Here is a 576,716-nt window from a genome sequence, read left to right as displayed (position 1 = left end):
GTCAATATACAGTGTGTAAAAAAAAAATTTAGTCAGCCACTAATTGTGCAAGTTCTCCCACTTAAAAAAATTAGAGAGGCCTGTAATTTTCATTATAGGTATACTTCACTTATAAGAAAAAAAATCCAGAAAATCACATTGTAGGATTTTTAAAAGAATTTATTTGCAGATTACGGTGGAAAATAAGTATTTGGTCAATGGCAAAATTTCATCTCAATACTTTTGTCATTTCAATACCCTTTGTTGGCAGTGACAGAGGTCAAACGTTTTCTGTAAGTCTTCACAAGGTTTTCACACACTGTTTCAGGTGTCTTTTGACAGCTCTTTGGTCTTGGCCATAGTGAAGTTTAAAGTGTGACTCCAAAGTGTGTCCAGAACCTCAAACAGTCACACTCCAAACTCCACTAACAAAACTGTAGACCTGCACCAGGCTGGGAAGACTGAATCTGCAGTAGGTAAGCAGCTTGGTGTTAAGTAATCAACTGTGGGAGCAATTAATAAAAAATGGAAGACATACAAGACAACTAATAATCTCCCTCGATCTGGGGCTCCACGCAAGATCTCACCCCGTGGGGTCAAAAAGATCACAAGAACAGTAAGCAAAACTCCCAGAACCACACGGGGGGACCTACTGAATGACCTGCAGGGAGCTGGGATCAAAGTAACAAAGGCTACCATCAGTAACACACTGCGCCGCCAGGGACTCAAATCCTGCAGTGCCAGACGTGTCACCCTGCTTAAGCCAGTACATGTCCAGGCCCGTCTGAAGTTCACTAGAGAGCATTTGGATGATCCAGAAGGGGATTGGGAGAATGTCATATGGTCAGATGAAACAAAAATAGAACTTCGTGTTTGGAGAAGTAAGAATGCTGAGTTGCATTCAAAGAACACCATACCGACTGGGAAGCATGGGAGTGGAAACATCATGCTTTGGGGCTGTTTTTCCGCAAAGGGACCAGGACGACTGATCCGTATAAAGGAAAGAATGAATGGAGCCATGTATCGTGAGATTTTGAGTGAAAACCTCCTTTTATCAGCAAGGGCAGTGAAGATGAAACATGTGTTTCTTTCAGCATGACAATGATCCAGAACACACCGCCCGGGCAACGAAGGAGTGGCTTCGTAAGAAGCATTTCAAAGTCCTGGAGTGGCCTAGCCAGTCTCCAGATCTCAAGCCCATAGAAAATCTTCGGAGGGAGCTGTCAAAAGGGCAAAGTCTGTGTTGCCCAGCACCGCAAAACATCACTGCTCTAGAGGAGATCTGCATAAAGGAATGGGCCAAAATACCAGCAACAGTGTGAAAACCTTGTGAAGACTTACAGAAAACGTTTAAACTCTGTCATTGCCAACAAAGGGTATATAACAAAGTATTGAGATGAAATTTTGTCATTGACCAAATACTTATTTTCCACCATAATTTGCAAATAAATTCTTTAAAAATCCTACAATGTGATTTTCCAGATTTTTTTTCTTATTATTTTGTCTCTCATAGTTGGGGTATACCTATGGTGAAAATTACAGGCATCTCTCCTCTTTTAATGTGAGAGAACTTGCACAATTGGTGGCTGACTAAATACATTTTTTCCCCACAGTAACAAAGCAAATTATTTACATTTAATTAAATTTAAATTTAAGAACACACTCAGGGTACTAAATGATTTTATAAGCTATAGGGAACTTCCCTTTACCAGTGAAATTACTGCAATGGCTGATACAAAAGGCCAGACCCATTCCAGGAACTCAGGACCATGCAAATATTACATGAAACTGAAATCAGCTCTGTGCGCTCCTTTAAAAGAAGTATACAGCCAAGAGAGACACACGACATAAACCAGTTGTGTAAGAACCCTTAAAAACTCCCTTGCCTTATAGAAACTGCATAGCCAGAAACCCACACCAGCCTAAGCACTCCTAAGCAGAGGAAGAAAAAAAACTACTACATAACAGTTGCTCAGAAATTCTAAGAAACACACTGGTTCAAAGTTGAAGAAATAACCCACAAGAACCAATGTCTATGAAGACACTTACAACTTACATGAAAGAGAAAAAAAACCCACTCATACCTCCTGCTGAGGAAAGTACCCAAGATGTAATTATTACAGTAAAGCAAAACAAAATCCCTGACAGTCTGACAGTTAAAGGAAGTATTTGAGAAAGATTGTAGAAAACAACTGCCAACCATGAAATCAGGAATGATTTTACCCTCTGTTGGTAATACATCACTTGAATTTATGATAATCCCATCTCAGGTATTAATGTTCCATAATAGTATACATATTTTATGTATTAATTACACACACACTTAAACCCTCTTATACACTGTACAAGCATTCCAACCTCAAAGCAGCTATTTATACTATTCTTCTATTTGTGCTACACAGATCCTGTACAATGCCAAGATAAAAAACGCCCCATTATACTACAAAGGATACAGGGCATTTTCACATAACTCTTTAGGCCCCTACTGAAAATCATAGTGATTTATTCAGCGTTTTTAACTTTGCTAGCTAATTTAGCTAAAACAAAATCATGAAATGTAGTATGGGGTATTTTATTTTATACTTTGTGTGTATTTTATTTTGCACAAAGTACTTGCACAAAGAAAAGCATGACTTGAAAGCAACACTGGTTTGTGGCAGTCACTGAGGTATGCCTTTTTCAAATATTCTTAGTATTCACCAATTTACTCATTTAAATAGTAGAAATAGAAAAGCAAATTCTTTGGATTTAGGTCACAATATCAAATTGGCTACAGTACAATACCAATTTGGTTAAGGGTCATTTTGTTTTCTGATTTTTGTTACAACATACACTCCTCGCTTTTTAGAAATATTTACAAGCTTGTATACAGCTCTATAGAAGCTTATATAACTTAAACATTATACAAGCTAATTAAAGGTTGCGCACATGCACAAAGGATGTGTGGTGGTACACAAATTATGTATATTTATAATTTAGAGTTTTATACTTCCTGACTAGCAGCACAAAAAAAACCCACTCTCAGCATGCCAACATTCCATTGAGCAAAGGGCTTTTATAGGCCAGTGAACAGCAATGCAGGAGGCAGTATTGCATCTTGTTGAAAGTATTTATCAAGTTCACTGCTTAGGCATTTGCGGGAGTTTACATTCTTGCGAAATGTATTGTTTATAATATTTTTTTTTTTAATGACTCAAATGTGACTTGAACATTGTCATGACCAAAACAAACCACTTCAACTAAATCACGTGGTATGCACATAAAAAGCTTATCTTGTCTCTTCTCTAAAGGGAACTAAAGCTGTTCTTTTTGACCAGGTTCTGAGTGTAGATCTTTTTCAACTAGAATTTCTTCCCCAGGAATGTAACTACACGTAAATGTTGTGTTATTACTAATAACAATAGTCACGCTCAGTTCTGTCTACTGCTTACCAGTCAGTACATTACTGTCACTCAAAGGAAATATCACTACTTTGAATGGGTTTAAAAATTTCCCCTGAGACAATAGTATTGTTGAAAATCATGAAATCAGCTTTAAAAATAAACAAACAAAAAAATAGGTTATTTGGTACAAAAAATATTCACTAAATTTTAACTCCTAAATTGGATTTTGCACTACAACTCAATGACATTTTATAAATGTGAATCTGCTAGATTGATGGAAAGGACCACACAGAAAGAATATATTGTTTATATAAGTACTGCATATTTAACTCCAAAAACTTATATTTACATTTTATCTCATCACTTTGATTACAAATCTGCAGGCAGCCAAAAGAGAGAGAGATATGATCTTTACTCAAATGAACACAATGCCTGAGTTTAAGCCCTTCTCTTGCCTTGTGACTGGAGGAAGAGTGAAAAACAAAAGAGGTGGACCATTTAAGTCCACCCAAGTGTGTGAATGCCCAAAAGAAGGCTGGTCTAGGGCAGTAGGGTCAAATTCCACAGAAAATGTTGTAAGAGAAGGAGGAGGGGGAAATGAAAAGGAATATGTAATGCTTCTGCATGGTGCTAGGTTTTATAGAACTAAAGGTTATAATTTATTATAAGACGGTATCTCAATGCATGATCAATTATCAGCAATTGGATACTTTGGTCAAGCTGTGTATTAAAATTGCTTTGCCAAAAAAAGCTCATAAAAGAACCTTTAATTCATGAAGTTTGCAATATTACAAGAGCGCACATGGAAAGTTCCTTGCTCGGGACATTTGCATTTTGCCAATGTATGTTTGTGTTAGGGCGGCTGACTGACCACACACACTGAGTAGGACGTCCCTTATTACCATTTCTTTTTCATTTCAGCTTCTGGTCAGTGAACACCTGTACATGTTCAGTTTTTCCAATTGTAAAAAACAAATCATGGCACAAGACATTATGTCATGTCGCACACAGGTGTTTGAACCACAAACTACTAAAACCTATTTTTGACCAGAGCAAAATCTAAATGTAATTAATATAAAAGAGTTTAATCTGAAGCTGAGTCTGGGAGACGAGTACAGTAAGTTTCTACCTTGATATAAAACTTTTAGCTTAAAGAACAGGTAACTCTAAAAACAATGTTTAAAAAGAATGTCAATAACTTTCAGACACTTAATTAAAGAAATGGCTGCAGACATAATAATAATCATAATTACAAGTTTTTTCATGTATTATTTACATTAAACTGCTTGCTATCAATCAAATGATTACTAACACATGTAAATTTCCCACAAGAGCCCGAATCGCTTTATAACATGTGTATTAGCAAACATGGGACAACAGCTGAAGTAGCTAGACTACCTCAGTCTAAACTATGCCATTGTTAGCACAGTTGCTAACTGAAACTGTTCGCGATGTTTTTTGTTAAAGTAATGAGGTCAATAGATTGTACATGGCAAAAACTCTTAGCCCATTCTTACCAACTATAAATAAGGTCAAATGAAAATAGATTTAACGCAATATAAGGACGTTTAGACAAATAGATAGTTGAATGACTATAATAACTTTGATGGTCTGTTAGCCTGAAGTGCTAATGGATATCAGGCTTGACGTCAATTCAGACACTTACCGACTCGGCGAAGGCAGCAGCGGCCAATAAAAACAACGCAAAGGACACTTTCAGCATCTTGGAGTCCAAACGTTTAGAAACAATGTGTATTCCAACAGGACAATACGAGGCTCTTTAAACGTAGCTTTATGATTAGAATCACACCAAACACACGTATTACTAACAGCGTCGCTTTCTTCTGAGTCCTTACAGTCGCACGAGCCCTGGTTCTATAGTTGGCGAGTGAAACTCCGCCCCTAACAGGAAACGCGAGATCAAACTTTCCCCCCGCGCGCTGTTTACGGGAATAAAGAAGTGACGAATACGAAAGAAAGAAGAAAAGCGGAAAACGAAAAGGCAGCAAAAACTATTAAACCTTTAATTATACAAACTACTTCTATACTGTTTAACCAAGTTCAACCACTGAACCGAAATAAATCTAATATATAGCCTGTAAATAAACAAATAATGGTGTGTAAGAAGTACATGGATTACGTGATTCGACGTTTAACTTAAAATAACATGGATTTTGAATGTACTCCATATGTAAACTAAATACACCGAGTACTAGAGACAAGGAAGCATGGAGTAGGTACGTGCGTTTGAAATTTACGTCATCTGCGAATGCGTCATCAGTTCTGCCGTCCAAGTTTGTGGAAAACGCGTTACATAATCTTTTTTCCTTTTCTTTTTATCGTTCCTTCCTGTCTTGTCTGCTGAGTTCTCTACTCTCCCTTTCGCTTCTCCTTTCTCTTCTTTTTATACGATGTCCATCAGAGTGCTTTCCCTCGGTGAATATAAAGTACGACTGTATTTGCTGGTGATTATTATTTTTTTCGTTATTTTTGACTTTCTTTCCCCACAGGTTGTCATTATGGCAGCCTTCGTATATGGAAAAATCGAGGACAACAACAGGAATTTGATAACACTGCTGTATCCTGTAAAGCCTCTAATGAGAGAGAAAATAATGCAACTGTAATGGGTCACGTTCTTGTCAGCCATTTCCCCCCAAACGTCACCAAGTTTCACAAAAAAAAAAAAAAAAAATACTGAAATGGCAGGTTGTGGTCAGGTAATGCAAATATACACAAAATGGGCATATTTGCCAACAACGGTGACTGCAAATAAGTTTACAATTTTATCTATTTATTTATTCATGTATTTATTTATTCTAACTGTAGGCTATAATTCCACTATTCACCTGACTAATGTGGAATAAGCAACAGACATCTTGTTTAAGACTAATGCTAGGGTTCCACCCAAGTAACAAAATGGCATTTGTTGTAAATAAACAACATTTACACTTCTTCATGCTTTCTTAGGAGCATATTTGTTAAAACCACTTTGTCCATGTTTTGGTCTGGTTAAAGATTATGCCAAACCTCCAGGATGTCACCAGTGTATCACAAGGGCATGTTCTCTAAAAACAATGCGTAAGGAGTTTTTATTTCCCCCTAAATAAACATGGCTTCGCAAGCACAGATATTTTAACAGTTTCATACTTAGCTGGAATGCCACACCTACAATTTTTTTTTTTTACTAAATCAAATATATGCATTTATTCTTTTAGAATAACTTTTAATTGTGCTTGCCATGTATTCTTATAGAATATCTATGTTCTATGCATTAGCATGTGGAATTGAAGTATTGCACTTCACAGTTGTTTTTATTGGCCAAGATGATAAAGTTGATCAACCTCACATAAAATGGGCAAAAATTTAACTCCACCTTTATAACCCCTCCCCCAACACACACGCATGCACACACACAAAAGTGGCTACATTTGAGCTAAAGGACAAATCAACATGAAGTAGTGTCTGCTGTCTGCATTAAAGAAAATCAAAGGCATTTTGAGGTGCAGTGATTGGCTTTATTAACTGTTGGCATCACCCTGTGAGAAGGCTCAATGTTGTGGTCAATAACTCAGTCCTGACTTAATTATCAAAGCAAGTAGTCAAATACAATATGGCTGTGTAACTTAATACTGTTGGCTCCTTACTCTTTTATTGTGTTAAAAAAAAAATAGTTTGACACGTGACAGACTATCTATTGGCTGGAGTAGACTTACAAAAATCAGAACTTACATACTCTGTGCAAAATCACTTAGATGCTTGATGAAGTTGCAGAAAGTTTTAAAAAGAACTCACTGAATTGAAACTAAACAGCTATGTAGCCATAATAAAACCACTTGTTAGTAAGCCTCATTTGAAAAAGGCTGAAGCAATTGTTGTACTGTTCACTGCCTCGTGTTATGATCTGAGTTTCTTAATTATTAAGGTCTAGGCTCAGCAACATTATGTGGCAATAAAAAATTAGTTCAGCTGACTACATGAATGTACTGAATGACCAGGTCATCTCATGAAAAGATTTTTCCTCCCTGATGGCAATGGCATATTCCACAATGATGATGCTAAAATTCATTGGGTTCAAATTGTAAGTCAAATTGTTGGAACACAAGGAGTTTTGACTATAACCCAATTTAAAGTCTTTGTAATGTATTGGAAAAAAAGTCACTTTGACTCTACCATCAACAACACAGCATTTAAAAAAATATTGCAACTCTAGACAGACAAATTTGTTATGGCATTGCTTAAGGTTGTTGAAACAATGCCTTGGCGAATGCATGCCGTACTTAAGCTAAAGGCTGTCAAATGAAATTTTATAATGTAAAATTTTTTTTGGGCTGGGCAGTGTATTAACAGACGAAAACCTCATCTTAAAAAAATCAAATTAAATGTCAGCTGAGATGTTCCCGGGTTGGGAGATGTTATGGTTGGGATAGTTTTGCCCACTCCATATAGCCACCTTTTGGCTATAATCAAGTTTATGTAAAGAATTGTGTGCTTCAAAAACCTAGCTTGTAAATAAGCATCAACCTTTGGCAGGGAGTGATTTGTTGCTTCTGGTGATTAATACCTATTATTCTTCACTTATCCAGCATAACTTATCATCTAATCATGTTGCAGATGTACTGACTAATCAGAACGGCCAAGGTTGCCAATGCTGCCCTGCCCAGCAAATGCTAAATATGGGTAGAAAGGCTAACTCTGCGGGTTGGTCTGTTGATTTACCTGTTTTGGCTTAAGTACACAAAAAGACACCCAAAATATTAGTTCAAACGACATTTATTTCTGAATTTGTAATAACAGAGGGCCCTAAAAAGGAATAATTGTATACTAGTTTATTGGACACTCAATGATGTAACTTACAGAATATTTTATTCACTGAAATTTAAATATATTTTAAATATATATAGACTATAGAAAATTGAAGAAGCAAAAGAGGCTGAAAATCTTTGTTTTTCTCAGCAAAGGTCTGTTTATTTACATGCCATCTCCATGTGATGCACATCGATTAATTCATTCTAAATCTGTATCTTTTGTTAAGCTGAGATCCATGTTAGAATGCCTGGTCCAATAATGTTTTGCTTCATTTGAAATTTACCTTAAACGTTGCTAAAATAATCTACACTGGGTCATTTATATTGGAATAGCAATGCTTAAAATATGTGTTTTTGCAATTACTAGTAAATTGGTGTCTGAAAGTAATCATATCTTTGGGAGGCCCTGATCATTTGTTAAAAAAGATCCCCCTTTTTTGGACATTCTGTCACATCAACTCTCATTCAGCTGGTCATGGGACATCCAGTGTAATCTTAAGAAAGTATGGGAGGTTTCCCAAATTACATACATCTCAAGTAGGCTTATACTACAGTATATAATTTCCTTACTTGCTAAATAAATGTATAAATTAAAATAAATTGTATATGTTCAGCAGACCATTTAACCATTTAACCACTACATACATGTTGCATTTACAGACCTTTGTAGGAGCAATACTCTTACCCTCCACCAGGAATAAAACTAATTTTTTCCCCTTGACACAAAAAAATATTTGGTTGTATTGGAAGTTTACGGGCTTCTGGCTTTTTCAGCCTTTAAACCAAGGTGGGGGCAGAGTGAAGATGCATTGTGGTGTCTACAAAATGGCTGACAGGCAGCCCACAGAAACAATTCTAGTCTGGAAGTTTTTTAAACACTTTTTCTTTTTTCAGCAACATGATACTTGTGCTGAGGCCAAGATTTAATCATGATCTTCTATTGACAATCTTCTGCATGCATTAAGTAAAACAATACGATTGAACCTTACGTTTATATAATGATAAATTTATAATTTAAAAGTGTATTACAAATAAAATGTGAATGAAATACCAAGTGTAACTACAACACACACTCTAAAACACAAGAAATCAAGAAATCTTATTTCTAAATTTTTTAAAATGTATTTATGTTGTTAGCATATTTATTTAAATACCCGATGTTTACTACTGAAATTCCTTTTCTGGCGACACAATATAATTAGGGGGGATATCCCTATCTCCTGTAAGTACTAAAGAATTTCACTGGAATATCACAGGGGCAAGCGGAACATGTTCATGTGTGTGACTCACTGTGGGGGTGGAGTGGCAGGAAACTCCAGCAGCAACTAGAGAGTTGTGTGTTACGACTTGGACATTAGTGTGGAACGCCTGGAATTTCCTGCTTGTGAAAAGCATATGTGAATGAGTCATTCTCATTGTTTATCAGTCTAGGTAATCAACAGCAACAGTTTCAAATTCCTCGTGATTATTCTCATCACGTCTGAGCAAAATTTGACTGAAATATATGTTTGAAATAGTTATGAGTGTGTATGTGTGTATGAATGTGTGTGTGTGTGTTTGTGTTGGTGTCTGGCTTGGAGTTAGTAAGGGAAGGGGAGAAAAAGAGAGAGAGAGAGAGAGAGAAAGAAAGAGTTTCTAGGTGTTGGCAACAGTGCCTTTCAATAATGAGTGATCCTTTTTCTATTTTTCCACTCAGTGTTTAGCTTCATTCATTTTCTTTTTGACCCAGCTTACACCTTCCTGTATGTAAATGCAGTGTTTAATTTTTATTATAATTATTTAAACATTGTTTTCCATTTTTCATTATTTTGCTCTTTCTACTACTATTTATTTTAAAATGAAGATTTCATTGTCATATCACAGCAATAATAAAATAGGTAATCTTATTATTTTTATTAAATCCAGCATATTTGTAGAAAAATGGTGGCTTTTTAAGTGTAATAGTTATCATGGAATATTGACTGTTTTTCATACTTTTAAGTAAAACTGCTTTGTTGGGGATCAGATTTTTTTCCAAATTGGCAAGGTCAAATGGAAGCATTTATGACCACTCCATCATGCCCTTCCCTGTTTCTCCTCAACCAAGCACCACCCTTTGACTGTCTTAGTCCTAGCAACCAGAGGTCAAAGTTCAGCAAAGCTGAGTGAGCATCGATAGACCAAGCTGTAGCTGTCTGTAACAGTGCTTTCCCTTAGGTGGGAACAACTGGAATTTAAATAACCACCACAAATGCTATAATACATTAAAAATAAACCAGTCCTTGGGCAATGAATTTTTATATAATACAATGAAAAGGTCTTAGAGGAATGATACATACAAAGTTCTAGAGTTTCTAAACACAGAAAAGAAGGCCTTTGCTGCAGGTGAGATAGCGAGCCTGAACACATTACAATAACCAGTTAGGCTACTTTTCATGAACAACAACATGCCCCTATCCCTTTAGCACAATATAGGTTTTTTTCCTCTAGGCAACATTTGGGTACACAGAAAATGCATTAGGTTGTACTTATACATATATTTCTTTTCTTTACACACTTTCGTTTGATCTCTCTTAAAAGGAAAGATTGCCCTAAATGACTTTGTTCATGATTATGAACAACAAAATATTTCCACCTTTGCACAAGGGATCTAAACTCTTTAGTTTTAATACATATTTAAATACTTCCTGCCAAGATTCCTCTCACCTTTTCACCACAAAAGATTTGATTTTTAAGCAAATTGCTCAACCAAGCAGCTTTTGTTGACTGGCAACATCTAACCCTATTCTTTTGTGTTTCCATAGATTTGTATGGTATGCTTTGATGCTTGATTCCCTTTTTCAAGGCCCTATACAGAGCCACTCCCTCAACAGTGGAGAGGCCTAAACTATGTGAAAAGCCTCAATGCAGCTGTTTAAATTACACTGCTCCTTCCTCCCTTCTAATCAACCAGTCAGCTACAGTAGTGTGTTTTTTTGTTTTGTTTTTTTTTGTCAGAGAATGGGTTCTATCAAGGGTGACACTGGAACCCAGGCAAGTGGCTTTAATTAAATTCTATTTTTTTGGCTACTTAGTAAAAAAAAGATCACAAACATGGGGCCACACAGCCAGTTTTACAAATTTGGACAATTATAGATTCCTGGACATCACATTAAATCACTCCAGAAACATTAATTTTGGGGCTCATAAATAATGGAACAAGTGGCTGACAAGCAGATGCCTGCCCAGGATGTACATGTGGCCTATTCTACTCTACCCAGGATGTGCATAATTACTCTATGACTAATTAAGCAGTGAAGGAGGTTCTAAATTTGGTAGCTGTTTACTCAAACTCTCAATATAAGGTTCAGAGAGGTGTATATGTAAGTAAAGGACGTCATCATTAGGCTGAAAAAAAACAAAACAAAATAAATCCATCAAAGATACAGCAAAAACACTGGGAGTGGCCAATACATTTGGAACATTCTTTAAAAGAAGAAATTAACTGGCATGTTCAGCAACAGCAAAAGGCCTTGGAGACCACAGAAGACAACTAAAGTGGATGAATGTAGAATTCTCTTCATGGTGAAGTCAAGGACACTCTTTAGAGATACATGTGTCACTGTCAATGTCTACAGTCAAGAGACAGCTTCATTAAGTAAATATAGATGCTTCACAACAAGGTGAATTAACTACCAAAATACACTTTAAATACACATGATGGTAAGAGAAAAGTATAGAGTAAGAAAGGAAGAACTCATGAACCAATGAATTAAGGCTGAAAGTCTTCTCTCATATTTTCTTTTCAAATCCAGTACGTATTTCAAAATAATATTTAATTTTGAGTTGGAGTAAATTACTATTCATACCGTATAAATACCATGTATCATTTGGTCTAGTTCAGTATATGCATGGAGAAGACTGATGACTTAACAGTTATCCAGAAGACAATCATCAACATCCTCCAGCAGAGGAAAGCAGACTGAAAAGAAAAAGTATGATAGTAAAAGGTGCATCAGGGTGGTTGTATTTGTGTCTCATTGCTGCAGGCTATCTTGAATTGGTGTTTCATGCTCTGATCCTTAGCTCTGGCTCCTTAATGTCACATGATGTCTAGTAAAAAAAAGGTCACTAAAGTAAATATATATTTTTGTAACAACACTATTCTCATTAAAAGTACTATTTTTAAATAATTTTCTCCATGTGCCAAAAATATTGATGTCAGGGAACAATTTCAATAAATGAAATATATGATTTAATTCCATAAATATAAAATATCCACGTTGTTTTACCATGAGGGGAAAAGATTTTAACACAAAGTTGCACAAAAAACAAAGACTACACCCTATCTCATGTACAGTATGCAGTGATTTAGTCAGTCAGTCAGTCATGTGGCAGCTTCGCAGTGCAAGAACCTCAGTTAAATAAGCATCAAAATCAGAGAAAATTGTGAATATTTTTGGAACTGCTGATCCTCTGGAATTTTCATACACAACAACTTAACATCACACAGCATGGTAGGTGTAAAACAACAAAGAACACTAAGTGAGTGACTGTTCTGCGGGTGGAAACGCCTTGCTGATAAGAGAGGTCAAATGAAAATGAAGAAACCATTTCTGCCAGGAAGAATATGGTGACTCATATAACCAATGTAAACTTGCTTAAAATAGTAAACATTAGGGTGGGTGAGTTACAAATTCAACAAGCCAGACTGGATTCCAGTAATGTTAGCCTTGAACAGAAATCTGGGGCAGTTATGGGCACAGGTTCATCTGAACTAATGGTGTGGCAGGTGGTTTAGTGGATCTGGTTAATATTAATGTCCTTGTGAGTTTTATCAGCTACTATGATGATTGATACTCAGACTTGATACATTTTCTTTTGGTGATTCACTGTTTTCTACAGAAAATATTTCTGATTTCTGTAGAAAACAGCAAATATCTCTCTCTCACACACACAAGCTCCAAAACTGGTTTCTTGGGCAGAAACAATAATAATTATTGCTGTTTTCAAAAATATATTTTGCAATTGGTTTCTGTATAATTTCTATAAGTGAAGTTATTTAAATATGGAAATAATTTAAATTTTGAGATGTACATGTCTATAATTTGCATTGGCCTGCTGACATGCTTTTAAGTACATAATTTCAGTTAAATAACTAATTAACACACTCATTTGTTCTCTGTACTACTTGTCCTCTTCAGGGTTGCGGGAAGCCCAGAGCCTATCCCGAGGAACTTGGGGAATGAGGCAGGATATACACTGGAGAGGATGCCAGTCCATCTCAGCGCACAAACACACACATTACAGACAATCTGGAAACCACTATTGGCCAAATCTCCATGTCTTTGGACTGTGGGAGGAAACAAGGGTACCTGAAAAAAAACAAACAAAAAAAAAAACGCCAAGCAGGGAAAGAACGTGTAAACTACATGCACACAGACCCAAGGCAGGAATCAAACCCTAGAGGTACAAGGCTACAGTGCTGACCACTACTCCACCATGCTAATCTGATAAACACTTGTTACATAACACCATCTTTAATTTAATAAGATTACAAATAATTTCCTAAGTTATTGGCATGGTCTAGTCATCATATTACAGGTAACTACAGGGGGTCGTTAGGGTAATGTTGGGTAATGGGGGACATTAACACTTTGGATTTCTTGTTGTACCCCTTGAATAGACCTGCAAATTTTTCCTATAATAATCTTCCTATATATGTTAAGATTTTCTGATGTTTTCAGCAAACAAGAAGACATGGCTTGCTAAGGTGAAATTTAGGTTAAATTGAAGAATTGACCAGGGATTCATGTGCGAAAATGAATGGTGTGAAGGACTGTATGTGTAAATTGGCAGGGCACTTGAAAAAAAAAGAAACATAAAAAAAAAGGCACTTTTAGCACATTTATAAATTACTTTATTGTGCAATAAAAAAATTGGTGTCGGAGCGCCACCTTGTGAGGTACACACTGCATTTACCTGTGCTTGCTATGAAGGTTACCTGCCATCCTTTTTTTTTTGGTTTTGGCTAAAATGTTTTTTTTAAATTATTGTTCAAATATGCTGGAGAAAGAAGGAAATGGAGAAGGTAATGAAAAAGAAAATTGAAAAATTAATTCTCCCTTATGGGAGAAATTTAATTGCAGTGACAAGCAATTGTATTTGGACAAATTAACAGGTAAAAAAATATTTTTTTTCATTGAACCACTTTTTGCTTTGATTATGGCACACATTCACTTTGGCATAATTTAAATCTTATGCAATGTTACAAGATTTATTTCTCTCCTGAGTCACATTATGTCTTTTGACATGATTCTTTTAAAAATTACACTGGATAACAGTCTCCAATGCACTATATCCACGACCCAGACATTGTACATTGCATTACCATGCTTTTTGGACTGAGGCCATATGTACTGTGTGCATGCGGTTATAAGTTCTAAATCCCTAAAAGCTCATGTCCAGTGGCTACGTACAAGATCTGCTCATTCACAGAGGAGCAGAAAAGACAGAAAACTCAGAGAGCACAAGCATACTCAAACAGGTGGCACTCCTCGGTTTGCTCTGGACACTAAACCAAACAAAATATAAAACCTTTTATCATATGCAGTGGGTTTGATCAGTCACATTATAAGTGAAAATGTGGCAAAAAGGTGAAATATTATTTTAGTTCTAACTGAATGATGGTACAACATCATTTAGTCATCAACGGCAATGGTATCCTCATGTGCTTAAACACAGTGCTACCCAAAATTTAAAATAGAATAGTTTTATTAACAGAGGCTACGCTTTGGCTTCTGTATTAACATTGATAAGCCATAATAAGTTGAATAAAATTTAAAAAACTATTTTAAACTGCAACAGTATCAAAGTCAACTAGCCAGTGGTCATGTCTGGAGTCTAGCATACAATACTCACAATAAGTTAGGGATATTGATATTTACACGAGTGCTTTTCCTATTTGCTCTAAATTTGAATGAAATAAGTAAAAGTTCCCTTTGATATTACTACTAATGTTTGAGAAGCACTATTGTCATTAGTTTAGTATTTATTACCCCCAAAATTTAGACAATAACAGGGATAACAAATAACAAAAATTGACAATGTCAGTAGCGTGTGTTTCCACCATTTGTCGCAATGGCAGCTTGACAGCGACCTTATGCCTTATGATGTTCTAAGGCGTGCGTTCCACTCTTCCACAAGTGCTACACGCAGTTTTGCCAGGTCACATGGGGTTGGGGTTCGATCATCCAGTCTCTGTCTCAACTGGTCCCAGACGTGCTCTATGGGGTTCAGGTCAGGGGACTTTAATGGCCATACTATATGAGGGACTCCAACGTCCTGAAGTCTGAGCTGTGACAATTCCTGCCACGATGTGGTGGAGCATTATCTTCCATGAACAGAAAGTTGGGGGTGTGCTGGTGGAATTGGGGGATGATGATGGGATGATGAGGTCTCTGAGGTAAGAACGTGCAGTGACTGAGCCATGTACATGAACCAAATCTGTTCCAAAACAAACACTGTATGTATTACATCCACCAAGTCTCTTATTGTGAGTAGTGTAGTTTTTTAATTAGTTTGCTTAGTGCCCCCTCTCTTAATTCTGTTTCATTTCATGTAAAAACACAATAAAAAAAATCTGATTGTATAAATCTCTTAGTATTAGGCAAATAAAACCTCAGATGAACAACAAATTACTGTATAACTTTTTTTCTCTGTGCCATTATTTTTGGAAAAAAAAAATCAAGCCCCAAAAAAATAAAAAATCATGTGGCCAATATTAAGTACTATAATTCAGTAGCTATAGATCCACCTTTTGCAGCAATAACCTCAAGTAATTGTTTCTTGGATGACTATCAGTCTCTCACATCATTTTGGTCCATTAATTCCGAACAGCATCGCTTCAGTTCTTTGAGGTTTTTGGCCATTTGTTTATGCACAGCTCTCTTAAGGTATCTTAAGGACTTCGACTTGGCCATTCCAAAATCTGGTTTCTTGAATTTTTCAGCCTTTCTGATGTAGATTTTTTAGTGTGCTGTCGGACAGATGGCCTTTAGAATACTTTGGTACGCAAAGATGGTCGACTCAAAGACTGCAATGTGCCCAGGCCCTGTCACTGCAAAAACAAGCCAAAAGCCCCCAAACTAACTTTTATACATGACTGTAGATAGTATGGAACAATCTGAGATTGCTATTGTACACTGCCATATTCCCTATATGCTCCAATTTCATTATCATTGTTACAAGCATTTACATGTTAAGTACAAAAGAGTAACAGTTGCATTGTCCTTTTAACATATTTACTGTAAATACTAATTACTATATCTAGTTGCATATTTCGTGGAAATGTAAGCAATCACATTATAATTTACTGTAGCACCCACACTAGGCACACAATTAATGGCAGTCATGTTTGTTCTGGCTGTTTGTCAGGCTCACTTCTATAGTACCTTGCAAGAGAGCTTTAGCTTAAATTTACTTTAGAAGATTTCCTTTTTTTTTTTCATTTGATTTTTTAAATTCATAGCTCACACCATTTATTAAATTTGACATAATTTCTAAGTTGCCTTTTTTTATTTAATATTGATAACTATTTCTAAGTTGGGTCATTTTATTTGAATTCTTCTTCCCCTTCTTTTTTCTTTAGGTAGCTTGTACTTCTGGGACACCTTTGCTCACCTAAGTTCCCTCGTTATTATATGTGCATTAACTTATGGCCTGTTTCTGATGCTAAATTATTCTCTTATACTGTACTTTAATGATTTTTACATACATATACAACTCATGTACTTTTACGCCTCTGTTAAGCTGGTATTTTTTTATTACATTATTTAACTAAAAATCCAATTAGGCATAGGATCAAAGCAAAAAAACCTAAAGCAAATATATATATATATATATATATATATACATGTATATATATAATATGGAGATTTCAGAAAGATCTCCATTTGGCTCTCAAGTTATGTAAATGTTGTGGTTGATCTTTCGGTTGTTCTTATTGAGGGTTCGCTACAGGGATCCGCACAACAACTTGCCACAGATTCTACACCAGATGCCCTTCCTGACGCAACCCTCGTAGTTTATCTGGGCTTAGAACCGGCACTGCAGTGGCTAGGGTTTGGGCATTGGTTGGGAAATGAACCCAGACTTTCTAGGCGAAACCTACCACTGAGCCATCAATCATTAAATTTATTTATCCCTTCAAATATTTCAGCTGCTTTCTGACAGATATTTTCTATGCTTTAAATAATCAATGCATATCATTTTGAAAATGTGTGTCCTGTAGTTTAATAAACAATTTCTGCTCAACAAAAGATAAAAGGAATACTTTTTAAAATGATCTATAACTGACAATTTGCTACAAAATTTCAAATTATGTGTCGCTAAAATATCAATGACCACAATTTCACATGAATTAATGGAAAAGGGTCAGCCTTTAATTCAATACATGCAACATGCTGAGTACTCTGCCTGGCTAATTTAAGGGAGGCTACATAAAATGAGACTGGATTCCATCAATACTTTTGTTGAATCACTCACCATGACACTGTGATTGTGTTAAGTGATTCTATCTATCTATCGTTTGAAAAAAAAATTGCAGGCAGTAAATTTCACAGAATTTGAGATTAGACAGTTTAGGCCCTTTTCCTGAAACAGAACCCTAGGAAAAAAAGACATCTATAATCAGCACCCTCCTTCAGCAACAAATGTTTTTTATTTCAGTTTAAAGAAACACATCTGATCATGATGATTTCGTGGCATTTTTGCATACACAAAAATCAAACCCTGTAATTGCAATAGAGCTTTGGCAACATGACACAGAAAATAACGGAAAGAAAGGGAAGGAAAGAATAAAGTACGCAAATCTCATGGGTTTCAAAAGTGTTTGTCCATAAAACAAATGAAACATTGAAAAATAGAGGGGAGGGGAAAAACTGGAAACGCATTACTACGAGCCAGACTTTATGACTATTAACTTTATACCTGCCATTTTCCATTAACAATCACATCTTTTATAATTTTTATGTATATGCAACACTGCTTATTTGTAATCTCCTCCCTCATATAATATGTTTCAGTATGCAGCTTTTTCTTTTTATGCCAACTCCATGTACCTTAACATTACTTTATTTGCTTAAGTGTACATCATTTCAGCCATGTGTGACATCTTTTTAGGCATGTAGAGAAAATACTCCATGTAGCCTGAGAGATCTTCTATAGTGATGTCATCCACATACACGCGTGCCTGTTCGGAGCAGGAGCGTGGTGAGCTGGACGTTGATGATACGTTAACTGTTCTGGTGATCTGAGCTGCATCTGGAGAACTGGGCTGCTTTCTTTCACACTCAGAAATGACATCACGCAGGCCAGTGAATGAGTAGACCTCCATGCCTTGCCAGTTGGTGCACTGGCATTCACCAGTCTCCTGGAGCTGGCACAAAGATTTAAAGTCAGCTGCTGGAGTTTGAATCTCCTCTAAACAACTTTTGGTCCTTTCATCCTTTTCCTTCAAGCTGCTGTCATTGCCAAAGGATGCCACTCTGTTCAGAGGGGAAATTTTACTTTCCAAAGCAATACTGGAGTCATAACCAATGGAACCGAAGATGGGTGAATGGGCACAGGGGGACAAATGCTCCTTCTTCTTGGGAACAAGCAGGGAGCTGCTGGTGTCCTCCAGCTCTGTAGGGCTCTTGTGTTTAAATTGAACTTTAGAACTACAGTAGGTGAATTTGGGTGAGTGTAGGATTGGAGACTTGGACCTTCTGCGTCTCTGGTTTCTTGTTAAGCCCCTAGAAGACTTTCGACTGCATCTGCATTTAAAAATAGAACACATAAATTATAGTTGCTGGTCACTGCCTGATGGCAGACAAATTTCTCCTATTAAATGTTAATGGGAGGAGGGGGGGGATTTAAGTATTGCGCTGTCTGGTAATTAACTACACCACTTTTCTAAAGTTTGCAACGAATGAAGGTATCAAAATTCGCACATTATATATAATATATCTATATATATATATATATATATATATATAATGTGTACACACACACACATACAAACGAGTAGACTTAATGGTTTGCCAGAGCTTACTACACTATGTACATACTTTGTAGCAGAGTACAATAGATAGGCAACAGAAATAACAAATAACAGATATCTTACCCATGCCAGTTCTCTTTTGGGGAAATAATTTTGGGTTTTGTTCCATCTGTATTGACTCGGATTCCGGCTTTGGATGCCAAAACCTCACTCACACGCACTGCAGCCACAGAACTAGCAAAATACAGATGCTGAATGAGCTTAACCTATACTAAACAATTTTACCACACAGTTTTTCAAAACAAGCATTAAAACCACAAAATTTTCTCAAAATCAGTTTAAGAATCAAGACTCTTGCTCCTATTCTGGTTAACCAGAAGTTGGAAAATGCATAACTAACATTCCCCAAAAAATGCAAAGTCTATTTTTAGTGCATTAAAAATAGGTCTTTTTCAGTGAATGCCATGCAGTGCAGTCACTAGTGCTGCATGATTTGTACAGTGTTTTAGTCTAGACCATTTAACGGATAAAAATAAACTTCACACAACCATCATTACAACCTTTTTTACACAAAGGTTGCTGAAATTTGCAACTAATTTAACTTAGCAACTAGGAGCTAACCTAGATGGTTTACCACAATGTTTTATGTAAAAGTTTAAAAGAAGTGTAATTAATGATTACCTTTCAGCATCAACGCGTAGCTTTTTAAAGGCAGTCTGTAGTGTTTCCTCTTCACAGTCTTTCTCACTGGGATTCACAGTGTCCATGGTGGCGCCTTAACGGACTTCAAACCTAGGGGACAGTTAAAGTAACAGCCAAAGGTATAACGGATCAGCTGGTGTATCTTATTAATAGCTTAATTTCTGGAGTTGACTTCTGGAAAAAACTTAAAAGCCAGTGTACTCATGATTTTACTAGTTTAAATCGTGATTCATTTACATGAAACGGACTCCAAAATAGACATTTTTAAAAACTATTTTTACATATATTTAATAAAGTTGGTTTATTACCGGTTAATTGGCTAGTGACCAAAATTAGCTTGCTTTCAGTTTGACTGTCCATGACTGGTGATTGGCCGATAAGCTGAAGATATAAACGATTCTGAATGCAGAAGGTTCCAATTTGTGCAACAAAACAGCATTTGTATGGCGATATATTATTAAAAATAGCAGGCATTAAAAGCCTTCAAGACGGATTTTTCTTCAAAATGTGAGCAAAGTAGTCTCAAACCCACTCATTAGACACACCTTCACTCAGCCACTCTTCTGTGCACTCACTGTCAGGTTGAGTTTTAAGACTTTTGAGGTAAATCTTTCCTGTTTCTTTATAATGTGAAATGTAGTAAAATGTAATATCGAATGATGACATTTATAAAAAATTTTATACACCTAGATATCGTGATAATATCGCTTTGGGAGGTGACTGGTGATTCCATTCCCAAACACCTAGAATTTTGCCTCCAGTTACAGGGCACCAACATAATTTTTACTCCAATTTGAGTAACTGGTAAAATAAATAAAAAAACCTAAAGTTTAAAGACATGAGTTTACGCTTTGGAGCTATATTCCCCCCAATTTTTTTTTTCCACATGTGGTGTTAGCAAAAGGGCTAATAGCTAGCCACCAGATTTAAGCAGCGGTACTAGCTTCTTCATTAAACACGGAGAAAAAAAACATTTCCGTATTTTTTTTTTTTATTCACTAAATCTGCTTCACCTTGCTGATTACTTGTTGGATTATCCAGACAATTAGATTATTCGGTTACTGTTTTTCACTGATATATTACTTAAACACTATTCCTTCAGCTGTATTTCATAACAGCTAGTGATTTATCTAACGTTTTCTAAAATTAAAAGCTGTTAGGAGCTAACCTAGCGACCTGGACAAGGTTAACACCAGTCAGGTAAAAGTAACAGTAATTACTCTCTTCACGTTTATTTCTATTTATGAGAACAATCAATCAATCAAACAGTTTAAACACACATATAAAGTAACTTACTCGCATTTCAAGTACTCCAGGCTTGAGGCTTTTCAAACCCTTATCCTTCAACATCAACCACCAGCGTTACCTATTCTATAATAATAATAATAATAATAATAACTTTAGCAGCTCGTGTTAGCTAGCTAGCTAGCTCATATTTTCGAAAATGACAATCAGAACAGCTTTGATAAATTGTAATCCTCAATAAAATCTGAATGGTTATTATGTATGTAGTACATAATATTTATAATATTTACACAGGTATTCTGTACTAATATTATTAGCTAAACTTCGCGTAAGAATAGCTCGCAACAGTTCTAGACTATTCCTCTACCCTCTTGTTTACACTCGAACTATACAGAATGACTCTGCAAGAGCGCACATCGCTGTGACGTAGAACGCACGCAGATTCGTCATAGAGGGGTGACGTCATAGACATTTCCGTCACATGCGTTCGTCGCTGGATCCGCCATATTGGTACGGGCACGACTGGCTTGTACACATACGACAAGTAAACGGCGAAGCTGCGGTTTTTCCATATAGCTAATAAATCACCGTTTGGGGATATAATATACGTGAAGTATAAATAAGTATAAGTAAATAAATAAAATAAGTTTTGCATACTTGATGCTTCTGTTTCAGGTTTTTTTTTTTTTTTTTTTAAATCTTCCATCGCCCTGTTTTATAATGTATACTAGAGGATAGCTGCCGCTCCGCCTGCGTGCAGATCCTGTCACGTACCATTAGTTTACCGAGGAACGACTTGTTTAAACAAAGACACAAACACGATTTCGGTTTTATATAATAAGATCAGATATAAGAATTACATTTAAGCCCGAAATTATTTATACCCCTGGCAAATTTAAAGTTACTTTTATTCAACCAGCAAGTTTTATTATTTTTTTTTAAAGAAATGACACATGCATCTCCCAGAGGATAATAAGACAAGGTACAAGAGGCATCATTGTGAAATATATATATATATATATATATATATAAATATATATATATGCGTGTGAGTGTTGACTGGAGGACCTACCATGGTTGCACAAATGGGAATAAATACAATAGTAACCATTGGCCCCCACGCTCCTTATTTAAGCTACTGAGCTTTCTAGATGGCTGGATATATAAACTGTAACCTGTAGGCCCAGCAGAGGGCGCTGTTTATCTATGTGCCTGAAATAGCATCATAACCAAGTAACAACAAACAGAGAATAAAGGCATGGTATACACAGGAAATGACCCTCCTGTTAGTCCTTATTCATTGACTGTGATCAGTTAAGATAAAGTCCTGGCATGAGTGATCAGTATACTTGTCACTGTGAATGTGTAACTGTTTATAATGGCTGTCGGGTAATGGATTCCATGACTTAGATGCTTTATGGCTCTGTTGATCGTTTGGAAATGTAGTCTGATCCCAAATTTGTCAGGGATGTAACAGATTCCTCAGAATCCTGGATGCTTTAGTATGGGTCATTTTAAACGCTTAGTTAAAAAAGACTGGTCAGTAGAGTGATTTCAGTGAAGGCATTTAGCTTTGTTCTTCAAGAGGTGGCCGATTTATATTACTAAATCTAAACATGATCCAGTGGTAGAAATGAGCAAATCAAAGGAAGTGTTTTAGCTCTTGGATAGTGGTGGGAACAGACCAGTCTCTGACTCCACTGACACTTTGTCTTTGTTGGTCAACATCCCCCTCTGACCCTAAAAAAAGGTTACATGTGAGGCTTACACTTCTCTCTTGGTAAAGAGTATGTATTCCCCAATACACACTAAATAAACTTTTTAATGTAGTTGATGTCTGTGGCAGGAGACTAAATTAAAATGATGACAATGGGATGACAAATCTTCCCAGTATGGCTCTCAGCACATAATTTAAAAGACACTGGAATAGTGCTGGTGCTTAAAGTATCAAGGGGTGTATGTTATTATCAGTACTCAAAATGGATCGAGATTTTACTAAAACTTGTTCCATCCCGCTGCTTTCCCTCTCTAATGCACACTAGAATGATTAAATGCACTGCGAAAGTCCAGTTTAATAAAGGTTATGCCTTCTCTATGCTGTTCCAAAGCTGGCAAGACAAGTTGCAGTGGATAATGATATTTAAACATGACTCCACTTATCAACACAGACAGAATTAATATTTGAAATCAATATTTAGAACTATAGTCTTTGTTTGTTTGTTTGTTTGTTTGTTCAATATGAATAGTAATGTAGATTACACTGTCATGTAAATTATGTTATATTAGAACAACCTAATTTGGAAAAGAAGACATATAATAAGCAAGTGTTAAATCAAATTTAGGTCAAATAAAAAACTAAACAGAATTAAATTAAATAAAAATAAAAGCATAAACAAAGCAATAAAATTGAATAAAATGAAGTAAAGATTATTAATTCTAAACTAAATTCTAAATTTAACTGGTAGTCATTATAAGGAAGCCAAGATTAGTGTTATATGTTTTACTTTTTGCATATTAGTTGGGAAGCAAGCAGCAGCCTTTTGTACCAGTTGTATCCTGTATGATAGACTGTAAGAGATCGACATATAAAGCAGGTCCATAATCCAGCCTAGAATTAATAAAATCATGTATTGCATTTTTAAAATGTGGGGTGGACAGAAAATCTTGACTTGACTAAGCAAGAACTCTGAGTTGAAAGAAGCAGGTCTTAATAACTGTGTTGATCATCTTTTTAAAGGTAAGCTTATTGTCAAATAAAAAAAAATTTTTTTAATTAAAATTAAATTTCTTAACACTGATTTTATACTGTACAGTATATTTAGTTTATTACTTACACTAATGGCAGAACAAAAGAGGCCAAAAGGATCACTCCTGTCTTATTTTCATTTAAGTGGAGAGAATTAGAAGTCAGCCAATATAAAATTTTGCCATGAATTTCAGCAGGGTTTAAATAGAGCTTTCTGACTGGGAGATAAACCATACTTGTCACCATGTATAAAGTCTAAGACTTGACTCCAATGGTAACATGTAAAGGGAAACAAGTTAAGGGCCTAGTATAGAGCCCTATAGGAGCCCACAAGTCGCACAACAGATCTAAGCTAGATTATTTATTTATTTATTTATTTAAAAAGGTTTTATTACAGAATGTTTGAGATCATCAGGAACACAATCAGCACTGACCAGACTACGATCAACTACATTATAACTACAAGGCCAGTTGGGATTAAATGAGAAGGATAAGGATTTTAAGGATATGATATAAAATAGGAATTTATATGTGAAATATATCCTACAAACATGACAATGACATTAATTCTTTAACGCTTACATTAAATGAATATTGTCCAATGTCATAGAGAGTGTGCTAGCTACAAAAGGATCAGGATGGTAGGTTAACTCTACACATGGCATCAACTCTAATTGCTGCAATTTTGTCAATAAAAAACTGAAGAAAGTTATTACAAGCACCCAGAGGCAAAAACTTTTGTGTGGTGACATTAGAAGTTAAGACAAAGTTGATAACCTTAAAATGCACATAGGGCTTATGACAGTTATTTAATACCAATGGTGATAAGTAATGATATCAGATAGCACTGTCAGGGGTAGCTCAGTGGTTGTCAGGGTAGCTCAGTGGTTCAAATCCCACAACCACCAAGTTGTCCCTGTTGTGCCCATGAGGAAGGCCCCTTAACCCTCAACTGCTCAAATAAAATAATAAGATAATATATCTATGTATATGTATAGATGTATAATGAGATAACGTATATAAAGAGTAACCTAAAAATTCAAGAGAAAAGATCTGAAAGATCACAAATATTATCTATCTTCACTGGTATGCTATAAGCCAGTATTAGATTCAGTGTTTGACCTTTACTATGCATGGGTTCATAGACCAGACAAGGCTAAAGAGTCAATAGTTTTTAGATTTGATTTACCATTTGGGTGACTGATAAATCACTGTGCAGAGTAATATTAAAAAGTGGTAATATTAAAAAGTTGTCGTTCCATACTTTGTACATTATCCTTTGGCAACTGTTGACAGATAAACTCTGATCTGAAAATCAAGGCTACTCCACTCCTACGGCAAGGCCTTGGAAAGGTAAAGACAGCACATTCCGGTGGAAGAATATGAAAAATTAAAAAAGCCTCACCAGCACCCAGCTACATTTCAGTCAGAAACAATTAAAACATTTTTCTAGTAAGTCTTGTGATCTTACCTCCTCTGACATGGCAATAGGAAGAAACCTTGGGTGATAATGGGTAGCAGGGATTGATCTGCAGTCATACTGTGTGTAAGGAGGCTGAAAGTTTAGTATAGTCTCAGGTAGACTGTAGGAAACTCCATATCCTGAACCACAATCACACAATGTATAAGGTGAATGTATATTTAATGCAGAGTGCAAGTTAAATCAGTGCAAGTCAGAGTTAGTCCGGCCGGGACTCCAGCAGGACTAACTCTGACAGCATAACTAAAAGGGAGAGCGAGAATGAAACACAGACATGAGGGCTCCTTGAGATGTAAAGCGGCCAATCATTTCACTGTCAACAAGCCTGAGTGATGAATGATCTAAACATCTAAACATAATATAATATTCTAAGTCCATGAGTCTCCTAGATATGCTCCCTGCCCAATTGGTGGCTGACTGAATACTTTTTTGCCCCACTATTCTAAATATATTTGTAAATATATATAATATATATTATTTGAATATATAAATATATATACTCAAACAATATATATTAAATATATTCACAAAAATGCTAGGCTAAATAAATAGGTTTTAGCCTAGACTTAAACACTGTGTCTGATTCTCGAATATGAATTGGAAGGCTATCCCATAACTTTGGGACTTTGTAAGAAAAAGATCTGCCCGCTGCTAAAAAAAAAGTGTTAAGCGACACAGCCATTATTAGTTTAGGAAATGACGGTCAGTCAATCTGAGAAATCTAAAATGTATCCCCAAGTGCAGTAAAAAAAACAAACATCAAATGCTATTATGAAACTGGTTCTCATGAGGACCATCCCAGGAAAGGATACGTTATTAGAATGACCAGCCTCAGTAAGCACCTCAGATTAGAGCCCACATAAATGCTTCTTAGAGTTCTAGACATATTTTAACATCAACTGTTCAAAGGAAAATGCACCAGATAAGTCATTAAATCAGACTGTAAACTGTGTGGTTTCCACTGTGAAGCATGCAAGAGGAGGTGTGATGGTGTGAAGATGCTTTGGTGGTGACATGTTGGTGATGTAATCAAAATTAAGAGCACAGGGAACTATCCTGGCTACCACATTATTTTGCAGCAATGTTCCATTCTGGTTTGCAATTAGTAGACCATCATTTGTTTTCTAACAGGATAGTTACACCAAACCCACCTCTAGGTTGCGTAAAAGCTATTTGTCCTAAATAGAGAGTGTGATGCAGTGCTGCATCAGATGGCCTGGTGGCTAATTTAAAGAATCGAAAACATAGCACTGAATAAGAAAGAGTATCCAGACTTTTGACTGGTACTTATGTTATTTGTACTAAGAAAGTGCTCAGAAAAAAACCCAAATGTCACTTGTTAGGGATTTGCCTAAACCAAACAGTCAAAGCTCTACAGACATTTCCTGGTTTCAGAAAAATTAGATTTGCGCATAAATGTTTATCCATTTCTGCACTTTTGGGGGGTTAGAAAAAATTTATTTATTGGAAAAAAACTTTTACCTGCAGAGTGAAGCTATAATACAGATAACTGGCCCCATTTGTGTGGCGCCACTGGGTAAATGGGGCAGAACAAACTTTTGACATTCTGTCACATGTTCTACCATAAAAACCTTGATAAATGGTCTCTATTCTTTATGAGATATTAACTTATACCCTCCTTTAGGCCTGTATCCAAGAACATGGTAGCTAAATTCCTCTCATGTCTTTATTCTAATTCCCACAAGGAAATCAGTAAAAAGAACATCCTTTCTTATTTTATGTGTGTGTGTATGTGTGTGTGTGTGTGTGTGTGTGTGTTTTGTTAACACTTCTCTGGGACTATGATTGGGAGAGAGCCCAGTGCTTGTCACATAACTAAATTTTTAATAATAAACATAATCCCAGAAATAATTAAACCCCTTTTAAAAATATGTACAAATGTCTTCTCTTTGAAATAGTTGTATGTACGTAATGTACTTAAATCATTTAGCAGTTTCACCTGTGGTAGCACTCCGATTAAGAAACCTGACACGATTGACAGTAATATTCTCCTTCATAGACTAGAAAATGTTGTAGGAAATAAAGGCACAGTGCTCTCCTGTCTCAGATCTTATTTGACTGATGGTTATTAGTTTTTAGATGTACAGTATATGGTAATTTTTGTATGCATACTAAGGAAAAGTTCGGTACTCCTAAGTGTTCCTTTTTGACCCCACATAAAAAGAGAACTAGGTGTCCCCATAATGTGATAGATTGTTGTTACCAGGTAAAAAGAAAATGGGTGTGAGCCACAGAGGGGTGCCACAAACAGCTACACAAGAATACCTATTTATACTTCATACTGGTATAGGCTAAAGTATACTTTAACTAATTTTTGTATGCTTACCAGTTTAAGCCAAGTATACTTAAGTATAATCTTTTTGGCTATATCTCTGAGAAGTATATAACACACCTTATAGTGCAGAGTTACAGATAGGGATTTATTCATAACGGTGTTATTTGGGATCACCTTAATGAGAATAAGTTCACTTTTTAGTCTGGTTCCTCTCAAGGTTTCTTCCTCATCTTGCTTTTATTTTTGTAAAGCTGCTTTGCAACAATGTTCGAAGCAACAAATGACATAGCACCCCAAATCATCACTGACTGAAAAATTAAAACTGAACAACTTGGACTGAACACTCTCACACCAGACTTGATTGCCAAATGAAATGCTTTTTTTTTTTTTTTTTTTTTTGCTCAGTGGACTTTGGACAACTGAGCAACTGTCTAGTTCTCTTCTCCTTTGCGCAGTACGATGACCATGGTAAGACTCCTTGTAAAGGTTTCCTTCCTTTCCTCAAGTTTGTAAATTGGCTTTTCTTGACAATCTTCTTAAGGCTGCAGTCATCCCTGTTGCTCATGCACCTTTTCCTACCAGACTTTTTCCTTCCAGTAAACTTTCCATAAATATTCTTTGACGCAGCACTTTCTGAAATGCAAAACCTTCTGTGGCTTACCCTACTTATGGAGGGAGCCAGTGATCTTCTGGACATCTGTCAAGTCATCAATTTCCCCAATATTTTGTGGTCGTGTGTACTGATCTAGACCAAGAAATACATGGTTTTATAGTGTATGAATTTTAAATATTAATAAGTAGTACTAAGTAATACTAAGATTTTATACTCAAAATAAAATATAAAAATGTTTGAGGTACTGGCTTTTTGAGCCATAAAATGTAATTACATTCACCAAAGATTTCAAAAACATTTTGCAACACTCCTTTTGTGGAATTTAAGTTGGTGTAACAGCTGGTGCTAAAGTGTTTTGTCCAATGCTACACTGTTGTGTTAGACTATTCATTTAATAGGCACAACAATAGCACTTAAGTATCTTTACATTCTGTATGATATTTAAAAGTCAACTTATCTTGTTAATCATAACTTTCTTAGATCCACCCTTTGACAATCTGAACTGTGTTATAGTAAATGTGCTATAACACTGTGTAAACTATACTATTGATCCCTCATTATACACTGACATTTATCATTATACACATTTATACTACTTGTATTTCTAAAAAATGTATGTAATTAAACTACATTTTATTTATATTGTCACATATGGTGTTGACTACTTACTCATATTACAACTAATACGTCTAAAGCCATAATATACATAATTTTATGTGGGAACACAAGATATAATGTGTGCCCCTCCTTTCATGTAGAACCTGCCACAATAATTTTTTATTTTATTTAGTTTATTTGTCTATGACAAGTTTATTTGTGCAAGTTTAAAAAATCTAAGGTTAAAATCATAACAAAGGTTTATTAACATAACATAACATTAATATTAAAATCCCCAACAATCAAAAGCTAAATGTTCTTATACGCGATACATAAATACATGGTATTTATAGTGTATGAATATTTAATATTACTAAGTAGTACTAAGTAAGACTAATATTTTATACTCAAAATAGAATATAAACATTTTTGAGGTACTGGCTTTTTTGAGCCATAAACTGTAATGACATTCACCAAAGATTTAAGGCATGTTATATTTCCTTAGTCTTACAGAGCCCCCTAAAACTCACAGCATTTAGCCATTTTTTTGTTTGTTAAATAAACATATATATAGGGCTCAGGATTGTGCAGTATAAAGTGACAAATCCTTTTTTCATTACAACTTAAATAATATATTCAAAATTAATATACTACAATTTTATTTTTACCAACTATCCAAACATGACTGAGCTAAAAATAAAAAAATGGGTCACATGGGCAAAGAAAAAGCACAGATATACATGATTGCATGTTTTTATTGCTGTATTCATTTGTTTCTATGAACAAAAAAATGCTCACATAAATGCACCCAAGTGCACACATATTGAATGAAATGTTTGTCTGTTTCACTCAGAAGAAATAGCAAGTCATTGCTGTCTAAGAGGTATTGCCACTGGTTTGGCAGCACATCTGTGACCATATTGTTTAGGTTTCTCCACCCTCAGTTGAAGGTAGTGGAGGCATAGAGGTAGAAATGATGGCCTGTGGTTAATTCACAGAGGGGGTACCATACCGCTTATGAAAGCAACAGAGACCGCTTATAAAAAATAATTACTGGGTGGCCCTTTAAAGGAATGTATTCATTATTGAAATGAATATTTTAAAATCGGTTTTCTGGGTGTGCTTATCAAAAGTACATTTACTGAACTGAGCATTTTACACAACTCACAGGAAGAGTGAGAAATCGCATTAATTTACATGGGACAACAGGGTTCATTGCTGCCACATTAATCAGTACTACCCAGGCTCTTGAGTAGTGCAGCAGCAAAGCATACTTTCAGGATCATGAGTTAGATTTTTCAGGGATGCATCCATGAAAATAGAAGGAGCCTGTTTAATTATTTTTTTTTATTCTCAGTTTGAATGCTGACCCCTGCTGAATCATGATCTACCAGAACATTTTATCAGTCACTCAACTTAAGAAGTAACATGCGATGTATAATATTTTTTTTGTCTCTTGCCAATAGCTAGCTCCCCTCCATCACACACCTTTATTGTCAACTGAGATCTATGATGCCATCTGCCCACTATGCCAAAGAGCATCTGAATATAATTGGAGAAACGTGCTAACTCTCTCATTCATGAGCTCATAGATGTCTACGAATGACTAGTGTTGCTTTAAATGGCAGGAGAGGGAGAGAGACTAATTCAAATTGGCCACAAAATCATGAGCTATATAACATAATGCATAAAAATATGCATTATTTTTATTTAAAAAGGCTAGAATATAAATTTAAAATAAAATATGAAATTAATTATTTTTGGCAGAGACATGCACATCATATTTAATAAGAAAATAGTTAGCCATTCGTCCTTGTATTCAAGATTTAGAAATTCCAAGACTAGTTTCACTTTTCTTGCAAGTTCATAATGGACAGGAATTGTTTCTAAAACCTTGAAGGTCTGTGCAAATTTTAGGTAGTACCTCTTAATTCATCACATCACAATTTTTTTTATTATTTCTATGCCAACATTGCCTGAGTAACCATCTTCTAGGAGAAAATTTTAATTGCAGTGGAAGTTCAGGAAAAAAATCCATTGTAATAAGATAATTGGGAGTTAGGATCACTCATGTTGTCTGTAGAGAGACGATGACTACTTACAATTGCCAGTGATTCATAGAAGTTTTAAGGAAAACGACCATCCAATCTTTGTACAGATAAAGAAAGCATTATACCAACAATTCTTCAGTTGTTGCCGTCTACAGTCATTATTTTCCATTTCTAGTCTTAAATCTTCTAGTCTAAACTTACAGTAGTGTCACAGTGTGTGTTTACAATTTACTGATAAACATTTGATTTTATATCTAAACTCATTCTACAGAGTAAATAATAGTGCTAATATCAGTTTTTCATTTTCTCAATTACATTTATTTTACATTAGCATTACAATTGACATTAAAAGTGCAATTTAACACATATGCTTCTTAGGTTTGTTATTTTCAATTCCACTTCAAGCAGTGCAGTGCTAAACACAGGATTTAACCTGAAAATCTGTCAAAAGAACCATTACTTACACCTAAAATAAAACATTGAAGAAAGAGATTCTAAAATGTTAATAGGCTATGGTTTTCTCCTCCTTGAGGTTGAGAAACAGGGATACTCAAGCACAATTACAGTTCAATCTGTTTAGAGATATGGCCAACAATAACAGGCTTAGCTAATGGTATAATGTTCAGTATTTATGATGGCATAGCATTACACACTAATACAGTAGGTGGTGGCATATTTTACATAATGTTAATCTGAGTGTCAGTGGAAAGAAATGGGGACGTAGTTATTGAATGGTTCAGATTACAGCTGCTGAGTTTTTTCTACGATAGTTCTTCTGGCTGATGTATGAAGGATTTAATGTCAGTTTAAAATTTTATGGCAGTTTAACTATGTTACATTTGGATTTAAAATAGAGGTAAATGAAAATATTAGCAAGTGATAGCTGACATAGGAGTAGTTTGCTAAAGATCAGTTCTGATTTTATGTTAATTCACAGTGCTACTGTACTTTAATGTTAAGTTTCTAGATAGTGAAAAGTTGATAGTGATAGTTGCTAAAAATATGTAGTGACAGCTAACTAAATCAGCCAAGTTTATAATAGTCAGTTTCTTATTCTATTAGAATTTGAGCTTCATGCTATAATCACAGTAGATCAATGGACAGTGAATTGACAATTTAAGCTAACCCTGATTGACTTTTTATGTTTTCTGTCCTATAGATGGATATAGGAATAATTTTTTTTTTTTGTCCTATAGATGGATATAGGAATCACCACTAACAGGTCATGTGAGAGAACTTAGGTCAAAATGTTGCTACCACTCTGCATTGCCCACAGCAACCCAATATCCAGATAGAAAAAAATTATCAATATGGACCAATATGGAAAATTAAAATGTAAAGAAAAAAATTTACAATTAATGTCATATCAATGGAAAACAGTATTTGCCTTTGCCATTACTGAGTGATCTGTATATTACCATGAACATCGCTGATGGCCTTGTCCTGTGAACCTGTGTTTTAGGCTTTCTGGTAAAGAAATGGCTTATACTTGGCTTTTTCCCCCATACATTCTACTACAGCTAGTCATAGTAGTCTAAATTCAAGGGGAGCACCATTGAATGAACAAAGAATTCAAGTGAATTGAGACAAACTAAATGCAAATATATATTGAAACTAAAATCAGAAAGGCTGCCAATGTGTGTGCATGTCTTCTTTTGTTTCACTTCCCAGAGCACCATTGTACTGCTTAATTGCAGCTTTCAGTGCTGTTTATTATTTAATATACTACTATCTTTAGTGTGTAATGAGAAAGTAAATCATCTTGGGAAACTAAATATCTTCTTAAGTGTCTCTAAAATCAAATACTAGAGTATTAATCGTGTCAGACCAAAGCCATTATATTTTCTTGATCAACACCAGTATCCTTTTCACAAGCATAGTGATCATCGTTTGTCATCTTGGTCTTGTGACTGCAAAAGATTCTTCTGACTCCTGCTGATGGTTTGATTAACGAAGGTGGTTTCACTTTAAGTGTCTATTAATACAGAGAGCAGTTTCCAAATATTAAGGTTCTCTGTCAATGACACACACACAGAAACAAGCACAGATATTATTCCAGATGGCTTATTGCAAGTAACTTTAAGTAACATAGCAGATGTTAAACTGTCATTTGAGGTAGGGACTACAGCAAGCTCAAATACCCCTCCATGCCTATATTCATGAAGCATTGTTTGCTATTTACTTCTAAGCCTCACAATCCAAGTCACAGTTCTTAACACTATGTTTAGGTGCCACTCAGATTGATAAATAGAGTTATAAAATTATTTTATACCACACTTATATGAAATGTGGTATTTTTATTTTTATTTCATACCCAAAGATAAATTCTATTAATGTAATCATTTTGCCCTACCCTCCACACATGCACCTCCTAGGAGCCCTTGTATCTACTCTGACACTGTGTATGTGGGGGTGGGGGGAGAGAATAAGAGAGTATACACATGCATTTGGGCCTTGCTGCATGTGACCGCATGTGTGCAACTCGAGGGAGCCAGCAGTGAAACTTATTGACTTTGCGGAAGGAAGGGGTGTTCCCTTAGGAATAAAGGAAAAGAGCTGCAGGAAAGTAAGGCGGGAGGACGAGGGAAAACCTAAGTCTCCTTAATTCAAACTCCCCTTTCTCTCACCTTCTCTTTCCAGCAAATGCAATTTGGTTCGATGTATTTGAAACATTTTTCTTTTAGCCACTTTTGCTGTATCTTATTTTATTTCGTTTGGTTAACTAAAAAGCTAACCAGATTTTGGCGAATCATTAGTGGGAGTATTGTTTTAGTAGATCAGCGTGCCATTATGCCTACACCAAAAATGTCCAAGTATTTAGTATTCATAACTTTTTAACAGCTTGACTTTGCTAGCTAAGGTTACGTTTATATTACCAGCCTACAGTGACTCAATTTTGATTTTTTTTAGTCTACTGTGACGCAGATCTGATTTTTTTAGGACTGTCTAAATCAACAAATCTGATGCTTTTCAGGTAGGATCTGAGTAATTTTTTTTATGTGGTCCTTGATCAGATAAATATCCAATACCTGGTCAAGTGATTTGTGAATGAGAATGGGAAGATCAGAATTCATGCAACTTTGTTTTGCCTCTGCACATGTGTGGGGCGCTCACTGATGTCACTCAGCACCGGCAGCACAGAAATTTAATAGATTCCTTCCTTCTTCTGGACCGCAACGCATACAGTGAACTAACTGTATTCACACAAATTCATGACGTGTTTTAACCCAGATGGCGTGAGCAAATACGTATTAATGTGTAGATGTGTGCCATCTCAGAGGACTGGGGCACTCACATTAGAGTCAGATAAAATTACTTATACTGTAATTATGAATGTGAGCCGTCATGACAAAAATCATAATGTGGTTTGTAATATGAACCTAATAGTGAAAGATTAAGGGAGGGAAAATTGTGAGTCATTGGTTTTTTGTTCAATTAAATTTCTATTTCTGTTAAACAAAAAGGACATGCAGTTGGCTTCATTAAAGCCATGGATCACCAGTATAATTGGGTCGTTGTGCACATATGTCACATATGTCATTTTGCATATATCATGTCTGGACAATGTTGTCCCTATATACATTCCCTTGAAAAGCCCTTGGCATCTCTTTCCAGACTGATGACAAGTGAAATTTAACTTTCCAAAAGTTTTAGTTTCATAATGATTTGGAATGCAGGTACACATAGGCCAGGTTGGTTTGAACAGCTTTTTTCTTTAATAAATAAAACCTACGTAAAAAAAAAAGGCATTTTGTATTTACTCAGGTTTACTCTTTGTGTAATAAAAAAAAATCAAGGAGGGGACAAAAACTTTTTCACTGTACTGTATCGAGTTATATCTGCAATATGTATCACAGAAAGTGTTTGCTTTATGTTTGCTTTTATTATGTTGCTGAGACGTCAGCATTTTAACAAATGATGTTTGGATGACAGTACATATTCCGATGTCTGATTTGTCTGATTTTATAGGCTGATGTCTATTTGTTATATAAAGTTATATTGGTAAGATGCAGCACAGAGGACATTTGCTAATTGGCATGATTTAAATACTGAACTCCCAAACTACACACTGTTATGTGTGTATAATGAAGAGAATTGATTCGATTAAAGCAACCTTAATGTCGGACTAAATGCTATCAAAAAAAACTTTTGTCAAAAAGTAACACAATAAACAGTAACCATCAGAGTCAACCTGAAAGCCTTTTAGAGAGAAAAAAAAAGCAATGAGTGCATTAATTTCAGAAACCAATCTGAACAAGTCACATTACCACCAGTATTGTTATTGTTTTAACTGTTTCTTTTAGCCAGATTAAGGACTTTTGTCTTTGGCCTCCTATACTTTATGCCAGAAAAATGCAAAAAATACATGCATTTGCTTTGTGAGCAGAAGGCTATATAACATGGAATAAGGGCAGTGTTGTATTTTACAAATAAATGTAGTGCAACTGTATTTCATCATCCACATGTCAATGCTTCCACAAATATATTTCTTAGTGACACAGAAAAGTTTTTTATTTAACAATTATTTACAGACTGATGAACCCGATTTCTCAAGCTGCTTGACTTTCGTGAACATCCCTGCGAACATCCCTTTGTGGATTTTTGAGACTTTCCTAGTGTCATTTTTAAATGACATTTCATATCAGATGTCTCACATGAACATAAGTTAGAGAATATATTTCTTTTTACCCCAGGAAATACATCCACCGTAATAAAACGTGTACGCAAAATGATGAGCCACCTTGTGGTTATGTCCAGTAGTACTCTGCAGTCTCAATCCTGTCTCCGACCGTAACAATCTTCACGTCGTGCCTTACTAGCAATTTTAGTTGTGGGCAGACCCAAAGTCATCCTAGCTGAGTATTTGATGAGCTGGGAATATAGAGTATTACAAATCTGAAGATACAGTGTGTGCAGTCTGGGGAAAAGGATGAATTTTATTTTTTAATATACAGCACTAGTGAGCTATGTTTTTATTGTTGTTGGTTGTTTGATAAAACTACTGTGTACTGTTTTGTTCTGGATTTCTCTGGTTCTGTAAGGGGCATTTTAAAAATTTAATGGTTAAGTAAAGAGTGTTTTGGCTATTATCTGAATGCCTGATTTCTTTTTTCTTTTTTTCAATTCTTTGAAATAAAATCTGAGCTTTTGTGTTATTTGTTAGTACTGGCTTGCAACAGTGAAGGAAGCATGTGGGCATGTGCACGGTTATCAAAGGACTAGTAACACCCACACAAATGTTGATGTTCCAAAACCGAAAGAATGTTTGACTGTCTTCTTATTTTTCTACTTAGATCATTCTACTTGTTTTTGTATATTGTAGTTAATTCTTTGTGCATGACATCTTTAAAAAAATGAGATGATTGGATCGTGACATATTTTAACATATGTAATATATTTAGTATACAGATTTATCACTTGAAGGTAAAATAAGTGGAGCATTGACCTGTTTATAATCATACCATGTATATGTCTGCTAAACAAAGCTGAGTCTGTAACACCAGATTCATAAATGGTTGATAAAAGCTCCATCTGTGTTTTAGTTCAACGATAATGGCCAAGTGTTTATTAAAAAATACCCAAGTTGTTATTAGAGCAAAGGGTGGGCAGTGGTCGTGCTGTAGTGGATGTGAATGAGGAGTCCCCTTTTTTTGTTCCTCTGTCCATAATTTATAATGGCAGACCTGTGCATAGTTAAACTTCATCTGGACACATTTCGCTTCCAATGATTGCACCTTAAACTTACTAACAGGTGAAGCAGTAACAGGCGAAGTCTTCAACACAGTGGTTTTTCCAAATAAGGCAGCCTCTACAACATGGTAAGGGTGGGTGGTCTTCTTTTCATGGATAAGTGCCTTTGCACTTATCCATGACTTCTGATCATGGAGACAGTGATGTCCTTAATAAACTTATTGATGTGTCCAGTCACTAATTCTGTGTTCTTCCAAGTTAGTAGAGTGGCCATTGGTTGGAACCTCCCTGAACACGTGCTTGTAAAAATGTACATATTAAATAGCCAGTGTCTTACCTTAAGAGTAAGGTCCTTGTTTGTGTCCTATGGTTTTGTAAAAATGTGGATTATGTGATCAGAGTGCTTAAAATTTATTTAATATTAAACAAAATATAATAGTATTTAATCAAATTTATTTCTTTCAGTCATTTTGTTTTATTGCATTATGTTTTGCATTATGACTATGACTCTAACTTGTGACAAACAATTTTCATTGTTATAAGACCACATAAGCAAGTTGACGCAGACAGTACCCGATCGGTCAGTGGTACTACTAAACAGAAGAGCATGTTACAATAACTTTGATGGTTCCAACTTCAATGAGAAAGGAAAAGTCATGCTCCATTACTCTATTTCTCCATTACAAACACTTGACATAGTCCACCCATGATCCTTCTTTCAGCAAGAGAGTCTATAGTGTAGCTAGGACAGTAGTTCTGTACAAACAGCAAGATTTAATGGAATAGTAGTTGGTCAGATATAAAAACGTGCACTGTCACATGGCAGTACACTTTGTTTTTAAACAAAAGTCATTTTTTGTTCTGTGTCAAGCTTTAGTGAAGACAAATGGCCTTAAACATCTTTCCCAGTCAAAAACTTGCCTAAAATTTTCCCTGATCATCTGGCCTCAGGAATCCTTATCAATCATGACTTTAATTCACTCTTCTTTGTTGGTGTAGGAGAGTGGTGATGTGTAAATGGGACACAGAGATATCCAGAACAAAGGACTTTTATGTGCAGAGGAGGGAAGCTCCAAGATCTAAGGGAAAAAAAGCGTAGCCATGCCAGGTGCATGTTCCCCTAACACTGCTTGGATAAAATCATTTTAAATATTTAGCTAGAAGCAGCAGAACCACGTTTATTTAAATTTCGTTGTAATATTATCCTGTTAGTAACATTCAGGTAGCCATATATTTTTCCACATTTGTTTTACTGTACATAAAGTCAGCTGAAGTGAATATGTATTTTAAAGCAAACTGATTTAAATATGATGTATGAAGTTGGTTTCATGCCATTCCTTTTGATCATTCGATGTGTGTGTCTGTGTGAGTCTGTTACAGTACAAGTCTTATAATATTCCATTAACTGGTTATTCTGGTTTTAACACCTGGCCACCTTTGCCATTACAGGTTGACCTCATAAAGAACATTTATTTAATTCAATCTTTAGATAAATCTTTATCCTAGACAAGGGTGCATTTAATCAGAAGCCTATCCTGGCAAACATTGTGAGTGAGACAGCACTTGTAACCCCAGCACTTGTAGACCTTTCTGGTCTGACACTCCAACTTTTTTGTAAATGTCTGCATTGTATTTTAAATGGTGGGAGTATTGAGATGAAGGACAACCTCTGTCTTTTCAGACAGAAGAGGGTTTATTTTCAATGGCAAACTAAATAAATTAATTATTACAGTAACTTAATTCAACTGGGCTTCTATACAGAGGGAGACTAAGTATACTGTGTGCCATTACTTCTTGCATTTATACAAAATCACACATAAAAGGAAAAAAGACCGCTTTCTTTCCTTGGAACAGTGTCAGTGACAGAGACAGAGCTCCAGATGTAGACTGCAATGGTCACCATTGCGCCTAGTATTTTTATTTTATCCAGACAGTTACCAATCTCCCACAAAAATAACGCAGCAATATTTAATCCTGTGATAAACTTTCTCCCCTGCTGCATCTACCTGCCCAGCATGGGGGTACAGAAGCATATAATAGTATTTTAGGGCTGTATTTAATAACGAAAGCGCTTATGATCATAAGACAGTTTACTAGACCATTCCACTGGCATGTTTTTCCCAAATGTTTTGCAAACTCATGTACTCATGTACTACTCTCAAGCAGTTGGTGAAGTGAATTGCAAATGAACAAGAAGATTATTATTTTAACATTTAATTTAGTTTTCTGATCGGTGATAAAAAATATTTTGATGATGTTAAGAATTTCCCTTTTTCCTTTTTTATTCTCGGTAGCTTTTAAAACTTACCCAGGGAGATGCTAAGTAATGGGCATGACAAGAAATCTAAATGGCTGATCTGTAAATTATAATCTCGCTAATAATTATCGCTGTTTTGTTCCCTGCTTTTCCTTTATGGGAACATCCCTCTCAAATCTCCTGAAAACGGAGATTACGGAGAAGTTGTGCTGAATGGAGTAAAGAGATAAGAGCAGTCCAGCAACTCAAGACTCACCTCACCAGTTCTCCCATCTTCCTCAATCTAACAGTTAATGCTGCTTGCATGCATTAAGCATAGGCTGTGTTATTATTTAAGTGGTAGGATTATGTTTTATGTTTAAATTTTCAAAGGTTGATCTCTTAACCAATGGGTAAAATTTTCACAAACCTCAAGCTTGTGGACTGATATTTTTTGAGAACTCATTGTATTGGTCAAAGTAGTGGGCATGCTTTTTCTTTCAATTCAGCAGCAAACAGTGTTTGAAGATGATATCATTTACTTTTCAAACAAATTGACCAATTTGTAATAGGCTGACCCAAAGTCAACCTAGCAGAGAGATTTGATGAGCTGAGAAAATAGAGCATTATGCATCCATTAGAGATATCCATGTCAGATATGCAGCTCTGAGGCTGACATTGACAATACATATGTATGCTGTCTAGGTCAACTTATCATCATGAGCACCAACCCACAGTAAAATAGAGATGTGAAATGTAATAATTTTAGGATCAGAATCTTTTTTTTTTTTCAGTAGATTTTCATATGCAAAGAATTTATTTTGAAAATCTGTTTTGAAGAAATTATATCTACATTGAATATATGCATATGTTAAGTTGAAAAATCTGTACAGTGTGCAAAAAGCAGGTCGGCCAAGGTAGTGCCGAATGTATATAATAAAAACATTACATTAATAAGTCTGTATTTGTGGGTATTGGGCCTTGTTTATTAAGGCAACCACAGATATGTAGAAGCTGTTTTTGTCATCTAGCTTTGGTTCTGATTGGCTGGTGCCCCTTTCCAGAGGGTAACATTTTAAAAAGTTTGTGTCCAGGATGGAAGGGGTTACTCACAATCCTGCCCAGTCAAGTGTCCTGGTGTCCTGTAAATCCTGGAGTAATGGAAGACAAACACTCTCTCAGCACTGTGAATATTATGCTGCAGTCTATTTGTGTCATTGGCAGTAAAGGCAGCATACCAAGTGGTAGAGAAAGTTAGGGTAGACTCAGTGATGGCAACATAGAAATGTACCTGACTGAAGCAAGTTAAAATTCTTAAGTTGTTGTGGAAGTTGCGGGAGCTGATTTTAAGCTCACACATGAGGTTTTGGTTAATAATGGTGCTCAGGAAGTTTAAGGACTCCACAATCCTGATTGGGGAGCCACACAGGGTGAGTTGGGGTAAGTTCTTTCTAAAGTCTACTAAAATCTAAACAATTTTTAGGGTGTTGAGCCCCAAGTTGTTTACTTCACACCAGGTCAGCAGAGGATTAATCTGTACATCTGTAGTCAGACTCATCACTTTTGGAGATGACCTCAATCAGAGTGGTGTCAGTAACTTTAAGAGCTAAAGGGACTGATGACAGGAGGTGTACCTTTTTGTATACAGGAAGAAGAGTAAAGGAGAAACAGTGCCACTTCCTTTCTGGCAGGAGGGCTGTGATAGAGATAGAGAGTCTGCTAACGTGGGAGAGCTTGTCTTACTGGGATTATGGTGTTGAAAGTAAATCCGGGCATACTTTCCTGAAGAGTCCTGGTGCTGGAGGATGAATTAGAGGGCCACTTTTTTCTCTATTTTGTCTCTCTTTGTAGACAAAATAGAGGGGGTCCAGGAGTAAGTCTATAATGTCTTTGAGATAGGACACCACAAGGTGCTGAATCTACTTCATTTACACAGAGGCCGGGCCATTAATGATTATATTTGTAGTCATGAATTCCTGTGGTCCTTATATTTTTGGGACCAGGATAATGGTGGAAGATTTAAAATAGGCTGGAATGTGACATGTTTCCAGAGAGGTGTGAAAATGTCAGTTAAAGCAGGAGACAGCTGGGCAGCACAGTGCTTCAGGGTGAAGGGAGAGACAAAGTATGATCCATCTGCTTTTCACGGATTTTGTCTTTTAAACAGGCTGTTAACATTCCTCTACTGAATGTTGAGTGCTTTTTGTGTGAGGAGGATGATGTTTCTCTGAGGTAAGCAGCTGGGAATTGACCTGGGCTTTAGATAGGGTATCCGAGTCAAACCTGGAGAGCTGGTGTGAATGGCAAGAATCAGCATGGATGTAAGAAAAGTCCTTTTGTCTTTCAAAAGACAGTAGAACTCATTCAGGTCATTGACTAGACATAAGCCATTAAAGGAGTGGAAGGCTTTAGGTTTCTGGTTGTCAAGTCCTTTCCAGAAATAAGCAGAGTTCTCATTAGCAGAGAACTTGTTTTAAAGCTTCTCAGAGTACAGTTTTTTAGCCTCAGTAGTTTGCATATCTATAGAATAGAGGCTGAATTGTACTGAAAGAATATGTGAAAGTACTGGATAAAACAGGAGAAGAGTTCAAAACAAAGAACAAGTCAAGACAAAAAACCCAAATATTGACTAATGTGGTAGCTATCAACAAAAAGCCATCAAAAAAAGGTCTCTAAACCATCATGATTTGAATCTCTTTCCTGGTGAAGATTTACACTAGGACAATTATCAAGTCAAGTTGCTTAGCAATTGCACTGCTACCAATGGGGCTTAAAGCAACACAGAGGATGAAAAAAAACACCTTGTGGTGGGAGCACACTGCCTCTGCTCTCGAGTGTAAATAAGGGTAAGGTAATGTTTTGTTCAAATTTTTATTTATTTATTATATAACAAGTTTAAGTAGTAAAAGTTTAAGATCAATAAACCTTTTCATATATATTTTTTCTAGAAATAATTGATAAAAATGAGCATTAAATGAGTTCAACAGGCTTAATAATAAGGTCAGATAGTAATTGGGTGTGTATGTTTATTTATTTATAAATTAAAAGAAACATTAAAATTATAAAACAGAAATCAAGGTAAACACAAGCAAGAGATCAGGCAATGTGCAATCAATTAATTTAAGAGCTAGAAGACTATCTAAAATAATTTAAACAAATGACAGTCAAAACCGGAAGTTTTTAATCGAAAGTACACATGGTACAGCAGATGTAATAAATACAGGCATAATACATTTATTTGTTTTTCATTATTTGTGAATGTGCTAAATGTAGTGTTGATTAAGTCTAGGTTTGTTCAATCAGTAATCAGGTAAAACGTGAGTGTTGAAGTTCAAGTCCTAGAACTGGTTTTGATTTAGTTTGCATATCCTGTACTGTGTGCTACTGTCTATTGTCCACTTACCATACAATAATTACTTTATCTCTGAGTTTTCAGAGTTACTTTTTTAATGCCAGCATATGACAGTTTGCTTATCTGTGAAGATTTTAACATTCATGTCTGTTGTCCATCTAGCCAATTGGTAACCTCACACAATCAGTAAATGACCCTAAGCATCAACATGGCCACCCACCGGACCTTAAAATTGCACATGACTTTCAGTATCCATCTTAGAAATTTTTCCACAATTTTCTCCCTAATTTTGTCGTGCCAATTCCTCCTCACCACTAGGGGCTTCACAAAAGGCTACTATGACCACTCCTTTGGGAGGGCCGCAGACTAGGATGAGCTTCTAGCTTCTCATTTGTGTACAGCAGATTTTATCTACACCCTGTACTCCATCTGTTTACATGGATAGACCAATGAAAGCCAAACCTGATGCTCTGCAGACAAACCAAGCGCAGGTGGAAGAATGACAAATTACATGTATTGCTGGGTAAACTGCGTAATTGTCTTTCTGTCTTTCAAAATGCAGTTGAAGCTAAATGTATTTACTTGTTAAATGTCATTCACAGCTGTAATCATTCTAGGGTGTTATTTAATTCTTTAGACATTATCCCATGTAGGGTGCTGAAACAGGTTTTTAACACAATGGTGCCATGTCTCCTCTCATTTAATAACAGCTGCCGAAGTTTGGGGTTTGTCCCAATCTTCAATCATTCCGTAGTCAGACCTCTTCTCAAGAAATCCAATCTCAATCCTGCAGTATTGTCTACTGTCTCATTTCTCATTGCTGATCCTGCAGTATTTTCTAACTATTGTCTCATTTATTCTATTAAAAAAAGTTGTCTCTATTCAATCTCTATTCAATCTTTTTAGAATTAAATCATATTGTAGAGAATTCCAATCCAGCTTTAGAACATGCCACAGCATTCTGTACTGAAGGTGCAGAATGTCCTGTCTCTTGCCCTTTGATAAAAAAAAAAAAAACTCTGCTGCTCGTGATGTTGGACCTTACTGCAGCTTTTGATCACTCAATTCTCCTGACATGTCTGGCACAACAAGTTGGCCTGTTGTGATTGGTGATCTCTTTTCCTTCCCAGCCCTTTTAAACTGTGGTGTTCCACAGGGTCTATTTAGGGCTCTGTTTTGTTTTCTTTGTACATGCTGTCATTAGGGTAGATTATTTCAGCACAATGCCTTATTTCATCAACTTTTGTTGCTGCTGGTCTTGACTTCCCAGTCCCTCATTTTGGCCAAACAGTCAAACATTTGGGGGTGAGTTTAGACAACAGTTTAAACTTTCAGACACACATTTACTCTGGTGTCAAGGCAGGCTTTGTTCCATCTTTGCCTCCTTGCAAAGGTCAAGCCCTTTCTGAATCGGAGTGACCTGGAGAAAGACATTCATGCTTTTATTAGATCAAGGCTAGATTATTGCAATGCACTTTATATTGGCGTCACTCAAGCTCATCTGCTTTGACTACAACTTGTGCAGAATGCTGAGGCTCGTATGCTGACTAATACTCATAAACATGATCACATTTTTTTGTTATTAAATGCTTGGCTCCTTCTTACTTATTTGAGAAATTAAGCTTTTACCAACAAAGTAGAGCGCTACGTTCTGCTATCTTAGTAGTGGTCTCTTGGTCTAGGTGCAAACAATGGACAAAAATCACTCCTCTGAAATGCAGGCACAAATTCTGGAACACCATTCTACCTGAGTTACTTAATATTACACTGTTAAAGCAAAATTAACTCAATACTTTTATGTTTTGTCATTCATTTTAATGCTGTGAAGCACTTTGGTTCAACTAAGGTTGCTCTAAGGTGCTATATAACTAAATGTGGGCTGACTGATTGAATAAAGATATCATTGTAGTTGGAGGTGCATTGTGGAAATTGAGTTTTTAGTCAGTTTTGGCCATGACATTACTAATCCTATATTTACTTTATTGTAATATTTGAGCTTGAAAAATAGCAATTTTTATTTCTAGACTTTTTTCCCCCCCGATTTGCATAGATTACATTTTTTTTGCAGATAAACAAACAATTGTGTGTATTCTTTAAAAAAGATTTTGGTATTCTTTTTTGTTTTACCCCAGTATCTGTCAGCTCTGCATGAACAGGTGAAAATTGGTTCTGGTAAACTCTTGGTGTATGGTGTCAATGAGTGTGTCTGAGTTGGCAGTTCTCTCAGCAACAGTGCATGGTTGAGAGGAAGAGCTGTGCTCTGGTGTATATGTGAAAGTGAATGAGCTTCTGTAGATCATCCCGTCCAATCGTATCAGAGACAAAGGGACTGTGATAGGCTGCCTATACCGCCGCCACTCTCCGCCAAACACTGAAATATCGGGCACAACACACAGCAAAGTCCTTGGACTCCTGACAGAAAGACAATAAAAATAGTGACGGTATGTTATTATAAGCATGCCCATATGTATGTTTTATAACACAAGTTAAAAAAGAAAAAAAAAATCTATTATAGGGTCACATTTTCCAGGCATTGGCAAAAGATAGGAGGTGGTATCAAAAGGTGTAGCTTTTGCTGTACGTCCTTCCTCAGATGCCTTTAAACTTGGCAGAATAACTTGCTCTTGACGGTATGGAAATTTCAGTGCTGTGAATTCATTCATTTGAGCATGCATTTGGTTGGGCTGCAGACCTGTCACAGAGATAATGGGCTCTTTCACTGTGAAGACTGTTGCTTCATCTCGGGGTTGTACCCGTACACCCAAGTTTCGTCACTAGTAATGACCCTCAACATGAAGGCTGGGTCATCCATGATACACTGATGAAGTTCTTGGCATACTTTAAAGCGGTATTCCTTCTGCTCCTGGGTCAGCAGCCTGGGGATGAACTTGGCAGCAACATAACGCATGTTCAAATCACACGCAAGGATTGCCTGGACTGTTTCGTATGACACACACCGACAATGGCAGCAATGTTGTAATTTGTTCTCCAACAATCATCATGCACAAGTTGCTGAGGAGTTAAAAAATATTCAGATGTTGGGCTCGTTGAAGGTCTTCCTGATCTCTCATAATCTTTCAGTGATGTTTTTCCCCTCCTGAAGTGCACATGACACTTAAAATACCTCAAGCAACTCATTGAATCATTGCCATAAATTTGACGAATCTTGTCAATCTCTGTGGTAGTTTTGCACAGTTTCACCCGGAATTTCATGTTTTTCTTTGTTTTAACTTGCTTTTCAATTATGAACTTGCAGATGTGGTAAAGCACATATACACAGGAAGGTGTCTTTTGTCCCACTGACTTATGAAGGTCGGTGCTCTCTGTAACTGTGTGTGCAGCCTTGTGCTGCCATCTGTTGGCATATTACAACAACTAATCTCAAAACTTTTTGATACCACCTTGTATTCTGTAAAATCCTATTTGCTATTACAAATAATCGAATACATGTCCATTCCGCCTCTGAATGTGGGTGAGTTATGTATGTTACAAATAGCAAATCTTTTTTTAAATATCAAAAGTATATTAGCAAATGTTTGATTTAGAATTTGGAAAAATATGAACTTTGCAAGTCACATAGTTCCTGAAGTCACAATACCTTTAATAGTGAGACACACCTATGTTATAGCTTGTTTCCTCATTAATTTCTAACTATTTTTGACTGTGCATCCATCCTTATATACTAAAGCATGTACTTCTGGTTTACTTTTATGACAGGTTGTACTATACTGTATATAAATTAGGAAAGAATGCAGATTTTAATTAACATTAAGAAATCTTTTGTTTGATGTTTTTGAACCAAATGTTTGACACAAATGGCAAAACTGTGTTTAGTCATGTGGAAAAGAGAAAAACCTAAACAGATTTAAATTTTGCTTGCCAACATGTTTTCTAAATAAATAAATCCTTCATGGCTAAATTTTTGCATCAGCTAAGAAAATTGTAACAAAATTACAAAAAATTGTTTTACTGTTACTGTAACAAAAATATTGGAAAATGCATTTACCTATACATAGTTTCAGCCTCCATATTCCCAAACCAGACCTTTAGGTAAGGACTGAAGTTTTCTCCGTTGATCTCTAACATGGCCACATGGCCTCCACCATTTAGCTACAACACAGAATTTGTCATTTTAAATAAAATAAAAAATAGAAAAAAAACAATAGAAGCTGGGATAAAAAGTAGAGTTGTTATTTGTGTTCTATTCTGATAGTAGCCCTTAAAACCCAGAGGATTTTCATAAATCTAAGAGAATTTTCCCATAAGAAATAATATAACTCAAATTATTTGTTACCCAGCCCAAAAAAATGCATACAAAATATAAACAAATTAACCTGCACTTTACCTTTGAAAAGAATCGCGACAGAGCAGTGTTTCCGTTAAGAGTGTGTGTTTGTGTAAAGGTGAGAGGAGGAAAGGTGTGTGTGAATGCGAGAGGAGGAAAGAAGCACGCTGTCCAATGCTGTGCATGCGCAAAGTGCAGTGCAGACTGACAGAGAGAGAGAAAATCTTTAACCTCTCTAATTTGCTTTACACGCGCACACACGTGTGCTATAATAAACAGTACACGCACGTGTGAAAGGACAACTTTCACACATACATACATACAAACACAAAATAAAAGATGTTTTACACACACACACATGCCCACAGTATTATAGTAAACAGTACATGAGTGCACAGATGTTGATTATATTATTGAGAGACGAGCACTAAGACAGAGCAGGGAAGACAATAACCCACAATTCCGCAGCGCGAGAGAGAGAAAAATTATTGGCTCAGTTGTGATCACGTGATGCTTGACGAAAAAAACAAGAAGCGCATGCGTGCTACATGATACTCGATATTCGTAAACCAAGATTTGCTCGTTTTTCAAATAAAATTTTTTTTATAAAACCTTTTTGCTCATCATGCGGAACGCTCGCAAACCGCATTACTCACAATCCGAGGTTACACAGTAACACAATAAACACAATACAGATAGTAAATATATCTATATAAGCAAGCTAGCTCATGTTACTTCATTTCTAGTTATATAGCTGTCTAGCAAAGATGTCCCTTACATATAATACAATGAAATAACATCATTCCTTTGGCCTCATCACAAATATATATTACAGTGCCATGCAAAAGTATTTATACTCCTTGAACTTTTCCACATTTATAAGATTAATAAAATGGTTTATTAAACAGGTCTGACCTCCAGTCCATTAATTACAGGGACAGGGCTGATGACTGTTCGGATGCTGGTCAGGCTTTCACTGAAGGTGTACTCAACAACTTCTGTACCAGTGATCGTCCAACATGAACCATCATTCAACAGCTCTCGATTGCTCTCCTTTTGACATGGAGAAGCCTAAAGAAAAATACAGATTGAAAGAGTTATTGAACCACTTGCCATATGTACATAGAAAAGCCTACAAACAGTATTTTCAATATGTAAAAAAGGATAATTTTTTTTTGTGCCATAATTGAAAAAAGCCTTATTTAAAATATATGTTTTATGTGAACAGCAACATTTTAATTGTTTTATTTGATAATATTTGTGCTGGCCATTCTCAACTGGTTAGCTAAAATGCAGGTACCTGTGTTATAGTCAGGCATTAGGTAACATTGACTTACTTGCTGACAGTTACTTTTTAGTTTACCAGGATATGGCTTGTAGCAGTCGAGGAATGAGTAATGCTTTCTGGAGCTAGTATGTTGCCTCTATGAAATTACAGTCAGGTTTACAGTCAACATGAACCATCATTCTGATCTTGTTTACAGTCCAAAGACATGCCAATTAGACTAATTGGCATTCCAAAATTTCCTGTAGTATGTGTGTGAGTGCGTATGTGTGTGTGCCCTGCGATGGACTGGCACCCTGTACAGGGTGTACCCCACCTTATGCCCTAAGTGTCCTGTAACACCTTAGACAGGATTAAGTGGGATAGACGATGAGTGAGGGAGAAATACGTTTTTTGCCATTTGGCCTCTGTACACCACCAGGTGGAATTTGTAATGAAATACTCAAGATGTGAACGAAGTCAAGATTTTTTAACTTTAATTTAAGTGGTTTGTTAGTTTCCACTGTTATGCTGATGACACACAGTTGTACGTCTTGGCAAAGCCAGATGAGAAACACTAGCTTAATAAAGCTGGGGAATGCGTTAAGGACATCAGACACTGGATGCTAATTACGTCCTTCTGTTTAATTCTGGCAAGTCGTAAGTTCTGGTAGTAGGACTACATGTAGCTAGAAGTAAGCTTTCTGATCACACAGTGACTCTGGATGTTCTTTATGTTTCATCACGTGCAGCAGTAAAAGACCTCGGTGTGATTATAGATTCTAGTATTCCATTTGAAGCCCATGTAGATTATGTTACAAGGATAGCATTATTTCATCTTAGAAATACTGCTAAGATAAGAAATATATTGTCACTACATGATGCAGAAAAACTAGTTCATGCTTTTGTCACCTCTAGGTTGAATTACTCTAATGCCTTACTGTCTGTATGTTCTACTTGGTGCATGACGAAGCTCCAGTTATAGTCCAGATTGCTGCAACCAGAGTCCACTAAAACGAGGAGATATGCGCACATAACACCTATCTTATCCGCACTGCATTGCCTCTCAGAGAAATTTCACGTTGATTTTAAAATACTACTATTGACCTATAAAACACTAAATGGTCTCGTGCCACAGTACTTGAGTGAACTGCTAGTGTCTTATGATCCGCCACACCTACTTTAATCAAAGGATGCAGGTAAAGGTGCAAATCTGGCAGACTCATGGATGTACAGTATTCGGGAAAACTGGTAGGTTTGGGTGCTGTCTTCCCTGACTCTTATTGATCACTTTACTTCCCAGAGAATCTGTGTTTCTTTCAGGCTCTCCCTTTTAGTTATGCTGTCATAGTTAGTAATGCTGAAGTCCCTGCTTGCACTCTGCACTAAATATATATTCATCTTATACACTATGACTGCGACCATACCTAAATGTTCTCTCTTCTCTCTGTTGAGCTACATGTTGCACTCCTGAGCTGCCAGTGATCCAGAAACCTCCCCCTGCCCTCAGACCTGTCTGACTCATCCTGGTGCCCCAATTGGGTAAAGATCTGATCTGAGGCCTGTGGTGACTGGAAATAGTTCCACTTGACTTTGAAGATGGTCTTGGATTTGGCTGGTGCAGACAGCTGCTGTTGATGACAGATATCAACTAGATGAGGATGAGTTCCCGATTGAGTCTGGGTCCTCTCAGGTTTTTTCCCATTGCTATTTTAGGGAGTTTATCCTTGCCATCAGGGACAATACGATAATTGTAATTTATGCCTATTTCATCAACATTCATTTCCTTATTTTTTATTCTATAAAGCTGCTTTGCAACAATAACAGCTGTTAAAAACGCTATATAAATACAACTGAATTGAATTGAATTAAAAAAGTGTGGCATTAACCATTCAGAAATTAGAGGCATTTTTGCACAAAAACACAAACAGAATTACAAACAAGAAGATTGCTTTGAATATTTGATTTAAAATCATTTGCAGTTAATGACTGCCTGATGTCTGGAACCCATGAACATGAACAAATGCTACACTTTCCATATCAAGTTGCTTTTCAAGGCCTTTACTGAGGCTGCCATCAGCTGCCACTTGTTTGTGGGTCTTTCTGCTTCAGTCTTGTATTCAGTAAGTAAAAAGCATTTTTGTTTGAGTTGCGAGCATGTGACTGACTTGGCGAGTGAAGAATATACCATTTCTATTCCTTGGGTGGTTTGGGTCATTACCCATCTTCAGTATAAAGTGGCACCCATTTCAATTTTGCAGCATTTGGCTGAATCTAAACACATAGTATAGCCCCATACATTTCTGGCTTACATTCTGCTACTTTAGTCAGCAGTCAGGTCATCAATAAGCACCAGTGATCTAGTTCCACTGGCAGCCATACATGTTTATTCCATAACATTTGCTCCACCATATTTAAAAGATCATGTGGTATGTTTTGGATCATGAGCTATTCCTTTAAAAAAAAAAAATCAAAATATTCTGGCTAATATAATAAGTCTAATTTGCTTTTAAGCGTTACCAATAGTTTGTGCCTTATTGTGAAGCATCTGTATCCACTTCATAACTCTGTTGTTTGCCTGTAGACTTTGACAATGACATACCTACTTTTTCAAGAGTGTTCTTGGCTTGGCAAGATGTTGTAAAAGGGTTCTTCTTCACCACTGACAGAATTCTAGAGTCATCCATTTTAGTTTACTCTTGTGGTTTTTCAGGCCTTTTGCTGTTCCGGAGTTTGCCAGTAAATTTCTTATGTTTAAGAATGTTCCAAACTCTTGTATTGGCCACTCACAATGTTTTCGCCATGTCTTTGATGTTTTTTTTTTTCATCCTAATAATGGCCATCTTCACTTGGACAGAACACCAACCAAATACAAATTTAATACTCCACCACCTCCAGGACTTTTCTCTGCTTGTTTAGTCATAGAGTAATAAGGGAACAGACCACACCTGGACTGTTTGTCAGCCATTTTTATAAATACACAAAATATGTGTCTGTGTGAAAATGGCATTTCACATTCAACGTAAAGAGGCCATAAAGAAAAAAATATCGGCCAGACTGTATAAGTTAAAACAGTAATATGGGTGAATAGATACAGTGTGGAATTGCTGCATTTTTTAAATTAATCAGAAAAGTTTATTTGATTTTCAAAACGACCAACTTAAGCTTGGGTTTGGCAGACCACCTGCCTGAATCTTAATTACATTATGAGGATTTATATCCAACACTACATATTGAATACAGGTTATTTGCATTTATTTTCATGTCATCTTAACCCCAAAACACCATAGATATTCGAAGCCAGGCGTTCAAGTTCAATCTATTACATTTCACCCTCTTTTTAGCTACACAGTTACACACCAGCTGGCTTGTTCCCTCATACTCAGTGGCATCATACTTCTCCTATATGTCTGTCTTCTATATGCCCCCCAAAAGGAGTAGATATTTAGGACTTATCCACTTTCCTTTGCATTAACTTAGAAAATAGTTTTCTATTACTGAAACAGGCCACAGACAGACTAGATTCACTAAGAATCCTGTCATTGTAAAATGTGGCAGACATAACAAACCTTGTCAGATTCAGGCTGGCTGCCATGTGCTGTGCTGGCCTCTATTGAGGAAGCTAGTACTGAAGACAGTAGCAACAGCAATTATTTTTCTTAGCCTGTTGGAGCTACAAACTTTTCAAAACTGTGTTGACTCAAATTCACAGAATTCAGCAATGGATGGGCCCAAGACAACAGCTTTATTTTTAGTAGTGTATTTGGTGGTGATTGAAAATCCCTGGCAGCTTGCACCATGATCAGATCTGTTTTCTTAAAAGGACTGAGAGATTTAAAACTGTCATGTCACCTGTGCCTATAATTTTGGCTTCACAAAACGAATTGCCAACTGAACCACACAACTGAAGTCAAAACCCAACAGACTTGTACTGGAATTCCATGTAAAATGTTATAAACATGCAAGTTAAACAGACATTGACCTATTTCTTTGCCAAAGGTCTATGTAGGTATTCAAGCGATTTTTATCTTAACTGTGATTTTTGGTACTGTTACATATGAACAGTTTGACTGCAATGTTAAATTATTAATATTTTTATATTAAATATAAAATCAATATTTTATATTAATATCAAAATATTAAATTAGTTTGTTTTAAATTAAAAAGTATTACAAACAGTATATCAGGAAGTAATACACATATAACAAGATGTATTACAAACTGCTACAGAATATTTTATGCATGGTTTCTTTTGACCACAATGGTGCCCAGCAGTGTTGAGGCTTGAACCAGGGACCTCCCAATCAGCAGCCTGATACCGAGCTATTTATCACACTTTGCAGTCAGATTGTTCACATTTAACTAGTTTCTAGTCCATAAATGTAAGCTCATTACATGTGCATCATGCACTGTATGTCCCTTAACTGTTGTGCAATCAGAGTGTCTTTTCACCTGGTACTGTAAGATTTTTTCATTGGAGAGGCAGAGGTACATGTGCTTGCTGTTTCTGAGCTGAAACGCACATTTATGAAGCTGGGACACTGGCTCATCTATATCCAGGCATGCATGCTGCTTATTCACCTTACGGATCACCTTATAAAGAGCAAAGATAGTGCAAGTTAGACACAATGTGATGATTAAGTATAAATACCTCATATTTATGGATACACTATATGGCCAAAGGTTTTATTCTCTGTGTTTTCTTTGCAAAAATATAATAATCATCTGATCGTAGCTGTTCTCAGTATTACAACCTCAATCAGAAATACAACCTCAGTCAAACAGCCTTTTTTTCACAGTGCCATTATTCATTTATCAGCAATGATGCCCAAAACAAAACAAAACAAAACAAAAAAACATGTTGGCAATACTATTTCCCCCCCATGATTCAATAGCTTCTGGATCCACCTTTAGCAGCAATAACTTGAAGCAATTATTTCCTGCATGACTTCATCAGTCTCTTGTATTCTTGTGGAAGCGCATTCTTTTTTACATCATCACTTCAGCTCATTAGGGTTTTTGGACATTCACCTATGCACAGCTCTGTTATGGTCCCACCAAAAACATTTAATTGGGTCGAGGTTTGGATTTTGACTATGCACTACTAAAATGTTGATTCTTGTATTTATCAGCCATTTTGATATAGATTTACTGGTGTTCTTTGAATCAGTGTCTAGTTGCACAGCCCAGTTTTAACCAAGCTTTAGTTATCAGACAGGTAGTCTCACATTTGCCTTTAGAATACTCTTGTATACAGAAGAGTTCATGGTCAACTCAATGCCGGCAAAGGGCTCGGGTCCTGTGGTTGCCCCTCCACTGCAGTGCTTGACAGGGGGTTTGCTTCTGATGAAATGTTGTTTTGTTTTTCTGTGTTCTTTTTAGCCAGAAGAGTCTTTCTGCTGGCACCATTTAAAACAAACCACACTTGTTCAGGCTTTTAATAATTGTGCTGTCATGTACTTCTACATGCAGTACTGAATATGTTACATGTTAAATATAAGCTGTAGCTCCTGTGTTGTCTACTCCTGGGAAGATTGGCACCTGTCTTGAATGCTTTCCACTTGAATACTCTTTCTTACTGTAGAACATTAAACTCCAAAGTGTTCGGAAATGGTTTTAATAACCTTGTCCAGATTCATGTCCAACAACAGTTGCTTCTCTAAGACCATTGCTTATGCCATTCACTTTTAGCATTGCCAAAAATGTTCTGCTCTTATAAAGGTCTACATACCTACTGATGATTAATTTATAATAGGCTGATTATTCTCCACTCACCATCTTAATTCTTGTGGAAACAGTAAGGTGGTAATTAGTATTGCCCACATGTATTTTATCTTTTTGGTTTAATTTTTGTTAAATAAATAATTTCACAGTAAACACAGTTGTTGTTGTTTGTCTAAGGCTGTATTTTGCGTAATACTGCCACCCACTACAATCAGATAATTTTTATTATGCTTTTACACAAAAAAGCATAGAATAAAAGGGGGGCATACTAACTTTTAACTCTCTCACTCTATCTTTGTGCATATATAATCAATAATATAATTATTTCAGGTTGAAGCACACATATATGTCTTTCTGTCATTCTGTACAGGAGAATTCTCTACCTAACTTATTAATAAATTCCTCATACTGTTTTATCCTGTATTGTTTTTGTATTTGTATTGTTGTATACACGGGGGGCCTGGACCCTATCCCAGGAGACTTGGGGCGCGATGCATGGTACACGCTGGACAGGATACTTATTAATACAAAGAAATTAAATTTGGACAACAGTCTCAGTTTAGATATTTACCTAGGGTTTGTTTGTGTTTGGTGAGGATTTGGGCACTTTGTAAATGCATCAAGCTCATTTCTTCATAAATGATAATGAAGTCATGAAGAGTATTTGTCATAAACTATCGCGTTGATTGGCTATGTTGAGTGATGCGAATAGCCACACCCACATGCTATCATGCTTGGCTGATTGCATAACTACATAAATAAGGTAAACAGGTTCTCCTATTAAAGAGGATGGAGATGGCAAATGAAACTGTTGCTTATGCTAATTCATATGGTATTACATATAGTCATTTCTATTTTCTGAAGAGAATATAAAAGGCCCATCTGTGCTCCAAGATGTAAACTTGTATTGCTGTTACTATTGAGACCATCTTTAATGCCTCTTAGTTTGGTAGGGCTGTTATACAACAGACTGCCAAATGCTGCAGCAGGTGGTAAAAACAACTTATCAACACTCAGCTACTCACCAAAAAAATTACAAAAAATATATTATCGTCCTTCTATCAGTCAGGCAGTGCAGATGGCTCAGCACCTGCCAAACTTTTCTTCTTGTAGCTGTTTCCACTCTAAACAGTTGATCATGATTTAATAACCAGTATACTGCAGCATGTTTAAAAGTTGAAAAAACAGAGTAACTTTATTTAATTTGATCATCTGATCATAGTGGGTTTGAGTTTTAGGCAAATACAACCCATGATGAACATCAACATACTGTATAATATGGAACTTTTTTCACTGTGGATTTTTTTTTTTTAACAAAAATGAAGACAAATAAAAAAAGAAAAAGTGTACTGCAGTACTAAGAACCCCTTAACTTAAGAGGTACGTTGTGGCCAGGTGCTGCTAATCAGCAGACCTTGATTAACTGATCATCAGCAGGTGTGCAGACCTCTACAAAACCAGATGTTTTGGCAGTTTGCTGGTCTAAAGCATTCAGGGGTGTGTTAGCACAATGGCAATCGAAAGTCATATGCAATGGTCTTAGAAAATGAAATGTTGCTGCACATCAAGCTGGAAAAGGTTATAAGTTAAAAGCATTAAAGAGAGTTTTCCAGAGAAATAAAAGATAAAAAAAGAAACCCAAGAGCTACCGAGAGGCTACCCCACAGGCCTCACTAAGCATGTTAAATGTTAAAATCCATGACAGTTGGGAGGGCTGCCAGTCTGAGGTTCACAAACTCCATTTAAATGAACCACAATGGTTCTAGAACAATGTTGGTGAGACCAAATAGGAGGTCTTAATGCCCACCAAACAGCATTTCAGCAGAAACAGAAAGAAAACCCACTTTCATGTATAGCTGTGGAAGAGTGATAATTTGGGCTTGTTTTGCAGCCAAAGGACCTGGGCATTTTGCTGTTAATAAGTTGATCATAACCTCCTATGTTTACCAGAAAATTCTAGAGGCAAATGTGAGGTGATCTGTCTGACAGCTAAAGCTTGATAGAAATTGAGTCAATGATCTAAAGCACACCAGTACATCTACATTAGAATGGCTAACAAATAAAAGAATCAAGATTTGGAATGGTCTAGTCAAAGTCCAGACCTCAATCAAATTGAAATGCTGTGGTGGGGCATTAAGAGAACTGTGCAAAAGCGAATGTCCAAAAACCTTAATGAACAAAGCAGTGTTGTAGTAGAATCAGACAAAATTTCTCCTGAGAAACTGATACTCATAAAGAAAAGGATTCTTTCTAAGATTATAATTTTTCTTATTAGCATTTTTTTTTCTATATACCTTCTTCTAGGTTTGATTTAGGCGGCACTGACACAGTTAGCACTGTTAGCACTGTCGCCATGCACCTCCAGGGTCCGGGTAGACTCGATTCCCCTCTCTGTGTGCATTGAGTTTGCATGTTCTCCCCGTGCTTGGTGGGTTTCCTCCGGGTACTCCGGTTTCCTCCCACAGTCCAAAGACATGCAGATTAGGTTAATTAGCATTCCCAAATTGCCCATAGTGTGTAAATGAGTGTGTGACTGTGTATGTGTGTGCCCTGTGATGAATTAGCACCCTGTCCAGGGTGTACCCAGCCATGTGCCCTAAGCCTCCTTGGATAGGCTCCAGGCCCCCCGCGACCCTGAATACAGGATAAAGCGGTATAGACGATGAGTGAGTGAGTAAGGGTAAAACAAACAGTAAAACAATTCAAGCATTCAGAAACTTTTAAACAAGAAGAAGTAAATTTTATACCATGGGTGGCAATGCAACTCCTGAAATGGTGCATACCAGCTGAACCACACAGCCATAACAGATGTAACTTTCACACACAGAGTAATCACTGCGGTCAGTCTGCTTATCCTCTACTTCAGAGAGAGAGAGAGAGAAATACATATTCAATGTTGGCCTGCAGATGATTGCAACATTCTGTGAAAAATATATTACTTTTTACATATTAGGAACATACATTCAGTTATTGTGTTGTCATGTGTGATATTAGAGAAAAGGATGCTGGCTCCTTTAAAAGTTGTAGCTTGCTGATGATGTCATCAATATAGGACCAGCTTTAGTCTGTTGCATGGAAGAGAGCAACCTGTTATTGTGGTTTCTTCCATCTTAAGCCATCTGCTACAGTTCCTTTCTTTCGGAAGTATCGTTGGTATGTGAGTTTATGTTAAGTGTAATTAAACTATATTTGATAGTATTTGTGTTAAGTTCAAACTTTGATTCTTTATACAGGGGTGTGTCACCATATGTTTATTGGTTATACACAAATGCTATATTACTTATGTTGCTATTTATTTAGTATACAGTTTGAAATGTAAAAGATTGCAGATACTTTATTTGCACTTACAGTGCTTATTTTATATGCATCAGTGCAGACTTGTATGCAGTGTTATTGTATACATGATTACGGTACACTAGGAGTTATACAGTATGTAAAATATTGTCTTTCTTTCATTTACTTAGATTTAATTTGTTCTTTTTAGTTTTACCCTACTTCCAGTTATCCATTAAACGGAGTGAACAGAATGTCTGCTTCAGCGTGGTGATTGGCAGAGGAGTTATCTGTCTGTCAACATATGCAGGGCGCATTGGGTGGCAGAACAGTAAAACAACGCTTCCACACAGAAAGATCTACAGCAACGAAGGTCAGAGTGTTCCTTTCAATAAGACTGAGACAAAAAGGAATAATTAAACAAGTTGAAGATAGTCTTCTTATACATCATGGAAGAATCAAATCTATCAACTAACAACAGTCTAGTGACTTGGTCTAATCAGTCAACACCCTCCAAAAACTCAAAGGGCTCGGCTGTTATTCCTGCTGTTGCTATTGTTCTGGCTGAAGCTGAAGAAGCCAAAGCTAAAGCTAAATATGCAGAAAAGGAGATGCAGATAAAGATGCAAAGGGCACGTTTGGATGCGGAGAGAGCATGTTTAGAAGCACAGTTAGCAGTGCTAGATATTGAAAGGAAAGCTGCCGTGGCAGTTGCTAAAGCCGAAGCACTGTCGACAGCATTAGACAGTGACAAAGCATCAAGTCGTAAATCCAGCAAACACACCGCAGTTTCTCATGTCACTTCTCAAAGAACTAAAGATTATGTACAAGAACAAGCTAGACTGCAATCTAACAAACAGCTCGATCCGCACGTAACTTCAGAAGATTGGTGGCCACCACCCCCACCAACTGAACCATTTCAAGAAAGTCTGCCACAACTGCTCTCATATGAGTTAGAAGCACCCGATTCAGGTGATAACTTCAGACATTGGGAAGTCCCAGAAAATGTCTCCAACAATGAAATGCTTAGCCAGGATATACAATCCGAGGAAGCTGACAGATATGCTCCATACCCCGATAAGTCTTATCCTAAGTTGTCACAGAGTGTGAAGCTCTCTCCTTCTGTCAGGATCAAACAAGATCCTTACTTTGCTCACGTAAGACCACCCGATGTTCCTAGCCACCTGACAGCGCATGCTCCTTTGCATTTGAACAAGCAGTCACAACATATGGCTACCAATGCACATAGTTACCCTGAAATCAAGTCACGACAGTCAACTCCGCCTCATGTTCGATTTCACACAACCACTCCTCATACAAACATTGATGCAAATCAGAATATATCTGACCTTGTTAGATTTATGGCAAGAAGAGAAATTGTTTCTACAGGTCTACTACAATTCGATGACTGTCCTGAAAATTACAGAGCATGGAAAGCATCATTCTTTAGTGCTACTGAAGATCTCAATCTTACAGCTAAAGAGGAGATGGATCTTTTAGTCAAGTGGTTAGGAACAGATTCCAGGGAGCAAGTAAAACGCATTAGAGCGGTGCATGTGAAGAACCCCGACAGAGGTCTCTTGATGATCTGGGAACGGTTAGACGATTGTCATGGTGCACCCGAAGTTGTTGAAAGCTCACTACTCAAGAGACTGGAGACTTTCCCAAAGATTTCAAATAAAGAATGGAAGAAACTTAGGGAGTTAGGTGATCTTCTGATGGAGCTTCTAGTAGCAAAATCTGAGGGAGTGCTTCTCGGCCTTGCGTGCTTGGACTCTGCTCGTGGCAAAGCCAGCATAGTGCAAAAGCTGCCTTTCAATCTACAAGATAAGTGGATGAGAGTGGGGTATACTTTCAAGCAACAACATAGAGTTCCCTTTCCTCCATTTTCTGTACTTGTCAACTTCGTTGTAGAACAGGCCAGAATGCGACATGATCCTAGCTTTGCTCTCTCTCTTCAAGCAGATCATTTAAGGCCAGAACACCCTAAACACACGAACAGAGTATCCATCTCAGTTCAAAAGACCGACATCGCTCCTCAGAGGTCAATGACCGGTGAAACGCAAGGACCCAAGATAGACCTAGCAAAGTTCTGTCCAATACATAAGAAACCACATCCTTTCAATAAATGTCGTGGGTTCAGAGAGAAGTCCATTGAAGAGCGAAAGACGTTTTTGAAACAGAACGGGATTTGCTTTAAATGCGTGTCATCAACAATGCATATTGCAAGGAACTGTGAAAAACTTGTCAAATCTATTAAATGTGGCAGTGAAACGCACCATTCTCTCCTGCATCCGAAACCTGTAGACAGACCCGCTAAAGCTCAAGCTGTCACTCAAGAGTATGGCGGGGAGAGGAGAAACTCTTCCGAAGATGATGTTTCTACTAAATGTACAGAAGTCTGTGGTAACGGTTTGAGCGGCAAAACATGCTCAAAGATCTGTCTTGTTTCAGTGTTTCCAAGTGGCCAAAGGGAGAAGGCAATCTGGGTTTACGCCATTATCGATGACCAAAGTAACCGATCTTTGGTGAGATCAAAATTCTTTGAAATTTTCAATGTGGATTGTGACAGTTCTTCCTATTACCTCAAAACTTGTGCTGGAGTCTTCCAAAAAACAGGAAGGAGAGCACATGGGTTTCAAGTAGCGTCAGTCGATGGTCGAGTCATTCATTCTCTACCCACTTTAATAGAGTGTGATGACATCCCAGACAATCGCTCTGAAATACCCACACCTGAAGTTGCTTTTCACCAACCACATCTAAAAGATATTGCAGGGCAGATCCCAAAAATTGACCCAAACGCTCCAATCATGATGCTGTTGGGGAGAGACATCATTGAGGTACATAAAGTGATAAAGCACATTAATGGACCCTGTGAAGCCCCTTACGCATTGAAGCTGGACCTTGGTTGGGTCATAGTGGGTAACGTCTGTCTAGGCAAGTTGCACAAGCTTGATAGAGTTAATGTTCTCTTCACCAACACCTTGGATAATGGTCGCCAATCACTTTTCAAGCCGTGTCCTAACACTTATCACATCAAAGAAAATGTTTGTGATGATCTTTCAAGTCTTCGAGCTATGGCTGTTGCGAAAAGGCCTGTAGGGGAAGATGAACATCATGTAGAATGGGATGTCTTTAAAATAACAAAGGACGATGAAAAGCTTGCCCTGTCCATTGAAGATCTGACTTTCCTACGTATAATGAAGGAAGGTTTCTACAAAGATGAAAGAAACAGCTGGGTGGCCCCCCTTCCGTTTAAACCTCGGAGGCAACGCCTACCAAACAACAAGAAGCAGGCTCTAGATCGCTTCAGATCTCTACTGCGGTCTTTTGACAAGAAACCTATCATGAAAGAACATTTCTTCGCATTCATGGGGAAGGTACTGGCAAAGGTCACGCAGAGATTGCCCCACCACTTAAGCAGTAGGACGAGCATTGGTACTTACTGCTCTTTGGGGTTTATCACCCGAAGAAGCCAGAACAGATCCGGGTGGTTTTCGGGGTTTCACTGAACGATGTACTTTTAAAGGGCCTGGATCTCAACAACGGACTTCTTGGGGTGCTCTTGCGCTTTAGGAAGGAAGTGGTAGCATTTACTTCAGATATTCAGCAGATGTTCCATTGCTTCCTTGTCAAGCCAGAGGACAGAGACTTTCTCAGGTTCTTCTGGTTTAAAGATAACGACCCAGAAAAAAGCGTTATCGAGTACAGGATGAAGGTCCATATCTTTGGGAACAGTCCTTCTCCTGCTGTTGCGATTTATGGGCTTAGGCAAGCAGCAAGAGAGGCTGAGACACAGTTTGGAGCAGATGTTGGAAGGTTCGTAGAAAGGGATTTCTACGTGGATGATGGTTTAAGATCACTACCATCTGCGGCAGCTGCAATTGATCTCCTTAAGAGGACACAAGCAGCCTTGGCACGTTCCAACCTGAAGCTTCACAAAATCGCCTCCAACAGTAAGGAGGTTATGGACACGTTTCCTTCGGATGACCAAGCTAGTGAGCTAAGAGACATGGACCTAGGCAAGGTTGCAGTGCCAGTACAACATACCCTTGGAGTTAGTTGGAATCTTCTCACTGACACGTTCACATTTCAGTTGTCATGTGGCACAAAGCCATTTACACGTCGTGGAGTCCTCTCAACTGTAAACGGTTTATACGACCCTTTTGGGTTCGCAGCTCCAGTTGTCATCCGGGGCAAAGCTTTGATAAGAGAACTCACGACTGAGTCATGTGACTGGGATGCGCCTTTGCCTCCAGAGAAGATGGGACCTTGGCAGCAATGGAAGGACTCTCTTCAAGAGCTTCATCATCTCCAGATCCCAAGACATTATACAAAGGATTTCTCTTCTGAAGTTTCTCAGAGAGAGCTTTGTATCTTCTCAGATGCATCCGTCTTGGCTATAGCTGCAGTAGCTTATATGGAAAGTTCAAATCCTGATGGGAGCTGCCAGATAAGCTTCATCCTGGGGAAAGCCAAGCTAGCTCCCCGGCCAGAACTGACCATCCCACGCCTTGAGCTCTGCGGTGCAGTATTGGCAGTGCAGATGGCTGACCTTATAATGTCTGAGATGGATACTAAGTTTGTCAGTGTGAACTTCTTTTCAGACAGCAAAGTGGTACTTGGGTATATTCATAACGAGAAGCGTAGGTTCCATGTTTTCGTTAATAACCGAGTACTAAGAATTAGGAAAAGCACGCATCCTCAGCAATGGCATTATGTGGCAAGTGAGCAGAATCCAGCAGATCATGCAACGAGATCTGTACCTGCAGCCTATCTGAAAGACACAACATGGCTTACTGGTCCTCCATTCTTGCTATGCCCCAATCAAACATACCTCTCCTCAGGCCTATTTGATCTTGTTGATCCTATGACAGATGTCGAAGTCCGTCCTGAAGTGTCAACATTTGTCACCTTAACGAAGGAAAGGCAGCTAGGCTCAGAACGCTTCCAGCGTTTCTCGAATTGGAAGAAGCTCATTCGGGCCATCGCTTGTCTAATACACATTGTACGGACCCATAAAAGAGACCTGGTCAAAGACGGAAAAGATTGCAAAGGATGGCATCGTTGTTCAACACCATACAGTGTAGATGGATGGGGCCGAGCCAAGTGTGTCGTCATTCGTGCTGTGCAACAGGAAGTTTTCGCTGAGGAATTCAGATGCATCAAAGAGAACAAGAATATCACAAAGAACAGTCCCCTCTTCACACTGAATCCGAGAACGGGCTTATAAGAGTCAGCGGTCGGATGTCTCGAGCGAACACTGGATTTGAAGAAAGCAATCCCATTGTTATTCCACGACGACATCACATTGCAGTCTTGATAGTGAGACATTATCATGAGCAATCTCAACATCAAGGGAGACACTTCACGGAAGGTGCCATTCGTTTGGCAGGCTTTTGGATCGTGGGAGCCAAAAGATGTATATGTTCCCTAATCTTTGGATGTGTGATTTGCCGGAAACTGCGTGGACAAAGTGAAACACAGAAGATGGCCGATCTGCCAGTGGACAGAGTCAACACCGAACCTCCGTTTACCTACATAGGGACCGATGTATTTGGTCCTTGGACCATTTCTGCCCGCCGTACTAGAGGTGGACTCGCGAACAGCAAGCGATGGGCGGTGTTGTTCACCTGTTTAACCATCAGGGCTGTCCATATCGAGGTAATGGAGTCTATGGACACATCCTGTTTCATAAACGCCCTGAGACGCCTCATTGCTATTCGTGGTCCAGTAAAGCAAATACGCTCGGATCGAGGGACAAATTTCGTAGGAGCGTGTGGAGAACTGGGCATGCCCTCCAACTTGGATGAAACCAAGGTCACAAACTTTCTTGCAGAACAAGGATGTTCATGGATCTTTAACCCTCCTCACGCTTCCCACATGGGTGGAGTATGGGAGCGGATGATTGGGATAACTCGCAAGATTTTGGACTCAATGATGCAGCAGCTGGGACCGTCAAAAATCACTCACGAGGTTCTTGTAACATTTATGGCTGAGGCGACAGCGATAATAAATTCCAGACCCTTGGTACCGGTTTCTATGGACCCGGAGGACCCTCTCATACTCACCCCCTCAACATTACTCACTCATAAATATGGTCCTTGTCCTTGTCCACCTGGAGAATTCGATCACGCCAACCTTTACAAAAGGCAGTGGAAACAGGTTCAAAATCTGGCGTCCACCTTCTGGGATAGGTGGCGAAAACAATATCTCTCCACGTTGCAACCTAGGAAGAAGTGGCAAATGGAAAGGCAAGACATCGCAGAGGGCAGTGTAGTTCTTATGAAAGACCATCAGTCCAAACGAAACCAGTGGCCTCTGGGGCGCATCTCCAGAGTGTTCCCAAGTGAAGATGGAAGGGTACGAAAGGTGGAGATCAAGGTTATGGATAAAGAAGTGTCAAAATTCTTCATCAGACCCATAACCGAAGTGATAATGCTCATTCCTTCAGACTAAGCTAGAGACTGGTGTCCATTTTTTTGAGTTTATTGGCAAAGGTTTGGCATCTTGTGATACCAGACGGGGAGTGTGTTGTCATGTGTGATATTAGAGAAAAGGGTGCTGGCTCCTTTAAAAGTTGTAGCTTGCTGATGATGTCATCAATATAGGACCAGCTTTAGTCTGTTGCATGGAAGAGAGCAACCTGTTATTGTGGTTTCTTCCATCTTAAGCCATCTGCTACAGTTCTTTTCTTTCGAAAGTTTCGTTGGTATGTGAGTTTATGTTAAGTGTAATTAAACTATATTTGATAGTATTTGTGTTAAGTTCAAACTTTGATTCTTTATACAGAGGTGTGTCACCATGTGTTTATTGGTTATACACAAATGCTATATTACTTATGTTGCTATTTATTTAGTATACAGTTTGAAATGTAAAAGATTGCAGATACTTTATTTGCACTTACAGTGCTTATTTTATATGCATCAGTGCAGACTTGTATGCAGTGTTATTGTATACATGATTACGGTACACTAGGAGTTATACAGTATGTAAAATATTTCCTTTCTTTCATTTACTTAGATTTAATTTGTTCTTTTTAGTTTTACCCTACTTCCAATTATCCATTAAACGGAGTGAACAGAATGTCTGCTTCAGCGTGGTAATTGGTAGAGGAGTTATCTGTCTGTCAACATATGCAGGGCGCATTGGGTGGCAGAACAGTTATGATGGAAACATTTCAGACTCTTTCAGGTTTTACACATTTTGTTATATTTCACACTCATCCTAAAATGCAAAGCTTTTTTCTTATACTTCTACAACTATAGTTTTCTTATAGTTCTTACAGTTCTATAGTGCTACAAGTGCATCCTACATCCTTGTGGTGCTTCTACAACTTGATTGGAGTCCATCTCTAAATTTAACATTCTGTAAGTAGGAAAGCCACACACCTGTCTACATAATGTATCAAAGTAGATAGTGTACTGTACTGTATGTTTAGTGAAAACAAAGCCTTAAGGGTTAAGATAATGTTCTGTAGACATGCTCAAATCTGGGGAAGGATACAAGAATATTTCTGGGGCATTAAAAATGCTTAAGAGAATGGTAGCCTCCAACATTTTTAAGGAGAAGAGGTTTGGAACAACCAACTGTCTTTCCAGATCTGGCAGCCCAGTCAAACTGAATAATTAGGGATAAAGCACATTGGTCAGGTAGAGATAACTAAGAACCCAAGGGTCATTTTAAATGAAATCCTGTTGTAGAGCCTTACATTTTTACATACATTTGGCAGATGCTCTTATACAGAGCGACTTACATTTTTATCTCATTATACATCTGAGCAGTTGAGGGTTAAGGGCCTTGCTCAAGGGCCCAACAGTGGCAACTTGGTGGTTGTGGGGTTTGAACCTGGGATCTGCCAAACCGTAATCCAATGCCTTAACCACTGAGCTACCCCTGGCTTACATGAGGTCATCATAACTACAAAATTCCATCAGTCAGGCTTCTATAGTGGTGTGGTCAGACAGAAGCCATTCCTCACTAAAATGTACATGATAGTCAGCTGAAAGTTTGTCAAAAAGCCCCAGAAGGACTCTAGAAATTTCTGTTTTAACACAAATATTGATCTTTTTTAGGGGGAAAAAACGTTTTGGGAAAGCAAGACATCAGCTTATTAAAACCATCCTTATAGTCAAACATGGTGGTGGCAGCATCATGCACCTGGGACTCAAGTCATTATATGGGGGGACATTCGGGTCATTAGCTGACTTTACCAAGGTCACATAGCCTTTTAATCCAAATTCTGTGAGTTCTCACCGCATTGTTTGCATATGGAGTTTCTCTTATTTTTACTATAGAACATAGCCATGGTTTTTACTGTTGATTGTTTACCATGCAAACTTCACCAAATGTTGTAGTGATCTCCCTTCATGATTTCTTTCGAAAATCGTCACTATCCTTTTGGGTTTTGCTAAAGTGTTAAAGGGTCTCTGTAGTTATTTTCTTTAACTTTAGCTCAATAATTCAGAAATAACGGGAGGTAGTGCATGTTTTTCTTATCATTTTTTTTTGTGATAAAATCTTTTTGGTCTGCCTTGATCATGAAAGTTAGTGATACATAAAATGATTAACGTAATGCTATTATTAATGTTTAATTAATGGTAATGGTTAATTAATTATTGTTAATGTTAATTAAACTAAAAGTTAGATAATTAACGGTTAATATAATGCTAAGTAGTTTTTCCAACTTTCTGAGTTCTAATGTGAATTAGTGTGTGCATGCTATATGATAATCACCAGTGAGTGTATGAAAAGCCAGAAAGAGAGGAAACATTCCATACCGAGAATGAGAGTAAAAGCAGTCCACTGTCTGGCGCTAGCCACAAAGCCTCCACCCTCCACTGCAAGATAACGTGTGCTGACTGTCTGAGACCTCAGCCGATTAAACAATGAAACTCTTGAACCAGATGAGATGCACACTGAAAACACAGAGACACAAGTAAAGTTGAACATGCTGCCAAAGGACATATGCCTACAACAGTGAATAAAATACCTATTGAAGTGACCTGTTTTTTATTGGTCACAAAATTCATCTCATTGTGTCTCTTTTCCACCAGAGGGTGAGGAATTCAACGTCACTTTGCAACCACTGAGACATTTACAACACATCTTTGTTTTTCTGAGCTCTTTTGACAAGACAAGACTCCCAATGTCAATAGAAATTGCCCTTAACCATATGTTTTAGGATCAAGTGGCCAAAGGTCAAATGCTTAACCTCTGGGTGCTGGATAGCTGCCTTGTATTGAACATGGTCCAAGGACTTGGAGTAACAATACTTTTCACATAGTATATATGCATTATGTAGATAGAAAAAAAAATGATAAGACAAGTGTTCACGGACAGTAATAATAAAAAAGTGTATACAAAGATCAGATCAGTAGCTTACTCAGTTTCAGAAAGAACTTTGTCATTGTCATGGTTGTGGTAACTCTGGAGACTTGGATGGGATGTTAAGGTGGCATACCAATTATGATATACAATATTGCATTCCAAAAAGTAAACTTAATCAATTAACAATATTTAAATTTGTAAAATGTTTTGCTTAAAAATGATGTTCTGTGATTTTAGGGACCTGCAAAATCTGCTAGTCATTTAAGGGGTTTATTGTTCATTATCAGAAAGAAATATGCTTCTTTACTGATGGTGAAGGTGGGATTTACTTAAGAGATAGCAATTTCCAATGTGTTATGTGAATTGCTGTATTTATAGTTGTCTTAGATTCCAAGTATTATTTTATTATAATGATAAGTATTATTTATCATTTTAACACCATTGTACAGGTAGATGTCTTCTGAGCATAGTCTTAGTCAATTCTCAGTCAATACACAATTGCACAGTCACAAACTGACTCACAATCTGCATTCTTCATGGATTGTCTTTTCTGTGAGGGTTTGGAAATGACTTTAATAAGTCCACTTTGGAAAGACCCAATCTCCTGCCCGCCACTGTGGAACAGACGAAGCAGCAAACGGAAGTGTTTACGCTTATCTGCATCTGAGATATACAGGGTTTTGGCACAGGCAAACATCTAAAAATATAATTTAAGGAAAAAAAAAAGAAAAATGTATTAGGGAAAACATCAGCCAAGCAATATATATTTTAATTAAATACATTTATTTACAAATTAATTAGATAAAAACTTTAATTACAAATTAAATACAATCCCAGATGAATAACAACATATAATGTTTTTCACCGTGCCATTATTAATTTCATAAAAATCTTAATTCTTGTTAATTAGGTAAATTGCTTTTTTGGTAAAAAAAATAAAAAATAAAGTTATATGTTGTTTGTCTGAGGTTGTATGTGCCTATTATTATGATGATCAGATGATTTTTATTATGATGTTATACCTAGAATTATAGAATAGAAAGAGGGGGTAACAAGTTTTGAACACAACTGTAGTTAGGTGAATATTTACTAAAATAAAAAAGATAAAAATTTTCACTATATTGTAAATTACTGTATCAGATTTATTCCATAACCCTAAATAAAGAAGCACCTTAAGATTAAATACAAAGAGAGAACAGATATAGAGACCTTGGAGAAAAAAGCACTCAGCGCAAGAAAAAAGAGCGCAAGTAATATTAGTTAAACCTTTATCATTTACAAATTGGTTCATGACTGCATACTGTAAATGTTAAATATTTAACTCTTTATAGAGATTTGGAATTTGACATTGAAATTTGGGGGCTTTGGTATTAGAAGGTCTAATATAATCAACTATGATGAAAAATGGGTTGCTAAAAAATAAATAGGTGCCTTAAATGATCAGATTAAATGAAACAGCTTTTTAATCTCTGCTATCTGATATCACCCAAATGAGGATGGGTTTCCTGTTGACTCTGGTTCCTCTCAAGTTTTCTTTCTATTGTCATCTTAGGAAGTTTTTCTTTTCCCCTGTCGCTCTCGGCTTGCTCAGAGACAGTTTGATCATTTGGATTTATACATGTTTTCTCACACATTTCACACACATTTCCCTAATTTTCTTTTTGATTCTTTAAAGCTGCTTTGCAACAATGATCAATGTTTAAAGCGCTAATCAAATAGAACAGAATTGAATTGAATTGAATCTGCATGGAAGCAAATTACAAAAGTAAAATATTGGCAGAGGGCATCATGTCATTAGACAAAACTAAGTGAGTTGCCCTTAGAAGCAGTTTTGTTAAATGTTCCCATGTTTCAAGCAACAACCAGAAATATGCATACAGTCATTTAAACTAGTTCCTTCAATATTCAACATTCAGTGTTCTTTTATTTCAGACATTTCCCTAGCTCCTTTGATCAATCTATGTATCTGTATCTTTTGGCTTGGGTCTGAGGTATTGTTATACCATTCTTTCCGTTTGTTCTTCAAAGCTCAGTTTGAAGTTGTCTGCTTGTGTCCCAGAGGAGCCATCCAGACCCATGTACCCCCACACACGACAAGTGGATTCACCAAGACCTGATGCTTGTGATAGAGGTCACAGTTATATAGTGCATCCAGAGACTTTAATACAGACCAGTGAGTTGAATCTATCTTAGTTATGATAGAAGTGTTTTAATAATGTATTCATAAGTAGACCAAGAAATGACTTGTTTACAAACCTTTGAGGTGTTCTTGTCTGAGATTCCATCCACTGCCACAGAGGTACACACATGGAGGAGGACAGAAAAATCTGTTTGCACAGACAACAAATTGCTAAACAACAAAATTGTTATTTCCTTGTACTTGACTCTAACGGTAAGGTGTAGCAATTATAACATAACACACATACCTAGCATGATTTTTTTCCCTTATTTTAGTTTTTTTGATGTTGTACATTAAAACCCAATTCTATACAATAATTAGTTAATTAAATACAACATACTAATATTCAATTTAAGAGTTTAGACTAAAAATAAATGTGAATATTTATTATGATATCACATTCCTACCAAGGAATGTCTATAGGTACATAGAGAATTTGGAGAATTAAATGAAGGATGTCTTATTTTTTATTGTTTTATATTTGACATTCTCACCGTTTCTCATTTCCATAGGACTTCTGAGCAACTCTGGCATGAAGAATGATCACTGACTGATCAGGTCTGTACTGAAGGTATTGTGTCACAGAGTCTCTGCTTATTCTTGGTGTTAAAGCAAAACTTTGATCCACCCTATGGATGCAGACAATTTTATAGTAAATTGTTTTGGACCAAACAACTTAATAATACTTTAGGCAAGTGGATTTTTTTCATTAAACTTTCAGAATAGTAAAAAAAAAAAAAAAAGGTAAAGAATAGAATAAAAAAATAGCAAAGAATAGAATCAAACTTTTGGCCCTTATGTTTTTCTTTTCACTTTTTCTTTCTCCTTTATTTCCCCTTAATAAATCTACATTTGCCTTCTGAGCAAGAATTGCCTTTGTATTTGTGTGGTGTGGAAAGTTTATGGCAGGAGTGGTGTTGGCAGCATGATGTGAAGGATCTGGTGCATGAGGGCTTTGAGTGCTTACCCAGCATTGAGATGGTGTGGAGATATGGTGTCAGATGGATTGGTTTGGGTATCTTAGGAGTCACAGCCTAACATGGTGTTCTACTGTTATGACCTAAAAGCTCATTTTTGGGATGTGGTGAGACATCCTTTTCTGCTCACCATAATTGTGAGAGTAATCAGCTAAATTATCAGCCAAGCCCAAACTGGTTATTCTGATGAGAGATGTCAGATGGTATTGAAATCTGCAGACTGAAAGAATGTGGGTAGATGCCTGGGAGAATAGGCCATTTTGGGATATTGGGCAGATCTGTCTGGTGCTGGTAGTTATGCTGTGGTCAGGTCAGGGATCTTCACTTCCCTTCTCTTTAAGGTTTTTGGTGAGGCCATGTACATATGGCTAGTTACATCACTCTGCAGATGTGTGATTGACTGACTGGAGGGCTGCATAGCTATATATATATATATATCAGTCGGTCTTAATTAACACAAGATCTACCTATACATATAGTACCAACATTAATCTAATTATATGCACAGCAAATAGAAATTGTATTGTTACTGTATATTTAAAGACTTATCATAGAGGCAAAATCAGTATTAATACTGTAGATAAAGAGAAATTAAACAACAAGTGAGACTCTGCTGCCAACTAGTGTTTTGTGCTACTTTTAAAATTCAGGCTTAAAATGTTAATTCAGGATTTAACGCTAGTATTGCATTTACTGTTTAGGAATTACAGCCTATACAATATAATTTTTACATAAAACTTCCAATTTTACCGGCTCAAAAGTAATTGAAAAAATTAACACATACACACACATGCCTATATACAAACACATGCTTATATTTAGACATGTAGAAATACCCAAGACCAGTTGAAGATCAAACCAAGCATTAGAATGGGGGAGAAATGTACAAGTAATTTGAATGTGATATGATTATTGGAGACAGACTAGTCTAAGTGTTTTCCAAACTGTTGATCTACTGAAATTTTCAAACATAGCAATCTCTATGGTTTGTTAGAGAGTTTTCTGAGTAAAAATACTTTGTTGATTCCAGAGGTCAGAGGAAAATGGCCAGACTGGATCGAACTGATAGAAAGACAACATTAACCCAAATAACATCTTAAAATGGAGGTATGCAGAAGAGCATGTCTAAGCACACATGTTAAACCTTGAAGCAGATGGTCTACAGCAGCAGAAGACCATGATGGGTGCCCCTCCTGTCAACTAAGAACAGGAAATGCATGGGCATTTCACATGGGCTCACTGAACTCTTACATAATAGAAGTATGCGGTCTGGTCTGATGAGTGTGGATTTCTGCTACAACATTTGAGTAGTACAGTCAGAATTATGTGTAAACAACATGAAAATGTGGATCTAGAGAAGAATATTCAATTATTTGTCACATGTACTTTACAGCACAGTGAAATGTCTTCTTCGCATATTCCAATTAGAAAACTGGGGTCAGAGCGCAGGGTCAGCCAGCTTATAGCACCCCTGGACCAGATAGGGTTAAGGACCTTGCTCAAGGGCTCAACAGTGGCAACTTGGCGATGCTGGGGCTCGAACCCTCAACCTTCCGATCAGTAACCCAGTAACCCAAAGCCTTAACTAACTGAGCCACCACTGCCCACAGTGCCAAAACTACCACTAACTGGTTTTCTACCAATGATCTCAACCATCAACTTGCCTAAATCTGAACCTATGGGGTATTTCAAGAGGAAGTTAAACATACAACCCTATTGGTTGTAAGGATCAGGGATCAATTAAAGGCACCCAGAGAGAAGTGCACCTGTAGCACAGGCAATACAAAAGGTAAAATGAGGAAAATGAAGAGAGGTGGAAATATTTACCTGATTATCTGTTATAATGAGTTAGATTATTTTACTTTCAATTATTATAACGTCATGATTTGAATTGGGGCGCACAGTGCCACACATATTAAGGCTGATTATGCTTCTGATAATGCTGACACTGAAGAGATGATACCAATAAGGGTATTATTATTATTATTATTATTATTATTATTATTAGCGCTATAACAAAAATAAATAGCCTATCACTCCTCCTTACTATTTTACTAAATGATATAAGCGATGTACTGTAGCTTCGCAGCGGTCTAACCGTCAATCAGTGCTATTTGTGACGAAGAAAAAAAAATACACGTGTTGGCAAGGATCGGTTTTGGGGAAGGAAAAAAAGAAGAAGGATTTCAGAGGGGGTGGATCCACATAACCTGCTTCACGTACTTAATCCCAAATCAGTATATTTCAGATTCATTCTGCGTCTTACAGATCAGGACTGCACTCTGTATAGTCGTATAGCTTTCTGAGAAGTCTTTTGCTTGTTTTCGGTCGTTTTGACTCTGTTTAAATAAGAGAGAATACTCTCGCTTTAGGATCCTTCAGACCGAGCGGAACTGAGTAGTGTGTAACACAGAGGGAGAGAGAGAGACAGAGAGAGAGAGGTTCGTCTACCTGTCCCATTTTGCCGGCTGCGTCTCACTTCTTCCCTGATCTTCACAAAGGTGAGTAAGGACTGATGCTTCATCTCTGTACACGTGAGCATCATCCTCATTCTCAAAGCCTGGGGAAAAACTTTCTTTTATTTTTATGTAAAGCACATAATAGTAAATAAGTACATGTTGCAAGGAGAAATTTACAGTAAGTCAGCAAGTTGTAATAGTCATTTAATCTTTTGGCTCGGTTCTGGTCGTCTCCAATAGCCGATTTGGACAATAGAGTTCTACTTGAATTGTTAAAATAGTAGATTCTGCTTGAGTCGTTCTATGAAATTGGATTCTGCTCTTCCTTCAGCTTGAAGACGTGCTGGCACGTGACGCAATCAGTTAACACCATATCTGTTTATTACTTTAGGTCTTTTATTTTTTTTATTATATAGCCTATTTTTTTTTACGAAAATCATTTTAGTTTGTTTTGCCCTAGTCGAAGACTTCAACATGTTAACTTCTCTCTCTCTCTCTCTCTCTCTCTCTCTCTCACTCACACACACACACACACACACACACACACACAGCTATTTCTAATGACAGATTGTGTACCTGAGCTACTATATACTATATACTATATGTGTTCCGTACGTTTTTGTTAAAACATACTGGACACGGACTTTCTAAGCTAAACCTTCTTAAGCCAATATTGTCTTCCAGTTCATAATAATAAAAAAAAAATCTTTTTTGATTTATTTGTGGCTAGAATATATAATGCTGCACTATATAATATATGGATATTTAATAATGGATCATATAGGAATTATTGCTAAATATGTAATTCACAGGCCCATTTGTTTTTAGAAGTAGTATGTCACGGTGGCAAGATTTGTTATAATCTTGAATATGTTTTGCTGCTAACAAAGCTTTTTAACCGGAAATAGAAAATGTCTTTAATATTTTAAATACACTAATCCTCTCATCTTGACTTGTCTACTACTATAAAGCTAAAATGATATTTGTATGAGGTGTGCAGTAACTTGCTGAAGACAAAGCCACAGTGTAAATTGCTAACAGTAGCAGAGTCTCACATCTGCTTCCAATTTCATTCTAACAAGAAGGTGCTGTTCCCTACACAACTCCACTACGAACCTGTCAGTCAACCCTAAGTAATAGAAACACAGCTCACTGATTCTCTGTTAAGACCTTCTTCTGTGGTGAGATTCCCTTTTTTTTTTGCCAGTGCCCCAAGTTGAGCTGAGCAGAATGTGTGTAATGTGAGTGTTTCTCCGGTGGCTTGATGGCTCAGGAAGTGATAAACATATGGTCATATATGCAGAAAGAGTATTTCCACTTAGTTGTTTTCTGTCCTGTGAATAAATATGTTAATTTTATTTTCCTTCACTTAAAAAAAAATTTTTGGGGGGGATATAATTTTGACCATAAAAAATGAAAAGACATTCAAATATGCCCTGATGATTACAAATCCACAAGAATTTAAGCATACTCATATCAAAAGTTCAAAATTTTTTGTAAAACAAGGTTAAATCGATGAGGTAAAACAATTTTATTTGTATAATATTTAACAAAATGAACGGTTCATTAGAAGTCATATAAGCAATTTTTCAGGTTGTGTTGAAAATATCAATAAACATGTACTGTAATTAAATACAGATTCTTAGAAAAAGTTTTTATTTTTTGCCCATTGATTAATAAAAAAGCTGTGCATAAAGACAGTTTAAAATATTGGGTAAAGTTTACAAAAACATAATATCTATTAAAACATATAGTTTCACAACCTGATCTCATACGCAGATTAATTTTGCTGTATGTCTTAGAAATAAAAAACCATGAGACAGCAAATTTTGTCTTCCTCCTTAACCATCACCATTTATAAACTTTAATGAGTTTGTTAAAGCAGTTTAATATTAGTTTAGCACCAAAACACAGTTTCTCAAAATTATTATTTTTTTCTATGATTTAGTCTGTGAAAGATAGGATCCCAGCTGTGGACTGCCCACTCACCCATATCTCTCTGTGCTTCATTTTGTTCGTGCATGCCTCTCAGTTGCAATTTTCTTCCTGTGTCTTCTAATGCTTTTTTGCCCTGATTTATATTCCACTCTACATAGTTCTGCCCTTCATTACATCCATTCTTTGGCTCTATCTGCGGTAAGTAGATGGCATGTTCATCAGACCTCTACAATAAGCGTCTTCATCACCCATCACCTGCTGTTGTGGCATTGGCGTTGAACTCCTGGTGTTGTGTGTCAACCCCTGTGTATATTTGTTTAGAGAGATAACAAGCTGCACCCAGGTGTGTGGTTCTCATGCCCCCACTTTGCTTCACAAATAGCAGCTAAAAGTAAATACAAGGACTGAGACGCATGGAGTACAAACGTGGATAATATCTGCAAAAAGAATAGTTTTTGCTTTAAGTTTTTTAAAGCTATATTAAGCTGTATATTTTGATTGGACATATATAAAAATATGAAAAAAGTATTCCACATTACAAATAGGTATTTTCATCTACATTTGTCTGTATAATGATTTGTGAGTCAGTCAATACGTCTAGAATATTTAAAAGTAAGTTAAAGTAAAACTCATTGCTTTAGGAGAATGGACATTTACATGTTTACATACATTTCCATCCAAAAGACTTGACTATTATGTTAGACCACGTTTACCTTATTTTACATCACACATTTGCTGTTAAATCGAGAACGTTCTGTAGAGTCACACTTTTTATTTACATCCAGATTTATATACATTTTTGGCCAAGATCTTGTATTTATGACAGGTAAAACCATCCCTTAAAATGTTCTCTAGTACATTCTCTCCTAAAGAACAAAATGCAAACACACCAGTCCTGAGGTCCAGTCAAAAAATAACACCAATTTGTCATGACTGATATCATCAGCCAAATCCATCCATGTTTTTTTAAAGGACTGAGAGAACTTTTAGGTGGCACCATTTTAACATGAGCAGTGTAGTTCATCATGTAGTTAAAACAATTGTTGTCAGCCAAAACATTTTAAGCAGTAAACTATTAAATGCTCTTAAGTATTTGCTTATTTAAAACTAAATGATGGTGATTTTTATTTTATTTTGCCCAGGTAGTGTGCATATATTAGAATAACTACTTGTATTTTTGTCAGTACTTTTGATTACAACCATAATTATTATATTTATAACAAACATTATTATTATTATTATTATTATTATTTAGACCTAGTGGCTGCAAATTGCTCATTTCCATTAAATGAAACTCAAATCTCGACTATAAATACAATATAAAAAAAAAAAAAAACACTTGGGATGAAAAATTTATAAACATTCTGCTGCATTAAAGCCCTGAAGTGAAGTATTGAAGATAGGATAAAAAAATGATCAATAATCACTTTCAATAGGCATTTTTACTTTATACCATCTGCCTATACACTGAAAGCAACTTTGACATTTTTTTTAACACTGATGCATTTGCACATTAGTTATACCTTAATGTTAATAATAATAATGAGGTAGGTTTATTGAGTGATACTTTATTGACAGTGAAAAAATTTCAAACATCCATTAGTGAAAGGAGAGAAGTTCAATACGAAGATGGTAACAACGGTAACCAGCAGAAATAAAATAGAAGAAATAATGGCAAAAATAATCTTATATATAAACACCCACTAGCAAAAAAGGAATTGAATAAATAGGTTAATAAAATGGCAAGAAAAATATAGATTAGAGAAATAATATATATATGTAAGAAAATAAATAAATCAACCTTATTAAAATGTGATTTCATGAATAGAATGTCTGTATGCTAGCCTCAGTAACCCTTAGCTTCTTAGAGATTTTATCTTGACATAAAGCGCGCGCGCGCGCGCACACACACACACACACACACACACACACACACACACACACACACAGGGGCCCTTTGTGTCAGTCAGACATAATGAAAAATGTCTGGTGATGCTGAAATAACCATTGTGGATCAGTGAAGTCCCAAAGGGAGCGCAAAAGCAATACAGTTACACAACCTTTTACCTCAGCATGTTGTATGTGTGAAGTAAGAGACGGAGCACAGCAGAATGTCCTAATCACTGCTAATGACTGGTGAAGAGTACTTAACAAGTAAAAAGCAAAAAGTCATTTCACCCCCGTTACTTCTAGGTTGGGTTTTTTTGCTGATGAAGAGAATTACCATAACTTTGTGTGGTTCTTTTCTAAATTATGTGTTTAGACTGCTCACACAATGATAAACCTTCCCAAATCATATAAGAAGAACCATATCAACAGCATGCCGTTTACAAGCTTACTTGTGCAGACATTGTTATTTTCCTGTAATTACCTTGCACTGTGCTTGAACTAACAGCCTGCTGACATGCAAGTAATTTATGAGTTGAATAATTTCTTTGTGTTACCAACATCTGGTTGAAACTTCTACATTCTGCTGCAGGCAAACTGTTTGCTGTTGTTATTTTATGGCAGGACTGGGTTGGAATGAACAGCTGTTCCCTAAATATATTCCTTGTGCTTTGACCTTAACCTTTCTGTTTCTTTCTCTTGACCACTTACAGACATCAGGGCAGACAGATTTTACAGCAGGACTGAGCGCATAAAGTTTCCAGAATGAGACATTTGCTTGTGTGTGTTGGTGCACTGCTGGCTTTAGCGAATATCATGGAAGCAAGGCCAAAAGCAGGTAATTCTAAATACATATACATCAAAATATCAAGCTCTAATTTAACTGTGTAGAGTTTTGATTTGAACATAGATTGTAGGCAAGCATCTTAACATATATTTGGATTAAGCTGTTGGGCCATCTATACATACTGCTAATAGGTTCTTTATTGCTGATAATAGTAGACTAGTTTTAGAAATCAGATTATCAGTATGTAAAACATTTATTTTCTATCCTGTAACCTCCCAATATTGTGTTCAATTACTTCAGAGTTAAACTAAGTTTTTAAACTGGCAGTTCATTTGTTAAAGTTTGAAAGTCAACATCATTTATTCCGTTCACTGTTTTCATTCTGTCTAAATATGCTGTGCATGTACTTTTTGGTTCTTTAAATACCTCTCTAATCACAATTTTTTTTGTTGCACAGCTGGACTTGGAAAGTGTAAGTCTGGCCCTGTTGACCTTGTGTTCGTCATTGATGGCTCTCGCAGCGTTCGGCCACATGAGTTTGAGACGATGCGCAAGTTTATGATTGACATTATCAATGAGATGGACATCGGCCCCAATGCCACCCGTGTGGGTGTTGTGCAGTACTCCAGTCAAGTGCAGAATGTCTTTTCCCTGAAAGAATTCATTACTCTTGCGGATATGGTCAAGGCCATCAAAAAGATCATTCCACTGGCACAGGGTACCATGACAGGCTTGGCTATCCGTTATGCCATGAATGTGGCATTTTCTACTGAGGAGGGAGCTCGTCTCAATGTGCCTCATGTAGCAGTGATTGTCACTGATGGCCGGCCTCAGGACCGTGTTGCTGAGGTAGCTGCGGCTGCTCGAGAGTCTGGGATCGAGATCTATGCTGTGGGGGTTGCCAGAGCTGACATGACATCCCTGAGAGCGATGGCATCACCACCTTTTGAGGACCATGTTTTCCTAGTGGAGACATTCGATCTCATTCACCAGTTTGGACTCCAATTCCAAGACAAGCTTTGCAGTAAATATTTACCCCCTATTTCTGCAACAGTAAACACATTTTTCTCTAACAACAGTTTTCTCCAGAGCAGTTTTCCTTAGTGCAGGGGTGTCAAACACAAATTCTGCCATTTTTGTAAATGCTTGAAGGGCCATGACCATATAGTTTTTTATTGTGTGACCTACTATTTACTCTATCTAATAATACCAATATTTAGCCTCTTAAAATAAAATGCATACTGTTTCACTATATGAACTATTAAGCATTGGAACATAGACTTGTCTGTGCCAAAGAACTACACGTCCTTTATATCCATTTGTCTTGTACTTTAACCAACTTTTTGTATTAGGTTTTTACATTTGACCTGATTCATTCTTTTTTACATCAGATTATTCAGATAAGAGTTGATTTTAACGAGTACACATTGGTTGGTGCATATTATTTTGGTTTAGTGTGAATCCTAAATAGTGTAAAAATGTTAGGTTACAAGGCATGGCAGGGTCTAGCAGGCTTCACTGCACTGCATGTTCTCCATAGGTTTTCTGATATCTAATTAACTGGTTTCTGACTTTTTAGAAAGTGATCTTTGTCTGGAGTCTGACCATGGCTGTGATCATATCTGTGAGAGCTCTCCTGGCTCCTACCAGTGTTTCTGCCTGCCTGGTTACGCACTCCAAGATGATGGCAAAACCTGTACACGTGTGTACTTCAAAACACAACTGCTGGGGATTGTAGATAAATTTAACATTAAATCATTAAATTAAATATTTTTTTGTAACTTATGTAATTACTATACTCAATGCTATTAAATGATTTATGTAGTTGCATTTACATGCTTTACTTTTTTAGCTATTGATTTGTGTGTGGAGAAGAAGCATGACTGTGAGCAAATCTGCATCAGTTCCCCCGGGTCTTTCAGCTGTGACTGCAATACTGGCTACGTACTCAATGAAGATAAGAGGACATGCACAAGTTAGTGACAATCTACATCCATTTACCATGACGGGCCCAAATACTTGATAAATACCCATTTCTAAGTCAGTTACAGATGTAACATACAATCATTGTATTTGACAGCTTTGCATATTAGTCTACAAAATAATAAAAATGAACAAACTGGCTTTTTAAAGATTTTTTTTAGTTCCAGTTCATTGATAACTGCCATGGTACTGTATCATCAATTGAAAAATGCCAATTATTGCAGTGCTCATTAACTATGTATAATGTGGCTTTTACAGGAGACCTAATCAAAGGGCCAGTGTTGCTGCGAGTTTTTATTAAAGCCCAATAGGATGCACACAAGATAGTTAATTGTAAACCAAATTAAACTGATTAAACAAATATAATTACGTGTGACTCTGGCTTGATTGGGATGAAAGTCTGCAGCCATACCATATCCTTTGTGGATTAGACTGAAGATTCCCTTAAATATAATTTTTTCCTATGTTTAAAAAATCATTGTAGATCAAAATGTATCAACATTTAGATGTTATTACAATGGTTATATTATGGTTTAAGGATTCCATTAATTTATGTCCAAAAAAGTCCAAAGGGAATGCAGTGCCTTCCAGGGAATTACCCTGCCACCCTCTACATTGCTAATCTGTGATGAGGTCAATCATTTTAATATACTTGGTCAGTTCCTCCGCTTATGCTAAGGTTAGCATAAGGAGCATGAGAGTGGCTGGGGACTAGGGGTAGGGTCTGTGACAGTGCATAGCACTGGCACCAAAGCTGACCAGTGCCTAACCTGGAACTAAGCATGGACATTGGACTTGTCCTGAAAACTGCTCCAGGACATAGCAAAGGCAAATAGAAATGGACTTATCTTGAGCTTAAGATGGGCGGCTGGCCAGAATGTAACATCGGCATGGGCACTTGGACAGAACTTATCTTCAGAACTTGATTCAGTCCTAAAATGGCACAATTCAGACATAGCATGGCATGATTCTGGGTTAACAGGGCATAGCTTTGGGTCAGCAGGGCAATTTCGGGATAACAGACTATTATTCATCACTGACTCTATTTACCTCTGGCTAAACAGAGCATAATTCTGACAAAACTAGACATGACTCAAGCATAACATTGCATGATTCTAAAAATATGGGACCTAACTGGAATGCTTTTCCGTTGAACTGCTCTTGCAGCTGCGCCAGTTTGCAGTGAGCATCACCCTAGTTGTCACTTACTGCAGCCATTGTATCCCAGCCTGTCTTGTCTTTCATGTTGTCATTAGTGTCTTTCACAATTTCAGTTCCTCAGGTTTTTTTTTTTTTTTTTGGTTATGTTTGATTGGTATTTTTATTGAAGCACATTGTTTCTCTGTTTTAGTGTCTGGGTTTGTTTGTGTATGCTTGTGTTTGTATGATACACTGTCAGATTTATTAAACATTTTTAAACATTTAATGTTATACTTAACATTAAAATTAGACATCTTTTTTAGCTAGTGTTCATTTTATGTTCATGTTTAACCATACCAATGAAAGACTAGATGTCTGTATGAACATCTGTAGGCAAAAAATAAATACAATTCTGAATGTTTTTCGTACTTTATGCAAATTGTAATAATTTTTTTTAAACCTGTTATTTGAGGTAAACATAATCTAATGCAACATTCTCTGTAATCTCCCTCTGATTGAGCTTGATTGGTCCAGCTTTGCCTTGCCTTGCCAATAATAGTTTGCTGTTTGAAGAACAAAATGCCAAAATGTAGGACCTCCTAGGGTGTGCTAGGGAGTCTGGCACATTAGCAGTGTATCGTTTGGGTGCTGTGGGTTGTGTGAGGTCTCTGTAAATTGGGTTTGTTACTCTAGCACCCCAAGGGTACTCAACTGGATCTGAAAGCCAGATCAACAACCTTGAGCTTTTTGCCTGCTAACCCCCATGTACAACACCCTGTGATGTTCTGGGTGTTCTGATACCTTTCTATCATGGCCAGCATTGGCTTTTTTCAGCAATTTGTACTTCTGTACATTAACATTTCTGTGACATTTAGTCAGGACCTTTGGCTCCTGTGGATATAGATGGACCTTGGTTGCCCATGATCCTTTTACAGGTTTACTGATATATAATTGATGATCACTCACTTACTCATTCATCTTCTATACTGCTTTATTCTGTATTCAGGGTCGTGGGGACCTGGAGCCTATCCCAGGAGGCTTAGGGCACGAGGCAGGGTACACCCTGGGCAGAGTGCCAACCTATCGCAGGGCACACACACATAAATACACTTACACACCCATTTACACACTACAGGCAATTTGTGAACGCCAATTAGCCTAACCTGCATATCTTTGGACTGTGGGAGGAAACCGGAGTACCCGGAGGAAACCCACCAAGCAAGGGGAGAACATGCAAACTCCATGCACACAAAGCATGCACTGTCTGGAATCATGGCATCCCTGACATTCAAAGTATTTAAAGTATTTCTGTAAAAAAAAAAAAAGAATGTAAAAACATGTTAGATGCAACAAAAAAAGCCACGTTAACCCATATATCAATGTGCGATAAAAGAACAAAGGTTCATTTATTTATTTTAAACAAACTTAATTTCAAAAGGCTTATATATCATGTTCAAAGATAGTTATCTATAACCTTAAGTAATTGAAAAAATAGCAATAACAGTAAGTGTCTTAAGGGATTATTTCTAGGGTGTAATATTAACAATGTGTAATATTTTGGCTTTTTCTTTTACTTGTTCCAGTGATAGACTACTGTTCCTTTGGAAATCATAGCTGTGAGCATGAGTGTGATGCCATCCTTAATGGCTTTAACTGTCATTGCAAGGAAGGATACACTCTGAATGATGACAAAAGAACCTGCACAAGTAAGTAGTGCTAACAAACTATTGAGCTTTTCTGCTATTGTACAACACACACATTCTACATAAAGAGAGGGGACCAAGTAACAGAAAAGTAAAAAAAGAAAAAAAAAGAGTTTAACAAAACAAACAGAACAGAAGAGTTTACAAAATAAAAGAATGTTGGTTTGCAAAGTTTGAGTGTTAGGAAGCAACACACTGTATTAAGAAATTAGAAAACCCATGAGCAGTATTGTACACTTATTTAAAAATGTGATGTAGTATTTAAGCATTTATTGGCATGGATTATATAGTTTTAAACACTGCCTTCATACTGTAGTTGTTTTGATATCTGTAAATAAAATTCTGCAACACAGGACATTTTTAGTTTCTGACAAGTATACTCAGTTGTGTTAGATTGCATTAAATGTTGTTGCATTAAACTACAGCCATGAACCATGAAGTTTTTAGAAATAGTTAAAAGGTTAAAGCTAAAAAAATAAAATAAAAAGATAATCAGCATAAATATAATTAGTGATATTATTGTTTTAAGTTAAAGACCCCGTACATGTCTGCCTGTCTTTCGGCACGGCCGAATGAAAACAGCCAAACCACAGACATGAACATGCACTATACAGGCGCCGCTTAACTTAGAATATCATCAAAAAGGTGATTTATTTTAGTTATTCAATACATACTCATACATAAATTCATTACACACAAACTGGTATATTTTAAGTGTTTATTTCGTTTATTTTTTTATGATTATGGCTTACAGCTAACCCAAAATTCAATATCCCAGAAAAATAGAATATTGCGAAAAAGTTACAGTAAATCAGCTTACTCAAAACACCTGCAAAGGTTTCTTGAGCCTTTAAATACCCTTTCAGTCTGGTTAAGTAGACTACATAATGATGGTAAAGACTGCTGACTTGACATTTGTCCAGAAGACGAAATGTGGTAGAAAAAGGTGGACAAGCAAGAGGGATAACACCAGTCTTAAAAGGATTGTAAAAAAAAAATCCCATTCAGGAATTTGGGGGAGAGTCACAAGGAGTGGACTGCAGCTGGAGTCTGTTCTTGTATCCTGGAAATGGGCTACAACTGTCGCTTTCCTTGAGTCAAAACATTCCTAAACCAGAGACAGAGTCTTACGTACGTGGGCTAGGAAAAAAAACTAGACTGTTGCTAAGTGGGCTAAAGTCCTCTTTTCAGAGGACTTGTTTTACATTTCATTTTTAAATCAAGTCAGTGTCGAGTTTTCACACTTAGTGGTGGTTTGGGGAACCATGTCATCTGCTGGTGTTGGTCCACTGTGTTAGTCCATTCTGGTTTCATCCAGCAGGACTTGGCATCTACCCACACTGCCTTAAGTAAAGCCAGCAAACTTGTTTGACCCAATCCTCATAGAAGATCTATAGAGTATAATGAAGAGGAAGATGTGAGACACCCGACCCAACAATACATAAGAGCTAAAGGCCGCTATCAAAGCAACCTGGGCTTCCATAATACTGTACCTCTGCTGTGCCACAGACTGATCATCTTCATAAAACACAGCATTGCTGCAGTAATTCATGCAAAGGGAGACCCAAACAAGTACTGAATGCTGTACATGTTTATACTTTTTTAGTAGTCCAACATTTCAGTGTTAAAAATATTTAATTTTTTATTAATCTTAAGTAGTATTCTAATTTTCTGAGCTACTGATTTTACTTTTTCATTAGATGTAAGCCATAATCATCTAAATTAAAATGAATAAATACTTGAGATATTACTATATATCAGTCTGTGTGTTATGAATTTATAAGTGTTTCATTTTTTGAATTAAATTATTGAAATAAATAAACTTTTTTCGATGATAGTCTAATTTAATGAAATGTGTGGGACATTGCTGATGAACCTATCAGTAATCAGCCTCCACTTATTAAGGAATAGTTGCATGTATAAATATATCCAGTTAAATATCAAGCTTTAATACAACCCCGGACAAAACTGCCATTTAGATTTAAATAGGTTGATGCTGTAGAACCTTTGATTGCCTACTTACTTACTTAATTACTACAGTCGTTAATTTGGTTCAGCTGCCAATTTTTACCCTAACTTATTCAGTGGGTAGCTTATCATTTACAGTCATGTTCAAAAGTTAATAGCCCCTCTTTTTATTCTTTTTATCACTTTTTTACATTTTTTGTGTAACAACATCATAAAAAAATTATCTGATGGCATAGCAGGTCTCATGCAAATAAACTTTTACAGTTACAATTGATTAGGCAAATATAACCTTACCAAGCCTTTATTTATTTAACAAAAATAAAGCATAAAAAAGCTTGGGCAATACTAAATACTTTAGGATTCAATAGTTCAGATAGATCTGCCTTTAAAAGCAATAACATGAAAATAATTTTTCTGTATTACTTTATCAACTTCTGACATTGTTTTGGATGAAGTTTGGCCCATTCTGCATATCTCCTATAAGCTCCTACGACAATATTTCAGTTAGTTTGAGGTCTGAACTTTGACTACCCCATTCCACGACCTTGATTCATTTTATTTTTAGCCATTCTAATGTAGATCTACCTGTGTGCTTTGGATCATTTTTTATTGTTGTGTTGCATGGCCCAATTCTTTTTCTTTGTCAATCTATTCCAGTAATTGATTACTGTTCATTTGGAAATGACAGCTGTGAGCACAATTGTGTTAGCATCCTCAATGGCTTTTCCTGCATTTGTAATGATGGCTACAAACTCAATGATGACAAGAAGACCTGTACAAGTGAGGAAAAATTATCATGCATCACTTAAAACTTTGTTGCACTGCATGCATTTATTACATTTGAAACCTCCTTTCCTTTCCAGTCTTGGACCTAAAAAGTATTATATTTACACATGCATGAAGTTGTGTTGCATGGCCCAATTTTGTCCAAGCTTTAGCTGTTGGACAGATGGCCTTACATTTACTTCTATTCTGAGATACAGATAAGCTCATGGTTGACTCAATGTGTCCAGGTCTTGTGGTTGCAAAGAAAGCCCAGATAGTCACCCTTTCCACTGCCGTGCTTGGCAGAGGGTATGCAGTGTTTCTGCTGAAATGCTGTTTGGTTATCACCAAAGATGGTGCTGGGCATTAGGGCCAAATAACCCCACTTTGGTCTCATTTGTTCATAGGACATTGTTCCAAAAGTCTTGTGGTTTGTTTAGATAAAGTTTTACAAATCTCGGTTGTGCTTCCATGTTATTTTTACACAGAAGAGGTTTTTCTCCTGGCAATCCTTCCAAATAAATTTTTTTTAATCCGTCTTTGTCTAATTGTGTCTTGGACATTAACATTTAACAAATTGTATGAAAATGGTTTAATAACCCTTTCCACATTAATATCCAGCAACAGCTACTGTATTTCTTATAGACAATTGCTTATGTCTTTACCTCTTGACATCGTGTCAACAAATACATAAATGCTCCAGACCAAAACATCTGCTTTAGGTGTTTTAGGTCTGCACACTGCTAATTATCGATTAATCAGGGGCTGATGATTAGCAGCACCTGGATGCATTAAAAGGGAGATACTAACTTTTAAACATGACTGTAAATAACCATTTTGAAAGATGCACCTCATAGTGATGAAAATATGTTATTGTGTTTTAGAAGGGTAAAATTATTGGCCTAAACATCTCAGGAGAATTACAGGAATTGGGTTAGGAACAGCCTAACACATTATTAAAACCTGTAAGGATAGTTGTGAAATGTAAGCTTCACTAAAAAAAAATGTGCTCATTATAAAATAAAAAAAAAAAACATTATAAAAAAATCTATAATTTCAGTAAATTCCAGTAATTTCAGCAACCTCCATATTTCTTTCCTTTGTTGATTCAGGCCAATAATTTTACACTTAACATAGTAACATCTAGGTGGAGGTAATGCAGCCTGGGGGAGGAAATGCAGCTTGATGAAAAAGTGTAAAATCTTTCTACCCTGTGGAATTAGTTTATTTATTTTTTTATTTATTTACATACGTACTTACTTACTTACGTATTAATGTACTGTATTTTCTTACTTAACTATTATAATGTTTTGCTTATACATGCAATCTTAACTTAGAGCCCTTACTTAGACCAAGTAAGTAATACATCTGTAAAGATGTATTAAGTATGTGTTTAAACAAATTTCTTGATAAAAAAATAAATAACAAGGAATAACTCTAAACTATAAAAAAAAATTTAAAACTGTTTTACATTGTTCCGTAAAACAACTATATGGTGGTAATTTTAAAGCCAGTTTATTTAATCTTTATTAGGTTTTTCGATGTAACCTAAATTAAAGACTGTACTGATGGTCTATTTTACTTTTGTTTTATCAGCAATCATTTAGATTGCCTAATTACTGTCTTAAAATGTATTATGTTTGTCAATCTATTCCAGTGATTGATTACTGTTCATTTGGAAATGACAGCTGTGAGCACAATTGTGTTAGCATCCTCAATGGCTTTTCCTGCCTCTGTAATGATGGCTACAAACTTAACGATGACAAGAAGACCTGCACAAGTAAGAAAAAACGAATATGCACACACTTAAAACTTTGTTGCACTACATGCATTTGTTACATATAAAACCTTCTTTGCCTTTTAGTTCTGGACCTAAAAAGTATCATATTTACACATGCATGAAGTGTTTTGACTTCATCAAGTAATGATAGTGTCAAAAATGACATAATATAATTTTTTTTGGGGCCTCTGAGTGGCGCAGTGGTAAAGTGCTCGCCCTATCATCTGGAGATTGCTGGTTCGATCCCCGGGTGATGCTGTAACCTCTCGCAGCCGGAGGTCTCAATAGAGCTGACTGGCCGAGCTCTTTTAGAGGGGAAGGATAAGAAGTACTTCGTGCTCCCACATTAATCATGGCTCTACAGCCAATCAGGGGCATCTGTGAGCTCACGCAGGCGAAAGGAGCGGATAGCGCTGTCCTCCAAGTGTGTTATGCCACCCCCAATGGTGCGTGAGCAAGCAGTTCGAAAATATGCTGTCGGCTGGCATCACGCGTTTCCTTGGAACCACGTGATGCCAGCCGACAGCCGACATAGTCTTCGGCCGTCCCGACTGAGTCGTAGTAGTAGCTTAATGTGGAAGCCCCCTAGTGACGGGAAGGAATTGGACACGGCTAAATTAGGGAGAAAATCTGGGAAAAATTCAAATAATAATAATTTAATTTTTTTCAGGTGAGTTGGAATGTAGAAAAAATAAACATGGTACTTGCAGTAATTGACGGTCACCAAGGTCATTTATTTTGAAAATAGTAATGTGCTTGTTTTTGTTTTTTTTTTATGTCAAGTGCTAATAAGGAATCAATAAAAGGTCACTGCTATAGTACACCATTCTTGACATATTTCCAATTTTCATCTTGTGGAATCAAACGAGCCAAGAACATTGCTGTGTTTTTTCTACTGTGTTTGTCTCTTGGTAATTTTGTCAATTGTAAATTTATAATGTTCGGGCAGCAAAGAGGCACAACTGAATAATATTTTCCATGTTGTCTGGGAATTATAAGTGGAAATTCTGATGGCCATCTGTGACTAGAGACCAAGGAAGGAACATTGCCCATGCTATCTGGGTGGGAAGGATAGCATACTCTCCATTTCCTGTCTATCACAGCGAAACTAGTCCGTCATGGCATCTATGAACTTGTGTGCCTTAGAGAAAAAAATGGAGGGAAGAATATCTCCAGCATTAAAGCGGTGTGCATTGATGCATAGCTTGGGTGATGTTAATTCTAGCTTTTGGCATATTACTAAATTTATTATCATTCTTGAAGTGTGATCTCTGAACAGCTTTTTATGGAAATCCCTGATGCAGTGTTTTTTTAAATGTCTAAAATATGTATAATTTCATCAATCCATTACAAAAACAGAATTACTGGAATTATGTTAAGAGCAGTCCAGTGCATTAATAAAACCTTTAAGGACAGTTGTGAACCATCAGCTTTATGGGAGAGTTGTGGTCAGAAAAATAGGTGTTTTTGCAAAACTGTGCGGCATCTATTGTTAATAATAATGGCTCACAGTGTAAAATCTTTTTTCTTCAATTTATTTATTTACTGTATTTATTTATTTTTTTATTTATTCATTTATGTATCACTTGTGTATTGCTTGTACATGCAACATTAATTGATCTGCCTTACCTAGGCCTAGGTGTGTCTACATTATGTCCAATCCAATACATTTACCATTGGTCAAACATTATTTTAAGACAGGATGTATCAGAGCTCATTTTTGAGTGTACTACTGATAAATCAATAACAAGAATAACGTAAAGGGGTCCGAACACATTCTAAATGCTTTGCACCTTTTTAATGTGTGCCAAAATGTTAAAAATTATAAAACTATTAAAAATGTGTTACCTTAAAAAAACTATGTGGTTATTCTATCCTAATGTAAGCTAATCTAAAGACCACACTGGTCTATTTTTATTTATTTATTTTACTTATGGCAGCAATTATTCTTTTGGATAATTCTTTTTGTGTCAAAAATGAATCTATTATGTTTGTCCATCTATTTCAGTGATCGACAATTGCTTATTTGGAACTGACGGCTGTGAGCACAAGTGTGTTAGCATCCTTGATGGCTTTTACTGCCTCTGTAATGATGGCTACAAACTCAATGATGACATGAAGACCTGTACAAGTAAGGACAAATGACCATGCACACACTAAAAAACTTGCACTTGTTGTTACATTTAACCATTTCTTTGCAAGATGAATGTACATGCAATCAAATTAATTTTCTCTTTGGTCAAACATTAATCAAATCAGGATGTATTAGAGGTCATTTCTGACTGTATAGTACTGTAAATGATTTAGACAGGGTCTGAAAACTTTTCTTAATGCATTGAACATTTTTAATGTGTACAGTACCATATTTTTTAAAAAGTATACAAATCTGTCTTACCTTGTTAAATATGTGGTGATCTATTTATAGCCAGTTTAAATAATTTTACTAGCTTTTTCAACCAAAAACAAGTCTTTTATTTTCAACAGGCATTTATTTTGCCTTCTTACTGTGTTAAAGCTTAATTAATTCTGTCAATTTATTCCAGTGATTGACTACTGTTCATTTGGAAATGATAGCTGTGAGCACAAGTGTGTTAGCATCTTCAATGGCTTTTCCTGCCTCTGTAATGATGGCTACAAACTCAACGATGACAAGAAGACCTGCACAAGTAAGAAAAAAATAATATGCACACACTTAAAACTTTGTTGCACTGCATGCATTTGTTACATTTGAAACCTTCTTTGCTTTCCAGTTCTGTTCCATTTGCTAGAATTCACGGTTTGGTTTCCTTAAACACCCATGAAGTATTTCACTTCATTAATTAATGTTATCAGGCAGCATGGTGGCTTATTGGTTAGCACTGTCTGCTTGCACCTCCAGGGTCTGGGTTCAGTTCCCTATTTGCGTTTGTATACATGGAGTTTGCATGTTCTCCCTATGCTTGGTGGGTTTCTCCAGGTAATCTGGTTTCCTTTCTCCAGGTCATTTGGTTTCCTCCAAACTGTGGCAATCCTTTAGTGTGTAAATTAGCATGTGAATGTGTGCATGCCCTACAATGCACCCCATCCTGGAATAGGCTTGAGTCCCCCTTTAACCCTCTATACAGAACAAAGTGGTATAGACAATGAGTGAGTGAATTAATGTTAAAGAAGTCAAGAATTAACTACTGATTTTTCAGGTAGGTTGGAAACATAGTTAGGGAGGAATTTGCTTTCATGGTTACCAAGGTCATTTAGCTTTGGAAATAGTGAGTTTTTTTTTCTTTTCTTAAGAATCTTAAAAGTGCACCTATAAAAGGTTGCTGCTACATCATTCTTGATCTCATTTTATCTGTCTGCTTCATAGAAGTGTGATCCGAATAAAATCTGTAATTTCAGTAATTACAGTAATTTCTCAAATTTTTGTTTTCATTGATCAAGGCAGTACAATAATTTTAACTTTAACACAGTGACATTTTCTTTAAGAAATTGCATCTTATGATTTGATTGTTTGAAAACTGTAATGCAGCATTACTACTCAGTTGCAGAACTGGGCAGCACTGTCCACAGCTAATGGGAACCTTCAGGCTTCCATATTTAATCATTGGTTGATTGATTGATTGCTAAGACTTGCAACATTAATTAATATGCATTAATAAGGCCAAAGTGTTTTTACTTTATGTTCTATAAAAAAAAAATACAATTGGTTAATTAACATTAATAAAGAGAAGTATCAGAGGTCATTTCTAAAAAAAAATACAGTGGAACCTCGGATTGTGAGTAACATGGTTTGCAAGCGTTCCGCAAGATGGAGAAAATATTTAAATACATTTTGCCTTGTTAAATGAGCGTGTCTTGATTTACGGTTTAAGGTTCCACTGTAAATCTAAAACAATGACAACAATGTAAGGGCGTCTAAACACTTTTGAATGCATTGCACATTTCAATGTGTGCCATAACTTTAAAAATTATAACATTATGAAAATGATGAAAATCTGTTTTATATTGGTAACTGTATTGTGGTTCTTTTACAGGAATTTATCTTTACAGACTTTACAATGTAAACTAATCTAAAGACTTATGGTGCATTTTTTTTTTTTTACTTTTTTCTTTGCCAGCAATCATTTTATTTGCCTTCTTACTGTGTTAAAACTCAATGCATTATGTTTGTCAATCTATTTCAGTGATTGACTACTGTTTATTTGGAAATTATAGCTGTGAGCACAAATGTGAGCACATTTAATGGCTTTGCTGCCTCTGTAATCATGGCTACAAATTCAATGATGACAGGAAGACCTGTACAAGTGAGGAGAAATGATCATGCACATACTTAAAACTTCGTTACACTGGATACTTTTGTTACATTTAATCCTATCTTTGCTTCCCAGTTCTGATCTTGAAGAATTTTTCATTCATTAGAATTCCCATTTTAGTTTCCTAACACACCCATAAAGTATTTTACTTTATTAATTATGGTTAATGAGGCAAAAATTAACTAATGTGATTTTTCTCAGGTGAGTTTAAATCAAGGAGGTACTTGGATTAAGCATTACCGAGGTCATTTATTTTGAAAAGAGTGATGTGCTTGTTTTTTTTGTCAAGGCCCAATTGTTAACCTATAAAAGGTCACTACTACATCATTGTTAATCTCTTTCCAATTTTTATCCTGTAGAGTCAAAAAAGTCAAGTGTATTTTTTTCTTTGTTTCTTGCTAAGTTTGCTCTTGGTAAATCTGTAGTCTTGGGGCACCAGAGAGGCACAACAGAAAAACCATTTATCCCGTTGTCTGGAGATTGCAAGTGGAAATTCTGATGGCCTTATGTGACTAGGGGCCAAGGAAGGAAAAATTGCACATGCTGTCTGGGTGGGAGAGATAGCATACTCTCCCTTTGCTCTCTATCACAGTGGTGCTGTACTGCTTTGTTATGGGCATCTGTGATTTGTACCTTGGAGGGCAGATGCTTTTCTCTGCATGCTTTAGCCTTCACCTTCCCCAGTTGGTAACAGTAATATGATGGGCAGGAGTTGACTAAATCTACTCCTTGACATATTACTATTTTTACTGTCATTGTATCAACGAACGTTCAAACGTTTTTTTTTAATCTGTCTTACCTTGTTAAATCTGTGGTTGTCCTTTTATAGCCAGATTAATTAATTTTACCTTGAAACTTAATTTGTCAACAGTCATTTATTTTGCCTTCTTACTCTGTTAAAACTAAATTTATTCTGTTTGTCAATTTATTCTAGTGATCGACTACTGTTCATTTGGAAATGATAGCTGTGAGCACAAGTGTGTTAGTGTCATCGATGGTTTTTACTGCAGTTGTAATGATGGCTACAAACTCAACGATGACAAGAAGACCTGTACAAGTGAGGAAAATAAGCATGCACACACTGAAAACATTGTACAACTGCATGTACACTATTTGTACATATTACATTTGAACTCTTCTTTGCTTTTCAGTTCTGGTCCTGAAAATTTTTACAGATGCTACATCGTTCTTGATTTCTTTCCAGTTTTCATTATTTAGAGTCAAAAAGGAAATTGTTTTGCCGTTTTTTTTTTTTCACATGCCTTGCCATTTAGGCAAATTGTATAGGGCACCTGAGAAGCATAACAGAAAAGCATTTACCCTATGCACACATGCACACACAGAGTAGCCTATATTAAAACATTTAACTTATTCTATATTGTTCTTTAATGGTCTTTTCTTTTTATAGTCACAGCCAGTCTCTTAGACATTATAATGATGATGCATAGTATAATTAATTTCACATTTGTATCAGTTAGCCAGACAACCACTGGCTCATGAAAGCTGGGGGCAGGTGGCCAGCAGTGAGACAGCTTGGGGTACAGTGTGATTGACACATTTCTCAGCACATCATTGTTTAACAAATTAATGGGAGACCCTAAAACAAGAAAATTTTGGTTACCTCAAATTTTGTTAAAATGTTGCAGTTACAATGTATTTGTTTGGCTGTTGCTTTCAAATACCGTGAAACCTCGGTTCATGAATATAATTAGTTCCTAAGTTCTTAATCCGATTTGTTTGTAGACCGATTTAGTTTTTTTTCACAGGAAAACATGTAAAGAGAATTAATCTATTTTCCGTCACTATAAACTAGGCTCGGATGTCCTTCACTTTGTGTGTACAATCCACTTTCATGTGTACAATCCGTGACCACTGACTGAGCAAAACTGATTCTGGGTTGTGTTCCAAGTAGGCGTAGGCCTTTTGGTGCGAAGTGAATAATAACACTATTATTCATAATAACATAATTGTCAAGGCAAGCGAGTCAATTTCTAGCTAATGATGCTAGTGCACCCCATGAACTTCAAACCCAATGAATGAGAACCTCAGCAAACTGAATGAGTCACCACTCAGTAACAGTCAAACAAAAACCTAAGTTCAGGCAAAGAAGGATAATGAATAGAAAAAATACAAACTAAGACTTATAATCAGACTTGGACTTTAGGTCAATGTTATGCGGAGCAGTGAGCATAGGCAGGGGCCAAGAAGAGCAGCGTGAAGTGCTGCAATACGATCTTGCAGCTAAGACAATATCTGCTGTTAGGTGTTTATGCTTCTAAGTTTTAGAACGGTGGTTACGCTGATAAATCTATGATGCTTGGTTTATTTAATTTAATTTAATTTATTTAATTGTGGAAATATTTTACTTTTAACTTGAGCAAAAGAGCCGCTAGAATCACAGGGTTGACGGGTGATAACCAGTGCTCTAGCCACTCTCCCTGTTCTTAAGTTCCTCCAATTTTCTCCCTTTTTTGTAGTGAGAAGTCAAAGGATTTTCCTTTGGCTTTCTGAGTTTACTATTAATTTTAAAATTAAATGTTCCTAATTAAATTTGTGCATTTAATTCCTATTTTTATCTATTTATTTGTGCATTTAATTCATTTGATTTTGTTTTTGCTGCCACAGGTTAAGTATAGGTTTCAGTCTGGCTCTGAGCACTCTTTAATTTCTGTTTGTTTATCTTCTTTATACTGCACATATGATCTGTCTGTTAAGTACTGATATTTACTCACTTAGTTTGGTTTGATTTTGATGCATGTTAAAGAAACCAAGCATATTTCTATTCATTATCCTTCTTTGCCTGAACTTAGGTTCTTTTTGACTGCTCCTGAGTGGTGACTCATTCAGTTTGCTGAGGTCTCTCATTCATTGAGACCCAAGTTCATGGGGTGCACTAGCATCATTAGCTAGAAATTGACTTGCTGCCTTGACAATTATGTTACTGTAGCAACTGGAATTGATGCCATTCTAAGAGGGCATTAATAAAGGCAACAGAGTAAATTACCTCAACCTGATTTTTTAGGTGAGATGTTCATGCCTTTTACCCGTTTCACTGAACAAATCATGTTTCAAAGCAATCATTTTATTCCGCATTTCCAGATGCAAGATACTAATGTGTCTTTAAAAAATATTTAAAGTACATTAATGTTAATGTAATTACATTTATAGACACAAACTGAGGACACTTGAGGCTACACCCAACAACAAGGAATCATGTTTAAGACCGCTTTTTAAATGTAGCATAAATTAATTACAAATAATATTCATAATATTCTGTTAATATTCATAAAATTTTATGAAACTTATTCTGTCTTTGTTCATCCAGTAATTGACTACTGTTTATTTGGGAATCACGGCTGTGAACATGAATGTGTGAGTATATATAATGGATACTATTGCCACTGTAATGAGGGATACACACTTCAAGCAGATGGAAGGACCTGTCAGGGTATGTATAGACCAATTTATGTATAATTTCCCTTTGGGATTTATAAAGTTCTATCTATCTATCTGTTTGTCCGTCCGTCCGTCGCCATAGAAATAAGTAATTTTAGGAACTAGATTTTAGCATATAGTATTTCTTCATTTTTATGGCAGATTTCTACCTTACTTGTCAAAGTTTTGGGCACAAGTTTGGATTTATTTTTTTTTTACATTCTAGAACAATATTGAATTTTTAAAAGTAAAATAGCACATATGGCATTAAGTAATAACAACAAAAACATTAGTTAGTTTTTATGACATGGCCAAACAAGGTCTGCTGCTCTGAAACATTCTTGCAAGAACAGTATTGTCAAGTGCATTTGCAAAACTCATCAAGCACCATGATGAAAACTACATGCTCTCATGAAGACCATCCCAGGAAAGCGAGTCAAAACTTATCTTTGCTGCAGAGAAGAAGGTCATTTAGAGAGGATCAGCCTTGGAAATCACTATTATGAAGGCTTTACAGGGCATACGTAGTAGACACATCCCAATATCAGCTGTTCAGGGAAGATTATAGCTTATTTGGATGCAGTCAGTATTGTTTTACAAAGTAAAAAGAAATAAAAATCAGGAAAGACCATGAAATGAGAAGGTATGGCCAAATGTTTGACTGGGAGTGTAGATTAAGTGACCAGTTTTAGCCAATATACGATATGAAAACCTAACATTTCAAATTTTACTTTGAAAGTTCTGTTGTAATTGTATTTTTAGAATCCTTTCCAGCAAGTTATGCACCTTCAAGGTTTTAAGGTTTCACAGTATTTTTTTCCCCCTAAAAACTGGACTGACGCCAAGGCAATGTTTATTATGTATAACTTTACCAGAGACCTTAGGCCATGGTATGACTTTTACAGATTTTTTTTTTTTTTGCTGCTAAATAATAGCAGTTCTGAGATATTTTACCTATATCCATACCCAGATATTAAGTTGCCTATAGTTAGTAATACTGACTATTTCTATTTTACTTTAAGTATTTTATTTACTGTTGTTATTTGTTTAAAATGTTTGTAATATTTTATTGTATTTATATTTTAAAAATATTATTATACTATGTAGTATGTACTACAAGAACTTTTTTTCTATAGGGATGTCAAAAACTATGTATATAATGAATGCCCGGTCAGAGTATGCCAATATTAGTTTGCTTAGAATTAACATCATCTACTTATAAGAATTTAGGTATTTAATTAGAATATTAATATTTTAGATGTAGGGGCAGTAGTGGGCCCAGGCATCTGAGGCTTTGTGTTGCTGATTGGAAGGCCAACGTTCGAACCTTGCCACCATCAAGTTGCCACTGTTGAGTCCTTGGGCAAGACTTTTAATCCCCATACCACCCAGCCACTGCATGCAAGGTTAGAAAAAGTAGGATTGTTGCAAGGAAGGCCAAAGCTCAAGAAAATACATTTGGATCAATTTAGTTCAAATCTTTTTTTTTTTAGATGTTATTTTTACTGTACTTACTGTACACTTAAATGTGTACAGTAAGTGCTTTTGTATTTCTACTGTAATTGTTTTGAATTACATCATCCAATCATCCTATGCTTATTATGTTTTAGCAATGTATGACTTAAAACATGTCTTGGGAAAATAATATATGCTTTATTTTATTGTCCAAAATATTATTTAGAAGCTACGATATTGCATCATTTATTTCTCTTATTTGTACTACATAAAGTACAGTACCTGAATTAAAATTTTAAATGCTGAGAGTCTGTAAGAATAAAATATAAAAATAATACAGGGTGAGTCACTCGAAAGAGAGCCCTCGCTATGATAAATCTCCATGATCGTTCCTGATTTGATTTTTTTTCTACATTGTAAAGGAATGCTGAAGGTGTCCAAAAAATGCATTAATCTCCTTTGAACAGTTGATATTGAGATGTTTCTGCTACTTCTGCTCTGTAAAGACTTCATAACGCCTCTAATCTGAGGTGCTGTTAATTGGTCATTTTTCAGGCTGATAACTCTAAATGAACTTCTCGTCTGCGGCAGAGGTAGGTTTTGGTCTCGCCCTCCTGGGATGGTCTTCATGAGAGCCAGTTTCATTATGGTGCTGGACGGATTTTGCAAATGCACTTGACAATACTGTTCTTGCAAGAGCTATTACAGAAAAGCTAACCTCTGTGTCTTAATATAACAACTAACTGTTGTTTTTGTTGTTGAACATAATTACCTAATTCCATATGTGTTATTTTATAGTTTTGAAATCCCCAGTATTGTTGTAGAATGTAGAAAATAAATCACTAAACAAAAACAAAGAAATTTGCAAGTGACCCCAAACTTTTAAACGGTAGTGTATGTGTTATTGATGTGCTGGACATCATCTCCATTTTTCGCCAGACACATTTCAACGTGGCGCTCCACATTCCTGAATTGACTAAGTGAAGGGGTACGGAGTTAAATAGCACAATGGCTGTCTGGCATCTACCTTATCGGGTCGACTCAGGGGCATACTGGTTTGTTCGAGGCTCCATATTTTGAGGAGCACATTGTACGTTGTTTCGTTCAGATTGCTTTATCCTAGTGAGCGTTATTATAAAATATTTGGGGCCTCTTTTAAGTGAATCACTCTGTAGCTACATACCTTTAAAACATTTAAATATACTCAGTTTCCAAATGCCAACCTAGCATCTTAAAAACCAAAAACTTATATGATGAAATAATTCTTACGATACACTTTTGACTATATGCTTGAGAAAACCATTTTAGAAATTACTACAATCATTCTTAAAACACAATTCATCATCTGAAAAGAAGATTTGCTGATTTTTTATAAATGCACACATAATAAGCATGCATAGTTGGCTTATGGCAGCCATTGCATGTAGTAGTATAATCCAAACAAATGTTGTGTAAATGATACCATGTTAATGCTTAAATAATTGTCTGCTTGTTTGTCTGTTTGAACCCCCCTCCCTCCCCCCTCCCCTCAGCGGACAACCTGTGTAATGTAGTAGAACATGGCTGTCAGCACCAGTGTGTGAGTACAACAGGATCATACCACTGTATCTGCCCTGAGGGTCATCTTCTACAAGATGATGGAAAAAGCTGTGGAAGTATGTACTGCATATAACAAATCAATATTTCAGCTAAACATTATTATTATTATTATTAATACACATTTCCTCAATTTTAGGCTGCAGATCAGCGAATATTGACCTGGTTCTCCTGATTGATGGCTCTAAAAGTGTACGGCCACAAAACTTTGAGCTTGTCAAGCAGTTTGTCAACCAGGTTATCGACCAACTAGACATCTCTGCTCACGGGACACGTGTAGGTCTTGTCCAATACTCCAGCCGAGTGAGGACAGAGTTCCCTCTCAGTATGTATAAGACCAAGGAAGAGGTCAAGGCTGCTGTAATGAAAGTACCCTACATGGAGAAAGGAACAATGACAGGGCTAGCACTAAAGCACATGGTGCAGAATAGCTTCTCTGAGGCTGAGGGTGCCCGCACTGCCACAAGAAACATACCCCGTATTGGGCTGGTGTTTACTGATGGGCGTTCTCAAGATGACATAACAGAGTGGGCCAAGAAGGCAAAGGAAGCAGGTGAGCTGCAGTTCAGATCAGTATTCATTTGTTTTATTAATTAAACAGTTCACAGACTTTCTATTTTAGAAGCAAAGTGCTTGTACTTTCAACGCTTGTACAGTTTATCTAAAATAAGTGTCTAGTTTGCACATGTGTCATGTGTCCAAAGACTTTATATCAATGCACCAACAGACAAATCCCAAATCAGCTGCTCAAATAGAATGATGTGCACCATCATATTTACACAACAACATGGAAAAAAAGTCAGTACGTATTACTGGGTGTTCTGAATATAGCTGGTGCACTGAGATCCTGGTAAAATGACATAATAAATCTCAAACATGCTATTAAAATATTTTGGTTCAGTTGGGCATAACTGCTCCAATGCTGTCTATCTAAAGAAGGACTAAAAACGATTATCTGTTATTATTGTAAGACATAAAAAATATGTGTCCAGTCACCTTGACTTACAACTACTGCACATATTTTCATGAAACTGTACATTGCCATGTTTATTTATTTTCACTATTTGTGATAGAATGTAAAAACTTTAAGAGCTACATTTAAAGTACTGTATGCTGTTTTACAGGAATAACAATGTATGCTGTTGGAGTTGGCAAAGCTGTAGAGGATGAACTGAGAGAGATTGCCTCTGAGCCAGTAGAAAATCATTTTTTCTACACCTCTGACTTCACTGCTATTCACCAGCTTGCAGAGGACCTTAAACTCAATGTCTGTCCAGGTACAATATATGAAAAAAGAGAACTTATGGTCTCTAAAACACAGAAAGTGGGGGAAAAAATAATACTTATTTAAAACCAAGCAGAATACATATAAGCTGAATGAGACTGTTAACCCTAATTACATTATTTTCTAGGATGATGATTTAATTTGCTTACCATTTGATTTAATAATTAAATGTAAAATATTCCAATGTTAAAATTACTAATATATGGACTATGTCTTGTTTTCTCCCGTCCTTCCTTTCTTCCTTCCTTCCTTCCTTCCTTCCTTCCATCCATCCATTATATGTTGACAGAGGAGAGCCAAGGTGAAATAGAGGTGAAAGATCCTTGTGCCTGTGATAGTCTTGTGGAGTTCCAACAGGCTACCATGGTCACTCTGAAACAACTCGACCAGAAACATATCCTTTATAGTTCTGTGTTCAAGCAACTAAAATCTTTTACAATAAAACTTTTCTTTTACATGCAATAGGGTGTGTGTGTGCGTGTGTGCGCGCGTGTGTGTCTATGTTTGTTACTTATAGAATTATACATTTCCATTTGGTTATTCAGATTAAAGTTAGATCTAGTTAAATTAACTTAAATTTTGCAGGCATGGCATATTCATTTATTTACAGCATTAATCATTGCAAGTGGAAAAATTGTTCTTGGTTCTACAGCATTTTTTACATCATTAAAAAAAATCAAAGAAGGCCAAAGTGCAAGGGCAAAGGATTACCACTGTCATACAGGCAGCAATCCCCTTTTCATACCTGGTACACACTGCATTACGTGCATGACATAAGAAGCTACTGACTTGACAGCTGGTAACTACAGCTGCAAGTATCCTGTCATTCGGAGCAGGGAACAGCCTGACTTAATCTCATCTCTGCTATTTTTTACATTATTTGCATTTTTTTTTAATAATATTTGCCAACAGAACACATCACAACATAACATACAAAATTACAGTACATACAGTAGCAAGATTTACTCTAATAACATTGCTAAAGCAGCAGTCACAAATACCCATACAAACGGCGACTAACTCCGTACAAATGATTTTAAGCTTCTTTTAGAAGTCACTTAAGTGATCGCCCAGACTGGTTTACATAAATTATACTTATAAAGAGAAACACTAACTACTTATCTATACTGTTTGTGCATGGCTATGGGACTCGAGATACAGTACATCTTGGGTGGGGTGTCCATCTATCGCAAGCATTTTCCAAAACCCCGTATTCCTACGGTGGCAGTAGTAGCTGCAAGAACACATTTTAAAAATTGAACCAATTTTCATAAATATTCATAACCTTATACGAAGGTTACGAGGGCTGTATAAAAGCTGCATGTGTCTGCTGAGAGTTTTTAAGAGTTTTCACGATCTGACTTGTGGTCCAGCTCAGCAAACATAGTCTCGTACTGCCCATAAAGGTGCCCATATAGAAAGATTCTAAGGCAACCTTAAGGCGAATGTAAGAACTACAGCCACCATGCGATAGAAAAGTCTTTTTTTTTTCCAAGAATGCCTTGAACTGTTATTAAGAATTAAACAGCAGCTGTAACAACTTCCTAAGAAGGCTGTAGAAAACTATGCCCCAAATTCCTGCCTAAATATCTATTAACTGCAGAATTCAGAGGAACAGGGAGATTTGTACGAACCCGTCATTCATGAGAATATTTGTGCTGAAGGTTTGAGCTGACACATCTAAAGCTGATGACATTTTTGACAAGCTCCTACAAGATGGCAAAATAAAATGTAAAAAATGTAAAAAAAAATAAAATAAAAAAAAATATTTGTAAATGATGTTGAATTTTGTGGCCAAATTTGGGAATCAGTCAGTTGACTTTAGCATTATTCTTTTTTTGTTGTTGTTTTTGCTAAGCAAAACTTTAAATTCAAATTCTACATAATTACGTGACTTTGTTTAAAGGCCAGTGCATATGAGGACATGAACACAAGAGGGAATCCAAAATATTCTTACTTTCACTATCTGTTATTTACCCTTAATTATACCACTATCAGCAATGACTACACGAATGGAGTATCTGGAGAAGCAGCTGCTCAAAAGGAAATGATTTTATTACATCATCTGCAAGATTATAGCTTTCCAGGATAAGCTTCTTTTGGAAGGCACTTAAGTGATGGCCTAGACTGGTTTACATAAGTTTTATAACCAAAGTTTTGTGGATCTAAAACTTGTACTGCATTTACATGAAGAATCACTGGGCATGCCCATAGATGCACTGGAGTTCATGTAAGATGCAGTTTTCATCGCACCCTGTTTTTAGCTGTCCTTTTTTATACAGTTATTAAAAATATTTATGATCTATTTTGTATTATCACTGCATTATGGCATACAGTTTATACATTTAACACATTGTTGTTTTGTGTTGTCTTGTGTATCTAGTAAAAACAGGTAGCCTTAAACACCTAGATGTAAAGACAGATGTTAGGTTAAAGGAAAAACCAAGAGAGTGTATTATAATATAATGTTACCACAAGACACCAGCACTCAAGGGATAACACCCCATTCATTGTAAAGACGCTGTACTCTCTCAATTAGCTTTTTAATAGTGGTGAAGAGAGTTGGCTAGACAGTCCAAAATTGGCCATAGAAATCCAAAAGGCCACAGCATGTATCGTGTAGATTTCGCGATATTTTTTTTTACTAATGTTGCCTTCTTCCCTATGGTATTTAATTTTTGGTGGCCAGTATATAAGGGGAAAATGGTTAGGAAAACAATCAATACTGAACTGGCCTTTTCTGTAGTATGGCCCAAAAGAGGATTTTCAGGATTTTCTTTTATTACTTGAAATTATGTGTGTAAATCATCCTATTAAAGTTTTATAGAACCTGAAATAGATTTTTAAGCTTAATCCCTGTACTTTTATATGCTTTCTAATAACCATTTTTGTAATAAAACTTTTTATTAACAAAATGAAATAAACATGAAACTTTATAATTTTCTGTTTGTTAATGACGAAAATATTTAGAAAAATTACTATTAATTTAAAAAGTTGCTCTTCAGATTGCTATTGTATTTTGTAAATTTCTGAAATTTTTTTATTTAAATTGAATTACTTTTTCTTCAATCCTGCTTCATGAATAATACATTGAGATTCACTCGAGAGAGGCCATGAATAATAATTATTGCTAGAACAAAGAAATCTGAATGAAACAACATACAATGTGCTTGAACACACTGGGATGCCCCTAAGTCGGACTGATAAGGTAGCCCAAGACAGTCATTTCACCGCTTAACACCATACCCCTTCACTCAGTCATTGACTTTTCATCAGGATGGTGGTGTACAGTAATGAGCAGCGTATCTTTTATAGTGCTAACCTCTTGGCTTACCAATTTGTTTAAGCAATGTCAAAGGGAATTTTGAAAGATATATAGTGTTCCTGACTGTGAAGATTAGAGAAAACATAGAATGTGAAATTGCTGCTATCCCTCAATATCCTTGTCAATACATCCAGGAACATGGAGCCCTGTGTTAACATATGTAATGTTTTTTCCGGTTTACATTGCTTTTATTATAGCAAGAGTTTAAGCGCTTTCAAGTGAATTACCCTGTACATCATGAGTGTACTGTAATAGAGTTTATTCTCTTGAGACCTGAATGTTTTTATATGATGAAATAATGCATTTTCCATACAAAGCCAATATATCCTTGTACAGTACTATTGGGTATTATTTATTCAGCAATTTTCAAACCCTTTTTTTGTTTAAGGTTACTATTTAAGTTGGTAGTTATCATGTTCTTATAAAGAGAAACTCACTCACTAATTCTCTATACTGTTTATGCATGGCTATGGGAAATATCTCAGGAGAGTCTGGATACATTCTGGGTGGAGCCTCAATATATCGCAGGACACACAAGCATTTACACTCACACACATACAGTATACACAGAATTTGAAAACACCAATTATATTGTGGGGGGTAGACAGTGTCATGGCACATTTCGTGGACTTCAAACATTTTCAAACAATATCACTAAGCAAACTTTGGTGGAAAAAAAAGCAAATTAAGTTTATTAAAGACAGACTTAAATTAGACAGACAAATCTAAACCAGTCAGAAGTCAGTTGCCCCAAAAAGTTTCCCCTTTCCTAATTTAAAATATACCTGACGCTCACTCTATAGCTCCTCATTGTTTTTTTTTTTGTTTGATCCAACTTTCCTTTCAATATTAATTAAATAATCATTAAATATATTATGATTGTTTTGGCCTAGTTGAGTGACAGCTCCCAACTTTATAGTTTTTCAGCCCTTGTCTTATCTTTATTCATAAATTATTCATGTGTGAGTTGAGTCCCTTAGCCTTCTTAAACTTTTAATAAAAAGGTTTTTTTTTCCTTATGAAAAGGAGAGTTTGGTAAGTTCCTCTTTTTTGACCAGATACTGTACGCGGTGACGTTTCATCAGCTCACTTCATGTCACTCCGATCTTTCTTATAAACTTTTACCACAAAGTACTTTTGTACTTTACACAAAGAAATTTCCTTCTTATTGGTTTGTGGTGTGCCTTTTTTGCTTTATAAATTACTGGCGTATAACTAAGTTTACTAAACAACATGAATATGACATTTTGGACGTTTAAACTGATTATCTGATCACTAGGTCTAAGTCTATTATGTGTTAACTATTATGTGTATAGTATATTGCATATTTAACTGTGCTTCTTATTTCTACTAATCCCGATAGAACTATCAGCCTTAGTCCCACATCACCTGTGATTACTGTATGTTAGCAATTTTCTTATTTAAGCATAGTGTTCATCTGAAGTCATTAATTATCACATAGTTGTTTTACTCCTTTTTAAAACCTAATGATAACTGAACTCACCCAAACACACAGGTTTAAATGGCAGTTAAATGGAAGTTTCCACACCTGTGACTCATTGTGATTGTAATTAGTGTCTGCACCTACTGTAAATGGTCAGTGATTTTCACAATTCATGAGATGATGCATTGATTTGGCTGGATACTGCCTCATGGGGAAAACAAAAGAACAGATAATGGTCCTGCGTAATAAGGGACAGTGGCCGAACTTTATAAAGCAGGAAAATGATATACAGTGGTGTGAAAAACTATTTGCCCCCTTCCTGATTTCTTATTCTTTTGCATGTTTGTCACACTTAAATGTTTCTGCTTATCAAAAAACGTTAACTATTAGTCAAAGATAACATAATTGAACACAAAATGCAGTTTTTAAATGAAGGTTTATGTTATTAAGGGAGAAAAAAAAACTCCAAATCTACATGGCCCTGTGTGAAAAAGTGATTGCCCCCCTCGTTAAAAAATAACTTAACTGTGGTTTATCACACCTGAGTTCAATTTCTGTAGTCACCCCCAGGCCTGATTACTGCCACACCTGTTTCAATCAAGAAATCACTTAAATAAGAGCTACCTGACACAGAGAAGTAGACCAAAAGCACCTCAAAAGCTAGACATCATGCCAAGATCCAAAGAAATTCAGGAACAAATGAGAACAAAAGTGATTGAGATCTAATTGTCTGGTAAAGGTTATAAAGCCATTTCTAAAGCTTTGGGACTCCAGTGAACCACAGTGAGGGCCATTATCCACAAATGGCAAAAACATGGAACAGTGGTGAACCTTCCCAGGAGTGGCTGGCCGACCAAAATTACCCCAAGAGCGCAGAGACAACTCATCCTAGAGGCCACAAAAGACCCCAGGACAACATCTAAAGAACTGCAGGCCTCACTTGCCTTAATTATGGTCAGTGTTCACGACTCCACCATAAGAAAGGGACTGGGCAAAAACGGCCTGCATGGCAGATTTCCAAGGCGCAAACCACTTTTAAGCAAAAAGAACATTAAAGCTCGTCTCAATTTTGCTAAAAAACATCTCAATGATTGCCAAGACTTTTGGGAAAATACCTTGTGAACCGACGAGACAAAAGTTGAACTTTTTGGAAGGTGCGTGTCCCGTTACATCTGGCGTAAAAGTAACGCAGCATTTCAGAAAAAGAACATCATACCAACAGTAAAATATGGTGGTGGTAGTGTGATGGTCTGGGGTTGTTTTGCTGCTTCAGGACCTGGAAGGCTTGCTGTGATAGATGGAACCATGAATTCTACTGTCTACCAAAAAATCCTGAAGGAGAATGTCCGGCCATCTGTTCGTCAACTCAAGCTGAAGCGAACTTGGGTGCTGCAGCAGGACAATGACCCAAAACACACCAGCAAATCCACCTCTGAATGGCTCAAGAAAAGTGGTCACAAGGAGTGGTCTAGTCAAAGTCCTGACCTGAATCCTATTGAGATGTTGTGGCATGACCTTAAAAAGGCGGTTCATGCTAGAAAACCCTCAAATAAAGCTGAATTACAACAATTCTGCAAAGATAAGTGGGCCAAAATTCCTCCAGAGCGCTGTAAAAGACTCGTTGCAAGTTATCACAAACGCTTGATTGCAGTTATTGCTGCTAAGGGTGGCCCAACCAGTTATTAGGTTCAGGGGGCAATTACTTTTTCACACAGGGCCATGTAGGTTTGGATTTTTTTTCTCCCTAAATAATAAAAACCATCATTTAAAATTTGCTTTTTATGTTTACTTGTGTTATCTTTGACTAATAGTTAAATGTGTTTGATGATCAGAAACATTTTGTGTGACAAACATGCAAAAAAATAAGAAATCAGGAAGGGGGCAAATAGTTTTTCACACCACCGTAAAATGATATCTCAACACTTAAAATTGACAGTCAGTACTGTTTAAACTCCTTATTGATAAAGAGGTGGGAAATATAAGGTTCAGTTGATACTAAGATACAGTCAGGTAGACCAAGAAAGATTTCACCCAGAACTGTCAGAAGAATTGTTCAGCACCCACAAACAACTTTGAGAGCCATACAGACTGCTTTGGGAAAAAATGGCTTGTGTTGTTTCAAGGAGCACATTAAGGAGGTGCTTGAACGCAAATGACCTGCATCATGCCAGAAGAAAGCTGTTACTGCACCCATGCCACAAAAAGGCCCACACTCAGTATGTCAGAAAACACCCAGGCAACCCTCACAGCTTCTGGTGCAGAGTCATTTGGAATGTTTAAGACCAAGATTGAACAGCCATACATGCTATGTTTACAGTAAAAGGTACACCGTCCAAACTGTAAGGCATGGTGTTGGATCGCTTATGTTTTGGGGCTGTGTGAGCTCCAGTGGCACAGGGAAGTTAGTCAAAATTGATGGCAAGTTGAATGCTAGTATTTAGATACTGATTACATGCTGCAGACAATTAGCATTTTACAGCATAATAGGCTGTGCATGGGACGCTCTTGGATGTTCCAACATGACAATGATTTAAAGCACAAGCCCAAGTTGATCCCCCAAAGGCTACAGTAGAAACAGGTGAAGTACCTTATGTTAATGAGTGAATTAATGTTTGACCAATAAATTACTTAATAGACTTTATCTCCTTCTTACATGCATAAATGTATATGTCTTTCAACTGTATTAGTGGACATTCCTCTTCTTACATTAAGGGGAAAAAGAGGCAGAGCACCATTTTGGAGCATTATGGATAGTAAGTTAATGCCAATAAATTATTATCCCATCATTAAAATCCTTCTTCAATATCATCCTGCATTGTTCCTAGTGCAAAATTGTAATGCATTTTGAGTTGGCTTGACCTCAAAGTTACATACAGTAGAAGACTATACTGTATAATATTGTTGGGGGAAAAATTCTATCTGATTTAGGACCATATGGAAGTCGTTTAAATCAGAATTGAAAAGATCAGATTCCATGTGATTTGTGCTGTGTAAACTTATGTTAAAAAAAAAAAATCTGAGCAAGATATAATAATAATAATAATAATAATAATAATAAACAATTTGTGCCAGTTCTTCTTGAAGTGGTAACATAGCCCCAAGTTGCATTGTTGCAAGCAAAAGCTAATGTGCCATGAGACCACAATGGAACTAATAGGAATTTTCTAAATCTTGAACTTTTCTTACTATCTCTGAAGACTCATTTTACATATTCCCAAGAAAAGATTATTTGTTTTTCATCAGTATTTCAGGTTAGGCTGACCTTTGCTCATTCTTTCTAATGAGAGCCCCTGGGTAGGTAGGGAAATGCCAAAAGTTCCCACTGGCCCTAGTTAATTAACCCTACAGGTTTACATTAGAGCCTGGATCCAGCCTATGGGAAAAAACTAAAAGTAAAGACAATGACCAGGAAATAATTCATTAGGAAGTTAAAGGGCTTTTTTCAACTTACCAACTAGTTATCTCAGAGGTCATATTAATGTCTCTTATAATCAATTCACATGTGACATAAAACAAAAAAATCTTACCAGTACATTTTTTTATTGTAAGTTCACAAGGCTTCATAGTTATAAAGTATTATTATTATTATTATTATTATTATTATTATTGCTTTAAATTGCCAATTTGTTTACAGGACCAAAACATTCAATACATTAAAATTATAAAATTCAATTCACTGAAATTCTGTAATGAAATTCTTACAGATTGCTCAAGAGTAACTAAAATAAAACACAGTACTGATTTGTAACTGATAATTATATATTAATACTGTAGTTTTGCTGCAAAGATTTAATTAGTTAATATTTTGTAATTATGATATAATTTGTTAATTTCTTAAAATATTATGTTTAAGATACACAGATTAAGAATACATTTAAAAAAAAAATAGTGTAGCACATATAAAAATCAATTGTCGACTGACATAACTATCGAAGATAATCTTGTTTCCTTCTTTCATTCTAAAGCATAATCTGTCAGCTATGCAACCAACTAGAACCAAAAAGGAAAAAATGAGAAACATTCAGCAATGTATTTGTAAATAAATTTATTTTGGTGGGAGTGTGGCCTAGCATGAGCTACATCAGTGGGTGCGTGGTGGCTAACTTCTTCAGTAATCAGATATTTTATTAGGATGCATTTTATATTCTCTGCATTCACATGGGCATAAATGATGATTGTCACAGTAGCTCTGACCATAGTGAGTTACACTTTCTATTATCAATGTATCTGTCTGCTCTGTCTTCATTCTTGTGGCTGTTTTTACAACATGCAACATACCCCTAACTTGGCTGGGATGGTGAGTGAACACTACATTGCCATTTGTAAATCTCTGCATCATACCCAATTCTGCACTAAACAGTGCACTTACCTCCTCATAAGCTTTATTTGACTCATTCGTTTTTTACCTGTTTTTACAAAACTCTTTATCTTTATCTCTTTATAACTCTGTCTACTAAACACCTCAGCTTCTTCCAAAGGTCTATTTTGTGATTGCACTAAAATAGCATTAAAGACTCTTTAATCCAAGAGACTCTACTTCTCTTCAGTTTACCTCATACTGTACTAGTCTCCACATACCTGATATTTCTGTACAATGGCAGGGCAATCTCGATTGAGAAAACAGCCCACAAGACAAGAAACACTATTCTGCTTCATGGAGCTTACCGTAAGTTTGTGTATGCTTTTAAATATTTCTCCAAGTGTGGTCCTTATAAACATTATTTATCCAAGGAATATCATGGATATCCAATTTGCCATCTATTTGATTTCCTATATTCTGAAAAGTTGTGTGAGGATCAACAGTTCTGCAACTAAAGGTTTGTTAATTGTTTAATAATAATAAAAAAAAATAGTTTATTAAAATCCCAATACATAATTGATATATTAAATTGTGGTGTGAAGATGCGCGCACACACACACAGTAAATAATTCTCCTTCAATGGGCTTTCTTTATTTTATTATTTTCAAAATTATACATTAATACTTAAGACATCAAAACAATGAATAAACTAAAAAGTGTTAAAGGCAAGGTTTATTTGTATAGCACATTTTATACACAATGGTAATACAAAGTGCTTTACATAAAAGAAAAGAAAATAATCATAAAATAAAACGAAAATAATAGCAATAAAACTTTTTATTTAAAATTTAAATAAAAACAGTTTGCAATAAAACATTAAACTAAGTACATTTTAATTAAAAATAAAAATATACAACTAATTAAAACAAATTAAATTTTAATTTAAAATAAAAATAAAACAGTTTTAAATATTAGGTAAACATAAAATTATGCAGTTGGTTCGGACATAGCACAGTGCTCATTCAAAAAAATTCACAGCTAAACAGATGAGTTTTAAGTCTAGATTTAAATGTGACCAATGTTTTAATACATCTGATCTCTTCTGGAAGCTGGTTCCAACTGCGGGCAGCATAATGGCTAAAAGCTGACTCCCCTTGTTTTGTGTGAACACTTGGTATTTCTAACTGACTCGATCCTAACGATCTGAGCGGTCTGTTAGGTTTATATTCAATGAGCTGTATCTGTAATGTGTTTGGGTCCTAGGCCATTAAGTTATTTATAAGCAAGTAAAAGTACTTTAAAATCTATCCCAAATGTTACAGGAAGCCAGTGTAAGAACCTGAGGTCATGGTGTGATGTGCCAAATTTTCTGGGTCTAGTCAGACTTCTGGCAGCGGCGTTCTGAATGAGCTGCAGCTGTCTAATGGTCTTTGGACGGCCGGTGAGGAGACCATTACAATAATCCACCCTTCTGGTGATAAAGGCATGGACAAGTTTCTCCAAGTCTTAATTGGAAACAAAACATTTAATTCTTGCAATGTATTTGAGATGATAGTATATTAGTCATGACATGACTACTGAAACTAAGGTCTGTCTCCAGAATCACCCCACAATTCTTGACTTGTTTTTTAGTTATCTGACCCCTATAGTGAAGGCATTCACCTCCAGAGCTTGATCTTTGTTTCCAAATGACTTGAAGCAAATTCTGGCACATCCAACTGTTAATTTTATCAATGCATTGGCAGAGAGAGTCTACACTGAAAAAAAATAACTCTGAGATGTTGTAAATGTACAGTAGCATTATTAAATCTGTGTAATCAACAATAAATAATCAAGTTTGTACGTTTACATAAATATATCTAAGTTAGAAATTAATCTGCATTTGTTAAGAACACAAGACAATGTGCATTTTTTCCTTAACATTTTCCATTTTACGCAATCCCTGCGTAATCCCTTATGTAATCTTGTTCATTTTACTCTGTTTAAATAAAACTGCCTCACCATAGAAAAAGCATGGAAAACCCTGTATCAAATTAAAAGTGCACCCAAGCCTAATTGCGGGAAGAAACAACTCTTTGGAGCATTCTGTTCACCTTATGTGCAAAAAGTTTTAACAGGCAGAAGACGACCTGTGGATTCAGGACCAAGTGCATTTTGAAGGAACTGTGGATGTTCAGGAGTGTATGCACATAATAAAAAGTGTTCTTTCTTCAAGTTTTGGGCTGGATGAAGTTGCATTTCAAATTACAAAATTAAACAACTGGTATTTTAACTACAGTATAATATATAAGAAATGCCTAGTTGCTAACTAGATAATGTGAGTATATGTAAATTTAAAATGAGACTAGGACATTTAATAAAACAAAGTAGGCCCCACTCCAAGTAAAATGAAAAGTTAAATTTTAATTAAAAATACACATTTGAAACTCTTAAAGTTAAGTAGAGCATGGACACAAAATAAGGACTGGGGAAATAATTAAATTAAGTAGGGTTTCCTTGCAAAATTAAATAGACTTTACTAGCAAAATTAAGTAGACTTTACTAGCAAAAAATATTTTTTACATAAAGAAATGTAAGTAGTAAATACAAAGAATAGTCTTGCTTGAACTACATAATAATCTGATGCAAAAAGTTAGATCAGGCTGGATATTTCTATCAGTGTATGGGGCTATAATCATTTGGAGATAAGGCTAAGTAAAGCTGGGTATCATCAGCATAGCTGTGATAGGCAATTTGGTTCTTTCTTATCATCTGACTTAGTGGGAGCATATACAGGCTAAACAGAAGCGGTGTAAGAATTGAGCCTTGTGGGACTCCGCATGTCATGGACATCCACTTACAGTAGACTTGTGCTCTCCCATACTCACATAATAACCTCTCGCTTCAAAGTATGACCTGAACCATTTAAGTACCATCCCAGAAAGCCCGACCCAGTTTTCCAGTCTTTCTATTAGTATGGTATAATCGACAGTGTCAAACGCAGCGCTAAGATCTAGCAGTACCAACACTGATATTTTGCCAGAGTCAGAATTTAAACAAATATAATTTATTATCTTTATGAGCACTGCCTCTGTACTGTGATGCGCTCAGAAACCAGATTGAAAACTGTCTAGGTATCTATTTGAGTTTAAGTGGTTGTTTACCTGATGAAAAATAACCTTTTTCAATAATCTTGCCTAAAAGAAAGATTTGATATTGGTCTGCAGTTTTTTAATATGGAATTATCAAGATTATTCTTTTTTCGAAGTGGCTTTTCAGAGAGTTTGGAAAAGTCCCAGAAAGAAGTGAGGCGTTCACCACTTCTAATAGATCTGTTTTTAAACAGTTTAACACACTTTTAAGGAGAGATGTGGGAAGTGTGTCAAGGTCGCAGGTTGATAATATGAGGTACTGTAGTGTTTCTTTCAAGATTTTTCTATCAATTGCTTGTGTTTGAGTTTTTCTGATCTCTGCACAACTTGATGTGTTCATAGCCCTTCTAATATTACTGATTTTCTCAGAGAAAAAGGAAGCAAAAGCATTTGCGGTCGGAGAGCATTTCAATGGGGATCTGAACCCACTTGGCACACTCATGGCATTCTCTAAACAGATTCATGAGGTAGGTCCCTGGCATGGTTTTTAGTTCATTAATATGCCATGTCAAGAGTTAATTTGTGGCAGCTCTTGACTTCTTAATGTGCTTTAGATCAGTTGCCTTGTGGAGAGAAAGGGTGGGTACCGTGTAAATAGGTCTATTAGTGCTACTACAGCTACTGTCTATATTATTGCAAGAAACAAATAGTTAAGTAAAGAGAAAAACAGTTTACCGTTAATTTAAAAAATGAAGGACAATCAATCTGAAAATCTCAAAAACTTTAAATGTTTTCCAAGTGCAGTCACCAAAACCATCAAATGCTATGATGAAACTGGCTATCATGAGGACCATCCAAGGAAAGAAAAAAACAGAAGAGCTACCTCTGCCGCAGAGGATAAGTTTATTGGAATGACCAGCCTCAGAAACTGCCAGTTTGCAGCACCTTAGAATCATAGCCAGAGTGGCTAATTGCAAGGTCCAGGAGCATTCTCGGTGGGCTGTTTAAACTTTTTTTGTGGGTGAGCAGATGCTGGCAGCCAGAAACAAGTTAACATTAGATAATAATTGTGGTGGTTGCGAGTTGTACCCTACAATGTAAATGAGTCAGTTGTCAATTGTAACCTACACCTGATAGTAAGTGCCTATCCCCCCAAAAAAAAAAAAAGGTGCTACAACCGAGACAGCTGACATCAGTGTTAGAAGCTTCTCAACACTGGAGTTTCTAAAAAGAACAGGTTAAGAAGCTTTTTGACTCAGCAACATTTGGAGATCTTCATGTCCCTAAACAACAGCACAGTAATTAACAAAATTGCAGAAACCAGTGCATGTCTTACATGGTTGTTAGTGCTATGGACCGAGCCATTCCCAGTTATCTTATCAAAACTTATCAATACATATTATCTAATAAACAGAGCAATACCTTTCCCCTCATTTTAAAATTAAATATTATTGAACTTTCATTTATTTTTTTGTTAAAATATGAGTAATAATTAAAAAATATTGGTTCCACTCTGGCCACTGCCTACATACAGCAAATGCTCCTCAAAGCTCAAGTGGCAGACAAGTAGATTGCTGTTTAGACATACTGTAGTATTATTAGTGCCATGTCTAAACAGCAACTGTATTGTATCAGTGCCATTGGTCTCCTCTGAAATCTCCTTGCAAACACAACAGTCTCATCCTAGCCATTGCTGATAAAGTACAAAGGCACTTGGAACAAATATTAACGTCCATGTTCTCATTTTCTCTTAGATTTAATGGCAGCTCACAAACCAAGTAGGTGCTTACTGCCACCTGCTGTATCAGAGAGACAAACACATTTTTAGGTTATTTGTCAAAGGAGAGTGCCGCATCAGATGACCAGGCCCCCACGGTCACAAAATCCAGTCCATTAGACATAGAGTATAAGTCTATTATATGAGTTGGACTAGAGAGTAAAAGAAAGAAGATTACAAGTACTCAAAACCTCTGGTAACTCTCAAGAATGTTGGGAAACCATTCCAGGTGACAAACCTACAGTACATAGATAAATACATACAGTAGCTACTCTATTTATTTATATTTCACTTCCAAAGAGGCAGGCTTTCTTCTAATCTTTAGATGTAGTCTTGAGGAATATTTTAACCTTGTTACTGTCAGTTCAAAGCACCACAATTTACGATCACAATATTTTCTGAAGAAGAATACTTTATTTTTTAAATATATACAAAAAAGAAAAAGGAATTTCTCCAGATATCCAAGCTTAAAGAGTTTGGGTCAGAGAACACAATCTGGTAAGAAGAAAGAAATCAACCTAGGTATGGTAGGTTAAAATGATCAATTTTAGTAAGTGTATTACCCAACCAACTCAATTTTAAGTAAGGCAAAACACTAGTGCGATTTTGTAAACTTACACAGCTCCCATTATATTTTATTCTGCTTAACTTATTTTTTAACAACACAAGTGCTTTAGTTGCTCTGCTTTCAGTCTCCACACACAGACAAAAGCTGGGCTACCAAAAGACCACAACAAAACCAATAGGAGATAAATTGTGCAATTAAAAAAGAAGCTATTTTTGCATCTTAAACATCTTTCACTACAATGCCTCTGTTGATGAATTAGAGCTAATCTAATGAATTGATTGTGTTTTTTTTTTTTCAAAAACAATTGTTCCCGGTTGGATTAACATTTGCCTGTTCTTTCTAATGAGAGAAAGGTCCCAAGGCTTAACTTTATTTTTCTGTGTTGCAGGTCTCCCATGGACCCATTAGAGGCTGGGAAATGTCAGAGAGTCCCACTAGCTTCAGTTAATTACCCTGCAGGATTGCACCAAGGTCTGGCTTTTAGCTTTGGGGAAAAACATACACAAAGCTTTCATTTCTACTGAAGAATATTTTCAGGATAATAACTGATATGCGAGTTGAAAGGTTTTTATTACTAGTTTCAGCTAGCAAAATGACCAACAAGACCTGAATTAGTTATCACATGACCAGATGACCAGCCTCACTGACCACTCAATCTTACTGTACTGCAAAAGTATTTATCCCCCTTGAACACCTCTATGTTTTGTCATGTTACAACCACAAACGTAAAGGTATTTTTTTGGGATTGTGTGTCATAAACCAACACAAAGAAGCACATAACTGTTAAGTGAAAGGAAAATGATAAATGATCTTAATTTCTTTTACAAATACAACTCTGAAAAGTGTGTTGTTCATTTGTACTTAGCCCTCTTTACTTTGGTTCCCCCTAAGTAAAATCCAGTGAAACCAATTGACTTCAGAAGTCACCTAATTAGTAAAAAGAGTCCACCTGTATGTAATTTAATCTCTGTATAATTAAAGCTGTTGTGTGAAGCTCTCAGAGGTTTGTTAGAGAACATTAGTGAGCAAACAGCCTCCACTGTTAGGGATAAAGTTGTGTAGAAGCAGGGTTAGGTTATTAAAAAATAACCCAAGCTTTTAACATCTCACAGAGCACTGTTCAATTAATAATTCGAAAATGGAAAAAGTATGGCACAACTCTAATGTAAACTCATGATGAAACTCATGGTATGTTTGTGTGTCTGTGTGTGTGCCCGTTTCCGTATGTCTGTCTTTCCAATTTCCATGAAAGGGAGTGGAGCCTTGCATAATTTGCAGGTCCCTGCTCAGCCTGCGTACTTTCATGCAAACTATTATACAAAGTTTGTGGAGCATTAAGGGTGTTTGTGTGAACATGGCACTTTTTTGTGGCCCACAGTGTAAAATAAATAAAAGAATTTTGTCCATAAACTTTTTATTTTTTAATTGATCAGAACATAAGGTGGCACAGTGGCTTAGTAGTTAGCTCTGTCGCCTTGTACCTCCAGGGTCTTAGTTCAATTCCTAGCCAGATTCCCACCTGCATGGGGTTTACAAGTTCTCCTGGTGCTTGGTCGGTTTCTTCCGGGTACTCTAGTTTCGTCCCACAGAGTGAGTTTTTATCAAAAAAGATTTGTCCAAGAAATTGATATATAGTGTGACACTATATTCTGATATTTAAACACATATTTTTGGAACACCCTTGGGGGAGTGGTATTTTTTCCATTCAGGAAGTAGAGACAACATCTCGGTTTGTCTCTTGTTTGTTTGCATCTCTTCTCATTTTTTCAATAAATCAAATATTTTCCCACTTCATTAACATTTTCCAGGTGTGATACTTTTACCATAGAATGGCAAAGATAGATTATTTTTCATTTAGAAATACTTTTAAATCTCTGTTACCATATTGTAGAGGTATAACCACAAGAACCATTTTTATGCTACATGCGTGAAACCATATTTTCCCTCACACCACATGCATCCATTTGTCACCCTGAATGGTACCAAATATATTTTCTATAGATGATTATTCAGTTGGGTGGCATGGTGGTATAGTGGTTAGCACTGTTGCCTTGCACCTCCAGGGTCCGGGTTTGATTCGCTGCCAGGATCAATTCCCGTCTCTGTGTGCATGGAGTTTGCATGTTCTCCCTGTGCTTGGTGGGTTTTCTCTGGGTACTCCGGTTTTCTCCCACAGTCCAAAGATATGCAGGTTAGGCTAATTGCCTAAGCCTCCTGGGATAGGCTCAAGGTCCCCATGACCCTGAATACCGGATAAAGCGGTATAGAAGATGAGTGAGTGAGTGATTATTCATTTGAGTTAAAAAGATTGTATTTTATTTTCAATAGCTATGTTTCACGTATGCTTCTCTGGATTACAAAAAAAAGGCATGTCATGTCAACCACACACTTACAGACATTACACCACTGGTAGAATTTGTAACTTTATCCACAAAAGTTCCAGACTAGAGGTAAATAGAACAGCATACAGTAGGTTTTCCAAGATAATATTGCATGCTGCAGCTAACAATATATGCCTTCATCAGTCAGTAGTTGATATTTTTCCTAAAAAGTAATAGAATAGCCTTTGAAATAATGTTTCGAACTGTGATTCATTTCCAATGTTTATGTCTAGGTTGAAAACTTATTTATTTAGCCAAGCGTTGGGTAAAGGTGCTAAGTCATTGCTTATACTGTACTCTGCACAAAATATACACTGACCTTATAAATGATGTGACTGTGACCATACACAACTGTTCTCTCTCTATCTGTTGAGCTACACAGGGTGCTCCTAAGCTGTCAGTGACCCAGATCCCCTCAGCCATCTGGCCCTGTCCTGGTGCACTGCTTATGGGTATGAACAAAGACATTTTTGTCCTAGTTCAAACAGTATTTAGTAGACAGCCAAGGTGGCAACTACCAATCAGTGGATTGTCATCCTTTCGTTAAGACACGTTAGGCAAGCTGGCTGTATCTTTTTAAATGGCTTTTTTAGGCAACTTTAAAGGAAAGTATTAACCCTTCCTATTGCATGACTTCCAAGATGACCATGAGTGTCTAGTGTTGTGATTGATGTGAGATTTGCAGGTATAGCATGTACAGATTTACTAATTTGCTGCATGGATACAGTATTTCTAGGGAATATGTAAGCAACACTTTTGTTCTGGCTCTATATAAACACATCTAAGGAGGTAATGATTTCACATAATGCTCCCCTAGGTACAGTAGGAGGAAAAAAGCTAAAGGCATGATGAGTATTTTCAGATTTTGGTAATACAAAAGAATCATATGAATAAAGGTGTGACTGGCAATTTTTGATTAAAATCTTTGATTAAGGGAGGGATAAGAAAAATGTATTGACTTTCTAAAAATGCTTTATGTTTCAGTGGTACAATGAAAATGTCTACTTGTTTTCAGAATAATCTTGATGTGGTATTAAATAAATATTAATTATTTATTTTTTTACAGGTTACTTTAAAGACAACTACGGCTGGTGACAGAAATAAGGAATGAACTATAGCAACATCACCCAAACTAAGGCAAGAGATGCATACATCACAGCAGTTTCCAAAAATGTGATTCTTGTGACTTTATATTTCTCCATTAACTATGTTAATGGTACACTTGTCCACACCTTTGTCAAGCATGAAATCTTCAATGAGAATCCTCGCTACATCCTTTTCATACATATGGTTGTAAATGACATGATCCAGTTAACAGTTGCTGTAATGCTTCACCTTATTGTATACATTTTTTATACAATTAATGTTTCATTCTGTTGTTTTCTTTTAATTACTGCGATAATCCCCACCCTCAACACTCCACTGAACCTTGCTGGTATGGCCATAGAACGCTATATAGCAATCTGTAACCCATTATATCACAGTCATATCTGTACTGTTCGAAGAACATATATGTTGATCAGCCTTATCTGGTTCCTAGGTTCAATTCCCATTCTTCCAGATTTGTTCATTCTTGTAGCCACTGAGCCTTCAGAATTCTTTTTTTCTAAGATTATCTGCAGTCGTGACACAGTGTTCCGCCACCCGTATCTGGTGGAAAAAAAGAACATCTCACATCTGGTCTACCTCTTGTTTGTCTGGCTTATTTTGGTCTATACTTACTTCAGAATCATTTTCGCTGCCAAGGCAGCTGGCTCAAATGCTAAGAAAGCCCGCAACACGATCATCCTACATGGATTACAACTTGTGCTATGCATGTTCACATACATAGGCCCACCACTTGAAAGCTTTTTCTCCTCTCTTTTCCCCATATTAACACTTGAACTGAAATATGTTAATTTTCTCTTTGTCTATGTTTTGCCCAGATTTTTAAGTCCCGTTATATATGGATGGAGAGACCAGATGTTGTCATCATATCTAAAAAGGGATTTGTTGTGCAATAAGAAAAAAAGTCAAATAAAAGCAGAATTTAACTAGCTTACTGTATAAGCCCGAATGCAGTTAATAAAGTCATTTAAATAATATTTTCTTAGCAAGTTTATAGATTTTGTATTTACTGTGTGCCTATTTTACAGTATGTGTTATTGTGGTATTCCTTATATAGTTTAAGGAAAAAAGAATAAAATGTTTAGACTTTTGACTTTTAGAATATTTAGAACACCTCTTATATAGAAGGGTGAGTCAATTTTGTTTGTACTCTATTATATTAAATCTTTGTTTGGCCACAGTGTGTGAAGGTGTTACATCAGTTAATATGTAACCACTGTGCAAGCAAAAATGTATGCCCTACTTTTGATTTACATGAAAGAAGAGCGGTGTGCAGTCATTGATTTTCTGTGGTCTAAGGGTGTTCCTGGTGCTAAAACAAATCATGGAAGAGCATTAAACAGCAGCATTTAAACCTATTAAAATTTGTTTTTAAAACAGACTTATTATTGGTGACATGCTACGAGTCTGAGCGTAAACAGCAGAGTATGGAATGAATCTTCAACTGGTGACCAAGAAAAGCTTCAAAAGTTTACCATCAGCTGGAAAATTAATGCATTTCCAGATTTATCAAGGTCCATAAGTGAAACATTATTAGGAAAAACAATAAACAGTGCTTATTACAGTAAGAAGGTGCTTATTTAAGAGCTAAAGCTTAAGCTTTGTATAAAATTAAAAAAAGTGCTGTCCACGTGCTGTGTGATCTTGCATGACAATGCACATCCACACATTTCTCCCCACACTGTCAACACAGTGTTGAGGTGTTAAAGCATTCTCCTTATAGTCCTGTTTTGACTCCATAAAACATTCACCTGTTTGGTCCCCTGAAAGCAGCCCAACAAGGATAAAGATTTACTTCCAATGTAGTCAAAACAGCGGTGCATTTGTGGCTTGAAGCTCACTCTAAACCTTTTTTAACGAGGGAATACAGAAGTTTGTTGACAGATGGGCAAAGTGAAAAGCAAGCAGATAATGTCAAAAAAAATTAAATAAATTGGACAGTGAGAGTGCTGATAATTTTTAACTAACTTTCGTAAAAGGCAATCTCTCTATTATTTGTAATATTTGGAAAGTTAGTTAACACACCTAGGTGTCTGATACTAAGTAATTAATCATCAATAGTACCATACAGATATACTTCTTTTAAACTTAAATTAATTATATTCAACTCTATACAAATGGCATTTCCAGTTATTACAGACTCTAAATGTAGTCTATGGTGTGAATATAATAACTCTTCAACACTGACAAATGCGTTTTGCTTTGTATACTGTGATTAAAGTCTGGTATAAAATATGGTCAGTTTCATAGTTTTAAACTATAAGTTTATTTATTATGTTAAATGCACAGTTGCCTTTAGGTAGTCATTATGCCTTTTTAGTTTCATAGTTGTAAAGTCTTCTAATTGCCTGATATTGATTGGCAGACCTAGAGTTGTCATTAGCAAAACCTTTTCAGTGCTTAACAAACATTTTGACTCATTAATTTGATTGCTAACACTCAACAACCATTTGCTCCTTTAAACAGATGACTAAAGATCAGGTAAAGGTAATTGTTATAGAAGACATTAACCGCATCGAAAGGAAACTATAATTGCCATCTTATTACAAAAGGTTAGGTACTGTATATCTAAAATATGCTAAACAGAAGTCAAGTATGCAATATGCATTTTTGTATATAGGTGCTGTGGACTATTCAATCATTTATTCATTCATTCATTAATCCACCCATTCAATCATTCTGTCATTTATTCATCCCCACCACAACCCCACCGGAATGAACTGTGAGTAACCACATATTTTATTAAATAGAGTTAAATTTCACTTTCCCCATCAAGCCCTAATTACTGCTTGATTTTTAAGCTTTCAGTCCCACTGTGGTTCCAGTTCAACCACAGTGAGAGCCATTATCCACAAATGTAAAATATATATTAAAAAAAAAAAAACTTTTCAGAAGTGGCCAGCCCTAAATTACATCCAAGAGCACAATGACAACTCGTCCAGGAGCTCATAAAAGAACCCAGAACAACATCCAAAGAACTGCAAGCCTCACCTGCCTTAGTTAAATTCTGTGTTGAAATTCAATGATTCATCAATAAAAACTGGGCAAAAATGGCATCCAATTCGAATGCCACTGCTGCCCAAAAAAGAATACATAGGCTCATCTCACATTTTCCGAAAAAACATCTTGACTACTGAGACAAATCTTTAACTTTTTGGAATTTAAACTTTTTAACAGATCTTTAACTTTTTGGAAGGTATGTGTCCTGTTAGATCTGATGTAACTCTACGTTTCATCAGATCTAGTATTTCATAAAAAGAACATCACACCAACAGTTACCGGGCGCAGTGGTAACAAGCTTGCCCCACTGTCCGTTCAAATCCCAGGTAATGCTGTAGCCCCCTGCAGATGGGAGCCTAGAGATGCCAGTTTTGACATTTTAAGAGCAGACAAAGCACTCTATGCGCGTTCAGTGTCTCCCCTGCGCGCTCTACAGCTCGGTTCTGCAAGTGTCTCCCCTGTACGCGCGACGTGTTTTCGCGCATGCGTGCAACATAATTTCTCTGCGCGCGCTCGACTCTACCTATACACTCGCTCAAATTTGTTCAGCGTTAGAAAACTGCCACAAAACTAGCCAATCACAGACTTCCACACATCACTTCTGATTGGATGTTTCTTCTCTATCAGGTGGCACTATTGCATAGTGAAAGCGTTGTAAATAAAGGTTTATATAAGTAGTGACCTAGTTGTCCGATTTGAATTTTAGTCGACGTCTGACTATATGGATAATTAGGTAAATAAATAAAAACACACAAAGGACAAACGAAACTGGTATATACTAATACTTAATTCAATAAAAAAAATAATTGAATACATTGAATTAAATACTATATTTGTTTATAATATTAGAAATAAATACAACTTTATTTACAATGCTTCCCTTATTTTTTTTTTATATATAATTATATACAATAATATAATTTAAATTTATTTTAATTTTCTTTTGGTTCTGTAAAGCTGCTTTGACCATTTTTAAAAGCACTATGCACAATATGCGGTCGATAGTGCGAGCTGATCAGAGAATAAACACCCAATCGGAAGTAGTGCGTGTTAGGAGGTCTGTGATTGGCTAGTTTTGTGGCAGTTCGCGCGGAGGTGACGCTGCACGTGCAGAACCGGGCTGTAGAGCGTGCAAAGGAGACACTGCACGCGCATAGAGTGCTTTGTCTGCTTTCAAAATGTTAAAACTGTGCGCTCAGGATTGTGGCATGAATATACAGTAACGCCATACGAGAGAGCTGATTGGCAGAGCCCTCAGAGGGGAGGGATGGGAGGCACTGTAGCACTTTCTCATCAATGAAGGATATATTAGAAGAAGAGGATAGCTCTATCCCCAATTGTTTTACGCTGCAATGGTGCATGAACAAGCAGTTCGGAAAGATGCAGTTGGGTGGTGTCAAGTGGCTAGAGGTGGGAATGATGATGGGTGGGAATTGCTATGACTTAATTAGTGAGAAAATCGGAGAAAAAATAATGTAGCGTTTTTACGCCGAGAAGAATGCGTAAAAACGCTACATTACCGGTGTCCTCCTCGACACACCCCACTAAGAACTCGTGTGCGTAAGTTCGTCCTCCCACCTGGACTCGCACCGTGCGACACGCCCGTACCTTGATGTAGCCCCCAGCAACGGTGCAGATGTTGAAGGCGGAATCAGGCCGTCTGCAAACACGCTTGCTTTGCCCCAGTACTCCAGAGCGCAGCAGCGAAACAGTGGAGCCGGTGTCCACGAGCGCCCGCAGTAAGACGCCGTCCAGCACACAGTCGATGTAAAGCCCCGCGGGGCTCCCCAAACGTCCACCCGGCGCTAGTTTAGCGGCTGCTGGTGTACGCTGTCCCTCAGGCCTGAGAACGTTGCAGCGGTAGTCTGGCGGTCCCTGGCCTCGGCATCGCCGCGGAATCTCAGAAGCGGTGTCGAGGCCTAGCCGCGACGGGTAGCCCTGTCCCCGGCTAGGTTCACCTACTGAGCGCCACTGAGCTGCGGGCGGTCGCTCGGCTCTTTCGCCGTGATGTGCCGCCACTGTGGGCTCAGCGCGCTCGACCTCGCGCAGCGCCTCCTGACGGTCACCCGCGCCGTCGCCTCGCCGCGAAACGTCGGAGAGCTGCTCGTTGCCTAGCCGCGACGGGTAGCCCTGTCCCCGGCTAGGTTCACGAACCGAGCGCCACTGAGCTGCGGGCGGTCGCTCGGCTCTTCCGCCGTGATGTACCGCCGATATGGGCTCAGCGCGCTCGGCCTCGCACAGCGGCAGGTCGCTTTGCCGGCTAACGGCGCGCGGAGCTGTCTCTTGCTCCGGCGCTTGCGCTGCGCCAGCCTCCGCCCCGAGATCCAGCGCCGGGATTTTCACCTCGCCGCCCCGCGTTGGTTGCCGTGGTGTGCTCGCTTTAGCGCCGTCGGGAAAGCGCTTCTTTTTCGCGAGTAGTCGCTTCGCTACTCGGCGGCCCGCTTGGATTTTCAGAAGGTCTTCCGTTGTGCGCTCGAACCCGTTACTCTCCATCCCACTTCTGACACCAATGTTGCGTTTTTACCGCTACGAAGAATGCTGGAGAGACGAGTGAGCTTATTTGCTACCCAATGCAATGGCTGGGAGTACTTTATTTAGCACACAGCCGGTAATGGCATGAGCAACACCTTCACTCAGGAGCCTACCTCTAATTCAGCGTCAGCCTGAACTAGAGCACATTTCACACGTCACACACCTCAACACACACACAACAGGGCCGAAGTCACTAACCCAAACACCTTTCCCCATCATGGTGAACACACCGACATTCCCGCAAAGCATGCTGGTCGTCAGCCGCCGCCCCGCCCACGCCACAATAATAATAAAAAGAACATCATACCAACAGTCAAACACAGTGGTGGCATTGTGATTGTCTGAGGCTGCTTTGCAACTTTAGAACCTGGATGACTTGCCATAATTGATATAACCGATGAATTGTGTGCTCTACTAGAAAACTCCTCAGTTTGTGACCTTATGCCAGATCACAAATGCTTGATTGCAGTTACTTTTTCACATAGGGTCAGGCATGTTTGGGCAGCTTTTTTCCAATTAATTAATTTGAAACATCATTTAAAACCTGCTTTTTGCAACACTCCTTTTCTTCAAAAGTTTGCTCCAAATATTTCAAAATATTCTAAGAATTATTATAATAGTTTTAAAGCAATTTCTTAATTCGCTTTTCGATCTTTATTGAAAAAACCTTCAATATTTTTATCGAAAAAAAATAATGAAAGGAGTAGAATTTTTAGAATTAGAATTCTTATTAAGTGCTGATTTCTGAGTAAATAATACAGTAGGTTTTTAGGTCATGAATGTAAAAAGTGACTCTCATATGATTCAATACCCTGTATCTAGCCAGTAGAAACATGCATACATACAATTACATAGCCTGTGCCACATCTCACAGGGTTTTTTAACCTAGAGAAGTATTAATCAAAATGTTCTATGGCCGTTGCTTAATTGAGATCAAACTAAATGGATGAGTTCTCTGTCTCTGCTGTGTTATGAAGACCACATGATCATGGTGTATTTGTCCAGCATTAACTTTTTCAGTATTTGTGCCACAGTGGCTATCTGTAGAATTGGACTGGACAGGCTGTTTTTTATTCCCACAGGCATGGTTGAGGCTTGTATCCTAAAGAAAATCTACAGCATAATACTCTTATTAAGCCTATTATCATTATGTAGAGATGAGGGGGAAAAAAACTTGCTACAAAAAGCTATTTAAAATTCAAGATGTTTAAATATTTGATATTGTGTATCCAAAGGATTGAATTTCATCATGTACAAATATGGTTAGCTCAAAAATATGATTTGTTAAAGGAGAACTGGCAAAGTATGAATTCTGTGTAAAGATTATGTGAAATAATACCAATAACAATAATACTATAATTAGTTGCAGTAGTGGTAGTAGCAGTATTTATTTAAATCGTATAAACATATAATTTAGTTTTGTTGAAAACAAACTGATTGGTTTACTGCTAAGTTTTCATAAGCGTTAATTACATCTGATGTGTGCTCTTGATTCATCATAATTTGTTTATTGTTCCTTGCTAATGATACACTCAAAAAAATAACTTGTTGAATGAACGTAATTAAATTATGTAAAGAATTTCCACCTGATTTAATGGCTTTCTTTCAACATTAAGCAATTTTGTTGGCCCAACTTAATGTTCTTAGGTTCAGTCAAATTAATTTTATTAGGTTCATTTAACTTATTTACTACAGCTGCGTCCAACATAATTTAATACTGTTAACATAAATGAATAGTGTTGGTACAACACATTTTTCAGTTGTAAATTAAGTTGATCCAACTCAAGTAAATAAATTTCAAGCCCTGGTCAACAGAATTCTGTGAAGGAAGGAAGCATAGGACAAACGGGATAAAACAGATTTTTATTTTACACCAGCAGCAACTTACAAATGAAGTCTAAATTTGAAAAGATGTACAAAATATAAAACACCACAAATAAGTATTAATCATAGAAAAAAAATTAACACCAACAGAAAGTTTTGTACTTTATAACTGTACGTTATGACTTAAATATGACCGTTAGAGACGGTTGGTCAGGAAACTCCTGAAGTCAGATGCAGACAGGACACTTTCACTCACAAACTCCTGTGAAAAAATACAGAGATAAATTCAATTCATGATATTTAATTTATCAAATGAACAATATTTATACTTTCTTCCTCTCGCTTCACAACTCATGAGAACAGACCGAAACCAGAACCGAACCGCAGATTAAGCACGCGCATATAACCGTCGGTATTTTAAGTGTGATTAAAAATACAAGAAATAGCTTAAACCAAAATAACGTGACTAAACATCGCTAAACAGAAGGTGACATTTATGTTCAGTATTTAGTTTCTATTTAGAAAGATGGGAATTAATTCCTGCTTACCCTTTCCACACTCCCGCCAAACGTTTGTCTTCTCAACACGCTGTGTTCTCTTCTCGCGATGTCTTCTCGCGATATTTCTGGTTTTGCTATTTCCGGTTTTCATAGTGACAAGATCTCTGGTTTATCTCAACATGATTAAATCTAATACATGTTAAGTTGTTGAATTTCATGTAAATACAACATAATTTATTCATGTTCTCCTTGGAAACATGAAATTATTATGTACAAAACACATATTACATTTTAGTACATGTAACAGGTAGCCATGTTCATTTTTTTGAGTCTATAGTAACAACATTTTAGCCCATAAAAATCTAATATTAACTAAACTTTAACAAGTGTTTAATATACAGTTGTACATATAGTCTTTAAGTCTTACTCTATTTTCTACTTTATTCTTTGAATAACATATAGTAATGCACATTGATCACATTTAGAAATTACAGCTTTCTCCAAAGTTTTGGTAGTTTTATTAAAAAAAAAAAATCTTTAACTATTTAGGGAAATATTTATGAACTATTAATTGTGATGGACAGAGGCTAACTATTCTAAAATAATTATTTAATTTACTATAAACATAAAAAATGCATGTGTACTGTGTTTTACACACAGCTTACAGTCTTAAAGTAAAACAAAAATCCACCTGCGTATTTTATATGGCTGAGAAATATGTAACTTATATTTTCTTCTGGGACATAAGGTAGAACTGGGCAAGGCTGAGATGATCTCCATGGAATTCTTACAACCCATAAACCATGTTGATCAGTTACACAGTCTCAGTATATAGGTACCAGTTTGAACTTGCAGACAGAAGACATCCATGATCCAAATAGGTAAGAGTTTACCATTATTTTTTATAAATATGTGGTTATGTAGAATGATTGTTTTTATAATGCTACATTTTCTCTCTCTTCCTTTCTCTCTCTCTCTCTCTCTCTCTCTCACACACACACACACACACACACACACGCAAACATTAACATTTACAGCTTTGTCTCTTTATTTGTTATAAAACATTCAGATCATGAACTCTTCCACTGGCTCTGCATACCAGAACTTCAACCTCAGCCTGCCTCAGAATGTTACTTCAAAGGAAAGTTTTAGCAGTGTACTTACCAAAAACATAGTGGCTGTGCTAGTGTGGCTGGCCCTTAGCATCCTGAATGGTACCATGACATCCACGTTCTTTAGACACAACTTTTTCTATGAAGACCCACGCTACATAATGTTTATTTACATGGTCATTAATGATGCAGTCCAGCTGACACTTGTGACAGGTCTGTATGTGGTAAGTGTTTAAAGCAAATTTAAATGCTTAAACTACATGTAATTTCTTAAATTCATATAAGCCATTACAAAAACCTGTACATAGTTAAAAAAAAATGTTGTCTTATTTTTGTCTTATGTTGTCTTATCTTATTAAATATTTGAATAGCAACTGGGTTCATAACTGTATGCAGGTGGCAATGGGAAAAAAATACATTGAATTTTAGAAATATGTAGGATCCAGAATCCTATAAATGCATAATGCAAAACCAAGATACTTAATACTGCATGACTGACATTGTGAGAATTATTGTGTTTAATATTATTATTTATTTGTCTTGTATACTGCTTATCCTGTGTACAGGGTACATGGGGGGCCTGAAGTCCATCCCAGAAGACAGGGCAACAGGCATGGTACACCCTAGATAGGGTGTCAATTCATCACAGAGCACACACACACACACACACACACACACACTACAAGCAATTTGGAATAGCCAATAAACCTAATGTACATGTCTTTGGACTGTGGGAGAAAACCAGAGTAAACCGACCAAGCATGGGGAGAACATGCAAACTCTATGTGTAAGGACCTGTGGTGGGAATCGAACACTTGGCCCTGGAGGTGCAAAGCCACAGTGCTAACTACTATGCCACTGTGCCATTTGAATATTATAAGATCATTTATATTTAAATCATATATCGTTAAAGCGATTTACAGTACTGTAATGTCATGCAATTCCATGTGCTTAAAGACTCTTTACCTGTCTGTGTGTGAACAAAGTCAACTTTTTAAAATTATTATTATTATTATTATTATTAGTGCTTTGTTCAGTCCATTGAACTTAGAATTGTAGAATTATTTTATAATGCTCTTCATTTTCAAAATGTCCATCTTTTCTCCAGGTGAGTTATGCATTCTCTAAGATCCAGGTGTCTGCATGTTGCCCACTCATCATAACAGCTGTACTGACAACACGTTCTACACCCCTCATCCTTGCTGGGATGGCCATTGAGCGTTACATTTCCATTTGCTTTCCCCTTCATTACAGTCACATGTGTACAGTGCAGCGAACTATCTGGATCATTGGTATTATCCTTGTTCTAAGTGCTGCACCCCCCCTCACAGACCTCTTTATAACTCTTATTAAGGAACCTGCATCCTTTTTTAAAACCTTTATCTTCTGTGACCACTCACTGCTCTTCCGTGACCCATCAATCTACTACAAGAATTGTGCTTTCGACAGTGTATATTTTTCCTTTGTTTTTTTGGCCTTGCTCTATACATATTGCAAGATCATGTTGACAGCACGAGCAGCATCCACTGACCTGGTGTCTGTGAAAAAGGCACGGAACACAGTGCTGCTTCATGGTGTGCAGCTGCTGCTCTGCCTGCTGGCTTTTGTGGTGCCATCCATGCAGGCACCTCTAATCTATTTGTTTCCACAGTATGGTCTGGAGATACGGTACATAAACTTTCTTCTGGTCTACATCATCCCACGGTTCCTGAGCCCTATGATCTATGGAGTCAGAAATGAGAAATTTAGAAAATATTGGATTAGATACCTTCTCTATAGGGTCAACAGGGTGAAACATGCTGAACACTTGCCTCAAAAACTGAAGTTGTAAGAGAGAAGCTGAAAGTAAGGATCCTTTGTAAGGTTTATGTAAAAAAATAATAATAAAAAGTTTTCTACAGACCATTTTTGGTTTTGAAAACACAAGCTGTTTGCCTAGTTTCCACCATCAATTTAGTTTTACGTAGGTTACTGGAAAAATACAAAAATGTACAAAGTGTCCAGTCTTAGCCTTGTGGTGCATCATCTTAAGTACCACTCAATGCGTTGCACCTCCACAGTGGAAAGTTCGATTCTCATTTCAGGGCTGTGTGCCTAGAGTGCCTCTACATTTTATAGAAGATAATTAGATAACTTGTTATTAACTACAGAAGTGGCCATTAAGAATGCGCGTTTTCCTGCGAGATGCCACAATTTGGCGCGCGGCGTGCCGTGACTTGCCGTAACCAACATTCGGGGATTTAAATAAATGTGTTGTGCTTCACTGAATGTCCGCCAGATGGTGCATGGAAGGACTTATGTAAAAGCCAGACCAAGTACAACGAAGAATTGCGTATAATTAGTTAGCCTTAAACAATGTCATTAAATGCTGTAGCAAACATAAATTTTATTTAGTTTTACAACAGATCTTTCATGATGAATGTGTGTATATGTGCTTCATATTATTTTCATAATGATAAAATGAGAGGCTCAAATTCGTGCTTTAAAATTCCTAATAAGTTTCTTATATAGTTTTTGTAATGTTTTAACAGGGACAAAACAGTAAAAGACATGGCAATGCCTCGGTTTAAATGGTCTTGAAATTAATTTAATTTCCTCATAGTAGGCATCATGTTTTTTGCTGTTTGTGTCCAGCATTGAATAATTATTTCATTTATTATTTGACCACGGCTGGAAATAATAGCTGAAATGTGATAATTTAGAAGAAATAAAGCTGTTCGTCTTTTGTAAAGTACTTTCACTTTACAAAAGGCCGCGTTTTGATCAAAAGGCTGATAAACGCGTGTTGTGCAGTATATACAACGCGATGGTGCGCTCCGTTACTGTAATCCCTCTTCTCACCTTTCATGTAGGTCTGCTCAGTCTTGTTAGTTCATTTTAAAACCTTCAAGTCAGCGAATTCCCCCATTAGCAAAACCGGTTTGATAACTTCACACCTATCGTGAATGAAAGGTGCGAAAAGGGATTACAGTAACTGTGGGTTCTGTGGGGGTTCACCTCAGAGCGCACTGTCGCGTTGTATTCAGATAATAGACTGTAACAAAATCATGTTTGCTTCAGCATTGAAAACAATATTGTATTAGGCTAACTTTATTTAAGATTATTCACTTTTGTATTCTTTGTTATAATTCATCTTTTTGCACACACGCGCGGGCATCTTTAAATTTAAACAGAAAATAATAGTGGGCTGGTAGGCACGTTATTATTCAAATAACTTAAACAGCTGAATGAAGTTAAATATACTCAATAAATTAATAATCGTGTTCACTTTACATTTGAGCACTTGTGTACATATCTTTTTCATTGTATATACCACCATATCATATATTTGTGTCTAATACTGTTTTATTCATATTTTACATCACATGCAGTTTATAATTTACTTGCGATTGTACTTTTAAAATGTAACCTCCGTATCTACAGTATAAGCATATTTAACTACTTTAGCAGTGAATGAGAAATTTGGTCGGTCTGGCTTTTAGATAAAGTTCTTATTTGATATAATTTTTTAATTAACTATTTTATCATAAATATTTTTCTTATTCTTTATATTCTTGTCAAGTATAGTCCTTCAGAGCAAGCACTGTGTCAGAACATTCTGCGGAATCTCTTCTCACCTTTCATTCAGGATAGGTGTGAATTTATTAAACTGTGTGCGCTGTTGGCAAATACTGTAGGGGGGTTTAGATGAATTAAGAAGTCATAGCGGATGCCCTGCCTAAAGTAAATAAAAAAAAGTAAAAATGATTAATGATAGCAATTAAATCAAACTTAATAGTTGAATTTGATACTTTTCTTTTTACTGTATGGACAGTCGTATTATGCTTTATTTATATTATTTCTCTCTCTCTCTCTCTCTCTATATATATATATATATATATATATATATATATGAATGCATTTTAGATTTTTTTAGGCTTAAATAATTTTTTTTATTAATAGCCAGGTGTATTACGAAGTGATGACCTGTTGTTCAGTTGTTTCCTGCACGGTGTATCTTCATGGAGAGTTTGGGTGTGCACGGAGAGTTTGTGTGTGTCTGCGCGCGCGTCTCATATAGAGATGGCTCTGCAGGAGCTGGTAGACAAGCTCACCTGGTGAATGGATGAGCTGTCGGATGAGGTATTAATCTACCAAAGTAAACTGGAGAATGCCCAGGTGGAGATGCAGCAACTATGTCAGACAGTAAAATGGCAGTGTGAGGAGCAATTAAACAATAGCTACGGATCTCACATCTTGGCTCCAATGCCTCCGCTCTCACTACAGCGGCATCACAGAAGAACTGGCAGGCTCATGACCCGCACCTCCACCTTCACCTGGGTCCATTTTCACAGCCCCCGATCCGCGCACACGTGACAGAATAATCCAGCCACCACTATGGACCCAGCAGACAGGCACTGGAGGGCCACGCCGTGCTCCTCGGTAAGAACCAAGAGGAACTCATCGCCACAAGATGGACTCTAGCTGATGTCATCTCCCAAGTACAGCTCCTCCAGGTGCCTACAGCTCATACCTCAAACTCCGGAACCCCACGAGAGCCACGCCTACCAGCCTCTCCCACTTACACGGGAGAAGCAGGAACTTGTAGGTCATTTCTCTCACAATGCTTACTAATTTTCAAGCTACAAGCTTCCTCCTTCTCATCAGAACGTTCTCAGTTCTTCTACTACCCAGTAGAGCAAGGGAGTGGAGCACGACCCTCTGGGAAGCTTGCAATCCCTGCTGTGAGAATTTCGACGACTTCTCCACGGAGATGAAGAGGGTCTTTGATCGCTCATTTGTCGGCAGGGAGGCTGGAACTAGGTTATTAAGTCTTTGTCAGGGATCCTGCTCTTCCTACGACTATGCCATTGAGTTCCGCACCCTAGCCACCTCTAGTGGGTGGAACGACAGAGCCCTAGCGGATGTTTTTTCTGGAAGGATTATCCAGATTATGCCTTATCAGAAGCTTTTAAGAATGAGCTCATCTCTCATGAACTTCTCACGGACCTCCACAAGCTCATGGATCTCACCGGGCGGATCGACTCACGTCTCCGTTTAAAACAGCCATCCAGAAGTGTGCCCTCTGCCAGGAAATCACCCCAACCCAGAATAGGGCACGTGTCCCCTACTCTGAAGCAGACGAATCGAGAGGAGCCCAATGCCGCTAGGCAGGACGTCCCCTACTTCCTAAAACCTAATCGTCGGCGGTCAGGCCCACCTGGTTCAGGCACTCATTGACTCCGGCTCCGACCAGACCTTGATCAGCGCCTCTACTGTAAAGGCATTAAAGATCCCATGTGTACCGCTGGACCCTCGGGTTATTTAACAGTCCTAGCTTCAGATCAGAGGCTGCGCATTCAGTGTGATCCGAGTTTGTGGTCTTTATGTTAATTAAGTTATTAAAACAGACTTTCCGAGTCTTTCTACCTTTTTTTTAAGCTCGGGGAACAGACACAGTCTCAATATGATGAACCCTAAATGACGACTCTATGCAGCTAGCAGACAGTTGGTTTAGCCTGTCTGTCTGCTCCCTGGCCTGGGCTCTGGATTGTCACCGATTAACTAAGCCTCTTCTGAGACTATGAGCTATACTACAAGAAATGAGAGCAGCACCTTCCCGAGTGGGATGGACACCGTCCCGCCCTAACAGGCCAGCTTTGCCCTCAAAAGTCTTCCAATTGTCTACGAAGCCCACGTTGTTTTCAGAGTCAATTATGTTTTCATAATGTATTACATCAATGTATACTTTGTGCATTACGCAAGCAGGACCAGCTATGACAGCATAACTAAAATGAAGACCCAGAAAGAACCATTGATATGAGGGCTTCCTGGAAAGGAATGCAACCAGTCACATTACCATTAACATGCCTAAGTTATTTATAAGAGTGGGGAAAGACAGCATCCAAACATACCATCATAATCATTATGTTCATCATAATACTAACATCCATAAGTCCCCCAGATCTGCACCTTTACCAAATACAAAACTATTCACTAAAGGTTTGATTTGGTGTTTACATTGAAACTGTGTCTGAGTCCTTATCATTAACTGGAAAGCCATTCCATGACTTTTAGGCTTTGTAAGGAAAAGTTCTGCCCCCGCTGTATTCAAAATACAAGGTATAGACAAGCAGCCTGCATCCTTTGATTAAAGCAGGTGTGGCGGATCATAAAACACTAGCTGTTCACTCGGGTACTGTGGTGCAAAAAAAGACCATTTAGTGTCTTATAGGTCAATAGTAGTAGGCCTATTTTAAAATAAGTGCAAAATTTTACTGGGAGCCAGTGCAGTGTGGATAAGATAGAGGTGGCTTTTTCGTTCTGGACTAAATGGGGTATGTTTATCCACTTCTCTTTTTTTGCATCATGTAGTGACAATATATTTCTTATACTGGCAATATTTTTGAGATGAAATGTTATCCCGTTATCTTCATGAGCTTTAAATGAATTACTGGAATCAATATCACACCAGGGTCTTGTGCTGCTGCATATGATGAAACTAAGAGGCATTGGCCCCAAAACAAGCCAATGTTTTGCAGCAGGCTCTGCCGCTCTTGAGTCTGTTGTAAATTCTACAGTGTCAACTGACACTATGTCTTGCCCTCAGGTCAAAAATTCAAATGTTTAACCATTCCCCCACAGCTGCAATATTTGCAATGAATCAGCCCAGATTCATAAAAACAAGTGTTTCCCTTTCTCTGAGAAGTTCTACCTTCTCTACCTCTGTTTTGAAAAGGACAAAGAACATGCACCTGGGAGAAGAGAGAGAAAGGTGGGGAGAGGACAATGGCCATAACTGGCGCTGGGCCAAGTCTGAAGGCGCCCGGCACTACCTTTAAATACACTGTCTCTCAGCTGTTGAGTCTTAACTCCCGGCTACGTCCATCTTGCATCCCAGTTTGGACTTCTTTGTCGACCCCAGTATATCCATAGAAGCCACCCAAAAAAGTTTGTCTATTTCCAGCATGGCGTTGATAAAATTCCATCTGTATGGTCTGCAACAGCGCGTGTCACACCAGAGAGGCGTCATTAGAACATCGGTGACCTGGACTACGTAGCTGCCACCCGCCCCGCCTCTTTCTGAGATCCTCTAGTGCTGGGCGGAATGAAAATCGTGGAGTGGATTATAGTGTTTTGCGAAGCTTACAGAGACAAGTACCAATAGATCTGTCTCCTGCTACTATGAAAATACTGCACACACAATCGCTTAATAATAAATAATTTCTCATACATGATCATATCTTGGATAAAAGACTGTAGTTTATGTGCCTGGTTGAAACTTGGCATAAAACAGGAGATTATTTATCACTCAATGAAGCCTGTCCTCAGGGCAGTTATTTGGAGAAAGCTCGCTGCACTGAATGTAGAGGTGACCTGGCTGTTATTCATCAGGATGATCTGAAACTTTCTCCTTTGCCACTATCTGACTTTATCTCCATGAAATGCATAGCCTTCAAATGCAAACCTCCATACTCAATGACAGTGCTGCCTATACAGGTATATCGTCTCCCCAAGCCTCACTCCATATTCCTTCCTGAAATGCATGATTTACTTGCATTATTCTGTTCCATGTCAACCAACATAGTTATTGTTGGGGATTTAAATATCCATGTAGATGATCCCTCTTGTCAGCTTTCAACAGAATTTTTGAGTCTGCTCGACTGTCTTGGTCTCCAACAGCACACTTTAGACCTTGTCATTACTGACTCAGCCCCCTTCAAAGGCTTAGAGGTCTATGACCTGGGTGTGTTGGACCATATGGTGATATCTTTGGCCTTCACGTTCTCAATGCCTATTACTACACTCAAAAAAATAACTTGTTGAATGAACGTAATTAAATTATGTATATAGATTTAATGGCTTTCTTTCAGCATTAAGCAATTTTGTTGGCCCAACTTAATGTTCTTAGGTTCAGTCAAATTAATTTTATTAGGTTCATTTAACTTATTTACTACAGCTGCGTCCAACATAATTTAATACTGTTAACATAAATGAATGGCGTTGGTACAACACATTTTTCAGTTGTAAATTAAGTTAATCCAACTCAAGTAAATTTTAAATTTCAAGCCCTGGTCAACGGAATTCTGTGAAGGAAGGAAGCGTAAGACAAACGGGATAAAACGGAGATTTTTATTTTACACCAGCAGCAACTTACAAATGAAGTCTCAATTTGAAAAGATGTACAAAACATAAAACACCACAAATAAGTATTAATCATAGAAAAAAATTTAACACCAACAGAAAGTTTTGTACTTTATAACTGTTCGTTATGACTTTTAAATATAACCGTTAGAGACGGTTGGTCTGACAGGACACTTTCACTCACAAACTCCTGTGAAAAAATACAGAGATAAATTCAATTAAAATTCATGATACTTAATTTATCAAATGAAAAATATTTATACTTTCTTCCTCTCGCTTCACAACTCATGAGAACAGACCGAAACCAGAACCGAACCGCAGATTAAGCACGCGCATATAACTGTCGGTATTTTAAGTGTGATTAAAAATACAAGAAATAGCTTAAACCAAAATAACATGACTAAACATCGCTAAACAGCAGGTGACATTTATGTTCAGTATTTCGTTTCTATTTAGAAAGATGGGAATTAATTCCTGCTTACCTTTTCCACAAGCCCGCCAAACGTTTGTCTTCTCAACACGCTGTGTTCTCTTCTCGCGATATCTTCTCGCGATGTTTGATCTGATATTTCCGGTTTTCATTGTGAAAAGATCTCTTTGGGTTATCTCAACATGATTAAATCTAATACATGTTAAGTTGTGGAATTTCATGTTAATACAACATAATTTATTCATGTTCATCTTGGAAACATGAAATTATTATGTACAAAACACATATTACATTTTAGTACATGTAACAGGTAGCCATGTTCATTTTTTTGAGTGTAGGACCAAGCACCAAATGTCTTTTCGAAACTGGAAACGCATTAATCTAACCTCAATGGCTGCAGACTTCATACAAACTACCTGTCCAGTTGGCACGACAGCGGATGATTTGAATACTATAACAAATCCCTGAGCAGTACTCTTGACCGCCATGCTCCTATCAGGACACGTGAAGTAAGTTTTAAACGCTCTGCTTCCTGGTACACACAGGAACTACGCATATTGTATGAAAATGGCTGGTCGTGCCTTGAAACGCCAGTTTAGAAAGTCTTGACTGACTGTTTATAAGCTCTCCCTCAATCTTCTTTGGTCTCTGACAACTCATCTGGAAGTTTGCCATCTCTCCCACACTTCACTGAGGTTTCAAACAGACACATTGAAGAATTTTTGCAAGGAATGAGATCATCATCTTGTACATTGGACCCCATCCCAACAGTACTGCTCAAGTCATTCATTCACACAGTTTGCTAATCTTTCACTACAAACTACGTTCCACCTTCTTTAAAAGCCGCTGTCATCTGTCTGACTTTGAAGAAGCCTTCACTAGATCCTGATGTGTTTGGAAACTACAGGCCCATTTCAAATCTCACATTTCTTTTAAATGTTCTAGAGAAGACAGTTGCCTTTCAGCTCTTAAACCACCTCTAGTGCAACAACTTATTTAAGAAGTTTCAGTCTGGCTTTCGTCTAGCCCATAGCACGGAGACAGCACTGCTCAGGGTGACAAATGATCTACTCATGACAGCTGATGCAGGATCACCTTCTCTACTTATCCTTCTTGATTTGTCAGCAGCCTTCTATACAGTGGATCATACTATTCTCCTGGATCATCACTATTGGTTCTTTCGAAAACTACATTGTAGTGGTTCCAGTGCTACCTGTCTGACAGGTCTGAATGTGTCATGTTGGGAGAATGGAAGACCAGGCTGCTTAATGTCACATGTGGTGTTCCACAGGGGTCGGTTCTTGGCCCTATTCTTTTTACCATCTATATGTTACCTCTTGGGTGCATTATCAGCAGACATGGACTGTCTTTTCATTGCTATGCTGACGACACGCAGCTTCATATTAAAACTGCTCCAAGCCCCTTTGAAGCCCTTTCGCACCTTACTGCATGCCTTGAGGAGATAAAGGCATGTATGAACAATAACTTTCTACAGTTGAACAGCAATAAAACTGAGGCACTTCTTGTTGGAACCCATCATCAGATCCTTTCTTCTCCCATATCTCAGTTTACTTTTGATGGTCAGGTTATCACTTTGTCTTCCACAGTCACTAACCTGGGGGTTCGGTTTGATCCACAGCTGACTTTCAGTGAACATATAAAACACCTTTGTAAAACATCAGTTTACCATCTACGAAATATCTCCAAACTCCGCCCCCTTTTAACACTCCCAGATGCAGAGAAACTTGTTCATGCCTTCATATCATCAAGGCTGGATTACTGTAATGGATTCTTTGTTGGGATCCCTATCAAGGACATTAAAAAATTACAATACATCCAAAATAGTGCCGCTAGAATCCTAATAAAACCAGGAAATTTAAGCAAATCACTCCCATTCTCCAATCACTGCACTGGCTTCCTGTCTCATCTTGCGTTGAATATAAAATCTTGATGTTAACGCATAAATGTCTCACTGGTCAGCCACCACCTTATCTGCAGGAGCTGATCTCTGTACAGTGTTCTAACCGCACCCTTGGGTCATCTGGAAGTGTGCTCCTCAAAGTCCCTTTTACCAGACTCCGTACCATGGGGGACCGAGCCTTCTGTTCAGTTGCACCACAGCTCTGGAATCGCCTTCCTGTCCATCTGAGAGCCACACAGAGCCTTGACTTATTTAGAGTTAACTTGAAGACTTTTTTATTCAAGAAAGCTTACAATTGTTGATGTGGTTTTATTTGAATTGTTTTATACTTTTTTTCTGATGTTAGCACTTTGAGATAAAATGAATGAAAAGTGCGTTACAAATAAAATGTATTATTTTTATTATTATTATTATTCCTAGTAACCATCTGAGACAATTTTTTATAAACATGACAAAATTACCAGAAATATATACCAGAAAATTATGGTATTTGGGGTTAATTATTATAAAGTAAAAAAGTGCAAATGATGATTAAAACATATTTACATTAATGGATGCGATAACACACACACACACAGATAGAAATAGAGAGAGAGAGGCACTGAGATGCATATTGTCTGGCCTTGACTAGTTAGAAAACTTCCATATTTTAGTGTTACATTTAGCATTTTGGTTAAATATTTGTGATCCAAATTTTATTTTTTAAACAACCCAAAATAAATATATTGTACAAGATTTTTGTCTATATAAATGAAATTAACCTTGTTAGATATGAAAGATACAATTAAGAAAGATAATCAGTTGATTAAACATAATTGATTATCTAATGTCTGCAGAGTATGACCAACAGTTCTGGAATCATTCTCATGTTCATTATATTACATTCCAAATATAAAGTGTTGTTTTATATGTAAATATTTGTTCCTGTTCAGACAAGTGCTAGTAATTGCATTAATGTCAAGCTTTAAATCATTCAGGCAAAATCCAAATGCTCTAAACACAATGTTTTACTCAAGTAATTCAGTTGTACATATGCACATCACTATATTCTCCGGAGGTTGATGCATTATAAAATGATGTTGAGCTGAAGAAATTTAACATTTAGAAATCTTACCACTGATGAAAGAAATGAAAGGATATGGAGTGCAATTGCTAATGTTATACAAGCTTGTCTCTAAAAGGTACAACAATTAAATATTAAATCTTATATCCTAGCAATATTTAGCAAATTAATACTGTTTTATTCATTACAATAATAATTATTTAAATGTGCTATTTTTAAATGTGTAATATTGTTTTTTTATTAATTTTTTAATTATTTTTATTTAATATGCAGACTAATTATTAAATAATGAACTTAAGTTGAATTGATTCATATAATATTTTGCAGGGCTATTATCTACTTAAGACAGTGGCAATGAACACAACAGACCCACTAAGAATCCCAGACAATTATCAGGAAGCCTTTGCAAAAAATATTGTTATTGTTTCTCTTGCTATAATCATTATTTTCATGAATGGAATTTTATTAGTGACTTTCTTCTGCAACCCTGTACTTCATAGTGAGTCCAGATACATTTTATACATTAACCTTGTAATAAATGACATCTTCATGATTTGTGCATCAGTGACATTATATGTGTTAACTTATGCATGGCCATACATAAATGTTTCTGTTTGTTGTACACTCTTAGCAATAGCATCAGCCACTTTTATGAACACACCTTTGAATTTGGGTGGCATGGCAGTAGAACGTTACATTGCCATCTGTAATCCACTGCATCATACACAGATTTGCACTGTAAAAAGGACATATTTGTTAATCAGTTTGCTATGGGGAATTGGTGCTACTCCTTCAATAATAGACACAATTGTTCTTACTACAATGAAACCCAGTACGTTTTTTCATTCTCTTACATTATGCCAACCAATTTTTGTGTACAACACAGCTTATTATGAACAAAAGACAATTGTTGCACAAACTATTTACATGTCATTTGTGTGGATAACTTTAATCTATACATACTTAAAAATTTTTCTTATAGCTAAGGTTGCCTCATCAAGCCATCATCAAAATTCAGCTAAAAAAGCCAGAAATACAATATTGTTGCATGGCTGTCAGTTACTCCTTTGTATGATGTCTTATCTAACATTGGTCTTGAATATGCTGTTAATTCCATTTTTTCCAGCTCATCGAACTAAGATCACATTCTTTAACTATCTGCTTACAAACATTTTACCAAGACTCCTGAGTCCTCTAATTTATGGAATTCGAGATCAGAAGTTTGTAAGACATATGAAGAGCTTCTTTTCTTGTAAATTAGTCTTTGTAAGAATTAGATGATCACATATATGGTAGATCTGAACTGGTTATAAATAAAGCATTAATATTCAAATATTTATTTTTAACATATTCTTAAATTGTATTGTTATCAATTAACACAATGTATATATTCTGTCAAAAAGTCATGTGAGTGACTGAAGTCTTTGTTTATGTTGTGCTTTGCAAGTAAACTGTAAATTTTACCTGTAATACCATTGCGCAGCTAAACACAAATGTGTCACTGGAGAAAACTTTAACTTTTTTTGGTTGCATTTTCAAACTTATAGATAAGGTAATCAGCATCAGTGAGGAACATAGGATAGACAACAAAGGCATCTGCAAAAATACAAATGATTTAAACAAAAATTCACATTCTAATTACTCTCTGGGAAAATATATTTTAGCTATGTCTTTCTAAAAAGACATTATCCAATTATTTATAATAATAAATTACTATATTGTACTTCTAACACATATAAACATGTATGCAGGCCAACACTTACCAGATAACCTTAATAAACAAATGATAATTTTTTTCACATAAAATAATATTCATGTTGTACAAAAATTTTAAATTAAAATAAATGCATGCATGTGTCCTTTAAATATAGATAGCAAGATTACCAATTATCTATTCTGTGCAAGTTAACATTAAGATCTTCCTGGACACGAGGCCTTATGCCCATTCAACACTTTTCAGATTAGATAGTTGTAAAAACTGTTAAATTCTATTTTGCAATAGAGGATTTAATTAATCTTATGAAGACAATTTTGAAGCCAAAGGTACTTTTCTATATGTTTATATTATCTTTTGAATTCTAAATGGCACACAAAGACACCCCTTTCTTTTTAGGGGATTCGGGCCATTGCAAACTGAGAGTTCTATGTAGGAGCAGAGACCACTTACCAGCAAGGCTCTAAGAGCAGAGATGATACACAACTGTTTTCAAGTAAATTGCAGTGTGAGGTATATCTTCAGAATTTTGATTTGTAAAGTGTCTTTAGCATCAGTGATCAACTCTTAAGTGACTAACATTAGCGTTAATTTTAGTTCCTTGTTCTTTGCAATCACTAGATTATTTGTCAAATAAAACTAATGCTGTTGATGGACAAAAAAAAAAAAACATGGTTATAACAATGGTAATAAGTTGCTAGATAGCTTTTAGTTAAATTAATACAAACAACATGAACAAAAGACAGATTTAGACTGCAGTAACTTTTAACCAATGTCTCTTACATCCAGATGAAAACTGCATATTTGATCTATTTTGCAAAAAAAAAAATGTATGAACATTTACAATTGGGCCATGCCATGGAACCAAGGAAAACTCATTGATCAGACCTTTAGGAGGGGCTTAACCCCTAATAAAAATGTAGAATATTGCTATTAATAACTTGCTATTAATAGTAATTATTATTTTACAATATTATTATTGCGACTATATTTACAAATATATATATATATTTTTTAATTTATTTTATTTAAATTTATATTAGCGTAACTAGTTAGTAACATGAGTTTTGTGCCACATTTTTAAAAAATCATAAAAGAAAATATACTGGGCATTAGACCTATAACTATATAGTTTTGCACCTATTTCTTTTTGCTCTCTTTCTCACCTTCTGCCATATGTACTCTTTCTATCCTGCTCTCTTTTGCTCTATCCTCCTTTCTCTCTTCCTTTTTGTCAACCAAATGTTAATAGAGAATTTATAATTATTTAAAAATGCCCATTTAATTGGTCCATATCGCTATCGATTAGAAAAAATAAATCTAAAATGAGTCCAGGTTCAATTCACTGTCCACAGGATCACATCACCCCAATTCTTGCTTCATTGCACTGGCTTCCTGTAAAATTCAGAGTTGATTTTAAGATTTTTCTTTTTGCATATACTGTAAGGCATTGCATTATTCTGCTCCAGACTATATCTGCAATCTTATCACACCCTATGTAGCATCTAGGTCTTTAAGATCTAATGATGAGCTACTATTATCTGTCCCCCGTTCACGTTGTAAAACGAAGGGTGATCGGGCCTTTTCAGTTGTTGCCCCAAAACTCTGGAACAGTTTACCACTACATATCAGAGCTTCTACATCATTGGACGTTTTTAAATCAAGCTTAAAGACACATTTTTACTCATTAGCGTTTGGGTGATGTTGTGCATGTATTTTGCATAATAAATTTGTGTTTTGTGAATTTTCTTTTTAATTCCTTTTATATTTGTTTTATTTATTTTTTTATTTGATTTTATTTTTTTTTTGCTGTTTATCTCTATTGTAAAGCACTTTGGATCAACTACGGTTGTGTTAAACCTGTGCTCTATAAATAAATTTGACTTGACTTGACACAGATCTATAAACTATAAATACAGGATAAAGCCCAAATTCTACCAGAATAAGAATCTGACAATTATGGGCATCAACTCTCATGTTAATGTGTGTGTGTGTGTGTGTGTGTGTGTGTGGGTGGGTGTGTGAAAGTCATCCTACACAGTAGCTCCCAACCTCCGCCTCTCCTCTCTCGTTGCATAAACATAAACATATGCACTAACTAATCGCTGCTTTGTCGGAAAATTCTCTATACGGGGGTCGTTGTTTCAGGACAGTTACTAAAGAACAGACACTATCTGACTAGAACATTAAAGAGAAAGGGGTGAAAGTGCAGTATAACAAGAAATAGGGGTAGTAAATTTTTGTTCAAAGATGCACTTCATGTTGTCACATCATGTTTTTCTGCTGATTCGGCCATAGTAAACAGGGCAGGTTAAATGAGGACGGTCTTTAGAATTTTTCCATTGAATGCACATGTGCACTGAGAGTGAGAGGACTAAGACGAGCAAATTTTTAACCTGAAAACGAGTGAGGTCATTAAAAAAAGTATAAGTTCTATATATCTCTTAGTCTAGTTTACCCTGCACATGGTGAAGACTGCTGAACTGACAGTTGTTCAGAAGATGATCATCAAAACCCTGCAGAAGCTGATGTATTGAAGCATAAAGTTGGTAAAATTCTGGTTTGACCCACACAAAGTTTTTATTTATGTTTATATTTAGCATTTGTTTGTCACTTTTTTTTTGCCTTAATGAAAATGTGTTTGTTAGTCTTCCACTATAATACAGTGGTGTGAAAAAGTGTTTGCCCCCTTACTAATTTCCTATTTTTTGGCATGTTTATCACACTTTAATGTTTTAGATCATCAAACAAATTTAAATATTGATAATATGATTTCTTGATCCCAAACTACATAGCCTGTGTGAAAAAGTGTTTGCGCCCCCTGTTAAAACATAACTTTAGTTTAATTTTTTTAGCCACGCCCAGGCCTGATTACTGCCACATATTACTGCCACAAAAGATCCTCAAAACAAGACATCATCCTGAGATTTAAAAACAAATTTGAAAGAAAATAATTAAAATCTATAAGTCTGGAAAAGGTTATAAAGCCATTTTTAAAGCTTTGGGACTGCAGAGAACCACAGCAAGAGCCACTATCTACAAATGGCAAAAACATGGAACAGTGGAGAACCTTCCCAGGAGTGGTTGGACGACCAAAATTACACCAAGAGCGCAGTGAAAACTTATCCAAGAGGTCACAAAAGAGCCCACAACAGCATTCAAAGAACTGCAGGAGTCTCTTGCCTCAGTTAAGGTGAGTGTTTATGAATCCACCATAAGAAGAAGACTGGGCAAAAATGGTTCCAAGACGAAAACCACTGCTAAGCAAAAATAATAGAGGTTAGTCTCAATTTTGACAGAAAACATCTTGATAATCCCCAAGACTTTTGGGAAAATACTCTGTGGACAGATGAGACAAAAGTTGAACTTTTTGAAAGGTGCATGTACCATTATGTGTGGTGTAAAAGTAACGGCGCATTTCAGAAAATTAACATTATACCTACAGTAAAATGTTGTGGTGGTAGTTTGATGGTCTGGGGCTGTTTTGCTGTAAAACTTGCTGTAATAAATGGAACCACGAATTATGCTGTGTACTGTACCAAAATATCCTGAAGGAGAATGTCTGGCTATCTGTTTGTGACTTCAAGCTTTGTGAGTGGTCAACTGCGATGCTGTGGCATGACCTTAAAAAGGCAGAAGTGTTAGATAGGTGCTCCGACAATTTTAAATTTCTTCACTCCCTTATTCGTCTCCGAATGTTAAATTTAATCTTTAGGATATAATAACTTTATACTCTACCCCATGGGCATCTATTTTTTTACTTATATGATGACACTGCAACCGCTCTAACAGTTGTGGCTATTTCTGCGCTGTTAGACAAACACATAAAGCATAGCAGCTTACTTTAAATCCCCGTTTAGTTTATTGGAAAGTAAACTAAACCAAATTTAAGCCCAAGTAGAGGACCATGGCAGCGCTTACCCTAATTAGAACTTGCTATGGATGACCTGACCTGACCTCAGCCGGTCACTCTCCGTGTAGTAGTTTTTATCATTATTTTTCTGTTTTTATTTTCTCTATTTTTAATGACGTGTGATTTACATGTTTGCTTGTTTTTGTTACAATGTGACGTGGGGGAAGGGTTGTTATAAGAAATCGCCACTAGAGGGCACTGTTTGTCCTTTTGTAGTTATAGTTTTGCAGACTCAGTTTCCCAGAAGGCACCTCGGTCAGGTGATGCAAGAGCACACGTGAACCGAGGGAGGTCATAAAATCTTCTATAAATAGCTGGTTAGTCTGGGAAACTGGGTCGAGCATTGTTGGTAATTACTGTTATTTGTGTGGGCATTTTGTTTTGAATTGTTTTGTATTTTGCTTTGTTTTGTTTTATATTGAATTTTGGTTTGTTTTATATTTGTATTTTGGTTGGGTGTGCAATGGGACCAACGAGCATGTCTCAAGGCTCAAATGTGTGGTCATATGTAGGTCCTTTGTGTTGTGTGTGTGTGTGGAGCTGATTCGGTGTTGTCGAGTTGTGTTTTGTAGTAGAAAATAGTTAAGTGGTTAGTCTCTGTGTGTCCCTTGGCCTAGCCTCCGTGTATCCCTTGGCCTAGCCTCCGAGTATCGCTTAGTCTCTGTGTTTCTATGTCCCGAGTCCCTAGTGTCGTGGTAGCTATTTGGTAAGTGTAGCTAGTTGTATGTTTAGCTATAAGGTAAGTGTAGCTATGTGCATGTTAGGCTAAAGACATGTTTAGCTAATAGCCATGTTTAGCTGATTGCCATGTCTTTAGCCTTAGTCCCATCTCTTGTCTCTAGTCTCGTCTCATTTCATCGAGTCTCTAGTGTCCCGTCTCGTCCTGTCTCTAGTCTCTCGTCTCGTCGTGTCTCTAGTCTCTCGTCTTGTTGTGTCTCTAGTCTCTCATCATGTTTTGTCCCGTTTTAGCTTCATGCTTAGTTTGTGGATAATGTCATATATGTCGTCAAGAAGCCTGTGTCACAACATAGAGCTTGTTATACGTAAAAGTTATTAGTGCCTGTGTTTCACCATCGCGCCGATGCCTTGTATGGACTGCCATCCCGCCGGTGGCTCCCCATAGCACCCATATAACAATATGCCCTGTGTAGAAGTTAAAGTTTGTTGTTTGTTTTTGGTTTTGTCTCTTCCTTATGATCAGTTTGTTATTGTTTCATTTAAGACTCTTTTGTTGAAAAGAACCCTCTGCGCCTATGCCTGCAACTTTTTGCCCACGGCAACACCATTAGCCATAACACCCAATTCATGACAGTTGTATTGTGTTTTTCTTTCATTAAGAGATGTCAATATTAAAGTGTTAAATTGTTTTATCTGTATATCTAATTCTTAGTTTATGTAAATTGCATCGGAGCTGAAGATGGTGTGGTTAGCAGCAGGAAGATTTGTGGGGTGAACAATGGAAGGATGGAAGCGCTTGCTGCTTTGTTTAATAGCAGCTATCTTGTTTTGTTTGTGGGCAGAAGGGGGGCTATCTTTAATATGTTGCTCTGTGTTTTTGTATTAAAGTCGGACTCACACAGGATGGTAAGTTTTTCAGGATGAGCAAAGTTTATTGACAAACTGATCAGAGCACAGCAGATTCAAGGATATGAAGTCTGAATCAGGTAAGGTGCAATGTAAAATGTTACTTTGGCTGAGTAAGTGAGATTAACTGATCCTTCTCTTTAGTTCCTTTGTGGAGGATAGTGAGCCACGAGGAATCGGAGCTGGAACCACTGAAGAGCCGACGAGGGATATACGCACACACATGGAGCCACGGAGATGAAGACAAAGGAGACCGATCGGAAACACTTCTGACCATCACTTGGTAGATGGTCCCTTCGTCAACTATGATCGGAAGAGGAGGCGTTTCCTCTTCTGCGCCAGGTTCTGTGGATGGGAAGACAGGGTTTCGGTATTTTTTTCAACGGAGAGACATGGAAAGTGGGGTGAATACAATATTGCGGAGGTAATTGTAGTTCAATTTAATTTAATTCAATTTTATTTGTATAGCGCTTTTAACAATTGGCATTGTCACAAAGCAGCTTTACACAACCAAAAGAATTATTTAAGTTTGCATGGAATGTGAATGTGTATGAATCAAAATGGTCAGATAGTCCCTGGTGAGCAAGCCGAGGGCAACAGTGGCAAGCGAAAAACTCCTTGAGATGGTAGTAGGAAGAAACCTTAAGAGGAACCAGACTCAACAGGGAATCAATCCTCATTTGGGTGAAACAGAGAGCAGAAATTGATCTGCATTCATACTGTGTGTTAGTTGGCAGGCAGTTAAGCATAACAGTTGATGTTAATTGATGTTACAGTGGGAGCCACGTCAAACAGCCGCTTGGAGCATGATAGGGCCATGACAGGACCGTGACAGGACCATGATCGATCCGTGCACGGAATGTGATCCCCCGCGATGACGTAGTTAACGATGCCCCGCCCCATAAACGCCCCCATGCGCTTTCTAAAAAGATGGTTGCAATGCTGTATAATTCCGCCAGATGGAGCATTGACTGCTTCAGTTAACTGCAGTGTCCAAGCAGCCGGTTACTATATTTGATATATATATAACATAACTTACATCAACATAGTTTCATAAATAGATGATGTGGTAAAAAAGAGGGATAAAAAACGATTCATAAAACAGATTTAAATCACTCAATACACAACCCATGATGCTTATGCTATTTTAATTAATGATTAAATTAATTAATAAAACTACTTATTGCAATATTTTTCACGACATCCTTAATAATACTTAAAGACACGGTAAAATCTGTAATTTATTTATACCGGTCGTTGTAGGTACGGAATACAATGCGGGCTATGTACAGTATTTTACATTACGGTGTATTTTATCTATTTCCGTTTAATACACTGGTAGATAATATTTTGCTGCAAAGTAAAGCTTAAAATTTAACTTCTGCTTGGGTTTGTTTTCGTTATATTTTTTATGTTTTCGCTAATGCTTTTTTTCGCTGATACACAGACATTAATCACTTATCACTACGGTGAATAGATGCGGCAGCAGAGACAGATTAAATCCCCATAAACATTCACACTTGAACACAATACTAACAGAACTAAACAGGTCCAGAGTGTCAGCGCCTGTTATCAGGACAGGATTCACCTACAGGATAGTACTGTAATTTTTACTGCTTATATATTTTTGCCATAGTTTCATTTGATTTTACGCGATTTCATGTTTTATTTGTTTGTGTGTACGTGTGTGTGTGTGTGTGTGTGTGTGTGTGTGTGTGAGAGAGAGAGAGAGAGAGAGAGAGCGTGCGCGCGGGAGAGGGCTTATATTGTGATTTATTCAAGGTTACTAAAGACTGGCTTACTACTACTAATAAAATATTTCAATGTAACCCATGGGTCTCAATCTGTGTAATATCTAAGTAGAGTGTAACTGGATCAGCCACAAAATGCCCCCCGTCTAACTCTGATTAGGAAAAGCTCACAGACACCAAACCTGCAGCACTTTGGTGTAATTTTTATTATCTTTTTAGCCGTGCTGCATGAGAGAAGAGTAGTGACAAATTCGTTACTTTTAATAACTTGATGTTTGATTGAATATTATATAATTTCCAAGAGGAGATTTATGGATGCAGTGAGAGAGGACATGAAGTTAGTTGGTGTGAGAGAAGAGGATGCAGAGGATAGGGTTAGATGGAGGCAGATGATTCGCTGTGGCGACCCCTGAAAGGGAACAGCCGAAAGACAAAGAAGAAGAAGATAATTTCCAAGTTTGATAGTGTCGATTTTAGAGTGCATTATACGATGCGAAAAGGAAGTAAATAAACACGTAGTAATGCAAAGAGGACAGAGCTGCGAAATATTTAAGCAATATAAATTTAACAAAGTGTGATCATAATGGTTGTTGTTGCTGTTTATGTAATTGGTTCCACCGTGTTACTGAACGCAACTGTGTTCACAAAACCGAGCGTAGGGAAAGAAAAACACTCGCTAACGCGTTTGAATGAAAAGGGGCGGCGGCTTTTCTTTGAAGATAGCGATTGCGTAATGGGCGGCAATCCGTGGAAGGGGGGTATAACACACCTCTGAACGTCCTTTGTCTTGTAAATTATTATATTTGTTCACCTTCCAATCCCCCACAGCGCACACACTGTTGCTACGTCTGTTGGGGCACTTGGTTATACACAGCACCTTAATGTATGAAACACTTACTTCCTGGTTTGTTTTATTTTAAATATTGCTTATTACCTTTTCCCGCAAAATAAACATTAAACATAAACAACATGTTATCATTGTGTAAATTATTAACATATTGGTGTCTTTTAATTAAGGACAAAAACAGATCCTGCGCTTGTGTTTAGGACTGATGCTGAACAGCTGTGTTCTTGGGTTTAATCAACGAATTACAAGACAACAGTTAAAGCGGTTGTGGATGAGAGGTGTGTGTGTGTGTGTGCGCGCGCGCGCTCCTGCATTTCTCCGTTGGTTTAACACAAACATTTTGCGCACAGACAAGTAAGTCTGAAGTACCCCTCCCCCCGCCAAAAACACACACACACAGAGCAATTAGCACCATGTCATAGTCAGTATTCTCCACTGAGGTTTCTTACCTTCCAAGTTTGTCTTTGCTCTTTTAATGGATTCTTAAAATCCCCCAAAAAATTATACTGAGAAAAAAAATGATTATGGGTCACAATCACAAACTAGCACAGATACATATGATCAAGTGTTTAACTGTTGTTTTCATTCGTTTCTATAACCAGTAATAATAATAATTATTATTATTATCATTATTATTAGCCCAACTCTTTGACTATTTAAAACAACGTCGGGTCCCATTTTTTGCACATTGAAGTTGTTGGTTTAAGTAAATGTATTTTTAAATACACAAACAATCCCCTAACAATTAAAACACGCACACATGACTTTAAAAATAAAATGTATTCTTTTAAAACTAGTAAAACTAAAAACAAATAATTTGTATAAAACAGGTGAAAACATGTTTAATTTTTACTTAAAGGTCATTAAAATACCCGGATAACACTAGCTGCTTATCAGTCTCTATCTGGTTCTTTTACATTAAAATATAATTTTTTAAAAATATTAAAGATGGAACTGTTTAATTCTTTGTTTCCCCCCTAAAGTATTAGACGTTTTGCAATTCTATGTTCAGAATATACAGTAGACCTGACCAAACATCATTCTAAAGCTGTTGCACTGTGACGTCATCCCTCCTACAGCTCCCTCAACAGCTTGTTCAGGCTCCTCCAGTATCTCCAAAAGGCCAACCGTCATCCGTCTGACCCCCCAATCCTCCACAGCGGAGCTCTGCTTAAAGACAACAGGAGAATTTAGTGGAGACAAAGATAAATAAACTTTACAGAATATCTAGTTGTAATAAATATAAAAGATATTAGTAAACCTACACCACAGAGTGTATAAAATACTGTTTTGGGGAATTCTGAAATGTAAATAAACTGGGATAACTTTAACCATTGAACTTTGTTAGTGTTAACCCCGGTCTGACTGTATTATCGTCTGCATTAAATTAAAATGCGCTTTTCATACAAATAAGTTAGGCGATATAACACTCGTATATATTAGTTCATCTCTGAAGCCAAACTATAACTACCCGAGTACTGAAGCCCCCCTCACCTCCTCCCACACACACCTTAACTGATAAACACTTCAGAGTTTTATCCAGTTCGGTAACTAAGCGCTCGCGCTCCCGCGCAAAGTCACGGCCAAACTGAGAAAAATATAATCCCGGTTATGAGCGTTTAGCTCGCGAGCTCCTGTACATCTATCCTCAGCTTGTGTCCTTCATGAACTGCATCACATAATATTCACAGATATAACCTGCAGATTAACTCTTACCCAAAGAATAAATAAATGCTGAATTTATCCAGACAACACGCGGTCAGACTCTAAAGGCATTTTTATAGAGCACAAACACTCTTCATCCGGTAGTGCAGCTTTTGTAATAGGGACATTAATAGTATTTTCGAAGCTTTAGTGTCTTTTTTAGTTAAAGAGGAGTGACATTGTGAGTTTGTGACACTGACAGTAAGCTGTAACTCCAGACTTGGTAAACAGATCATTAAGTTATCTAAAGTCACATCTGACCGCTGCTGGTGCTGCCAGTGATTTTCAAAACGGCCGGTAAAAAAAACTAAACTAAGAAATAAACTGTAAACTAATCCCAAACAAATTTTATAAATAAAAACACCACTTACCGCGAATAGTCCATTAAGCCGCCATCTTCATCTCTAGTGCAGTTTGGCAGCGTCAGTTCGGCGGGGGTGGGAGCGGGTTGTTAAAATCACGTGATTGCAACTCAGCGCAACTAAATTGCTGGCTTGTGTTAACGGGTCCTTGAGAACGAAGCGCCATCTAGTGGTGGAACCAGGTAAATGCATAAATAGGGCTTGAATGGGCGTGTTTACTGTGAAATCTTGACACGCCTTTCTCGAAGAAAAAGGAGGGGGGACTACGGCGTGCATGGGGCAGCCGTACGCCATTCGTACGCAATTCACACTTCCGCGGCTATTTGGCGTGGCTCCATCTGTAATATGGAGTCCATTTAGTTATTGAAAACTAGGTAGACTTGTATGAAGTTCCAGTCCTGAACTATCGAACTGTCAAGTCCTCAGAGAAACAGCTGCCAACACCAGTTGAGGCCAGAATCGTCTTCTAGGTAGAGAAAACCATCCCCAGACACGAGACGCATCCCAAAGAGACACATGGATAATCCATGTGTCGAGATCTCCAACCAGAAGCAGGGCACCAGGATGGGTCAGACAGGTCCGGAGGCCAGAGGGAGTCTGGATCACTGGCAGCTCAAGAACGACATGTGTAGCTCGACAGAAAGAGGAAAGGAGAGAAAGGGGGAGAAAGGAAAGAGAAAGAGCAGGAGAGGTGCTCTCAGGAAGGAGATCTATCATGCAATCCTATTGACAATGCAGAGGCAGTTTAGTGGCAGTTTTGTACGAAAACGGAGAGCATGGTCTTGTACAGGTTGGTTACCTTGCTCAAGATGGTAGAGCTGTTCTTCTGCAGACCCCTCGCTGTCAGTCCGTTCAAATACCTCCCTGAAATGTGAGACGAAGAGGTCATAAGAAGTGGTTAGTGTGGGTCTTTCCCCTTCCAGTCCTATCGCCTCAAACCATCTCTTCAGAAACTTCTTTATATGATTTAGTGCTTCAGGAATGGTACAGTAAGGGTATTATGCTTTGCAAAGATCTGATTGTTGATCATAGGTCATTTGAACAGTTTTCAGAAAGGTTTAACCTACCCAATTCTCATTTTTTTAGATATCTGCAAGTAAGACACTTCATTAGCTCTTCAATCCCAAACTCCCCTAAAGCTGCAGACAGGAAGTCACTGCCAGCACCGGAAGCGCGTTAACATCACAGAGCATGACGTGAGGAGAGCCTTCAAGAGAGTGAACACCAGAAAAGCAGCAGGACCAGACGGCATCTCAGGCCGTATTCTCAGAGCCTGCGCAGACCAGCTAGCACCTGTGTTCACTGAGATATTCAACATCTCTTTATCTCAGTTGGTGATCCCCACATGCTTCAAAGAGTCATCATTGTTCCTGTCCCAAAGAAACCTCATCCTGCTTCCCTCAATGACTATCGCCCTGTAGCCCTCACTTCAGTAGTGATGAAGTGCTTTGAACGCCTGGTCAGAGACTTCATCATCTCTTCACTACCCACTACACTGGACCCACTACAGTTCGCTTATCATCCAAACCGTTCCACGGACGATACAATCTCTCATCTCCTCCATACATCTCTCACTCACCTGGACACTCGGAGGGGGAATTATGTGAAAATGCTCTTCATCGACTACAGTTCTGCATTTAATACCATAATTCCCTCCACACTTACCACCAAGCTGGAGCACCTGGGACTCAGCTCATCAATGTGTCAGTGGATCTCCAATTTTCTGACTGGCAGACCACAGGCAGTAAGGATAGGCGTAAAATTTCTCAGCCTCCCTCACTCTTAGCACTGGAGCCCCCCAGGGTTGTGTTCTGAGCCCCCTGCTGTACTCTCTGTACACCCACGACTGCGTGGCCACTTCCAACTCCACCACCATCATCAAGTTTGCTGACGACACTGTTGTGGTGGGCCTGATCACAAACAACGATGAGACGGCCTACCTGGAGGAGGTTGGAAATCTGGAGAACTGGTGCCAGAGAAACAATCTCCTCCTGAACGTCTGTAAGATAAAGGATCTGATAGTGGATTTCAGTACAAAGCAGGTGAGGAACTACCAGACCCCCGTCATCAACAGGAGCCCAGTGGAGAGAGTGGACAGCTTCAGATACCTCGGTGTTTGACCAAGGCCAGGAAGATCGTGAAGGACCTCAGCCACCCCAATAATGGACTGTTTACTCTGTTGCGGTCTGGGAAGCGATTCCGCTCCCTGAAGGCCAACACAGAGAGACTGAGGAGGAGCTTCTTCCCGCAGGCGATAAGGTCTCTCAACCACAACCACACCACTATGCAGAACTAACACAATCTTTTCATAATTGACCAAATCAATCAATCTTTTTACATCCATGGACACTATGGACAATTACACGCACACCTTCCTTCATATCTACACTACATGTTGTACGTTTACATCCTGGACCATTGCACAAAGACACTTTAATAATGTAGCGTTTTTCATTGCTACGAAGGGACTTGGAGAGACGAGTGAGCTTCCTTGCTGCCCAATGCAAATGGCTGGGAGTATTATATTCATTACGGCACAAAACATCATCAACTACACAATCAACAGTCACTAAACACATATCAACAGGACACACTTCTAACTCACACACACACCCTGGCCGAAGCCACTAAACCAACCACCTTTCCTCGACAGGGTGAACACCTAACAACCCCTCCCGCAAAGCATGATGGTTACTAGTCCAAACCCCACCCACGCCACACTGCCCCCACCCGAGCTGTGACCGTCCCCGGTCACGATGGCGAACTCAGTCCTGGAAGCGTGACGTTGTGAACGCCGGAGTCTTTTTGCGGGGGAAGGAGGGCCGCTACTCTCTCCCTGAGGCGGACCGGCCTCCACAGAGTTCGAGGTCTCGCTGGCGTTGGGCTGGTAGGGCGCGAGACGGTCCCGGTGGAGCACGACCACTCACGACCGCCCCGTCAACCTCACCCGGTAGACTACATCAGAGAGCAGAAGAGGAGAGATAACAGTTAGATCTGGTCACAGTAATGTATAATGTAAAATGTATATTTACTGTAGACTGCAAGCAGAGACTCCAGCAGGACTAACTATGACAGCATAACTAAAAAGGAGGGCCAAGAGGAAACACAGACATGAGGGCTCCGTGAGATGTAAAGCAACCAATCACCTCACCGTCAACAAACCTAAGTGATCAATGAGAGTGGGGAGGACAGCATCTAAACATACCAGTTTACCATAATACTTCATGTCCATCAGTCCCCCAGATCTGCTCCTTTACCTAAAGCAAATCTTTTTATAAAAATGCTTGATTAAATAAATAGGTTTTTAGCCTGGACTTAAACACTGAGACTGTGTCTGAGTCCCTAACACGATTTGGAAGACTATTCCATAATTTTGGGGCTTTGTAAAAAAAAGCTCTGCCCCCAGCTGTAGTTTTCATAATACGCGATACTGATAAGCAGCCTGCAGCCATTGATCAAAATAGGCGTGGCGGATCGTAAGCCACTAGCAGTTCACTCAGATACTGGGGTGCGAGAACATTTAATGCTTTATATGTCAAAAGTAGTATTTTAAAATCAATGCGAAATTTCACAGGGAGACAATGACGTGAAAATAAGATAGGTGTGATGTGCTCGTATCTTCTGGTTCTAGTGAGGACTCTCGCTGCTGCATTCTGGACTAGCTGAAGCTTGTTTATGCACCTAGTTGAACAACCAGACAGTAGGGCCTTACAATACAGTAGTCCAACCTAGAGGTGATAAAAGCATGAACTATTTTTTCTGCATCGTTTAGCGACAATATATTCTTATTTTGGCAATATTTCTGAGGTTTCTAGTTTGTATGTGACCGGGTTTACCTGCTCCAGAACAGTGAAGGGACCGACATACCTGGGGTTGAGCTTCTTGCAAGGCTGACGCAGACACATGTCTCGAGTCGAGAGCCATACCTTGTCTCCCGGTTGGAATGATGAAGCGATAAATTGACATCTATCAGCGTTGGCATACAGCATGTTGCAGATGATAATGAGCTTCCTCCCAGACTCTCTTACTCTCTCTGAACCAGCTGTCGACCGTTGGGAGATCAGATGGTTCCCCGTTGTAGGGGAATAAGGGGGGTTAATGACCTAGAATACATTGAAAAGGAGTGAGACCGCTAGTCAGTTGTCTCACCCCAAAGGGAGTTTTGGGCATATTTAGCCCAACTAAGGAACTGGTTCCAGAAGTCCTGGTGGCCATGGCAGAAGGTCCTAAGGAAACGTTCGATTTCCTGGATTTTTCGCTTATTCTGCCTGTTTGTCTGAAGATGATATTCAGATGACAGACTCATGGTCACACCAAGGAGTCGGAAGGAGCCTCGCTATACCCGTAATATGAATTTGGGACCTCTGAAACGATATCCTCTGGGATGCCGAAGTAGCGGAAGACTTTATTGAAAAAGAATTTAGCTGTCACCATTGCGGAAGGAAGGCCTTTGAGAGGAATCAGTCAACAACCTTTTGAAAATCTGTCCACAATGACGAGTATGCAGGTATGGCTATCAGAGTTGGCTTCTTGAAAAACATTCCATAGCTGCTGGGACCAGGGGTAATGGGTAACGGAATGTGATGGTGGCCTTGTTGAGGGTACAAAAATCAATATACGGCCGCAGTTCACCATCTTTTTTTGGCAAAAGAAATTAGATGCCGTAGGGGAAGTTCACGAGCGGAAGAAGCCTTGTTGAAGAGCCTCCGTAATATATTTCTCCATGGCCTTTCTTTCTGAAATGGAGAGTGGATAGATTCGCCCTCGTGGCAATGGTTCACCGGGAAGGAGATCTATCATGCAATCCTATTGACAATGCAGAGGCAGTTTAGTGGCAGTTTTGTACGAAAACGGAGAGCATGGTCTTGTACAGGTTGGTTACCTTGCTCAAGATGGTAGAGCTGTTCTTCTGCAGACCCCTCGCTGTCAGTCCGTTCAAATACCTCCCTGAAATGTGAGACGAAGAGGTCATAAGAAGTGGTTAGTGTGGGTCTTTCCCCTTCCAGTCCTACCGCCTCAAACCATCTCTTCAGAAACTTCTTTATATGATTTAGTGCTTCAGGAATGGTACAGTAAGGGTATTATGCTTTGCAAAGATCTGATTGTTGATCATAGGTCATTTGAACAGTTTTCAGAAAGGTTTAACCTACCCAATTCTCATTTTTTTAGATATCTGCAAGTAAGACACTTCATTAGCTCTTCAATCCCAAACTCCCCTAAAGCTGCAGACAGGAAGTCACTGCCAGCACCGGAAGCGCGTTAACATCACAGAGCATGACGTGAGGAGAGCCTTCAAGAGAGTGAACACCAGAAAAGCAGCAGGACCAGACGGCATCTCAGGCCGTATTCTCAGAGCCTGCGCAGACCAGCTAGCACCTGTGTTCACTGAGATATTCAACATCTCTTTATCTCAGTTGGTGATCCCCACATGCTTCAAAGAGTCCATCATTGTTCCTGTCCCAAAGAAACCTCATCCTGCTTCCCTCAATGACTATCGCCCTGTAGCCCTCACTTCAGTAGTGATGAAGTGCTTTGAACGCCTGGTCAGAGACTTCATCATCTCTTCACTACCCACTACACTGGACCCACTACAGTTCGCTTATCGTCCAAACCGTTCCACGGACGATACAATCTCTCATCTCCTCCATACATCTCTCACTCACCTGGACACTCGGAGGGGGAATTATGTGAAAATGCTCTTCATCGACTACAGTTCTGCATTTAATACCATAATTCCCTCCACACTTACCACCAAGCTGGAGCACCTGGGACTCAGCTCATCAATGTGTCAGTGGATCTCCAATTTTCTGACTGGCAGACCACAGGCAGTAAGGATAGGCGTAAAATTTCTCAGCCTCCCTCACTCTTAGCACTGGAGCCCCCCAGGGTTGTGTTCTGAGCCCCCTGCTGTACTCTCTGTACACCCACGACTGCGTGGCCACTTCCAACTCCACCACCATCATCAAGTTTGCTGACGACACTGTTGTGGTGGGCCTGATCACAAACAACGATGAGACGGCCTACCTGGAGGAGGTTGGAAATCTGGAGAACTGGTGACAGAGAAACAATCTCCTCCTGAACGTCTGTAAGATAAAGGATCTGATAGTGGATTTCAGTACAAAGCAGGTGAGGAACTACCAGACCCCCGTCATCAACAGGAGCCCAGTGGAGAGAGTGGACAGCTTCAGATACCTCGGTGTTTGACCAAGGCCAGGAAGATCGTGAAGGACCTCAGCCACCCCAATAATGGACTGTTTACTCTGTTGCGGTCTGGGAAGCGATTCCGCTCCCTGAAGGCCAACACAGAGAGACTGAGGAGGAGCTTCTTCCCGCAGGCGATAAGGTCTCTCAACCACAACCACACCACTATGCAGAACTAACACAATCTTTTCATAATTGACCAAATCAATCAATCTTTTTACATCCATGGACACTATGGACAATTACACGCACACCTTCCTTCATATCTACACTACATGTTGTACGTTTACATCCTGGACCATTGCACAAAGACACTTTAATAATGTAGCGTTTTTCATTGCTACGAAGGGACTTGGAGAGACGAGTGAGCTTCCTTGCTGCCCAATGCAAATGGCTGGGAGTATTATATTCATTACGGCACAAAACAGCATCAACTACACAATCAACAGTCACTAAACACATATCAACAGGACACACTTCTAACTCACACACACACCCTGGCCGAAGCCACTAAACCAACCACCTTTCCTCGACAGGGTGAACACCTAACAACCCCTCCCGCAAAGCATGATGGTTACTAGTCCAAACCCCACCCATGCCACACTGCCCCCACCCGAGCTGTGACCGTCCCCGGTCACGATGGCGAACTCAGTCCTGGAAGCGTGACGTTGTGAACGCCGGAGTCTTTTTGCGGGGGAAGGAGGGCCGCTACTCTCTCCCTGAGGCGGACCGGCCTCCACAGAGTTCGAGGTCTCGCTGGCGTTGGGCTGGTAGGGCGCGAGACGGTCCCGGTGGAGCACGACCACTCACGACCGCCCCGTCAACCTCACCCGGTAGACTACATCAGAGAGCTGGCCGATTACCGTACAGGGCCCCACCCAGTGAGACATGAGCTTAGGCGAGAGCCCCCTTTTCCTTCCGGGAGAATACACCCAAACCTGCTCCCCAGTAGCAAAGTCTCGCCCTCGGCTGTGAGTGTCATACAAGCGGCGCTGTTTAACACCAGCGTCCGCCAAGTGTCTGCGCGCCAACCCATGGACATGGAACAGTTTGTCTTTTAACGAACAAAAATAATCCAACCCTGGCTTCGTGGGTAGATCCACTTGTGGAGGGGGGCCGAACACAAGGTCCACAGGCGTGCACAACTCGCGCCCGAACAACGCAGCTGGCGTCAGCTGAGAGGACTCCTGCACTGCTGTGCGATATGCCCACAGCACGAGAGGCAAATGTTCGTCCCAATCCTTCTGCCGGTCGCTGGTCAGCACGGCGAGTTGGGTGGTGAGCGTCCGATTAAACCGCTCCACGAGGCCGTCACTTTGTGGATGAAGGGGCGTGGTGCGGGTCTTTTTCACCCCGAGGTGCTCACACACCGCCGCAAACACCTCTGCCTCGAAGTTACGCCCCTGATCGCTGTGTAACTGCTCCGGGGCGCCAAATCAGCTGAACACCTCATCCACTAGCACTCGGGCGATGGTGGAAGCGCTCTGGTCAGGCACAGCAAACGCCTCCGGCCACTTGGTGAAGTAGTCCATGGCCACTAGCACATACCGGTTCCTGCGATCGGAAATGGGAAACGGCCCGAGAATGTCCACGCCCATACGCTCCATAGGTGCCCCCACCCGAAGGTCTTGCAGGGGTGCTCGTGAGCGCTGGGTAGGGCCCTTCTTGGCCGTGCAGACGTCGCATCTGTCAACAAAGAGTTCACTATCCGTGTGGCAGCCCGGCCAGTAGAAACGAGCACGCAACCGCCGCAGCCTTTTAGTGACTACAAAGTGTCCCGCGCCCGCATGCCCATGGACCATCCCTAACACACGTGCCCGCAGAGTCCGCGGCACTAGCAGCTGAAAAGATTCGCCAGCGCCGCACGGCCGTTCCGAGTGGCGGTAAAGTAAGCCCCCCCGCAACGCGAGTCGATTAAACTGCGAGTGGAGGGCTTTTTCCTCTTGTCCCAGGTGAGCGACCACGGCATAATCCGGTCTCTGGCCCGCGTTAACCCAACCTAGTACCCGCTGCAGCGCCGGATCCTTTTCCTGCTCGGCAATGAGCTGACCACAGTCCATCTGCGGCACAGGCGGAATGACTACAGGTGATGATCTAGGCGACCATCAGTAACTCGGCTGCACGCCGGCTCGTTCGGCTGATTATTAACGGGGGCTCCGGAGGACTGCGCAGGGAGAATGTTCTGATTCACGGAGAGTGTTCGATGACGCGACCACCCACGCCCTCTTCAACCCGCTCGCAGTGCAGACAACGCTCTTTGCTACACGGCCGGTGGGATAAAGCATCGCCGTTAGCATGCAGTTTTCCCGCTCGGTGATGAACGGTAAAATTATAATCCTGCAACCGCTCGAGCCAGCGCGCTAACTGCCCCTCGGGCTCTTTAAGACTAAGCAGCCACAACAGCGAAGCGTGATTGGTCCGCAGCGAGAAGGATTGCCCATATAAATACGGCCTAAAATGTTTAAGGGCCAAGACGACCGCTAACAGCTCGCGCCGCGTGACGCAGTAATTTTTCTCTGGTCCAGACAACGCGCGGCTGAAGTAGGCGATAGCACGCTCTTTACCCTCGGAAACCTGAGACAGGACAGCCCCTAGCCCTACATCACTTGCGTCCGTGTCGAGGATAAACATACGCGACATGTCCGATATCCGAGAACGGGCGACGTGACCAGAGCTTCCCGTAACCGAGTGAAAGCGCGCGCGTGCACCCTGTCCCAGCGAAACGGTTGATTCTTTTTTGTGAGCCCGTGCAGCGGACTAGCGATCGTGGCAAAATCCTTCACGAACCGACGATAGTACGAGGCTAACCCGAGGAAGGTGCGTAGCTGCGACACGTTTAGCGGTTCAGGCCAATTCTGTACCGCAGCAATTTTGGCTGGATCGGTGGCAATCCCTTGATCGCTAATCGCGTGTCCCAGAAACACGGTCTCTTGCCGCAACAGCTGGCACTTTTTTCAGGTTGAGCCGCAAATTCGCCTGCCGGATAGCCAAAAATACCTCCCGTAGGTTAGCTAGCGCAATCTTGCCGTGCACCAGTAAATCGTCCAGGTAGACGACACAACGATTGCGAGGAATGTCGGCCAACACTTTCTCCATCAACCGTTCGAACGTAGCTGGAGCGTTACATAGGCCGAACGGCATGCGCCGGAATTGCCATAGCTCTTGCCCGATCGAGAACGTGGTTTTAGGTTGCGCTTCCGGGGCGAGCTCTACTTGCCAGTACGCGCTACGTAGATCTAACGAGCTAAACCACGCCGAGCCGGCAATAGCTCGTTTAGCTAAGGGAAGGCGTCTCGGATGTAATCGAACAGGAGCTGCGTTACCCGTATCAATCGTGTGCTGCACCAAATTAGTATGTGTGCACTCGCACTCATCTACCGCGAAAATGTCTGCGAACTCGTGTGAAAGGGACTTCACTGTGTCGGTCTCTGTCTGACTTAGCCCCATGCTGCTACGCTGCATAAGCTCGGCCATTATTCTCGCTCGGTCTGCTACCGGATGTTTACATGGCGCGTCCACCGGAAGTTCCGCCCCCCTGGTGCGCGCTACTAACACGTCCGGCTGCGCTTTGGGAACTAGCAACCTGGCTAACCCGAAGTTACCACGTAACGTTCCGTCAGCGAGATTCAGTACCGCACCCCACCTTTCCAAAATGTCCAACCCCAAGATACAATCATCCTCAATGTCTGCCACAAAGAATGGATGAGAAAGACTGATTGCACCTAATTGTATTCGCACAGTGCGACAGGTCCGTATCTCCAAATAGCTCCCCGACACGGTGCGAATGGTCAAGGCTGGGGCCGGCAGCATACAACCACGCTCGCCCTGTTTTAATACTCCCCAGCGCAGCAGCAAAACTGTAGAGCCGGTGTCCACGAGCGCCCGTAGCGAAACGTTGTCCAGGTCACAATTCATGTAGACGCCCGCGCGATTTCCTAAGCGTCCTGACCGGAAGTTGGGCCCGGCAGTTGGGGAAACAGAGGCGGCTGTGGGAGGCGGCTTCCCCGGCGCTAGTTGTAACGGCTGCTGGGGTACGCTGTCCTCAGGCCTGAGAACGTTGCAGCAGTAGTCGGCGGTCCTTGGCCTCGGCGCCTAGGTTCACCTCCTGAACGGCCCCGAGCCACGGGAAAACGCTCGGGTCTTTCGCCGCGGTGTTCTGCCATGATGGCCTCGGCACGCTCGGCTTCTCGTAGCGCCTCAGACAGGGAAGCCGGTGCCGCTAACCGGATGTGCTCGCGAAGCCGCGACGGCCGAATTCCCCGCAGGAACGCACGGCGAGCTAGCCTCTTCCTGCTGAACGGGCCCGAATTCCGGGTAGCCCCGGCGTGCGAGAGATCTCAAGTCCATGGCGAACGCCCCCAGTGCTTCGGAGGCGCTCCGCTCGCGGGTCGCTAGCTCTTCGCACGCGGCCTCCTGACGGTCACCCGCGCCGAACCGGAAGTGGAGCGACTCCCGCAGCTTCACCCAGTCCTTCCTCTCATCCGCCCGGAGGTCTTCCAACGACCGGAGCGCCTCGCCCTCTAGCGAGAGGGCCACCCGGACGGCTGTTTCCGCCGGGGACCAGCCGGCAAAGTCGGCGGCTAGCTCCACCTGGGCGATTGTTACGATATTGGATTTATTTGTTACGATATTGGATTTATTTGTTACGATATTGGATTTATTTTTGTGTGTCTGGTGATGCTTGCTTTATCTCTGCTATGTCTCTGCTGGTGGGGAGGGATTGGGCTTGTCTCTTCCTTGTTTTTGCAGATGCCGCCCACTTCTGCCATTGCCAGGAATCTATTGGCCTGTCCTTTGTTGGTCCCGCCTCCTCCCAGATGATTGGTCCTCCAGGCAACCCAGAGGCCTACTTAAGGCCTTCAGACCACCATACTTCAGACCTTGTTTTTGCTTACTGTTTATCCAATACTTTATTCTGAATGTTATTCTGTGTATGACCCCTTTGCTACGTTCTGACTACTCTTAGACTTTCCCCTTTTGATAGTTGCTTGGTTTTTGTTCGCCTATTCCGTGTATGACCCTTTTGCTTGTTTTGACTACGCTTTTGTGTTTGCCCTTTTTGTTTTGTTTGTTTAATTTGTAAATACTTTTGTATATATTTGTACTTAATTCTTTATTTAGTGGCTTAGTAAGGAGTCGATGCCATTTTGTTTGCCCCTTGTTTTTTCTTGGTTTGTGGTTAGTTAGAGAGTAAGGGAAGAACTTTGTATTTCTGTTTCTTTGTTTTTGGTGAAGGTTAGTTGTTTCACTTTGGTACTAGGTAGAGGGAATTTTGTTTATTGTTTTGGCCTTGTCCGCTTCTGAAGCTTACAGCCATATTTTGGGAATTTGCTTATTTCACCTTGTTGTAAAATAAACACTAAGCAAACGCACTTTTGGTCTCACCCCCTTTTTTTTCTTTTCACTCCTGTTACGGCCCGACCTAGACCGGGGCGTAACAGAATTGGGGGCTCGTCCGGGATAAAATAAACACTAAGCAAACGCACTTTTAGTCTCACCCCCAATTCTGTTACGCCCCGGTCTAGGTCGGGCCAAAGTACCAAAGTGAAACAACTAACCTTCACCAAAAACAAAGAAACAGAAATACAAAATTCTTCCCTTACTCCCTAACTAACCACAAACCAAGAAAAAACAAGGGGCAAACAAAATGGCATCAACTCCTTACTAAGCCACTAAATAAAGAATTAAGAACAAATAAATCCAATATTGTAACAAATAAATCCAATATCGTAACAGCGATGAACGCGTGGGGCTCGACAGTGCCATTGTAGGACGGCAGGTGCAGCTGCAGGTCGCCTCGCCGGCTGACGGCGCACGGAGCTGTAGCTTGCTCCGGGGTGCGCTCTAACCCATTACTCTCCATCCCACTTCTGACACCAACTGTAGCGTTTTTCATTGCTACGAAGGGACTTGGAGAGACAAGTGAGCTTCCTTGCTGCCCAATGCAAATGGCTGGGAGTATTTTATTCATCACGGCACAAAACAGCATCAACTACACAATCAACAGTCACTAAACACATATCAACAGGACACACTTCTAACTCACACACACACCCTGGCCGAAGCCACTAAACCAACCACCTTTCCTCAACAGGGTGAACACCTAACAACCCCTCCCGCAAAGCATGATGGTTACTAGTCCAAACCCCACCCACGCCACAATAACTTTGCACACCTACCTTCACAACTACACTACATGTTTACGTTTACATCCTGGACCAGTGCACAAAGACACTTTAATAACCTCTGCACAAAGACACTTTGTTCTATGCATATTTGCACACCCAGTACAGTATATTTCAATTTGTACAGTATATTTCTATTTTTATGTACGTCATATTTCTATTTTTATTTTTAGTTCTATTTTTCCTAGCACATTTCTATTTTTATTTTTAGTTCTATTTTTCCTAGTTTAATTTAATTTTTCTATTTAATTTTCTATCGTATTTCTTTTATTCATATTTATTTCTTATTTGTAAACTTTAATTCTCTTTTAGGGTCAATGGCAGTCGTATAAGCATTTCACTACATTTCGTACTGTGTATGACTGTGTATGTGACAAATAAAATTTGAATTTGAATTTTATTTGATTTCTTATCCCTGCTGCATAAAGGCCTAATATCCACTATTTATGGTGGATTGATGGGTTTGAGTCACAACTCTAAGTAAAACTAAAACTGCTTGGAAGAAAGACCTAAATTTGACACTGTTAGATGATAGATATCCTAAGATAGATGATACTTGCTGAATTCTCCAAACGTAAGGTTTGCTGTTTCACCCAGATGTCGATCCTTGCTGTGCTAAATGTAAAAGCGGAGAGGCGTCTCTTATTCATATGTAGGCGTTCTCTTTGATTTAATTGGAAGGATGCCTGTCACCCATTCATGCTTAGTGGCTCAGAGATATTCTGTCCTTTTTGTTCCTGCAGAAGATTTACTATTCAATCCGTCATTCAGTCTTGAAATTTCAACAGGTGTGGGGGCCCTTCCTTTACTTTTTTCATATGAATTTTTAATTTAATTCCCTTCCTATTTAATTTTGTTTGTTTTTTTCTCTGTCAGGGATCACCCCCAGAGGACGCTGTGCGCCCAAAAACTCTGTGTTCTGTGTAGTTCTTTGTTTTTGGACTCAGTTTCCCATAGTGCGCCTCAGTCAGGTGATGGGAGCGATCACCTGAACTGAGGCAACTCATTGGTTTTTGTATAAATAGTCTTTTGTTCCAGCACTCTGAGGCTTGCATTTGCTGTGTAACGTTTGGTGTGTTAAGTTGGCTTTTTGTTGTGTTATGTTTGTTAATTTGGCATTTCTTTTGTGGAGCTGTTTTTGGTTTAGTTAATCTTAATAGTTAGTTTGACTCTTGCTCTGTGCAAGTTCTGTTCTGTGAGTCTCCATGCCTGTGTGTCTCCTGGTATGCTTAGCCTCTATTATGCTAAGCCTCTGGTATGCTTACCCACTAATAGGATTAGCCACTAGTATGGGTTAGCCTCTTGTATGTTTAAACACTAACCTGTTTAGACACTAACCTGTGTAGATACTGTGGCGTGGGTGGGGTTTGAGTAACATCCATTATGCTTTGCAGGAGGGATTGTTATGTGTTCACCGTGTTGGGGAAAGGTGTCTGGGGTAGTGGCTTTGGCCAGTGTGTGTGTGTGGGTTAGAACGTGTGTCTTATGTGTGTGACGTGTGAAATGTGCTCCAGTTCAAGCTAGTGCTGAATTGGATGTAGGCTCCTGAGTGAAGGTGCTGCTCATGCCTTACATGCTGTGTGCTTAATAAAGTACTCCCAGCCATTGCATCGGGTAGCAAATAAGCTCACTCGTCTCTCCAGCATTCTTCCCGGCGTAAAAACGCTACATTGGTGTCAGAAGTGGGATGGAAAGTCGCGAGTTAGAGCGCACCCCGGAGGAAATCCGGAGGATCCAAATAGGCCGCCGAGTAGCAGAGCAGCTGAGGAGGAAGAAGACCCTCCCTGATAGGGCCAGCGCGGGCAAAGAGCGGCGTCCGGACCAGAGCGGCGCGTTTCAGGTTCCGGCATTGGACCTCGGAGAGGATTCCTCCAGTGACACGGCGCCGGCACCGGAGCAAGCTACAGCTCCGTGCCCCGTCCGCCAGCGAAGCGACCTGCAGCTGCGCCTACCGGCCTACAACGGCGCCGGCGATCCCCACGCGTACATCGCCCAAGTAGAGCTAGCCGCCGAATTCGCGGGCTGGTCCCCGGCAGAAACAGCCGTCCGGGTGGCCCTCTCGTTGGAGGGTGACGCGCTGCGGGCGTTGCAAGATCTCCGTGCTGATGAGCGGGGGGATTGGTTGAAGCTGCAGCAGTCGCTCTGTTTCCGCTTCGGCGCAGGGGACCGTAACGAGGCCGCGGGCGAGGAGCTGGGAACCCGCGTGCGGAGCGCCTCTGAGCCACTGGGGGCGTTCGCCATGGACCTGAGGTCTCTCGCGCGCAGAGGCTACCCGGAGTTCGGGCCCGCCCAGCAGGAGGAGCTAGCGCGCCGTGCGTTCCTGCGGGGAATCCGGCCGTGGCGGCTTCGTGAGCACATCCGGTTAGCGGCACCGGCTTCCCTGGCTGAGGCGCTGCGCGAGGCTGAGCGCGCCGAGCCCATCTTGGCGGAACGCTACGGCGAAAGAGCCGAGCGACCTCCCGTTGCTCGGGGCCGGTCGGTAGGTGAACCTGGCCGGGGACAGGGCTACCCGTCGCGGCTAGGCCTCGACACCGCTTCCGAGAGTCCGCGGCGTCGCCGAGGCCAGGGACCGCCGGATTACCGCTGCAATGCTCTCAGGCCTGAGGACAACGTACCCCAGCAGCCGTTAAACTAGCTTCGGGGGGCGCCGAGGGGAAGCCGCCTCCCACAGCTTTCCTTGTTTCCCCGAGTGCCGGTCTCAACCTCCGGTCAGGACGTGTAGGAAATCGCGCGGGGGTCTACGTTAACTGTGGCCTGGACAACGTTTCGCTACGAGCGCTCGTGGACACCGGCTCTACCATTTCGCTGCTGCACTGGGGAGTGCTAGCACAAGGCGATCGCGGTCTTATGCTGCCGGCTCCAGCTGTGAACATTCGCACCGTTTCGGGGAGCTATCTGGAGATACGGGCCTGCCGCACAGTGCGAATACAAGTAGGTGCAATCATTCTTTTTCATCCATTCTTTGTGGCCGACATTGAGGATGATTGTATCTTGGGGTTGGATATTTTGGAAAGGTGGGGGGGCCGTATTGAATCTCGGAATGACGGAACGTTGTGTAGCCAGGTTGCTAGTGCCCAAAGCGCAGCCGGACATGTTAGTGGAGCGCACCAGGGGGGCGGAACTTCCGGTAGGCGCACCATGTAAACATCCGGTAGCAGACCGAACGAGAATCATGGCCGAGCTTTGGCGGCGTAGCAGCGTAGGGCTAAGTCAGACACAGGCCGACACCGTGAAATCCCTGTTACACGAATTCGCGGACATTTTCGCGGTTGATGAGCAGGAGTGCACACATACCGATTTGGTGCAGCACACGATTAATACGGGTAACGCAGCTCCAGTTCGGCTACATCCGAGACGTCTGCCCTTAGCTAAACGAGCTATCGCTGAACAAAAGCTACGTGAGATGGCCGACGCGGGCGTAATAGAGCCAGCGTCCGGACCGTGGTCTTCACCGGTTGTGTTGGTGCGCAAAAAGGACGAATCGTGGCGGTTCTGTGTCGATTACAGGCGGCTAAACGAGGTGACGCGCAAAGATTCCTATCCGTTGCCGCGAATAGATGACGCGCTGGAACACATTGCGGGCTCTGCGTGGTTTAGCTCGCTAGATCTGCGAAGCGGGTACTGGCAAGTAGAGCTCGCCCCGGAAGCGCGACCTAAAACCGCGTTCTCGATCGGGCAAGGGCTATGGCAATTCCGGCGCATGCCGTTCGGCCTATGTAACGCTCCAGCTACCTTTGAACGGCTGATGGAGAAGGTATTAGCCGATATTCCTCACAACCGTTGTGTCGTCTACCTGGACGATTTACTGGTGCACGGCAGGGAGTTTGAGGTCGCTCTAGCTAACCTACGGGAAGTATTTCTGGCTATCCGGCGGGCGAATTTGCGACTCAACCCTAAAAAGTGTCAGCTGCTGCGGCGAGAGACCGGCTTCCTAGGACATGTAATTAGTGCTAGAGGGATTGCCACTGATCCAACAAAAATAGCGGCGGTACAGAATTGGCCTGAACCGCTAAATGTGTCCCAGCTACGCACCTTCCTCGGGTTAGCTTCTTACTATCGCCGGTTCGTGAAGGATTTTGCCACGATCGCCAGTCCGCTGCACGGCCTCACGAAAAAGAATCAGCCGTTCCGCTGGGACAGGGCGCATGCGCGTGCTTTCACTCGGTTACGGGAAGCTCTGGTCACGTCGCCCGTTCTCGGATACCCTGACGCGTCTCGTAGGTTTATCCTTGACACGGACGCGAGCGATGTAGGGCTGGGGGCCGTCCTGTCTCAGGTGTCCGAGGGTAAAGAGCGTGTTATTGGCTACTTCAGCCGCGCATTGTCTGGACCTGAGAAAAATTACTGCGTCACGCGGCGCGAGCTGTTAGCGGTCGTCGCGGCCCTAAAACATTTTAGGCCGTATTTATACGGGCAATCCTTCTCGCTGCGGACCGATCACGCTTCGCTGGTGTGGCTACTTAGTTTTAAAGAGCCCGAGGGGCAGTTTACCGTCCAGCACCGAGCTGGAAAACTGCATGGTAACGCGGACACTTTATCCCGCCGGCCGTGTAGCAAAGAGCGTTGTCGGCACTGCGAGCGGGTTGAAGAGCGCGTGCATGGTCGTGACATCGAACACTCCCCGACCCCCGTGAATCGGAACATTCTCCCTGCGCAATCATCCGGAGTCTCCGTTGGTAATCCGCCGTCCGAGCCAGTGTGCAGCCGAGTTACCGCGTCGCCTACAGCATCGCCTGTAGTCGTTCCGCCTGTGCCACAGATGGACCGTGATCAGCTCATTGCCGAGCAGGAGAAGGATCCGGCGCTGCAACGGGTACTGGGTTGGGTTAACGCGGGCCAGAGACCGGATTATGCCGCGGTTGCTCACTTGGGACAGGAGGAAAAAGCTCTCCACTCGCAGTTTAATCGACTAGCGTTGCGGGGGGGTTTACTATACCGCCACTGGGAAAGGCCGTGTGGCGCTGGCGAATCTTTTCAGCTGCTGGTGCCGCGGACTCTGCGGGCACGAGTGTTGGAAATGATTCACGGGCATGCGGGTGCGGGACACTTCGGGTCACCAAAACGATGCAGCGCTTTCGCGCCCACTTCTACTGGCCGGGCTGTCACACTGATAGTGAACTCTTTGTTCACAGATGCGACGTCTGCACGGCAAAGAAGGGCCCTACCCAGCGCTCGCGAGCACCTTTGCAAGACTTTCGGGTGGGGGCACCCATGGAGCGTATGGGCGTGGACATTCTTGGGCCTTTTCCCATCTCCGATCGCGGGCCGGTGGCCGGAGGCGTTTGCTGTTCCTGACCAGAGCGCTTCCACCACGGCCCGAGTGTTGGTGGATGAGGTGTTCAGCCGATTCGGCGCCCCGGAGCAGTTGCACAGCGACCAGGGGCGTAACTTCGAGGCGGAGGTATTCGCAGCGGTGTGCGAGCGCCTCGGGGTGAAAAAGACACGCACCACACCCCTTCATTCGCAAAGTGACGGCCTTGTGGAACGCTTTAATCGAACGCTCACCACCCAACTCGCCGTGCTTACCAGCGACCGGCAAAAGGACTGGGACGAACATTTGCCTCTCGTGCTTTGGGCTTATCGCACAGCGGTGCAGGAGTCCTCACAGCTCACGCCAGCTGCGTTAATGTTCGGTCGCGAGTTGCGCACGCCCGTGGACCTTGTGTTCGGGCCTCCTCCTCAAGTGGATTTACCCGCGAAGTCGGGGATTACTTTTGTTCCTTAAAAGACAAATTGTTTCATGTCCACGAGCTGGCGCGTAGACACTTGGCGAACGCTGGGGTGAAGCAGTGCCGCTTGTATAATACTCACAGCCGGGGGCGAGACTTTGCTGCTGGGGAGCAGGTTTGGGTCTATTCCCCCGGAAGAAAAAGTCGCACTGGGTGGGCCCCTGCACGGTCGTTGCCCAGCTCTCCGACGTAGTCTACCGGGTGCGGTTGACGGGGCGGTCGCGATTGGTCGTGCTTCACCGGGACCGGCTCGCTCCCTACCAGCCCCACGTCAGCAAAACATCGAGCTCTGTGGAGGCCGGTCCGCCTCAGGAAGAGGGCTGCGCCTCGCCTTCTCCCGCAATAAGACTCCGGCGTTCACAACGCCAGCGCCGACCACCGTCACGCCTGCTAGACTGAGTTCGCCATGGTGACCGGGGACGGTCACAGCTCGGGTGGGGGCAGTGTGGCGTGGGTGGGGTTTGAGTAACATCCATCATGCTTTGCGGGAGGGATTGTTATGTGTTCACCGTGTTGGGGAAAGGTGTCTGGGGTAGTGGCTTTGGCCAGTGTGTGTGTGTGTGGGTTAGAACGTGTGTCTTATGTGTGTGACGTGTGAAATGTGCTCCAGTTCAAGCTAGTGCTGAATTGGATGTAGGCTCCTGAGTGAAGGTGCTGCTCATGCCTTACATGCTGTGTGCTTAATAAAGTACTCCCAGCCATTGCATTGGGTAGCAAATAAGCTCACTCATCTCTCCAGCATTCTTCCCGGCGTAAAAACGCTACAATACTAACCCATGGATTTACTAACTAATTTAGATCATTATCCGTTGAGACAATAACCTGTTTAGATACTAACCCGCTTAGTAACCAACTGGATCAGCCACGAGTCTCTCCTGTCCTGGTCTCTCCTGTCCCTAGTCTGTCTCGTCCCAGGTCTGTCTCATCACTAGTCTGTTCCAGGTTAGTTCAGCTACAAGTTAATTTGCTAAGCTCCGAGCATGTGTTTCAGCTCCATGTGTGGTTGCTAAGCTCTGAGTCTGTGTTTCAGCTCCAAGTGTGGTGTTTAAGCTCTAAAACTATGTTTATGCTCTAAATTCTGTATTGAAGTTCAGAGACTGCGTTTGAGTTCTGAGCCTGTTTAAGTTCTTTGTTTGCTTCTTTTCTTTATTTCTTATGTTTGCTTATCAAAAGACACTTGAGCATTCACCTCTGCGTTTATATCTTAGGTTTAGGGGGCAAACACTTTTTCTCAAAGGGCTATGTAGTTTAGGATTTTGCTTTTCCTTAATGATAAACATTTATTTAAAAACTGCATGGTGTGTTTACTTGTGTTATCTCTGACTAATATTTAAATTTGTTTGATCTAAAACATTAAAATGTGATGAACAGGCAAAAAAATAAAGAAATCAGTAAGGGGGTACTGTATATTTTGGTATATTAAACAGTAATACAATGGCACAATAATTGTTTATTGCCCAGATGTTGCTCTCTAAAATGAAACTGAAGTCAAGTGAATGATTTCAGCAGTCAGACAGTTTGTGAAATTGGCCTCAAGAACAACCTTAATATTGCCAGATACAGTAAGTGTAGAAAACATTGATAAGTTGAGGTGTAAAACCTAAAATGATCTACCAAGCTTTTATTTTTCTATATATTTTTTTTCAGATGTGAAAGGTACAATTAAAAAAAGAATTACTCGACTAGACTGATTTGATGACCTAATGTTCAGAGAATGTGACATCAACAGTTCTGTATTTAAAAAAAAAAAAATTTATGTAAGTTTTACTTTTTTAAAAAAAATAATATATTCTTATTATGAACCACTCACAGGATGTGTTCATAAAGTATTTTCTGAGACTGGTTAGTTGTTCCAGTTTAGAAAAGTGGCACTGACATTATAAATATTACACTTTGAATCATGGGCTGTACACAATGAATATTTTACTCTTGGAAATCAATTGCATATGCACACCGCTATATTCTCCTGAGGCTGATGCATTATAAAACAACGGTGAGCTGAAACCTAACAGTCCTTGTAACAACCAGAACTCTTACCACTGGTTAAAGAAATGAAAGGATATGGAGTGGAAATGCTAATGTTATACCAGCTTGTCTCTAAAAGGTACAATTATAAAATCTTCTATCCTAGATATATTTGAGAAATTAATAATATTTTAATATGCTGTTGAATATTAATTAATTAATATATGTTCAACTAATCAATATAATGTTTTTTTCAGGGCTATTATCTACTTAAGACAGTGGCAATGAACACAACAGACCAACTTAGAATCCCAGATAATTATCAGGAAGCTTTTGCAAAAAATATTGTTATTGTTTCTCTTGCTATAATCATTATTTTTATAAATGGAATCTTAGTAGTGACTTTTTTCTGCAACCCTGTACTTCATAGTGAGTCTAGATACATTTTATATATTAACCTTGTCATAAATGATATCTTCATGATTTGCATATCAGTGACATTGTATGTGTTAACCTATGCATTGCCATACATAAATGTTTCTGTTTGTTGTACACTCTTAGCAATAGCATCAACTACATATATGAACACACCTTTGAATTTGGGTGGAATGGCAGTAGAACGTTACATTGCCATCTGTAATCCACTGCATCATACACAGATTTGCACTGGTAAAAAGACATATTTGTTAATCGGTTTGCTATGGGGAATTGGTGCTATCCCTGCAATTATTGACACAATCATTATTACTGCAATGCAACCTAGTAAGTTTTTTCAGTCTCTTACATTCTGCCAACCGATCGTTGTGTACAACACAGTTTATTATGCACAAAAGACAATTATTACACAAACTATTTACATGTCATTTGTGTGGATAACTTTATTCTATACATACTTTAAAGTTCTTTTTATAGCTAAAGTTGCCTCATCGAGCCATCATCAAAATTCAGCTAAAAAAGCCAGAAATACAATTTTGTTGCATGGCTGTCAGTTACTCCTCTGTATGATGTCTTATGTAACACCTGTCTTGGATATGCTGTTGATTCCATTTTTTCCAGCTCATCGAACTAAGATCACATTCTTTAACTATTTGCTAACAAACATTTTACCAAGACTCCTGAGTCCTCTAATTTATGGACTTCGAGATCAGAAGTTTGTAAGACATATGAAAGGCTACTTTTCCTGTAATATAGTGCTTGTAAAGATTAGATAATCACATATATGGTAGATCTGATCCGGTTTTTAAAAAAATAACAAAGCATTAATATTTTAAATAACATATTTAAATCTTTGAGTATAACATACTCAAAAAAATTTTTAATAAATGAATAAAATGTATATATTCTGCAAAAAGGTCAGTAGAAACGCAAAAGAAAGATATCTAGTAAATATATAGTATGCATACATTTATATTTAGTAAAACAGAGCAATTTTTAAATGAATAAGGATCCTGAATGAAACGTGAGTGACTGAAATCTTTCTATTGTGCTTTACAAGTCAATCCTTTTTTCCTTGTAATACCATTGCCCAGTTAAACACATAAAATGTGCCACTAAAAAATTTTTTTATGTTTTTTTTTTTTGCATTTCCTAACTTACAGATCAGTCAATCACCATCAGGGATGAACATAAAGCCAACTGTCAAATAAATAAATACTATATATATATATATATATATATAAGCAATACATGCTTATATCTGCACTTTAGATTAGATTAATAAAAAGTGTATGAAGAATAGTCAACTGCTACACTGTCTTTATCAAACGTTTAGTTCTGTATTACTATTAAATAGTACCATTTCTGTCCTTCTAAAGTAGAATGCAAAAAGTTATCACTTCTTATAGTCAAAGGATTATTAAGCCTGTTAATGCTGCAATACATTTCTCTTTGTGCAAACATACATTAATGTCTGCCTCCCCTTGAGACAGTGACTTAGATTGATTATGCAGAGCATTAAACATCACTTATTTAGCATTTAGACCAAAATGTGGCAAAGGAAGGCTGAGAGGAGCAGCACTATACATTACTGTGTATATATATACAGTAAACAGTGAACGTTCCTTGTAATTAGCAGCAAGGATGAAAATAGTTTGTCCAAATTTGCAATGGATGAATATTGTGCAAAAGAGCATTTACAGGTTGGTGTGTACAATAGTTTAATAGTGTTGATCAGTGTGTTTGTGCGTGTGTGGATTAATCAGTCCAGTCTCAATGTTTTGAGGTAGTTGGGTTAATCCGAGTGATGTATGTGTGACACAGGGACGATAGTGGTGGACTTAAAGGGGTCATCCAGCCCCATTTTTAAATGTTAATATGATTCTTTAGGGTCCGAATGAAAAGTTTGTAATATACTTTAATAAAAAAAAAAAAAAAAAAACACTACTTTTACCTGGTAAAAACTGTTCTCAGCAACCTGTTTCAGTACATGCTCCTTTAAATGCTTATGATCTCTGCTGAGCCCGCCCCCCAGTTCTGTGGGGCGTGTCTTCACAACACACGTGGGGTATAGCCACGGGAGTGTAGTCCAGTGCGGGCAATGCTTTGGACTGCATTACTCACAAAGCATTGCCCACAACGCAGTGCGGGCAATGCTTTGTGGGTAATGCAGTCCAAACTGGAAAACGCTGGAATATAGAGCCTGAGCCTGTTTTCTTAAGTAGTTTTTGGTTTGATTTAAGTACGGAACCTACGCGGAAGTTTGTAATATAGCCTGACAATGCAGAAATTAAAGGAATGGACATGCATCGACCCGTGTGTCTTTCTCATCACTGCACGGGCATGAATTAACGGGCTGTTGCACTGCCGCGAGCAACAACAACAAAAGCGGAGAAGCTTACTGAGAGAGATACGGACGCGATGTGTTTACTGATGTGTTTACATGACTTCTTAATCTCTGACAGACATTGTTTTAAACCATCTAACGTTACAAGGGTAAGCATAATATAGTTTTCCGACTACGTACACAGTTTGCAACTAGACAATCACCTTAATGCATTGTTTATTATAAACGGGCGATTAGGGATTATATAGAGACGGATGTACATAGAAAAGACTACATAACCATGTTTTATGAGAGTGTAAGTTAACTTACACTCCGCATTCATCGTGATTATTAGAAAAGGCGACCTGCAAAGATTCATAGAAAAAGAAATTACACTCACTGAGCCTGGGGAAGATGAAGCAGGAACACGAAGCGTTAGTACAGATCCATTTTTTAGGAGCTGCTTCCTAGCAAAACCTGCTTTATATTGACCCGCGTTTATAAAGCAGTCTGGTGAAAAATGATTAGTGCAAACATGAACGCATTTAGGTAGATCGGCAGGGACGTTAGCTTCAAAAACTTTAATTCAATTCAGCCACTGCGTCCTCAGCGGCTCAGATGTCGGTAGTGAATGACGACTACTGTGTTCGCTATTACACCCAAGAACTGTACACCACACTCGCTTAGGCAACATTTTGCTCCAGCGGCAAAAAACAATGGCCGACAGCTTTATTTCACTCAGGGGAGGTCTTTGCTAAAACACCAGTGTCAATCAACTATAGTAGGAGCGGCCTCTTTTGGTGTCACATTGCCAGGCATTTAAGATTGGCCTCAGATTGATTTCAGAAGGGGCATGTTATTTTAATAAATGAAAAAAAATCACTGGGCAGCTCTTTATCATTGTAGAGTGGTTGTGTACACACTCTCCTAACACACATTTCAGTCCAAACAGCTTGAAAAAGTGCATGTAGGCCCGTATGACCCCTTTAAAGCACGTGGGAATGACCGTACTGCTCAGAGAGATGTTGTTGGTGAGAACATCTGCCAGCTGTTCAGCACATTCTCTGAGTGTCTATTCTATCAGTAAAGTCCCTTTTTGTTAAGGAGACAGATGGCTTGTGGAAAAAAGCTGATACACAGTCTGGATGTATGTGTGCCTGAATGCTTCTGTAACTTTTTCCAGATGGCAGGTTTGTAAGGTGAGGATCGGTGGTGGAAGCTGGGCCTTACTCACCCTTCTCAGGAAGAAAAGACGCTGTTAGGCTTTTTTGTGCAGAGAGCTGGTGTTAAGAGACCAGATAAAGTTCTTCTTTAGGTGGACACTCAGGTATTTGGTGCTGTCAATGCTCTCCACAGAGGAGCCATTGATGCTCAGCGGAAACTGGATCACTGGCAGCTCAAGATCGACATGTATAGCTCGACAGAGAGGTTGGTTAAAGGAACAGGGAGAGAGGCAGAGAGAGAGTAGAGAGCAGAAGAGGAGAGAGATGGCAATTAGGTATGGTCACAGTCGAACAATGTATAAGGTGAATGTATATTTAGTGCAGAGTGCAAGCTGGGACTCCGGCAAGACTAACAGCATAACTAAACAGAGAGAGCCAGAAGGAAACACAGACATGAGGGCTTACTGACATGTAAAGCAACCAATCACCTCACCGTCAACAAATCTAAGTGATCAGTGAGAGTGGGGAAGACAGCATCTAAATATACCAGTTCACCTAATACTCTACGTCCATGAGTCCCCCAGATCTGCTCCTTTACCTAAGGCTAATCTATTTACAAAAATGCGTGGCTAAATAAATAGGTTTTTAGCCTAGACTTAAACACTGAGACTGAGTCTGAGTCCCGAACACTATTTGGAAGACTGTTCCATAACTTTGGGGCTTTGTGAGAAAAGGCTCTGCCCCCAAGCTGTAGTTTTCATAATATGCGGTACTGACAAGCAGCCTCCATCCTTTGATCGAAGTAGGCGTGGCGGATTGTAAGCCATTAGCAGTTCACTCTGATATTGCGGCGCGAGACCAACAAATGCTTTATATGTCAAGAGTAATATTTTAAAATTGATGCGAAATTTCACAGGAAGCCAATGCAATGTGGATAAGATAGTAGTGATGTGCTCGTATCTTCTGGTTCAAATGAGGACTCTCGCTGCTGCATTCTGGACTAATTGAAGCTCGTTTAAGCACCTTGTTAAACAACCAGACAGTAAGGCGTTACAATAATCCAAACTAGACGTGATAAACACATGAACTAGTTTTTCTGCATCATTTGGTGACAATATATTTCTTATCTTGGCAATATTTCTGAGGTGAAAGAATGCTATCCTGGTAATATTATCTACTTGTGCTTTAAATGAAAGTCTGTAATCTATAAGCACACCGGGGTCTTTTACTGTTGCACTTGATGGAACAGAAAGGCCATTTAAAATCACAGTGTGATCAGAAAACTTACTTCTAGCTGCTTGTAGTCCTATGACTAGAACTTCTGTCTTATCAGGATTAAGCAGAAGGAAATTAATTAACATCCAATCTCCTATGTCCTGCACACTCAACTTTAGTAAACTGTTTTTTCTCATCTGGTTTTGCTGAAACGTATAGGCTACTTGTGTGTCATCAGTATAACAATGAAAACTAATACAATGTATACGAATTATGTTGCCCAGAGGAAGCATGTGAAGGGAAAAAAGCAGTGGGCCTAAAACAGAACCCTGTGGAACACCAAACTCAACTTGAGAACATGAGGAATGGTCACCATCTAAATTGACAAACTGATATCGATCAGTCAAATAGGGTCTGAGCCATAAGAGGGCCGTCCCCTTGATTCCTACTACATTTTCTAATCTGTGAATAAGAATACTATGATCAATAGTGTCAAAAGCTGCACTGAGGTCGAGTAACACAAGTATAGTGACGCAACCCTGATCAGAGGCCACTAGGAGGTCATTTACTACTTTAACGAGTGCTGTCTCTGTGCTGTGATGAGGTCTAAATCCTGACTGATACAGTTCGTTTGTGCTATTTCTATGTAAATATGAACATAGCTGCTGTGATACTACCTTTTTCAGAATTTTAAAGATAAAGGGGAGGATTGATATCGGCCTGTAATTGGAAAGCTGACAGGAGTCAAGGTCAGGTTTCTTGATTAGGGGTTTAATAACTGCTAATTTAAGGGATTTAGGAACATACCCACTGCTGAGTGAACAGTTAATTACTTTCAACAGGGGTTCTGTTATTGCTGGAACTATCTGCTTGAGAAAATGTGTCGGTATAGGATCTAATATACAGGTTGACGATTTTGAAGAGAAGATAAGTGAAATTAGTTCTCTTGCTTCAAGGGGAGTAAAGAATTCTAGGTTCTGATGTGATGTGATTAATTTATCATCTGTATCACTTAAATTGTCTGGTTTCAAAGCCTGAATTTTTGCCTAATATTTATGATTTTGTTATTGAAAAAGTTCATGAAATCCTCACTACTGTATGTTGTTGTTTTGAAAATGTCTGCAGTGGTCTTGTTTTTAGTTAATTTAGCTATGGTATTAAATAAAAATCTAGGATTATTTTTCTTATTTTCTATAAGAGTAGAGAGATACATTGATCTAGCAGCACTGAGAGCTTTTCTATAGTTCAGGATGCTCTCCTTCCATGCTATTTGGAATACTAACAATTAAGTTTGACGCCATTTGCGTTCTAATTTCCGAACGGTTTGTTTTAGAGAATGCGTGTGTGGTCATTATACCAAGGAGCGAGTTTCTTATCTTTAATCATTTTTCTTTTAACTGGAGCTACATTATCTAAGCTATAATGAAGTGTTGACTCTAGATATTCAGTCGCTTGATCGAGTTCTGTGGAGTCAGATGGTGATCCAATCAGAGTTGATAACTCTGGGAGATTATCAATAAAGCTCTGTGTAGTATTTGATGTGAATGTACGTTTAAGGCAGTTGCGCGGTGCTGTGCATACATTATTACTATGAGACACTTTAATAGAGACAAGACAGTGATCTGAGAAAACTTCAGACTGTGGAATTGTAATTATGTTTCTTATACTTAATCCAAACGATAATATTAAGTCCAAAGTGTGACCTGCTTTATGAGTGGGTCCTAATACACACTGATTTACTCCTACTGAGTCCAGTATGGACATAAATGCTGTTCTTAGAGGGTCTTCTGGATTCTTAAAATGAATATTAAAATCTCCAGCATTTAACGCTTTCTCTACGGATATGACAAGGTTTGAGAGGAAATCTGCAAATTCACAGTGAAACTTAGAGTATGATTAGCGGAAATGTCTGAGCTGACTTTGTTACTGTAGAGAATTACAAATGCATTAAATTTAAATCTGTGTTTTTGTACGATAGCCAGATTATCGTTGTAAATAACTGCGACGCCTCAGCTTACACCATGTTCTTACACCATTTTGTGTCAAGCCACCACAAGTCTTATCGCACAGAACTGCATTTCTGTCTGTGTTAAACTTGGCTAGCCCATCCAGCTGAACGGCGGCGTCCGGTACACTGTTACTGAACCATGTCATCGTAAAAACAGACACAGCAGTCTCTAATCTCTTGCTGTACAGAAATTGTACAGTAAAACCTTCGATAATTCATTTTACAAAAATATTCATAAATAAATAACTAATACAAATTATAAAGTAAAAAAAAAATAATAATAATTTATTTGCACTTTTCCTTTGAAAAAATCCAGACAGAGCACTATTACTGTTAGTGTATTCTAGCTCACATAGTGAATAAAAAGTAATGTCTTTCAGCATGCACACACATTCTTACCCTCTTACCTGCTCAGTGTTTTGGTCAATCTGGCACATGCAAATCGTTTTTTCTCTTCCAACACAAAAAACACATGCATAAATTTTACATATTCATTGCCACACTCCCCTACCACTTGACTTGGGTTGGGGAGCTGTCCAAGCAGCTGACTACACGACAGGTAAAGAAGGATGCCACTGCTATCTGTACACCCTGCACGTGGATCACCTTGAACATAAGCAGCTAAGTTGCCAGATACCTAGTAGTCACTGAAGCAGGGGGAGGGCCAAAGAGCACCCATAGCAGACAAAAGACAGGCGAATGCCAAACATCGGTTTCAATTGTGCCAGCAGTGAAAATCTTGGGCTGTGGACAATGTGAAACATGTAGTGTTCTCTGATGAGTCCACCTTTACTGTTTTTCCCACACCCAGGATAGTTACAGTGTGGAAGCATATCACCCAGACTGTTGCATGCCCTGAGAGAAGTATGGGAGTGGATCAGTGTTGGTTTGGGCTGCAATATCATGGCATTTCCTAAGCCCAATAATTGTGCTAGATGGGCGCGTCACTGCCAAGGACCACAAAACCATTCTGGTGGACCATGTGCACCCAATGGTTTAAACATTGTATCCTGAAGGCGGTGCCGGGTATCAGTCTGATAATGCACCAATACACACAGCAAGACTGGTGACCGAGTGGTTTGATGAACAAGAAAGTGAAGTTGAACATCTCCCATGGCCTGCACAGTCACCAGAGTGTTTTGGAGGAGCGAGGCAGGAAACGCTCTTGTCACTAACAAGGAATCTGTGTTTTAACACTAGAAGCGCTGCGCATGTGTTACCTACTTTTAACGCAGTTCACCGGTCATTTAACCGCCTATTGTTTTGAATGGGAAGCTGTCGCTGACACACAATGATTGCTAGATGGCGCTTTTACCCAAAGCAAATAGTTTAGCTACAAGATCAACTTGCACTTGGGCAATGCGCCATTCATTCCCGCGTTAATGATCAGCTGTATTTTAATTTTTTTAGATTCAACTGAGAAAACCTACTAGAGAGTCTACAGTCCAGATTACATATGCAGTTGATTTACCAGAAAGGACTTTTCTGTTTTTATATTAGTTTTATCCAAATTATTAAAACTAACAATAGACTATGGCACTCTCTTCAGAGGTGATTAAAAGGTGTTAAAGTGCACTAACTGCACAAACCAAACTGTTATCTTCTTGTACTGTTATAAAAATTCTAAATATAAACCAAAAAATACCGCTTTTTTTCTTAGAGGTAAATGGAAAAGTGAAGTTGTTCAGCTGTTTAGTGTCACTATGCAGATCTTATACCCAGTGTAATTACCGAAATCCTTAGTTTAGTTCTCATTGTAAGTGGCCACACATCACTTCCACATTTCCACATTCCCGAATAGGCGCGTGGTCCATTACCTAGCAGCACCGAACGAAACGAGGCATAATCGTGGTGTTTGCTTCGGTTATGACAGAGCATAGTTTATTATCTGCTATGGTAGATCTAATTTATTCAAACCCAATAATAAAGCTTTATATCCTCAAGAGGGGTCATTACATTGTTTTAGCATATATCTGCTTCATCTAAAGCACTAGCACACTAAAAAAAAAAAAACATCCGACAGTTCAGGAGCTTCAAGTAAAATGAACAAACTAATGAATTTTCTCAAAACGTTATAAAATTTAGTAGAGCTAAATCCCTAAATCTCCTCAAAAAAATATGGCTGATTATCAATGCGGGAATGAATGGCGAATTGTCGATATTTCACAGAAGCATATATATCCCTTGCGATCCCTTGTGCCATCTGCACAGAGAAATGAGAATCGCAGGTTGGAAAAGGCAGGAAATGTAAACTGCAGATCCTGGTCATCTTGCTGATCAAGGTCCTTCTTCTCTGATTACTTAGTAAGGCTAGAACTCTAATTTAAAGAAGAGGCTTGGTGTTTTTTTTTTTTTTTACTTTTTCACTACCACTACCACTGCACTCCTAGGAAACAGTTTTATGACCTTGTCCTAATCTGTACAGTACCTCACCACAAAACGTTTTCATGGGAGGTCTATGAGTTCCTTAAACTCCACAGTTTGGTTTTTGACACGACTTGGAGCGACATGACATGTCACTTGTGGGACATGTCTCTCCCTTTTACTCTCTCATACACACGCAACTTCTTAATCATGTACAATCAGTTTCCCACAGATGGACTCTAGTCAACATCTTAGATGGAGATGTACCCAACCACAATTTCCACACAAAGCAAATGATTTGACACTGTTGTTAATGAGATTTCAGTTTTTAATTTTTCAGTTGCAAAAATGTTTTACATTTTTTTAACTGTGTCATTATTTGTTATTGTGTGTAGGTTGTTGGGAAAAAAAACATTATTATAATTCATTTACAACACATAGAAATGCACAAAAATTTCAGGAGATAAAATAATTTCCTGAAACATCTGTAAGTGACCTAGGGTGCCAGCAGAAAACTTATGTACAGTACAGTAAAGCTGATTCATTGTTACCCCTTGCAAACATCAATCTGTAAGTAAAACTATTGGTTTTACATAAGCAATAAAAAAAATATATAAAATAAGAATAATAATATTAATAATAATAAATTAGAGCCTAAATTTTTCTTACATTTGACCTCATTTTAACTTCTCTGAAAGAAAAAGTATTATGAGGTTTGGTACAAAGTGGTTCTTAAAAGGAAAACGCTGTTTAAATAAATTTAAATTATTTATCCTATAGGCACTAGGGTTGTGCGATAATGCCCATTGTCATATCGTCCTATCGTCAGCCTGTAAGATCGCCGATACACGATAGTATCGGGGGGGGGGCAATTTTTTTGATTATTTATGTATTTGTTTGCTTATTTATAAGATCATTTATTTACTTATTAGTCTACCTTTTTTTATTTACACTTTTATTTAAATATTAACGTAATTATTAATTATCACGCGGAATGACACATGGGAAATGAGGACCGTCTATCATTCTGACAAGGAGGATGGAGTTGGTGGGAAAGAAAAATGCCACATCGCCTATTTGGCAATATTTCGGGTTTACACCAGATGAAAAAGGTGAGCCCGCTGATGTCACGCAGGCAGTTTGCAGACTTTGCTCGAAGGTTGTGCCGGTAAAAGAATCACAAACCACAAACATGTATGTACATTTGCGTGGTCACCACCCTGCTGAGGCTGCTAAACTAGCGCCAAGAGAAGGCACGATTAGCAAAGACCGAAGTCAGCCATCAATTATCGGAGCCTTTGCAAAAAGCACAAAGTACAAAAGAAACAGTGAAAGGTGGGCTCAGTGCACTGCAGCTGTATCGAAGTACATTGCGAAGGAAATGGTCTCCTATCATACAGTCGAGAAAGCAAGCTTTAAAGACCTGCTCCAAACCTTTGATAAACAGTACGAGGTGCCGGGGCGCAAGTACTTCACCGAAACAGCTATCCCAAACTTGTACAATGAAACTAGGGACATCATTGTTAAAAATCTGAAAGCTGCTAACTTTGTTGCTTTGACCACAGACATGTGGTCAAGCATAAACATGACCCCCTATATGTCTGTGACAGTCCATTATATTTCGGAGGATTGGAAGCTAGAAGCAAAATGCCTGGAAACAACATTTATTCCGGAGAATCACACTGCAGAGGTACTGGCTGAGGCGCTGTCAGATGCCATGCAAGATTGGGACATAGAACAGAGTAAAATTTCATGCATTACAACTGACAACGGGGCCAATATTGTTGCGGCCATACGAGGGCTCGGATGGCCATGGCTGAACTGTTTTGGCCATAACTTGAATGTGGCAGTGAATTATTCACTACAAAAGGAGAAAACAAAAACTGATCGCGCTCTTGGAATCTGTCGCAATATTAACGCAGCATTTTCTCACAGCTGGAAGAGGCGACAAGAGCTCCGCAAGGCGCAGGAACAGCTAAATTTACCTCAACGTATGCTGATAACGGTACATAAATTATTATATTTTATTTGCTTAATAGTTATCTTGTGGCACAACCATCTTAGTGAAAAATAAGAAAAATGACATTTTTGTCAGACTAGAAATAATACTTGTAAATCAAATATAATATTATTTAATTATAATAAATGATCACAACATTAACAATCGACGCATAATTGTCATTTAATATGTTATTTTAGGATTGTACAACTCATTGGGGATCAACATATGCCATGGTAGTAAAAATTCTGGAACAGCTTCCTGCCATCAAAAGGGTTTTTGCTGATGACAAGAGCCGTCGTCGAACACTCCCAAACGTGACCTGGCAGGACATTGCTGTACTAGAGGCTGTCAGGGATGGGTTGAAGCCTGTCGCAGAATTTACTGATATATTATCAGCTGAAAATTACGTGACAGTCTCATCTCTCCTGCCCGTGCTGCAGCTAACAAAGGATATCCTGAAGGAGGGGGAGACTGATGTGGAGATGACGGCAGGAATTAAACAGAGGATTTTGGAGAAACTCAACTTGAAATTTGACGACAGCAGCCTCCAACTAATGAGCAAAGCTACCCCCCTTGACCCACACTATAAGGGCGACCACATCGATGCCGCACAACTTGATGTGATCAAATCACAGCTTGAGGTTGAGATGGTGGCATATTGGAATGAAAAAAATATGCCACCTGTACCCATCAGAGTGGAGGGGGAAGAAGAAAAAGATGCGGCAGGTACGTCATCAGGTGAGAAACAGCCGGCTAAGAGGATCAAAACACTGGGTCGTCTTCTTGGCAGAGCAAAGCCGTCTGTGTCCACATCCACACCTGTAGACCAGTGAGCAAAATCTGAAATCACGTCTTACTTACAAGAGGAAGTAATTGATGGTGATGACAAGCCATTGGACTGGTGGAAAGAAAATAGATGCCGTTTTCCTTTAATGGCAAACCTGGCAAAAAAATACCTGTGTGTTACCGCAACTAGCACCCCTTCAGAGCGCGTGTTTAGCGCAGCCGGCAACATAATCACTCCACTTCGCAGCCTACTCAAACCAGAAAAAGTTAACCAGCTTGTTTTTTTGGCAAAAAATCTGTAGACGGAAGCATTACTCTTGCATCGTAAACAGTCATATTGTTTTAAATCTGTAAGCAATGTAAGATTGCATTATTTTAGTTCTTGGTTATTTAATTTTATTTTTTTTGCTTTTTGTTTATTGAAACGTGTTTGGCTATTTGCGACAAGATAAACACTCTTTTATGTTAAATATGTTAAACAAGTTAGAGTTTGAAATAAACCTTCTTTTAATTTTCATAGCCGACTGATTATTGTGCATTTTCTCTGAATACGCATCATACATTTGCGGCTTGCAAGGAATGCATATGACGATTTTTAAAAGAGAATCACTCCTCTTTGAAAAACGTATTACAAGCGACTTTAAAACTAAATTTCCTTCTTTCACAAATTATGTCAAGTGTGCTTGTTATAAAGAGACATTGTACAGCTGTTATTTTAACCATGTTAAAAAAAACGGCAAAACTGCGTTATTTTCGTTTTGTTTTAGTTGCATAAAGTGTAAACAACAACAAAAATAACATAACTATACAATAACAAAAATTATATATTATTACATAATTTTGTATATTAGCCTAACACTGATAAATTTATGTATGATTTTTTAAAATATATTCCTCTGGTGTCTGGTGGGTGAAGGTTACGCGACGATGACGGTGTGAAACTATGCAAGGGCCAATGAATTGTACTTTGATAATAATAATTGCCTAATAATAATAAAAAAATAAAAATAAAAAAAAACTAGAAAATAAGCCGTATTATCGTCATTTTTATTAGCTATCATCCATATAGCTGACTATCGTCGATAGACGATAGTATCGTCTATCGGCACAACCCTAATAGGCACCATAAGAATTAGTGTATTTAGAACATAATTTAAATACTGTATACTTAAGCATTGTTTGTTACATTATGCTTTACAATAAATATCTTGAAAGGTTATATAATTAATATTTATGTCAAAAATGTAAAAATTGTCATTCAAAAGGCTTCACACCCTTTTAAGGACCACTGTGCACTTAATGGCCACTGTGGTAGAAACACTTGCCAATTGATAGTCTGATGTTAGGGAAAGCTTTGCAATGCCTAACTGATACTGATTTAAGCTCATACTGCCCAGCACTAGTTCAATATCGAATATCTGGTTTTCAATATAGAAAATATCTGGTTTTCTCCTGTTGCATGTACAGTATAATCTGCCAAAGGGTAGACATCTGCTAGTTCACCAAGCTCATCCAATACAGTTTCTCTAGTGGGACATGCATTTGGCCCACAGGCTCTGAAATGTTACCTGTACCACCCAGAAAGACTTCTCATCATGAAACACAGTCTCTCCTGTACAATGCAAATCTAAAGGATTTCTCCAAAGGATAAGAGTGCTATAAGTCCACTTATAGCCCCATAAGCAACTATCATCCCATTTCTGTAAATTTCACCTTTGTTCGATACACACTTAGTAAGTTTAAATTCAGCCATACCTGGGAACTTCTGCCCTATCGTCTGAGCTATATCTTTTTTCAGAATAACCATATTTTACCCATATCCATATAGCTAGCGAGAGAGATACGTTTTTGAAGCAATTGATGTGTTCTTGAAACTTTTGTCTGTGCTCTGAAGTTTTGCTCTCAAAATAGGTAATAGACTTATCTGTGTGTGTCAAAGCAACCACAAGCTCTACAATGTCTTTTACGTAAGTCCAAAAGGATTTGCCATGCCATTTCGCCTTCAGGTACCAGATGCCCAATTATTAATGGGAGTAGTCTTAACAGGGCCCAATTTTCATAATAATTCCCACCTATTCTTTTTCTTTTTGAAAATGTGTGTGGGATCATGTGGACTTTTTGTCTTATCTCCTAACTTAAATTTTCAAATTCAAGATAAAATTGTGGAGGGTTTTAAGACTGAAATACTTCTTTGATAGCAAATTTGCCAAACACCATGCAAGCTACCCGTACTATGCCCTACTTGTACTATATATCCTCTTTTTGAGGATGCCTCAAAAAGATCATGCATAATATCTGGAGAATATCCTGTCAGAACATTAGAGTGAGATAGATTTTTAGTGATGATGCAATGGCTTTTCATTCCATAACAGCTTGCACCATTCCCCTGAGGCAATTTTACATGGGAGTCATGGAGTTGTTTTGTCCTAATACTTGACACACCTGACTTTACCTCTTTGGTTTTAAAAAACTTAACTTAAAAAACTTAAGGAAACTGGTTGCCCTAAATAATTTAAATATAAGAGTCATTTTAACAACTATTTTAAGTTGAATTTAATTTTAATTTGTCAAATTACTCTATTACTCTAATTGCATTAAATTACAGAGAAACATTTTTTATTTATTTAGTAATTTTCATTTTAAAATACAACAGTACAGTGAAGACAAGTTTAAAACAAGTTTTTTTTAGCAGGTTTCATACTTTTCTCTCTGATAAGAGTGCGTTCTCAACAGAGCCAATAACAACCCTAGTTTTAAATGCTTAACTTGCAAAATGTGTGAACAGTTCTTATATAATAGAACAGTTTGTTTAAACAAATATTTGCATTTAAGCACATGAACGTACTGTATTGAACACATTGTGTTTACATATACAAGTCTATGCAAATGTAACAAATTTTTTCATCATCAATTTGTTCATCATATTGCCAGTGTGAAGCTTAGTTGTGTTAATGTGATAAGGATGAGAAGATATACATTCCAATTTCTAAAATAAAATAAAGTAATCACCTATAAAACTATTTGCCAAATTTTACATGTGCTTACACATGTTATCAAATGTACAAAGTTTCTCAGCTTAGGAGGCATAAATATGGATCAGCTGATCACAATTTAAACTTCATTTGCACAACCATATTTGTAAGAAAAACACAAGCATCCTTTTCATTAAACAAAGCAAGTGAAAATTTGTTTCTTATAAAGATTTCACAATCATAGTGTGCTAGTTACTGCTGCAGGGTGCAGTATTTTGATCACTTTTTTGTTGTCCTATAATTTTTTTTTGCAAAAGTAAAAAAAAAAAAAAACAAACAATATATGAATAAAAGCAGTTATCACAAAATCTGAGCTGGGTATTTTTTTTTTCTCCCCCACACTGAATTGAGCAATTTTAAAATAAAAATAAATAAAACAAACATTCCAATGTCTTGTGGAGTAGACCCTTTTACACTGTAGCTGCAAGCTGATTTTTCAAAGATAAATCATATGCTTTGGGTAGATCAAGTGCAGGACATATATCAGTCCAAAGACAGAATGCCTGTGGCAGATTGTCTGGTTCCATCACTGAATTGCCTTCCAAGATGATGCACACTCTGGAAGGGTTTCGCTGTGACCTCCTGCATCAAAACAGAGGATTCTTACTGGTATTTGGTTGTACGAGTCCTCATCAGTGACATCCTAACAAAGAAAAAAAAAAAAAAATTGTGAATAAACAGCTTCAGCCTGTCATATCACTAACTAGTAAGGACAATGTACAATATTAAAAAATAAAAGTCTGGGAAATATTAATTAAATGATTCTGAAAATTAGCACCAGACAGTCTTCCTTAAAGAGTTAATCTAAAAATAAAAATTTAAGATGTTAATCCGCCTACCTCAATGGTATCCAAGATATAGGTGACTTTGTTTCTTCAGTAGAACACAAAGATTTTTACCTTGAACCGTTGCAGTCTGTCAGTCGTATAATACCAGTCAATGATTACACAATCTTTGAAAGGAAAAAAACATGCACAGAAAAATCCAAATTAAACCCTGTGGCTTGTGACAATACATTGATGTGTAAAGACACTAAACAATCAGTCCGCACAAACAAAGAAAAAAAAAAGAACAGTTTTTATATTGGGTTACACACTGTATCAGATTTAAAAAAAAGGTAAAAAAAAAAAAAAAAAATCTATAAATACTGTTAAGGTTTTTTGTGCGGACCGATCGTTTCATGCAGAGCTGGCCAACGAAAAATCATCTGGCTGATGTCAGTCTTGTCATAAACTACTTTTTTTCTGCGAAGAGCAAATGTCATGTCCATGTGTTTCTTGACAAGGGATCCATTTGGATTTGTCTTTTTCATTTCAATCGAAAGGACTTCACGAACTCCTTCAAGGCTGTGGTCATTTATTCCCTCTGGATTTTCAGGCAAGAAATTTATTTTCCCTTTTTTTGATGTCTTTGTTGGGAGGATCATCGGTTGTAGTGTGTCTCCCACGTTTACCAGCATTGATACTGACTTCAAGTCAACCCAGCTTGCGCATTTTGTTTCTATAATTTCCCATCTTGAATTTTAAACTATTTTTCCATCCTTCCCAGCCAGAGGATGAAGCTGGCTCTTTAAGACATGGATGTGTTTGTACCAAGGCTTCGGCAACAGCATCAAATTTTTCCTTTGTTGGATATGCCTTAAACCTATACATGGTCTCAGCCAGTTTTTCCAGAATGTCATGTTTCATCTCTTTAGCGACTTTAAGGCTCATTTCATCTCTCAAATGTTGGAGTCGATACTCGACATCAACTGACAATTTCGAAATGGGAAATGCATCTGGCCACTGAGAACTTCTATCCAGAAAAGAGACAGACAGGATCTTGGTGTCTGACATAGTAATTTTCCCTATATCCCCCTCAGAGACGATAACTCTCATGGTTACTTTCTGTTGGAAAGCCATCTGTAAAAAGACAAACATACAAGACATATTTAGCAGACAACATTAGTTCTCCTTGCAACTTGTATGCTGATAATGGGAAGACATCGTTCACAACCACACATCGACGTGACATCACAGCAGAGAAGGTGGTATGATCTCAAGTGCTCACAGTACCATGCTGTCATTTTGTGGCAGAAAAACCAAATTTGTGTGTTAGCAGCAACAATCTTCTGAATTTGGACAAATTCAGAAAGACCGGAGCATGAACCAGTACAGAGAATCATGCCTGAATGATACTTGATTTCACCCAAACAAACAGATGATGCAACAAGAACTGACCCAGACTGAGCCAGATTGTTTTTAGTGATTACATTCTAAACATTCGTGATGAAAGAGGCAAGCAAAACTGGTGTGACCTTTGAGAGTTCAACTGATGGTTTAAAAAATGAGCTAAATCAAGATGGTAACTGACTGCTTTCTGGTGTTTGGTAGCTAGTTTCAGTGGAACATTTTAGAAATTCTGTGCATTGGGAATTGCCCTTTTAAAGAACTTGTGCTTTCTCTCAAAGCGCATTGTCCAAATTTCACACAGCGAACCAAATTTCCTCATTAGCTGAGGGTAGTGTTCTAATTAGTGATGTTTCAGCTTTAAATGAAAATCTGTCTGTGATCTGCCATCTTACATTCCAGGACTGCAGTGTTTTTTCAGTAATGCTGTGGTGCCACAACTAGCTCAATAATGTCTTTGAGAAGCATGAGAACTTAGCCAGTGTGGTCACCATCTGGGACGTAGCTGCCAATGAGAAATGGAAGAAGCTGTGTGAGACACCAATTCTCATGGGCATTTCCACCAATGGTCCCTTTGGTGGAAAATCCCTTTCCAATCACATGTGGTCTGTCTGTCTTGTCAGCAAATGTGTAATTAAAGTACTTGATGGCATGATTTAACACATGTAGAGTGAACTTTTAGGTCTCCTATTAGGTCTGTAAGACACAGGGACAGCTCAATTGAAACAACACCTTCGAAGACATCATGCATTATTTCAGGAGGGTACCCAGTGACTACATGAAAGTGATCAACATTCTCATTTAGTTGACAGGCACCTGATAGAGACCAGAACATACCTCTTGCTGCTGAACATCACCACTGCCTGTGTTTGCATTTATACATTCATTTACAGAATCTGCAAAATCTTTCAACAGAGAAGCTCTTCAAGAATCCTGCAAGAGAGTGGGCACCAAGATTATCAGCTGCAACAAATAATACTGTACCTCTCACAGTTTGCCTACCAAGTTTTTCCAGGTAAACACCATTTTGCTCCAACATCTTCAGATCATATAAGGGGTTGCATAACCAGACTTTTTGACTATATATATATTGCATAGTAAAGCAAGCTGTATTGAATTGAGGGCTGAACTATATTTTGCAGGTATGTTGGCAATGACCCAATACACAGCACACATTTTATGTTTTAGCTTTGACGTTCCAAGAGGATTGGCCATTTCAAAGTCATCGATGTAAAGGCCTAGAGCAATTGTGAATTCATGTCTTGTAAAAAAAGAGTTTTCATTTAAGTACTGCCCATCCACATACTGTACTTTCTGTATTCCTGTGCTACACTGACCTTTTCTGACATCGCTCTGTTTAACACATCAGTGTTGTTTAGCAATTTCTGTAGCATGGAAAGATTGGGGCATATGCAAGTGGTTTTGGGCCTTTTTCAACAATATATTCAATTGGGCTAACCAGTGGAAACTGTTGACGTACATAGGCTGCTCTCCTTTTAGCAGTCCCTAAAGGTCTATCTTTGACACAGAACTTATAACCTCTCTTAAAACTGTCTCATCCAAGTCAGGATATTTACTTAACACAGCTCTGACTCTGTTGTGCACAACCGGCTGTAAAAGTTTATGAATTTGACAAAGTTGTTTTACAACTTCTTGCACAGAACTCAACTAATTAGCTAAAAACGCCAGGACCTGTTATGTTTCATATGCTCGCAAACAATCCCTCAATGAAAAAGCAAGAAAAATACAACACTGACAACTCGCCTCACGGGAGTTAACGTTAAGACTTTGCACCATTAGTTGTCGGTTGAAAATACCACCACGTCTTTTTAGTGTTAGCAAACAACCCCTCGATTTACAAAAGTAAACAATAAACTAATTAATTAAGCGTCTGCGAAAAACGCTTCACATACGGTATGTGGGATCGTTTTTTACCACGCGAGAGTGAGAAATCAAGAACTTTAACAGCAAAATGCCCTAAAGTATTAAAAAATAATGTTACACCCCTAAAACATCAAACACCCCTTTGATGGGAAGAAGAAAAAAAATGAACAGCCGATGCCACGACTGTGCCCGCCGAATTCTCCTTCCAGGTGTTCAAGCCAGACCTGCATAAAAGAAAAGCGGAGACATATTTAAAACAGTGTTTTCCAACATTCACAAACAACCTCTCGATGGAAAAATGAAACAAAAACGGGATAAAACGTTTACATTCGAACTGCTCACAAACAACTCTATACAATCAAATGCATATGCAACCACGCAAAAATGGCGTCTTCTAAAATCTGCATTGCAACAGATAGTGGCTGTAGTCACTAAAAGTTGACTTTTAAGGAAGACAGACAAAGTCAGGAAACTCTAATTCAGATGTAGACAGGGGACACTTTTCAGTCACAAACTACTGTAGAAAAATGCAACGCTAGATATTCAATTAATATCTACGATACTTAACTTACAACTACTTTTTTCCAAACTCTCCCAGACTGACCAATTTTTCAACTTTTTTGTCCCCTTACGAAGAGTGAACATATAACAGATAAGTATTTTATACTATCTTATAATATATTCACTCGAAACGCATGTTATATTGTTACGTTTTAATTGTTTTGCAGCACACCGCTTCTAGACGGCTTTCCATTAGCATCGCTAGCCCGTTAGCCCAGCAATCACAAGTTTGTTTACGCTTTTTCACACCGGTTATCTCCGTTTCTGTACACCATGTCGGTTGTGTCTTTGCCTCTGAGTGCAGGTGAGGAGACATTGGAGCTACACGTGGTGGATTTGGAGCTGGAGGCCGTGGAGAAGCTGATCCGCAACCTACAGGTGAAGCTGGCCCCACTAGAGCAGCGAAAAGCCACGCTGGAATCGTCGCGGACCGACGCTCACCTGTCCCAGGTAAATCCTCGGCGTGAGAATTTTACTACGACCTCAACTCCGCGTGTTTCTCTGCCCAGGTCCAACTCACCGAGGACGCAGCCCCCAGGTTTCCTTCACCCCGGCGCCTGGATACCACAACGCCTGGATGCAGCAGCAGCGGAAGATGCGCGCCAAGCCCCGGGCGAGGACCTCTCCTCCTCCGCCACCACCTGTCTTCAAGATTGCGACCCAAAACCGCTTCGCTCCTCTCCGCGAGACGGCACGCGATGCGCTGGTCATCGAAGACCCCATCGTCCGGCACATGCGTGCTACCACGGCTAAAGGTAAGGCGTACACTCACTGTTTACCTGGTGCATGTGTTCTTGATGTTGCTGCACAGGTGCCTGCGGCCCTGAAGAAGAACATTTGAGCTGTGGTTCTTCATGCTGGCACAAACGACACCAGGCTTAGGCAGACGGAGATCCTAAAGAAGGACTTCAGGAGCCTGGTTGAGAAGGTCTGCAGCACATCACCCACGACAAAGATCGTCGTATCTGGACCGCTTTCCACATTTCAGAGAGGAATCAAGAGGTTCAGTAGATTATTTGCCTTTAATGAATGGTTACAGTCTTGGTGTCAACAACAGAGATTACCCTTTGTTGATAACTAAAATGTTTTCTGGGAGCGGTCCTCTCTGACAACATCTTCAGGACACTACGAACCATCTGACTGGCGGTAAGTCATACCTTAGATTCTTTAGATATAAGCCACAATACAACTCACCATACTAATAGACGCACACACATCGCTTGTCCTATAGAAATTGTGTCTGTTATAGTGAGAAAAAAGAATAAATTCGTTAAATCCAGCCGAAACAATCTGATAACCATTAAACCAGAAAAAGGCCAAATATGTAAAAGAAATCTACCTCTAAAGTTTGGACTTCTCAACATTAGATCCCTTGCGCCTAAAGCACTTATTGTTAATTAAATTATATCAGATTATTATTGCCTTGACGCACTCTGCCTCATCGAAACCTGGCTTAAACTAAATGAATATATTGGTCTGAATGAGTCTCCTCTGTCAGGATATTTTTATAAGCACGAGCCCCGTCTAACTGGTCGCGGTGGTGGTGTCGCCACTATCTACAATAATGTACTCACTGTTACTCAGAAAATAAGGCCCAGGTTTAACTCATTTGAAGTGCTCATTATTAATGTTGCACTCAATGAAATACATAATAAACCCTTGCTATATTTTACAATGGCCACCGTGTACAGACCCCCAGGGACATATGTCAATTTTCTTAAAGAATTTGGACATCTGCTATCAGACCTATTGGTTAACTTTAACAAAGTGTTGATAGTAGGAGACTTTAACATTCATGTAGATGATGCTAACGACGCTTTAGCCCTCCCATTTATGGACTTACTAAAATCCTTTGGAGTTAAACAAAATATAAATGGAGCAACTCATCACTGTAATCATACGCTAAATTTAATTATATCCCATGGTATAAATGTCTCTAATATAGAAATTTTACCTTAAAGTGATGATATCACAGATCATCACCTCCTAATATATACTCTACCCATAGAACAGATTAGCTGTGTCTCCCCACGTTATTGATTTGTTAGAAATATGAATTCGACTACTAATGACAGATTCACAATTAACCTGCCGGATCTGTCCCAATTTCTTATTAGACCCCTACTGTAAATGCAGACGATCTAGATGAAGTGACTAGCAGCAGTGTACATTAGACACTGTTGCTCCCATCAGATTAAAAAAAGTGAGAGATAAAACACTTGCACCTTGGTACAATAGTCATACTTGCGCCCTAAAGAGAGCAACCCGTGACCTCGAGCGAAAATGGAGAAAAACTAAATTAGAAGTTTTTCGAATTGCGTTTTAAGCTATAGACAGGCTCTAAAAACTGCAAGGACCGAGCATCTTAGCCAACTGATAGCAAGAAACCAAAGCAATCCCAAGTTCTTATTTAGTACAGTGGCTCACCCAACAAAACCTAAGATGCCTGCAGAGAGTAGTCCATAACATTTTTGTAGTGAAGACTTTATGGACTTCTTTAATGAAAAAATCTCTAGCATCAGGAAGAAAATAATGGAGGTTCAACCTCTAATAGCATCTCATGAGCTAGTTTAGCCTAAAGCTTCACATTTAGTTTTTCAGTGCTTTACAGGTATAGGACAGGAAGAGGTTTATAAACTTATCCCCTCAGCTAAATCAACAATGTGCCTGTTAAACCCAATCCCAACCTGATTTTTAAAAGAAGTGATGCATACGATTGGAGAACCACTTTTAAACATTATTAATTCCTCATTATATTTAGGTCACGTCCCTAAACCTTTCAAGTTGTTAAGTTATTAAGCCGCTTCTTAAATATAATTTGGATGCGAATGAAACAACAAATTACAGACCAATTTCAAACCTTCCCTTTATATTAAAAATATTAGAAAAAGTAGTATCAGCTCAAATATGCATATTCTTGCAGGAAAACAACATCCTTGAAGAATTTCAGTCAGGTTTCAGGCCCCATCATAGTACAGAAACTGCACTAGTAAAGATTGCAAACGACTTGTTTTTAGCTTCGGACCAAGGCTGCATCTTAATACTAGTCTTGCTTGATCTTAGTGCTGCATTCGACACTATAGATCATAATATTCTCAAAGTTCGGTAACAAAATCACATAGGTATTCAGGGACAGGCATTAAAATGGTTTACTGTAGATCTTACCTGTCTGAGCGATACCATTTTGTAGATCTAAATGGAGAACCGTCTGGTGTAATGCCAGTGATATATGGGGTCCCACAAGGGTCAGTTTTAGGACCTCTGCTGTTCTCAATATACATGCTTCCCTTGGGTAACATCATTAGAAGATATGGGATTAGTTTCCATTGTTATGCTGATGATACCCAATTATATATCTCAACAAAACCAGATGAAATACCAAGGTTTCTAGATTAACCGAGTGTGTCCAGGACATAAAATATTGGATGACCAATAACTTTCTTTTACTAAACTCAGACAAGACAGAGATATTACTCATCGGCCCAAAAACCAGCACACAACAGCTTTTACAATTCAGCCTGCGTTTAGAAGGATGTACTGTTACTACTAGCTCAACAGGAAAAAACCTGGGCTTAATATTAGACAGTAACTTGTCCTTTGAAAATCATATTTCCAATATCACAAAAACAGCCTTTTTCCATCTTAGAAATATTGCCAAACTTAGGAGCATCTTATCCGTCCGTATCTGATGCAGAAAAGCTAGTTCATGCATTCATGACCTCCAGACTGGACTATTGTAATGCATTACTAGGTAGTTGTCCTGCATCCTCAATAAACAAGCTTGAGTTAGTCCAAAATGCAGCCGCCAGGGTTCTCACTAGATCCAGAAAATATGATCATATAACCCCAATATTATCATCTCTGCACTGGCTACCTGGTCAGTTTAGAATTAAATACAAAATAGTATTACTTACATACAAGGCTTTAAATAGTTTAGCTCCCACATACCTAACCAGTCTTTTGATACACTACAATCCACTACGCTCCTTAAGATCACAAAACTCTGGACTTCTTGTAATTCCCAGAATTTCAAAATCTACAAAAGGGGGTAGGGCTTTTTCATATTTAGCTTCAAAGCTTTGGAATAGCCTTGCAGACAGGGTTTGGGGCTCAGACACAGTTTTCCAGTTTAAAAGTAGACTCAAGACGCATCTCTTTAATCTGGCATACGCGTAACTCATCTCATAACTTCATACTTCAGTACTGTACATCTATCCTGAATGGCAACTACGCTAATTCTCTCCATCTGTTCTGTACTTTTCTACCCATCCCGAGGCATCTGGAAAATGTGCCAGCTTTAGTAGACAAAGGCCAACCCTGCGAGGATCCTGAGGCATCCAGAGAAGGACCAGCTCCAGCTGGATTTTGCTTTATGATGGTTGGAGCTACACATGCTGCTCCTGTGCTCCCAGTGATCCAGACCGCATCTGCCCTCTGCACCTACTGACTCATCCCTATGCTGAACTGGACTTCATGTTAATTTAAAGAATTTCTGTTAAACACACATCTGCATAACACACATAATGTTATATCATCTCTATCTGTTATCACCCAAATGAGGATGGGTTCCCTGTTGAGTCTGGTTCCTCTCAAGGTTTCTTCCTATTGCCATCTCAGGGAGTTTTGCCTTGCCACTGTCGCCGTCACCCTTGGCTTGCTCATCAGAAACATTTCATTCATTCATCTCATTATTATCTAGACACATTTTTCTTACACATACACAATTTATTATTATTTTTTTTAATGAATTGCGTTCATTTTTGTGAAGCTGCTTTGAGACAATGACCATTGTTAAAAGCGCTATATAAATAAAGTTGCATTGAATTAAATTGAATTAAATTGAATTTACCAAATAAAATATACTCAAAATACCAAAAGTTAAGTACCATTACTCAGTATGCAAAATATAATGCAAGGTAAAAAGTAAAGTTCCCTTTCAAAAGCTACACTCAATGCTGCGTGAAAACACTATGAGAACATCTCTTTGTTTAACCGGTTGTGAAGCATGTGTGTATCAAACATGCAAAATTTTGGCTTATATAACCTCGGTCAGTTGACGTCGTCTGTTGAGGTGCTCCTGCAGGTTATAAATAGGAGTGAGCCGAAAACATCCTCAGGTCTTTTTGTTTTCAAGGTCCGCATTGTGTTTGCGTGTGTGTGCAAAGCAAATATACAAACAAAAGCAAAGAAATTGTGAGAGAACTCACCAATATGGCAGAGTTTGATAGGAGATGCGTGCATTTGTGAGAGTGTGAGCACTGTGATCTCCTCCCTATTAACGGCTTTTGCGCGCACCTTGCCTTCTTTAAAGAGAAACTGTCGTGGCGCATTCGTAGGGTTCACGTGCCAATCTGGCAGACGCTCATGAGATGGAATCCTCCCTTTTTCTCATACTCTTGCCGGATCAGGAAGTTTTAGCATCCACTTCTCAAGCGCACCCCGGCGGTTCTTGTGAATGGCTGGAAGAGACTTCCTCTTTGCTTATGCGGAAATAGAGATGGCCACCTTATAATGCTACTCTAGTGATAACAGAACGTATGAGGATTTACTAGAAGTAGTAACACGTGCAGTCAAACGATTGCATATCGACTGGGCGCAGAAGCAAGATTCCCCCAAGCGCTGAAAATGAGACGACAGATCTGTCTCTCTGTGCAACCAAGCAGACGGCCCATGCTATCGGCCGCTCTATGACTGCCGTGGTGTCCATGGAGAGACAGAGATCTGTGGTTAAACCTCACGGGCATCAAGAATAAGGATCGAGCTTTTTTTCCCCGTCTCACCTTCCGGCCTTTTTGGCAACGCTGTTAATTCTTTTGCCATTAGGTTCAGGAGGGGAAACTATATGAACAGGCCTTTAGGAGGTTTCTTCCCCGCCGTGCTTAGGAGTCGGGACCCTCGGTCACCCAGTGCGGCCAGGTCTGGCTCTCACGAGGCGTGAGGCATAGAAGGCAAGTGTGACTAGCCAGGCACCCCCTCGTAGAGACTGGGTTGGGGCTCGCCGCGCTTCGCAATCTGCCTCAAAGAGGCCGGACCTGAGGTGCATCACCTCTGCAAAAAAGAAGTCCTGAGGCTCATGTGCCCAGGACCGTGCGGGTATCTCCCCCTGGGGAGGGGCTCGTAGAATTCCTTCACAAAAAAAAGTGTCTTCCCTGGCTGCCCCAGGAGGTGTTAGGTGAACAAAATGTTAGGTGTTCGGTAACCTCCTGCCACATTTCAGGATGCCAAACATCTAACACCCCCCCATCTAGCTGAAGTGTCAAAACTTGTGCTCCTTTCGGGAAACCTGGCAGTCTGGAAGCTACTGCCAGGCATATTTCCTTGGGTACGAAGGACTGTAGAGAGAGGCTACAGGATTCAGTTTGCACATCGTCCTCAGCGTTTTAACGGTATGGTCTCCACTTCCGTGAAACCGGAAAGGGCTTATCTGCTGACTCAGGAATTAAAGACTTTGCTGGAAAAAGGGGCCATAGAACATGGTCCCCTGCCAGACAGAGAGTCAGGCTCCTACAGCGTCCAATTGTAGATCTTCGCGGGTTGAACCGCTATCTCAGAAAATACAGGTTCAAAAGGTTGACTATCAAAATGATTGTTTCTCCAACCAGAAGATTGGTTTGTGACAATCGACCTGAAGGACGCATATTTCCATATAGAAATATTCCCACAACACAGGATGTTCCTGAGGTTCGCTTTCGGGGGCGATGCTTACCTGTATTGGGTCCTTCCATTTGGCCTAGCACATACACAAAATGCATGGATGCAATCCTGGCTTCTTTACGACTCCAGTTCATCCACATTTTGAATTACATACTGTACTGTAGACAACTGGCTGATTCTGTCTCAGTCTCAGGAGCTAGCGCTTCGACATCGATGTCGTTCTAGCTCATCTCGATTCTTTAGGATTGAGACTCACCGCCAGGAAAAGCGTTTTCTTTCCTGCTCAGACGTCAACATATGTGGGCGTCACATGGGATTCAATCGCGCATGTCGAATTCATTTTCAATACACTGAGGAAAATCAAGCTAGGCCAGAAAGTGACTGTTTATCACTTTCAGAGATCTTTAGGTCTCATGGCAGCTGCGTCCACGGTTATACCCATGGGCCTTCTGCACATTCTATGTGGTTCAGACCTCGGTTTCTGACTTTGGGTCTCACCCTAGGTCCGTTTTGTTATCACAAGATGCTAATGACAGACGCTTCTCTTACAGGCTGCAGTGCAGTCTTAGATGGTCGTCCAGCCCAAGGGATCTGGAGAGGTCATCTTTTTGCGTGGCACATCAATTGCAACAGTTTCTTCAGCAGTTGAGAGGCTACCGTGTCCTAGTGCAGGTGGACAACACTACGGTAATCTTGTACATAAATCACCAGGGCAGACTGCGCTTGCGTCATTTGAACAAGCTAGCGCACCAGGCTCTGCTTTGAGCACAGGACAAGTTCATGTCCCTTAGGCCAATTTACATTCCGGGGCATATGAATGTGGTAGCAGACTTGCTGTCCAGACAAGCTGTGACATATGGGGAATGAAAACTCCACCCCAAAGTGGTCAGTCAAATCTGGGAGAGATTTTATGTAGCAGAGGTGGACCTCTTTGCCTCGCAAGAAACAGCACATTGTCCCCTTTACTACTCTCTGATTCCTCCAGCTCCCCTGGGTCTGGATGCGATGGCCCATACATGGCCCAGATTATTTATGCATTTTCTCCAATAGCTCTTCTCCCAGGAGTCTTGGCGAGGGTCCGTCAACGGGGTTTGTGCCTCTTATTGATAGCGCCCTGCTGGCCGACCAGAGTGTGGTTCTCGGATCTAATATCTCTGCTCGACGGCTCACCTTGGGTGATTCCAGTGAGAAGGGATCTTCTGTCTCAGGCGCAGGGGACAGTATTTCATCCCCGGCCCGAGCTCTGGAACCTTCACGACTGGCCCCTGAGAGGGGACCAATTAAGAGATGCTGGTCTTCCAGCCAGCGTAATTGAAACTATTCTAAGTGCTAGGGCTCCCTCCACTAGAAGAAGTTATGCCCTCAAAGTGTATTTAAAAGTTGGTGCATGGCAAAACATGTAAATCCAGTCCACTGCCGAATTGTTCCAGTGCTGGAGTTTCTGCAAGAAAAGTTGTCCTCGAGCTTATGCTCTAATACTCTCAGAACGTATGTACAGTATGGTCTGATTGACACCCCTTTCGAACTACTAGAGTCAGCGCCTGTCAGGCTTCCCATCCTGCCTAGACTTTGCCCCGGGCTAGTCAAAGCTAATCTGCATCCTCACCCGAACTATCTTCTAAAAGGTCCATTCTCGACCATGCAACCAGTTGTTCTCAAAGCTTTCTGTCCTCCCCCTTTTACAGCTCCGGTGCAGGAAAGACTTCATGTACTGTTTCCAGTACATGCTCTTCAGATTTACATCCACCGCACTAGCTAGTGGCGTAAGTCAGATCAGCTTTTTATATGCTATGGGGGCGGCAACCGGGGGGCGGCCGCCACTAAATAAACGCTTTCACGTTGGGTGAGAGATATCATTTCTCATACTAGTGCTCATTCGACCAGAGAGATTGCCTCATCAATTGCATCAAATGCGCGTTCCCTGTGCCCTTTTCACGGGGGTGGGGCTAAAAAAAACGCATCCTGATGGGGGAACCAACTTCAACACAGCACCGGCTTTCAAAATCCCGATCAGTATGAACCAGCAGGGGTTTGCAGATTATAGTGTTTGAAAGGTGAGGTTGAGGAAATGTACAGTCTCATTAATATAAACATGCAGCTAGTAAATTACTTAGCTGATAAGGTAGTCTTGACATTTATTCAAAACTTACCTCAAGTGTCGAACAAAGTTGGAAGTTGTGGCATCTCCGTCTGTAATTTTCGACCCGCATGTTTTACATACTGCAATTCGTTTTTTGTTGACCACCTCGTAATTTTTATAGCCAAACGAAACTACCTTCGGTATCATTTCGCGAATTGGCGCGTGCACGTTGTTGTCATGTTGGACGCTGTCGAATCAAAAGAATCTACGGTACTTTGATTGGATGTCGTGCCGAATGCGCGCCTGCTTTCTGTCACACACACGTGCACAGACACATAAACAGAGATAGAGCGGACCGTGTTAACATACTTTTTATATTTGGGCTTTTTATGGGAAGTAGCAAGTCTTTACAAATCAATAGGCGCAAGTCAAAGTGAAAGTCCGAGTAATTTATGTTAAAGTCCAAGTCGAGTTGCAAGTCTTTTTATATTTTGTCAAGTCGAGTCTAAAGTCATCAAATTCATGACTCGAGTCTGACTCGAGTTCAAGTCACATGACTCGAGTCCACAACTCTGCCCTGAGGGTCCAGACACTTGCAGTGCGGCGGCGTTGGTATTCTTGTTCCTATAGCGTTTTCACGCAGCATCAAGTGTAGCTTTTAAAAGAGAACGTCTCGGGTTACTTTGCTGTAACCCTGTTCCATGAAAAAGCGGGAACGAGATGCTGTGCTCCGATGCCGCACTGATGACGTGACTGGACGTCCTTTCAGACAAAAAAATTGACCTGAGGATATTTTGGGCTTACTCCTATTTATAACCTGCAGGTGCACCTTATCAGATGACCTCACCTGACCGAGGTTATATAAGCCAAAATTTGGCGTGTTTGATACACACATGCTTTACAACCGGTTGAACAAAAAAATGTTCGAAGTCAAGCAGCCGTCTAATCATCTCCATGCAATTCTGCAATAATTCCTTTTGAGATCAGATTAAATTTGTATGGAAAATTACTAATTTTATAAAAAATTGTTAATACAAATTTTTGAGGAAAATGGGTATAATATTTCTCCTTTAAATATCACTTTAGAGATTTGAACACAAATTTGTTTAAGTTATAAACAACAATGTATATCCACATTTCACCTTAAGCACTAATTTGCTTAACAAATTTCACCTTAAGCATTATTTGCTTTACTTAATAGCCCTAAATTAAAATAACTTTTGTTTGCACTTTTTGCTAAATAGTTTTATTTTACTTGTTATATTTTACTTTTAATAGTAACTATTTTAATTACCTTACCACCTATACAGTATATGTAGATGTAGGTGTTTACTTTAAAAATAAGAAAGGATGTGTGTGTGTGTGTGTGTGTGTGTGTGTGTGTGTGGTAAGATCAAGCATGTGTCAAAAGCTGACATTGTCCATAGGGAGAGCACAGTCACCTTGGAAATTCCACCCCACACCTCCTTGTTAACACTCACTTAATCTATATAAACTTCAGCTTTACCATGAACCTTTGTTAACCAACTACATTAAGTATATCTTACACAAGGAATCTTTAAGTCAATATATATATGTTCAACAATGTAATTTTTTTCTTGGAGTAAAAAACATCTTGGCTAGTTATAGCATTATTGTCAAGACCTTCACAGTGATTAAACAGTTCTGTGGCTTCAGAAAATGAATTCCTCAGGGACTGTTGTAAGAAAGCAGGATAGCTTTGAAGAATCTTTCAGCAAAATGTTTGTAAGTGTTCTTCTTGGATTCATCATCATTTGTATCAATGGTTCATTTGTTTTCACTTTCTTTAAAAGCTCAGTTTTCTATAACAATCCAAGATATATTTTATACATATATTTGGTTGTCAATGACATGATTATGGTTGGTGCCTCTGTGGCCCTCCTTGTAATGACATATACATGGAAAAATGTAAGCATTTCATTCTGTTGTGTATTAGTAATGACAGCTTCAGTCACTCAGAAGAACACACCATTAATCTTGTCTGCTATGGCAATAGAGCGTTATATTGCCATTTGTAAACCTTTGCATCATTCTCAGATCTGTACATTGCATAGAACATTTATTCTTATTATTTTGATATGGGGAATTGGACTTATTCCTCCACTTGCAGATTTGGTTATTTCTGTCATCCTGTTTCCTCTGTTCATTTTTAACACTGTTACTGTATGCAGTTCATCATTTATGTACAACACTGTTTACCATGAACAAAGAAAGCAAACTACACAAGTAATTTACACCTCCTTTGTATGGATTGTTCTCATCTGCACATATTGTAGGGTGCTGATTATAGCCAGAAAAATGTCAAGTGACAAGGAATCTACTAAAAAAGTTAAGAGCACAATTCTGTTGCACGGAGTACAGCAGTTGCTTTGTATGTTGTCCTTTACCCCTCCTGTGTTAGACTTAGTTTTTCTTCATATTATGCCTTTTCAATGGACAAAAATTAGCTTTTACGCTTACTTGATAACAAACCTCGTACCACGCCTGCTTAGTCCACTAATTTATGGTATTCGAGATCAGACTTTTGCCAAACACCTGAAAAAAAATTTCTCATGTAGGGTATTTATTGCAAAAGTAGGATCAGACAAAAACAAGGCAAAACATAATATGTTGTTTGTTACATAAAGTCTTCATCATGTGAATAAATTAAAATATGGGAAAACCCCATAATAGATTTAAAGTTAAGTTGTTCTCAAAAGGGGTTACATTGGCAAACTTAGATAGCATGAAAAAGGAAAGAAAAGAAAAAGAAGAAAGTATATAAAGTGCCATTAAAAAGTTTATGGTTATTTTTTTTAATATTGCTTTATATATATTGTGCCATGAAAAGTTTTTTTTTTTTTTTTTTGCATATTTGGATGTTTTGCATATTTTTGCATATTTTAATGCTTCAGATCATGAAACTAGTTTTTCCGGAGTAAATTCAAAATGCAGTTTTAAATGATGATTACATTTATTAAGGAAAATCAGGCACCTATTGTATGTGAAAAAGTAATTGCTGTCTCTCAGCTCATTAAATCATAAATGAACTGTGATATTTGGAATGATGACAAAAATTTATTTTGCCACACTCAGGCCTGATTATTGCTTGACCTGTTTAATAAAGAAATCACTAAAATAGAGTCTAAAAAAATTCAAGAACAGATAAGAAAAACTAATTTACGCATCAGTCTGGAAAGGAATACCAACTAATTTCTAAGGTTTTGGGACTCAAACACAGTGAAAAATGAAGAACCCACAAATGGAGAAAACTTGCAACAGTGGTTATCCTTGCCAGGAGCAGCCTACCATTTCTCCAAGAGTACAAATGATAACATCTAAAGAACAGCAGGCCGTATTGCCTCAATGTTTATGATTAAACAACAAGAAAGAGACTGGGCAAAAGTGGCATCAACGGAGGAGGTAAACTGCTGACCAAAAAGAACACAAAGGCGAAATATCTTGATTATCCCCAAGACGTTTGAAAAATATTCTATGGACTGATGAGACAAAAGTTTAACTTTTTGAAAGTTGTCCGTCCCGTTACATCAGGCATAATCACGGTGTTTTGTAAAAAGAACATCATCCCATGATGATGGTAGTGTGATAGTCCTACCTGGACTGGACCTGCACAACTTTTGAAAATTAATGGAACTGTGATTACTGTGCTCTACCAGAAAATTCTGAAGTAAAAAGTCCAAACATCAATTCATGACTTCAAGCACAAGCGGACTTGGGTAATGCAGCAGAACAATGCTCCAAAACATTATTTGAATGTAAATAAATACATAATTGAGGTTTGAGTGGCTTAGTCAAAGTCTGGACGTAAATCCAACTGAGATCAGATTAGATTTGTTCTCTAATGAGGGACTTTATTCAGGGGGTTTAATAATTCTGACATTGCAGTAATAATTAAAACAGAGAAATCACTTGCAGTTATGTTGAGCTATTTAAATTGCTCTTGTTTTACTGATTTATTACAAACAGCTGCAAGTAAGTAATTTTGGCAAAAAACAACTACAATTTTTTAATTGTAAGTGCGACAAGTATGCAAAAAATAAATACATAAAAATAAATCAGGAAGCGGCAATTATTTACCTATATAAAGAAGGCAGCATGCAGTGATTCTTTTTTTCCTTGTCGTCTGAGGGTGTAACTACTCATTTAATTTAAGATTTTAATTATTTTAGATCACACCGTAACTTTAGATGGCCTTTCTGTTCCATCAAGTGCAACAGTGAAAGACCTTGGTGTGATTATTGATTCCAGCCTTTCATTTGAAGCTCATGTAGATAATATTACCAGGATAGAATTCTTTCACCTCAGAAATATTGCCAAGATAAGAAATATATTGTCACTAAACGATGCAGAAGAACTAGTTCACGCTTTTATCACCTCTAAATTGGACTATTGTAATGCCTTACTGTCTGGTTGTTCAGCTAGGTGCATAAACAAGCTTCAGCTAGTCCAGAATGCAGCAGCGAGAGTCCTCACTAGAACCAAAAGATATGAGCACATCACCCCTATCTTATCTTCACTCCATTGGCTTCCTGTGAAATTTCTCATTGATCTTAAAATACTACTCTTGACATATAAAGCATTAAATGGTCTCGTGCCGCAGTACCTGAGCGAACTGCTAGTGTCTTACAAACTGCCACGCCTACTTCGATCAAAGGATGCAGGCTGCTTGTCAGTACCGCATATTATGAAAACTACAGCTGGGGCAGAGCTTTTTCTTACAAAGCCCCAAAATTATGGAATAGTCTTCCAAATAGTGTTCGGGACTCAAACACAATCTCAGTGTTTAAGTCTAGGCTAAAAACCTATTTATTTAGCCAAGCATTTTTATAAATAGATTTGCCATAGGTAAAGGAGCAGATCTGGGGGACTCATGGACGTAGAGTATTAGGTGAACTGGTATGTTTGGATGCTGTCTTCCTCACTCTCATTGATCACTCAGGTTTGCTGACGGTGAGGTGATTGTTTGCTTTACATCTCAGAAAGCCCTCATGTCTGTGTTTCCTTCTGGTTCTCTCTTTTAGTTATGCTGTCATAGTTAGTCGGAGTCTCTGCTTGCACTCTTCAGTTAATATACATTCACATTATACATTGTGTGACTGTGACCATACCTAACTGCCATCTCTCCTCTTCTTCTCTTTCTCCCCCTCTTTCTCTTTCCTTTCTCCCCCTGTCTTCCCCTTTCACTCTTTCTCTCTCTCTGTCGAGCTACACATGTCAATCCTGAGCTGCCAGTGATTAAGACTCCCCTCTGCCCTCCGGACCTGTCTGACCCATCCTGGTGCCCCGCTTCTGGTTGGAGATCTCGTCACATAGATGCCCCGTGTGTCTCTTTGGGATGCGTCTAGTGTCTGGGAATGATTCTTTCTACCTAGAAGATGGTTCTGGCCTTGACTGGTGTTGGCAACTGTTTCCCTGGGGACTTGACAGTTCGATAGTTCAGGACTGGAACTTCCTACAAGTCCACCTGGGTCTTCAATAACTACCTGGACTCCATATTAACATCAATTAACATCAGCTATTATAGCTGAACTGCCTCCCACCCTACACACTGTATAAATGCAGATCATTTACTGCTTTCTGTTTCACCCAAATGAGGATGGGTTCCCTGTTGAGTCTGGTTCCTCTCAAGGTTTCTTCCTATTACCATCTCAGGGAGTTTTTCCTTGCCACTGTCACCCTCGGCTTACTCACCAGGGACAAACTGACCATTTTGATTCATACACATTCACATTTCATACAAACTTAAATAACTCTTTTGATCGTGTAAAGCTGCTTTGCGGCAATGACAATTGCTAAAAGCGCTATACAAATAAAATTGAATTGAATTGAATTGAATTGAATTGAATATCTGCAAAAAAATCATGCATTGTCATGCAAGTTCACGATGTCTTGGATAATAGTCCTCTGCAAATGTACACTGTACAATACTGCCTACACTGTTGACACAGTAAAAACTTCAGTTTAACCTGGTAAAGCATCCTCCCTATAGTCCTGTTCTTGTTTAATCAGACTTTGTTTTTTTGGAGCCCCTGAAAGCGGGCCTACATGGACAAAGATTTACTTTTTAATAATGGAATACAAAAGCTTATTGACACATTGACTAAGTTTTTTTTTCTTTAGTACTTGGACTTATTCCCATTCCCATTAAAAAAAGAACAAATATTTAGATATATACATCATTTTTTTGACATAATCTTCTTTTTTTTTTTAATAAGATATTGATTGATCATAATTTTTATAACTGCGTACATGTAGTGTAATTTTTAAAGTCTGTCAGCAGGGGATGACATATCCAAACCTACTGTACACTGAAGGAGCTTTCTACAGCCATCTGTAAACCACTGTATCATTGTCAGACTTGTACAGTACATTGCATAGACTGTTCATTCTCAACATTTTGATATTAGAAGTTGGACTTCTCCACTGACACAAGAAGTTTTTTCTTTCATCCTTTTTTCTTTGTTAATTTTAACACTTTTACAGAGAAATGTATAAGATATAGAGCTGTTAGGTTATATGGCCATAAAATAAAGTATATAAAACAGTAACCAATTTTGGAAAAAATGTAGACTACGGATAATGCAGTGGAAAGTAAAAGGCAAAACAGAAAAGCTTCCTAAATATTGAGCATTAGTTATCTAAAACTATATTACACAACTTTCACAATTCTAAATGATTCTGGTAAGACCAGGAAAAAACAATAACCCACTGGCTTCCTCAGATTCTTGTATGACAACTCAAAAATGGTGAATCATATACATAAAGACTGCACCAGAAAAAGGATCACAGATTACATGACTTGACACTCCAACTGAGGCCACTCTATAAACAAAGTTTTCATGAAAACTGTCACAAGAGAAAGAGTAAGCATTAAGAAGAACAAAACAAGACAATAGGGAAAAAAAAATAAAGAAACAAATGCAAGGCAGTAGTGATGTGCAGCTCACGCTTTTTTCTTACCTGCACCTGACCCAACAAGAAAGCCAACACAACTAATAAAAAAAAATTATAACATATTATACTTTAGGGAGAACATTAATATTTGTCTTCCATTCTCAGAAGATGGTGGTCAAAAAAAAAACAAAAAAAAACTGCAATATTTTAAAAAAAAATATATATATATAAATCACCAGAACTCACCTGACCTGTTGGTATGCTTGTGGCTGCTATGGGTTGCAGGTCTGCATGATACATCACTAGGTATACAAGATAGGCAGAAGCTGTTTTAATATGCACCATAACCTGCACTGAGAAAAAAAAAAAAAAAAGAAAAAAATTTTAGATTTGATTTTACTTTTTCCAGTATCCTGCCCACAACCCTGCCTCATCTATGTTTACTGGCTTTTGACAGTACACATTTGTGTTGGATTAATGACCACAATCCAACACAAATGTGTACAGTACACATTTGGGTTGGATTAATGACCACAATACACTACAGCTGGGGATGCACTACACAATTATACACAGGATCTGTATAGTATTTAAAATCATGCCGGGTCTGTTCTTGTCAGCACAAGTTATGACAATTGGCTTTTGTAGATGGTACATTTGGTACTATGAGTGTATGAGGGTTAAAGACTTGAATTTTGTGTCAGTTGAACAGACTGAGAACAGACTGCTCCCAACATGTGTTGGAGTATATCAAACACTTGATTTTTTCATAGCTGACTCTGGACACTTGCTCGCGTGATGTAAAGTGGTCACTGACCTGACCAGGGAATGTGTACATTCAAAAACCAATGAATACAGAGAAGGCAGGATCATGGGCTAAATAAACCTTTGTTGATTAGTTGTTGTTTTTTTTTTAAGTTGACTTTAAAGTTCCTTGTTTGTTATCTTTATCTGTGATAGGTGTTTATTAGTTAGCACTCTGACAGAGAAGATGTAGCATTAGAGGAGCACATATAGAATTTAAAGAGGGTTAGTAAGCACAAGAGCAGCATTATTTCTCATGGGGAAAGTCTGGTTTGTTCAGGTTTGCTGTCTTCAGTAAGTGCTGTGGTTACAGGAGCCTTCATATTGAGGCACGTGAAATTAGCTAGGCCTTTATGGCCCCCAGCGGCAGTAGTTAGGTGTATCCAGGGAGCCAGGGCACTGGACCTAGCAGTTAATCTTAAGGCGTTAGCTCAGCATTGGTTTACCAAGATAGGAGTAAATGCTGGAGCTAAAGATATGCACCTTTGTCCATCAAAAGTTAACTTTAAAGTAAAATTTTCTTTGTAGAGGTATTTACATTAGTGAAGGCAAAATGAAGTAGTATGTTCTGGCCCCAGACCAATGCGAGGTGGCTACATAGCTTACAGCAGGTTATGGTTGCTGAACCACTGGATGTCCAAGTGGTGCAATGTGGTATTTATAAATAATTGGAGTACCTTTAAGGCCAAAGCTGCCCAGTTAGGGCAGGATGTCATCCATTCCACTTGGGAAGGCGTTGTTCTAATTTCTTGCAGTATAGTCTCAGAACAGGCCTAGTTAATTGTTGACTATCCAGAACCCAGGCCAGGTAGCAGACAAAGGCTAAAACAATCATCTGATTGCTGCACAGAGTTAATACTTCCACCAGACTGAGACTGTGTTATTTCGACACAGTCTCAGTCTAGTGGAAAGCAAAATGCTTAGCAAAATGTGGAACGATTCAGAAGGTCAGTTTTAGTAATCTAATCAATATTAAATTTAACCACACTGAATGTTAAGCAGCTCTAATCTAAAGTTAGGACTGTTAAATATTAGATCTCTCACATCTAAAGACTTATTGTTAAAGTTTACATACTGTTTTTAAATGATACAAGAATTAAAATATGTAGATTTAAATGAAGCTAGTGCTCCTGCAAAACAGCAAGAACAGTCAGTTGTTATTTTAATACATGAAGTTCAGCTGTTCTGGGATAGTTCTTGCAAGAAAAGTATTGTCAAGTGTGTTCGCAAAACCCATCACTCACCATGATGAAAGTGGCTCTCATGAAGACAATCAAATAGAAGCAAGATCACATATCAGAGGAGAAGTTCATTTAGAGTTACCAGGCTCAAAAATAATAAGAAACATGTTTTTCATGTCAGCAAATCAGCCTAACCCTAGTTGTTGGACAGCCAAGATCAACAGTTGAAATAGGGGAAAGTGTGGTTTCTTTTTTATTTAAAAATACAGCTACACTCGCCAAATGACTGGACACCCCACACCATGCTAATACTTTGACTCAAGTGAATATAATTTTAACAGGGCAATTAAAAAATCTGAAAAAAATATGTTTTAGAAAAACATTTTTAAAGATGTTTTAGAAAAGATTTAGGAAAAAAAACATAAATGGTCTTGCCTCTCTGCCAATTAACATTGTGTATTTGTAGTGTTAAACCACTATAGATGAAAACAATAAATTCAATCCATAAAACATGCATTAAATAAATCAAACAAACAAGTAAACAATCATCTGAAAAGAAAGAATGAATAAAATAATAATTTAGTTAATCAACTTTTAAATTAATTGGGACTGTCAAGGGAAGGGCTGACCATGATATTAATTGTCGTTACTATGCAAGACACAAGAGTATGAACTTCACAACACACAAGCGTATATAACCCAAAAGAATGTAAAAGTGGAAGTTCTGCATCTCAGTCACTCACACACTCTTTGTACTGTATCGCTTATCTTTTAAAAGGGTTGCGGGAGGCCTGGACTCTATCCCACGGGACTTGAGGCACAAGGTGAGGTATACCCTGGATGGGATATCAGTCCATCGCAGGGACTTTTGCGTGTGATTTTCTTCACGCAAGGCTACATCTAAACGGTTATATATAATCTTCATCTCTCACAAAAGAACTTATCAACTTACAGAATATAGCAACTTTAAATGTGTATGCCATAAGTTTTTAATTTGAAATCATTTAACTTAAATATTTCCTTGTTCTATAATTACAGCTTACTTGCATGCTGTATGCTCATTTGCTCATTTGAATAGCTTAACAAGACAGATTTAAACAAAAGAATAGTAAGAATGAACATGAGCCGAGATCCATTTGAAGATGCCTTCATTAAGAATTTTACATCGGTTGTACTAGGTGTCATTATAACTTACATCAATGGCATTTTTGTGCATGCCTTTTTTAAGACTCAGATTTTCTACACTGATCCAAGATATATTCTATACATTCATCTTGTCATCAATGACATAATGATGCTTTTCATTGCAGTTACTCTGCAAGTTATGTCTTACACCTTACCACTTGTTAATGTCACAGTTTGCTGTTTTCTGCTTCTGTTGGCCTCAACAACCTCAGGCAACACGCCACTGAATCTGGCTGGAATGGCCTTGGAACGATACATTGCAATCTGCAAACCACTCCATCACCCTCAGCTCTGCACAGTAAAAAGGACCTACTTCTGCATTGGTTTGATATGGCTGCTTACCACTGGGTCTGTGCTAACAGATATCATTATTTCCTTACTGTATCAACCCATCAGTTTTTTCTTGACATCAACTATGTGCTACCTCAAAAACATTTTTGGCTCCAATGAGCACCTCATCAAAACAATCTTTACACAGACAGTGCATTTGTCAATTGTCTGGATAACACTTATTTTCACTTACTTTAAGGTTCTGCAGGCAGCAAACGCTACAACTACTGACCAAGTCATGGCCAAAAAGGCTCGGAAAACTATTCTTCTCCATGGCATACAGCTTCTTCTCTGCATGCTTGCTTATGTCACACCAATTATAAACTATTTTTTCTTAGCATTGTTTCCTAAATATAAAAGTACATTTATGTTTATCACCTATATATTTTTTGACATATTTCCCAGACTACTAAGTCCTCTTATTTATGGAGTCCGTGATAAAAAAATGTTTAAATATGTTAGCACATATTTGCTATTTGGTAAATTTAGCACACTGGTTGGGCCAGCAGGCAAGGAACCAAAGCAAACCAAATAAGTTATTATCCTATAATGCATCTTACTGCTGAAATAACGACTAATTTGACCCATTAAGGTTAGATGTTGTTTGCAGTTACAGTAGGTGTAAAAGATAACACATTGAAAGTCTAGCTAATATTAGTGAGTTGAGTTTTGAGTTTATTTGCATATATGGAGCTAGATCAAAGTCTAATAGGGGGAATAAGCAAATTAATATTGATACAAAATATTTATTTTAATTTAATGTTTTTTTTTTTATTATGAAAAGGGGCTAATGTAATAGTACACTGACCAATACAAGCATTAGGCACGACCTAGTAAGTGTACATTTATAGTAGAATACATGCATATACAGTATGTGAATAGTATGTAATATATTTTTAACTACTTTTTATTACTTCTGTTATACATACAGGATAAACTGCAAAGTTCCGTCATTCATTTTAAAATCCAATTTAAAGATGTTAGTTAAATTAATATTTAATCAATGTATGCAAATAGATGACTTACTTTCTTCTTCTACTTACAGTAAAAATAATAATAATAGTAATTATAGTTATTATTAAGTTTAAATGTACATATTTATTAAAATGACAGTTTTTGTACAAACAGAATCAAATTCCAGCAATTGTGTGAAGCCTACAGTATATATTATTAAGTAAAGCCACTTGTTCTGGAAACGTAAGATGTAATAATTTGAAACTACATTTTGAAAATAAATAAATAAATAAATAAATACATAAAAATCCTTAAAAAATTATAATAATGGATCCGTTTTCCTGATGTTAAAAGATTCTGGTAACATAATCACTGCAGTTAGGCGATGTCCATTCGTAGTAGGAAAACTTGATTTCATTCATTCTCTCCACACCGAACTAATTCAATCAGCAAGAACAAGGATAGCCCTCTTTCAAGTTCTCCTATTTCATCGTTTAGGTTATAAAATACCTTTTTTTTTTTTTTACTTACTTTATACGAATGTCTGGAAGTATATAATTATATATTTCACATTACATCAGTCTATCATTGTAATATTTTATAGCCTATAGCAGTTACGTGATAGCCAACCACATTTGCGCTCTATGGTGTCATTAGCTCTAAATAGCTAATACTGACTGTCTGAGCTTTGAGTTATGAACTCCTCCGCGTGCATTGACGCTACATTTTCTACTTAAATCCAATAACACGACGTGGACTGACGCTGGGGTGCTACAGCAAATTCGCACGGCAGGATAAAAAAAAAAAGTGCCAGTATCACCGCTGCTCTGATACACGCGGTTGCACGAGGCACTCAACTGAGTGTACTAGTATGAATGAGGGCGTCGTTTGCGGCGAAAAATCCCACATCTGTAGAACACACACCTTTCAGACGAAGCAGAAGACCTCTATCGACGTAACTAATCAAGTACGGAAATTAATTCGAACCATCAGGGGAAAAAATGAAATGAAACGTACAGCAGGACGGGAGTGCAAATTCTGATGTGAGTTACTGCAGTTACTAATATTAATGTTGTTGTTGTTGTTGTTGTTATTATTATTATTATTATTGCTAATACTAATACTAATAATGATAGATACAAAATGAGAAATTGAAATGAATGAGAAAGATAGACAAAGAGAGAGAGAGATTGTCTTCTTTTTTTTTTTCCAGAGAGAACATGGTAGCCAAGTGCAACTCTCTTTAAATATAGATTAACTTCTGCCTTAAGTGCATAAAGTGCCTAGGAACTGTTCTCAAGAGAAGAGTGCACTCTGTAATATTTGTGCTCGGTAAACTATTATAAAAGTCTCTAACGATTTATTACCATTTAAAAGGAGAATGCCCAACCTGTATAGTTTTGGAGTGTGCATGCTTATTGTACATAACAGGTTAGAACACAGCGTGTGCTTATTTATGCTGTCAGTATATAGTCTAGTGATGACAAAACATTTAAACTCTTATTAAATACTGTATTACTGATACATGCAGCACACTACAGAAAAAAACTATAGTTCACAGGCATGCTAGTGCAAAACCAAAAACAAATACAGAAAGGTGAAAACGTCGCATTACATTCCGAGCTAGATTTAATTTCATGGCGCTGCCACTGCACCGGACTCTCTCTCTCTCTCTCTCTCCCCTGATTACATCAGTGCAAAGCAGGTACAATTTTTGCAACTTTGAAAAGGCTTAAGATTGATTTGACACGCAAATATAATAACTTAAAAACTCAATATAAACATTATTATTCTTGCCTATTATTATTATTATTATTATTATTATTTCAAGCAGATTCAAGTTAAAAGGCAAAGTAACATAGTGGTTGGCTGTGCTTTTCACTACTGTAAAAACTAAAAGAAACATATTGCATGGAAGACTGGGGTTTTAGTCCACTGCACTTGGGTTTTGCCAACAAAGAAAGATTAAACTGAAGAGAGTAACACTAATCTTGTTCATTAATTGATTTACACTTTTGTTTAATTAAAGTAACGGATAACTTAAACCTTTCAGTTGAGGTGGTTTAAATTTCAACATTAGCAGCATATACATAAAGCATTGAATAAAAAAAACAATTAATGCTTGTTTTTCAAGGAAGACAACACCAAAAACGATTAAACTAAAAAGTCACATTTATAACTTTAAATTAAGTTTAATCTGATTATTGTCCCCTTCAAAACTAATGGAACAGCAAAGACATTTTTATTTGTTTGTCTTTTAAATACACTGAGGACCAGAGTTCTGGAATCAGGATTACACTAACGCTATGTTGACTATACAAGTGACGCCCATGCACTGAGACTGAGCATGGGAGATGATTACCAACAATCGCACAGTGCGAGAAAGAGAAGAACCATTGTCTCAGTTGTAATCACGTGATGCTCGATCGTTTATCAAGTTAAAATTGATTTTTAAAATGTTTTTCATCTTGCAAAACGCTTGCAGACCAAGTTACTTGCAATCCAAGGTTCCACTGCATATAAGCTGGCATCTATCCATTAATGTGACGATATGAGGGTGTTATCATATCATTAACACCTCAGTAATAGCTTGTGATAGTCAATAGTGTCATTGTTATTTCGCGTAATGTCAGTATCAACGGTTTGATTTTGTTATCATTTATTTAGCACTCGGTATAACATAGTTAAATTACTTCCGGCTTGTTATTGATACATTATCATGTCACAAGCACTTTGTTATTTCCTCATGTCAAAATTCAATGTAGAATCGTTTTCATGTAGTAACAAATTTTTCGGATTGGTACCAACAGCAACGACTTTGGAGCTGATTTCCAATTGGGCATCGGGAGAGGTCAGTAACAAATTCGGCTAAGTGGAATGGGGGTAGTAGAGTGTGTGACTTTTTTTGGCCAGTTATAAATACACCTCTGTAATGTTGAGTGCCTCAGTTAATAACAATAAGTGAAGAAACATTCAAAAGTGTTACCTTTTCTTTTTTTTTTTAGGAAAAAGCATAACTTACTCAAACTAAGGTATTCCAAAGCACTCAAACTGTCATCCTTATCTCCCTAGTGCTGTTGGTTCTTATCAATAAGGTGGTAGGGGTATTTGCATTGCTAGGCAAAGTGCGAAGGGCAAATTAAGATAGCGGAAAAGTGTGTGTTTGTATGTCTAATTCTGGTCAGCCAGCAATAATAGAAGTTGTTTTTTTTAAATATTCGGGAACATACAGAATTTTTTATGAATACTAAATAAAAATTCTGTTGAAAAAATAATAACTTTTCTTTTTAAAAAAATCTCTTTTTTGCTTCTTTTTGGTTTTAATGTTTTATAAAATCATGTGGTTGCACCACAGGGAAGGTGCATTGCAGGTTGTGAATCTGGTTTATTCATTTTCTAAATTTTCAAGTAAACAATGTTACCTGTTGTCTTAACAACTTCTATTGTGAAAAGTTGGGGGATCAAAATGATAATAATTAATTAAAAACTTATCTAGTTGGAGTTTTTACAATGTATGTTAATTTACTTTAAGCCTATTTCTATACTTATTTAAGTATCTCTAAGTGAAGGCTGATTTTCTGATCGCCCTTTCTCATAATCGTTTATATATTTCAAACCTAAATGTCTTTGGTGTATAGCAACACAAAAGAATTGGCTTTATTTTTTCCATACTTTCAGTTGAGAGGTATTGTCCTATTGACAACATGAAAAATAATACAATAATTTATATTTACTTTAAAATAAGAAAAACTGTGCTGCTGTAATTAGCTAGATGCTCTTAATTAAGTAATAATTTAAAAATATATATTTTTAAAAGTCTCCAAAAATGTAAGCAAGTAAACTACACAACACAATATCACACATTACTGTAGATTGTATCAGTATTAAGCATTGTATTCAAACAAGTTGCTGTTTATGCCTTTACAGACAAATACAATATGATGAACAAAAACATTCCCGGATGTGATCCAAATCCAGAGGAATACCTGGTTAACATCAACGTGGGTGGTCTAAAGCACAGTTTCTCTTCTAGCACTCTACTGAGGTTTCCAGACACACGGTTGTGTCGCCTTCTGTCCTGTGACACTATAGATGCCATTTTACAGGTTTGCGATGATTATGACATTCAAGAACAGGAATTTTACTTTGACCGAAACCCTACTCTCTTTCCTTATGTCTTCCATTTCTATCAAACTGGAAAACTGCACATTATGGAGGAGCTGTGCATTTTCTCCTTTTGCCAGGAGATTGAGTACTGGGGCATAAATGAGTTCTTCTTGGATAATTGCTGTAGTTACCTCTACCATGATCGCAGGTTAGAGAACCATCACAAATCCTGGGATGAGGAAAGTGATGTAAGCAGTGTGGACACTTCTGTGGATGAGATATCTGATCTTAACAAGGACATCCAACATTTTCAGGACATGCGCTTTGGTAATGTACGTAAGTGCCTGTGGTTGACATTGGAAAATCCAGGATATTCCATTCCAAGCAAGCTCTTCAGTTTGGTTTCCATCATTGTTGTAGTAACATCAATTGCCACCATGTGCATTAACAGTATTCCAGAGTACCAAAGTTTTGATGAAAATGGTCAGCTAATTGAAGACCCAATCATGCAAGCTTTGGAGATTTTTTGTATCTGCTGGTTCACATTTGAAGTAGTAACCCGCATGCTCCTTGCACCAAACCGCCGGAAGTTTTTCCTTCATCCTCTAAATGTGATTGACATTGTTTCAGTAGTGCCTATCTACATCACCCTGATTTTTGATCTGCTTGCTGGTAGTGAATCAGAGCTGGAAAACATTGGGAAAATAGTTCAGGTTCTCAGGCTCATGAGGATCTTCAGGGTGCTGAAATTGGCCAGACACTCAACAGGCCTGAGATCATTAGGTGCTACATTGCGGGTAAGCTAATTTTGCTTGTGAATTACAGTCATCTTTCTAAACACAAAATTAAATATCATAATTTTTAAAAAAGTCTTGACATATCCAAATTCTATTATTACATTTCATATTCCATTCTGCATTGAGTTTTTAGCTGGTCACAGGTCATTCCATAGAGTAAACTTACCTCTGTCGACCTATATTCTGTACACTTGCTTATTAGACAAACTTACCTGCAGTTGAGTTATGTTGTACAATTTATTTTTAAAAATAACATCCATTTTTATACAAAAAGTAGTCACTTATTTTCACAAGAATATTTCAAGTATTTTCAACAAAGCACTTCTTTTGGCTAGATATGACATTGAGGTTTTTTATATAAATCTGCACTGTCTATTGTTATTTGAAATACAAAACTTGTTATAAATACTGTAAGTTTGTTTAGTAGATGCATTGCCTCAGTGACACTCCAAATAATTTATGTGCTTGAAATCATTTACCGTTCACAGCCCAAGATTTTAGCCACTGAAGGTCTATTTAATAGTGATGTTCCTGATTTAATAACATATATACATGTCATACAGCTCACCTTATTTCCTGCTTCATGGCTATCCTTTTAGCACAGTTACAGAGAGGTGGGAATCCTTCTACTGTACCTGGCTGTAGGTGTATCTGTCTTCTCTGGTGTGGCTTACACTGCAGAGTATGAGGAGGATGTCGGTCTGGACACAATCCCCGCTTGCTGGTGGTGGGGTACAGTAAGCATGACCACTGTTGGCTATGGGGATGTTGTGCCTGTCACAGTGCCTGGAAAGTTAGCAGCTTCTGGATGTATCTTGGGTGGCACATTAGTAGTGGCTTTACCCATTACTATCATCTTCAACAAGTTCTCACATTTTTACCGCAAACAGAAGGCTCTGGAGGCTTCGGTGAGAAACAACAACAAGAAGGGACAAGAACGTGAGAAGGATGAAGGATATGAAGGTGATAGCCAGTGTCTGGAGGATGATGATGAACAAGAAGAAAAAATAAATGAAATAAATGAAGGAGGTGTAGTAAATTACAGTTATGTACATAATCTGCTTTCAGGTTCTTCTACACAGTATGAGATGAGTGATTCCTTTATAAGAGGAAAATGACATTTCCATTACCTCCCATAGTACTAAAAACCTGGACAGCATACAATACTATTCAGACTGTTAATCATACTGTATATGAACATATAATTATCCTTAAATAAATTTGTACAGTATGCATATGCCAGGTGGCATGGTGGCATAGTGGTTAGCACTGTGGCCTTGTACCTACAGGGTTGAGATTCCTGCTTTAGGTCTGGTGGCATGGAGTTTGCATGTTCGCCCTGCTTTGTGGGCTTTATCCAGTGTCCAAACACATGCAGAGTATGCATTTCCAAATTTTCTGTTTCGTGTGTGCGCCCTAAAATGGATTGACACTCTGGATAGAGTGTCAATCCATTGTAGGGCACACACACTCCCTAGGATAGGATCCAGGCTTCCCGTGATCTCGTATTCCATAATCTCATATTACTGGAATTTATCTAAAAAAATTGGTGCAATGCAAACATTTTAATTTTTAATTTATACTTTTGCCAGCTCTGTTACAAAAAGGGAAAGGGCTCTGTTAGGAAACAGGGATACTTAAAAGAAGGTAGTCCAGTATCAAATATTTTGCCTAAATACTTTTTCAAGTTATAGGACAAGATGGTATGGCCATGATGGGATGGCCGCGTCCATATACTGTAGGCTAATGTTGCTCAGACATTTTGGGACTCCTAACTATTTCCTCACAAAGGAGCTGACCATTCTTTCCATCTTTTCGACTGCTGTGATAGGGAAGTCAGTGACTGTCAAGGTCCCTGTTTAAATCCTGCTTAAGCTATTTGACCCGATTATGGTCTGTGAGACTTGCATCATAGTATCTTCCAAGGATTTTGATGAATTCTCTGACACAGTTGGTATTGGTTTGCTGTCAATGAGAAACCTTAGATCTAACATATTTCCTGATTATAGATTTTGATGGCTTGATCTTCGTTCTAGCCCAGGTAATGTTTTCATTAAGTTTCTCCAGCAAGCGTCTGGACCATGGCGCAGTTGTTATCAGTGTTGTTATATCATCCATGAAAGCCTTAATACGTGTCAACTAAGCTCTGGCCTTAAGTCATTTTCCACCAACTACCCATTTTGAAATTCTTATGATCACTTCCATTGCCATAGTGAAAGCTAGTGAAGCAGAATTACAGGTCATGAAAGTAGGCAGAACTGATAAAACTTGTGATGGGCTCCAGTATTTTGATGGAGTTAAAGGCCGATGGCTCCAGATGATGCTGTGGAGAACTGAGCCAAATGCATTTGCAAGGTCGAGGAAGACAACATGCAGATCCATCCTCACATCAACAGTGGTGTATAGATGCACTTACAAAAAAAAGAGTACACAACCCAAGATGCTTTGTTAGTAATATTCCCTGAAAATATTTACATTTAAATATTGTGTGGTGCAAATTACAGTGGAACCTTGTATTATGAGCATAATTCGTGCCGGAAGCAGAATTTAAGAGCACTCGCAAACCAAATCAAATTTTTCCATTAAAGGTAATAGAAACTCTAATTATTTGTTTCACAGCCCGCAAAAATATTGTGTGGTGTACATTACAGTGGAACCTTGGATTATGAGCATAATTCGTTTTGAAAGCGGAATTTCAAAACACTCTTAAACCAAATAAAATTTTTCCATAAAAAATAATAGAAACTCAAATTATTTGTTCCACAGCCCCCAAAAATAAAAATAATAAACACAAAATATAAAGTAAAAATAAAACAAATATATATATATATATATATCTGTAAAAATAAAAATACTGTACCTGTAAAAATACATCCGGACAGATAAGTGTTTCCGTTTGTGCGCGCAGGCACTGTGTATGTGTGTGTGTGAATCTAAAGTAAGGGGCCCCTGCCCCTCATCCCCTTCTCGTCTTACACAGTTACCCTTCCTCCACTCTTTTCACACACGCACGCACACAACGGAAATACCGTTTTATCTTAAAAATAAACAAGAAATCTCGCTAATGACACTCGATTGAGTGACACACTAACGGAATCACTGGTGTAAATTTAAAATTAAAACAAATTAACATGCACTTTACCTTTGAAAAGAATCGCGACAGAGCAGTGGTTCGGTTCAAAATAAAATATATTTTATGCACACACGCATATTGGTCTAGGTCATAGTGTTATAGTAAACAGTACACTCATGCACAGATGTTGATTATACCAGTAAAAGATGTGTACTAAGACCCAGCAGGGGAAATAATTACCCAGAATTCCACAGCGCAAGAGAGAGAAAAACTGTTGGCTCAGTTGTGATCACGTGACACTCGGCATCAAAACAAGGAGCGCATGCCTGAGGCATGATACTCGGTACCCGTAAACCAAGACTTTTATTACAAATCTTTGCTTGTCTGGCAAAACACTCGCAAACTGCATTACTCGCAATCCGAAGGTTTCGCTGAATTTCATGCAAGTTTCTTATGTTTTGAGGAATTTGTGGAACCTATATATATATAGAAAAAAATATGGAAAACTTTTTTTTTCTCTTTTTTGTTTTATATTGCACTTTTAAGCAATTGATCTAGTTATTTGACCAAAAAAATTTCTAAAGTTGTGTTTAACTGCCTGTACTTTAAATATAAGTAATTTAGTTGCACATTACTTCAGTATTAAAATTAAAAAATGTAAACAATTTAGAAATATTTATAAATTTATTAATGCTTTTTTTTTTTTACTATGCCATTATTTATTTGACATAAATAAAGAAATGTGGGCAGTATTAAGTTTAGTGAAAACTGGGTCTTGCAGCAGGAAATTGATCCAGGAAATCGGTTGAGATAATGTCAAGAGTGTGCAAAGCTGTCTTAAAAGATAATTGTGGCTACTTTTAATAATTTAAAATATACAACATTTTGGTTTGTTTACATTTTTTGCTTACTAACTTCTTTTGTGTTATTTTCTAATTTCTCCAGGATTATTTTACATTGTAGGTAAATAGTAAAAAATTGTGGTGGTACTGTAGGTGTGTCCAAACTTTATATTGGTAATGTATTGTTATTAATTTTTATTATTATTATTATTATTACTATATTATTTGCAGCAACATTAGAAGGTTAGTAAATCCTGAATGTTTAGGCAGTGATTATGCGTTTCATGCCCATAATTTGTCATGTTTTAGACGCTTTAGATATACTTTACTTACTACACATAGTCTTGGCTGCTTATTTTACTGACATACTAGCCTCATACTTTATCTATTCATTGATTTTGCAATGTAGAAAGTATAAAGAAACATGAATTGTTCGTGTGCTAATGTTGCCTGGTTACAGAGCAGCAAGTGGAAAGACACAGATGGGTGGAAATGGTATACACACTAAAAGATCACCTTACATGCAAAAATAAATAATGGTGTATAATAAAATACCTTGACAAAACACTAGCCACAAGCTGGCCTAGCCGCGATAGGTTTAAAAAAGGTGTATTCAACTATATTTAAAATGTTCTGGCATCTGGCAAGTCTACAGGGTGGAGAATGTTGAGAGGAATAATGCACTGTTTTGACAGACTACTGGCAGCCAAGAGATATCCTTGAAAACTGGTGTGGTTTAACATGTATGTATGCATATATATGTATGTATGTATGTATGTATGTATATATGTATGTATGTATGTATGTATTAGATTTAATCTGTTTCATAACAGTTGCTAACTTATAAAATGCTTCTTATGTTATAACACAATGCATTTTAAAAGTGACATTAAAATTAACATGTAACAGTGCAGTTACATTTAACTAGAAATAAAATGTAACTGCACTGTAAATTTCTAGACTATGCTACTGTAAACTGCCTTGTATTATGCTCTATGCAACATGAATATTTCAGGACAAAAACTTAATTTAATATATGCATACCTAAATTAAGCAATATTCTAGAGAATATATGTCTGTAAAATCTATCAAATTAAAAAGTCTTTAAAAATTATAAAGATAATGTTATCTCTGTTTCTGAATATTAGTTAGCAAAATAACTTTTATTGTGCATGCTTTAATTTAAATTACTCATTCTCATAAGGACACTGGGCAAAACATTAAATTAATAAGGTGATGCATTAAATAACTTGATAGATTTTCTTTCTTTCTTTCTTTCTTTCTTTCTTTCTTTCTTTCTTTCTTTCTTTATTGTGCTATACATATAATACAGAAAATTGTGTGCCTAAAAGCTACTTCTGAAGTTTATGCAAAATGGAAGTGACCAATCTTGCTTCCCTAAAAATTTCACTTTTGGAGAGATTAGTTTATATGTGCCCCCAAAATGGCCATTTTTCAGCTTTATGCTCTCTCACTTTGAACAATAATAACTTAAAATGTAAATGATTTATGTTTCTTTTTATTTTCTTTTTCTTTTTTATTTCTTTTATATTTCTTAAGTATTTATACTAAAACTGATGTAAGCTTCTAAAAGCATATGACCTGTAAAAATTGTTGCTTAAAAATGTTTTTTTGTAAATGCTTAAAAGGGAAAAAATGTACTGTCCATTAACATGTCAAATTCATGTTGCAATATCTTAACAATTTAGCATTTCAGAATAATACACTTTTTCAGGTTTATGTCTTTTATGTGAAATTTACATTGGCCAAGTTTCATCTCAATGATATTTAAATTGAAAGATTTAAAACAAAAATGTTACAGACACTAATATTTAGCTAATATATGCATACTAGACTGTCACATAATTCCAGTACTGTAGTTCCGAATTCTAAATTTGGATTAAAATAGTCACAGAAGATTCATTTTTGGTCATTTGCTCAGAAAGTTTGGGAACTCCTGGTATAGACAGTAAAAGAAATGCAATATTAAAGTACTTGTACTGATGGCTTGGTAGAATCTTATTACTGTGCACTGAAATAACTTGACCTTGGTTTTGCTTGCTGCAACACATTAGTATCAGTCTGTCACTGAAGGTGGCTCTTTGTATGGATAAATCTTTAATATCATGGCATATGGTTATATTGTGAATAAGTGGGATAAAGGCTTGTTCTATGTAAACAGACGCCCAAAACATATAGGCTAATATTTTTTATTATTAGTATTATTTCATTTCAAGTAATGCTTGCAGTAATATAGCTTGATATTACTACTCCTATTTAAAAAAAGAACAAAAACTAATATAACATACACACATAAAAATCCATAATTTGACTATTTATTCTTTGCTTTAACACAGCTCTATTTGTATCTGTGGTATTTCTTTAAAAATATCTCTCAGCATGACAAATATATCTTAATAACCTTACTCATACTTTCCTTTCTGTTGCACATCAATTCCATTATTACACATTGCTGCTGCTTTCGGTGTCAGCACAGGCTGATGCTTAATGGGTTGGGTATTATATTGCTGTTATCCCACCTAATATACCCCTCCAACACTTACAGCTCAAGTTACGGTAAGTTTATTTTAAAGGAAAGCACATTAATGGTAATACAAGCTTTGACCCCAGCACAGTCTTGCACTCTAGTGCATTTCTCCAGTCTCTTTATTCCTAGGTTGCTTACTTAGCCTGCAGATGGTTTTAAGAGTGTTATTTTTTCTATATAAATACTCGTTATTATATTTAATAATAGTATAAATAAAGATTTTTAAAAATAATTATAATTTATAATTGCATAAATTGTTTTGTTAAATTTGACATACATACAATGCATTTCTAAAGTAAAAATATAATGAAAATGTTTTTTGTTTTTGTTATTTGTCATATTTATTTATTTAAAAAGTGAATCTTTGATTAAATTCATTTTGTCAGATCAATGGCAACATCGGCAGCTACTGTAATGTCCTCAGTGCAACTCAGCATAAAGACTAGCAGCCAAGCACTACAACTTTGTCAAGGTCACCAGAATTCTAATGAAACACATGGTAAATCAGTCACACCATGTCATGAATAGAACCCCAGAATAGTCAGCCATGTGAAATATATGCCCCATTAAATAGCACCCAGAACTATACCAAGCCATTATTCCCATTAATGCTATTTTGTGTATGATTCTGTTTCAGGGTTCAGTCTAGCCCAGTTCAGCTTTTGATAAAACAACAATCTCTTCTTTTAAATCACAACATGGAAAACTCATGTTTAATTTGTCTCCTGTGATTGTGATTTAATAAATGCATTTCACCTGCATCTCCTCGACATAATTTCCTAATAGATCAATGGCACTAAAACAGCTTGTTCAAATCAAGAGTGAAAATAAGGAATTTCAGGCATGTTAGACTGTATCTTAATTGGATCTTAAAGGGCATTTCTGCTGGAACATTAACAGGCATTTTTGTAGACCTCTGAGGCCTATGGTCAATTATTTTTTAATAATCTCATGGACGTTTTTGCAAAAAACAAGAACACAACCCTTTTTGTTTTTGTCACAGGCTGCAGAAGTGATGAAAGAAGGGAGAATCAAACAAGCAGGGCTTAATGGATAGTATAGAACAGCATTTACAGATCTGATTGGTAGTGAATGTATTACATTTTGAATCATTCCAATTGATTGAATGATGAATTGTGAGCATAATTCATTCCGGAAGCATGCTCATATATCAAAACCCTCGTAATTTTCCCATAAGAAATAATGAAAACTCAGATTATTCGTTCCACAACCCAAAAAAATAAATACATTAAAATAAATAATACAAAATCTAAAGTAAAAATAAAACAAGTTTTGAAAAAAGTAAAAATAAATCCAGATAGACAAGTGTTTCTGTTAGTGTTTTTGTATTTATGTATGTGTGTGTGTTTGAGGAGAGGAGTAAGGAGAGGAGGAATGAGACCATCCCCTCTCCCTCCTCTCGTCTTACACAGTAACCCTTCTTCCTCTCTTATATGAGATGGGGAAGGGCTACTGTGTGGGACGATCTACACACACACACACTAAAGGAAACACTGCTTAATTGGTAAACTTTACAAGAAACTTCTCCAATGACACACTAACAGAATCACTGCTGTAAAGTCAAAATAAAACAAATTAACCTGCACTTAACTTTGAAAAGAATCGCGACAGTAGTGTTTCAATTAGAGTGTGTGGGTGTGTAAGAAGGCAAGAGGAGGAGTGGAGGGACACAATGTCTAATGACGTGTGCGCGCACACACACACACACACTGAATCAGTGCAGGCTGACAAAAAGAGAGAGAAAATTGACACTTTCTTATGACACTTGTTTTTGCTTTATGTGCACACACAAGGATGACTGTCACACACATACATACACACACATACGAACACAAAATAAAAGATGCTTTACACGCACACGCGTGGTCACAGTGTTACAGTAAAGTAAAGAAAGTAAATATGTGCACGGATGTTGATTATACGACTGAGAGACGAGCACTAAGAACGAGCAGGGGAGACGATTACCCACAATTCCACAGCGCGCACGAGAGAAAAACCATTGGCTCAGTTGTGATCACGTGACACATTGGTGTCAAAACAAGAAGCGCATGTGTGCTACATGATACTCCGTATTTCAGGGCAAAATTCATTAAAAAATTTTTGCTCATCTTGCGGAATGCACGCAAACCGGGTTACTTGCAATCCAAGGTTCCACTCTAATCGTTTAGTGGTTTTATTCCTGGTGCAGGTGTTGCATGATGCTACAAACCCCTCCACATCCTCTTTAAAGGTTGGCCACAAGAAGCGCTGTTGTATGAGAAAAAGTGTGCAAGTGCCTTTGGGTGGCATGCCAGTCTGAAACTAAAACCCCATTCTAGTACCAGAGAGTGTATTGGAGACTGGGATGAAGAGTTGGTCCAGTGGGAAGTTGCTCAAGGGGCCGTAAAACTTGATTTTCCACTTCTTGGGGAGCCATGGCCACAAGACAATGAGGTGGTAGAATGGCTTCAAGGGAGGGTAAATTTATTGGGGAGGTAACTGATGGGAAGGGGCATTAGGCTTGCCACTTTCGGAATGTGGGCAGTAAAAGAGCGTGAAGTTGAACCACAGGAAATTAATAACCAACGACCCTGACGTGGCATGGGACTTCTGAGAAAACCTTTATGGTTTGTAAGGTCCCCCACAATCCCAGATTAACCAGGAGCCCTTACAGTTAAGTGGACAGGGCCATAGGAGATAGCTGGACAGGCCACAGTTGTCCCACTGTCATCAGCATTTCTCTGGAGAAATGCAAGGGTTTAACAGAAGGTTTTGAATGACAAAGTAGTTAATTAGATAACCGGGTGTGCTGGGATCTGCGAATGTTCTAAAATATGTGGGTGAGTGGTTGTCCAGGACAGGACTGGAGTTGATAACCAGCTGTAAGCTGTCCAAGGTACAGTGACTTCCTTTAACCCTTAACCTATTTTGTATAGGTCAAATTGAAAGTCAGATATGACAAAGCAATGGCAATAACTCACCATTCAGGATCAAATAACATGCAGATCCCCCTTCATCCAGAGCTTCAGCACCCGTTCTGCTGCATGTTGTGCTGGTACTGCAAATGTCCACTTAAATAACAAACTCTGTTTCTAGGAGAGGAGGTTTCTCTGGCTATTGAAGCTTCAAGGGGAATGGGCTTTGATAGAATGTACTGCACACCTGGCTTCCTAGCTTCCATGCCAAGTCATTCCCCAGTCCTCATTTCACACCATCTATACTGAAGCCACCATCAAAGAATTTGGGGAAGTTGGCCTAGACCACCTAGTCACTTATCACAAGTTAGTGCCTTAGAGCTAGGTTCTGCTATCCTATCCACTAAAGGGCGCAAGTTGACTACTCAGTGTGTTTTTTGGTGCTTGTTATTTTTTGCTGATTTAAATGTTTGTTGGTTCTTGGCTCTTTGTGTCTTTGGTTAGTGTCTTGAGTGCCTTGTCTTGCATGTGTTATGCTAATCTGTTTTTTCTTAGTCATAGTTTTCCTGTGGTTTACTGTGTATTTGTTCATGCTCAAGGTTTGTTTTTGTTTATTTGTATTTATAATTAAAATGTATTGTTTACATTTACATCATGCCTGTGATCTCTAATACACGACCGGAGGAAAAGAAGTGGTCAGAAACACTCAGCTTAGTTCTGCCCAGGAGTTTCCATTTTACATGGTGTTTTGAGTTAGACAATTGAGATTAACAGCATGTCGGTGCCTGCTGTAAACAAGAAGACTTAAACTTTTTAAGTAAAGCGAGGTAAGTAAGAGTAAGGCAACAGTAGCTATCTATTGTAGTAGTTACTTTGGAAGCTATCCCAAAAGCTGTACTTGTGTTAAAAAATTTACACCAGAGTGCTTTCTCAATGAGAACCTTTCTAATCTGATTTTATTCAATTCAATTCAGTTCAATTTTATTTGTATAGCACTTTTAAAAATTGTCATTGTTACAAAGCAGCTTTACACAAATTATGGAAATTTGTATGGACTGTGAAAAATGTGTATGAATCAAAATTATTATTGTAGATAGTCCCTGATGAGCAAGAAAAAACTCCCTGAGATGGCAGTAGGAAGAGAACCAGACTCAACAGGCAACCCATTATCATTTAAGTGATATTATATAAAGTCCAGTTTGTTATTAGAGGCTCAGATACTCAGAGACCAGCTGTTTGCATTAGCCGAGGCAAGGACCGCCTTGATAGTAAAGATGAAAATTTTATGAAAATATTAAAGCATAAGTGAGGATCTTTTATAGGTGATATCTACTGATGATGACTGTTTTACAAATGTTAGTACTCCATTTTTAAATTCTGTTTGTTTTAAAATGGTGTAGTTGAGGTCCAGTCCTCAACCCTATTGAAGTATGTGTATGTATATATGTATGAATGTATGTATATGCACAAGTGAGTGCATGTGTGTATTATTGCACATGGTCACATATTGTACATCAAAATACACAATATATATTGTATTGCACACATTTAAGGTGTCCTAGTGCAGCCTTCCTTTAAAACAAGGATTTCAGTGTTTGAAGCTTTCTTAGAGCTATACTTTTAAACAGTTTTTTAAATGTGTTTGAAGGGGATGTTGAATGCAGAACTGTAGTCGACATAGAGCATTCTCACATATGTGTTCCCTCTGTCCAGGTGTGTGAGAGTGGTGTGCGGCTAAGGCGGTGGTGTCGTCTGTGGGCATCTTTGGTCTGTATACGAACTGTAGGGGTCTAGGGTGACAGGGAGTGCGGAGCAAATATGTGTTTTTAAAAAGTCGTTTGAACGACTTCATGAAGACTGAAGTTAGTCCCACTGGTCGATAGTTGTTGAGACGAGATATTTTGGGTTTTTTTTGGAATAAAAACAATGGTGGATGCTCTAAAAATGTTAAGGACCACTGACTGATTCAAAGAAAGCTTAAAGTGCCCCTATTATGCAATTTTTAAAGTTGCTACTATTGCTTAATGAGTATCTTAAAACAGGTTTACATGTATGCAAGGTCAAAAAACACTTTAATTTTCTCCAAAAATAGATTTATTTTATTTGTGAAGCAAATTATTTGTGAAGCAAATTGTTATTTTATGTGTGAAGCAGTTCGAAGATTCAGTCTGTCTAAACCCCTCCCTTTCCGTGAGCCCTCACTGCTGTGATTGGTCAGATGGCGCGGTCCTTTATGATTGGTCTACCGCTACAGCGTGTGTCGGAAAACAAAACGCCCATGACCATAACTGAACGACGGCTCTGGAGACCCGTCAATACATAGAAAAGATGCCGCCGGTTTTATTGTGTAACGACCAGCTAATTTTATATTAACTGTGGCTACAAAAATTGAGAGGACTTTTATCTTTGTGTCGGTGTTGCGTTAAACGGCCAGTGAGCAAAAAGCACACACACAAACAAGTAGATAAAGCAAACGTGTATTATACAAAACTAAATAAAGTAAAAGAAAAAGGTGCACCACAACCAAACAAAGATATAAACAGTATTTACAAACTACATATAATAAACGATATGTGTATGTGTACGCGAGAGAGTGGAAAATGTCCGAAGTCCGTGTTTATTGTATGTGTGAGAGGAGTATACCGAAAATGGTTCGGTAAAAACTTTATTTATTGTGCACTGTCAGCGTCATAGATAGTTTATGTTCACACACAGCTACATGACACACTGCATGACGGATCATATTTAAAAAAGCATAATAGGACCTCTTCAAAGTTACTGGTGAGCACCCCCGTAAGTTGGTCGACGCATGCTCTCAGGACCCAGCATGGGATACCGTCAGGTCCTGGGGCTTTGTGTGGATTAACTCTTTTGAGTGCTCGTCTCACCTCAGCCGTATTTTTTACATCAAACCAAGCGTAGAAGGTGTTAAGCTCTTCTAGGAGTGTTGGACATTCTTGCTTGCTCCTTTGTAATCAGCGATGCAGCGTATTCCACTCCACAGGTGGCACAAGTAACATTTAGGGTTTTAATCAAAGATGGTGCAATGGCACAATATTATTCTAGTTAATGCAACAGACATTCTGTTCATTTATAAAAACCGGGAATAATTTGACAAAATTTTCTCAACTTAATTCATACAAAACCATAAACTACATTGATAAGCCATACAGTAAAACCAACTGTCTAATAATGTGCAGGCCCCAGTTTGGCCATCCAAATACCTCTGCCTCTCAATGAGGCTTGGTCTTTACAAAACTTTGGAAATTGTGCTGGCATATGTGGCAAATAGTTACCATCAAATTCTATCTGGTCAAAAGTCATTTTCTGCATTCTATTTTACAATTTGGTGAGTCTTATGCCCCTCTATATGCAGCAAGCTGCAAAACATTGTTTAGACACGTTTCCGTCATGGTCAGCCTTAAATTTCAATTAATTTCTCTCTTCTTAAACCATATTTGGTGGTTACTAACCACTGCAACTGGGAATAACCCAAAAGACTTTTTGGAGATGTTTCAGCAGATCCTTAAGCTTGCCCTTCATCACTTGCTACCCAATATATCCACCCCCCTGACAAGTGCCACCGTCATGAGGGCTGATCAGAATATATGCAAAGATCAAATAAGATAACACATTATAATGAATCCAGTTTATTATTCACACATAAGCCAAACTGACAAAAGAAACTTTTAAACACTTGAAAACAGATATTGCATAGTTTAAGGCACAGACAAAATTGTTCAAGACCAATTTTAGAACAGATGAGGTGTATTGACATTGGTTCTACAGTATATTCACATTGAGCCTAAATTGTGTGGTGTGTGAAAGAGCGTGGGAGAACAAGACAGACAAACACACACACACACACAAGGATGGAGGGTGGTAGAGGGAGAGAGAGAGAGCAAGAGGAAGCAGCATGTATTACTACTGTATTTATCAGTCATGTTATTACAGTGTAACAAGCTCCAAAAAAAAAGCACTATACAAATCTTTCACAGTAGCTATGGATTGCAATACAAATATATCCTGAGTCAAATAAACCTGAGTCTATTTTGCAATGACAAACATACACTCTAGCTAAAAAAATACCACACCCTCATGGATTCCACAAACTTTAAATGTTAAAAAATAAACTACTTTATAAAATTGGACTGCCTGATCTGACATTAACCATTAAAGAAAAATGTCAGCATTCAGCTTTTTTTTAATTAACTTATTTTATTATTTTCTTTAAATTAGTACACCATTATATCAAATATAATATTCTTACAGAGATCATCAAATCAGAGAGGGTGCTACAGGTTTCCACTTATGCCCTTCTAGATTGTTACGTAAAAAGATAAATACATCTATTCAAGGGGTGGAAATGTGTTTATAAACAATATTTAGAACTACAGCCATGACTTGTGATTTTAAGGACTGCTCTAATAAACTACCTTTTAGCAGCCATGTAGTTCATAGGGAACTATAAAACAGGGAACTGTTCATAGGGAACTGCACCATGTAGATTTGTTTATTGAACACAATCCTGCATTTTTTCCTATGTAATAAAAAGATATGTCCAAGTGGAATGTGAATACTGAGGTCTGGATAGTAAAACAGTTAATACTTGACTATAGAATGTAGGTGATTGAATAAAAGGATTTTTTAAAATGTAGACATGTTTGATTTTCAGTATTTTTATATAAAATCTACTGCAGACAGTTTTATTTCCTATTATTTTTTATAATTCCAGCCTTAGTTTTATCATGTGACTTTGTGTTTTAACCAGACATTCATTCTCGAGTGTGTCTACATTGAATTGACAGTACAGATAATGTGATGTTTAAAAAGACTTTTATAAATTATAAGGTATTCGTTTGTGTTGGCCAGGAAAGTTTTGGCTGCTTTAGAAAATCCTATAAATAAGATCATCATCATGATCTTAATGACCAACAGATGTTGTGAACTGTGATACCTACAGTCATAAAAATGACAAAAAAATGGCAAAATACTTGCCCAAGTTATGCAGGTCTTACAAAAGTGCAGCAAGTCAAACAGTGTATGACAAAATGTTGTTTCCTACTTTTTGATCTCATAAGAACAACAATCTAGTACCAACAATGGTGTAGAAACAGCAACAGATTAAAAAAATAAAATAAAACAGCAAATGCAAAAAGAAAACTAAGTTAAAAAAAACATACGGAAGCGTAGCTGGGACTGGCACAGCTACCTTTACAGGTAATTGACTGTAAAAAATTGTTGAGGAGTCATTAAGAGTTTCTTTAGCTGGTTTAAAAGTTCTGCTGACGTCGCTTTTTGGCCTCAATAGCATCGAGAATAGGCTGGCGTTTTGCTTGGTAGCGCTGGTGGATCTCCTCAATTTCCTGCTCCATCTGAGGGTCAAGTGAGGCCAGACGTCTTCTTAGCTCCTCAACACTTAAGGAACGTATCTGGAAAAATGGACATAGAGAGATAATTTTAAAGAAAAAGTTTAGATCATTAACAGTTTCTGATGCAGTAAATGAAGCTCCACTTATTCACAATAGCCCAGGCACTCTGATAGTGCTTACGGCACAACTAGAGTAATATGCTGAAGGGACAAATATTAGGGAATGAACCTTGAACATTTATACAGTTGTTTTAATCCAGTTCACCTTCATAACATATAAACAGTGTTCCTTTTTTTGAGTAACAGTGAGTAACTTATGTGACAAAACCACAAGAACATACTGTGGACAGATGGACCAAAAGCAGAGGGCTTTTGTTAAAGGACATCATGGCACTTGTTTACAGAAAAATAAATAAGGCATTTAAAGAACACATTCCCTACAGTCAAACATAGTGGAGGTTTAAAGATGATTTGGGGTTGCTTTGCTGCTTTTGGCACTTGATGCGCTGACTGTGTGAACAGTATCATAAAATATGATGATTATCAAAGACTTTTGGGGCAACATAGTGGCCAGTGTCAGAAAGCTGGCACTCCATTAGAGGTCATGGGTCACTCAAGAAGGACAACGACCCAAAACACCTAAAAAGCACTCAGAAATGGTTACAAACAAAGTGCTGGACAGTTCTGAAATGGCCAGCAATGAGTCCAGATTTAAATCCCATAGAACACCTGTGAAGAGATTTTAGAACAATTGTTGGGAGAAGGAATCCTTTGAATTTAAATGACCAAAGAACAAAAGGGGTGCTATCAAATATTAAGGTAAGGGTGCCAATAATTTTGTCCAGTACATTTTTGGGTTCTTTGTGGAATTGTATCAGATTTGACTTTTCTTCTCTTGCAAGGGTGCTAATATTTTTGCCCATGACTGTGTGTGTATCACACTTCTCGTCTCACACAGTTAGCCTTCCTTTACTTTTTTTTTTTTTTTTTTTACACACGCGCGCACACAATACTGTTCGGTCTTAGTAACGTCGCGTCTCTCTTTGTAACCACGTGTGTGCGTGTAAAGCCTCTTTAAATTTTTGTACTATTAATTATAACACGTGTAAAGCAAAACAAAGTCTCATTAAAAGAGGTTAAAGATCCATTTCTCTCGCTCTCTCAGTGTCAGCCTGCACTAAATCCGTTGTGTGTGAAAGTCGTGTCGCACAGTAGTTCTACTCATGGCAGGTCTAAGAGGCCCATGAATTTATTCAAATCTGAGGGATCATCCAAGCTTTATATCTGTTTTCTAAAGTTCAGCTAAAAATCTCTAAAGATGTTATTATCCAGAAAAGGATTGGTCAAAACCATGCCAGAAGCATCTCTGATCACTGTGGCAAGACACTCTGTCTTAATGCAAGGAAGCGGCTTGGTCCTGTGTGATTGCTCATAATATAGCTGTTTAGTTTTGAGTAATACAAGTTCTGCTTTAAAAGAGTTAAAGAAGTTCAACTGTCATAATAGTGTGTTTTCGATTAAACTCTTTTTTTTTTTCAATTAAATTTCATTTGCATAGCCCTTTTAACAATTGTCATTGACGCAAAGCAATTTACACAATCAAAAGATTTATTTAAGTTTGTATGGAATGTGAATGTATATGAATTAAAATGGTCAGATAGTTCCTGATGAGCAAGCTGAGGGCAACAGTGACGAGGATAAATTCCCTGAGATGGCAATAGGAAAAAACCTTGAGAAGAACCCGACTCAACAGGGAACTCATCCTCATTGATCTGCATTCATACTGTGTTAGGTGGCAGGCAGTTCAGCATAATAGTTGATGTTTTAAATAAAAAGAAAAGAAAAAAAAAATTTAATAGAAAAAAATCTGTTATATTTAAAGAACTTTCCCAGAATACTGTTTAGGTCTGATACATCAGCCAATTAGTCTCCAACATTGAGATAGTATAGTCATGGCTTTTTAGTAGTTAAAAAAAAAAAGTACAGGTTAAATGCATTTCCAGCACGAAGACATTCCTGCTGACTCCCAGATGACTTCTTTAGTGCCCTTTACGGGAATCTTGTAACTGAATATTGCATCAATAAAATAAAAATAAGACTATCTCTATTCTAAAACAAGAGACATCTTAGTGACTGGGTTTGAGACTGAAGGACTGTCATACTAAACTGACTAAAGGGACAAGTGGGGCTGTGGGCCTTTTTGTGCTCTACTAGAGAAAAACGTTTAGCTACAGTAGTCAAAGTCAACATACTCCTCAAAACTGCACTATGTTTTGGGTTTTTCAAACAGCTATCACAGCGCACATGCAAACAATGTGCAGAATAAAGAGGTTTTCGTATGGCTCAGTTAAAAAATTAGGGCAGTAAATGTGGCCAATATGTTTGGCGGATTTTCTATTTTCCCTCCAGCTGATAAAATATAACATTTTAATATTAACAAATGAAAAACTAAATTGCATAATTTTAATAAAAGTTTATTCCAGACTGCTACTTACAGGGTCCCAATACCTGCATTCATTTTTTTTATACTTTGTTTGCAATGTACAGAAATGGACGGCTTGGTCACTGTGCTTGCTGGAGTTTTACATTGCCCACTTTGCATTCTGGACTACAAGAGTCAAAGAAGATCAAAGCTATGGTTACAGTAACCCTACTTACGAATGAGTTCCGTTACAGGAGCATGTTCGTAAGTCGGATTTGTTGGTTAGGCAAAGCGAGTTGTATACACCTTTGACAATATAAAGCATACCAATTCACTTGACTAAATCTCTTCATTCTCAAAACTGCCATTATGTTGCCAAAAACCATAACCACCTAAGGAAATGAATCGCTCAGTGAAATGTGAGTGACTCAGCAATTCTCGTGACTTGAATGTTCGTAAGTCGGAGACTTACTGTGCATGTACGTGCGTGTGCGTGCGTGCGCGTAAAAAAAAAAAAACAGATCCTAAGACTGTTAGCTTACGGGCCAAGATCATGGCTATTGTCCAAAGTAAGGTGGAACAGTGTTCCTTTTACTTTGGGTATGCCATTTCCAATAAAAATAAAAAAAAAAGGATGTGAGACAGTTAATGGATTGTAATGATCTGCCAATTAGCCAAAGTCCAAAATTTATTATAGAATGGTAAAATGGAATGGTTTGTTTGACTTCAGCAAGTGAAATGTATTTGCACTCAAAGATCTGCAGATATAAAATCTTTTTTTAAATCTCTGATTGCTGTGACACTACTGTTAGAGGCAATTGATTCAGAAATTGATTCCTTACATAAGGCTATGTAAAGACTTTAAATACGTTTATGGGACCAATCAAATTGCATAAATACTTCTACGTACTAAAAAATTATTAGGTGGTACCATACTTCAATACCTCAGGTACTAAAGTCATAACCATCAGTAAGACAATAAGCATGCAGCATCCTTATTATAACATCAAGAAACAGGGCTCATTTGTAAGGTAGGTGTAAAAGGTGCAAGCGATTAAAAGTATGATCCGTTTTATCAGACTCTATGCCAATAGCACACAAAGCATTATATACAAAAAGATACTGCTGCCAACAACGGCTACGAAATGCAAGAAACGCATGAAAAATTAAAAGCAAAGGATGCTGCATGTTTGGCTGCAAGAACAACAAGCCATAGCCATCTTTCTCTCAACATTTACTGCATATGTCTGCTAAATAGGATGGATACAATGAGTTTAATCAAAAGCTGAACTGTATTGAATTAGTACTTCACAAAATACAGCAATCCTCTGGTAATGTGAAGATTCCTAATTTGATTTTGGCCTTTATACAATTTTATTCATAAAATTCATAGCTCTCTCTACTACTCAGCATCTCTATGAGCATCATTGTCTACCTGAGTAGTAACTACTTCAATAGAGCAAGTAGGCCTGTTATTATTTTTGCTCGGTTTATTTTCTTATTTAACTTAGTCATACTGTGATTGCTTTCGAAAGCAATTAAAAGAAAAACTTTAAAAAAACAATTTTTATTTTATATAGGCTATTTACTGTATTTTACATATTTCATTTCTATATGTTGCAGCATGTTGCAAACAGAGACTGAAACCGTGTCTTTGCATTTTTATATATTTATTATAGTCCGTTTTAATAAAAGTGCTTGGGGACATCTCATGTGTGACTTGGACTTAAAACTAAACATGGTCATGTGTTCCAACCTCAAACTATATCATATAAACACTATTATTTTATTGCGTGCGTCATTTCAAAATGTATCAATATACCACCCCAGTCCTAATTACCATATAACCTCAAGCTGTGGTAAAAAGTTACATTTTTTGTGTAAACATGACAAGGAGCTAAAAGAATAAAGATATGTACCATAATGTGTAATGTACATTTGTTTTTTTAAACATCAATACTAAAACATTGCTATTGAAAAAGGTAGTTTTTAGAAACCATTATCAGTGTCAAGGTATCATCATAAGCTTGGTAAGTGTAATGAAGAAAGCAAGTAAGTGTCAATAAATAAATAGCACTCAGCAGAATGAACAAACAAAAATCAGATACAGATACTCTTAATGATGTCACAGCCTCCATCACCAGGAGTCCAAAGAATGGAAATACTCTCTCTCCCCTAACAACTACCAGCTAATCTTAAGTTACTGTAAGCTCACAAAGACATAAGTCTCAATTTAAAAACTAAAAATGTATGCTTCCCCCTGATCAGCGTTTAAATAAATACACTGTATTAGCTTCACAGATAGATAGTCAGTTGACTATGCTCCAGTGGAAGCACATAAAAGTCTTCACTCTGGGCTGAAAATGGGCTAAAATTTGGTGGCCATCTCAAACTAAGGAAAAAAAAATCAGGGTGGTAAAGAAAAATACTGATAATATTAAACTAAGTTTGATTCAACAAAGCTGGAAAAAGTAACACCCATCTCATGAAAAAGCACAAATGGTTTTTTACAATACTGTATTTTAACTGAATAACTGATGTCCCTGTTTTTGACTTTGTTTTAGTCTGAGTCAACAACGCAGTGAACACTACTTACAGCAAACTTCTAATAATGAGCCACCAAATCAGTGAGACCCCAACCATGCAATTTTTCCAAGGCAGGGTACACTTTGGACATGGTGCCAGCCCATTGCTGGGCACACACACATTTACGCATTTGGCAGACGCTCTTATCCAGAGCGACTTACATTTTTATCTTATTACACATCTGAGCAGTTGAGGGTTAAGGGCCTTGCTCAAGGGCCCAACAGTGGCAACTTGGTGGTTGTGGGGTTTGAACCTGGGATCTTCCGAACCGTAGTCCAATGCCTTAACCACTGAGCTACCCCTGGCCTCCACACACTTAGACATTACGAGCAATTTGGAAACACTAATTAACTACTCTGCATGTCTTTGGCCTGTGGAAGGAAACAGGAGTACCAGGAGGTAAACCACCGAGCATGTGAAAAACATGCAAACAGACCTGAGCCGAGAATCAAACCCTGACCTTGAAGTTTCCTCTTTCATATTTCATATGTTAAACTTGTATGCAGTTTGCAGCAACTTGAGAGTTTATCAGTTTTATTATTTGAAACATCATCCTTGTCACTGTGCCTAAAAAAAGTTCTAGTTGAAACACTGACTTACCACCTCCATGTCCCCTTCTGTAGGCAGTCTGTTACAGTCGTTGTCACTGTTTTTGTTGTCCTCCTTTTCTTTCTGTTCAAAATACTGTAGGAATGACGGCTTAGCTGGCTGCATTGTTTCTGAATTATCTAGAATAAAAAATAAAAAAAAAGCATCTTAATCTGCGTTAAACAAGTAATGGTTAGGCTTTTCATACTCATTAGGTGTGGGTAGAAATTTTAAACAAAGTGCTTTCAGCTTTGAAGCTAACTATTAAATTATGTACAAATGTAGTAATTAGCACAAACTATTCAATATTTTTTTTCTTTTCTATTGATGATGCATAAGAACTCAAAGATGTCCACCAAGTGATCCTCACCTTATCATTTATTCATGCTGATAAATTATTCAGTTATTACCTTATTGTCTTACCTCTGCTCTCCCACACAGGCATACAGAATAAGCATACACAACCACAAATTTGACTCCATGGTAGCATTAAGGTAGTGGTATGTGCAATGGAATTGTAAAAATTAATTTATGTTCCTGAAGCCCTGACATTATACAGCCCTTAGCTAATAGCTATAGCTAATATTACCATAAAATCATGAAAGAAATAAAAATGCTAAAAAGAATTTCCAGCTTAAAAAAAATGTTATAAGCTGCTGGCACATGATTATTATTTACTAGAAATAAGGAATAAGGCATAGTAGGGACTGAATAAGACTCAGTAAACAGCAGGGATAGCAGGCTCTTAATAGCATTAATTAATACTAACAGCATCAATTAGCATACACAACACTTTAATTTGTTTTTCATGGAAAATTTAAGTGCCCTTATAGAAGCAATTAATACATATAGTCACCCCAAACCAGAAAGCAAAAATGTGGTATGGTCTGATGATACAGAGGTAAAACTTTTTGGGCATAATTGCAAAAAACATATGTTTGGTACAAAAACTTGCTTATTACCTAAATACAGAAATACCACAGCCATATGGGATGGCGGTGGCAGCACTGCGTTATGGTGCCATTACTATTTTTGTTGGAACTGGGGCTAGTGAAGATACCAGGAATCGAATATTGTATATAGATTAGATAAGTTGTAAGCACCGTATTGCATTAGCATCACCGGTTGAGCCGTTTTACTGGATGCCTTGGATTACCATCAAAAGATGTAAAAAGTACTACTTTATTTTTCGACCAGCAGGTATCATAGCAATATGTACTGACTACAGGCATTATCTTTCAAAAATGAGTGAAACGTGGACACCCATAGATAGTTACTTTTTAGATTCTCAGACAAGAATGCATTTCCAGGGAAAAAAAAAACAAACATTCTAATTAATGCAATCGGGTAGTAGCACCATCTAATATATATCGTAGAGTCAGCATAGAATAGTGGGTTTGTCCAATCTAGTCCAGGATATCTATGTACAGAATCACGGATAGCTGTATCTATTTGACACAAAACCTGCAGGCCTCAATTAGTAATAACAATAAATCAAACGTTGAAATTGCCCAGTCAGAGGCCAAATCCAAATAATGTTGAAAATGACGAAGAAGAAGAAGAGATCCTCCTGCACTTTGATGGACAAGGAGTGTTTTGCACAAGTTTGGACACTATAATAAAACTGTCTAACTAAGCTGTACTAACTTGGTAGGCATTTACACAAAAGCAGACTCATGTATCTTATTATTGTGCTATACTACAAAATTTGCTTTAGCAAAGTACACTGCCTGGCCAACACTGCATTCAGCTTTAATTATGGAAATCATAATTTAATTATGTGGTGGCCAATTCATGTGTAAAAATGATTCCTCATGCCCCTGGAACCTTTATTTCATAATTTGAGTAATTGCCTATGCCATCAGTGGAGAAAAAAAAATCAATTGATAGAACAACAGTCATTCAGAACATTCAGTTAGTCAGATGACTACATTTTGGGTAGTCAGTTGGGTTGCATGCATCAAATTAAAAATGAGTGAATATTTGCGAGACAACCAAGTTTATGAGTTTGAACACTGCATATCTTGTCTATGTGGTGTTTTGTAATAAAGTGCCTTCCCACCTTAATAAACAATTACTAAGTTGCGTTGTTGCCCTTTGTAGAACTACAAAAATGCCTTGGTGCCCCTGCAATTAACAGTATATTTAAGGCATTCACCGCAGATATATATTTATATACTTTGATTAAATCATTATTGCAGTGCTTAATATATTTGAGACTGCAATATTTTTTCTTATCCCTAACTGCTGGTTAATAGCTTCTTATTTCATTAAGAACCATGTCGGAAGATGTACTCTATGGTTGTGGAAAAGATATTACTGTGTTATAGAAGGGTAAAATAAATGGCATGAAGCAAAGAAGACAACTAAGTAGAGTGCTGAAATTACTGGAACTGGGTTATAAATTGTCCAACACATGGAAAACCTGGAAGGGTAGTTGCGCTGTTACTATTTTTGAACATCTAAATTTTTTAATTTTCTAACACAACTTAAAGATTTAATTTGTTTCAGTAGTCCAGCCCTGTTTATATACATTTTAAGATAATTTGCACATGTTAAATACAATTGCTTATACTCTATATTTTCAGGATTTTCCTATTAAACAAGACACAAAAATGCTCAAATCCTAATGCAAGTTAATCTCCAATATAATTTGCGTAAAAGAAAAGTAATCTGCTGTAGTTTACAGTACACCAGAATTATATCTGAACATGATAAAGGTTGATCTAGATTATGCATTCTTCCATGTGAGCGGTAAGGCACTTGGTACAGATCTATACTAAACCAATATTTTTCCATTAGGGGGAGAGCAGGATTGAAGGTTTACTTCCCTGGGCTGATTGATTGGGATCATTTTGCAGATGGTGAGGTGTCTGTATTGAAATTGGAGAAAGCAAGCTTAAGAGTAAGAGACAGCCCATGGGGATTAAAGTGCAAGCAACTTAAAAGATGCCACTCAATGACCTAATTGTAATAAGTATTAAATGATCTAATATGGGAAGCCTGAAATAGTAAAATGCTTTTGCAAAATATACACAAAATATTTTCGTTTCCATCAGGTGGATTAATCACCATGTGGCTGCACAAATGTGTCTCAAAATAGTCATCATGAATTGATAAACATTTTAGTGGTCGATAAAGAAACCTGCAGGACATGAGTGTTTTGGCTCAGACTTGACCTCTATTGTTGCTTTTAATGTACCCGATATATTTACGGCGTATATAAAAAAATAATAAAGGGTTTATTTTCCTTCTTTTTTACAGTTAAATTCAAAAAGTTAAATTGTTATATAGTCTAGCTTTATAGGATGTTAAGTGAAATATAGCCAGCCTATTTTGTTTTAATTTTGATTACAGCTTATTGCTCATAAAAATTAAAAGTCCAAAATATAAAAATATTTGAATATTTCATTTTGAATTTTAGCAAATTACTATTCATTCAGTATAAAGTTTATGTCTTGGACTAGTTCAATACACACAACCACAATGGACTGCTGACTGACAGTTGTTCAGGAGACGATCACTGAGACTCTCCACAAGGAGGGGAAGCCACACAATGTCATTGTTGAAAAAGATGGCTATATATATATATATATATATATATATATAGTATATACACACACATACATCTAAAAATATAATCAAATATATACAGGGGTTGGACACTCACTCACCCACAGTCATTACTGGTTAATCCTGTATTCAGGGTTGCGGGGGGCCTGGAGTCTATCCCAAGAGACTTAGGGCACGAGGCAGGGTACACCCTGGACAGGGCACCAATCCATTGCAGGGCACAGAGCCATACACACCATCATTCATACACTACAGGCAATCTGAGAACTCCAAACCAGTCCAACCTACATGTCTTTGGACTGTGGGAGGAAACCGGAGTACCCGGAGAAATCTGACCAAGCACAGGGAGAACATTCAAACTCCATGCAAACAGAGACGGGAATCGAACTCGGACCCAGAAGAAAGTAGTGCTAACCACTACACCACCCTGCCGTCGAGGGGTTAAACAATAAAACTGAAACACTGGCCAATTTATTGTTGGAGGTTTTATGGCTAAATTTGACCAGCCTGGAGGCCAATCTTCATTGACTGCACATTCCACCAGTAAGAGCAGAGGGTGAAGGTTTAATTAGCAGAGTAATAGCAGTTTATATTGCAATACACACAACATTATGGGTGACATATCAGAGTTCAAAAGAGGGCAAATTGTTGGTGCGTGTCTTAAATACAAAAAACAAAACAAAAACAACATAAAACCACAGCTGCCCAACTCACTGCAGAATTAAATGTGCACCTCAACTCTCCTGGGTCAATGTACATGGCAGGGCTGCTATAGCCAACCCTTTGATCACTCATACCAATACCAAACGTAGGTTTCAATAGTCGCAGCAGCAGCAAGATTGGGCTGTAGAGTCCACCTTCACTGTCTTTCCCACATCCGGGAGAGTTACAGTGTGGAGTGGTTAAGGCATTGGACTATGGTTCGGAAGATCCCAGGTTCAAACCCCACAACCACCAAGTTGCCACTGTTGAGCCCTTGACCCCCAACTGCTCAGATGTGTAATAAGATAAAAATGTAAGTCGCTCTGGATAAGAGCGTCTGCTAAATGCCCAAATGTAAATGTAAGAAGTGCACCACACAGATTGTTGCATGCCCAGAGTGAAGCATGGAGGTGAAACAGTGATGGTTTGGGCTACAATATCATGGCATTCCCTAGGCCCAATACTTGTGTTAGATGGGTGCGTCACTGCCAAGGACTACCGGACCATTCTGCGCACCCAGTGGTTCAAACATTGTATCCTGAAGGCGGTGCCGTGTATCAGTATGATAATGCACCAATACACACAGCAAGACTGGTGACAGAGTGGTTTGATGAACATGAAAGTGAAGTTAAACATCTCCCATGGCCTGCACAGTCACCAGATCTAAATATTATTGAGCCACTTTGGGGTGTTTTAAAGGAGTGAATCAGAAAACGTTTCCCTCCATCACATAGTGACCTGTATTGTAGTGCTGTATTGGCCGCAAAAGGGGCCCTTTACCATACTAATGAATTATCGTGGTCTAAAACCAGGCGTTTAAGTTTCATTGTCCAATTCCTGTACATTTCAAGCATTAACAATAGTGCTACTGGAGCCATTTCCACATTTAAAAAGGTTACAGCCTAATTTAAAATCTGAAAACCTTCTGCGCTCCACCCAAACCTTTGATCATAATTATCAACACACAAGACTAAGATAAATTAAGAACAAATTAATTTAAATTATTAATGTAAATATACAATTAATTTTTTAGGGCAATTCCAAATATTACACTGCACTACATTTATGACCTAAGCATTCCAAACCAACTCAATGAAAGCTCACAATGAAGAAACAAGAGGGAGAGCGGATCATGCACACTTACGTTTCATTGTGCCTGCATCCTCATCTTCATCCTCCGAGTTTATAACCATGGTACCAATCTGAGACTCCAAGGTGCTGTCGTTGTGCTGAATCATGGTTCCCAAAGAACTACTGAGTGACCCGGCTGCACGTACAGTTCCAAGATCTGATGTGCTGGCCCTCACCATTGTACCCTGATCAACTTCATCCTCATCCTGATTTCCCCAAAAAGAAACAATAGAATTAAATAATAAATAAATAAATAAATAAATAAACATATATGTCACAATCTAAATAGAAGCCATGTTTCTTATATAATATACATATATACACATATACACATACATATACACATACTCAGCAAAAAAAGAAACGTCCTCTGACTTCAAACTTAATGTGCAAATATTTGTATAAAAAGAGTTGACTAAAAGAGTCAACACCATAAGACATAAACTAAAAATGTTTCACAATGTGTCCCTGAATGAAGGGAGGCTCAAAATCAAAAGTACCAGTCAGTAAGTACTGCAGTGCATCTCCTCCCCCTAATGGACTGCCTATTGCGGACAGTCTGAGCACTGATGGAGGGATTGTGTGTTCCTGGTGTGTATCGGACAGTTGTTGTGGCCATCCTGTACCTGTCACGCAGGTGTGATATTCGGATGTAACTAGGGGTGTGCCAAAAAATCGATTCACAGAAAAATCTAGATTCTCATTTGCAACGATTCAGAATCGACCTAAAATGTCCAAGAATCGATTTAATAAATAAATAAAATCAGCTGGCTGTTTTTAAATTAGCCTCCATTTTTGTAACTAGCGTACTGGTCTGTACTGATGTCACCACGCAGGCGGTTTTTGAACGTAAGCGTGCGCGGCAAATCACTAAAACAAAAAGAAAGCAAGTATGGATGAGAGGGAGATCCAATCGGCCCCATCTTCACTTAAAGCTAAAGTTTGGCGTCATTTCGGTTTTTACCGAATGCCTGGAAGCACTGCGCTGGACATGACACACACCGTGTGCAAGCTTTGCAAAACGAAAACCAAGTACTTCGGCAGCACAACAAATGCGCGTGCTCATATTACTAGGCATCACCTGGAGCTCAGCGACACGGAGCAGAGTCAGCCGCCAACTGCAGACCAACGCACACTGCAGTGCTTCACGAAACTCCCTGATGTTTTTTTTTTTGTCTTTTCCGGTTGTGTTCTACATGATATTTGTGGTAAACTTTCCTGGAAAATGCATCTATTTTCAACCATTTTGTATTATGAAGAAGCACTTTATTTTTGTTCCAATTTATTTTATAGCTAGCTACTAATGAGTAGCAATTGAGAACCAGACAATGTTTTTGATAAAAGGCACTTTCCTGAGAATTTAACTTAATAAATGTGAAAAAGACACTTTAATGTCTCCGTTTGTCATTCTGTATAGCAAAGCAGATGAGAGTAGATCATGATCAGAAACCCGATTAGAAATCATTATGAATAAAATCTAATCATTTTGAATCGAAAATCTTTTTGAATCGAATCGTGGCCTCAAGAATCGGAATCGAATTAAATCGTGAGATGGTAAAAGTTTCCCACCCCTAGATGTAACGATCCTGTGGAGGTGTTGTTACACGTGGTCTTCCACTGCGAGGATGATCAGCTGTCCTTCCTGTCTCCCTGTAACGCCGTCTTAGGCGTCTCACAGTGCGGACATGGCAATTTATTGCCCTAGCCACATCAGCAGTCCTCATGCCTCCCTGCAGCATGCCTAATGCACGTTCACACAGATGAGCAGGGACCCTGGGCATCTTTCTTTGGGTGTTTCACAGTCGGTAGACAAGTTTATTTAGTGTCCTGCGTTTTTAGAGCTGTGACCTTAAATGCCTACTTTCTGTAAGCTCTTAAGGTCTTAACGACTATTCCACAGGTGCATGTTAATTAATTGATTATGGTTAATTGAACATGCATGGAATACATTGTTTAAACCCTTTACAATAAAGATCTGTAAAGTTATTTGGATTTTTACATTATTGTTAAAATACACAGTCCTGAAAAAGGGACGTTTTTTTTTTTTTTTGCTGAGTATATATATCTTAATATCTTAATACATATATTAATATATAAAAATTTTAGGATTTTTATAAATCACTGCAGTTGTATATTTTTTCCCTCAATCAACACGTAAGTAGGGATGCACCGAAATTTCGGCCGCCGAAAATTTTCGGCCGAAATAGCATTATCGGTTTCGGCCGAAACGTAAGAAAGCGCCGAAAATAAAAGCCGAAATTGTCGCCACGCCTCTCCCATCCTCCCGTCTCGTTCGCGCTGTCATTACGCATCAAACACGGAGTATGTCGCCGGTTTGGAAGCACTTTAAAGTTTCAGATGAGGACAGCAAAGTTGCAATATGCAACATTTTTTTTAATACAAACAAAAAAAAATATATTTTAAACATGTTTTTTAATGAAGCCATTTTCGGTTTCGGTATCGGTTTTCGGCCAAGTGCATCCAAAAATTTCGGTTTCGTTTTCGGCCCAGAATTTTCATTTCGGTGCATCCCTAGTATTAAGATATTATAATAATGGATATTACCCATAACTAACAGGTTGCAGACCCATCTAATTTTTTTGTAAAACTAAATAGACATTTAAGTACCGAATTTTCTTCATCCTCTGCATCCTGCTCTCTCTGTTGAGCCTCTTGTTTCTTGAGTTTGAGCTCCATAGACTCTGTAATTAGTGCCTTTAGGACGCTGTTGGACTTAACACTCTTCATGAATGGGTGCTGAAAAAAAAAAAAAAAAAAAAAAAAGAGTAAAAAGTAAATAAATATGCAGACATACATAAACCTTAAATTAACATGCTCTCTCTCTAGTAAAAAACAATAAAATAATAACTATCTGGCCTTGTTTCAGCTACTGCATATACACCGCAATCTGAGTCATCATGGATGGTGCAGTAACCAATAGTTAAGGTTTTTCTCAACAGTGTTAAAATTACTGATACTTTGGTAATTCTGCACAGGGCTACACAAGATTGAGCCTAATCTTATTGCCTTTAGCACCAGTCTAATGTACACACATTTGACAACATGGTCCATATTACATTTTTGTTTCATTACATATACATGTATAATATCACTATTTTTTTTACATTCCTACACAAAAGTAATTATGGGAAAGAACATTCAGCTTTTGTTGTTTTTCTTCTTTCTGCTACTCTAGGGTCTGTGACAACAGATAACTCGAAAGCATTCTGATAATTTTGACTCATACACATTTCCATAATTTTCTTTTTATTCTGGAAAGCTGCTTTGCGACAATGACCAATGTTAGAAGCGCTGTACCAAAATATAATAATATAAATTAGGGTTGCAACAACGAATCGATTAAATCAATAAAAATTGATTACTAAAAGAGTTGGCAATGAATTTCATAATTGATGATGCAACACAGAGACATTTGATTGTTTAAGAAAAAACTTTATTTAAGCGCGGAGTGGAGTGAACAGTTTCGCAAACTGATGCCAGCAGAGTTTGGCGCCTCATAGACAGGGCAAAGCAAAAATAAAAAAAAAAACAAGCGGAGGTAGAGGAAAGATACATGGCGGAGGCAGAGAAATATGTAATCGTGCAATCGTCTTCCCTGCTGGGTCTTAGTGCGCCTCTCTTAGGCCTTGTTCACACGGGCGGTAAGTTTTTGGATAAACGAATGTGCTCTGAACGTCCTAGACATTTATGTTGCGTTTTGTAGTGGCGCTTGATTAACTTCTACACCAGCGTTCGTTTGTCTCTGTCTAACGTCAGCCTGCAGCCCAAATTGTAGTTTGTGTGTTAACCTGTAGGGGCAGTGTCGGGAACTGGATATGAAAGCCCGCCGCTACCGGGTTCACTCTCTGACTGCACAACGTCGGATTAAAGGAAGTTTTTTTTTGTGTGGTATATGAAGAAATGCGAAATTTCCGCGTAAGTTTTTCAACAATTATTTTTTTCAATTTTGCCTTTTTCCGCATTTTCCTATGTATAACATGTAGGATCATGGGATATATCCAGTCCTCCGAAACGTAAAATGAACGTGCAAAAAACGAACTAGAAGCGGTTTCCTTGCGTTCGTTGGGTTTTGAACGGCAAGAAAAAGCTGCATGCAACGTTTTAATGGCGTATAAACGTGCAGCCGGACAAACGCACGTTACCAAAGCAAACGCTCGATTTTAGCGCACGTGTGAACAAGGTCTTACTGGTATTAATCAATAGTACTGTTTACTATAACACTGACCACGTGTGTGCGCATAAAACATATTTTATTTTGTGTCTATATGCGGTGTGTGTACAGCGCGCGTGTAAAGCAAAAGTCTCATTAGAGACGTTAAAAATCCATATTCTCTCTCTGCTGGACACCGTGCCGCACACACGCACACAGACCCAAAGGTAAAGTGCAGGTTAATTTGTTTTATTTTTACTTTACAGCAGTGTTTCCGTTATTGTGTTTTTTAAAATAAAATTTGGTTTACGAGTGTTTTGGAATACAAGCCTGCTTCCGAAACGAATTTTGCTTGTAATCAAAGGTTCCACTGTATATATTTGGCAGATGTAAAGCATACATGTCTACGTTTTTTGTGTAAGTCCATTTTTATTTTATTTTATTAGTATTATAACAGCTCAAGGAGCAACATGTTTGTGCACTTTCTAAATATTTTAGTTCTGTTTTTAAAGAAAGGTTTGGAAAAGAATGCTTTTCTTGTTTTTTTTTTCCTCGATTCATCAATTAATCTGAAAAAATAATCGTCAGAATAATCGATTATTAACATAATCGTTAGTTGCAGCCCTAATATAAATATATCTTAAAAATGTAATAAAATGTAGGGGTCTAATTGACACTAATTTTACACACACACACGCACGCACACACACGCGCACGCACGCACGCTATATAAATTATAGCATTTTAGCTGAGTAGCAAATTCTGCAACTGTGTGCTGTGTTCAAAATTGTGTAACATGAAATGTGGTTCAGTTAACATTAAGTCCACTTTGTTGGGGTTACCTAGTTGTTCACTGATAGAGACTTGGGTACAAAACTGCTTGTAGTAATTTTAGTTATTAAAGTAATCAGAGTGAATGCAATCATAAACAACCACAGCAAAACTGATTATATCAAATGCAGTCCATTCCATCCTCACGGTTTCTAAATGGAACTGTCCTACACAGTCAACTGAATCTTTAAGCAGACCATATGGGGCCATCCTTAGCAATGATTTTCACAAACCTTATCTTTGACAGCCATCTTAATTATCTTTATTTGTATTTTTACTTTTTCCTTGGCTTGGTGCACTTTACAACACTCATAATCTCTGGATTTGTGTGGTACATTGTCATTTTTATAAATGTATATTTTGTTGTTAATCTAACCTGGGTGTGAGTGTGTATGTGGATTAAACTTGAATCTGCATGTTACTTACAAGATGTAATAACCTGAATCACCTAGTTCAGTACATTACGGTGCGTTATTATTCTCTGTTCTGTATGTTACACCGACAGAAAGTGATTGCTATCTTAGTGCAAGAGCTTTCCATTAAACACTATTTGGAATTCAACCTCGGAACCTAGAAATGAATGCTGCTGATATTCTAAAGCGGAAACAAACGGAGAAACCTACAAGATTTATAGGAATATTCCCACCTCCATAGTTTATTCTCGTGACCTTTTGACTACATAGTAATCTATAAGAATTTAAAACCAATTAATAAATTTAATTAAGTTTGACGCCTACGGTCAGTTGCCAGCTCCACCAGTCGTGGTTATTTCTAATTAATTCCCAGCCAGTGCCCAAACCTCAGCCACTGGATGCAGTGCCGGTCCCAAGCCCGGATAAAATGAGAGGGTTGTGTCAGGAATGGCATCCGGCGTAAAACCTGTGCCAAGGTGTAGTGCGGACTGGGTATTACGCTGTGGTGACCCCTTGCCGGGAGCAGCCAAAAGACCAACACACACAACACTGGGTGAGGGAGACAGTTACACAGAGAGGTAGAAATAGAAAACCCGGCATACCTGTAATAGCTGTGTGGCTGTTGCTCTGTTTTCTGGATTCTTGATTAGGCATTGTGACACAAAATCCCTGAAGGATTCTGACCACTGGTCAGGGTTCCGAAATGTTGGTGGGGGATTTGTTGGAATCATGAATATTGCCTGTTTCAACAACAACCCAAACACACATCAGCATTATTATTTATTATTATTGGACCATGTAACTTAAAAGATCTTACAATGTAGCTAGTTATAAAAATATCCACATTTATGAGACATATTTACTAAAAAAAAAATAATTATATATAAAAATCTACCTTTTTCACAACATATGTATTGTGTAATTTGTGTTTTTAAACACAAATTACACAATATATATGTTGTCTAAAATGATCACTGCAAGGTCTTTGTGCTAGAAATAATTCATATTTAATTAAATCATACTGTGATTTTATAAAGCCAAGGATTTACCCTCATGGGGTGTATGTCTGCATACGGCGGTTTTCCCTCAGCCATTTCTATAGCAGTAATGCCCAGAGACCAGATATCCGCTACACAGTTATAGCCAATTTCCTGAATGACCTCTGGAGCCATCCAAAATGGTGTCCCAATCACTGTGTTGCGTTTTGCCATTGTGTCCTAATGTGAAGCAAAAAACAGAAGGTACATTTTTTTTTAGCTTTTACACAAAAGTACTACTTCATATATATACAGGAACTTCTAAAAAAATTAGCATATTGTGATAAAGTTTATTATTTTCTGTAATGTACTGATAAACATTAGACTTTCATATATTTCAGATTCATTACACACAACTGAAGTAGTTTAAGCCTTTCATTGTTTTAATATTGATGATTTTGGCATACAGCTCATGAAAACCCAAAATTCCTATCTCAAAAAATTAGCATATTTCATCCGACCAATAAAAGAAAAGTGTTTTTAATACAAAAAAAGTCAACCTTCAAATAATTATGTTTAGTTATGCACTCAATACTTGGTCGGGAATCCTTTTGCAGAAATGACTGCTTCAATGCGGCGTGGCATGGAGGCAATCAGCCTGTGGCACTGCTGAGGTGTTATGGAGGCCCAGGATGCTTCGATTGCGGCCTTAAGCTCATCCAGAGTGTTGGGTCTTGCGTCTCTCAACTTTCTTTCCTGCACACGCCTGCACACGGTGGCTCTGGATGTTTCTACTCCAGACTCAGTCCACTGCTTCCGCAGGTCCCCCAAGGTCTGGAATCGGTCCTTCTCCACAATCTTCTTCAGGGTCCTGTCACCTCTTCTCGTTGTGCAGCGTTTTTTTGCCACACTTTTTCCTTCCCACAGACTTCCCACTGAGGTGCCTTGATACAGCACTCTGGGAACAGCCTATTCGTTCAGAAATTTCTTTCTGTGTCTTACCCTCTTGCTTGAGGGTGTCAATGATGGCCTTCTGGACAGCAGTCAGGTCGGCAGTCTTACCCATGATTGCGGTTTGGAGTAATGAACCAGGCTGGGAGTTTTTAAAAGCCTCAGGAATCTTTTGCAGGTGTTTAGAGTTAATTAGTTGATTCAGATGGTTAGGTTAATAGCTCGTGTAGAGAACCTTTTCATGATATGCTAATTTTTTGAGATAGGAATTTTGGGTTTTCATGAGCTGTATGCCAAAATCACCAACATTAAAATAATTAAAAGGCTTGAACTACTTCAGTTGTGTGTACTAAAATATATGAAAGTCTAATGTTTATTAGTACATTACAGAAAATAATGGACTTTATCACAATATGCTAATTTTAAATTTTTAATATTCAAGGACCTGTAGAATACATTTTCTTCCAAATCATCTTGCATTACAGTGCTACATACACTAGTCAAGGTATTTCAAAACATCATGAATTTAATTACATCTCAAAATCTTGAAATACAACCTATGTATACTTATTACTGTTTTTTCCTTACAGTTAGCTGTCCCGCAACACCAAAATCAGCAAGTTTGGCCTGTCCCTCAGAGTTCAGCAGAATGTTTCCAGCTTTGATGTCTCTGTGGATTTTCCTCATGAAGTGCAGGTATTCCAGTCCTTTAAGGGTAGACTGCACAATGGCAGCTATTTCATCTTCTGCTAACTGTTACACATGCAATAACATGGATAAATGATGACAGCTTTACTTTACCAATTTTTCCAGACTAGTTAAAGCAATAAACTTTAGAATACAGGAAATACTTAAGAGAACTCAGAATTAATGCTATGAAAAAGGGTACCTCAAAAATGAGTAGCTTCCAGAAATGTATCAAATAAAATAACTTTTGGTATTTTTTTCCCTCATATAAAAACAATTAGCAGTGAATAGATTATATCATATGGATTGTTTGATTAATTTCACTTACCGTTTTGTTGCGCAGTCTGATAATGTCAGACACAGAGCCAGCTCCACAGTATTCCATGACAATCCACAAATCACTGTTCTTAAAGTAACTGCCATAATATTTCACCACGTGCGGACTGTTAAAACAATCAACGGCCAATCATGAATTGTAAAAGAATATATAATAAACTCAATAAAAGTATTAGAAATAAAAAATAATAAATATAAAAGAAATATCCATAACCATAGGGCAATAAAGTTAAAGAAACTCATTAAATTTCTTCTTCATTATTTTTTAAAAATATATTTCTACAATATTTTTCCATTACATATAAAAAACCTGGTACAAACTGAACGTATATTAAATTTGTTAAGAACAACAATTTATTAAGAATTTTTACATTAACTTGACACCCCAAATTATAAATGGGAAATAGAAGATCTTCCCTGTGCCATTACTAGAGGGATGTAACAGTCAAGGACAGATTCATGCGTGTGTGAGCAAACCTGTTACACTGCTGCATAATGGAGATCTCTTTAATGATTTCTTGTAGGTCTGACTCCACAGGAACCTGTTTAATCGCCACGATCTCCCCAGTCTCTTTATAATGTGCTTTGAATACACTGCCATAAGACCTGCAAAAGGTTTACTACATATTAATGACCGTTTTTTATCACAGACAAGAGGTGGATAAAAAGCCTCCTTAATAAGAATGTTAACAGTTACTAATAAATTAATAAATTGGGGTTAAGTATTTAACCGTTTTAAAGAGATATTCAATGACAATGTTTGTATTGCATGTATTCTTTTCCAGAGCTCATATATAAATATATTTTAACATTATAATAGAGGTTGAACTTGTATTGCACATTGCCTTAACTGCATGGTATTTTTGTGGCTTCCTTTTTCGTGGCAAATGTTTTATGCTGAAAGCCCTTCCTAATGCAACCCTCCTACAGTTAAAAGAAAACATTATCTAGAATTACTAATGTGTTCAAGTATTGTTTAAGGAAAATGCAGGAAATTTGCAAACTAATGTATTTAGTTTTGTCTTTTATCATTTTATTTGTTTTTATGATGTCTAGAAATTCCAGCTGAGTTTTCTTTTATATGTTGAACAATGTATGAAAAAAGTGTTAGCAATTTCCTTTGCACTGCTAAATTAGAAAGACAATGATAATATTCCTTTCATGGCGCACAAAATAGGACATGTCAGAAATTCACTGACACTTTCTCATATAAGCTGCATAAAGTATGAGTAAATGGTTTTTGGTACTCACAGACACTAATACCGCTACCGATATTGAAATAACTGTACCGAGTAAATCGGACTCGGGGGGAAAAAAAATAAATAAACCATGTCCTGTTGGTTTTTTAGCATTCGAATAAATCTGAGTAAACGGCTCTATACGCTTTAGAAGTGATCCTGCTACTTTATCAAAATATGCCAGTGACCCAGTTCCACTGACAGCTACGCATGCCAGTGGTATTACACTGTGAATGATCACAGGCTGTTTTTCAAATGATGTGGTATGCTTTGAAACATGAGACCACCCTTTACTTTTCCATATACTTCTCTTCCAATCATCCATTAATCTTTTATTAGAGCTTTTTAAAGATTTTTTTTTTTTTCTCTCAAGTGGTTTGCATCTTGAGGTAAACCATCTGTATTTACATTCATGAAGGCATGGCAGGTCATTTGACAATGATATGCCTACCCACTCCAAAGTGCTCTTGTTTTGGCTAAACCTGCAATTTTTTTGTACAATAGACAAAGAACCAAGTATAGCTGAATTTAAATTGACATTTTATCCAATTTTAACCTGCTGAATCTTATCCCCCATAAATGCTGATCTTCAGTTCTTTATAGTAAATGAGCACAAATGTTTGTGTGCAAAAACGATACACAAATTACAAAGACCAGTTTGTAGCAATTTAAATCATATGGGCAGTCTAAAAATGATACTCCTAGTATCTAAAAAAACAACAACAAAAAAAACATGGATGAGCACAATGGTTTTATTTTGGTTTCTGATCTATGAAGGTAAAACAGTAGCAAAACCCGAGAGCTTGCAAATTCGAATGTGAGAACTTGTAAAATTAATATTTGTATTTGTAAGTTTGAATACAGGTGAGGCATCGACAATAAAATGACTTCATTCCCACCCCAGCCCCGCGTTTACAAGTGCACAAGTGAGTTTTGCTACAGGAATATCGCAAAATGAGTAGCAAAAGTCAAAGCGCCGGGATTTGAGGTTGTACTGCCAGATCTGAGAGGTTGTGAGCGCCGACTTGTGGTTGTACAGCGAAACTGAAGTAAAGCGCAAAGATTAATGTGTAGTACACAATTGTGCCTGTCATTTTGTTTATGTGAGTGACACTTTACACATTTGTCACTATTAATCTGCAACTTCGAAATCAAAACACAGGTGTGCAAATCGATAGATGCAGCTTTTCACATCAGAGCTGTGAGTATAAATTTCAACTTACAAATACAAATATTCATTTTACAAGTTCTCACATTCGAATTTGCAAGCTCTCGGGTTTTGCTACTGTTTTACCTTCATACTGATCAAGTGGTGAGCCAACTTTACACAGGTAGTAACAGGACAATTGAACTCAAGACTTTAAGGTTGGAACGAGTCGGAGGGGTCGTGGCAGATGAAGCTTCATAACATTTTGGGAGAAGAAAAAAAGTGAAAGATCACAAACAAGGCTTCGGCTTGTATGGTACATGTCACAGTGTCATTCCAAGTAGGGCTGGGTGATAAAACGGTAATGATATGTATCGCGATAGACATGTGATCGATATCAATAAAAAATGTATTTGATAAAACGTTTAAATAATTTTTATTCTTTGTCGGAAGAAAACAGAGGTCGCGAAGCTAGTTTGGTTGCTGTCATGTGCACTCGCTCTGCGACCGGCACTAGGACCCTGAAGTAGTACGGTCGCGATTCAGGAAGTATAAAAGGAGACAAGATGGCGCTTTACATCGCTCAGTCAGTGAGTCTGCCCATGGCGTTTCCGACGCTTCGCCGGATCTTATGTAATTTTGGGTCCAATTCCTGATTGAGTGCGTGTTGCTAGAACGCGGTGTTATCTTCCCCGCTTTATTTTGTCGTTTCTCGCGGCAGTGCAACAGCCCATTAATTTATGCCCATGTAGTGATGAGAAAGACAAACGAGTCGATGCATGTCCATTCTTTTAATTTCTGCGTTTTCAGGCGATATTACAAACTTCCGGGTGGATTCAGTACTTAAATCAAACCAAAAACTACTAGAAGAAAACAGGTTCAGGCTCTATATTCCAGCTCATCTCACATTTCCGCGTTCACGCACATTGGACTGCATTACCCACAAAGCATTGCCCGCACTGGACTACACTGCCGTAAACAGCTGCCGTAAAAAATCAACCTCTCTCTCGGTTGGTTGCGCCATGACGTTGTCTCATGCTGGTCTGCTGGATTCCTCGTCAAAAGTAGAAAGTGCACTTTGCACTATTTTATTATACTTTATTAAGCATTTCTTACATTTTCTTTCATTTTGCACCTTAAATGTTAAGAGATAATTGTTAAGTGTTCATTGTGACTTTAGACTTATGTTTACATTTTAATTATTTGAGTTTTCCATGGTTATTGACATTTCTGTCTTAATAACTGAGGGGACTATGATCAGAGGAAGGTTAAGTTTAAAATAAAAATGTTTAAATGTAATATATTTTTCTCCTGGTCCTTATTTTAAATGGGTCATAAAATATCAATAATTATCGATATCGGTATATGAAACACTGATATCGTGATACAGTTTTCAGCCATATCGCCCAGCCCTAATTCCAAGTGTCATTTAGTTGAAAAATGTACATGAAACATGAAAGCATCTTGTGGCTTATTGTTACTTGTTTGGTTTGTCAGTATGTGAAGTATCAATGTTTTATGAAATCTAATTGTTGAATGTATTTGAACAAATAATTTGCATCCAACAGACATGCATGGTTTTTAGTCTTCAAGTTATTGATATAATTAGTTATAGTGATATAAATAATCAATACTTATTGTACTGATTACATTTAAATTAAAGGGTGTACACACCCTTTAATTTTTACATGTACATAGATTAAGCATGTTTTCAGCAAGAACAGATGGTTTAACTGCAATTCTATGTATGACATGAAATAAAAAAAAAAAAAAACATTTAAAATTTCAAACAAATTTCAGTATTGTTCCAGTCTGGACTTAGTCCAATAAATGACAAATTCATGGTGAACTACCTCATAATAAATCATATTAGCCTGAACCCTTACTAGTGTCAGCAAAGAGCACCAGGGTATATTGTTTTGGCTGTGAATGGGTGGAGACTTCTGTTGGTTTTGACATGTCAGGCACAAGGTACACATCAATCAACAAATGACCACATCGAATAACTAATTTGGAGGCAATGAATGACAATAGGCCTATGTCAAATAGTGAAATTGCGACATCTAGTGACAAGCAATACACACAGAGCTTAAAACAGGAAGAAGTGATGTAAGAGTGTTACCCATGTGTTTATTTGATGTGTTGACAGCTCATTGTTCTATCTGTCGATTTATAGTAAGTGTTTTTTTTTTTTTTACAGTTATTGTCATGAGTATTTGTTTAAAAGGTGTTTGTTATTTATTACTAGATATGGACACAAAAGGCATACCTTAATGATAGAGCATACAAAGACAATGTAGACCAGTGTAATCTTCAAACTGTGGTAACATATTGTAACGTATCCCCTTTTAAGTGTGATAGGCAGGTGTCCACATTTGTTCATATAGCACAAAGGCATATGCTTCCTGTCAGTTGGCATTATATTAGGTAGCTAGATAATCTTGCTTTCTATTTTATAATGATTTAACCCAGTCAAAAGAGTAAAATGTAAGGTTCTATGTGGTTCTTTTATTTTCGAAGAAAAAAAAATGCTGTAATTGAAATGCTGTAATATTTTAGTTGAAATAATTACAGACAGGCTTTTTTTACAGACAGCAGTGTTAAAGTATCAACATGGCATGTATGTCGAATACTATTATTACACAAAATTTTCTAGTACTGGACAATTCTTCATTTCTACTCACCCCTCTCCAAGTTTCTCTAATATATCAAACACTTCTTCGGGTTGCTTGGTCAGACTGTCCTCACTAAGCTTCTTCAGTTGCCTAATGGAATATTGGGGGGGGGACATTAAAAGAACATATGTTTAAGTAACTCTACGTAATATGCAATATTGTAAAATGCAAATCTTGTTGGCAGTAAATGTGAAGAAAAAAATTACGCTTTCAGACCACATAAAAATTGCTCATAATCAATGGCAATAAATAAGTAAGTAGGCTCTTCCAGTAGAAATTAATGGCAGGCTTTAAGGCTACATCACTTCCTTTCTTTTTTTTCCTTAGACACATAACACTCACTTCTGTAAAATCATCAGCATCCACAATATTTAGCATAACATTTAAATTATAAATCATGTATTGTTGTAACAATATTAGTAAACTGAGCCCAAACATGCCTGGTTGTACTGATGTTTAGCACAACAGCACAATTTTGAGGGCGAAATTGCTTTTATACAATAACAGTTCCACAAATATCATTCATCAACAGATTATGATTTGTTTGTTTATCTGGTTATTTTATTTGTTTATGTAATGTTTTTATATGTTTGTTTAACCAGTTATTTTGCTCCAATAAACTCGAAGCCCCCTGCACCAGGCGGAACTGGCAACAGAGAGTTAGTGTAATTAACAGAGGTAACAGAGGAAAGTAGTTTTAGTTTTTATATTAAGGATCCGGGATTTAAAAAAAAAAAAAAGTTTTTAATGGCGGCTTTTAAACCAATTACTGTAGGTGCTGTATCAGAGAGGGAAAATATGCAAGAGTACCTGAGTACAGAGAATAGTAATTTTGTGAACACTGGTCAATGGGGGAGGTAGGAGCAATTATTCCTGCATACAGTACAAATCGATCGTGCTAAGTGTGAAAACACCCTCAAATTATTACCAGTAACTCTGTTCCGCAAAAAAATAAACCTTGGAAGCGGTGGACAGTCCTGAAAAGATCTACTTTATATTTCCACTTATTCTGCTTTAGAATATCAGCTACACTACCGCTCAAATTACAAATTTCTTGTTTTTGTTTAGTAATTTTATCTTATTTTTCTACAACAATACTTGGGATTTAAAAACTATGAAATAACACATATGGAATTAGGTGATTATATAACAAGTTAGTTGTTATTGTAGGACTCTTAAGTCAGCCTTTCTGGAATTGTTCTTGCAGGAACAATATTGTCAAGTGCATTTCCAAGACCCATTAAGCACCATGATGAAACTGGCTCTCATGAAGACCTTCCCAAAAAGGCAAGACCAAAACTTACCTGTGTTACAGTGGAGAAGTCTTTTAGAGTTAGCAGCCTCAAAAATTACCAATTAACAGCACTCTGCATTAGAAACATTATGAAGGCTTTACAGATAACCGTTTAAAGGAAATTATTGCATATTTTGGATGTCTTCATATTGCTTAGAAAGAAAAAATGAACGTGATCCCAAATTTTTGCCAATGAAGATTCCAGTAACCAGTCAGAGAGGAGTGATTCCATTAGTGTACGTGTGTGTGTTTGTGTAAGTCGCCCCCGACCCCCCTCCTGCTCTTCTTGACACCAGTCACGCTTCTTATCAAAGGTAAAGTGCAGGTTAATTTGTTTTATTTTTTAAAAACTAATTATGCTCGCAATCTAAGGTTTAACTGTACTCAGTCAAACTAACCGTTGCCTATTCATCTACAAGAGCATTAGCAAGGTCAGCCATTGAAGATTGAGAAGGCCTGTTATGCACTCTGAGTTCTCCAAGGGTTGAGCTTAGTCTTGAGCTCTGTGCAGGCAACTTGATTTTTGTTTTTCACTACAACCTTAGCACATCATTAGTTAACAGACTGAGTTGTGCACCCTGTTAAGCAAAGTTAAGCCTCATAGCTCCAAAAACGGGACATATCTTAGTGCTATAGCATATAAAGACAATGTACTAACTTTTTTATAATACACTTTAGAGCAGAAGAGCCCCTCCTCTGCTTATTTTAGTATTTTCTCTGCTCCCAGCACACCTACAGTAATTTAAATAATTAGATAATTATCAGCCTTTTTTATTTGTAGTTAATAAATTGGACTGGGAAAATGTAGATGTGTAAAACTCATAAAAGGACCAAATAATGCAAACAATGATTTTTTTAATATAAATAATATTTAAAGAAATTAAACATTTACAGTCATGTTGATACATGAGAACTAAACTCAAAAGAAGGAGAGAAGGAATTATATTGACTGGCCAGACAGAGACAACGAGGGGGAAAGGTTGTACTACAGGCTAGGGTGAAAAAAGAAGCAGATGGAAATGTACTGACAAGTGAAGAGATTGTTTTGCGGAGCAGATGAACGAAGAAAATGAGAGAGAGAGAGAGAGAGAGAGAGAGAGAGAAGGTTGGATAGTTTGTGGAGGTAGTGAATCAAGTATTACAGGGAATTGGTAAGGTTAAGGTGAGGACAGCCAGGAGTGGTAGAGAAGAATATGAAGATTGGCTGCACGATTCTTGATAAAATGTGAACCACGATTTTTCCCCATGGGAATTGAGGTCACGATTCTCTCTCTCTCTCTCCTTTTTTTTCCCCTTACAACAAAAAAACTTAATACATAGTTTACAGTGTAGAATTTATTGTTGTCTAAGGGTTTATTGCTCAATCTTAACACACTTCCAGTATTGCACTGTTGGGTGTAACGCGTTACAAAGTAATCGCTGAGTGATGATGGTAGAATAATTATAAAGGTCTTGATAAAACAACATGCATGAGGAATCACAAAGGGGTTTTCATTTTCTGCAATGAAAAAGTAATCTAGTTACTTTTATTAGAAAATCACACTGTAACGACCCCTTGCTGGGAGCAGCCAAAAGAACAACAACAACTTTAAAAAGTAATGTCTCCCAACACTGCTTCTCTGTAGATTTCGCTCTGTTCATAGAGTCTCTGTGTAACGGCTCGATTCAACACTGAAGGTTAAATTTTCTAATACTTAAAGTTGTAGCCCAATTAAAACTGCATGTGCCTGTCTCTGATCGAACAGTATTTTAGTTTTTACTAAAATCAAAAAATGTCAAAGAACTTTACTGAGATCAAAAAAAATTATTTTAGTTTTTAGCATGTGTGAGATATCTACCATATGTTGATAAAAATAACAGACGTATAATCAACTTTAGAGATCGACCGATATGGTTTTTTTATAACCGATGCCGATGCCGATGTTTAGAGGTCAGGGTCAGCCGATGGCCGATATGTGCTGCCGATTTTTTTGGCCGATTTTTAGGGCCGATATCTTGAAGTTTTCCCTTTCATTTGCATGCTAAAAGGTCACACTAATAACGAGTGGATGCACAACATTTCTAAACTTAACATAATTTATTGAACACTGACTTATAAATAAAACAGGTAATATAAAAAAACTGTGAATCATTTACATAAATGTTTTAGAGCTGAAACACTAGCAACTAGGGCTGCACGATTTGGGAAAAATGTCACATTGCGATTATTAAGGTCAAAATTGCGATTTACGATTGCGATACGATAAACAAGTGGTATGACTCAACTTGCTTGTTATCAAGGAAAATGCACTTACATTACTAATAATGCTAAAATTTTAATTTCTCAACTGAGATATAGTTTACAGTGCAATCTAGCAACTAGAAATGAACAATGTTTTTTTTAATTAAAATAAAATTGTACAAATTTAAATAACAGTAACATCTTTACATTATTGAATTAAATTACATTAAATTCACTTTTAAATTAAATTAGAAAGTCAAAAGTACAGATAAATAAAACAAATACCTATTTAAAAAATATATTTTTACATTTTGTCCCAAAACAGGGACATTTAAGGAGGATGTAACATACTTTATTGGTATTCTTATCAAATCACTCACCATTTTTAATCTAATGATGAAAAAGAGATTAAAGGAAAGAAAAGTGTCCTTTAAACATATTAATTTTAGAGTCATGCTAATAATCATGAAAATAATTTAAATGAGACATTTCTAGTGTTCTTTGTGACACAGATTTCTACGCTGTATTTCCATTTATTCTTAAATAAATCTGTTAATAGCTGTCCTCTCTAACATACAGTTAAGTAGCTTTAAATATGAAAGGATTAAATTAATTTAACTTATCGATGGCCGAATGAAGTCTATGCCCGAAGCACTGTAACCTAGTCCAGTGATTTTGTTCTGCTCACACTGGGTTGTGCTTTGTTTGGTCTTTTTACTCCTCTTGGCTTTTACCGCCATGCGTTTATCATACTTTTCTGTGTTGCTTCAGGTGCTGATATAAATGTGTCGTGTTGCCACCTGATGTAGCGACTTTAGTTTTGCCAATTTTGCGCAGTACCTCTTTCTGCTTAGTGTCCGATATCCTGAAACCAAAATATCGCCAAATAACAGAGGTTGCATTTTTTTCTGGGCACAAGTTCAGCGTCGGTCTCTTCTGTATCCATTTTCTTCCGTCTCCACACTGCGCTGCGGAAAGTCACGTGACCACCAGCATGCGCGCTACACAAGACTGACTGGTTTGTTTGTTTTTTTGACATAAGAAATGGCCATACAGCTCTTAGAATAAATGTCTTGTTACGTCCGCGAACGCATTTGTTTATTTAATATAATCGCAACATTTGCTGTAATGTAATCGCATAGGCTGACATTGCGATTGCGATATGATTAATCGTGCAGCACTACTAGCAACCAGCAACATTTGTGTTCGGTATAAATGACACAGAACATCTGAAGTGCATTCTAGTGCATTAAAGTTTTGGCTTGGGGTCCTTCACACGCGGCAGCAGCACATTCCACCGCATCAATAACATGGGACTGCCCGCGGATGTGCCTGACTTTAAATCGGCGCCACTAAACAAGGGTATCGGCCGATGCCGATATATTAAAAAATGACAAATATCGGCGCGATATATCGGCCGACCGATATATAATCAACTTGACAATTTTTTTTGGTTGTTGCGTTCATCATGGCATAGCTCTATTTCACCTACGTGGTTTCACGCAGCAGCCGCAGGTACAGTTCATCACGATTCACCACAAGTTTTGGCGCTGTGATTACGTTTCCAATGTTTCTGCATGAAAATTAAACGTAAAATTTTTTTTGCCCGCCATCGCAGGAGCTAGCATGTGTGCCTAACACAGCATCTTACCCCGAGTCAAACCGCATAGGTGTTTGACACACCTATATGCATTGAGCGGACAAATAAAGGATTCAAAAAAGTCAATCGGAAACAGGTTGTCAGAAAGTTTAAAAAAATTATTTATATAAAAAAAACTTTTTTTAACTAGCCATATCACTTACTACCTTATAGTCTATGATCCTGGACCTGTGTTCACAAAGCTTCTTAGAATTCTCTCAGAGCTCCTATCTTAGCTTAAAAAGTCCTAGCTGGGAGCCCTAGACTAAAAGTGATTTAGGAAAATTCTCGGAGCAACTGTGAGTAAGGAAGGTACAAAAACCATTATCTTAGTGAGGAGGTGTGGTTGACTCCGTTGTCAGGGATGATGCAGCAATTTAAGGACTGTGATTGGTTGATATAATAAAAAAAACTAAGCGAGGTAAACTAGGACCTCTGTAAAGGTCTTGAAATGCGCTTTTTGTGAAAATACAATATATGATAATAGAACAAAAAGGCTGATTCCATCTCAAATCAATCAGTGGGTGTCACCACATGATCACAGATTTTGCTGATTTTTTCACCAATTGTTGCTATTGGCATTAAAAAAAAAAAAAAAATGTTTTGTCCCAACTCCGGCTCGTTAAAAAATGGCAGCCATCTTGATTTTTGGCCACGACGCGCTTCCAGACATGCCATGCCCCTTTTTGAAATCCTCTTTTCCTAGATAACTCACTTGCTATATGTCATATGGAGATAAAACTGGGTGTATTTATGTAATTTTTCGTGTAGATTCAGATTCTGAATGGGTCCCTGAAAAGATAAATGTTCAGGTTTGCTGCATGATCCCTTACAGAGAGAAGAGTTTCTGTGCAACTAAGGCATCTTGGATTACATAACTTGAGGACAAAGAAATAAACTCACATTTAAAACATGACTGAATCTTAGCAAGTTCAGAAGTGTGTTAATTATTGATCAATAAATTATTGATCATGCAGCAGACCTAAACATTCTTTTTAGGGACCCATTCAATGAATAATTAATAATATTTGAAGGAAATTAGCATCTGCCAGATTAGCATCTGTCTCGCTCAAGGAACTCGAAGTGTGAGAGAAAAGTAGCTTGATGGTGAAGGCACATAGTTGCATCCATTGGGTTTAGAGCGTCAGCAGCATTGCTGATGACCAGCAACAAATGTCGCTCATTTTCCGTCAAATCCTGCAGCCGAATTAAGCAGGGGTTTTTTATTTTCATGCCAATACCAACAATTAGTGACAAAATCTGCAAAATCTGAGAAGTGATGGTGGAACATTTCTCTTCCACTGGTTGATTTGAGATGGAACTACTCAAAAGTAAAAACAATGTTTTTATATAAAGAAAATTATTATTAATCATGACTACAGGCTACTTTATGCAAACTTTGTTATAGGCTAGATATCCTAAAGTTCATTAAAACAGCCAAATATTGAAAATGTGTCTACTTTTGTAGCAACCAATTTCCACACAGTAGTTACTATATTTAAGTACTTACATTTATTTACCATACTGATTTTATTACTTGTAACTCATTTCAGATTAATAGGAGCAAAATGGCTCAGCTTTGACCAGTTTACATAATTGCAGGACAGTCTATTTAAGTTGCACTTTTGGATGGTATGTAGCCAACAATCCAAGAGGGAAGGAATGAATCAAAACAACAAGAAAACCAAATTGGAAAGAAGAGCAGTGTTTACTTCTAGCTTTATGTTCATTATTTGGAGAATATTTCTTCTTTATGCCATTTTGTCCTCTGCTATAAAAACTCTTAAGCCTCTTCAAAGTCCTCCTCTCTACCCTTAACAATTTTTACCTTATGAGCTGTTTTTAGGGCTAAGATGTTTCATAAATAATTTTTATCTTTACTAAGATTTAGCCCTAAATTTATGGGGAATTTTCTTAGAGAATTCTAGGAGCAACTTTTAGGCTTAAGAAGTTTTGTGAATACGGGCCCTGAAGTCTATAATCTGTACATCCCTTCATAATGATGTCAGCAATGATGGTACCAATCAATCAAGCAAGCCCTCTAAAAATGCCTACCCAATTCAAATAACCTTGAATGATCACCAGCAAGAGTGATCAAGAGAATTAAATGAAGAAGTCAAAAAATCAAATGTTCATTACATTATCGGTCAAACATCATGGAGTGTATGGCTGCCAGTGGAACTGGGGCACTATTTTTTACTAAAAATTACTGATAGTAGTAGAAGTAGCATGATGAATTCAGAAATGACAATTCAGACAATTTGTTGAAGTAGTTATGAAAAAAAGAATAAGACTGACTTGCATGTTTTAAACCATGATGTACTGTGTAAATGGGGGGGGGGGGGGGGAAGGATTGTTTTACGCATTTCCTTTGTTTTTTCAGCAGCCACGAATGACAACAGCATGACGAGTGAGTTGACATTTTCTTAACTTTTTGTATATTATGTATGATGCATACAAGTGTCAAATCCAAATGACTCGTTTAAATGCGTCCTTTGACCAACTGCATGAAACAATGTTTTATTGTTTTGTTTTTTTCACTCCAACTTTTGGAACTTTAGTTCCTACCTGCAATGGGCTACATGTTCAAACACTTCCATGTTATAACCACAATAGTTCCTCTACTTTTGGTGTTTTTCCACTATAGTCACAATAGTACTATTTTACATATCTACAAGTGCACCTGACATTATGAACTTAAGTAACTTATGACTTTAGTAAATTAAGACATTTAGAAATTATGACTAATATATGGATTTGTTTTCCTCTGATCATGTCATACATGACCTCTCATGAAATGTGTATAAATATTTATGCAAATCTCATCAAATGTGTACAGTAAGTCCCGACTTACAAACAAGTTTCCGTCTGAATTCTGTCAGATTCGTTCGCAGGTCCAACAAAGTGAGTTTTATACACAAATATACAATGTAAAGCATAAAAAAACAAACAAACAGGTTTGATGTTTTGGTTCTCTCACAAGACTGCATCTCCAAATTTCGAGGGGAATCCCGATGACCTCACTTAAAAGGAGCTACCTCGTTTAAGAGGAAGGACACTACATGGTGTTCACTGTGGGCTTGAACGAACGTCATTTTGAGCTATATTGAACTGTAAACTCTGTCTTGTTGAGGATTTTCCGAGAAAAACTTAGAATTACAGTATTCACTTTGACTAATCATTTGCTTCTTGACTAATTATCACTTACAGCTCCTCATTGCCACTGTTAAAGATGTCTTAAAACGCCAAGTCCACTATTTAACGGACAGCTTTACAGGACAGTTATTTTCTTTTATTCTGCTCCTGGATTCATTGAAAGCGGTGAGGCAGACTCACCCCCACACATGCGCGCACACAACACCGTACTTTGGACATTTTATACATTCACCTAATTGTAAATATTGGTTTCTGGTGCACTGCAGCAGTGTCTATTTTGGGTACAATACATGTGAGCTACTTCTGCCATTTGTTCACATCTACAAATGTTTGTAGATCTATGGTCTGCTGGTATCTGCAAAAATTACTACTATTACTAATATTATAAATTAAAATAAAACCAAAAGCAAGTAATCGTTTGCTTCTCGGCTAATTATCACTCATTGCCACTGTCTAAGAAGTCTTCTAACGCCAGGTCCATTATTTAACATTCACAGGTTGAGAACACACATGTCTGTCACAAATGACTGTAGGATGCATGTGATATTTGTCTGGCTTACATGCTATAGTTATAGTAAAAAAAAAATTATAATAAAAAGCACAAAACAGCTTTCGTTTGGACTGTTGCAAAGTGATGAAACTGAAAGCTCCTGCCTTAAATGTTCACTAAACTTCCTGTTACAAAAAGCTTCACGATATTAATGACCAAACTTTTCCTATTATATTATGCGTTGCTTCAATACACTTATTATTAGGCTTAGATTGTGGAGCATCCTCGCTGTGAAGAAGCTGTTACTATGGAAACGATGAGAATTAACCAGATATAATCCTGTGACTTTAACTGGAGTCGGTACTGTTAGACATGTTACTATACACAAATTCATCACAAATCGGGCTCAAATATTCGACCATGCTGTGCGACAAATTAAACTTAGCTCCGGTATTAATACAAGTTTGTTTTTAAATTTCTGATTATTAGTGGGTACAGCGCTTTTCGAAGAACTTGACTATCTCTCTTTGCTAGCTATGTAGCTGCGTAATTAGCATGTTAAGGTGGCGTAATGTTAAAAAAAAAAAAAAAAAAAAGCCCATTGGTTATTTCCTCAAAATGTAAAAAGGACAAAATCTATAAATAACACCAAGTCGCAATAATAATTCGTCACATAACTGTTCATAATAACTTCCACTGTATTATTTTACCATGGCTAATGCAGCAAGTTAGCAAACATTTTTGTAGCTATAGAAAATATAACAATACATTAAGTTTGTTTAGCTAACAGTGCTTAGCTTGTTACGAAGCCAACAATTGTAGATTGTCAAATTATATCGTAGCTTTATTATTTTAATCACACAGTATTGCTTATTACCTGCGAGGGTTGTTCCTTAGCTGTACCTGCTCTCTTCTTTCCGTCATGACTTGTTACGATGGCTAACCTTACCTATCTAAAGACCGACATTTGAATTCAACTTTATGCTAGCTGGCTAACCGCAGGTGCTCAAAGCTTCTTAAACCTGCACGCAAACGACCAAATACTTCGCACTTTACACTTGTCTTTAGCTTAATGCTAAAAAAAAAAAAAGAAGTTGCCTAGTAATCGGTAAAACGTGTGCCTTTAATAACTGACTAGCATTTGTGAAACGTCTAATTTTCCACTATTAGTTTCAAATCCACCCGTGCCGAGTTCCGCAGTATGAAAGAAACAGGGTTGCCAGATATTTCGTCTCTAAAAACCCGCAGACGACTTCGAGTTGAGTGAAAATTCAAGCATCTGAGTTTTGCGTTATTTTTGAGCAGCACATGTAGTTCCGGCTGTAACATGAACGATAGGTTAATGTTAATACGCTCGTTCTAATACGTTATTGTTTCTATAGTAACAGATAAGACACGGATGTACGCCCCCCCCGCGTTATCCAAGACCAAGAATAAACGTTGCTTAATAACAAAGTTAAAGCTGTAATTGTCGAATTGAGAGATTGTAATATGGCATGCATTATTTCCGTATAACTTTCATATTACAAATTAACTATTCAAATTAGAATAGAAAATAATTTTATTTGAATAGCAAATAATATATCCTAATTTCTTGTAGAAAATGTTATCTTTGATCAAGGCCTCACAAACAAACTTTTAATGGCTCTACAAAAGGGTTATACAGGGTTAGAAGTAGGTAAAAGGTCTGCAGTGTCCGTTGGACTGTCTGCCTTGAGATGTTTCCACCAGCAGAGCCCAGATTTATCAGGATGGCCTTGGTGGTGGTGATTGTTGGATTTTTTTTTACCTCTCACAGTATCCTCCTGGCCAGCACAGGTGTCACTTTTGGCCTCCTCTGAGATTTTCCTCATTGCAGAATGTCTTGTATTTTTTAATAATACTTACTAATAATACTGTAACCACTAGCACTTCATAACAATGAGATATGGTCTTATAACCCTTTCCTGAGGAGCCCACAGTGGGCTCCTTTGTCTTAGCCATCACTGTCCACAAACCAACAGCCGAGAGATTCTGTTTTTCACCTGTTAAGTTGATTAAAACAGCTATTCCCAATGAATCAGGGTAATTAGGATGCTTTAGAACAGCTTGGACTATTTGGAATTGTAAAGAATTTAGGATTTTCCTATAAACTGTGACAATTTGCAAAGGGTATAAATAATTTTGGAGATTTTTTTTTTTTCACGATGATGCCTCTTGTACATTGTTATCTATTGGGAGAAGCCTGTGTCATTTCCGGCATTAAAAAAAAAAAAAACTTGCTGGTTGAATAAAACTAACTTTAAGTCAGAATTTGCACATGTTTTGTAAATAATAAACTATTTAAAATGTCAACTCAATTCACCTCCTACAACATCAGAAGCATTTTGCTAGCACAGCTGATAAAATATTTAGTTTGACTGGAAAAACACTATTGCACTCCCACTAGAGAGTTTCTCAGGATTTCACTAAACACTCAGTGAGATTGTTAGGTTAAATGAGATGGACCCCTCATAGACAACTTGCCACGCTTGTCTCATTGCTCTCATGGCCCAACACTGCTATCTAGTGGAGAAATTTAGTGAAGATAAATTGAGATGTTGGTAAAAGCACAATATGCTGGAGTGAGGAAAACCAAGGAAACGACAAGGGTTCTATAATCTTAAGGAACCATGGATGGGAGCCTATACATTGAAATGCCCCACTCACTGAGAGCTGTCTACTGATACAGAGAAAATCATACTGGCATGAAATTTGTATTAGCTACTCTTCAGTTTAGTGGCAGGTAGCAATTCAGCGTTCAGTCCTAAGTGGAGGTCTGGTGTCTGCATGGCATTTTGCTTCATTGTTTTCATGTAGGCAATGCAAAATGAGCTTTGAACTAAATTAATTGGCTCAAAATAACTTGAGTACTTTGGGTGGCATTCACCAATATTTATGTCAGAGCAACTTTTAAACTGTGGCTTTTGTAAGATGTTGCCAGGCTGCAATGGCCAGGACATAAAATTGATGCAAAGAAGGAAAACCAGTGGACTGGCAACAGGGCCAGTGGTGTCCAAGGCTAACTGCTGCAAATGGGGAGTGATGTGGCTAGTGTAATCCGATCCAATAGAAGAGCTACTGTACCTCAAATTGAGGAAAAGGTTAATGCTGGTTCCAATACAAAGGTGTCAGAAGACATAGATCATTACTGTTTTGGTGGCAAAGGGGGGGACATATTCAATATAAGGTGGGTCATGATAATGTTATGGCTGATCAATGTGTGTCAAAAGTCAATTTCTGTTACACCATTTTGCATTGTGATTCATCAGTCAACAGTAAAAGAACTCATGATGAACAACATAGAAAGGAGTAAAGATTTTATTTGTATATACAAAATTGCTTACAGCAAGATTTTCCAAATTATCTATGACCCTCACCACAGCAGAGACTCAGAGGTATTGGGGGATACCACAAGAGTATTCCCCATAAATACAAACTTTAGGTGACATTGGAAAAAAAAAACCCCTGAAAGAGCACCATGAACCTGAAGGAATTTTAATGTGTCTGGATATCTTATAATCTGAATGGATGCTGGTGACTTTCCTAGTAAGAGTAGTCGAAGTGGTAACTACCTGTTATTTGCATGCCACCGTGCCTTTTCATTAAACTTAATTCAAAAAAAAAAGCTTTTTTTTGCCTAAAGTGACGACTGATTTTAAATTCACCTATTAAGTCATGCTATTTTTATCCCCACGTTTACATGTGGACGTAAAATAATGTGACTGACGTAGCTTCAAGCTACCAGCCTGAATTAGATGTAGACAAACTGAAATGAGATGCTGGGTATATATGGAGATTTTATATGTTACACTGTGAGAGTAATTCAGGACATTATGTTCACAGCTTAGACATAAGCACAAACCAAAAGTGGTTTGGGGATAAAGGCACTTAACACAGCATCACCTTGCTTGCTTAAAATATGAATTTTTCCCTTGCTTCCCCAATCAAAATAAATACAACAAGACTTCCCTTAAGCACCCAAAAAAAGTCACAATCTAGGTTCCTACTATCAAAAGAAACGCACTGAATATAAAGCAAAGGCTGATCAAGCATACAATATTTTAGTACTCAATATGCAGAATTTCTATAATACTGCTTTTTTCAATTTAAACCAAACCAATCAAGATTAAACCACCAATGTTGAAGGCCAATCCAACTCAACTAGTCCAGTACACAATGTATTTGTAGACCCACAAATGTGCGAAGAACTTTCTCAGACCACGTACCTGAGACAACGTACAGATTGAATACTTTGTATGACACCAATAAAGGAAAAAAAAAAAAAACAGATGCTATGACATGCTTATGGAAAGTACGATACCGACTTGAAAAATCATTTTATAACACTGGTATTTTAATATGAGATTGTTAATACAATCACGAAGCATCAACAACTACACTTTGAGTTTGTGATGATATGGTTTTGACAGCATTTACACTGGAGTTTGAACGAGCATACCATCAGACACTGATTTATCACTAAATGTTTGGATGTCTTGGAGTTAAGTGATAAGTCTCATCAGTTAACTTCCAGTTAGCTGCTAGAAAGTGAGATGATTTAGACGAATACTCTAAATAAATGAACCATAAATAAGCAGTCAGATGGCCCATAAGTTTGGGAAGTTTTGAGAAGTTCAAAAACCAGTATTTTAAACTGAAGGCATTTCTTTTTCTGCCCAAACTCAAGGTGTGAGGGCTTTATGCAACATTACATTATTGCGAACTTTTTTTTTTAACTAGCATTCTTCAAAACAAATGTTAATAATAGAGAACTTAATGGGGAGGTTTTGAGAGATATAAATAACTCCATATTTCATCTAATCTCTGAAGCGTCAAGTTTTACAAATTTAGAAAATTTTCAAATTTTAGTTGTGCTCTGGTGATATATTTTCCAGATCTTGCTGTACAATGATCAAATTTATGCCTGATTCAAGCATAAACAACAAACATGCATGACTAAATAAATGTCTAATGTATATCAACCCATAAAAAGTAATGAATTGCTTCACCTCAAAAGCAAAAACAAACCAATTACATTATTCCTGGGGCATAAAAGTCAAATAATTTATTTAAAAGCCATTTTCATGGTGATTACTGGCTTGATATATTGTCAAGGCAAGTTATGCCTTACTTGGAACTTTTTTGCACCAAATATAACTACATTTCTTACTAACCCTACATACATGTTTGCCGAAGCATGAACCATAGCTATACTAAACAAAATTGTCACCATTGTTTAAAAAAAAAAAAAAAAAAAAAAAAAAAAAAGAACACACCTCTAAATTATATCTAGCGACAAATAAAAATGAATACAAAGTTGAATAAAAAAAAATTACCTGGCGGGGAGGGGAAAGGAAAAAAAAAAATGAGTGAACACTTGCTTTAGGCCTCAATATCTGTTGTGACAAGGGTATAATACCTGCCCACTCATGTCACCAAGAACACATCAGGCACATGGTCCAGCACAATAAGTCATGGATGGATGAACAAGATTCATATGTCATGATTCATTAATTCATTCTATGTTAAAGGCATGTTATCCAGCAGGAGTTGACCAGGTCATAGTTCACTCAGCAAATCCCTATGGCACAGAGGTTCTAAGATGTGTGCTAGGGGCCAAACGTTCCAATTAAAATAATTCACCTTAAATGCACCTGCATGAATTTTGATTGAAAACAAACCGTAGTGAAATCGGTGCTTTAAATGGTTTTCCTTTGGGGGAATATTTATTCTGGGAAAGCTTACCATTCTTTCGTGTTTTTCTCAATTTCTTATTATTTCATATATAACTCGTCCTGTCTGCTGTGAGGTGGATAGAGTAGAGTTTTAAAACGGCAGTCCCACCACCGCACTGTGTCTTGCTTACTGGTGATGTCGTCACTCTTAACTTTGGCCAGGTAGCTTGCTGTGTTTTTTTTTTTTTTAAAGACCAGCACCTACATCACACAACATTTTTTATCTTCAGCTGGGGCATTTCCGTCTGCTTTCTCCATTTCCAAAATTATCCGCTTAAAAACTTCTACAGCTGTCTGTAAGCACAAAAAAGCAATTGTGCATGTGTGAATGACGTTCAAGTGGTTTGCATAATTAAATGCATTCAAAGATTACATGAATTACCTGGTTTTCCTTAGCAGATGATTCCATGAATGCAGCTCCCCAAGAGTCAGCTAATTTTTTGCCTTCTTCTGGTTTAATAACTCTGAGAGTAAGAGAGAGCGAGATTTTAACCATGCATTATAACTTCCTTACTTTATTTTCTACTGAGCTGCTGCACTTACCTTTCCATGTGAAGGTCTTTTTTATTCCCAACAAGAACTGTTGGTACCCTGGGGAAAAAAAAAAAAAAAAAAAAAAATCACAGTCACATTCTGCTTCACATATTATTATTCAGTCATATGCACAAGCACACACACTTACTGTATTTTTCCAACCATGTCAAGCAGCTTGTCATGTAGAACCTGAACCACTTCAAAGCTAGCGTAAAAAGTAAATGTTTCAGGAGACATAGAGAAAAAAACAAAAACAGACAATAAGTGAAGTTTATAATCAAACAGACCACTTTGTAATTTTCTATAAGTCCACTACACTAACCATTCACAAAGCACCAACCTTTTCATTGATGTGACAGAGTACACCAGAACATATCCATGTATGTCCATTGAGTGAGACTGTGGGAAAATTGAATACTCGTCCTGAAAAATATAAAGAGTGTGCCAAAATAAGCAACATGGATTTAAAGGAACAAAGATAAATTTTTTTTTTTTTTAAAGCTTAGTAACTAGCAAACTATCATGGCTTTGTCACAAAGTTTCTGCAATAAAATGTAACCTGCATCCTTTAGTCTTTTATTTAAATTAAAATGTTAATAAGCAGATACCTCAGGTAAATGCTACATTTATAAATTAGGTTACATCGCTGGCATTTTACAAAGAGATACAAGTCTAAATCCATTTATTGGTTACTGCAATTGTACCTTAATAAAAGTTGCATAAAAGCAACCTTCAATTGAATGTTATTTTGGTATTCGCAGATGAAGCAGTGAGATCTAAAAGAAGTCTACATTCTAATAATTTGTTTGACTTGGGCAAATATTATACAGTAGTTTGCAGAAGTATTCATACCCCTTGAACTTTTCCACATGTTGTAAAGACGTTGTAACTAAAATGGAATTACCTTAAAATAGATTCCGCTTGCTCGCATGCACGGGCACAGACCTGGGCCTACACCCGACCAACTGAAGCATAGCAAGATCATAACACTGCACCCAAAGGGTTTTGCAGTGAGCACTATGAATGATGGGTCCAGCCCATCAGCCGCTTCCCTAATTACCACGACATGCCCATCAATCTGATATAGGATAAATCTGGACTCATCAGACCACGTGACCTTCTGCTTAGCCTCACTAACTAGTGGCTTTTGCATGGTCACACTGCTGTTCAGTCTCAGTCCTGTGATTTACCATTACACCATGGACACTGAAATATTCTTACTTTCACTATTAAACATAGCCGAGGGCCAGGGGTAGCTCAGTGGTTAAGGCATTGGACTACGTATTGAAAGATCCCAGGTTCAAACCGCACAACCACCAAGTTGCCACTGTTGGGCCCTTGAGCAAGGCCCTTTACCCTCAACTGCTCAGATGTATAATAAGATAAAAATGTAAGTCACTCTGGATAAGAGCGTCTGGCAAATGCCTAAATGTAAATGTACAGGTATTTTGTGTGTTTTGTTAATTTATTACAAAAATTTATACTAAAATATGCCATTTACATATGACCCTTTGTTTTAAAAAGCACAATTGAGCTCTGGTGCAACCTACTCCTACTCCAGTTCTCCTGTGCTTAATTTAATTCACAAAAATGGCACATCTACATAAATAAAAGATTTTGTGTGTACATTAGTCAGAATTCGCTTTCATTGATATCTTTACATTTCATACATTGGAGGACCATAAATCAGTCCAAAAAGAATTTGTCTGTATGTTTGCTCGTCCTATTATCCGGAGATCGTTAGTTCAATTCCCAGGTGATGATGTAGCCTCACACCTTTGGGTGTGCAATTTTCCGACGGGAAGTTTAAAACCAGTTCGTCTTATATGTTGCAACACCGTGGTGCTAATAAAAAGCAGTAATGTGGAACACCACTACGAGATAAAACATGGGTCATTAGAGCAAACATATCCGCAGCAGTCTGAGGTAAGGGCATGTAAAACACCCGAACAGAGAGCATATTGATTTGCGCTTAAATGATGTTATGAACAGTTATATAACAGATTTAATAATCTACTTAAAACAGGGAGTGTATTTGGCTGACGACGAAAAAAGTACTTCTAAACAAGTCTAATAAGGTGTAAGATTATTAACCTTACTTCAACTTGAAATAATATCACAGATTACATTAAAGCTGATCAGCTTTTTTTTGAAGCTTTAACCTTTTAACTATTTCTAAAAACTTGTCAACGATGAGGGTACCAATGCTAGTCTGTGTATTTAAGGTCTCACAGGTGTATGTCAGTGTGAAAAAACAAAGCCATGAGCTTGAGCAAATTATCTGTAGCTGGGCAAGACAGGATCTAGGGAAATATACAAGAAAAACTTTAACATTAAAACATTAAAAGTTCTCAGAGTACACTAGCCTCCATCATTTTTAAATAGTTGAGATTTAGAACAACCAACTAAGGCTGCAAATAACGATTATTTTAATAATTGATTAATTGATGAATCGGATAAAAAAAACAAAAAACAAGCACTCATTTCCAACCCTTTATTCAAAAATAGAACTAAAATCTTTAGAAAGTGCACAGAAATGTTGCTCCTTGAGCTGTTATAATAATAATAATAAAATTAACTAATAATGGACTAACAAAAAAAAAACAGACATGTATGCTTTACATCTGCCAAATATATACAGTGGAACCTTGGATTACGAGCATAATTCGTTCCGGAAGCGGGCTCGTATTTCAAAACACTCGTAAACCAGATTTAATTTTTAAAAACACACTAATGGAATCCCTTCTGTAAAGTAAAAATAAAACAAATTAACCTGCACTTTACCTTTAAAAAAAAATCGTAACATAGCAGTGTTTTCGTGTAGAGCAGAGAGAAAGAGAGTAGGCAAAGAGCAGGCTAAGCCTTGACCAGAGAAATGGATTTTTAATCTCTAATGAGACTTGCTTTACTCGCGCACTGTACACCCATGTGTGCGCGTAAAACTCACAAAATAAAATATGTTTTTCGTGCACACACATGCATCAGCATACTGATGTTGATTGTACCAGTAAGAGATGCGCACTAGGACCCAGCAGGGGAGACTATTCCCTGATTACAGATTTCTCTGCCTCCGCCACGTACCTTTCTTCTACCTCCGCTTGTTTGTTTTTTGCTCCACCCTGTCTATGAGGCGCCGAACTTTGCTAGCATCAGTGCGCGAGACCAAGTCTGTTCACTCCGCTCCGCACTCAATTAAAGGTTTTTTTAAAATAATCAAATGTCTCAGCGTCTCGCAACACAACGAAACGATTATAAAATTTGTTGCCAACTCTTTTAGTAATCGATTTTTATCAATTTAATCGATCCGTTGTTGCAGCCCTACAACCAACAGACTTCTCAGATCTGGCTGTCAAACCGAACTGAGTAATTTGAAACAAAAGCAACTAAGAACCCCTAGTGGCACTATAAATGAGATCCAGAGGTTGCTTGTGGAGATGGGAGAGCCTTTTCAGAAAGACAGCTATCAATGGAGTACTCTATCAAACAGACATCTAAGGTAGAGTGGCCAGACAGAAGCCATTCTTCATTAAAAGGAATATGACAAAAAGCACCTGAAAGACTCAGACCATGAGAAACAAAATCAAAATAAAATGTAGTGTGGTCTCAAAAATGTACGTATTTGGACACAATTCCTCATGCATTTTGTGGAGAAAATTAGACACTGCAACTTATTAATAACATGCCTACACTCAATCACAAACACTATCAATATCGACAGCAAATTAATATTTGTGTATGATTAACCAATTATACCAGGCAGGGGTTAATGATCCTTTTAAATGTAAACTGAAACACAGTCATTAACTGAAACAGCTGTGTAGGATGCACATCAGTTTCAACATCAGTCTGTCTTGGATTACATGAAAAGATAAGAATTCATGGCAATTTTGCAGGTTAAGGGAGGTATTGAATATTGAATATTGCATTATCTTCTGTTTACTTACTTTCCATTTTGTTAATTAATAAAAATTACGTATACACAAACCAATTCATTAGATAAACCTGCTGACCTGTTCATTAAGATCACACTTATTTAAATTACATGGCAGCAACTCAATGCATTTAGGCATATAGATATGTTCAGGATAATCTGCAAGTGAGCATCAAAATGAAGAAAAAAAGGTCATAATTGTGATTTTGAACATAGCATAATTATTGGTGCCAGTGGCTGCTGGTCTAAGTATTTCCAAAAGCTGCTAATTTAACGTATTAATATATAGTAAAAGGAAAGCACCTTAAATGCTGATAAAAGGTATGGTTTATTTTTTACCTGTCCAGCAGTGTCAACCAACTGAAGATTAAAGTCTTGTCCATTCACAGACACCATTTTATTAAAGGCTACAGCAAAGCAACACAAAAAAATGGGTTAACAAAACAATAAAGATCATACATTTTGAAAGATTGTAAAGTTTTAAATAAAATGCACTAAAACGGAACTAGGAAGTTATCACAAAGTATGTCAAGTCTAAGAACCATGACAGAAAAGTAAAATCATTGCCTCTAAAGGCTAAAATTGTGTCTCATAATTTCTGTCTGTAATGCAGAAGACTCTCCCAGATGTAGAACAGAGTTTAAGCAATGTGCCCAGTGTTTTACACGTCAATTAACAGTAGCTCATGTACATCAACCAGGTCTTTACAGCATTCAGTATCTTGCTGGGGGTATTATCAGCATCATAGTTCTGATTTATTACAGAACTAACATTATTGTCAGATTTGCTAAATTCTATGTGACCAAACCTGACTCACTTATTCAAATTGTATTTATAGCATGTCATTTTGCTGGGAAATCCTTTAGTATAGTAGGCTAAAAAGACGATGTATGTATAAGTGCAATTTATCTATTGCAGCTATAAATTTATTCAGAAGCAGGTAAAATGTATAAACTACACATGTATTTTATTGTCTCATATTAGCCCTTATGATGTTTTTCAGGTCAATTTAACCCACTATTTTTCTGTATGAAAAAAAATTGTCGTTTCACCGTGGCGTCATTAGTTTATCGCTTTGAGGGTTATTGAATGAAAAGTTAATTTACATGATCACCCTACATCCCATACCAATTTTGGTCAGATTCGAATGGTCACCTTCTTCAATGAGTAATTCACCTTTTTCTACCTGTAATATCGATGGTACCTGAGCTCACAAGAATAGCAGTGAGTCATGTCCATGACATGAAATCATCATTTGCGCTATTGATTCAACTCAGGAAGTTATTCAGGATATGATTAAGGATGAAGAAAGAGTTCTAGAGAACTAAAAAGACAAGGATAACACACATTCGCATGCCTACTTTTGGATCCTAAACCTCTCATGTGTCTACAAATAGCATGTGAATTGTGCTGTCAAAAATAAAGCATGTAACAGCATGATAAAAAAAAATTAAAATTGCTGAATGCATTGAAGATACGTAATATAATATAACTACTTAAAAAAAATGTTGACCCATGTTATGTATGTGATTTTGAATGGACCGTATTTATTTAAAATCAGAGATATGATCAGTTCAAAATCACATACATAACATGGGTCAACATGACATATTTTAAACACTACCAAGATATACAAAATCTGAAGACAGCTTATTCTGTAGTTAATACAAAACAGCCTTAAAAAAAGAAAAAGAAACTGGGTTCTAAGTAGGGATGGGGAATATCGTGATATCCTATTAATAGTCTGCTATTTTATGTCACAATACAGGTTTTCCGAGATCATTTTTACATTTATAATTACATTTTACACTAGATCCTTTAAACTGTAAACAGCTGATCTGTATGTTTTGTATTTTAATGCATTTTAAAACCTTTTGTCTAATCTACTAAACTGAAAAATAGTAATATATTAATCTATCAATTGCTATTTTTTATTATAAACTGCAGAAACAACGGCATTTTATACAATGAATTCGATATAGAGAATTCATATAAGTATCATACATCATAGAAAAATCATTGAACCGCCTAGTCCTACAGTGAGTATACAACTGGGTTATCTTGAAATTGAATAATAATTTAATTTAACACTCGTCTTTTAATATGATGATTTATATTGCATTTTAACTTTAAGCACACATATCTCCCTCTCTCTCTCTCTCTCTCGAGATATATATATATATATATATATATATATATATATATATCGAGAGAGAGAGATTTTATTTTTATGTTTTATTAATTTTTCTTTTTTTTTGGGTGGTGGTTGTGGATAGATGACCTTGTTCTAAAAAACACAGTCCAGTTGACTCCAGTTTGGACCAGTTTGTGTGTGTGCGTGTCAATATTCTGTGGAAATTTACAGTAAGGTTATTATAGTCTCAGATCACATAGCTTATGTCCTTAAAAAAGGAAAAAAGCGGTGATACTTACTGTTTTCAATTGTGGGGTCGTATGCATCCACAAACTGCCCTTCCACGAACTGAATAGTGAGAGAGGATTTTCCTGTTGCAAAAAGGAACAATTCACTTAAAAACAATTCGAAAGTGTTTTCTATTTAGCTGGCTAATCACAATGAAAGTGAACATCTTTGATACACCAGTCAGTCTTACACAGGACTGCGGAATCAGCACAACTCCTTCTGTGCGCGCGCGAGGTCATGAGCAGGTCCAGTTAGCTAACTAGCTAGTGGCGTTTTTACAAAAGCATTAAAGCTTGTAGTAACAATAAGATTTTTTTTTTGCATTGGCGATCACTTATAAGCTTCTCTGGTAGCTAGAATTAAAAACTTGATAGACAGCTGGCGCTAAATAAATAACTTTAACAATAAAAGACAACACAGCTAAGCCACTATGGCTAGTTAGCTTGCTAATTTCCTAGTTAGCAAATACAGGCCAATACATATCCAAAGTCAACACTTACCCACTGACCGGTATCCCAAAACAGCGATCTTTCTATATTTTGGTTGAGGCATACTTTGAAAATAGGACTTGTACGTTGAAATCAAATAACTGGGTATAAATTGTCCGAGAAATTAGCCACACTTTATCGCCACATGCGTATCACGTCACATGACAATAACAAAACTTTTTTCTTTCGAGCTGCTCCGTTTGATGAGGCTCACGTTTCAATTATAACGATAGATTTTAAGAAATAAAATACACTACGTGCTATATACACCTCGAATACACGCGTCTATATTATTTTTATATAACTGTCTATGCAGCAATCTAAAACTTCTTTTCGTAACGAATGCCGAGAACCGACAAAAAGCTTATTCACCGCTGTGGTACTTTCGAGTCACTGTCGGAAAACGAGAACTAACAACTGTCGTAAAGAGTTCGTGGCGCACGACAGTTTTTTTCCCTTTTTCACTACGATCACGCACACAAATATGCACGTATGTCAACGACACGTACCACAAAACCAAAAAATAATGAGTAAGATTTAATTAGGACATTAAGCACTTAAAGACATTATACGTTCTATTTGCTTTTTTCTCTCCGCTTCTTTTTCTTTTCCCCCAGTTTTTATACTTCCTAAAATTCTGTAAAAAAAATAAATAAAAAATGTGTCCAGTGTGGCTATAGGAGCCAAACAATTTTATTTTGTGCCTAGACAAAACCAAAAAAATAATAATAAAAAAAAAAAAAATTGGCCGTGTTTGCACATAAATGAATGTAACAGTAGGCATCATCATCATCATCATCATCATCAACTTTTACGTCAAACTGTGGATATGTCACATGTACCATTAGTCAGCGTCATCTTCAACTATTATGTCATACTGTGAATGTGTCACAGGCATTTTTCACAAAATCTAACAGTAGGCAGCAGCGTCATCATCATCAACTTTTATGTCATGCTGTGAAGTAATTGGAAATAGGAGAGTAAAAAATTGATTGACAGAAAAAAGTAATGATTGAATTTGTGGACAAGGTGCTACCCAAGAAATATCTATTAATTTTATAAAGCATAGAGTGAAAACATATGTGCCAAAACATTTGAGGTGTTTTAAATGCCATGAGTTTGGGTACATGGCCAAAGATTGTAAAGGAGGGAGAAAGTGTGCTAGGCGTGGTGAGGATCATGAATATGGAAAATTTGGAGAAGGACTAAAGCCAAAGGGTTGTAACTGTGGAGGAAGCAGTTAAACTTCTGCCAAAGCAGTTAAACTTGCAGAACAGGAAAAGCAACTAAGAAAGGCAGAATTAGGAAGGGAAAGATAATGAGAAAAAACTAAATGAAGAGGAGTGGAGAGAGAAGAGGAAAATGGTGACCTTCATAGCAGGGGTGATAAACACAACATATGAGAGCGAGTCTAAGACGAAAAGGATTCAGATTCTTGCAAAAGCTGTGAGGCTAAAGTGGGAAATTAATGAAGAACTCAGGGTACAGTGCAACCAAGAGATGCCATGCATAGGTTATTGATCTTCCAGTGTATTGCGCAAAGTCTCACAGTGAATGGACAAGGGCTCAAGAACTTCATACTCAGTCAGAGTAGAAACCAGATGTTATATGTGTCCAGGAAAACTGGTGGATTAGTTTTTTATGGCTATGTGGCAGTAAGGAGAGATAGGAAAGAATCGTGAGGAGGGGGCTGTGCCATTTTTATTAAACAAAAAATCCCTTATAAAACACTAGGTTTGGGAAATGAGCAAAAAATATGTGGTAGTAGAAGTATGGGCTTGAAAAAGAGATATAGTAATTGTAAATTATTACAACCCATCTAATAGACTGGTGTTAAAGATGCTTATGCAGTAGTGAAAGATCAGATAAAAATGGTCAAGTAATAGAGAAATTGTTAGAAGAAAAAGGTTTAGTGTGTATGAACGATGGCAGCAGCACTATAATAGATGTTAACTCTGGAAAAGTGTCTGTGCAAGATCTAACATTTGTCTCAAGCAGAAAATATAAGATATATATTGCTCCAATATGCGATGGGTCAGTATATCAGGATGGAACTATTGGGAGTGATCATTGGGCGATTAACGTTGGGCCATTCCAAAACTTTAATATCCTTATTGTGAGAAGCCATTCTTTTGTTTTTTTTGGATGTATGCTTTGGGTCATTGCCATGCTGAAAGATAAAATTCCTCCGCAGCTTCAGCTTTTTAGAAGAAGCCTGATGACTGAAGGCCCCAGACCCCTAATGAATAACAGTGTTTGCCTGAATTCAATGATTTGTATGGGTGAGTGAATACTTTTGACAATATAGTGTATAGTGAGTTGTAAGGAGACAAAACTTTTCAGGAGAAAGAGACTATGGAAGTGCTGGATAAAGCAGACAAAAAAGTTCAAGATACAGAACAAGTCAAGACAAAAGCAGGGACGGAAGGCATTTTTTAGGAAGGCTGGTCTGGAAAATCGGCCTCAAGAAGTTGAGGGAGAATGAGACCAGATCATTATTAGGTGAAAAGAGGGATTACTAATCAAAATGCACATGATGGGAATTGAAGGGAACCTGTTTAATTGGGTTAAAGACGTTTTGAACGCTAGAACTATTCAGGTGAAGATAGGCTCAAAGGTATCAAGCCAGTGTAAGGCAGGAAATGGTCTCAGAGATGCTGAAAGAATAATGTGAAAATCTGTTGTCCTGCTTACAAGAGACTTTCATCAAACTCTACCTGTTATTCCATGAAGAACACCAGCAGACGAACTCAACACTTGACGACTAACATGATGAGTCAACCTGATGTGTTTGTGACACTGCCTACTGTATAAATTAATTGTATAAAATGCAGTGCACATTCTTAGTGAAAATACCTCAGAATTAAAATGCACGATGGGAATAAGAGGGAACCTTAATTGTGTTCAAGACTATTTTGATGGAAGAAAGTCACAGCCGTTCCTCAATGAATGTAACAGTAGGCAGTGTTATATGTGTGAGTCAGTATGTTAACATTAGTGGTGTGTTTGTTAGTATGTGTGTGATGTGTGCGTTTCTGCGTGCGGGTGTATAAATGTTAAAATTTGTGATGCGTGATATACATGAGTATGAGTGTGTTTATGTATACATGCATGTGTGCGTCTGTGTGAGTGTGAAAGTGGTAACATTGTGATATGTGTGTTTGTGTGTGTATGCGTCGTGAGAGAGGTGTGTGTGTGTGTGCGTGTGCAAGTGTTAACATTTGGAATATGTGTGTATGTATGTGTGCATGTGTGTGATGTATGAGTGTGTTTGTGTGTGTGCATGTGTGTGTGTGCGTGAGTGTTAACATTTGTGATGTGTATGTGATGCAGATGCTGAAAAGTAAGCATGAAAAACAATTAGTAACTTTCTGTGTGGCATTATATTGAGTGACATTATATTGAGTGACACATTCAGTGACATCACATTCAGTGACATCACAATGAGTAAGATTATAGTCAGATTTTTCTCCAGCATCTGCAGCCCATTGAACACATGTACACATCACAACTGTTAACACACACACACACACACACACACGCACACATGCACACACAAATTTTTGCATATTTGTAACACATACATTACAAATGTTAACACTGTCACACCAAACACACACACTAATGCACTCAACAAATATTTAGGGCATAAACTGACATCATCCCTATATAGTGTAGTGCAAACGGACAGCAATGGCTTTTTGTAGGTCTTAACACGCTCAAATAACACAGGTTGTGCAGTGGACCCGTGGTTGCGATGGCGCAGGGTGCTTGGGCCCATCATCTCTGCTTGCAACTATATTTGTTTATATTGTACACAAAAGATATTATCTTTTGCAACCAAGTTATTTCTCTTCATAAGTTTAAAGATCATTTGCATTCACATTGCCACTTTGTTGATTTTTGAAACACGAAGGTCTTTATTGCTTCATTTGAACAGTCATTCTCTTTGTGGTTAGAAGGTGAGCTGTGTAAGATAAAATGTGCACACCTGATAATAACTTCTTTCCAAAAGATAAATATCTTGTGCGCACAAAATAAAAATAATCAAACCTTTTGCGACTTTAGAGACTCCTTAGGATTCTAAAGTTCAGTGTGGAAAATGATGTCCAACCTACAGTAAGTGAGTAGCTGGTAGCAATTTTTTTTATAAAAAAAATTATATATATAACTGATACAGTATATCATCAGTTCACTGATTTTTTTTGTGTTATATATATACATATACTTATATATATATACATATATATATATATATATATATATATATATATATATATATATATATTTTTTGTGTTTTATATATATATATACATATATATATATATATATATATATATATAAGAAAAAAAATCAGTGAACTGATGATTTGCTGGCTGTCTTCTTTTGACAAGGATTTGTGTGCACTAAAGAAACCTTGGTCCAGTACAGGATTTATCAATCTTGCCAGCCTGTCGCTTGCAATTGAGAGGCACAGTAAATCAAAAGTCACACAGATGAAATCATAGATTGCAGCTAAGATCAGGCAACCTAGGCACAACAATCATTCTAAAACATAAATTGCCTACTGTGCCTTGCTTCCCTGAATTTAATTGCATTTGTTGTTTAATTTTTGTTTTTAGCATTGTGTGTTTTTTTTTTACAATTTTGAAAATATTTGTGTATGCCAAGTTCAGAAAAATTAGGTAAGTATCCTGAGTTTTTGTTATCAGAATGTAAATTAAATGTCTCCTGATTGGCTTCGTAAATGAATGGTTCTTTTACACATTTGCATTAAGTGGTTGGTTATGCATTTAAGTTGGAAATTGCATAAATTACTAAGAAAATGCATAACTGTTTGTGTGTGTGAGAGAGAGTGTATCAGTAAAAGCAAGAGTTGGCCAGAGTCTGTGTGTGCATGCATGAGTAAGTTATATTACTGTACATGCATCTGCATAATGCAGCATAATGCTGTCTGATTATAAAATCTGACAGAGCACTCTAAAGGTACATCTAGTTTCATTTAATTGCCTGTCGGTGTAAACAGGGTTGCAAGATTTGAGGAAAAGATACATTGGGTGCAAGTGGTGATCTCTGGGGTTCCCCTTAGTGGTAATATGAAGGAACTGGTAGAAAATATGAGGGTGATTGTAATGTCATAAAGTGTGAGAAAAGCCTGGATGAGCAGAGAAAAAATGTGCTTCCAAAAGAGACACGGCCAAAGATTGCCATAAAAAATGACGTGAAGGTGTGAAAGGCGTGCTAGGTGTGGTGGGGATCATGAGGAGAGCAAGTTAAACCAAAATGTTGCAAAGGTGAAGGGAATCACAGCATGCTGTAGCCTATTAGGGATGTAAGGTCCTGAAAAAAGACGTAGATGTGCAACAGATAAAGAAAGTCTTTACAGCTGGAATGGTCAATATAGGATCAAATCTAAAACTGAAAGGATTCAAGGATGTTGTGAATGCTGGTATAACATAAGAAGAAGTAAATGAAGAACTCGGGATACAGTCATGTCAAGTCAAGAGATGGTGTTTGGGTTGTTGATTTATCAGAGGAATATGAGAAGCCTTATAGCAAATGAACAAAAGCTCCACAATATTATAGTAAAAAAAGACAGTATATGAATTCCGTGGAGTCATGAATAAAACCAAGTTTAGAGTTCATTTTATTTACTTTCATATATATCATTTTATTAAGTTTCAGGTATATGTCATGAAAACTGTACTTTACAGCACAGCATATTCCAGTTAGGAAGCAGGGGTCAGAGCGCAGGGTCACCCAGCATACAGCACCCCTGGAGCAATCAGGGAAGTGCCTTGTTCAAGGGCTTTACTAAGTAGTTTGGGAAGTGAAGAGAAATATATGGAAATGAAAGTGTGGGCTCAAAGAAAAAAATTGGTGATTGTAAATGATTACACTTTATGCAATAGACTTGAGTTAATGAAGCTTGAGGCGGTAGCAGGATAGAACAGTAGTGACATGGCTTGGTGTTGTGATTTTAATGGGCACAATATACAGTGGGTGAAACAACTGTCATGCATGGTCAGGTAGTAGAAGAATCGCTAGAAGACAAAACTTAGTTTGCTTAAATGGCCACAGTAGCACTAGAACAAATGTTAATACTGGAAAAGAAGCTGTGCTAGATCTAACAATGGTCTTCAACAATATTGCTTCAGTATGTAATTGGACCAAGAAGGGGACAATAGGAAGTGACCATTCCCCAGTCTGGTGCAAGATGAATATCAAATCCTCCTTGAACACAGTGAGCATGGGGAAAATGGATGACATAAAAGCAAATTGGGAGAAATTTATAGAAGAAAGTGTTTAATAGTTACAGCAGATTAAAGATTAAATGAGTATTGAAAGGATTGACAGCATAATAAAGAAAGATATAATAATGGCCACTTTAAAATCCATTCGTAAGAGTAAATGCAGTAAAAGAAAGCTTGTAGTACCGTAGTGGAATGAGCATGTAATGAAGCAGTAAAACATTTAAACTGGTCTAAAGAACTTATATATGATAAAGTACAAGCAATCCCAGGCAATAGTTAGAATGATGATAAGACAGCCAAATGGATAAATTGGAGGGAGTTCTGTGATACAATAGGATATGCAACTCAGGTAGAAGAGGTATGGGAAATGCTTAAAAAAGGATGGAAGGGAATATATTAAAGTGGATCATCCGGTTCTGAATGATGGAAAAAGATAGCAGTAACTCCACAAAAGGTGTGGTGGTTAAAAAATATGGTGAATAGTTCTAAATATCTAAATTAGGAGGCAGAGAGAGAGAGAGAGAGAGAGAGAAATCTTAACATGCAGGACTTGAGTAAGATAGGAAATACTGACAGTGATCAAGATTTCCTTTCACAATGGAGGAAAAAAAGGGGAATTGGATAATACAGGAAATATTACACCTGGCAAAGATGAAATATGGAACTGCATAATAAACCATTTAAGTAAAGAAAAGCCCCTTTTAAGTTGTCTTAAAAGTTTTTTTTTATGTTTTGCACTCACCTTAAATGTATTTAAACCTTTCTTTATCATCATTCTTTACACAGTACCAGACAATGACAAAGTAAAAACAGGTGTTTTTTTGTTAATAATTTTTTATTTAAACTAAAACATCCCAAATTACAGACTCATCACTTAGTACTTTGTCAAAGCATCTTTGACAGTAACGGCAGCCTTAAGTCTGCTTGTGAATGATGCTACATTCTTGGCATACCTTTGGAAGTTTCAATTATTCTTCTTGGCAGAGTCAAGCTCAACCAGATTAAATGGGAAGGGTCAGTGCAATGCCATTTTCAGTTCTCTCCAGAGATGCTATTTTGGGTTCAGGTCCAAACTATGCCTGGGCCACTACAGGACAGAAGCCACTCCCGTGTTTTCTTGGCGCTAGGCTTTGAGTTGTGGTCTCGTTGAACTGTACCTTCATTCCAGCCCCAGGATAGCTTTGTATATTTTTATCTGCATCAATTTTCAATCTATACTGACTAGCAGTGGCTCAGAGCTCTCAGACATACAGTAGCGTCATTTATTTATTCATTTTTTTGCTAAGTTTACTTTCTCAGGCATTTGCTGCTGGTCTTTAAAAGCTACCAAACTAATTTAGTTGCATTAATGACAATAAAGGGGAAATCTAGTTTATTAATTATATATAATCTTTATTACAGGCTCCAGGCCCAATAACAGAACATACAACATATACAAGAAAAAAAAAATTACAATAAACTATTTTTTTCTTTTAGTCTTTTGATTGTCTCTTTTTCACTGTCTCTTCTTTCAGTCTCCCAAAAATTTCCCAGTCCCAGATGCAGAAATAGATCCCCACATCACTGTGTTTGACTGTAGGGATGGTTTTAGGAAGGTGATGTGCAGTGCCAGATTTCCTGATTCCAAATAGTTCAAAATTTGTGTCACTAAATCAGAAGATTTTGTTTCTCATGGTCTGAGAGTCCTTCAAGTGCTTTGAACAACTCAAGTCTGGTTCGTATCCCTTGTCTGTGTTGTATATTAGTTTTAGTCCCTAGTCTGTGTATAAGTTGATTATTGGTTTTGTTTCTAGCATGCTCCAAAGTAAAGCCAACTTCTTGTTCATGTTTAGTTCATGGTTTGTTTGTCATTAAAAAGACTGTTTGCCATCACCCCCCTCTGCATCTATGCCTCACCTGCAAGCCCACAGTCCAACATCTAACAGGACGTGACAACTTCCTAAGATCTGGGTCCTCTCTCATGAATCTACAGATATTTCTCTCAACCTCATAAAGATTTTATCGTCATTAATACAAAAAAATTAGTTTAGTAGCTTTCAGAGACCTGCAACAAATGCCTGAGAACATAAACTTAACACACACAAAAAAACAATGACTCTACTGTACAGTATGTCCAAGAGCTCTGATCCGCTGCATTCCCATTGGCACTGTATATGAACGTGGAGTCAGAAAAAGACAGATAACTGTGGTCCCAGTGATATGCCTAGAAATAAACTAAGAAGAAAATTAATAGGCAGTGAGTGTAGTGTTTTTTTGATGTGGAAGAAGCCAATGATATGGAAAAGAGGGCTACTAATTAAAATACACAATATATAGGAATTGGAGGAAAAGATTGGCTTATGGACTTTTTGTGAGAAAAGTACCTTTTATGTGATACTATATGGTGTGTGAAGTCTTGTTTTCTAACTGACGACTCGTTAGGCAAGGGAATAATATGTGTTCTCTGGGTTCCATTCAGATATCCTGGCAAAAGAAGCAGTCAGAAAAGAAACTATTGATGGCAAAAGCAGTAGGATACTGCAATGAAAAGGAAAAATGACATTAAATTTAAGAACTTTGTGGATGTGATATGAAGATGAACAAAATGAAAGCAGATTAAGAATCAGACACAGCAACTTTAATAGCACTCTGTTCATTATAGGAAAGCACTCAAAAGGTCTGTGATCACAAGTCATGAAGTCGAGGCTGTTGAACAAATGCTCTGGTCATTCAGACAATATGTACTGTACAGGAGAGGCAATAAATGGTGACACAATGGGGATAGGAAGAGTGGAAGACAATGTCAAATGTGTTTTTGATTATGGAGATAGAGGCTTTCTTTCCTAATATTTTCCTTTTTTGATGATGGTTTGATTCTCTGGTTTTCTCCCTCATTTAGTCCAATTCCCACACTTCTCTCTTTAGGGAAACTGCTGCTCATGTAAGATTGGGAATAGCATAATACACTCGGAGGACAGCACTATCCATGCTCACTGGTTGTGTGAGCTCACAGACACACATGATTGGCTAGTGTCACCATGATTGATGTGAGAGCGCCGCCCCCGAGACAGCAAAGCTAATCTGCTCTCTAGAATCCCAACCATGGACTTCAGGCAAGATGGAAATGTGTTTTGATTTTTTCTCTTGAAGCAAACCCCTAAAATTGTCATTATACGAAAACACCGTCAAGGCTGTTGCTTTTAAACTGTCAGAGTAAAAACTTTGTCGTGCAAGGATAAGAGGAATCACCACTCTGCTAAAATATGGTGTCTGCATGTAATGGTAAAACTCAGATCTAAAGTTAGACTCTATGCTTATGCTGTCCAAACCCATGACTACATCTAAAAGTAAATTCACCCAATACCAATATGACTAATGCTACGGGCCAGGATACTGCCAATGCTGCCAATCTCCATTGGTAAATTTAACAACTTAATGAAAGAATTTGGTGCACAGTAGAAGCAAAATGTACATTACTATTACTAAAAAAGTTGAATTAAACTCAAAGTTCAAGATGAAAAGCTAAAACCAAAGAAAATGAAATTAAAAGACTGAAAGAAAAAAAATATATATAAAAAAAGAAACAATGGGCCTGCCTGCTACAAAAGACACAGGACCCTCTGACTTCATGGTGTGCAGGAGGTGAAGTACGAAAACATTATCCAGATCACAACTGATCTCATCATCAAAATTGTACCACAATGGGGCACCAAGATGGATTTCATCATGGATAATGTAAAGTGTCATCCTGTTTTCTGGAAGAAGGTACAAAGGTAAAAGTAAAAAAAAAAAAAAAACATCCAATTTGCAGAGAGCTTGGGAACTGTTTCAGTGAGGATCTTACGATGGAAAACAAGAATATGCAAGGTCTTATGGCCAAAAATTGAAAAAGCCAGAAAAAAACAGGACTGAAGGCTATGCTGTGATCATTTGTTGTATCTGTCAGAGGGTGCCGCTCGAGGGTGACCATTAATAACCTAACTTACTTCTAAAACAAAAGGTAATGAAGAAGTTGTAGACTCATGCATGATTTGAGAATTGCTACTACCACGTACTTCCAGTGAAATAGGACAGCTAGTGTGTTGTTAAAAAGTGAATTTTACTGCAAAAGAGAAACGGAAAACGGAAAAATAAAACTGTTGTCCATGAAACAATGTATATTTTTTTAGATCATCATTGTCATTGTCAAAAAATTGTAGTTAACTTTAAAACATTTAATGTTTTTTTAATTACCATGTTTGGTCACAACCACTTCTTATGTTATTATTTAAGGTTACTTAAATATAATTGCCAATATTTTTTGGATAAACAGCCTTCTCCATTTGAGTGTCAGCCAAATGCCACATTGAGCAATTTTTGTAAAGACCTATGTCTTATTAAAATTTGGAGACAAATCAAAATCTGCACATGGATAAAAGCTAACGCTACACAAATGCCTAGAATTTATCTTTGGAAAGAAGCAGAACTGGCTCTTATTCAAGAATTACATTTACAGAACATTATAATAAGTCTAAAGCCACAGAGATAAACAAATAACCATTCAATCCAGATGGGATGATATCTATTTATATAAAAGTACAATGGACATTTTAGGTATAGGGAAAAATTTATTTATAAAAATTGCATTCAAACAATGATGGTAAACAATATAGAATACACATATTCAAAAGCAATATTTATAGAAATGTTTAATTTTATTACAATTAGCTCATATTTCTCTGGTAAAGCTTTAAAAAAATTAACAGCATATTCCAAAGATAAACACTAACTTTAAATAAACCTGTGATAGAGAAACCTGATCTTGCAGATGATTTGACAGGTTACAATTTCAAATACTTTTGGGAAGACCTAAGACTCTTACCATATGAAATCTTCATAGACATTTGAAGAACATTTTTGAAACCTTCATCCCAACAAAGAACTATTATTTCCCAAACCTTTTAAAAGATCCTAAGCTTCCTCATAATAAAAGATTCATAACCAACCAAAATTCATATTACAAATTACTTACCTACATTTTCAAAACTGGACATCAAAAACATTGAAGATTTATTTTTTAAATTGTAATTTGACTTCCTCAAAAGTGGATCAATCCATAACAACAAAATCTATTTGTTTATGAATATTATAGAATATGCCCAATCCATCAAATATATAAGATATCTTATTAAGGATGAGGATGAGGAGTATGGTATCCCTCGATGATGCCCCACATAACAATATTTGTTTAGTTGCAGAAATTTTGCCCATTTATTTAAAGAACTGTAAAAAACACCAGGGACATGATGTAAGCAACAAACTGATAGTTCTAGCCTAGATTTTTTCCCACGCATGTTTTAATTTATTTCCATAAATTCTGTAGAAGGGAAAATTGGAAAATTCTCCCCTGCACCAGGCATATTGCTATATCTAAGAAAGTATGAACTGATTTCTATACATGATTGCCCCCTAAAGGATGTTTCTGCCATTCCAATAAAATGCAAAGTAAAATATTTAGGTACACAGTGGCTTTGTGGTTTTATTTATAACTTAGAAATATAATTTATGTCTATTAATAATTATAAAATTTAGAAATCATGGAGGGATGCACAATTTTCACCATATCAGAATCTAAAAAGAAAAATCCAGAAATCACATTTTTAAACAATTCATTTGTGAATTATTGTGTCAAATAAGTATTTGATCACTTGCTTATCAGCCAGATTTCTGCACAGATTTTACCCACAAAGACCTGTTATGTGGCTTTTAAATAGCCCAGCTACACTCTGCTCATGATTCTAAATTAGTAGCACCTGTTTGAGGTTGTTAGCTGTCATTTAAAGACACCTGTGAAGGTCTACAATTTTGTCTCGTGTCTTTTGACAGCTCTTTTGATGTTGCTAGTTAGACTTTGGCTGATTGTGGGGTGCACAGGTGTCTTTATGGAAAGGGCTACAGGGCAATTGCCAAGCAGCTTGGTGAAAGAAGAACAACTGTTGGAGCAATTGTCAGAAAATGGAAGAGGCTAATGGTGACTGTCAATGTCCCTCAGACTGGGGCCCCACGGAAGATCGCGCCTCGTGGGGTATCAATGATGCTAAGAATGGTGAAGAATCAGCCTAGAACTACACAAACCCAGAGGAGCTGATCAATGCCGTGAAGAGAGCTGGGACCATCGTTTCCAAGGATACTATCAGTAATACACTAAGACGTCATGGTTTAAAATCTTGCATCGCACAGAACGTTTTCCCTGCTTAAGTCCAGGCCCGTCTGAAGTTTGCCAGGGACCATATGGATGATCCAGAGGAGTTATGGGAGAAAGTCCTGTGGTCAGATGAGACCAAAGTCGAACTTTTTGACCGTGTTTGGAGGAAGAAGAATGATGAGTATCATCCCAATAATACCATATCTACAGTGAAGCATGGGGCTGGAAGCATCATGCTCTGGGGGTGTTTTTCTGCACAGGGGACAGGATGACTGCATGCTATTAAGGAGAGGATGAACGGGGCCATGTATTTAGCCCTAATGAGCAAAAACCTCCTTCCCTCAGTCAGAGCATTAAAGGTGGGTCGTGGCTGGGTTTTCCAACATGACAATGACCCAAAGCACACAGCCAGGAAAACCAAGGAGTGGCTCCGTAAGAAGCATATTAAGGTTCCGCAGTGGCCTAGCCAGTCTCTAGACCTAAATTCAGTAAAAAATCTTTGGAGGGAGCTAAAACTCTGTGTTGCTCAGCGACAGCCCTGAAACCTGACAGATCTAGAGAAGATCTGTATTGAGGAGTGGGACAAAATCATACAATGTGATTTCCGGATTTTTCTTTTTAGATTTTGTCTCTCACAGTGGAAATGCACTTATGCTAAAAATTTTAGACCCCTCCATGATTTCTTATACTTATTGACCTCACTATATATATATATATATATATATATATATGTTTTCTATATACTGGCTGGGGCTCTGGTTCCCTCAGGGTGTGGCTTAACAGTGCCTCTGGGGGTGTGCTTTGGTACATCTTTAAATGTTTTAAAGATTGATGTCAGGGGATCCTTTAGATGCTGTGGGTGGTGTGGTGGGTCCTTATCGGACTTGTTTGTTGGGCATATCCCACACATACATGGTCAGGTTGGGATCTGGGGAGTTTAAAGAGCGCTCCATGCAGAACACGCTGTGGTGTACTGGTATTCTGGTGCATTTCATGGCACTCATTGACTTTTTGCTGCACTGGGATCTCTGTGGGAAATTTTGAATGGTCCACATAGGCATGGATGAGCCTTGGGTATTAATGATCCTTTCACTGTTGTTATGGTGTATAGTTAATATAATAACTAGTAAGTTATATAGTTATACAGTATATGTAGTTATAGTTAAGGTAATTAATGTTGTTCAGTTCACCTGGCAGTGGTGTTGATGTAATAGGTGATCAGTGTATAGTTCACTTACTCACTCCCTCACTCACTCATCGTCTATCCCACTTAATCCCACAGGTAGGGGGGCCTGGAGCATATCCCAGGAAACAGGGCTAGAGGCAGACTACACCCTGGACAGTGTGCCAATCCAGTGTATAGTTAATCAATAATATTAAATTTACCTGCTGGTGGTGTTAGTTTTGTGGCTGCTCTATGTAAATGCCTCATGCATATCTACCTTTCCCTGAGAAACTAAGTAAACTCGACACCAAACTAGCTATATACTCCTAACCATGATGTTAATATTTGAGGAGCTAAATGAGCCGGGAAAAGGCAGAATGGATGGCATTATTAAATGACCTTTCATGGAGTAAGACATCTCTTGAATTGATGATTGAATTGTCTATGCTATTACTTCCTTAACTCAGTGGACTAACCTGTCCTTAGAAAACCGAGACTCCATATGGTGCTCCCTTTAGCCCCATAACACTGACAGGTAACAAATTAACAGAGAGCAATATGAACGCAGATGCACTTGCTCCACAGAGAAAATACCTACGATAACATATTTCTCATTGGAGTTGCCTCTTGACAGTTGACAGTTATTATCCACAGGGCATGAGAGCTCACTGAATAGGGTGATAAGCAAGACCATGATGTAAATAATGTCCTATGGGTCACCAGCGCTCTCTCTAAAACCACCATAACAACAACTGAAGCATCTTTTGAAGCATTTTTGGAAGCATCATCCGCAGTACAGTACACAGAAGCAAAACCACTCATAAAGCAGGTCACACTTTAGATTTAATAATATTATTTAGATTAAGTATTAGAAATGTATTCACAATTCCATTATCTGAAGTTATCTCAAATCACTATCTTGTCTCAATTCAAGTGTGTCACAGTAATAATGTACGCACAGCGCCGTATACCGTAAACGTACATTCACATCAACTACCAAACAGAGTTTTATCAGTAATCTCCCAGAGTTCCCAACTTTGATTAGATCACCGTCTAACCCCACAGAACTCGATCAGGCGACTACATATTTACAGTCGACATTTCGCTATACCTTAGATAATGTTGCTCTAGTTAAAAGAAAAATTATTAGAGATAAGAAACTTTGTTGAACAATGTAAGTGATGCAGATGTTAATCTAGCCATGTCAGATCAGAACCTAGAATACTTTACTTCCCTTGAAGAGAATTAACTAATTTCACTCATCTCTTCTGCAAATTCATCAACCTGTATATTAGATCCTGTACCGACACATTTTCTTAAACAGATAGTACCAGCAATAACAGAACCCCTGTTGAGAATAATTAATTCTTCACTTAGCATTGGTTATGTTCCAAAATCTTTTAAATTAGCAGTTATCAAACCAATAATTAAGAAACCTGACCTCGACCCCTGTCAGCTGTCCAATTACAGGCCAAAATCAAACCTCCCCCTTTATCTCTAAGATTCTGGAAAAGATAGTAGCGGAGCAGCTATGCTTATATCTACATAGAAATGGCATACATGAACTGTATCAGTCAGAATTTAGGCCTCATCACAGCACAGAGACAGCACTCAAAATAGTAAATGACCTCCTATTGGCCTCTGATCAGGGTTGTGTAACTATGCTTGTATTACTCGACCTCAGTGCAGCTTTTGACACCATTGATCATAGTATTCTTTTTCATAGATTAGAAAATGTAGTAGGAATTAAGGGAACAGCCCTATCCTGGATCAGATCCTACTTGACCGATCATTATCAGTATGTAGACTTAAATGGTGATTATTCTGCATGTTCTCTAGTGGAGTTTGGCGTTCCACAGGGTTCAGTTTTAGGTCCACTGCTTTTTTCCCTTTACATGCTTCCTCTGGGCAACATAATCCGTAAGCATGGTATTAGTTTTCATTGTTATTCTGACGACACCCAGTTATATGTCTCAGCAAAACCTGATAAGAAAAAACAGCTTACTAAAACTGAGCAATGTGTGCAGGTCATAAGAAATTGGATGCTAATTACCTTCCTTCTGCTTAATCCGGATAAGAAGTTCTAGTCATAGGACCACATACAGCTAGGAGTAAAATTTTAGATCACACCGTAACTTTAGATGGCCTTTCTGTTCCATCAAGTGCAACAGTGAAAGACCTTGGTGTGATTATAGATTCCAGCCTTTCATTTAAAGCTCATGTAGATAATAGTACCAGGATAGCATTTTTTCACCTCAGAAATATTGCCAAGATAAGAAATATATTGTTGCTAAATGATGCAGAAAAATTAGTTCATGCTTTTATCACCTCTAGGTTGGACTATTGTAATGCCTTACTGTCTGGTTGTTCAGCTAGATGCATAAATAAGCTTCAGCTAGTCCAGAATGCAGCAGCGAGAGTCCTCACTAGAACCAGAAGATATGAGCACATCACCCCTATCTTATCTTCACTGCATTGGCTCCCTGTGAAATTTCGCATTGATTTTAAAATACTACTCTTGACATATAAAGCATTAAATAGTTTCACGCCGCAGTACCTGAGCGAACTGCTAGTGTCTTACAAACCGCCACGCCTACTTCGATTAAAGGATGCAGGCTGCCTGTCAGTACCGCGTATTATGAAAAATACAGCTGGGGGCAGAGCTTTTTCTTACAAAGCCCCAAAATTATGGAATAGTCTTCCAAATAGTGTTCGGGACTTAAACACAGTCTCAGTGTTTAAGTCTAGGCTAAAAACCTATTTATTTAATCAAGCATTTTTATAAATATATTTGCCTTAGGTAAAGGAGCAGATCTGGGGGACTCATGGACGTAGAGTATTATGGTAAACTGGTATGTTTAGATGCTGTCTTCCCCACTCCCATTGATCACTTAGGTTTGCTGACGGTGAGGTGATTGGTTGCTTTACATCTCAGGAAGCCCTCATGTTTGTGTTTCCTTTTGGCTCTCCCTTTTAGTTATGCTGTCATAGTCCTGCCGAAGTCTCTGCTTGCACTCTACAGTAAATATACATTCACATTATACATTGTGTGACTGTGACCATACCTAACTGCCATCTCTCCTCTTCTTCTCTTTCCCCCCTCTTTCTCTTTCTTCTCTCCTCCTGTCTCCCCCTTTCACTGTTTCTCTCTCTGTTAAGCTACACATGTCGTTCCTGAGTTGCCAGTGATCCAGACCCCCTCTTTCCCCCGGACCTGTCTTACCCATCCTGGTGCCCCGCTTCTGGTTGAAGATCTCACATGTTCACAACTGAGCCAATGTTTTTTCTCTCTCTTGAGCTGCCGAATTGTGGGTAATCGTCTCCCCTGCTGGGAAGCACCCCCTCTCTGCTTCACACACACACACACACACACACACACACACACACAGCGCCTGTGTGCATAAACGGAAACACTTATCTGTTGGGATTTATTTTTAAAAAACCTAAAGATTAGGTTAATTTGGTTTATTTTTTACCCTATATTTTGTATTAATCATTTTTATGTATTAATTTTTTTTTGGCTGTGGAACGAATAATTTGAGTTTCCATTATTTCTTATGGGAAAATTAAATATGGTTTACGAGTGTTTTGGAATACGAGCTCGTTTCCGAAACGAATTATGATAATAATCCAAGGTTCCACTGTACATACATGTGCATTTATTTGAAACCTCAATACTGTGCAGTTTGCAAGGTCAGCTGATCAGCTTCTTTTCCTATAAAAAAAATCACGTAAATCAACACAATTTTCAATATTTTTACAGTTGTTTTAAGTTTAATATTATTAACATATTGCTGAAAGCATGTAGCATGCATACAAGTCATGAATAATTTTGTATAACATTATGAAATATCTGTTTGCTTGTCTTATAAAGTTATCCACTAGGATGTTTACTGATCTTTCATGAAATTTTACATTGAGCAAGTAGCTTATTAGTAGCTTATTTTGAAGTAGATTGGTAAATTTGCCACATACTGTACGTAACTGTTCATAACATCGCTTCGACTCACCATTTTGATTTCAGTGCAAGTTAAACTTATCCAGGTAGATATCCAAATGTCAATTTAAGACACGCCCACAGTTTGACCCAAGCACAGTTTCCTGTGAAAACAAGCAGTTTATAATCTGATACATAACGTCACTTCTACTTAACATTTTATTTTATTTATTGTGCAGGTTTAACTTTAGGCCAACACCAAAGGACTGGAAAAGTTTCATTAAATTCTGTCTAGCCAGTTTTGCCTGTTGCTGTAACAAAATCTGTCTGGACATACATACAAACATACATAAATACATACATATAAATATACAGAAATACATGCACACATATATACATACTGACAGACAGACACAAAATTTTGGGCGTGTTTCGGGTTCTCCAATGTATTAAATGTAACAATATTGAAAGAGCAATTTCTGACCAATGTAGGGACAAAACTTTATTTTATTCATATAGATAACCTCCTAATCCAGTGCTTCTTGTCTAATCAGAAATCAATTAATTGTTGACTAACGGATTTTCCTATTGTAACATTGTCAAAATAGGCTGAATACAATATGTACAGGGATGAAAATTCAACATTTGTTGTCTGATTGAGGTAGGATGTATTAATTCAGTAGAAGTTTATAGAAAGGCACCTTTTCCCACAAATGTGTCAGGTTTTACCAAATATTTTTATATTACGTTTAAAATTGATTCAAAACATGTTTAAATCAGCAGGTTTACGTTTTGCCCTGTTTAATACTAGGTTATTTTCCACCATGCATGACTGTGCATGAATTATGTCAACATTCTTCAAGTTAAGATCAACAAATGATTATTATAACTCCTTATTAGCTTACTATTATACATGTTCCAAATTATTATGCACATGATATTCTTTTTATTTTAATGCTTTAAAAGATTTTACTTTATTATTATGTAGATGTTACACAAGCTAAAATATGGATACTGAATCCATATGAATGACTTTTTAACATTCTGTAAAGTTTCAAAATTTCAAAGACCAATAAATGAATTGCTTGGTCTGTTATGTTTCATGTTTTTTTTTTTTTTTTTTTTTTTGTAAAAAATTAATTTACTTTCCAAATAGTTATGCATAATTCAATAATGTAATATAAACTCTGAGTGGGTGATAATAAATGCAAATAAAAAAAAAATGTTGTTTGCTGCATGAACAAATAATGTACTGTATGTATATACACTAAATACACCCCCCCCCCTTTTTTTCCCCTTTTTGCTGCATAGGATATTGTCCTGCACTGTATTTCTTTTTTGGAAACAAGTATTCCTTTTTACCATGGCAGAAAATGATCATTTATGAACTCCACATCTCTTGCCGAAGTCATTATGATACCCCTAGGGAGCTCCTATCCCAGTCCTGGCCAACTTCAGAGAGGTTACTAGACCAGGGCAGACTTCTCGGCACCAGTGGGCCTTAAAGCCCCTTCTAAAATGTGGTTATTTGAACACAGATAACTATCCAGTCTTCTTCAACATGACCTCTTTTGACTACAAATCTCTACCAATCCCCTCTTGACTGAGGAAGTTATAAATCTTAGGACATCTTCAAACAGAAAAGAAGCCCCCTGCTGAGAAACTCACAGAAGACTCAACATAGACACTAGTGTTACTGAGAAAATTAAAATCTGAAATATTTTATAAAATATCCAAAACATTATCTTTTTTTGTGTTAGAAATACCCCTGATCAAATGCCTACAAGCAAAACTATGGAGAACTGCAATTCCCAACGCCCCCACTCCTGATCTCCAAAATACTGATGAGCCTCACCATCAGTGGTGATTGCCCCAGTCCATTATTTTCCACTAAAGGAGAAGGCCATTAAAGGAGTTCCTGTGAGGTGTAAACTTAAGTTTTTGTATTGGTTATAATGTTTCTTAATGCTTCTTCATGATCTTGATCTAATTTGCTGCCACAAAATTGCACAACCAGAAACACAGCTGCAGGCTGATTTGTACATTATGAGATAAAACTGTGGGATGTGGGTTATAACGTTTTGAATAATCACAAAATTTACACAGGGAACAATTTTGTATAGATATTTAGCTGTTTCTGCTTTTTAACACTCTAGTGACTCACAGAAAGAATGTAAAAAAAAATCCCTACCAGTTTGGAATACTTCTTGAGCTATTTGATCAACCTCTTTTTTGTTGTTGTTGTTTTTTTCTCAAAACTGAAGCAATTGAGTTCTCTCATTTTGCTGTCAAAACAGGTGTTTGGAGTGTTTTGTTAATTCATTAAAAATATAGACTGAAATATCCTATTTACATAAGTAAAGTTGTTATGACAACTTCTGGCAAGTCCTACTCCTATCAGTGGTCCTTCAGATGCTTCTACAAATTAAGTGGAGTCCACCATTGCCTAACTCTAATAAATTGCACTTTCACTGGACAAGGCAAGCACCCATCTATATATCTCACAGTAGATGGTACACAGTAGGTCGAGTGAAAGCAAGGCTATGATATCAATAGAATTATCTGCAGAACTGCAAAACAGGATGGTGTCAAGACACAGACCTGGGGAAGAATAAAAAAAAATGTCTGCAGCTTTGAAGTGCCCCAAAGCCTTCATCATTATTAATTAGAATTTATTGGGCACAGCCAAAAATCTTCTCTGATCTGCTAGTCAAACTGAGCAATCGGACCTTGGTCAGCCAGGTAATCAAAAACCCAAGTGTCTACCCACTATAAATGAGATCTGGAGTTCCTTAGTGGAAGAAAGGGGCTCTGAAGGACTTCCAGATCATGAGAAGCAAAATCCTCTAATCTGACACAAAGATTGAAATATTTTGACACAATTCCCCATGCTGTGTGTGGAAGAAATCAGGCACTACACATTACCCTACATATCATTCCTATAATCAAACACAGTGGTGGCAGGATCATACTGTGGTATTGTTTTGTTTTTGCTACTGGGACTGGGAGAAGTCAGAATAAAGATTAAATGTATTCAGAAAAATATAGTAGAGATCACAAGGAAGTCACAGTGTCTTCAGAGCAGGAAAAATGCAGAAGTGGATTCAGACTCTGTGAAATTCCAGACCTGAACCCAATAGAGAATATCTAGTGAACTGAAAATTGCTGTGCACTGATGCTGCCCATTCATACCTTTTGAGCTTGAACTATTCTGCCAAAAAGAATCGTAAACACAAAAAAAGTGTACCAAGCTTTTCACGCCAAAGGTTCTTTAAGTACTAATTGAAGGATCTGAATACTTATGTATAATAGTATATTTGAGCCTTTATTTACATTTTTTTATGTTTTTAATAAAACACCTGGGGCCTCATGTATAAAACTTTGCGTAGATTTCATCCTTAAAATGGTGGGCTCTCTGCGGGCATTTTAAATAAAAGAAAGATGGTAGAATGGGAGCAAGTATAACAGAAGCAGTCAATGCTGTTACATCGGTGCCTCGCACAGTCCAAGAGACCAAAAAAAAAATGGTCAGACTTAAAAGTAGTCGTTAAAAAAAAGAATATGTGCACACAGGCGCAGTGTTGTAACAACTGGTGGTGGTCAAGGAATCACTGACCTCTCAGCCTTTGATGTAAGGGTGGGCGCGATTATAGGGGAAACAGGATTAAGTGGAGTTCTTCCAGAATTCCAAAGTGATACGGATGTGATTTGCGGTGACGATGGTAAGTAATTGATTTATCTACACATTATATAAGTTTTTGTCTGTTTAAAATTCTGCTTTTTTATTGTGGATAATTTAAATCAACCAATTCAAATTCCGCGGAAGTGGAAAGTCCTAAAATATCCAAGTGACAAATCTAGCAATAGATGCAGCTGTCCTTAAGATACGTTTATTAAAACAGTCAATTTTCCTGTTTATTCATATGCAAATAAAAAATAACTTAAAAAGACAACACCACTTGTATTTGAACACACAGCGCGGTTTCTCCGCGAGGGTCTTTCCAATACTGGCCGTAATTCAGAACAAAAGTCCAAGAGAATGGCTCTTGGAAATCGAAATCGGCTCATAAGCCAACTGGAAAGTTGATTAAAAAGAAAAAGCTTTAAAATGTAAGTAAGGCTGGAGCATTAAGGAGCCACTCACAGAAGTCTTCAGGAAATGGGCTACAACTGTGTCATTCCATCTATTAAGCCATTCCTGAACCAGAGATAGTGTCAGAATTGTCTTCCTTGGGATAAGGAGAAAAAGAACTGGTCAATTGTTCACAGTCTTCTTGTCAGATGTTAGTAAATGTTGCATTTCATATGGAAATCAAGGTCCTGGTGTCTGGAGGAAGAGAGGATAGGCAAGTTGCTTGAAATCCAGCTTGAAGTTTTCACAGTTGGAATGATTTGAGGTGCCATGTCATCTGCTGGTGCTTGTCCACTTTGTTTTATCAAGTCCAACATCATCACAGCCGTGCGCCAGGTGATTTTGGAGCACTTTATGCTCCTGACAAGCATGATGTAGATGCTGATTAAAAAGCAGGACTTAGCAAATGTCCACAGTGCCAACATTATGACATTCCTGTGCTTGATTTACCAGCCAACTCATTTGATCTGAAACCCCTACAAAATCTATGGGGTGCTGTCATATGAGAAACACTTAATCCAATAACAATAGCAAAAGGATGCTACCAGAACAACTTTAGGGCAGCCTTTTTAGAATAATAAAAAAAAAACAATACTGAAAGAAGCCACTCAGAGAGCTCATAACTTCAAGAGCTCAAAATGTCTTAGCTAAAGATTGAGTTAGGACCAATCCAAGCAACACTAAACATGGACAAGACAAAAACGCATCTCAGTGAGGGAGCAGGGCTGATCCAATTGCTATGTATGACATATTCTTTTGAAGAGTCGACCAAATTATTAGTAAATGTAAAGGGGAAAAGGAAAAATTACTTTCTGCTTTTACTTCTTTTGTCACTCTCTCCGTCACCATGCACGCAGGCAGGTTTATTATCAGAGACTCATTTTTTCCTCTAAATGTTATCCTTAGATTTTGTTTACACAGTGCTAACACTGCCACCATTAAAACTCAGGTTTTGTCATAAGCCTGGAACAATAAATTTATTATTTTTATTGTTCATTTACTATATTTATTAGATCCTTCCAGCAGGGAACAAAGAGTAAAGTTCTCCCCCACTGTCTGCGGTCACTGTGCTCCTCTGTCCCATTTATCAGTCTAGTGCTAATTAACTACATGTACATCATGTTATTTATTTTTTTGTATGTGTGTGTGTTATTGGGTGCCAGTTTCAGTGCGGGTGAATGACTGGCATGTTAGAGCAGGCCAGGTGGTTTGAGTTAGATCTCTTTTCGGGTAGGAGTGGGTGTGGATGTGAAAAATGCATGACTCATGCATAACTACAAAGTGATGATATAATAGTTATGATATAAGCCTTTACCTTAAAATACTATTTAGCTATAACTACAGTATCTATACTATAGCCTATTTAGCCTATTTTACCATAATCACATACATATATAATTATGTGCTTTAATGTCTTTCGCCTTAGTTTTTCTGCCATTTTCTCCTCTGCTTAAGAAAATCCTTAGCTAAATCCTCCTTACTATACCTGACTATTTTTGTATTTAGGATCACTTTTAAGCGTCAAGATGTTTTTGAATAAACATTATCATTACTAGGAGCTACTCACTGATTTCAAGGAGAATTCTTGGGAAACGCCTACAAGCTGATCGCCCCCATGCCATGCCCCATTGGCATACAGTAATTCATGGTAAAGCAGCCCCGGCCAAGGGCCTTTTCAGAAGTTGGTTAATTCTGAGATTTTAGATTTTTTGATTGATGTAATCAATCAAGCTGTAATCATAAAAATAATTTTAAAAAAGGCTTGAAATATTTAACTTTATTTGTAATGAGTAAAGAACAGGGAATAGAGTGTCTATTTTTTTAAAATTATGAATGTTTTAATGTTTTTTTGAGATGTATTAGTATATAGATAAATCTAGGTTAAAATCACAATAAGAAAGAAGGTAAAGTATACCTTTTATATATATATATATATGTATGTATATATACACACACACACACTATATATATATATATATATATATATATATATACAGTAGTGCAGTCAGGTGGTAATCTGAGAACTGCACATTAACATGCATTAACAAGGTAAAATGTTGCAAAACAATAAGAATATACTGCCTCTAGGTTCCTACTATATATATGCTTCAGTTAGCACCATTCAGTGTCAGAACCTATACAGGATGGCTAATCAGTGTTACATTCTATATTCAGTTTAAATCAAAAGGTTTAGTGGGTAGCAGTCTCTCCTTGCATCTTCAGGCTCTGGGATCAATTCCCGCCTTGGGTCTGCGTGCATGGAGTTTGCATGCTCTCACCGTACTTAGTGGGTTTCCTCCCTCAGTCCAAAGACATGCAAATAAGGCTTATTGGAGCTCCCAAGTTGCCCATGGTGTGTGTACGTGTGTGTGCCCTGCGATGGATTGGCACCCCGTCCAGGATGTACCCTGACTTGTACCCAAACTCTTCTGGAATCCTGCATACAGGATAAAGCAGTATAGATGATGAGTAAATTAGTGAGTGAGTGAGGTTAGCTGTGATTATTACATTTCATTTGATCTTATATGTATGCTTTCATCACAAACTCTCACCAGGTCAAACAAAACATTGCATTCTTCTTCTTGTCAAAGCAGACCCAAGACAACTTTGGCCCATTTTGTGTTCATAGCCCTGTAGCACTGTTTTTCATCATCTATTTACTTTTTTTAGGTGGTTGCAGAAACATATTAAGTCATAGATGCATATTCGCAGTTCTATGAGCTCAGGGCTGCAACACAGTAAGAAATACAGTCTCTTATTGGTTGACAGGAACAGCCCTCTGAACTGACAAGGTAGGCTCAGTGCCTTTAATTTGGATGACAGACTCAACATAAAGCATGGACTAGTATAAGCCAACAACAATAACTGTTTTTTAAAATGGAAAAATAGATAAGGACATCACATTTTTACTTGCCTTATCAGACAAATGCATAAGGCATTCCACCTGCCAGAACTCAGATTTTATTTGCCCCAGGCAAACGATAATGTTGAGCACTGAGTGAGCATGGGTTGCTATGACTGATTTGACCAGAGGGCACAGGGAACACCTGGTGTGAAGTCATGCATTCTAACGAGCTCCTTGGCCAGCAGGTTCCTGCTAGGACAAATGCAATTGCAAAGATATGTTTTTGCTACTTACCCTCAATATGCTAAGCTTAAATTTTAGATGGGGATTTAAAGTAGACAGAACACCTGAGGGGATATTGAAATTTTAACAATTCATGTCAATCCAGCTTTAACAATCCATATTAGTGTGTGTTGTGTGCCTATGTACAGTTGTGGTGGCCCTTGGGTTTGTTTACTTCCATATATATACTTTTATATACAGACAAATATATAATGTACAAATGACACAAAAAGCTTTTGCAAGTGTACAGTACATGTAGAAAATTCTGATCTTACCTGCATTTAAAGCCTTCGGGATGAATTTGAATGATGGTTGCACACCAGGACTTCTTGTCAGGCCTCAGTGCTTGACCTCAATACTGCTCCTGTGGCTGAATTATCACAAATCCCCACAGCCATGCTCAAATATACTCTTCCCAGAAGAGTGCAGGTTATTATGATAGGAATTATTCATATTTTGATAGAATCTCTAGAGTAATAATTAGTAATTAAGTTTCTGAAAAACAAAATATTTAGAAAATTCAAATATCACACACTGAAGCTGGTTTAAAAGGAATTAATATTTTATTCTTTTTGGTAAGTTTAAATATAGAATGGTATAGGATTGGTATGGTTCTGGTTTTTCATCAAATTGGCTTTTGGCATATAAGCCATGTGTTGAGCCCTGCTATATAAACATTCCAAATAAGGCAGAAACTGCCATATCATTTTTTTTATGTTAACTTACATTAGCTCTGCAGTGTTATTGCTTTGCCTATAATGATCTATAAGCACTCTCTTCTTTTGGCAGGTAGCTCTGTGTATGTTTAGAACTTTATCTGTGTGTAAGAACTAAGCAGTCATTTTAAGTCCAGGGTATAACTGCATCCAGACCTTTTATTTTTTTGGGTTTAGGCCAACAACTGCACAACTTTCCTGGGTGACTGTTGCTTCAGCAGCACATTAAGGAAGATTAGGGAAGCTCTTGGAAGCTCTCAGAAGCAAGAAGCGGGCTGGTGACTGCAGGCAAGAGTGACATATCTCATTTGTAATAGTGCCTCCTGGTGAATTGCTTGGGTAGGCACTTGATTAAAAAGAGTGTGTTAGGAGTTCTGAAACACTATTTGACAGTAAAGTACCTTAAATGTCATTGGGGTTAAAGGTAAAGACCCAATGAATCATGCAAAAGACAAAAAATACTATATAAAACTTCTGGGCTGAGTACCAAAGAGTACAAATTAGGAATTTCTGACATCTGCTAAGACCTGCTAGATTATAGACAGGTTTCTTTGCATGTGCTCTATTTCCCTTTTAAACAAACCTCGCTTTTTAGAGACTTTCAAACCAGCCACTGTAAGTTACAGCCATTGCAGTGTCCTGTGCTTCTGATTTTGATGCACTTTATGAAAGTGAATGTTCTTATTTTTATGAAGTTACAGAGAAGTGTTGGTTTTACAGATATAGCTCTATAGGGTACAAAACACAGAAGCTTTATAACTTCATAGTAAATAGACCACAAATGCTTTCTTCTTGCTTTTTTCCTTCACGATTTTTTCAAATAAAAACCAACACAAATACAAATGCAATAAAAACTGCATGACAAGTTCTTGTGAAAACAAATCACCTGTTAAAAACAACCCCTTTATTCTGTGACCCAGTATAAACAAACAGCAGCAAATAAAATAATCTTACATTTTTAATGGTAAGTACTTTGTTGGAAAGCACCATAGACAGAAATAAAGACAGTGAGACAGACAGAGAACAAGGCAGAGAGGCAGAAAGATGACTACAGCACACATACATATATACACAAATCCCTGGTAACAATAATTCTTATTTCCTTACTCATGACTGCATGATCATAAGCCATTCATTCAATACCAAATGAAGCGGGTTGGAAAAGAATACACCAACATGCAAAGCGACAATTATCCACATTAATAAACAGTTCTTATCTTTTTCATTATGTAAAAAACAAGAACAACTCTTAGGAAACGTTAGATTTTGCTATTGTTTCCTTTTATATAAACAATCTGAAATATACAAAAAGCAGGTTTACATTTTGTTGATCTTTGTCTTAGAACCATTTTAAAGTAGCCTACATTTTTACTAATCTCCACCTCACAAAGATTACAAGCTAGATATTATAAGGACTTGATCCCAGATGGCATTAAAAAATGAGAACCAAAATTTCAGCAGCATATTAAGTATAATATATCTAAATGTGTCCATGGCCCTTCTACATGATATGCTGTATTGCCCTTAAGCCATGGATAACTGGTACAAGATAGAAAAATAGAAGTGATGGACTAGGAATAATGGCCCAACACACCCAAAATGGAAATCCCCAGCTTTCTACCCAAAGCAATCATGTGCAATCTCTCAATGCATTAGCATAGCCAGCTGGGAGACAGCAAATATAAGTTAAGGCTTTTTGAGGACCTGAGGAGTTTAAAAACATGTGACGAGGCACACAAAAGGCAAACAGACAGAACATAGAAAAAGACTATGAGATATTAGGAAAGACACACAATGTCTGCTTGTTCAGTGTTTGCAATATGCCAAAATCTGATGATCAAATGGAAACTAACAGAGGCTAATTGAAAGACAATGGTCTTTAAAGATGGCTGCCTTTACAAGCAGCACAGTCAGCATTTTTTCATACTCCTAGTTATTCACTTTATCTCCTATTTCTTCGTTTCTTTCCTTCAGAAGGAAATTCAGTGCAACGACTGAGGTGGAGTGAATGTTTAAGAGCTCTGGAGAGTGGACTATGTCATATCATAGGTTCTTTTTAGACCTCACCAAAGGCTAACACCTCTTGCTTTAATCAAATAGTAAAGTCTATTTGATTTGTTTGTTAAAAAAAAAAAAGAAGAAAAAAAAAAGATATAGCTATGACATACAAAATATGCGCACTTCCTTTCGGTTTTTGAGTACTATCAGCTTTGGTAAATTCAAGACCAGCCATCCTGTTTTTAACAGAATTGCAAACTGCAAATCAAGTTCTTTTTTCTTTTCCTCTCAGAGTCTCCTTTTCCAAACGAGAAGATATCGTTTGAGGCATGTGGATTGCGCTGCGTCATAAGGACGTCCGGGCTGTGAGTGACAGAGCTATTGTGCTGAGGGCTGAGAGGGTGGATACGCTGGATGCAGATCCAATTGCATTGGGACCTGGACATGGACATAGACAAGAAGGACATAAAAGACTAACAGAGGCAAGGGAATGTGAGTAAAACAACAAAAAAGCCCTGTTAGCACTTTTTTATTATTAGTTTTTATTGTGGTTTGCAATTAATTTACCACCCACTGCTAAAAAAAGAAAATAGTTTTCTTCCCCATAGAATTCTGAATTAATTTTTTCCCAACATTTTCTTCTGGATGATTTGAGTTGAGCAGCAATTTATGGGGAAGATTACATGAATGCTATCAGAATTCGTTACACTCTTTACCTCAAATACCAAAATAAAAATTACAAATGTTTACTTCTTTTTTTTTTGTGCCCAGGCATAAACAAAATTGTAGCAATGACAAATTTTGTAGTTTGTGCTTGCGTTAAATGACAGTTCCCTTTCAAAGGCTACACTCGATGCTGCGTGAAAACGCTATGGAAACATCTTGTCATGTTGCCGGTTGTGAAGCATGTGTGTACCAAACACGCCAAATTTTTGGCTTTTATAAACTCGGTCAGGTGACGTCATCTGATAGGACGCACCTGCAGGTTATAAATAGGAGTGAACCGGAAACATTCCTCAGATTCTTGTCTTCACCTAGTTGTGAGCGTGTTGTGTCTAACCAGCAAAAATAAGTGTTTAACCCACCGATAATGGCAGAGTTTAAACAAGATGTCCCTCCGTGTGTATAATCCATATCGGAGGGCGATCTCTACACTTTACTGCTTCGATTAAGTGCTACGCACGCGCGCGCCTCGCATTCCTTGAAAATCTTCGAGCCGCCGCGCATTCCTGGGGCTTAAACTCGTGCAGCCGGCAGAGCAGTGGGAGACGGATTTAAAACTCCTTTCTTTCGCGTTCTCATCGGATCGGGAAATCCCTCTGTCCGCTCGCAAGCGCGTGCTGCGCTTCTTGTGAATGGGCAAGGATAAACATCCTCTCTTGCTTCGGCGGAGATGGTAATAGCCTCTAAGCACTTAAAAATAAATAAATAAAAACATAGACGGCAGGTTCTGTCGGGTGGCCGGGGGCGGAGCCTCAACGACGCTCTCTCCCCTTTTCTTAGCAATCTCCATATGAGTTAACCCTTTCATGGAGTAAGCTGTATTCATCCCGTGTTTTCCTGCCATCTACTTATTTATTCATTTAAATATAATTGAGCTAGAAACGCGGAGTTATATGATGACACCCAGATAGAAGAGACGCTTCCAGGCTATCTCTCTTATGGGACATCATCCTTCCTGAAAAGCTATTACTTCCTTTCAAGCTGTGTAGACTTTTTATCTTCCCTGGGGGGAAAAGCTTTTCAGGCAGCAGGTCAGGCTGGCGCATTGCCCACCATGGCGGTTTTGCACGCCTACCAGGCTGACCTGCTGAGAGACTTGAGTACTGGCAGGGCTCTGCAAGGTAGGCGTATTGGACTTATGCCGGGCCACAGACTTGTCCCTTCGTGCAACAAAACAGACGGCTCGTGCTATCGGCCGTTTTATGGCTGCTATGGTCTCCGCGGAGAGGCGGAGGTCTCCCAGGAGGTTGGTGTTCTTGCTCCGCCACCACAGTTTCGGGCAACTCCAGTCTCCAATAAAATGTTAGTTCTTCGGATTTTTCCTGCCGTGTTTCAGGATGCCGAACATCTAACATCCCCCCCGTTTAACCAAGCCGCTGAGCTTTGCCCCTTTCTGAGAAACTGGCAGCGGGGAAGCTACTGCCAAGTATATCTCCTTGGGTACTAAGCACTGTACAGAGAAACTACAGGATTCAGTTCTCACATCACCCTCCGCGTTTCAATGGCGTGGTCTCCACTTCCATAAAACCGGAAAGTGCGGAGGAACGGGGGGCTGCGTCCAATTTTTTAGATTTTGCGGGCTTCACCGCTATCTAAAAATAAATCAATGGAAATATTGCCACAACACAGGAGGCTCCTGAGGTTCGCTTTCGGGGGCGAAGCTTACCAGTATCGGGTCCTTCCATTTGGTCTAGCTTTTTCACCCGCACATATACAAAATACATGGATGTAGTTCTGGCTCTTACGACTCCAGAGCATCCGTATTGAATTACATGACTGGCTGGCCCAGTCTCAGTAGCTAGCGCTTCGACATCAGCATGTCGTTCTAGCTAATCTTTGTTTCCCAGTCCACTGCCGAATTGTTTCAGTGCTGGAGTTTCTGCAGAAAAAATTTGTCCTCTGGCTTGTGCCCCTTGTTGAACCACTCGAGTCAGCGCCTCAGGTTTCTGACCCTTAAGATGTTTTTTCTAAATGCTGTTACCTCTCTAAGAGGATCGGACATCCCTATTGTTTTTGAAGCCTTGTGTCCTCCACCTTTACAGCTTCGGAGCAGGAGAGACTTCACTCACTGTGTCCAGTACGTGCTCTTCAGATTTACGTCCACCGCATCAGCCAGCGTGAGAGCTGCTATTGCCCTCTCCTATGAGGCGCGTGGGCTCACTTCGCCTCTAGGAATCAGGGCTCATTCAACCAGGGGAATCGCCTCATCAATTGCACTAGCAAGAGGTATTTCCTTGCAGCAAGTATGTGACGCGGAGGGTTGGTCCTCTCCGCACACATTTGCCAACATGCATCCTATTGTTTTGAAGCCTTCTGTCCTCCGCCTTTACAGCTTCGGAGCAGGAGAGACTTCACTTACTGTGTCCAGTACGTGCTCTTCAGATTTACGTCCACCGCATTAGCCAGTGGCGTAAGTCAGAGCAGCTTTTACATGTTTTGAAGCCGCAAGCGGCGTGAGAGATGCTATTGCCCTCTCCTATGAGGCGCGTGGGCTCACTTCGCCTCTAGGAATCAGGGTTCATTCAACCAGGGGAATGGCCTCATCAATTGCACTAGCAAGAGGTATTCCCTTGCAGCAAGTCTGTGACGCGGAGGGTTGGTCCTCTCCGCACACATTTTCCAATATGCATCCTATTGTTTTGAAGCCTTCTGTCCTCCGCCTTTACAGCTTCGGAGCAGGAAAGACTTCACTTACTTTGTCCAGTACGTGCTCTTTAGATTTACGTCCACCGCATCAGCTAGTGGCGTAAGTCAGAGCAGCTTTTACATGGGCCGGGGGTGTAACGGGGGGTGGCCCCCACTACACTGGGCTATTGCCCTCTCCTATAAGGCGCGTGGGCTCACTTCGCCTCTAGGAATCAGGGCTCATTCAACCAGGGGGATCGCCTCATCTATTGCACTAGCAAGAGGTATTCCCCTGCAGCAAGTGTGTGACACGGAGAGTTGTCCTCTCCGCACACATTTATTACATTTATAGTTTGGATGTTCATGCTACTCCGGGTCCACGGGTCCTCGAGTCAGCTACCCAGACATAGTTCTGAGATCTTCTCGGCCTTGTGCGCTACACAACCTTGGAGTCCAGACACTTGCAGTGCGGCGGCGTTGGTACTCTCGTTCCCATAGCGTTTTCACGCATTATCGAGTGTAGCCTTTAAAAGGGAACGTCTCGGGTTACTTTGCTGTAAGCCTGTTCCCTGAAAAGGCAGGAACGAGATGCTGCGTCCCAATGCCGCACTGCCTATGTGACCGGACGTCCGTTCAGACAAATCAATCTGAGGAATGTTTTCGGTTCACTCCTATTTATAACCTGCAGGTGCGTCCTATCAGATGACGTCACCTGACCGAGGTTATAAAAGCCAAAAATTTGGCATGTTTGGTACACACATGCTTCACAACCGGCAACATGACAAGATGTTCCCATAGCGTTTTCACGCAGCATCTCGTTCCCGCCTTTTCAGGGAACAGGGTTACAGCAAAGTAACCCGAGACAAATCCTACAATGTTATGAACTATAAAAATATAAGTTTACTTTTACAAAAGATATGAATTTCACTTTTAAATACATCAGAGTGGCTAGCCTAGAACTTTGTCAGACAAATCACTAGGCTTTATTAATGAAATATTAAAGGACACATTAGAATATGTGTATTAGTAAATACCTGTAATTTGGGTCTCAAATCAGCCAGCAATATTGCCAGTAGTGCTGGAGTAGTCAAGATTCTTCTTGGTCTTACCGACTCTTTTTGAAATCTTGTCTGAGAATCAACTGCAATTTAACTTGGTCCTATGTCAGACAATGCTGACTCAGGATTTTATTTCATAGCTCGGTCAAAACTGCAGGCATATCACTAATTCACCTTTGCATTGTCTGATTTATTTACCATCACCATTACCATTATGTAAAAGCTCCTGCTTAAAATGCAACCAATAATTAGTTTTATTTCTAATTTAAGAAGTTTATTACTGTTAATATGGTCACTTTTCCCTGAACCCTCATTTGCTCTCTGAGAAAGTAAATGCAGGAGAAGAAGCTGACTATCCAGAAAGTAAGTAAAATTTGGCTCCCAAACCAGATTTTATCTGCTATGCAATGCTATGCTTACGGAGATGGCTGAGACTACATAAACTTTTATCAGCACTACTGGGCCTTGTGGGCAGCAAGCTGTGATGCATTTAGTGCCCTGCTGCATTTCTGCTATTTTAGGCTTTTTTTTTTTTTTTTTTTTTTTTTAATGATTATGGCTCATAGCTCAAAAAAAAAAATCTAGTATCTCAAAAATATTTAAATATTTTTATTTTTATTCATACAATATAAATATCTTGATTTAGTACAGTACATGCAACCACAATAGACACTTATCTAGAAGATTTTTATCGACATCCTCCACAAGGCGCGTATGACAGGAAGTGACGGGAAGAAAGAAAAAAGTGCGCAACAGGGATGACCGCAGCCAGATGAAGAGGGTCAAGCAAAGCTCATTCGAGTGGAGTAAGGCTGGAATCAGTACATCAAAAGCCAACACACTCAGATCTCTTGAGACATCTACAACTTCTGCATTCTGCTGTTGGTCCACTGAGATTTGCCTGGAGATTTTAGACCACTTTATTGTTTTGTATGTTTAGCTTTATGCTTGAGATGCTGAGCTAATCTACCTAGCACCTTCCCACAGTGCCAAAGCGACCACTAATTGATTAGCTGACCATTATATTATTGTGTTTGATTGGCTAGCCAACTAACTTCATGCCATACTGCAGTAATGCACTAATTCCTGCGAGCAATGACCTGCAGGCAACAACCTGGGAGCAAATTCCTAAATGAGCAACAACCAAGTATTAAAGGCATAACTGAACGTACTATTTAGGGGATTTAAAAAAATAATAATTCTAGGAACTGATTGTAATATTTGAGATACTGGAGTTTTTTCATGAGCTGTAAGATATAATCATCTAAATGAATAATTGTCATTACACTATGTGCAATGAATGTAGAATGTGTAGGAGTTTTCAATGAACTTTGTATACAGATGTATATGTTGCATATGCTGTATGCTTCAGGGCAATAGCATAAATAAACAAAAGGTATACATTTGAAGTTGGAAATGTACATACACTTAGATTTAGGTCATTAATTAAACAAAAAAAAATTAACTGTTTGGCCATAATGATCATTATTATCTCTGGAGTCAAAAGGGAGAGGCATGCACCATCCCAACTGTGAGGCACGGGGTGGCAGCATCAAGTTGTGGGGTGCCTTTCTGCAAGATGGACTGGTGCACTGGTGCACACAAAATAGACGGGCATCATCAGAAATGAAAGTCATGTGGATATACTGAAGCAATGTCTCAAGACATCAGCCAGAAAATTAAAGCTTGGTTACAAATGGCTCTTCCAAATGACCAATGACCCCAAGCAGATTTTCAGAGCTGTGGCAAAATAACTTAAAAACAATAATATTGAGTTATTGGAGTGGCCCTCAATCCAATATAAAATTTGTGGGTGAAACACACTAAAAAAAGTGTGTATAGGCATGAATGCTTACGGACCTGACTCAGTTAGACCAGTTCAATAAGGAGAAATGAGCTAAAATTTCAGCAACTTAAGAAGCTTGTGAAAGGCTACCCAGAACATTTGACCAAAGTTAAACAATTTAAAGGCAATACTAAAAAATACTAACTAAGTAAATTTAATCTTCCAATACACTACTAAAAGCTGATATTAATCTCTCTCTACACTTTTATCCTAACAAGTAGTGATCCTAATGGACCTAGGAGAGGGAATGTTTTCCTTAAAAAAAAAAAAAAAAGTATTTGGCTAAGGCGTACAGTATGTACTGTAAACTGATAAACTACAAACTCACTGCAGTATCATTCCCTTACTTGAGTGAGAGCTAGAAAAGTGACAGCAGAGAGAGGAAACGTCCTACATTTACATGAGTAAATGTCCTTCATATATGTGATAAATTTAGTTATAAAATATTTATTATTATTATTATTGAGTATGAATACACAGTTGTAGATCTAATATAAAACTATTTAACTATTCAAACCCTAGTCAAAGTTGACTCACCTTAAAGGATGCTTTCTTGACAACTTACACCATTATTTTTTTAATTATTTGTGGAATTTCCTCTTAAATAAACTCAAGGATTGCCTCTCATTTGCATATTTTACATTTAGTCATAAATGCATTATGCCTTGTGGAACTTGTGGTATTGTCTCGGTCATGATCAGTTTAGGTGGTCTTGACTACAACATTGATTGGCCGAACTGCTTTTTTACAAACTTAAATAAATAAGTAAATAAACAAATTATATTGAAAATGTGTAAAAATAGGCATTGATTCGATTAATTTTGATTTAATGTTCCACTCATTTTGATATCTTATTACTTCCATAGTGACTGTTGTGGTATAAGATGAATAAAAAGCTACTGTACATGCTGCTAATGGAAAAATAAATGACCTTGCAGTGGAACTGGCTGTTTGTTTTGTGCTGTATCATGCTACTCTATTTTTAATTCTCTAAAACAGCATCTGCTGGTGAGTTACTTAAGTCTGCCTTACTTAATAATTCAGTGATTAATCTTTTAAGAGAATAAGAAATTTTGTGATACAAAAGGTTTGTAAGAAGCTGGCTCACATTTTTTCCCCCAATAATTGTCTCCTAATAAGGACTTTTCTAAGACTACAGCGAAACACATACCAGATATTCTGGGGATTGTGATTTGTTTGCTGCTGCTGCCCTCTCCTCCCTCTCCAAAGGGCTTGATCTGAATGATGTATTCTTCATCCGGAGGCAGAGACAGCTCCACTGATGTAGTGTTGGTCTCCATCACTCTGGGACGACTGTGTCTGTTTTGCTTGTACAAAACCTAAAAACAAATTGCAAGAGTTAGTTGAAGTCTGGAAATTCAGCAAACAGTAAAAAAATATGAAAAACAGGAAAGCTGTTCTTTTCAGGTAAGAACAGACGTTTAATATACATTACCAAGGAGTTTTTCTAAATAAAAGATTGACCTTGGCTAAGGGCATATTCATTTTATCCTATTTATGTAATAGAAATTATATGTAAATTATTTTGATCTAAGAACATGTTCAATGTTCAAAATGACCAGGCTTTTTTAATATAAAAATTTTGTCATGTGTCATGTGACCTCTTTTATGCGGAGCCAGATGTGTACACATCTGACGGAATGCCCGCAACAAAAAGGTAAATGGATTGCACTGTAACAATGCTGTTTGATTGATATATTAGATTGATAATAAACTAGATACCTTATATCCCATGACCTCCGATTCATTCTCCAAAGCTTTCACTTGCTCCCAATTGAGTATGATCTTGGAATTGGATGTGTTCCACATTACCTTTACAGGGGGCTGACTAGGAGCTAGAAACCAACAAAAATGCTTTTAGAGGTAAATTAAAACTACAAACTGCATACATTAGTAACTGTGCACTAAAGTACAGCATACAATGCACATTAATGTCTGATTAATTTATTTAATGCAGATTATTTTATGATATACTTACGTGGTTTCTTGGTGGTCACATTGACTGCTGCACTTGGAGGTCCAGCTCCAGCTGTATTGTATGCCCTCACTGTGATGTAGTATGTGCTGCTCCCTTTTAACCCCTGAATAATAGCCGATGTCCGATTTCCCACCGTCCTTAACACACTAGCCATATCCTCTTTCTCCTTCTTCTCCCAGTATCTCAACTAGAGCGAGACGATGAGAGAGAGAGAGAGAGAGAAAGAAAGAGGATGAACAAATTAAGGCCACTAACAACTGATTTACTTTCTAAAAACCACAATATATATATATTTTTTGTTATAATTGTATTCAATATCAGACATCCTGCCTATAGTCTTCCTTAATGCTTTTGGCGTGTTCACCGCTAAGCTATTTAACAAGTTGTCTAGTTATATAATTGAGATTATATATTTGTGAATCATTTAAATATTACATTTGCAAACCAACTTGGTGGACTTGGTAATTTCATTGTATTTAAATTGTGTGGTACGTTATGGGTAATACACATGGCCTCATTTTCAATATCATTTTACTGTAAATAACAAAGAAGACATCCTGCTGGAATAAATTTTCCTATACATGATCTGACGCTAAACGTTTTGTCTTATGTTCAAGAAACAGGCTGTTTTTGACAAATATTCCCCATTTTTCAGTTTATTTTGGTAAATTTACCATGCTCTCATGCTCATAGCCTTTCAGCCTTCAGTTGAATTAAAGCTCGTGTTCTCTTGCTAGATGTATAGTTGAAAAAAAAAATCAATATTTCATTATATTTTTATTACACTGTACAGCATCACTGGGAGACTTGGCTTTATCAACAGCCATTTTCAGAGCTAATAGAGGAGAAAAAAAATTGAAAAAGCAATTAAGAAACTACAGGAGAGCAGCCTGCTATTAGGCAGAGTACCTGCTGAACTAAGAAGTATATAGGACTTGACAGCCATCAATACCTGAACACAGTGAAGATTTAAAGCCTTATTAGTCACTTAGTGAAGCACAAAATCATCCAGTCTAGTCAAAAACATAAACATGTTTTTTTTCCCCCTGATGTGTAGGAGCGAAAACAAAAAGTGAAGATTAAGTCAAAAGTGAAAAGTGAAAATTTAGTACAAAGCAGGAGAGGAACTACCAGACCCCCGTCATCAACAGGAGCCCAGTGAAGAGAGTGGACAGCTTTAGATACCTCGGTGTCCACATCAGGCAGGACCTGGCATGGTCCTGTCACATCAACACCGTGGTGAAGAAGGCGCGGCAGCGTCTCTACCACCTTTGATGCTTGAGAGACTTCAGACAGCCTTCCAGGGTGCTCAGGAATTTCTACTCCTGCACCACAGAGAGCATCCTGACGGGAAACATAACGACCTGGTTCGGGAACAGCACCATGCAGGACAGACGAGCTCTACAGAGGGTAAGGCGATCAGCTGAGCGCATCATCCGCACCGAGCTCCCTGACCTGCACTTAATCTATAGCAAGCGGTGCTGGACCAAGGCCAGGAAGATCGTGAAGGAACTTCACCTCAGCAATGGACTGTTCTCTCTGTTGAGGTCAGGAAAGCGATTCTGCTCCCTGAAGACCAACACAGAGGGACTGAGGAGGAGCTTCTTCCCACAGGCGATACGGTCTCTCAATCAGTACACCACACAGTACTAATCCATTCTGCACATCCACACATTTGTTTCTTGCACTCTCTCTGGACATTCCGGACATTCATTGACACTAGTGGCCACTACACACCTGCACATTCGTGGACGTTAGTTACCTACTCTAACACAAGTCACTTTAAATATGTCACTTTTAGGCAGATTTGCACACCCTCTGGACATTCTGTTTCCCTGATGCACATAGTCACTTTAAATATGTGAATCATGATACTTTCAGGTATATTTGCACAACCCCTGGACATTTCTATTTATATTCAACTTCATTCCCACACAAAATGTTGTTGTTGTTCTTTCGGCTGCTCCCGAAAAGGGGTCGCCACAGCGGAATACCCAGTCCGCACTACAACTTGGCACAGGTTTTTTACGCCGGATGCCCTTCCTGACGCAACCCTCCCATTTTATCCGGGCTTGGGACCGGCACTACATCCAGTGGCTGGGGTTTGGGCACTAGCTGGGAATCGAACCCGGGCCTTCTGCATGACAGGCAAAAAACCTACCACTGAGCCACCAGTGCCCCTTTATTCCCACACAAAAAATTCCATAAATTCTATATTTCTATATTGTACAGCTGTTTTTCTTTACCTATTATTCTACATTTTTTCATATATTTTTTTTTATACTGTATATTTGGTACTGTACAGTTATTTATTTTTTTTTTAGGTAAATTGACCTTCTATTTTCTTTTTTATAATATATATAATAATAATTTATATAATAATTTATATTTAGTTTCTATTATTAGTCTTTTATTTTAAGGTCACAAGCAGTCATCTAAGCATTTTACTGCATATCAAACTGTGTATGACTGTGTACTGTATGTGACAAATAAAATTAGAATTTAAATTAGAATTAATCCTGTGCTAGTCCTGCTTAAAAAAAAGAAAAAGAAAAACTCAGCCAAACGTCTAATTTTAATGGCCACTTTTACAGGATTATAAGCACATAGTATGTGCTCTTGAATAAAAAAAATTTACGTAGCTAAAAAATGGATGCAAAACCTTAGAATGTTCATTGAAAACCAATTATTGTAGTATTACTGAAAGATTTTTTAACTTTGTGTGGCAATCCTAACTATTGTTACTTTAGCCAATGTATTGTTTTTTATACAGAAACAACATCGCTAAGCTTTTTTACTACCAGGCTATTAGACTTATTTCTACATTGTAGGTGAGGCCTTTGAAATCAGAGACTTAAGATAATATTTTACAAAACCTTGTAAAATTGTTTATAAAGAGGTTTGTATCTTGCTTAAGCAATGTTAGAGGAATACTTTTGATTGACTGTTTTTCACCCTAGCAGTGTCACTGCGGTAATTAATCAAAAACTGTACAGCAAATATTCTGTGATACGCAGTGCAGCATAAACTACTTAGTTTTTTTTTTTAGTTTTTTTTATAAATTTAGTCCTGTCCAATTCTTTTTCCCCCGATTTTCTCCCCAATCTAGTCGTGGCCAATTCCTCCCCGTCACTAGGAGGGCGAAAGCTATCCCGTGTTTCCTCCGAACCACGTGACGCGAGCCGACCGCATGTTTTCGAACTGCTTGCTCACGCACCATAAGGGGCTGAGTAACACACTCGGAGGAAAGTGCTAGCCGCTCCTTCCGCGTGCATGAGCTCACAGACGCCCCTGATTGGCTGTAGAGCCGTGATTAATGTGGGAGCGCAAGTACCTCTCATCCCTCCCCCTGAGAGAGCTGGGCCAATCAGCTCTCTCTGTGCCTTCGGCTGTGAGAGGAAAACAGCATCACCCGGGGTTCGAACCAGCGATCTCCGGATGATAGGGCGAGCGCTTCACCACTGCGCCACACGGAGGCTATAAACTACTTAGTTTTAGTGCCGTGCTTAGAATGGCCATCTGCTAAAATAATATCTGGGCAATAGTGCTACTGTGGAAGAACATTTTGTGCACAGCAATAGCTACAGTCAGTAAGTATATCAAATATATACTGTATATTTTACCTGCTTAAGATATAACAAAAATACATTATCCAGACTGCACACAATTGTTTAGCATGTATTTTCACTGAGGTTTACAGGGCATATTTTTTTTAGACTAGCGCTATGTAAAGGGACTGGGATCCATGGGATGCAACAAAGTCACAAGAAACAGGGTGACAAATTTTTAATGACACTTTCAAAAAAAGAAGAAGGAAAAAGCAAGTGCATAAGATGTGATATTTGTAAAAGGCACGCATTCATGTTAACTGGGAGGTTCTGCATAATGCATTTAGAGCATCATTTTTAACTTTCTTGTCAGGGTCATAGTATTGTAAATTAAACTTGATATTTATTTATATATTTGGGATAAGAATTAACTGAATTTGTTAGAAAATACAGAAGACAGTATGCAAAAATGAAAATAATAAATCAGCACCCCCCCACACCATTTGCAGTCATGTTCAAAAGTACTCCATCTTTTAATTATATGTGTTTTTGCGTAAAAGTATAATAAAAATTTGTTGTAATACTAAGAACCCACATGGTTCAACAGCTTGTACTGTAGATCCACCTTTAGCAGCAATATTTTAAAGGAATTATTTCCTGTATGACTATCAGTCGCCCACATCGTTGGAAGAGGAATTTTGGCCCATTCCTCTTTACAACATTGCTTAAGTTCATTAAGGTTTTTGGGCATTCGCTTATACAATTCTCTTCAGGTCTCAGCACAGTAATAACAATTTTAATACTGCTTACTCCAATACCGCTTGCTGTGTTTGTACTGTGTTTGGATTGTGCCAAATATGGCGCTGGGCATTAAGGCCAAACAACTCCACTTTGGACTCGTGAGTGCAAAGGAAATTCCAGAAGGCTTGTAGGTTGTTCAAATTCAGTTTTTCAAACCTCAGTCATGCTTCCATGTGGTTTCTTCTGGCAACTCTTTCAAATAAACTGTACATGTTCAGTCTTCTTGCAATTGTGTTGTTATAGACTTGATATTTAACATGCTCAGTGAGGCCTGTGGTGTCTGAAATGTAGTTCTTGTTTTTTTTTTTTATTTCTTCGGGCATCATACATTTAGACCTTGAATGTGAACGTGCTAGGACAGCCACTGCTGGGACAATTAGCAACTAAGAGCAGTGCTTTCCACTTGTGAATAATCTTTCTCACTGTAGAACCTATTTGGAAATATTTTTATAACCCTTTCCAGAGTGATGTGCAGCAACAGTTGCTTCTCTGAGACCATTGCTTATGTCTTTTCATGTTGGCATTCTGTTAACACACCTGAATGCCCGAGACAAGCAAATTGCCAATTCTTTTGTTTGCACACCTGCTGATGATCAATTAATCAAGGGTCGATTATTAGCAGCACCTGGTGCCAACTTTCGTTTTTTTTTTCCCTTTTTGCCTGAATTTTTGTTAAATGAATAATTGTACAATTAAAATAGTAATATGTTGCTTGTCTGAGATTAGGTCTGCCAAATACTAAGACTCGCTATGATCAGATCATTTTTAACACAAAAACACATGAAATTTAAAAAAAGGGGACTAAATTTGAACATGACTGTATATAAAATGGACATGTTAAGTAATGAACATCCCAGGAGACTTAGGGCATGAGGCAGGATACACCCTGGACATGGTGCCAATCCATCACAGGGCACACAGACATACAAACACTCACACACTCATTCACACACTACAGGCAATTTCGGAACGCCAATGAACCCAACTTACATGTACATGGAATGTGGAAGGAAACCGGAGTATGATTATTACTGATGATTATTATGTAATGAATTACTGCATTTTTCTTATACCTCATAGCCAAGAACACGTCTCCTGCTTGTGCTCCATGGAAGGGTTTTCCATGTCACTTCCACCTCTGATGCTGAAAGACTCTGAACTTTTACACGTGTAGGTGCTCTGGCAGGTTCTGAGGACAAATCATTATTACAAATAACTTATAAACATCCTTTCAAGAAACACCAGCAATCTAATATGCATTTCAATGAGGGAAATAAGTATTTGATCCCCTACCAACCAACAATAATTCTGCCTCTCACAGACTGGTTATGTGCTCTTGTGGTACACATATTAATTTAAGAAGGTGCTCCTAACAACAATGTGGTATGTGTATAAAAGCCACTGTCCACAAAATCTCTATCTTTTATTCAAACCTCACAACTATCGGCAAGACCAAAAAGCTGTCAAGGCAAGTCAGGGACAAGATTTTAGACCTGCACAAGGCTGGAATGGGCTACAAGACCATCAGCTAGAAGCTTGGTAAGAAGGAGACAACTGCTGGAGCAATTATTTATAAATGAAAGAAATACAAAGTAACCATTAATGGCCCTTTATGCAAGATTTCACAAAAATAATTATGAGAAAAATGAGGGAGCAGCCCAGGACTACACGGGAAGAGCTTGTGGATGATCTCAAGGCAGTTGGGAGCACAGTCACCGAACAAACCATTGGTAACACAATACGCCTGCATGGATTGAAATCCTTCAGCGCAGCAAGGCTTCCCCTCCTCAAGAAGACACATGCACAGACCTGTCTGAGGTTTGCCAATGAACAGAGAAAGATTGGGATAAACTGCTGTGGTCAGATGAGACCAAAATTAAGCTCTTTGTCAACTCAACTTGCTGTTTTCAGAGGAAGAAAAATGCTGACTATGACACTAAGAACACCACAGTCCCTACAGTCTAGCACGGAGGTGGAAACATTATGCTTTGGGGCTGTTTCCCTGCTAAAGGTACAGATTGACTTTCCTGCACTGAGGGGCCAATGGATGAGGCCATATGTTGTAAAATTTTGGATAAGAACCTCCTGAAGGTGGGTTGTGGATGGGTCTTCCAGCATGAAATTGACCCCAAACATACTGCCAAGGCCACTTAGAAGTGGCTCAAGAATAAGCACAATAAGGTCATGGAGTGGTCTAGCTAGTCTTCAGACCTTTATCCAATAGAAAATTCATAGAGAGAGCTGTTACCCTAAATTGCCTAGCAACAGGCAAGAAACCTTAAACATTTAGAGAAAATCTGTAAAGAATAGTGGATCAAAATGCATCCCAAGATGTGTGCAAATCTGGTAAACAACTACAAGAAACATCTACCCACTGTGCTTTCTCTACCAAGTACTAAGTCATGTTTTGCTAGGGGATCAAATACGTATTTCCCCTCATTGAAATGCAACTTAATTCCTAATATTTGTATCATATGCTTTTTCTGAATTTTTGGTTGATATTCTGTCTCACTCCTTTACCATAAACCTATGATAAAAATTATAGACACTTTAATTCTTTGTAAGTCGGCAAACTTAGAAAATCTGTAGAAGATCAAATACTTATTTCCCCCACTGTAATTGGCTGAATTGTTCAAATGAAAGAGAAAATTTCATTGTTAAATTGAAAAACAAAAAGAGATTATTCTCAGGTTAGTTTGATTGAAAGCAACATCATAAAATATAATTGCTAAATATTCTTTTATGAGGTAACTAGTACAAAAATCTAAACAGATGGCCTAAGTAATGAATGTAACATGACGGTTAGAATAAGCAGTATCGGGTCATTTGCCAAAAAAATAAAAATGAAAAATGCACCTTCTTCTGCTGAGTAGATTGTGACAACTGGCCCAAAAGGCCCTTCACCCCTGTTGTTGTAGACACCCACTTTGACTTGGAACTTTGAGAAAGGCTGGATGCTTTCATTCTTGAAGACATATTTGGATGCCTCAGCTGAAGGTACAGCAGCCTGCATCCATCCTGTCGAACCGTATGGTCGAAAAGCCACAACATAGCCAAAACCTGGGCCATTCTGAAGTTCCTCAGGAACAGGCTACAGCAAAAACATGGATATATACATAAACAGTTTTTGGAAGTGTGGATACAGAATACAGAATTATCAGAGGTAAGATAAAATTTTAACATTCACACCACTTTTTTTTATAGTGCCTTACATAAATATTTATACCCCATTTCACAATTTGTGAGAAAATGCAATCTGGAAAATCCTGGAAATGAAATTAACTTGCATGTATGACACTGTATATTATGAATGTACAAATAATACCCCATAATGTTAACATGGAATGAAATTTAAAATGGTTATAAAATTGCAAAAGCTGTGCTTACATAAGTATTCATCCTGCAATGCTGTGAAACCTCAAATTAGTTACAGTAAGTGCAAACTACCGTCACATCAGATATCACATGATCTGTTAATGTCCAGCAGTGTCATTGCGTCACATGTCCTTAGCATAAATACCCTTTTGTTAATGAACACACCCAAATAAACAGTATTGTGAAGACCAAGGATTTATTAGAATATGTCTAGGACAAAGGTCTAAAAAATGTGGTTGAGTATAGAAAATATCTAAAGCACTACTAAAAGATTATTACAAATGGGGGGAGAAAAGTGTGTCATGAACTTGGACAAATGGTCTCATTTATGAAACTAGATACAAATTTATTTAGAAGCAGTTTGAAATAACATACACTGTCTTTTAGCCTTTTCCCAAATCATTAATTTCGTGTAACATGTCAATGCCAGACTTATTCTTTGTTAGCTAATCAAGCTTAAGAATGGAAAGGAAATAAAAGCCCCCACCACCCTGGTCCCAGAAATCCGCCCTACAGTACTTATTCAAATGGCCCAGTTCAAACTAACCCTTGTGGAACACCAAAAGTGTCAGAAGGAGAAACAGTCCTATTACTGTGGTAGCCTCCAGCATCAAGTAGCACACTGCTCTTCTGAGTCATTTGCCACAGTCCACTCCTACTGTAAATCATGAGCAAGCACCATTCATATCTTGCTAGGGGTGCTCCAGTCAGGGTTTTTAGGGCCAATCGCTGATCACAGAAATCAGAACTGGTCGATACAGAGACTGAACATGGGTTTATGAGTTATTGGGATCTGCTATTTACTGTGTTCTATTTATTGTGTAGTATTGTTTTTTTATATTAGTATTCTTTTTATAGAAGTAAAAATAACTTTTTTTAACAGCAGTGCAAAGTATGCTTATGATCTGAGAAAGTGTTATAAATTTAAAGCTTTATTTACTGGCAACATATGCAACATTTACTGGCAAAATATGAAACATTCCATTCTCTTATTATTTTATGTAGACTATATAAAAAGCATCAAGGGGCTCTCACAAATGTCAAAATGCTTATTTAAAATGTGATGTCTAACTAATGTCTAACTATACTCACTCCTTTTAACGGAAGGAGTGCACACGGAAGAAGGTTGAGATAATGACTAACCAATCAAAATTCTTCACCGAACATTTTTAAATAATCGCAGACATAAGTCACTATGTATTTGGTGAGCCAATCATGGCTACCTATTAGTAAGAACCGAGGACAGGCATTTTTAAAAAAAATAAATATTAGAATGTCTGCAATTTTAGAAGACAGGCTCTTCCTCTTATCATCCAGAATGTGTGCAGCCGTGCTGAATAGTCGCTCATGTGCACCGAGCGTTATGGGAACCGCTCTTTATTTCTCTCTTCATTATTATTTTTGTGATAATGGTTTAGTCTTTGAGCCCTCTGCAGAGTAAGGCTCAAGATTTATTTATTTTTTTTAAGTGAAGATCAACTTAAAAGATTTAGCTGCTGCCTTTGTGGATAACTTTTCATGCTCAGCAAATTATTAATGGTACATTGTTCTTAAGAGGAAAATAAGGTTTGCTGTGTTACAACTTTTGGCAGATGTTCCCTCACATGGTTTTGCATTTTGCACATTTTTATGTCCTTTAAAGAGACTTGGTAATATTCCCAGACTCGCAATGGGAAGTTGATGTGGCTGTCGACTCGTATTGTGCATTAATCACAATCGGTTTATATGATCAGCCCGTTCGAGAGACAACCAATCAGGAAAAAGTAAGTGGTCGATCGAGGGACCCTTACATTTCCCTTCCACATGATAAGTGCCTTTAAATTCGGAATCGAACCCGGACCCTGGAGATGCTAACAGTGCTAACCACTAAGCCATCATGCCGTCCCTTTAAATTCTTCTTTTATCCAAATTTTGTGTTACCAGTTCAGCTAATGACTAACTGTGACACTGTAAGCACAAACAGCACCAGCTCATACAATCTTATACAAGCTTGAGCTATCCTTTCGGCCACCGCATCCCCCCCACCGACCTTAACCCCACCCTCACTCCCCTGACACAAAACTGAAGGCTCCATTGAAATGCAAACCCATGATTTGATCTCAGGCTGGTCAGGGTACTGAAATGATTAGTGGCTCCAAGTTTCATCTCTTTGCGCGGTCTCAACCTATAATTGAAAAAAACCACAAAACCCAGTGCCATGTAAAAACACCCCACGTGAATTTAAGAAAGTCTTCAGCAAAGACAAAGACAAATGACTACTGCCACAATGCTCTATCTGTGCTATTGAGCTCTTATTGAGACCTATGCCTCCTTATAACCGCATTTACCTTTTTTTTCACAGTGAACATTGAGAAAAAGGGGATGAATACTTATGCAAGTACACCATCTTTCAGCCACAGATTTTTTTCTGCTTTTATTTTCCTTCAAAATAATTTTCACAAAGTCTTCTTAATTTCATTATTTTTTTCTTTACAAAGACCCACAGTCTTGATATTCAGTCAGCAGTGTGTGTGTGAGTACAATTATTAATATTCTGTACTATTTTCATACTCCTTTCCCCCTAATGCAGACATACAAAGACATACTTTACTTTTTTCCTTCAGTGCTGAGGTTAACACATATAATCAAATAGAAATTAGCTAACTAGTATTATTAGCTCTATTAAGTATTATTATACAGTAGGCTAAAAATGTAAGCAATAAGGTATTCATATAATATGTCAGAAAAGAGTAACAAGATATTTATGGGAACCTGCTGATGTTCTTCTCTTAAATGACTAAATGTAAATGTAATCAAGCACTTTGCAAAACGTCCTGCTGAGAAAATAAGCTACTTTTATAAGCAACAATTCCCCCAAATATGCCAATCATCCAGAACCACATACAAGTTTACCATGCATAAATAGAATAAAGTAAAACAACTACTGCTGCCATAAAAAAGCAGCAATAGTTATTATCCTTTTCTTTACTTGTCACCAGGAGTGTAATGGTACACACATTCAAATTCGTATCTTTCAGTACAGGGCATTCAGTTCGGTGCCCATTGTGATCCAAGTTAATACAGTCTACCTTTAACTAATGCTAGGTGAGTTTCGTCATTAATTTGGTTAATTGAAATTAATGGAACTGGCAGCACAGTGCTAAGCTGATATTTAGCACAACAACGCAACCTCGACTGTCATATTGCCTTTACACACCAGTTTCACAAAAGCATTTATAATCATCAGATTATGATTTGTTTGTTTATTAAGCAAGTTATTTTGGCCCACCAACACTAACCTTCCGAGGCTGGCAGAACTAACTAAACATGAGTTTTAAACAATAACGTATAGACATGCAACTATGAATGCAATATTACTTGGAGCTACCTGTCCATGGTAACTGTTCTGCTTGTGACGTTAGGAACTTTTCATTACACAAATTGTATCCACTAGATTTCAGTACTGACATCGTAAATGAAGCTTTTTGAAATTAGGCTTTTGATGAAACTATTGGCTGGGAAGCCTGCACACCTAAATGAGGCTTCATCTCATCACTACTACAAAGTAACACCAAATCATGGCAAACAGTGGCACCTTCCCTTTTGTTGTAGTAGATCACAGTTAAATGTACAGGAGTAGTTTTGCTATGATGCCACTCTCTGAACTCATCAACAAGCGGGGAAGGGTATGGTGGCTATATTCTACAGTTTATATATAATTAATTAATGTAGTGTTGTAGACACACGGCTTCTATAGTTGATGTTTAATACTGTCAAAATAAAACAATAGATGGAATTCCCCATCCAGACATGTTTATTTGCCTCTCTGAACTAACTTGATACCTTGGAGCCGATGCTAACTGCAGGCTTCGCTTTACTGCTATAAACGTGGATTGACGTTCAATATGTGCTTAATAGCAAAGTTTCTTACTTTGTTATGAACAAATCAAATAGGAAAATTACTTGACGGTGCTTGCCAAAGTATTTTTTTTGACTTTACGTTAGCTGAAAACAAACCACATCATGGCTTAAAATCCGAGGTTTGTACCAATACATGCATTTTGCGTTCCGTTACACCACTGATGTACTATTATTTTTATTTAATATAATATTGTATTTATTTATTATGCATTTTTGTCTCACTAAACTCATTGAAATCATCACATCAGGAAGAGGTAAATATCTTTCACAGTATTGTATACACACAGAGATGTTATAGTGGTCATTTTACCTCCCATGTGATAACTAATTCTGACCGGCTTCCACCTCCTCCACTCACATTAGCTGGTGTGACCTTGGGGACTAAAAGAAAACAGGATGAGAAAAATATTAACACTTAATAGAGCTAAGGGCCTGTCAGTTTAACTATTTCAACAACTGTTGCTAACATAGGTAACTGTTAATTACCGAACATTGTTCAAACATTTGAAACAACTTTCCAATTAGATTATGTAAAACATAAACAGCATAGTGTATGAAAAGTGTAATGTTTGCAAAGACGGTGGTTCTATCCCAAATCCTTGATATGTGCACATAGGAGCCAGTCATCAAAATATGGCAAATTACGAATGCAAAGCCTTGCCGTAATAATGCAGGTGTTTCAGGTCAATGGAGAAGGTAAATGGCGGACAGTGAATGAAGGTGACACAGATCCATAGATGTGAACTGGCCTTGAACAAGAAAAGTTTAATAAATAAAATCCTATATTTTAAACTGTGGGCTTCACCTTGTGATTTAGCAAGAAATTTATTATTGTCTGAATCAAACAAGGCCTTAAGTCAGAATAAATATAGGGCCATGTTATATTTTTGCACAAATATAATTAATCATCCAATCAACCTAGGTGGATGAAGAGCAGTTAGACAGGAGGCTTTCTCTTTGTTAGGACTGTTTAAGGCAGACAGGACCTTTCCGTGGGTACAGAAATATGGAACTAGTAAACTAAAGTTGCCAATCAAATCATCCATTTGCATATGTAGCTTTTGCTATTTCAAAAGCTGTATCCTTCCTTCCAGGACCTCTTTATTGACAAGTATACTGGAGATTGGATAAATTCCTTCACTGCTTGTTGTGCAATATTTTAAGATGTCATCAGGGTGTGTGCATTCAGCATATGCCCGTAGATGTGCTGCATTTTTAGTAGGTGCAGCTATAAATGAAATATTTGCTCTGTGAAATCCTGAATGAATTTTATGGGGTGCATAGCACCATCCGGCTGATCTAAAAATATCATAGTATCAGAAGATTTATTCAGAATGGCTGCTATGAATACTATAGACTCAGTTTGAAATGCTTCAGATAGTGCTGAGGGTGGAGTTAAACAGAGTGGTTCAATTTCTATTTCACTATCAACCTGTGTCAAATTCCTGATGTGTCTGTATTCTCTCGTCTTCTAATAAGGAATGAGAAGGAAGATTGGTCACTGGTGATATAAAAGAGGGCCCATTCAAAAAGCACACTTTGTGTGGTCTTGTCTAAAAGATTACACTTACTGCATACAATGCTGTTGTATAAAAATAAATGCATATAATCAACACACATAATATATTATTCCATGTCTTTTCTTATTCATTTGTGCTGTGGTAAGCCAAAAAGTGACATGCCAGAAACCGCAGGTGCACAGAACCACTATAACTGGGATGTTTACACAAAGCTAGGGTTTAAATCACTTACATGTTTCCTTGGTCCTTACTTGCTTGGAGGGCTTGCTGGGCTCACCTGTACCCAGTTCATTGATTGCCACTACTCGAAACTCATACTCTACCCACGGGCTAAGCTCGATAGCTGTAGCTGTCAGACGGCGACCCCCTACTTCTTCCGGCACTACAAACAAAATACATATGTTACTGTCTCTATACTATACACATTCGAATAAAATACTACAAAATACATGTTATCTGCTCACTAAACCTGATAGGGTTTTTAATGGCGTATAGGGGAAGTAATGTTACAAAAACATTTTTGATTAAATGAATATTATTTACAAGTGACCGGTAGTCAGGAGTCAAAACAGTTATTGTCTTAGATGATGTCATACAATAAATAAATGTTAAATGTTAAATAAATTAATGTTGCTGTTATATTTGCAATGGTGAGGCTGGGATCGAGGTGTTGCATAAATTTCAAGAAGTATATTTTGGTTCCTTGGCTGTAGTGCACATCTATGCTTCCAGAAAAAAAAAAAATCTAATTTAATAGAAAATGAATTACAGCTAAGGCACATCTGTGCACCAATAAAGGTTCTGTGAAGATTTGGTCAAATTCCCATGAATGATTTCGGAGGAGGTGCGGATAGCATATTTGTCAGTCTCCCGTTTTGTGTCACCTGCCTGTGAAGCATAGGCAACACATAGGAATCACTATCCGTCTGGCTTCAGCGTTCTCATCTTCCATTATCACACTTTTCTTCTATCTCAATACTCAAATAGGAAGGATAAATGTGCACGAGCTAGTTCATTTTCTAATAACCTATTTTTCCCCCTTACAGCAATAAAAATGTAGCACATTCAGTGGGCAGGTGATACATCTTCCTTGGAAGCCTCTTAGCTATGTAAGCTATGTATTTTTTTAATTGTCATTTTTGTTTCTTGAAAAATCACATTTATTGGAAAATCAAATAGCTAGTGAGCATAAGAGATCCACGTTCTGTGAAGGTTTGGTCAAATTTACATGCATGGTTGTGGATAGAAGGAAAGCGTGACAACAGAAGACAACGCCACTGCTGACGTGAGACAATGAATAGTCATCCCTATGTGTCGCCTATGCTTAGAAGACAGGTGGCAATGCATTTGCTTGAGATTTATGTGAGTGTACACATTTTGTGTATTGTAGAGACTGCTAAGGTTAAAATTCTCTAGATCAGTTACTATAACAAAGCTGCAAAAGTAATATAAATATTATTAAATAATGTTAATTAATTAATGGTTATTTTAAATGTGTATCCAAACGGTAGTTTATTTTTCTACTCTTTTCATCTTTGTTTACTTCATTTCTTTCTTTTTCTGTTCATCATTGCATCAATTGTTCATTCATTCAATATTAAGAAATGCTTTATGCTGGTAAGGGTCTTGATACTCAAAGTCTTTTTTCTAAGCTATGCATAACAGAACATTCACATAAACTGTATGTAACAGCATCTATAATGGGGCACATAAATGGCAGCTCAGACAGTAAAGCCTCTGGGTTACTGATCGAAAGGTCAGGGGTTCAAGCCCTAGCACCGCCAAGCTGCCACTTTTGAGACCCTGAGCATGGCCTTTAACCCTATGTGCTGCAGGGGCACTGTATTCCAGCTGGATACGTGAAAAAAATTATTTCACTGTGCTGAACGGTACATTTGACGAATAACTAAATCTTAATAAACTTGGTCAACAGGACTAATTAAAATCAATCGATACTGAAAGGAAGGCTCGGGGAGTGTACCCTCAGCTGATGAAGATCCCAAAGAGAACTGGCAATCAAAATATCCGGCAAAATAATCAAATCTTATACTAAAGCATAATGTAGCAATATTTTATACTCTATATAGTGCACTTCTTTTGTAGCCTGAATGATGTATGGCCTGGATGATAAAAAAGGCACCCTATACCATTTCTCATATTTAAGTTGTTGCTTATTTTCATTAATTTAACACAATGGTTAAAGGATAAGCATATTGATAACAAACCCTGGTCAGAATGTGCATCGAACTTAAAAATTACTTGACTGTAAGGAGGAAAGAAAGAGTGCTGATTGGATCAGTTTTAGTCTGATTAGGAGCCCTACCTGTCCTGACAGCTTGCCATCCGAGTGAGAAGGGGGTTCTAGCCTGGATAACGTAGGCAGTAATTGGACTGTGATTATCGGGTCCAGGCTTCCAAGAGAGAGTGGCTCTGCAATCTGTGAGTTCTTCCACATGGATACTGGTAGGAGGGCCAGGAGGACCTGAAGAAAAAATGGCATGCTCACTTGGTAATGCTGTACTGACCAACAAATTGACAAATAAATCTGCGACACACCAGCCTAAACTAGTCAACAACTTCCCTAAATATATTTGGTGTGTGTTTATTTACTTTAATTACACAAGTTAGAGCTACATTTTCTCATTAGCCCAGGTATGTGGTGCAGTCTTGTTTAATGTGCAAGCAGTGCATAAATATTCATAGTGAAGCAGTGTATCATCAGTTTTTTGATTTACTTGTGAACCAGCTAATAGAAAAGTCTTAAAAAAAAGAATACAACCACTATTTCTTTCAAATAAATATTAACTAAAAATATATATTACGATGATCCAAACTATACAATACAGTATTTTCTATATTAATCTTAAGACAGCAATGGAAACTTGATGTATTAAAAATCGTACAGAGGAAAAGAAGACTGCCTCAAGTGTTCCAGATCTAATGTAAGATGTTCAGTATCAATTAGATTACATGTCCTTAATTATGAGTCGAAATAAACTCTCTGTAGAAGTAGAATTGGTCCACTGTGGTATAATCATACAGCATAGGTTTGAATGTCACCTCTGACAATCAGGTCTGTGGCAATGGAGCTGCTGTCCACCTTGGTCTGCACTGCACACGTGTACTTTCCTGCATGTTTCATCTGAATGTTCCGAATCATGATGTCTCCAGAAGAATGCTGAGGACAGACAGTAATATCATTTACAGAACACTCGTCACTTTTCTCTCTGTATGTTTCAAACCCCAGAGCAACACAAAAGCTATTCTGCTAACACAAATTAATGCAAAATAACGCTTGGCATGAATTTAACTCTTGTGTACACACACCATTTGTGACCAACTCAAACCTGTAAATTAGGCTTGTGTAGTAAGAAAAGAAAATTGGATAGTTACCGTCTTGATCTTTGATCTTTTCAGGAATTAATTAAAACAGATTCATTAGAACTGCTTGAATTTGTATTTTCCTAAATATGTAAAAAGTCTGTTTGTCATTAGCTTACTAACATTATACATGAAAAATAATATGTTACCTCAATGCATATTACTGTTCTTTTATCTAATTTTAAGCATTAACTTTAAATATATTAGCATTTTTAGAGAGAGAGCGAGAATAATCATTAATATTCACTCAGTCGCTTTCACAGGAACACCTCTATGCTTGCTAATTTATGCAATTATCCAATCAGCCAATCGTGTGCCAGCAGCATGATGCATAAAATAAAGTGTATATGGGTCAAGCGCTTCAGTTAATGTTCACTTCAAATAAAATGGACACCCTGGTTTAGTTACTATACCCTTCCTCAAGGGTTTGTCAGAATTTGGCCCTTTTCTTTGTTTTTGTGTTCAGACACTTATGTTAAAATGTTAGTCCATGGTTTTAATTTCTGATCCACTCAGTAAAGATTCTTATGTACAGTAAGCTTCTTCCACCTCTGCCAATCTTCATTAAAGTTTACATCAACACTAACTCTGTGCCTATGCTTCCAGTTCATGACAGAATACAAGACCGTAGGGGATGTAGGGGATGCTTTATCATCTCCAACTTCACGGGTATTCAGTTTGTGATCTGGTGGCAAGCTAGCAACAATGTGGAGCACACAAGCGATACGCCCTTCAGCATACAGCCCAAAGGTGCTCAGTGTGAAGAGGCTTCTCATACAAAGTGCCAAGCAATCACCAATACTTCAAAGCAGTTCTGTGTTCATGGCACAGAAAAAGTTTCATGACACAGAGCAACAACAGTATACCATCCAGCAAGAACTGCCATACAGCTGCAAATTTGCCTAGGTGTGTTCCCAACACAGTACGCTGTTGACTGGATGCGGGAACTACAGAAACAAGGATTGCAGATAGCCCTGAGCAAAACAGTATTAGTCCATAGATTTTCCCTGTAAACTCGGATCTTTGCTATCTTTCTTGCTATACCTATTCTCTGCTTTTATGTGAACCTTGTTCTCCTCTGCCTGAATTATACCCAGAGAACCCAGAATTAAGCCACAGAGACTGAGAAACAGACCCTGGACTGTCCAATGCAGAACCATGCCCTGCTTTATGCCATTTAATACCAGAGAACCATCCCCTGTTCCAGGGCATGCTGTGCTCAAACAATACCATGCTGTGCCTGAATTATACCAAGCACTGCCTGACATATACAACATTCTGCCCAGGATATACCCTGCACTGTCTAAGCCTAGCTCAGCAGCTGATGCCGATGATGTCCTGCTGGGTTAAAAAACAGGGTCTCCTCCACCACCTTGTTTCAAATATATGTTGCGTTCTCTCACCTGCCAGGCTTTGAGGACACAGGCCTTGACGCACACCCCAGCATTCAAAAGTTACATGGTTTACTTTCCAACTGGTCTAATAATGGTGAGATGGACAACCTAGTAACCAGAATATCTGTTTATTTTTTAATGTGAATGGTTACAAAACCAGTTAGCCTTTATCTGTATTGTTAATTGTGTTGATTTTCTTATTTATTTCAGATGATTGCTGTGTAGAAAGTGAAGCTGCTATGTTTGTGTGGAGCTTGAGGACACTTGCGTTGTGTTGGCAGTACTGTTACTGGTAAGTATGTAAAAGCCATAGAGCTAAAATCTCAGTGTGGCATATTAAGCTGATATCAGGAAGAGTGCCTGTTTAACCACAGTCTGAGGTGGTCACCTCTGTTTTTTTCCCACATCCAAGATAACATTTTTACTCATTGAGTGCATAGAGAACACCAAAACACCCAATTCTTCAACATGTAAACCATATCCAGAGCTCTAACAAAACAGATTACACCAAACCATCTGGTTGGAGTGTGTTAAAGGTATGAGATCACCCAAATCAGGATGAGTTTCCTTCTGGTTCTGCTCAAGGTTTCTTCCTTATATCAGTGTTTTCTCTGGCTTGCTCATTAGAAATAAACATCTGAATCTATAAATGTATCCTTTTTTTAATTTATATCTAGAATTTTTATTTCTTTAAAGCTGCTTTGTGACAATATTCATTGTTAAAAGCACTATACAAAGAAAACTGAAAGAAAATTGAAAGACTGGCTTAAACCAATCCAGCAATTAACCCTGGCTTTTTCTCAACACCAATGTGTTACAGTCTGCAGATCCTATGAGCACAGCATGCGTTTTTTAATTCTAAATAATTTAAAATTCTAATTCTAAATAAATTAATAATTTTAAACACTATTTTGTGTAAACCATAAAGATTATGTGTGAAAATCCCAGATAAGTGGTTACTAAAATACTTGTTCTCAAATACCAGCCCATCTGGCACTAACAACCATGACATACTGTAGAGATCACATTTTTCTCAATTCTGATGGCTGATGTAAATATTAACTGAAACTCTTGACCCATATCTGCATGACAGGGTCCAGATTGCCCCCTTTTTTAGAGTACACGTCACAGTATGAAGCACATGAAGCTGTTGGTCAGGACTAGGCTCAGCAAAGTTATGTGACAAGAAAAAATTTTAGCTGACTACCTGAATGTACTAAATGACCTGGTTAACATATCTATAAACTTTTCATTTTCTAGGATTTAAATTGTGAAAGTGTGGTTTGTGAAACATGAGGGATCATTTTTACACATGAATTTGCCACCACACTGTGCACTGTTTACAAGGACTTTTTTTGTCCAGACAGTGTATATCCAATCAAGGACACATATGAAAGTGACCCAGGTCTGATCTGAAGAACATCAGATTTGTGCTTGCAGACAAGCCTTAAAAATTCACATCCGTGCCACATTAGAGTAAAAAATGGATTTTGATTCAACAAAAGAGGACAATGGAGAAAGTAGTCCGTGGAGTGTGCATTTGAGACATTTTAAAGAACAGACGCTTATAATGTGAATATAGCCTTAATCTGGTTTTGGCTTAATTTTGGTTTCGTTTGTTTTTATTAAAATAATGCTCAAAAGCACACTTAATGTGACACTAAGTGACTGGGCTTCCTTTAAATGATCAATAGTACTTTAAACTGGGTGTGCACACTTTTTTCCTATTCATGACTTCTCTAGGATTGCGTGAGTGTACTGTACATATTCAGGAAAATTTTAATTGTATTCAGCCAGTGTTAAAATTCAAACATAAAAAGCCAAAAAAAACATGATAGCCAGAATTATATTCTCAGGAAATATTTGTGCCCCCACTTAGGCCCTTCCCAAAAAAAAAAAAAAAAGAAGATATAAACAGAAGGGGTCTAGGAATACTATGTATGTAACTTTCACTAATACAGTACTTAAACTGAAACTGATTTTTGTTCTGGTTTGGCATGTGATTTTTTGGTATGTGATTTTTTGTGGCCAGGCTGCATGCCAGCTGGATACTGCCACCAGAGCTGCACGTACACACCTTCACTACTTTCCTTCCCTGTCTTTTCTTTCTTCCTCCTTAAACCCTTTTCGTCCCCCATTTTCAAAATAAATTACCCATTTCTCGTAAGACCTCGCCTCGTGTCTGTTTTTGTAGTGCCGCCCATGCGTTAAACCTGTTATAATATTTACATACTCACTCAAATCTTGGGGCAATTTACAGTGTTAAGTTCACCAACTGGCATATAGTGGGATATGGGAGATCAGGCTGGAAGAACCTTGCACAGATAGAACCCCAAAGATTTACAGTGCCCTAAATGTATAAGGCAGCAACGCTACTAATGAGTTTAAAAAATAAGATTTCTATGAAAAAGGGTAATAGATTTTTGCTTTCTGCACTTCTGCAACCCCTCTATAGCTGCTAGAAGCTCTCAATTTCCAAGATCACAATTTTCTGTGGTACTTTCCGAGTAAAAAGAGCCATAAATGAGGCTTGCCTGCCAGCAATAGGAAAGCTCTTCTTTAGTGCATGAAAAGCCGTTAATGTAACATTATCCCATTTTAAAACTTTTTTCCCTTTTTATATTTTTCCCCCTATTCCTCTTACACCATCTAATGGTAATGATATTTTTACCATCACAGAATTTAAACATCTATATCTGCTGCAGGGGCAGAACCCTCCATTTGTCATTTCCAAAATGAAAAATCTATCTGCAGTACAAAAGATAAATGACTCTAGGTACTTGAGTTCAAGAGTGTCTTTAAAAATTAACACCGCAGTCTGATGCCACTGGTATTCCCAAGAATTAAGGTAACAGCAAGTAATTAGACTTTGGATAGTATGTCTTTACTCTGGAAAAGTACTGATAAAGGCATAGCAAGCCTGACTTTAATGAAATTTCTAAGATGTACAGGATGCTGTGGAGAAGTTATGAACAAGGGAATACCCAAGCAACCTTGAGCAGTTGGAGGTTTTGTTGACAAAAGAAGTGTGACATTATTAAGTACTGAACAAAATTCAGAGTGTTATAAAAAAGAGATGTCGTCCAAAACAAGTAAAATGTCTTTTCTGCAGCTTCACAGAAAAAAAGTGGTTGTCTATATTTTACATGTGCAATGACATTTTTATATTATGCATATATTCACACTAATGTTATGTCCCAGTATGTTAACAGAAACCTATGTACATTTATTTGTTGACTACCGTATAATAATTGGCCTTCATGGTGAGCTCATTACAAGTCCACTGCATACTGTAAATCTTGAGTAGTCAACATGGTGTACTTCACCAGGTGGTGCTATACATTTACCTTCATTTCACAAAGAGAAAAGTGCAGAGGTCACTGTAGTGCAGACAATTTAAACGAAACCTTTGTGTTCGTTAAAAAATGTCTTGTAGCAGACACACAGACAAGCACATGAAACCAAATGATCAGATACACAGAACAATCAGAAAGATTTATCTTAGCCAGTGATATATAAATAGACTCAGCCAAAATGAGCTTCTTGTGAATCTAATTAGTAACAGTGATAACTTATTAAACCCTATTACTCTAAGGACTGAGTCCGCCAGCTTAAAAGTCAGGTACAGAGATGGGCTAATAATGACTCCCATGCATGAATAAAAATATTTTACAGCCTTGAGCTGCACATTTACAACTTGATTATTTTCCAATTAAGTTGTGCGTGAAACTTCCGCTGCTTACCTAGTATATTCAGCCTTGAAGATTAAGCATATGATAACACACAATTCCCAAAGTAAATTATACTCAAGCTATTGTACTTGTAACGACTCATTGGTAAGAATCATATTGGCAAAATCTACATGACCAAAATATGTAGACGCCTGATTATCACACCCACATTTGGGCCTTCCCCAAACCTTTGGATCATACAATTGTACAGGGTGCCTTTATGTGCTGTAGAATTGCAATTTCACTTCATTAGAGCTAAAAGTGTAGCCCATGCTTCAGCATGACAATGTGCTGTGCACAAAGTAAAGTCCTTGAAAACATGTTCTGCCAAAGTGGGGTGGGAAGATCTCAAATGACCTGCACAAAACCCTGACCTTAACCTCACTAAATATAACGTACTGTGTTATAATGTGCTTCTGCCTGAAAGAAAAATCCTTATAGCTAAACTATAAAATCTAGTGTAAAGTCTTTAGAGATAAGTGCCAGTCATAATAACAGCAAAGGAGACTACTGTAGATTCGAAATCGGACACTTAAAAAGCACATATGGATGTGCTGGTCAGGTAACTACCATTTTTTTTTTTTTGCAAAAAAAAGGGTATCTGATGCTTTATACACAATTGAGAAAATAAATAGACCCCCCCCTGGGTCATAAAACCAGGCAGATGGACACATCAGGGTAAGAAGCAGAGGTGGACAGTAACAAGATAATTTTTAAGAATATACATTTCCATTTTGAAGAATTTATTACTTTTACTCCCTTAGATTTTAAAATTACTGTATATATCATAATTTCTACTCCACAACATTGTGCATTTCTTCTTACGTATGGGTGGAAAAAACTATTTGGAAGCACACCATTTGGGGTAACAGCACCATGTTCCATTACCTGGCTTGTTGTTTTACCTTAGTTTAATCTTATTTTATGTGGTGACATAACAGTCTTTTCAGTAAGTATATCAAGCAAGAATCCAATCACAATTGGAATAATAACATTAGAACCACAATAAATCTACTACTACAACAACATCATACTACTTTTATTCTGATACTTATGTACGTTGGAAAGTAAGTTCTTTTGTACTTTTACTCAAGTGGAAATGGAAATAAAGGACTACTTTTACTGGATTAATAGTTTCTCTAGGGTATTTTTACTTTTATTCAAGTACACAATGTGTGTACTTCATGCACCACTAATAAGATTGGAAGTGCATAATGTGATGTGCCCATTTTGCGTAGTCGCGTAGTGTTACCGTTTGATGTTGCTTCATTTGGTCCAGTCTACACTCAGCAACATTATGTGGCAATAAAATAATGTCAGCTGACTACCTGGATATACTAATTTAATCCCATCAATTATTTTTCCCCTGATACTTTCCATGACTCAAATGTCAATGTCAATGTATTAAGTTGAAACAGTGTTTTTGGGATTCATTTTCAGACATGTGCAACCACCACATTACATATCATAATCCAAGCTAAAGACAGTCAAACAAAACATGAAAGTGTGTGACTTTTTGGTCAGCCTGTGTAGTTAAGTTATAGCTATTTTTCCAAAATAAATAAATATTAAATGATAATAATAAATGATAAGTTCAGTATTTTTAGGATTTAGAGGCCAGTTCTGTGTAGAACAATGTATTTCCACTTGTAACATTAATAAAAGGCACAAATACTAATCAAGTGATATACAAAATGTGTCAATACTTACACTACCAACTTTTTCAAAGTACACTCCATGGTTGCCAAAATGGATAAGCTGCTCGTTGAAGAACCACGTAAACTTGAGCTCCAGTGAGGGGTCATGGGTCACCTGACAGGGCAAAACAATGCTCTCACCCACTGTAACATCCAATGTTGAGGGAAGAGTAGTGATTATCGTGGCCTCTGTAACATTCAAGCAGAGTTCAGAATACTGTTTAAGAAGACAAGATAAGAATGTCATTATACTGAATACAATAAAATTTAGCATGGTATCTCTCTTATAAAAGACCAGAAAAGAAGGAATTAACTGTGCAAAAATATACACAAGCAATGCAATAAATAATGAGCCAAATAAGAATGTAAATAAAGTTATAAAGAGTAGCATTTTGTGATGTGCAATAAACTTTATAAATCTACATATTTACAACAGTTGTTTGAAAGTGAGGGACGTAATGGAGGTTGTGATGTGAATTTAAATTTACAAACTTACATATTTAAAGAGATATTGGATATTAGATGGTTGTGTATGTAGATAGATGTGATGGAGGCTACAGCTTTGGAAATGAAGCTGATCCTTTGCCTATTAGAACAAGATCTTATTGACCTGAATTGTTTGTCTGAAGGTAGCGGTTCAAACGTGTTGTCATGTTGTCTCTTTTAACGCTGCTAGCCTTTGTTCTTAATCAGGAAAAAAGCACATAGTATTCAAACTCAGGCCTCATGTCCCAACAATTCATTAAGCAGCCATCACCATGCAATGCAAGTACTTTTGAATAGCAGCTGTGCAGCTGGCATTCCACTGAATTGTGCAGTTTGTTAGAATGATTTTGATGATCATCATGTAGAATTTTACCAGGATTCTCTGTTGCAACTCTGCCTCTGCCTAAAGCCTTGGCTGGGCCTTTTTCACCTGTGCAGAAGGTACATGCCATTGTTTAGAAACAATTGCATGAGCCTTTTAGCTGTCCATTGTCTACAGAAAAAGGACATCTTAAACATTTCCTGAAGTTGCTGTGTCTAAACAGCTGATATGGACCTGCAATGTACATCTGGTGAAAAAGGCACAACAAAAACTTCAGACTTACAGTACAACTCTGAATTCTATCATCTGCAGAAATGTTCAGATAACTCTGCAGTTGGGGGATGTGTTAATGGTGGTCAGGAAGAAGAATACAGAGGCCAGGTGGACAGTTTTTGGACTGGTGCAAGAGCAACCACCTGGTCCTGAATGTGGCCAAGACCTACGAGATGGTTGTGGACCTCAGGAGAAACAGGACTACACCAACACAATCTACACTAAGGAGGAGCTGGTGGAGAGCTACAGATACCTTGGAGTTGACAACTGATTGGACTGGAAATGCAACACAGATGCTGTATTCCTGAAAAAGCTCAGATTCCTTATTGTCTGTAGCAAAATGTTTCAGATCTTTTATCAGTATATTGTTGCAAGTGCAATATTCTTTGCTGCTATCTGTAGGGGCAGCAGCATCAGAAGCAGTGACATCAGGAAAATCAACAAAATCATCAATATGACTAGCTCAATATTAGGGACTCTGCTGGAGTGCTTTCAAATTGGCAGTGAAGTGAAGGATGCTAGACAAACTGTTAACCATCATGGGAACACCTCATATCCCCTCCACAACCTATTGGCTAAACAGTGGAGCACTTTCAGCAAGAGAATACTTAAGCTCGGCTGTGACAAAGAATGCTAATACAGGATGTCTTTCCTGCTGACTGCAATTAGACTTTACAATAACTCTGCTCTGTGTCAGGAAAAGAATCTCTCTTCTTTGACATCACCACTATAAATAGGGTCATATACATTCTGTTCTGTTCTATATTTAATAACCGTAATAATCTCTTAAGATCCCATCAATGCACCTTAATCAGTCTCTTAAGTTGTCAACCTCATTGCACTGATATGCTCATGTACTTTCATTCTCTCTTTTTGTTAATATTACAACTTGCTGGTAGACTTTATGTACAGTTACTTAAATTCTGTGTGCAAAACCATCATGTGCATAGAAACAATATATTCCTATTATATATCTTATTATATTCATATTATTTTGCAAGCCATTTCTTTCTTTCTTTTTGTGGTGCAAATAATTATAAATGCACAGGTTGGTCAAAGGTACAGTATGCAGTAAAGTCTTTGTGGAGTACTTTTTCCCCGTGAAAAAGTATTTCCATATATTTTCAGGAGTTCAGGTTGAAAGTATAAAAAAGCATGAAATCAATAACATATGAGAAATGCACTTTTGAGTTACTCTCCACAGCTGCAATATATAAAAGGGCTCACTACTCAGTGTCAAGTATAACAAAGACAGTGCTAATGAGCCTACTGCAAAGTAATCAGTGAGACAATGGACAGAAGCTGCATACTGTAGCTTCCCTGAAAAGTACCACTCACAATTTATAAAAGCCACCAGTTCTAGAAGGGTGAGTTTTCTTAACCAAGGGACAAGGCAAGAGAGATTGTGTGTGAATAATGATTTTAAAATACATACATACATACATTTATTCTGTAGTAAAAACTATTTCTACCTCATGAGGGTGCTGTGTGCATGTTTGAACAGAATTTCACCTGGAATAAATTATGCATGGCAGACAATGCCCCTGAGACAAGCCTAAATTTGCACAGCCAGAATCAGGCTTTCAATCTAGGGTTGAAGATTCGTCTTCTATTATAGGTCCCCGACATAATGAAACAATCTCACTCAATCTCTTTTTTTTTTCCTGATATGAGATGGTAAAGGCGACATTATCAGGAATGGGCTATCAGTGTTTTGTGACCAACACAATGAGGACGCATCACTAGTTTTATTTTGAGGACGAGAGCTCACTCCAACTGTCTGTCACAACAGCATAATAGGTGACACTGCAGTGAAGTCCACTGTTCGACTGTCACTTCTTAAAGATGGATGTGTAGCCATTGCCCAGGAAAAGAAGAATGCACATCAAAAAGGACAAGGGAGAATGTTGCTGAAGTTTACCAGTAGGTGATCCATCTTTTCCTGTCCGAGTGGCTTTTCATCTCTACTTTGTAATTTCTTTTCTACTGAAAATATTTGTTACACTAGTCTAGTCAGAGGACTTGGCTTCCCTTGACACTTATGTGGATTTCTGGTCCATTGACATAATCTGCATGGACAGATGACTTCTGGCATTACCTTCTCATGCCAATCTGAGCTGCTGTGCTATGGCACACATGGTCTCATTATCCAATTCCCCTACCGTTTGTGACTCTATGGTTAACTTCTGATTTTTAAAGCTGGCCATTTTGTCAGCCTTCTTTATCATAATTTGACTACAAGCCATCACTGTTACAGGGTGATATTACACTAGGAGGAATCAAAGAGAGCGGAAGTATCTTTTGTTGCTCACTGTGGGCAGCTCAGACAAGAGGAACAGATTGAACTACTTTATCAGAGGGCAAAAGCTCAAAAGTTGCAAGTGACAGCAGAAAAAAGAAAAAAACATAATCATGACAAATAGAAATGATGCCAGGAGAATGTTTACAAGCCATAAACCATACAAGCCATAAAAATGCTCCACAAGTTCGTCCGAACACATTGACTGGCAGGTCATTATTTTTATTTCAAATGTCATATATTCATATATTAATTGCTTTATTCTTAAAAAAGAAAAATATTCAAATATTATTTTTATTATTTGACATAATATCAACAATATTTACCCTCATGATGAAAAAGATTGTTGTGCTGCAGAAGGGTCAAATTGTTGTCCTGCATCCTCAATAAAAATAACTGATAAAACTAAAGAAATTACTGGAATTGGGTTAAGAACTGTCCAACGTATTAAATCCTAGAAGGATAGTGCTAAGATGTCAAATTTGTGAAGATGGAAATAACTATGATTAAAGGGATCCGATCCAATTACGGAAACTTCAAAGCACTTTTGTAATTTGCTCTGGATAGGAGCGTCTGCCAAATGAAATCACTTAAGTTCTTCGTAAATTTGCATCAACAGTAGAAATCACAGCCATGTCCACTAATTGAAGTAAGAGCTTTTTCACATGCACAATGTGACATGAACTCAGACTTGGAGATAAAACTGCTGTGCTGCCTTTAGAAAACCAATTGTTAGTGAGGCTTTTCTTTAAAAAATGGCTTAGATTTGCTATGAAGCATAAAGCTCGGACTTGGGAAAGGAAACGGTCATGTGGACTGACTTACCCTAGTCTGGCAAGATAGGCACATCGGGGTAAGAAGCAAAGTATTTGTGCAGTTATTATACTATTTTTTTTTCTGTTAAAATTCAAGAAATGGTATTTTTATAATGTTTCATCCTAGTTTAGGTTAAAGGTACAAAAAGCATGAAATCGATGACAAATTGGAAATGTATTTTCAAATAACTCTGCATAACTGTAATATGTTAAAAGTCCCACCACTCAAGCAAACAAGGACAGTGTGCTAAAAAATTATAAAATAAATAAATACATAAATAAAGCAATAGGTGGAAATAAATGATCAAAAAAAGGTGGCTACAGCAAAGACACTGAGAACATGCTAATCTAAGCTAGAGACAGTGCAACAAAATATTAGCTTGTATGACGAAAATGCCCAAATGGTGTATCTTTAGTAGGTTGGTATGTTACGGTATGAATATGAATATTCAAATATGTATTATGGCCATCATATAAAATCCCAATGTTCCAAGATTTAGGAATAAAAACTATACGAATACATATACGAATACGTTAACTGTAATTACTAATGACTATTTTATTATACATATTTTGCTATTTTTTTACCATAGGCCGTAGAGTTCTTCTAAAGTGTGTCTTAATATTCTAACTAAGGTACCCCTTACAGAATGGGTATTTTGTATCTTAAATTCCTTCTGTAAATGAGCTACTGCTACTAACAGACCCCACTACTGCCAACCCATGCCCCGCCATGCTCCTTTGCAGAAGCGGATGTTACTGTATATCTGTGACAGCTCCCTAGTGCTGCTTTTGTTACTGTGGTTATAAGGAAGCAACAAAATGTGAGGAGCTGCTAAAAAAAACACCCTTTTTAGCAGTTAAAAACAAACAGCCCATGAAATTTAGGTCACATTTTAACATAAATCACTCAACAGTATACATGTTTAATTTGCCATTGCAGATGAACAGTTATATCTACACAAATATAAGTTTTAGGAGCTAAAGGGGCACCCAAGAGGTTAACCAACACCTCAAAGCTAAAACAACATCAAAAGCATAGATCCATCCTTACCAAATACTGTAACTTATTTTAATTCTGGTTAATCACATTACAATCTATGATTGTTATTAACTAGATTTACATTGATAGCACTAATTATAAATGAGAAGACTAATGTTATTATAAATGGGCTACTTTTTTTAATCAAGTTCTTTACAGTTGTGAAGTTGTTGAACAAAGCTAAGCTATACAACTTTGGTGTTATGAGCAACTTTTTTTAAAAGGGTAAAGGTCTTAAAATTGTAACAATATAAAAAGTAACTTTAACGTTGCTGTTAAATAAATGGTATATAAATAAAATAGTGATACAAAATTGCAATATAAATCAAATAATATATCTACAGTATATTAATAATATTGTATTGGTTTTGTAGGGGTTTTTCTCATCCCTATTGCGTTTCACTATAGAATGTATAATAGCTTTATGATATCCCATAAGTGGTCTGTGCTGTTTGATTTAATTTAATTTTATCAACAACATTCGCAATCTCAATTGCCAATTATCTCTCTGCTTCCTTTAAATGTAATTATTTCTGTCTTATTAACTGGAACATAATATTGAACTTGAGTTTGAGTTACTGGTTTATTATATGTGTAGAGGATTGCATGTCTTCGGCATTTCCATGAAGAGTTTCCTCCGAGTTCTTTGTGTTCCTCCCATGTACCAAAACATGCCAATTAGCGAACTGTAAAATTGCCCCAAGGTGTGATCGGGTTTGTTACTGTGTGTAATCAAGGTGCCCTGTGATCACCCTCTATTCCTGTCATATGCTTCTGATACCTGATATTTTGCATTAAAAAATATAATGAAAATCTATCATGAAAATCTTAATTTTTTGTAATTTATTAGAAAAAGTAAAACTACCATAAATTACATTTATGTTGATCTGAAAAGAGAACTGTTTACCACTGAATAACAGTCTAATTCTTTTTCTGTTTATCGCAGGTAAGATGTTTCTGACTATGTCTCTGGTTCAGTCTGAATTTGACTTTCAATCAGAAGTGGCTTATTACCAGAAACAGTTGTACCTTAAACTCCAAACTCGCTTCCCTCCTTTTAAGGCTGGTGTCATCCCTGTTGCTTGTGCACCTTTTTGAAATCGGAGTATATTTTATTATTCACCTGCCATCCCGCCATACTCAGGTCTGTGCTGTCCTCCACAGTTGCAACACTATTCTTCCTCACATTTGGCATTATCATGCTCATCTCTGTAAGCACTTTTGCTGTGGTTTGTAGCACATCAGAATTGCCTTCATTTTCTGCTACCGTAACCATACTTTTGACATTTAAAGCCCATATGGTACTTCAATATGACTGGTAGTCATACATATGCTTTAAATTGGTAACTAAAAACATTAAAGTCATTGAATTCACTTCCATGTATGTATTTAAACCTTTTTGACTTCAACTTAACTACCAACAGGGAATCAGTCATAACTAGGTAAACTGACATGATTCCAGTAATAACTACCAGAACCTTTTTCTATCTGCTAAAACAGTGAAATTCTATCTGCCATACCATTGTTTCAATAACAGCTCGTTTTTATCCGTATACCCAGAGCTATTATCCATATATCCCTTCGGCACTAGTAGTCTTACCAACTGTTTTATTCATTTTCTATGTTAGTTTTCATGGCTTTATTTCCCTCTGGAGTTTAGAAATAAATTATATCATTTAAAGTTCTTTTCGTTCTATAAGTATTTGAGTCTGTCATTGTCAGAACAAGACCTCCAGTTTTATTTATTTTAGCTTGATCATGATACTAGATGTACCAACATGGCTCAACACCCCTTTCTCCCAAAATCATGCACCACACAAAGACTGTAAGAATGCATAATATCTGACTGGCTAACAATCAGCTTCTATAGTATACTGGCAAGAAAGACAGCATACCTGCACGCTGCATGCTGGGACATTGAGCTTGTTATATCACTAGAATTTAGCCCACCCTTATAAATTTTTCCAATCTCACTTGTATATATTGACCTTTACAAGTAATGACTTTAATTTCCTATTCAACACCCAAGTTACACCAGAGTAAAAGTGCCAAAAGGACCTAGCTCAGTTAATTGGCTTCAGAAGATCTATGGGGTAACTGAACTGAATTAAAATAGAGAAAGCCATAAAACATGATGCTCCTATCAATTCTAAACTTTCTTCAGTGAAAATGCAATAATCACAAACCTAATCCAATTCAATTGCCCAAGAATTGCTGTTCAGGAGAAAAACCTGGACATTAACTTGAGAAAGGGTTATTTAATTGTGATGCTTACCAAGGCTTTTACTAGATTGAGTAATTTACCATTAAGTTGTTTGGAACTGACTGTGGTCATGTATGAGACTCAAGGTTGAGGAGTCACAAAGATTGACAGGCTTTTATATGAAAGGCCAGAACTGCATTCATGTGATTTGCTCCTCTGTTCATTTCTTGTCTAAAAAAAATCTATTTCTAATTAAGACTAATGAATCTGGTTAATTTCCTTTTAGCATTGGGATAATTGAGACATCACTTGGCTGATAAGTTGAATCACGTTGCTGTCATTGTTGGGGTGTGTGTACATCTGTGTATGTATATGCATTTACACACACTTAGTGAGGAAGTATCTGATGTGACAGGTATTTTCAGCGCTTGTACAGCAACAGTCAATTTAAATATATGCTGTCATGTCCCATAAGGGCCACCAATTGCTTTGATATACACACACCACAGCTGAACATCCTAAATGAAATTGCATATGTAAATTAGCCCATCGTGTTGCCTCTGCATTATTGATACTGACAGAGAGGAACTAGATAATATAAGGAAGTATTTGTAGAACAGGCAAGGATGCAATAACACTAAAAAATAAATGATGAAAAAGCAATGGCTGGGGCTAGACTGTCCCATGTTATTATGCGTTTAAATTTAAAGATTATTGTCTCAATTCAGGCAAAGAAACACCTCCATATTCGGTTGTAGATTGATACGATCTTCACTTTGTTATTCCCAAATGCACTGCATGTTCTCTGCATGAGAGTCTTCTTATATGTGTTTTAGGTATAACATGGTGAGGTAATGACAAAAGAAAGCAAATTGAGAGGAATGGACCAATAAACAGAGATGATTGAGTAATTAAGTTATTTTATATTATGTACCTATAGTAGAAGCAATTTTCATATTTATATTCGTTCTCATAATATAATATCTATTATAAAATATATTATTGTACATGATTTATTATATATATATATATATATATATATATATATATATATATATATATATATATATATATATATATCCAGCCTGTTTTACTTCCATTTTCCTCATTCTTAACCTTTCTGTGCACTGTTTAGTCTAGTTTCTTCCAGCTGTCTTGTGTTACAGTCTTACTTATTTGTTTGCTTGTTGAAACTTCCTGCATCTGTTAAAGGCCTTAAGCCAGCTGTATTTTCTAGGTCCTGCAGGGCTGCCTGCACGTACCAAATTCCCTGCTTCTCCTGGCTGTACTCCAGTTGAAGAGATATTGACTGTGTATTTCTCCTTGATTTAATTGCTTTGTAGCCATTTTGATCTAGCTGGCCTGTGTTTGTGTATATCATATTAGCATGTGATTAGCATGTCAGTCTGAACTGACCATGATCACTGGAAACGATATCCAGTTTACATGCTAAATAAAATTTCTAGAAACAGGACAGTGAATAATGTGGATATAACAAGGACTTTTTATCCAATCATTTTTTTTTTTATTCAGACAATTTGGAATGTAATCCGTGAGCCAGACAGCAGCCATTACCAATCCGTTAGTGTGTGTGTGGGTGAAAGTCATCCTACAAGCCCCGCCCCCTGATAACCCGTCCCCCTCTGTTATTCCTGCTGTTATACCCTTATCTCACTTATGCGGTTTGACTGAAACTCCAAAAACTCGCCAAAACTCGCGGTGAATCATGATGAGTCGTGCGCCAGCGCGAAACCATGTAGGTGAGATAGGGGTATTAGTAGTTAACATATTATGGGCTAAACTTCGCTAAGTGATGATGGTAAAATAATCATAAAGGTCTTGACTAAAACAACATGCATGAGGAATCACATTTTCTGCAATGGAAAAGTAATTCATCTAGTTACATTTATTAGAAGGTAACGCTGTAATGTAACTGATGACTTTTTAAAGACAGTAATTTTGTAATGCAATTAGTTACTTTAAAAAGTAACGTCCCCCAACACTGGTTTCTAGTTACATAAAATGTTGTGCTATGCTGTAAAACAAGTCCTGTTCATGTTCCTGGACTATATGCCTGGCAATAAACTCACACACCAATATTTTGTTGGTCCACCACGAAGGTCATCAACCTTATGCAATGTCACAACACCGAGAGAAGTCTAAGATTTTATATGGAAGATGGAAGATTCAAGGCACTCGTCTCCAGCACATCACAAATACTTTAAATGGGATTAAGGTCATGCTCTGTCAAAAATGAATAAAGGAATGTCGGCATTGTCATCTTGAAATATGCTTGGACCATCAAGGCAAGAAGAAAAAAAAAACACATCACCTAATAATGGTATAACCTGGTCATTCAGTGCAATCAGTACATATAAGCAATCAGGTGACCACTGTATTGCCATTTAACATTTCTGAGCATAGACCTGATCAGTTGAAAAAAACACCATATCATAACACTGCACCTAGAGGCTTGTACAGTGGGCTCTTCAAGCTACATGATGGCTGTATAGCTACATGCACTTCGCTTCTAACTCCTTATTTCCACCAGGTGTTCTGCATATTTCTGAAGCATCACAGCAGCAGCTCGCCCCCGCTTCGCTAAAGATTTGAGACTATTCTGTTGTTGATAAAAGCCATTTCTGGGAAGCATCTCAATGCAAAAACCCACCAATTAGTGAGTATTATTTTATTTTACATGACCACACAAACAAAAATGCACACTACAGGTCAAACAAAGTACTTTAGAAAAATTATTAAATTAAAATGATAAATAAAGGAATGAAAGTCAGTACAGTACAATACAATACTGCTATGATCAAACTTTCTGACTTGAAAAATATTATTTAACTATTCAAAGAAAGGTCTCTAAACAACCATGGAGTTGAGCTTGTTTACCCAGCACCACTGATCATGAAGATTCATACAAAGGCAGGACATAAAGCCTCACAAAGGATGAAAGAAAACCACATCGCACATGCAACATCAGAGATCTGCCAAACAGCAGCCTAATCCCAAATCATCATTGCATTGTGAGTGTAGAAATGTTCTTACTTTCACTATTAAACATAGCAGTGATTCATACTGTCGAATTTTTATGATGCAACTTTACCAAGTATTTTATTTATTCCTTTTTTCTTTTATGAAGTTGACAGTTTGCTATATTTCCAGGTTTTCCAGGATAATGTGTTGGACAGTTCATAACCCAATACCAAAAATTTATGCAATTTAAGCAATCTTTTCCTTGCTTGACGCAGGAAAATATTTTTACCCTTCTGAAAGCAACATTTTCCACCACAGTATACAGACATGGTTGTTGAACAAATGAGAAGTTATTCACTGCACCAGTTAGGATTAAAAATTGTTTACAGCTGAATCATACACAATTTTATTGAAGTACTTAATTAAAGCCTTATTTAAATCCAAAGGTGACCCTTTTGCCCAAGCAGTGTAAAAAACAGTAAGCTTCTCTTTTTCCATCCCTTTAACGTACTAGGACGAACAATTCAGCAGTATGGTTACAGAAAAAGAACACTTTTGCATCAATACAGTTTGAGGATTCAACAGTAATAAGTTAATAGCCAGACAGACCTGGAGCAAACTACATAGAAAATAAAAAGTTCCCTTGATAAAGCTTGTGATCAGAGGTATGGTTAGAGATATAAAAATGGGGCATTCACCCCAAAGAACACTGCATTATCCTTCGGGGTTGTTTTGCTGTCTGTGGAACTACAGCGTTGTTTAAATTGAAGAGAATAATAAAGAACGAGTACCTCCATTTCTTTCAGCATAACCTTGGACAAAAATTAAGTGTTCCAACAGGACAATGACCCCAAACACACATCAAACCTGGTAGTGGAGCTAACTAAGCTTTTAAAGCGTTAAACATACTTCAAAATGTCTAGACTCTGCTTAGTAGTTAAGTTCATGCCAGTAAACCAACAAATTTAATTGAACTCCACTGCCAAGAAGATCTTCTTTTTAATATTCAATAAGCATTCTGCTAGAAGCTTCCTGACGGCTACCAAAAGCATTTGCTAAACATAATAACCTGCTCATCGACCTCTGTTTGTATATTTTTTACAGTGTTGATCACAAATGAATGAATGAATGAATGAATACTTCTGATAAAAGCAGTTAAAAATGTATAACTCTTGAAGAACCACCTTATCAGGTCACTTATTCTTTTTACATTAAAAATTATATATTTTTTAATTATTAACTTATCTTACCTCTCAAATTAACATTTCTTTTAGAAAGTGGGGAAAAAGTCCAATATAGCCATACAATATAGATCCTTTGAGTGAATAGATACATACTCATTTATTTTTGTATTTTGGTGTGGCTGAAACACTTTTTTAAAAATATATAAATTTATACTTTTATGTCTTTAAGTCAACTCCTCTTATTAGTACTTTTATTAAGTGAATCTGTTCACCTGAATCATTGCTAACCAATTATCTGTCATTGAGACTAAGAGAGAGGATATGCTGCCACCAAAATTACATCACTTACACTGACATGTATGGCAAGGTAATCATTCTATTTAGTGTTTTAGTCAATATTGCTCACTCTCTCTATTTTCTCTTTTGTCATACCTGAAATGAATAACTCAGTGACTACATGTTTAGTGTTAGCACAAAGCAACACTAATAGATATTTGCAAAGCTTAAATAGTACTTGCTAGTACACAAACAAGTGTGCAATTCTAAAGAAATTTCTGACTTATAGAGTTTATATCTGAATTATTCTTGTTTAACTGGATTTTTAGGTACAGAAGGCATGAGAAATTAGTAATAAAGGAAGGTATCTGTGACTGGTGTCATAAGACTTAAGGTTATAAGATAATTATATTGCATTAAGGTTCTTTCAACCGGTACAATAGTAACTTCCTAAAACTCCTTCTCTCCTCCTCCAATTAATAACACACATTGTGCAAAGCACTTTCATTCATATTTAATACTGCATAATAAATGTCTAAAGACATGGCAGGAATCAGATTCGGGGTCCTTAAGGCTCCCACATGCTGTGATTGTAACAATATATTCCATTCTTGTCTCATTAGGAATTAAAACACTTTCCTAATATGCAAAAATTTGCTAGCCATGCTGAGTTTGCTCCAAACAACCTCTTTCTAATTAGATAAAATATTTTGGATCTTGGAAACTGAGCTTATAGTGTGGAAGTATTCTATTTGGTAATTTATGCTATAACACGAAGAGAAGCAAAAGGCAAGACTGGTAGCAAGCAAAACAAGTTAAAAATAATGGCACAAAGAATAGTTATCTTAAAAGTGTATTTGTATGCATCAAACCTTTCACCATCAGCGTCCCTGAGCTGCTTGCTATGCCGAACTGGTTGCGTGCCACACATGTGTAGAGACCAGCATCTGATTTCATAGCACTGGATATTCGCAGACTTCCATTATCTAGAACAGTCATTCTGGAAAAAGGGGAAAGAAAAAAACTGTAAATATACAACTGCAGAACAAAGTTTTGTTAAATTTTTTATGTCATCTCGCTTTGCTAATTGAATTATAATAATGGCTTATAACTTTACAGCAGATGGCAGTACTGTGTAATATATACTCTAACTATCAGATTTTAAAACTGTTAGAAACATGCATGTCTTGTAGTTTTAATGAAAACTCACTAACTAATGTAATAAAACAATGCAAGCTTCAGTAATATTTTATTTAACTACACAAGTTATTCAGCTAAAATGGATTTGTTGTTTTGAAAAACACAAGACAAAATTTTTTTTATTTTGTGCCCCTCACACAACAAATGTAATGTGCATTATGAATAAAAACAATAAAAAAGTGAATGAAACAGCATACAAATTGTGTAAACATTAAAGCACTTTTTGTAAGTCGCTCTGGATAAGAGCGTCTGCCAAATGCCTAAATGTAAATGTAATACAAATTAGTATAATGTACAGATAAAAAATATATATAAGAGGGCGAGGAGAAGGCGGCACTGTGGCCTTGCACCTCCAGGGTTGAGGGTTCAATTCCCATGACTTTGAAGCTGTTATTATATGTAGTTTACCTTCGGGTGCTCTGATTTCCTCAAACAGCCCAAAGACATGCAGCTGAGGCTTATTCGGTTTCCAAATCACCTGTAGTGTGTGAGTGTTTGTGTGCGCTTGTGCCCTGCAACAGACAGGCACCCCATCAAGGGTGCAACTGCCTAGTGCCCCCTGGCTCTAGATCATCCATAACCCTGAACAGGATATCCAGTATATAAAACAAGTGAAAGTGAGTTAGTGAGTGAGTGAGTGAGTGTCCTAGGGAGCTAAAATCACAGACCTAACTCTCAGCTTGCTGGAATATAAAACTAGAATTTGAATTGGAGGTTAATGAATATGATCAAGTAACTATGACCACAAAGCATTGTGTACGGTTATGCAATATGCAAAGAAGTTGTGCAGCCAAATACAAACATATAATTCAGATTAAAGAGGTAATTTGTTACTAAATGAATGTAAATATGGATACAAAGAGAGAGGGGAGGGAAAGGAAAACAAAATGTAACAAAACAACATCAAACACAAACAAACAAACAAACAACAAGAAAAATGTTTTTCTATATGGGTTTTATGTAAAATTCAGGAACTGGGATCCTGTTAGCTAAAAAAATCCTGTTTTAAACTTAAAAGTGGGAGATAAAAAATAGATGGCAGCTACAAACCTTTTTGATCTTTGTAGAATGAAACAAACACTAAACAAAATAACACTAAACAAATACTTCTACACAGCCATTGTTGTCAACAGTAAACAGAATAATTTCTTGATTAGGCAAAGTTGTTGTTTTGAAATACTCAGTCGCATAAGAATGAATATCCACGGGGGGTCTGGTCTAGGAGTTGAATATAGTCAAGTTCTACAAATCTTTTCTTAATAGTATGTGAATGGAATTGACATCTTTTTTCCAGCATTTCTAGTGGAAGGGTTAACAAAAAAAAAAAAAAGGTCTGTTCTGTATAGACCATGTCACTTTTGGTTTAAAGGCAAATGCAAAACGTCAGGAATATTCTGAGCACTAATCTTTGCAATGATTACACCCATACAACACAATTTTGAGTGGTAATTGGTATCATCTTTAACTATGACAGCCTGCTGTACAAATATTAATGATATTCTGCTAGATTTGGATCTACCTTGGGTGTAATAAATTCTAAACCTGGATCATTCCAACAAACCTCAATATCACTGTGGCACAATAAAAGATAAAATATATCACTTTCTCAGTCTATAGAGTGTTCCTGCAATTCAATCAGACTTTATTCATTATTATTGTAATGATCTTAATAATGACATGTAATGTGACAAATGGTGCAGAATAATACAGCATTTATTAGCTCTAACAGTAATAACAAATACAAAATATTTAATACAAAAAGTACAACTACCAATTCAAATCATTTATTTATTCTTTAATATCCTCTGTTTTAATGTTTGAAAGATAAAGCCGCACACAATTTAAATTATATTGTTGGACTTTTTGGGTGCATTATAATGCATACTGTATATTGACATCTGTCCTAAAGACCATGACATAATCATACATCCCTTATTAAAGTTTTCCAGACTTTTAATCTTTAATTCCTTATCCTCCTCACACATAAAAAGAGAACAAAAAAACTTCATGCAAACAGTCAACTCAACCTGAGCTTAGTACAACCGTGAATCATAGTTAAATTTTTGACTCTTACTTTTGAGGTTTACTGTCTGATTTGTCACAACCAACTATATATTGTATGCATAATGTATGTATATGTATTGATATGCTTGGTAACCTCTTAAAGATTTTTTTTTAAATCTTATGTCTCATACAAACGATAATCTTTTTTTCCTGCAGATCATCTGTGCCACTATCCAGTAGGTGGAGATATTGAACCAACCGCCCATACAATCAAAAGAAGAAGAAAAAGCAAGTATATTGCAAAAACCATGTTATATTTTAAGGAAAAAGAGAATTTAACATTTGAAAGTTTACATGACTATTTCTAAGATGTGTGGATCTATTCTGAACCAAAAACTGGTCCACTGATTCAATTAACTGAATTCAATCGGTAAAAGGTTGATTACATTGCATAATCAGGTAGATCGCTTTTGGTAGTCACGCTGAATAAGGCCATTTACCCAATTCCGTAAACGTGAACATAAAAGTTTTTATTTAGAACACCGAAGCGCTTAAATAGTGACATCTCTGGAGTTAAAAAAAAAAAAAAAAAAAAAGGCAGCACCAGCATCATCCTATTTAGATTAGTCGTTCTCCACTTTATTCCTGGAGGACCAATGCTGTGTATCTTTTAGCATTTCCCCTGCTCTGCCACACCCACCTCAATTAAGAAAAGGCTGTTAATTAGTTAATTACTTAAAACAGGGGTGCTTGGAGATGACAAAGCACTAAAATGTGGAGGACAGTAGTCCTCCAGGACCAGAGCTGAAAACCACTGATCTGGATCACACAATGACCCAATTTTCCTTTCACTTCCCTTGCTATGGAACATATTTGTCGTATCTTTTCTTCTTATAGCCACTGTCTTTACTGTCTTAATCCTGGAGCATAAGAGGCACCGTGCTAAGATTGTACTGTATGCTAGTAAATTAAATGGATTTAAAACTAGTTAAATTCAAACGTATTGCTCTGTTTGCTACCTGTTCGCAGGGCATTTACTCGTGACCCAAGCATTCACAACCTTTTTTTCATGCAATCTTTACTTTAAAATGTATTAAAAACATGTTACCTTAATCTTGTATAATCTATGGAGAGATTCACAATCTTGCTAAACATACTTATAAATACTCCTAATAGTAAGTTGAGTCTAGGTGGGGGTAAAAAAAAGAAAAAAGAAAAAGCAAATCAAAGAATGTGACACCTAATACACATTATATTTACAAAGAAAATTAGTTTTCATTTGTTTTTGACCTTCAGTGAGCTCCAAGACAGGCAGCTCTTTCCAAAAAAACTAATATCCATGCAACTAAACCGCTTTTGTAATAAGACTACAAAAACAACTCTGGCTGTTGTTAAAGGTTTGACAATATACTGTACATAGGCTCTGAAATATACATTATTTACAAACCAGCATTATAATCACTTATGTGGTGCTGCCAAAGTGCACTGAAATTACTCACTTTTTTCTCCGAGTGAGCATAAAGGATATCTGTCTGCTCTAGTTGAAATTCATATACAACTTTTCAAACATTGGAAAATTCAATCATTAGTAAAGCATATGTTATGCAAAAAAAAAAAAAAAGCTTGGTCTGCATCGACAGTAAAATATAAGGTGTTGATTTATTCTCTCAAGTCAGATACAATGAATCAATATCCTACAGTGAATAATTCTTTCACCTCTATGAGCATTACCTCTAACCACACTTAACCTTATCACCAGACTTACTGAAAAACAAATGTGCCTTAAAAAATAAAATAGATGTTACAGGCCTGAGTTGAGTAAATGTTGTTGCAACTGAAAACAAAGAAAAGAAAATCTTATGCACATCCTTTTACAGCACCTCTTTGTTTCTTCTCAACAATGCTCACAGTCCCTCATGAATATGATCATGACAGTAGAAATTCTTTGTAGAACCTCTTGTTAGTCTCCAAAATACTAACATGTTACACTTCCTAAGGGCTTCAACATGTCTTTTACTGACAGAGTTCTCCACGAACAGATATTCAAGTCCTGTCTTACTTTAAGACGATGGCTCAGATTCATTTCTCCCTCACTCACTCACTCATCTTCTATACCCCTTTATCCGGCATTCAGGGTAGCGGGACCTGGAGCCTATTCCAGGAGGCTTAGGGCACAAGGCGGGGTACACCCTGGACAGGGTGCCAATCCATCGCAGGACACACACACATACACACACTCACACACTTATTCACACACTACGGGCAATTTGGGAACGCTGATTAGCCTAACCTGCATACTGTATCTTTGGACTATGGGAGGAAACTGGAGTACCAGGAGGAATTTGTTATATATGTTTATCATATCTGCATAGTTATGTAGAAAATCATTCAGTATTTCCATATATAACTTAAAACTTATAAAAAAAAATAACATTACAGGAGAATATATGCATGGTTGCAAAGAAAAAATATATAGTACCAGACAGACTGTATATAAAACTGCACAAATCTGTGTCTAAAACTCCTCATTTTAAGCAATGAAGTTTCACTCCAAATATTGTATGTTTATTTTATTACTCTTTATTGCTCGTTAAAGAAGTTTCTTTAATGCAGAAATGTTTTCAAAACATCTTTTGCTTATGCCATCACACCACTTATCACACCACATGCACCACATTCCCTCCAATCCTCCAGCACTGCTCGTCTCATCCCACCATCTCTCAGGGATCGAGGGCGGCATTCATCCAGGCTCTTTTCTGTTCTTGCACCTAGGTTGTGGAATGAACTTCCTCTAGATGTCCGTACAGCAGAGACTTTGACTATCTTTAAACGACGACTCAAGACGCATCTGTTTCTCCAGTACTTACACTACCCCCCCCCCCCCCCCCCCCCAAAAAAAATCTCTTCCAGTTGTGTTGGACTAATGGCACTTAGATCCCAGGAGCGTACACTGAATTTTTTTGTTTTCATCTAAAAACTGGTCTGTCTTGTACTATATATTTTTTCTTTACAGCCATCCATATATTCTCCTGTAATGTTATTTATTTATTAATTTTTAAGGTATATATGTGCCTAAGACTTTTGCACTGTATGTATAAAATCTGACTACTCAGTCAGAACTAACTGTTCTATAATGGACATTTTTTTTTCTTTTTTCTATAACCGCATGTGTCCTCACCATTAATTCCTTAATGTTTAAAATTTACTCTAGATATTATGTGTAATATGTTTTAAAAGCTTGCTTTATATAATGTTTCATGACTGAATCTGTAGAAGGACATGCTCTGAAGTCAGATTATTCCATTCTTCAGTATGATATACTGTATATCCTTGGCCAGGTCTATACTGAACCAGTGAATTATTAATGCATCTTCTCCAACACTAACACAATGACCCCAAGTAACACCATTCTCATGTGTCGATTATGCTGGCTAAGGGGCTCATGTAGATCACTAAACATGGTGTGCAATCTGACAACAACAACAGAAAATAAATGTCATGTTCTCTTCTTTTTTGTCTCATTGCACACCATGTAGATCACTAAACATGGTGTGTAATGTGACAAAAAAAGAAGTCACGTTCTCTTCTTAATTAGTGACCCTTAACTAAGTATGGTGTCAAAGGACTTCCCTGCTGAGAGGTGACAATTGCGATGGCTAAAGGAGGCTATTCCTATAATTGCCACTTTATTTATATATTTATTTATTATATACTAAATTTGTAAAGGCTGAATATTATTCATGGGGAAAAAATCCATTTACTTTTATTGATCCAAAGCAACTTAAGTGTGGACACTTCTCAAAGGAACTCTGGTACAGAACCTTAACTGATGAGCTATTATAGCTCCCTATATGAAATGAGTAAAGGGTAATTTCTATCTGATGGCTGGACTCCTAAACTTAAATTATGAGTGAACTAATAAAACTATTGTCAGCCCCACATCGGTGGAAAGAGGGTGTCCCTGAGGGGTTGTAATGTTTGGAAACTTTAGAAAGCTCTTATGCCTGTCACTCAATCTATTCCACTTAATAAAACCTCTAAAAGTATGCCCAGTTTACAACTGGCATACATCAGTATGATTTGCACTTAAACCAGCAATTCAGTATGTATGTATATGTTAATTCCACTATACTGTTTGATATGCATGATGAGATCATTAGTAAACATGCCAGCAATCTCATCTTTAGCAGGACTTTCAGGAATAACAAGGAATGAAAAGTTAATTATGTACCTGCTTGTCATTTTAAGATTAGGATCTTTGCTACTAAAATAATTCATTAGTGGACCAAACAATACACCATTAGGAAAACACCCCAGTAAAAGGTTTGGAAACAAGTATGGAATTATTTTCTACATTCCAGAACACGAGATCACAGAATATTGGATTTTTTTCAGAACTATGAAATGGCACATATGGCATTAGGTAATTGAGTAAAAACAACAGTCGGTTGTTATTTAAAACATGAAGGTCAGCTGTTCTGGAATATTTCTTGCAAGAACAGTACTGTCAAGTGCATTTGCAAAACCCTTTAAGCACCATGCTGAAACTGGCTCTCATGAAGACCATATCAAGAAAGTGAGTCCAAAGCTTACCTCTGCTACAAAGATTAATTGAGAGTTATCAAACTCAAAAATCATCAATTTACAGCACCTTCGTTTAGAGCCGTTATGAACACTTTACAGAGCACAAGTAGCAGATTAATATCAACTGTAAAAAGTGATTATTGCATATTTTGGATGCCTTTAGTGTTGTTTTACAATTTAGAAAGATAAATAAAATCAGGAAAGACCGTGGAATTAGGAGGTGTTTCCAAACTTTTGAGCAATGAGCTCTGCTTTCATTAGTGTTACATTGTCTGTGACACAATCACAGTATGACATAGAAGTTGATGATGAAGTTGCCTACTGTTACAGTCAGTGAGAAATGCTTGTGACGCAGTCACAGTATGACATAAATGTTAATGATGACACTGCCCCCTGTGACATTCAGGGAAGATCGCCTGTGATGGGCAAGCACCCACCAATGCCTTAAAGTTGCAATTGCCAGACCCTTCACACCATGGTGCCACCATCAACCAACCAGACCAGCACGCAAATGCACAGGAGAATCTTGAAGGGAAGGTGCACTTGTGTGTTAAAGTTGTTGTTTTGCCACTGTCTCTAAATAACTCTTGCTAGAAACAGCTGAGTTTCTTGATAATATGCACAAAAATATGCAAAAATTATTCACTACGAGTGCATGTTGTAAATATGCATATGGTATTTAAGAGTGTGCACACTTGTTGAAGCCTGCTTTAATGTACATTTAGGTGTTCTTAATTAAAAATAAAATATATTTAATAAATATTTTAAATCTTTAAAAACATGTTTTTTGAGTCTAATATCTTTAATTTTTTTGTGTAAATGATTTATTTTATTTAAGAATTCAAGAATAAATTGCTTATACTTGTTATTTAGACAATCACAAATTTACACACTATTCAGACAGATTGTTTGATGGATTGTAACCACAACAATTAAATACACATATTTGGGAATGTAAATATGTACAAAAAAAGTTTCAAACAGTCTATTCTACGTGGAAATATTGTGCCGTCAAAAAAAGCAAGGAGACAAATTCAGGAGGCATTATTATCATGCTTTTATGCCAGGAGCATTTGTAGTGACGGGCTAGATGAAATCTCAGTAAAAGGAGGACCCCAATCGTGGAAAAGCAGCCTGATATATTCAGACTTGTGATGTGTCATCATGCTGTGAGTGGGTTTAGAAACCAGTAAACAGTTAGCAGCTAACCCACACATAGTATGTCTGAGTAGATCAGACATCCTGACCACACTTGCGTAGTCCTAAAACGATGGTGCATCAGCAACAATAAACTAAAGGATCAGCTGATCAATGTGACTATTTTTACTTTTTTAATTAAATTTTTCTTAATTTCAATCATATTTAAGAGTTTCAAAGTACAATTGACAGTACTGGGCACATTCTATCACTGACAGATGGAGAAAGATGTAAATAAACAATTCATTGGATTTCTGTTTTTTTTTATACATGAGAGGTGGATGTGATTTTTCTGAATTCAGATGTCTCGCTGTTCCATTTAAAGTGGCTGGTAACTGTACTGGTGACATTTATTTTTTGCAAATGTAGGCGATCAAAACTGACATTTCATCCTGAGAGACAAAAATTGAGGGTTGATATTATATGACAAGTTAATTATTACAGCAAATGTAATAAGGCCACTTTGGCCCATAAAAAAATGACAGTGATTAGGCACTCAATAATGGGCAAAAGTTCCCATGCAAAGTGATTTCATGCAAGTACAATAAAACCTTGGTTTGCAAGTAATGCGGTTTGCGAGTGTACCGCGAGACGAACAAAGGTTTTTCAATAAATTTTGACTTGTAAAATGAAAATAAAAGTCTTGCTTTACAAGTATCATGTATCACGCATCCCGCATGCACTTCTTGTTTTGACATCAAGTGTCACGTGATCACAACTGAGCCAACGGTTTTTCTCTCTCTTGTAGTTAATCGTCTCCCCTGCTGGGTCTTAGTGCGCTTCTCTTACTGGTATAATCAACATCTGTGCGCAAGTGTACAGATTTGTGTCTGTATGCGTGTGTGTAAAGCAAAAGCAAGTATCAGTAAAAGAGGTTAAAGATCCATTTCCTCTCTCTGTATCAGCCTGCTCTTTGTGTCTGTGTGTCTGTGCGTCATTGGAAACTGTGCCGCACACACACACACACACACACAGATCCCTCCTACTTTCGCCTTCACAGACACACAGACACTTTTTCTCTCTGCTCTGCACAGAAACACTGCTCTGTCGCGATTCTTTTCAAAGGCAAAGTGCAGGTTAATTTGTTTTATTTTTACCTTACAGCAGTGATTCCGTTAGTGCACACACAATGGGAACACACTGCTCAATCAAGTGTCATTAGCGAGATTTCTTGTTTATTTTTCCAAAAAAAAAAAAAACAGTGTTTCCGTTGTGTGTGTGCTTGTGTGTAAAAAGACCGGAGAAAGGGTAATCGCATAAGACAAGAATGGGGATAGGGAAGGGGCTCCTTACTTTAGCTTCACACACACACTCACACACACATAGGTTAATTTGTTTGATTTTTACTTAATATTTTATGGTAATTATTTTTATGTATTTATTTTTTGGGGCTGTGGAACAAATAATTCAAGTTTTCATTATTTCTCATTAAAAAATCGATTTGGTTTACGAGTGTTTTGAAATACAAGCCCGCTTCCGGAACGAATTATGCTCGTAATCCAAGGTTCCACTGTAGTTCACAAATATGAAAGTTCTATGTCTATGTCTTTTTGGTTGAGCCAATTTACTATCAGTCTCTACTATCGTGTATGACTTGCCTAACCATGTATTTGGTGCTTCAGATCTTTTTTTTTAGGGATGGTTACTTGCTTTCTTTTCACAATTGTCCAAATTGGAAAAGGGGCTATGTATATAAAACTCTTATTTGGCAAGAACAGTTTGCATATACTCCAATCAGCCATAACTTAATCCAGGTGGTATGTGGAAAATATGTGTCCAACCCTTCTGTCAGGGCCAGATTTGGCTTTTTATGTGGTTTGTGCTGCCTTGCCTTTTCCGTGGGATTGGGCTGGGTGGGCTGGCCTATGGTCCCCCATGATCCTGTTGCTATTTTACTGGCATATACTTCTACTATATACATATTGCTTTGATAGCAGCCTTTAGCTCATCTGTATTTTTGAGTTGGGTGTTTCCCATCTTCTTCTTTACAGAATATTTTCTATGGGGTTCAGGTCAGGCAACTTGGCTGGCCAAGCACTGTAATACCATGGTCAACAAACAAATTAGTGGCAGTTTTGGCATTGTGGGCAGGTGGTAAATACCGCTGGAAAGGGAAATCAGCACCATAAAGCATGTAAGTAGATAGAAGCATGTGGAAATGCTCTAAAATCTTCTGGTAAATGCCTGTGTTGACTTTGGATTTGATAAAAGACAGTCAACCAACACCAGCAGATAATATAGAATCCTAAATCATCACTGACTATGGAAACTTCACACTGGACTTCAAGCAACTTGAATTGTGTGCCTCTCCACTCTTCCTGCAGACTCAGGGACATTGATTTCCAAATGAAATGCAAAACTTACTTTCATCTGACAAGACGGCTTTGGGTAACTTGCCCAATTCTTTTTCTCCTTAGCCCAGTTAAGATGCATCTGACATTGTCTCTGGTTCGAGAAAGGCTCGATACCAAGAATGCAACAGTTATAGCTTATTTCCTGAAGATACCTGTGCATTTTGACTCTTGATGCACTGACTTCAGCCTTATTTCACTACTTGTGAAGTTCCCATGAGTTCTTGAATTGACTTTGTTTGACATCTTCTTAAGGCTGTGATTTTCCATGTTGATTTTGTACCTTTTTCTACCACATTGTTCCCTTCAAGTTAACTTTCCATGAATATGCTGTGATGCAGCACAGCCAGCCCTTTCAGTGATGATCTTCTGTGGCTTACTCTCCTTGTGATGATCATCCTCTCAGCAGTCTTCACTAAAATTGTGGTTGTGTGTACTGAACTAGACTAAGAGGTGCACATTATTTGTATATACTGTATAAAAATTAATCTTTTAAACTAAAAAGTTTGGTAAATAAAATAATGGCAATTATGACAAGTTAGATTAGGTTGAAATGTATTGTCATTTCAATTAATTAAACTCTCTTTAGATGTCAATAAGTCAAACTGTATTTACAAAGTTTACAAAATGTATTTCACAATTCATGTATTAAAATAGAAAATAAATAATAGTAAATAAAAACTAATAAAAAGAAAACAATCACATTGCTCAGTTCTCATCATTAAGATTTACTGGTGTTATACTATATGGTAAACTTAGCTGGTAAAATAATATAGAATTGGTTTTTAATAACCAAATGAATTGGTATAAACAATGAAAGAAGTGGATTGCTTAAACAAAAATGTTTAATAACTCTTTAATATAGTTTATTGCTATATCATTTTGGCTGCTACTTTTTTTCATTTGTATTACTAGACAATTTAAGTGGAGGCAGACTTCCTACATTAAAAACGCCTATATGAATACTCTGACACTTTTTTTTGTAAAATTAATATTATTATTTAATTTACTGTTAAAACAAGACGTTTTCCTTGTCTTGGGTCAGGAAGGATTACCACTTTAGTACAGGAAAAGGTTAATTTCAGCTTTTATTTCTTTTATGACATTACCAGTGGGTCAAAAGTTTACATGCACTTACTGTAGTATTTGGTAATATTGGCTTTAAATTGTTTATCCTGGGTCAATTGTTTCGAGTAGCCTTCCAAAAGCTTCTTAAATAAGTTGCTGAAAATTTATTTCATTCCCCCTGACAAAACTGGTATAACAGAGTCAGGTGTCTTGGCCTCCTTGCTCACATACTGTATGTTTTTTTTCTAGTTCTGTTAAACAAGTTTTCTAGGTCAGGAATGCTCCTATATCTCAACCTTATTGTCCTTAAGCCATTTTGCCACAACTTTGTCTGGAAGACAAATTTACCTGGCTAATATCTTGAGTTGTTGCTTAAATATATCCTCATAAGCTTCCTTCCTCATGATGCCATCTTTTTGTGCAGTGCACCAGCCTCTCCTGGAGCAAAGCACCCCTACAACATGATCCTGCCCTGTAGCAAAAACTCTCTCCCTTCATTTTATGAATTTTAAAATGAGATGAAGAGAATTCAATAAATACTTGAAACAACACAATGTGCTGCCTACAAAGTCTGAAATAAGTTATATATTTTGTTTATGGTGTAGCAAATCACCTAATGTCCTAATAAACAATTTTTTTTTTAAAATTTATTATAATAATTAATTCATTAAGGTCAATAAGGGGATATACCAAGAAGCAGCAAAATTTATGTAAGTATTTAAAATATTCTGCTTTAAAATTTTGTTGCCCAAGTGTGTTTGACTGATTGCTTAAACACTTAATATATCTGAATGTCTACACTTGGTTTGAGCCTTGGGTCTCGCCTATGAAGGCTGCATAAACCTGATACACATTTTGGAATCAAGGGATGTGCAACTAAATATTAAGTCTTATTGACTTTAAATTACTTTTATGACCCGGGTCTTCAGTCTTATCTGCAAAGGGCTGGAGTGGCTGTAGGCTTTCATTACTGCTAAATTGGAGGCACACTTGATAGTTGATAGGAGACTAATGATGAACTGATTAAACAAGTGGAATCAGGTGTGCCTTCTGCTTGGTTGAAATGAAAGTCTGCAGCCACACTAGCTAGCCCTTGGTGGATAAGATTGAAGAATCTTGCCTAGGACAATCTGTTCTTTTACCTTTGCTTACCAAATATTAAGAAATTGTAAGCTATCACATCCTGATGTAAAGGTCACAAAATAAAGGGTGAAATTTTGATCTGATGTCTCATATGTATCTTTAATAACGTCTTCAGTGTACAGCAATTACAAAAGAATTGACCTTGCTATTCAAGGAATACATTCGTAAGGGACTGTGTGTTTGTGTGTGTGTAGATATTTTTAAATATCTACAGAATGCAAACACATTTTTAACACTATATTAAAAAAGATTATCTCAATGTGAGCAATCACAGTGACAAGGTAAATAAAGGCTAACTAATTAAAAATAAATAAGTAATAACAATATTCTTTTCCCAAACAGAAGCGAAAGAAATTAGAGTAAGTAGAGTTATTTTTTCTTGTGAAAGGCATATCCCCTACAGAACAGTTTTCAGTAAATAATGCTACCAGGTTCTGAAAATCAGAGATTTATATCATGACACAGTTGGCTACGCTCTTTTGGGCCTGCTTTCCTTTTGTCTATCTATAACCCCAAGGTTAAACCCCCAATTATAGCCACATGGGATTATTTAGCTTTTGATCCCCCCTACCCCCACCCTGTCAAAAAATACCTTTGTTGCAAAAAAAAGGAGGCAGAAATTTGTTGACTGTTCTCTTGACAGTTCTCCAATAGCCAGGTAATTGATATTGATTTTTAAAATCTTTATCAGCCTTGGTGCCTTTTACACCCCCAAACTCATTAAATAACATATCTGACAAACACATAACAATATGTCAAAGGCTGTTTTTCAATAGACTTTACAGGTGAAAAGAATTCATCCATTCTTATTTAAGTTACTATGGTAGAATGATAAGTAAATTCTGCAACATCCTCTGTAAATTCAATTCACCAGCATATATCAAAAAATTGAATTTGGGCTATAAAAAGATTACACTTTACTAAATTTGAATAAATAAATATATTTTAAATGTTATTTTAAATAACATTTTTTGGTTGTGTGTGTGTATATATATATATATATATATATATATATATATAAGGTTGTATATGTGTGTTCATGTGTGTATAACTTTTTGGCTGTTAACCTTATATTTAGGTTTGTTTAAACAAACAAACTTTATATTTACCATTTCATGCATAGTGGTCACTTTTATATTAAAGGATCACCCAAACGTTTCCTTAAAATGTATATTCCTAAATGTAACATGCTCCTTGCTGTTTTGATTAGGCTGAGCAGAAACACTTTTAGCAAGAAACTTTAAGTTGTCATTTGTTTTGCCATTTATTGTACAACTGTGCAGTTGTATTGTGACCTTTTTACCATAGTTAGTGCTAAGGTATGTCTAAGGTTTATTAGATTTTTTCGTTTAAAATGTGCAGATACTAAAATTTATAAAAATAAACAAATACATCAATAAAACATTCTGGTAACTTTTTTAAACTTAAAACATAAAGCCATTATCGGTAATTTGATGACACCAATGCACGCAATGCGCATTGGACTTTTAACCTTATTTTCACATTCTATTCGCCAGAGATCATTTCTGTTTCATAAATTAGCATTAGCAAAGCATTAACAATATCACCATGGATAATTTTGAACTGAAAGTAAGAATTTCTGATCTTTGATTCACTACATCTTTATGAGCTAACAACCTCATTTTATGTTTAACACAGAATCGCACTGTAAATGTCGCACAATGGGTACTGCATATACGTGTTTTTGGTGGGGTCACCAAATCACATGACATGACAGATTTGGGATTCATCATTCTGTTAGACGTTAGATAGCTTTTTAGCTTATGTTATCTGTAAATAAAACAACACGGCTATTTCAGTACTACCAATACGCAACTGCTAAGTAAACCTTTTTTGTTTCAGGTGAAATAAAATGATCCGTTGTTTCCTTGCCAAAAGTTCTTCTGTGACAAGTTTTAAATGTGGATTTTGGCAGGCAGCAGCTCTCCCTTCTTTCCAGTACTGTGGACTGCACCAACCTACTTTCACCCATGCTGACAACTAAGAGTCAGCGTAAATACCTGTGACAGGGAGTCATACATATAGTCTAACACCTTGGTGCTGTTGTGTTATATACTGTATCACTACAAAGTCAGAACCAAATGTTGTATAATAGAAGTTAAACTGTGGTGATCAGCACATTAATGGAAAACTCTAAACTTCAGAATGTCCTTGCTTAAAATTCTCTGGCACTGCCCCTGAGTACTTTGTATTAGCTGCCTTGAAGTTTGCATGGAATTAAGTAAAGCGGTATGCCACCTAACCTGTTACAAAAAAAACTTTAATTTAATTTGATTAATGTGTATATGTATAGGTGACAGGAATTATCACAGTTTTTACAAAACACTGATTGCACAGGAGTGATTTATATAAATTAGAGGCTGGCAGCAGATGGCAGCTACAATGAAATTGAGACTTTTTTTTCTTCAGGATATTACCTATATTCATTTAAAGAGACCCATATTATAAAATAAAAGCTGTATAAAATAACTACTTACTTTAAGTGTTTAAATATGTTATTTTCTTTACTTATATTTATATGAATATATATTAAAATATATACATATTTTCTTTAAATGTTGTCACTGGTCATTAGCCAGAATTTACCCTGTTCTAAACAAATACAAATAAGAGGTGCATGCATTTCTTGTCAGAACAGTTTGCAGAGGATCTACAGTACTTAGGACTAAAGTTGTTTTATATTTGAAAGTGGTTTCAGGGACACTGTTGTATATTTAATCTTCTTTAATAAATAAATAAATAATAAATAAATAAATAATCTTCCAGTTTATGCCAGTGTCAGGTTTAAATCCATATCTGGATATCTGAGCACTTTCATCATCCCCCCTATTGGGGCACATTTGTGGCTTACTTTAAATTACTTTTAATGATTAATATTTAAGTTTAATTTGGAAAGATTTTGATACAGACTTCAGTTCCCAGCATTCCTTGCATTGATTTCCTAGTTCATTTCTTTAAAAAAAAAAAAGTATGTAAATTATAATAATAATAATAATAATAATTATTATTATTATTATTATTATTATTATTGTTATTATTATTATTTTGTTTATTGTTGATTAGTTTTAGCATTTAAACACCATACTTTTCTTTGTTTCTGTGTTGTTTTGGTTTTGTATGTTTAAAAACAAAAAAAACATTAACAGCATTTTCATTCAGGCTTAATTCTTATGACAAGCAGAGATACAGATACATAAAGTGTCATTGTGGTACACCCCTCCTTTGCAATGCAACTAAAGAGCCTGAAGGTGTTTTGCTAGTAGTACTGATTAGAAATTATTGATGATGGACACTTGCAGTGTATCTTATAAATTTTTACAAGGAAAAGTAGTTTCACTAGCTTGGATGCCTTAAAATAATGTTGCTCCCTCTAACATAACTCATTTGCAATAAAAAAAAAGGTCTGACAAGCTTGCAACTTTAAAATAAAGAGAGCCCATACGGCACTCCCTGAGGCCCTCACCTATTTCTAAATCCCTCGATATAGCTTATAATGTAAGTATTCTGTATTGTATTTATTGCACCTTATTACGACATGTTCAACATTTTTGGGGACATTTGAAATATTTATGTCATATATTAAACACTTTGGCATTAAACAGAAATTTTACTTTAATCTAGCATGTCCAAATCTTGCCAGGACCACTTCATCTCTTTTTCATGTTCCTTTGAAAGCCAAAGGAGAGGGTTAGCTCTGTCAAAAGGTAGTACAAATTTTTATTTCAAGAAAGGAGGGGCATATTCTCCTGAGACTTCCCCAGAGCTAGTTAAGTCAGTGTACAGATTTAGCATGTAAACTCCTGGCTCAAACCAATCCTTGAATTCATATAAAATCCTAAAAGTCTTCAGGGGGAGAATACTGTAATGTGATGTTGCACCAAATCAGTTGTAGATATTTGCGGATGAAATGTATTGTTATATAAAGAGATCAAACATGTTAAGGTTATGGTAATTCCTAATGCCTTCTATTGTTCTTTATATTGAACAAATATTGTGTTAAAAAAAAAAAAAAGATTGTATTGATTATGTATTTATATAGACACTGGTACTAATACCTTACAATCTCAATTAAGCCTTATAATTTAGTTTACTTATTTCATTTGCATAAAACAGAAGAAGAGTGCTTGTGTTTGTGTGTGTGTGTGTGAGTGTGTGTGTGTGTGTGAGAGAGAGAGAGAGAGAGAGAGATAGTCTCCCACTGATAATGATCTTTTTCTTTTCTCTCACCTCCTCTGTGTAGGAATTCTGCAAGGAATTGCAGACAACACATATAGTACATGTTGGCTGAAATGTGCATAGGGACCAAGATGAATTACCAGTGCTGTGCTGGATTGTTCTTACTTTGAAAAATGATATCAACCTCAGGCTTCCCTAAATAAATCTAATCCCACTCCTTCTTCATGGGTAATAGGGTGCATATGGTTTTTTTTTTTTCTTTTATCTATTTTGCACATTGGTTTAACATTCATTCATTCACTCAAATTAATTAATTAATTTACACCAACAAAGCTTCAGGCTAATAGATAGATTTTAATTTCTCTTTTATTTTATTTTTTTATTTATAAGTCAAATTTTCCTGTTGATCTTAAAAACTGACCTAAAAATGTGGTGTTCTTCCTTGCCCTTAATTAATGTCAATATAAATTGTGTAAGTCAGTAAACATAACATTAGTGGTGGTCGATCCACTGTCCACTGCAGGGAAAAATCCTTACATATGGATCTTCTGTAGCACAGCCATGCAACATGCCCTCTCAAATTACACCCTGTTGGTCAAAGAGCCTTTCAGGTTTTATTTTTAAAGTGCAATTTATTGGGTTGTTTTAGAAACCGAAGGTAGGTTAGAAGGAAACTGGTAGCTTTAGGGCATACTCCAGATTTTTGCTGCAAAAAAGTGTACTTTCTTCCAAATGACATTCCAATGTCTAAGCATTCCAAATTTCCCTGGTGGAAAAGGTCATCCTCATAAAAAAGCAGACCACACTAACATCTGTGTGTAAACAAATCCCCTCAAGGTAGGAGAACGTTTGGATGGTGATAAGGGTGTGTGTATGAGTATGCATTTGGGTGGCATGTTGTTCTTCATTTTCTAATCTGACATGATGTTCTCTCATGAGCACACAAGACATTTGGTCACCAGTTACAAGCAGATGTTCAATTACAAACTGTGCAGGGAATTTAAATGACTTGATGAGAAAAAAAGAAATATGACATTTAGAACATGATGTATCGTGGATGCATATACAACTTAGGGCCACCACCTAATAACAGAAAAAATTATATTAATATGGATTTCCATGAGAATCATTATTGTATAAGAAGAATAAAAAGACTCACAAAACACCACTGTGATTATTTATCCAGGGTAGCAGGCCATGTCACATTTCATTCCTTAAACATGTTAAACATGTAAGTCACTAGAGAATGATGTGGTAGGACATGCACCATGGTTTGCACCGATCTTTCCACAAATTGTTGGAAGAACAAGGAGTACAGTCTAGGCAGTCTCATGGACTAAGCACAGACAGACAGCTCTGCACAATTAGCAAGAAAAATAAGGGAACTTAAACAAAAGATAGAACATATCCTAGACCACAGCATTGTTTAGGTTTTAAAAAGGTGTTGATTTATTTTCTATTTTACAGTTGTGATGTACAACTTCAAGGTGAATTAAATTAGCTTATTCTAATACAATATTATTTCATTAGTATCAGACCTTTCATCTCTGCACCCCTGTATACAGGATAAAGAGGTATGGATGATGAGTGAGTAAGTCCTTACATACAGTAGAGACTCATATGAGAGATGCTCGCATAAGCAGATTTTTTTAAAAAAATCTTTAGAACAGGTGAAATTGCACTTTTCTTTTCTCAGTTATGCAACCAGCTGCATTTCTTCTTCTTATTATTATTATTATTATTATTATTAGCTTTAGATGGTCAATAAAGGCAAAAAAGCCTCTACAGATCTGCTTTGAGACCATAAAATAAATGTTAGTTGAACCAGCTGAAAAAGATATTAACATCACCACAGACTGCACCATTATTATTTATTTATTTTGCATAAACACTAGTTCTAGGTGGGTATGTTGGTTTCCTAATAATAATAATAATAATAATAATAATAATAAAACCCTACTAACATTTCCCAAAGGATCTACTAAAAAAAGAAGCAGGCTTTCATGCAGAAGGATGAGAAACGGATGAGAAGGATGCATAAGGAACTGAAGCTGAGACAGAAAAAACAAAGAAGCCTACAGAAGAAAGCTGGAGGGTAGATTTCAGCAGAACTACTCCCAGGAGATGTGGGCTGGCATGAAACAGATCACCAACATCAAACTGAAACAACAACCTAAGGGAGCAGTCTAGTAAGAGCAAGTTAACTGAGTTTGTTCTTCTATAGGTTCAGCATGACACCCTGACCCTCTATTGTTTCCAATCTGTAAACACCACTCTTTTCCAAGATCAAACATCATTTTCTAGCCAGTCACCTATACCAGTTCGCCTCTGATCATTTCCGAACTATTCTCCCCATCCCACAGCATTCTTTAGAGGATTCACACCTCTACCTCCAACAGACCTCTTTAAACAAGGGGGGTCATTTTCAAGAGAGAGAGCCAGGTGAAGAGATAGTTGGAGAAGCTGAAAGTTGGAAAAGTTTGGGTCCTCTAGCACCTCTTTAACCTCAATCTTCATTAGGAAAACTGTGAAAGCATCCTGTTGGGTTCCTGTTCCAAAGAAGAAGGTGCGAGAAGAACAATCTGCTCTTTAATTTAGTCAAGACTAAGGATATGGTAGTAGACTGCAGGAGAAAGACGACCACAATGAGCCCCTTTGGTCAGAATATTGAGATAATTAGCAACTACAGATACCATGGTATATATCTTAATAACAGGACGGTCAAGTCAGAGGCTCTGTGCAGAAAAGGGGTAAGCAAACTTTAGGTCCTTTTACTGTACACAGGAAGGGGGATCTTTTTCCATTAGTGTTCTGGAGGAAGGTGGAACCAGGGCTTGAGATGCAAAAGAAAGAAACTCAAGAAACTGATCACGAAGGTTGACTTGCTTTTGGGCTCCTCTCTGAATGGTTTTAAGGTGGTGGAAATGACTCAATAAAGTCATCTCCTCCATTACCTACTGCTTAAACAGCAGAGCTCTGTTAGCAGCAGACACTGCCAACTTTGCTGTAGAAAGGAATGGTACAAATGCTTGTTTTTACTAACAGTGATCACACAGTGCAATATATCATCACTGTGCTGAGATACTATTTTGCACTGAGCCAGTTTTAGGAGGAGCTGGACAAGAGTTAAGCTACAACCATCCACTCTATTCTAGAAAGAAAGAGAGAGAGAGAGTTAGAGAGAGACAGAGAGATAGAGAGAGCGATTACTAGACTATAAACCGAAACAATATAATACGTCATCTGTCAGTAAATAAAAGATGCTGCAGCATAAGAAGAATGAGGCATTTTGGGAGATGCTGATATGTAAAGAAAATGTAAACAGTACGAAATGTTACAATATTCAGTTTGAATACATTGTTAAATAGGAATCCTGGAATAACAATTTTTTAAAAATATTATCCAGGTGGAATGATTAATTTGTCTTTCAAGTCACCCAGAATGATAACAAATGTTCAAGGTCTGTATGACAGGAAGATAAGAAGCAAATAAGGAATATGACATTATCTCCAAATCATTCTGGATAAGAGTTAATAAGCCTTTAAATAACAAGAATGAACAAGGCCTTATAGGACGAAGCCTGATTCAGGGGGTGACGATGAGGTCTCTTCTAAAATTAGCATCCTCCCCCTCCCAAACTATTAAACTGAATATATTATTGAATCTCCTTTTGTCCCCACAGAATTACCATATTTGATTTAGATTTTTTTTCTTCAAGTGCAAGTGACCCCACTACTTCTTAACCCCAAAACTAAACACAAACAAACAAAACGGTGCTAGGGTTAAGTGCTACAAGTATAATCAAATTAAGAATCAACACCCATTTTATATAACAAAAGAAGAAAATAGTGTGGAAAAGCCTATAATTTGATATGAATAAATCTGGTTAAATGTGAATTCTTAGTAACAATGATGCTGCTAACTTGCACATCTGTCTGATGTCATTTAAGCCCTGGCTTACCTGTAATAAAGCTGGTGTTAGATGTCATTTTAATTGGAAATTGTCATGACAGCAGTCACTCTATGAGCTGAAGTGTATAGTTGTTAAGGCTCTCTTACTTTCCCTCCCACTCTCTTTCTCTCTGAATGTTTCATGCTAACCTACAGTACAGCACTTTCTTCAAGAAGCCTCAGCATTTCAATTTTCTATTTTTTCCGTTATGCACTTACCTATATGTGGATTTATAATAGTGTTGTCATTTATAGTTATTCCTGTATGCCTCTGCATCAGTTGTTTTTGAACTTAACTGAACCACAGAGCATTAGCCTGTTGTTTTCATTGCTACACACTTTCTTTACCGATTATCTAAATATTTTGTATTGCTGTGATAAGGAGGGTCACAGGCATGGCAGAGGGGCAAATATATGTTATAAATATAAAGAAGAAGGAGATATGAAATATATAACATATAAACAAACTTTAATCCAAACTAGAATAAACCAATAGCAATTAAAACAACAGTATCATAAAGGGTCAGGACAAAACTGAGAAACGAACAAATGTCAACCTGTTTAATGCAAAGAGCTCAAATAGTGACACTAATCAATAAACAAAAACAAGAACACCTGTGAGATAAGACTGAACTGTGAACATGAAAAAAAGTCCCAACAGCATAAGGTTCAATGAGGGATATGACATGCTGCATATTCAGCTATTTTAAAGATTTTTATGTCACTCTGGATACAAAACAAAAAATATATACTTTTTTTTAAATGCCACTTGCCACAACTTCCTTCCTTTTTGAAAAAGAATCTCCTATTAAAAAAAACATTATCATATGAAAACATTATTTCATTTGAGCCATTTTCAGAGGCCTACTCATTACTGTCACTTTAGTTACTTTCATTTGCTGAATGCTGGTTGCTGAAACAGAAATCACTCAACAGTTCTATACTGTATGTTGTAGATTTGACTGATAGTCACGTCAATTCACTAGTAATGTTTTATTGGACTGTACATACAGTAATATCCAAAAGCTAAAACCGCATTGCACAACTGACTAATGTAATGTTTAAGTCCCCTGAGTTTTTGAGTGTATGAACTCATGGCTTCTGATGAGCTCATTACACTGCACAGCTCCTTCATCTGCCACAAGCCACATTCCGTCATCTCCCAGTGGGATCAGCAAACAAAACAGTCATCACTAATAAAGGGAAGGTCACAGAAACACCAATGTGTCCTTAATATCGTTCTTGAATTTCTACCAAAAATGATGGTTGGGTGACTGCAGAGAGCTTTCATCTTTTATTAGGCTTAATGTTAATTAATCTCCCACAGCTATTAGCATATCATCAACCTTTTGTTCAGTTCAAAACACAGTAAATATAATTTCTTGCAGCTGCCATAATTCATTCATCCATCATCTTTATACGTACTTTATTCTGGTCAGGGTTGTGGAGTCTTTCCTAAAAACAATCAGTGCATGGCGGGGTAAGACACCCCAGGTCGAACGCTAGTCTATTATAAGGAATCATGCACACATACATTTGCACATCACATTCACTCATTAATATCTCTAAAGATCAAACTGTTGCTCCACCAAGGTGCTGAAAACAAACAAACAAAACCTATATAGAAAAAAATGGCATTAATATTACAGATAATTGAATGTGTGATATAATGTAAAATAAAGGAAATAAAATCAATATTATTTTTCAATTATAAAACAATATGCATTTTTTTCTCAGTGTCATCTGCGCACATGCAGCAGTAATGTATTAGAACATCGTCAATGTGCCTATAGCAAGTGTTTATAAGATTTATACTGGGACTAATGAAGATTAATTTAATGTATACTGGGTATTTACAAATAAATCATATGTACTAATAAGAATCGTAGCATCTACCACTTAGCTCTTTTTCCCTGCTGGTTCCCTTCTTTCCTTCCAGCAGCAGAAAAAGGAGGGGCTACTACTATGAAGATGGATTACCCTGCCATTGACACTGACTTCCCTTCATCCAGCTCCACTAAGTAGAGCTCAGTGCAATTAAGGCAATTAATCTTTTACAAGGAGTTCACATACACACACACACACTGCATTGATTAGTCTTGAATTCCAGACAGGTGTGTACACTTCAGCGACACGGAAATGCATAAAAACATCACTAACTACTGATTAGCCTTCAGTGACACTACCAAAAGCAACATTTTTTTGGGATATAGTGGAAATTTACAGGAAAAAAAGGACCAATGACTCTGTACAATGTAATAAAAGCAATGAAATAAAATAACATAATGGAACATGATATAAAACACTTTGTACAAAACAAGGTCTGCAATTGCTGTAATAATGTAGGAAGTGTTTGAGAAAAAAAAGGAGGAGAAGAAGAAAGACAGGTAAATCAAAATACCTCAGTGGTGTGGTGTGTGTGTCTGTGTGTGTGTGTGTGTGTGTGTTTGGCTGGCTGGATGGGGGATGCAAGCTAAAGGAAATATCAGCATTTTTTCAGAAATATACTGGAATCTGCAAAAAGTTCTTTGACTGGGTTCCAGGAATTGACAATGCAATCCAGCATTCTGTCAAGGATGAATCCACCACAATGCAACCTGGTATAGAAGCATTCTTTTTATAATTACCTACAAACCAAAGTCTAGGTAGGATAGATAGGTTGTCTGACCTAAGCTAAAGCATCTTTTTTTTGTTAAACAATTAGAGAATCCATGATACAAAGCAGTGCTCTTCGAAGGCTGAGAAAAGCCTATCTGCCACCCAACACCCATCCTCACCACATTCTACAGAGGGAGTATCAACAACATCATGAGAAGAAGCTGTGTCACTGCTTAGTTGTACTTTTCAGGTTAAAAGATCATGCAGCGAATAATCATGACTACTGAGTAAATCATTGGCACCTCTCTTCCCTTGATCATAGTCATTTCAACTAATCACTGCATCCACAAATCCAGCTGCACTGTGGAGGTGACCTTATGCACCACTCATACAAACCCTTCACCCTTCTGCCATTTAAAGAATAGGTACCAAAACACTTGAGGCCAAATGGTCATACTGGGTAAAAGCTTATTCCGCTAAGCCATTAGACTCCTCCACTGACTGGCATGTGTATTTACTGGCACAATACCATCTTGATAATCAGATCTTTGCTTAGAGTCTAATATCTTTATTGTACATATCTGACTGTTAAATTCCAGAAAGTGGTTGCAAAAAGATTTTTAACTTGTGATGTTATATGTCCATTGCACATGTATTTGTCTGATCCACAGATTTGTCACTTACCTCAGTAACAGTCTTGAACTATTCCATCACAAACCAGTACAATGTACTTAAAAGAAGGCCTTATAGTCAATAGCATGGTCAATTTGCATTGGTAATCAGATATGTATTATATAGAAGTGATGAGTAAAATGTCCTTTGAATGTATTACTAATTACTGCTGAGGCCAGGTGGAATGTTGATTTTAAAATGGTAAAACTAGTAATGGTCAAAATTATAGAAACATACTTGACTAACAACATTAAACCATTAAAACATTAAGAGTTTACTTAAATCATTAAAAAACATATTAAAACACCAAACAAAAAAGGTAATTACTCAATATTAAGTAAACTAATACAGAATAATAGTTGTACATTAAAATTCAATCTAAAGTTAATCTGGCTTAGATAACTCTAAGGTAGTACACAAAGTTGTATAATCTGTGATGTATTCCACATTGCCTGCTTTAGAGTGAATATTATCTATGTGCCACATGCTTTGAGACACTCTGCTCCTCTTCTGGGTGCACACACAGAACAACTGAAGGACGCCAGCAGCAAAACCTCCATGCAAACACCCAGCCACTTTGTTTGACAAGCACCGTCCCCAACTTTGGATATGTAAATGATGGGCAGCTGTGGCCTTACACTACAGATACACTGACTGTCCCTTTTACTGTAGTCTTACACACACACACACACACACACACACAGGCATCCACACACTTATATACCCTGCAAACCACACATACATACACACAACCCTGCTGATCCGAGACTCTCTACCTGCCACTGTAATTCACACAGGGAGGAGATTGTGTTGATAAGGTCAGTGTGTTAGGGGTCAGGAAGCTGCCTTGACACCCACACACAGTTGTGAAAAATTAGCAAAGTCTGTGATGCTTAAAAGAAAGAGCCAGTGAGAGAGAGACAGAGAGAGAGAGAAAGTGAGAAAATCTGATTTGTATACTGTAAAAAAACAACAACCTTGACTTAACAAAAAAATAAATAAAAATACAAACATTGGGTATAGGAAAAAATCTTATATTTCATACCATAACATTAAATTAAACTATATATAAGTAACATAAATTTATGCTGAAAAAAAGATACACTTGCTGGCAGTAAACACACTATTTAACGCACGATATTTCAAGCTTGAAACGAGTGAAATGATTAGAAATAAGTTTATTAATTTTATTATAAATGTATTGCTCTCCTGCAGTAAAGTGTGAAATAATTGGTAAATTTGTCCATATTTAAGATATTTTCACTGGATTGGACAGCTTTTTTTCAGTGCTGGTTTTTGGTGTGGAGAGGAAATAAAATCCAAGAAAACTCCAGAGAGAGTCGACAGAGACGGAAAAAAGCTGTATATAACTGACTGGATCTTGATATATTAACATATTATAGAGATTCTTAGACTGCTAAGGCTGCACTTCTTGCTTAAGAATGTATCCTGCTTGGTTGCAGTTGGAAACAAATGGTGCAATTCAGCATCAGTACTCTGGTGTCATGAACACAAACAGTATTATAAAAGTGAAATTGTGCAACTCAATGCTTCCTTTCCTGTTGTTAAGTCTACAGTATGGTACTTACTTTTCTATAGTGCTTCGATATAGTGCTACTTGCAGATCAATATATAGTTTATCTATTTAAAAAATATTAATAATAATCTACCAAACCCAAATCTTTCCTCTGCTGACAAGTGAATGACGTGATGTTCTTGAAGATAGAAATTAAACCTTACCAAGTGAAAAAATGATCAGCCTTGATTGTTATAAGTTCCACATGTAATTAATTACTGGTTGAGACTCCCTAAGTGATGGAACCATCAGTAGAGTAGCATCAACTCTCGTCCTGCACTGGTGAAAAAGAGCTAAAAAGGATTTACAGCGAAATACCTGCTGTTCTCTTTTAGTGCCTCGCTGCCTTTTTTCCAGGTGATCAAGCCTCGGGGAGACATCTTAGGCCTGCAATCAATCAGTACGTCACCCCCTTCCTTCACAAGAATGTGGCTCTTCAGAAGATTTGCTCCGAAATCTGGAGCCACAGCTAAAACATGACAGAAGGACAGGTCATTTTTCATCTATCATGATAAAATTCAGGACAAAGGAAGATTTTTTTTTTTCTCTAAACGGCAGAATAAAAAAAAAAATACAGAATTTTTTTGTATTCATCATTTCTCTGATGTGTAATGTATAAAAAAGTGTATGTGTGTGGCTCTGTATTGGTGTGCATTGAAAAGAGCTGGTGGAGGCTGAGCTAAATATACACACCTTAATTACCACCCATTCATTTTCTTAGGTGGGAAAAACAAAGAGAAAATGCCATGCACTTAAAGTATTACGGGGTTCAGCTTGAGATGTGAACAAAGGCACAGATGTCCGCCGTGCTCCCTGAGAGGACACACGTGGCATCACAAAGTTTTTCTTCCCCTTTATCCCTTGCTTGGGTAAGCTTTTATTATAATCATTTCCACCACTCCTCTAGCCTTTTACAAGCCTCTTGATTTACTGTATCTGCATAAGAAACTGATGTCAATTACTTCCTGTCTCCTTTCTCTTTAACCCCACTGCCACATTAACTTTTGAGTGACGTTGGCTTTTTCCAAGTAGAAAGATCACAAAACAATAATCAGAAAGGCCTGGAGGAAAAGAGGCGGATGAAAGGAATGGTGAAAATGAGTGGGTATCATCACATTTGTGCATCTGGGTAAATCAGCAATAACTATAATTATGCTACATCTCTCTCTCTCTCTCTCTCTGTTTCTCACACACACATGAGAGAGAGAGAGGAAGAGTGAGAGAAACTTCTCAACCATTGAGGTTGGAAAATAAGTACCATCTTGCCATCCACCAGCCATACTCTACCCTGTAATATCTGCACACATGAATACAGTAAATAAAACACATTTGTTGGTGACCTTTCAATCAGACTTATGTCTTAAATACATACTTACCAATGACTCTGAGCTCTGCATTGGAGTACACCTCCCCGTATTTGTTCGCAGCCACACACTGGTAGATTCCAGCATCCGACAACACCAAGCGACTAATAGACAGAGCACCATTAACCACCTGCACCCTTTCCTGTCAAAGGATAAAGAAATACTGCCATCACGGGACTTTTATCAAGATTGCTAATATACATAAAAGCACTGGGGTTCAGGAAGTGTGTTATATTTTTCACTTAATGGCATTAGCTGTCAATGTCAGGTAGGGGGGTGGAAGAGAAAAAAAAATCATAAATGCGAGGATAAATGGTAAGAGAGGTGCAGCTACATAGGTTCTCTGGTTACATATGTATTATTGTTTTCTGATATTTTCCCCTTTTTTTATTCCTCTGATATTTAACGGAAAGGTGTCGGAACACAGAGTGCATTACTGTTTTGGTAGCAAAAGTGAGGCATACTGATTATTAGTTCGGTGGTTATAATGGTATGGTTACTGAGTGTATATACCTCTTTATTCTGTTAATAAACCAGAGAACATTCCGCTACTTGTGTGTGTGTGTGTTTGTTTCTTCTCTGATCAGCAAACGATTGCCAAGCGTGTTGAAGCACAGGGGACACTCATCAATTTTAAACCTAACAACCTGTGCAATTAATCTGCCATCTGTGCCGCTTCTTAAGATGTGCCCTTATAGCTGATCCATGCACAGATATAATTGCAATAAATGTAAACAAAGTAGATATTTCAGCAAAAAGGCTTTACAAGAAGATCAAAAGATTCATTCACTGCCTTTCACTAGGAGTGCAATGTGCATGTACCGGTATACCCATAAAATCTAAAATCATTGCAAACACAAACTGTCATACCTAGATCCAGATTACTGATGAACTTGGTCTCTCTCTCTCTTTCTATCTCTCTTCCTTTGTGTCTTTCTCTGCCCTTGACCTCATCTGTTATTTGCAGCCTCTAATGCCTTTAAAGGCCATTTGTGAAGGGATGTTTTTGCAATAGTTAAGCCTGCTGTCGAGAGCATCACAAGGGAGGCATGTGGAATAGATGAGACTGTCCTCATAACGCTTTGTAATAGGAAGGCTACAGACACACACACACACACACACACACACACACACACACACACACACACACACACACACACACACACACACACACAAATAACTGCCATCATTATCATTATGGAGCTTATCCTGGGGAACTTGAGAAACAAGGTACACCCTGGATGAGGTGCCGACCAATCAAAGGGCAAAGCAAACAGTCCTAAACCTTATGGGCAATCAGCATACATCAGTCACACTACATCACAGGTCTTTGACTTGTGGGAGGAAACCAGTCAATCCAGAGGAAACCCTTTGGGAAACAAAGCCTGGAGGTGAGATTCCCCCCAGAACCCCCAGTCTGGGAGGTGCAAGATAATCGCGCTAACCACAAAACCATTGTGCTGTCAACAACAACAACAATAATAATATTAATACTACTACTATCAATAATAAAAAGGACGGTAAAAAATACACACACATCAAAATTGTAATAAACTTTTGGGTGGTGTAACAATATGTAGGGGTATCAGATAAGAAAAGGTTCACCAGCATGGAAAAGCATATGGTGGTGTACATCAGTCTAGCAAAGCCTGGCAGATTCTATTAATTAAGCATAACGTCCCCTTAAATCAGCAGTTTCTGTGTGGGGGAGGACCTGAGGCAAACCATCTGCAGCACCAGGTGACTTCATTGTATATGCCTGATGTTACTGTTTAATTTTTTTTTTCTGTATGAAAACAGTCATTTCACGACGGCCATCTGAGACAAACGGCACAAGTTTTTAACAGGTTATCTTCCGTTCAGATCCACATAGCAGGAAAAAATAAAAGGGGTAAAGAGTTTGGGTTAATTACACATAATGAATGTCAGTGAATGGCATTACTCAATGTTTCCTGCTTCTGTAACATCTATGACCTTTACTTATCAGAATGATATCTATTGCACAAGATGGAATTTGAAATCTGATATACTCTGTATTGATTCCTTCATCTATCTCATTAATGCCCTTAACATTTTGCCATATAGAATATTACATGAAGAAAAATGTGTATTCTGTTTGTATTGTGTTTAAAACACAGTAAATAATCTATCAAAATCGCAGCGTTTATGCAAGTTTGAACCCTCTATTGTTCATGCTATTCCACACCATGGACTCTCATCACATTGTGAAGCGTCAAACTAAAACCGTAGTGTTGTTCCTCATCAGAATAATACAGTCTTCCCTTATCCTTCCAGCATATACAAAATAACATTAGCCAATTTTTGTATGGCTGTTTAGCTGCTATATGTAAATGGTTCAGCACAACCTATTGTAACCAGTGATTTTTCTGTGCACCCTGCGAGACTGGAGATATTCATCATCATCATCTGCTCAACAAATTATAAGGGAACTCTCTATGAATTCTGGAAAAATTAGTCTTTTGTAAATGCATCAGTCTAATCTGAAATGACTCGTTCAAACCGTCAACATTATATTACCTGTAAGTAGATAAAAAGTGAATGTTATTTATTGCATGCCAGTACATTTTTGTAGAAAAGGGGACAAAGGCAAAAATAGCATGTTTGGCAAACAATAAAGGTTTATATTCTTGCTTTGCCTGGTCTAGAGTAAAATGGATTAAATTCTCCTGTCTGTGTTTAGAGATTTATTGGGAAATTGCAGTGTATGTATCATCATTGCAGACATCCCACATCTCCTGTGTATAGGATGCTCTCAGATCTTCTGGGAGAGGTGGGATATCTGTTACTGGTCTAAGGTCAGTGGACCATTTTGTAGTTTGTTTTGTTCTAACACATGTGGTTACACTTCTTCCTGAATAGAAAAAGATAGATCGATCCGTAGAAGCTCTGGTACTACCTTTAGTATCTAAACTTATCAATGAGGCTAATCAGAAAAAAGTTTTCAATTTGCAAAGGAGCATAAAGAATGGACTCAGAATATGGTCTGATGAGTCCAGGTTTACATGTGTTCCAGGGTAATCGGTGCATCAGTGTAAAAAGAAAAGCAGATGAAGTGATGCACCCATAAAACACCATAGACTCAAATTGTTAATTGAAGAATTATTGCTTGTTGTGTCATAGAAAGAGACCCAGAGACAGAGAGACGATAGAAACTACATTAGCATTTTCCGGTTAAACAAACGGGTTCCAGCAGACACATGTAGACATTTGCATGTATATTTGTCCGGATACAGGCTATCGGAAGTGTCACCACACAAGTAAGCAGGACGCAAAACGGGGGCGTTGTTTTATGGGAAAGATCACTCACAAAAACAAAACCTCGCACAAGCCTGTGGGAGCAGTGTTATTATCTGGGGTTGCTTTAGTTGGTTTCAGGTCTAGGTTCATCAACATTATGTGCCCAGAAAATGAGGTCAGCTGACTACCTGTGTACACAAAATGACCAGGTTTTTCCATTAACGGATTTTTTTTTCCTGATGGCTGAGTTATTGTTGTGATTCTGGATAGAAAAAATTGTTGAGACTTTACATAAGCTTATTAAAACGATGCCATGGCATTAATCAAAGCAAAAGGCAGTCCAATTAGATATTAGAGTAAGTGACTTTTTTTTGTTTTTTTTGCCAGGCAGTGTACATGTAAGATGTCATCAGGGTGTTCCAACAAATTGTAGAAACAGCAGTGAGAACCAAAGTCTTGATAATGTCTTTTCAATATACGACTCAAACAAAAATATCCTGCTAAATTCTGCTTCCAGCGTGAGAAGAATCAGCAATAGTTGATGAAAAGCCAGTGATGGGTCACTGCTGGCCACGGTATCAAGTCAAATATTTAACAAACACCCAGTAGAATAGCCAGAATCTTGTTTATTCCTGGGACCCTTGCATGGATTCAGTGTGATATAATACCATAAGGTTTTAACAAAGGATTTATTGGTACAGTGGTTCAACTGGAGACGCAAGAATTAATATGAAAGAAACCCGGCCTGCTTGTGATTAATAATTTCAATCCAAGCAGGTTTCACATAATCTGGGGCACAGCAAGCCCTGCCTTTATAGATGCCAGGCCAAAGACAGGATTAAATGTTTCATACTTGAATCAAAGCTATCTCCTGTCACAACTGGCTTAAAGAATACCATAGCCAGTGAGCCATCAAGGGTAAAACCAGACCTGTCTTCAGTCACAGCTGAGACTAGAGTCTGATAAGGCATAAAAAATATAACTGATAACTGAGCTATAAGGAAGGCACTGTTGAAAAGTGCAAACCTCAGAGTGTCATTCTCTGGATTATTGATTTCACCTGAGCCATTTCTGTTGCCATTATCACTAGGCCTGAGCCTTTGCAACAAGCAAGTGTAGCATGAACTGTGGTGGCAATCCACCCCAAATGTGGGGAAAATATTAAAGGTCATAAGGGAAAACTGACTAGCTGACATGTACTATGTACCAAAATAAAATAGAATGTTTTGAGCCTAACATTTTGACCATGGATACGCGCTGCTAAAATGGATATATGCATATCGTACTGTAATCATGTAGCCAGATGTGCATAGTTGAGAAGAAACAAAAGTGACCTCATGTATAAAAGCAGTGTTTATAGTAAATACTGGGTTGTATGACCCTATGGGGGTCATATGTCACATTCTTAAGAAATCTTGGAATCCATGTGCACAAGGTGGTATCTAGTGTTATGCAGAACCCCTGGCATGCCCAGAATTATTATCCTTAATACTTTATGGTTTGTCTTTTAGCATTTGTAACGAAACATAAAAGAAATGTTGCCCATGAGATTTAGTATGACTTTGAAATTCAAATGCAATGAGTGAACCTTGACCAATATGCATTTATTAGATTTGTAATGTTACATTCATGGCAGTAAAAGATTTGCAGTGTGGGCAGGGGATGGTATTATTAATTTAGCATTTTATCAGTATGCATCCCTGTGTTGTGTTGTGCTGGCGGATTCTTCTTATAATGGATTGCATGGTTGGTGTGTTTCCCATAGCCTTTCTTTTTCTCTTGTGCATGCGTTTCTCTCTCTCTCCTACTCTGTCTTATTACATGTGTTCTGATGAGCTGGATGCTGATTGGAATGGTGGTGTTGACAGAATGGATGAAAGGCGAAAGGCTGATGTGCTTCCAGGCTCCTTCTTCTTACTGCTAGCTGCCAGCTAGACCAACTAGAAACGTCATTGTTGGTGTCTTTGTGTATTCTAGAGCTCATGTGTGAGATTTTGGGTTTTGATACAGTTAATTCTTTGCATGTACAGTATAAAGTATAAATAGTTCTGTCATATTAGCAAGACAGCTTTATGGGACCTGAGACTATTTATATTTTCTTTTCCTTTGAAGTTTATTTTAGGGAGTTAGATCTGTTGTATTTTTCTAAAGTAGGTATGGTTAACTTTGTACCTAGAAGTTTTGGGCTATAATTGTTTCTGTTTTAAGCTAAAATGTTCTCTGGTTTTGAGTGTTGGCAGGTGAACCAGGATGGAGAGATGATTTAAGGATAATAATATTAGATAATATTACGGGGGCTACCTAGACAGGCTATAACAATTAATAAGATGTTATTCTAAAATATAACAAACCTCATTAGATTCCACATTTTCTCCATTCTTCATCCACTTATAAGAGGGTTTGGGTTTGCCTGTGGCCATACATTCCCATACTAGAGAGTCATCAATGGCCTTGTGCATGTCCTGTGGTTTTTCAATCATCTGCGGAGGAGCTGAACAACAAAATAAAAACAAGAGGAACAGAAGACAGATTAGTTTTTCCAAGCCAACTTCTCTGTAATGTAGGAAATATTGCATAATACTCTTTCTGATGAAAGCATGTACACCATGGTGGACCAGGACCTAGATAGCCTGCTCATATGATCTCCTATTACACATAAACCAAGTGATAAGCTGATAAAAACCATCCAGTCAAGCTACTTCATTTATTATTACATATATTTGCAGAGCACATGAACAGCAAAGGAAGCATGCTTGCTGTACACAGTTGAGTCACTGAATATTCACTTGTTCATGAGCCATGCCATAGACTCCTTCATGAAATTCCATTAAAGTAGATTATTCTTTAATTATTTATTATTCATATTGATTCTCATCTTTTAAAGGCATGTAACTCAAATCTAATTAATTATTGAGCAAATGCCCAAGAGCACACTTAGAACAACCTTAATGGGCACTCCTTGTGACAGGGAATGAATAAATGAATGAAAACTCCTGTACACCACACTATTTTAGTGCCCTTACAAATTACTTTTTGCATTTAAGTACATTATTCTAGTCACATGTTAATTTTTTTCTATGCACAGCAAATGTCAGACCAAACTGATAACAAATAAAAAAATATCCGAAATTATATATACAGTACGTACTGCAGTAGTCCAACTAGATACCGCACACACATTCACACATTACAGGCAATCTGGGAACGACAATTAGCCCAATCTGCATGTCTCTGGACTGTGGGCGGAAACCCACGAAGGAAAACATGTGAACTCCCTGCACACTGACCCGGAATGAAACCCATGACCTGGAGGTGCAGGACGACAGTGCTAACCACTAAGCCACCCTGCCGCCTAATATCTACAGTATAAGTTTTCTTCTAAACTGCAATTGCTTTTTTTTATATACATAGTGTACCTACTCGTCTAGCAGGCATGCTTTATGTGTGGAACTTCATCTTTTCCAAGTTCAGCCTTTATGATGCTGTTTTTTCTCCTCTTTTTTTCTCGTCCCTACAGTCTATCTTTCACCTGCTGAAAGTGTATTGACTTTTAGCCCACACAGTGTAAATCAAGATCCTGAGAAAGGCACATAGCATGCTGGGCAAATGCAAAGACACTGTAGGTTAGAATAACTGGGAAATGTGCAATGAAATCCATATTAGCAGTCCATTCCTTATTTGGCATAATAGAAAACAATACAGCCATTTAACACATATTTTAGTACAATCACTTAAGGTCACAGAGAGTAACACGCATATGCTAAAACTGACAATTAATGCGTCTCTTTAAAGATGTCCTTTCAATATATTTAAAATCCTGTTGACACCCTTCTTATGAACTCGGTAAGAAAAAGATGAAAAAAATGCCCGCACCTAATTGCTAATAAAATGGAACCAAGCAGAGAGAACGGTTTTGCAAAGAGAGGGTTACTGTGTCTCCCTCAACTGCGGTGGAAGCGATAAACATGAGATAGGCTTATCGATCGGCACATTCCCTGGCTCTGCTGACGAATGTCTTACAGGCCTAATTCCACAGGACTTCAAAATAAGATTACAGATTTTTATCACCTGACTGGGAAAAAGAAAGGAAAAAGAGCAGGGAAAAGAGACAAAAATGAAGAGAGAGAATGAAAGACAGGGACACCAATCTGCAGGTTAATCCTACTGAAATTGGATTCATAGCTTCTGGCATGCCATAATGTGTCCTTTATGTACATGCTTGAATGCTTCAAAGTGACTTGTAAATAATGGCAAATTATTTATTGTTCCGAAATGAGTCAGACCCAACCTATCAGCTGTGGCTGTCTTATAGACCAAGGCAGAAGTGAAGAGAGGGAAATGAAACAGTAGCAGGCACTGATGGAAAAAAGGAGAACTACCATAAATTATTAAGCCACCTCAAACCAGATCAAGGCTGGTGCTGATGAGTTTCAGTATCACACACAGAGACACACACACACACACACGCCCAGCACTGTATAAAATCTTAGACACATGCAATTAAATGCTGATAGTTTTTTAAAAAGTACTTTTTAGTAGGATCTGTACAGTTTTATAAGGAAATTGGATGGCATGTTTTAGTGAGTGTAATGGGTAATCTGCCATAGTTATTCAGGAGTGTCATACCTTCTTCTTTATTCATGCAAAACCCAGCAGCCATCATTATGCTTTTTTTGTCTGAAAATTGTCTATTATGTAATACGTTGTGTTATTTACTGCCATGCACAAAATTTTTTGTAACATTTAAGTTTTTGTTGATGATTGGAAAAATTTTGTCTTTTATTATACATCAATAACAACATTAAAAAAATCGAACTATGTACATACTGTAATATGCCCTCTCACATTTTACCCGATTTAACTCGTGTCCCTTGTCACTTTGCATTGCATGTCAATGAGGATATAAACAATAAGATGAAAAATGTAATAAAACATTCAGCTCTGTAAAGGTTTTTGCTGTAAATGGCCATTGGGCGTCAGCAGTAATACAAACACAACCTAATGTGAATACTAGCACTATCAAGCACTCCCATAAGGGGAGGATAAATCCCAGCGTCCTGCTGCCTACAGGTACTTACTTAATAGGGAGATGTCTCATGTGAGCAATTTGGCCTTGCCAGTGTGGCGGGGGAGGGAAAAGGTCATAAGCCCGTTATTTGAAAGTCTATATTAAATATGCTTCTCTACATATGCCTGCTGGCCACTCATCTCAGACAGATGTGTAATCATAACTAAAAAATATCTTGTTCTTATATATCAACACTTATTTTTATTAAAATGGTCCTGGGAATCAAATACACATAATAAGTAACTCAAGGGCATGAATGGAAAACTTTAAAGTTTAGTGCACCTATTGCATTTTAGAATACTATATAAATAGAAATCTATAAGGAATTTCTTTAAAGCATCTTATTGTGTCACTGCTGACCTGAAGACGCATCAATTTAAGATCTGTGTGAAACTAATTCTAGAATTAACCTTAAGTGTTTCATATATTTTACATGCATTATGACTGTATAACCCCTAATGAGTGATATCCACTAGTAGTGCTAAATAGTAAAGTACATTACAGATAAATGTAAAAAGTTGTTGTTTTAGTAAAGTGCTCGCCCTATCATCCGGAGATCGCAAGTCTGATTCCCGGGTGATGCTGTAGCCTCTCTAAGCTGAAGGCCTAGAGAGAGCTGATTGGCCAAGCTCTCTCAGAAGGGAGGAATGAGAGATACTTTCACGGCTCTACAGCCAGTCACTGACGTCTGTGAGCTCATGCAAGCAGAAGGAGCGGATAGCGCTGTCCTCTGAGTTTTTTATACTGCCCCCAATGGTGCGTCTATTTCATTGCATCTAGACTAAATCATCTCTTACATTTTTAATGCGTACCAAAGAGTACATCTAAATAGACAAAGAGTTTAATTTTCAAATGACAAGCATTGTGCTGGGGATTTGACGAGTTTGTGTGGCAATTAAAAGATACAATTTAACCTTGATATTATTACATAACTTCTATTACTAAAGCACATAATCAGAATTAAAGATAAAAGGTTCTGTGGTTCTGTGCTCTATCCAGATGGTGACACACTGAATGAGTTACTGTATGATCTCATCTCTCGCTCTCTCAAACACACACACACACACACACACAAAGATAAGATGGAGTACAAGGTCATCTCTACATCCTTTTTAATCTGGATGAAAATATTACTGGCTTAATGGCCAGGGAGCTTTAATCATTTTCATGTGCTGTTGAAAACCCACCCCCTTATAATCTTGCTAGTACACACTTGCTTACACCAACATTAAATCATACTTTTGCCTCAGAATAAATGTCATTAATCTGGCTTGTCATGGGGCAATGTATTCATGCAAGTTGTTAGAACTCACCATAGAAAGAGAGCTTGCCCTGCACTGAGTTTCTCCCTTTGGAGTTTTCAGCAACACACTCGTAGGTTCCAGCGTCATCCTGCTCAAAGTATGGGATCTCCAGGATGCTGGTGGCCTTTCTCATGTCCACTTTCCGTGAAAATGGGACACCGTCTACACGCCTCCATATTATGGAAGGGACAGGACTTTGTTGAGGAAGAGATAAAAGGAATACAAAAAGACACATTAAGTGGATGGAATTTCCAATTAAAAGTACATTTATTTATTTTTTTATTTAAATCATTAAATTGATTGTGAATTATATTTTTGATTTACATTTGCTTTGTGCTTAAGTTATTGGTGGTTTTTAAGCAAAAAATAGATAACAGTACATCATACTGTCAATGTTTTACTGGGTTACATATGTGAATAGGACACATACTGTATATCCTACTAAAAGTAAACATGTATTAAAAGTAAATCTACAGGACACTTACTTGCCCAGCGCAAAGCATTCAAGTTTCACAGTTGAACCTTGAGCCACCTGGACAACCTCTGGAAATTGCACTTCAATTTTTGGTTCATATTCTCCCATAACACCTGAAGAAAAAAAGTGGTCACCAAATAGAACATTGTTTTGCATTCAGCTATTGAAATGTGGGATTTATACAATGTGTTGACAAAAATGCTTTGGTTGTGCTTTACATGTTTGCCATCCATATTACTTTACAATGTTCAAAAGGTCCCGTTAGATATTCTTTAAACTGGAGTCACCAGTATTGATTGACTGAGGCTCATGTTGTCACTGATAGCTGCTTGGCCATGAAAAAAAAGAGTTTAAAGAGATCTGTATCACTAGTGTGTAATACAGCATGCTGTTGTCCATGCAGGCATGCTGGTCAAGATGTAGAGATCTAATAATTACCCTACCAGTGTTTAACTGAACGAAATGTGATTTTTAAACACGTAAATTGCAATTTTAGCATTTAAGTAGAAGTGAAGCAATATTTTACAATTTTACACATACAGTACTCTCTCTCTCTCTTTCTCTATACACACTCGCTCGCACACGCACACACACAAACAAACACACACACACACACACACTATGTGTATATCTCCTGGCAAATACAGCTAAGCTCAGTTATAAATCTTGGCTCATAGAGCCCACAATTTGATAAGTGCAGGACCTTTCTGTTTGAAGACTATTTGATAATGCCAGGCTTGATAAGGGCATGCAACAAAACATGTGCTTGTAAGTCTCTTAATATTTATAAGGTAGCTGTTAATTAACATTTGGATATCATTAGTGTGCACTGGAAAAAAACTATCGAATGCTTTCCTGTTTCTACGAATTTTGGGGGGGATATGGTCAGTGAACAAAATTGGACAAATGATAAATAAAACTGAATTTGACCCTAACCAATTTAATGTGAACTGACATGCCACATATACCTATGATTTAATTGTAACTATAATATAATAAATAATAATTGGTCTTGTTTAGACACAAACATTTATTGAACATTATATTGAATATATTGAACAGTGACTCACCATCAGTACGCAATATAAGCGGAGTGGATGGGCCATGAACGTGCTTTTTTGTAACAGTATTGGTGACGACGCACGTGTAGTTGCCCACGTCGGACGGCTCCACCTTTGCAATGTACAGGTTTCCTGTCTCCTGAGACACAAACCTTCGTGAATCCTGCTTCACAAACGATGGATACTCATTAAAAATCCAGCTGAATGTCAGGGCTGTTGAGGAAAAAAGTACAAAAATGTCAATTGACATGAATCATAAAAAAAGAAGGAGGTTGTTTTACAGCTTGGAAACTTTGCATGAACATAACTAGAGGATGTCGTGACATTTCTGCTCTCTGCTGAATCGAAATGGCAGGAGTCAGCACTGCTCATGAATCTTGTGCCTCCCCAGAGTTGCTTAATTAGCATTTGGGCTACATGCTAGGGTGAAAATTAATCAGGCCGAGGAGGGTTGTGGGGCTTGGAGGGTGAAAATTAATGATGGAAAAGAATAACCAGTGTCCTGCAATTATTTGGCCTCCAGTCAAAGAGAGTAAGACTACCAAAGCAGGTCATTTTTCTCTAACAGATTTTTTTATTATAAGAAATAATCAATAAAATGCAGAATGTCATCGTAACATTATGGGACATACAATCTGTGAAGAAGTCAGTACCTTTTAATTATACACATACATAAAAAAAATGGAACATAACTTCATTATACAATAATATGTCAAGCAAGGGGACATACAGGTGCAGGCATGTATTAAACACTGACAAAAAATATCAAACAAATTAAAGGAAAAAACCCAGGAACATGGCTATGACCTCGGACTCAGCATTAGCACTGGCTTGAGCATTGGTAAAAATAAAGCAGGCACAGAGAACTCAGTCGCACAAGGAATGCACACAATAGATACGAGACAAAGACAACTACTGTAACAAACACAGAACTTAACTAACAAATTAAGCAACAAACTGGTGTCAAGAATCAACAAGGAATTACCTAAAATAAACAAAGATAAAGAATGAACATTATCTTTGATCTTTTACCTACAGTGCATACCTGGTGTAGTCCAGTGCCTTTATGGCTGTTAGACATAAGCCCAGACCTAAGACATGGATCTCAATGTAGAATATATAATCTTTATGTGCGCGATGTGTTAGAGGGACACAGCTCCCTTTGGTCCCCTGGCTGGGACATTGCTATAGAGGCTGCACAATCAGCCTCCAACCATGATGAGGCCAGCCTGGCCTCCAGCCAGTTCATGGTGAGAACCTGGCAGGGGAGTTGGTTGGAGCAGGGTATGGGAGCTAAAGAGGAGCCTTGTGAGGATGGAAGGCTAAATCAGACCATGGAACCTAAGCTGGAGAGTGTTGTTGCGGCAGGGCTGGGGCATGGTATGGGAGACAGAGTGGGGCATGGTAAGTGAACCAGGCTGGATTGTGGCGTGGGAGCTGGCATAGGCTCTTCAGCGTAAATAAGACAGGGCAGGGGCTAATGGCCATGTAGGCTAACTCCACTGCCTCTGGCAAGAACCTGGTTAATAAAGAGCATGAGCTTGTGGCAGTAGATGATACCTCCTTGGCTCACTGGGACATAGCCTTGCAGGCTGACCCCAGTCTTCTTATTCCCTGTGAAGGTCACCATAGTGGTCTCTACAACCCCTCAAGCTTTGCTTCCTGTGGTGGGATCATGCCAAACCTTTGGAGTCGGTGGTGATATCTCAGCTAAAGCACTAAAAGCTGTGTGGACTAAAGCTCACAGCCTGCACTATGGGTCAAGGGACATGGATCAGATATTTTTAGTGTTAATTATTTGTTTTAGCTTTATTCCTAATAATGTCTTACAGCTGAAACTAGTTATGGTCTTGTTTAATTTGCTATTAAAGTTATATGCTTTTAGCTACCTTTGTCCTACATACTTTGTGTAATTATTTTGATTTGTAAGTTGTGCCTATTATGTTTACACTGATATTTATTAATGTATTAATGGTATGTCTTTTTCAATTGTTTTTAAAGATGTTTCAAGTCTCGCTTGCATCTGCCTCAATATCTTAACTCTGACAATACACAGTAGCAACCAAACATCATGAAATATATACTGTAGTACAGGACGTTTTGGCTGCAAGCGAAGTAAGATATGCCATGTTGTTTCAGTTATTTAAACCATTATTCATGTAAATGTTTGCATACAAATAAGTCTTTGTTGTACACACCATTCTTTTTCTCACAGTAGTGGGCAGTGATATGATGTGATGTGAATTATAGCTCTATACCACATAATCATTTCAACCAGCTTGCAGGCAACTAGGTTATAGACAAAGGAGTTAATTATTTCTAGTAATTATAAGCTTAGTTAAAAAAAATAAACAAAGCAATAGTATTTGCTGTGATATGTATATAATTCAAATTTATATTCAAATGTATATAATTCTTATTATCTACACTGTGCACATCTTATCAAATCCCTTCCTGCAACATGTCCATATCTTTGAAGATAAATAACGCTATTTGCACAACATGTTCAGCTTGATGTGTTTGAGTCTAATCCTTAAGCTGTATGATAAAAAAACACACACAAAAATCAGCTCCACAACAGCATTATAAGAAGTATAAGCCTTCATTTTATGCATTTGGTATTCCGTATTAAGGGTGCAGTAACCTTTCTCTCAAAAGAAGAGAGTTTTTCTTTAGGCTTTCTTCAGCTTTGTAATAGATGGAAAGACTTGCATTGATTTTAATACTAGCTCTCAATAGTTTATCAGAAGGAATGCCTGTGGGAAACAGCCAAATAACAAAGCATTTAAAAAGCTTCCTTTTTAACAGGTTAACTGACACATTTCAAAATAACCTTCTATTGTAAAATAGTGTTTACTTTGCTTATATAAGATAGAGTAGATAAAAGTACATACAAAATGACAGCCAGTGGTCCTTATACATTAAAATCTGCCTATTAATAAACATAGATATGAGTGGAATACATTATGAACAAATTAAGATACTGTAGAATAGAATTAAGATACTGTACATCAAAGCGAGTGTTTTTGGTGGGTGAGAATAAATAACAGAAAAAACAGAAGGAAACATAGAGAGATAAAACTTAAATTTTATACAAATAGTAAACCAAGGTCAGGATTAATACCCTGAAACTTGAAAAAATATAAATAAACCTCAGTCACACACAAGTGAACTTTCTTAAAACTACAATTGCTGCAAAAGGAACAGGCACAATACTAATATTTGTGTATCTGACAGATGTTCTTATATAAAGATTTATAAAACAAGTAAACAGATTCCTAGAGAAGGTGTAATAAGTCATAACTGGAAAGTTTACGTACTCATGCTGATTTCCTAACAGCACATATGCATCTGGCTGATGTTGAGCTGATATATAAAGTTACACTTGCAAGATGTAGCACAGAGAGCTTTTGCTAATTGGCAATATGTCACAGAGACTTTTGCATTCAATCGATAATGTTTGAAAAATAAATCCAAGCTAATACTATTCAAAATGAAAAAGAATACTAAAATGCAAAAATAGCTTCCTAATTTTTTCCCTTTCAATGTACACGCTCATGGAAAGTCAGTGGTCCTGCTTCCCCTTGTAAAGCTTATATGAGCATTGGATTAAGGGCCTTGCCCAGTGGAAGAAACACAATTTAAATTTATTAATTCATTAATTTCTATACCACTTATCCTGTAGAGGGTATACCCTGGACAAAATGCCAATCCATCACAGGGCACTGATACACTCGCACACTCATTCACATACTACAGGCAGTTTGGAAACACCAATTAGCCTAATATGGGCTTTGGACTGTAAAAGGAAACAAGCATACAGTACCAGAGAGAAACTTGTCAAGCACATTTCTTTTTTTCTAACTGTTACGGACGTCTGGATCTTATGCTCGAGAGCTTTGTGAGCAATATATACAGCAGTCCCATGTGGTGAACTTTTTTAAATAATAATGAAAAAAAAAAAAACACTGATTGATCTAAATAAGATGTCCAAAGACCAACGTCCTTAATCTGGCTAAAAGAAAACTGTTAAAATTCAAAACATTATGCTGGTAAAGTGGTTTAGTATTTGTTTATTAAAGTAATGTAGATGTATGTGTGCTATCTTGGTTTGTACAGGTGCTAAAGTAAACATAATGGAGTAATTGAGAAAAGGAAACAATGATGTGTGCATACACAATGTATACATATAAGTGGAAAATACCAATACATAGTGATGAAAATGGAAGTGGAGAGAAAATAAAATGTATTATACAGATATTGTCTGAAGAACTATGTAGGATTCTATATCTCAAAGAAATGAGACTGTCTGGAATAAAGCTTACTGTATCTCACAACTGAAATGCTTGACAAGTCTTGCCATGAGGGACTTTATTGTCCTTCCTCTATATACAACTTGGAATAGGTTGCTGTTTATTCAGAAACATGGTGCAACACATGGCACTTTATATACAGTACATGGCACTGCACTCTAACTAGACAGGACAAAAGAGGGTGATTGTATTGGAGGGACAAGTGAAGAAAAATGAATGTATGGACTGTGAAGTGTAGCAGCAAGATCAAGAAAACGTAACAGAAAGTATAAAAATAGATTTGAGTCGGCCCACTGAATGTGCTACTATTTTTTTCTTTAGAAAAATCTAATCTATTAGAAAATGAAATAGTTGGTGAACCTCTCGGCTTTCTATTTGAAATTCTGTTAAGGTTTGGTCAAATTCCCATGAATGGTTTTAGAGGAGTTGATGTCGGATACTGAAGACAATGACACGAGATGATGAATGGTGATCTCTATGTGTCGCCTATGCTTTGCAGGCAGGTAATACATAATGTTTTTCATAACTATAAAAAGTGTACCACAGCAGCGCTGATGGTTGACTAGTCCAGTGACGTGTTAAGTATGGTAACTTCTTCAAATGCATGCATGCTCCAGTTCCTTCTGCAATAAGGGATAACATGAGAGAGTGGGAGGGTCATCCTCAACGCTAATGGCCTTGCTGCATTTGTGGAAAGATGCGTCAATGGTGGATAATGAATGCAGGATAATGAATGTTCATCTCAGAGAGGGGAATGTCAGGCACCTTGAAGCTGTAGACATAAGTTTGCAGGCAAGTGAGTAGGTACTGTAGGAAGGTAGATGCATAGATAATGTGGTGCAGAGCCCTTTCATGTCTGGAATATATAGACAGGAACTTCAACTAAATTTAATTTCTTTTGCAACAGGAAGCCAGTAAATTGACCTCAGCAAAGCAGTCAGACAAGAACCAAACAAGCAGCAAGATTTTTAATGCTCCAGAGAGATGCTGTATATAAAGGGGAAACAAGTTGTTCAGGAGTCAAGTCTGAGAAATATGAGGGCTTATATGAAAATTTTAATGGATTCAAGGAAATGTTTTGGTTGGTGGTTGACGTGATGGTTGGTGGTTGACGAGAACTTGAGCCCTTCACAGGAAGCATGGCATTGTCTTAGTGCACAAACATGAACTGCAGAGGTTGCTGTGAAAGAACCTGAATGGCCTCCACATTGCCCAGACTTCAACCTCTCTGAACACTATTGGAATGAACTGGAACACCGACTGCACCTATGTGTTCCTTGCTTGACATCAGTGGCATAAATGCCTGATACTTTTGTGGCTGAACAATCCTAAATCACCATAGTCACACTGGAAAAATCTAGGGAGGTGTCTTTTCAGAAAAAAAATTATGTTACTGTATAAAGGAGATGAAAACTATAACTGGATGCAAACAGCACATCCGGGTGTGCTGATCAGGTTTCTACAAACCTTTGACCATACAGTGCAGGTTTTTTGCAGAGAAAAATCAGTTGTTCTTGCATGCCAGATTTGGAAAGTAGACAGAAAAAATATATTCGAGAAGTACCATGATAACTGAGCGAGGTTTGTTATTACACAGGTGAACACTGATGGAACCAATAACTGACTCTTGGCAATTCTTGTAGTGAGCATGTGAGCTGATGAAATCAACCTCACCTGCCATGTGATAGCTACTTGGTAAGGCAGAGTGTATCCCCAGTGTCTATGTTAGTAAAAATGGAGATGATTATCTGCTGAGCCACAGGATGTAAGACCATGTTCTGACTTGGTAATAAAATCTGTCTTGGGTGATTCAATCTCAAGTTGATAGCAAAATGTGATCAAATGTGAATTGGTATCCAATGACTCTGATCATTTGCAAAGACATTTGGGATGGATGTGCTCACATGGGATGGATGTGTAATACTCATGTCCAATACATTATGGACATACAATGTTTTTAATATAGCAATATACCAAAAGGCACCCCTTCTGCATTCTGACCACGTTGATGCACTCCTTAAAAAAACGGCACATTTTCAGCTGTATGAACTAAGTAAAGTAATAAATTTAATGTTTAACCATACACTAAAGTAGGAAGAATAATTAGAATAGCTATAATAGTGTTGAGAAGATCGACAATAAAATGCATTTGTACAACAAATTCGCACCAGTCAGAGCATTAAGAGTGAGGGAGAGTAAAGAACACACACAGGTTCTGAGACATTATTATCAAAAGGGGGAAATAATTGTGAATATTTACAATTACAGTGAAATATTTACATTGAGTACAAATAAATAATATACAGTACCACTATATTCATAAGAACACTTAAAGGCTAATAGACCAGAAGAAAACAGACCAGACACTGATCCAAGTTCCCCAGCTATCTCTGTATGCACGTGTGTGCAAATGTGCATGTATGTGTGAGAGAGAGAAAAATATTAACAGGGAGCATAAATGGCAGTGCTTACCCATGGTAATACGAGGCGGGTGCACATGTATCTCTGTACAAAGTTTGCTGTTATTGAGTGCATATGCGGTCAAAAAGGTATGTAAGAATTATAAAACTAAACATTACAATTTTATAATATTTTAAAAGCATGCAAACAAACAAAAAACAAGCAAAAACTGTTTATTTTAAGATTTTTTTAATATATTATTCTTTATTTCCCCCATTGTACTCTGCATGTATATTCAGACTATCAATGTCTTCTCTCATCCAGTCAATGATTACAATGACTTTACATTATACATGATAAAATGCCCTCAGTTCAGCACCCATTTATTCTAATGTACCCTCCAATAATTTCAATTGAGCATCAAGTTAATCGAAGCAAAAAAAATGATCAAGAATCATGACAATTTGTCATCTGCTGTGACCTTTTCATGCTGTGGAATATAATTAGCACTAAAGGTGTTCATGTGCATTTAAAGACGAAAAAGGCAATGGACTGCTATGCTGTAACTAGAGGATAAGTACCCCTACCTAAATGACCGTAACCAACAACTTAAAATATTCAGGAATAAACACAAGATATCTTCTTATAGTGCATGAACTCCAGCTAAATGTAAAAAAACCCTTTTGAAGCTCAAAAAGTGAGCATCACATTTGAACATCAATTCAGGTAATGAACATCATTTATACTTATATATATATAATTTATAATCTAGCCACAAAGTCAGATTATAGCTAATACTAAACATTGCTTATTTACATGATTTATTACTTCTGATTAATTCATTAGCAAACTACAGTACATTGCATTTGTCATATATTGCATATGATCAATAGACTTAAAGATACTTTAACATCTAAAATAGCAAAAGTTACTTCTCACATAAAATTTGCAAAAAATACTTTTTACATAAAAACAATCCAGTGTGATTTTTTTCATTCATTTTTTTATTCATTTTTAATATATAACTATATTTTAGAGTAACTATCCTTTTCTTTTGCTACAATAGATTTTTTCCTTTGTACTTCTATTTTTAATTAAGTAAGAGTTTTACATATATATTCTATAATTTCATTGAAATGTGCTTACTATTTCTATGTACTGGATTCCACAACTGGATGACAGTCAGAGCTGTGGAGAGGACTGTGGACCAAGGACATAGAAAAATCTGTAGCTTTGTGGAGTAGTCTACAAATGTTGTAGAATGCACAGCCTTGTATTCAGGTAAGTGGGGAATAAAATCCACTTTTTTTGAAATACAACCTTGCATGAATCCCATAATAAATATTTATGCAAAATTTTTTGCACACACACACACACACACACACACACACACACAAAACCCTGTATTCCCTTTTTTTTGAAAGTGTAAGCCTGATGTTTTTTATGTTGGAGATAGTGCCGAAGAAAATATGTTGTCTGGTGGCCTAAGCAGTGGAATCCCAAATAAATGCTAATTTATCGAGCTTATGTTTCTACCACAAACTGCACTGTTGATAAAGCTTTTAAAAAAGATTTTTTTACCAGAAATTTGAGGCAACATGGCAAAAGCCCCAGTGTTGCCACTGTCATACAGCTGTAGTTAGGTTGCAATTTTGTCCACCCGAAGCAACATTCGAACAACATCGTTTTTGGTATTTAAAATGTTGAGATAAATAAGAATGGACAAATTATTAAATGAATGACTCCAATACAAATAAATCAAAACAACAGGATATCTTCATTTACTTATAGCATTTATGATGCTATTGGTGAACGTGCAGAATGTCTGATCACAACTAAATCCATGATCCCTTAACCTCAGAGAGTTTCCCATCACAGAGTTGAGAAATCTTGATCAGAGAATTGTATGAACACAACAGCTTACAGCTGGAAACACCATCAGGAAATCCAGTAGTGAAAGAAGCAGCAAGAGGCTTAAGGAGATTAATCAATTTGGAAGTGTAACAATAAGTTATGAGACAACACGAAGGTAGAAAAATCAGTAAATCACTGTGTTCGAAATTTGGGCATGTCACACTCACACATTGCAGGCACACTGTCTGGCTAAGTACAGATACCAGTAAACTGTAAAATGGTTTGCACACTGTCTAAACTGAATAAAGTCCAGATTTACAGAACAGCTCCCAGGTGTTAAGTGGCAGAGACCTGCACATACTGCAGTTATTTTTCCCTCTGCTTCCTGATTTAATGGTTTAGTAAATTGCATTTTTTTTTTTTTTTTTTTATGGCTTGGATGAGTTATGTTGTGGTGCTTGTCATTTGATAAAACAATATAAAGAAACAGTCAAAACGGTGGACACACCTTTTTTAATGTTTTTTTTTTTTTTATGTGCCCTAAATTTAAAAAGCCACCAATGGTGCCACCAGCAAAGCACCCTCATATCATCACATCTTCTTCTTTATGGTTCACAGTGGGAACCAAACATTCAGGAACAACTTCATCTGTTCTCCCTATCTACATCTTAAAAAACATGGTTGTTAGAATCTCACTTTTGGACTCATTAGATCAAAGAAAAAAAATTCAATGATCCACTGTTCATTTCTTGTGTTTCCTAGCAAGTCTCTCTTGCTTATTCTTCTTCTAAAGTAATGGCTTCATGGCCGCAATGTAACGATGAAGGACAGACTCACACAGTCTACTCTGAACATTGGATGTTGAAATATGTCTGCTCCTTGAATTATATCCTTTTATGAGAGCTTCAATCTGAGCTGCTGTAAATCTGCAGTTTCTGAGGCTGGTCATTCTAATAAACTTATTCTTTGCAGCAGAGGTAGCTCTTGGTCTTCCCTTTCCTGGAGCAAGCCATTTTTATCATAGTGTTTGGCAGTTTCAACGACTGCACTTGGAGATACAGTTGGAGATCAGTTCAATGATGAACGATTGATGATGAAGTTCAATGATGAACTATTTCCTGCCATTAAATGGATTTGTCAAGTAGTTCTAGTAGCACTAATAGGGCTATTGACTCATACCTATGCTTCCTCTGTTCAAGATAACTGATGGTCTAAAACACATTAAGAAGGCAAGGCATGACAAGGCATGGTACCTACGTTGTTATGAGTGTGCCAAGCTGTCATCAAAGCTAAATGTAGCTAATTCGGATATTCTAAAATATACTATATATTTTGTGTTACTAGATAATTCCATTTATGTTCTTTAATAGTTTAGATGTCTTAATTAATGCAGTAGGTATTACATGTACAATGTTTTAAAAAAAAAAAAAGAAACACTGAAGGAGAAGGTGTGTCCAAACTTTTGAGTGGCAGCGAATGTGTATTTACTACTATCACTAGCAGCTGGGTCTCTGGTGGAACAGTGGCTCGCATTCAGCACTCTTAACACTGTGACCTAGCAAAAATGTCACAGTATAAGCCTTTTAAGCATATACTTCACTTCAAAGATAATTATTATTAATTAATGCTATCAATAAATGGTGTTTTGCTATCTATTGCTATCCCAATGTCATGTACAGTAATCAATGTGTAGCGACACCATTGCATCAAAGTAATTCTAGCTTTTAAAAATGCCCTAATACCAATGGTGTCTCACCTTGATAATGCTGCCAAATAGGTGTTCCCATAACATTTTGACATCCAAAATTTCCTGCTGGGAAAGAGCTAAGCGAGAAACCTGCAATTTTGACCTCACCCGCTGAAAAAAAATGACCTTGGTAATTAGAAACATGCTTTTATCACAAAATGAAAAAAGAATAAAGCCAAAAAAGGTAATTTAGTATTTATGCTCCAAATACATGTCTGCAACAACACAAAACATTCAACCACATACTGTACTTGGTCATACTTGGTTTAAAATTCTGTTTGAAGAATGGGACAGACACAACAGCTTCCTGCACACAGCAGGTGTATTTCATGTCATGCATTTCTTAGTATTGACATGTTACTTCTCTGTTTAATTTTCTTTGTACTGCATGGTGTTTGCACAGCATCCCACCTGCATCCCATTAGATCTCACACACTTATGCAGATGGTTTATTTTTGTGTCTGTCATTGTGCACATATACTAGCATAACAGTAGACCAGTGAGCACAGCAACTGGAGTCTGAGTACTGCTCAAGCCATTGGTTTGCGTAAATGTAGTTTAGAAGTAATTTTTGCAACTAAAGAAATAGCATTTTTTTTTTCTCTGAAAATCCCTCTAAAAATTTATTTTGGCCTGTTTTACCACCCTATAAAGACATCTGATGCAATAGTGCAACATTTTAGCTATTAACGACAGCTGGCATGATTGAGCTTAAGGACGACTGGGGTATCACCTAACTGTCCCACTAGAATGAACTGGTTACCAGGTATTAAAAGGCTATTAAAACCTGTATGTGGACAGGTATTTCACGTCACAAGGTCTGTTAAAAAATGGGGTCCAAATAAGCTCATACTGTACCTAATTTAATATCATGGGCAAGCAAACTTTTATGCTTTCTAACACTAACTCCTAATTCTTTTATTGGCATAGTCTTCAAATAGCTTCAAAAAGCCTGAACACTGTGTATTCTAGCTTAGATTTTGAATAATATATATTTTTAATTATTTTATTTCGAATAATGATTTTTTAAAAACTTGTCGCTGTGACAATTTAACATCTATATAAGTCACGAACTATCAAAAATACTTCACATCTTTTTTGTGTATACTGTATATTTATTTCTTTAATGTATAACTATTTTGTTTTAATATATGCAAAATGTTTCCAATTATAAGGTTGCAGTGCAGACCTCTATATCAGCTAATATTCAGTTATTCTAAATTCTATCATTTGTAGAAATAACAATTATTAGTAGCAGCTAAGAGAGTGTTTGCAGTCTATGACTCAGATAATTCTGAAGCTCATTTTTATGATATAACCACAATTCTCATGTGGCTGAAAAGCTGAGGGTTGTGTATACTTTGACCCCTTGCATCATTGATGATGACCTTAATGTAGACCATGAGTGTCTGATGAGCTTTTCTGTGCTATGTAACTGCTTTATTTGTATGACTGAATAGTGGAGAGCCATAACCTTGATCTCCTATAATGCTGCAATGTTACATTTTAAGTGGGTAAAATGACTTAAAAGCGTCTCTCAATAACCCAACCTTTAAAAGTTTATGAGAATTTTAATTGCATTAATCAAACTGTGCACTGTGAATTTAGAAAGCATTCCTTAATATATAGTAGTATATGTGTGCATTGAGTTATTCTTATAAAGTGTATTAGGGAAAAAAGAAAAAAGTGTATAAGAGAATGAAAACATATCAGATTGTTAAAAAAGTCACAGATAAATAAAACGCCATTAAAAGATTAGTGATCTACTGTACCTGATGCATTTTTTCAAGGACTACATTGTCCTATTAATTTCCGAACATTTTTCAAAATTCAGAAGCTGTGGAGTGTGCTTTTATTAAGACGGTGCTGCCAACTTTTGCTCGTCTTTTATTACTCAGTTCAAAACAAAAAGTAAGAAGTCCTCCAAAAACGTATTGCTTAATATGCATACATATGTATACATATGTAGGACTACAGGTTAGTCATAGAAAGCCAAGAATTAAAGGATTACACTGGAAAACAATAATATTTGGACTTCCACTCAATGTGACAAAATATTTCCTTTTAAAAGTAAAAACTAAACTAGAAAGTAAAACTGACAGGCCCAGAGATTGGAATATGTGGAACAATGGATCCGGGGTACTCCAACACAGTATATCAATCGACTGGGTGTAACTTAACACCAAGCATCATTCAGGTAGACTAGTCCTGGGGAGCCACTGAATCTTTGGACTGAGGTCATACTTGTGTTAATATTTAACACTGTGTATATCTAAAAGCCCAAGGACACTGCGAACTCTTCTGATAAATCACCTTTGATGCTTAGGCCAGACATTGACCCATTGCAAACATTTTGGAGAAGGTATATGATCTTTGGTGGAATTCCTTCTGCCTGGAGTGCTTTCCATAACGCAGGGCACTGAATCCTGTCAACTGCTGAAGCAAAGTCAATAAACATGACCACATCGTATACACTCTTTTAGCAGCTACTGCAGGGTGAATATTTAGTCACAGCACCCCTGTCCAGGTGAATACATGCTTGCTTCTCACTCCTTTTCTCCTCTCACTGTCTGTTTTTTAATCTTTTCTAAAACGCTCGCATGAATGCTTTCTCTACAATCTATAGCAAGCTAATCCCATGGCAATTATTGCATTTTGTGCTGTTGCCTTTCTTGAAAATTGGTACTATCACGGCCTGCTTCCCTGCATTTTGTATGCCTTATGAATGCCGGATCAACCGTAGTTGTCATTACCACCAAGGTGGTAGAAGTGATGATGATGCATTGCTTATGTTTGCAATATTCATGATTCAATGTAAACTAAGTATTTTGTGGTGTTTGTAATGTTGTGATGTCATAATCTTCATTAACTTTTGGGCAACAAAACGTAAAAGGTTTTTTTCCTTATTCCAATTTTCTTGTAGTACCGCTCAACCAACACATTATTGATATTAAATTGTACTCTGATTCTTTTTTTTTTTTTTTTAACTGTGGGAAATGGATTTATTGTGTTTGGCAAAAAAAAAAAAAAAAAAATCTTACAAATTGTGACATAATATTTTGATATTTGTGGCCATAAAATTAAATGCATACAGTGGGGGAATTAAGTAATTGATCCCCTACAGATTTTCTAAGTTTGCCCACTTACAAAGAAATGAAGGGTCTATAATTAAAAAAAAAAAAAAATTATAAAAAAAATTATAGTTTATAGTAAAGGAGTGAGACAGAATATTAACCAAAAATCCAGAAAAAGCACATGATACAAATGTTATGAATTAAGTTGCTTTTCAACGAGGGAAATAAGTATTTCATCCCCCAGCAAAACATGACTTAGTACTTAGTAGAGAAACCCTTACTGGAAAGCACAGTGGGAAGACGTTTCTTGTAGTTGTTTACCAGATTTGCACACATCTTGGGATGCATTTTGATCCACTATTCTTTACAGATTTTCTCTAAATGTTTAAGGTTTCTTGCCTGTTGCTTGGCAATTTGAAGTTACGGCTCTCTCCGTAATTTTTCTATTGGATAAAGGTCTGAAGACTAGCTAGACCACTCCATGACCTTAATGTGCTTATTCTTAAGCCACTCCTAAGTGGCCTTGGCAGTATGTTTGGGGTCAATTTCATGCTGGAAGACCCATCCACAACCCACCTTCAGGAGGTTCTTATCCAAAATTTTACAACACATGGCCTCAACCATTGGCCCCTCAGTGCAGGAAAGTCAATCTGTATCTTTAGCAAAGAAACAGCCCCAAAGCAAAATGTTTCCACCTCCGTGCTTGACTGTAGGGACTGTGGTGTTCTTAGTGTCATAGTCAGCATTTATCTTCCTCTGAAAACAGCAAGTTGAGTTGATGGCAAAGAGCTCAATTTTGGTCTCATCTGACCACAGCAGTTTATTCCAATTTTTCTCTGTTCATTGGTAAACCTCAGACAGGTCTGTGCATGTGTCTTCTTGAGAAGGGGAAGCCTTGCTGCGCTGAAGGATTTCAATCCATGCAGGCGTACAGTATTGTGTTACCAATGGTTTGTTCGGTGACTGTGCTCCCAACTGCCTTGAGATCATTTACAAGCTCCTCCCATGTAGTCCTGGGCTGGTCCCTAATTTTTCTCATAATTATTCTTATTCCATGAGGTGATATCTTGCATATAGGGCCATTAATGGTTACTTTGTATTTCTTCTATTTGTAAATAATTGCTCCAGCAGTTGTTTCCTTCTAACCAAGCTTCTAGCTGATGGTCTTGTAGCCCATTCCAGCCTTCTGCAGGTCTAAAATCTAGTTCCTGACTTGCTTCGAAAGCTCTTTGGTCTTGCCGATGGTGTTGAGGTTTGAATGAAAGATAGAGATTTTGTGGACAGTGGCTTTTATACACATACCTGTACCACATTGTTGTTAGGAGCAATACTTCAATAAATACTTATTTCCCTCATTGAAATGAAACTTAATTCATAATATTTGTATTATGTGCTTTTCCTGGATTTTTGGTTGATATTTTGTCTCACTCCTTTACCATAAACCTATGATAAAAATTATAGACCCTTCATTTCTTTGTAAGTGGGCAAACTTAGAAAATCTGTAGGGGATCAAATACTTATTTCCCCCACTGTATATAAATAAAAACAGCAACATGTAAAGATCACTTGGAGAATCTGAACTTTCTAAACAAGAATGTTTGCATCAAAAATGTTTCATGACATGACATTAATAATAACATTGATTTACATTTGTAAAAAGAAACATGGCTGAAGTAGTTCTAGTGGTTCATGGTGTGTCAACTACTGTACATACAAAGGCCATTCGTGCCATTTTGCCCTCCAATATATCACCTACAGTATTAGTTACTCTTTAACAATGTATACCTAATATATACTAGATTAAATGTTTTATCCATACTACAGGGTCAATGTGAAGTAAAAAAAAAAAAAAAGAAATAGAGTTTTACAATTTAAATACTCAAAAATGCCACAAAACACAAAATAAATTCTTTACTAGTATTAGACTGCAATGCTCATGACATAAACACAGCACTTACTTTTCTTATTTCATGTTATTTATCTCGGATTCCTGCCTAAAATACTACATCAGCAAATCCATACATTAAAATCCATATAGGCTTCCACTAAAATATGATTTGCCCAGAAGCAGACATACATGCTTTGAGAACTCCCTAGAGGGGGCTGTCAGACAGAATACGAATTTGCATCATAGGCTGGACTGCTGGGGTGGCAAAAAACAAACAAAAAGCTGTGGGTAAGTCAACAAGAAAAGAAAATGAATGTGGACCCTCAATGATTTGTGCAAATCCATAAGCATGTATGGGTGGATGTGTGTATGAAAAAAGACAGGCTGCTGGTCTATTAATGGGTAACCGTGTATAGTTTAAACTTTTAGTTAACCAAAAAGTAAATTGGTTATTGTTAACTGCTGAAAGCAAAACGAAAAAAAAAAAAATCAAACAACAACAAAAACATCTGGTTAGTACAGAATTCCTTGCGGTTCCTAGCACCACAGTAGTTGAAAGAACCTTCTTAGCTGCAATTTTAACATACTGTACAGTAAAGGGTTTTAACATGCAGTACAAGCCTTTCATCGTTATGATACTAAAATATTGTGGGTTGATGTATCCTGTTAAAGGTAGAAAAAGATCTGACTTTTTTTTCGGCAGGGGGTGGAGACTCATATCGTCTACGTATTCATCCTGTTATATAACCAAAAAGTTTAAGACATGGTAGAGATGGCCTTGCTTGCTTGCACTACACAATATCAATTATCACTAAGAAAGCCTTCACAATTGAATGTTGCAGTAAATTGCAATAGTCAGGTACTTCTAAGATTGTTATTTTGTAGCACTAGTTTTATTGACACACACACACACACACACACACACACACACACACACACACACACACAAACACACACACAAACACACACACAAACACACACACAAACACACACACAAACACACACACAAACACACACACAAACACACACACACACACACACACACACACACACACACACACACACACACAAGATTCTTGGTTTTGCATGCATGAAAAAAAAGAAGCAGGTGCAACAAAGTCTGTGGCTAGTTCTGCAGGATGTTCAGTAAAACTTAGCAGTTAATTTCTTTATAAAATGCACAAACTGTACCTGAGACTGTATTTTAAGCCAAGGGAAGTCATACCAATTATTGACTTTGTTTCAGTAAATGCTGTTTACTGCTTTTCATAATGTTTTTTAAATGTAAAAACATTTTTGAATACAGCAGTGATTTGCATGTGACTAAGACTTTTGTACAGTACTGTATGTAAATATACTAGCCTTAGTAGCAGGATCCTTGTTTACGAGTAGAATGGCATTGGCTTACTTATCAAAAAAGATATAATAATAATAATAATAATAATAATAATAATAATAATAATGAAATAAAGATTACAAATACAACGTCATAACAACCAAATTACAATGGTGATCCAACGTCACGATTCATGCTAGTGATGTAATGTCATTTTATCAAAGTAATTCTAACCCGATTGTCTCACATTAATAATAAATGTAAAGCTTGTTGTGACAGCAATATGCATGTTTAATTCTGCCAACTGGGGTTATTTAAGCTGAAAGATGGAAGAAAATAAAAACAAGATTGAAAGGCAGTTCATCTGCAATTAGAACACAGTTTCTTTCACAGCCTAAACACATTTAGTTTACTTAGAGCAAACCCTTTTTTCTATGAACTGTGGTCGCAACTTAAATCATTAGCTACTGCCCTCTAATGTCTTCTCTCATTCCCTATCTTTTTTTTTTTACAGGAGTAACATTTCATGCCAAGAAGACTTTATGGAGTGGGTCAAATTTTCCATCATCAATATTGTTTGCAAAGTTCTGTGTTGAAGCATATTTGTGGAAAGTTGCCCCGAAGGGAAACACATGGTAGTGGGAGAAAGTAGACTTTGGCAAAAGCCACTGGTGCTTGTGCACCATTGCCTATCATGCTTTTCCCTTTTAGTCAACTGTTTGTAATATGCTTCAATATAGCCCCTTCTGTGGCTTACTCTCCTTTTGGAGGGTTTTGATGATCGTCTATTGTACAACTGTCAAATCAGCAGTCTTCCTCATGCGAGGACTGAACTAGACAAAGAGATAAATGGTAATATACAAATAGTAATATACTTAAACTTTTTAATATATGAATATTTATAGACTTTCATAAGCTGTAATTTATAATTAACAAAAATAAAAAAATTAATTAAAAGCCTTGAAGTATTTCAGTTACCATCTAATGAAGCTAAACTATACTGTATGAGAGTTTCAGATTTGAAATTAAATTACAAAAGGATATTAGTACTTTCACAATATTTGTAATTTTTTAAATTTTACTAGTATGGGTCACTATACAAGTCAATCTTAGCACATTGGAACAAGAAATGAACTGTTGCATGAAGAATTTTATAATTGTGACAAACTTTTAAAAGAGCCCTGAAAGGCCAGTTCACAGTCCATCATCAATCCCCTCCTCTACCAGCTGCAGTCACACTTCAGTAGTTAAAGAAAATGCCCTATAGGTATGTTTTTTGCATCAATTTGGGCATTGTCTGAGGTCTGTGGTCTTATAAGGATATAATATTGTCCAGACATCCCAATGGAGAACAATTTGTAGCTGGAAAAACTCCATAGAAGACATAGAAAATACAGCAGCTTCCAACAGCAGTGTATTTATCTCATGTCTCTTGTACACAAAGCAATATTATTCCTGACCTTCATTTTCCTTTGAAAATATGATAATAAAGTATAATAAATAAAACAGTAAATGCATCAGTGATCCAAAATGCAGGAAAATCAGTGTTACTGGTAGTTGGAGCAAGCGCAAAAGAAAGGGTCCAATTTGGAAGTGAAACAGAGGGTTATACAACAGTATCCAAATAGCTTTTTAAAGTGAATAACACGGTTTTGGCACATCTGTCAAATCCTACAATGTCTCATTTTACAAAATGTATCACAGTGTTAAGCAACTCATATCTGGTGTTCATAACTGCTGTGATAACTCTAACAGAGTGTAATTGTCAGGTTACGTCCTGACCACTGCAGATCTAAAACATCCCACAAGAGCTGCACTTTAGGAGTTGCTCCACATCATTCATCCACTTATCTAGGCATCATAATTTGGCCCTTGTCTTAGTTGCTCAAATCCTTAAGCTTGCTCAACATATTAACTTCAGAAACAAAATGTTCACTTGCTTCCCCATATATCGCAACCATTTCCAGTTGCTATTGTAATGAGATGTTGTAACTGTATCTACTGGCAATTGTCAAATTGTGATGGATGACATGATGATGGGTCAGAGCATCTACAAAACTGCAGCTCTTGTGGGATGTTCCTGGGCTGCAGTGGTCAGGAACTACCAAACGTGGTCCAAGAAAAGAAAACCAATGAATCAGCATCAAGGTCATGGGTGGCTATGAGTGATTAATGTCCAAGGGCGGTGAAGGCTAGTCTCTGTAGTCTGTTCCAATAGAACAGTCACTATAGCTCAAGTTTTTGAAAAGGTTAATTCTGTTTCCCACACAAGTGTCAGAACATACAAAGCATGTCTGTTTTGTTGGCAAAAGGGGGGACCTACATAATATTAGGTGAACTGTCATCATTTTTTGGTTGATCAGTGTAAACACACAGGGTGCCAATCCATTGCAGGACACACACACACACACACACACACACACACACGCGCGCACACACACAATGACCAAGTTCAGAACACCAGTTACCCTAATCTGCATGTCATTATACTGTGTTTTACATTATATAGGCAAAAAAGAGCAATTTTATATGGCTAGTTTACTCATCCTATATTAGCAACATAAGCATTTTGCCATGAAGTAATCTTCTATACATGTATCTACTTCACCTATGCAGCATTCTGTCTTTTGTTTTCTTATTCAGTAGCAAGTGTAATACACAAATCAGGAATAAAGAGCAACTTTCATATTAAGAAGTGCATCTTCAATAACAGAGAATAAAAATAAAACAAGACATAAAAAAATTGCTTATGACCCAATTCCTTCCTATTCTATCTTTCCTCTTGATAAACTACACAGTCAAGTGCTCTCTTATGGCCCCGAGATCTCCTGCCAATGAATACACTGACTCTTCCACCCTCTTTACGTTCCAAAAAGAAGAAACATGGGGATTGGGTACATTAGATTAGCCACATAAAGGATAAAAATAGAACAATACAAAAAGCATGGTTGGGGCATATGAATCTCTCCCTCTCTCTCTGTGCAGAGATTTTAGATGATGTGGAAAACACTCTAATGAACTCAATCATAAATACTGCCAGATCCTGCTCACAGAAATCTGGCTCAGGCCATGCCCTATACTTTATGCTATGTACGATCAATACTGTGTATACGTACACAATATTGATCTTAATGTTTGTTTAAAGCTTGTTACATGGAAACCACTGCTACATTTAGTATGGGCTGTCCATTATGGGCTCTTTATTCTTATGCTATCACTTGCTTGATTCTCAACAGATGCCTCCTGTGACTTTAAGGCTTAAAAGAAAACATAGCAACATGACGAAACTTATGAAGTTTGCAGAACCAGACACATCATGTAAATCAGGAAGGCCTTGATCACAGCCCCTGCAGTTTTCAATATTCCACACATTATATTTACAAAAAAAAAATGCAGAAGTGTAAACATGAAAAAGGAAAAAAAAGAGGACAGAAAAATACAATACAAAAAAAAATAATCCCAGGCACATCTTGAAAAGTTCCTTAAATTTACGAGTGAAAATTGCAATCAGTGCAGAAAACCCAAGCTATTATTTTTTAAGATGTTTTATTTGCTTATTGTTTTATGAACCCAATTCTTGTCATAAAAAGATGTACCCATCTGCTTGTTTTTTTAGATTTAATCATACAATTTTATCTTTTTATTCTCTATACTTGTTAAATGTGAAGAAGAACCATGCCAATACAACACTCAAAAGAGCATGGCCCAGACAAAGACCTGTGTTTAAGATCATAAGCACAAGACCACAAATTTGCCTGTTGCCAAATGGTACTCGAGCATAGCCTACATTTGCTTTGGATCCTTGTTACTGACTGTAACGATAATTCTGCAAGCTCATTTGCGCACATACAGTCAACTGATTGAACCCTTTTTTTGTTATGCAAGTTTTTTAAAGCGGTCTGACATTATTAGGCTATGTATATTAGGCTATAGTTTCTAGCCTTGCCATGGTTATAGATTTTTTGTTTCTGTTTGTATCTTATGTTCATTTTGTTCAGAACAGTCTGCACTTGCACCCTGACTTAATTCCCTTCATGACAGTGCCTTGATGTTGTAAAAAGAATGAAGACAAACCAAGTAACACTGGACTGAATGAAAGGAAAGGTCAGAATACATAAATAGAATAAAAAAAAAAAAACCTCTCTGGCATTTAATCATTGAGGAAAAAGTGGTAACGTTGTCCTAGGGCTTGAAAAGTTAGATGAGTTTTAACTTCTGCTATACAGCCAGGGCCAGACAGTATAAAACTGACTACAGGGATTATTCTGTCTTTGAAGTATAAATAAATTAAGTCTTTTTGGCATCTACTTCACTGTTACTGTAAAGCACCAAGTAAAAAAATAATATATTTGTGCACGTGTAAAAGTTTGCAAAAACTCAAAGTAGTGGGAGAGAGAGAGCCAGAAGTGATAGAGAAAGAAGAATACTGTGCTCAATATGTGTATATGTCTTTGCATTTCCTCAATGAAAGAAATGAAATCTCTTGTAATTGAACATGTAAAACCAATTGACATTTACAGATGACTTCAAGCACAGTATGGTGATAATCTTAGCTGCAGTACAACATTCTAAGGGTGCAAACATTTTCAAAAAAAAAACATATGTCCATGAATGACTATCCTGGCCAAGGTTGTTTGGAGCCCACTGCAGTCATTCCCATGAATATTCAGTGAGTGGAAAGCTTGATTCTTAAAATATCAACTGGTAACTTTTTGCCAACAAGAGACATAACATTTTCAGAGCTCTGTACCCACAATCAGTTACAAACACCACTTGTACATTACAGAAACTCATCAAGTTTTAGCAACAATCCCCGGACCTTTCTGCAAATTATTTCCACATGTTTGGGCCATTTAAGGATTTCCTGGTAGGCCAGCGTTTAAGCCATGAAGCAGGCAGTCTGATCATGGCTTCACCATACTGAGAAAACTTTCTAGTTCGCTGGCATCCAATCACTAGTGCAATGATGGGATGAGTGCATTCATAGCTTAGAAGAATAGCTTAGCAAAAATGGGGAAAAAACACCTATAGCTACAATTGCTATTTGCTGTAAAGTAGCATGTATGTAATGTAAAAAGTTAGATTTTTTTTAGGAGAGTATCTTTAAGCACTCACAAAAACATGAATTTCAAATGCATTTTACAAATTCTTTTGTTTTGTTTTTTTTAAAAAAAAGTGGACAGATGTTCTATAGTCAGAGTACAATAGTGGTCTGAAAGCTCATAATTTAGAACCTCAAAAAATTAAAACAAACATAGTTTAATGAAAATTATATGAAGTACATATCAATTGGTTAACACAGTGCGACAATGTTAATATTTCTATTAAGATTGGTTTTTGAGATATGTCATGTCATGATTCTCCCTACAATCAGTCGTTTTCCTTTGTTTGATTTTGGTGCTCTTTTTTTTGACCACACCCACTTCCTGTTTGTTTTGTATTGACAAGATTTGTGAATTTGTTTTTGCATCAAAGGTTCTTGTTTATGTGCATCACTGCTACAGTACCGTCAATATATTCATAATATGCATACTGCCATGCTGCTGGATTAATTAACTGCAGGTTGTTAAATTTATATTGTTTTAAAGATGATGTGGAGGGAGGAGAGAAGCCAGTGGGACCATAGGTACTGTATATGCTCATACACAAAATTGTACTCTTTTACTAAAGCTGTATGAGGATACGTTCTAAATAGACTTCAAGGCACTTCTGAAAGTCGTTCTGGTTAAAAGCTTTTTGCCAAATGTCATAAATTTTAATGTATGAAGACTATGCAGAGGGGGAAACTTAAGGTAAACACCAAGCCATTAACCATGATTTATAGACCTCAGAAAGATTTTTCCATTATTGCTTGTCTGGAAAGATACAGCATACAATATATAAACCATACTGCAAATATATATTAGTGGTGTGAAAAACTATTTGCCCCCTTCCTGATTTCTTATTCTTTTGCATGTTTGTCACACAAAATGTTTCTGATCATCAAACACATTTAACTATTAGTCAAAGATAACACAAGTAAACACAAAATGCAGTTTTTAAATGATGGTTTTTATTATTTAGGGAGAAAAAAAATTCAAACCTACAAAACCCTGTGTGAAAAAGTAATTGCCCCCTGAACCTAATAACTGGTTGGGCCACCCTTAGCAGCAATAACTGCAATCAAGCGTTTGCGATAACTTGCAACGAGTCTTTTACAGCGCTCTGGAGGAATTTTGGCCCACTCATCTTTGCAGAACTGTTGTAATTCAGCTTTATTTGAGGGTTTTCTAGTATGAACCGCCTTTTTAAGGTCATGCCACAACATCTCAATAGGATTCAGGGCCATATTTTACTGTTGGTATGATGTTTTTTTTCTGAAATGCTGTGTTACTTTTACGCCAGATGTAACAGGACACGCACCTTCCAAAAAGTTCAACTTTTGTCTCGTCGGTCCACAAGGTATTTTCCCAAAAGTCTTGGCAATCATTGAGATGTTTTTTAGCAAAATTGAGACAAGCCTTAATGTTCTTTTTGCTTAAAAGTGGTTTGCGCCTTGGAAGTCTGCCATGCAGGGCGTTTTTGCCCAGTCTCTTTCTTATGGTGGAGTCGTGAACACTGACCTTAATTGAGGCAAGTAAGGCCTGCAGTTCTTTAGATGTTGTCCTGGGGTCTTTTGTGGCCTCTCGGATGAGTTGCCTCTGCGCTCTTGGGGTAATTTTGGTCGGCCGGCCACTCCTGGGAAGGTTCACCACTGTTCCATGTTTTTGCCATTTGTGGATAATGGCTCTCACTGTGGTTCCATTGAGTCCCAAAGCTTTAGAAATGGCTTTATAACCTTTACCAGACTGATAGATCTCAATTACTTTTGTTCTCATTTGTTCCTGAATTTCTTTGGATCTTGGCATGATGTCTAGCTTTTGAGGTGCCTTTGGTCTCCTTCTCTGTGTCAGGTAGCTCCTATTTAAGTGATTTCTTGATTGAAACAGGTGTGGCAGTAATCAGGCCTGGGGGTAACTACAGAAATTGAACTCAGGTGTGATAAACCATAGTTAAGTTATTTTTTAACAAGGGGGGCAATCACTTTTTCACACAGGGCCATGTAGATTTGAAGTTTTTTTCTCCCTTAATAACGTAAACCTTCATTTAAAAACTGCATTTTGTGTTCAATTATGTTATCTTTGACTAATAGTTACCGGTTTTTGATGAGCAGAAACATTTAAGTGTGACAAACATGCAAAAGAATAAGAAATCAGGAAGGGGGCAAATAGTTTTTCACACCACTGTATATATATATATATATATATATATATATATATATATTACACACACACACGCACCATATGTTGATTAATGTACGTGACTCTTGTTCCTTTTATTGAGCCACAAGGGAGAAATGTATTAGGAGATTTGAGAGCTAAATAATTTTTCTACAAATATATAAATCCTAAAAAAAAAAAAAAAGAAATAAGGTTTACTAAAATCTGCATAGACTATTGTAAAAAACTGGAAGATAACATAATGATGGGGAAATGTGTGTTTGTGTGTGTGTGTGTGTGTTTATATATATATATATATATAAATTATTTTATTTATTTATTTATTTATTTATTTTTTAACCAATTTCTCTTGACTTCTTAATAATTTTAGACATATTTTTATATGAAGGTTGCTCAGGTCAAATTGGAATGAAGTTTCTAATGAATGAAAGCATACAAACCAATTAAAATTTACAGAAAACTTCAAGGATGATACGGAAATGTGCCTCTTGTCCACAGAAAAACATATGAATGGTGCAAACATGGTAAAGAAGGTCATATGTCCATGAATGATGATTGGTTTATCCTAATGAATGCAGTGACTTGGAACCCACTGCAGTCGTTCCGGTGAATATTGAATGAGTTGAAAGCCTGTGCTTTGAAAATTGATGGATAACTTTTTGCCAACTCGCAGAAGAGATGCATCTATCTGTGGAAACTGTACATACAATCATACACAAGCACCACTTGTATGAAAACTTGGCTGGGAGTTATGGCCACAGGCCCTGTACAGTCCTGACCTCGTTTAAGTGATATCCACATATTTCTATTAAAGGAGTTTCAAGGAGGCCAGCGTTTCAGTTCAGCAGGACATCCATTCATTCAGTGCCAGTGTAGTGAAAAAACTTTGCCTTGATGGCAAGGTCCAGTGAAAAGCTGGGATACATGCAATATTGTAGCAGGGGATTATATAGAGAAATTAAAATAATGTAGATTTTACTCAGTCAAGTCCTAGTTTGACTTGAAGCCCCGCATATATGGAACAAATGGTATGTCTGTGTAGTCTGCTAAAATTAAATGTAATTCTTTTTTTTTTAACTAGAATTTAGCATCATATATACCAAGCAAATATCATTTTGTAGACTCTTACATGGTTTAAAGGAAATTCAGCATTTCAAGTTTGAAATCACTTAAGGATCAAAAACCACCTCAAATCTGACACCATGTATGTACTTGTGCTGTCAATGAGGACTTCTGTAACAGAGCTGTTGCCCCATAAAGCTGATGATTGCGTACTGAAAACATTTTTTGAAAAAAAGGGTACTGACCTCCTGAGTGAGGAGGTGGGCCACAGAGAAGGACCACTCCCTGTCCCTCCCTCACAGACACCGCACTTCTCCGGTGAGTCCTGAAGTTTTCCAAATCTGAAAGAAACAAAAGTAAATGTAAACGTAATTCACAAATTTTTGAGATAGGGGTCAAAACAGAGACTGTATAAAGGCCATATAAAAATACTAACATTGGAAACAATAAGAAAAGAATAGGGAAAAAAAAAGAAAGACAAGAAAAAAGCTGCGGCAAAATATTTTTGACAGTAAACTGGCAAAGTACTTTTTACTTGATGGTGTGAGGTGGAGATTGATACTGTGTACAGTATAAATAGTTGTGTGTTTGTCACAGTTTAGGTCTTGGTGCAGTGCGCACACATACAGAGTAAACAGCGTTTCCCCTGACTGAGAGATATATCACCACCCATGGTGTGGCTTTATTAAGAAATCCTGCTGGCGCAGCCACTAACTAACCTAAAATGGATATACATGGTTAAACACAACTTTGACCTGTCAGGATGTATTGCAATTCATTCACAAATAATCCTGTCTGCAGAATATTAAAGGTTATTTTCAGTGTTGACTTAATGTCTTATACGAGAGCCTGTGACACAGAAATGCTAACATTGAATGAAAACTCTAAATGAACAACTTGCTTAGGAAAAACGGTGAGTGTTAGTTTTGATGACAGTCCGATATCAGTGGTATAACTAAGAGCTTTGTTAGTCATCTTTTGCAACAATATTATTTTTGGTTTTAATTATTGAAATGATCATCTAAATAAACTTAATTAATTTGTTACTTAACATTTACATTTAGGCATGTGGCCGATGCTCTTATCCAAAATGACTTACAAAAGTGCTTTGTAGTTTCCATCATTTGATAGATACTTATACTGGAATACCAGTCAAACCCAAGTTTCTTTCTTCTTTTTTTTTTTTTTATGGGGAGGGATTAGCCCAAATACTGAAGAAATAGATATGTCTTAAGTGAGACAAAAATGAGATACTATGAAATACCTGTAAATTGCAACTTTCTTAAATTATTTTTGTTTGACAAATAGATGAGGAAACAAATTGGACAAGCAGGAGTATTAAGGCTTAACTAGTTGTTCTTTGTTTCTCTTCTGCCACATCTTTGCAAACTATCACAAATGAAAGTAACTTACAACCAAAGATTCTCTATAAATGAGAAATGGTCTACAGTTATTCATAAACGTTTCACTGGAGAATAAATGGCATTACAAAAAGGATAAAGTTAGCATAATACTATCTCAAGAGCTACAGATGATGGATAGACCTAGACCATAATAGTTTTATCAAATAGACATTTTTTTAATACAGTCCTTTTCTGCATGTCAGTAGACGAACTAAAGTCTCATTGACCTGAGACAACTGCATTGGCTGTCCATGGCATAAAAGATATCAGTAAGTAGCTAATTGGTTACTTTGTTGCAGCAAGCCACACATTTTATTCCAAGAATTCAAGTCAAGAATTTAATCACTGCTGTAAAAAAAAAAAAAAAAAGCCCCAAGCTTTTGCATCTATGACATCTATGATCTATGACAGTCCAAACTCTCAAACATAAAAATGAAACTCTTTTTCATCTACCACAGTTTTATGGCATTCAACAGACTGATTAAATGAAGGTGAAATCAATAACAACCCCCAAGCAGGCGAGCATGCTTGGAATCCACTGTACCTCCATGACAGCAGTATTTTGCCAAGCATAAGTCACACATCAATGGGTTTAATGGCTCCCCTATTTATCAGCTCCCTTATGTGCTTTATTCATCGCTGGTTTGCTGTCAACCATTACAAAGCCATTTCAAAAGGCCTTTAGAAGCTGAAATTACCTTTACCACTGGAACTCATTTTTTCAGCTACTCATGGAAAAAGAAACCTTGTTATTTGATGTTATTTTTTCCTGTAAATTTTGTCCTTCACAACTTCGATGAAAGTAATTCTTAGAGGGAGACATTTGGCAAGTACGGATGGCCTCTGATGTCAAAGTTCTGATATTTATTTTAGTGGTAAGTCCAGTGTTTTTTGGGATTTAGTGAGCAGTTATAAGGAACATGAACAATCATGAAGGTACAATCATGAAATAAAATGGATGATAAAATGACAATGTTTGTGGTACAAACATTTAGTCACATATCATACTGTCCTTGGCCAAGAAAAAAAAAGACAGAAAAAGTGATTCCCTTTCAGTTCTTTCTTAAAAAAATAAAAATAAATAATAATAATAACAAACACAATAGAAGTCCCGTGTACTACATTACAGTTAAGAGCCTTGCTCAAGAGGCCAACTGTGGTAGCTTGGCTTGACCCCCTGGACTTCTCACCAATAACCTAGAACCTTAACTGCTGAGCCATGATTAAAATTTCTGTTTTGTGCTGATAGGACTGTAACCTTTTACTTTTACTGTAACCTTTACCTTTTACTTGTTCATGTATTGTTGATGTACTAAGCATTTTTCTTTCATACCTGACTTACTAAAAATGTATTATATGCTAAAAGAAAAAGAAAATAATTAATATAGGCGGCATGGTGGTGTATGGTTTTTACTGTGGCTTTGCACCGCCAGGGTCAAAGGTTTGATTCTTCGTGTCTGTGTGCGAGAGTTTGCAAGCTCTCCCAAGCATGATGAGTTTTCTCTGGGTACTCCTCCCACTGTCCAAATGCATGCTGTATAATTGCCATTTTCAATTTGTATGCCTTTCGAAGGATTGGTACCCCATCCAGGTTGTGCCCCGCCTTGTGCCTAAGTCTAAGTCCCATGGTATGGGCTCCAGGCCTTCTGCAAGATTTTACAGATAAGCTGTGCAAAGAAAGAGTGGGTAATTGAGTTACTAATGTAATAATTTGGCTTAAAAATTCCTTAGCATCCCTCTACTGATTAGTTCATGCACTTATAAATAGCTCTGCAGTACGGCAGCAGTTAAAATGAACGGACTGTGTATTAAACAGTGTAATATTTTTGATGAACACAAGACGAGTAACAAGATGATTGTATTAAATCTAAAAGTCTTCACTTCAATCACATCATGATTGCTCAATTGTAGATCCAGTGTGATAGTATTTAGAGAAAAAATATGTGAATTGTGCCACACTTCAAATTGTTATGAGCATGATATAATACCTACTGTACCACTAGCACTTAAATAACATCGGGTGAAAAAAAAAATACAGTGTTGCAGTATGGTGTTCGTCCTTTTTGGAATCAATCAGTTGTAACAAATACTACAGTTCCAAGAAATTATACTTTGCCCATAGAGGCAATGTTATTGGATTCAAGTAACTTTGCATACTATCTAATAGCAATGTGTGTGTTTTTTTAAACATAGATACAATGTAAGGAACTTATGGATGGACCAAAAAATTGGAACAGCATAGAAGAACATAAAAAAGGAAAAACCCTCTAAGAGAGGGTAAGTCTTTCCTATCTATACACACAAGGGGGTTCTGCAAAAAGAAATGTTCTTTGGTCAAAGTCTGGCCATGTGTGAGGCTCCTGGCCTGGTCCCATTCTATCCTTGGCCACTAGAACTTTAAAACTTTTACATTCTTCAGATTCTTTAATTAAATTGTCCATAATAGTTAGTTTGGTTTTTGCTATGTTGACTGTGAAGACGATGATATTTAATTTAGAAAACAATTCCCACAAGGTAGAAGTATTTTACTCTAGTCAGTCTAAATATCTCTGCGTTAACGTCAGTGACTCTCCCTCTAAGGGTACAGCTGTATCCAAGCCATTTCAATCCATTTTTCTTTTTTACATTGTATTCTGCTCTTGGCTGGCTCTGCTTCAGGGCCAGATTTAAATACATAATTACAGAGATCACTGATTTATTAAGAGTTATTTATGAAGGTCAGCTAATGTCTGTTATATTGGCCACAAGAACTCTACTAAGAAGCTTTGCTTCAATTATTTCATAAAACATAAATCCCTCTTTAACCCTGTAGCCACTTTCATTTAACAAGAATTTTAGGTCATTAAGAAAAGCCATTTTTCTATCATTAATATAGGAGTATGCATTAAGGCCACCTCACTCTGCATTAAGTGCTTTCTTTTTAAAACTTCAACTGCTGTTCTCTAAAATGCACTATAAATTATCTGGATTGATTAAACTTCATTGAACTTAATTACATACTGTCACACTTCTTTAACCCCTTGACATGTAATGAGGTTTTCAATCTCAATGCCTGCATATGCTTTGAATTCCAGGAAAGCCCTTCTAGGATTTGACTGTTCTCAGACACCATTTTACTGCTTTCATGCATCAACTGACTATGCGCAAAGTCATGTTCAATCAGTAAGTGATAAGCAGACCATGAAGTGACAGTTTCTTTGCTGACTGTTGTCCAAGGTAGTAACATAGAAAAATTAGTCTTTGCTCTTGTTCACTTTTTTCAAACTGGATTTGAACTAGTGAAATAATTAATATGGAGAATAGCAACTTGCCTTCATGCCTTGAATATTACACAAAGCTTATATCTCTTATGTGCTGCAAAATACAGTATGCTGAAAGTGATCATTATAAAAAGGATGTGAGGATCTGAGAATATATGGACGTGGACCTGAAAATTACAGATTTCTTTCACAATGTTGTGACAACCATCATCATGTTAGTTTAGCCTGTGGCACTGCTGAGGTGTTACTAAAGACCAGACTGCTTTGATAGCAGACTTGTTTGTAGTGTTGAGTTTCTAAGGTGTTTCTCATCTTCCTCTTAACAATATCCTATAGATTCTCTACAAGCTTCAGGTTAACATTAGTTATCGAAATTCTGGCCTTGTGGGCAGGTGCTAAGTTACCTGCTGCAAAAGTAAATTCGCATCTACATAAAGCTTCTTTATGCATAAGCATACACAAGCTTGACATGCCATAAAAAATCTGTAAAATCTACAAAATTATACTTATTATACAAAAGTAACATATGATAAGTACAGAACATAAAGATGTTTTTTGGAATTTTATTTCTGTCTGCTTGTCTTTTGGTGCATGCATTACAAAGGTGTACTTAGCCAAGCTAACATATAGGCTTTGTTTCAATCAGCCTATGACAAGAGAAGATAGGTTACTTTGAAATTTTAATTAATTTCAAAATGTAACAGATGTCATTTTTAAATACGTGCTTGGGTGCGCAATTAAATTCTTTATATTTAGTTATATCTTTCACTTATATGTTAAAAGTTGCATGTAGTAAATACAGCCTGTGAAACAAAAACTGTGTCTTTATTTCAGGCTGCAAGATAACAAAATGTGATTACTTTTAAGGTTGGTAATTATTTCTATACCACTGTGTGTCTGTCTAAGTGTGTGTGTGTGTGTGTGTGTGTGTGTGTGTGTGTACATACACAGTCACAATCAATCCTGTTTCCTCTGTGCCATGATCTGTTCCTATGCTGTCAGGCTAAACTCTGCTTCTGCATTCGACCCCAGACCTTTGATCGGACCTATCTCAGAGCTGACAGGCGTTTTTTTTTTTTCAATAACGAAGTTGCTACAGTCTTACAAAGCATTCAATACCTTGTTGACTGGGACAGTTACGGACCCAATGAAAGAAATCGCGTTCCATTGAGATTTATACTGGACTCATTCCTAATATTTAAGTTCCACAGACACCCGGAGGCACTTGCTAAAATCCCTGGCAGCTTCCGTTGATGGAGGGGTTGAGTCACGTTCCGTGCTGTTTACTTCACACCTGCTTTCACTCATCTCATCAACGCTTACAGCATAAAAGGGCGATTCAAACTTTCTTTCCCTGCTGGATTATTGTGTTTCTTTTGAGATCAATTCTTGTGTGTTTTCCTTGTGTATTTCCTCAGATGACCTGGTCCTGACCTGGAAATCCACTCTTGATCTTTGCTCTCATTTTACCTTCTCAGATCTTTCTGTTGGGCAATGTTTCCATCTCTTTGGCTTGACCTTGCACATTTAAAGGACATACAAGGCTGCCTCAGGTTACTGTGTTTTTATTGGATTACCGACTTTCAACTCTAGCATGTTAACGGAATTGACAAGACTGCTTCTCTATTGGATTTACTGATTTACGAGCTTGTCCTCTTTAAGGATTAATGAGGCTGCCTACCGGTTCATGCTCTGCTTTAGGTTTCCCTACATTCCATAAGTCCATACATTTTGGAAAATATATAGTTTTTTTTGCCATTTGTCCTCTGTACACCATGACATTGAATTCAAATCAAAACACTTAATATGTGGGCTTTTAGTTTTAATTCAAGGAGTGGGCAAGGTTTTCAAGCATCTGAACCAGTGACAGTCACAGATGCATGTGGGGGGTAAAGGCTGACCCATATATACTGATGTGTGAGAGAGAGAGAATATAACAGCACTGGGATGTTTGACTATATAGTTTACTTCCTGTTCTAATAATTGTTATTTACTGTATCCATTTTAAACAACACTTTACCTCCTTAGTAAGTGCTTTTAAGTTGTTCTAAATTGTCTCTGTGAACGATCTGTGTTTTGTTCATGATTACCACGAGCAACAAAACTAACTGGCTTCTAACAAGCCTAAATCCTAAAACCCTCTTTTTTTTTTAAAGGGATTGTACACCTTAGCACACAAGCTACTCATTTTACACTATTTAGTATTTTTAGGAACACTGGAACTAATTAGGAACACTGGAACCCAGGAAGTTAGCTGATATTCTAAATTGGAATGACTGGAAAAATAAATTAAATCTTGTATGTTTCTCAGGACTGCCAACTACTCAACTTCTCAAATTTTAGCTACATAGTACCCCTAAGATTTTCAAACGAACTGCCAGTTAAATGCTTAACACTCGTTTCACCAGTTGCAGAAGGATATGTGTTGGCGCAGCAAAATAACTGGTTAAACATCATAATCTGTTAATTATAAATGGTGCTTGTAGATCTTTTGTTAAAAATAACTTGGTCTGTGAGAGTTTTGCAAGATGACCAAAATTTTAAAATACCAGTAGTACGCCTGCACTTTGTCTGCCGAGCGTAACATGACTATTTATGACATTTGGCAGACACCCTTATCCAGAGTGACTTACACATTCATCTCATTATACTTAATCACTTAGCCACCCCTGGTCACAACTGAGCCAATGGTGCTTTTCTGTCTTATGCTACAGGATTGTGGGTAATTGTCTCCCACATCCGAGTGCGTCACTTATATAGTCAACATCCATGCGTGCATGTACTGTTTACTATAGCATTGTGACCATATGTGTGCACGTGAATAAAGCATTTTTTTTTTTGTATCCAAGTGTAGTTACTGTTCTTCAGTAACTGTACTGCCACAACAGCCCTCATAAGAAAAAAGAATAAAAAGGCTGTAGCAGTGCGGAAAATATATCTGTTTAACGACAATGCAACGTCACATTTCTGCAACAATTCCTCAAAAGGCAGAAAAAGCAAGTGTCATTAGAGAGGTTCCTTGTTAAAGAAGTTTGCCAACAGAGCAGTAATTCAGTTCGTGTGTGTGTGTATATGTATGTGTGTTTGTTCTACACAGTAGCTCTCCCTCCTCCTTCTACTTCTTCTCGTGTCTTACTCCAGCCATGATTCCTTTCAAAGGTAAAGTGCAAGTTAAATTGTTTTTATTTTTACTTCATATTCTGTATTCATTATTTTTATATAAATATTTTGGGCTGTGAAACAAATCAATTAAGTCTTGGTTTATTCTTATGAGAAAATTATTTGATATATGAGTGCTTTGACATACAAGCACATTCCTGGAACAAATTATGCCTGCAAGCCACAGTTTTACTGTATATATCACCCAATATAACCCTTGAGGTGATAGGTGTGATTATAGCTCATCTGTCATTTTTGAGCTAACTTTTCCATGCTTCTACATTCCTTATATAGCAATACATCATATGGTTTAATGCAGCCCCTCTTTGTCTCCTTGGATTTCCATAGAGAATGTGAATGTCTCATGCCTAGACTTGACATGTACAGTGGGTAGAGAAATTTACTTTTTCATCTGTGAAAGCAACGTATATCTAATGTATATCTAAAATTAGGTGCCAAATAAAATCAGCAGTGTGATTTTGCTTTGTTTTTTTGGATACAAAACCATGTGCACAATTTGCGTAAAATATATGCTTTCAACAAAAACACTACGAAGCCTTGTTTGTCCTTTCACGCATGCTTTATAGATTTTGTGTGTGCACTGACATCATCACGGTGCATGCCATAGAAATCTACAGTCGTGGCTTTGAGAATTACATAAATATTGGAAATTGGAAAAGTTGCTGCTTAAGTTTTTATAATAGCAATTTGCATATACTCCAGAATGTTAGGAAGAGTGATCAAATGAATTGCATAGTCCTTCTTTGCCATGAACATTAAGTTAATCCCCAAAAAAAACTTTCCACTGCATTTCATTGCTGTCATTAAAGGACCTGCTGAGATCATTTCAGTAATCGTCTAGTTAACTCAGGTTAAAATGTTGACGAGCACAAGGCTCGAGATCATTATGTCAGGCTGATTGGGTTAGAATGGCAGACTTGACATGTTAAAAGGAGGGTGATGCTTAAAATCATTGTTTTTCCATTGTTAACCATGGTGACCTGCAAAGAAACGCGTGCAGCCATCATTGCGTTGCATAAAAATGGCTTCACAGGCAAGGATATTGTGGCTACTAAGATTGCACCTAAATCAACAATTTAAAGGATCATCAAAAACTTCAAGGAAAGAGGTTTAGTTCTTGTTAAGAAGGCTTCAGGGCATCCAGGAAAGTCCAGCAAGCGCCAGGATCGTCTCCTAAAGAGGATTTAGCTGCGGGATCGGAGTGCCACCAGTGCAGAGCTTGCTCAGGAATGGCAGCAGGCAGGTGTGAGCGCATCTGCACGCACAGTGAAGTGAAGACTTTTGGAAGATGGCCTGATGTCAAAGGCAGCAAAGAAGCCACTTCTCTCAAAGAAAAAAAAATCTTTAGGGACAGATTGATTTTCTGCAGAAAGTATGGTGAATGGACTGCTGAGGACTGGGGCAAAGTCATATTCTCTGATGAAGCCTCTTTCTGATTGTTTGGTGCATCTGGAAAAAGACTTGTTGGGAGAAGAAAAGGTGAGCGCTACCATCAGTCCTGTGTCATGCCAACAGTAAAGCATGAGACCATTCATGTGTGGGGTTGCTTCTCATCCAGTGGGCTCACTCACAATTTTGCCCAAAAACACAGCAATGAATTAAGAATGGTACCAAAACACCCTCCAACAGCAACTTCTTCCAACAATCCAACAACAGTTTGGTGAAGCACAATACATTTTCCAGCATGATGGAGCACCGTGCCATAAGGCAAAAGTGAAGTAGCTCGGGGACCAAAACGTTGAAATTTTGGGTCCATGGCCTGGAAACTCCCCAGATCTTAATCCCATTGAGAACTTGTGGTCAATCCTCAAGAGGCGGGTGGACAAACAAAAATCCACTAATTCTGACAAACTCCTAGAAATGATTATGAAAGAATCGGTTGCTATCAGTCAGGATTTAGCTCAGAAGTTGATTGAGAGCATGCCTGGTCGAATTGCAGAGGTCCTGAAAAAGAAGGGCCAACACTGCAAATACTGACTCTTTGCATAAATGTCATGTAATTGACGATAAAAGCCTTTGAAATGTATGAAGTGCTTGTAATTATATTTTAGTACATAACAGAAACAACTGAAACAAAGATCTAAAAGCAGTTCAGCAGCAAACTTTGTGAAAACTAATATTTTTGTCATTCTCAAAACTTTTGGCCACGACTGTAGGTATGTGCATTTGTGTGTTTTACTACTATGTTTGTTGCGTGCGGTGACGTCACAAGCGTGCAACATTGTGTGCACAAATTACACAACCATGCTTTTCCAACTAAAACTCTAAAATGCACTGCACGTACTTGATCGCATGATCTACAGAATCATGAAGTGCACACCCTCAAGATCTAGAGTGTATGTGCATGCTACCATTAACGCTCCTTGTGTGAGGTTATGTCATGAATATGTGAGATTTGGCTTCTCGTGCTTTCTCTGGTGCTCTGTTAGCTACTAATTCAAAGCATCTTATTCTTTGCCTTCTTTATCACTGCAGTCTTTTGCATTTTCTCTCTTACTCTGGCTTTCTCTTACTCTGTGTGTGTGTGTACACATACACACACACATAGTGCATAAATAAATTATCCTCACATAAACGGTAAAGTTTCTATGCAGCTGCTTACAAAAGAAAGTCAATGGCGCAAAGCGCTTTGTCTGTAATACTCGTGCTTCAGCTTGCCCGTGTTCATGTGATGTGTGTATAGTTGTGCTTTTTTCTTAATTCAGTCCTCATAATAAACATTTTATAGGAATATCTTGATGATTTTTTCCCCCTGCTTTATCGTTTGCTGTTCATTTGTTTGTCTGTCTGGTCATTGGTGGCATAACACAGCTAGCGCACTGTTTATCTCTTTAGTTCTCACAAACTAACTGACATAGATGGTTCAAATATATTTATTGTTTTTGAAAGTATTTTTTGCTATTTTGTTGCAAAACCTTTTGTGGCAATTAAAGAGTTAAAAGAATCACATTTACTTGCTTTGCAGAATGAAATAAAAACAGACACAGTTTATATTTTATCCAGCTGTATCACTTGTAACATCCAAGTGAAGGATTTGTTCACATACCAGCATGTCAGAAAAATTAAATAAAAAACATTATTTGCTTCAGTTACAGCCTTTACCCTGTTGGTCTATACTAACTTTGCACATCTAGACTTTGCAATATTTGCCGACTTTTCTTTGCAGAACTGCTCAAGTTGAGCTAAATTTGAGGACTGTAGTCTTCAGTCATTCTACCGTTATTTCACAGATTTTCAATAAGGTTTAAATCTGGGCTCTGACTAGACCATGCAACAACTCTTACCCTTTTATTCTTAAACCACTTTGTGGTTAGTTTTGTCTGCTTTAAGTCATTGTCATGTTAACAGAAACACTCCAATAACAGGGTGATACCACCTCCAAACTTTACTGGTGAAATTGTGTTACAGTGGAACCTCGGATTATGAGCATAACTCGTTCCGGAAGCGGGCTCGTATTCCAAAACACTTGTAAACCAAATTTAATTTTCCCATAAAAAATAATGGAAACTTAAATTATTTGTTCTACAGCCCCCAAAAATAAATAAATAAAAACAATTATTACAAGATATAAAGTAAAAATAAAACAAATTAACCTGTACTTAACCTTTAAAAAAAGTAAAAATAAATCCAGACAGATGAGTGTTCACGTTTGTGCACCCAGGCTCTGTGTGTGTTCACCACATCAACGGAGAGACTGTTTTATCAGGAAAATTAGCAAGGAACATCACTAGTCACACTCGCGTGAGCGCAAACTAACGGAATCACTGCTGTAAAGTAAAAACAACAACAAAAAAACAACAACAAATGAACCTGCACACTTTACCCTCAAAAAGAATCGCGACAGATCGGAGTTTCTGTGTAAGGCAGACACAGAAACTCTGCGTTGTTCGTAAAGTGTATGTTATTCTGTTATATATGTTATGTTATTTTATGTTTAAAATGTTTGGTCACATTTAGAAGTGAAAGTAAGAGAGTGTAGAGTATGCGCTTGGAATTGGCCAATCAGAGAAGAGCAACGGAAAAGACTGAGTAGGACAGCACGCAAATTGGAAGCTGCTCACTTCTCTCGAGAGAGACTTCCTCCAGCGCTAATGGAGTGACACAGAACTTTGTTGAGGAGAAACCGTAACGAGCGTTTTCTGTAAGGTAATTAATTACTGGTCATCAGAGCGATAACTGTTGGAAACCTTTTTCTTTGTCGAATTGTCGTGTATCGCTGTAGTCATCCAAGTCTGACTAAAACTAAGCACTTGGGAGTTTATACTTTTCAAGGGGGAGGGATACAAAAAGATGGAATCAATGTAAACAAAGCATAGTGTAGTACAGGAATAAGCCTGGTAATGGAAGTTCCCCAGCCCTGATCTCATCAGCATAACAGTGGCTTTCAAATGCATAGGTGCTAATCTAATCAGCCTGACAGTATCGGCCCAGACCTTCACATTATCATAGATACAATAGCACAGCCTGGCCTTGAAATTAGCATTCACATTCACCTTGGGACCCCACCCAGTGGTCAAGAAGTACATAAAGACAAAAGGTTAATGTCTCAGACACCTGGGCTACCAGACTTGGTCTTCTTAGAATGTCATTACCTTTACCTAAAACCCAATGAACCTAACTCTTTCAGTTTATATACTATTACGTTGGAACCTAGTTTTAACATTTTATAAATTTGAAATCCTACAGTTTCGCTTAAAGAGTTCTAATAACTCTCACAAAATACAAATGTAGACACTTAATTCTTGTAACTTTTGATTGTTACAGGGACATAGCACTTGATCTGTTGGTGATTGTAGTGATGAATGCCATGATGATATATAAAAAACCTTTAGAGTCTGTGAAATTCTTATGGGTAATAGTCTTTTCTGGTTGGAGCTATCGTTTCTTTTTGATGGGCATGGGTTATTTGTTTAATGAAACACTTGATACTGTGGATGCATAGATAGTACACCAGTAGGAAAAACAACAGCAGAATTGCTATTTCCTTGATTCACAGCCAGGGTTTCCCCAACATGTTTCCAAACAATGAAGAATTATCTTCAGTCATCTGGTGTAATTTTGTTGAAATATCCAGAATGTCTTGTTGGATTTTGTTTAAGTACGGAAATCTTATTCATGCTGATGGATGACTGAAGTTCTCAGATTTGATTCTTTGTTTTGTTTATTTATTTTTAAATTTTTTTACTTCTGTGACAGTTGGCTCGGTAGTGGGTCTAGTTGTCGGTTAGATGTTATGGCTTCCTTTGCAGTTGAGAAGGTCAGTTTGAGTAAGACAGCAAGCAAAAGACAACAGAGCAGTATCTGTTGTAAAAAAACAGGGTTGTATCCTCTGTTCGATCTGTGTCTACTATTGTTCCTTCTTCCCCTATTTCTTAATTCCTGTGACACCTAAAAAACAGTCAGGTAAAGATGGACTAGTAGATGGGGAAGGCCTATGAGGGAATCTACACTGCAGGGTTTGGCCCACCCATTGCCTGTTGCATTCGGTTCTTCCCTGGGCTCCTCACTGCTCCGTGTGTCCTATCCTATTCCTGTGAGTGGGAAAACTTTACAGTATGACAAATGAGTTCAGGTTTTCCTGCCCTGACACAACACTGCAGCTGCTGTAATCAACATCACTTAATGTGGTCCATGCCACGTAGACTCTAATGGCTTGTTTGTGAATGATTTTATCATGACCCACTGACCTGGGCTGATTGTCTGAACTCTCGCTCTGTCACATTGTTCTGCCTTTGTGAGGTTTAAAAGTAAGCGATCAGGGCATCTGAAGCAATGTGTACATCAGCATTTCTAAGATCAATCACACCTGGCATTTGTATTGGGCGTCCAGTAATAATCTCATGAGGGCTTAGTCCTACTGATCTGTATTGTGATGCTCTAATACTACACAGTACCCCTGGCATTGCTTCAACCCATGGTACCCCTTCCTGATGCATTTTGTTTAGCCTGGTATTGATTGTTCTGATTGCTCGTTTAACCTGTCCTGATGCTTGTGGCCTGTATGGGCAGTGAAGATTCCTCTTAATCTTCAATATTTTAGACATTTCCTTGACTACCTGTCCTGTGAAGTGTTCTCCTTGATCTGAGTCAATGTAATCTGGTAATCCCTATTTGGGAATGTGATTCAGGAGCGACCCAAAAACATTCAAAAACGTTCCCCCTTTGGTCCAGCAGCTGGATGAATCCACTGTGGCTCCTTTGTCTAACCATGACCATGCTTCATATGGAGGGACATCTTTGTTTAGATCAATGATTGATTCAGGAGGCAGAATCTTCTGTGCTGTGCTACCTGAACACACTTGTACAGTTGCATAGAAACAAGACTGTTTAGCAGTCTGTTTAGATCTTTCACTAATCCAGCATGCTTAAGGAGGGATCCAGCAGAAGTTAGAAACCACATGCCACCAAAATCATAAATATAATATTAATATTTGTTGTAAATATTTGCAGATGATCCTGAAGCTAGTGTGCATGCTCTAGTTAAGGCCACTAGTTCTGCGGCTTAAGCTAAAAAATGATCTGGAAGACGACCTAAAGCTACCACTTCAATAATGGAAGTTACTGCATAACCTGCTCATTTGTGGCCTTCAATAACTTAAGCTGAACCATCAATAAACAACTCCAATTCTGCATTCTCTACGGGAGTTTCTGCTACTTTACTTGTAGGTGCGTATGTAAGTGTAACACAGTCGTGAGTCATTTCTCCTTCATCCTCTAACACAACTTCAGTCATTGCAGACATTATACATGTGGATGGGTTTGTAACTGACGCATGCTGTAAAACAATGCTGTGAGGGTCGTTAACCGTGAGGGACTGTAATTTCTGCACCCGTATCAAGCAAAATGTCAATTTCTCTCTCTTATATGCTACCTTTCACAAAAAATTATTTGGTCATTGTGATGAATTACAGGGGAAAGGTAGCTACTCACATCCCCAACAATTAGTTTTTTTTTCTGTTCTTCTTGTTTCCACAGTAGTTACCATTTGCCTTTTTTTTAGGCCATCTATTGTCTTGATTTGTTTTGCTAAACATAGCTGCTGCTACTCTCACTTTTGCCTTAACATGAGCATCCCTTTCCCATGTAGCTAACCTGTCGAGGTTACTTCTGAGTCATGTTAGACAAAGTTAGATCTAGAAATGGCAATGCTTTTTTGTACTCGGCTACAAGGCCATCTAGCCAGATGTGGACTAGGGGTCCCTTGTCATCTAGCACCCTTTAAGAATCATCAACAATTCCTCTGTAAGTTACAGCTGACTGAGCAATGTGGTGTGGCAATCCGCGACATTCTCGAATGACAGACAGCGCGAGGACAACGCGTTGTGCGCCAATGTTTTTCGTATGAACTGTAAATAAGCGAGGAGAATTGCGTAGAGGAGCATAAGGAGTGAGTATATGAAGTAGAGACAGAGAATTGACCATTTAGTTTTGAAGGCTCCACCAACTAAAACTTTCTTTAAGAGTTCGTCTTAAAGAAAGTTCTCTTGAAATGAAGTGCCTGGTTAGTTTAAGTTCAAAAAAGAGCCCATAGTTAGTCTAATACGTTTGACTAAGAAACTATTTATGTTTTATTTGCATATTGAATTGAAGTTAGTAATATTAAGAAATAAGCCAAATTGATATTTTATTTTTGTAATAACAAATAGGAAGGCTTTTAAATATAAATTTTATTTGTTTTAAATGAATTAATTTATGTTTTATAAGAACTAATCTGACCTTTTATATTTTTATCAAGATCACTACAGTGGCAAACTTTTGTGATGTGTGTGTTTAATATATTTTGAGTATTGCATTTAAGGTTGATTGTAAATTAAAGTAGCTAGATAGCTAATAGCTTGGAGTCACCCAAGAACGCAAAAAATTGTTTACGATGGTACATACACTACATACATACTGGGTAAGAAAACCCAGGACGCCTCTTTATAGGGTCTAATACTAGGTCAATGGGGCGCTACACTTTTTTTTATGCTGAGCTAATCAAAATGACTCGAGCTGATCACAGCTGAAAGTCAAATACAGTGGAATCTTGGATTATATAATTTCCCATAAGAAATAATGGAAACTCAAATTATTTGTTTCACACCCCAAACAAATGAACACATAAAAATAATTAATACAAAATATAAAGTAAAAATAAAACAAATTAACCTGCACTTTACCTTTAAAAAAAAGTAAAAATAAATCCCAACAGATAAGTGTTTCTGTTTATGCACGCAGGCAATTTCACTGCATATATCATACTGTGTATGACTGTGTATGTGGCAAATAAAATTTGAATGTGCTTTTTTACACACACACACACACACACACACACACACACACACACACACACACACACTTTAACGGAAAGACTGTCTCATGTGTGTGTAAAAGTGTGTGTGTGTGTGTGTAAAAGCGAGGGAAGGAGGAGTGTGTGCGTGAAGGCTAAAGAAGTGTGTGTGTGTGTGTGTGTGTGTGTGTGTGTAAAGGGAGAGTGTCCAATGACAAAATGCAAGGTGATATAGAGAGGGAGAGAGAAAATGGATCTTTAACCTCTCTAATGAGACTTTCTTTTGCTTTACACGCGCATACACACGTGTCAACAATACATGCGCGCTGTACACACCTACAAACACAAAATAAAATTTATTTTATGCGCACATACTAAGACCCAGCAGGGAAGACGATTACCCACAATTCCGCAGTGCAAGGGAGAAAAAAACGTTAGCTTAGTTGTGATCACGTGACGCTTAGTGTCAAAAAACTTGAACTTGACTGTTCGATAGTTCAGGACTGGAACTTTGTACAAGTCTACCTGAGTTTTTAATACCTAACTGGACTCTATATTAACATCAATTAACATCAACTGTTATGCTGAACTGCCTGCCAACTAACACACAGTATGAATGCAGATCAATTCCTGCTTTTTGTTTCACCCAAATGAGGATGGGTTCGCTGTTGAGTCCGGTTCCTCTCAAGGTTTCTTCCTATTACCATCTCAGGGAGTTTTTCCTTGCCACTGTCGCCCTCGGCTTGCTCACCTAATAAACTAATACATATTTGTTTTTTAAGTCAAAATATATTAAAAATCTTTGCTCGTCTTGCGGAACACATGCAAACCGCGTTACTCGCAATCCGAGGTTCGACTAATTTTTTTCTAACTTAGTGATTGATAGTTTTTTCTGCAATGTTTGTGTTATGATTCACTTGGATGGTAAAAGTTACACTGAATAAATTGAAAACTGTCTTCATTTCAAATGACAAAGCCACAAAATGTGGTTATTTTAAAGGGTTGACCAGAGAACACTCAGTGTGTGTGTCTCTCCATATTTAATTATTTAAACCTTACATTTATAAAAAAAAAAAAAAATTGTTATAAATATATTTATATAATTAAAAAGTAAAACTAAAAAAATATATAAATAAAGTATGAGTTTGTAAGATAGTGGTGCTTTGTAGTGCTCCTTAATCAAGCTGATATCTTACAAAGTATGGGCTTAAGTCCAAGATCAGAATTTTTTGACCTCACTTGTGTAAAGTTTTAAAGTTGTACAGTTACGGTCCAAATACATATATGCATAATATTGTAAATTACTGGGATATATATATATATATATATATATATATATATATAGAGAGAGAGAGAGAGAGAGAGAGAGAATTATTTGTTTTATTCTTTATCAACCACGTCTCATTTGTTTGAGCAAGTTCAGGACTCATACACTCAATTGCAAGTCTATTGGTACCAATCTGGCTGATGATAGAGCAGCAACAAAGGCCTGGAGTGGCACTTTCATGTGTGGTTGAGGACAGGATGTTAGATAAAAGCCTGACAGAAGTCAGAAAATGGAGCGCCCACAAGAACAAAGTCGACAGACGCAATCAACATCTAAGGTACTGAATTAATTTACTACAAAAAAAGGGGGGAATATCTTTTTGGGAGATATTTGGAAAGCGATAAAAAAGTATTTATTTATTTATTTATTTCTAAAAGATGGACACACAAAGATGGACAACGAACACTCACCATCCACATAAGAAGCTTGTTTTTTTTATCTTTTCTTTTGGCTAAGTACATCAAGGTTGCTTCTTTTCATATCCCAAAAAAGAGCAAAGACTCCATTGTTGTATGACTTGGCTTGAGAGCTGTTCTCAATAGGACACCTAAGGCTAGGATGCAGCTGAGGCTTTTCAAAAGAGACTGAAAAGGGAGGGAGAAAGGAAAGAACAAGCCTATATACATTTAGTCCTCATGTACATGTCGGGGGTCAGGAAGCGTAATGCGTTGACAAGTAGTTAAACAGAAAAATGAATTAAATTTCCATTAGTGATTTGGACTCGTACTGCCTTGTCAACTTGCCCTGTATGTGCTAGAAAGGTATTCACATCGTTAGAATAAAAAAAAACCTACTGTTTTATTGACCTTTAATATTTTTTACAGCTATATATTGCAGAATATGGATGTGTGCAACTACTGTACTTGACGATTGTAAAGAAAAGACTGAAGATGCTTCTCCTCACTAATTCATTTTAGAATGAAACCCCTGCTGCTTTGACATTGCCTTTAATTGTCATTGCATATAAATGCCTCACAGAAAAGAACTTTGAGATATGAATATAAGGTGGCATTAAAGCCATTTCTTACATGTTAAATCTCTTACAAAAACTCACAATTTACTCCAAATACACTAACTATACCTTTCCCATACACACAGTCACATTCACCAATTCACTTCTCAAATTTACCTAAACCTATACATCCTATACCCCAAAAATACAACCATATACATTGCTTTTCACTGATCTACAACATTTACGCCATGAAAAAAAAAAAAAAAATCTAACAAAGAAATCTGTAAGGATGTCATGGGCATATGGTGTGCATGATTTACAAAACACAATGTAATAGGATGAGCCAGATTCAAATTATTTAATTGATTACTTGTTCAGAAAATGCTCAACTATGTTTCAGCTGTTCTGGTGTGAACACCCTAGTGCTTTAGTCTCATTAGTCTTAGTCTTATTATAAAATCTTATTATTGTGAGGTTAGGCGCTGGTGCCATACACCTCCTTGGAGGGTTTCCTCCAGGTAGTCTGCGTTCCCCGACACGCAAAAGATATATGCTGATTGGCATTTCCAAAATTCCTGTAGTATGTGTGTGTGTGTGTGTTGGTTGCAAGATGTTGGGGTCCTAAGCAGTGTATTTTCCCCTTCAAGCAAATCAATTATCAATTCAATTATTGGAGTCAATTATTTTATGGCAATTTAAGAACGATAGATCAAGTGTAAAAGCATCCATGTGTCTTGATGTTTTTCACTTCATTTTTTCCAAAATGAAAATTAATGTTAAATCTTAATTATCCAAGTATAAAAACAAACAAAACCAGAAACATTAAAATGTTTTTTCTGTCTCTCTCCCCACACACACACACACACACACACACACACTCACAAATGTAAGTTATTGCTGTCTTTGTAATAATACAGTTTGTATTGTCACTCAGGTGTATTATGTATCTCTTAAATCTCTTAAATCTTGTGTCTAGAATATTCCTGCACTGTTTCTACAATTTTAAAGTTGATTAAACTGATTGCGATAATAAAGCACTAATTATCCAGCATGGCAAAGTCATGATAATTGGTGCAAATAATGAGATAATTATGGCTTGCATATTTTCCACAAATTTGCCTTCATGAATAGATATGTGTATATTAACAACCTTGTAAAGGTGGATGACAAACTACTCAGGAAGAGCTTAAAATCATTATTAGAATGAAATTTGTATTATATCCCATATTATCTTTAATATATAAGATCCATTATCTATTAATATGTTTAATAACCTTGGACTTAATATGCAGCAAAGCAGAACCTGATAGCTGAACCATGGGAAATATAATAATTCAAATCAAGGTCCTCTGAAGGTAATGACACTTAAGAAACATGATAAAAATACTGTGCACTGTGCTTTATCATTAACGTTTTAATTAAAACACCTTATTGAATCCCAGTACTCAATTATTCTTTTCAAAACGACAACACACATTGACCATTACAATTCTTTGCAAGTTTTTCAATATCAGTGCTGCTGAAATAACCTTATTGCGAAGAAGGAGGAAAAACCTGACATAAACTCATTTCTTGTCAGCAAGAGAATATGTCTCATCTTGGTGATACTTCTGTAGTCCACGAACATAATGATAGGGACATTAAAATAAATGATAAATAGTTTTCTATTTTGTATATAAATGTAAGAAATAAAGGGCTAATTAAGGCTGCATGCTTGTGTAGAACAAATATAACAGTTAATGCATTTGCAGAAGAACCAGCACAGTACATCTCTGATTTTTTCCTGCTAAAAATAGTGGGATAAAGAGCTTCTAGTCGGCCAGCCTGCAAATATACAAGTTGAAATTAATTTGCACTACATTTCATGATTGTCTGTATTCCCACACCCACCATCGTACTCCCCCTAAATTCTCCTGCATTAAGTGACTGAATTATAAAGTAGCCTATCTCATAACATAATCTGCCCTTAAAATTACTGTCGTGCTCCATCATATCTTGAAGTTAATTAAGTTATAGTAGAAGTAATAAAGGAGATGGATGGTTGGCAGGCCTAGATGTTCATGACAACAATCTGCTCCCATGTAAGGTCATGAGTCTGGGTAATTGATGGATTTATCAACCAGTTTTCTTTGTTTGACAGTAGATCACTTTAGTATCCTTTACAACTTGAGCATATGAAAAATACATATAAAAAGCACACAAGCATAAAAATACCACTGAGCACAAAGGAGCGTGGACCACTAACATCATTGGCATAAAGGGGATGTACAAGTAACCAAAGACCACAATTTTAGAAACAGTTCAACCGATTCATTTAAATAAGCTCTAGCTACTGTACCCTCACAGTAGTGTCTGAGCTTCATCAAGCACCATTTAAACTGCAAGTGTAGTTGTGAGTTCTGTGTGTGCGTGTTTTAACCATGCAGATTATTAACAAGTTAAACTGCATAAAAGAAAAAGCATCTGATACATGCTGCAAATTATGGTTATGGGTTATGGCGTTATGCTTTGCCGTTGTTTTGACCCCAGTGAAGTTCTTAGGATGATTAATGACACTGTGAATTTACAGAAGTCTATTTTATATTACAAAATAAAACTCAATTCCAAAAAATAACAAAACTATTTCATTTTTATGAAAGCTGCCAGTAATTCTAGAGCTGACTATGAATTAGTTGGAAGTGGATGCAGGAATGCACAGCGGATTCTGAGGAGGCTTCCAGTCATTCACTGTCAATGCTGTCAGTGCTGTCAAGTAAGACTGCAGGGCCAATTACACAATAAAATCCCCAGTGATGTTTAACATTTTCAGAGTTTAACTACTCCAATATAAACACTGTACAGTGTTAATTCAACACTGGGAATTTTGTACAAAAAGTGCATCCCTCCCTGGAGTAGAAAAAAAGCCAAAGTAATTTTTAAGCATTATTCTTTGTATTCTTTGTGTCATTCATATAGTATTAATCAAATAATGAATTGATGAATTGATTAACATATGTGGGTCAATGACGTGACGCCCCCTTTTCTCATCTACTTGTTATACCTTCTTTACCTACTAAACCACTCTAACTTCTCCAAATTTTTAAGTTTTTCATCATTTTTCTGCTATCCGAAGTGCCAAAACACCATATGGGGCGACCGTCCGGCCTTGATTGACTTTAGTTAGGACAACTGGTTTAAAAACACTTTAAATCAACTTAAATATATTTCTTTTCCTAGTTGGCATAATTTTAAACATGTTTTACATCCATTGACAAAACTATAAAGCGTTTGCGCATATATTTTTATCATGATATATCAACGAATGTTGTCCGAATTATGTTGATTCTATCCATTTTATCCGGGGCGACCATCAACAAACCACAATTTTGGGACCTTTATTTTAAAAAACATCTTAAGGATGGGATACTGCATCCGCCAGACACAAGTGAAGACCCCCTGGAAACAACTGTATAGTAAATCAGTCTCTCTCATATAGTAAGAAAAAGCTGTTTTTTAACGGCTGTGATGTCGTAGTCACTTTTGGTCATCATGTGGGGCGACCACCCCAAAACTTTGAATTATAATTTTTTTTCACAAATCTATATTTTGATGATAAATTTGATAGTGCCTTGTCACTAGAAGAAGCTAGTTTGGTTTCTGAGGCTAACTGTTAGCCTGTTATACTTGAGTAAACTTGAAAACATCATATGGGGCGACCGAGTATCATGTGGGGCGACCACTGCTAAATGTGTTAAATGATAGATATATGTCCTATATTTGTGGTTTTCATATTCTATACATCAATTATATACATAGAGTTAATTGTTTAAGTATAATTATTTGTATATTTTATCTTTTTTTTCTAAATTCAGCCATTTTCCATTCCTTTTATAGGGATAAACATTTATTTTAACTGGATAATGAGGGAGACTCTGATATTATAGAATAAACTTGTGAAATAATGGTTTTCATAAAATGAAAGGGCACTAAAGTTTATCTTTCTTCATCAGTTTATCTATTTACTGATATGAGTTCAACTAGTCTTAATGATACATAAAAATGTGAATTCTGAGATATATTATGGTCACCCCAGATGATTTTTTAAGGCTTTTTTTTTTTAAAGTCTTATCCGTCAATGACCCATGTACATTTGTACACATGACCAACTGCTAAACAAAATCGCAAAATCAGAATTTTACAAATGCATTTCAATAACAACATAGATAGATGGAATAAAACATTTCTCATATATGGTTTGGTGCATTGCAAAATGTTGTTTTAGAACAGTATTATAGAAGTTCATGTACATCTAATTTTAATTACTGGTTTTAACCTAGGCTATGTATCGATTATAGATTATCTTTATTTGATTTTGGCAGCCTGTCCTGACTCATGTAGGAGATGATGTTTAACAGATTTATGCCTATAAATTATTTTACTTTTACAGTTGCATCCTGCCGCATCCGCTTTATGGAACAGAATGATTGCTTGACTGTTTAAACTGATAAAAAAATCTGACTTAAACAGAAATAGGCAGAAATAGTATTTCCACACAGTTGCATGTACCATCACTTTCACTTCAACTCCAGAAGGTCCAAGACTGAAAAATAAAAAAAGGGGGGGATAAAGAAAGGAAAAATAAATTATATGTGACCTACATGCAAAGGTAAGGCTGGCCTTGCGGCTTACGATGGTCCCAAGTGAATTGAAGGCAAAGCACTGGTAGATCCCAGAGTCTTGGTCTTTGTTCAGCTGAGTGATACGGAGGTTTCCACCAAAAAGGGTGTATCGTGAATCAAATGTTGGATCAATCCTGGTGCCATTGAGCTTCCACCTAGACGGAAATGACCAAATAACATTATAGCATCGTATGTACACATTGGGGGTAACAAGGTATCTGTACAGTATTTAAGAATGTCCCTCTCATTATTACTGCATCAAAAAGAAAATGGACAAAGTAGACTTGACTATATATTGCTTTGGGCCTTATTTTAGAATCTGAGTAGTGAAAATATTCAGTGTACATTACCTAACATAACTGCTTCATTAACACCATTTTCATCTACCTTTTAGTTTAAAAACAGATTTTTTTTTAAAGAAAGGAAAGATAAATTATGTGACCTATGAGTTTACTGGGTCACAATAAAGAGTCCAACCTGTACTCATCCATCTCGCTTGAAACTCACTCAAATCACATAAAAAATGGCTTAATCACAGTGGAGGGGCAATTAAAACTAATAGGTGCAACAAGAATTTGGCAAGCCTGAGCTATAGAGGGCTAGGTGATCACTGAACAAATTTGCCTGATCACTGAAGGATATAATTTAGTCATGATGGCAGCCTATTCTTCTCTTCTCTTATTAAAGTAAATGAAATGCAAAAAAACAATATTGCTAAATTCCATGCTGCTCTTGCTCAGGATCGAAGCCATCATTCATAGGCATCTATTTCTAAACTTTATATTATTGTAAATCTTTTTTAGTTGACAAATGTTATGAAGGTTAACAGAAATCATAGTGGTGGAAAATTAATGGTTAATTATAAACAAGCCAAATTTTTTAATTTCGAATGATGGACTAGGATGGCAATGATTCAAATATTAGGGACAACTATATAGAATTTTCCTTTTAGGATTTGTTGTTGATAATTTCCATATATCTCCCTGGTCATGTGATATTTGTCAAAACAACTAAGTATTTGCCTTTTGCTGTTTGTTGTACCCAGATGAATTACATTTTCCTAAACAAATCAAGAGGCAAGCCATTTGCACATGCTCAAAATTGTTTGTGCAAAATTGTCCTTTTCTTAAAAAAAGCAACACAAAATCTAAAATCTCAGTTTTCTTAAAATAATATAATACATCTTTATTTTGTGATCAAAAAGCGGTACAATAGAATGTATTGACACATATTTTGCAATTCCTCTCATAAATACATTTTATGGGCAAAAGTATTTGGCCAAACCTGCAATGGCAGGTTCTTCCAGATTAAACTCATCAAACCATGTCTTTACAGTCCTTGTTGTGTGCACTGGGGCACAGTCATGTTAGAATAGAAAAGGGCCCTACCCAAACTGTTGCCCCAAATTGTTGATATCTATTTTTGGAAGCATAGCATTGTCCAGGATGTCATAGTATGTCGAAGCATTAACTTTGCCCTTTACTCAAGATTCGTGCAACCCTAGCCTTTACCTCATTTTATCGAAGAAAAAAAAATGAAAGTGAATAAAAATTATTGCAAACCAAAGACTAAGCTCATAAGACTAAGCAAAAGGTAATTACAATTAATTAAATATTCTCCACTATTCGTATAATGATTCATTTTTTTATTTTTTTATTTACCTTTCTGACACAATTTTTCCACTTGGGTGGGCGTTACATTGCCTACAGAGAATCACTCCCATAACAGGATATTATCACCTCCATGCTTTACTGTAGGAATGGTGTTATGGAATGGTGTTGGATGGTGAGCTATATTGGATTTTTGCCAGACATATCATTTGGTGTTGTGGCCAACTAATTCAAATATAATTCAAATAATCCTGACCACCTACATTTTTGAAAAGCTCAGTCATCACTGGGTGTGTTCTTTCTTAAGGAATGGCTTTTTTCTTGCAACCCACTCATACAAGCCACACTTATTAAGAACTTGTGATATTGTTGTCATATGCACACAATAACCACTCTTTTTCATTAATTCCTGCATCTGTAGGCTGCTTGGTAGCCTTTCTGACCAGTTTCCTCCTGGCTCTTTCATGGAGTTTGGAGCGATGTCCTGATCCAGGGAGGGTCTGTGTTGTACCAAATACCTTCTATTTCTTAATGAAAGACTTTACTGTTCTTCTAGGCAGTGATAAAGGCTTTGCTTTTTTTTTTTATCCATCTCCTGACTTGTGCCTGTGGACAACTTTAACCTGGAGATCTTTTGACAGTGCCTTGCCACACATAGCTGATTGTTTGCTTCAATTGCATTACAAGGGACTGAAATGCTCCAGCTTTTCATGCTGAGCTAATCAGAATGTCCACAGCTGATTACAGTTGAAAGTCCAATGGCTTCATATGCCATTGAGAAGGTGATAAGCTTCACCTGATTGAATTTACAAGTCATTTTTTAAAAACGATGATACTTATCCAACTCTTTTTTTTGACATGTTGCTATTATGTCTTTCACTTAGATGTTAAAATGTTGTAACTACAGCTGAACGACACAAACACTGTCTGTCTTAATTTAAATCTCAAAGCAACAAAATGAGAAGGAGGGTGATTCTCTTCTATAACCACTGTGGGTGCAGATTCAATTAAAATTGCAATTCTAGTATCTTGATTTTATAAATATCCTGATCTGACAATAAATTATTTTCCCACTTTTGCTACAATTCTAAACCTTTAAATAATAAAATGTTTAATTATGAATTAAAAGTAGCCCATTCATTCTAACATTAGTTTGTTCACTTAAAAACCAGGGGCAGCAGTTAAACTTGACAGTGAGCCAGTGGGTTAAGTGGCTGCGAGCACATGGGCGCATGTGGCTTCTAATGCGGGCACGCAGGGCTTCTAACTAATGCGTTTTCTGACTAATTAGCGCTTGTGGTGTTTTGAGACTCTTATATGTGTAATGACTGGTTTAAGTTTTACAATTTGCTCACAGACTTTGAAGAAAGAGGCAATATGGAGGATTTTACCTTGATAATGTAACACCATAAAAACACGTTTCTGTTGCGGCACTCAGAAATTTCTGCAGGCTGATTGGCCACTCACCGGTCATGGCCAATCAAAACCCTCAACACCAATTCGGGTCACTGTCAAATCAACTGTTAATCTCTATTATAAATGTAAAAATAGTTTTAAAAAAAAATCTATTTTGGAGTCAGTGTGGCGATATATGAATCGCACACAAATATATACTGTAAAATTATATCAAATATTTTTTAGAGCAAGAAATGATGGTTACAGAGGCAGTGTTTCTGTTTGGGTTTGCTTCAGTTTGTGAGGTCTATAGGCTCAGCAACATCATGTGGCAAAAAACTGTGTCATCAGATGATCTGTGGGCTGTAGATGCTGTGGATGAGCAAGTAGCACATTTATTTGGTCCAACTACACAATGTGTACTTGTGAATTTAACCCAAATCTGTGTTAAGACAGATCTGACCACCTGTGCTTAACACAATGCTTGATGGCAGGATGTCCAGTGTGATGGTTCTCTTCGTCCAGCTCGTATATTTTGATAACATGTTTTCACACCAGAAATTTAAATGAAAGCAATTTAGCATTAACATAATTTCATTACAGATGCACTGACAGACAAGTTGGTACTAGTGTCAGTACAATGTTATTGAAAAGAAAAGAGAGACAGAGAAAGAGAGAGAGAGAGAGAGAGAGAGAGAGAGAGAGAGAGAGAGAGAGAGAGAAAGAGAGAGAGAGAGAGGAGCCAAACAAAAGACAAAGACATCTATGGGTACATTCTGACAACTGTTCATTATTGTTATTAAATTTAACCAGTTACTTATCTTAATTATGTTGATTGTATTTCTTAATATCTTGTGGTGGATTATAGATTTATAATTCCATCAAACAAGGTGGTAAATTTTATGAAACAATATGTGTATTGCTTACTAAAAGACTATCCACAGTCACATACAACCTCCCAGGTTTTGACAGACACACGATAAGGGAAGATAAGATAAAATGAGACACTGTAAACCACAGTCTCTCTAAGAGCAGAGCAGAAACCTTACAAACTGTTAATTATTTAAGCTTATTTCTGACTGATATCTTTGTGATAAAATTATATTGATAGATAAATGATATTAAATATCCACTTGTCTAATAAATATTAAATAGACAGTCTTATTTTTTTTACACTAAACCACATTTACAGAAAGTAAGGGGATTGCATCAGAACACCATTCAAGCAGGAAAATTGAGAGATGAGAAGATTACTAATGTAAGATGAGAGGATGGGCAGGGCTTCCAGAGGGTTAATTCATTTTGAAGGGTTCAAATACAACACTACTGTCAGTCACTCTAGCTTAACATGTCGATTGGTTCCCATGACTGCTTTTGGTGGCGGAAAAGGAAGACTGTTCTTTTGTGTATTTTTAAGCATAACTCATGGCAGCATACACCAGTATGAACAAGGCACAAAGGTTGGGACACAGGTGGTGTAATAAGAGAAGATGCATATTAGACCTACTTAGCACTGTTGCAAAAAAAATAATGATACATGCTTTTTAGATGTATTGTATTTGAGGCAGTTAAGTTAATCAGAATAATCAGCATCATGCAACTTGCAATTTAATTCTTTCACACGTTGATTACATTTAATGTCTGGCTCTGGAGACAGTCAACATTTCATCTTAAAATTCATTTGTTTAGCATTTGTATGGCAACCTTAAGCTGGGAATAGACACAAAATATACACATACACCAACTGTCTTTGCACAATTGCTAAGAAACACAGGTTTCGTTTATCTCCAGGGTTCTATGAACTTAAATTGGCTAAGGAATGAAGTGACTTTACAGCAAGGAGGGCAGGTTAGCTTTCCAGGCTAAAATGGCTAACAGCACGATAATGAGTGCAGGAGGCATAGTGCAATGGCTTGCAGTTTAATGACTTTTTAAAGTGATGGACTTGGGAGCTGCCAGGAGGAAGATGTTCACCTTGAGGCCAGGCGATTTAGCCAAGCTGGCAGGAAATGGGAAGTGGCTTATTAGATCGTCCATTAAGCTACCTCAATCCTGGGGGAGTAAAATAGACCTGTCTGTACACAGAAACCTTAGCTGCCACAATGAAGAAAACTGCAGTGATCTGTACAAGAGTGTAGGCAGATCATACATGGCTTTTGCTAAATTAATCAGCTACTGTCAAAGTCTTAACGAATTACATATCCACACAATCTTGTTTAATGCTTAAGCAGAAAAAGAAATCCTTCAAATTTTTATGTACTATTTGTCCCCTTAGCTTTTTTAGTAAAACCTAGATTTTTTGATTATTTTTTTTTATTATTATTATTACTAAATACTGTCAGGTCGATAAGTATTTGGACAGCAGCACATTTTCTGTATTTTTTCTTCTTTACACTTTCACGATGCATCTAGATGCATTCCTCTATATGAAATTAAAGTGTTGTAGAGTTTCCAGCCACGGCTCTAATGGGGTTTAACCTACATAAATAAATAACATTAACCATTTTTTAAAAGTCCCTCCCTACTGAAAAGTAATTGGACAAATTAAAATAATCATGGATATTAGGATTTTTTTTACGCTTGAATGCAAAAGTGTCGAAGTTGATGACTGGCTAAAATCTGCAACCTATGAACATTCCCAAATGTTGCGTTTCCACGCTTGAAATTTTTTTTAGGTCTTTATTGCAATTGCGTTCAGTTGCTGCCTATTTGTAGATATTTCTGCCTTCTGGTTTGCTTTATCCAACTAGTTAGAGGTCAGGTGAATGACAAAACTTTTTTCAACCGCATTTGGGCCATCCCCAATGACATTTAACTGAATTTGAGCAGAAAGTACAGTTCTATACATTTCAGAATTCACCCTGCCACTTCTCAGCATCTACATCATCAATAAACATAAGCATGCTCATGCCATGATGCTGCCTCCACCTGTATACTGGCAAGATTATATTTTATAATACGCACAAAAACTGCCTTTACTACAGTACATATCTTTAATGTCAAGGTGCAACGCACGCACATATGACTACTCAGTGGGTGTGTGAGTGAGCAACAGTAAAATAGACTGATTGGCTTTTTTTGCACATTACTGATACAACCATCATAAAACCCTGATTACCTGCATGCATATCAGAGGCCAGACCAGGTGCTACTGTTATTCTTAGCAGAGCTTTAAATGCATACAACAGGCTGCTTTCTTTTTTCAAAAGCTTGATAAATGTTTATTAGTTTTCATTTGCTCATTTCTAGGCTATTTATTAGCCTAATAACACACAAGATAAGCTAATTGTAAAAAAAAAAAAAAAGCTAGAAATGTGCACTGACCACCAGACTACAGTGACATAAATACTGTAGTATTTTTTAAAAAGTATGGCCTCCAGTAGGTTAAATAAATATTTGTGGAGTACTTTAGAACATGAGCCCTTCATAAGTGTTGTAGAGTTCTCCAGTGTCCCAAACTGTTCATTTGCCCATTTAGTGATTTGCCCTTCTAAGACTTTCTGATTGTTTATTTTTACCTTTACTTTCATTTTTATTCTATAAACTAAAAGGCTATACCCTTTAATTGGTTTATTTTAAACACATTGTGGTTGATTATAGGGTAGAAACACAAACATTTTGTGGAAATGTTTGAATACTTATGCGCCTGACTATATTTCCTTTCTAATTCCTTTTTGACTGCCTTTGAAATTGAGTTATTATTGGTAGAAACACACATGAAAAAAAATCACCTGTAAATTGGTGGAGGCTGTCCTTGAGCTTCGCAGCTAAACACAACCTCTTGGCTTTTCACCAAGGAGTCCACTGGGAATACGATGCTGCCAGGCTGCTTGGTGATAATGGGAGCCTGCATTACATTGTCCACTGTTGGAGAAAGAGAAATAAGAGAAATGAAATTATATGCAAATCTAATTTCCATACTGCCAGCCAATTGATGTTGTTTGACACTATCACCTAGGCAACAGTTTTAGGGAAACATTTTATGCTGATTTGCATCACACTTTGGCTAACATTGTACTTGTTACGCTGTTATAGTAAATGAATGAGCAAACAGGTTGTAGTTGGTTGTTCTTTGTAACATGTCACAATGTAAAGATTCTTTCAGTTTAAGTCGTGGTTGCTATGACCTAATCAGTGTATTATTATATTACAACACCACCAACATAATAATAATAATAATAATAATAAGTATGATTATTTTATTATTATTATTATTATTATTATTATTATTATTATATACCGCACTACTGCAATACTATAATAATAATAATCATAAAAGTTATTATTATTATTATTAGTAGTATTAGTATTATTATTAGTGGTAGTAGTAGTATAATTATTAGTAGTATTTATTTTATTTCTTATCAGTATAAACACTGTTTACATATGTAGAGCAATATGTATATTGTAAAGCAATCCTTTCCAATTTTTGTCCAGGAAAAAAAGCTTACTAGTTTAGTTGTCATAATAATACATTTGGGCTGCATTAGCCACCATCATCATCAGACTTCCGCAAACCACATGATCTGATCATGTGCACGCACACTTTCATGTTTCTCTTTAGTCAGTGCCCATTTTTAGTTTTTACATTACTTTAGTGTATGTGTAGATAGTAAATATTATTATTATTGTTAAATCAGGTGTACATTTATCGTGTGTGTGTGTGTCTTTTTTATTTATTGAATTTTTTTACAGTTGTCCCAGCGTAACTCAATAGGACTCAAAAAAGGTTTCTACTGTGACCGAGCTGTTGTTCTGCTAGGGAAATAACTAGAAGTCCAAGTTTGGTTTGGTTTGAATAAAATCAAAACAATGATCCACCCCAAAAGTATGTTAATTGATTAATATACTTTATAATGCTATTCCCTTGCTGCAACTATAAGATAATCATTAAATTTTTTAAAATTAAAAAAACTAAAACCAAAAATAATTGTGTACCGCAAAAAATTGTCGTAGCGCACAATACAAGATATTTATTTAACCTTGCTAAGGACTTCTTGGTAAAACCCTTTGTTCTTCCAATGTGAGTTGGATTTAACTGGTGCAAATGCAACATGCAAAACAAGTGCACACAAATTCTTAAGACTGGTTAGTGTTAAATGCTCCAAAGGTCAGCTGGATTACACTCACGCAGCGGGAACTCCACATTTTCATTCCTACCCTCTGAACCAGCACTGCTCACTTGAGTTGCATACAGAAAGAGTAAAAGCTTTTTAGCAGCAGGGGAGCTCAGTGCAACACTGTAATAAATTAACAGAAGGAAGAAAAAAAAAAAAAAAAAAATATATATATATATATATATATATATATATATATATATATACACTGTGTTGAATAAAGCCATATATATTCAATAGTTTATTGATTTAAGATTTTGTCACCGCTCATAAAGTTTCATTTTCACAAAGAAAAGTGTCTAAGCATGACACTTTTTTGATATCCCATGATTCCATTATAAAAAGTCCAAAAGATATTTGCTTCCAACATACCTCACTGGATGTAAATGCATTTTTGTTTTGTTCTGAGTACATGCCCCATAAACCCCATACACTACACTGATTTATAATTTTTTATGTATGGATTTTAAATATTAAATGATCCAGCACAGGGAGTGTTCATATATCGACTAGATGCTATCAGATGCAGTGGTATTTTAAAATATTGAATCATTGACCTATAAATTTAAATTAAAAATTGGATTGATAAATTATCAAAACATATTATCCTAGACGGCGCTCAAGGAACTGTACATGGTAACTTCACTAATTCTAACATAAAATGACACATTTTGCAAAAAAAAAAAAAATTCATAAAAAAATAATAAAATAAAAAAATCTTGGGAAAAGTCCTGAAATTTAGAATTTCTAAGAATTGCAATGAATTCCCTATAAATAAAAAAAGGAATCAAGCTTAACTAAACTGCATGATAACGTCAGACAGCTTCGGATGCTGTTACTAACCTTGTTCTCAACTGGAATCTAAAAAAGTTATCTCGTAAATAAGCTGTTTATGCCGCAGGCAGGATATATTAAAACACAATCATTAGGATATACCACAGTTGCACAGTAGTATGAAGATAATATAATATTATGCATTTTAGAATTACATAGACTACACCATTTAATGTGAATGACAATTTAGGGGGAAATGTGACTTGAGCACCTCAAGAGAAATTATAAAAAAATATTTGCAAACAGTGCATTCTCACAAGAACGCTCGTTTTTCAAAATAGGTTATGGCAACATTTAAAATTATGGCATTGAAATTCTTAATTAAATATAAAACGCTTGCAATACGTACATCACTTTTTCTGTTGGGATATAATAATAATAATAATAATAATAATACATGCAAAATGGTGTTCAATAATAATAATACATTTTATAATTTATTGATTTGTTTATTTATTTGTTTGCTTATTGGTGCCTTTAAAAGACCTGTGCAAAAAACATTTATTAAGACCTGTGCATTTGTGCACATAAAAAAAGGTGGCTACAGTATATATGCAGAATTACATTTCAAATGGACTTTGTGTGAAGATTAACAGCATCATTTATTCCAATAAGCTAGCCCATAACCTGGCTGCCTTTTGCCAAGGGGTAACGACATGGCCATAAATAATTGCTACATTAAAATAATGGTCTAATTTATCCAAATAAAAATGGATGAAAAAAATGGCTGATTTACCACAAGTCAGTGTTTGGCAGTAACCATCTCAGTCTGAATTTGATTCCAATTTTTCAGGTGACATTACTGTATAGAAATCTTCATTAGATATTGATTTGTGGAGGTGCCATTAATTGTAAAAAAAAAAATTATGTTATATATATATATATATATATATATATATATAATATTATGTTATAAATAGAAAGACAGATAGACAAAAGGACTACACTGCATCAAGTCTGGCCAAGATCTTATGTTAATGACCGGAGAGACAAACCACTACTTTAAGTGTTTTTCTGGAGATTCCTTTAGCAGACTTTCCGGATTTGGTCAACTCATGTAAAAACTTAAAATTCATGACTTTAGATCATAACATTTCAGATGCTTGTACAGAGGAGTCTATGCAAGATGGGTGCATAACATGCTCATTCCTTTAAAACAGGGTAAACCTTTATGCTCCCTAATAAAATGGAAGCTTTTTTTTAATTAGTCTCATTAACATATTGTTTTCTTATGGCCACACAGCTGTTTATTCCTAATCTTATTGAGTTCTCATTGTAATGTGTATGTAGAAATGCTCTTTAGGGCTGAAACGATTCCTCAAGTAAATCAAGTAATTCGATTACAAAAAATAATCTAGGCAAAATCTTCTGCCTCGAAGCTTCGTTTAATTAATTTTAAAAGCTTGCGTTATGCTTTTGCGCAATAATTTTGCAAGCCGCCAGTAAACACCAACGAAGAAGAAGCGCTTAGGTCACCCACAAACCTGGAGGCGCAAAGAGTTAGCTGTGTATTGACTTGATGGAGCATTCTGTTGTAGGCTGCTAAATGGAAGGGATTGATAAAATTATCAGCAAGCTAAGAGAAGAAGAAACCAGCAAGAGAAAACGAGAGAAATTGTTAGCAAAGGCTTATGTTATGCCTGAGATGTAGATTTTGATACTTTTAGTTTTGAAAGTTTAGTTGCATACCTTAGTGTTTTTGTATAATTATTTATTTCAATGTGTGCCTTAGTTTTTTTAAACCTTAAAGTCATTTGAAATACCTTTTTTTGTTTTAGTTTATGCATCCGAGAAAAGGCTTTAAAAAAATAATGTATGGCACTGTAATGCACTTAATTCATCTCAGGCAACTTTAAAACCCCTAATCTCAACCCCTAATTCCACGCAATTCATAGTAACACAAAAAAATGTAGTTAATTCTGAAATGCACCAGATCTCCTTTTATTTTTAAACGTGCTTATGAGTTTGCAATTAAATTCCATGTAAACGAAGTCGCAGGCACATCTAGAATTTCTATGAAAAATCAATAACAGCAAATTAACAATGTCATCCTTGATTGATTAATTAGTAGCAGACATTACAGCTCTTGCGTTAGCAGAATAAGCAGGTACCTAAGGAGTAGGGTGAGAGTGGTCTACTGTCCGCTACTAATTAATTGATCACGCATGGTAAAAAAATAAGTAGGGCATACTGACGGTCGCACATGTTTTGCAGAGACACAGTTTGGTGCGGTGAACGGCTCTTCTTTATAAAACCCAGGAAGATTAATAAAACTCAAGCAGCACAGACCTGTGCAGCAACACACCTCTGGTCAATAACCTATACACAAAATCAAAAGAAAATAAATAAAAAAATATAAAAAGACGCTTATATGGATGTCCTGTATAAGATGTGCGTCAACGAAGGAGTCTTCAGACATCACACTGTACATTTGGGTTTTCAAAGTTATTACTTTTAAAATGTGTAAATTTTACTAGAATATGCTGGATTTTTCTGAAAAAATATGCTGAATTTTTCTAAAATGCAGAACTCACAAAATGCACATATTATTATTATTATTATTATTATTATTACTATTATTATAAATATTATTTGGTTTTGTGTGTATAGTTATTTCTAATGAAATAAAATTCAATTCATTATATTGCAGGTGGCATGGTGGCTTAGTGGTTAGCACTGTGGCCCTGCATCTCTAGATTCCAGGTTCGATTCCTGCCTCGGATCTGTGTGCATAAGTTTGCATGTTCTCCTTGTACTTAGTGGGATTCCTCTGGGTGCACTGGTTTCCTCCCATAATCCAATGGCATGCAGATTACTCTGATTGGTGTTCCCAAATTGCCAGTAGTGTGTGTGTGTGTGTGTGTGTGTGTGTGTGTGTGTGTGTGTGTGTGTGTGTGTGTATGTCCTATTGCATAATGAATTGGCACTCTGTCCGGGGGGTACCCAGCCTTGTGCGCAAAGTCTCCTGGGAAAGGCTCCAGGCCCCCAGAGTCCCAATATACAGGATAAAGCAGTATAGACGATTAGAAAGTGAAAGTGAGTCATTATATTGCCTAGGTTGTGCCAAAAAAAAAAAAAAGGCTAAGGATAACCATATTGCACAATCCTGACTCCATATATTTATTAAAGCATAGTAAATATTCTGGTGTTTAAGGGCTCCACGCTCTGACTCAGCTGCCATCTTTATACACAAAAGTGTTTAGTTCTTTAACTTTTTTTATTCAATTGTCTTACTCTTCACATATCTGTAGAGTAAAGTTTGTAGGTTAGATCTCTGGAACGTAGAATGAATAGAAACATTAAATAAATAAACATATTGTGTTAAATATTATATATCCGCTGGCTACCATCACAGGAATATTTCAAACCCACTGGAAACACTGCACCGCATATTTATTTTTATGTTAACTTTTTTCTACATGACGAAAGTACTTTTATACATGCAGCTAGAAGTAAGATTTTTGAATACATAGTAACTCTGGAAGACTTTAGTGTAATTATTGATGCCAGTCATTTGAAGCTCATATAGATAATATTCATAGGATAGTTTCTTTGATCTCAGTAATATTGCTAAGAAATTTTACAAGAAATATGTCATTACTGACATCCCAAAAAAAATAGATTTTATACAAACCAGTTTAGCTACGATTGTTTATGAGTGCAAATTGTTCTGATAGTTGTCATGAACAGTTTGTGTCCAAGTCTCCATCAGTGAATAGGCACTAACCTCAACAAATTGTACTTCATAAACTGAAATAATGTTTCTGTTCTACAGTTGTACTACATTTATTTATTGTGACAATAACTAGTATTAACCAAATTGGTTCCCTTTTGAGTTTAGCCTGTTAAGAATTTATTTTTATGTCATCTGAGGGTTTTTGTTCTAACTTTTAAAGCTAGACCCATCCTTTTATTTATTTTATGTGTGTGTGTGTGTGTGTGTGTGTTCTCTGTAAAACTGCTTTGCAATGTCTATTAAAAATGAAGGGATTTTTGAAAATACATTCTCTTAATCTTTATTAAGTTAATCCCCAGTCCCTAACCCATCAATCCCCTTTCCCCCAAACACACACTCACACACACACAATGTGAAATATTTTATAAACTTTGCATCATGTCATGCTGCTTAGCAACCCCCTAAACACTAATTGCAAACACACCAGCTATTGGTAGAGTCAAGGGTGTGCTATGGAAACTTCCACAGCACAAATTTGGCATGTTATTTAGGGCTGCAGAGAGATAGACAGCCCACTGAAGTTTTAATTAAAGCTGAAATCTTTGGAGGGAAGTTAAATGACACAGCCAGTACAATTATTCTAGAGCAGGTGCAGCACACCCTTTGGGACTAAGTGTCTATTTGCTGCAGCAACAGAACACTGCCTGTTTCTCTGCATCTCTCATGGATTCATGTCTTGATCTGCTATTTGTCCTGCCCCCCAAAATTAATAGTACAAATACTCATAAAAAGGCTCAGATGTATTATTTCATTTTTCTAAGAAGACCATATTATATTTGTGGCAATGGATCCTTCCCACAGCTTGTACATTACAGTTGCTTATGAATTGTACCTGTGGAAAACCAAACCACATTCATTTAAACTAGGGCATGCTGCAAAATGAACCAGAGAGCGCGAGAGAGAGAGAGAGGAAAGGAGAAAGAAAGAGAGAGAAACATGTGAACAAGAGAGCAGTGAAGCCTGATTTGTCCTGATTGCATGAATAAAACATTTACGGCTATTCGTGTGCTCCAGGACTAAGGAATATGTGTCGAGCAAGCACAAACAAAACAATAAAATTAATCTGGTACTGCATTGTGTAAAAAAAAAAAAAAAGGTAAAAAAATGAGAGGGGAGGTATAAAGGTAGTGGAAAGAAGGCAATGCTGACATCATTTGGTTAGCTGGGGGCTCACCACAACCAGTGTCTGGGGGAAAGTTTGTGTTCATGCAACCTACAAGAAGAATAATTGTGTCCCTCAAGACAGGGCAGGTGGGTCCACCCAGAGCTAGATAATGCTTTCTGTTACTCAGATACACTCTTGCCTTTCATCAACAAGAAGCCTGGCTTACACTAATACTGCCATCAACAAGATATATGTGCACTAATGAAGGCCTTAATGGAGTCAGTAACACAGAACTGTAAAGGATGTCCAATTTGTTAAACCTTTTTTAAATTATTATTGTATTTTTTAATGTATGGCGTTTTCTAAGAAAAAAAAAGCATCTAACAAAAGCAGTAGTTTGGTATTATGGAATATTATGTTGGAGGAAATGCAACAGCATAACTAAGTGGGTCTCCTCAGTGGGTTGAGTTAGAATTGTAACCCACTTAAAATATAATGTGCACCTATACATGCATGCACATAGCTCCAAAACTTTGGAATAGCCTTCCAGACAGTGTTCGGGGCTCAGACACAGTTTCCCAGTTTAAAAGTAGACTCAAGACGCATCTCTTTAATCTGGCATACGCGTAACTCATTCCATAACTTCATACTTCAGTACATCTATCCTGAATGGCAACTACGCTAATTCTCTCCATCTGTTCTGTACTTTTCTACCCATCCCGAGGCATCTGGAGATTGTACCAGCTTCAGTAGACAAAGGCCAACCCTGCGAGGATCCTGAGGCATCCAGAGAAGGACCAGCTCCAGCTGAATTTTGCCTTATTATGGTTGGAGCTACACATCCTGCTCCTGTGCTCCCAGTGATCCAGACCCCATCTGCCCTCTGCACCTACTGACTCATCCCTATGTTGAACTGGACTTCATGTTAATTTAAAGAATTTCTGTTATATTGTACTGTACTTTCAGCTGCATAACACACATGGTGTTATATCATCTCTATCTGTTATCACCCAAATGAGGATGGGTTCCCTGTTGAGTCTGGTTCCTCTTAAGGTTTCTTCCTATTACTGTACCATCTCAGGGAGTTTTTCCTTGCCACTGTCGCCCTTGGCTTGCTCATCAGAGAAATTTCATTCATTCATCTCATTATTATCTAGACACATTTTTCTCACACATACACAATTTATTATTATTATCATTATTATTATTTTATTATTTTATATATATTTTATGAATTTCTTTCATCTTTGTGAAGGTGCTTTGAGACAATGACCATTGTTATATAAATAAAATTGAATTGAATTGAATACTGTATAGTTTTGTTAAAAATATATTTCATAACATACACTCCATATGAGAAATATCCATATGCATAGGACAGTTTTAAAATAAGGTGGAAATAACACTCAAAAAAAATACCTAGTGACATGGTGACACACATCTGTTTGGTCACTGGGATTGATACTGGGTTTTTCTCAGCATTTTTAATTCAGAGAGTTAATGAAAGTGAACAGAGAGTTTTCTTGTGAATAACTCAGTTGCAGGTCATGTGTAAAAGTTTGGGTCCCCTTTTTTTAAATTCTCTTTGGGGGGTAAAAACAATCAAAAATCATCTGATTGTATCGGGTCTTATTATACGGCAAATACAACTAGAGTGCAATTAATTATTTTATTTTAAAAAATGAAGCATGAAAAAAAGCATGCTGGCAATATTAAGTACCCTCTTACTGCTTCCACAGAATTTAAGAGGTCAACAGTAGAGGTCAACTACAGTATGTGCTGCTAATAATCCTTCCTTGATTAATTGATCATTAGCAGGTGGTGGCTCAGAGGGCTAAGGCACTGAGTTACTGATCAGAAGATCGGTGGTTCCTTTCCCAGCTCCAGCAGGTTGCCACTGTTTTGCCCTTGAGCAAGGCCCTTTACCCTATCTGCTCCAAGGGTGCTGTATCATGGCTGACCCTGCGCTCTGACCCCAGTTACACTAGAATATGCGAAGAAAGAATTTCACGGTGCTGTAATGTATATGTGACAAATAAACGTTTAACTTAACTTAGGTGTGCATACATCTATAAAAGTAAAAGTTTTGGCAAATTGCTTGTCTGCAACGGTCTTAAATAATTCTTGTCTGTAAATTGTTATAAACCCATTTCCAAACAATTTGGAGTTCCTTTGTACAGTGAGAAACATTATTCAAAAGTGACAAGCAGTCAAGACAGTTGTACATCTTCCCAGGAGTGAACACACAAACCTGCATCTGAATAAATTTAAGCATAAGACTTTTGGAACAATGTCCTACGGACAGATGAGAACAAAGTGAATTTGTTTGGCCTTAATGTCCAGCGCTATTTTTAGGGGAAAAACAAACTGCATTTCAGCAGAAACACTCCATACCCACCGTCAAGAACGGGGAAGGAGGGGTGATGATTTGGGGTTTTTGCAGCCACAGAACCTGGCCACCTTACAGACATTGAGTTAACTATGAACTTCAGTATACAAGAGTATTCTAGAAGAAAATATGAGGTCATCTGTTACACAGCGAGGATTTGGTCGAAATTCTGTCAGGCAATAGGACAATGATCCACAAAACACCAGTTAATCTCTATTAGAATGGCTGAAAAAGAAAAGAATAAAAGATTTTGGAATGGCCTAGTCAAAGGTCCATGAAATGGTTGTCAGGCAGAGACATGCGCGGAGGAGCAACGTTGACACAGACATTTTTTTGGACAAAAATGGAGAGGAAAAAAAAAAAAAAATATATATATATATATATATATATATATACACACACACACACACACACACACACACAGTAAGTTCTCCCACTTAGGTATACCTCGAGAAAATCACATTTTAGGATTTTTAAAGAATTTATTTGCAAGTTATAATGGAAAATAAGTATTTGGTCACCTACAAACAAGCAAGATTTCTGGCTCTCAGACCTGTAACTTCTTCTTTAAGAGGCTCCTCTGTCCTTCACTCGTTACCTGTATTAATGGCATTTGTTATCAGTATAAAAGACACCTGTCCACAACCTCAAACAGTCACACTTCAAAGTCCACTATGGCCAAGACCAAAGAGCTGTCAAAGGACACCAGAAACAAAATTGTAGACCTGCACCAGGCTGGGAAGACTCTGCAATAGGTAAGCAGCTTGGTTTGAAAAAATCAACTGTGGAAGCAATTATTAGAAAATGGAAGACCACTGATAATCTCCCTCGATCTGGGGCTCCACGCAAGATCTCACCCCGTGGGGTCAAAAAGATCACAAGAACAGTAAGCAAAACTCCCAGAACCACACGGGGGGACCTAGTGTATGACCTACAGAGGGCAGGGACCAAAGTAACAAATCCTACCATCAGTAACACACTGCGCCGCCAGGGACTCAAATCCTGCAGTGCCAGACGTGTCCCCCTGCTTAAGTCTGTACATGTCCAGGCCCCGTCTAAAGTTTACTAGAGAGCATTTGGATGATCCAGAAGAGGATTGGGAGAATGTCATATGGTCAGATGAAACCAAAAAATAGAACTTTATGTTTGAAGGAGAAAGAATGCTGAGCTGCATCCAAAGAACACCATACTGTACCTACTGGGAAGTATGGGGGTGGAAACATCATGCTTTGGGGCTGTTTTTCTGCAAAGGGACCAGGACGACTGATCCGTGGAAAGAAAAGGGCCATGTATCGTGAGATTTCAAGTTAAAACCTCCTTCCATCAGTAAGGGCATTGAAGATGAAACATGGCAGGGTCTTTCAGCATGACAATGATCCCAAACACACCACCCAGGCAACGAAGCAGTGGCTTCATAAGAAGCATTTCAGGGTCCAGGGTCTCCAGATCTCAACCCCATAAAAAAATCTTTGGATATTGACCAATATCTTTGTTATTGACCAAATACTTATTTTCCACCATAATCTGCAAATAAATTCTCAAAATATCCTACTGATATATTCTCATAGTTGAGGTATACCTATGATGAAAATTACAGGCCTCTCTAATCTTTTTAAGTGGGAGAACTTGCACAATCGGTGGCTGACTAAATCCTTTTTTTTTTTGCCCTACAATATATATATATTGCATGCTGTATGTAACTGGTTTAATTAGTGGTGCTTGCAAAGCATCACTATTGTTATCTTGCAAACTTATTATTATTTTTTTTTTTTTATTATTCTTCTTCCGTACAAAAGTTCGGCGCGTAACTAGTCCCGCACCGTTTGTCGTAGACCCCTGAGTGAGGTGTCAAATCGTGCGGCCTATACGGGAATGGGGTGCTATGACTTTTATAAGGGGTGGGCGGTTAATTGCCCCCGCAGGGGGCAATTAACCGCCCCAAAAATCCCATTGACTTAACATTGAGACCAACTTTGACGGATTATAGCGCAAAGAGTGAATTTTGTAGAGACATCAAACTTACCAGATTTGAAGAGGTTTGCAGCCTGTGTCAGAAGATACCCCGCACAGGGGGATAAGTTCGACCCCCGGGGCAAGAGAGGTCCCCAAAGTTGCCCCATAGAATCTAAATGGGGATTTTGGCGACTTTGCCCATTGACTTATAATGGGAATTTAAAAAAATTACTAGTGCCGCACTGTTCGTCGTAGACCCATGAATGAGGTGTCAACCCGTGCGGCTTATTCGGGAGTAGGGTGCTCTGACTGTTTGAAGGGGTGGGTGGTTAATTGCCCCCGCAGGGGGCAATTAACCACCCACAGACTTAACATTGAGACCAACTTTGACCGAGTACCATGAGTGAGGTGTCAAACTGTGCGGCCCATTTTCGGGAACAGGGTGCTGTGACTTTTCTGAGGGGTGGGTGGTTAATTGCCCCCGCAGGGGGCAATTAACCGCCCACAGACTTAACACTGAGAACAACTTTGACTGAGTCTTGCACCGTTCGTCGTAGACCCATGAATGAGGTGTCAAACCGTGCGGCTTATTCGGGAGTAGGCTGCTTTGACTGTTTGAAGGGGTGGGTGGTTAATTGCCCCCGCAGGGGGCAATTAACCACTCACAGACTTAACATTGTGACCAACTTTGACTGAGTCCCATGAGTGAGGTGTCAAACCGTGCGGCCCATCTTCGGGAACAGGGTGCTGTGACTTTTCTAAGGGGTGGGTGGTAAATTGCCCCCGCAGGGGGCAATTAACCACCCACAGACTTAAAATTGATTTAACTGTGGAACTGACTGTCGTAGAGACACTCTTTTGCATTTATCATCATGCTCATAAGCCACGCCCCCTAGCACCCTCATTAGCATGCTGTTAGCATGATGCTAACGCGATTAGCATTTTGCTAGCATGATGCTAACAAAATTAGCATCTTGCTAGCGTTATGCTAATTTCATCAGCACATCGCTAGCATGATGCTAACGCTATTAGCATGTTGCTAGCATTATGCTAACTTTTCGCTAATAACATGTATAGAATGTTCCTAGCGTCATGCTAGTGTACTTAGCACGATGTTTAGCTGATTAGCATGGTGCTAGCTTGATGCTAGCTATATTAGCATGTTGCTATCAAGATCCCATTGTCGTAGTGATATGGAGGGCCAGAGTTTCGCCACGGCAAGCACCACTCACATTTTCTTTAGGAAATGTACCTCTCTAGTTCCATATGCTGTCTCCGCAGGTGACTGCTACTTTATTTATTTATTTATTTATTTATTTATTTTTGGAACAGGGAAGATACAACTTTGAAACAGTAACACAGCTGACAATGTTGGAAATAACAAATTAAACTTTGCTCTTACAGTACCACAGATCATGCGCAGATACATACATTTCCAAAAAAATAATAAAAGTTGCATTGAGGAAAATGGGGGCATCATCTATGGCACACTAAATTAAATATTAATATTTATATATATATACATTTTCTTAATTCATACTAAATTATTTGAGTGTACACACCTTTAAATGGGTAATCTAAGCATATTGTTGTGTAGGTAGACTACTTTTTCTACACAAAGTGTGCACTTCGTGTATTAACTAGCTGACTAGCCTAGATAGCCTGTCTAGGTGCAAGCCGATTTTTCAGTTCACATAGCTGCCCTCTATCGAGTGTCTGTTCGAGTGTCTGTTTTCTGGATTGCTGCAATTTTATTCCTTCAACCTTATCACTAACTTGTTGTCTTCGAAACCATACAGTAAATGCCAGAAAACTGTCGATCTGTCCCAGTGATCCCAGCAGCAGGACGAAGCAAAACAACATTTATTCGTAAAGAATCCCTGCTGATTTTGACCCAGACCATTAATCCAGGTGGGAAGTATTATACTGGTCTGCTCAATATATCTAACTATGTGCTACTGTGCTATGTGCTGTGTGCTTTTAATGGGTTTCATTTGTTATATTTTAAGTCGCTGATCATAAGTCATTCTTATAATGTAAATTACAGCACAGTTGGGATCACAAATCCAATCCTGTAACTGTTTTAACATTGAATTCTATTGGCTTGACATAGCTAGACAGTGAATGTGTGAAAGGTAAAATCTGATCATGTGACTGCAAACACTGGGTGCTTAAGACTGCTAAAATATTGGCTGCTGTTTCAACCATTTTCCTCTGGGAGTCACAGAGGCAAAAACACTGTTCTGAGCTACAGTTCCTCTGGATCACCAACAAGTAGCACAAAGCTATGCAGGAGCTATCATCTGAAACACCTATCCAGTAAAAAGTCGAAGCCCCTTTTTTGCAATCATCTTAGTCATTGCTCTTTACAGAGTAAAGCAATTTTCTGTGGTAAGAATGAGAGAAGGTGCATGGGCTTTGCAGAAATTAGAGACCCTGCTGGGCTTTAAAGCTGGTGTTTAGGGAACAGTTGAGGTTCTTCTTCAGGTTAACTCTAAGGAATTTAGTGCTCTTGATGATCTTCATGGAGGAGCAGTTGATATTAGCTAGGGATTGAACATTATGTGCTCTCCTGAAGTCAAAAACATCTCTTTTGTTAGGAGATAGTTTGTTGCATAAAAACTTTGCTTAAAAACTTTGTCTAGAAGTCTTTGTTTAATAGTGATTTAGAGCCAACTTCAGACCAACTCTGAGCAACGAAGGGCCGACCCTGTTGCTAAATATGAAGTCTGTGATTTGTTGTCAAAAAAAAGAGATAAAAATACCCATTTCTTTTCCCTAAATGAATATTCATTGCTTTTTTAACACTGCGCTTACACCGCTGGGATGAAAACTCTTACGTTTTTTCCTCACGGGCCTGGAACAACAAAAATATATAATAATTTCATCCATTATATTTATTAGATTCTCCCTCTTATAGGGTTAGAGGACAAAGAGTAAATTTCTCTTTCTCCATTGCTGTCTGCTGTCAGTGCACTCCTCCGTCTCATTATTGCTAATGAACTACATCATGTTCTTGTGGGTTAGTAGTAATGTTTGATTTGACCATATTAGAGCAGGTCAGGTGGGCTCTCTTATCGGGTTGGGTCAGTGGTGGGTATAAAAAATGCATGACCTATGTGTAACTACAAATTGATGACATAATAATTTTGATATAAGCTTAAATTTTTAAGTAACAGGCCTATTTTGCCTATTTTATCTGAATCACACATACAGTATATTTATTTGCTTTTATTTATTTTCAGTTTAATTACCATTCTGGTCATTTTTGCACTTAATCTATTTGAAAGTAACTGAAGAACAAAGGATCCACTCTTTACTGTGATTGCTGCCATATATATGTATGTACTAGGGTTGGTTTGTATGTAGCAAACAGGGGAGCAATACTTTATCTTCATCTCTCTGCCATTTTCTTCTCTGCTTAGGCTCTTAAAACGCCTCCTCAATACTCCTAACAGTTTTTCACCTTGGGAGCTCTTTTGAGACTTAGGATGTTAGATGAACAACTTTTAATTTTACTACGATCCATTCTTTAATTTTAAGAATTGTTTTAGAATTTTACTACTAAGAACAACTTTTATGAATATGGCCCCTGGTTGTTGGGAGGAGGGGTGAACATGTGCCAGTCAGTGTTCTCAAAACAGATGGCTCCTGATGGCCAAGCTGTAAACAGCCTCAGTACTGTTTTGGAATGCCCGATGAGCAGTCTGTATGCTGGAATTAGCATAACAGAGATGGGTCTGAGTAGCTGAGATGGGGAGGGGGCTCAGTGCAACCTACGGCAGAAATGTTTGTGTAAAAAATATCTAATATTTTCACTCCTCTCACTGCTAAGTCTATATGGAATGTCAGGAGCACTGACTTGAGATTTGCATGGTAAAAATCTCTGGCGAAAATAAAAATTCCATCTGGTTGTCTATTTTACACAAGGCAGGGTACACTCTGGATGGGTGTCACCCCATCCCAGCACATAAGCAGAATAATATACTACAGGCAATTTGAAAACATCAATCAGCCTACAACATGTGTCCTTGCACTGTAGAAGAAAACAAGAGCACCTGGAGGAAACCTATCAAGCACTAGGAAAATATGAAAACTCCACACACATAGAGGCTATACTTAATCCCCTAGAGGCATGGCAACAGTGCTAGTCGAAGGCACCCTAATATATTTAGTATGATATTTGTTGCTGTATATATGGTTTTATGTCTACATCATTATGTACAAAACCATTCATTATTTCTAAACATAATTTATTACTAAATAGACAACATTAGCAACTGTCATGCCATGAACTAGTGACAGCATGTGCCCAAACTTTTTTACTGCTCCCTCACTCCAAGGGGTCCTTATTGAGGGAGCATCCCCTTTTACAGGTGAAAATTCAACACAGCTAGAGATGAATTAATGAATGTATTCCATGCACTCCAGAACTTCATGGGTAAGTAAAGCAAGCACTACCGACTGATCGCTGCATGAGAGATATCCTGGCAAGCTGCGCTGCAGTTTTACAGGAGGGACATTGGAGCCAACTGTTGGGGACTCACAAGCAGGCGCGTAGACCACAAGGCTTAAAGCATGCGCTGCCGCGACACCCTTATCTATCCCACGCACCAGCTAATGTGAACCAGCTGCTGGCGAGGAAAAGGCACTGGGTTCGCCACCGAGACCCCCGTGCCTCTTCGGGATAAGCCCCACGGACGTCAAAAGTCACATGGGCTCACGCCAAGGCCACATGAATGGATGACTAAGTGACTATTACCTTTAAAGCACAAAATGGTCTCGCACCACAGTACCTGTCTGAACTGCTAATCGACGGAGGCAGGCTACCTGTCAGGACCATGTATTATGAAAACGACAGCAGGGGCAGAGCTCTTACAAAAACCCAAAAATATGGAATAGCCTTTCAATTAATGTTTGGGACTGTTTAAGTCTATGTCTCAGACTAGAGCTGTTATGAAGGCTTTACAGATAATGAGTGGCACACACATCTCAACATTAACTGTTCAAAAAAGATTATGGCATATTTTGGATGACTTTAACATTGCCAAGATCTCTTGGTGTACTGAGGACCAATCTACAGTAGTCATCTGGTTGTGATGTGTACCATGCACAGGGTTGTGGGAGACTCACTCTGCTTTGAAAACTTATTTTCCCCATTAAGTGATTTAGTTCCTTTTAAGCAATGCATTGGTTACATATGGTTGTATATATGTACACATGCCAGCTGAATAGATTGTTCTTCTATATAAAATATGTGACACACGGATTGGAACCTGGAATGTGAGAACTCTCTTCCAAGAGGGCAAGTTAGCACAGTCACTCTGGGTATTTAGTACAAACTGTATGGATATTCTTTCGCTAAGCGGGATCCAATGGACATTAAGCCACAACTCACCAGAAACAGAACGGTCATAGTCTTCTTTGGCACAAATCCTAGAGAACTGGAATTTCCTTTTCAAAGAGAGCAGTAGGAGTCTTGATGAGATGAAAGCCCATAATACCTTGCATTATATTAGCATGCCTGCAGACCTGGCATTTTAATATTACCATCATTCATGTCTATGCACCTACTAAAAACACCAAAAATATTGTCAAAGACTTCTCCTATGATCAGCTACAGGATGAAATCATTGCAACGCTCAAGCATGATTTCCCCTTCCTGATCTGTGATTTAATGCTAAGATCATCACCATCCAGCAAGAAATCAAGGGAGCATTTAAGAGCATTTATAGGCTGTGATTATAACTTGACGTGCAAACATGTAATGAGATTAACTACATGTGTGTCCAAAAATGCTGGAGATCCTCTTTTCTCGATTTTCCACTCCTGTGGCAGTACTGACGTGGGTTTGGACACCCACTGCTTGCTGATTGTGGTCACATCTCATTGCCCCAAAGAAGACGCCCTTTCAGCAAAGTTAACTTGAAGAACCCTTCTGTGCCAAGAGCATTTCAGGTAGGGTAAGAAAATCAATCCCAGGCTCTGCAAGTATCAGAACATGCACAGGGGAGTCTTTTGGGTCATTATTATCAAAAGTGCAGAAGCAGTGGCTGGTCAATAAAGGGGGTCATACCAATGCTGGATTTAAGCTGATTTACTACGGGAGGTAGGCACGGGATCAGGCCATAACCAATGATCACACTGATGCTGCAGCTTTCTACAATTTCCTGCATAGTCAAGAGATGTTGCTGCATGGACAAGCAAGTTTTGACAGAAAAGCAAGGGGAGGAAGCTCAGAGGGTGGTTGATGAATTCTAAGACCCTGTAACGTATCGTTCAATTTTTGTCAGGCTCAAAGTGTGGTCGCAGGGCCTCTATCAAAGACAAGAGCGGGAAGCTGCTACTGACCAAAGAAAAGCAAGAAAAGCAGTGAATCAAGCACTTTCCAATCCATACAATTTCGGACCTATACAATCAGGAGGAGGCAGCATAGTGGTGTAGTGGTTAGCATCTTCGCCTTGCACCGCCAGCTATTAATCGATTTTGTGGACTCGAATAGAGTCCAACGAGAAATGTTGTGGAGCATCATACGCCTATATGGCATTCCATATCTTGTATGTTGACATCTTCCACAGTTTGTATCAGGACACTTACTGCTGTACCCAAACCAAACATGTAACAATTGACTTCTTTGGCACTGCGACCGCATATGACAAAGACTGTATTTTATCACCCTTTTCCTGCTGATCATCAACCATGTTAAGCCAGAGTGCGGCTATGAATTAATTAACACTACATTAACACTAAGATAAAGGCTATGCTAATTTGATATGCAATGTCCATAGACCAATATTGCGCTCCAACACGGTCTGCCAATCAATATATAGCTTTTTACCTCAAATGACACCTCCACAGCAATCTATGAGAGCAAGACCATATCAGGTCCAACAACCAGACAAAGAAATTCACCAACAAAAAAATCTAACAACGGGCACGCGTTAGCAGGTTATAGCTATGCAAAGGCAATTTTGATACGCTATTTAACTACTTCAGCTCTGAGCAGTCAGAATACCAAGAATAGACATGACAAGGAAACCAGAATATGGACGTTAGCAGCAAGGTAGTCCAGGGATATCCTGGCAGAGCACATTCATCCAAGATCGAGGACCCGCATTAAATATCTCGCAGGACTAGGCCGAAGCCACCGCAACTGATCAAACATGCTCAAGATCACATGTCACCCAATGAGCCAAACACTCTAAGTCTATAACCAGTCAGAATAAAGAAAGTTTGAAGAAAAAAAAAAGTGGAATTGCTTAATAAAGCAAGAAAAAGGGACAATACCGTAGACAGATGACCTGCTCTGTTTTACACCCAGCAGATGAGACATTAAATTATATCCTTTTATCTTTATAAATGCTATTCAATATGTGATTTTAAATAAAGATTTCTTTTCAGAGATATGAAGAATTTAGGAAAATTACCACTACCATGTAATATTATTCTTATGTAATACAAAAAAAAAAACTATTTAAGAGAATTTGTGGTCCATAGCACTACAATGAAAAAGCTGATTATAAAAAGGGTGAGCAAGAGGACATCATCATTGTCGAGAGTGCCCAAGGAGTTAGTGGCTTACACCTGCGCATTTCTTTTCGGCCTTACTTATGCTCTAAATTTCAGTTACATTATAGAGCTCAGGTTTGTGTTTGAGGCTTTTCACAAGGTAATGTTAAATGTAGATGCTTGTTAAATGCAGAAGTTTTCACCCAGAATGCAGTCTTATAAGAATAAGCTGAGTAGATAGGTTTGGGTTTTCTTAGGTATAAACGCATTTAAAACAATTACTTATTTGTTAAAACAAGCATGTGTACACTTTGTTATTTTAAAAAGGAGGTGTTCCATCATTTTTGTGCTTCAATATCAGACGACAGAAATTTTACAACTTTCTATTTAAAGTACACTTTATCTGTATGATTATGTAGTAATTTTGTAAAAAAAAATAAGAAAAAAGAAAAAAAGTAGTAATATTGCAGTTGGTAAGTATATAAGTTTTTTTTATTTGTTTAGAGCATGCAATTTTTTGCATGTACAAAAGAAAGTAAAAAGCAGAGCCATGTTTGAATATTTTCAATGTAATTCATCTAATTGTTTAATGCAATAGTTAAAAAGTTACACAAAAATAAACCAAAGCTTAACAGGTTTTTTTAGTATTAAGTAAAAAGTATATATAATAAAATCAACTAGAAAGTATATATATATATATATATATATATATATAAAAAATACTTTATATATATATATATATATGTGTATATATATATATATATAATACTTTTTAACTATATATATATATATATATAAATAAATGCTATATATAAATAAATGCTTCAAATAAACATGTTTTATAATAGTAAACTGTTCCCAAATTGTCCATAGTGAGTGAACGTGTGTAAATATTGCCTGGAGGTCCTATCACTGTTGTAAAAATGAGAATAAATACAATGGTCATTATTGGCCTCCACAGTGAATTTACAGTTGGTCAATTTTTCAGAAGCAAATCTTTCACATCCACTGGCATAGACTTACCTTTTAACAGAACAGTTTATTTTAGAGCTGGCAAGCATTTGAAAAACACTTGTTTTGTTAGTCTTATCTGTAACATTTTTTAAATCTATTGTATAGAATAATATAATACTAAAAAGTATTCCTTGGAGAAGTCAGATCAATCAATAATGGTTTGTAAATATGGGAAAGGTGGTCATTGTGTGGTGCTGTGTTTATTAGGAAGTATACATGTAAAGCCATAGTAAAACCACACATAGTTGGCCATACTAACATAAACATACAGTACCCAATAACAAAAAACAAAAGATTGGTTAAAAGAAGTGATTTTACATCAGTTAAATTATTTCATATTCTTTGATATTCTTATTCATAATCTTCATTTTCTAAAATATAATAATAACAAATGTAAACTGGCCAAAAAAAAAATCCTCTTTCTTCCCATTGAAAGCTAACTCCACACATGCACCAGCCATTTCGTTTGAAGTTCAAAAGAAGTTCAAAAAAAGAAGTTATGGAATGAGCATGTAGTAAAATTCCAAGTGTTGACTTAAAACATCTAGGGTTCATTTGAGTCCAGCTGGACCTATATGAAAACTACATTATAAAGTGTTTCCATATTCTGGCCATGCACACTCTCCTGTTCCCCAGTACACAACTTGATGCATCTCTTCTAGTCCATCTTGGACACATGGCATCAGCAAGCAAGTTTCAATATCTTGTAAACTAAGAGAACTACACACCAAAGGAGAAGTACTTGGTCCAAGCCCACATTGTTCTTTAAGCCCCTCTTGGGGTGGGATGTCCTACAGACATGGCTGCAAAGGCCTTCAACTCCTAACTTACTATGACACTGAATCTCTCTCTCTCTCTCTCTCTTGCTCTTTGTCACACACATTTGTGGTCTGATTGATTTTTCTAGTTTTAAACCTGTGTCTGTGTTCACAGATTCCTGTCCCAGTCCACATTAATAGTGCATCACCAAACCTTCGAGATCTGATCTATGCATTCGTTTTTTATTGGCATGTCGGTGATTAGCCTGTGGCAGTGTCAGGTTGCTTTGACAGCAGCCTTCAGCTTATCTGTATTATTGGATAGGGTGTTTCCCATCCTACCCTTGACAAGACCCTTCAGGTCAGTTTCCTTGCCAATCAAGCACAGTAATATCATGGTCAGCACAACAGTTAGTGGCAAGTCTGGAATTTTGGGTGGATGCGAAGTCCTGCTGGAAAAGGGAAAAAATAGGACGAAAACAGTGAACCAAAAACAATCTACTCTTAAAAGCTAATGTTGAAATTAATGTTGAAAGCCTTTATAAGGCTTTACAAATCAGCCCTAATCTTCATCATGGTGCTTGATCGGGTTTGTAATACCTGGCTAAGAATAAGAGTTTTTCTTGTTGTTACTTAACTCATTTTTGGAAATAATAAAAAAAAAACAATAAAGTTTTAGGATGTAGAAAATACATACAAACTTATGTTCAAACATTTGGCTGGTACTATGAGTGAGTCAAAAATTATCCACAGTGAAACTAAAATATTCTACAGTAGCTGTAAAAATGGACAAATACACAATTTCTTGACATAATCTCATGGCTTTTCAAAACACTTTGTCTGTCAAGAAGCTTTCATTATCCCGCTGCGAGTCACAAATTCACTGCTGTCTTCAATTCATCATCAGAAGTAAATCTTTATCCTCATAGCGCTGCTTTCAGGGGACTGAACAGGTAAAAGTCTAACAGAGCCAGATCAAGACTATAGGGAGGATGCTTCAACACATCAAAAAAGACTCGACAATGTGGGCAGAAGTGTGCAGACGTGCATTGTCATGCAAGATCACAACATCCTTGGATAGCAGTCCCCTGCATTTAATCCGCAGTTTAGATTTTAGCTATTCAATAAGCACTGTAACAGTCAATGTTGATTATTGAACCTTTTTCCTGCTAATGTTCCAATACTGGCCCTTGAGAATCCCAGAAAAATATAAGCACCAATTTTCCATCTTAAGGATGTTTCCATTTCATACTCCACCATTTACTCTCAGGCATATAGTAATGAATCCATGTCACCAGGAAATGATTCTCTTTAAGAAACTTTCACCTTCCCTAGTGTATGGGTCCAAACGCTTCTGTTTATGCTATTCTGTGAGTTGTTTCGGCATCAGGTACACTGTCAGATCACAAAAAAAAAATCATTACTGCATGCTGCTCTTCATTCGTGCAAATCACAAGTGGGGCATCCATTTTTGCTCGCACCGCAGTGGCAAATGAACAGATGTAGTGAAAAAACAAGTGACTTTTGGAGACAGTAGCTTTAAACGGAAAGTGTTAAATCATTTTATGATACATTTAACCCATAACTGTTTTCTTTTCTCTTCAAATTTAGAGATGTCAACTACTGTCTGAAAGTGTTTAGAATTATAAAGAAAAATACTTTTGGATTATTTCTACTCTACAGTAAATACTGAAAGTAACATATAGAGCAAGAAGATGTAAAAATCTTGGTATAAAAATCAGCCAAAAGGGATATCTTCTAATAATCAGGAAAACACGTTCTGAACAGATACCATGTGTCCTGTCTAAATGTGATAGTGATTCTTGTAAGAGAATATTGACACTGCAAATTACTTACATGTTTCCTCTCCAGCAAAGCCTCTGGCATTTTTTCTGGTTTTTGCAATCAGCGTCCAAATAGTACAGCATTTGATATTACTTTGTTTGGTAAGTGTATTACAGATTGAGTGCACAGCTGTGTCTGACACGAGACACTCTTCATGTCATGCCCTCAAAAAGGATTGGGAGGGATTATGATTTTAGTCAGGTAGAGAATGGTACAAAAAAAATCCTCTGTCAGGATTTTCCACTCAGTGTTCTTCCACATAGTTGGAAACCAATAAGTGCCCAAGGAAAATTCTATCGGCCTTCCCGTGTCTGTGTGTGTGTGTGTTTGTGTGTGAAAGAGCGTGTGTGTGTGTGTGTGTGTGTGTGTGAGAGAGAGAGAGAGAGAGAGAGAGAGAGAGAGAGAGAGAGAGAGAGAGAGAGCAAAAGTCCAGTGAAAGCAGCTCTCTGATCAGCATGAAAGAGACATTTTACAGCCAGAGGCCCTGAGTAACACCAACAAATCTTTTTAAATGAATCAGCTAACAAAATGGATAGACGGAGGCCAAAACCTGAATTTTCAAACATCCCACCATGGCTGTGTAGAAATGCAATCCTTTAAAATAGCTAAATACAACAAGGTCTTAGGACAGGTTTAAGGGTGCCTTATAGAAACTGGAACAAAAGCGAAATAAAATGGTTTCTAAATGTGTTTTCCCTCATCATAGGGATCTGGCACTAGTGTTTATATGATGAGTTCCATTTGTTCCAGGGGTGACAAGGATTTGCATGAGACCAAATGCGGGAACTGATTTGCATAGAATTGTAATGCCATGGTGACACCCTTGCTTTTGTTTGCACTTTACTTTTATTTTTCCTTTCTTTTCCTCCATATTTCTCTAGAGGACATTCACCCACTAATTCTGGTACAGCCACCAACCCAACCCCAGTTGCTTTGTCCTTTTAATAACTAAATCAATCACTACCTTGTGAGGTTGCCAGGATTCTCACCACATGGCAAACCTATTTCAGGCACAGCTTGACAAAGCCATACCACCTGAAATTAGTTTAGACCTGATAGACACAGAATGTATCTTTTTTCTGTCATATCTCTTTCCTTCTTAGAATCAATAAGCTTCAGTCTATATGAGCTTCCAAGTAATTGAATGATGAGCACAGCTGGTCAGGAAAGCTCTCTTACAGGATTGCTGACTTTCGTCTATCACACTAATACGGTACCTGATTGTTAGGGTTTTCTGACATTGTGTGAATTTTCTCATGGCTTTGACTGTTTATCTATGTCATATGCCTATAAAACAACTCCCACATTGCACTCCTTCATGCCTTATATGGTACTATCTCCTGTAGACTGCATCCAGATGCATGTTTATGAAACTGTCTATCTCTGTGTTCTCCCCAGAACCTGTTTGTTTCCCCGGGACTTAACTAGAACATGGTAATGCCTTTTTGTTCCTTGATGTCTTTGGCTATAAAACAATACTCTGTCTATGTTGTAGTAAACCAGATAATATTCAACACCCATTTTGTGCACGTTTGACTGCGGCTCCCTCAACCTCAGTAACCGTGTCAAAGCACAGCGGACGGACCAAGTGGCTCACTCGTTATTTTAAACCTAACACTGATTCTTGGTGAAAAGGTATGCTATAATATTGAATATAATAATAATAAAAAAATGCTTCTGTCATAAGGAAATACAGGGTCAATGACAAAATAGTTTGGGAAATTTCTGTTAAACAAAATACCCACTGGGCTTCTAGCCTTTATAAACCATAAATAACATGTCCACCAAATGATTTGTACTGAAAGTCTTTTCTGTATCATGGACCATTAAACAAAGACCAAAAAGAGAGTGAGAAATTGGACATAAGAAACTGCAGGGGTTGAATATATGGCCTGAAAGATATTAAGTAAAGGAATCTGCAAATTAGTCAGAAATAATGCCCATTGATGGCCCATTTGACATTCTCAAGGCCACCAAATGGAACCAGGGTTTTCTCAGCATCTGGAAGCTTTAAGAATAATAACTGGGGTTAAAAGTTATGTGGCTCAAATGTGCTCACCGAAGAATGAAAACTGTACCACATTGGACCACAAACCTCTTCAGTGGGTGGTACTGCAAAACAAATCATCACAAATCATCACAAGGAAAATTTGAGAGCACAGGAAGTGCTGCCCTCCAAGGGATAAAGGCATTCTAAAAGATGCCTTTCACCGTAATCATGGTCTATTTATGCTCCTCCCATCAAACAGGTGCTACAGGTGCGTCAGTGCCCACACAAACAGACTGACAATTGCCTTTACCCTGTGGATGTTCTCTTATTATGCTAAATCTTCACAGCTTTATCCAAATACTACACTTTGCAGTATTGCACTACTGTATATTTACTCTGTATCTATTCTGTACATAATGTAGCTATTTAGCTATGAGAGTAAAAGACTACCTTTATGTCTCTCCTCTGCTACACTAATGTAATACATCATCCCAGCATTTCAGTAGTACTTGGATACCATCAAGGTAGAAAGTTTCCTCAGTATGTCAATGATCAGACTGCCTGCTTCTTTTTTGAAACACTCTAAGACATATTTAAACTATCTGTAAATCTGTCACTTAAACACGTTGAGCGAGATACGAACTTTGCCCCGTGACACCATCGAATCTAATGTAATCTAGCTTATGTATGTAGTTAGCAGAAATGCATCAGAAATGTGTTGTGTATTCTTTAAAGAAATGTTTATGTGTAAGTGAAAGTGTGATGGATTTCATAAAAATAAAACTCCGGAGTTGTCCCCCTACTTTCCTCATGCCTGACCTATTCTCAAGCTTTTGACATTTGACTCCATTGTTTCACCAATCTCTCTTTCAAGGAGCATGTGTTTGATCTCTGTGGGAAATTCCAGGATAAGTTGTGGCATTTCATCTTTTTAGATGGCCCACATAGGTGCTTACAAGAACAAACAAACAAACAAACAAACAAACAAACAAACAAAATGATGAATCTTAAGGCAGAGACACACTGCTCGCAAAGCAGCTAAGAACAAAAGAAAAACCAGCCCAGAAAATTAGCATGCAGAGTGCGTTCTGTGGAAGTGAGTTGTGCATGTGTGTCTGGTAATGATATGCCAACAGGCCAGACATAAAGACTGATGTGTACTCATACAGTATGTGTGTGCATTTGAGTATATAAAAGAGCCCTGTCATGGTGTTCATGGTAACTAAAGAAGACGTCTTATGGGTACAGGAATCACTGCAGCCTTCTTTTGGCATTCTGAGCAGTGTCTCTCCATGCCCACTCATTTCGACAGCCAGACTTCCACCTCTGCTGTTGCACCAGGTAGTGACCTTTCCTGTCACTCCCATGATGCTTAGAGGAAGTGCATGACTAATGCGATTGGAAGCCGACTACTGTCTCAAACTGCAAGATATTCAGATCACTCAATAAAAGAACCTATGGATTAACATAGTATATAACAATATCTTCAATTTAAAAAATACAGAAAAAAGAGTAAAATCTGTGTGTGTGTGTGTGTGTGTGTGTGTTAGTGCAGGGTGCAGCACATGCATTTGAGTTTAGCTAAGACACGAAGTCAATCACACTGTAAGGGTTATAATTGTATTAGAAATATAAATTTCTTTTGGCAACCTTATAATTCATATTCATACACACAAACCCATGCACACACGCGATTAATGTGAACCATACTGTATGTCACAACACAAAACATATTGACCATAACTGTATGCATCTAAACCATTACATACGTAACTTTTAATTTGCGTTCAACAATAATACATCTATTCAACAAACTAGGGATGCACCGAAATTTCGGCCGCCGAAAATTTTCGGCCGAAATAGCATTATCGGTTTCGGCCGAAACGTAAGAAAGCGCCGAAAATAAAAGCCGAAATTGTCGCCACGCCTCTCCCATCCTCCCGTCTCGTTCGCGCTGTCATTACGCATCAAACACGAAGTATGTCGGCGGTTTGGAAGCAAGTTTTGTTATTGTTAAACAGCCTTATTACTGTTATTTATTATCAATAAAAGTTTGATTGCTTAATTAATTTGTAGTTTTTTTAATACAAACAAAAAGAAAATATTTTAAACATGTTTTTTAATGAAGCCATTTTCGGTTTCGGTATCGGTTTTCGGCCAAGTGCATCCAAAAATTTTGGTTTCGTTTTCGGCCCAGAATTTTCATTTCGGTGCATCCCTACAACAAACATTCTTTTTTTTTAATAAAACAATATTTTAGGAAACATTACATATAATCATTTTAATCTCATTCACTCACTCGTCATCTTTACTGCTTAATCCTGTATTCAGGGTCACGAGGGACCTGAAGCCTATCCCAGGGAATTTAGGGCACAAGGCGGGCTAAACTCTGCTGCAGAGAATTTTCTGTACCCTTCCACAGATCTGTGCTTCGATAAAGTCCTGTCTCAAAGGTCTACAGACAATTTCTTGGACTTCATGGCTTTGTTTGTGCTCTGACATGCACTGGTAACTGTGGGACCTTATATAGACAGGTGTGTGCCTTTTCAAATCATGTCAGGTCAACTGAATTTACCACTGGTTTGCTTCAATCAACTTGTAGAAACATCTCAATGATTAGTGGAAAAAGGATGCACCTGAGCTCATATTTGAGTGTCATGGCAATGGCTGTTGATACTTATGTACATGTGATTTATTTTTTCATTTTTTACCAAATTTGCAAAGATTTCAAAAATCTTCTTTCCCCTTTATCTTTATGTTTGTAGAATTCTGAGGAAAATTATTCATTTAATAAATTTTGGAATAAGCTGTAACATAGCAAAATGTAAAAAAAGCGAATCGCTGCGAGTACATTCTGGATGCACTGTATATATAAAATAGACTTAATGGTCTTGTATTCATTTTCGTAATGCAGTCAATGCTGGCTATGATAGAAAGGCACCAGAACACCCGATGCAGCACACAGCCCACCACGCATGGAGCCCAGCAGTCAAAGAGAGCATGGCCACCAACCTGGCCTCCAAACTCCCCAGATCCCAGTCTGATTGATCACCCATGGGATACACCAGACAAACAAGTCTGATCCAGCGAGGCCCTACTCCAAAGAACCCAAAGGATTCGCTGCCAACGTCCTGGTGCCAGACACCACAGCACACCCCCAGAGGCCTTGTGGGGCCATGCCCTGATTGTCCAAAGCCACTTTGATAGCACAAGGAGAACCCAAAATCCTTGGAGGTTTTAATGTTGATTGTTTTAATGTTATGGCTGATGTGTGTGTATATCTATTTATCCATCTATCCACACAAACAAATGTACACACACACGCTCACACACACCCTCACGCACACACACGCGCACGCACAGACACACACACCAATAGCCATACAATTAAAACTGTTACCACTGATAACATTAATGTTAATTAACATTTATAAAATAATTTTTGAACCAATATTATTACTAGGGCAGGATGCAAGTGCAAACTTTTTAAAAATATTCTTAAATAGTTTCTTATTATTGTTAAACAGGAAACTTTGAAGGTCCATATGACCACAGTAACCTCCATAATCCAGAAATGGATGAAATTTAAAAGCACTAGAACATTTTCTAGAGTGGGCCGCCAGGCCAAACTGAACGATTAGGGGAGAAAGGCCTTAGTCAGGGAGGTGACCCCATGGTCACTTTGAAAGAGATCCGGCGTTTCTTTGTGGAGAGAGAAGAACCCTCCAGAAGAAAGACCATCTTATAGCACCATACTCAAAAAGACTGAGGCTGTAATTGGTGGCAAAGGGTCTTAAAAAAATGTTTCCTATGGTCTGAGAGTCCTTCAGGTACCTTTTGGCAAACTCCAGGTGGCTGTCATGTGCCTTTTACTGATGACAATGACTATGGCTAATTCTAATGCCTTACCTCAAGACACATCTGAACCCACTGAACAGAAAAAAACAGAAAACAATACAAACATGTATAAAAAAAAAAAAAAACGAACGTTTTTAAAGTAAAACAGTGTTTGGTGTGTAAAAACTTACACACCATAGTCTGGAAGATACTGAAAAGCATTCCCTCCTGATCCGTCCTCTTGGATCCTTTTAAACTATAGTTACCTAGCCTATTAAATCCCTCAAACCGTAAAATGTAATATTTGTACAATATTATAAAAATGTGATGGATTTTTGCAAGTACTAATGTCTAAAAGTGTTAGGTCTTGTCTCAGCTCTGCCTTTTTGTTAAGAAAATCTGTCCAAATACTGCACTGTAAATAGAAATAACTTCACAAGGATTACCTGATACGCATCATTAAAGAAAGAAAATCTTAATAAGATCCTGTTACCTGCGAGATACCCCATGAATGACTGCAGCACAAGTAGTTTCCATAGCAACTTCATCCTTGGGTTTCGTGGGTCAAAGATGACTTACATCCGATCTTGTATGTATGGAATTCCACTTGAACCTTCACTCTGGCCAAAACAACAGGAAAAGATTTTAATGTGATTTGAAGAATTGATTATTTGAACAGCTTTACTGTGAAATTGATGATCAACTCCCATTTATTGAAAACAACAGCATCAACTGGCAATTTCATAGTTCTATAAAATCATGTTTATATGAATAAAGTATGAATAAATATGAATAAAGTTATATGCTAACACTGCCTTTATGCATAATTAATACCATTTAAAAAATTTTATATCACTGGAAAGTTATATCTATGCATGTGAAAAAGTTTAAACATGAGCAAATATTAACTGCTGTTTCTTATTATAAATGAATATATTAATTAAAATCATATTATATAGCAAAATAATTCAAGATTTTTAAATTAGTCAGTCGAACAACAATGTTTCAAGCTTGAAAGTAGTAAAAAAAAAGCATTAAAGAAATAGATTTTATAATCACATATTGTTTTTATGTAATCTTTGATTAGAAGATGCTTAAGGTATTTTTACTTGTTAAAGTATCATTGGAAATATTAACAGATTTTTGCATGTGCTATATTATTTTGCCTGGGCCACTAATTATAGATCAGTAAGGGAGAAAACGCTGAAGATGCCCTCAATCATTCAGGTTAAATATCACTAAACCTTATAATTAAATCTGTTTTCTTAATCAAAGCACTGTCATTATTCTACTGTACTGTATATCTACTGTACTAGTACAAATACACCTGCCACGGTAATGCTCTCCAAGTATATAATTCTATGTTTTCATAAAATACTTCTGTATTCCAAATGAAAAAAAGGCTGGACTCAACAATACCTCTACTGGCAAGTGAACAGTTCAACAGCTGTTATACGAATTCAAAGCTCAGTTTTATTAACCAAAGTGATTGGTTTCAGCAGTCGCATCTCCCAGATGCTCAGGAGGGCTGGAAGATGGGCTGAAGATGTTTGCTGTGTGTGAGTGAAGAGGAGAGGAAGCAAACTGTTTTTCTCCATAGATGAGGTCTCAGGGGAATCACCACAGAATCAGTGCCAGGACTTGAAGGTGTGTCAAAGTAAGAGAAATTATGGAAGAACCATGGGGTTTACAGAGCAAAAGCATAGTGCTAAAGGAATTGCAGGGAAAATTATGTGTCAAGAATGGCCAATCTCGCACAATATTTCTATTTTTAAATCATATCTTTTTATTTATTGTTATGTTTGGTTTCGTTCATTTTAGCATAGCAATTTTATTTTGTATTTTTGTGTAAAAATTTATTCAGCGCTTTAGTCTAAGTCAAAAAATGTAAAAGAAATGTGACAAATATTTACACTATGGTGGTTATCTGTATTCATAACAACTTATTCAGATGCATAATATTCTGGGCAGCACACTCCAAATATTAAAATTACTTGTGCATCGCTCACGTATCTAAAGTTGACAGATGTCTCAAATGGGTTTTTTTCAATAGCATCTAGACCACTGCTTTTTAAATCTAGACACTTGTTTGAAAGAATATGCAGAATGAATAATCAGATCACATTTGTTTTCTATCATGCCAAATGTAACATACAATGATCAGCTATAGCATTAAAACCCAAAACATTAGCCCCAATAACGAGTGGGTTCTCCTTGTGCCACAGAGGCAGCTCTGGTCCCTTGGGACATGACTTCACAAGACCTCTACGAATGTGCTGTGGTGTTTGACACTAGGGCGTTAGTATTGGATCTATTGAGTGCTGTGTATTGTGGAGTGGAGCCTTTATGGAATAGACTTGTTTTTCCAGATTAAGATCTGGAGAATTTGAAGGCCGAATCAACAACCTGGAGCTCTTTGCCTATTATGCCCCATATGCAATGGACGTGTGAGGCACTGGGTCTGATACCTTTCTATTATGAGCGGCAATGACTTTTCTCAGCAATTTGTAATACTTTGGCTTATCTGTGGGATTGGACTGGACGTGTTAGCCTTTGGTACCCACAGGCATATATGAGCCTTGAGTGCCCATCAACACCAGTTGACTGGAATATAATTGATTAACACCACTGCCAGGTGAATTTAATAACATTGATAGTGTTGTGGCTAATCAGTGTATAATAAAGTTATGAAAACACGAAAGATAAAAGGTAGCACTAAACTATTCACACATTGGTAGTCAAAACAGCATTGTGTTTGGTAGGAATAAGTTATTATTCCTAACATTGTTTAGAAATTGTAGCAAAATTCTTAACAAAAGCTAAGAAGCAACACATTGTATTTTGGAATCAATCAATATACAAATCAAATCGGCACATAGGCATCATGACAATATCGTATCGGCTGGTCCTTAGTGATTCCTAATTAACCTAAGAATACAACCCGATGATTGGCAATGTTGCAGTTACAAATGACAGCTCAGTGAAAAAATCGTATATAATAATATAATAATATAATAATATAGTGGTCTAATGGTAATTCAAGCCACAAATTATCAACCACATGTTTTTTATAAGAGCGATTTTTTTTTTTTAACTTGTGATGTTTTAAAATGTGTATAAATGCTTCAGGGGCTATAACAGATTCTTCTGAAAAACTGACACAATAATGTGCAGGGACTGTGTGGACATCATTTTATTTTTTTATATAAAAAGTTAGAATTGATGTTAAGGTCACAGAACATTTACTGCCACGGTAACAGTAGAATTAGTACACAAATTGGGACAAAGGGCCAAAAAAACTAAAATCCTTTATTTGATTATCCACCATCGCTATAAGCAGGCATAAACATGGACCATAAAACAGAACACCAGTGATGCGGCACGGTTACTGGTTCCATAGTTGAGTATATAACATTTCTCCTCATCCTTGCTGTCAGGCGTGGTGAATATGTGGGCCATTTGGTTCTAAGCCTGAATATAGAGGAAGATAAATGGGTGTAAACAGCGCCCAGTGTAGGTGAGTGTGAGGGATTTATGTAGATTGTTTCACAACCAGCAAACAGCATGGCAGAAAATATCAAAGGACACCTCAAGGAAGGCCAAACTCTGTTGTGTTTGGAGGTGTTCTTAGTTTGCATTGCAGCATTAACGGTCTTGTTAGCCAGAACATCGCCACAATGTACATTAATTCATTATTTTCTGGCACAAATTAGCCACAAAGTGTATAAGAAGGTGAGCACTTTAATTGAATTTCATTGACATTCACTATAATGTAAATAATACGATAATAAAAGCTACATCTACATCTACAAGCTGCATCTGCAAAGGATTCACAGCGCATCACTTTTTTCACATTTTATGTCACAGCCTTATTCTAAAATGGATTCAATTCATTTTTTTCCTCAGAATTCTATACACAACACCCCAGAATGACAACTAGAGTGGCCAGAGAGTCTCATCAGACCTAAGAATTTTGTTTCTCATGGTCTGAGAGTCCTTCAGGTGCCTTGTGGCAAACTCCAGGCGGGCTGCCATGTGCCTTTTACAAAGGAGTGGTGTCCGTCTGGCCACTCTACCATATAGGCCTGATTGGTGGATTGCAGCAGAGATAGTTGCCTCCTTCTGGAGGGTTCTCCTCTCTCCATAGAGGACCTCTGGAGCTCTGACAGAGTGACCATCAGGTTCTTGGTCACCTCCCTGACTAAGGCCCTACTCCACCGATCGCTCAGTTTAGATGGACGGCCAGCTGCAGGAAGAGTCCTGGTGGTTTTGAATTTCTTCCTCTTACGGATGATGGAGGCCACTATGCTCATTGGGACCTTCAAAGCAGCAGAACTTTTTCTGTAACCTTCCCCAGATTTATGCCTCGAGACAATCCCGTCTCGAGGGGGCTACAGACAATTCCTTTTGTTCGGTTTGTGCTCTGACATGAACTGTCAACTGCGGGACCTTATATAGACAGGTGTGCACCTTTCCAAATCATGTCCAAATCAACTGAATTTACCACAGGTGGACTCCAAGTAAGCTGCAGAAACATCTCAAGGATGATCAGGGGAAACAGGATAATCAGGGGAAACAGGATGTGCCAAGCTCAATTTTGCAAAGGCTGTGAATACTTATGTGCATGTGCTTTATCAATTTTTTTTATTTTTTTAATTAATTAGCAAAAATCTCAAGTAAACTTTTTTCATGTTGTCATTATGGGGTGTTGTGTGTAGAATTCTAAAAAATTAATTTAATCCATTTTAGAATAAGGCTGGGAAATAACAAAATGTGGAAAAAGTGATGTGCTGTGAATACTTTCCGGATGCACTGTACTAAACCTGCACTAACATAAATAATTTCCACATTCTCAGATTTTTTTTTCTGTGTTTTGTTTATTTATTTATATATTTTGTTGCAAAATTTTAGAACAATGAATCCTCATGAAACACTAAAGCTCCACCTGTAAGTGGTTACTCCAGATGGGAAAGTGGATTATAACCTGTGAAAACAAGTTTATCTTAAAAGCCAAAGGATTTGTCAGAGCAGATCACATTTAATACCCTATCTCTATTTCAATCATTACTGACCCTTCCCACAACTTAATCTCTTCCCCCAGAGGACCAAGGTTCTGGTTGTTTTTACCTTTATTTGTCAGATATTGTCTTTCATCTGTGATACAACCAGGCTGCTTTTGCTAGCTCTGTGGTGTCTGAAAGTCTGCCATATTGCGCACTGATACAATCAATATCTGTCTGCATTGAGATTTATTAGGAATATATTTTTGGTAGGTATTTGTCTTGGTCAATGCAATTGGTAAAAAAGTGGTAGATATGATTCTATATTATGCAGGAACATAACACATAGTTTAATAATTAAAGATTGCTTGATCTATCTATCTATCTATCTAAAAGCTTAAAGGCCTACACTATAATAAATTAATAAATTACAAATAAAATAATCATTGTACAGTATCAGAAGAGTTTATGATAAATTAGATGAACTGTATTTAAATTGTGACTATAAATCAATCTATGGTTAATCATTAATCTTTGATTAATTAACTATCCATCTAAAACAATGTTGTTATTAAGATAATTAATCAAATATTTAATTCTGTGAAAGAGTAAACATTTTCAGAAAAAGATTTTGGGAAGATATAATTCTCTCAAATGCCATGATGAAAGATAAGATAAACTAGGCTCAGAAGCAAATCCATAGTAGTCATCTCTCTTGCACTAATCAGTGTCCAGAATGATGTGGTAGGTCTTCACCAGTAGAGGCTTCCAGCTATTTGTCTCATTCCATCTGACATGCCTATGTTACTGGCTGAAAGCATCTTATATGGAGCCGTTTTTCTCTGCCTAAGCGGACCATCAGACCCTATTTATTATGTTTGGATACTATTGCCTTATCTCTATTATATTTAATGTGGAAGCATTCCCTGTCATAGCAATGCTGCTGATGGGCCCAGACCACTAGTGCCTGCTTTTGTCCATCATCCCAGAAATAGCTTTGGTCCATAATTTTTTCACTCTTTTCAGATCTCAGCCTAAACATTTAGGGTGAGAGATAGAAGGACAAGAAGGTTGGAAGGATTGCAGGTCTGAGTGCCTTCCACAAGATTCTTTCTGCAGCTATGCATGATCTGTAGATTAGCAGGATGAATACTTTTTCAAAAAATTATTATTAAATGTTCTGTGAACATGTACATGTAGCATATCGGAGCATATATTGACTACATACTACATTACATTATGAAACTACTGTATAATACTCTGCTAGCTTAATAATATTTTTTATAAATTCTATACAACTGTATGAGCTTACAAACAAATCCAGAGCAACAGGAGCTTGAAATATGCAAGTTTGGTGTTGCTATTTCTTTTAAGCTGCTTGTCCTAAGGACACAGGATGAATAGCAACAAGAAACCAGCTCTGCTCTAATGTGTTCTCCAGATGGTCTGTTGGAGGGGTCTCTAATGTGCACTAACTAAAAACAAAAGACTTTAAAAAAACAGCAAATAATAACCTCATATTTTACCTACTTGTCCTCTTTTATTCTTTCTACATGAAGCAACCACCGAATCAAAGCAGTATACCACATGGTAATGTTACACAACATGGATGGGCATTTGGTATGTACTGTAGTCTGGCTTTAAGACATAGTCACAAAAAACACTATTCATACAATTATACTTAGAGTGAAACCTTGGATTACGAGCATAATTCGTCCCGGAAGCGGGTTCGTATTCCAAAACACTCGTAAACCAAATTAAATTTTCCCATAAGAAATAATGGAAACTTAAATTATTCATTCTACAGCCACAAAAAATAAATACATAAATATAATTAATACAAAATATAAAGTAAAAACAAAACAAATTAACCTGTACTTTACCTTAAAAAAATGTAAAAATAAATCCCGACAGATAAGTGTTTTCGTTTGTGCACGCAGGGTGTGTGTGTGTAAAATGTGCGCACACACACACACACACACACACACATTAACTGATATACTGTTTTTAAAACCGTTTAAAAATTAACAAGGAACATTCCTAGTTACACTCGCGTGAGCGCATACTAACAGGATCACTACTGTAAAGTAATACAACAACAACAAAAAAAACAAATTAAACAGCTCCTCACAGTTTAAACAGTTGTTGTTTTACTTTACAGTAGTGATCCCGTTAGTATGCGCTCATGCGAGTGTGACTAGGGATGTTCCTTGCTAATTTTTAAACGGTGTGTGTGTGTATTCACCCAGCAGGAGAGACGATTACCTACAACTCCACTGCAAGAGAAAGAAAAACCGTTGGCTCACTTGTGATGATGTGACGCTTGGTGTTAAAACAAGAAGCGCATGCGTGAAACATGATACTCGGTGCTCATAAACTAAGACAATGCTCGTTTTTCAAGTAAAAAATTATTAAAAATCGTTGCTCGTCTTGCAGAACACTCATAAACTGCGTTACTCTTAATCCGAGGTTTCACTGTACTTTATTTCCCACTGACACCTACATTGAGAAGAAATAGGCCAACAGTAATAAGCCAACATTTATTTGGGTATGGTGGCAGTTATGATTTTAAAAGAAGTAAACTGTAAACAGATCATTTTTGTTCTTTTGGTGACAATTCTATACATTTATGTTAAGCATCTTAAAAGAAAAACTGCTTTCATTTGTTCATTTCCAGTAACTGTTTAATCCTGTATAGGTACCCTGGTCTGCTTTATCCAGATCCTGGATGATATGTGTTAGGAATACACCCTGGAGGAAATGCCAATCTTTGTACAGACACATTCAAACATGCCTTTATATCTTGGAGAAATTTTGCATAGCCAATACACCTACCACAATGTATTGGGTAGGTGTGATAAAACTGGAGAACTCAGAGGAAATTCATGAAGAAGTGAGAAGTTAAAACTTAGATAGCAACTTGTACTCAGGATCCAGCAAGTGACTCTGGAGCTTTAAGGTGCTATGCTAAATGCTAAACTAATTCTTTATTTAATTATATTTTTAATTAGTGTCTCAAGTCTGATGTTGGATAGGACTGATTTGACAACTCCAGACTATGACTAAAATATTAGTTTTTAGTATTTAAGTTTTAATTTTAGCTTTTTAAAACAGCAAGTAAATATAGATTTGGTTTCAGCTTTTACATACTGTATAAAGTCAGCTGATAAACATTACTTTAAAATTAATCCATACTGTACTTATTTCACATACTGACTTTTAAAAAATGCATCAATGAATCTATCCACATTTTTATTTGTGATACAATAATTCCCTATCTTTCAATTTATATAAACTGGTAGACTATGGAAAATTAGCATGTTTTCCATCTGCCAAACAGAATAACTGCTATTTCAATCAATGGTATTTTACTATTTTTTATAATAAAGAAAACAATAATTAAAATTATTATTTCAGAATCAGAGACTATTGTTTATTAATGAATTGTAAAATATTTAAAGGTGTGTGTTTGTGTATTTTTGTGTATGGTTTAAGGGCTGCATGCATCGACAAACAGTGCCTTTGTACCCTCACACTGATACTAAAAGTGTTTAGTTCTTTTTTTGTTTGTTTAGTTTAGTTCTTTTTATCTTACTCTGCACCTATGCAGGTAGATGGATGGGAGGGTTAAAAGATTTTGTGCTGGCAGGTAATGGTGGCCCATTCCGCTGGCTACCACCACAAGTATATTGCAGACCTGTGAGAAACCCTAGATATTTTGCCGCTCACTTTCAGGCTTGTGATGAATCCATGTCTCGTCACCAGTAATGATTCTCTTCAAGAAACTTTAACCTTTCTTCGAGTATCGGTATTGCAGATATCCAGACCCCTCTGTTTATGCTCCTTTGTGAGTTGTTTTGAGTTATGATTTGCACCAGGCACACCCTTAGACCACAAAAACTACTAATTACTGCATACTGCTCTTCTTGCTTGCAATTCACAAGTGGGGCATCCATTTTTGCTCACACTGCAGTTACAAATGAACTAATGTAACATTCACACCTGCACAGCAGTGACTGGGGAGATAGTAGGCTTTAATGGGAAGCGCTGATGGCCAAAAATAGCTGGGGTGTGGATAATTTTTGACTCACCCTTGTACTTAAGAAGTTGAACATTTATGTACTGTATTTATAATTTTTTTGATTGATCTTATAAAAAGGTGTTGCAGGGTTAGTTATCATGGGACACTTATTAGGGAACATAGGCTATGCACCATTTGTACTTTAAAGTGTAATCCCTACTCCCTGTGCAGGGAATGTCTGTTAAGGGAACTTACCTCGACAAAATTCCATGGTTCTAAAAACTTTGCAATATCACTAGAGCAGACATCACTTCTTCAATGAGTTACCCAGGTAACATAAGTTCGGATACCTGTTGCTGCTACTGTGGAAATTTTACACTAAAGTAATTACATATTGAATATTAAAATAAAAACTGATACAATTATAAAACATATTATTAAAATGTGTTCAACTCGTGAATAAATGATTTGATTTATTTACAAGATGTATGGAGCAATTATTATTGTGCAGTTTTTACAGATTACTAGCCTATATAAATAGTAAGGATTTATTGGTTAAATACAAACTTAGAAATAATAATGGTCTAACCTTTATCATTCCCTTTTTAAGCTCCATTTTTTAGTGCTCCAGAGAGGAGCAATGGCTGATGGAAAATTTTCCGTGCCCATTTCCCATGCATTGATGACTTATTGTTTACTTGTTCCCCAAACTATTCACAGTTTCCTTTAAACTGAGTAATTTTGCTCCCTGCGGTTTGAATTGCACTTAACATGGCTGAATACTTTGAGCAGTATACTTTGCAGGGAACTTCAAGCCAATCGGGACACAGCCAGAGTGTTGCTGGGAATTGTTGCCTGTGTCTTCCATGTTGGAAGGCTACACGTCAGTCTGGGAAAATTAGTTTGACTTATTTAATGACCATAAGTGTGTGACACTTGCAGTCCAATAACTCTATATGCTTTTTATTTGTGAATACTATAATATGTAATTAAAATAAATAAATTAATGTATACAGCACTTGGAAACTTTTGTATTTTAACTTACTTTCACATTCTTCAGCATAAAAAAGAGATAATTTTCACCTTATAAACAGTGTTTTTTAAAGAATCTAATGGTAAATGCACATTGTTCCCTCAGTGTGGACTGTTATGAACTGCATTTGGCAGTCAAAGCTCAAATTTTAATCTTCTTATAGTCACTGCTATTCAACATACATAGATTGGTACTTTATTAATCCCAAAGGAAAAATTAAAAATGTAATTAAACATTTAATTTAACATTTTAACATTTATATAACATTAGGTCTATGGAACAGAATATTGTGCAGCACGAGTCAAGGTGTTGGTAACTGGCAGCATGAGTTTGTGATCTCATTCTGAGGCTGAAATTACATAAACCCGTGTGTGCAGCTTGTCTTTATGTTGGCTGGCTTGTAATCCTTCCATCTATGTCCCATGAGCTGAATATCTTTGCTTCTGATACCATAATGGCATGGTAACTCTAAATGGTAACTGTCATGGGGTGGGTACTGATTATTCATGCACATGCACAGCTGTTTATGTGTGACTGGTGGTCGCAGAAATTAAACAGTGGCAACCAGCACATTGGGAAACACTAAATTCCAGAGCCCCCTTACTGAAAAGTCAAGCAATCTGATAACAGCCACAAAAAAAAACATTTCTGGTGCAGCCCCTGGCACTGGTCTTGCAGGAATGTATATGTACCATAACCAGCGTAGGATGCACATACAGGTAAACAAGATTTCATTAGATTTGGCAAACAATAGAAGAATGTATCAGACAAGGGTCAGGAGACCAACAAAAGGCATGCTGAGATGCAAGTTAAGGAAAACAGAACCAGAATCAAAACCAAGTTAACAGTTGCCAATAGCACACCTGGTAACAACTAAGCACATAGCTCAGAACATAGGTGTGGCATTAACGCCCCTTTGTTAGGTGCTTTGTTTAGTTGCTGGCATGTGCTAAATTTACTGCACCAGCTAATTAATTGGCACATGCCAGGAGTTTGAGCGTTCTTTTCTGACTGAATCCACAGCATTAGTGAACTTGGGTATAGACCATGTGGCATCCTATCCAACAGCAACACATACCAAGTTTACAAAAATGGTGTGACATGGAACAACAACAAAAATCAGTAGCTGGGTAGCTTTATATAATAAGGGTATGTAACAAGGCTTAGCTCGTTCTCTGTTGCTCTAACATCAATATAAGGTCAAATGAGGCCTGCAGAGAATTGATTGGGTCTCCTTTTTAACTTGGGGAAGAAATACCAAATGCCAAACTAAGCATTACCTTTTTTAGATTTTAGGCATACAGTAAGTAACACGAATAATAGAAGCAATTGGGAAAGACATATTAAAGCAAGTTTGGTTTAGCATGAGCTTTCATGAAAAGAAATCAGAACTGGACAAATCTGTACAGAACTACAAAGAACTACACACTACCTTCACTACCGTAATACGTAAAAACAGCATTTATTTATATAGACTACAAAGAAATTATTTAGCAAAACTAAAATGACAGTAAATACATAAATGCCATTGTAGTCGTCTGAATAAGTTTACAAGGTCTTTGATTAAATTAGCAAGCTTTCTGTAAGGTGTCTCTGCAGAACAAAGTGGGCATTTTCAGTATATACAGTAGTCTACACAGAATCGAGAGACATCCATAGTTTTATAATAATTTGTGTTACAAAAAGTTGTTACATTTTTAAATAACTACGGTTTTGCTTTTAATAGTTAATATATTAATATTAATTATAATATACATTTATTATTATTATATACTTTTTAAAACATTGTTGACTTTCCTTTAGCAGCTTTAAGAGCAACAACTCACTTGTGCATAGAATAAGAGATTGTAAAACAGTGCAAAAAAGATCATTCAGCATGTCCAAGTTGACCAGATTGTGACTCTGTTGCTGTTTTATGCTAGTCTTTAAATTGACTAGAATTCTGTTAATGGTTAAAGGGATTTTTCCAAATTTAGAACTGTTTGGATCTGGGCCAGATACCCTTAGGTTGACTAATAATCTGGCTTTTAAACTCTTTAAAGACATTTCTTGGAAATCTAGACATTCTTAAAGAGGGGTATATTTCAATCTGAAAAGAAGGAAACCATTAGTAGTCATAATGATTGCAACAAATTTAATAAATTTTATCATAAAACTATGGGTGTCTAATATTTGGATATTTGTATAGGATACAGTATATACCGACTATACTTACAAAATATTTCCTTTTATTTCAGGAGAGAAACTGCATGCTTAGTTGGTTTAGGGTCTAGTGATTGACCTGGATAGTCTAATTTTTTTTACCCTGATCAAATACTTGTTGGCAGTGCATTTTCTGTCATGTTTCCCTACATGATGAAGTTCCTTGGTAAATTAAATGTAAATGGACAGATAGGATGCTTCTGAGTTGAATTAATTGATTAGTGACCACATTCCAGAAGAAGCCTTGCAAGCCCAAGTCATGACCCACCTCCACCAAGCTTGACCAATATGCTTACAGTATATGTTTTGAAGCATGAGCGGATCATTTTTATTCCTACGCTTTTGCTTTTACCTCACATTGGCAGAAGTTAACAATGGTTTCAAAGTTCTTTTGGCTCATCTCTGTACTTCTTTGTGAAATCCAATATATTCTTGATTTTTACTGTTGATGCTTGGTTTGCATCTTTTTATGGCTTCTAGATTCTTTCTTAGATTTTCTTTTCTTTTTTTGGAGGATTGAGATACCTTCACCCCCATTCTGTAAAAGCTCTGTTTTTGATAACAGTTTTTGTGGAAGGTTCTTCACAGATCTTACAAAATTTCTGTCATCAACTGATGTTGTCTTTCTTGGCCAACCTGTTTAATACTTGACTAGTATACAAGTTGTTCTTTCTTATCTATGACATTGCAAATTGTTGTATTGGTTATGCACAATGATTGTATAATTTTTATGCTTCATGCTATTTTTTTTATAACACATGCATGCATTAAAAGTGAAACCACAGAAACAAAAAAAGAATAAGATTCAGAGCTATTGCCTGTTTAAACATTTATCTAATTTGTCAGATTTTTAAATCAGTCAAGTGTTGTAATTGCTCACTTGACCAAATGTTGGTTTAAAGCAAAAGTACCTTATTATAAAACAACAGAATGTATTCTATAACAATACGATTGGCCTTGCTGTTCCAAAACTGTACAAGGTATTTTCACCTAGGTTTGCAGGTATGTAGCTAGGATTGTGTCGCTGAAGTATTGTTCCCCAACCTGTTCTTTTTATTTGTATTTTTTGCTTGCCATTTATAATTCATTTCCTTAATTTTGTCCTATACTGTGCATCTCCATTTGTTTGTTCTCTTTATTTTATCTTTAAGAATTGATTCTATACCTCACTGTTATCTATTGTTTATGATTTGGAAATGGTTTAATGTCCTTAATGCATGGGGCACTAGCACTGTGGAAGTGAACAGAACACAGGAGTGGTGTTTCTTAGGGTCAGCAGCTTTCGGGAATACACAGTACCCGTCAAAGGTTTGGACACAAGTTTGCATTTATTTATCTATTGCACAAATTAAGATGTGCAACTGAATTAAAGCATTTAAAAATGACAGCAATGCGGAAAGTGAGTGGTGCAAGACCCAGATAATAAAAATCAATGCAGATTAGGGTATATGATAAGTAGATGAATATAACCATAAACTGTAAATAGGTAGTCTGTTATAAAGTAGAGCTACATGTATAACCAAGCTGAGGGACAATCACAACCAAGAATCCTAATCATGTCCCCAGTAATCGTTAAGAGATGTTAAAACAGCACATGGCTCTAGAAATAAAGAGTTTTCTGAATCTGTCAGTAGATGTCTGTAACTGAACAAGATTTTTTTTCTTGGCTAAAGCTCTATACAGTGGGTGACTGGTGTTGAACATGATGGACAGCATTTTGTCCTCCTTTCCAGCACCAGCTCTAGGGAGACTCTGTTTTCATCTCTAATGAACGTCTGTGATTTTTTTGCGTGTTCTGTATTTGCTGACCAGTCCAGTTTGTTGTCCCGCAGTAGCCCTAAGTATTTTTTTATCCTGACCAACTCAAGGTTAACTCCCTCCATGGGTATAGGTAGTAGTGTGAAAACTATCTGACAACAGTATTTTAAAATCTCCTTCGTCTTAAAGGTGTTCAGCCAAAGATGATTTGACCTCACAAAATCCTCTGTAAGGCCCCTATACTCCCCCTCCCACTCATCCCTGATACACTTTATTATGGGTGTGTCATCAGAAAACATCTGCATGTCACATGACTCATTAGCCCTCACACCCTATCAGTCTTCACCATCATTACATTACCGTCCTTCTTCTTAAAGCCTATAATGGTTTTCATACCATCCCAGACCTCTTTTTTTATAGCGCTTAAGCTCAGCCTAATCTCCATCCTTAAAAGTCCCTTTTTTCATGTTAAGCAGGTGTTTGACATCACTGGTAATCCAGGGCTTGTTATTACAGTTTTAACAGGAATATAGTCATGCTCTGTTATACAATCAATGTCTTCTCCATGAGGCTCCTGCAGCACACTCCACTCCACAGTGCTTTTAAAACAATCCCTCAGGATCTCCTCAGACTCAGGAGACCATTTCCTGAATGAGCGTGTGGTTGTTGGCTGGCTGAAGACACTTGTACTGGGGGCATAAGTAGACCAAGATGTGATCAGATTTCTCCAGTGGGAGCAGGGTGACAATGTAAGCATCCCCCACAATGTCATATAGCAGATCTACAGTTATGTTTTAACTAATCAGGCAATCCACAAACTGATCAAAAGCACTGAGAAAAAAACCCAGCACCACGTGATTAAAGTAATTGGATACAGCTACAAAAGTTGGGTGTTGTGTTGGAGTCTCACAGTAGTAGAGTGAATGATGTCACATGCTGTGTCTGCATTCGCCCCTGGCGGAATGTAAACACAAACAATAACATGCAAGAACTTCCTGGGAATGTAGTAAGACACAAAGCTAGAAGTTAAATGTCCCCACAGCAGTTAATATCCTTCACAGTTACATGACCTGGGTTACACCGTCTGATGTTAGCAAACAGAGTGAGCCCTCTTCCTTTGCTCTTACCACATGACTTTGTGTCTCTGTCCACCCTTACAGGAGTGAAACCCAGGATGTCACACTAGCATGAACACAGATGTCATATCTTCAGGATAAAATTAAGAAAAAATTAAAACCCTAAAGAGCAAAATAGGAAAAAAAACAGAAGAAATTACTAAAAAAAAAAAGAACACACAAAAGGAGCTACTAGAGACAGGCTCCCACTCACATCGGCACCGGAAACCACAAAGGTCAGATATTCTGAAATAGTTCTTGCAAGAACAGTATTGTCAAGTGCATTTGCAGAACCCATCAGACACTATGATAAAAGTGGCTCTTATGTCCCTCTGCTACAGAGGAGAAGTTTATTTAGGGTTACCTAATTCCAAAATCACCAAATTACAGCACCTCAGATTAGAGCTATATCTCAATATCAATTGTTCAAAGAGATTGCATATTTTGAATGCCTTGAGCATTGTTTTAAAATTTAGAAAGAAAAAAAAAATCAGGAAAGAATTTCTGGAATATCTGGAATTAGAAGGCGTTCCGACATTTGACTGGTACTGTATATTAATCCATGCAGTTCAAACTATGACTATGAATTAAGTAGCGGGGCATATTTACACTGTATTGATAATTGGCTTGAATCTACAAATTATTGGGGAATTGGAAACCACATACAGTATACAGGGGCTAACGGCTAAAACTAGTATGTGTATAATTCTGTGTATGTTTCACGCACATTTGTGAATTGTGAACAAACATCCCCTTCTCTTTTCTTAATAAAGCTCACAGTTTCATCTGCATAGTTAAGTGACATGCTTGAAGCATCTGGAATTTTGTCCTTTAATCATGTCTTCATCACAATTGTTGCCCATCTGTTCATTTCATGTGTGGTTATTCTCAGTCTATTTAAATGACTGCAAGTTGCCAGGGAAAAGTAAAAGACTTTGCTCACAAAACAAGTGACCAGTTAAAAAGACTAAGAAAAATTTCTAACAATTTGGGTTTTAAGCAGGATTTGTCAGAAAAGTTATCACAGTTACCACAAGGATAACTAGCTAAGTGTTAATAGCAGGCGCTTTCTGATTCCTCAACGTTGCCAATTTCTATCTTTGTGAAGCAGAATTCAATAATACACAACTTTGATAACTAGGATATGATTAGAGGTTATCCATTCCACCCCACTTAGGTTTCAGGCCTGATAGTGGAAAAAATTCTAAGCCTAAACTTTTTTTCCTTGCCCTCGAGGTGAGTAGGGGTGGGGGTACTATGTATGCAACGCACTTTTAACACATAACTTGTTGGCCCCTGGGCCCAAATATATAAACAGCCTATATATACCCCTGATCATCATTATTGTCAAGTGGCTCTTTTTAGATATTTTCATATTTGCATTATGCCCCCAGTATTATTCAAGAAAATACAGCAGACTGACATTATTAGCCCATCTTAGTACAATCACTGGAAGTAAATGCTACAGATGCTACAGCCATACAAAGATAGGTCAGTAAGTGGCAATAATAGTACTCCAAAGTACACAGGAGTTGATTAACTAATTGATTGTATCATCTGCTAATTTCTTACATAAAGTGGCGAGTGGGTGGGCGATATTAAACGACAGGTCAAGCTCAGCAAGGAAGGAGCACAAGCGAATTTTTAAATCTGTCACACGATCGGTCATTGAGGGTGGAATATTATGGCGTTATATTTCTGCCACAGTTCTGAGTGATTCACACGCAACTTCTCGATTCTGTGCGTGCTCGACCCTGCCTGCATGCGCGTGCAACATTTATTTTCTGTGCGGGCTTGACTCTGCCTGTACGCTCGCTCAACTTTGTCCAGTGTTACAAAACAGCCACAAAACTAGCCAATCACAGACATCCACACACTACTTATGATTGGATGTTCCTTCTCTATCACCTGCGCATCTCAGATCTAGAGAAATGACAGATCAATATCCGCGAACCTGATTTTTTTCCCCCCACAGCCACAGTACGCCGGAAATCTGGCGTGGTGGCGAAACAATATCACCCCTGAGGTCTACTTAATATAAGTTACAGGATATTTGGCATGTAGTCTTCACTTTTGTTATATACAAGCCAGTAATATGCTAAAGTAAATATCACTAAGTACTGTAAATCCACACACACACATCTATACTGTATATATATGTATGTATGTGTGTGTGTGCGTGTGTGTGTAGGGTAGATGGGGCATAGTCATATCATACTCACTAATTCAGACCAGGCAACATTCCTGATGAGTATCATAAATCAAGCAAGTTACTACTTCTGTGCAGATCATACTCACAGAAACATCCTGGGTAAGAAAGGATGGAGTTAGGCTCTAAAGATATTAACTTTAACCCAATCACAATTCACATTACATGCCCCAATATTATTAAAATAACTTTATTATGTTTTTAGATGGATAAAGAAATATTTAAAAAATTTTGCTAACAAATCTAAAAATAAAAATAAATAAAATAGAGAAAGATTATTCTTAGAAAGATAGAGTTGCTAATAATACTAATTAAATCTAACAGGACTCATTATGCAATTCAAGTACTATTTTACCTGCAGGTATTTACAAATACCTGCAGAATCCTCAAAATGTCAGAGCTGGTTTCCTTAAAAGCATTCTTTCTTGGTTTATGAGAGCTTTAACAGTTCCTGACTAGTTCCAGAGAGTGACTGTCCTTTTGCCTATGCTAATGCAGCACACATTGTCTCCAGCTCTATTGTTCCTTGTTAGCTTTGTTGAAAGACCTTTGAAACCCACTGTGTTTGATTTAACCATGCAATCTAGGAGGCCTCCATTAAGCAAATAATTTTTCTTACAGTGTATCAAACATGGTTCAGCTCTCTGACTGTAATTTCATAAAGTAAATATCACTGGATAATGTAAAGGCTGCGTATAACAATGTAACTTTTGCAACTTATATGCTTTTGTAATTGTATAGGACCTGCAAAAGGTCACACTCTGTATACAGAAACAGCAATTTGTACTTTTCAGCGAGCATGGGGTTCATGTTTCTTCAAACTGTTGTATATTATTTAGTCATACAGGCTCATTGAAATGCTAAATGTAATTTTAAAATTGTGATAATCCTTGTAATTACTGACTCCAAGAACTAACATTATGTTTATTTAATTAATTTTATTATTATTTATTTTCTATAGGAGTGTGTAAATCTCCGTTTGCCAGTAATTTAATATTTACTCATTTAAATAAAATTTTACTCGTTGCATCCCAGTGCTTTTAACTTCATCCTGTGTGTCCTCAAATGTTTCATTAGGTTTGATGTGTTTTCCCCCTTACATGCAATTGTCGAACAACATTTGTTGCATGTTGTGTCAGAATCCTTTGTTGTGAAATAAAGCCACACTTTAAAATGTCGTAGCGTTAGGCATTTTAATCTAAGCATGTTCAGCTTAGCGAGCCAACACTACCTGCTGCTATCAGAGCAAGTGTAATAGTGCATGTACAGTACGCTCAGGAGTCACGCGGATGGTCTCATTTCCCGAGTTGTGCCTTTATGTCTGAATGTGAACCAAAATGGACAATCAGGTTACTAAAAACAGTAGTTGGATTTATATTATTAAAGCTTTCCAACTCGCGTTCATGTCTATTTTCTTAGTCAGAAATTTGTTTTCATGTGTAATGGCAATGGCATCTCACAAAAGGTGAGATGCTGATACAGTGGAACCTCGGATTAGGAGTAACACGGTTTACGAGTGTTCCGCAAGACGAGCAACGATTTTTAATAATTTTTGACTTGAAAAACAAGCATTGTCTTAGTTTACGAGCACAGAGTATCATGTTTCATGCATGCGCTTCTTGTTTTAACACCGAGCGTCACGTCATCACAAATGAGCCAACGTTTTTTCTCTCTATTGCAGCGGATTTGTCGGTAATCATCTCTCCTGCTGGGTGAATACACACACACACACGCTGTGTGTGTGTATGTGTGTTTGTGTGGTATGTGCGTGCGCGCACACACACACATTAACGGAGAGACCTATTTAAAACCGTTTAAAAATTAGCAAGGAACATCGCTAGTCACACTCGCATGAGCGCATACTAACGGGATCACTACTGTAAAGTAAAACAACAACAACAACAAAAAACAAATTAAACAGCGAGGAGAGAAGGGGAGCTGTAAAGCCGAGACCTATCGTCTCCCCTGCTGGGTCTTAGTGCTTGCAGTGTTTTTGAGTGTGCGTGTTTGTGTCTGTGTAAGGCAGAGAGTTTGTGTGTTTGTTTGGCAACCTGAGAGAAGGGGGCTGTAAACGCGAGTTTTTTTTTTTGTTGTTGTTGTTGTTTTACTTTATAGCAGTGATCCTGTTAGTATGCGCTTACGCGGGTGTGACTAGGGATGTTCCTTGCTAATTTTTAAACGGTTTTAAAAAACGGTCTATCCGTTAATGTGTGTGTGTGTGTGCACACACATTTTACACACACACACCCTGCGTGCACAAACGGAAACACTTATCTGTCAGGATTTATTTTTACATTTATTTAAAGTACAGGTTAATTTGTTTTATTTTTACTTTATATTTTGTAATAAATATTTTAATGTATTTATTTTTTTGGGCTGTAGAACGAATAATTTAAGTTTCCATTATTTCCTATAGAAAGATTAAAATTGGTTTACGAGTGTTTTGGAATACGAGCCCGCTTCCAGGACGAATTATGCTCGTAATCCAAAGTTCCACTGTATCTGCGTCCTGATCTGGTTTTAGTACATACCGGTTATATAGGTTTGCAAGTCTACATACAGTGCCATGCAAAAATATTCACACCCTTTGAACTTTTCCACAGTTTGTCTCGTTACAACCACAAACGCAGGCTACACTTTTGAGATTTTTATTTGTAAAAAGTTTGAAAAACATTTATAATTTTCCTTCATCTTTACAACTATATGCCACTTTGTGTTGGTCTCTCACATAAAAACCCAATAGAATACATTTACATTTGCTGTTGTGACATGACAAAATGTGGAACATTTCAAGGGGTATGAATACTTTTGAAAGGCCCTGTATAGCAAATTACAGGGGGACGCCCATCAAGGCTGTGTCTGACATCACCCTCTGCTGCCACTTGTTCTTAGGACTAAGATATTTTATATAAGGTCTCTTAGGTTCTACAGACAAGACAGGGCTAGTACATGCTCATAATGTTGCCATCCCAGTACTTCTTATCATGGACTATTTACCAAATAAAACCAGTGTTTTAAAAACATATATTATTTTGTGATTGGCCTTAGGCATACAGAATATGCTATTTAGAAGTAATGCAGACCAAATTAACATCTATGTAATTAGAAGGGTGTAGGGGACTTAAGAACATCTTGAAATTTTTATTTTGGCTTACTTAACGGGCCTCGATTTACTGTACACTGGAGGTCTTTAGCTTGTGGTAATGGGCAATGAAGGGCTCATTGATGCACTTGACAAGCAAAAACAGATGCAAATTTAATTCTAACACTTGCACACTTGCTCTGAAAATCATTGTCTGTTGAAGGTTTCGAAGAGGAGAAAGCAGCCTTTACTGGACTCACAAAATTTCAGTAAAAGTCTTCTTTTCTCATATCCCTCAGAAAGCTGGGGCTAGACATGATACAGCACCTCTGTAGCAGATTCATGGGGCTTGCTTAGGTCCCAAGTGGTGCAGATTGGCGGTATAGAGCTTAAACACACTTCTGATAACCCAAATCTTTAAACCATTTTTGCTATCTATCTATCTATCTATATATCTATCTACTTTATTATATATTTATTTATTATATATAAATATTTATTTATTTATATATATATATATATATATATATATATTTATATATATATTTATTTATATATATATTTATTTATATATATATATATATATATATATATATCTCAGTGTTTCCCACATGTTGAATATACTTGGGCGGGCCACTCAATTACATTTGACTATCATTTTTAAAAATCTGTCTGGGAGAACGATGCCATCAGCAATCGATTAACTAATAACGGACAGTTCCCTTTTCATGCTCCTGTACGTGTTTATTCAAGATCGGTGTATGGAGAAGCAGTAGATGCAGCAGATGTTAGCTGCCATAAAAAGAATAAGAAGGGCTTACTGACGGTCGCACATGCTCTGCACTGAAAACTGTTTTAGTGAAAGCGCTCTATCCAAAAAAAACAAAACAGGAAGATTACTCCTTAAAACTCAAGCCAAACGGATCCGTGCTAGCAACACAATGATAGATAAAAAAAAAAAAAAAAGAAATGCATATATGGAACTACTGTCAGTGTGTGTCAATGTGGAAGACTTTCTGAGATATAATGTAGAACAGCTGTAGCAACGTGTAAATTTTACTGCTACCGGAATATGAGAATGATGTAGCAAAAACTTGAAACTCACTAAATTTAGATATTATTATTACTATTATTATTTTTAGCAGTTATTATTTTGGTGCCAGAAACAACCAAAAACATTGTGCTAATCTGCGCTATTTCTTCGCCGATGTGGCCCTTTTTTTTTTTTTTTTTGCTTAGTAATATTTGTATGTTTAGTTAAAATAAAATAAAATCTATATATATTTATAATAGTTATAATAGTAATGCAAAAAATGGCTAACAGTGCTCTGGTTTTTAAAGGCTATACGCTTTGTTTTGTATGTTTTTTTTTTTTTTTTCATTTTACTCTTCACATATAAGTAGATGAAATGGAGGGTTAGTAGGCTGGAAATGTAAGATTAATAGAAATATCAAATGAATATTGTGTTGAGGATTATATGTATTTGTTGTTTGTTGTATGTAGTAGACCACTTTTGTGCTGGCAGGTAGTGCTTGCCAGTTCTGCTGGCTACTACTGTAAGTATTTCAAAACTGTGGAAAACACTATCCATCCATCTATCCATCTCTCTATCTATCTATCTATCTATCTATCTGTCTTTCCATCTTCTATTTTCTAGAATTCTTTTGCGGTTGAAAAAAATATAAAATAAATAGTAAATAAATAACAGATGGTGTGGGCAGGTCTTGGAAGAAGCTGAATAATCCTACCTAGTCATTAAATTGCAAGATAGCTAGCTAGGAAACATGCTATCTAATGAACATGTTAAACATGTTAATTAAATACATGTTTTTAATAAAAGCTAGTTAATACATTTTTACAAACCTTTAGCACAGCATATATTTCCTGCTAGGGTCTAGTGTTTATGAGTGAAGTGGACTCCATAGATTAGGAGATATGTTTTTTCATACTTCATACTTTAAATGGCTAGGATTGTCCATAGCTTTTTCTACCTAAATTAGGCAGGTCTAAAAAATGTCATCTCAAGAGGTCATTTTGTTATTAAAGGCGCACATTACATTTACACACACATTTACACACACATTTACATTACAGCAGAATAATAACCTAACTTCACAGAACCTGTTTACTTCTATAGCTACTTTCCTTATTAACTCCCACCCTCCCCTGCATGTTAGCCATTATTTTAATATATCAGGTATATATATATATATTTTTTTTTTCCGCATTGGGCTAAAAATTTAAAACTAAATTCAGACCAGAGTTAGATGTATGATTAAGCAAGCAGGTCCTAAGATCATTAATTTCATTTGAAGGTTAAAATACAGTTATTAACAAAATAGTCATTAACAAAAGCAGCCGTGTAGGAAGCTTAAAACTAGGCGGGAAACAGCCAAACTTTGCCACTAAGATGAGATTGTGACATGAAACTGTCTTCCACAACCCCACCAAAGTAGTACAGCAACAAGATACAAAGTAGTTATATTGCATCAGCAAGGTCTCTCCCAGGCAACAATTTCAAAGCAGACTGGGGCTTGTTGTTCAAGCTATTTTGAAGAAACACAAAGAAATAGTCAGTGTTGAGGACTGTAGACGCAGTAGTTGGCCAAGAAAACTTAATGCAGCAGATGAAAGATACATCATGCTTACTTCCATTCGACCTCGAAAAATGTCCAGCAGTGCCATCAGCAAAGAACTGTTAGAAACCAGTGGGACCCAGGTACACCCATCTGCTGTCTGTAAAAAGTACAGTATGGTTTGAACTGTGGCCCAAAATCCATACCTCTAATGTGAAAACAAGGTTAAGCAAATCAACTATGCCAAAAAAATATATAGTAACTATGGTAGAAAAAAATGGCAGCAAGTGCTCTAGACTGATGAGTCAAAATTTTTAATATCTGGCTGTAGCAGGAGACAGGTTGTTTACCAAAGGGCTGATACAATAAGTAGGAGTGTCTACAGGCAACAGTGAAGCATGGTTGAGGTTCCTTGCAAGTTCTGCGGTTACTGTAGTTTAACAGGGTGTTTGGAATAACATACATACTGAGTTCCTTCAAAAACTGTGTCCAAGCGTGCCTAGAAGAACTGCTGCTTTTTAAGTTACTTTCCATTTTGTTCATTGTTCTGTCTATAACCTTTGCACAAAAGCCTATACACACAGCAAAAAATAATATATGTATACACTTGGATACATATGGATGTATGCAATGCAAAAAAATAATCATAAACCTATTACAAAACCAATAACATATCCTTTTATTTCAGGTACATAAATATTCACAGGAAAAAATAATAAACTTAATCATATTATTGTTTAACACATAAACATGGTGTGGCTCTGTAACCCTCCAGTAGAGGAGAATAACAGGGAGTGCATTAACGGTTAACAATAAAACAGTCCCTCTGCTCTAAGAGATCCACAAGTGGATTGTCAAGCTGCGCTGCTGTTATTAAACCCACAATTAGACACATCCCCAAAGGTGGAAGCATGTTGCACTAGGATTGCATAAGCAATTCATAAGGATGACAGACAATAGTTAAGAAGAAGAAGTTAAAGGTGCAACTATGCTCTGTCCTCTCTACAACTATATTCATATGTATAAGGCATAGCATGAGAAAATAAGAAATGTTTTCAGACCAGATTAACAAAGGATATACATAAAGGAATATAAATTTCAATGCTACATGCTTATTACGACACAAAGTGCAGGCTTAAAAGTTGGTCTTGAGATTATCTATAATGGTAAGAGAATAACTAAAAAATTGATTTTCCCTTTCCTAAACTATAATTATAAATGATTTGGCCAAAATAAAACATCAATGCAAAGTTAGGTTAGGTACTGTATATAAAAACCTCAGGATCATAATTAATCTATTTACAGAAAAGAACATTGAAAATAATAATAATAATAATAATAATAATATGCTGATGATATGATGATGATGATGCCAGATTCTGTGCCAGTGTGGGGGTTAAACAATAAAACACAGTTTAAAAAAAAAAAATGATGATGCCCTGATGAAAAATTTATAAATACTTATATGAGGAAGCTTAACATTAAATTAATGTAAATCTGTTTACTACAGCAGGAAGAAATTTTGGTTTCAATGTCCTATAACACATAAGTTCAAATGCAGCTCTGATTTACTTTGTATTTTCCAACAAGCTTACTTTTCATTGATTTTCACAGATGTAGGGCATTTAATTCATTAAGTGGTCCTCATGACATTTAAGGAGGTAATAGATCCCTCAACTTTCATGTATTTGAGTTTAGTTCACTTAATGAAAGTCCATAATGACAAAGCATTAAGAGATAAACACTTCAAGAAAAAAAAAAAACACTTCTGTGTAACTTTCTTGACTTTCCTGCTAAACATATACTGTTTTGGACAAAGTACAGAATTTACATTGTAAAATTTTATTTATAATTATTTTAACTAACCCTACACAGATTATTCTAACAATTACTTTGTATTCATGTAAACACTTATCCTGCAGGGTTGTAATGTTAGGTCTAAATAGTAGCTTTAGTAAATTTTTAGAATTAGAATTGTAACAAATTTTATTTATGATTCAGTTGCTAAGGGCACCTTTCTATATCAGAAGTAATTCTGTTCTTAACTGACGCAATAGCTGCTGCCCCTAAAATACTCATTTGATATTCCTGGCCACAAGTGTTTTCCCGGCATCAGATTTGACATCAGGTTTAGTTATTACAGACATTATCATCGATTCTCAAATAAAACTACATGGCTTCACAATTATAAACTCAAAACCTCATGACTCAGCCTTTAGGAGACATAAAAGTATAGCACAATTATATAGGGTGGGGTGGGTGTTCTTTTAGTATTCATAAATCATTTCAATGTTTGCCCATCACAATTGTACAGGAATCTGATGAGATTTTATTATATATACAATACCTATTTCATTCAAAAATATTTTTCACCTTTTTCATGATACATGTCTTTACTTAAAATTCAAAACCAATTTTTTTCTTTGGCGAAATGTTTTACAAAAAATTTTTTAAGTCAAAATAAAAGTATAAAACTGGCACATGCCCTATCTATTTAAATAAGTTCACATTTTTGCTAATTTGGCAAATGCTTTTAGTGAAACTGACAAAACAAGGAAGAATGTAATGCATTTAACTTATGAGTAAGTAAATGCATTACATTCTTCCTTGTTTTGTCAGTTTCACTAAAAGCATTTGCCAAATTAGCAAAAATGTGAACATATTTAAATGCATTTACTTACTCATAAGTTAAATGCTCAACATAGGGTACCTGACGCATTTGCTCTTTAAACTCACAATCTACTCAAAACTCAAAACCTTAACTGCTTCTATTTAATACAAGGATTAAACATGACACAGTAGAATGATAACAACAACCACTATAACAATAAGGTCTGTGTGGTGTCATTTAAAAATAATAAGTTTACAATTACTTTTATTAATTTGATTTTTTTTTTTATGATTCGGTTGATGATTATGCTTTCATGTATCACTCACTTACTCACTCGATCATCGTCTATACTGCTGAATCTGGTATTTAGGGTCACTGGGGGGCCTAGAGCCTATCCCAGGAGACTTAGGGCACGAGGCGGGGTACACCCTGGACATGGTGTCAATCTATCACAGGGCACTTTCATATATCAGTACCTTTTATTTTAGAGACTAGCATAAATCCACATGACACAGGAACACTATTAGTGTCCCATTGGCCAAAAGACTTTTCTTGCTATCAGTTGTGAGCTAGTACTCTGTATCCATTTATCAAAGATTGACACTATGTATTAAAATTATATTAATTCACCAGATATATTTGTTATCTAAATTAACTGCAGTAAGGGCTTGGTAACTGCAGTCCTGTCATTATACACTCTGGTCTATGATCAGTTTCACTTGCACCCTATTCAGCAAACCATCAACCGTGAACACAGGTCTCTGGGGGATTACTGTCAAACCCATGGGATACGACATAACCCACTCACTGTCTCTTGATAAGCACAACAAAAGGGAAGGCGTAAAACACATCACAGTGGATAAGGGCATAGAGTGTCACAGGCACACATTTTCCCTGTACATATTAATGCTAAAGAAAATAAAACTCAGCTGTGTTTACTTTCCCTTTTTCGAAACAAGAGTTCATTAAGAGAAGGGGTGTGAACCTGAGCATTTGTCTTTGTGTGACTTTGGTCTGGCATGCTGTACAGCCTAACAGACTTCAGAAAATGGGAGAAATAACATTTCTGATAATCACCCAACCGAGCCTATTCTATATGTAAATGTACCTGTACACAGAGTAAGTAGCATGTTTCTCAACACTTAAGCTCTTTAGAGGAGTTACACTTTGCACACTCAAGAATTGTGCTAGTAGCAATGAGATCCTGAGAAGCTCAGCATTTCCAGAGGGAGACTGCACATTGCAGGCCACAATAAAATAGAGGAGTGCTGAAATACACAAAGTCATCAAACATAAGCTCTGCTGAAGAAAGAAAATGCACATCACAGTTTGCTAAATGGTGCAAAATGGATCTAGTTTGCATATATATATATATATAAAAATATATATATATAAATGTATGTATGTATGTATGTATGTATGTATGTGTGTGTGCGTGTGTGTGTACTGTATGTAAAATTATTATTTTTTGTCCACTTCATCACAGACTTATACATTTCCTAAAGATTTTAACTTTAAGATTTTCTTTAAGATTTTACCAACAGGCATGACATGTTTATGTTGGTGTCTATAACAGAACCTACAACCTACCTTTTTTTTTTTTGGCTGCTAGCTACATTTTATTAACATGTGTCTGTTAAGGTGATAGATGAGAGTAAGACATTGAATTAGCTGTATGATTGCATAAAATAATCTGTTCCAGCATAACTAAACAAAGATAAATATATGTCTAGATGTGCAGTAAGATTTTTAGAGAACCCATAATAGAGAAAAAATACATATAGAAACATATACAGTACATATGAAACAGAAATGCCACCAATGATACTCTGCAAGCAAGTGACCAGGCAATGAATTTTTCATTACATGTCTCTAAATGTAACTTCTCTGGAATCTTTTTAATGTCACTTTTGTACTACATCAGTTCTGACAGGCAGTAAGGTTGCAGCATGCTTGCCAGGAAAATGGTGTCCTCTTATTTCCTCTGTGACTCTGTGTAACCACTGACTACCTGGTAGGCTGTTAAACAAAATTCTCTTGTCACAGGATTCAGCTACACAATTTTAACAAGGCTTAAAAATGCTAAAACAATATCTGATTAGGATTCTTGATAACCCAAAGCCATAATTATTTTTTTTCTGTAAAATTTGAGCATTCAAATAAAAATAAGCACTTTAATAATAATAATAATAATAATAATAATACAACACAAATATACGCATCACTGACACCTATTCTGGACTAACAATGAGTGACAACAGAAAAAGGACCAGTGAAAGCCAATGCTGGCAGCATGAGTGTGAAAAAAAATAAGCACGTGCAAAAATTACACTAGACACACAGCTCCAGAGATGAAGCATACTGCAATTTCAGTTCATTTGTCCTGGATTATTTTCATATACATCTGCAAAAATAACTTCAGCCCAAAAAGACAACAAAGTTATTTGCTCTTAATATCCTCTTTTGGCACCTGAACACAGTATTTTCAGTATCAATTGTTTTTTTGTTTGTTTGTTTTTTACCTCAGTTTCCAATACAATGTTTCCTTACAACTTTCAGTCATATTTTTAAGTCAGTCATGCCTATACTAACTTGCTCTATAAAAGAAGCTACCAGACAGTTTTAACAAGAAAAAAAATCCTGAATTTAATGCTTTAAAAAGTGATAGTGGAGTATGAACCATGTTGCCAGATTGGTTGCTTTTCTTTTCTAATGTTTTAACAGCTGATGAGATGGGCTCAGAAAGGCCTTGAGCAGGCTACATTATTAAGTGAAGTTATATTGTTTTCTGGTGTATGGTAAATTTTGTTACATTTTTAACTATAGATTGAGTGTTAAAATACATCCATGAGTTAGGTGTAGATATTAGTATAGAATAAGCATAACAATACAATTTGAAGATGTGTCAAACTGATGTTATTATTAATAGTAGTGGTATTAGTATTAGTATTTTGCCACTAGGATCCTGTAGGCTCGGATTATCTAGCTCCCCTGACACGAATGAACCCAGTGAAAAGGGCAAATGAGAAAATTAGATGATTACCGAAATGAAACAGCGCTTGTTTCCATATGCATCCCGCGTGTCTACCCCTCCGTCAAAGCCCGAACCCGAGCGTCTTTAAAGCTCCGCTCATAAACTACTGAGCAATCCACAACTATCAAATGCACTTACTGTGGTACATGAGCTCTCCTGTTCTCGCCTTCTCCAAGCGAAGCTTCTCGCAATCCAATCTGAACAGGATTTATCCTATTCGTCGAAATATTGGATAGCAAAGCGGTCGCTCTTAACGCAACTCTTTTTCGCGCTGCTGGATATAATTTGTCTGCATAGTACCGCGTAATAAGGCTACCGCTAAGCAGGAGATGTCGCGTGCATCACATCAGCTCAGCGCAGTTTGGCGCGTCGGAGCGGCGCGCGCCTGGCCCCGCCCACTCTCTGCGCTCAAGGGCTCAGGAGGAGTGATGGAGTAAGCTTCAGGCGACGCCAAGCCTAAGTGGCCGAAACTGGCATACACTGGCACAGTTAACACACCTCCTTTTAAATAGCAGTTAACCCCACTGTGGACTGCACAGTTTTTTTTTTTTAATGCTAACAAAGCAAGATCTGGACAACCCATGTTCACTTTTGTGGCTGGGTTAGGGTTAGGGTTAAAAACAAACAACAACAACAACAACACGTAGCTAATAAAATATTCATCCTCACCTTAATGAGAACATAAATTGTGAAACGTGCATAGCTTTCTTTGTGTGCGCGCATGGGGAGTGGGTGTAGATGAAATGTCCCCACAAAGACTGAAATATCTAATAACAAAAATATACATATGGGGACATTTTTTGTATTTTACTGCACGGCCAGGACTATGTTCTAGCGTTAGTGTGTCTGTGTGTATGTGTATACAGTATATAGAATATGTATATAGAGTATGTATGTATGAAGTAAAGGGGGAAAGACATAAGTCCACTATTCAACCTGAAATATGCACATTTTAGCAAAGACAATGAAAAGTGTGTGTGTACACACACACACACACAAGCCCTATATATATATAAAGCAGTCTTAAGAGTGTTTCTACGTGTTACCTGATTATAGTCATCTTTTGCCATGCCAGTAGTAATCAAACATCACAAGCAATGACTTGGATTTATCCACTAGGTGGCACAAGATAACAAGTCTACCGTAAAAAGGAGCCCGTATAAATGTTGCGACAGGAACTAGATTACACTTGTAGTCTGGGGGTGAGCTTGTTTTTGCTTGTGATATTTGCATAATTATGTCAGTTCTTCGTGGCATGGTCCAATTTAAGGTATGCACACCTCTTTTGGCTCCCTTCTTGAAATGAATTCAACCTTTGATCCACTTCAGTTCTCTGTTATCCACATATAAGCCCTAATTATAGCAAGTGGGATTCAAGGAAATCTTCTCCTTTTAAAACAGTCAATGGGAAGCTGATAATTGAAGGGGGAGTAAATTGAATTCCTGATAGGATTAACCAGAAAGGAAGGCAGCAAGTCAGAGAGAGTGCTGGGAAGGCAGCAACTGTGGGCATGTCTTTCACTGAAAGCTCAGACTGTCAGGCTGAATTTATTTAACACTCCTATTAAATACATATTTTCAAAGACTTGGGATGCTATAAGGTCAGTGATGAGTTTGGGACTAATTGTGAACTGATTGACTTAGTTAAAGTTACTTCAAGTTATGACACTAGTAGTGAAACTTGAAGGTTGGAAGCAAAACGGGATAGACTTGGGTATGTCTGCTTGTTCTCACATTGCAGCTGCTCATCATGTGGGCAGACATTAAACCTCAGACCATCTGTCTTTTAGCTATATCAATATATCAGTGCCTTTGAAACATGAAATGTTTAAGCCTAGTTTAACTTGATTATTGCACACTGGGCAGAAATGGATCAATTCTCCAAGGCCTTGTTTAGACTGTCAGCCCAAATCTGATTTTTGGTGTACCCAGATTGGAATCAGTTTGTTTTTATGTAGTCTGAACAGTAAAAAAATAAATAAATAAATAAAACATTGTATCTGTTTTTTTTTTTTTTTTGCAAATCCAATCTAAACCATATCCAGATGTGGTTTGGAATCAGATTCAGAACTGATTCTGAATCGCATTTCAAACTGTTCGTTACATCATTTACACTGTAATGGGGAAGTTCAATTCCACACAGTCACATAATATGGACGTGGATCTTAGGATAAAAAAACGAGTGCAAAAAAAGTGGAAGAGATGGAGATGAAAATGGAGAACAGTAGTCCCTGGACAGAGGACGAAGTGAAATGACTGATGGAATTTTGTATGGGCAAAGCTAAAGGAAATGTGCAGAAACAGGGCCGTATATCAGGAAATATCCTAATGCATGCGAAAAAGGGGATTCAGATTGGCCTGGTGTTGGATAGGTTCACAACGTCAGATTTATAAAAACAAATCAGGGGTCCGTTCTTCGTACGTAGCTTCACATCCGGGATGAACTGACACATCTAAGATGAGATCATCGTGCTAATTAAGATCTGGCTAAGTTGGTTCTTCGAGCACACCTGTTGTTGATGATCAGTGTAGCTGGATTGAGTTGTCTAGGTTATTGCGCGTTCGTGCGTTGGTTTAAAAGGCATTATGTATCGACACTAGAAACACTGATCACAACCCCTCCAATTGGCTGAGAAATGGAAAAAGAGCTGCTCATTTTTTTTGTAAGACGTGTTATGCACTGAAATGCCCCCCTGCCATGGATTGCCTCCTACATAATCGCTATCAAATATTATATTAGAACATAAAATTATAGGTTAATGCTTTACAAAGTACATGAGACAACAAAATAAAACAAGCAATATGAAAATAAATATGTTGTATATGAAAAAATAGAAATTTACATAAAATACATTTAAAAACAAATATTAATATTTCTATTTTTTCATATACAACATTTTTCATATAAATATAAAACATTTATTTTATATTGTTTATTTTATAATAAAAATAGTTTCGTCCAATTTTATTATAAAAAATATATATTTAATTATATATAAATATTTATTTGGATATTCATGACAAACCCCTGAAAAATATGTGTTACAAAATAAACATTATACAAGAATTTGTATTAATGGCCTTGACAGCTGTCTCATGCCTAAGGTTTATTATAATAGTAATATCATATTTGATAATAATAAACCTATGAATTTATGTTCTAATATAATATTTGATAGTGATTAAATACATCCATCAATATAATTATATATGCAAGATACTTTTCTTTTTCCACGTGAGTCAGTCCGCATCAGTTATGCTCTTTAACCAATCAGATTTGACCTCGCCATTTCAACCAATCATAACCCGTCAGGAGCGCAGCCTAAATCCTGTTTACATGAAATAAACCTGTTCCCGAGCAGGTTCAAGCTTATGGACATGTTGCTATGACAACAAATGCGAGAAGCGCACAAAACAATCCAAGATCAGGACAAATCCACAACAATCAAATCCAGCTAACTAAGTTAGCGACGTACGAAGAACAGACCCCAGATTGTCATGCAGTCTAAACAAGACATAAATGTTATTTGTTAGGGAGGTGTACAAGCATGTGGTCGGATGTGCTGTTGCTTCAATAAAATATTCCTTCTCGACAAATGCAGTGTGTGTATACTGTATATACTGTATATATACAGACAAGCAACCTTTTTGAATAAATTTTGGCTTGATAAAGGAGCAAGTCTTGATATCACTATTATCGACTATCATGTGGCACACATGCGCTTCCTGGTTTGACATCAAGCACCATGTTTTCACCAAATAGAGACTCACCCACGCACTTGGTTGAGAGAGAGTCTCACTATCGGTAAACTGGTTTGCCGCCCCCTTTTTCCCCTTCCTCTGGTCTTAATCACTACAGCCACGATTCTTTTCAATGGTAAAGTGCAGGTTAAGTTTTTAATTTTTACTTTATATTTTGTATTAATTATTCTTATATGAATATTCCTTATGAGTAACATTTGCTTTGATATACGAGTGTTTTGATATACAAGCATGTTTCCAGAACATGAATCCAAGGTTCCAATGTGTGTATATATAATATATATGTATACACACACACACACACACACACACACACACACACATCGTAAATGAATAAATCATGAATTAACTGTGATTTTTGCAAAGCTGAAAGTTAGATTTTACTTGCCACACCCACACCTGATTATTGCCAGGTGTGGAACCAATAAATGTTTAAATAAAAACTGTCTAAAGTGAAGCACACTAAAAACATTTCAAAGAGCAACACATTATGCCACGATCTAAAGAAATTTAAGAACAACTGAGAATCAAATGACTTGACAAGTATTAGTCTGTAAAGGGTTACCAAGCGATTTCTAAGGCTTTGGGAATTTAGCAAAACACGGTGAGAGACATTATCCACAAATAGAGAAAACTTGAAACAGGGGTAACCCTTCTCAGAAGTGACTGGCCCACCAAAATCACTACAAGAGCACAATGACGACTCAAAAATGGAGCTTGTGAAAGACCCAAGAACAACATCCAAAGAAAGGCCTCACTTACTTCAGTTAAGGTTAGTGTTTATGATTTAACAATGATTCAAGAAAGAGACTGAGCAAAAGTGGCATCCATAAAAAAAAGTTTTAAGGTGAAATCCACTACTGACCAAAAAGATAAAGATTATCCTTTAAGACTCTAATACTATAAAAAATATTCTTTGTACTAAAAGGACAAAAGTTAATGTTATAAACTGTTAGAACTGTTGCAACTAAATGGAACCACTGCATTCTATATATATGTGTATATATATATATATATATATATATATATATATATATATATGTATATATCTTGCGAGATTATGAGTAATGTGGTTTGCAAGTGTTCCGCAAGACGAGCAAAAATTTTGAGTTGAAAAACATGCAGGTTTTGGTTTACGTGTACCAAGTATCATGTATCACACATGTGCTTCTTGTCACGTGATCACAACTTAAGCCAACGGTTTTTGTGCGCGCGCGTAATTTGATACCGTGCCGGTTTACACACTCTCTCTCTCACCTTTAGTGAGAGAGAGAAAGAACAGCAGGCAGGCGCTCTGTGTGTGTGTGCGTTTGTGAACCTGCATGGTGTCAGATTACGCACGTGCACACACATAACAACAGGCCCAAACACACACACAGCGCCTGCGCGGAAACACTTATCTGTCGCGATTTTTTTTTTCATTAGAAAGTTAAAAATTTATTTTCTTCCTCAGCCTGTGTGTGTAATTTGACACCGTGCCGATTCACAAACACACTCTCTCTCTTGCCTTTAGTGAGTGTCTTTGGTAACTCTGAAGGAGCCGCAGCGTTCAAAACTATGAAATAACACATATGGAATTAGGTAATTATTTAACAACAGTCAATTGTTATTTTAAGACACAAAGGTCAGCCTTTCTAGAATAGTTATTGTAAGAACAGTATTGTTGAGTGCATTTGCAAAACCCATCAAGCACTATAATGAAACTGGCTCTCATGACATGTATGAATGACAGCTGCAGTATGATTAAAACATGAAGTATGAAAAGGTTTGATACTGATATGTGTCTGCAGCAGTGTGGTTGTCCATCTTCTGAAGTTCAAGTTAATCCTCATTTATGTGTAAATGAGAATTGTATAAACAAGAAATGTGCAATGTACAGTATGAGCAGTGTGCAAATTTTCAATGTAGCAAGTAAGGCACTTAGTCCTGACTCTGATGTGTAAAAGAGTGTGTGTTTATTGTGTGAAGGAAACAAAAGTTGGTAGTGGTCATGCACCAATATGTGTTGAGTGAGTACAGCAGGGGGCTCCACCAGTGCCAAGGGTGAGGGTCATGTGACATGTGAGGGTGACATGCCTGTCCAACCGTATTGTCTGTGGCCTGCCAGTCAGGAAAATGGAGATCCACTGACACGGAAGTAGTCCCAGGTTCTTCAGCTTGGTGGTGAGTGTGGAGGAAATTATTGTATTAAAAGCTAAATTATAGTCAATAAACAGCACTTTAACATAATTCCCCTTCTTAGTATCCAGGTGACCTAGAGTTGTATGTAGGATATGTAAGGGGTCCAGTGATGAAGTCTTAATAGCTTTACTAGCTTTCAAAGCACTTCATAACAAATAAGGACAAACCTACAGGGTGATAGATGTTGAGGCAGGCAAGATGGGGTTTCTTTAGGACATGAACAATAATAGATTGTTTGAAGCATGTGGGGATTATAGATTGGGACAAGTAGAGATTGAATATTACCATGAAAATATCAGTAATGGATGAGCAGTTAGAACATAGGTGCTAAATGCTCAGTTCAGGCTTTAAGGATCTGACATGAGATACTGTCTGGTCCTGCTGCTTTTCTGGTGTTCACTCTCCCGAAGGCTCTCCAAAACCTGCATTGTAGGAAGTAGTGCAAGGTATCAGAGCGCCGGGATGGCTTATTTACCCATGGCTACGGCTCTGATTGGGAATCGTTCTGATAATATTTTTTTGGATTTTATCATCCGCTTGTTTCTCAATACAGTGGAACCTCGGATTACGAGCATAATTTGTTTCGGTAGCGGGCTCGTATTCCAAAACACTCGTAAACCAAGTTAAATTTTCCCATAGGACATAATTGAAACTTAAATTATTTGTTCTACAGCCCACAAAAATAAATACATAAAAATAATTAATACAAAATATAAAGTGAATATAAAACAAATTAACCTGTACTTTACCTTTAAAAAAATGTAAAAATAAATCGTGTCAGATAAGTGTTTCCGTTTGTGCACGCAGGGTGTGTGTGTATGTGCGCACACACACATTAACAGAGAGACCGTTTTTGAAACCGTTTAAAAATTAGCAAGGAACATTGCTAGTCACACTCACAACAACAAAAAAAATAATAATTAAACAGCTCCTCACCTTTAAAAACAATCGCGACAGAGAAGAGTTTGTGTGTTTGTTTGAAGGTGGGCGCGCTCGCATTTACAGCCCCCTTCTCTCAGATTGCCAAACAAACACACAAACTCTCTGCCTTACACAGACACAAACACACACACGCACACTCAAAAACACTGCAAGCACTAAGACCCAGCAGGGGAGACGATAGGTCTTGGCTTTACAGCTCCCCTCCTCTCAGGTTGCCAAACAAACACACAAACTCTTTTTTGTCGCGACTGTTCTCAAAGGTGAGGAGCTGTTTAATTTTTTATTTATTTATTTTACTTTACAGTAGTGATCCCGTTAGTATGCGCTCACGTGAGTGTGACTAGCGATGTTCCTTGCTAATATTTAAACGGTTTTAAAAACGGTCTCTCCGTTAATGTGTGTGTGTGTGTGTTTTCACCCAGCAGGAGAGACGATTACCTACAATTCCACTGCAAAAGAGAGAAAAACCGTTGGCTCACTTGTGATGACGTTACGCTCGGTGTTAAAACAAGAAGCGCATGCGTGAAACATGATACTCGATGCTCTTAAACTAAGACAACGCTCGTTTTTCAAGTCAAAAATCATTGCTCGTCTTGCGGAACACTCGTAAACCGTGTTACTCGTAATCCGAGGTTCCACTGTAATTCCAACAATGGCTTTCCCCATGGAAAAGTTATGGCTTCCTGTTAAAGCCTTTATTTATATTTTGGCATGATGAAGGTGTGGCATGGTCAGATTTTACAAACAGAAAATGCCCTGTAGGCATCTTTAAATGGGCGGTAGCAATGGTCTAAGGTTCTTTTGCCCCTGGTGGGACAGGTGATATGTTGATAAAAGTTGGCTGGAAGTCACACAAAACAACCATTTCAAACAATTAATCAGTTGAGTCACCTGTATGTTAGAGCCGGTCTGTGGCATAGGCGAAATAGGCACCTAGGGTGACCAAGAGCACAAAATGATCGGGGGTGGGGGCGTCGCTGCACAAGAGGGTTATTTATTTCTTGTCGGAGGTATGACCTTTTCTAAACATTGTGCGTTCCTACGTCAATATATTAAGCAAAAACTTTATCGTCAGGTAACATTAATTTAGTACTGATTTTCAGCTAACCGCTGAACTGATTAAAATATTTTTAGAACAAGATAAAATTGACATCAATAAAAATTCAAGAGATTTGACAACTGGTTATGTTAGAGTATCTCCATGCTGCTAGATCTGCTAAACTTTCATCTGTCCTCATCCTCCTGGACCTGTCAGCTGCATTTGACACCGTGAACCACAAGATTCTATTATCTATTCTTACAAGCCTTGGAATTTGTGGAACAGCGTGGCAATGGTTTGCTTCTTACCTAAAAGATAGGTCATATGAGGTAACATGGAGGGGATCTACATCTGCCCCACGTAGACTCTCTACTGGTGTCCCGCAGGGCTCAGTACTTGGTCCTCTTCTGTTCTCCCTCTATACCCGGTCTCTTGGTAAGGTCATATCATCGCATGGATTCTCATACCACTGTTATGCAGACGACACCCAACTTGTTCTCTCCTTTCCTCCCTCTGACACTCAGGTGTCCACCCGGATCTCAGCATGTCTGGCAGACATCTCATTTTGGATGGCTGCTCATCAGCTGAAGCTCAATCTCAGTAAAACCTAACTGTTGTTTATCCCTTGTGACTCATCTCCAGGTCAAGACCTTGTAATATCCATGGACAACAACCAAATCACTCCCTCAACCACTGCCCGCAATCTTGGGGTAACCGTGGACAATCACCGTTCTTTTTCCCCACACATCGCTAACCTTACTTGCTCTTGTCGATTTCTTCTTTACAATATCAGAAGAATTCGCCCATTTCTTTCTTCACAGGCTACTCAGGTGCTTGTTCAGTCCCTTGTTATTTCAAGACTGGACTACTGCAACTCACTCCTGGCAGGCCTGCCTCTGTCCACGATTCGTCCTCTGCAACTGATCCAGAATGCAGTAGCACGACTCCTTTTTTACCTTCCCAAGTTCTTCCACACCACCCCACTCCTCCGCTCCCTGCACTGGCTTCCTGTAGCTGCCCGCATCAAATTTAAAACACTGATGCTTGCCTACAAAGCCAAAAATGGCCCAGCACCCACTTACCTCTCTGCGCTAATTACACCACGCACTGCACAACGTTCCCTCCGATTCTCCAGCACTGCTCGCCTCATCCCACCATCTCTCAGGGATCGAGGACGGCATTCATCCAGGCTCTTTTCTGTTCTGGCACCTAGGTGGTGGAATGAACTTTCTCTAGATGTCCGTACATCAGAGACTTTGACTATCTTTAAACGACGACTCAAGACGCATCTGTTTCTCCAGTACTTGGACTAACTCCCCCCGAAAAGAAAAAAAAAAAAAAAACTCTTCTCAGATGTGTTGGACTAATGGTACTTAGTTATTAACCTAGTTAACCCAGTGTAAGTATGTATTCAATGTTGTAAACATTAAAGCACTTTTTGTAAGTCGCTCTGGATAAGAGCGTCTGCCAAATGCCTAAATGTAAATGTAAATGTAGAGTAATTTACACATTTAAATATTATGACATGAATGAAATACATCACCACAATTCAATAATTATTCATGCACAGGCAGTTACCATTTGTATGAGTTTTGCTGTTTATGTTTTCTTAAAGTGCTCTTTTCAGGAAATGAGTAAAAAAAGAAAATGATCAGGTGCACAAGGCAGGACGTGACGCAAAGATCAAAAGCAGGAAAAAAAAGCAAAATATACAGTAGGTAAGTCGTCTAGCCTCATTTGTGGAGAATTTGTAATATTGTGGTCACATGCACACAATTATCACTCTTTCTCATAAGCTCCTGCACCTGCTTCAGAGTTGCTGTAGGACTATTGGTAGCCTCTCTGACTAGGCCTCTTTCCTGCTGGCTCTTTTATTCAGTTTGGAGCAACATTCTGATCCACAGAGGGTCTGTTTTTTGTTGTTGTTGTTTTTACCATATATCTTCCACTTCTTAATAATAGATTTAACTGTGCTTCTAGGCAGTGATAAAGCCTTTTTTTTTTATCTATCTTCTGACTTGTGCATGTGCACAACTTTATCCCAGAGATCTTTTGACAGTGCCTTGCCACCCATAGTTAATTGTTTGCTTCAGTGGCACGACCGAGAACTGAAATGCTTCAGGTTTTCGTGCTAAGCTTATCAAAATGACCACAGCTGATCACAGTTGAATGCGAAATGGCTTTGTGTGCAACTGAAAAAGTCATTCACTTCATCTGCTGGGTGGGTATATATGTATATATTGTTTCCATGACATGTTGGTATTATATCCTTTACTTAAACAAATAAATATAGCTGAATAAAACAAAAACTCTGTATGTCTTCATTTCAGGCTGCAAAGCAAGAATAAATCTTTTCTCTACCTACTGTATGCGTGTGTGTGTTTAACATGTGGATGACTGCTAATGATTGCTTGTTTTAAATGCTTAAAAAGTGTTTGTTTTTAATGAGTTTTTGTTTATTTGTTCAGATTGTGCAATTTTGCCAACCCCAAATATTGTTGTCATATTAATTTTGGAGAAAGGGCTTAAAACTAGTCATACTTTAATGAAAAATATACTTAATCTACAGTATCTTTTTTGTGTCATCATAAACAATGTGCTTAGAGAGGCCTGCTATTACCATATGCTGTTCTTGCACTTTTCTTATATCTCAGTTAAAGCAAACCCACACTCATATCAGAGGATTAGGAAATGATGACAGAAAGAAGGGAGATGTTGGGCTAAAAAGCAGCCCATTGCATCACTGCCTGACAAACAACCTATATCAATTTGGGGCCTATTAACTAAGCATCTCAGAGTCAGAAATGAACAGAGTGACACAATTATGGTCCTACTTTTAGGAGAAGGAGTAAAGGCTAAAATGAAATGTCAGATTTAAGGAAACGTATGCTTGAGGGAGCATGTGATTGTTTTGGAATGCCCAGGGTTTTCTCCAGAAGCACATGCATTACAGGTAATAAAATAAGAAATCACTCTTTTCCATCAAAATGAGCTCCAGAAGTGTCCTACCTTGTTTGGGTAGGACACTAGGAAGCCCCTATTTCCACCAAAATGAGCTCCAGAAGTGTCCTACGTGGTTTGAGTAGGACACTAGGAAGCTGGTCCTAAAGCACATAAAGAACTGCCCCATCCAGTTTGCCTATAAGGCAAACAGGTCCACCGAGGATGCAATTTCCACTGCCCTCCACTCTGCTCTGCATCACCTGGAGAATCCTGGGACTTCAGTAAGGATGTTCTTCATAGACTTTAGCTCGGCTTTTTATACCATCATTTCAGACTTTCTTATAGCCAAGCTGGACTTCCCTCCCGCTACATGTGCATGGATCAGAAACTTCCTCATGGACCGACCACAATCTGTTAAGGTTGGCAACCGGAGATTATCCTTCCTTTCACTCAGCACTGGCTCGCCACAGGATGTGTGCTGAGCCCACTCTTATACACTATCTACACTAGCGACTGCACTACCAAGCATCCCTTTAACGGCATCTTCAAATATCGCTGACAACACCATTTTGGTGGAACTCATTACTAACGACGATGACTACGCCTACAAAGATAAGGTCAAGCGTCTAATAAAATGGTGTGACTACAACAATATAATCCTTAACATCAGGAAAACCAAGGAAATTATTATAGGTGATTGGCTGTCTTCTCCCCTCCCTGGAATCTTTATTGTATTTATGATGCCCTTGCATACATCCTCCCCCCATGTGTATATAATGTTTCTAATATTGTTTTTATTTAAAAAAAAATTCTTGCAACTTTGTGGCCTGGCTGGCTAATTTTATTGTTCAGGCAACTGTACATTGATATTTATGTGTTTAATTTAATTTAAGCGATATTTATCACCATCCATTCACTTTTTATCTTTAGAGGTAAGAGAAGATTTTTATTCTATTACTTCACATTTTACTACAACCTTCACAAGCAAAATGGTGTCATTTATTCTCCAGTTTTGCTGGACTCATTTTGATCAGTTTATGGCAGTCCTGTACATCTTTACTATATGGGCTTGCAACAGTTGTGGTTGGAGCAGTCTGATTAGAATAACGTCATGCAGTCCACTAATCTAGAAGTTTTGTCTATGTGCAAAAACTTTTACACAACTGGTGCTGATTTCACCACAAACCGCAAAAACTACAACACCCACTATAATGTGCAGCATACTTTGTAGCTCTCAGTGTTTGTAAGTGGTGGCTTCATCGCAAAATCAGTCATCAGAATCACACTTATGTACTGTAGTTCTTTCTACCACAGAGTACAAAATAAAAGTTATTTATGAAGCTTTGTACTTTTTTTTCAGCGAGAAATAGGACTGCGCTGAGCAAGTTTGACGTCACTTTTTTACAACACTGAAAGCCGCAAAGGAGTCCACCTGTTATAGTAGGTATAGGAGAGTCAACACTTGGGTGTACAGCATGTTAATGAAGTGATGAAGTGTTGCTTATAATAAAGAATTTAAAAAAAAACGTTGTTTACATTCAAATAATTGAATACAAGTATATAAAATGTATATATAAAAATCATTATATTAATGTGTATGCCATGAATGATGCCCACAACACCACAAATATAGCTTGTTTTTCTTTGATTTCACACTGCATGGTGGGGAAATGTATAAATTTGCGCATGATCATGGTGCTTGATAAATGGCTCTTACTCCTACTCCTGAAAGTAGGACCAAAATTGGTCATAGTAATCCATAATTATGGAATAAATAATTATATTTATAATTATATATATATATATATATATATATATTAATTATAATTATAATAAAACCATAATCATTCTGAGAATTTTTGGCCACACTCAGATGCTTAGTAAATATGGGACCATGACTGCATTTCCCAAAACTACAAACTTGGTTACTGTCCACCTGCAGGATATTACTGCCCGGAATTCAAATTAAACACATTGGTTTGCAATCAGTGACCTGTTTAATCAACTTGTGAACTTTGCAAGGTAAATACTTACGCTGCGTTCCATTCAGAAGTAGACTTAACAGGGTACTGCCTACTCCCTGCTCCGTTTGCACAAAATGTCAGTGTAGGCATGTTTCCGCGACAAAACTATTTAAAACACTTAGCGAAGTCACCAACACAGAAGTCACTTCCCCATGCGCTACCATGATAACATAAGCAACTCGAGTATCTATCATTGCTGCTGTGGAAATTTCACACTACAGACATTAAATATTAAATGTTTATTAAAACAAAAACTGATACCATTATAAAACATATGCTATTGAAACATGTACAGTCTACTGAAACATGAAAACATTGAATAATAATTATAATAGTAGTAGTAGTAGTAGTAATAATTGAATAGAAAAAAGAAAGAGAAAGAAAAAAGTGTCGGTGAAAAAATGGTTGGATTTTTTTCCTTCTCCTTCAACCAAACTAATATTTGTGCACATTTATGATTTAATGTCAGTATCTGAAGCTGTCACAGTGCTGGGCTAGATGTGAAGAATTTAGGCACAAAAAGTTGACGAGGTGAAAAAGAGAGAGAGAGAGAGCTCCTCTTTAGACGGAGGGGGCATGGCTGAGAGCGGGTGTGCTGATACACCCAGTCTGCATGACAACAAAGCCAAAGCATTAGGTGAAAGCATGGTCAGGAAGTGCAAGCAGTCGAAAAGGGGGGAAAGTAGGATCAAAGCTGTATAATCTAAGAGGGAAGCAGCAAATCTAAAACGTGGGGCAATAAGGGGAAAACAAAAAAAAAAAAACAGAACAAACTTGCAATGTGAAAATGGGTTTACTGTGAAACAATAAACGAGAGAATTGGGCACGAGGGCATGCAATAATCTGGCAGAAAGACGGTGCCCAGCTCTTTCTTAAATGCCGGAAGTAATCAGAGGTAAATGAAAGATCGGTGTGTAGGCAGGGCAGTTCCGGGGCATGGAAAAGCGCATGACAGCCTGGGAAAACATGACCACATGGGGAGAATGTCACAGTGTGGGAAAAGTGTTTGACAGACAGAGGTCAAATCTCGGAGGGCAAGAGGTAAGACAACGTAACTGGGAGACGTGAAACATGAAATTGATTCATGGCATGGTGGAAGGCAGCAAGAGTCTCCCAGAGCAAGGGTTGATTATCTTGGTGGTGTAAAAGAACCAAGGTATCAGGAAAAGAATATGTGGGAGATGTTTCTTAGAGAGATGTCCCTGGCAGCGATAATGACTCTCTGGCCCACTCTATACTTTGGGCCTAAGAGCGCCTACGATCCTACAAAGTCAGATGAAGTGTTGAGCAGATGGAACTTTTACCTCCTCTTCCAGGGACGGGAACAAGGCTGATTGGTAACCCAAGCAGCATTGGAAAGGAGACAAACTCGTGGATGATGAGGATTGGAGGTGGAATAAAGCTGGCTGCCTTGAAAAACTTACCCACCATAGTCATTGTTAGAATTATTTTATATATAAAGGAGTTATTTCTACTCTCTTGCTCTCTTCCTCATAGATCTGATATTAACATGTTAAATCTTTCCTGTTGCTATCTTCCTGTCTCCTCTTGCATCTGCTCCTTAAGGTGTGAACGCTCCCACGCTCACCTTCCCATTCTCTCTTCATGTCTCTCTTCCCCTCTCTCTCTCTCCCCCTCTGTCTCCTTCCCCCTCTCCCCCTAACTCGAGCCAACATCTTGTGACCTGTCTCTGGACGGACACCTCTCTATCTTCCTCTCCTTTGATTCTTCAGGATCTCACCAGGACATTTACAGTGGTTCATGTTCTTTGTAGTAACATATGTCTATGGCACAGGCGTTTGGTCTAACATATATAAACCCCATCTTTTGCTGTTAATAAACAGAGACCTTTCTGACAGACAACGTGTGTGTGTGTGTGTGTGTTTGACTGAGTCTCTCCTGGCACCAGAGAACCAAATTATTGTTGACATAATTATATCTTAAAAAGATATGCTGCCACAAAGCTGCAAACATTCAATTCAATTAAATTCGAATCAATTTTATTTATATAGCGCTTTTAACAATGGTTATTGTCGCAAAGCGGCTTCACAAAAAATTAAATCCAGCTGGAGCTGGTCCTTCTCTGGATGCCTCAGAAACCTCGCAGGGTTGGCCTTTGTCTACTAAAGCTGGCACAATCTCCAGATGCCGCGGGATGGGTAGAAAAATACAGAAAAGATGGAGAGAATTAGCGTAGTTGCCATTTAGGATAGGTGTACTGGAGTATGAAGTTATGGGATGAGTTACGCATATGCCAGATTAAAGAGATGCGTCTTGAGTCTACTTTTGAATTGGTAAACCGTGTCTGCTCCCCGAACACTGTCTGGAAGGCTATTCCAAAGTTTTGGAGCTAAATATGAAAATGCCCTGCATCTTCCTTTAACGTTGCCCACCAAAAACAATGCTGGACTTGAGACAGGGTTTGAACAAAATCAGGGTTGCAAGAAAGCTTAGAGCTGTGTCCTCAGGGTTCGTTCTGTTTCCTGGTTCCAATATAAGCCATCTTGGGGGAGGTCAGAGGTGTTAAGGGGGTTAGTTAGCTGACTAGCAGAGACGAGACGGATTAAAATGTCTCCCTGCTGGGTTATTGTGTGTTGTTTCGCCACAGTTTTCTCGCGTTTCTGTTCATGGTTTTCACGTTGCCGATTTCGCTGTGTTTCTCGTTTTTTGCCTCCCGTCTCACGATTTGGATTTTTCACCACACTTGGATTTAACGGCTGTGAACTTTCGTTTTCGTTTCTCGACCACGGCTTCACTTCACGTTTGTTTTGGCTTGACGCCCTCGCTGACGCCCTCTCACTTCATCGACTACGGCTCAGCTTCACGTTCTGGCACGACGACATTGTGGACTTCACAGCTCTGATCTAACACTTCCGCTCTTACGACCACAGCTCTACCTCACATCTCGGAACCCCCCCCCCCCACACTTATGGGGGAGAACCAAGAACTTATAGGTCATTCCTCTCGCAGTGCTCACTGATTTTCGAGCTGCAAGCTTCCTCCTTCTCGTCAGAACATTCCCGGGTGGCCTACGTCATCACGCTACTAACCAGTAGAGCCAGGGAGTGGAGCACAGCCCTCTGGAAAGCTCACGGCCCATGTTGCGAGAACTTCGAGGACTTTTCAAGGAGATGAAGCGGGTCTTTGATCGCTTATCTGTTGGCACGGGGGCCGGAACTAGGTTATTGAGACTGTGTCAGGGATCCCCCGCTCTGCCTACGACTATGCCATTGAGTTCAGTACCCTAACCGTTTCTAGTGGGTGGAACGACAGAGCCCTAGCAGATGTTTTTCTGGAAGGGCTGTCAGAAGCTCTCAAGGATGAGCTCACCTCTCGTGAACGTCCAACGGACCTCCACGAGTTTATGGATCTCGTGGAGGGCAGATCGACTCACGGTTCCATTTAAGACGGACATCCAGGGGCTTCCTACTCTGAAGCAGACGAATCAAAATTTAAATTTTATTTGTTACATACAGTCATACACAGTACAATATGCAGTGAAATGCTTAGACAACTGCTCGTGACCTTAGAAAAAAAGACTATGAATAAAAAATAAATATGAAAAATAAAATAACGGGTAAATTTAACCAGAGCAAATATGCTTAAAGTGATTTATTTAAAGTGGCTTGTGTTAGAGTGATTTAACTAATGACCATGAAGTGTAGTTGTGCAGTGGCCGCTAGTGTAAACGATTGTCCGGAATGTCCAGAGTGAGTGTAAAAACCATATGTGTGAGTCAGTATGCTCTGCTGATCGCACCACCCTCTGTAGAGCTCGTCTGTCCTGCATAGTGCTGTTCCATGCAGGAGGAGCCCATGCAGATAGGCAGGACTCGCGTCTCAGATGAGGAGAGAAGCCAACGCTGTCTGTAAGGGGCTTGTTTTTACTCCAGAACTAACCAAGTACCATGATTTCAGGTAGGTCTTTAATAAAACCCGAGCCATTGCCGCTCCCACCGCACCGACCATATAACTGTCCTATTGATCTCTTCCCAGGCACTGTTCCCCCAAAAGGCAGACTTTAATTCAATTAAATTGTATTTGTATAGCGCTTTTAACAATTGGCATTGTCCCAAAGCAGCTAAGTTTGTATGGAATTTGAATGTGTATGAATCAAAATGGTCAGATAGTCCCTGGTGAGCAAGCCGAGGGCGACGGTGGCAAGGAAAAACTCCCTGAGATGGTAATAGGAAGAAACCTTGAAAGGAACCAGACTGAACAGGGAACCCATCCTCATTTAGGTGAAACAGAGAGCAGGATTTGATCTGCATTCATACTGTGTGTTAGTTGGCAGGCAGCATATCCGTTGATGTGAATTGATATTATTATAATATGGAGTCCAGTTAGTTATTGAAAACTCAGGTAGAATTGTATGAAGTTCCAGTCCTGAATTATCGAACGGTCAATTCTTCAGAGAAACAGCTGCCAACGCCAGTCGAGGCCAGAACCGTCTTCTAGGTAGAGAGAACCATTCCCAGACATGAGACGCATCCCAAAGAGACACATGGGGCATCCATGTGACGAGATCTCTAACCAGAAGCAGGGCACCAGGATGGATCAGACAGGTCCGGAGGGCAGAGGGAGTCTAGATCACTGGCAGCTTAGAAACGACATGTGTAGCTCGACAGAGAGAGGGAAGGAGAGAGAGGGGGAGAGAGGGAAGAGAAAGAGCAGGAGAGAGAGCAGAAGAAGAGAGATAACAGAATTGTACCACTATCTTTTAGAACCTGTGCTGTCCTAGAGCCCTAAGATTACCTGCTATGTCCAGTGCTCTGGCTCCCAGGATACACCTAACCACTGCCGCTGGTGCCCCTAAAGGCCTGGCTAATTTCACATGTCTCAGTATAGAGTCTCCTATAACCAGAGCTCTTTCAGGTTTCTCAGCAGGTGCATCACTGAGGAGAGCAAACCTATTGGACATGTGAAGTGCAGAAGAGGTGTGCTCCGGTGGGATAGCCTTAGCGTTAGCTTTGGCTAAACAAGTATGCCGCCAAGTCGTCACCCACTCGCCCCGCTGTGAGGGCTCTAATGCCGGAATCGGGGGCTGGTTATCTCCGCCTGCGGCACCCAGACTGTCCGCTACAGGAATAACGCTGCTCTCACACTCTCAAACCCTCTCTAAAGTCTAATATCTTCTTTGTCAGAGTGCTTACTAACACACACCTATTACAAGTAAAATTACCACTAACGACGGAGGAAGAATGTCTAAACATCCTGCACTCCACACACTGAACAAGCTGAATATTATCCATGATATCGTACCTGAGTTGGAGTTTAGTTGTAGATGAATTCCGTTTGTTGTTCTTAGAAGAAGAAATTCGCGTGTTCTCCAAAAAGTGCAAAAAACGGGAAAAAAAGGCGAAGCCAAATAGTATGAAGATGTAAAAACTGGTTGCTATTAATATTATTATTGTATAAACGAAAAAGCAATATAATTAAAACGCTGATACAAACGCGAAACTTTTGCAGTAATGATACGAACACAGGACAGGATAAATATAAACCTGGTATTGGAACACAGGGAGAGTGATTATTTATTTCAGACCGGATGTGAGGGACAGTGAGGCGCTCTACAGGAAATGTTCACTTTACTCTCTGGCACACCAAGAAAGAGAGGCCATGAAAAAGTACATCACGGACTTCCTCTCTTTTTTTTTTTTTTTTTCCCCGGCCTGTCAGTATCACAGATAACACATAACAGAGTGTATGTGTAGCTGTGCTATCATCATTCACAGCCATTTTTTATTTTTTTGTTTGTTTCCCATATTATGACAGACAAGACCGGGGGACCAAAAAAAAAGAGAAGAGAGAGTAAAAAAAAAAAAAAAAAATCAACAAAAAAAAATAAATTAAAAAAAATAAATAAATAATAAATAAAATAAATAAATAAATAAACATTTTGTAAGGGCCATATTTCATTCTTGTGATTTGTTGTTATGTTTATCTTATTTCAGTTTATTAGTTAAGCATTAAGCATTAAGTATCATAAATATAATTTGTATTGTGACATCACTTCATGGGTTGTTCTGTGACATCATCCCACAGTTATGCAGTTCCATGTCTATCACGCACGTTAGTTGTAGTTGTTGTTAAGACACGGAAGGATACAGAAAGGTGTGGAGCACACAAGCTTTTGACCGTGAGACAGTAAGCTAAAAGGAATACAGTAAAATAAGTTGTTGTAACTGTAATCCATCGAAGCTACAGAACACAGCAAGCGACTTGTCGTGACTACAGTGGATTTATGCAAGAAACTGTAACAACCGTTGTTTTTGATGTTGAAAATAAACGAGAGACAAAGAAATCAACGAAACGTCTGATGTCGTCAGTGACACTGTGTAACTAAAGACACGCGTCAGAACTTGTGAATAACATGCACCTACACATTTAAAGGTCCTACACATCCCATTTTTCATTAAATGTTAATATGATCTTTAGGGTCCTAATGAAAAGTTTGTATTATATGTTAATTAAAAATTCAAAAGGATTGTGTAAAAAAAACACTACTTTTACCTGGTAAAAACTAGCTCTGTCCTCAGCAACCTGTTTCAGTACATGCTAATTTAAATGCTCATGACCTCTGCTGAAGTCCGCCTCCACCACCCCCCCAGTTCTGTGGGGCGTGTCTTCACAACACACGTGGGGTATAGCCACGGAAGTGTAGTCCAGTGCGGGCAATGCTTTGGACTGCATTACCCACAAAGCATTGCCCACAACGCAGTGCTTTGTGGGTAATGCAGTCCAAACTGAAAAACGCTGGATTATAGAGCCTGAGCCTGTTTTAAGTACGGAACCCATCCGGAAGTTTGTAATATCGCCTGACAACGCAGAAATTAAAAGAATGGACATGCATCGACTCGATTTGTCTTTCTCATCACTGCATGGGCATGAATTAACGGGCTGTTGCGCTGCCGCGAGCAACAACAACAAAAACCGGAGAAGCTTACCGAGAGAGATACGGATGCGATGTGTTTACTGATGTGTTTACATGTCTTCTTAATCTTCGACAGACATTGTTATAAACCATCTAACGTAACAAAGGTAAGCATAATATAGTTTTCCGACTACGTACACAGTTTGCAACTAGACAATTACCTTAATGCATTGTTTATTATAAACGGGCAATTAGGGATTATATAGAGACGGATATACATAGAGAAGAAGCCATAACCATGTTCTATGAGAGTTTAAGTTAACTTACACTCCGCATTCATCGTGATTATTAGAAAAGGCGATCTGCAAAAAGTCATAGTAAAAGGAATTACACTCACTGAGCCTGGTGAAGATGAAGCAGGAACACGAAGCGTTAGTACAGATCCAATTTTCAGGAGCAGCTTCCTAGTAAAAACCTGCTTTATATTGACCCGCGTTTATAAAGCAGTCTGGTGAAAAATAATTATCGCAAACATAAACGCATTTAGGTAAATCGGCGGGGACGTTAGCTTCCCTAGGTAGGTACCCTAGGTCACTAACCCTAGGTAGTAAATGACGACTGCTGTGTTTGCTATTACACCTAACAACTGTACACAACACTCGCTTAGGCGCCATTTTGCTCCAGCGGCGAAAAACAATGGCCGACAGCTTCTTCGAGAGAATATAGTCAGAATCTGCTTCTGTACCTGCTGAAGAAAAAGAGAGAAAACAACAGAAGACACAACAGCAGAGAAATTGCAGTCACAATCAACATCTGTATGATTCGCAGTAAATCATAAATCCTAAAACCTGTTGAGCCGCGCACATAATAAAATATTTTGAAATAAACATTTTGTTTTGAAGCAACAGCAAAGACAGTGTGTGTGTGAGCACCTGTTTGTACACCAGTGTGAACGTTTGTGTGCACACCTGTGTGTGTGAGCGCGCTTGTGTTCATAAGGTTCCTCCATGTAAATGTTTAATAGTGTGTGTGGGGAACCACAGTCCCGTCCCGCAAGGCATGGAGCAGACACGGCGGAGACACGGGTCCCAGACATCCAGAGGCCCCCCAGAGCACAGGAGTCTCAGGAGAACCACCGCAGGGACAGCCCCCCCACCCCGAAAGGGGCAGCGGAGAGCCCAGAGGGGGGTCATCCAGCAGCCCCAGTGCAGACGCCCCAAGGGGCCGTGGCGACAGGACCGCAGGCTCCGCCGGCGGTTGTCCACTCCGAGGCAGTCCGGTTCCTGGGTCCAGAGATCCCAGGGCCCCTCCACCCCCCAGCCGGTGCCCAGCCAAGCCAGGAGAGCCAGATCCCGCCCCGGAGCGAGAAACCAACAACCCACCAGCGGCTGGGGGCACCCCACAGCTGGGTGTGGTGGCAGAGCAGGGGGGGCCTGGGATGTTGAGAGAGGTGGAGTCTAGGACCTGACCTGACACCTAAACCTAGACAACCAGGCACACACATACACAAACATACATTCCCACCCTCATACACACAAACAAATATTCACACACTCACACATGTAGACACACAAAAATAGACAGTATACACACTCACACTCCCCATATACTGTGTTGAATGCTGTCCGTGTGTTGCCGCTGTCTGTGAAGTAGTTGTGGATTCTCTTGGTGTGTGCGCGCTTTGCCTCTCTGATGGCCCGAGAAAGTTTGGCCCTTGCTCTTCTAAGGACCACCTTGTCTCCCGCTTTAAGGGCAGAGTCTTGGATCCTCAGACGTGCACGCACTTCCGCAGTAATCCACGGGTTCTGATTGGGTCGTAAGATTACGTTCTTGGAGACAGTGATGTCATCTGTGCACTTGTTGATGTAGCTGGTCACTGGTGACGTGTACTCCTGCAAGTCAGTGAAGTCACCGTAAGTTGCAGCCTCTCTAAACATGTTCTGATCAATGTTCTCAAAACAGTCCTGAAAAGCAGAGATGTCTCCTGCCGGCCAGGTTTTCACCTGCTTTAGAACCGGTTTTGAATGCCTGACGAGTGGTCTGTATGCTGGAATTAGCATAACAGAGATGTGGTCTGAGTAGCCGAGGTGGGGACGGCGCTCTGCCCAATATGCGCCGGGGATGTTTGTGTAAACAAGATCCAGCATGTTTTCCCCTTTTGTTGCAAAGTCCACATATTGATGGAATCTAGGAACCATCCGGGTCTGTATTTTGCAGTTCACTGATCTTTGCATACAGTTCCCATAGCGCTTCCTTAGCATTAGCACTAGGTAAAATGTACACTTTAATAATGAAAACAGTGGTGAATTCCCGTGGTAAATTAAAAGGTCTGCATCTAACAGTTATAAACTCCACCAGCAATGAGCAATAACTAGAAACTATTTGGGGTGTTGAAGGTGGCCAATCATCACCCTATTGAAAAACAGATAAGGTGGTATGCATTTTATACAACCAGATTAGTAAACAGCCTGGCTCCCTGGAAAAGTTCAAATGCCTGTAGCCATAGCCTTTCAAAGCGTAGTTCAAAGTGAAGTTTCAAATGCCTTTCATAAGCGAAAGGGCGTACTGGTTCGTTATCATGATCTCATTTAGGTCACTTTAATCAATGCAAGGATAAAGGGGACCATACTTTTTGCCCATGAAGAAGAAACTGGCCCCCGCTGCAAGAGACTCTGTGATATACTGATTTATAGCTTCATGGTCTTCGGGCATCAGAGAATAAAGGCAGCCTTTAGGAGGGGAGCAGATCTATGCTTCAGTCTTATGGTTGGTGAAGAGGAAGGGACTTTTAATAAAAAAAGACAGTTACTCATGAAGCCATTGTGAAATATGACACAAGCAAATATATACACATGCTGAAAATGTAAAGATAAGAAATGCAATAAATGTAAAATTCATATGTAATGAATGCAAATCGTCTCGGGTTACTTTGCTGTAACCCTGTTCCCTAAAAAGGCGGGAACGAGATGCTGCGTGAAAACGCTATGGGAAACATCTTGTCATGTTGCCAGTTGTGAAGCATGTGTGTATCAAACACGCCAAATTTTTGGCTTTTATAACCTTGGTGGGTGACGTCATCTAATAAGACGCACCTGCAGGTTATAAATAGGAGTGAACTGGAATTCCTCAGATTGATTTGTCTGAACGGACGTCCGGTCACGTAGGCAGTGCGGCATTGGGACGCAGCATCTCGTTCCCGCCTTTTCAGGAAACAGGGTTACAGCAAAGTAACCCGAGACGTTCCCTTTCAAAGGCTACACTTGATGCTGCGTGAAAACGCTATTGGAACGAGAGTGCCAACGCCGCCATACTGCAAGTGTCTGGACTCCAAGGTTGTGGGGCGTGTGCGCACAAGGCCGAGAAGGTTTCAGAACTATGTCTGGGAAGCTGACTCAAGGACCCGTGAGCCCGGAGTAGCATGAACATCCAGACTATAAATGTAATAAATGTGTGCGGAGAGGACAACCCTCCGTGTCACACACTTGCTGCAAGGTTGCTAGTGCAATAGATGAGGCGATCCCCCTGCTTGAATGAGCCCTGATTCCTAGAGGCGAAGTGAGCCCACGCGCCTCATAGGAGGGGGCAATAGCCTAGTGTAGTGGGGGCCACCGTCCGTTGCTGCCCCAGACCATGTAAAAGCTGCTCTGACTTACGCCACTAGCTGATGTGGTGGACGTAAATCTGAGGAGCACGTACTGGACACTGATGCCCCTGAGATTCAACCACATGTGCCTCTCCGCGGAAACCATCGCAGCCATAAAAACGGCCGATAGCACGAGCCGTCTGCTTTGTTGCACGAAGAGACAAGTCTGTGGCCCGGCGTAAGTCCAATACGCCCTACCTTGAAGAGCCCCGCCAGTACTCAAGTCTCTCAGCAGGTCAGCCTGGTAGGCGTGCAAAATCGCCATGGTGTGCAATGAAGCACCAACCTGACCTGCTGCCTGAAAAGCTTTTCCCTCCAGGGAAGATAAAAAGTCTACACAGCTTGAAAGGAAGTAATAGCTTTTTAGGAAGGATGATGTCCCAGAAGAGAGATAGCCTGGAAGCGTCTCTTTTATCTGGGTGTCATCATATAACCCCATATAACCGCTTCTACCTCAACTATATTTAAATAAATAAATAAATAAGTTGATGGCAGGAAAACACGGGATAAATACAGCTTACTCCATGAAAGGGTTAACTCATATGGAGATTGCTAAGAAAAGGGGAGAGAGTGTCGTTGAGGCTCCGCCCCCCGGCCACCCGACAGAACCTGCCATCTATGTTTTTATTTATTTATTTATTTATTTATTTTAATTAATTAATTTTTTAAGTGCTTAGAGGCTATTACCATCTCCACGGAAGCAAGAGAGGATGTTTATTTTTGCCCATTCACAAGAAGCGCCAAAGCGCGCTTGAGAGCGGACAGAGCAATTTCCCGATCCGATGAGGACGCGAAAGTAAGGAGTTTTTAAATCCGTCTCTCACTGCTCTGCCGGATGCACGAGTTTAAGCCCCAGGAATGCGTGGCGGCACAAAGCTTGTCAAGGAATGCGAGGCGCGCGCGTAGCACTTAATTAAAGCAGTAAAGTGTAGAGATCGCCCTCCGATATGGATTATACACACGGAGGGACATCTCGTTTAAAACTCTGCCATTATCGGTGAGTTAAACACCTATTTTGCTGGTTAGACACAACACGCTCACAACTAGGTGAAGACAAGAATCTGAGGAATGTTTCCGGTTCACTCCTATTTATAACCTGCAGGTGCGTCTTATTAGATGACGTCACCCACCGAGGTTATAAAAGCCAAAAATTTGCCTTGTTTGATACACACATGCTTCACAACTTTGTTGATGTTTAATTTGACAAGTATACCATTGAGAATCAGATTAATACCTATATTAAGAACAGCTTCTTTAAATGCGGACTTCTTGTTAAAGCTTTCTGTTTAAAGGTAAAGCCTTTTCTGTCCAATCCATATTTCTAAAAGCAACATATGCTTTTAATAGTTCTAAAGTGGTTATGCTTTGTATCTCTTCCACAGTCCATGATATACAGGCAACAGTTGGTTTAAAATGCTGTTGCTCACCCCCTAACTAATATCCAAAAAAGTAGCGTTTTTTTAAATTAATTTATTAATTTTAAGGTTTTTCTCTTTGTGCATAAGGCCATTCCATCCTGTAACTTTTGTATTTAGATCTTCAAACCAGCTTTTCTGATAAGTACAAAGGAGAAAGTTTACTAATAGAAGTGATTGTGCTGATCTGAAAATGTGTTCCTGGAAATACTTAACATAATGTCAGATTATGTCTTTGATTTTTTATTAAAGGTTTGCTAAAAACTAATTTGTTTTTCTTTATTTTTATCTTTAATTAATAGTGCACTACTGTAGCTACCTGTGGGTGTCCATGTGCTTCATTTATATCTGTTTTATTTTCTTTTATCTTATTTGATTTGATTTTATCCTTATTTCATTTAATTTGATTTACTTTATTCTTTTACTTGATTCCATATATCCCCAATTCCAAAAAAGTTGGGACACTGTAAAAATTGTGGATATAAACAGAATGCAATGAAGTGGAAGTTTCAAATTTTATTATTCAGAATCGAATATAGATAACATATCAAATATTGAAAGTAAGACATTTGAAATGTCATGCCTCATTTGGGATTTCCTGAGACCTACACATTCCAAAAAAGTTATCAAAGGGACAGGTAGCAATAAGAGGCCATAAAAGGTAAATGTACATATAAGAAAGACCAATTTCCAACTTATCAGGTCAATTGGGAACATGATTGGGTATAAAAAGAGCTTCTTATAGTGGCAGTGTCTCTCAGAAGTCAAGATGGGCAGAGGATCACAAATTCCCCACAATGCTGCGGTGAAAAATATTGGTACAATATCAGAAAGGTGTTTCTCAGAGAAAAATTGCAAATAGTTTAAAGTTATCATTATTTACAGTGCATAATATCATCTAAAGATTCAGAGAATCTGGAACAATCTCTGTGCGTAAGGGTCAAGGCCAGAAGACCATGCTGGATGCCGTGTTCTTCGGGCCCTTAGATGGCACTACATCAAATACAGGAATGCTACTGTAATGGGAATTACAATATGGACTCAGGAATACCGCCAGAAAACATTGTCGGTAAACACAGTCCACCGTGCCATTCGCCGTTGTCGGCTAAAACTCTATAGGTCAAAAAAGAAGCTATATCTAAACATGATCCAGAAGCCCAGGCGTTTTCCCTGGGCCAAGGCTAATTTAAAATGGACTGTGGCAAAGTGGAGAACTGTTCTGTGGTCAGACGAATCAAAATTTAAAGTTCTTTTTAGGAATTTGGGATGCCATGTCATCTGGACTAAAGAGGACAAGGACAACCCAAGTTGTTTTCAGCGCTCAGTTCAGAAGCTCAGTATGGGGTTGCATGAGTGCGTGGGCAGCTTACACATCTGGAAAGGCACCATCAATGCTGAAAGGTATATCCAAGTTCTAGAACAACGTATGCTCCCACTCAGACATCGTCTCTTTCAAGACATTTGAACAACTAGAAGCCTGTATTAGACAAAATTGGGATTTCACACAATGGTAAACATGGCCTTGTCCCAAATTTTTTTAGATGTGTTGATGCCATGAAATTTAAAATCAACTTATTTTTCTATTAAAATGAAACATTTTCTCAGTTTAAACATTTAAATTGTCATCTTTGTTGTATTCTGAATAAAATATTCAAATTTGAAAAGTCCACAGTATTGCATTCTGTTTTTATTCACAATTTGTACAGTGTCCAACTTTTTTGGAATCAGGATTGTGTGTGTGTGTGTGTGTGTGTATTAAGATTTTAAACTACTAAAGCATTAAACTTAATTCTTCAAACAATACTGGCAAATTAATCACATTTGTTGCAGTGTTCAGAACTGATTCTGTCCTTTTGGAAAACTCTAAACACGTTCTCACTAACGAAACCCTATTTTGCACTTGTAGACTTGTGATGCATAGTGGTAACAACAGGTGGCAGAAGTTAAACACAGTGATAACCACTATCCTGTCACTTATACATAGGGACTCAAAATTGCTCACATTTGTTGCTAGTGATGAAACCAATATGAGCTCTGAAGCCAGCATGCGCCAGCAGCATGGGTGTGTTAAAGATAGATTATATAATTCAATACAAACAATCTAAGAAGCAGAGGAGAAAGAGGACAAGGACCAAACACAAAAGCAAATGTAAAAGACCACATTATTGTTCATGAAATGCAAATGAGGCACGTTAGACAAGAATTGTTTACAAACTAATCTTTGAATCTGCAGTTAGAAATGGTTTCAAGAGTAATTTTTGATTTTTGTAAATATTTTATCCTCTTTTAAATATTTGCTATGAGGTGCATTTTCGAGGAGAGATTCCTAGATGTTGACTTTTCCTTAGATCACCATGCAATCAAGCATGTTTAGGATGTGCTAGAAAACACAATTTCCATCTATTGAGCCTCCATAAAAAGAATCCTGCTAAACTTTGAGTGCCAGATACAATTTAAAGGAGTTGCAGAGGTTATGCCTTATGAGCTGTTTTTTTTTATTTTATTATTATTATTATTATTATTATTATTTTCTGTGAGTGTGTGGGGGGTTGGTAAATATGGAGTGGGATGGGAAAGGAAAGGGCTTTCATTCCTTTTTTATATCTCTTGAACCTAAGCTGAAAGTATAAGCTTCAATCAAATTTTGATTGCTTAATTTTAAATCCATTTTGTAGACATAGATCAGAATTGTTTAAAAAACTTTAGCATTTATAGAGAAGCCTATCATGTCTTTTAAACCTAAATTCTGTATTATACTCAGAGTTATGGGTTATATCAGATGTCTGAGATGGCTTGATGGCCAAAGTTTTCATGACTTGACATCCTGTTCCTGAGCCTTCTATGATCAGAGCCTAGAAAATGCCTTGCAAACTTGGCCTCGAATGTTTTGCATGCATTATCTTTATTTGAAAATGTGCTAAATCTTAATGAGCACTTTAGTTATCTGTCAACTCTGATGATCATTTTCCATTTCCTTCCAGAAACATTACTCTACTCTCTCATGGAATTATCTCTTACAAACTTGAGACAGATTTATCATCACATTTTTCCATTCCTTGTGTATGCTCAATGAATGAACTCTGTCACTCTGTTTTTCAAAGTGATTATTGTGCACAATGATACAAGGGCAAAAATAACTAGGTTAGTATAATAAGGTGATTATTTTGTGACAAAATGCTTTCTGAGATTCAAAGATTAAAGACAAAAGGATAGGAAAAAAGAGCAAAGGCAGCAGCATCCATGGCGAAGTCTATCTGCTTAACACAGTGATGAATTTTCTGATTGAGGGCTTATGGAGAAGGAAAGCAGGAAGGAAAAAAGAGTAGAGAGTGAGAAATGAGCACCATTCCCTGTGCAGTGATCTTCATTTCCCTGCTCACTGTAGCACATCTCATCATGACAGCCTACCCCATGCACTGCCTCCAAAGCCAAATTTCCTGGCCTGTATAGCCTAGAAAATTATGTGCTAACAAGGCCAGAAGACTTCATAGTAATGCACTTAAAATTGTCTAAAACCTCAGCAGAAAGTGAAATCATTTTTCTATTCCATCCAAAGCTTTTTTTTTTTTTTTAAGTCAATGCCTTTTATATATATATACTTAGCAAAAAAAGAACCGTCCCTTTTTTAGGACTGTGTAGTTCAACAATAATGTTGTAAAAATCCAAATAACTTTACAGATCTTCATTGTAAAGGGTTTAAACAATGTTTTCCATACATGTTCAATTAACCATAATCAATTAATTAACATGCACCTGTGAAATGGTTGTTAAGACCTTAACAGCTTACAGAAAGTAGGCATTTAAGGTCACAGTTCTAAAAACGCAGGACACTAAAGAGACTTGTCTACCGACTGTAAAAAACACCCAAAGAAAGATGCCCAGGGTCCCTGCTCATCTGCGTGAACGTGCATTAGGCATGCTGCAGGAAGGCATGAGGACTGCTGATGTGGCTAGGGCAATAAATTGCCATGTCCGCACTCTGAGATGCCAAAGACAACATTATAGGGAGGCAGGAAGGACAGCTGATCATCCTCGCAGTGCAAGACCATGTGTAACAACACCTGCACAGGATCGGTACATCCGAATATCACACCTGCGTGACAGATACAGGATGGCCACAACAACTGCCCGAGTCACACCAGGAACACACAATCCCTCCATCAGTGCTCAGACTGTCCGCAATAGGCAGTCCATGAGGGGGAGATGCACTGCAGTACTTCAAGCAGCTGGTGGCCACACCAGATACTGACTGGTACTTTTGATTTTGAGCCTCCCTTCATTCAGGGACACATTGTAAAACATTTTTAGTTTATGTTTTATGGTGTTGACTCTTTTAGTATTTATACAAATATTTACACATTAGGTTTACTGAAAGTAAGAACAGTTGAAAGTCAGAGGACGTTTCTTTTTTTGCTGAGTATATATATATATATATATATATATATTTTTTTTTTTCCTACACAAGCAAAAGAGAAGGCACATTGTGTTCACTTAACAAGAGTTTAAATGCTCATTTATGCTCATGCCTGGACATAACATATTTTGTGTCCAAAGAAACTAAACTGTCCTAGCTAGTGAGTGAAGCAGGTTGAAGCAATCATCCCTGCTTGACAACTGCGGCCCTCCTTGATAAATGCCCAGCAAGTCTCTAAGCTTAGGATATTTACTGAAGGAATACAGTGTTAAACTGCAACACAACAAAATATAACTCTTTTTTTAAATCAACAGAAATATAATTACTAATCAAAATGAAAAATAGTTGAAACTAAAAACATAAACCAATAATTTACGCATTTTAATTGGCGATTAGCATTGTGCTAACTTAATTAGCATTATGCTTGTATAATTTGCATTGTACTATTTTACCAATCACCAAAAGACAAAAATAAACAGGTTCCAAAGATGGAGGCTGTTAAGTCTGTAACAACTTTATATGAAATAATGAGACTGTCGGTTCATTTGTTTTACTCTCAATTCACACAGAAAAAACACATTTAACATTTTACATAACAGTGTAGCAGGATATGCGCGCATGCCCTAACAACACCCAGGAAGCACTGCCACAGCACACGACGTAGATCCAAACACCACACTTCCTCCCCTTTTAGAACTCCAGTCTTTTCTAGTCGATAATAATCTCTTTGACTCTTTTTAGTCTGGTTTTCGAAACTGCACTTGTAAAAGTAGAATGCTGTACTGCTTTCTGGTGATTCTGGCTCATTGTCTATACTACTGCTACTTGGTCTCAGCCCTGCCCTGGGTATCTCTGGTATGTCTCTCTCTTGGTTTTCTTCCTATCTCTTAGATAGACAATTCTACATTTCTATTAAGGATTTTTGAGCGCCCACCGTCCCCCTGAAGCGAGGTGTTCTCCAGGGATCTGTTCTTGGCCCACTAATATTCACAAATTACATAATTCACTCCATCTGATCCTTTAACGTCATGGTCTTAACTGCCAGACAACATTTAACTTCATTCTATCTGTACAGCTAGTCCATCTGTGTCATACACACTCGCGGCGCGAACGGCACTAGGACCCGGAAGTAGTAAGGTCGTGAACCAGGAAGCATAAAAGGAGACAAGATTCACATTGTTCAGTCATTGAGTTTGCCCATGTCAGTTTGGATTATTCGTCTGCCATTAAGTGAGTACTCACTTCCTTGGGTTTATGTTCTGATTCGAGTGTGTGTTTATAGGACGCGGGTTGAATTTGTGATTTTCCCTTGCTCCCCTTCTGTGAGTCCTTAGACTAATTTGCGTGGTTATCCTGCCTATTCGCACAGACGGTAGATGTAGTGTTTCTCTAACTACATTAGATCTGGTGTTTGAGTTTAATTCCACCAAATACTCCACTGATCGATTGCGCATTGCGTTCCTTGTTTCGTTGCTATCCGGGCAGGCAGTGGAGTAGGCCACGGCAGTCCTTCGCTCCGATTCTGACACCACCCATTCATATAACAAATTCACACGACAGCTAAAGCTCACTTTTAAACATCCAGCGGGCGAGGTGGAGACTGACACAAAGCTATACCACCTACGGCAGGGAGGATCGTCCGTGAGCCGGTATACTGCTGATTTCCGCACTCTCGCAGTGCAACCTCCTGGGGGGACGCCACGCTCCGGACATCCTACTACGAGGGACTGGCTTCTCAGATTAAGGACGAACTCGCCGGACGAGAATGTCCAGCGCCTCCTCTTTCGTCCGAAGCCAGCCCCGAGAACCCTGCCACCAGCACCCACCTTCTACCACATGGCACCACGTTCATCGACCTCCTTCAACACCGTCGTTCCTGGACATGTTGGGTCTCCACCTCCTGTCGTGGTTAACACCGGAGCCGGGAAACCCATGCAACTAGGACATGCCTCCCTGACTGCTGCAGAAAAAGAACGGCGCTTCAGAGAGGGGCTCTGTGCGTATTGTGGATCAGCAGCACACCACAAAGCCATATGTCCTCATCGCCAGGGAAACGCCCAGGCCGGGTGAGCGATGGAAGCAGTTCGCCGGGCCACCTTCACCTCTCTGTCATGACACCTAGCGTCTCTCATCTCACGGACCAGGTACACCTCCAGTTTGGCCACAAACGGGTCAGAAGTACTCCGGTTCGAATCACATCAACGGCCGACCTCGCTCCTCCAGCCCTATCACCGCCCAGAGTCAACCCATCACCCTCATCATTGACCAGCAGCATGAATCCATCCAATTTCACCTTACCTCCATCTCATCCCAACCCATCATTCTTGGATACCCTTGGCTTTTACAGCATGACCCTCTCATCTCCTGGACTCAAAACCGGATCTTACAGTGGGGGCCGATCTGTACCGAACTTGTGATGTGCTCTAGGGAGTCCGAGGCCTCCGACGTCGACACCACGCCATCCCCGCCGACTATTGGGACCTGATAGCTGAAGCTTTCTGTAAGAAACGCGCCACCCACCTGCCTCCTCATCGCCCTTAACGACCTGGCGATAGATCTTCAGCCGGGTTCTGTCTCTCCCCGCGGCCATCTCTACTCTTTGTCCGCCTCTGAGATGCAGGCGATGGAGGAGTATGTGTCCTCTGCTCTCCGCCAAGGCACGATCCGGCACTCCTCATCGCCTTCTTCTTTGTTAAGAAAAAAGGCGGTGACCTCTGTCCATGTGTTGATTATCAGGGGCTCAACATCATTATTAAAAATCGACATCCTTTGCCTCTTACCACCTTAGCCCTGGACGCGCTCTCTGGTGCCACCATTTTTACAAAGTTGGACCTCCAAAGCGCCTACAACTTGGTGCGTATCAGAAAGGGCGATGAGTGAAAGATGGCTTTCATCACCCCCACTGGACATTATGAAAGTTTAGTTATCCCCTTCAGACTCTGGAACGCACCAGCTGCCTTTCAACAATTCATAAATGACGTTCTCAGAGACATGTTAGGCCGATGGGTATTTGTCTACCTTGACGATATCCTCATCTACTTACGCACCATCAAAGAACACATCCAACACGTCAGAGCGGTCCTTAAGAGATTGATCGCCCACCAAATGGACTGTAAGTTGGAAAAGTTTGCTTTTTACCAGCACTCCACCATGTTCCTTGGTTTTTGTCATCTCACCCCAGGGTGTGGCCATGAACCCGCAAAAGCTAAAAGTTGTTTGTCATTGGCCCCTACCCAAGACTTCAACGGTTCAACGGTTTCTCGGGTTTGCGAACTTCTATCGTTGCTTTATCCGGGACTACAGTATGGTTGCAGCACCTTTAACTGCTCTGACCTACCCATCATTTCACCACTTCAACCTCAACTCTTCTGCCATCTCCGCCTTCCACAAACTTTGGGAACTCCAACCGCTCCCAGTTCTCCGCCGGCCTTGGACGCACATTGCCCTCGACTTTATCAGGGGCCTGCCTGCCTCAGAGGGAAAGAACACCATACTAACCATCGTGGATCGATTCTCCAAAACTGTGCATTGGGTGGCCCTTTCCGGACTCCCGTCAGCTAAACAAACAGCTGAGCTGATGTTAGAGCACGTAGTCCATCTACATGGGTTCCCAAAGGACACTGTCTCGGACAGAGGGCCCCAGTTCACCGCCAGGTTCTGGAAGGCCTTCTGCCGTCTGATTGACTCCACCTGCAGCTTGTCATCTGGATACTACCCTCAAACTAATGGTCAGATGGAGCGGACCAACCAACAACTGGAGCGCTATTTGAGATGTTTCATAACAGATCGTCAGCGCTCCAGGGCTCGCTTCCTCATTTGGGCAGAACTTTCACACAACCTCCACATCTCCTCTGCTACAAGGCTAAGCCCATTTGAGCTATGAAACGGTTTCCAACCTTCGATGATTCCACCCACCCCTCAGCTCCCCCTCCCCGGATCATCGACGGTGGTCTTGCCTGCACCGCGCGCAGGATTCTCGACTAACACCCTCTGGTCAGAGGTATTCAGTACTTGGTCGACTGGTAGGGCTACGGCCCTGAGGATTCGGTTCAGTTTGTTCGTCTGCCATTATGTGAGTACTCACTTCCTTGGGTTTACTTTTGATTCGAGTGTGTGTTTATAGGACACGGGTTAAATTTGTGTTTTTCCCTTGCTTTCCTTCTGTGAGAGTCCTTAGACTAATTTGTGTGGTTATCCTGCCTACTCGCTTGCTTCCGCGTTTCAGTAAGAAACAGGTGCAGATAATGACAAATGATCAGACTGGTGAGTAGTACACTGGTGATGCTGAATGCTGAGTGGTTGGAACAAACAAGAGGGGAAATTAGGTTGCTGCTTTGGTTGTTACCAATGTTTAACTTATCTTTAAACAGTTTTCCTGTTTGTTTTGAGCCATGATGACAGTCATGTAAAAAGTGTGTTTCTTTTTGTGTGCTCAGGTTGCAGGGCTACACATATTTAATAATAATGTTATTTTAAGATTAATAAGATTATTGTTAAGATATTAAATTTTTCAGTTTTGCTGAATTTAATGCCACATCAGTCACATTGATTACATCCCACACTGCACCAGGATCCCGCCAATCCCCTAGCACTGCTCTGTGGGTTCCACCATCAAGGAAGATCTGCCCTAAGGCTATTCTCTGTACTGGCAACTATGTGGGGAAATGGAATTCCCATAGATCAAACAGTTGAATTTCTGGTTGACCTTATAGGATCACTGAGTGCCCACCAATTCATGATCTTAAATTAACACCTTATGTGTCATTAAAAGAATCAGTCTTTTTTATACTTTGGCTCCCCAAATGACTTGTATGTAGTACTCTTGGCTCACGACCCAGTAAAAATACACGTGTGTAATTACTAATAGTTACTAAATACTAATAGGCTTCTGGTTCCCGTGACCCTGAATACAGGATAAAGCAATATAGAAAATGAGTGAGTGAGTAAGTAAATGATTCAGATCATCAAAATACACTCAACAAAAATATAAACGCAACACCTTCGTTCCTGCTCTGATTTTTCATGAGATGGACTTAAAGATCTAAAATTCATTCCAGATACACAATATTACCATTTCTCTCAAACATTGTTCACAAATCAGTCTAAATGTGTGATAGTGAGCACTTCTGCTTTGCTGAGATAATCCATCCCACCTCACAGGTGTGCCACATCAAGATGCTGATCTGACATCATGAGTAGTGCACAGGTGTATACTGCCCACAATAAAAGGCCACCCTGGAATGTGCATTTTTTTGCTTTATTGGGGGTCTGGGGACTCAGAACCGGTCAGTATCTGGTGTGACCACCATTTGCCTCATGAAGTGCAACACATCTTCTTCGCATAGAGTTTATCAGATTGTCAATTGTGGCCTGTGGAATGTTGATCCGCTCCTCTTCAATGGCTGTGCGAAGTTGTTGGATATTAGTGGGAACTGGTACACGCTGTCGTATACGCCGGTCAAGCACATCCCAAACATGCTCAATGGGTGACATGTCCGGTGAGTATGCTGGCCATGCAAGAACCAGGACATTTTCAGCTTCCAAGAACTGTGTACAGATCCTTGCAACATGGGGCCATGCATTATCTTGCTGAAACATGAGGTGTTCATGGATGTATGGCACAACAATGGGCCTCAGGATCTCATCACTGTATCTCTGTGCTTTCAAAATGCCATCAATAAAATGTACCTGTGTTCTTTGTCCATAACAGATGCCTGCCCATAGCATAACCCCACCACCACCATGGGCCACCTGATCCACAACATTGACATTAGCAAAGCGCTCACCCACACGACGCCACACACGCTGTCTGCCATCTGCCCTGAACAATGTAAACCGAGATTCATCCGTGAAGAGAACACCTCTCCAACGTGCCAGACGCCATCAAATGTGAGCATTTGCCCACTCAAGTCTGTTACGGAGTCAGGTCAAGACCCCGATGAGGACGACGAGCATGCAGTTGAGCTTCCCTGAGACGGTTTCTAACAGTTTGTGCAGAAATTGTTTGGTTATGCAAACCAATTGTTTCAGCAGCTGTCTGAGTGGCTGGTCTCAGACGATCTTGGAGGTGAACCTGCTGGATGTGGAGGTCCTGGGCTGGTGTGGTTACACGTGGTCTGCAGTTGTGAGGCCGGTTGGATGTACTGCCATATTCTCTGAAACGCCTTTGGAGACGGCTTATGGTGGAGAAATGAACATTCAATGCACGAGCAACAGATCTGGTTGACATTCCTGCTGTCAGCATGCCAATTGCATGCTCCCTCAATGCTTGTGGCATCTGTGGCATTTTGCTGTGAGACAAAACTGCACATTCCAGGGTGGCCTTTTATTGTGGGCAGTATAAGGTACACCTGTGCACTACTCATGATGTCAGATCAGCATCTTGATGTGGCACACCTGTGAGGTGGGATGGATTATCTCAGCAAAGCAGAAGTGCTCACTATTTACACATTTAGACTGATTTGTGAACAATGTTTGAGAGAAATGGTAATATTGTGTATCTGGAATGAATTTTAGATCTTTAAGTCCATCTCATGAAAAATCGGAGCAGAAACAAAGGTGTTGTGTTTATATTTTTGTTGAGTGTATTTTTTTAATTACACACATAATCTGAGTAAATACAAAATGCAGTTTTTAAATTATGCTATTATTTATTAAGTGAAAAAAAAACCTGGCCCTAAGTGAATAAGTAAATTATGTGAGAAACAAATTAATTGACGTGCATCAGTCTGAACAAATTTGAAGGCTTTGGGACTCCAGCGAAACATTATTCACAAATGGAGCAAACTTGGAACAGTCTTGAACCTTCTCAGGAGTGGCCAGCCTGCCAAAATTACTTCAAGAGCATAATGATAACTCATACAGGAACACATAAAAGAACCCAGAACAACATCTTAAAAACTGCAGGCCTCACTTGCCTCAGTTACATCTACATTTACTTACATTTACATTTTACAGTTAAGTTTAATATTCACAATTCAACAATAAAAAAGAAATTGGGCAAAAATGGCATCCATTGGAGAGTTGCAAGATAAAAACCAATGCTATACAGTAAGTCTCACCTTTACCAATAAAATATCTTAAATATTCCAATCATGCAGTTTTTGTTCATTTAAATACACTTGGCATAAAAAACATTGTTATAACAATTCTCTGTATAGCATAAACATATCCTATAAAACGTCATGAAACTGACCTGATTGTGGAACACACTGACCTATAAAAAAAGGCGTATACATACATTTTTGGAGCTATGCTCCTAAAGCAAACTAAACATATTGCTTAATCATTTCTTCATTAATGTTAAAATACTAAATGTTAACATTTTCTTACGGTATTCATTTATTTAGCTGTTCAAAGTCAAACAGGGGCCATTTAAAAGTGCCATGTATGGATGCATGCATATGATTGTATATGATGTAAAAAGATTTTCAAGAATAGCTTTCACTCTCCAGCCTCATGTTTTATGTCCCTACTAGTGTGCGTACACAGGAGTGAGGGGACGTGTGTGATGGTTAAAGATAACCTTAATGAGCCAAGATCATGTTCCTTCATCGCCACACCATTAAGTGCTAAATGTTCAGAAATGCATTACAGCACAGTCTCTAAGATGAAGAGCGATAAGGTGAAGTACTTATTTTACTTATCTCATCACTGGCTGCTTTCTAAAAGGATGAATTATTCATTCATTCAAAACATTCACTGCCAAAGACGAAGGAGCCCTAACTGGCTATCAGGTGTATTGATTTCTGGAGCTTTCACTTCACATGATGGGGGCAAGTAATGGTGACAGTGCAACAGAAGCTGAAACCTGAGAGGCCCAGATCAGGCAGCAGTATTTAAAAAAAATAAATAAATAAAAAGGTTCCACCTCCTCCCCCTCCCCCTTTTTCCTGCACCTTTCGTGTTCATCCTGATGGGCAGAATTGTACAAAAAAATGAACCTATATAAAAAGGGCAAGAAAAAAAGAAAATAATAAAAAATGCACTTGATACATGTGGCTATACTCGTCACTTTGCAGCGCCAGTCAACATGATAGTTTACCATATATACACAGAGTATGCAGAGACACAGAAACTGTTATTTCCCTACAAGGCACCCAAATCCTCATGAAACACGAATAAAACGCAACACAGCATGGATTACTCCAAAAAGGCAAGTCCACTTTGAAAATGGAACCTTTTAAATATCAATGGACAAATTAATGCATATTAAATTTCCTGCAGGAAGAATAAACAACAGTTTGTCTCATATGTTCCGAAACCGCGGAGCTAATAAAAAGCAATAATGTGGAGCCCCACTATGGGATGAAATACGAGTCATTAGAGCAAACATATTGCAGCAGCTGAGGACATGTAAAATACCTGAACTGAGAACGCATTGTTAGGTGCTAAAATCAAATGTAAACACATACCTGCACCAATAAATATTAATTAGAAAAGCTAAACTTTTTAAAAAATGTTTTTTTTATTTTATTGAAGGAAGAACAGAATTGAACAGTTGCAAAAATAATTAACAATGTTTTTCTTCATTTTACTTTTTTTTTTTTTTTTACATTGGTTTACATGATTTCCAATCAAGTAATATTCTCATCCAGGCCAAGAGACATGCAAAAGCACAAGCATCTTTACAGTTTTGGACAAAATGACACCCTGCTCCTGTATACCAAAGAAAGCCATTTCAAAATTAGGCCTGATAACCTTGACAATTCCCCTAGAAAAGATCTTGAATATAGTTGTCCAGAAATCTAGCAATCTGGGGCCAGGTCTGTTTAAGCAAAGTGACATCGCTCACATGTATACGGTGGCCTTGAAGTGCAAAACAAATTAACAAAACTGAAAACAAAATAACAAAACCCAAAACAAAATAACAAATTCAAAACCAAATTAACAAAACGGAAAACAAAATAACTAATATCTGACTGGCCGAGAAGTGCAATACAAATTAACAAAACAGAAAACAAATTAACTGAATTATTATTATATAATGTTCAAGTTCAAGTTCAAGTAGGCTTTATTGTCACTTCAACCATATACAGTTAGTACACAGTGAAACGAAACAACGTTCCTCCAGGACCAAGGTGCTACATGCAACATAAACTTACAACATAAATTAACAGTGAAGCTAAACTAGCTAGCTAGGAGGCCTAGTTAGCTGGCTAGCAGAGACAAGACAGATATTCCCAACATAAATTACAACATAAATTAACAAAATAACTAACTAAAGACTAACTAACTAAAAGACTATTTTCCAGACACAGACAACAACATAAAGTGCACGTGCAAATGTGCAAAACGAGCAACAACAAAGTGACAGTGCGACAACAACAACATATCAGAACATAAAATATGGTGTTGAGGTAGTAAAACATAGCAGCAAGAATTAATATTTGTGCAAAAAGTAATGAATATTGTGCAGAAGAGATAAACAGTGAGGCATTTACAGATGTGTGTACGATAGTTTGTGTGGGTCAGTGTGTCTGCGCTTGTGTTGATTAGTCAGTCCAGTCTCAGTGTTTTGATGTATTGATGTAGTTGAGTTAAGCTGAGTGATAATGTTTGTGTGTGTGTGTGTGTGTGTTTATCAGTCCAGTCCCTTTTTGTTGAGGAGACGGATGGCTTGTGGAAAAAAGCTGTTGCACAGTCTGGATGTGTGTGCCCAAATGCTTCGGTACCTTTTTCCAGATGGCAGGAGTGTGAAGTGTGTGTGAGAGGGGTGTGTCCGATCAGCCACAATGCTGTTGGCTTTGCGGATGCAGCGTGTGGTGTAGATGTCTTCAATGGAGGGAAGAGAGACCCCAATGATCTTCTCCGCTGTCCTTACTATCCGCTGTAGGGTTTTGCGGTCCGATATGGCACAATTCCCAAACCAGACAGTGATGCAGCCGCTCAGGATGCTCTCGATAGTCCCTCTATAGAAGGTGATCAGGATCGGTGGTGGAAGCTGGGCCTTTCTCAGTCTTCTCAGAAAGAAGAGATTATTATATAATTATTATATAATTATATATTATTATATACTTATTCTCAGGCAGAAGAACGAGGATCTCTGGGTGGCTGTTGCTGGCGCGCCGAGCCGGCCTCCCGCCGCAGTGGTCGCGGCGCCGCATCATCCCCCCCCCTTTCTTCTGAAGTTTTTCTCTCATTTCCAGAGAAATGGAATGGCACGGAAGGGAAGAACAGCGCTCGATCTGGTGTTTGAGTTTAATTCCACCAAATACTCCACCGATCGGCTACGCATTGCTCTACTCGTCTCGTTGCTACAGTATCTGGGCAGGCAGCAGAGTGGGCCACAGCAATTTTTAAATTAGACTTGGACACCGCCCATTCGTATAATGAATTCACACGCCAACTCAGACTCACCTTCGAACACCCTGCGGACGAGGTGGAGACCGACACCAAGCTTTATCACCTGCGGCAGGGTGGATTGTCCATAAGTCGCTACACCACGGAGTTTAGAACCCTCGCCGTACAGACATATTGGGGAGACGCCACGCTCTGGACATCCTACTACGGGGGGGGTTGGCTTCACGTATAAAGGATGAGCTTGCCGGACGAGAGCTTCCAGCCACGCCGGAGGGATTAATCCAGCTGGCCCTCCGCATCGATCAGCGCCTCCTCTCTCGTCCGATGCCAGCCCTGAGAACCCTGCCGCCTGCTCCCACCTATCACCGTACTGCACCTTCACCAACGACCACTTTCACCACTGCTACTACTCGACCTCGGATCGGCCTTTACCAACGGCCACTTTCACCACTGCTACTACTCGAACTCGGATCTTCACCTCCTGCCATGGTTGACACCGGAGCCAGGGAACCCATGCAATTAGGACGAGCCTCCCTGACCGCAGCAGAACGCGAGCGCCAGTATCGAGAGAGGTTGTGTGCCTACTGTGGGTCCACGGCACACCACCAGGCGATCTGCCCTGTCCGTCCAGGAAACGCGCAGCCCCGGTGAGCTGGAGGAGAGACTCACCAGGCTCCCTCCAAATCTCCACCACTACCAACACCACCACCTCTCGCTTTACTGTGCAGGTAATCCTCCAATTTGGCCACAAACAGGTCAGAAGTGCGGCGTTCATAGACTCCGGTGCCGCCGGCAACTTCATTGACTCAACTTATGCCAGAGAAATGGGGGTAAAAATCGAGGCATTATCCCAGCCAGTGCAAATCACTTCTGTCGACGCTCGGACCTTATCATCCAGCCCCAGCACCCACCAGACTCAAACCATCACGCTCATCATAAACCAACACCATGAACCAATTAAATTCCATCTCACACCCATCTCCTCACCTCCCATCATCCTCGGATACCCCTGGCTGCTGCAGCACGACCCTCTCATTGCATGGACCAAAAATCGAATCCTCCAGTGGGGGCCGACCTGCACTGGACTTTGTCTACGGGCCCAAGCTGGGACGTGTTTCACGGAGTCCGAGGCCGCCGATGTCGAAACCAACGCCATCCCTCCTGCCTATTGTGACCTGGCTGCAGTGTTTTGTAAACAAAGAGCCACCCACCGTCCACCACATCGCCCTTACGACCTGGCGATAGAGCTGCAGCCAGGTTCTGTTTCCCCCCGCGGCCACCTTTACTCGCTGTCTGCCGCTGAGACGCAGGCGATGGAGGAATACGTCGCCAGCACCCTTCGCCGTGGAACCATCCGGCCCTCCTTGTCGCCAGCGGCCGCGGGCTTCTTTTTCGTGAAGAAGAAAGGGGGCAAACTTCGCCCATGTGTCGACTATCGGGGGTTGAATAAGATCACCATTAAGAACCGACATCCGTTGCCGCTCACCAACTCAGCCCTGGACACCCTCTCTGGTGCCACCGTGTTCACAAAGTTGGACCTCCGGAGCGCCTACAACTTGGTGCGCATCAGAGAGGGCGATGAGTGGAAAACGGCCTTCATCACTCCCACTGGACATTACGTGAGCCTGGTCATCCCCTTTGGACTCTGCAACGCACCCTCGGCCTTTCAACAATTTATCAATGATGTCCTGAGAGACATGCTAGGCCGATTTGTCTACTTAGACGACATTTCATATCTAAGACCATAACATATCCAGCACGTCCGGGCCATTCCTGGGTTTTGTCATCTCGTCCCAGGGTGTGGCCATGGACCCTCAGAAGCTGGAAGCTGTTCGTCATTGGCCCCTACCCATGACTCTCAAACAGCTTTAACAGTTTCTTGGGTTTGCGAAATTCTATCATCGCTTTATCCAGGGCTACAGTACAGTTGCAGCACCACTGACCAGTCTGACCAGGCCCTCCTCTCGTCCCTTTCAACTCACTCCTGTTGCCATTTCTGCATTCCAAGAACTTTGCCACCGCTTCACCACTGCCCCCATTCTCCTTCACCCAGATGCCAACCAACCATTCGTTGTGGAGGTGGACACGTCAGATGATGCGCTGGCGCTGTTCTCTCCCAGCGAGGTCCAGACCAGAAGCTACACCCCTGTGGCTTCTTCTCCAAGAAATTTGACCCCACTCAGCAGCGATACGGGGTAGGGGACCGCAAGCTGTTGGCCATAAAGTGGGCCTTGGAGAAATGGCGTCACTGGCTCCAGGGCGCCAGTGAGCCGTTCATGGTCTGGACAGATCATCAAAACCTCATCACAATCCGAAATCTTAAACAACTCAATCCACGACAGGCACGGTGGGCATTTCGAGCAGTTCAACTTTCATCTGTCATACCGCCCGGGGTCCAAAAACACCAAGGCCGAGGCTCTCTCCTGTCAACAAGAAGATGAGGCGCCCCGGGCGGACCCCGTGCCTGTCTCCCCACCTCACGAATCATTGCACCTCTCTACTGGGATATAGAGACGAGGGTTCGCCAGGCAGAGAAACTCAGAGTACGGCCCTGGGGGTCTGCAAATGATGATTAGCGGAATCGTCTGAGCTGACTTTATGTTACTATAGAGAATTTCAAATTCATTAAATTTAAATCTGTGCTTTTGTATGATAGCCAGATTATCGTTGTAAATAATTGCGACGCTTCCTCCTCTACCAGTTAGCCGAGGCTGGTGTATGTAGCTGTATCCAGAAGGACTAGCTTCATTTTGAGCTACATACTCAGTGTCTTTATTTCAGGTTTCAGTTAAACAGAATATATCAAACTCCTGGTCTGTTATAGTAAAATGAGTAACACTAATTTTCATTTACATATTCACAAATATAAAAATATAAATGTAAATAATACTAATGGTGGACTTAAAAGCTTTACATAAAATTGCAAAACCAATTATGACAGTTCTACAGTAGACATCTGACATACCCTTTGCATCTGTCCAGTGCTCTTTATCTAGTGACCTTTTACTCTGGAACCATTTCAAATTGTTAATTGTATTTCAAAATAAAACTTTTTTGGGTAACAGTAACACCAATGATATGGGTGACTAATATTAATTTTATATTATTAATTTGAATCAATTATTGTATAATAATTTAAATGCTCTACTTATTTTAGAGATATCAATGTTATTGTGAATCAGATTTATTTAATAAATAGTTATCCACTTCATTACTAAAAATAAAACAATTGTATGATCATAATGAGACATTTTTTTTTAAATGTTACAATTTAATATTGAATATACTGGTAAATATTAAATTAAGAAAATTAGTTTATGACAGAATTTATGTACTATGTTACGTTAATTAAAATTATTTTGGCATCTGCAAAACTAAGTGACAGTCCTTTCCACCATTTTCGTAGAATGACCGTATGTCACAATTGCAGTGGGTCAAAGGTTTAAATACTTAGTAAATCAGCTTGGAAAATTCCACAAAATTATATCATGGCTTTGGAATCTCCTGACAGGCTAGTTGATATCATTTGATTTAATTGGGGTGCACGTGTGGATATTTTTAAAAGGATGACATCAAACTTAGTGCCACTTCATTTGACATTAGGGGAAAATCTAAAGAATTTAGTCAAGGGGAATAAAAGGTTTAAATTTTACAAAAAATTTTACTTATCTTTCAGAATAATTTCCAAATGCCTGAAAGTACCATGTTCATCTGTCCAAACAATATAAATATTATGGGGCCATGCAGCCATCATATAACTCAGGAAGTGTCAGGGTTAACCCCTAGAGGGCGCCTTGCGCCCAGAGACTCTCTTAGTTGTTTTTGTGGTTTTTTTTTTTTTTTGGTTGTTAGACTTCATTTCCCAGAATACCCCTCGGTCAGGTGATGGGGTGACTCACCTAAACAGAGGTGATTGAATAATTAGTTTTGCTTTAAAAAGCCTGGATTTTCAGTTAACTGTGTCTTGAACTTGTTCGGTTCGGTTTTGGAGAATTGCTGATCAGTGAAGTTTCTCTGTTGTTTAAACTGCTGTTTTTTAGCCTGATCTGTTTTGTTAAATTGCTGGTGTGAAATGCTGTTTGGTTTGGTTCTGGTCATAGTTTCGTTTTTTTCATAGATTCATGTTTGGTTTGTTTGAAGTATATTTGTTTGTTTTCTTTATATTATTAAAAATCTTAAAAGTCTTCACCTCTGCACCTATGCCTCGCCTGCACCCACACAACATACCTGAGAAAAAGGAGATACATACTTTGGTACAAAAAGTACAAATAAATCTTCGAACAACAGCAAAGGAACACACTGGAAGGAAACAGGTACAAATACTAGCTTAGCAAGGAAGAAGCAAATGTTCCAAAACAGCCAAAAGCCAGATTAAGGTTTGCAACAGCATAGGGGGACAAGCTTTTTGGAGAAATGTCATCTAATCATTTGGTCCCATGACACATAAATTGAACTGTTTGGCCATAATGAACATCATTGTCTGGAAGAAAAAAGGAAGAAGCTTGTGAGTCAAAGATGACCATCCCAGCAATGGAGCATGGGGATGTGAGCATCATATTGTGGGGGGGGGCTTTGCTGTAGGAAGCAATTAGTGCACTTTTAAAATTGCATTATGTGTAAGAACGGTTTTGTGGATATGTCGAAGCAAGATCTTAAGATATCAGCCAGGTAGTGGTGTCAAAAGTATTTACATTTATTAGTTGAGTAGAAGTATACATACTTCAACTTCTAAAGAAGTCTTTTTAAACCCTACTATCAACTTAAGCTTTTTACTCAAGTAAAAGTGTAAAAATACTGGTTTCAAAACTACTTAAAGTATAAAAGTAAAAGTAACGTGAGGGGGAAAAGAGCATTAAGGATAAAAGCTTAGAATGTGCCACGAGCCTATATACTGCACTAACACCTAAAAAGAAAAATGTAGTGTTTTTTTGTTGTATTTTTTAACGGCTTCGGGATACTATAAATGGCTGATGAAAAAGAATGCATTTTAGTACAATGCAAATACATTAAAAAAACATATATGTGTACTACTGAGCATTAACATGTTTTATGAAGAAGATATGATAATTAGTTGCCTATAAGTATTTTAATGGTGCAAAAACTTCAGAGGCATGTCTTCAGTAACTTTTATTGTAATGTGAATGTACATCCAAGCTTAGCTGCAGGAATCTGTGAGGGCAACATAGAAGAAAATTAGTGTACCCAAGGGTAATTGTTACCTTAGGAACAATCATTCCTGTTACCTTCCTGGTGCTGTTACCTTCCTCGCTGGTGCTTGGTTGTGACTTTTTGCTCGAATCTTGAGTCTCTATCACGGACATCTTTGTCTACTTATCACAACCTTATCAACCGAAAATGCTAATTTATTCAAATGTCCTTGCTGGAGTGTGTGACATGACGTCATGTGCAGGTGCGATGGATCGCGTACCAACCAATAGGGTGTCTGAATGGTATGTTAATACTCCTGATCCAACCACAATCAAATTCGCTCCATTCGTATGACGCTATTTATTCTGATGTTTTTTTTTTGTTTGTTTTTTGAATGACAAGCTGAAATAAAATAGGAGTAACGAGGCTATTTTTAAAAGGTAAAAAGTACAGATAATTGCTTGAAAATGTAAGGAGTAGAAGTAAACAGTCGGCTGAAAAATAATTACTCCAGTAAAGTATAGATACCCAAAATTTCTACTTAAGTAAGGTTTGAATCTCATTCTCCTGATCTTCTTTTTCTATGTTCCCTCCACTATGTCCTGAACCTCACATTAAACCAAGTCAAATATGTCTGATGGAGTGATGACGGGAATGTACACAAGGTCCTCTGGATCTGTGTTAGATAACTGGATCTCAGCTTGGCATTTTTATTTCTGCCCCTAAGACCATGGCTGCGCAACAACACCCTGTCACCAGGCCTAATGAGAGCTCCCCTGGAGCGGCGATCATAGATTCTCTTCCCCCTCCTAGGGGGCTTGGTATCTTGTATCTTGGGCTACTGCATTAGCGACCTCTACAGCTGCCTTCAGACGTTCATGGTGATCCCTCACCCATTCACCCAGAGTCTCAGCTTGGTTGACTTCAGTGGACCCAGTTGATCCACTGGTAGCCTTGCATCTCGCCCAAAAGTCAAATAGAACAGGGAATATCCTGTAGATGAGTGAACACAGCTGTTGTAAACAAGAACTAACTCAGGTAAGTATTCTTTACTATTTCTCTTTTTTCAGGGGGTAGAGTTCTTAACATGTCGTGCATAGTCCTGATAAATCGTTTGCACTGCGCATTGCCTTGCAGGTGGTACGGAGTGGTCCACCTTTCCCTATTGCGTAAACCTAACACATCTCTTTAATAACATTGGCCTCAAAACAGCGTCCCTGATCAGAATGCAGTCGAGCAGGGCATCCATAATAGATAATCCAGTGTTCTAAAAGGACTTTAGCTGTTGTACTGGCTGTTTGATCTTTAGTGGGAACAGCCACAGTGAATCTAGTGAACATATCTGTGAAACACGTTTTCATATCCCCCTGAGGACCTTTCTAAAACTGTATAGTCCATAGCAAGGACTTTAAGTGGGGCTGTGATATTAGTACATGTCATAGAAGACCGATTGCGAGGGAAAATATCCTTGGCCAGGGCACTTATAATTTTTCCCTCAACCCACGACTCGCATAAGCTATCACACGCTCAACTCCTCCCTGCTTTTGACTAAGCACCGCACCTAACCCATAGCTACTACAATCTGTCGTTAAGATAAACGGAAGAGTGAAGTCAGGGTATTATTCTTATGTCAAGGAAAAAGGTTTAACACGGCTTCCCTTCCCTCCTCATTAGGGTATGTAGCGACCTGGCTAAGTGGGCAAACTGCGGCACAAAACGGCGGTAATAACTCATGAACCCTAACACCTGCCTTACCTCTCTAACGCTGATGTGGACGGGCCACGTCTTTAAGGCGTGCACTTTGTCTTCATCCACTCTAACACCTTCGGTGGAGATTACATGACCCAGAAACTTTACCTCAGGCTGAAAGAGAGAACACTTACTAGGCTTTAGCTTTAAGTCATGTTGCCTTAAACGTGAGAACATTATCTCTAACCTTTCACAGTGGAAATTAAAGTCGGGTGAGAACACAATTATGTCATCCAGGTAAACTAGAAGCACATCAAATGTGAGATCACCTAAAACCACCCCCATGAGACGCTGAGAGGTGGCGGGTGCATTGCACAGGCCAAAAGGCATCCGGGTCCACTCGAACAGGCCAGGTTGTAACGGCCGTCTTTTCTCGGTCCTGCTCGTTCATTGCGACCGGAAAGTACCCATGTTCTGTACATGTCTCTTAAACTCCTGATATACTTGGGGTGGAATCCTACAGTGTCTCTGTTTAATAGGAGGGGAATCACCACTGCAAATTCAATGCGTTACTGTTGTAGTGTAAACAAAGTCTTGTTCTCCCCTTGAGAACACATCACTATAACTTTCTAGCAGCAGGCTGAGCTTCACATGCTGTGCAGGTGTAAGTTCATCTGCAGCCACTTGGACTGAGATCGGCAAGTGTCCAGCCTTATGAGTTTTCGCAGGCCTTTTGTCCTGTTTGGGCTTGGTGACATGCAACACCCCATCCCTTTCCTCAAGCCCCACCACTTCCTTGGGGTATATTACTTGTGGTCTAGACACCATAGCTACTCGGGCTCTGGGCATTAGCCTTAGAGCTTTTCCACCAGTATTCATCACCCTAACTGGGATTTTGCCGCCGTTTTCACCAGGGCATTGGCAACTAGGTGCCCTGTTGGAATACTGGCTTCCAGGGTAGCTTCCACTAGGACCTGCCACTCTAATCTTGGGGAAACCCTACACCAACCTTCAATTACCTTCTCACTATGTGGTGGAATGGTGACTGCTCTCCAGCCTGCTACTTTGACAAATTCAATTTTACCATCTGGCACCACAAATTCTGTTTCTTTTCTCACCCTGGCCAGAACTCGCTGGAGACTAGCCATTAGGGGAGCACCATGTCGCTCCATTCTCTTTGCATCTATACCCAGTACTGAGGTTACTAGGTCTTTGATGATATTCATCCCCACAATACCTGGAAGCCCATTCATCTGCTTAATGGTTGGGTGTGTGTCTTTTAGGATAAAGACACATTTGTTTCTAAGAATTGTCCAAAAGCACTTAACATCCACCTCTAAACACCCCAGGACAGAAATATCTAGACCATTACCTGCTGTCAGTTCGACCCAATGAGCTGATTTCAACTGTCCATCTCCAAAGTGCTTCCTAAAATGTGACTCACTGATGGTGGTCACCTCTGATCCAGTATCTCACAGACATTTTGTCTCAACCCCAAAATTCTCAGGGTCACTGTCCAGCAATCTCCAAATGCACTTTCTCCACGAGCTTTATCCACTATATTAGTAGCACAGTAAGCCATTCCACTACGGACGACTAGAGAATCAGAGGACTTCTGTTTTTCCTCTTTGGGACTATTCGTAGGGCTCTTTGCTACACCTGATGAGCGTTTCTGCTGACCGGAGTGTTCCCCCTGTACACTGCCGGCTGGTTTGTCCGGCTTTGCCGCAGGCATAGCAAATGTTTTTGCCTTCACTGTCCTTCAAAGACTCTCTCTCAGAGGCACGTACAGGTCGCCGATCTCGAGCTAGAAATTCCTGATAGAGTTCTTCCTGCCGAGAAGCTATTTTTTTAATCTCTTCTCGGAGAGACTCCAGAGAAAGCAAAGAAGATGGGTCTTCCTCAGCAGCTGTGGCTTTGACCACACCTCAAGCACGCTGGCACCTTGACCCATGAAAATCTTGACCAATTAATGGCCATCTGCATTATGTCACTGGAGCTTTGACACTGTTCTTCCTTTAGCCTTTGCTTCATTTCACGCCTCAGGAAATCATCTTTGAAGCCCAACACAAGCTGTTCGACCAGTATGATTTCCGCATTTGGAACTCGATTAGGATCTTGACTTTTGATTTGATTTAGTTTCTTTAGTAAATCATATGCATAGGAATGTATTGTTTCCCCAGGAGCCTGCTTCCGATCATAAAACTCTTTTAATCTGGTGCCCACAGGCACTTTGTCACCATAGGTCTCTGTGAGAATGTCAAATATGGCCTTAACAGATTTTTGCTTGTGAAGATCTAGCATATACTTCACTGTAGCTTGGGCTTCATCTTTTAACTGTTGCTTCACCAACTCTGCCTGTTCATCCTCCGGCACTCTCATCACACAGAAAGCAGATTTCATTAACGCCACCGATTCCTCTATGCTCACTTCACCTGGCTTTTTGGAGCTTCTGCTAAATTCCAGTAGTTTGCATTCGCGTAGTATGTGCACCGCTGCCGGAGCTTTTGATGCCTCAGACTGCTGTTCTAGCACTAGCCTGTTCGTAAAGCCAAAATGTAAGCGAGGCCACGTGCGCGTCAGAAATGCTCACCCAGGCACGCAACGCCCGCTCACTAAAAATGTAAATGTGCGGATGTGTGCGAGTATGAGAGCGTGTTGGTGTGTGTATGTATGCAAGTACCAGTGTGGGGTGTATGTGGGTAGGTGTGGGTATATGTGGGTGTGCGCGTGTACGATTGTGGGAGAAGTGTGATGCTTATTAACTGTTGCTACCTTAATGATGCCTATCTAGTCATGAGCTCAGGGGCAGCCTACTACAATTTCCAAGACAGGACACTAACCACAGACAGGAATAGCAACAGACCCCAAATAAAACGAAATACAAAATATTTATTACTACAAAAACATATGTCGGGTGCCTGGATCAATTAACAGTGCCTATTCACTCACTCATTCACTCGCACTGATCCTGTTTCAAAAAGTAAACAGATGAAATAATAAAAAAAAACTAACAAACAAAGAAACACATCAATTACCACTTTTAGGCACATTAAACATTCTCAGATTAAACATTTTGTTCATTAATCAAATTCAAATTCAAATTTTATTTGTCACATACACAGTCATACATAGTACGATATGCAGTGAAATGCTTATACGACCGCCGGTGACCTTAAAAAGAAAATAAAATAAAAAAACTATATATAAGGAATAAATATTAATAAAAGAAATAACATAAAATACAAAGGAAAATAAATGTAACTAGTAAAATTAACAACTGTACAAATAAGGGCATGTAAAAATAATAGAATATAGGAATATGGGGGGGAATATATATATAAATTTTTTTAAAGTGTTTTAAAAGTGGCATTGAAATGTCTTAAAGTGTCAGAGTGGCAAAGTGTCATGTGCAATGGCAGGTAAACATGTATTGTATAAAGTGACATGTGCAATGGCTTCAGATATGTAAATATGTATTGCATGAATGTGTTCATGATTGTTCAGTCAGTATCAATGTTTAAAAGACATTAACTCCTGTGTGGTGTGATGTGATTGAGAGACCTTATCGCCTGCGGGAAGAAGCTCCTCCTCAGTCTCTCTGTGTTGGCCTTCAGGGAGCGGAATCGCTTCCCAGACCGCAACAGAGAAAACAGTCCATTGTTGGGATGGCTGAGGTCCTTCACAATCTTCCTGGCCTTGGTCCAGCACCGCCTACTGTAGATCAAGTGCAGGTCAGGGAGCTCGGTGCAGATGATGCGCTCAGCTGATCGCACCACCCTCTGTAGAGCTCGTCTGTCCTGCATGGTGCTGTTTCCAAACCAGGTCGTGATGTTTCCCATCAGGATGCTCTCTATGGTACAGGAGTAGAAATTCCTGAGCACCTTAGAGGGCAGTCTAAAGTCTCTCAAGCGTCTGAGGTGGTAGAGACGCTGCCGGGCCTTTTTTACCATGATGATGTTGATGTGACAGGACCATGACAGGTCCTGCGTGATATGAACACCGAGGTATCGGAAGCTGTCCACTCTCTCCACTGGGTTCTCATTGATGATAGGGGTCTGGTAGTTCCTCTCCTGCTTTGTACTAAAGTCCACTATCAGCTCCTTTGTCTTGCTGACGTTCAGGAGGAGATTGTTCCTCTGGCACCAGTTCTCCAGATTTACAATCTCCTCTGTGTAGGCCGACTCATCATTGTTGGTGATCAGGCCCACCACGACAGTGTCGTCAGCAAACTTGATGATGGCGGTGGAGTTGGTAGTGGCCACGCAGTCGTGGGTGTACAAAGAGTACAGCAGGGGGCTCAGAACACAACCCTGGGGGGCTCCAGTGCTGAGAGTGAGTGAGGCTGAGACATGTCCGCCCATCCTTACTGCCTGTGGTCTGCCAGTTAGGAAGTTGGAGATCCACTGGCACATAGATGAGCTGAGTCCCAGGTGCTCCAGCTTGGTGGTGAGTGTGGAGGGAATTATGGTATTAAATGCAGAGCTGTAGTCGATGAAGAGCATTTTCACATAATTTCCTTTCCTAGCGTCCAGGTGAGTGAGTGATGTGTGGAGGAGGTGAGAGATGGCATCATCAGTAGAACGGTTAGGGCGGTATGCAAACTGTAGTGGGTCGAGTGTGTCTGGTAGTGAAGAAATAATGAAGTCTCTGACCAGGCGTTCAAAGCACTTCATCACTACTGAGGTGAGAGCTACAGGGCGATAGTCATTAAGAGAAGCAGGTTGAGGTTTCTTTGGGACAGGAACAATAATGGACTCTTTGAAGCATGTGGGGATCACCGACTGAGATAAAGAGATGTTGAATATCTCAGTGAACACAGGTGGTAGCTGGTCTGCGCAGGCTCTGAGAATACGACCTGAGATGCCGTCTGGTCCTGCTGCTTTCCTGGTGTTCACTCTCTTGAAGGCTCTCCTCACGTCATGCTCGGTGATGATGAACGCGCTTCCGGCGTTGGAAGTGACTTCCTGTCTGCAGCCGTTAGCATTAGCATCGCTAGCGTCTTTAGCTGCAGCCTCAAAGCGAGCATAGAAAGTGTTCAGCTCGTCTGCCAGAGTCGCGTCCGCGTTCGTCATACCGGTTGTTGGTGCTTTATAATCCGTTATTGTCCTTAATCCCTTCCACAGGCTCCTAGAGTCACTCTGTTGGAGCTGTGACTCTAGTTTCCTCTCGTAGCGCTGCTTCGCCTCTTTCACTGCCTTCCGGACGCTGTATGACGCAGCCTTGTACGGTTCCATGTCCCCCGACGCGAGTCCCGTGTTGTAGGCAGCGGTGCGAGATTTCAGAGCGTCGCGGATGGTTTTATCCACCCACTGCTTCTGGTTGGGAAACGTTATGATAGTCTTTTTCTCTACGGTATTGTCCGCTAATTTCCCAATGAATCCCACAACCGCTTCCGTAAACACGCTGACGTCATCATCGGAGCTGTTTCTAAACATGTCCCAGTCTGCGTCATCGAGTGCGTCCTGTAACGCGGCCACCGATTGGTCCGTCCAGCGCGCGACCTCCCTCTGAACCGGAACTTCCTGTTTCAGCCTTTGTTTGTATTTTGGCATGAGGAAGATGGCGGCGTGGTCAGATTTACCAAACAAAGGACGAGATTGTGCCTTGTAGCCGTCCTTGACTGTAGTGTAACAGTGGTCCAGTGTCCTTTCGCCCCTGGTGGGGCAGGTGATTTGCTGATAAAAGTTTGGCGCTGCGCGTTTGAGGTTGCCACTGTTAAAGTCCCCCGCCACAATAAGCGCAGCGTCCCGGTGTTGTGTTTGATGCTGTGTGAGTGCCTCATGCAGCTCACATAAGGCAGTGTCCGTGTCTGCTTGTGGTGGAATATAAACGGCCCTGTTTATGACTGTTTATGTGAACTCCCGAGGAAGGTAAAAAGGACGACAGATGATGGACAGTAGTTCCAGATTTGGTGTGCAGGAGCGTGTGAGAGGAACAACGCTCGCGCTGTTGCACCAGCTGCTGTTCACCATTAAACACACGCCGCCTCCCCTTGACTTCCCCGAGTCCCGTGTCCTGTCCATGCGGTGAACCGAGAAGAACTCGGCCGGCTCGATGGCGTGGTCCGGCACCGCTGGGTTCAGCCATGTCTCGGTGAAGCAGAGGAGATTGCAGTCCCGTATGTCTCTCTGGAACTTTATCCTGGCCCTGAGGTCATCGAGCTTGTTTTCCAGTGACTGGACGTTGGCGAGCAGGATGCTAGGCAGAGGTATGCGGTGTGCACGGGCTCTCAGCATGTTCCTGACCCCGGCTCGTTTCCCTCGGGGCCGCCGCTTCGTGTCGCGTCCTTTGTTGCCTCTCAGGATCTCACTCGGCCAGCTCAGATCCGGAGTTAAAAACGTCGAATTGTGAGTACATTGTATACCAATAGAAACAAGAGTGTCTCTATCATAACTAATGTACTCCATGGTGGTAATTTTGCCGATTTTAAAACACTGAAAACTAATTTAAAAAACAAAAACAGAGAAAAGGTGGTCGGAGCAGTCGTGACGGCAGCCGACCTCACCGGCGCCATCTTGGATTAAACAGTGTTTTAAGAGAATATCTCCCATTAACAAACACAATATATTGGAACGTGTGCACCTTAGCTGATTTTACACTGAGCCCAAACACTTTTTCCAGTTTTGCTGAGGACAATTTTACAAGAGTTCCACATGCAATTATCGCTTAGTTCAAAGTCCTCAAATGTCTTGAAACCACTGCGGCGTAGCATTCAATGCAAGTCATTTGCTGGAATGATGCAATATATAAACATATGGGCTCAAAAATATGTTCAATGCTCTTCTTGTGTCTCCATAAACGTGCTACAATCATTAAAACTGGAACTCAGTACTTTAATCTCCAGAAGGATGGTTGAGAGGAGTCACTGGCAGAAGTCGACGAATGGCAGGGCATTGATAAAATAGCACATGGTGATGAAAAGACGAATATTCACGTCTCTCTTCCCACAGCTGTCCACGGTGTCTGTAAACTTCTTCACACGATGCATGCAGGCACCTTTGGCCTATTCTGGCGTCTACATCAGAAGTTCAACTGCACGGCATATTTACAGCAACAACTATGCACTACGTTGCACTTCAGTGGCAGTCTTGGCTGCTTAATTAGTCACTTTCACTTGCAGTTAGCATATCGCACGCTAAACACCTGTCATGAATGCGCACCACGCTTCAACAGGAGCTAGCAGGGTAAACTTGTTAAACTTGTTATTGGTTAGAAAATAACCATTTAAAGTAAGCAAACTCTCAGCTCCTTGCCTTTTAAAGTTTCCACTTTTTTCCACTTACAAATGCCTTTTTCTCTCCCGTTTTTTTTTAATGTCTGCGCTTATGCTTCTCTCTCTTTCCTGACACGCTCGTTCAGACTTGTTCTCTCTCTCTCTCTCTTTCTCTTAACTCTTCAACCAATCGCAGTCACCCAAATCACAAGCAGCCTGCATACTTGTCAAGATAAAAGCCTCTAACTGGAGCCCCCGTTACAATTACTTAGCCTAAAAGAAAATTTTTTTACAATGCTGAAGCAAATATAAATTTCATTTTGTTTTACAACAGATCATTCATGACGAATGTGTGTATATGTGCTTCATATTATTTTTATAATGATGAATTGAGATTCCCAAAATCATGCTTCAAAATTACTAATAAGATTCTTATATAGTTTTTGTAATGTCTTAACAGGGACAAAACAGTAAACGACATGGCAGGGCCTCAGTTTAAATGGTCTTGAAATTTTATTTAATTTCCTGATATCTAATAGTGTTAACTATGCGAATGTCCTGCTTTGTGAATATGTCAACATATCTTATTTAAAATGTAAAAATGTGTCAACATTATGAATAATATATTAAGTAAATATTATTTATGAACAAAAAGTGCTTTAGGCTTTTTATATTAATAAAAAGTTTTTATAATAATAATGCAGTATTGAATGAGTATTTCATCCATTATTTACCGACCGCTGGAAATAATAGCTGGAATGTGATGTGATTGTGAATGACTGAAATAAAGCTGTTCGTCTTTTGTAAAGTACTTTCACTTTACAAAAGGCAGCGTTTTGATCAAAAGGCTGATAAACGCATGTTGTGCAGTATATACACAATGCGACAGTGCGCTCTGTTACTGTAATCCCTCTTTTCACCTTTCATGTAGGTCTGCTTAGTCTTGTTAGATCGTTTTAAAACCCTCAAGTCTGCGAATTCCCGCATTAGCAAAACTAGTTTAATAACTTCACACCTATCATGAATGAAAGGTGAGAAGAGGGATTACAGTAACTGTGGTGTGTCACCTCGGAGCACGCTGTTACGTTGTATTCAGCGAGTAGACTAAAACAAAATCATGTTTGCTTCAGCATTATTCAGCAATATTGTGTTAGGCTAACTTTATTAAAGATTCTACCCTTTTGTATTCTTTGTTGTACTACATCTTTTTGCACACGCGCGAGCATCTTCAAATTTGAACAGAAAATAATAGTGGTCTGGTAGGAACATCATTTTTCATACAACTTAAACGGCTAAATGAAGTTGAATATACACAATAAATTAATAATTGCGTTTGCTTTACATTTGAGCACTCATGTAAATAGCTTTTTCATTGTATATACTACCATAACATATATTTGTGTCTAATACTGTTTTATTCATATTTTACATCATTGCATGCAGTTTGTAATTTACTTGCAGTTTTACTTTTAAAATGTAACCTCTGTATCTACAGTATAAGCATATTTAACTACTTCAGCAATGAATAAGAAATTTGGTCGGCCTGGCTTTTAGATAAAGTTCTTATTTAATATAATTTTATTATTTAATTAATTATCTTATTATAAACATGATTCTTATTTTCTATATTCTTGTTGAGTATAGTCCTTCATGTCTGGATTTTTTCGCACACTTTAATTATCCTTTTGATCAAAACGCTGCCTTTTGTTAGTGAAAGTGCGAGCCACTTATACACGCCGATCAATTTTAGATCAATTTTAAAGCATCGTTTTTAGCCTAAATATTTATTTTTATTCATGGCCAGGGGTATTATGAAGTAAAGACCTGTTGTTTAGTTGTTCCCTGCACAATGTATCTGCACTAAAAGATTGTGTGTGTGTGCAAGGAGAGTTTGTATGTGTCTGCACGCGCGTCATACTGTAGGTGTGTATGCACGGAGAGTTTGTGTGTGTCCATGTGCGCATGTCTCATACTGTAGGTGTGTAGGCACTGAGAGTTTGTGTGTGTGTTTGTGACGTTATCTTCTTTAAACGTGCTTCTAACCAACCAACCCTGGCCTCCAAACTCAGAAGGCTACGTGTCAATCCCTTTCCCCCCAAAATAGTGTGAATGTCTGCAACAATCACTAACCATTAAAATGTTAAGAATTTAATTAAACACAAATACATAAATTATATTTTCTTTATATATAATATTTTCATATTATATATGAAATATATATATTACCAACTAACGAATGCTTTATTAAAGGGCTCTAAAACAACGACAATATGAATGGCAATGGAATATAACAGAACGTGCGAGTTGACACCCATGCACAAATCACACCCCATTAAAATGTTGGATTTGAATTAAAATTCCACTTATATTCACCCATGGTTTACTGCCTAAACACCGAAACAAAAGGGAAAAATGTATTCACATGTATTTTTCCGGTTTTTGCATTGAGTTTCTCATGCAGCACTTTTAGTATTCATAGCAAAATTAACCCAACAGAGTGATTAAAGTACTCGAATTAACACAGATTTTTGACCCAGCATAAACAACCCAGCGATGTGTTAACAGAAACGCAGCATTTTTTTTTAGTGTACTACTACTAATGAATGGAGAACGTGCAGTCAAAGCCCAGGGATTCTGCGTGTGGTCGCGTTGTATTCAGCAAGTAGCACATATTTTTTTGTTTGTTGCATTTCATGTACATGCACACACTAACATGTTGACCATCTTTACATTTCTCTGAATAGCAGCAACCAAGTTTATCGCTGACTCACTCATTCTTTCTAAAGACGGCACTGTGTTTCGATGACGTCATGTTTCAATCAATATATTCAGACTTTTCATTCAATATATAAAAAGTTTTCAATCAATATATTTAGAATCTATTCAATATATTTAGACTATCCATTCAATATATTTAAAATCCATATACTTATTATTTATTATACATTATATATATATATATATATATATATATATATATATATACTTAATATTATACTTATTATTATTGTAACGCACTTGTAATGCAAAATTGTATCATATGTTAGCCTAAAACATTATTGTTTTATTGTGTTTATGCACTTTAAATATGCACTAAACAATAAACACAAAGTGAAAGTGAGTTGCGTGTGCAGCTTTTTTATTAAAAGGCTGATAAAAGATATAAGAATAAAAGAATGCAACAAACACAAAAGATATATGCTACTCGCTAAATACAACATGACAGCACGCAGAATCCCCGGGCTTTGCCAGCGCTTTCTCTATTCATTAATAGTAATACTACTAGTAGGTTTCTGTAAACACATTGTTGGATTGTTTATGCTGAGTCAAAATTCTGTGTTATTTCGGGTACTTTAATCACACTGTTGAGTTGCTTTTGCTATGAATACCAAAAGTGCTGCATCATTAAACTCAATATATACACACACACACACACACGGTATATAAGTGGCAAAAATATATATAAAATGTTGGATTTTAATTAAAATGCCACTTATACTAAACAAAAATATAAACGCAACACTTTTGTTTTTGCTCCCATTTTTTATGAGATGAACTCAAAGATCTGAAACATTTTCTACATAAACAAAATAACCAGGTTATTTTCAAATATTGTTCACAAATCTGTCAAAATCTGTGATAGTAAGCAAGTCCCCTTTGCCGAGATAATCCATCCCACCTAACAGGTGTGCCATATCAAGATGCTGATTAGACAGCATGATTATTGCACAGGTGTACCTTATACTGGCCACCTGTAAAAGGCCACTTTGAAAAGTTCAGTTGAATCACACAGAGGGAGCGTGCAATTGGCATGCTGACAGCAGGAATGTCCACCAGAGCTGTTGCTCGTGAATTGAATGTTCATTTCTCTACCATAAGCCGTCTCCAAAGGCATTTCAGAATATTTGGCAGTACATCCAACCAGCCTCACAACCGCAAACGACGTGTAACCACACCAGCCCAGGACCTCCACATTCAGCATGTTCCCCTCCATGATCATCTGAGACCAGCCACTCAGACAGCTGCTGAAACAATCAGATTGCATAAGCAAAGAATTTCTGCACAAACTGTCAGAAACAGTCTGAGGGAAGCTTATCTGCATGCTCGTCGTCCTCATTGGGGTAACCTTTTCTTCTTCCTCCTTTTCATTGATGAAAATTATTATTATTTGCTCAGAAAATTTGCTGCATCAAGAAAGGAGCAATATCTAAGAATTTTAAGATGCCCACGTGTGTGGACAAAGAATACAAAAGTGTATAATCTTTAATAAAGTTAGCCTAATACAATATTGTTTCCAATGTTGAAGCAAACATGATTTTGTTTTAGGCTATACACTGAATACAACGCGACAGAGCGCTCCGAGGTGAACCCCCACAGAACCCCCGGTTACTGTAATCCCTCTTCCTACCTTTTATTCCTGATAGGTGTAAAGTTATTAAACCGGTTTCGCTAATGGGGGGATTCGCAGAATTGAAGTGTTTAAAACGAATTACACCGAGTAGACGTCTCTGTCTAAAATGGATTTTGCCAGCAAAACATAAATATAATGTTTAATGGTACCAATTAAACCAGACTTGGATTGGGTACTTTAAGTGTAATTCATAAATTTACTGAATATATTCGTTTACATTTAGCCATTTGGCAGACGCTCATATCCAGAGCAACTTACATTTTTTATCTCATTATACATCTGAGCAGTTGAGGGTTAAAGGCCTTGCTCAAGGGCAACTTGGTGGTTGCGGGGTTTGGACCTGGGATCCGCATTTTGTCCGCATCACAGTAAACTGAAGCTCTACACGTCTCCTATGTCTTCTTGTTTTAATCTGTAATGTTTAAGTGGAATACATTTTGCATATATGCCTAAATATTCCTTTTTATTTATGGACGGATGTATTATGTTTGATCTGCATTATTGCGAGAGGCGATGACTTTCTGGTGGAATATGTCTAAATTTTATCGATAAATCACACACGTTTATCAGCCTTTTGTTAAGAAACGCTGCCTTTTGTAAAGTGAAAGTACGAGCCGCGGGTTCACGCACGCCAATGAACAGCTTTATTTTATTCAGAAATTCACAATCATTCACAAAACTATTCCAGTGACCATTTGCCATATACTGTCTGCTATATTTTATATTTAATAAAACTATATTAAAACAAAATTGTGTATTTTCCTTATTTAATATCGCTCCTGGAAAATTGTTGTCCATACATTTTATGTATTTGAAAACAGTGAAACCTAAGCACAAACAGAAAAGTAAAAGGCATTCAAAACTTCAGTCTGCAATGATGGCACTCTATTCCCTTGTCCTAGGACGAATAAAGGAATGTATAAAACATTAACACCTTTACTGTGTTCAAATGAATAAAGAGTTACTGCATTATTTTTTAAGACATCCTTAATTTACATTTTTCCATACATCTTTTACAGGCCTGTAAGCAGCAACAGACAAACTGATAGTCCAGTGCAACTTGAAAATGGCTGCAGTCATAGTCGAACTAGTTCCTAACGTGATTACATGATGGTGCAGGTTGATAGAGGTATTTTGATAGTTGCTCCATGAAGATGGTGGCATCTGGTTCCATGATCATTCCTGCAATCTCTACTTATTTAGCAACTTGTTGCATTTGCATGGAGAAAACAGACATAGACAGAAACAGAGTTGGTGAAAAGAGAGGCTTTTCATGTAGGATGTCATGTCCAGGTGCAAAGGGCAGTGAGAAATGTGCTAAAATGGAGTGAAATAGTGGTTGCCATGGAGTGGGTGCAGAATGGTTTCTGGCCTTGCATTACTTTTTCCCCAAGATCTTGTATTGATGATGGGAGAGTCAGACTGTTACATAAAGTCTTCTTCAGTACATCCAAAGATTCTCAATGTGATTAAGGTTTGGACTTTGTGATGGTCAATGCATGAGTGACAATGATGAATCACTCTTCTGTTTGTTTTTTTTAAATAGGATCATGACATCAGGGAAGAAATTCCTCTTTTTGTTTTGGCCAGGAAAAATCTCGTTAATCTACTGTACATAGTTCATCATTTTTGATGCCACTTCTGAATACCTAGGAACAATATAAGGCTTATTAATCTGTCAACCTGCATGTTTTTTTAATAATCGATAAAAACTGTAGATCTCAATGGAAAAGCAGAAGACCATGTGGTAACCATACGTAACTCCACATTAAACTAAGCTTAGAATTGAATGCAAAACCTTGGACCTGTGAGCTTAGTGCTATTAACTGTTAATGTCACCCATAATATGTTGCAGGTATTAACAAAGTGAATAATATTAAATACTACTAAAGTACTTCATTAAATTTCACAGAGCTGATATTTGATCTAAAAACATGGAAATCTATTGGCCAATATGTGCATAGGTGTAGAATGTTTCAGTGGCATCATTTTAGCAAAAGCCAAAGTGGCAACTGCTCCAATGATGCACCTATACACCAATGATGTGAAGACACACTTCAGCCATGAGATGAACCACTCTGCTGGATACCAGACATGGCCCACCTCAGCCCACCACTCAGTGACAGATAAGAGCCTATCTCTACAAACCAGCTCTACAAGCAATTTAAAATACACAGCACCAGCAGATTTTTTAAAATACATTTTTCATCCGTATGAATCCAAAAGGATTTTCATAATTTTAAAGGCTAACAAAGTCAGCATCATAGGTGAGTTATTCTTTTAAGTTATTGATTTTTTTTTTTTTTACTGAGCAATGATCCTACAGTGGTGTGAAAAACGATTTGCCCCCTTCCTGATTCCCTATTCTTTTGCATGTTTGTCACACTTAAATGTTTCTGCTCATCAAAAACCGGTAACTATTAGTCAAAGATAACATAATTGAACACAAAATGCAGGTTTTAAATGATGGTTTTTATTATTTAGGGGGGAAAAAAACAAACCTACATGGCCCTGTGTGATAAAGTGATTGCCCCCCTAGTTAAAAAATAACTTAACTGTGGTTTATCACACCTGAGTTCAATTTCTGTGGTCACCCGGATTACTGCCACACCTGTTTCAATCAAGAAATCACTTAAATAGGAGCTACCTGACACAGAGAAGTAGACCAAAAGCACCTCAAAAGCTAGACATCATGCCAAGATCCAAAGAAATTCAGGAACAAATGAGAACAAAAGTAATTTCCAAGGCACAAACCACTTTTAAGCAAAAGAACATTAAGGCTCGTCTCAATTTTGCTAAAAAACATCTCAATGATTGCCAAGACTTTGGGGAAAATACCTTGTGGACCAACGAGACAAAAGTTGAACTTTTTGGAAAGTGTGTGTCCCATTACATCTGGCGTAAAAGTAACACAGCATTTCAGAAAAAGAACATCATACCAAGAGTAAAATATGGTGGTGGTAGTGTGATGGTCTGGGGTTGTTTTGCTGCTTCAGGACCTGGAAGGCTTGCTGTGATAGATGGAACCATGAATTCTACTGTCTACCAAAAAATCCTGAAGGAGAATGTCCAGCCATCTGTTCGTCAACTCAAGCTGAAGCGATCTTGGGTGCTGCAGCAGGACAATGACCCAAAACACACCAGCAAATCCACCTCTGAATGGCTGAAGAAAAACAAAATGAAGACTTTGGAGTGGCCTAGTCAAAGTCCTGACCTGAATCCTATTGAGATGTTGTGGCATGACCTTAAAAAGGCGGTTCATGCTAGAAAACCCTCAAATAAAGCTGAATTACAACAATTCTGCAAAGATGAGTGGGCCAAAATTCCCCCAGAGCGCTGTAAAAGACTCGTTGCAAGTTATCGCAAACGCTTGATTGCAGTTATTGCTGCTAAGGGTGGCTCAACCAGTTATTAGGTTCAGGGGGCAATTACTTTTTCACACAGGGCCATGTAGGTTTGGATTTTTTTCTCCCTAAATAATAAAAACCATCATTTAAAAACTGCATTTTGTGTTTACTTGTGTTATCTTTGACTAATAGTTAAATGTGTTTGATGATCAGAAACATTTTGTTTGACAAACATCCAAAAGAATAAGAAATCAGGAAGGGGGCAAATAGTTTTTCACACCCCAGGATTTTCCATGCACTAGTATTCTATATTCTGAATAAAATATTACAATTTGAAACCTCCACTTCATTGCATTCTGTTTTTATTCACAATTTGTATGGCGTCCCAACTTTTTTGGAATTGGGTTTGTAGTTTTGCTGTAATGTGGTGAGAAATATGTATAGCTATTCACTATTATGCTAAGCTTATTGACCTGCCAGTAAATACATAAGCATACAGAGCCATAGCATGGTTAGCACCATAATGATTGTTGCCATAGCAAGTTCCATAAACGTTACCGGGCTAATATACAGTACAGTAGGAGCCAGCCGCCTGGACCATGGCGGGTCCCATCGCAAACCATGACAAGTCCGTGCACGATTTGTGCACGGAATGTGATCCCCCATGTAACGCAGTTAAGGATGCCCCGTCCCATGAACGCCCCCATGCGCTTTCCAATAAGATGGTTGCAACTCTGTATAATCCCACCTGGTGGAGCATTGACTGCTTCAATTACCTGCAGTGTCCAGGCAGCCTTATACGGTATGTTCATATATAGGCAGTTCTTATATTGTGAACAAAGTTTTATAAATAGTTGATAAGGTACTAAAAAAAAACAATTAATAAAACAGATTCTTTAAATCACTAAATGCACAATCCATGATGCTTATGCTATTTAAAATGAAAAAAAAAATAAAAATAAATAAATACATACATTTTAATAAACTAGTCATTGAAATATTTTTCAAGACATCCTTAATCTTCCTTAAAGACATTGTAACATGTCTATAATTTATCTATACCGATAATTTATCTATACCGATAGTTGTAGGTACAGAATACAAATGGGGGCTATGTATTTTACATTTTAGTGTATTTTATCTGGTTGCGTTTAATACACTGGTAGATAATATTTTGCTGCAAAGTAAAGATTAAAATGTAACTTCTGCTTGGGTTTGTTATGTGTTATATTTTTGATGATTTTTTTCGCTGATAGTCAAATTGGCATAACAAATCGATCAATGGCGCATAATATCTGGAACAAATATGTGCGCATATGGATCAATATTTCTTAATCATTTAACCATACATAACGTTCACTAACCAAAGATCTGATGGGGAATTAATCACTTATCACACTGTGAATAGATGCGGTAGCAGAGACAGATTAAATCCCCATAAACATTCCTCATTTAAAAAAATAATACAACTAAACAGTTCCAGGGGGGTAGCACCTGTTATCGCAGGACAGGGATCACCTACAGTATACTGCTGTATTTTTACTGCTTATATTTTTGCCCTAGTTTAATTTGATTTTACGTGATTTCATGTGCTGTGTGTGTGTGTGTGTGTGTGTGTGTGTGAGAGAGAGAGAGCGCCTGCATGCGAGAGAGGGCTTATATTGTGATTTATCCAAGGTTACTAAAGCCTGGCTTCAATGTAACCCATGAGCCTCAATCACAAAATGAGGCACTGCTGCAAAAAGATGACACAACAAATTATATACTCAGAAAATCACATTTTATTTGAACATTTAAAATTGTATACAAAAATGTAAATATAAGAAAAGAATCATCAATTATTGTTAAAGCCAGCCAGTGGCTATTCAGGGTCAAGTTTATGGAGACTTTTCAATCTTTCGTTAATGATACTTCTGACTCGAAACTAATATGGCTTATCAAAGATGCACTGTTTTATTGGACATGGCTGTTTTGTAATGTTCAGCAAAATAAACACTGTCTATGGCAAATTTACTGTGAACGTCTCAAAGTTATGATGTAATAGAGACAAGACTCTTCAGAGCCTTCTGTACTAATGTTATCATGGTGTAAATGATTAACCTATTGATGTATTTCACTTAAGGATCAAATAGACCATGTGTCTGTTTAGTATTTCTTGTGAACTGCTGTGTTCATAGGTTTAACACTAGAAGCTCCGCGCCAGTGTCACCTACTTATAACGCGGTTCAGCGGTCATTTGACCACCTATTGTTTTGAATGGAAAGCTGTTGCTGGCACACAATGATCGCTAGATGGCGCTTTCACCAAGAGCATATAGTTTAGCAGGAGCAGCGATTTAGTTCTGAACTCGCTTCCGTGAAATTATCGCTGAAACAATATTTAATTTGAATAAATCCGATCTACCACAGCAGATAAACTATGCTATGTCATAACTGAACCAAACACCACGATTATTATATTTCGTTCAACGGGAACGTGGTTCACTTGGCCGCAGTGTATTATAAACCTGTGGAATGTTTCACTGTTTATGCTCACATAAGAACCATGTAAGAAAAGCGAGTGAAATGTGGAAGTGATGTGTGGCCCCTTAATGAGAACTAAACCAAAGATTTCGGTAACTACACTAAGTGTAATATCTGCACAGTGACCCTAAACAGCTGAACAACTTCACTTTTCCGTATACCGCTGAGAAAAAAAAAAAGCTGTATTTTGTTTGTTAATATTTAGAATTTTTATAACTGTACAAGAAGTCACACACACACACACACACACCTCCAATCACATCCAGTAAACATCCAATCACCGTCGGTATGCAAATGAGTCAAGACGTAGTCTGTTAAAACTAACAATAGACTATAGAGGGGATATGAGGGTGTTATTCATTTATTTATTCTGTACTGTTTTAAAATTCAAAAAAAAATTTTTTTTTGCTCAGAGGTAAACGAAAAAGTTAAATTGTTCAGCTGTTTAGTGTCACTATGTCATAAACAGTGGAACATAAATAAATAGAAGAAAAAAAAATATATCCTTAATCCAGATTTTATTAATAACATTTATCTTAGCTGAATGTTCTAATTCTCAAAAACGTTGAACCTAAAGTAAGACTTATCACTCTGTAACTAGAATATTTACAAAACTGAAAGGTTGTCTTATGAATAAAAAAAAAAAAACTAAATTATCAGTTTACATTTACAATACATTTTAGGCAGATGGGCTATAGAACTGATCATATGTTTATATATACTTAGCAAAAAAAGAAACGTCCCTTTTTCAGGACTGTGTATTTCAACAATAATCTTCAGTAAAAATCCAAATAACTTTACAGATCTTCATTGTAAAGGGTTTAAACAATGTTTTCCATGCATGTTCAATTAACCATAATCAATTAATTAACATGCACCTGTGGAATGCTCGTTAAGACCTTAACAGCTTACAGAAAATAGGCATTTAAGGTCACAGTTCTAAAAAAGCAGGACACTAAAGAGACTTGTCTACCAACTGTGAAAAACACCCAAAGAAAGATGCCCAGGGTCCCTGCTCATCTGCGTGAACGTGCATTAGGCATGCTGCAGGGAGGCATGAGGACTGCTGATGTGGCTAGGGCCATAAATTGCCATGTCCGCACTGTAAGACGCCTAAGAGAGCACTACAAGGAGACAGGAAGGACAGCTGATCATCCTCGCAGTGGAAGACCACGTGTAACAACACCTGCACAGGATCGGTACATCCGAATATCACACCTGCGTGACAGGTACAGGATGGCCACAACAACTGCCCGAGTCACACCAGGAACACACAATCCCTCCATCAGTGCTCAGACTGTCCGCAATAGGCAGTCCATGAGGAGGAGATGCACTGCAGTACTTCAAGCAGCTGGTGGCCACACCAGGTACTGACTGGTACTTTTGATTTTGAGCCTCCCTTCATTCAGGGACACATTGTGAAACATTTTTAATTTATGTCTTATGGTGTAGACTATTTTAGTGTTCATACAAATATTTACACATTAAGTTTACTGAAAGTAAAAACAGTTGAAAGTCAGAGGATGTTTCTTTTTTTGCTGAGTATATATATATATATATATATATATATATATATATATATATATATAAAAGGATGAATATAGTCAAGTTTACTATAGGCTTTTACTATAGTGGATTCCTGCCTACAGGACAAGGACTTAAAAATGTAACGTTTAGCTTAGATTTGGTTTATGATAATCTTATAGTAGAACACACGAGGTAAATTTGACTATATTCATTTACTTAGGTTAAATGAATTGTAAGCCTTTGAATGGTGATAAAAATACTTGCAAAACATCAGCATACATTGGAGGGAACTTCTGAGGTGGTCAGTGATTGATGGCACGGTCGTTCGAAGAGGGTTGTGATCACACCTAGTTCTTTTGTTCTAGGCTGTCTGTCAACTCTCCATTTTAAATGGAAGCACAAAACGGAGGGGCAACATGCAAGGCATTTCAGAATCTCGCTGCACAGTATACTAAGCTGTTTATAAAGTAGACACTGTTTGTTTTGTCATTTTGTAATCTTTCTCATGTTTACCTCATACTGTACAATGTATATATATATATATATATATATATATATATATATATATATATATATAATTTTATGAATTACTGTAAATAAACTACATATGCAGTTGATTTACCAGAAAGAACGTTTCAGTTTTTTTGTGTGCTAAACTAAACTTCAGCGTCAAGTAATAGCGATTTTATTTGAAAAGTATTTTATTTATATATATATATATATATATATATATATATATGTGTGTGGTTTTCCTCTAGGTGGACACCCAGGAATTTGGTACTGTTGACAATCTCCACAGAGGAGCCACTGATGTTCAGCTAAAAGTGGTCACTCCATGTCCTTCTGAAGTCAACAACCATCTCTTTTGATTTTTAGCAATGTTAAGAGACAGATTGTTGTCTTTACACTCTAATAAAGTTAAGAGGCCAGATGATGTGCAAACAACATTAATATGAGAAGTATTGGCAGAGGGATGGAGTTTTAAAAAAACTTATGTACGAATATTTACAGTATAGGTATAAACAATGAGTTAATTGGATTGCAATTGCATTCACAGCGGAACATGGCTGGTAGGTTTTTTGGCCAAGATACGAGTATGTGAATATGCCTTTCTCTTGTAGCTTTTCTTAAAGGAATTTGCGGCCCTGACAAAAGCCTCCAGACTCTGCTCCTCTTGACCAAGTATTTGAGGCACCCCCTGTTTTTGATTGGGTTTAAGCTGCTCCACAGCCATCTTCGCTTCATATTTCATATTTTCTCAGTGGTAAAATCCTCTTCACTTTGTTTAGGTACAACTTGATCTCTTTCCATTGGGCAAATCTTGCTTTGCTCCCTTTCCTTTTGTGATTCATGAATGACAATTTGTTCTGTGAGGCTGTCCAGACCTCTTGGGCTTCCCACAGGTATTTGTAGCCAGTAAGGACCATGTGTCACTGAGGTTCCCAGCACTTTGTCCCAAGGACACAGAGTCACACTCTAGCATCTTTTATTATGGCATCCTTTTCCCTTTGAACTGGACTGCTGACTGTTGCATTGGCTTGCATTTGCTATGCAATATGACTCAACTATCTTACAAACCCACCACGGCTAATAGCCTGTAAACGTTCTGTGTAAGGCTGATCTTGGGATGATAAGTTGGGCTGTTGTGCCCTTCCTGTTTTGCTCTTTTCTCATAGAGCTCCAACTCTGTTAGTTTCTCAAAGCACTACTTCATGAATGCATCGATGTCTAAGGGACAATGAAACAAGGTGTCTGCATCAATTCTTAACTTTGCCTGGTCAATATCAAAGGTGGAAGTGAAAGTCAGCAAGCTGTCCCACCCAACAGTGACCCACCACTGTGTAAAGTTTGGCTGTGCCCAAGAGATATGTTAGCAGATTATTGTTAGAAAAGACTGAAATATATTCATTTAGAGCCAGGAATTAGTGTTATGGTATATGAACTGTAACAAATTACTCTCATCCTTCCATCTTGGTTCTGATAGAGACCCCTCTACAATGGATCTGTGTACAGTATAAAGGGGCTAATGAAGTCTGGGTATACTGGGGCTTTGGACAGCGTGTCTATCGGATGTTTAAAAATCTGCTGATGGTTACAGCTCCATTCCACCGGGGCTCGGGAAAATGTAGTTTTGTATTCTTCCTTGTGGCTGTTTGCACTTCTTGGTTTTTTGGTCTTAAGACCTTGGTCTTAAGTCGTACAGGGGCTTGGCTAAGCTTGAAAAATCCTGCACATAGGTGCAGAAACCCGAGCAACTGCCTAACATCTACAACTGTTTATGGAGTCTTGTTCTTTAGCACCCATATGGCTTCTAACAACACCAACCAACCAACATATCAGACCCCCCTGTGGACTACCTTACACTTCTCTGGTTTTAGTTTTACACCATGGTGTTGAAGGGCTTGTAAAACCTTTTAAACAGACTGCAGAAAACAGTAAAAACTAAGGAAAAAATAATTGGAGCTCCCCTGCCCTCTCTCCATGACTTGTACTCTACAAGCACCAGGAAACAGTCAGAAATTTCTACAGACCACTTACACCCAGGACACAATCTCTTTCACCTCCTCTCTTCTGGCAAGCACTACAGACATGGGAACAGTTTCTTTCCGCAAGCAATCACCTTTATAAACAGTTGAACTGAATCTTACAACCATCATTAGACCTAATGATATGCTTTGTCCTGAAAAGCGAAAACCAACTGTATCCACCCAGTGAGTCAGTGAGGTCCTGTATTTAGGGAAGGGTATGTCGATTGAATATAGTCTGGTTATTCGAGAAGCGGTGGTCAATACATAGATGTAACTGCCCATCACTCTTTCTGACATATCACGGCTGCAGCATAACGCGACAATGAGACAATATTATTTCCCCCCGATTTGATAGGCTTCTGCCCGTGACTCCTGAGTTCTTTTTTAAAGAACCTTGGTAAAATGTTGGATAGTGCCTAGGGCGGTTCTATTGGGTAAGGTGATCTCATGATTTAAGTGGTTGGAAATGGGCACGCTCACATATGGCCTTTAAGTGTTTTTGATTTTTAATAGGCACTAAGGTGGCGTCCCCTTCTGTTAGTTCATATAGCACAAGTGGGTCAGAGGTGTCAAAAATTGTGGGTACACTACACCACATTGTAGTACTGTACTGTACTGTACTGACCTTCCAGCTGAAACGACAACACTGTCTGTGCCCACTTTTATCAGGGCTGGGTCACAGTCTGTTCTGCAGGAGGACTGGATGAAGTTGACCATTGCCCCCCTTCTCCTTTAATTCTAAATGCTTTGTTTAGGATACTGAGAACTGTAGCCCTGGTAGCCTTAAAAGGTTTCTGTCAGTTGATGATGGCTTCGATTATGTTTGCCCCAACTAAAGGCTGAAATAGAGAAAGCTGAGTAACAAAGAAAGGGACTTGCATAGTCAGATTAGCATTGTCATTACACACTAAGTTAACAGGAAGTTCCAGCCACCCATCATAGGGAATGGCTTGCCAATTTACTGTATAGACATCAATGTCTTTTGCTGAGAAGTTCTTGTAATGGTGTTATTGGATAGTTAAGGATGTGAGCGTCAACTCATTCACAGTAACTATGCTAACCTGAATTTAATAGAACATCTGCTGAATATCCACTGATCTGACACTTAAGCAGGGTTTTATTCCCAACAAAGGAAACCTTGGATTTCATCGTATCAGGACATTTGAGTGCTGGGGAGTGTTTTCTGTTGTTATTTTGTGGTTTAGGGTGTGCTTAGGGGTGAGACTCACCAACTGGAACTTCCTGGTGACTGACCTAACTTAATCAGTTTATGCCGTGATCAGTGCAGCACTCTAACCCAGAATTAATTGGGGTTGTTTTTTGTGACCTGACTTTTTTTTTCAAGTCCATAGAAAGGCGGGTGAGGTCCATTGCTTCTGTTATACCATAATGAAACAGAAAATAATTTTTTATCTGTAGTATGATATTGAGTGTGATTTACTGCACTACTTTACTATAACATACTGTAACATCGCCGACATTCACTCCCTCCTTATTCTTACATGCCTGTCTCTCTGAAATTGGCTGAATCGTGACTCATGAAACTGTCGTGACATTACTTCTTTTCCATTGATTCAAGTTCCTCCCTTTTGTCTATTACCAAATAGTAGCCTTTTATTTCTTTTAGCTTCAGTAGTTTCTTTCCACATTCCAAAGACATGCAAATTACCATTCCCTAATTATCCGTAGTGTGTGAATGGGTGTGTGAATGTTGACAAGAGGTTCTACCACTGTTGTAAAAATTTAATTAAATACAATTGTCACCATTGGCCTCCATGTATTCTAGTTGGACTTCCTAGATGGATGGATATAATAAGCAAATGCCTTACAGTATGTTGCATTGCTGTCTTTAAGTTCTCGATTTCTATTGTTAATTAAAAAATAGGCAAGGTTAAGCCAAAAAGAAGGGCTATATGTTTGCTTTTGTAATTCTATCTTTGATGCAATTTTGTTGCATTGTGCATGTTGAAATTCTCAATTTCTACTGTTGATTTAAAAATTTTTTTTGCAAGGTTAAGCCAAAAAGAATGTTTGTTTTTGTAATTGTATGTTTGACGACATGTGCTGCTGGTCATACCAAACAGGTTAAGTGCTATCCACATGTATCTACCTGACTTGCGCATTTTGGTTATCTAAATGCCATGCTTCAAGACAGTCATTTTGTTGGACAAAAGATAAAGCCCTAGCCTTCGTAAACAACTGCCCAAAAAGCCTATAATTTAAATTTAACCAAAACATTATTCTTTGTGTGTCTCTAACAGTAAGGATTTTAATGCAATGCAGACAAAAAGTACTTTTTTTACAGATACAAGATGGTTTTGGAACAAAACCTGCTTTTCCTTCCTGCAGTTCTATTCAACCTATTGTAATTTAAGTTGCTAGATAATTCAAAATCTACTTGCACTATAAAGAACAAGCATAGTGAAATATGTTTATACATACATAAATGTGCACTGTTCATTATCTTTTTTTAAAATAGGAGAACAAAGGCTTAAAAATGGCATCCCTTTTTTTCACTTCATGCATATATTTTTAAGTTCCAAGTGTTATTAAAAAACTTCACAAAAACCGATTAAAACTTTAAAACCTCACATTACATTTGTTGTAGACCCTATTTAAATGAAGTAACAATTGTGTGCCCTATTTATTATTAATTAATTTATTAATTGATTGATTTATTCCACTTGTTATATTATTCTGACTAAAACAGTGCAGAAAGTCTTTTGACTTAACTGGTTTAAATGATAATATATGTAGCAGTGACCTGCTGGTGAAACCACATGGTTTCTTACAGTCACTGTCCATTTGCTGAGGGCAATCTAAGAACAATCTAACTTGGCTTAACATCTCTGAACGGGAAAACCTTTATGTCTGTCCAGCCTTGTTTTCTTGGCATGAGTGTGTACTTCCCAGAAGAAGAGCTGTTGCATTGCTATTTTTAGATAATCTGAAAGCTATCTTTTGGCTAAGCATACTGATACAACATGTCTGCCGAACAGCTAAATCCAGCATTAGATTTGTTTAAATCTAATTAAACTCAAATTAAATGTACAAAAGCAGCAAGTCAAACCAAACAAACAAGACTTGGGCAAATTTAAAAATAAGTCAAAACAAAAGCATGACAATGTAGCAAGGTTTAATGACAGGTTAGTTAACTATGTAGGCTATAATTACAAACCATATAATAACCCACATTCACACATTTCATAATGTTCTGTAAAGGACTACAAACAGCTAGATTATTTTTAATACAATTTCATTACTAAATATTATTATTGTATGTATAATAAATATTGTTGCTATTATTTTATAATAAATAATTCCTTCAGTCTTGTTGCTGTAACTAGAACCTTTTTTCTAATAATATACATAAAGCACTGCCAAGATTTACTCTTGTGTTGACTATGCAAAAGATTATACTTAGACAGGGAGCTAGAGCCATTTTGTGGCACCTATATAACAGCAAAACCTAATATGTCATAGACTATTCTCTTTAGTCAGTGTAATGGGTGATATTTGTTCAGAAAATTAGGACAAAAGAATTGGCCTTATATTTTTAACTGAATATGAATGAGAAAAAAAATATATCCTACAAGGGCCGTTTCATTTTAAATTTACATAGTTACATGGAGTCTCATTAATATTAATCTCTATTTTTGTATAGTTAGGATAGGTTATTTAAATTGCACACATGGTTTAAGTGACAATTTAGTGAAAGTAAGGAAGTTTATAATAAAGATAAATAAAGGGATGTTTTAGTTTGTATGTGCATGACTTGTGAGGTCCTTGTTCGCCATTAATTTATCATTTTGACATGGGCACAATTGCGGTGATTGGGAGTTATCAACATACAGTGGTTAATCAATCGGACTGTAGGTCCTACCGTCGCCGCGCTCGGCGGTACCGTTTGGCTTTGTGCGTTTGCTGGCTTTTACCGTTGAGTGGCGCTATATAACTACAGACTGACGCCTCGTGCCTTAGTTCATTCTCTGCTGGATTAATGAGACACAGAGTTTTAGAACTGCACGTAGTAGCGGATAAAATCAAGTAAAACATTGTAGTAAAACAAATTTATAATCACAGAACTAAAATGACGATACAAATGTAGAATTTAAATTAAATTAAATCTTATTAGGATCAAATTTAAACAAAATAAATGTTAACACAGTGAGCCTTTAAATTTTATCACGTGTAATTAGAAAAGACGCGTGTAGGGTTTTGTGTCGTCTTATATCTTGTGTTCTTTAAATTTATAGTAGATTTATTAACTAAAATAAATGACCATAAAAATTATAACATTGTCAGGACATTCTACTGCGTCAGCTAATGTTGGTCATTCAGCCCCGCTTGTGTTTTTGCGTTTATTATAAGAATGAAATGCAGTAGACTGATATGATCTGTAACGGATTCGACCCATGTTGCACGGGCGGCACCATAAAGCACGGACACGAGGCGAGGTCTTACGGGAAAAGGGTCATTTATTTAGGTAAAATGGGGAAGGAAAGTGTTGAAGGAGGGAGAAAGGAAAGAAAGGGATAAAGATTGTGCATGTACAGTTCCGGGGGCTGTGCCACACTGGCATGCGGGCACACAGCTGACAATAAGTGTTGGTGCGCGGAGTGGCAGAACTGAGCACGCGGAGGCAGCGCTTCTCCCGCTGTCGATGGCCGGCGCGAGTCCTCGCTGACGTAAAAAAAACTTAACACAAACGTCCTCGCAGCCTTTTCCTCTTCGGCAGCGGGGCTGCGAGGGCGGGCACGGTGCGGGAGTGAAGATGCCGCGGGAGCTCGCGCAGCTCTTTCTCGCGCTGTCCTCAGCGCGGAGATCAAAGGGCGGAATTCTAGTGTCCTTGTTTAAAGTGCCTGGCCGCGTCACATCTCCCCACTGACATGCTTCTTTCATATTCTCCATTACATCACGTACTTCCCAGACCTCAGACAAACCTCCGCGCCTTGCTTTTATAATGCGGAGCAAGCCCGAGATCATATTAACGTTAATTATCGCCAGCCGGCACAAATAAGCGGCCCCGTCCCTTTGGTGCCTATTCAGGGAGCCTACGGAGTGAGGGAGTAGTTATAGTAGATTTGGGCGTACACCCATCACACGCGCACGCCGTGGCAGATCATCATAATTGTCCTAAACTTGTATTTCATAAGGTTTTCCGAGCGGTGGTACAGCGCAACGGGGGTCATTATTTACTATTAAACATTAAATAAATTTACAAAACTTTATACGTGCGATTAAGCGCTGATTCTACGTAGGAAAGTAAAGAAGAGGATCCTGATGCTCAACATTTCGGAGACCAAACCCCATTTAAATTAAATTAACAAATATTGCATGTAAATAACAATAGCCCACGTTTAAAAAAGCATTTTTATTTAGATTATAAAAAAATAATCCTGCATCTGTTTTAGGTGTTCCAGCTACCACTGTTCTAAAATTCAAATTAAATCAAATCTTATTAGGATCAAATTTAAGCACAATAAATGTGTGAGCCAGTGAGCCTTTTGATTTTATCACTTGTAATTAGAAAAAAAGCGTGTATGGATTTGTGTCATCTTATTTCTTGTGTTCTTTAAATTTATAGTAGATTTATTAACTGAAATAAATGACCATAAAATTAAAACAGTGTTAGGACGTTCTACTGCGTCAGCAGATGTCGGTCTTTCAGCCCCGCTTGTGTTTTTGCGTTATTATAAGAATGAAATGCAGTAGACGGTTATGATTTGTAACGGGTTAGACCCATGTTACTCAAACAACTCAGTTCAGGTGTAAGTAAATGTCTGTGCTGTTTGGGGGAGTGACGTGCTAATGATTTGTTCGGCTCTGTGTGTGTGTGTGTGTGTGAGAGAGGGGGGTGTCGCGGTCGTTTTCAGTGAAACAAAGGCTCAGCTGAAAAATGTTAGGCACATCAGTCACTTAACCCCCAATAAAAGGTATTTGAGTGTTATGATAGTTGTAATATAACAGATGCGCACTGAATACTAAACCTAAACCAGGCACGGAGATTAATGAACCAAGATAGCCCCCATACCCGTTAAAAAAAACAAAAAAACAAATAATATTATTGTGTATAGACTGATTAAAAACAATGCAATTTATGCTATCATAAGGAAAATAAGTTCTTCCATTCCAATGATTAAAAAAGGTAACAATGTCAACTTTAGAATCTAGAATCCAGGAGATTAAAATTACACAAATTGAAATCACTGAAAGTCTCCAGAAGAGCCTCAGATTCAAGAGGTTTTTAAAGTGGAGAGAAATGCATTTCAGTTCCTCTGAATGTATAGGTGAAAACAGCCGATTCACACCTGGGGAGGGTGAATCATTTGTATTTGAATGTTGTCTGGCATTGTAAAGCACTATAGTGACACTAAAAGAACAACCCAGGATTAATGGGAATTCTTATACTGCATAAACATTATTTAGCACCAAAAACTTCCTCGCGTTTGGGAAAACTATGCGTGCGGTTGAGCGCTGGTTAGACTATAGGAAATTAAATCGGAGGGTTTTTATTTAGACTATTAACAAAATAAGGCGTGCCAGCTGCCACTTTTTAGTTAGAAGTTTTCAATACAAAGCTTATAATGCCCACATGACATGACGGAATAAGGCAAGGCTGGTGATGATTGGAGTTTGTTGGGTTACAGTGGATTTTACTACACGGTGTGAGTGCAATGGCCATCCGTCTGCTCGCGCTGACTCTGCTCTCCTCGGATGGTACCGCCCCCCTCCCACCTCTCGCTCCTTTGAAGTTACTGGGGCGCGTTCCATTTGCCTTGCTTGCATGCCGCACTTCCGCTTTGTTGCACGCGCGCTGCATACACAGCGCGTAGTAAAATCCACTGTAGCCCAACAAACCCCGAGTATTTTCTAGCGCGGAGTGCAAGCCCGGGCAACGATAGTAACGATAGCTCACCAGTCATGTGTAATTCTGCGGTCCCGCTGCTTCGCATGTCTGAAGGGGAGGCCGCCTAACTAGTGAGCGAGGAGCGATATTGATTTGGGCGCACGCCGTGACAGGCTGAAAAAACTGTGTCAGATTAATGTGCAAAAACTATATAATAAAACTATATAAGACTACATGCCTTTATAAGACTTAACTTTTATTTAAGCGCACTCACAATAACGAAAAAACGTTGTGATTTTGTAAGTGTTGTAAGCTGTGCTGCTCTGTATTGTTTTTGGTAACCTTGAGCGCGTCAGAAAATGAACGCAAACGTTTATTTAAAGTCTGCTTGGTGTTTTCCCGACGCGTTCATAATCATTAGTCTACTTCTGCCGGTGCGCTCTGGAAAACTTAATGCATGCGGCTGAGCGCTGATTAAAACTATGGAGTAAATTAAAGAGTAGAATCACGATTCTGAAGTCCTGAGCCCAAACCTCATTTAAATTAAATTAACAAATACTATAAGTAAAAAAAAAACAATAGCCCACGTTTAGAAACCGTTTATAAATTTTTTCCGACATGAGTTGGCCCGGTGTTATGCGCAGAGCACCGGGAGATTTCCTGAAGCTCAGAAATCACTGGGCATTTTTTCTAAATAGCCGCTATCTTTAATAACTTATGGAGGTTTTGAGCTGTATACACACGCATTCCTGCCTAAACAACTCTTAAAACTACACCTGTGACACAATAACAGTAATATTTCAAACATTCTGCAGGCTGATATTTGGAGAAAGGAAAGAATAATAAATAAACCAGTTGTTGGGTCAAAATAACCCAACCAGGTGTTCATTCGTAAACTACATCTCATATGAGCCAACATGAGCAACCCAACAATGTGTTTAAAGTACCTGAAATAATCCAGAACATAAATAACAATAAACAGATACAGAGATACGCTGTATAACGGTCACTGTTGTATTTACGGCAACGAGCGAAAATGTCACTTTGCGCCACCTGGCGGCCATTTTACGAATGACTTTGAAATGCAACTAATTTATTTTGGCCGCTGACGTTTTTACGCGGCGGTGAGCGCGACGGTAATAACCATTCCGATTGATCAACTACTGTATACACAGATGCAGATTTAGGTGTAATTTAGGCATAAGCAGCCACTAAAATTGATAAATTACTTGGGGCAACACAGCATGTATGCTCAAAAAAATCTAAATGATGATGACGTGTACACCTATGTCACTGTTTGAGGTAATTAATCTTGTTTCAACTTTCATGTTTATATATGAAATATGAAAAAATGAAGAATACAATAAAAAAGAATACAATGATAAAATCATTGTATTCTCCTTCATTTTTTCTTCATATTTCATATATAAACATGAAAGTTGAAACATATATACATACACACACGCATGTGTGTGTGTGTGTGTGTGTGTGTGTGTGTATATATATATATATATATATATATATATATATATATATATATATATAGTTGGAGTGGGTTCATAGTTCATTCATAATCCTGTAAATAATAAATAATTTATAATAATTATTAATTTTAAATAGGGGCCATTCCATTGTTGGTAGCTAGCTAACCCTGCCTCCTGATATTGCTTAAACTTAAAATTTACTCCAAGCCAACATTTTAAACATTGAGAATGCACTCAGAAACTTCCCTACTAAATGAAATTCTGAAAATATAAAAAAAAAAGAATCACTTGAATACAAAAAAAATAATTGCTTTCATGGATGGTAAGGTAGGCACATGGTTTAACCTTTTACTGGTTTAAAGCTTATAGCTGCTTCTAAACAGGGTGAATATGCATGCAGGCCAGAAATTTAAAGTGAGCGGCGAAAACACCTCTGCTTACTGCAAGTTTAATATTATCCAGAAGATAAAAATAGAAATTAATATTATGCCTGAAGTAGGATGTTTGTAAAAAAAATTTTTTACTGTGTTTACTAAAAAGTACCTAAATAACTTTGAATGAAAGGCAGTTTGTAGTTACCCACTTTTGTCCACTGTTGTACCCTATTATAGGAAACCTAATATATATTTTTCATGTCTTTAGAAGACATGAGTGGCATTTGGTAACAAAGACAAGGTGGTAATGACACTAGGGAATAATTCATGTGTTCATGATCCTGTCACGTTTTTTAATACAATTGTCCAGTATTAAAAAAACAGCTCACGGCCAGAAACATGTACACAAACAACACAATAATGAGGACAGCCCCTTGCCATATTCCCAACCCAGTGAATCAAACAGCAAAGAGACAATTACAAAGAAATCATTAATATTTCTGTATAATTGAAAGGCATTTACCACAGCTTAGACCACAGCATGCTTGGCACTAGGGTCATTTTTGAGAGAAAGAGAGAGAGAGAGAGAGAGAGAGAGAGAATGGGGGGCGGGGGATATCTGCTATCGAAAATAAACTTTTGGCCACATTCATATTCTCATCCACTCATGTGGACAGATTTGTAACCATTTTCCTCCCTACTTTTCTGAAGCTGAGCCGCATCATGGAATATGAGACCTAATCAATATTAGTGCGTGCAAGTGCAGAGAGTTACGGAAAAAGGGGGCTGTGGGGAATGGGGCGCGGCGCATTGATTCAGAGCCAAAGTCAACTGCATAAGGCTGGGAAGGATGGCCACGTTCTTGATCACTTCTTTAATTATAACCATAACTTCTGTAACCGGAATGCAAAATCAGTGTACAGAGCAGACGTTTGGATACACCTGCTAATTGCATGCTCTTTCCTGATATTCTGATTTTTATATATTTTTTTACATTGTAAATCAATGCTTAAGGCAACCAAAATATAAAGTTTTGCTCTAGCTTTCCTCAGGTGGTCTTCATGCAAGAACTATTACAGAACAGCGGAACTTCATGTCTTAAAATAACAACTGACTGTTGTTGTTACATAATTAATTATCTGTTATTTCATAGTTTCATATGTAATAAAATTCAGTATAGTTCTGGAATGTAGAAAAGAAATCGAAACTTGTGTCCAAGCGTTTGACTGGTACTAATTCATACAGTTTGACTGGCAGGTCTTTAAGCAATGTTAATAGATGCACAGATTTAAGAACAGTAAAAAGCTCAGCATTAAACCTCTTCTCTGCCACGTTGCTCTCCATGTCTCTCTCGGTCCCTCTCTTTGGTTAAGGATCACTTTGCTGGCATGGCTGTACCAACACACATAATTGACATAGCTTAACATATTCAGAAGTAATAGCATTTTATCTCTCTCTATTTCACCCTCTCTTTTTTCTGTCTGATCAATTCTGGATACATTTAATTGCTTTGCTGCAAAGTACAGCACTGCAAGTCATGCTGTTTTAGCATCTCTCTCTCTCTCTCTCTCTCTCTCTCTCTCTTACCCATATCAATCATTATTTTACTGGCATGACTGTAGCACGGTATGGCCAAAGCAATTCATATGCTGACATAGTTAGACATATTTAGACAGAGTTAAAACTTTTGGACTCATTTCATCTCTCTCTCTCACCCGCTCCTCTTTCCCATATCTCTCATCTCTCTCTTACCCTCACATCCAGTAATCACTCAGCTCCTTTGGGGCTTGTAGACAGCCGTAGTGAGTCATAGCGGCAGCATTCCCGCTAGTGCTGATAGACCCGCCATGGCTGCCTTCATCCCCATCTCTTACCGGAGATCATACGCTTCTCTTGCCACCTATTCTAACAGGGTCTCGATAAAGAGTCTCTCTCTCTCTCTCTCTCTCTCTCTCTCTCTCCTGAAGGCCAGAAGGCCACGCTAGATGGTCTTCACAGTGTGAAAACCCCATGGGTTGACAAAACAATATGTATGTATGTTTGCGGACAACTGCTTATATCACCAATTATGTCTTAAGTAAGATACCAAAAACCTCAGGGGTGGTAAAAGCACCTTGCTTCGCCTATATAAAATCTGTCCTCGCCACTTCTCCTGTCTCTTTCTCTATCTCTTATGTTAAAATAGACAAGCCTAAGCAGAAAGTTGGTGTAGTAAAAGTTATTACAAATAATGTGAAATATTTAAGCCTTTTTGATTAAATTTAACTTAGAGCTCATGAAAATTAACAATCCATTATAACAAAATGTTAGAATATTTCCTAACATGAGTCTTAAATGTTATTTACACTATAAAAAGTACTGAGTGCATAAATGAACATACTACATTTCAGAAGGTTTCTGCATTGTAAATCTGTTAGGTGACTGATCCTAGGCCATCAATTCACAATCCCAGATCCCAATCCAATCAAACACTCACTGGATGTGCTGAACAAACAAATCCAATCCACAAAGGCCCTCATTGCTACCCACTGCACTCAAAGGATCTGCTGCCAACATCATAGTGCCAGATATGTGCCAGTGTCGCCCTCGGCTTGCTCACCAGGGACAAACTGACCATTTTGATTCATACAAATTCACATTTCATACAAACTTAAATAATTCTTTTGACTATGTAAAGCTGCTTTGCGGCAATGAAAATTGCTAAAAGCGCTATACAAATAAAATTGAATTGAATTGAATTGAATATTACACTACACACCTGAGGGGCTAGACCTACCCAAGTTGCACAAGGATAACCCAAAACCTTGGTGGTTTTAATGTTATGTCTGAGCAGTGTGTATGTTAATTTCTGTCACTATACTAATCAATATATTTGCATAGGCTCCTATGTTTCATCTGTTCTACACATCATGCACATAGCAAATTAAATTTTTTACCTCTGACACTGTGGTCTGTCCATTCTTAACCCATTTAGACAAAAGATGGGTTTCTTACTAGCCCTGCACTCCCAGATCGACCAATGGCCATGTAGGGATCTGCATTGCCTCTGCCCAATGCAGATGCATAATTTGTACAGTACAATCAAGGACAACAGTGCACACATTTTCTATGATTTTCTTCTTCTCTTTCAACTTTTTCAAGAACAATTCCTGATTCCTGACCATTTATATTCCATGCTATATAAATCACCAAACATTAGGGTTAATTGCTACACATTAATTACAGATTATCCTCTCTTTACTTAGTGTATTTTCATTATGAGCAAAAATACTTTTCACCACCAATCTAAGACTGACACCTCATTTTTATTAGTCTAGCTTGACCAAGCTACATCAAGGCATATTCATCTAAAGGTTATTTATTATTCAGCAGTGGTTACCATGTTGCCTAGTTTTTGGCAAACACAAAAAAAATCTGGTATTGATTTCTCTGCAATTCTCATCTACTAAGCATCATATTAAGCAGATCAGATTGAGTAATAAATTTTTTGTAGAATTAACTGTATAGTAAGTCAATTACTGTATAGTAGATGGACATTCTCTATCCAAATGCATACAATGAACATCCAGCTTACAGCATGTTTTTTCTATTATTACCTGTTTGTAATTTATTGATAACATTCATCAGGTGTTCTTTTGAAGCACTAAATACTTACATTCATAGGCAGCATCATCAGGCCAGAAAAAAGGGATCTCCAAGACACCATTTGAAAGATTGATTTTTATCTTTCCAGGAAAAGGGCTTCTGTCTGCTCTTTCCTAAGTGATAAAAGCACAGACAGTCAGACCATATTAAAATCTCAGCTAATGCTAAACAAATATCGGGAATGACTGACTTAAAAATTACTTTTTTTATTTGTCTGTCCAAAACTAAGAAGTTTAACGAATGTTCATTTCTGAAATGTCCCTTTTTAATTCTCTTTCAGAAATACAGCACAAACCCAAGAAACTTATTATTTAAAAAATAGCATGATGCAAACTGCCTATTAGGTTAGGGTCCTCTGTTCTTCTGTATGTATAATGAAACCTGACATCCTAGCACCAGCAGGTTACAAAATCCCTCTAAAGCTTAGTGATCTGAGTACAGATAAATTATCTTTTTGTTGCAATAACATGAGGGATGGGCCATTTGCCCAAAGTTCCTCATT

The 576,716-nt window shown here is 37.7% G+C and overlaps 14 protein-coding genes and 1 pseudogene across 18 annotated transcripts in view; 9 read left to right on the top strand and 6 right to left on the bottom strand.

The window, feature by feature from the left end:
- sdc4 (syndecan 4) overlaps window positions 1-5,245 on the bottom strand; it is a 9,644-nt gene extending 4,399 nt beyond the window's left edge. Inside the window, exon 1 of the mRNA XM_053498589.1 lies at window positions 5,029-5,245. Coding sequence (XP_053354564.1) covers window positions 5,029-5,085 — 57 coding nt within the window. The 5' untranslated portion in view covers window positions 5,086-5,245. The remainder of the gene's footprint in view (window positions 1-5,028) is intronic.
- A 12,578-nt stretch (window positions 5,246-17,823) lies between these two features.
- On the bottom strand, window positions 17,824-21,504 carry oser1 (oxidative stress responsive serine-rich 1). The gene is made up of 4 exons (XM_053497837.1): window positions 21,168-21,504; window positions 19,851-19,961; window positions 19,293-19,403; window positions 17,824-18,942 (listed from the first exon to the last, which is right to left on the bottom strand). The coding sequence occupies exons 2-4, from the start codon at window positions 19,934-19,936 to the stop codon at window positions 18,267-18,269; spliced, it is 873 nt and encodes a 290-aa protein (XP_053353812.1). The 5' UTR covers window positions 19,937-19,961; window positions 21,168-21,504; the 3' UTR covers window positions 17,824-18,266.
- Window positions 21,505-42,718: 21,214 nt separating this feature from the next.
- Window positions 42,719-73,867, bottom strand: rbpjl (recombination signal binding protein for immunoglobulin kappa J region-like). 2 transcript variants are annotated; one of them, XM_053498833.1, is made up of 12 exons: window positions 73,659-73,867; window positions 71,662-71,770; window positions 68,728-68,862; window positions 68,311-68,381; window positions 68,058-68,173; window positions 66,577-66,751; window positions 65,505-65,642; window positions 56,199-56,311; window positions 52,180-52,320; window positions 47,379-47,534; window positions 46,185-46,288; window positions 42,719-44,590 (listed from the first exon to the last, which is right to left on the bottom strand). In XM_053498833.1, the coding sequence occupies exons 1-12, from the start codon at window positions 73,690-73,692 to the stop codon at window positions 44,317-44,319; spliced, it is 1,566 nt and encodes a 521-aa protein (XP_053354808.1). In that variant the 5' UTR covers window positions 73,693-73,867; the 3' UTR covers window positions 42,719-44,316. The 2 variants fall into 2 exon arrangements, with proteins under 2 accessions (XP_053354808.1, XP_053354809.1); XM_053498834.1 differs by having other exon boundaries at window positions 56,199-56,308.
- Window positions 71,472-100,558, top strand: matn4 (matrilin 4). 3 transcript variants are annotated; one of them, XM_053498830.1, is made up of 18 exons: window positions 71,472-71,711; window positions 73,766-73,805; window positions 76,208-76,332; window positions 76,739-77,305; window positions 77,861-77,983; window positions 78,134-78,256; window positions 80,988-81,110; window positions 83,733-83,855; window positions 85,498-85,620; window positions 87,629-87,751; window positions 88,164-88,286; window positions 90,844-90,966; window positions 93,235-93,357; window positions 96,332-96,454; window positions 96,535-96,948; window positions 97,520-97,672; window positions 97,970-98,074; window positions 99,673-100,558. In XM_053498830.1, exons 3-18 carry the CDS (start codon window positions 76,260-76,262, stop codon window positions 99,729-99,731), a joined length of 2,601 nt encoding a protein of 866 aa, XP_053354805.1. In that variant the 5' UTR covers window positions 71,472-71,711; window positions 73,766-73,805; window positions 76,208-76,259; the 3' UTR covers window positions 99,732-100,558. The 3 variants fall into 3 exon arrangements, with proteins under 3 accessions (XP_053354805.1, XP_053354804.1, XP_053354807.1); XM_053498829.1 differs by lacking the exon at window positions 73,766-73,805; XM_053498832.1 differs by lacking the exons at window positions 73,766-73,805; window positions 83,733-83,855.
- Window positions 100,559-106,520: 5,962 nt separating this feature from the next.
- On the top strand, window positions 106,521-112,613 carry LOC128526711 (uncharacterized; annotated as a pseudogene).
- A 3,052-nt stretch (window positions 112,614-115,665) lies between these two features.
- On the top strand, window positions 115,666-116,583 carry LOC128527133 (odorant receptor 131-2-like). Its single transcript, XM_053499447.1, has one exon. The coding sequence runs from the start codon at window positions 115,834-115,836 to the stop codon at window positions 116,581-116,583; it is 750 nt and encodes a 249-aa protein (XP_053355422.1). The 5' UTR covers window positions 115,666-115,833.
- An 8,040-nt stretch (window positions 116,584-124,623) lies between these two features.
- Window positions 124,624-126,452, top strand: LOC128526710 (odorant receptor 131-2-like). Its single transcript, XM_053498845.1, has 2 exons — window positions 124,624-124,845; window positions 125,730-126,452. Exons 1-2 carry the CDS (start codon window positions 124,729-124,731, stop codon window positions 126,450-126,452), a joined length of 840 nt encoding a protein of 279 aa, XP_053354820.1. The 5' UTR covers window positions 124,624-124,728.
- Window positions 126,453-136,513: 10,061 nt separating this feature from the next.
- Window positions 136,514-137,440, top strand: LOC128527226 (odorant receptor 131-2-like). Its single transcript, XM_053499608.1, has one exon. It carries the CDS (start codon window positions 136,514-136,516, stop codon window positions 137,438-137,440), a length of 927 nt encoding a protein of 308 aa, XP_053355583.1.
- Window positions 137,441-168,398: 30,958 nt separating this feature from the next.
- LOC128527225 (odorant receptor 131-2-like) lies at window positions 168,399-169,325 on the top strand. The gene has a single exon (XM_053499606.1). The coding sequence runs from the start codon at window positions 168,399-168,401 to the stop codon at window positions 169,323-169,325; it is 927 nt and encodes a 308-aa protein (XP_053355581.1).
- Window positions 169,326-198,472: 29,147 nt separating this feature from the next.
- Window positions 198,473-199,438, top strand: LOC128526709 (odorant receptor 131-2-like). Its single transcript, XM_053498844.1, has one exon. The coding sequence runs from the start codon at window positions 198,473-198,475 to the stop codon at window positions 199,436-199,438; it is 966 nt and encodes a 321-aa protein (XP_053354819.1).
- A 7,368-nt stretch (window positions 199,439-206,806) lies between these two features.
- Window positions 206,807-207,742, top strand: LOC128526708 (odorant receptor 131-2-like). Its single transcript, XM_053498842.1, has one exon. It carries the CDS (start codon window positions 206,807-206,809, stop codon window positions 207,740-207,742), a length of 936 nt encoding a protein of 311 aa, XP_053354817.1.
- A 1,383-nt stretch (window positions 207,743-209,125) lies between these two features.
- si:dkey-43k4.5 (potassium voltage-gated channel subfamily S member 2) lies at window positions 209,126-214,498 on the top strand. 2 transcript variants are annotated; one of them, XM_053499240.1, is made up of 3 exons: window positions 209,126-209,204; window positions 212,089-213,065; window positions 213,665-214,498. In XM_053499240.1, exons 2-3 carry the CDS (start codon window positions 212,100-212,102, stop codon window positions 214,181-214,183), a joined length of 1,485 nt encoding a protein of 494 aa, XP_053355215.1. In that variant the 5' UTR covers window positions 209,126-209,204; window positions 212,089-212,099; the 3' UTR covers window positions 214,184-214,498. The 2 variants fall into 2 exon arrangements, with proteins under 2 accessions (XP_053355215.1, XP_053355216.1); XM_053499241.1 differs by having other exon boundaries at window positions 209,202-209,217.
- An 11,579-nt stretch (window positions 214,499-226,077) lies between these two features.
- On the bottom strand, window positions 226,078-262,258 carry LOC128526749 (serine/threonine-protein kinase 4-like). Its single transcript, XM_053498887.1, has 11 exons — window positions 261,920-262,258; window positions 252,252-252,332; window positions 247,660-247,788; window positions 247,175-247,289; window positions 246,748-246,912; window positions 245,281-245,448; window positions 244,834-244,971; window positions 241,445-241,573; window positions 238,830-239,022; window positions 233,423-233,550; window positions 226,078-227,875 (listed from the first exon to the last, which is right to left on the bottom strand). The coding sequence occupies exons 1-11, from the start codon at window positions 261,964-261,966 to the stop codon at window positions 227,717-227,719; spliced, it is 1,452 nt and encodes a 483-aa protein (XP_053354862.1). The 5' UTR covers window positions 261,967-262,258; the 3' UTR covers window positions 226,078-227,716.
- A 2,107-nt stretch (window positions 262,259-264,365) lies between these two features.
- Window positions 264,366-274,565, bottom strand: rhebl1 (Ras homolog, mTORC1 binding like 1). The gene is made up of 8 exons (XM_053499331.1): window positions 274,186-274,565; window positions 273,697-273,768; window positions 271,603-271,670; window positions 267,673-267,755; window positions 267,481-267,537; window positions 267,342-267,389; window positions 267,181-267,262; window positions 264,366-267,092 (listed from the first exon to the last, which is right to left on the bottom strand). The coding sequence occupies exons 1-8, from the start codon at window positions 274,235-274,237 to the stop codon at window positions 267,000-267,002; spliced, it is 555 nt and encodes a 184-aa protein (XP_053355306.1). The 5' UTR covers window positions 274,238-274,565; the 3' UTR covers window positions 264,366-266,999.
- Window positions 274,566-300,569: 26,004 nt separating this feature from the next.
- Window positions 300,570-496,295, bottom strand: LOC128527213 (contactin-4-like). Its single transcript, XM_053499586.1, has 23 exons — window positions 496,074-496,295; window positions 467,787-467,913; window positions 438,938-439,070; window positions 432,181-432,356; window positions 409,395-409,490; window positions 384,226-384,429; window positions 383,166-383,268; window positions 382,690-382,874; window positions 378,660-378,799; window positions 373,063-373,192; window positions 372,005-372,155; window positions 346,018-346,145; window positions 333,277-333,452; window positions 326,121-326,238; window positions 325,384-325,542; window positions 323,293-323,442; window positions 321,851-321,921; window positions 317,122-317,356; window positions 315,339-315,454; window positions 309,917-310,103; window positions 309,661-309,773; window positions 309,089-309,257; window positions 300,570-302,103 (listed from the first exon to the last, which is right to left on the bottom strand). The coding sequence occupies exons 2-23, from the start codon at window positions 467,839-467,841 to the stop codon at window positions 302,012-302,014; spliced, it is 3,087 nt and encodes a 1,028-aa protein (XP_053355561.1). The 5' UTR covers window positions 467,842-467,913; window positions 496,074-496,295; the 3' UTR covers window positions 300,570-302,011.
- Between the last annotated feature and the right edge of the window lie 80,421 nt (window positions 496,296-576,716).

This window comes from Clarias gariepinus, chromosome 6, assembly GCF_024256425.1.
Source record: "Clarias gariepinus isolate MV-2021 ecotype Netherlands chromosome 6, CGAR_prim_01v2, whole genome shotgun sequence".
NCBI classification, from domain to species: domain Eukaryota; kingdom Metazoa; phylum Chordata; class Actinopteri; order Siluriformes; family Clariidae; genus Clarias; species Clarias gariepinus.
The sequence above is the reverse complement of the archived record's forward strand: the minus strand, read 5'-3'. Positions and strand labels throughout refer to the sequence as shown.

Coding starts and splice junctions, on each gene's coding strand:
- oser1 (XM_053497837.1), bottom strand. CDS start 19,936: ATGGACACTGTGAATCCCAGTGAGAAAGACTGTGAAGAGGAAACACTA. Junction 19,404..19,850: donor CTACGCGTTGATGCTGAAAG/GTAATCATTAAT, acceptor GTATTTTGCTAG/TTCTGTGGCTGCAGTGCGTG. Junction 18,943..19,292: donor CCAAAAGAGAACTGGCATGG/GTAAGATATCTG, acceptor TTTTAAATGCAG/ATGCAGTCGAAAGTCTTCTA.
- rbpjl (XM_053498833.1), bottom strand. CDS start 73,692: ATGCACGAACAAAATGAAGCACAGAGAGATATGG. Junction 68,174..68,310: donor CAGACAAGAACACCTCAAAG/GTTTGTAAACAA, acceptor CTCTATCACAAG/CATCAGGTCTTGGTGAATCC. Junction 66,752..68,057: donor AAGAACAAACGGAAAGAATG/GTATAACAATAC, acceptor TTATATTTTTAG/ATGTTTGCCTGTGCCAAAAC.
- matn4 (XM_053498829.1), top strand. CDS start 76,260: ATGAGACATTTGCTTGTGTGTGTTGGTGCACTGCTGGCTTTAGCGAAT. Junction 96,455..96,534: donor TGATGGAAAAAGCTGTGGAA/GTATGTACTGCA, acceptor CCTCAATTTTAG/GCTGCAGATCAGCGAATATT. Junction 96,949..97,519: donor CAAGAAGGCAAAGGAAGCAG/GTGAGCTGCAGT, acceptor GCTGTTTTACAG/GAATAACAATGTATGCTGTT.
- LOC128527133 (XM_053499447.1), top strand. CDS start 115,834: ATGGTTGTAAATGACATGATCCAGTTAACAGTTGCTGTAATGCTTCAC.
- LOC128526710 (XM_053498845.1), top strand. CDS start 124,729: ATGACATCCACGTTCTTTAGACACAACTTTTTCTATGAAGACCCACGC. Junction 124,846..125,729: donor TTGTGACAGGTCTGTATGTG/GTAAGTGTTTAA, acceptor TCTTTTCTCCAG/GTGAGTTATGCATTCTCTAA.
- LOC128527226 (XM_053499608.1), top strand. CDS start 136,514: ATGAACACAACAGACCCACTAAGAATCCCAGACAATTATCAGGAAGCC.
- LOC128527225 (XM_053499606.1), top strand. CDS start 168,399: ATGAACACAACAGACCAACTTAGAATCCCAGATAATTATCAGGAAGCT.
- LOC128526709 (XM_053498844.1), top strand. CDS start 198,473: ATGAATTCCTCAGGGACTGTTGTAAGAAAGCAGGATAGCTTTGAAGAA.
- LOC128526708 (XM_053498842.1), top strand. CDS start 206,807: ATGAACATGAGCCGAGATCCATTTGAAGATGCCTTCATTAAGAATTTT.
- si:dkey-43k4.5 (XM_053499240.1), top strand. CDS start 212,100: ATGATGAACAAAAACATTCCCGGATGTGATCCAAATCCAGAGGAATAC. Junction 213,066..213,664: donor CATTAGGTGCTACATTGCGG/GTAAGCTAATTT, acceptor CTATCCTTTTAG/CACAGTTACAGAGAGGTGGG.
- LOC128526749 (XM_053498887.1), bottom strand. CDS start 261,966: ATGACGGAAAGAAGAGAGCAGGTACAGCTAAGGAACAACCCTCGCAG. Junction 252,333..261,919: donor CTAAGGAACAACCCTCGCAG/GTAATAAGCAAT, acceptor ATATTCCATTAG/GCAACTGAAGAAGCTTAGTG. Junction 227,876..233,422: donor CAGAAGGGGACATGGAGGTG/GTAAGTCAGTGT, acceptor CCATTTTTCCAG/ATACGTTCCTTAAGTGTTGA.
- rhebl1 (XM_053499331.1), bottom strand. CDS start 274,237: ATGCCTCAACCAAAATATAGAAAGATCGCTGTTTTGGGATACCGGTCA. Junction 267,263..267,341: donor AAAGACCTTCACATGGAAAG/GTAAGTGCAGCA, acceptor TCTTACTCTCAG/AGTTATTAAACCAGAAGAAG. Junction 267,093..267,180: donor CATCTGCTAAGGAAAACCAG/GTAATTCATGTA, acceptor TTGTGCTTACAG/ACAGCTGTAGAAGTTTTTAA.
- LOC128527213 (XM_053499586.1), bottom strand. CDS start 467,841: ATGAAGTTGCTATGGAAACTACTTGTGCTGCAGTCATTCATGGGGTAT. Junction 432,357..438,937: donor CAGCCTCCACCAATTTACAG/GTGATTTTTTTT, acceptor ATTTCCGTCTAG/GTGGAAGCTCAATGGCACCA. Junction 384,430..409,394: donor CCCACCTCCTCACTCAGGAG/GTCAGTACCCTT, acceptor TTTCCTCAACAG/CCCTGACATTCAGCTGGATT.